The following is a 576,716-nucleotide window of genomic DNA, read 5'->3' as shown; positions in this document are numbered from 1 at the left end:
TTAATGGATGAGGACGAGCCCGTGAAGCAGAGGAAGAAGACCAGCAGCGGGCTCCAAGGTGTGCACGGCAATCTTTTTGGAAAACCTCTCATTAGAAGGTGGGCTCTTTATATGGGGACCAGGTGGACTGGCACAAGGTGGGGGCGGTTTGTCCCCCGGGGAACATTCGGCCAGGTCTGGAGGCACCTACGGGTGTTACAACTGGGAGCAAGGTGCTGCTGGAATCTAATGGGTGGAGGCCAGGGATACTGCTAAACGTCCCGCGATGCACAGGACAGCCTCCGGGACAAGGAATTCTCCAGCTCCAAATGTCAGTAATGCTGAGGTTAAGGGGCGCCTGGGTGGCTCAGTCAGTGAAGCGGCTGACTTCGGCTCAGGTCACGATCTCACCGTTCATGAATTCGAGCCCTGCGTTGGGCTCTGTGCTGACGGCTCAGAGGCTGGAGCCTGCTTCGGATTCTGTGTCTCCCTCTCTCTCTGCCCCTCTCCTGCTCATGCTGTGTCTCTCTCTGTCTCAAAAATAAATAAAACATTTAAAAAAAATAATGCTGAGTTTAAGAAACCCTGCTCTATGGGGTGCCTGCCTGGCTCAGTCAGTAGAGCACGAGACTCTTGATCTTGGGATCATGAGTTCAAAGCCCTGTGTTGGGTGGAGAGCTTACTTAAAAGAAAAGTAAATAAAAATTAGTTAGACCTTAAAAAAAAGGAAACCCTGCTCAATCTAAAATTAGATCCTACTGAAATCATATGACACCTTAAAAGGTCTTTCTGTTTCCTCATGCAAGCCAGATACAGGAGAAGGAAGAGGAGGATGGGAGAGGAGGGGGAAAAACACCAAAAGACGAATAATGCAATTGGATTTGGGCTAATCCACATTTTATTATATATTTTTCTTTTACATTTCTTCTCAGGCCAGAAGCATTCAAGTGAACTCTTTTTTTTTTTTAAGTTTATTTATTTATTTTGAGGAGGGAGGACAGGGGCAGAGAGAGATGGAGACAGAGAAGCCCAAGCAGGCTCCACGCTGTCAGCGCAGAGCCCGATGTGAGGCTTGAACTCACGAACTGCAAGATCATGACCTGAGCTGAAGCCAGATGCTTAACGGACTGAGCCACCCAGGCGCCCGTCAAGTCAACTCTTGAATCTTTGAGTGTCCGTATGTGCATGGAAGGCACAGTACTGGTTCACCAAGGGGACTCCAGAGGCATATAAGTTATAAGGTGAGGAAGTCAACCTTAGCCTGATATCTCCCTTCTCCTCTGTTCCCTTTCTTAAATGGCAACAAAGGAATTCGAATCTAAATCTCCTTTGAAAGAACTGCCATACATTTGCTAGCATCACTCCTATCTCATACATAACCCAAAGTCACTCCTGAGCCCAGTAAGGCAAGATTGTCATCCCACTCTGTGGCCCGTAGAGTACAGACTCCAGCTGCCCCCAGTCTTACCCTTCTCCCTTATGCTTGCTTCTTGTCACCAGCATGCATAAAAGACACAAGTGGAAAATTGTACCAGAGAGAGAAGCCTCAGGTTACCCAAACTCTTGGTGGCTGAAAGAAGGGTTCTGGTTTGATTCTGGTTTATTTGCTTTTCTGGGCGAGTAAAGGATAACCAGACAAGGCATTGCTTCAAATCTTGTAGCTGAAAATCTTGCTCATACGCGTGTCTCTTTTCTTTTAATTTTCTTTTAATGTTTGTTTATTTGAGAGAGAGAGAGGGGGGGGGGGAAGGGCAGAGAGAGAGGGAGACACAGAATCCGAAAAAGGCTCCAGGTTCTGAGCTGCAGCACAGAGTCTGATGCGGGGCTCGAACTCACGAACCACGGGATCATGACCTAGGCCGGCTGCCCAACCAACTGAGCCACCCAGGCGCCCCTGTCTCTTTTCTACATTAGGAAGTAAGAGAACCTGGAGGACAAGGTTGAAGCATCTATTTTCATGGCCTGGGTCACTGTCTTGCTCATTAGTGACCACTGTCAAGGCCTGGAGATAGTAACTAGGATCGAAGAGCTTTTGAAGTTTTTACAAATGAGGGAACTGAGTTCCAGAGAGAGAACAGTGAACTATCTAAGGTCACAGGGGTTCGTGGAGCTGGAAAGGCATGGAACCAGCTTCAATGTAAGCTTATATTTTCTAAAATTGGGAAGGAAAATAATCTTGCTTAAGTTGAAGTTCCTGGCTAGCATAAATAGAAGGCATACGTTCCCTGTTCCTCATCCACTTCTTCTGTAAGTACCGGCCAGAACTCTACTGACAAAGTAAAGGATTGAAGCAATTTTCTGAATCGTTTGGACTGAAACCCCGCTGCATTGCTTTAGCCTTTAAATATATGCGGTGTGGCTGTAAAGCAATGTGACCAGTTTCCACAAACCACACAAGAAAACTGGGCACACTATTATATATTCATACTGCATGCTCTGGATTTTCCATGAATACAGGGGACAGGAAATCCAGAAATAACCCCCAAACTTGTTTTGAAGCCAGTTCCTACCTCCACCTTCAACAAACCTTGTGCAAAAAGCCACGAGGGAGAAGCGAAATCGGCTTAGCCGTGCTTTCTTCTTATCTTTTCTCTTTGTGCATGTTTGTTTCATCATCTCCTCGTGCTAATAGCAAGGCAAGTGGCCAAAAGGTCAGAAAGAAGGGGAATTATAAGGCAAATGAAAACTAGTCCACTCGACACAAATGAGGGAATACTGGCCATGACACTTACATTTCAAGAAAAGGAGCATTTGTTGGCTTCCCTAACTAATTATAGCCAATAGCTTTGCTACTCAAGGTGTGGTTTGAGGACCAGGAGCATTGGCATCCCTTGAAAGCTTGTTACAGATGTGGAATCTCAGGCCTCCATGTCATGTCTCAAGTTCAACAAGACCCCCAAGTGATTTGTGTGCACATTACCATTTGTGAGGCACTGATGTAGAGGATGGTGAGAATAACTCAGGATTAGAACTTGGAAAACCAGGCTTCCCTTCCTGCTTCTGCCATTTACTGGTTTAATAACTGTATCCAAATCGCTTCCCCTTTTTGGAGCTTCTGTTTTCTCATGGGTACAATGAGTGAAATGCACTAGAACACCTCAGAGTGTCTTTAAGCCCCCCAAATTCTAGGATTCCAATTAACAGTGGACACCTGACCTTGGATGCTTCCTTGTAGACACCTCGACTTCTTTTAGATCACCAGAGTTTATGATTGAAAGAAAACCCAGATGGTAAGACACTGGCTTACTTGGCCATTTCTAACCGTTCCTTTCAGTTTGTTCTAACCTCGCTGGCCTTTCCGAGGATTCTGAGAGGGGATGGCATGCCTATTACCATGAAAAACTAGAGGTGCTGATGGTGAGAAGGAACCAACATCTGGAGCTGTCTCCCCGGAGCTGGGGCAGACAGAGGGAAATTCTCAAGACAAGGAGAGATGGGGACAGCTTTGGAAGCTGACCTCACTCCACAAAATCACCTAAGAAGCACTAATTTTATCCCCAGTGCTTACTTTTTTTTTCTCTTTCTGATTTTCCATCTCTTGGACCAGGTCAAGTTAGCCATAGCACTACCTAGGGTTTGGCCATGGCTTTATTTTTGAAAATGGTTTAAAATGAGGCAGAAGAGAAGCATTACCACAAAGCCAGGATGATGTTCCATGGAAAGAGATTTGGGTGGGGTATCTTGGGTGTCTCAAACATCAACTAACCATCTGCGGACCCTAAATACTTGTTCCAGTAATAATTGCTAAATAACAAACCACCCCTACCTTAGTGGCACAGCAACATTTTATTATCCTTACAGATTCTTTGGTTCAGGAATTCAGGCAGCGCTTGGCTGGGTGATTCTTTTGCTCCTTGTGGTATCAACTGAGGTCACTTGAGGTCCTTAGGTGATGGATGGGATAGTCGGGAGGATCCAAGATGGCTTCACTTCCATGTCCAGCACCTTGATGGGAATGGCTGGAAGACTGGATCGGCTAAGCCTATTGCCTGGAACGCCTGCATGTGGCTTCTCCACATGGTAGTCTCAGGGTTATTGAACTTCTTATGGGGCAACTAGCTTCCCTCAGAAGGATTATCCTAAAAGAACCAGGTAGAAGCTGCATGGCTTTTTATAACCTGACATCAGAATTAATAGAGTGTCGTTTCTGCCACATTTATATTGGTTGAAACCATCACAAGGCCACCTTGATTCCAGGAGAGGGAACAGAGACTCCCCATCTGGATAGGAGGAGTTTCAAAGAATTTGTGGCCATTTTGAAAAACCTCTACAGTACCCAGGGGATAAATGCCACAGAGGAAATACTCTTTATTCAGTCTTGAATAGGATCATGTATGTTGCCAAGGACTCCTTTTTTTCCATCCAGCATGGGGCCCATACAAGAGGGAAAGTCCAACAGGATGCTGAGGATGTTCTTTGGTCCTTCTCTCCGTGGCCAACACCGTAACTTTCTTGCTTGGCTTAAAAAGAGGAAGTAATTGAGGACATGGGAAAAAGTGGTCTTTCTTTCCCCTTCTTTTTCCTCATCCCTTTCTTTTTTTTATACTATCTAGATGGGCTAAGCCTCTCACTTTCTGTCTCCTTCCCCCTGGGCTGCACCTTGATCCTGCTCAAGTTTCCAAGAGCTAGGGAATGGTGTCTTACTGCACAGAGTGCTCTGGGATGAGAAAGAATAAAAAAGAGCAAATTATGCAGAAAACAGGCTCCCAGAGAGCCAAAAGAAAGCAAGGGTTTCTTTGCCTTAGGCCAGCTCTATTTATATTTCCTATACTCCACTCTAGCAGGGTGGTCTAATTGTGTGGCTCTGGGGACTCCAGAACTCCATTTTCTTCTTGATCTGTGCCAGAGCTTTTACTCTGAGGGCGAGGAGGGAATTTCAATCCCCCAGTTCTCTCCCCAAGAGTCACAGCGTGTGCCACTCAGCTATTGTTGGCCACGTACTCTTTGCCAGGTAAATCAACCATGATTCTGTTTAGGCCCCACAACAACCCTCTAAGGCATATAATAGTTATCTCTGAGTCACAGGTGAGAAAACCCAAGGCTTGGTGGGTCGCAATAACTCATTCCAGCTCTGGCTGCTGGGATGTCGCTGAACTTAGATGGGAACCGAGGCACTCTGACTCCAAAGCCAACAAGTGGCTACCTCTCTGTGTTTCTCTCAGCTGAGCAAGAGGCAGTAGTAGTTATCAGAAAACTAATAGCTTTATTGTCAATTAGACTGCTGCTTAGGAGCTATGTACAACCAACTGGCATAAATCACCAATATCAATAAGAGAAGATGTTTCAGAGAGGCTGAGTAATGATAATAATGGCATCAAACCCCAAGCTTACAATGTCCAGGAATTAATGAAACATTTTACCTACATTATTTTGTGAATTACAGCATTCTGGATGGTAAGTACTATTATTATTATTTTTTATTTATTGAGAAAGAGAGAGAGGGAAAGAGGGGCAGAGAGAGAGGAGAGAGAGAATCCCAAGCAGGCTCTGCACTGTCAGCACAGAGCCTGACATGGGGCTCAAACCCACGAACCTTGAGATCATGACCTGAGTCGAAACCAAGAGTCGGATGCTTAACTGGTTAAGCCACCCAGGCACCCCTGATAGGTCCTATTATTATCACATTTTATAATTGAGTAAAATGAGGTGCAGAGAAGGAAAGTAACTTGCCCAAAGTCAAACTGTAAGTGATTGACACAGCAAAGATATAAACACAGGCTGGCTGACTCCAGAGTTCATGCTCTTAACCTTATTGAATAGTGCCTTGCTTGATTGTACCTGCCCTTGAAAGTTGAAAGTATAGATATTCTTAATCTTTTAGGAAGGTGAAGGTATGTAGTCTACCCTAGAGGTACAGAGTATTACACATCTAAGAGCTATTTTGGTTAAGGTCTTACATCACCCCTGAAGAAAAGGGTTGTTTTTTTGTTTTTGTTTTTTACACTAGCTCAATAGCCATGGTTTGTTTGCACATAGTAGATGCTCCATAACTATTTTCGTGATAGTCTTACTTTAGTCAATTCTGTTCTAGGAGCTTTAAGATTGTATAAACCAGTGGCGTGCCTGAGTGTCTCCGTGGGTTAAGCATCTGACTTCAGCTCGGGTCATGATCTCACGGTTCATGGGTCTGAGCCCCGTATCGGGCTCCGTGCTGACAGCTCAGAGCCTGGAGCCTGCTTCACGTTCTGTGTCTCCCTCTGTCTCTGCCCCTCCCCTACTCACACTCTGTCTCTCTCTGTCTCACAAATAAATAAACATTTAAAAATTAAAAAAAAAAAAGATTGTATAAATCAGCAAGCCACACAAAGACAAATCATTTCCTTTCTGTTCAAGTTTCTTAAACATCAGCGCATGCGGCTGTGTGCTAAGCATTTGGGGAAAAACAGGATATGAAGTCAGATGTCAATAGCTTTCCAAAAGTTCCTGGTTCTGGGTAGATCACTATATATAAAATAGACCTCATCTTATTACTTGTTGTATGTTTGCATCACTACTGTTTTTGTCCAGAAAGATTACTTTTCTGTATGCGATCCCTTAACTCTGGAGCTCTTAGGATGTCATCGGTTAGTCTTGTCCCTCACCACTTCTCTCGGTATATAGTCCCTTACATGGAGATGGCTCTCTGTCTCACCATATTCCACCCACCATGCCTGGGGAGTTAAAATTGCCAACCAGCTCGGGAGAGTAGGGAGGGCAGAAACCCAAGATGGCCAGAGCAGACCTTCCACATCAGCCATCAAGTACAAACACTTCTCTCTGATTTTCCAAGCTTTCTAGATCTATATCTGGCCCCACCCTAATCTACCGACTCCGTCTCTCCCTGCTATTATGTAAAGATCTTCTGTCAGGCCAACAGAGCCCTTTCCCCAGGAATTACACTGTGATCATTCCTACTTCCTTGTGTTTGTTCGCTCGATTCTCCTTTCCTACTACTACTTCTGGTGCTTGTACCAGCCAAGCTAACACTTGATGGCATTCTTGTAACAGGCACCCGTTATTTCATGTACCAGCTTTGACTTCTCAACTATATTGTTGTGATAATGTGATTTATAAAGAGAAATAAGTGTTTGATTTTTGTCCCTGCTTCTGGCACAGAGCTCCTGAATCCCGTGGAATTTCCTAAGTAAAATGATAAGGGTGTCTTTTGTTATATTAATGAGACAGCTTTTGCACCCCACCTAAGGATCCTGCTGGCTGCCAGCAGAGCCAACCATGTGATTAGAAAGTTGCAACTTTTAGTTCTACCTCCCTGACCTCTGGGGAAGGGAGAAGGGCTAGAGGTTGAATTCTTTCCCCAATGGCCGGTGGTTTAATCTATCATGCCTATGTAATGAAGCCTCCATAAAAACCCAACAGGGCAGGGTTCAGAGGATTTCTGGGTTGGTTGAACACTGCATTTGGGAAAAAGATCGAGAGAAGTCCATTCTCCTTATCAAAGGCGGTTACCTTTGGCTTTACTGCTCTTTCCCAACTTTGGATCCATCTTGATCTTCTCTGTCCCTTCTAAAAAAAAAATCATTCTGGGGGCGCCTGGGTGGCTCAGTCAGTTAAGCGTCCAACTCTTGATTTCAGGTCAGGTCATGATCTCACAGTTTGGGATTCTCTCTCACTCCCTCTCTCTGCCCCTTCCCTTGCTCATGCACTGTCTCTCTCTCAAAAGTGAATAAATAAATTCAAAAACATTCATTCGGTGTCCTCTCCCCACAAAGCTTGATCACGGTGGGGGCAGTGGCCCTTGGATTGGTTCTGCCTACAAAAACACACAGATGTAGATAGATCAAGTTGTGTTCCTTTCCCTTTTTGGTTGACAAAGATACTCTTGACTTACGATGTCGTTTCTTCAACCCTGTGGTTCTTCTGTGAAATGTGAAAATCAGTAATGAGAAACCTCACCAGAATGGAGTCAGGAGGTTTGGGCAGAGGGAGCTCTCACACTCTACCACTCTTAGTCACTTAAATATCCAACAAGAAGAGATGTCCTTGGCTCTGCGTGGACTTGACCTTACATGTAGATACTACCCTACTACTCCAGCCAGAGGAAGAGACACTTTGCTCATTCCCCACCCAGGGCAACAGCTCAGTTAATGAAAAACCACCATATCTCAAACTCCCAGTTTATTCCAATGGACTCTTAGTTAGAACAGCCTTCCCAACTTACCCCTTTTCTCTTTAAAAAAAAAAAAAAGAAAGAAAGAAAGAAAGAAAGAAAGAAAGCATACCTCTCTTTTGTTTCCAGGACTTACCTACAGTTTTGCTGCAGCTTTTTGATCCAGACTTCAATTCACTTTTATTCCTGAATAAACTCATTTTTTCCCCTGGTAAAATAGCTAGCGTTTTTACCTTTAAGGTTAACAGAAATAACACTGGCTGTCACACCGGAGGACTGAGAGAGACTAGGGCAATGTAAACATAAATCGGGTCCAGTGGTAGTAAAACCCCTGAACATTATATGTAAAACAAACCTACGCAAATTCTAAAAGATAGAGGAAAGAAGGCCAACTGGTTAGGGACCTCAGGACCCAGAGAATGACACTGGCGCGAGTTCCCTTTTTCTTTTTATCTCATATTTCTCAGACCTGAAGCTGAAGAAGCCAGCAACCTGGAAACAGCAGAGGATAAGGGAGGGGGAAGGCCAGCCAAAGCCTGTTCTCTAGGCAAAGGACCAGGAAGGGGACAGGTGAGCATGATAGAAAACATTCATAAAATAATTGTTCCGCTCCGGTCGAACACCACTGAGAAAACCATGACCTCATCTGCGCCCACTCCAGCAAAGGTTAAGTGGGGAGTGTAGACTGCCACCCTGTGAAGCTGTAATGAACATCCCCTCCAGAAAGTGTCAATGTTGGGAGCTGAGAATTTCACCCCTACCAGGCAGTAATGAGCCCTCCTTCCACTATGACATCAGGGAGACCATTTGGGGGACCTGGGCTTCTACACTCATGCAGCTTCAATTGACATAATGTAGAGTAATGACATTATGTCACTTGAGGCTGCATGGAGAGCTAGAACTGCCATCCACCCCCACGCAGCATAGACGAGGAGCTCCTCCGTAATTAGGATATCACCAGAGGCCAAGTGGAGAACTTGGACTTCTGTCTCCACTAATAAGGTGGCGCTCCCTCCTTCCCTGGCTGGAATCGTGTCACATAAAGTCAACTAAAACAGGAGGTTTAAATAACATCCAGAGACCCAGAACATAGTGTGAAAATGTCCAGGTTTCAATAAAAAAAAAAAATCATCCATCATCACAAGAACCAAGAAGATGTCAAAGTGAGTGAAAAAAGACAATCAAGAGATTCTAATACAGAGCTGACAGAGATGTCAGTATTATTTGACAAATATCTTAAAGCAGTCATTATTGAACCCTCCAACGCGTAATTGTGAACACTCTTGAGTGAAATAATAATAATAAAAAAAAAAAAAGGAACACCTCAGCAACGAAACAGAAAATCTCAGCAAATGAATGGAAGATATAAAGAAAAGGCAAATGGCTATTTTGGAATTGAAAAATATAGTGACTGAAATAAACAGCTACCGTGGAAAGAAGAAAGATTCAGTGAATTGGGAAGTAACACAATAGCCATTGCTGTCTGAACAAGGGAGAGAAAATAGACTGAAAAAAAAGAGCCTCAGGAACATGTGGGACTGTAACAAATGATCTTACATTCATGTCATCAGAGTTCCAGAAGGAAAGAAGAAAGAAGGCAAGGCTGGAGAAGCGATTTAAAAAACAATGGCTGAGCAGAGAGAGGGAGACAGAGGATCCAAGGCAGGCTCCCCGCTGCCAGTGCACAGCCCGATGTGGGGCTGGAACTCACAAGCCATGAGATCATGACTTGAGCCAAAGTCAGATGCCTAATCGACTGAGCCACCCAGACGCCCCGAGAATCAGGAAACATTAACCTATTGATTCAAGAAGTGTACCTCAAACAGGATAAACGGAAAGTAGTCTATGCCAGGATGCAGCATAATTAAACTAAAAATTATAGAAATGGAGAACAGATTGATTGCTCATGTATAGCTGCATCCACTTCCTTCATTCTTATAGTGATGAAATTGTTCTGTATCTTGACTGTATCAATGTCAGTATCTCAGTAGTGATAATTGAATTTTAGTTTTGCAACATGTTACCATTGGGAAAATCTGAGTAATGGTTTCATGGAACTTTTTCGGTGTTGTTTCTAACTGAAACAATTGCCTGTGAATCCACAATTATCTCAAAATAAAAATAGAATTTAAAAAATCGGAATGCACACGAAGAAAAAAGTTATGGATGGAAATATACTGTCTCTGGGTGATCAGATTATTGCTGGCTCCCCCCCCTTTGGGGCTTGAAAAGATTTTTGAGTTTGTCTAATACGAACTGCAATGTTTGTGTATTTGTGTTGTTTTGTTGATGTGTGGGGAATCATCAGAATGGTTCTCCCTTCCTCCTTCTTCTCCCCCTCCCTGTCAGGAACCCACCCCTTCCCACTCCAGCACATCCCTATCTGCATTTAGATCTTACATTTTCCCTATAGCCTTTTCTGCACCTAGCTGGGATCAAAGCCTTACCTTAAGGCTAGGATCTGTAAGTGGATTTTGGATTTCAATCTAGGGAAAAGGCGAGGAATAGGATTTGGAGGTTTCAGAAAGGGAGCAGGAGAGCCTTTGCGACATCCCTGATAAAACACACAGTATATAACCTAGGAAATGAGACAAGGACTTGTGGGATATTGTTGTGCTTGTTTTTCTGTTCTTTTTTCTTTGTGCTCGCCCACAAAGCTTTACAAATGAATCAGGAAATAGGCACCTGGCTCCCTTTTCTTTTCTGGAAATGCTGATTCTTGTCTTCTGAGGAATGAGCTCCCTCCCCCTCCTAAACAATAAATCAAAGCCCTGGAACTCATTTGAAAGGCACCAAGGTTTACCCTTGATTAATTTCTTATTTCACCTTGTTCTTACCCAATGGTGAAAGCATGTGGTGCATTTCAGTTTTAAATGAAAGCTGCTGGCTTGGATTCATGAAGGATCTTCTTTGTTTCTCTCTCTCTCTGGTGGAAGATTCCGGTTAAAAATTTTCCAGCATTTTATTATGAACCTTTCAAAGATACAGAGAACTTGAAAGAACGTTTCAGTGAAACCTTGCATACTCACCACCTATATTCTACAATTTACATTTTATTGAACTTGCTTTATAACATACTTTTCCATCTAGTCATCTTATCTATACATTCATCAAAGTAAGTTGCAGACTTTGTTACACTCCCCCTGCTAAGCATTTCAGTATACATGTCATTAGCTACCGTTCAATAATTGTCTAACGTTCTTTTATCTTTCGACGTGATATTTACATATGGCAAAAATGCATGCATCTTAAGTGGTACGTTGGCTGAGTTTTGACATATACATACAAATGAATAATCCAAGCCTCTGTCAAGATACAGAATGTGATCACCAGAAATTTCCCTCATGCTTGTTTACAGTCATTATTCACCCACAAAACCCTTTATAGGTAACTAGTACCCTGGAATCATCTTTCACTCACCATAATGCATTTGAGTCACCCATGTTGTTATGGATCAGTAGTTCACCCCCTTTTTACTGCTGAGTAGTATTTCATTGTGCGAGTACATCACAATCTATCCATTCTTTTACCTGCCCTGGTTTTTTTGTTTTGTTTTGTTTTTTGTTTTTTCTGTTACCAATAATCCTGATGCCATTGCTTTTTTTGTGTTAGTAAATGTGTTTCATTGGAGGAAGTACCCTAGGGTATTTCAATTGTAGGAGTTGGTGCGGGGAATGCCTCCTATTTGGTGTCCTGGTGAACTGTACCATAGCTTAGTGGTTGGTTCCCTGAGATGGCATTGGGCTCTAGCCTCCACTCAACCCACAAAGGGATACCTATGTGTCTGGCTGGATTTCTTCTTAACTCCTAAAATGCTGTTAGATTCAAAAATTTCTTTTGGGACACCTGGGTGGCTTAGTCGGTTAAGCATCCAACTCTTGGTTTCTGCTCAGGTCATGATCTCGTGGTTTCGTGAGTTCAAGCCCCAAGTTAGGCTCTGTGCTGGCAGCACGGAGCCTGCTTGGGATTCTCTCTCTTCCTCTCTTTCTGCCCCTCCTTCATTCATGCTGTCTCTGTCTCTCTCAAAATCTCTCTCTCAAACTAAATAAGTGTAAAAAATTGCTTTCCACGTGTGTGACCTGTTAGAAACTTAAATCAGTCGATTTTTCTCATTGTCCACAAGCTCTACCCTAGCACTAGCTTCCACTGTTTTTAGCGTGGACAACCTCAACAGGCTCTTTTGGGTGTTCCATATTCATTCTGGTCACCTATTATCACAAACTCACCATGTAAAGATTCTAATTTTGTTTTTTAAAAAAATAAGGATTAACATAAAGTAAGATTGATTTGGGAAGTGTCCAGTTCTGTGAATTTTAACATATTGTTGAAAAAAATTTGTACTTGGAAAGCGATGCATTGTCTATAGCACACTCTTCCAGGCTATCTGATTCAGGCATGCATGGTGTTTGAGCAATTTTTCAAAGAGCAAAATTACTTTGTGAATTGTAGGTAATTGATAAATATTCAAGCTCTGTCTTATCTAATTGAATTTTGATTGGCTTCTCTCCTTTCTGTGGGAAAGCCAATTTTGCCTGTATTTGCAATTGGATTCTTTCATATAAATTTGTGCCTTTTCCGCTTTTCCTTTACAGCAGTTATCACATCTGCCTGTGTCCCTCCTTTGAATAAAATAAATCTTTTTTTATTGGAGAGTCATTGACATACAATATTGTATTAGTTTCATGTGTACGCCATAGTGATTGGACATTTATATACATCACAAAATGGTCCCTACAATAAGTGTAGTTACCATCTGTCACCACACAAAGAGGTTATAGTATTTTTGACTATATTCCTTATGCTGTAAGTTGTGTCCTTGTGTTTTGTTTATTTCATAACTGGAAGATTATACCTCTTAATCCCCTTTGCCTATTTCATCCATTCGCCTGCTCCCAGCAATGACCAGTTTTTTCTCTGTATTATTGAAACTCTTTTGGCTTTACTTTATTCGTTCATTTGTTTTGTTTTTTAGATTGTATATGTAAGTGAAATCGTATGATATTTGTCTTTCTATGGCTGACTTATGTCACTTCGTATGATGCCCTCTTGGTTCATCCATGTCATCACAAATGGCTCAAATTCATTCTGTATTATGGCTGAATAACAGTCCATCGTATATATACATTGCATTTTCTTTATCTTGCTCACATACCAATGGACCTTTCGGTGGCTTCTGTATCTTGGCTAGTGTCAATAATGCTGTGATGACCATAGGAGTGCATGTGTCTTTTCAAATTAGCATTTTCCTTTTCTTCAGAGAAATTCCTAGAAGTGGGGTTGCTGGACCATACAGCAATTCTATTTTTTAACTTTTTGAGGAAACTCCATATTGTTTTCCACAGTGGCTGCACGAGTCGACAATACCACCAACAGTACCTGAGGGGTTCCCTCTTCTTCACATCTTCACCAATACTCATTATTTCTTGTCTTTTTGACAAAAGCCATCGTGACAGATGGGAGGTAACATCTCATTGTGGTTTTGCTTTGCATTTCCCTGATGGTTAGTGATGTTGAGCATCTTTTCATGTGTCTGTTGACCATCTGTAGGTCTTCTTTAGAAAAATGCCTATTCAGGTCCGAGGCCCATTTTTAAATCAGATTTTTTATTTTTGTGACATGGAGTTGTATGGATTCTTTATAGATTTTGGATGTTAATTCCTTATCAGATATATCGTTTGTACACACCTCTTTCCCATTCAGTAGTTTGCCTTTTCCTTTTGCTGATGGCTTCCTTTGCTGTGCAAAAGCTTTTTAGTCTGATGTAGTCCCATTTGTTTATTTTTGCTTTTGTTCTTGCCCGGAGGAAACTGATCAAAAAAAATATAGCTAAGACTAATGTCAAAGAGCTTACTATGTTTTCTTTTAGGAGTTTTATGGTTTTAGGTCTTACATGTACGTCTTTAATCTGTCTTGAGTTTATTTTTGCATATGGTGTAAGAGAGTGGTCCAGGTTCATTCTTTCTCGTGTTGCTGCCAATTTTCCCAACACCATGTATTGAAGAGACTGTCTTTTCCACCATTGTATACTCTTGCCTCCTTCGTTGTAGGTTAATTGACCATACGATCATGGGTTTATTTTGGGGCTCTCTCTTCTGTTCTATTGATCTGTGTCTGTTTCTCGGGCCAGTACCACACTATTTTGATTGCTAGAGCTACGTAGTATAGTTTGAAATCCAGGAGCATGGTACTTCCAGCTTTGTTCTTCTTTCTCAAGATTGCTTTGGCTCTTCAGAGTCTTTTGCGGTTCCATACAAATTTTAGAATTATTTGTTCCAGCTCTGTGAAAAATGCCATTGGCATTTTAAGAGGATTGCATTGAATCTGTAGGTTGCTTTGGATAGTGTGTGAACATTGAGTAAAAGAAATCTTTAACATCTGTTCATTTTTATATCTGTATGAGAACCATGATTTTACTTTTTTTCTGAAAATTGTGTTTTTTCTCATGCTTAAACTACATACCATAAAATTCATCCTCTCAAAGTGTACAGTCCAGTGGATTTTATATGTTTTTGTATGTTCACAATGTTCCTAATTCCAAAACGTCGACATTTCTGTTTCAACACACCACTGAGACCTACCAATGTTGTGTATATCCATATTTCATTATTTTATACTGCTGAGCAGCCTTCCATTGTACAGATGTACCACAGTTAATATATCCCTCACTTATCGAAGGACGTTTGTGCTGTTTCCAATTTGGGGCTGCCAAAATGAATAGAGCTGCCATAAACATTCATGCTCCGGATTCTTTTTTCCTGTATTGTTACTTAATCTTTTATTTCCATCTTAGTTTTAACATCCCAAATTGTTTACAGCTGGTTTTGTTGGATTTTCTAATCAATGGCTATTTAGCTTTATGTATAGATCAATTCCTTTGTTCACTGTGGCAGATTCTACTTTCCAAAGGCAAAGGTGACCGTATCTCCAATCCCACACGATCTTCTGGAGTGCTAATTTACCACACCCCCTTCAAGAGGTAGCGCCTAATTCTTCTCATCTTGAATCTGAGATGGACTTAGTGACTTGTATTAATTACTCGACAGTGGTAGGAGTGACACTGTGTGGCTTCTGAGATTAGGACAGAGAAGGCCACACAGCTGTCACCTGGTTCTCTTGGAATGCTCATTCTCTGGACACTCAAATGGAGTGGCCATTTGTAGGCGCGATAGCTAACTATAGTCTCCACTAAACAGTCTTTGACTTATCCCAGTTCACATGCCAGATATATGGGTGAAGAAACTGCTAGACGCTTCCAGGCCTCAGGCATCTGAGTCACATGCTGACGTTCAAGACGTGCCAGCTGAGGCCTCAGGCGTCATTAAACAGAGAGAAGCCATTCTCGCTGCATTCACAGGTTTTTGTGTAGACCCAAGTTTCCATTTCTCCAGGGTAAATATCTGTTTAGTAAGTAGTATATGTTTAACTTTGTACAAAACCACCCAACTGTTTTCTAGAGTGGCTGGACAGAGTGCATTCCCACTCATAATATATGAGATTTCCTGTTGCTTGCAGTCTTTCCCAGCCCTTGGGCTTGAAATTATTTTTTAATTTAGCCATTCTAATAAGTGCGCAGTGATATCTCATTGTGGCTTTAATTTGCATTTCCCTAATGGAAAATGATGCCGAACGTGTTTTTTTTTTTTTTTCATATTCTTATTTGCCATGTGCATATCCCTTTTAGTAAAATGCTCAAGAGTTTTTGCTGTTGTTTTAATCCGTTGCTTCATACTGACATTAAAAAAAAAAAATCAAATCTGGGAGCGCCTGGGTGGCTCAGTCACTTGGGTGTACAACCTCAGCTCAGGTCATGATATTATGCTTGTGAGTTCGAGCTCTGCGTTAGGCTCTGGGCTGACAGCTCAGAGCCTGGAGCCTGCTTTGGATTCTGTGTGTGTGTGTGTGTGTGTGTGTGTGTGTGTGTGCGCGCGCGCGTTTGCATGCGTGTGTCTGCCCCTCCCCTACTCACACTCTGTCTCTGTCTCTCTGTCTCTCTCTCAAAAACAAATAAACAGTAAAAACTAATCAAATCTAGGAGCGCCTGGGTAGCTCAGTCAGGTTAAGCGTCTGACTTTGGCTGAGATCATGGTCTCCAGGTCTGTTCTAGCCCCATTCGAACTTCTGTACCGACAGCCCAGAGCCTGGAGCCTGCTTCCGATTCTGTGTCTTCCTCTCTCTCTGCCCCTTCCCCCGTCTCAAAAATAAATAAACATAAAAAAAAGTCAAATCTGATACTATCCCCTGTCTCTCCTTCCCCCAACATGACCCTCATTTTATTTTCCAATCAGTTTTTCTTTTTGGTGTGCCTTCACTGAGTTTTGCCAAATGCCTACACCTGTGGAAACTAAACCCGTATGAAGTGATACAATATAATCATCGCTCCCGAAACTTCCCTCAGGCCCCTTTCAGTTATTCCCTGTCCCTTCCTTCCCCCAAAGTAGTCAGTGTTCTGATTTTTTTCCCCGCTATTGATTTTGCGTGATATAAACGGAATCACACAGAATGTATTATTTTGTGTCACACTTCATTATTTAACATGGTTTTGAGACATCCATTTTACAGGTCAGTAGTTGGTTCCTTCTCACCGCTGAGTAGTATTTCGTTGTATGAATAGGCCACACTTTGTTATTCCATTCCTCTGTTGATGAACACCTGGGCTATTTCCAGTTTGGGGTATTATGAATAAAGCTGCGGGGAACAATCATATACAAGTCTTTTTCTGGGTATGTGTTTTCATTTATCTCGGATAAATACCTGGTGGTGGTTCAGTTGCTACACCATGAGATAGATACATATGTAACTTTATAAGAAATTGCCATATCCTTTTTCCAAATGTAAAGGACCACTTTCCTCCAAGATGCCTTAGGCATCTCTGACTCACGGGTTTCCCAGGAATAGAAGTGCCCTTTGTTGTGGAAATTGTGGAGGTGGAATGATTCCCACCCCCTTCCTGGAACAGAATTGATTCAAGGATACATGCGCCTCTCCAAGCGGCTCTGCTCTCACAGCTGTCAGCCCTGGTCAGGGGGAGGCGGGGAAGCTTAATTATAATGCTTCTGACAGTTTCTGAGCAGAAAGCCCAGTGCCTGCTGCACCAACAGCTGAGCTCAGCCTGAAGCTGCCGTGCTGAAAACTCACCTCCCCGTTTCTGGCTCTTCTTCAGTAGGTCTGCTTAATGGTCCAAGAATTTCGCCTTTCCGCATGCTCGGTGCCGGTCAGGTGCGGGTTGCAGGCACACTCCATGCAGGATCCAGCTCGCCACAACTCAGGTTCTCAGTGTTCATCACATTTGGACGTACCTCTCTTGGCTGGCTCTCTGTTCATGTCCCTCTGGGATCCATTTATATGTCCTTTGACATCATTCTCCCATGGCTGATTAGGAGAGCCGGGGCACCAAGATGCTTTGTGTTTCCCCTTCTGGAAATTCTTTTTGCTTCCTCTCGTAACACTTCAGTAGTGTCTCCTTTATGGCACTGACCACTTTCTACCCCGTGTCATCACTATTCGAATTCATTTGCTTACGTAATACGCCACTTTGTGCCAGAAAGAATTCGAACAGCTTTCGTTAAGAGTAAATCAAATACAAATAGATACCATCAGTCAGAAGTGGAATGGGAGAAAAGTGAGGGGGGAACATAAATGGAACCAGGAAAGCTATTTGTATACATTTCTCTCTTTTTTAATTTTTTAAAAATTTTTATTTATTTATTTTGAAAGAGAGAGCAAGCAAGCACGAGCTGGGGAAGGGCAGAGAGAGGGAGAGAATCCCAAGCAGGCACTGGACTTGAACCCACGGACCATGAGATCATGACTTGAGCCCAAATCAAGAGTCAGATGCTTGACTGACTGAGCTATCCAGGCACCCCAGTTTTTGCACATTTCTTAACCTTCCTTTGAAATAGTGAGTGCCATAAGGAAAGTACTGTTTTATTCATCTTTGTATTTCTAACAAGGCCTGGTACATTTTTTTAAGCAGCTTTATTGAGATATAATTCATGTATTATAAAATTCACCCATTTCAGTGTCAAATTCAATGGATTTTAGTATATTCACAGAGCTGTGCAATCATCATTGCAATCTATTATGGAACATTTTCATCACCCCACAAAGAAACCCGATACCCATTAGCAGTCGCTCCCTATCTCCCCCTTCTCTTAACCCCTTCCCACCATTAATTTGTTTTCTGTCTCTATGAATATGCCTATTCTGGACATTTCATATAAATGGGCACATACAACATATGGCCTTTTGTGTTTTCCTTCTCTTAGCGTAGTATTTTCATGGCTCATCCATGGTGTGACACATATCAGTACTAGATTTCTTTTTATGGCTACACAATATTCTGTTGTATGGATATAACACATGTTTATCCATTCATCTGTTGATAGGAATTTAGGTTATTTTTACCTTTTGGCCATTACTAATAATGCTGCTATGCACATTTATGTACAAGTATTTCTGTGCATGTATGTTTTCATTTTTCTTGGGTGTATACGTAGCAGTGGAATTGGTTCTGATTTGCTTTTCCCTAAAGACTAATGATGTTAGGCATCTTTTCATGTGCTCATTGGCCATCACCATATCTTATTTACAGAAATGCCTGTTATATCCTTTGCTCATATTTAATTGGGTTATTTACTTTGGGTTGCAGGAGTCTTTATATATCCTATATACAAGTCCCTTGACAGCTATATGATTTTCCAGTATTTCCTTCTGTTCTTCAGGTTGTCTTTTTACTTTCTTGATGGTATCATTTGAGGCTCAAATGTTTTTAATTTTGATGAAGTCCAAGGTATCTCTTTTCTTTTGTCATTTCTGCTTCAGATGTCATATGTAAGAAGGTTTTGCTTAACCTAAATTCACGAACTATCCAGCCCTTTCTTGCACAGACAGGTACAGCAACAGCTACCCTTTGTTGAGTGCTTGCTTTGAGCTTGACATTTTCCCAGGCATGGTCCAGAAGGTATTGATGTCAGTAACAGCAACAATAATAGCTAACTTTTTTGAGCTCTTTTTTTTTTTTTAATTTGGCTCCATACTGGGCATGAACCTATGACCCTGAGATCAAGACCTGAGCTGAGATCTGAGATCAGATCAAGAGTTGGACACTCAACCAACTGAGCCACCCAGGTGCCTCCCTTATTGAGCTCTTATATGAATATTTGGTCTCATTTAATCCTAACAACAAAGCATTGAAGTAAATAGAAATATCTCTGTTTTACAGATAGAGAAACTGAGGATCATGTACATTATGTACATATGATGCCTAGAATTGCTGTAGCCATCTTCTGGCCATGAAACGAGGCATCAATGTCAAGCTGTGAGGGACAGAAGCAAAATATGGAAAGGACCAGCTATTGATGAGATACAAAATTAAAAGCCAAATAATAACATTGTTATTGGGTGGTTACACAATGTTAATAGCTGACATTTATTGAGCAATTAACAAGAGTTATGTCATTTAATAGCCACAGCAGTTCTTTGAGGAAAAATGTGCTACGATGACCCCGCTGTGAGGCTCAGAGATGTTAAGTACTAGAACAAACCTTACTGGCCCCTTCCACTTCTTCTTTGCTAATAGAACCCTGGTTTTTTCACCTTCCTTTGGGTAGCCATGATTTTTTGGGGGAGAGGTGGGCTGAACTCTTTCCAATCCTGAGGAGGTGAATCATGATTGATTTTAGCCAGTCAGTGATCTCATTCCCCTTGCCAGTAATTGGTTTCTGTATGGAAATGGAACTTATCCTAGCCAATGGGACTTGAAGGGAGGTCTGCTGAGGGGCTTCTAGGAAAGATTTTCACTAAGAATAAAAAGACACCCATGGTAAGAAGGGTCTTTCCTGTTAATGTGGATTGTTCTGCACACGATGCCTAGAACATCTGTAACCTCGTGGCTCATACAAGCAGACATTGATGACAAACTAGGGAGTGCAGAGGGAATAAATGGAAAGCACTGGATTCCTGGTGAGCCACTGAATTAAGAACCGTATAATTGTTCCCAGATTTGTTGTTTAAGCCACTTTTCATCAGTTGTTCTTTTACTGGTAGCTAAATTCATCCTGTGCTATCCAAATACATAGGTACTAAATAATAGAGCCAAGAATCAAACCAAGGTCTGTCTGACTCCAAAGCCCATGAGCTTAATCGCTATATAACATGTCTCTGCTTGCATAGGTGAATTTTCAGTGCATGGCTAACAGCCTGTGATGTTATATCATATAAGATTCTGTAGGATAGAAATCATTTTGTTTTCTTTTTTTAAATAATACTTATTTATTTTTGAGGGGGAAAGGCAAGGCAGAGAGAGAGGGAGACAGAAGGAGGGAGACATAGGATCCAAAGCAGGCTTGGCTGTCAGCACAGAGCCTGATGCAGGCCTCGATCTCACGAACCACGAGATCATGACCTGAGCAGAAGCCAGACGCTCAACGGATGTCACCCAGGCACCCCGGATAGAAATCATTTTGTGTTGGTAAAGAGTATATGTATACATTTAGAAGAGGAACTTAGAATCTTACAATGGAGAAAAGTTAGACTTTGGAACCTCACCTGTACCTGAATCCTGCCTACTACTACCTCGGCCTTTTTGAGTCTACGTTTGCAAAATGGGCACAAAAATAGTCACTCAAGGTTGTGATGACAGCACAATAATGAATATACAATTTCGGACACAGGACAGATTGTAGAGAGGTCATTATCTCATCAGGAAGTCATTCTGCTATTGGGCATCCAGCCATTTATAATGTAAATGAGCTGAACTCCTATCCAAGCACTTGGGAAGAGGAAAACACAATCTTTATTCGTGAGGGCTCAAGAATTTTGAAGGGTGCTAGCCGATACTAAGAGTCACAATGGTACCATTCTATAGGCGGAGGAAGCCTTGGGATCCCATCCGCCATTTGGTCTTTGAAGTTACAAATTTGGATTATATGAAAGATTGTATTTGCCTATATAATTGCCGCAGTATCCCTCATCTCATGGGTTCTTAGACTGTGTTCTCAGTATTCCTCCCACTGAAGGGTGGGCTTTATGTTGCTTTTCCTCAAACCTGGGTAGGAGTTGACTACTGCCGCGATCAATTACATACAGCGACGTTACATTATTCGTGAAGCTAGTTCATAATGAAGATACGGCTTCTTTGTCTCCAGACATTATGGAGAGGAGACAAACCAGCCCTGCTGTGCCCTGTCCAAATTCCTGACCCACAGAATCTGTGAGCATAAGAAATGGTTCCTTTGCGCGTCTAAGTTTTGAGGTAATTAGTTAGGCAGTCATAGGAACTGTAATAGGTGACATACACACAAAAATTCAATAACATATCTGTAGGGTAACTTTTAAGCGCAGGTCTATAAATCATAGTTGTTATTTAATATCACCACCTACGGGCCCAGAGCTTTGTATGCATTATTTTATTTAATTCTTGCAAAATTCCTACAGGGTTGGCTCTGTTAGTATTTACATGTTATAGCTGAGTAAACTGAAGCTCAGTGAGATTAAATAACTTGCTTGGGGTGATGCAGTTACAGTCTATACTCTTTCCACTCTGTCATGTGGCTTCTTAAATTTTTTTTTAACATTTTTATTTATTTTTGAGAGATAGAGACGGAGCACGAACGGGGGAAGGGTAGAGACAGAGGGAGACACAGAATCCGAAGCAGGTTCCAGACTCCGAGCTGTCAGCACAGAGCCTGAAGTGGGGCTCAAACTCACGGACCATGAGGTCATGACCTGAGCTGAAGTCCGGATGCTTAACCAACTGAGCCACCCAGGTGCCCCACTGTCATATGGCTTCTTAAAAAGAACTATATTTTATTTTATTTTTTTATTTTTATTTTTTTTAACGTTTTTTTAACGTTTTTTTAAGTTACCCTACAGATATGTTATTGAATTTTTGTGTGTATGTCACCTCGAGCTCACGGACCGCGAGATCATGACCTGAGCCGAAGTCGGGCGCTCAACCAACTGAGCCACCCAGGCGCCCCAAGAGAGCTATATTTTAAATATGCAACAAAAGATAGAATCTCTAGGGTTTGATTACGGAAACCTTACTCAAATTTCCCATTCTTATTCCTCCCAACTTCTACAAAGCCACTTTCACTAAATGCCTGTAATTATTGTATTAGCTTCTAGTTGGCTTCTCTGCTTTCAGATTTTCAGAGTGTAAAGTCCTTCTGTACTTTCCACCACATTGAGCTTCCTAAAATGCCAGTCTGGGGGCACCTGGGTGGCTCAGTCAGTTGAGCATCCGACTCTTGATTTCAGCTCAGGTCATGATCTCACGGTTTGCGGGTTCGAGCCCCGCCTCGGGCTCTATGCTGACTGTGCAGAGTCTGCTTGAGATTCTTTTTTCCTCTCTCTCTCTCTCTCTCTGCCGTTCCCATGCTTGTTCTCTCTCTTTGTCAAAATAAATAAATAAACCTAAAAAAGAAATTAAAATGCCAACTTGGATCTGTTTCTCACCCATGTCTTTGGCTTAATAGTTTCTTCTTTTCTGGAAGACTCCATCAGGAATGCCAACTCTTCAAAGGCAAGGATCTTCCACTTCCCTTTTGCCTTTTCATCATTGTCCCTTCAGCACCTACACAGAGCCTGGCATATAGCAGAAGCTCAGGAAATATTTTGTGTAATAAAATCTTTTGAGAACACTATTGTATAGATCAGTTTTCTGCCTTCTTTCATTTTGCTCCATACAAGGATATTTTATTTACTTATTTATTTACTTATTTATTTAATATTTGTTTATTTCCGAGAGAGAGAGAGAGAGAGAGGGACAGAGCATGAGCAGGGAAGGGGCAGTGAGAGAGGGAGACACAGAATCCGAAGCAGGCTCTAGGCTCTGAGTTGTCAGCACAGAGCCCGACACGGGACTCGAACTCACAAATTGTGAGATCATGACCTGAGCCGAAGTCGGATGCTCAACTGACTGAGCCACCCAGGCACCCCAATACAAGGATATTTTAGATCAGGAATGATCTCTCTCTAGAATTTATCTCCTGGGACTTAGACTAGGCCAGTGACCACAGACATCCCTCATGCTCTTCTAAACTTCTGGAGAAACTACCTTAGCATTCACATTCCCTTTGTTGATGTAGGAATGAGAACACAGTGTTTTGCTTGGCTTGTGCAAAACTTATGGGTAATCCCTTTGACCTTACACTTGACAAATTTTCTCCCAGATTTGAGATAGGTTACACCTCATATTTTTAAAATTATTTTTAAAATTATATAAATAGTACATAAATGATTCAGCATTGTTTCCTTCCCACGGATAATTTTTCTTTTTGCTAAAGTGTATTCTCTAATAATTACTTCCGAAAGTTTCTGTGGTTAGTAAATGTTCTGGGTTCGCATATGTCCAAAGTGGCTTCATGTCTCTCTCCCACTTACAGGATAGTTTGACTCGGTATGAAATCTGAGGGTCAACATTATTTTTACTCAACAGTTTGAAGATATGCGCCATTGTTTTCCTGTGTCTAATGTTGCTAAAAGGAAGTCTGAAGTCAGACTTATTCTTCTTCCGTTGTAGGTGATCTCCATTTTGTCTTTCAAAGTTTGTAGTATTTTCCTCTTATCCTTGATGCTCTAAAATTACACTGCGGTGTGTCTAGGTTTAAAGTCTTTTTTAAATTACCATTCTTGTATTTGTAAGTCTTCTTCGTTGTCATTTAGAGGGCCCTTTCAATTTGAATATTCATGACTTCATTTCTGGGAAGTTCTTTTGTTTCTGTTTTGTTTTGTTTGCTATTTATTCTTCATGTATTGATTCCCATCTATTCTCTTAATTTTTATTCAATGGAACTCCTATTAGACAGATGTGGAAATTTCTTGATCGGTCTATCCCTCATGCATCCGACCCTTTCTTTTCTACTTTCCATCACTTTATCCTTTATCCTATGTCATGGGAGAATGACTCAGCCCAGTTTTCCAGCTCGTTCATTTGATCACTGTTTGTATTCATTAAAAATCTTTGTTTAGTCCACTTACTGACATTTTAATTTTACCTACGGTATTTATTTTTTTTAATTTCTTATTTTTTATTTTTTGAAGCTCATTAATTTATTTTGAGAGAGAGTGTGTGTTTGTGAAACCAGGGGAGGGGCAGAGAAAGAGGGAGAGAGAGAATCCCAAGCAGGCTCCATGCTGTCAGTGCAGAGCCTGATGCAGGGCTTGACCCCATGAACCGTGAGATCATGACCTGAGCTCAAATCAAGAATCAGAGGCTTAACTGACTGAGCCACCCAGGCACCCCTAAAGATTTATTTTCTTATTTTTTCATATTTACCTGTTATTGTTTCAAAACTACTTGCTCTTTTACAGATGCGATATCCTTTCTCATCATTCTAAAAGGATTATTATCAGTTTGTACTGATGTTCTGAGAAATTTTTCTCTGAAGACCATTTCTTTTATGAAAACCTTTTAATTGTTGATTTTATTGTCTGTATTTCATGGTATTTTCTTTGTTTAAATGTTTGATGATTCTCTTATTATGTGCTTCTCTATGTAGTTGAGATTTCTTTTTAGACTGTTACCTCTGTTTGTGCAGCCTGTTTCAGAGAATAGAGGGAATGGATAGAGCGGCTCTCTTCAATTAGAGTGGGTGAGATGGAGATCAAGTCATGACAAGGGCACCTTGATAAGTTTGTGCTCCTCTCTATTTCTCATAAATGCCTTCAACTACTTGGCCATTGACCGTTGCCCAAGATACTAGACTATCTCACTGCCTTAAGCTCTGCTACTCTTGGCTTTCACTTGAAGATAGATCTCTCTCTTACTGCATGCTGGCCCATATGGTGGCAAAAGGGATAGGCAAAATTGGAACCTTCTGGCTTTTCTTCCTGTGATACTGAGCAGTTGCCACTAAGGCAATTCCTTTATCCTAGTTTTTTACCTTTTGGCACGGAGAACTCCTATGGTGCTTTCCTCCTGTATGAGAGTACTCTACTGTGCTCTCTCATGCGAGTCCTGGGCTGTGATTTCCTTCTTTAATCAGAACCCAGCTATGTCCCATCTTTCAAGGATTCCTCTCAGTTTTAGGCCTGTTAAGAGTGATTTCAAACATGCCTATGTACTGAATCATTTCTTCATGTATCAGGTATAATGCAGAAAGTGAAGAAACTGTAAATAACAGTGGCTCAAGGAAGATAAAAGCTTATTTCTCTATTACAGTAAACAACATTTATAAAGAAGTTTCTCCAGGGTGATAGAATTATCACTGGGCTCCAGTCTATCTTGTTGCTCTGGCATTCTCAATACCTAGTGTCTGCTTCCTGGAGCAACATGGCTGCTTGCACACAAATCATATCATTCACAGTTCAGCCCATAGAGAGGAAGAAAAGCAAAGAAGAGTGTCATCCCTCCATCTATGGGTACTCTTATAACTTATACACGATACTTCTAAATTCTGGAGTCTGGTAAATGTATTTTTATACATACCATGCATATTGCAAGGAACTTTACATATGATGCTTCATTTACTTTTTACAACAATCCTTATCCCTCTATTATAGATAAGCTCCACTAATTTGCTCAAGGTCACGCAACTAATAACTGGGACGTAAGGCCAGATCTGACTCCGGAGTCAGTGGTTCTCAAATTTGGCTGTACGTTAGAAGCACCAGGGCAGCTCTTAAAAGTACTAATGCTTGGTGGGGTGCCTGGGTGGCTCCGTCGGTTAAGCATCCAACTCTTGATTTCGGCTCAGGTCATGATCTTGTGGTTCTATGGGTTCGTGTCCCATGTCGGGCTCTGTGCTGGCAGCGGGGAGCCTGCTTGGGATTCTTCCTCTCTCCCTCTCCTTCTGCCCCTCTCCCACTTGTGTTGTCTCTGTCTCTCTCAAAATAAATAAATACACTTGAAATATATATATATATATATATATATATATATATATATATATTTTAAATACAAGTAAGTACTAAATCCCAAGTAGCTTGGGAACTACACCAGATCAATTAAATCGTAGTCAAGGATAGTTTGTAAAAGCTTCCCATTTGATTCTTTTGTGAAGCCAGAGTTGAGAACTACTGCACTTTCTAACTAGTTTCTTTTCTTTTCTTTTTCTTTTTTGCTATGTATGCTGTATGTCCCTCTGTCAAATATTTTGATTGCCTGATTCTGACTCTGCTTAGGTTTTTACTTGTCTGTGTAATATTTTTGTTGTTTTGAAGAAATATAGACAGCTCATATTAGATTCAAACTGAAAAAGTCATTGAGAACTGTATCAGACATGCAAAATCATGCACATTTTGAAAATCAATCTATGTATTCAATCATATCAACAGATTACAGAAGAAAAATCACACGATCAAATCAATACATGCAGAAAAATCATTTGACAAAATTCAACAGCCATTCATGACTTTTTTGAAAACCCTCAGCAAACTCGAGGAATAGAGGAGAATTTGCCCTACTTCATACAGAACATCTACAAAAAAAAAAGAACCTTACAGTTAATATCACACTTAATGATGAGAAGCTAAATGTTTTCTAAAGATTGGAAACAAGTTAAGGAAGTTCATTCTCACAACTGCTGTTCAATGTAGAACTATAGAAGATTTGGCCTGTGCAATAAAGCGAGAAAAAAAAAATAATTCTGATTGGAAAGGAATAAAACAAACTCTATTTGCAGGTGACCTTATCTACATAGAAAATCCCAAGATAATTACAAAAACACTTATGGAACTAATAAGTGAATTCAGCACAGTTGCAAAACATATAATCGACATACAAAAATTGGTTGCATTTCTATACACTAACAATGAACATGCAGAAACCAAAATTTTAAGTACAATATCATTCACAGTCCTTTAAAAAATGACTTAGGTGTATATCGAATAAGACATGTATAGGATGTATATCCTTAAAACTACAAAGCACTGAGGAAGGAAACCAAAGAAGATATAAATAGAGAGACATGTCGTGTACATAGATTGGAAGACTCAGTTTAGTCAAGATGTCAGTTCTCTTCCAATTGGTATATAGGTTTAACACAGGTCCTATCAAAATCCTGCTGATACAGACAGGACTATTATAGAATTTCTGTGGAAAGGCAAAGGACCTAGAATAGCCAAAACAATTTTGAAAAAGAAGAACAAGGGGCACCTGGGTGGCTCAGTCGGTTGAGCATCTGACTCTTGGTTTTGGCTTGGGTCATGATCTCATGGTTCATGGGAATGAGCCCTGCATTGGGCTCTGCACTGACAGTGTGGAGTCTGCTTGGGATTCTCTCCCTCCCTCTCTCCCTCCCCCCTCTTTTTCTCTCTTTCAAAATAAATAAATAAACTTTAAAAAAGAACAAAATGGGAGAAAGTTTTGTTTTTTTTAAATAACTACAGTAATCAGGATGGTTTTGTACTGGAGAAGGGTAGACTACATAAATCCATGTACTAGAATAAAGAACACAGAAATAGACTCACATAAATATATTCAATTGATTTTTGACAAAGGTGAAAAAGCAACTCAGTGGAGGAAGGATAATCTTTTTAACAAATGGTGCTGGAGCCACGACATATCCATAGATAAAAAATATGAACTACAATCTAAACTTCACAGCCTATACAAAAATGAACTCAAAATGGCACATAGATTTAAAGGTAAAACCTAAATCTATAAAACTTTCAGAGAAACTTCAACACCTAGGCTTCACGAAGAGTTCTTAGACATGGTACCAAAAGCACAATGCATAAACAACAAAAGATCCCAAACAGCCAAAGCAATCTTGAGAAAAAAGAACAAAGCTGGAGATACCATGCTACTGGATTTCCAGCCATACTACATACTTATAGTAATCAAAATAGTATGTTACTGGTACAAAAAAAGACGCATAGATTAATGGAACAAAACAGACAGCTCAGAAATAAACCCATGCTTAGATGCTCAATTAATCTATGACAAACGAGGCAAGAATATACAATGGGGGAAAAACAGTCTCTTCAATAAATGGTGCTGAGAAAATCGACAGCTACATGCAAAAAGAATTAAACTGGACCACTTTCAAACACCACACACAAAAAGTAAACTCAAATTGGATTAAAGACCTAAATGTGAGATGTGAACCATAGAAATCCTAGAAAAGAACATAGGTAGTAGTTTCTCTGACATTGGCCTTAGCAACATTTTTCTAGATAGGTATCTTAAGACAAAGGAAACAAAAGCAAAAATAAACACATGGGACTACATCAAAAAAAGTTTCTGCACAGCAAAGGAAACCATCAACAAAACAAAAGGCAATCTATCGAATGGGAGAAGATATTTGCAAATGATATATCCAGTAAGGGGTTAATATCCAAAATATATAAAGAACTCGTGCAACTCAACACACACACACACACACACACACACACACACACACATACTGGAATATTACTTATCTATAAAAAAGTATGAGATCTTGCCTTTTGCAACAACACAGACGGACGTAGAGGATATTATGCTAAGTGAAATAAGTCAAACTGAAAAAGACAAATACCATATGATTTCACTTGTATATGGAATCTAAAAAACAAAACAAATGAACAAAGAAAAAGTAGAATCAGACCTATAAATACAGACAGCAAACTGATGGTTGCCAGACGGGAGGCGGGTAGGGAGATGGGCAAAGTGGGTTAAGGGGAGTGGGAAATACAGGCTTCCAGTTATGGAGTTTATTAGTCACGGGAATAAAAGGCACAGCATAGGAAATATAGTGAATGACACTGTAATAGCGTGTATGGTGACAGATGGTAGCTACACATGTCGTGACCATAGCATGACGTACAGAGTGGTCCCATCACTATGTTGTACACCTGAAACTAATGTAACATTGTGTGTCAACTATACTCAAATAAAAAAATCGTTTTATTTATTTTAAATTTTTTAGTGTTTTTTTTTTAAATTTATTTTTGAGAGAGAGAGAGAGAGAGAGAGAGAGAGAGAGACATAGTGTGAGCAGGGGAGGGGCAGAGAGAGAGGGAGACACAGAATCCGAAGCAGGCTCCAGGCTGTGAGCGGTCAGCACAGAGCCCAACACTGGGCTCGAACTTGTGAACCACAAGATCATGACCTGGGCTGAAGTCAGACACTCAACCGACTGAGCCAGCCAGGCGCCCCTAAAAAATCTTTTTAAAAAGCACAATCCACAACCTAAAAAATAAGTTAAAACTTTTGTTCTATGAAAGAGCATGTTAAAAGAATGAAAAAACAAGTAGCCCTCTGAGGATATATTTGCAAACTATGTATCTGACAAGGGACTTATCCCTAGAATATACAATAAACTCTTAAAACTCAACATTAAGAAAAAGCAGGGGCTCCTGGCTGGCTCAGTCGGTGGAACATGAGACTCTTGGTCTTGAGGGTTGTAAGTTTGAGCCTGCGTTGGGTGTAGAGATTATTTAAAAATAAAATCTTAAGGGGCGCCCGGGTGGCTCAGTCGGTTGAGTGACCGGCTTCGGCTCAGGTCATGATCTCACGGTTTGTGAGTTCGAGCCCCGCGTCGGGCTCTGTGCTGACAGCTCAGAGCCTGGAGCCTCCTTTGGATTCTGTGTCTCCCTCTCTCTGCCCCTCCCCCGCTCATGCTCTGTCTCTTTCTGTCTCAGAAATAAATTAACATTAAAATTTTTTTTAGCAAAAATAAAATCTTAACACAAAGAACAGCAGCAACCACAAACCCCGACAATTCAATTAGAAAATGAGCAAAAGGCACAAAGTCTTCTCGCTGAAGAACGTACACACAAAATAAGCACATGAAAAGATGTTCAACACTATTACACATTAGGGAAACACAAATTAAAGCCATAAAGGGATATCAGGACACACCTTCTAGAATGTCTGAAATAAAAATACCAAATGCTGGTGAGGATGTACCGACGTTGCTGGCGGGAGAGTAAAATATTAAGCCACTCTGGAAAAAAGTTCAGCAGTTTCTTATAAAATTAAACATACAGGTATCATAGGACTCTGCAATTGCACTCCGGGGCATTTCATTACCAGAGAAATGAAAACTTACAGCTGCACAGAAATCTGTGCGCCACCCCTGACACTTAGCACTCGTTTATTCTGTTTCACTGTATATAACATTCCATGTATGAATAACCACTAATAAATTAGCATGCCAATGATGGGAGTTTGGGTGTTTTCATTTTTCAGCATGTCAAGTAATGCTTTTTAGGACTTTCCTTGTAGCGGTCATTTGAAATCATGGGTGAGTGTTTCCCTAGGATGGATATCTAGAAATGGAATTTCTGGGTCACAGATGGATACACATTTTCAGCTTTACTAGCTACCACCAAAAACCACTCTCCAAAATTATGTTTCTTTTTTTATGTAAATTGTTCTATTTTTTTATTTAAAAAATTTTTAAATGTTTATTTATTTTTGAGAGAGAGAGAGACACAGAGAGAGAGATAGAGAGAGAGAGACCATGAGCAGGGGAGGGGCAGAGAGAGGGGGAGACACAGAATCTGAAGCAGGCTCCAGGCTCTGAGCTGTCAACACAGAGCCCGATGCGGGCTCAAACTCACAAAGTGTGAGATCATGATCTGAGCCGAAGTCAGACGCCTAACCAACTGAGCCACCCAGGCGCCCCTTAAATTGTTCTATTTTTATTTTTTATTTGTATTATTTTTTTTAAATTTACATCCAAGTGAGTTAGCATATAGTGCAATAATGGTTTCAGGAGTAGAATCCTGTGATTCATCCCCTACATAGAACACTCAGTGCTCATCCCAACGAGTGTCCTCCTTAATGCCCCTTGCCCATTTAGCCTATGTCCCCTCCCACAACCCTTCCAGCAACCCTCAGTTTGTTCTCTGTATTTAAGAATCGTTTATATTTTGTCCCCTCCCTGTTTTTATATTATTTTTGCTTCCTTTCCCTTATGTTCATCTGTTTTGTATCTTAAATTCCACATATGAGTGAAGTCATATGATATTTGTCTTTTTCTGACTAATTTCACTTAGCATAATACACTCTAGTCTCATCCACGTTGTCATAAATGGCAAGATTTCATTCTTTTTGATTACCGAGTAATACCCCATTGTGTATGTATACCATATCTTCTTTATCCATTCACCCATCGATGGACATTTAGGCTCTTTCCATACTTTGGCTAGTGTTGATAGTGCTGCTATAAACATGGGGGTGCATGTGCCCCTTCGAAACAGCACACCTGTATCCTTTGGATAAATACCTAGTAGTGCAATTTGTGGGTCTGAGGGTAGTTCTATTTTTAATGCAAAATATGTAATTTCTGTTTTAACTTGGATTTTCATAGTTATGTATGAATTCGAGCATATTTTCACATGTTTATTGGCCATCAGGGTTTCCTCTCCTATGAACAATTTGGACATATTCTTTGCTCCTTTTTTCTTTAAGTGTATTTTAAGAGAGAGAATAAGCATGAGTGGGGGAGGGACAAAGAGAGAGGGAGAGAGATTGAGAATCCCAAGCAGGCTCCACTCTGTCAGTGCAGAGCCTGACATGGGGCTTGAACCAAGGAACTGTGAGATCATGACTTGAGCCGAAGTTGGACGCTTAACTGTTGAGCCTTCCAGGGGCCCCTGCTCATTTTTTTTCTACTGGAGTTTTGCCTTTGTCTTACTGATATAATTTTATATTTTGTATTTTAGGACATTAATACTGGTTAGTTATATAAGATTCAAATATCTTTTCTCAATCTGTTGTATATCTTTCAACATTTTAATGTTCTCTTTCACCTTCAGAAGCTTTAAACGTTCATGTAATGAGACTTATAAATATTTTCTTATAAGGTTTCTGCTTTTTCATCTTAGTTAAAAAAGTCTTTTTTTTTAGCCACAAAGGTTTAAAGAGAATCTCCTCTATTTTAGTCTAATAATTTCAAAGTTCTGTTCTTTATATTCAGGTCTAAGACATCTGGAGTTTATTTTTATGTATGGTATGAGGTGGGGATCTAATCTAATTTTTACTGAATCCAGTTTTAAAATACCTGTACCTAAAAAAATAAAATAAAATAAAATAAAATAAAATAAAATACCTGTACCTACCATGTGCTAGACATTGTTGTAGGCACTTTGAATACAGTGTTAAAAACAACAACATTACTGTTGGCATTGTGAATTATGTTTCATTAAAGCTGTTAGAATATTCCTGCCCCTGTGGAGCTTACATTGTACTTGGGAGATATATAATAAACATAATAAATAGGCATATTACGTAGTATGTTGGGAGATGCTAAATGTTATGGAAAAAATAAAGCAGGATAAAGGAAACTGGGAGTGCTTGGTCGAGAGGGTAAGTTGTAACTTTAAATAGGGTGGCCGGGGTTCATCTTATTGAGAAGTCGCTATTTGGGAAAAGGTTTAAAGAAGTGAAGGAGTTGCCATGTGAATACTTGAGGGATAATAAAAACTAACCCTGTATCATACATACTATGTGCCATGCTTTGTTCCAAGCACTTTACATGTATTTATTTACTCACTTAATCCTTACAATAACAGATATTTCAACTGATATTTATGAATTGCACAAAACTTTTCGTTGGAATTTCTTCATATATATAGATTATCCTGGAGAGGACTGATAGCCTTACAGCATTGCATCTGGCCATCCATAAGCACGGTCCGGTTCTACATTTATTCACAGTTTCTGTTATGTTCTTCAATAATTTTATAATTTTCTCAATAAAGTCTTAGACATGTTTGTGGGCTTTATTCCTATGTACTTTATAGTTTTGTGGTGCCCATAAACAGTTTGCATATATTTTCAACTTCACTTCCTGTTGCTTAACCTCCCCACCCCCAGATCCTACTGTCTGCGTTTTTGATAGGTAAGGTGCTCTAGTGATTAATTGTGTGTGTGTGTGTGTGTGTGTGTGTGCGTGTGCGCCTGCGCGTGTGCACGCGTATGATGAATGGTCTTGCTACCTGATCCTGGTCTCTAAGCTGAGTTTGATTAACCCACATAACAACATATCAAGAAAGATCTGAATCTTTCCCCTTTTCCCCTTCATGATTTTTACAAGATACATACTCGTGTCCTGTCTCCTCAATGAGTCTTCAAGCTCCTCAGAGGGCAGTGACCGATGTCTTAGACTCTGCATCTTGCCTGGAGCACATGGTAATTACTCAAAACATCTTAGTGTCACTTTCCCCACAATGGGGTTGTTGTACGTTTTCTTCAGTGTCTTCACTCCACTGAGCCCTCAACATGGCTCTCCCTTGATCGTCAAAATTGACTTCCATACATACAGATGCACTTTCGTGCTGGACTCTTGCCTGTGACCTTTCTGCCAGTAATCCTTCTCCTTTGAGGAAGTGGGAGAAAACTCTTGATGGGTAGCTGAGAGTTCTTTGAAAGGAAATACGTTTGTGAGATGATCTAGTCCAGTTTTTGCAAAAGGTTTATCCATAAAACGTTAGTCGATGAGTTGCTCTGGAAAAAAAGGTTTTGAGCTTAAAAAAAAAAAGCAGGAAGCCCTTTAGGCAAAATTGCCTTTTTGGAGACACATGCCACATTTAAAGCATATTAAAGGAGAAGTTTTATGGTAAAGAAAACAAATTTTGCCTATCCCACTACTTTAAAAAAATTTTTTTTAACGTTTTATTTATTGAGAGACAGAGAGACACAGAGAGTGAGCAGGGAAGGGGCAGAGAGAGGGGGAGGCACAGAATCCGAAGCAGGCTCCAGGCTCCGAGCTCTCAGCACAGAGCCCGATGCGGGGCTCGAACTCACGGACCGCGAGATCATGACCTGAGCCGAAGTCAGACACTCAGCCGACTGAGCCACCCAGGCGCCCCTAACTCCTGTATGTTTAAGTTTTATCATGCCATACATTCTTATATCCTCACCAGAAATGAAAAAAAAATTTTTTTTCTTTGAGTCCTTATACAAAATCAATTGCTATCCATTTATGGAACACTTCTGATGTGCAATAAAAAATGAAGACACTGGCCTTGCTGGACAAGGAAGCTGCAACCCTTATTTTGAGTTGCCCTATTTCCCTCTTCCTATTCCTTGATACTTCTCTGCCCCTGACCTGAATAACCCTGCGTTTTCAGGAGGTGGCCACAGTGTGAGGCAGAAAGAAATGGAAAAGAACACGCCACGCATGGGCGGTCCCCTGAGGCTACTTCTTAAGAAACCAGAAGAGCAGCAGCAAGATGGGGCAGCCTTGACTACGCAGATTGCACACTGTGGCTGTCTGCCCCGATAATATAGACTGGAGGCTTGCTAAGCCAACACTTTCCATCAGGGAAGGAATATCATTTTTTATCCCACTTTGAGGCATCTTACAGTAAAACACATGCACGCACACAAAATGCTTACCTATTAATCACCAACAGCTATATATTAAAAAGGAGGGTTAATTGTATTAGGAATCAGATAGAAGATCATTACTGAGCAGGCTATTAGCTCTGACCTTCCTGGATGCCAAAAGAAAATGGAGTCATGGTGGTTCATACTCCCTCATAGTGTATTCCACTGACCTTATTTCAAAAACAACCAGGTGTTGGGTGTGTGAACTAAGGTGCCTTCAAAAATGTTTTGTCTCAAGAAAGTGAAAGGGAGAGAGCTACAAATCCTAAGAAGCCTGGTTTGACTCTCTGAGCCTGGTCCCCAGGCAGAATAGGCTAAGGTTTTGGCCAAGTGAAATCGCCAGTTCCTTTTAAAAAAAAAAGCAGGGGGTGGGGGGTGGGGAGGGCTAGCACATTGCTCATTAGAACATTCTGCATTTGCCTGTGCGATCTTTTTGCTACCCTGCAATTTCCTGTTGGTTATAAATGAAACCTTTCGAGCTGTTAATGCAGCCTGTGAATTGAAAAAAAAAGCATGTAATTAATCATAGGAGTTGGGGGGGATTCACTAAGCCTGAGTTATAGGGGAGAAGCTGGACAAGGCACTAGGACCTAGAAGGCATCTATCCACCCTGGCAGGAATTTCTTGCTTGGAGCTCAGACAACAAAGGCATAGAGAGATTGGTTTTCTTTCTCTCAGCATCTCCACCCAACCAGCAGAAAACCGGTGAGTGGGGCTTTCCAGTGATTTTCAGGCAGAATGTAACAGATGTCAAACGGGAAAAGCACAAGGCAAAGCGCTTGCTCTAGCTCTTTCTCTTTCTCTCCTTCTTCTTCTCTGAATTTTTTTTTCTTATTTTGCCTTATCCTATCGGATTTTTTCCTAAGCCTCTACCTGGGATTTTCCTTTGGAAAAGTGAGTTTGATGTTCCTTTGTTTTCACTGTGATGAATAATAGTTTAGAGAAATACCACCCCTGATCCTAAAGCAAAGCCAAGTGTTCCTCGCATGCCTGGGGAAATGCTTGCTACTTGTATTGAGGAGGTGGGGTCTCTTACCACTGCAGGTTGTCTGACAGAGACAATGCTGAGCTCAGCACAGGTCATGGTGACATTGGAAGAAAAGGGGGACCGAGCCTGGCAAACCTACTAGACACTCGTCCTCCTTTATCTCCTGTCCTCCTGGTCCCTTGCAAATTTCTCGATGTGGCAGTGTGTAGCAGCTGAGCCCTGCTTGCTTTGTGAGTCCTTTTATCCCCATCTGTGAGATGCATGTTAATAGTTTGGTTCATAGGCTATGGTCACTACCTTTGCTAGCGCTTGAGGCTTCTGTTGTGTTTGGTTTCATGATTTCATTTCTTTCTTTCTTTCTTTCTTTCTTTCTTTCTTTCTTTCTTTCTTCTTTCTTTCTTTTTCTTTCTTTCTTTCTTTCTTTCTCTCTTTTTTCTTTCTTTCTTCTTTTTTCTCTTTCCTTTCTTTTCCCTTCCTTTCCTTTTCTTCTTTCTTTCTTTCTTTCTTCCTTTTCCTTTCCTCATTTCTTTCTTTCTCTTTCTTCTTTCTTTCTTTCTTTCTTTCTTTCTTTCTTCCTTTTCCTTTCCTTTCCTCATTTCTTTCTCTTTCTTTCTTTCTTTCTTTCTCTCTCTCTCTGGTTCAGCAGAAAGGGAAAAAATAAATCTGACAGATGACCATCTTTTGCCTCAGCTAATGCACCTGGGCAATAGACAAGTTTGGGGTGAATTGCCCGCTGTGAGGGCAAAATGCCCCTTCAGTCAGGGTAGAAATACAGAACAATGAAAGGTGTGCTTGTTTCTGAAGGTCCCATATGCTTTTCAGGGACTCATTTGGGAATCTTTCAACAATTAAATTATTCCATTAAGAGGTGGGGCTGCATCGTTGGGGAGGGATCGTGTACATATTAAGAAACAAAACAAAAAAATAAAACGAAAGAAAGAAAAGGATTTTGTGACCAAATGGTGCCAGAGGGGGCGGGGGGAAGCAGAGCTGATAACTTGTTAAATAACTGATTTTTCTAATCCTTTTTTTCAGCTTATTTCTTATGAATGTCGGATAGCTGCACCAGCTTGGTGGGGAAAGGGTTTGATGAATAGCACAAAGACAGTAGCTACTCCCTGGAGGCTGTCCCTTTAAAGGAGAATCCTGGTTTATTCTGGGGGGAGGGGATGCACACATTAGGGTAGGAAAGAGGGTTGGGAATAAAATTAAAACATTCCCCGTTGTAGTTATTTGACAGAGGCACAAAGATTGCTTCCCAAACTGGAGATGCTAACCTCAGCTAGCGCCTTCTATTCTCTTTAAGGGGATCTTGTCAGGCTATGGATTCATTTACAACTGTTAGTCATGTGGGCATGTGTGAGGAAACAGATGCCAGTTTTAATGTATTTAGCCCGAAGTTACAATTTGATAGGAGCCACTGTCAATAAGTCCCAGGATTTTAAGCGATTTCAAAATCCCTCCCTCTCCTCTGTTTTGGAACAGTGCCCAAAGTGCCTCCTTCCCCATCTCCCACCCCAACCCCCCACCATCGCCAGCACCCCCTCAGCCCCTCCTTCTTCTCTATTAAGATCAATATTCCTGCAGGTCAGGGGCAAGCAGCAGATGGGTCACAGGCTTTTTTCGAGCAGTTCTTTTCACAAGCAGCAGATTGCAGAACTGGATCTGGCTAATATTTGAATTCTTTTCTTTTTTTCCCCCCTCCCTGCCCCTCTTTCTTTGCCTCCCCTCACCCCCTTTGTCCAACACTCAGGTCTCTGAGGTTCCACCAAAATATGGAACTTGATTTTGGACATTTTGACGAAAGAGACAAGACATCCAGGAACATGCGAGGCTCACGGATGAATGGGCTGCCCAGCCCCACTCACAGCGCCCATTGTAGCTTCTACCGAACCAGAACCTTGCAGGCACTGAGCAACGAGAAGAAAGCCAAGAAGGTACGTTTCTACCGCAATGGGGACCGCTACTTCAAGGGGATTGTGTACGCTGTGTCCTCTGACCGTTTTCGCAGCTTTGACGCCTTGCTGGCTGACCTGACTCGATCTCTGTCTGACAACATCAACCTGCCTCAGGGAGTGCGTTACATTTACACCATTGATGGATCCAGGAAAATCGGAAGCATGGATGAACTGGAGGAAGGTAATTTCAAGGGTGGTGGCTCTTGGTGGGAGGTGGCATCGTTGGCTATGGTTACATTTCTTGGAGTTCATGGGAAAAAAAATTAGGAATTATGTTTGTCAGAGCACCAGGTCGATGCCGAGACTCTCTGATCCTATAGGCATCGACAGACCATTAGCCATTGCTCTTCATGGCCTTTAGTCTCTGCTGGCGTTGGAGCGTGGATGGCAGTGATAATGCATTGTGCTCATCTGTCAGGGTACAAAGGAAAATCTGAATTGTGTCATTTACTCTGGATCTTGTTCATAGTCAATTCTAAGTAGCATTGAGGCAGACCATGAACTCCTTAGGGCTGTAAAATGAAGAAGGAACTTTGGTTGGGTTAACAGAAAGGTATCCAAATATCCTTTGAGCTGCTGAGAGACTGTGAATTGCTGCGCATGGAAGTAGGCGTCCTAAAAGCAGGACTTCCTGGACATATTCATAAAGGATTATCCTTTTAGGTAAGTGGTCACTGCTCAGCTGTTGCTTCTAAAAAGCCCACTTCAGGGTGTGTCCCTAAGGCTGAGGTCACTGAGAGAAATACCAAAGAAAGCTGTAGGTATGTCTGGTATTTTAATAAAGACTATTCCTATTAGAATAGGAACTGACTCACTGTACCTAAGTCCCTTTAAATCCTCTCTAGAGTTTGGTTCTACAATCGGATTTTATGACTATGTTGCTGAAAACCCAAAAAACCTGGTACCCTCTCAAAAAGCAGGGACATCTCAGCTCTTACCAAAACCTTGCTCATCCACGACGCCTTTCTCTGTGGTTATGTAGAAGATTGATCTTGGGACACGTGCTTAATACTGTACGTTATCAAGTCAATTATATGGTGGATGCCTCCCTATTCCCACTTTTAAATCGCTATAACATGGAATCCGTTTAACTTGACACGGTGCTTTAAAGGACAGCTTCGAGGGACGGTGATCATGCGAATGGCCCTCCCCAAACCCTTTCCTCCACCCCTCTAGCCCCACCTCCTCACCCCTTCCATTCCCTGAGGAAAGGTGAGTTTAGAGCAGGCAGATCTCTAGGGAAGCCAGATTATGAAGCAGCCAACAGGGAATGAGAAACAGCGCATTAAATGACTTGGTGTGGGAGTGCCCCGCCTCTGCTTCACTGCTTCTAGCTTTCTTGTGTTCTTAGACAAAGGAGCATGAGGGCTTCCCTTGCACAAGACCATGTTCTCGCAAGTCGCTGCTGTTTCTCAGGCCAGGTCAAGGGATTTGGGGCTAGTTGCTGATAAGAGACAGTGTCCATACGGCTACTGGCTCTGGGTCTCATGGTTCAAGTCTGAGGTTTTTCCACATAACTGACCTTGAAAAACAATGCTAAGAAGGCTCAGATTATTTGATCGTGTGCCAGATGACCAGGCAGAGGTTAATCTGAGACTTTTTCTGAACATGCAAGGATTGACTATCCTAGCACGTATCTTAAAGGAGAGACAGGGCAAACTAGAAGGACTTGGCCCGAGGTTGAGGGAGCTGTCCAACAGAGTAATTGATAGAGTGTTCATCTTTTGTCACTGTAAAACCCATGTGTCAGTCGAATCTGAGGGGTGCCTCCGTCATAATTTTCACAAACAAAGCACCTTGAATCACCCAGTATGTCCTCATTGCCACTAGTTGTGATTTGTTAAAGGCCATGACAGATGCTAAGGCAGACTTCTGAACCAAGGGACATTGTATTTCGAGTAGGAATTAGAATGTTCTTGTGTCTGATCTAAGAGAAGTGTCATGCACAGATTTCCCCCCCTCCTCAGATCCATTTTTTAACATATCTTGCTCAAGGACAAGCCCTTGATATTGATTTTTTTCCCTAGATGTGTGTGTGTGTGTGTGTGTGTGTGTGTGTATGTGTATGTTTTGTGATAATCTCAGCTCAACATAGATAATAAATGTAATTTTGAAAACTGCACCCTTTCTCCTGACCCTTTTGAGTCCTGCTAGATTGGACTCTTCCCCTGGGTGCATTGGTAGTGCTTCCTGGGTTATATAGAATGTAAAGAAGCCTCACTCGCTTTTATTCATGTATCATCCGCATCCACAAGCTGCAGTGACCTCCCAGTCCTTAGTACTGCTCATTCAGTCAAGGAAATTCTGGGGTATCTCTAAGATAATATTGAGAAATGTGGCCAGCTTTCCCACTGCTGCAGAGCCAGATGGGAAAGGGCACTGGGGATGAGGAAGATAAAGAAGAAGAAGGTTTTTTTCTCTCCTGTTTTGCCCTTTGGAGCTACTCTTCTGGGAATGGAGGGCAGAAGCCCCTCACTTTGTTCACCATTGGAAGAGGTTGAATGAAAGATTAAGAATATTCATGCACACTGTTCCCCAAGAGACTTCACGCTGAAAAAGTTTGGAAAGATCCCTGATGAAAAATCAGAGGCAGCAGGTTCTAGTCTTAGAGGCAGAAGGTTATTGCAGGAAAAGGAGTCTTTGGAATCAGATTTGTTTCCAATCCAAGATCTGCCACCTGCTAGCTGGTGTGACCTTGGGGAAACCATGTAGACTCCCTGAGCCTCAGTTTTTCATCTGTAAAGTGGGAATAGCTGCTTTGAGGATTAAATAAGAAAATGGGTATGAAGTGTTTACTATTATTCCTGGTATACAGGAATAAAGGGTAGCTATGACTGTTGGGTTGTCCTAGTTTATAGCTGGTTAGCTACATAACTTATCGTCACGGTAAATAATGTTCTCCTTTGTAAAACAGCATTTTTGAAGAAAACTGCCATTTTAAGGTATAATTTACACAATGTAAAAATCACCCATTTAGGTGTACAATTCAATGATTTTTTTTCAATTTTAAAATTTTTAAAAAATAATTTTTAAGTTTATTTATTTATTTTTGAGAGACAGAAAGAGAGATAGAGAGAGAGGGAGAGAGAGAATCCCAAGCAGGCTCCACACTGTCATTCCAGAGCCCAATGCAGGGCTTGAACCCACGACCCATGAGATCAATCAAGAGTCAGACGCTCAACCAACTGAGCCACCCAGGCGCCCCTACAATTCAATGATTTTTAGAAAATTTACCAAGTGATGCAGCCATCATCATAATCTAATTTTAGATAACTCTCGTCACCCCGAACAGAAACCCTGTTGTCCATTTCCCTCACTCTCTCCAGTCCTAGGCAACAACTTACCTACTCTATGTCTCCACAGATTTGCTTATTATCTAAACTGAATCATATACCATGTGGTCTTTTGTGACTGGCTTATTTCCCTTAGAAAAGTGTTTTTAAGGTTTATTCATGTTATACCATGTATCAACACTTTGGTCCCTCTTATTGAGGAATAATACTCCATTGTATGTATGAACCACATCTTGTGTATCTATTGTAACATTTGTGTGAGACTAGTAACACCTGCCTTCTTTACCTATCAGGGTGGTTGTGAGGATATAATTAGATAATAGCTATGGAAACGTATCGACAAGGTAAAGCTATAGCTACAAGGTATTATTGTTAATGATGTAAAAAAAATAAAGCAATAATGATGACACTACTGAGGGGGTCAGTGGGATTCCAGAGCCCGTGGGATGGCCAGTGGCTCCCAAACCTGGCTGCCTTTCAGATTCTTTCAGAGATTCAGGAAAATATCAATTCCTGGGTCATACCCCAGAACTATTGAATCAGAATCCCCAGGGCTAGGGCTGCAGAATCTATGTTTTTAACAAATCTCCCCAGGTGATCTTTTAAACTTGAGAAATACTGGATTAGGTGATCCTGATGGTCCCTTTCAGCTAACTACAGTGATGGGAGTTCCTAGGAGTGAAGAAGTCCTTGGTTTTGTTTTGTTTTGCTTTTTTCCTTTGTAGACCTTAAAGGAATAATGGAGCATGGAACATACGGTTTCCAAATGGCCACTTTGTTAAATATTTAGAAAAAAAATAAAATGAAATAAAAAACAATTGGTATTGGTTAATAATCACTCTGGCCTGTTACACTCCTTGTCTAATGCCTCTAGTCTACTGTTTGCTGCTAGATGCTGAAAGTCGCAAGGGTGACATTTTGGACCCAAATCAGGTTATTTATCTCAGCTTTTCCACAGCTCTTTGGGTACACAAGGAGTCTTAGTGAAGCCATGTAGGCTGTGGTCGTATTATGTGTTAGTCATATTCCCAGTGGGTCAATGAATGTGACTCTTCCTTTTGTCTTGCTTAGTCTTTCATTGCAAAATCATTCTCCTTCCCTTCCTGCCCAGTTCCTTTCTCACTTCTTTGTGAGTACCCAGATCAATCTTCGGGGTATTATTTTGAGCATTATTACGTGGAGCATGGGACAGAATATTGACAATTGGGACCGTCTTGCTGGAAATCTGAGTTGAGCAGTGACATCAGTTATGATCCAGACCCTTTGCCATAACTCATTTGAGATGAGATGAGATGAGATGAGATGGAACCACCTTCTCACTAACTTATCCTCTAGCTCCTAAAGCAAGCACATTGCCAAAGAGAAGGATTTAAAGACACCTGGGAGACAGGTACATCATTAATAGATAGGATAATACAATGCGGTATCATTTAATATTTTCCTTCTTGAATGAGGAAGTTCTGGAAAAGAGGAGAAAGCCCAGGCAGAAGTGTTTTCACACTGAGAAAATATGAGTGTATTTCATGTTTTTGAAAATGGAGCCATCCTGAAAATGAAGGGAGGTGGACATAGATCATCTTTAAAAAAATGTTTTTTAATGTTTATTATTTTTGAGAGAGAGAGAGAGAGAGAGAGAAGGGGAGGGGCAGAGAGAGAGGAAGACACAGAATCCGAAGCAGGCTCCAGGCTCTATGCTGTTAGCACAGAACCCGATGCGGAGCTTGAACTCAGAAACCACAAGATCATGACCTGAGCGGAAGTCGGACGCTTAACCGGCTGAGCCACCTGGGCGCCCCGACATTAGATCATCTTGAGCCCATATCCTGTTCCCTTCCTGCCCTTTCAGCTGTGCTTCCATGACTTCATTTCCTTACCCTCTTTCCCCCTGAAGCAGATTGTCAGTTCCAGCAAATTGTCACCTTGCCTGGCCCTGGCTTTCTTTCTAGGCTCCCAATGGGTGGGAAATGGCCCCTGCAAGCTGTGGCAGGATTGGAACCCAGCTGTGTAAAGGTGCAATACACCTCATCCAGCTCCAAGTGCCAGGCAGCTGGACCGGCAGGAAGCACCCAGCTCTGGCAGCAGACGTTGCCGATGTTTGCAAAATGAGAACAAGGAAGCCTTGGTCTAGAGACGCAGCAGCACGTTTGATGTCTTTCCAGTGGTACAAGTGGAGAGTCCTCGGTAGTGGGCGCCTATTTCTTTAAAGTTTAATGACCCTCATAACGTTACCTCCTCCAGCCTTTTGGGGATGGAAAAGAGAAGAAAATTCCTTCTCGTGGATCTTTAGGTCTGGAAGGAACTGAGATGTCACCTGGTGTAATACCTTCAATTTATAGATGGAAAAGCTGAGACTTTGAGATTAAATGATTTGCTGAGGTCACACAGCTCCCAAAGGCCTGATTGGGACTGGGATTCAGGGTCTGACTTCCCAAGTTGCTGCCCTTGACCACTGTAAATATCCTGCCCTCTGGTCAGGGATGTTTTTTTTTTTTGTTTTTTGTTTTTTTTTTTTAATTTTTTTTTCAACGTTTATTTATTTTTGGGACAGAGAGAGACACAGCATGAACGGGGGAGGGGCAGAGAGAGAGGGAGACACAGAATCGGAAACAGGCTCCAGGCTCTGAGCCATCAGCCCAGAGCCCGATGCGGGGCTCGAACTCCCGGACCGCGAGATCGTGACCTGGCTGAAGTCGGACGCTTAACCGACTGCGCCACCCAGGCGCCCCTGGTCAGGGATGTTTGATTACAGGGGAGGCTATGCATGTGTGGGGACAAGAGTTGTGGGAGAAATCTCGGTACCTGCCCCTCAATTTTGCTGTGAACCTAGAACTGCACTAAAAAGTATAAAGTCTTAAAAGGATCCTGCCCTCAGCATGCATCATCAGTGGCACCACGTGGCTTCGCTGGGTGTTGACCATGGAGTCCTACATGTGACTTTTTCAGCAACTGGATACCTCCTCTTATCCAGTAGGAAATTGTTATGTTCGAGGCATGAGACCTGGGTAGTGATCATGTTATATACATGATTATAGCTCAGTTCCAAGATGGCTGCTGCTGCTTCTTTCTTTTTTCTTTCCTTGGGCTTTTACTCCTCCTCTTTTCATCTCCTTCCCCTCAGCTCTTTCTTCCTCCTTGCTTCTTTCCTCTTTCTTTCTTGTTCTCTCTCTATTCTTTCAGATGAGGGCCTTAATGATAGCCATAGCTAGAGTTTCTCAAGTGTTTCCCATGCACTGGGCTCTGGGCTCAGCAGTTTCTATCCATCATCTCATTTGTGCCTCACCACCTTACGAGGTAGGTATTGTTATTATCATTCCCACTTTGCAGACAACTTACTGAAGCTGGGGGAGGTTAGGTAACTTGCTCAAGGGCACACAGCTAGGAAGTGTTGGAGACCCTATTCTGACTGACATCACATCAGCTGCTCTTTTTCCATTACTCCATGTTGAGGCCAAAAGGAGAGAGTGGAGAGACTAAAATGTACTGTTGGAAGGTGCTCAACATAGATTTGGCTGAGAGCTGGGCCCTCTGGAAAGTTCTTGGTGCCATATGATACTATAGCTGTCTGCCATCATGTTCATTTTCATCTGGGGGTGGTTAATCATACTCATAGTTCAGAGGCTTAAGAGGTTTAAGACATGGGAGCAAAATAAGTCCAGAGTCCTAATAGGGCTACACAGCTGACTCTCCAGAGGAGACTGTAGATGAGTGAAATCATAAATATATAGCCTCACACATTTCTACACCACCAGTTGTCAGAGTTTTAAAGTACTTGACAAGTTATGGAAAACATCTGACTTAAAGGCACTAACCTCTTGGAAGGTACCCGTGAATCTGGTGGAGTGCTAAGGCAACGGGCCATCTCGAAGGGTGTGGGGGGATATTGGCTGTGAGTAGATGGGGGAATTGAGCGGGCTCCTTCACCCCTTAAAGTCACAAATTAAAGACCCTAGCCTCTAATCCCTTGGGTTAGGTTGGATTTGCCAGCAAGGGAGCGAGAGAGTTTAGGGTTTCTTTCGACTGAGTTCTTTGACTACTCCATCCTGGGTGTGCGTATGTGCACCACGGGGGAGAGGACGCCTATGTTCACCTACAAACCTCCCCCTGGCCCCCTGACAAGACAGAACACCAATGGCCTCTTGGACTCAGAGCAGTGTTGGAAGCCACTCACCCTTCCCCTTCACAAACACACATAAATGCCCTCAAAGGTGCCCTAGAGAATCTGACTGAATCTTCTCTCAGCACTAACTGAAAAATTTATTAATTAACATGACTTAAAGGATTTGGCGCTGCAGCAAAGCAATCAATATTTGCAAAAGGAGGGAATTATCAGCCCGGTGTTTCTGAATGTCCCTGCATGGTTCTCCCGCTGAGACCAAAGGAAGAAGAGCCATCAGTCCGTAATTGTGTGTAATGCTTTCTTTGCACTGGCTAGGGTTGACCCACTTATTTATTTAGACTTGTTACTGATGAGTTAAGCCTGATTAACTCACACTAGTTTTCTGCAGCTTGACCTCTGGATGAACTTCTATATACCTTCAGGCTAATGTGTTTTACTCAACAAATTCAACCTTTTCCAATACTCTCTCCTCCAGGCTGAGCCTACCTCTCTTCCTCTTTTCTCCAGCTTCTAGTCCCAGGTGTCTACTCCCCGCCACTGCCTTGCCTCTGGCCCCGGTGTTCCTTCCGCTGTATTAGTCATTTCCTGTAGCCCAAGATAAATGTGAAAAGTACACTAGATTCCTCCGATCCATAAATCTAGCTGTATAACATATTCTTACATCTCCACCTCCTTACTTGTGGCAGCCAAGGGTGAGTCCTGGTGAAGAGAGCCTTGAACACACAGATCTAGTGTGTAGCATTGGGGAAGATGCAAAGACGAGGGGTGGGTGGTAGAAACAAGGGAAAGTATTTCTCAAGCAACAGCTAGATTTGCAAACATAAGCAACGGGGTGTGTGTGTGTGTGTGTGCGCGTGCGCGAGCACGCGCATGTTGTTCTTCAGGCAGTTTCTCCACTTTGATGTGGAGGTGAGCAGTAGAGGACACAATTGTACATATATATATATATGTATGTATGTATATGTATATATATGTTTATGTATATGTATATATATGTATATGTATATATATATATATTCACCACATACATACGTTTCACATTTCAATATTCCACTGCTTAGCCACATACTCTGTGCAAAGGACAATCTGGCTTCTTGGCAGGTATGTACTATATGCCCAATGTACAAGGATACTTGGGTCACTTTAACTTGGGATAAACTATTAATTTTGAAAGTTCTCCCTGGTTTATAATATAACCATGGAATGTGGCTATGAGTCCAGAAATAGGACAGGAACATTAAGAAATAGAAACATGTTGGGGCGCCTGGGTGGCTCGGTCGGTTAAGCGTCCGACTTCGGCTCAGGTCATGATCTCACGGTCCGTGAGTTCGAGCCCCGCGTCGGGCTCTGTGCTGACAGCTCAGAGCCTGGAGCCTGTTTCAGATTCTGTGTCTCCCTCTCTCTCTGCCCCTCCCCTGTTCATGCTCTGTCTCTCTCTGTCTCAAAAAAAAAAAAAAAAAAACCATGAAAAAAAAAAGAAATAGAAACATGTTAAAAACACTCCAGTAATGCCCCTGAATATCAACAAACATCCTAGAAATTAACATAAACATTTCAATTGCAATAAAATCGTATCAAACTCTACACTCCGGATGGAAACAAATATACTAGAAATGAACATAAACATTTCAATTGCAATAGAACCGTATCAAGCGAGATAACCCTGCTTGTTAGATTATACTTAGATGTATGGGTTCATTGTCCTTAAAACCCTTAGCTTTATAGGATTTTTCAGCTCTTGAATTTGAATGATCCAAGTTTTAGAGAGACAGCCCAGTAAGAAATTGTGCCTACAGTTGGCTATTATCACTGTATCTCCAAAAGCCCTACTCCGAGGTCAATGTGCATTAGTTTGGTTAAAATGGTCCACATATCGGCTGTTGAACTAATCACCACTTATTTCTTCCCTTAGGGGAAAGCTATGTTTGCTCCTCAGACAACTTCTTTAAAAAGGTGGAGTACACCAAGAATGTCAATCCCAACTGGTCTGTCAATGTGAAGACATCCGCCAATATGAAAGCCCCCCAATCCCTGGCTAGCAGCAACAGTGCCCAGGCCAGAGAGAACAAGGACTTTGTGCGCCCCAAACTGGTGACCATCATTCGCAGTGGGGTGAAGCCTCGGAAGGCTGTGCGTGTGCTTCTGAACAAGAAGACAGCCCACTCTTTTGAGCAAGTCCTCACTGACATCACCGAAGCCATCAAGCTGGAGACCGGGGTTGTCAAAAAACTCTACACTCTGGATGGAAAACAGGTAGGTACTTTTTTTTTTTTTTTTAAGTACTCTTCTTCTCAGTTGTTCTAAATGCCTGGATGACCATCCTGCACCTCAGGCATCATTTCTGGTTGGGGTCTCTTCCTCCGCCTCCCATCATCCCTACCTGATATTTCAGGTATCATTTGGAAGAAAGGTCTTTTCAGCAGACAAAACATTGGACTAGAAATCTGAGGCTTTGAAATTCAATCTGCTTCTGTCTCATCAAGTAGGATGGTCACTTAGCCTCAGCTTTCTTATCTGCTGAGTAAAGGACGTAGAACCTAGATCCTACACGTTCTTATAAATCTGAATGTGGCTGTCACGTGATGCAACCTTGATCACTCAATGCATATGCCTAGAAATGAGATTTGCCGGCTCATTTCTTCTTAGATGGCCTTAGGTTGGTATTCAGCATCCATTGTGGTGAAAAGAGGTTGAAGTAGCCCTCATGTTCTGTGAAAGGACTCGGATACAGGGGAAGCACTGAAGTCTCTGGTTCCTTGTCTTTGCCTCACACTAGACCACATTTTTCCTTTCTCCCTTTTCCGTGTGACATGGCTGTCTTAATTTGGTTCCACTGATGGTTTTGTGTGAGAAAGGGACTATTTCAGGATCCTAAAATTAGCCCAAGAAAGATGCTGCCATCTGTTCCTCTCCAAATCAGGTTCTTCATGTCATTGGTTATGCTACTAAAGTGCCACCTATATTAATATCTGGGAAAGAATGCAGCCAGGCGTCTCCATCAGACAGATGCACCATTCTCTTGAGCATAGGGAGCTGTAAATGTATGACAAAATATGTTCCAAGAGAATTGGAACAGTGGCTGGTTCTGTTAGCTCTAAAGAGAATCCTGGTCCCCCATGAGAGAAGACAACTGCGGATTATTATTGGTCCGTACTCTCTACCTTCTTAAAATACCTTTGGTGTGTACGCAATTATATAGATTCTGAAGAAGCAGATTCACTCTCCATCAGAATGACTGATGAGTGTTCAAATGCAGAACTGTGTCTCCTCCCATGATTTCTGACATATACTGAATGCTGCAAGAGTTTAAATCTCTGGTAAAACTCAAACTCACATATTTGGGAATGTTTCTAAATTTGTGACTTTTACATGTTCCTCATTCTGTGATCTGAGTGATACCTGGACGCATTGGTTGAATGTGATTTGTGTTTGTTGTACCAAAGCAACGAATTTACCTGCCATGGGAAAAGTCCCAACTCCAAGTATCTCTTAAAGAGGATCTCTTTCCTGAGGACCAAGTACATAATAAACATGAGCTTCCTAGGAGCAGGTGGAATCATTGGACACCTCATCTTGGGGAAATAGAAGCCAGGGGTTTTAGGATCATTGGATCTTAGCGTTGACAGCGACCTTAGAAGCCATGACATTTAATCTCCCACCTATGGCAAGGATATACTCTGCAACCATTTCAACTTCATAAGACAGCCTATCCCACTGTTGAAAACCTGTGATTTTTAGAAAGATTTTCCTTATATCGGGCATAAGTCCACATCTCTATACCTTCAGCCTCTTAGAGTAACGTGTGACAAATACAAATCAAGGACTTAAGACTGAGATTCAGAAGACCTGGTTTTTATTGTAATATTGCAACTCACTATGTGACCCTTGGGCTAATCACTTAACTTTCCGAAGCCTCCCACTTCTCTATACAAGGGGGCTGATGACATCTGCCCTACCCATGCTCACAGAATTCACCTGAAGATCAAAAGAAATAATGGATACGAAAGCACTTTGTAAATTAAAACACAAGATGTAAATATGTATGCATACGATTCGCCATTAAACCAGGTATGTCAATTGCTAGACAATTTAGATATATATCTACAAATGTTAGTTCCTTTCCCTCTACTTTCCCTCCATCATTCTTAGCACAAATTCTCAGCATTTTATGGAGTTATACCACACCTTGGCATTCTGTGGTTGCTCTTAGTGGTAAATAAAGCCACACCTCCACCTCCTACGTGAGCAGGCTCCAAACCTGTGATGGGTGGATTTTCATCCTACAGCAGGCCACACAGAACAGCAAGCTTTCTCCAACTCCTTCAAGCATTGGCTCCCATTTCTTTGGGGAACACAGGATAAAATGTTAGTGTATGATATAGTGTGTGTCCCGAAACATCAGAAGCAGTGCTCAAGGGAATAGGACAAAGCTTTATCAGACATCAGTACCTCTGAATACAGTTCCTTCTCCTTAAAATGTCTCTTTCTGCCTGCTTGGACCCCTGAGGGTTGTCTTTTAAGGCCTGTTTCAAATATCATATTATCCCTGAAAACTTCTCTGTCTTCAGGTTCTTGCACCTCTGTGCAAGGTTAAAGCAATCTTAACCTTTTTTTTTTTTTTTTAAATTCTCAGTTCTGATACATTGTGGAATCTCTATAAATGTTTGTTGATTGAACAGACTGACATAAAGCTATTCTACCTTGGCCTAGGTAGATGTTCTGAGATGTTCTGAGAAGCCCTCTGCGTTCAGTGCCCCAAACACCATCTTTAGGTCTATCAGAAAAGATAGGAGGCTTCCAAAGGAGTGTGTATTCCCCCTGGGGAGCTCCTATTTGTTACTTACGTGGAAGTCATGGCAAGTCATGGCAAGTTAAGGCAACATTTCCCAAAGTATATTCTAAAAACTGTCCCCATCTCCTGCTCCCCAGCAGCTTTTCATAAAAGGGTTCTGCGGTCAAATAATGTTGTGAAATGTTGCAAATTATAAGCCCTTCTTAGATATTCATGGTGCTCATTGGCACATTAAATGTTCTGAGAAGTCCTGCAGAAAGGAAACCAATTTAATTAAGACCCACGATTTCCCCAATTTTATTTAACCACAAACACTTTTTTTTTTATGGGATATACACGTATATATTCTGAAGAGCACACTAGGAAATGCTGTTTACAGAAGATGCTGAAAGATTAGGAACTAACTACCCTAACCTCACTGGTTAGATTGGTATGCATGGGGTAACCCACAAATCAAACATTGTTGTGTGGTTACAGAAAGGACATTAAATAACAAAATTTGGGGGTGCAGGGACAAACCTACTAATTACAAAATAGGTGCTGAGTATACTGAAAGTTAGCCAAACTCAAAATCTTGGAGCCCAGCCCATTCCCCAATTCTGGTGATGACAGCTCTAATGTTAACACCTGTCAGTCACTTTGATTACTGGTGGGTATTCTTACTGCTTGGGAATATGATCTTACTCAATGCAGGCTGAAGGCACATGTGTTGCAATGGTTTGGATGCGCTTGGATATTCCATGTCTGTCTTTGCCTAAATGTGGCACTAGGCAGAAAGGACAACGTATGGTCAAGGCTATTTGTTATGGAACATTTTAATCATGAAATCAAGGCCATCACTTGGATTTGGTCTTGCTTCAACTGGATCTCAGACTGACAAAAAATCACGTGGTTTTCTCCCCCTTTGTTTGAATAATGATCAGTTAAAACAGCCCAGTTGATTATTCCAGATTTATTGTTGCTTCTGCTCTTCTGTGTACAGTTTGGTTGATTGGCTCATGCTGATTGACAAGAAATCTACGGACATGGCTGTCATCTCTTTCTTTCTGTTTTTATTTTGGATGGCTTTTGGAGCCCTTGGTCTTTTTAGGGCTTATGTTTTTCCAGTATAGAAGACAGATTTCCTGACTCATTGCCCCTGACATATTTGTGGTCTGTGTAGACAGAGGAACTAACCATCATCAGTACAAAGGGGTCCCAATTTATTCCTCACCTCAATAACAAGTTGCTAATGAAATGAGGAGTCGGCAGGGTCCTTGTTAATCTCATGGGCTATAATGGATTTCTAGGAGGTCAGGGAAAACATGAAGGGTTAGATGATGATGCATATTAACTCCCAGATGAGATTGGTTTTTTTTTTTTTTTGATTCTTTGGCAGCTGGAGTGGTTTTTGCAGTGTGTTGACAAAATTATCCAAATATTAATTTTCATGGTCAAGCCACACACTTATGCTTAAAGATCATGGATGTGTAAAAACTAGAACCCAAATTTCTGGTTCACTTGGTGGTAGTACTAGCTCAGTAACCTAGTCTTAAATTCATTTGTTTTAAATATTGTATTTATTTATGTATTTATTTATTTATTGAGAGAGGGAACAAGGGGCAGAGGAAGAGCGAGAGAGAGAGAATCTTTTTTTTTTTAATTTTTTTTTCAACGTTTATTTATTTTTGGGACAGAGAGAGACAGAGCATGAACGGGGGAGGGGCAGAGAGAGAGGGAGACACAGAATCGGAAACAGGCTCCAGGCTCTGAGCCATCAGCCCAGAGCCTGACGCGGGGCTCGAACTCATGGACCGCGAGATCGTGACCTGGCTGAAGTCGGATGCTTAACCGACTGCGCCACCCAGGTGCCCCTTGAGAGAGAGAGAGAGAGAGAGAGAGAGAGAATCTTAAGCAGGTTCCGTGTCCAGCACCGGGCCCAACGCAGGACTATATCTCACAACCATTGAGTCATGACTTGAGCTGAAATCAAGAGTTGAACGCTTAACCGATTGAGCCACCCAGCACCCCCCAGCCTTACATTCATTTCTGTAAAGCATAGAGCATGGTGCTTCCATTGGAGATGCAGAGCTTTAATAATAGACTTCTAGCTTTTTGGCATCTTAATCAGGGGTGCAGCTGGTTCTCACACCATCCATATTCATGCTGCACTTATTGGCATCTCTGGTCTCAGTTTTGTCCACATGCAGGGTCTGTGCAGTCAAAGATTTATCACTGCCTCAAGACACGTGCCTAAGGGCTAAGTATGCCCTTTAGTATTTGTGTTACCTTTGTTAGGCCCATTTTCAATTGGGTGAATTTATTTTATGTCTCTATATCTTTCTAGTACCAACTACTTGGAGCAGAATTTTAGGTCTCAGAAAAATAACATGAAAGGGTTTTAGGCTGATTCCAAGGTGACCCATAGCCTTGGAAGCTAGAACAGGAGTTTTAAGACATGTTTTGAACCATAAGATGATGAAATAGGAAAATGAGAGCACAGAGGATGTTGGAATGACTGTTAAGTATTCCAGAAAAAACTTGTTCCGTCTTGCTATACTAAGTAACTGGGTGCTGCAGGCACAAAGGGAATCATGGGAAACACAGGAAGACAAGGTGGATTTAACCTTGAAAATGTTGAGTGCATTTCCCAAGGTGAATGTGTTCTTACTTTGCCTGTGTAGCCAGGTTTTCTCTCCCCCGCCCCCATCATCTCTGCCCCCTCCAGCCACATCTGGTCTTACTTATATTCCCTGGCCTCCAGTTCTCCCAGAGCCAACCTCTCTTTCCTCCTAGTGTTATGACCCTTTCAGTCAACATTTGGCTCAATAGAAAAAGCCACGTGGCCGTAAGTTATGCCCCAAGAGGGAGGTCATTTATCATTGACCTCTTGAGCAAATCAAGGCTGGAAAGGTGATGTTTGTATTACCAAAAGATCCCCCTCCCCAATCTTCCACAGATTCAATTCCTGGAGACAGGCTTTGAGAGGATTGGCTTGGGCATGAAGTGGAAAAGATCAAAGATAGGAAGCCAGGCTCTGTGAAAGGAGACAGTTTGCAAACTACCTTGCCATTTGTAATGGCCTTCAAGATGCCTCACACTGAGGTAGATTTTGTACTTTAAAAGAAGGCATATGATGGAGGTAGCCAAACATCAAATATACTGTCCATCTGGAAAGAAAGGACAAAGCATAGGTTGGCAATTGGTTATTTCTTCAGTAATTTATTCTCTTAGAGTTGTATTGTTGAAGAGATGCTCTTGGCTCTGAGCAATGATGGAGGTGGGGCCTGGCCATTTCAATCAAAAGCTTTGGCATAGTATTCCAGTCTCCCACACCAACTAGTCTGTCAATATCCAACATTCAGCATATAGAAGGAGCCCTAAACTGGGATTCAGAGACCTGAATTCTAGTATCCACTCTATTCTCCACTGTGTGACATGGGGCCAATCATATCTCTTCTCCGGGCCTTAGGTTTTGAGATAAGTACATGACCTTCAAGAGTACTTCTAGCTCTCTGATAACAGAGTATTCATCTCACAGTGTGGTTTCTGTCTAGATATTTTTCACCAAGCCACTACTCTTCTCAATGTCCTTCCACTCTCTGTGCTCCCACAATCTCCAATGTAATGTACTCACCTTGGTGGAGATGTTGTTTTCTAGGATGGTCCCTATGGTATTTGCACAGTTCTTCTATTCAGAAGATCTGAGTATAAAAGATCTTACAATTTCTGTGATGGCATTACTAAAGAATATTTTTGAGCTTGTAATTTTGATTTGACCTCTTTTTCTCTCCAACGGATGATATGAGGAGTAGAGGGTGGAGGAATCATAAAACAAAACAAGATAAAAGCCAGCTTGCTAAAATTGTGACAGGTGGTTGACAGTGTCATTATTAAGGTGTCTCCACCACAGTGGTGCTATTTTCAATGCTAGGAAGGATCATTGCCAACATGGGGTTTGATCTGGGGATGCAGACTATTCCATTACCGGCCATTGAAGTAACTGGCCTCTTGACCTTCACTCTTTATTTTCATCTTTCTCATTGTCAGTCCCTCAAAAGGGCAAGAAAAGCATTGCCCCCAAATACAGATTTTAAAATACCCTTACTGAGATATAATTCCCATATCATACAGCTCACCTATTTTAAGTGTACAATCCAATGGCTTTTAGCATATTCACAGAGTTCTGCATCCATCACCACAATCAATTTTAGAACAGTTTCATCACCACACACACACACACACACACACGTACTACGCCCTGTAGACATCATGCTCCAATATCCAGTCATCCCATCCCTAGACAATCTCTTATCTACTTTCTATCTCTACAGATTTGCCCATTCAGGACATTTAATGTAAATGCAATCATACAATTATGTGATTTATTGTGGCTTATTTCTTCACATGGTTTCAAGGATGATCATTTTGTAGCATAGCAATACTTCATTCCTTGTTATGGCTGAATAATAATCCATTGTAGAAATATATCTCGGGGCGCCTGGGTGGCTCAGTCAGTTGAGCGTCCGGCTTTGGCTCAGGTCATGATCTCACAGTTTGTGGGTTCGAGCCCCGCATCGGGCTCTGTGCTGACAGCTCAGAACCTGGAGCCTGCTTCGAATTCTGTGTCTCCCTCTCTCTCTGCTCCTCCCCGACTCATGCTGTCTCTCTCTCTCTTTCAAAAAAATAAATAAATAAAAACACTAAAAACATTTTTTTAAAAAAAAGAAATATATCTCATTTTATTTACTAATTCTTAGTTGACGGCTATTTGGTTGTTTCCACCTTTTGGCTATTATGAATAATGCCGCTATGAACATTCATGTTCATATTTTTATGTGGCCCTCATTTATCTTGGGGAAATACCTGGGAGTGTTACTGCTGGGTTACGTGTTCAAATTTTTAAGAAACTGCCAAAATGTTTTCTAAAGTAGTATCACCATTTTTCATGCCTATCAGCAATATAGGATGAGAATTCCAGTTCCTCCACATCCTGTTAACACTGGTTATCAACTACCTTTTTATTAGGGTCATCCTAGTGGGTGTGCAGTAGTATCTCATTGTGGTTTTCATTTGAATTTCCCTAAGAACTAATGATATCAAATATTTTTTCACATGCTTATTGAACATTTGTATATCTTCTTTGGAAAAAATGTTTGTCTAGATCCTTTGCCCATTTTTAAGTGGAGTTCTGTTTTCATATTATTGACTTATAAGAGTTCTTTATATATTCTGGATACAAGTCCTTTATACATATGTAATTTGCAAATATTTTCTCCCAGTCTATAACATGTCTTTTAATATTTTAATGACTATCTTAAATTTTCAAAGACATTGTTTTCATTCTGATGAAGTTTAATTTATGAATTTTTCTTTTTTTAAATGTTTGTTTATTTTTTTGAGAGAGAGAGAGACAGAGTACAAGCAGGGGAGGGGCAGAGAGAGAGGGAGACAGAATCTGAAGCAGGCTCCAGGCTCTGAGCTGTCAGCACAGAGCCTGATGTGGGGCTTGAACTCACGGACCTTGAGATCATGACCTGAGTCGAAGTTGGATGCTTAACTGACTGAGCCACCCAGGCATCCCTATTAATTTTTCTTTAATGCAGTATGCACTGGTATCCTATCTAATAACACTTTGTGTAACATAAGGGCCTCGAAATTTTCTCCCATGTATTCTTCTAAAAATTTTACAGTTTTATCTCTTATATTTAAGTATCTGATCCATTTTACGTTCAGTTTTGTATATGATGTAAGGTAAGGATCAAGGTTCTTTTTCGTTGTGTGTGTTGGGGGACATATATACCTAATTTTCCCAGCAGCATTTGTTGAAAAGATAAGACAGTTTTTTAAATTTGATTTTATGTTTTTATTTTTAAAAAATTTTTTAAAGTTTGTTTATTTTTGAGGGTGGTGAGGGGGCAGAGAGAGAGGGAGACACAGAATCCAAAGCAGGCTTCAGGCTCTGAGCTGTTAGCACAGAGCCTGATGCGGGGCTCAAACCCACGAACTGTAATATCGTGACTGAGCTGAATTTACACTTAACAGACTGAGCCACCCAGGCACCCTTAAATTTGAATTTAATATGACACCTAGAAATAGCAGTGGCCCATATCCTCATATTTGGGGGTACCCTGGCATCAAAAGTTATCAGTGAAATACTCTGAAGTTTTCTAGAACTTCCAAGAACCGTGGGTATAAACTAACAGCATGGAAGTTTCTCCTGTATAGATGTTCTGAAATACTCCAAGGCCACTGCCATAGCAATGGGACAGGCTAAGGCTCATTAAGTAGAAAAAAACCAAGAGGACTTGATAAAAGAAGTTAAAAGGAACCATTGTTCCTTGGTAGTGTTCACCACCATGCTAGTGACTACTGACGTTCTCATCCAAGACCCATCCAAATGTGCTTGTCCCATGTCCTATTTCTTTAGAGTGTTACTAAGCAGGATTGGGGCAGAGAATGTAGGGGAAGGCCCTGAATTGCTTGGGTTACTTTTTTTCAGTAATAGCTTAATTGAGATATAATTTACATACCATATTCTTCACCTATTCGAAGTGTACAATTCAATGATTTTTTTATAAATTTTTTTTTTTCAACGTTTATTTATTTTTGGGACAGAGAGAGACAGAGCATGAACGGGGGAGGGGCAGAGAGAGAGGGAGACACAGAATCGGAAACAGGCTCCAGGCTCTGAGCCATCAGCCCAGAGCCTGACGCGGGGCTCGAACTCCCGGACCGCGAGATCGTGACCTGGCTGAAGTCGGACGCTTAACCGACTGCGCCACCCAGGCGCCCCTCAATGATTTTTATATATGTCTATAGATATGTGAAACCACAAGCACAGTTAATTTTAAAGCATTTTTATCACCTAAAAAAATCTTGTACCTTTTAGCTACCACCCCCTACCCCATTCCACCCCTCCCTGCCCCCCAGCCCTATGTGACCACGAATCTGTTTTCTATATCATAGATTTTCCTTTTCTGGACATTTAATATAAACAAGTCATACAATACGTAGTTTTTTTGTGACTGACTTCTTTAATACAACATGTCTTTTGAAGGCTCAGCCGTGTTGTAGCATGTATTTTGGACTTCGTTCCTTGTTATGAATGAATAATATTCCATTGTATGAAGATACCACATTTTATTTACCCATTCATTTGTTGATGAATATTTGAGTTGTTTCCATCTTTGGGCTACTATTAATAACGCTGCTATGAACATTTGTGTATAACTGTTTGTGTGGATATATATTTTCATTTTGCTCAAATATATACCTAGTAATAGAATTGTTGGGTGTTGGAGTTTCTCCTGTCCCCTAACTACTAAGCTCATGTTCTTAAAACATGTGCCCCAAGGCATGCTTCAGACAAATTCATTTTTCTTTCTGTGTAGAGATTTGGCCCATAGTTCTTGTCAAAACAATATAGAAGGAAAAATGAAATTCCTTTCACAAGTTTTCTTAAAGCTAGAGTAAATACAAAGAAGCCATTTCCTTTTTCTTTTTATCTTAGTCCCATCCTGGCCCTTCTAATTCTCCAGAATTAAAGATGCTGTCTAAACAGAAGGGACTCCTAGTACAAAGAGTCACAGACTATTCCCAAACCACCAAAGTTACTTAACTTTAAAAAGGTATATCAAAGGCAGGGCACCTGGGTGGCTCAGTTGGTTAAGCATCTGACTTAGGCTCAGGTCATGATCTTGCGGTCTGTGAGTTGGGCTCTATGCTGACAGCTCAGAGCCTGGAGCCTGCTTCCAATTCTGTGTCTCCCTCTCTCTCTCTGCCCCTCCCCCACTTTCACTCTGTCTCTCTCTCTCAAAAACAAACATTAAAAAGGTATATCAAAGGGGATTTCCAGAATCCCAGTCCATCTATTTTTCCTAGATTTATAATATTTTTATTCTCAATATGACAAACTCTACCCTTTCCAGGTATTGTGGTATTAGCTCCTGACAAAATCCAGCTTGGGTGTAGGGAACCGCAGAAGTTCCCTTCTGGGCAGTTTTCTCCCCAGGGGGCATTTGGCAATGTCTAGAGACATTTTTGGTTGTCATGAATAGGGGTGGTGTGCTACTGACAACTAGTTGGTAGGGGCCAGGGATGCTGCTAAGCATCTTACAATGTACAGAACAGCTCTCCACAACAAAGTACTATCTGACCCCAAATGTCAGTAGTGCTATGGTTGAGAAACCCTATGTTACACAATAAAGAACAAGGCAAATGTGGCAGAAGATGAAGCTGAGAGGAAGTCAAGGGCAAGATCCAGGAACAACCTCGTAAATTGTGTTACAGAGCTTGGACGTTATCCTGTAGGGCTAGAAGCCACTGAAGGAATTTAAGCAGGAGAAAAATGTATTCAGATGTGCAGTTTGGGTAGGTCACTCTGGTGCTTTGGATTTGAGGAAGACAAGACCAGTAGGTAGGCCAAGTAGGAGGCTGTGTGGTAGAACATGAAGGAGAATAGAAGGATCTAAACCCAGGAAGTAGTAATGGACATAGGAAAAGAGAAAACAGGTTCTGGAAATATTTGGGAGGTAGAAACTAGAGAGCTTCATGATTAATTGAATTTAGGTATATATTCATTTTTTTACTGCTATTTAATAAATTGCCAGAAATGTAGTAGGTTAGGACAACATCCATTTACTATCTTGTGGTTCTGTAGGTCAGAGTTAAAGCAGACTTGACTGGGTTCTCTGTTTAGGGTCCCACAAAGCTGAAGTCAAGATGTCAGACAGGCTAAGCTTTTATCTGAAGGTTCTGGGGGTAAATCCAGTTCCAGGATCATTCAAGGTTTTGGCAGAATTAATGTCCTTGGATCTATAGGTCTGCAGTCCCCATTTCCTTGCTGATTGTCAGCTGGGAGCCATTTTCAGCTTCTAGAGGTTACTTACATCCTTGTCACATGAGTCTCTCCATCTTCAAGCCAACAAGAGTACATCAAATCCTTCTCATGCTTAGAATCTCTCTAACTTCCCCTTCTGCCACCAGATCAAACTCTCTGCTTTTAAAGGGGCTCATGTGATTAAACTTCTCCCACCTGGATGATTTTCCCTTTGATTCACCCAAAGTCGACTGATTACTAACCTTAATTACATCTGAAAGTTCTTTTTTGCCATGTAACATAATTATAGGAATGCCATATTCATAGGTTCGTACCACACTCAAGGGGAGGAAATTATACAAAAGCAAGGGTCATTCTTAGAATTCTGCCTAGGGGCACCTGGGTGGCTCAGTCAGTTAAGCATCTGACTTTGGCTCAGGTCATGATCTCACAGTTCGTGAGTTCAAGCCCCACGTCAGGCTCTGTGCTGACAGCTCATAGCCTGTAGCCTTTTTTGGATTCTGTGTCTCCCTCTCTCTCTGCCCCTCCGCTGCTCATGCTCTGTCTCTCAAAAATAAATGAACATTGAAAAAAAAAAAAAAGAATTCTGCCTACCACGAGCAATGGAGAGGAAGGATTTAGGCGACTCTGAAGTTTACGGCTGAGGTGTATGGGTGAATGATAGGGCCATTCATTGAGGTGGGGAAATCCAGGGTAAGAAGCAGAGTTTAGATATATTGAAGTTGGAATGCCTTGCTACATCTAAGGGGAGTCTCCAGAAAGTCATGGTATATATGGGTCTAGAACTCAGGAGACAGGTAAGGCTGTTGGTAAGGCTCTAACAAATCAATCCTCATTATAATGTTAGCTCCTATCAGTTTAGAGCACATTTCCCAAACTGTGTTATATGTAATACTAGTCTGATCAAATGTTCTTTGCTCAAATAAGTTTCACAACATTGCATAATATATTCCCCTCTTAGAAGAAAAAAAAAAAAAACTCCAATAAGTTCTCTGTAAAGGAACCTGATTGATTTTGTTTAGTCCAGTGTTCCCCAAACTTGTTTGAACACCAAACCTTTTAAAAAAATAATAAAAAAATCAAAAACAATGAGCATATGGTAGAATGCACTTTGGGAATCATTGGCCTCTGCCTCAGGTATTTATTTGCATTCTAATTAGAGAATTTTGAAAAGAAAAAAAAAATCCCTTAAGGCCCAAAGGAATAATTAAATGGAAAGAAAACAGGCACCATTGCATTTTGACAGGGGTGATAACCTGGGGCAAGAGGGTCTTTGTAGCTAGAGTATTGACAGTCACCACCAAGGTAACACCTATTCATCCACGGTCAAGGTAGGGCTTGAGAGCGTTTATCCTGCTACAGACTCTAGAGGGAAAAGGGGAAACTGATCAAAAAAGGAGATTTCTCTAGCGGATGTTTCAAGAGTCCCCCAAAGTTGTAAGAGATTAAGAGACTCCTTTTGATTACAGGCATTGAAGTTGAGCTTCTCTAACCACAGTGGTAAAGAGACAGCAACCTCAGTTCCATTGCCAGGTTTAGAACGTTCACGATAGATTTAATCCTATATAAGCCAGCACTCCCCCCACTACCCCACGCTGCAGAGTCTCACTGGAGGAATCAGAGACAGGTTTACTAATTAGACTTCACTGCCATAAGTAGTGCTTTCCATGTATGTGGGCTGCACACTTTCATTTGCACCAAGTTCATGCTTCTCCAGCTGGCAACAATTTGGCAGACCCTAGGGGTCTGAATGGCTCGCCCAGCATGGTAATATCCCTTGAAAGAGGTTTTGGGCCAGAGACCAGTACCTACTGAAGTGTGCATATGCATGCCTGTGCCCCTGTTTCTTTTAAGTATTGACTGTCTCATCTGATGAAGTCGTATATAAATATTTATATGTCGGGACATTTCTGGTCTTACTCACCAGAGACATTATAGCCTTGATAAAAAGCTTCCCTCTGGCAGTCTTTGCCTTCACGGTTTATGTAATATGGCAGTTGATGGGTGAACTTCCTCTTGCTGTTTGCAAAGAGGATGGGGCCTTGCCTTGCTTGGAGTTCCAAGTGTTTGGCTTGTCGTCTGCTGGGAATTGATGTTTGTGCTTTCCCAGGGACTCCCCTGATTAAAACAAGTATGGGTTCTCTAATGGGCCATTCTACCCTTCAGATTTGGGGTCTTCAGGAAGAGTTGATCTACTTACAGATGTATTATGACTTTTGTGGGCCCTAGGCACTTTTGCCTTTGTGGACCCCTTCGTCCACTAAATATTAATAATAATAATAATAATTTCCACTGTGTTGGTACAAAGAGGAATACGTTAGCATTATATATTTAGACATTTTCTTCAACCTACATGTCTGGGTTTTTTTTTTCTGATTTCAAAAGAAATGAAATCATTTTCATGGGCTCGTAAAAGTATGGTGGGCGCTAGGCACCATATCGCCATACCAAATGGATAATCTGCTGTGGATATACTGGGCTGTCTCCTGGACTGGTTGTGAGTTCATGTGAGTTAAGCAGTGAATAAGAATGCTGCGACTGATGGGGTGCCTGGGTGGCTCAATCGGTTAAGCGTCCGACTTCGGTTCAGGTCATGATCTCACGGTTCGTGAGTTCGAGCCCCGCGTTGGGGCTCTGTGCTGACAGCTCAGCCTGGAGCCTGTTTCGGATTCTGGGTCTCCCTCTCTCTCTGCCCCTCCCCTGCTTGCACTCTGTCTCTCTCTCTCTGAGAGAATGCTGTGACTGAGGATTCAGATCAAGAGAGCAGTAGTTACTTAGACCACCCAAACAACAGTTGAGAAGTAGCAGGTAGGACCCTTGTCTTAGTTAGGCTTTAACATATTTTACTCACTGTACAAATCACGATAAAATGCCATCAGTAGTCAGCATTTCCTCTGGCTTGGTGGACTCAGAGTTGGGAACAGGGGCCTGCTTCCTCAGCATCTTCAAGGAGATACTTCTGGGATTGATGAATGGTGTCATTCATTTCCAGGCTGTCATTTAGCCCCCAGCCCTGCCGAAGGCAGCTGAGTGAAAGGGGTGTGGAAGCTGATTAGCAACGAGATAGATTACTGCAGGCTCATGGAATCAGGGTTGGGGCTGGTTTTAATCCAGGTTTATTTTTAGTGGCAGTTAATATAGACACCTCTATCTCAATCCCAACCATAATCTTCTTTAGCAGCAGCCACTCAACCCTGGAATGGGGTTCTGAATGCTGCTACTGCTGTTATGTTGACTGCTAAAGAGTCTGTTGGCCAAAGGTCTACCAATAAGCCTCACCTGGAAGTTGGTGGTAGCTTGAATTGGAGATGAACTGAGGCAGAAGGTAAGAATTTCGAGGGGTCCCACCCCTGCCTTCAGATTTTCCTCCAACTGGGGCTAGAGCTAGGACTCAGACTCCAGGGGAAAGAGCTATTTACTGGGCAGGCTTAAACACTCCCAGCAAACCCCCCCCCCCCACCACCACCCAACCACTTGGCTTAGCCGTCCAGGCTCTGGTTCAGTTCACTGAGTGGTATGGCGTTTGGGTCCTCCACAGGGACCTTGCCGAGACCTTGAGGTCAAATTGAGCAATCTCTCTCCCTCCCTTCTTGTCAAGCAAAAAATCTGTTTAAATCAATATGTTTCCATCCCCCCAGCTGAATGTGGCTTTCAAGGATGACAGCATCTGCTCCATACTGCCCTTGCCCTTGTCAAGTCCTAGCATGAAGTAGAACAGAATGGTGTGGGGTGGGTGGGTTTGTGTATGTAACACATATGGCATAAATGCAAGGATACAGGCCCTGGAAATCTTCACACAAAGGCAGAACCAGTGGGGATACAAAGCAAGAGTGAAATATAATTGGAAAGAATTAAGGCTGATCAGATTTTGCAGTGTCTAAGAAATTTCACTTTGGAATACAAAGGAGAACTTGATTTTCCATTACTCATAATACAATAGATCAAGGGTCAACAAATTATGTAGAGGTCTAAAAAACAAGAATAAAAATGTGCAACAGAGACCACATGGGATCACAAAGCCCAATATATTTATCATATGGCCTGTGTTAGCCAATGTTCTTCAGAGAAACAGAAGCCAAACGATTATCTATCTATCATCTATCTATCTATCTATCATCTATAAAGAGATTTGTTTTGAGGAATTGGTCCAGGCTATTGTGGGGGCTGGAAAATCTGAAATATGCAGGCAGACTGGTAGGCAAGAGACCTAGTGAACAGTTAATCTTTCAGTCTGGAGTATGAACTCATGACCCTTTATAGAAAATGTTTGCCAACTCCTTGGAATAATGGAAAGACTAGAGGAAGGAATAATTGAAAAGACCTTTGGGAAAGGGACCTGGAGACTCTTGCTCTGCCACTAAATATCTAAGTAATCTAGAGTAACCCACTGCCATGGTTTTTTACATGCCAGTAAATCACTGGATCATGGTTTCTACTTTTGTAGAGTAGATTACTCCAAGAGTTTCTCCCACAAAGCAAACATTGTTTGTGCTTTAGTTCTTTCTATTTGTAAAGTTCTGTGATTCCATAACTCAAATCTGGAAGATCCTAAATAAGCTAGCTTCAACTGGTTCCTGTTGATGTCTAGAAATGACTCCACACTGGCAAGAATCCCGGATATCAGTACCTTTTAATTATAACATACAGAATAAACAAAATGCCAAATCCTTACAATTTATCAGTAGTTCTCTTAATAGTAGTTTCTCTTAAGGATGACTGACTGTGACAGTTCTCTATAATCACTGGAGACACATCTGTTACTGGTATCGTACAAGGCACCTTGGGTACTCTAAATAAGTACCAGAAAAACAGTATCTAGTCTTGAGGTGCTTGTAATCTAGTTAGGAAGACATATTCCATACCTAGAATAAAGCCTTTTTTAAAAGTTTATTTATTTTGAGGGAGAGAGTGAGAGAGAGTGTTTGCAGGGGAGGGGCAGAGAGAGAGGGAGAGAGAAAGAATCCCCCGCAGGCTCCATGGGGACCCTGACGCAGCGCTCAAGTTCACAAACTGTGAGATCATGACCTGAGCCCAAATCAAGGGTCAGATGCTTCACCATCTGAGCCACCCAGGTGCCTCGTTATACTTAGAATAAAGTCTTAGATCTTGTATGGCAACATACAAACAACTGTTGGGGGTAGAGGCATCGTCTTTTTCATGGATGTATCCTCAGGACCTAGAACGGTGCCTAGAACATGGTATGTGCCCAATACATATGTTGAATGAATGAATGAATGGAGGATGGCTTAGTGAGTAGTAGGTACTAATGGAAGACATGCTTACTTAGATCAGGGCCATGTGGATGCTAATTAGGAAAGGTCTTCTAATGAGGGAGAGGATAGAGTGAATTCAACAGAGGAAGCCTAATGGCTCAAGAGGTGATATTTCTGAAATGCTGGATTTCTATACATAAAGATACACAGGGCAGAGCCAGGGTTAAGGATCATATGGGTTTGGGACATTAAGCAAACTAAAAGCAGCCTAAAACAGAAGTCTGAGCTTTGAAGTAGAAAGACATAGGCTCTATCTACCAGTCATTCAACATTTCTGTGCCTCAGTTCCCTCATCTGTAAAGTGAAGATGTCATCTAGACCCAGAATGGCAGACATGGAAGAGACCGGAGACCTCATTTGGTCTGATGAGTTTCAGTCCTGGCTCCCCATTAGACACACTTGGGAAACTTTCACAGGGCCAAGTTCTCAGGCCTGGTCCCACACCAACAACATGAAAAGCTCTAGAAGTGGGCCCAGGCATCCATATCAGTATTTTTTAAATCTCCCCAGGCAAGTCAATATTCAGCCAAGGTTGAAAACCATTGTTCTAGTCAGACCCTTTCATTTTATAGACAGATAAACTGAGGCCCAGAGCGGGTTAAGGAACTTTGTTCAACCTACCTCATAAGACCGTTAGAAGGGTGATATTAGATCATAAAATTATACAGCTGAAGGGACCTTAGGTATCAAAATATGTGTGAAAGTGTTCTGTATAATGTAAAACATGCTTCACTTGTAAGAGATTATCATACCAACAGAACCAGAAAGTATTCATTGGCAACCAGGCGAAATATCCTCCTCATCATTAAACTACACTAGATGGAGAACTGATGAAACTTGCATTCTTTTTTATGTTCCAGGTCTTCCTGAGTCAGCCGATGAGTAAATGTTCCCTTCCAAAAGTTAGGATATGGATTATTGGATTGAATTCTTAGTAAATAAAGATGGCTTACATTGCCCTAAAAATTCACATTTTTTTTTAAGAAGAAACATAAGCATTTTGGAAATGTAGGAGGACATGAAACCATAGCAGGAAGCATTGTTTAGCATAGTTCTAGCATATTTCTAGCCTCTATTATCTGTTTGGGGCATGGTCATGCCTGGAGGCAGAGGGGTGAGGTCTGGAAATGTTACTGTGGTGTCAGGCATTTTTGCTCAGAAGGGGCTTCACTTGCTCCTGGCTTGAGAGACTTTGGCTTGCATTGAGCTTGAAGATGCTTCACTTTGCAGCGGATGAAAAGCCAAGGTAATTCTCATTCAGGATACATTTCCCCATTTCTACCCTTTCCTTATTTAATCAGATTCACTCTTTGGAATTGGTCCTTCCAAACAAGACTGGGAGGTTGGGTGTAAAGGGCATTTTCTAGTTCCCCCATTTAGCCCCCGTTTTTTTAAAAGTTTATTTATTTATTTTGAGAGAGAGAGAGAGAGAAAGTGGACACAAGCTGGGGAGGGGCAGAGAGAGAGAGAGAGAGAGTGAGAGAATCCCAAGCAGGCTCTTCACTGTCAGCACCGAGCCTGATGTGGGGCTCGATCCCAGGAACCATGAGATCATGACCTGAGCCAAAATCAAGAGTTAACTGAATGAGCTACCCAGATGCCCCTAGCCCCTGTTTTTGAGATATATTTATTTTTTGTCTGAGAGACTATTTGTTGAATTATTTCCTGAGAAAAAAGTGATAAAAATTTAAGATTTTTTTTTGTTTTGTTTTTGTTTTTGTTTTTTACTCAGGCCCACTGCTTACTGCTTTTGTGAGGCTTTCTGGACTACTCCAATTCACATGCCTTGTTTCAATATTTATTATACTGAGAATGCCAGAGACCTTATCGTTCATTGTTTTGTAATTATTTTAATATGTGTGAGGTCTATCTCCCCAGTAGATCCTGGCTTGCACTCCCTTTATCTTTCAGCCTACCCCAGTATTTAGAATATTATTCTTCCCAAAATCAATGCTTGAGCCACATCTGAGCAACTACCCGTTGCTGAAGGCCCTTCAGAATCTCGGTAGAATGCTTCTCTGCTGGGGTCATTTACCACTCAGGGAAATCGCTGTGTGTGTATGTGTGGGGTGGGGGGTGGGTAAGATGTGGGCGTGTGGGTAGGGAAGGGGGGAGAGTTGTGATAAAAATATGTCAGTATAGGGACGCCTGGGTGGCTCAGTCGGTTAAGTGTCCAACTTCAGCTCAGGTCATGATCTCGTGGTTTATGGGTTCGAGCCCTGCGTCAGGCTCCGTGCTGACAGCTAGGAACCTGGAGCCCGCTTCGGATTCTGTGTCTTCCTCTCTCTCTACTCCTCACCCCCCCTCAAATAAACATTAATTTTTTTTGTAAAAAAATATGTTCAGATATCACTAGTCCAGAGCAATGTTTCTCAAAATTGGCTCTGCATCAGAATCATCTGGGAACTGGAATTTCCAGAGGAGGTGCCCTAGACTATGTATTTTGAAGCTCCTCCAAATGATTCTGATGAGTACCCAGGTCAGGAAGCCACTGGGGTTCGTTGTTCTCTGGTGCTCCTCAAACTTTATTTTCTGCAAGATTTTGCATTTTGCGTTTCTAACAAGTTCCCACGTGGTTCTCATGCTGACTGGTCAGAAGACTGAACAAAGCTGTAAGGTAGTGGTTCTCAGCAAGTGGTCCCTGGGCCAGCAATATCAGCATCACCTGGGAACTTTTACATGTGCACTTCATGCTGTTAGAAGTATTTTTTGTGCTTCTATTATCTGGGTTTTTTTAAGTCTTTTTTCTCAAAGTTTATTTATTTTGAGAGAGAGAGAGAGCGTGGCGGGGTTGGGGGCCTGATGCAGGGCTCGAACTCATGAACCCTGAGATCATGACCTGAGCCAAAATCTGGAGTCGGATGCCTCACTGATTGATCCACCCAGGCGCCCCTCTATTATTCATGTTAATTGTCACACCAGCCCTGTGAGATAGCCCAGGTGGATGTGACTGTCTCTGCTTGACGGATGTAGAGTCTGGTACTCAGTGAAGTGAAGGGACTCACCCGAGGTCGTAGAGCTCATCAAGGGCAGAGGCGTGATTAGAATCCAGATCTCTTCACTCCCAGGTCAATGCTCTTTCTCCCATTCCATGCTGACTGATGAAGTAAAAGTCCTTTCAGATATTCATTCACTCCATGCTAATGAGGTTACTGCAAGCACAGATGTGAAACAAACTGAAGCCGTCTTTGAAAATCTTAAACAGAGCACTGGGTATTATATGGAAACCAATATGACAATAAATTTCATAAATAAAAAAAAATAAAATAAAATAAAATAAAACTTAAAAAAAAAAAAAGAAAATCTTAAACCTGTCCGGCTTTCACTCATCTGAGTTAAAACATATGGCCACTGTCAGAGAAACATAGCTGAACTCCTCTGTTTGGAATTTTTATATATCAAGAGCCTTATCAACTGCTGGCAGGCAGTTGGATTACATGTACATTTCAGATATCAAAGGCCCGTATTAGAGGGCTACATTAGGAAACCAGAATAATACTCTTGCACCCTCAAAAGCCCCTTAGAATGGATTATACATAAGAACTCCTATCTTTGAATGCAAGCTGAAACTGGAGGCCTCCTCCCCTCTTGTTGAATTTTGGGTTTTGGACACTTGGCCTAATTTTCAGGGTTAAGTGGATGCTGGGGAAGTTTCAGCTTTGGACAACCACAGTTACTAGGACTTACATCTAAACATAGACACTTGCTATTTGCAAGTAAATACTCGAGCATGAAATATTTTGCTTGAACAGACAAAACGAAAGGATAAAATATGCTTGTTTTCCAAGGAAGATGTTTGCAAAATATGTTCTGGATAGAGTCGTCTTCTTTATACAATAGGCAGAACAAATGGCTGCCTGCTGGTGTCTTGAGGGCTGTACCTCATTCTTCCATGCTACCTTCCTGAACACTCCCATGAAAACCTTACTAAACGGATGGGGTTTCTTTTTTGGGGTGACAAGAATGTTTTAAAATTGATGTGGTGATAGTTGTGCAACTCTGAATATTCTACAAACCCAATGCATGGGTTGGAACACTTTAAATAGATGAATTATAGGATAAGTGAGTTATACCTACATAAAGCTGTTATTTTTTTAAAGTTTCTATTTTAAGATATTCGGATTCAGTAATATAGTTCATGTATGAATTACAGTGTGTGCCTATCTACTAAGAAATTATGTATCACAGTTTGCAATGCTTCCTTGTTTTAAATTTTATTTTTTTCCATTTTTAAAAAATGTTTCTTTATTTTTGAGAGAGAGGGAGAGAGAGAGAGAGTGAGGGGGAGGGGGAGAGAAAGAGGGGGGCAGAAAATCAGAGGTGGGTTCTGCGCTGACAGCAGAGAGCTTGACGTAGGATTTGAACTCACAAACTGTGACATCATGACCTGAGCCAAAGTCGGGCGCTTAACCGACTGAGCCACCCAGGTACGCCCTTGTTTTAAATGTTAAACCCAAAACCTCCAAGTGGTCACATGGAATAATAGGACTGAAGTAAACATATTAAACAGGGACCAGATATCAGAGATAGGAGACATCAGAAGATTTTTCTCCTGCTTGTGAAGAAGAAGTAAACTTGCCATGTGAATGTACCCATGAGTGGGTAGCTTCTAGGAACTGGGAGTGGCCCTTGGCTGACGGTCAGCAAGAAAACAAGGACCTCATTCTTGTAAGGAACTGAATTCTGATGACAACCTGAATGAGCTTGGAAGGGAACCCTAAGCCCATGTGAGAACTGCAATACGGCTGATAGCTCGACGGCGGGCCGTGTGTAACTCTGAGCAGAGGACCCAGTGAAGTTGCGTGGGGACTCCACACCCCAGGAAACTGTGAGCTAATGAATGGAAGTTATGTTAAGCTGCTAAAATTGTCATACCACAACAGCAAGCTACCACGCAAACTTGCCGCGAGAAAGGCATGGGGCAGCTGAGATGGAGGTAGGAGGCGGCCTCTTTGTTTTGCATCTGAATTTGTGCGTTTGCCGTAGCTTAAAGGGCTGTGGGCTGAATAACCCAAGAACAACGTAACCAACATGAAGTGTCTAAATGGGCAGTGCGGTCCATTCCAACCTTGTTTCAAGTCACTGCACTTGGAGACCGAGAAAAAATGGAGGCTTAGTAGACAGATGGCCGTGGATATAGTAGTAGAGGAAGCTAGTGATGCCTCCTGAGGATGCTCTCCATGCCCAGAGTCAGAAACTGGGCCACTACCTGATTAGATGAAGGTGGAAGGTGAAGCTACCTGTTAGGAGAAATTGGTGGTGTGGTATGAAGAGTATTATTTGATTGGACAAAAAAAATTTTTTTAAAACCACTTTAGGACAAAAGGTACCATACACCAGCCTTTTCAGTGTTGCGCCTAGACCCCATTCTTGTGGGAAGGTTGTTAGAAATGCCGATTTCCTGGACCCCACCCCCAACCTACTAAATCAGGTTTGCTAATGGGGTGGGTCTCAGGACCCTGTGAGATGTTCACATGAGTGCTGATGTTTGAAATCCACTGAGCTGATTTTTCACCTTTTGCAGCACTGCTAAGTGCTTAACGCGTGGGGCATTAAAAAAATACAGATAGTAGGTCCCTCTCTCTGTATTTCTTTTAAGTGAGAGAAAGAAAAAGGGAGAGATAGAGACAGATGGAGAGAGAGAATGAGAGAGAGAGAAAAGCTGCAGCAGCAGAGGAAGAAGAAAAGAAGAAGGAGGAGAAAGGGGGGAAGGGGGAAGGGGAGGGGGAGGAGGAGAAAGATGAGGAAGAGGAAGAAGAAGGGGAGGGGGAGGAAGAAGAAGAAGAAGGAGGAGGAGGAGGAGGAGGAGGAGGGAGGGGAGGAGGAGGAGGAGGAGGAGGAGGAGGAGGAGGAGGAAAAAGATGAGGAAGAGGAAGAAGAAGAAGAGGTGGAGGAGGAGGGAGAGGAGAAAAGAAATGCCCAATTATTAAAGATGTGTATTGAAGATTAGAGATGTGCTCCATTGTCAAAGGATAAAAGCCATGTGCATCAAACAGAATATTTGACATCTCTGGGAAGCATCTTTATTCCCACTCTTCCCTCAACCCTACCATTTTCACACCCCAGGGTGACTGCTAGAGCAGGTGGAGGTGACAGGAAGCTGAGCCCACCAGCCTGACTTGGCAATTGAATCGAAACAGGAAGGGGACTTCAATTCCTGCTTATCGTCTCTTACTGGAATATGGTATTAGACCCCAAGACAAAGCTCAGATTGATGCAGTCCCCACCCCACCCTTCTTCTCCTGGCTTCTTTTCTGTAAGTCATGCTTTCAGTGTTTGGAGTCTGGCAGCTGCAAGGCTTGGTTGCTAGGTAACAATTTCCCAGCACAAAGAACCCTCAGCTGGGTAGGTCAGGTCTGTCAGTGTGAAACAGCTGTACAGAATTTTTATTTGTCTTCCTCTTGTTTTGGTTAATCACAGGGCATGGAACCCGAATCAAACTTTTCATAGAAATGAGAAATGCTGGAGGATACTAGTTCAGCTGCTGCTGCTTTTTTGCTGCTCTTCAAATCACAGCCTTTCTACTCTGGCTCAATAGAGCCACAGCAAGCCTGGCAGGCTGCAGGTGGAGGAGGGTGGTAGAGGGGTCAGGTGTTCTTTAGTCTCTTTAGCATCTGGGTGGGGGAGGACATAGCTGAAACATGAGCTAAGAAGTTAACTCCCTTTCTTCAAATTGACCAGCAGTTTCCTAGGATTAGAGTCGCCCGATTACACAACACCAAGTTAAATTTGAGTTGCAGATAAATGATGAGAAATTGAAATTGAATGGGGCATCTGGAATGTGTATTTGCTAAATCTGGCAACCTTACCTAGTTTGCAGTCAATTTGGTGTGAATTTTGCGTGGGATTGATGCCAACAGAGAAGTAGAAATATGGGCGGACCCGGTTCCGGTGCTGTTATGGAGGATTAAGCCTCAGCCCTGGCTTGGTATGCTAGAAGCTAACGTTGGAGGGAGTTGTGTATAGAGTCACACAAAGAAAAGGCTGAATCCATTTCTATTGCTGTCACCTTTCCTTATAGTTATCCACCGGATGCTAGTCTAGTGACTAGCGTGGTGCTCTGTGTTAATGATTGGAAATCAGGAGGCCTGGGTTGGAGGACTCGATGGATGGATGGAGTATTAACCAGCTGTGTGATCTTGGACAAGTCACTGCTATTTTATGCCCTTGTTGCCTTTTTCTATGCCCTAAAGGGGTTTTATTAGAGCATGGTTTTCAAAGTGTGTCCCCTCCCCCATCAGCAGCATCAGCATCACCTGGGAACTTCTTAGAAATGCAGATTACGAGGCCCCCCTTCTGAATCAGAAACTCTGGGGTTAGGGCCTTGCAATCAGTTTTAACAAGCCCTCCACGTGATTTTTTCCCCTAAACTCTGTTTTCCAAAAGCCCCTCCCCTGTCCCATTTCTGATCTTCCTATAGAACAGTAGAGAACCCCACCCCACTGTCCTCATAAATATCTGATTACTAAGGGAGGGACGCAGAATCAAGAGAAGCTCAGGGAGCTAATGTGCTGGTTTCTCACAGTAACTGGCATCCGATGGTGTTGTCCATGGTGCTGAATGTGGTTGTCCAACCTAACCTTGGAAATCTTTGTGAGAAATGTACGCAAAAGGAGAGGAAGTTGGATGGTTGTAGCAGCCTGACCTGTTTCACCTCCCACTGGAGACAACTTACGGAATTTGGCAATCACATTATGCAAGTTAGTTAAGGTGAACCAGGACAATTATATTATTTTATAGGCCAGTGCCTTTCTCTAGTGCTTTCCTGGTACTCCTACCTTGGGTAACTATATTTTATTCTGACACAGAGGGCTCTATGTAAACTGTGTGTTCACTTAAAAGCAATGGATCATTCCCCTGATGCTATCCTGTAATTATGAATGAATGGGGAGAACACTAAGGTGTAAAGTTAGCCATCAAGGGCCTACAATAGGACTAACAAATCATCTTAACCACCAAGCAACCATAATGGTAAGAAAACCCAAGAGCACTGCCTATGTTACTCGCAGAAAGCTTTTTAAATCTACTCTGGGCTATGCTCAAGTGGGTGGATAGTGGGACCCAGATAATTAGAAGGGATTAGCTTAACTCTGACATTCCTTCCAGCCTTGCATATCGAGCCTTGGCTTTCTTTACCTCCTTTGGGGTTCTTGTCATGGAATGAGCTCTACTTTCATAACTTCTGGAGCAAACTTTTATGTGTTCATCTGCATAGACAACCTACTCTCAAATTTAGGTGTACAGATGGCCTCAAATTACAATGGTTTGACTTATGATTTTTCAGCTTTACAACTGTCCAAAAGTCAGATGAATTCAGTAGGAACTGTACTTCTTGTTTTAAAGTTTGATATTTTCCCAGGCTAGCGATATGTGGTACAATACTCTCTTGTGACTCCTAGTCAGCCACGTGAACATGAGGGTAAACTACCACTACGTTTACAACCATTCTGTTGTTCACTTTCAGTACAGAATTTGATAAATTACATGAAATATTCAACACTTTATTATAAAATAAGCCTTATGTTAGATGATTTTGCCCAACTGTAGGCTCATTGAAGGGTTCTGAGCACATTTAAGGTAGGTTAGGCCAAGCTATGATGCTCAGTAGGGTAGGTGTATTAAATGCGTTTTGTACTTACAGTAGATGTTTTCAACTTACAATAGGCTTATCAAGGCATAACCTCACTGTAAAGCAAGGAAGGTCTGTAATTTTGTGGAGTCCACAATCACTTAGGGGATTAAAGTAGGAAAAGAACAGATGTGGGGAGCCCACAGCTATTACTCTGAGGAGGCTGGATTTGTCTAGGAGAGAACAAGGCAGGAATGTATCCAACTCCAGATCTCTTTGAACTGTCATATTTAATTATAGATTGTGACCTGAGTAGGTTAATAAGCCTCATTGGGCCTCAGTTTTATCATCTGTAAAATGGATAGATACAATGATAGTTAATAGGCACTATTTACTGAGTAGTTACTATTTGCCAGACACTCCCTACTTCACAAAGTTCTTGTGATAATTAGATATAGCTCTTATAAAGTGCCTGGTGCAGACTAGGCACTCAAAAATGGCATCTATTAAAATTATTGATTTTTTAAAAATGTTTTACTCCGCTTCTGAGGGGACTTGGATTCACTTGGGCCATGCATGGTGGATCAGACCTTTTTGGCCAGGAGTAGATGCTACATAATGTTAGGTCTTATTTTTTTTTTTTAAGTTTATTTTTGAGAGAGACAAAGACAATGTGAGCAGGGAGGGGCAGAGAAAGAGAGAGAGAAAGAATCCCAAGCAGGCTCTGAGCCATCAGCACAGAGCCCAATGCAGGACTCGAACTCATGAAACCATGAGATCATGACCGGAACCAAAACCAAGAGTCAGACGCTTAAACGACTGAGCCACCCAGGTGCCCCTTTAATGTTAGGTCTTAGCATATATGACAGATGTGTGGCTGGAACTGCAAGTATTCCTAGAAACAAGAATAAATACAATCAATTCTTCCCATTTCCTGGCTCAGCAAACACATTTTTGTGTGTACCGAGAACCCTAAACGAGGACCAGGGCAATCCGTAAGATATTTGACTCCTTAGGTTGACTCCTAAGTATCCACAAGGCAGAATCTCCTATAGCACTGGGCAAGTCATTGCCGATTAATATTCACACAAATGTCTTTTCTGTGGAATCAGGGACCAGGGAAGCGATTTCTTGTGGTTTGAACTCGTTCCCTCTGTTCCTACAGCTCTATGCCTAAATGGGATGCTCAGACCCTCCGGGGCTAGAAGGATAATGATAGAAAGGCCAGCCTTGCTTTGTTTTGCCCACAAGTCCAGTAGCTGATAGCATCAAATAGTAGTAGTGATTACTCTGGGGACATTAACTCCACGGGTGTTGTGATAATGGAACACTGACCTTCCTAATAGAGAAACTCATTTCATTGCATTGTGTTATCAGCTTTCCTCTATTGGAAAGAATCCCTTGATTACTGACTCCATCATAACCCCAGGCTCTTGTTTAGCTGAACTGCCAGCTAGTTCCCTTCCCTGGTGGAAGGGTCCCTAATAGCTTTCACACGATTTTTAAAAAGCCTAGCCGTCTGAGATTCCAAAGGAGTCACTGAGCTTGAAGGCTCAGCCACCCTTCTTCCCACTCTCTTTGCTGGCTGCCTGCTGAACTGAGCTTCCAAAGCTTTGAAATTGATTTACCAGTCATTTGTAGGTTTCCTGATGGTGATAAAAGAAGTACTGTTCTGTTTTCAGCTGTCACCAACACTTCCTCTTAAGGCTCAGCTACAGAGTTTACTACTAGACACCCATCTGCTGCCCTGCCTAGAGCTTGCCACTCTTTCCTTTGCCAGCCAAACCAGTGTCATCTATCCTTTGAGGGCAGGCTGTTAGAAATGAGCGGCCCAATAAAGGGAGACTGAAGGCTAAGATGGCTCTGTGTGATGCCGCCTTACTTAGGAAGAAAATGAACGCTGATGTGCATAAACAGCCACCTCGAATGGGGTGTGGATAATTGTCCGATTTAATGGGATTTTCGTTAGGGGGAAGAGTAACATAATGTAGCTTGAGTGAGCCCTGCCCATTCCCTGGTTCTGTGGAGATGTTAATCATGCTGCTCCTGGCAAGTCTGTCAGAGCTGAAGCCGATGATGTAACTGATTTTCCGGCAAGTCCTTTGTCTGAGTGACTGCAGTGCAGCTGCAGAAGGGAGCGCCAGGGAGCTGAATGTGTTAATGGGAAAAACGCGCTTCCCATAGTTGTTTCTTCCAAAGGGCTGTTGTCACTGGGAGCTTTGTGTGTTGGTCAGCACGGTGGCTGGTCTTAGTGCTGGCGTTTTTCAAAGTCACGACGGAATGGGCATTGTTAAGAACACCATAGATATATATGCTCACCGCCAAGGTGTAGAGCAGTAACCGTGGTCTGTTGTGACTTTAAAGCTTCGTGTCGGAGGTCCCACACCTTCATTTGGACTTTATAACTGAACAAGTTATATAAATAATAGGTATGTGAAAATATATGATTGTACACGTTACATATATAATACTATATATAAAATACAATATGCGTGTAGTCAATATATGGCATTTTTGAGCTCTTACTGTGTGTGTTAGGCATAGAAAAAGAAGTGTGGTAGTTAGCAGTGTGGAAGTGTGATCTTAGAATCAAACCACTTTGGGATTATATTCTAGCTCTTCCAATTATTAGCTGTGTGATTTGGGGCAAGGTACTTACCCTTTTTAAGCCTCTTTCCCTATCTGTCTTGGGGATCGTAACAGTAGGGAGGATTAGACGAGATAACCCATGTGATTAGCTTAGTGCCTAGCAAATGGTAAGCACTTAATAAACGTTAACTTTATTACTAAGTTATTTATGTCCTCTCATTTAAGTCTCCCAATCAACCTGGTGTATCAGGTGCTATTATGATCCCTCTTTTATAGGAGAGGAAACTTGGGTTCACAGAAGTTAACTTGCCTAAAATCACACAAATAACAGTTGGTTGAGCTGGACTTGGCCTCAGTGTAGCTGACTCCGGAGCTGCTAACCAACAAGCTCTGCTACCTCTCTTTAAGGGGCTCTTCACCCTGGCTGCAAGTTGGAATCATCTGGAAGAAATCAGAACAGACTACTGATTGCGATGGCCTCTCAGGGGTGGGGGTGGGTGGGTGTTTACTGTGAGGATGCATGAGGGGATTTTTTAATGTCTTGATAAGGGGTTGTATCATACAGGTGTAGGCACTTGTCAAAACTCATCCAATGGTACACTTACAATTTATGCATTTCACTATATGTGAGTGTTATCTAAAAAAAGAAACCTTAAACAAATGTTGAACTCGAATTAATTATATGCCTGCAGAAGTGTTTAAGGGTGAAATGTGCAGATGTCTACAACCTTTATTGAAATGTATCAAAAACTGACATGGGTGGATAGAGGGATAGGTGATACAGCAGTATAGCAAATGCTAATTGTAGAGTAAGGGTGATACAGACTTTTACTCTATGTTTGAAAATGCTCATAATAAAATGTTGGGAAAAGAAATGAGAATCGCTGGGGGAGCTTTTTAAAAATATTGATTCCTGCGATCCCCTCAGAGTTTCAGAAACAAATTAGTCTGGAATAGGACTCAGGCATGAGGTGTTTTGTTTTTTTTTTTTTAAGCCTATTTATTTGAGAGTGAGAGTGAGAGCGAGGAAGGGGCAGAGAGAGAGAGGGAGAGAGAGAATCCCAAGCAGGCCCCATGCTGTCAGCACTGAGCCCGACAGGGGGGCGGGGAGGGTCTATCTCACGAACCATGAGATCATGACCTGGGCCAAAATCAAGAGTCGAAGGCTTTGCTAACTGAGCCTCCCAGGTGTCCCCCAACCCAGGTATGAGTTTTTAAAAAAACTTCCAGGGTGATCCTAAAGGGTCTTTAAAACAACATAGTGTACTCTAGGCTCTCAAAGCCAGTTCACAATAAGTGCCCCTGGGTCCCAGAATGAAAGTGTCCTGATGACATGCCAGTCAATGGTAGGCCAACCATCCTTCTCATGCATACATCTCTACTTCCTACCCTCTTCCCCTAGCCTCAAATATTTCCTCTAGCTGATAGCAGCACTGGGAAGAATTGCAATAAACAGTGTCAGCTAAATCATAAGTGGAAGCCACATCCCTCTTCCACCCACGCCCAGCCAACAGATTATTGCCCCAGGTTCTGCCCGACCTAGACCTCCACTTTGCAGCTCCTGGAAAGGCAGACACTCATCTTTTGGCTGATTGGTTGGCCAGACAGCTAGAGCTAAATACACGGTATGGAATAATGGAAGAGAGACCTCAAGCTTGCCTGGATTTTAGTTTCTGTCTTGCTACCTCTTGCTTATAAGGAGCTGGTCTGGGATTATCAAACAAGCATTATTTCGGTTTCTGCAAGGGGAGCAGAAGCCCCCAGGATATCTCAGTTTCAGCTTGTGGGCTCCCCTAGGAGCACTTACCATATATTTTCTGCCAACCCTCCTTAGGAGAGAGAGATCTTAGAGAGATCTCTTTCTCTCTGTCTCTCTCTCTCATCCCTAGCAAGGTGCCATAGATCTGTAATGGCTCATATGTAGGAAAGAATTCATGCTGTAAATGACCCATAAGTAAAGTCACGTAGAAATAGTTCCTTCTGCAATCAATGTGCCAGGGGTCACAACTTACTGATTCAGCTGCTTCATCATCTTTTTATCATTGATGTAACTCATCCAAGGGATTGTTTCTCCCCTGCATTTGGAAGGCCACTCTGCCAGGAGAAGCAGGGACTCTTTAATTAGACTGACATATGGCCAAAAGAAGGGTTATGTGAAATCTGTGTCAGACTAGAGTGGAATCATTTTGGGAATCGGTGCCGTCACCAGTAGTTCAGAGTGAGGGGCATGAAATTAGAGCCATATGCTAGATTAAGTCAAAATGGCTACTCCCGGAGTCTCCAAAGTGCAGGTAGCTGTAATGTCCCAATACCCAAACCTGGTAACGTGGCCTGGCCAGAAATAAAGTTGGGCAGAAAAATAAATTTGCTTTTAATGGCTCTGCTCTACCTCCAAGCATCACATATTCTGTTAACATTCTTGGCAACCCAGATTCTTCCCATGGCTTGGGCCTGCCCTACTCCAGGACTATACTCTGGGCCAGGGTTCTCCAAAATATGGTAGCCATTCTACCTGTGGCACGTGATTTTTTTAATGAGCTTCCTCGATAAGCATTTCAAGTGCCAATAGTTATGTTTGCTTTGCCTAGGATGAGGCTGATTTCTGTAGGCCAAAAAAAAGGTCATTAAAAATTTTTTTTTACGTTTTATTTATTTTTGAGAGAGAGAGAGAGAGAGAGCAGGGGAGGGGAAGAGAGAGAGAAGGAGACACAGAATCCGAAGCAGGCTCCAGGCTCCGAGCTGTCAGCACAGAGCCCGACTTGGAGCTTGGACCCACAAACCGCGAGATCATGACCTAAGCCGAGGTCGGACACCTAACTGACTGAGCCACCCAGGCACCCCAAAGGTCATTTTTAAACAAGTTTATGTGGAGATGGCAAAAATTATGAAGGTGATAATCCAGTGACTAAAAATTAGTAAAGACTGGTCTGCGTCTGAAGACATTTTGGTTGCCACAACTTGTGGAGAGGGGTGCTCCTGGCATCCAGTAGGTAGAGGCCAGAATCTGACTAAACATACTACGACGCACAGGCTAGTTCCCCCAGCCCTTGCTAAGAAAGAATTATCCATCCCCCAACGTCAGTAGTGCCAAAGTGGAGAAGACTTGCTACAGACCAGTGCTTCTGTGAAGTGCCTTTGAGTCACCTAGGGATCTTGTTAAAGCACAGTTTTTGACTCCGGAAGCCTGGGATTCTGCATTTTTAAAAATGTTTATTTATTTAGTTTTGAGAGAGAGGATAAGCGGGGAAGAACACAGAGAGAGGGAGAGAGAGAAAATTCCGAGCAGGCTCTGCGCTGTCAGCACAGAGCCCAACGTGGGGCTTGAATGCACGCACTGGGAGATCCCGACCTGAGCTGAAACCAAGAATCAGACCCTTAACCAACTGAGCCACCCAGGCGCGCCTACATTTTTGTTTTTTTTCAAAGTAGGCTTCACGCCCAGCATAGAGCCCAGCACGGGGCTTGAACTCACAACTGTGAGATCAAAACCTGAGCTGAGATCAAGAGTCAGACACTTGGGGCACCTGGGTGGCTCAGTCAGTTGCGTGTCTGACTCTTGATTTTGGCTCAAGTCATGATCTCGCGGTTCACGGGATTGGGCCCATCTCGGGCTTTGAGTTGAGAGTGTGGAGCCTTCTTGGGATTTTCTCTTTTCCTCTCACTCTCTGCCCCTCCACTTCTCTCTCTCTCTCTGTCTCTCTCTCTCAAAATAAATAAATAAGCTTTAAAAAATGTTAAAAAGAATTGGACGCTTAACCTACTGAGCCACCCAGATGCCCCTGAGATTCTGTGTCTCTGACAAGCCTTTAGGTGATCCCCATGCTACTGGTCCGTGGACCACACACTGAGTAACTAGGATCTATAACTTCCCTCTTTATCCCTCCACCAGATCCTGCCTATCTGGAGTTCTATCTTCTCAAGGCTCTGCTCAAGGTTTGGTTATTCTGAGAAACTACTAAACAGTAATCGCTGAAAACAGATTAATGTGTTTCTTGCAATTATCAGGGTCATTGAAGCCTTTAAACAAAGATTAACTTGGATGAGAACGTCAGGAGCTAAGCATAGCCAGATAGAGAGGTGCATTTACTCCGGGATTCCTTTTGGAGAATAAGCAGAGTTTTTAGTAGAAGCCAGGTGCACCGAGGCTGGGTTTGCAGAAGCTGTCTTGAATATTTTCGTATGCTTGGTACCCAGCACAGTGCCTGGCTCAAAGCAGATGCCTGAAACATGCTTGTTGAACCAATTGACAAGTTATCTATAGCTCTTTAGATAACTGCTAGAGCAGCAAGGCAAGGTACCTGCTAGGGAAGAACACTGTTTTGAACCCTTTCAAGGCTAGAAAAAAATACTGCCCTTCATCAGCTTCCCGTTTGAACGGGTACCGCTAAAAAGGATGCCTACTCCCAGAGTGTTCTGCCGATCCCCTGGATGACAGCAAGGTCACTTAATAGTTGCGTGTTGTCACTCTTCTTTGTTCAAAGTTAGAAATCTACAGGGCAGGATGAGTGTGGTATGTATGGGGGCAGGGGGTGACACGTTACCTATTCCTTGGTCAGAAAGGAAGCTTTGTGGTAAGAACTGAAGATTTAAGCCCTAGGAGAAGGAACTGGGCCGAAGAAGGGAATCATCCAGTAGTATTGGGTTAATAGGCGGGCAGTGTATGCCTTCCCACACTACCTTTGACTCTTGAAAATGTGTGCTACTAGATTATGGGATTGAAGGTGTGCCCCTATTGCCACTGTTCTCCACGTTCCCTTTCGGGGGCCTGCCACACAACCTGAAAGCACCTTTTTGAGGACTATCACCTTGGATAGTGCAGGTTTTCTAAAGGTTCCTGTTAAAACGTGTGGATTACTGTGTAAAGAGAGAGTAGACGGGTTGGTTGCCTCGGGCTGGAGAGATTGGAGGGAAATGGGGAGTGACTGCTGATGGGTATGAGGTTCCTTTTTGGAGTGATAAAAGTGTCCTGAAATTGATGGTCGTGATGGTTGCACAACTCTGTGAATACACTAAAACCCACTGAACTGTACAGTTTAAATGAGTGAATTGTACAGCATGTGAGTTATATCTCCATAGAGCTATTATCAAAATGTCTAAATATGTGGATCAAATGAGGAGACACAGGTTTGTTTAAGAGATATTTGGGGAGGCCCTGGAGTACCACATGGGAGTGGGAAAGAGATGGTCCCACCAACAGGAAAGGAATCATTGAAACAGGAAATACAGGGCAGGAATGGAGAATTTTCTATAATTTTTCAACTCCATAAACCCATTTCTACTTTTTTGGAATCCAACTGCCAGCGATCCCAACTGTTATCAAGTTGTTCAACGTTAGATTCATTGCTTGGGAAAACAGCCAGGAAATATTTGGATGCAGTGAAGAAAGAGAGCCAGGTCCCCTAAGATGAAATAACCATGGCATCATTAATAAAGCATAGGATTTGGCACTGTCCCCATGGTTCTGGAAGCTTTTTAAATTAGATCAAGCCACTGGGACCATTGTTGCTTTCTACAAAGAGCTGTAAGACCTGAGGCCTGAGAAAAATGGATTTTTTTCCATTGAAATGGAGACTCTGGTTTTGGAAGAGGTGATTTTAAAACCACAATTATCTCATATAGCCCTGTGGCCAAAGGCTCCAAAGCCACAGAAGGAGAACCCTTGTCTCTCCACATGTGGCTTTCCACGAACCCACTGTAATTTCGGTAGGTCGGTATGGCACAACTGGAGCATAAATAGCAGGGCTACTTCAATAAATCTCTTTAAAAAACAGAAATGGCAGGGCCTAGGACCTGGGGCCCCTGTTCCTAGGGTTTAGCTCATGCTAGCCGAACATCCAAGTGGTACAGTTTCAAACATAGTAAAGACATCTTCTCCCACCCTCCAGCGTATGGCTTGAAATGCCATGGGAGGAAAAATAGCATATTTGGCTAGTATCAGTGTTTATATCTTGCTACAAAGGAAGGCTCTAAGGAGTGGGGCATGATGGTTTGGCCAGCTTGGGGGAGAAGATGGCCCACCAATGGGGGAAGGGCACGCCAGCTAGCAGGTTGGGGGCTAGCAAAACAAACTGGTCCTTTTCTTTTTTAAAGTTTTGCCCTAGGCTTCCCCTGCCTGTGACTATGAGCCGCAAGTCCTGGACTTGCAAATATAAATCGAGACGGGGCTATCACTGGAACCCAGGATGGTGGATCTGCCCCAAAGGGCCACTGACTGTCCTACTACTCAGCACATCATTTGTAATTTGTCACTCCCTTGGGTGTTATTAGTGCCAGAGAAACCTAGGACAAAGGACATTCTACAGGAAGACAAAGGGGATAGGTATTCAGTAGAGTTATTACACATGTATTTCAGAGTGAGGAATTATCTCTATTGGATGCCAATTGGAGGTCGTCTGGCATTTGGCCAGTGACTGACCCCGGTTGCCATAAAAACCCCAATTTTCAAGAAAGCATTGTGGAAACTTCTCTGGTTGAACTCATCTCTTTCTTCACAGAACAGTGGGATATTTATAAGGCATAATGCTATCCTGCAATGCTCCCTTTCCTTCTAAGAAGAGATTTTTTCATCCCTCCAGATTTCACACCAGGGCTGGTCTCACTTGGCTCCATTTTCCTTGTGTCTGCAGATCTCCAATTGTCACAGAACATCTCGTCAGGAAAAGGCCAGATGGGCAGGCAGGGAAGTGATCCAGCCCCCACCCCCACCCCGGGGAAATAAAGTGCTCGACCTCTCTCCGCTCCCTCAGGGCACTGGGGAGTGAGGGGCCAGACAGTGACACACGAGAGGGTACCTCCAACTTAGCTTAGAGCTGCAGAAACCTGGGCCAGATGAACATTTTTGGAGATTAGGGAGCAGGAAATTCGAATTTCCATGTTGCAAGTTCACATGGTGAAATTTGATACCACCCCCTCCCATGCTCTGGAAATGAACTCAGTCCTCTCCTCGAACTGGGGTCTCAGAGCCACAGAACATGGCAATGCACTTTTCATTCTCCATATGCTGTGAGACGCAAAGTGAAATCCTGAGGGCGCAGACATGGATAGGGATACGTGGCCTAATGAAGTGCTCAAAATGAGGAGCATTCTCATCGCCTTTACATTTTGATTCCTGAGAAATGCTCTTCTGTGGTGACTATGTGGTAAAGAGATTTTAGACTAAATCATTCTAGAATCATCTTGGCATCCTCAGCACCTAGCACATCGTTCGGCATGTGGTGGCCAGTAAATGTTTCCTTAAAGAATGAGACTGACATCTGGCGCTAACCTCTCCTTGTCACTTTGGAATTTGAGCATCTCTGTCTCTTGACCTCAGCAGGCAAATGCCATCCCTTCTGTGGCCTATGACTGCCCTCTGGATTGACCGTGCCCCCCGGAGCCTAGACAATGTCTACATAAAGCAGTCAGGGAAGAGGGAAGCATTGTTAGCCAAGCAACCATGCTTTTGATTATTCTGAGAGCTGATCTGGGGTAAGATCTAATTGGCTTCCTCTTCTTGGCCTTGGCCTTTAGCTTTGTGGCTTTGATCCACAGCTGTGTCTCTGGACTGATAACTTTCTGTAGCCTTATTAGGTTTCCTGATTACTATCCTTCTTCCCTGACTCATGATGTGAACATTAGCCCATAGATGTCAGGGGAAAGAGGCCTGGCTCTTATTGTATACTTGCCTTACTGGTGATAAGTCAGACTACAGTTCTGGGCTGAGGAATTCCAAACCAACTAACCTAGAAGAGGAACAATGAGAAAGCAAGGTCAGGTTATCAAGGCCGTCACTGAGATCCACAGACCAGGATCTGAAACTAAAACAGAAGACAACACTAGCATTAAATTTGGAAGCACAGATAGGTTATGAAGATTCATATCATGACATTATGCCGATGATGTATTCAACCAATGGTTCTCAACCAACGGCAGGCTTTCCAGAGGACACTTAACAACGTCCGGAGACATTTTTCATTGTCATAACTGTGGGGATGCTCCTGTCGTCCAGTGGGTAGTGGCCCGGGATGCTGCCAAGTATCATACAATGCACAGGCCAGCTCCCCACAATGAAGAATTATCCAACTCAAAATGTCAGTGGTGCCAATGTTGAATAACCCCGTGTTAAAGACAGATATAAGTTCTAGATCACAACCACATAAAAGAGGCAGATGAAAACAGACTGGAAGGGTACACATTGTAGCTATAATGGAGAGTGTCTCGGTGGTATCTTTTGTCCCCTTGTGCTGCTTTGCACATTTTCTAATATAACTGTGTTGCCTTTAGTTTCAATTAATTTTCACCTAAATAATATGGGAACACATGCTGCTGGCAAAATAGTACAGAGTTACAGATGAGACTGAAGAAATTCTTTGACCGGTCTGGCTTCTCCCACCTCTGTCCCCTTCCCAGAAGTAATCAGTTTGTGGATATGACCTTTCAGAACTGTGTCTACACATTTATCCACGTATTATGTAGAGCTATAGAACACATATACTATCTCATTACTTTTTTTTTGGCTTCATAGTATTTTGCAGTTTATCTATTCCCTGCTGATGGACCTGAGGTTGCTTTCACGACCTCACAACGAATGCTTGCACGTACTTGTAGATATGGGAATGAAAATTTGGGGCTTATGGAAAACACACATTTAAAATTTTATCAACTACTGGGGCACCTGGGTGGCTCAGCCAGTTAAGCGGCTGACTTCGGCTCAGGTCATGATCTCGGGGTTCATGAGTTCGAGCCCCGCGTCGGGCTCTGTGCTGACAGCTCGGAGCCTGGAGCCTGCTTCGGCTTCTGTGTCTCCCTCTTTCTCTGCCCCTCCCCAACTCGTGCTCTGTCTCTCTCTTTCAAAAATAAATAAACATTATGGGGCGCCTGGGTGGCGCAGTTGGTTAAGCGTCCGACTTCAGCCAGGTCACGATCTCGCGGTCCGGGAGTTCGAGCCCCGCATCGGGCTCTGGGCGGATGGCTCAGAGCCTGGAGCCTGTTTCCGATTCTGTGTCTCCCTCTCTCTGCCCCTCCCCTGTTCATGCTCTGTCTCTCACTGTCCCAAAAATAAATAAACGTTGAAAAAAAAATTCAAAAATAAATAAACATTAAACAAGTTAAAATTTTATCAACTACTACCAATTGCCTTCCAAAGAGCTCACATATTTAATTTTCTGACACCCTCACCAACACCTAATGCTTACTTGGTTTTGCACATTTGCCAATCAAGTGGTTGTGAAACAACATCTTGCTTTGCTTTGAATCTGCATTCCCCTTGTTACTGATGAGGTTGAGTACCTGTGCATGTATTTGTTGAACCTGTCACATACTCTCTTCTGTGAACCGTGGTGTTCTCATCCCTTGCTGACTTTTGTATGATAAGGCCTTTCCAATAGTTCTTAAGAACAATGGGGCACCTGGGTGGCTCAGTCGGTTGAACGTCCGACTTCGGCTCAGGTCATGATCTCACGGCTCGTGAGTTCGAGCCCCGCGTCGGGGTCTGTGCTGACAACTCAGAGCCTGGAGCCTGCTGCGGATTCTGTGTCTCCCTCTCTCACTGCCCCTCCCCCACTCATGCTCTGTCCCTCTCTCTCTGTCTCAGAAATAAACAAACATTAAAAAAAAAAGTTTAAAAAAAAAAAGAACAAAAGGGAGCAGGATTAGGTGGTGTAAAACACAGAAGCCGGCGTCTTGCCTGTCCTTTCTACCTAAGATAGAGTCTGAATCCCACCCAGAACAGAATAACTAACCCAAGAAACTACTGAGAACCCAAGAAAGCAGCTCTATTAGGAAACGACCACTGCTCCACGTTTCCCTGCACTGGGAGCCTTTGCTTTGCCCGCATCTTAACACTAAACAGCCAGCAGGTACTGCCAGTCAGATTCACTCCAGTCAAATGCAAATCTGATATGTGATGAGGCATAAAGGGCCATGAAAGGCAGCGTGTGAACTGAATGGTATCTGCTGTCCGTGCAAATGGCAATTAGGACCATTAAATTTCGGTTAATCTTCATTAAGAACATCTGTTGTCTAGCCCACATGAGAACACTAAAGATGAGGTTGGGTAATTGTGACCACTGCAAATAAGTCGTTGAACCCACTAGTTTCCCACCCCGCAGGCATACACTGAAAGAGAGGCGGCAAGGAAAATATATAATAATGTCTGATAGGTAGTGGCTAAGGAATAAAAGTAGATAAGTAAAACTAGATAGAAGCCTTCTTCAAGAAACTGGGGTACCTGTAAGCCATGCCTCGTTGTGGTGACGAAGATGATTGATTTAGTCCTGGTGAATTTCAGCATCAGAAGACAGGGGGGGCACCTGAGTGGCGCAGTCGGTTAAGCGTCCGACTTCAGCCAGGTCACGATCTCGCGGTCCGTGAGTTCGAGCCCCGCGTCAGGCTCTGGGCTGATGGCTCAGAGCCTGGAGCCTGTTTCCATTCTGTGTTTCCCTCTCTCTCTGCCCCTCCCCTGTTCATGCTCTGTCTCTCTCTGTCCCAAAAATAAATAAACGTTAAAAAAAAAAAAATTAGAAGACAGGGGCCCCAAAGACCCAACCAGAACTGGCCCTTAGCCAGAATGGCTGTGGTCAAGTTGGGCCTTATGCAGTCTGGCCTTTCTGGTCCCCTCTGTCTATTTTGGTTGCCCCATCCCACACATCCTCTCACTCCATCCGTTTGGGGTCCTGCTCTCTGTTGGGGGACTGTGGATATTAAGCGCTTCAAATCCCTGATACCAACATGTTGCTGGATTGCCATCCTTCTGCCCCACAAGTGGAAGACGTCTTCCACCTTCTTACTCTCCCAGTTGGCTTGTGTCTGTGGTGATGTGGACCATTCTCACTAGTTCCAGAAGAGGTGTTAGGGGAAGGGCAGGGACTTTTGCACCTTTGTCTGAATTTAAATAGGTTAAACTCTTCCTGACCATCAACAACCATAGTGATGGATGGTCTTCTTTTCTAAGTGAGTGGGGGGTCAGGCCGGGAGGTGGATAAGGTAGACCAGTAGTCTAAATTATATTCCTTTCTACGTATGCTACATTTCTTACCTTGGTAGGTTTATGACAGTTGTAATTTTACGTTTGGGTGATTACTTTGTCAATTTCAGTCTCTCCTGCCAGGTCCTTAAGTAACATGGGAGTAGGAACCATGTCTATTTTTGTTCGTCACTGTGTCCCCAGCACCTAACTCGGTGTCTGCTGCATGCGTGCAAAATAGAATTCGTTGACTAAAAGCACAAACAGCTGTGGCTCTGATGTTCTTAGAATGGAGGAAAGGCAGGTGTTCAGGCAGGAGGGTGGGGAGAAGCCTTTGTGAGGGGTAGGGCATCTCACCACCTCTCTACTCTCCCGCCTGGGAGACATCTTGCCCCGTGAGTCTGCGTAAGGCTGTCCCCAGCCACAGCCATCCTCTGAATCTGCCCACAGTACTTTCATCGAGGAGGGTTGGGAATGACTGAGAATGAAGCTTGCCTTTGATAGTTAACCGTTTCCTGTGCTCTCAAAGTCACTGTCCTCCCGGGAGAGATGCTCCTTAGCAGGCACAGGCCCATCTTGCTCCCTGGGGCCTTGGGGATCAAACGGTGCCAGCAATTTGTGGGATGGTGATGGTCAACTGACTAGCTCAGGACCTGTATTTCCATTGAATTTGAAACAAGGACATCCTGGTGCATTTCTTGAATCATAACTGCTCCACGATTCTGCCAATGTATCCCCTTGCCTCTCAAGGAAGATTGGCATGGAAGGAGACAACGAAGGGTGTGGCAAAGATGCCAGAAACGGAGCAAAGGTAGTGTTTTGAACAAACTTTGACTCAAGCTTTGATTCAAGAGAATTCTTATGAGCAGAACTAGTGATTCCTTCTCCATCTCTTCTCAACCATCCCATTTAACCTCTTTTCAACCCTCCTCTTTTCCCACAATCCTTCTCCTGACCTCTTACCTATTGCCCAGAATTCTTGCAATATCTTAATACCTCTGTTCATCAACAGCAAAAATAAGGCTTTAACTGAATCCCCAGCCTCTTCTATAGGACCCGGGATCTTGATGCAGACATGAGGGGTAAGCTGAAAGTATGAATGCTTTTCCCACATCAGCTCCTCAGTTGCTACCAACTGGAATAGGTCTTATTCATCAAGCCGAGAGATTTCCAGAGAGACCATTGCTAATCCCATAAACTCAAGACATAGATAAAGCCGTTGGCTTGAGTATCGCTAATTTCATTTTCATGCTTATGTTTGCCATCATTCATTCAGGGACAAGAACAAGTCAGCTATGATAAGGATAAACTGTGGGTTAGCATTGCAGATTGTAGCTGTAAATTTTACTGTAAATGAAATGTACAGATGATTTAAAACCAGTTACAGAAGAAGCAAGAAGGGACAGGTGAGCCTTTGATGGAAACTAACTTTGTTATTTGCTTAGTTGGGTATTTGGGATTAGTTTTATTTTTCACATTTTATAAGGAGATAGTTCCCAATTGGCCCGAAGATTGGATTTATAATGACAGTGTAGGAGAATGACAGTTCAGGTGAAATTAATAAAACCAAACTTAAAAGTGTGTTGAAATGAAAGTAACAGTTTGACATCTAGCCATTTTAAAGGTACTGACAATTTCCCTTTTACAAGCGATCCTTTCAACTTTGAACATCTCAGAGACAGGAAGCTTATTGCTTTTTGGTGTCTTTTGAAAAAGCACACACATGATGTATTAGTCCGTTATCATTTTTAAGTGATATGTGAAAGTGCTCCTCTCTCCTCTTCTCCACTCTTTTCTCCCTCCAGGGGTGACCATTGTTAACTGTTCAGTGTATATCCTTCTTTCTCTTTTTATTTATTTATTTATTTATTTATTTATTTATTTATTTATTATTTTTTAAAGCTATTTGTTTTGAGAGAGAGAGAAAGAGAGAGAGAGAGAGAGAGAGAGAGAGAGAGAGAGAGAAAGCATGCATGCACACACGCACAGGGGAGGGCCAGAGAGAGAGGATCCCAAGCAGCCTCCACGTTCTCAGTGCAAAGCCCAAAGCGGGGCCTGATCTCAGGAACTGTGAGATCATGACGTGAGCCGAAATCAAGAGTGGGATGCTCAACCAACTGAGCCACCCAGGGGACCCCCTTCTAGCCTTCTTAAAACACATTAAAAATTTTTTTTCTTAACATTTTTTTTATTTTGAGACAGGGAGAGACAGAGTGGGAGTGGGGAAGGGGCAGAGAGAGAGGGAGACATAGAATCTGAAGCAGACTCCAGGCCCTGTGCCGTCAGCACAGAGCTTGACTCAGGGCTCGAACCCACCAACCGCAAGATCATGACCTGAGCCGAAGTCGGAGGCTTAACTGACTGAGCCACCCAGGCACCCCAAATACGTCTATTTTTGTTAACTAAGATCACACAATCTCCATTTTTCCACAATCTGCTTTTGCACCATTTGGAGCTCTTTCTATGTGAGTACATACATTTCCACTGCATTCTTTTTAACAGCTGCATGGTATTCTCTAATATGAATATATTGTAGTTCATTATGTTGTTCCATGTTGGTGGATATGTAGGTTGGCTCCAGTTTTTGTAATTACATACAATACTGCAATAAGTATTTTGTACATTCATTGTCTATTAGATTCCTTGAAGGATAATTATTGGGTCACAGATGTATTTTCTCTTTTGGTAAATTCTGCCAAATTTTCTTTCCCAAAAGGCTTTATAGATGTTTACTCCTATCCACAATGGTAAAGAGTGCTGTTTTCTTATCCTTCAGCAGCACTTGTATGAATGTTTTAGATTTTTACCAGTCTGATAGGGAAAAATAATATGTAATTGCTGCTTTAATTTGCATTGCCTTCATATGATAAAAGATTGAGTGAGCGAGATTTTGGCCATTTTACTTCTTTAAAAAAATTTTTTTTAACGTTTTATTTTATGTTTTGAGAGACAGAGTGCGAGCAAGGGAGGGGCAGACAGAGAGAGGGAGACATAGAATCAGAAGCAGGCTCCAGGCTCTGAGCTGTCAGCACAGAGCCCGACATGGGGCTCGAACTCACAACCCCATGTTCAAGGGTCTCATGCTCTACCGACTGAGCCAGCCAGGCTCCCCTAGCTTGTATTTTAGATTTATTTACCACTTATTTTTTTTGAAAAGCGTTAAATTAAAAGCCTTTAGTTTGGCATAATGAAATTTATTACTCTTTTACTTTATGGCTTCTGTGTTTTGGATCTTGTTGAAGAAGGTTTTCCTTACCCAAGGACGATAAAAACATTTTTCTCTGTTTCTTCAAACATTCTTACTGTTTTTTCTTTTTATGTTCATCTCTATTTTTTTGTGTTTGCTGTGAGCTATGGGGAAGGTCTACTTTTTTTTTTTCCCAAAGAGATTGGCAAGATTGCAACCCAATTTATAAAATAATTAATTCTCCACCAATTAGAAGTGTCATTTTGACCCTCTCTTCATCTATGATCTCTGTTTCAAGGACTTATTTCTACCTGTTCCTGGCATAACACTACCCTGTTTTAAATCCTATAGTTTATTTTGATGTCTGATGTTGTAAATCCCCACTTGGAAAATTTTCCCCCCAAGATATCATGCATTATTCTTGTACATTTTCTCTTCCATATGAACTTTAGAAACAGATTGTCAATTTTCATGAAAGTGCTACTGAGATTTTTTTTTGGACTGCTTTGAATTGTATATCTAAGTTTAAGGAGAACTGACATCTTTAAAATAGACTGGAAATGAAAATATCTTTGATTTTCCTCAATAAAGACTCATGTAGTTTTCACCAACTAGGTCCAATACATTTCTTAGAGATTTATTTCTAGATATCTTATCATTTTTCTTGCACTTGCGAATAGAATATTTTTCCTAAAAATTGTTTAATAATTGACTATTGCTGGAGTATAAAAACACTATTATTTTGTATGTTGATCTTGTATGTGGCCACCTTGCAGAACTGTCTTATTGGAGTGCATGGATTTTTTGTTCATTTTCTGCAGTTTTCTGAGTAAACAATCATCCGGTGTGAGAATAGCGATGGTTTAGCTCTGCACAGTGACAGTATTATAGCCAGTGAGGTTTATCTGACGCCCAGTTATTGCTAATTGAAAATAGTGATGGGGTGCCTGGGTAGCTCAGTCGGCTGAGCATCTGACTCTTGGTTTTGGCTCACACCGTGATCTCAATGGTTTCGTGGGTTCGAGCCCAGTATCAGGCTCTCTGCTGCCAGAGTGGAGCCTGCTGGAGACTCTTTGTCTCCCTCTCTCTCTGCCCCTCCCCCACTCATGTTTCACTGTCTCTCTCACTATTTAAAAAAATTGTGATAATTTTTTCTTGTATTTTGCAAAATGTATACCTCCTGTTTTGTTCTTATTGCAAGCTCATTACTTTGTAAGCCTATGTGCTTGAAAGTTCCTTCTTATGTTGAGTCAAAATCTGTTCTGAATTTTTTTTTTTTGGCCAGTTGTTCCAGTTCAGTTTTCTAGAGCCAAACAGAATAAGGCAAATCATTCTTCTGCAGGATAGCCCTTCAAATACTTAAATATGTTGATTGGGACCCCCCTACATCTTCTGTTTTCTAGGATTTGACTTCTATTATCTTCAATATACATACCTTTCCCATCCTGAGTCATATTTCTTTTTTTTAAGTTTTTTTTAATTTATTTTGAGATAGAGAGAGAGAGAGAGCAAGTAGGGAAGGGGCAGAGAGAGAGGGAGAGAGAGGGAGAGAGAGAGAATACCAAGCAGGCTCTGTGCTATCAGTGTGGAGCCCGATGCAGGGCTCAATCCCACGAACCATGAGATCATGACCTGAGCCAAAATCAAGAGTTGGGTACTTAGCCAACTGAGCCACATGAGTCATCTTCCTTTATTTATTTATTTTTTTTTTCAACGTTTATTTATTTTTGGGACAGAGAGAGACAGAGCATGAACGGGGGAGGGGCAGAGAGAGAGGGAGACACAGAATCGGAAACAGGCTCCAGGCTCTGAGCCATCAGCCCAGAGCCCGATGTGGGGCTCGAACTCACGGACCGCGAAATCGTGACCTGGCTGAAGTCGGACACTTAACCGACTGCGCCACCCAGGCGCCCCGAGTCATCTTCCTTTAAATGCACTCTGTTCTGTCGATGTCCCGCTCTAAACATGGTGCCCAGATTGGAAGAGAGTTCAGATATTGTCTGACCGTTGCAGAGTACCTATAGAGAAACTAATTTTATTAATTTGCACATAACACTTCTGTCAAAATCCTGTAAGGTTGCAGTGTGAAGGCTATATGGTTTTAAAGTATGATTTTTTTGCAATGGAATTCTTCTAAAATGAAATCTTAGGCAAAATCCTAATTGTTAAAACACTTAAGAGTAGATTTTCTCTTGTTGAAATGAAAGGAAGGTGGGAGGTTACAGAACCTTCATTTCAACTTCCTTCTCGCTCCCCAAGGTAGCCCAAGAAGCATCCCAAGGATCTGAAGAGCATAGTTTGAAAACCATGAACTGAGTCCAATTTCTTCAGAGGATAATTAAGCCCAGAGAGGAAAAGTGACTTACTGAGGTTACACAGTGACTTAGTGAAATAGATAGAACTAAACGTGGGTCAGGGCACCTGGGTGGCTCAGTTGGTTGATTTTAGCTCAGGTCATGATCACAGGGTCTTGGGATTGAGCCCCACATTGGGCTCTGTACTGAGCATGGAGCCTGCTTAAGATTCTCTCTTCCTTTCCCTCTGCCCTTCCCCTGTTCTCACTCTCTCTAAAATTAAAAAAAAAAAAAAATGAAATAAAAAAATGAAAACAAAGAACTAAACTTGGGTCTCCTAACTTCCATTCCAGAGATCTTTTCACTATGTCACTCTATTCCTCACTATTTCTCTCACACCTTAATGACTCCTATTAACCTTGGGATCAACTAAAATCCTAGGGGTCCTGTTAATATCTTTCTTGCTCCATTGTATACAGTTGATTTTTTAGAAATTTAAATGTGGAACTTTACATTTATTAAGTGCATTATTTATCATCTCTCCTGGAGCTCAAGAGAACATTAGAAATCTTTGCTTTAGGCCCATAAGTCGTGCCTTTTAAAAATTTTTCTAAAATCTTTTTTTAAGATTTTATTTTTAAGTAATCTCTACAACCAACGTGGGGCTGGAAGTCACAACCTTGAGATCAAGAGTTGCTTGCTCCACCGACTGAGCCAGCCAGGTGCCCCCAAAAAACTTTCCTACAATCTTGATTCTGTCATTTAACATCAATCCACTTCTTTTGGGAGGGCTATTCAAGTAAAGCTACAGCTTATTATACTGACATTAAACCCCGCCCCGTTCTTCAATTTGCCAACAAATGTATAATCATGACCTAACTTCCAAAACTTTAGGCTTATATATTATGGCATTTCTCCTCCTTTACTTGGAGAACTCTTGCTCATTTATTGAGACCCATTTCTAAAGTCACCTCCTCTGTGAAGTGTAACTAAGCCCTCATTCATCCTCTTTGAAGCAGAGTTGACAGGTGCCATGTGTATAATATAATATAATTTTAATAACTAACATACTTTACCATTTTATGAATTCCTTAAGGGTCTTATGTATTATCTGCTTCTCCAGACCACGAGTCTGGGATGGCAGGTGAACTATGGTGACTGCCTACTGAGAAGGAGTGTGCATCGGGTAGGAACTCTGCTGTAAAGAGTGTTGTGAGGGATTAAAGATTTCTGCCACGGGCTCAGGAAGGAAGTATTTTGCCAACCCTGGCCCGACACATAGTCGGTACCCAAAATATGGTTTTTAGACTATATTTTTATACCCCCCCCCACAGATGCCTAGTAATTTTATCAAAAGAAAAGGTAGCTGGGAATGGCTTGTGTCAACCCTTGTTTGTGTCTAGCAATCATAATTTCTCTTGAGTGCTCACAAACAATATTCTAATAGCCGTTCTGCAGTATTTTTCTGGATATCAACATCAAGTTAATTATTGGTTTATATTTTCCGAGATATGCTTCTTTCTCTTTTCAAAAAGTAGGACAACATTTCCTTGTCTTTAGCCTTCTGGCGCCTCTTCCATTTTCCAAGAACTTTCCAGGTGGTGGTGACTCATTTGGAGAAAATGGCCCCATTCACTCGGACCTTTCAACAGCATTGTTTGTCATGGTCAGGGGCCATGACTAGGAGAGCTGTTTCTTGGAAAAAGTATATTTGAATTGGGCAAATCAGAGGCTGAAGTCAGGATGGCCAATAAATGTGTTATTGACAGAGGCCTGGCCTAGAAAGACAGCCAAGTCTAGGGAGGCAGTTTTCTCTGAACCATGGCCCAGCAAGCATTTCAGATGGCTCTCCCTGTCTCTCTTCCCTTCCCCTTCTCTTGGCTCCGTGTTCTCCTCTTGCTGTAGTTTGTCTACTTTGAGCTGAATTTGGATGGCTAAAGCATAACCTCAGCACAAAAATGACCAGAAGAATGCACATCTGCCCTTGAGTTCCGGATGAGGGCCTAGGTCAGTAACTGTTAATGACAGAGATAATAAGCAAAACAGGAAACGATTTAAAGAAATTGAAGATATTACGTTAATAACAGATGTACTTCAGGCTGTATATATGTGAAAAAAAAAAAGAGGAGTCCAGCTATGTAGACACGCACACATGAACAAAATACAGTAAAATGGCGACTCATTGGAAAACTAAAAGAAATAACTTTTCTGTGAACCCACTGTATGCCCAGTCCTGTGCTAGATTGGGAGGGTGCAAAGACATGATCCTAAAGATGTTGCAATAATTCAACAATTGTTTCCTACTTTTCAAACTCTTTCTTTAACAAAATTTGGAACCAAAATGTAAGTGAATTTTTTAAAAGGCTAACCTTCAGTGACCGGAAAATGAAATTCATCCAAACTCTCTGTTCCAAGCATGTGTTGGTTAAATGACCCTTGATCTACTGTAAATGTGAAGAAAATGAGATCAAAATGTCTGCAGCTTGTCTCCTGCACCCTGTGCTGGGGGTGGCTTTGTACAAGTTGCAGCAAGCCTGGTGTTCGTTGGGACCGGGAAATCTCACCGTGCAGGTTCAGTCCAGCTAAGGTCCTTGTCCCTTCGATGTGGATCTTACCACTTGTTTGGGCAAGAGGTACAGTGAGAAGTGGGCCTTCAGCCCTCCAAGGGGTTGTCCTGTTGCTATAAACCATTGAAATGCTGACTCCTGATCCCGGCAGCCCATGCAAGGGACAAATGTAAACAGGGGCTGCTTTGCTCTCAGTGGAAAGGTTTGAGTTGAGCTCCTTCCAGGCGATCACACTGGCTGCCATTTTATACAGTCTATTTCTGTCTTCCTGTACACATCCCTCAATTTGCATTCCTGCTTAAACTTGCCACTAGTCCTGCCTCTCTGTGTGGGAGGCGGAATGGATTTGAAGAGGGAAAAAAGAAAGGCCTTTTTGTGAGGAGGGGGAGAATACAGGACTTTCACTAGCTGTTCCTCCTGGATGCCTTTAGAGAAGCATTTTGTCTCCTGGCCTCCTTGAGGGTTGTCACAGAAGCTCTCTTTTAGCACAGAAATCATCCTTACTTCTTTGTGTATTTGACTTTTAGCTGAGTTTGAACCAATTTGACTCATTGAAAATGGTGATTGGCATAATGGGAAGATGAACTAAACGAAAGTGGAAATAGAGCTTTAAAGATGGTTTACATGAAGAGAGTGATTGGAAGGGCCCATCAAAGGCTCTCAGATATCCTTGACAAAATTTTAAAAGATATGAGAAGTCTACTCTTAGAGCTTTATTCCTTAGGGTTCAGTCAGGGTCCTCTCTAGGCATTACCTAGATACAGGCACTACCTGTATCCCACAACCCTGGGTGGGATACAGATTAAGCTGTGAACACTCTAGCATAAATTAGTTTTCAGAAATGTGCAATCAGCTCATCCTTTCCCAGCAACCAGTTGGACTGGTTGCCAATATATTGGACTTGGATTATTTTCCCCATTCTTAAGGGAAACTAATTTAATTGTGTAAGTTTTCAATCTTAACAGGCTCAAAAAAAAAAAAAAAAACAATTGTTATGAGTCAAAACTTGGAACCGTGAGGCACTTTAGATGAGTGTATAAACAAGGTCCCAAAGTCAACTTTTCAGACCATTAAATGTAGGTCAGAGGCAAGAAGACAATTACATTGTTACAGAAGGGACTCAACCAAGGAGTTTCCACCAGACTAACAACTCCTCGAGGACAAGAGCTGTGTCTTATTCTTTGTTACCTAACGGTTACCACGGTGGCTAAATTCTCATAAGCGCTCAGTGAATGCCATTCAGTCAGTGAATGAATTCAGAAGTATTTTGACTAAAAGATCGATTCTGGAATGTATTACCAAGTAATTTTAGGGAGTCCTTTACTGTAGAAGGTTTGTAAAAGAAGATAGGTACAGCTATGCCCAGGATATGGAAGTAAAGTTCTCTGTGGGAGCAGAGAAAGACAGTGGGTTTTCCTTCTAGTCCTTGGATGCTATGAAACAGGATGAAGACCGTTCACATAAAATTCTCTGTCTCTGTCTCTCTCTCTCTGTCTCTCCCCTGCCTCTGTGTGTCTCTATCTTTTTGTCTCTGTCTCTCCTTCTTTGTCGAAACCTGATTTACTTTACCAGCTTGGCTTGGTCCCACCTTATCCACCTTCATTTCCCTTTAGGTGCCACAACTTTTGCAATATGATTATAATAATTTGCATTCATAGAGCATTAGTGCTTTTCAAGGCACTTTCGAATGTACCATCTTTTTGTTCCAAATTGAACAAAACCTATGAAGCAGTCAAAGTAATATTAGTTCCATGTTTTTAGATGAGGAATAAAGTGTTTAGGTGACTTGCCCATGATCACATAGCAATGTGTGACTGAACCAGGAGTAGAAGCCAGTCCCTCTGCACAAATATCACCTTGAGTCTCAAAATTCAGAAATAAAGGTTTGTTAGGAAGACAGCAGTCCTACTTGCCTTCATGGTTATAATCCTCATACTTTTTGTTATTTCAAATTCCTCTTTTTGTACTCCTTTCTAGGCATATGAGGCTGCAACTTGAGAAATTGCCCAATCAGACATTATCTCAACTGTGGGGTCTCAGTTTATCCTCAGCTTTTTTTCTTCTTCAAACATGAAGTACATGCTTAACTAGATTTAAAGCAATATTTTGTAGGGAATCTACCTGTCTCTACTAAAGCCAGATGACACAGAAGTCTTCTGAAATGTGCTACATCAGGAGGCATCTTCTCTTTCTTTCTCTTACAGCACTAGTTGATATTTCATTGAGTCTTTTCCTTCCTGGGGCTGGCAACTTTCTCACACAGATTCAAGAGGCAACAGGTCTAGTGTAATTACCAGCCCAAACCCTATTTGGTGTCCCAGAATGGAATGAGTAAAGCAGTGTTGTACTGAAACCATGGATGAAGTTGGACCTCAGAGCCTGGGAAGGATGCCAGGACTAGAAGAGCCAAGGGCTTTGCAAAAACCAGAGGTCTAGGCAGGCTGTGAGTCATTAACCAGACAAGCAGTTAGGAACTAGGAAATAAGCTTCTTATTGGGGTTAAAGCAAGGCCAAGGGTCAAAAACTCAATAGCAATGGACAATGGTAACAACAACAAACCACCTTGGAAAATGAGACAAATTCTGCCTTAGCCCAAAAGCCTGCTGATATTGAGCTGATTCTAGGGAGTGGACAGGCCTAACATCCACAGGTGAAAGCAAGGAGGCCATCTTTACAGGTGGGGAGTGGAGAGTGTGTGGTCGTAGCAAAGGTAACATCTTCACAATTGAGAAGTGCCCTAGAGCATGGTTTCTCAAGCCTGGCACTATTGCTGTTTTGGTCCAGATAGTTCTTTGGTTCTTTCGTTGTGTGGCTCTGTTTTGTGCATGTTAGGGTATTTAGCAGCATCTCTGGCCTCTACCCACTAGATGTCAGTAGCACCTACCCCCCACCCCTGCCAGGTTGTGATAACCCAAAATGTCTCCAGATATTGTCCAATGTCTTTTGGGGGTTACAGGGAGGCAAAATGGCCCAAGGTTGAGAACTGCTCTAGAATCTATGGATTGTGAAAGCTTATTGGCTAGGACCTTCTAGGATTCACTGGCTACTACTTATCTTTCAAAGAAGGAATTTAAGGTAGCAGGCATAGGCAACTGTAATCCCATCCTTCCCAAATGTTCTTTCACATCCAGTACCTGCCTCATCCCTTCCATTAGGCACTATGCAGCTCCTAAGAATGCCGAACCCTCAGAATTTCCCCAAATCCTACTTAATTGCAAACTCAAGGATAGATCTGCTCATGGTTTTCATTCTTGGTTTACATGCAAGTTGGGACAAATGTGAAAAGACATTTTTACTTTTTTGCAGTTGAGTTCCAAAAGACATGTTAAGTTTCTCTTTTCTCATTATTTGCCTTGGGCTTTTATTTCTTTATTTCCATGTCTTTCCTACTTTCATTCTACTACATGATTTACAATGGAAGTCTATAGCTGATGAGGTAGGACACCCAGAGACCAGAAACAAAGAATGAAAGAGGTTGGGGGAAGAACTGAGTCTAAGGATCTTTGCTCTGGAAAATAGTTGCAAAGAATATTGTACCTACTTATTTATCTTCCAACTCAGCCTTTTTTTTTTTTTTTACCACCCATCATACTGAAACTTTCATCAAAATGTGAAGAAGAAGTCCATGCAGTTCTTCAATGTTTCCCTTGTGGTGGATGTTCGTGTCTGTCATAAGTAGGAATCTTATAAAGGCCTGTCAGAACAGCATTGTGGACAGAAACATGATATAGAAAAGACTACAAGATACAGTGCAAATGGCCCTATACTAGGAGTCCAAGCCCATGTTTGAGTCTTTCTTTTCCTCTCTGTAGACATTTGAGCTTACAAATCACCTTACCTTAGCTGAACTTCAGTTTCCTCATGTGTAGAATAGAACTACTTGTTTGCCTACATGGTCACTCTATGGCTCAGATGAGACCATGAGGTGAAAGGACCATGAAACATGTAAAGGCTTTTATAAATGTAAAATGGTATTATTACTGCTTAATTGCTCTTCACACCTCTTCAATTATTCTTGCCTAGATGTCACAGGGCCCGCTCGATCGATGTCACATTCAAGGCTGTAATAACAGTTCTTTTCTCTTGCCTGCAGTGACAGACCTACTTTCTAGGTCTTCCTCTTTAGATTTACTCACTACTTTCTACCCTATTCCACCCTGGGAGGCTGACCCATGTTAATAGGCTCCCTTGTCTTCTGGATACCAGTTGTATTTAGCCAATGGGGAATACTGGCAGAGAGTAGAAAAGTAAGGTTAGGCTCCCTGCCTGAGAAGTTGCTGGGCATCTTTTGACTGAAGGTCACAGCTCCAATCAGTGAGCTCTTTTCATGTAATTTTCATGTTCTTTCTTTCCTCTGGGTTCTAGTAACCACTGCCTCCCCTCTCTCTTTTAGGAATAAGAGTAATAATAGCCCCCCACTATTGCTAGTCCTGGGATACTTCAGTATCCCCTGTGGCTTCTTTCTACCCTGCCCATAATCAATCCCCTTTATTAAATCAATCCCCTTTATTTTTGTAATCAATTCCCTTTATTAAACTACTCAGTTTATCCACTCTGAGTGTGTCATGGGTTTCTTACTGGGACCCTGATGGGTACACCCACCAAGTTTCTTTCTTTTCTTCTCCCCTGACCTTTTTTTAGTACTAAAATATATTCTTAGAAAGGAAGGGACATTAAGGAATGCAGTAGGTTTATGGCCATTAGTATTCTGGGCAGCCATGTTGAGAATTAGCTCTTAAGTCACCAGCTCAGGACATCCGTAATTGAGCTGTATGTTCCTTACCAATTGGGTAGTCCATGATTTTTGTCTTATCCCCAACCAATCATTGAAGAACATCTACAAGCCATGACTCTTGTGCCTACTATCTTCCACAAAGGTCATATCCTTGCTAAATTCCAGCAACCTGGGAGGCAACCGTCTGATGCACACTCTAGTCTCTGGTTTGCTGTAAATCAGTTTGCACCCCTTTGCTTCCCTTGGACTCAGTTTGCAGAGAATGAGCTTACATCCTTTTGCTTCCCTTGGACTGGAGTCTCAGGAAGCCTGGGAAGGGGGGTACAGTTAAGCCTCTGGGATTCCACCACAGCTGCCAGCATTCTGGCCCTGGTGTCTCTGCTCATTAACTGTGTCCAACTTGGAATGTTTCATGGACTGTCAGAGCTAGAAGAGACCTCAGAAATCAACTAGTCCAGAGGTTCATAACTTAGGATCAATAGATGGGCTTCGGAGAAATCTTTAAGCCCCTAAATTCTATGAAACTTTTGCTATCTATCTGCACATATGCATTTTTCTGGGAAGAAGATCCATAGCTTCTCAAAAGGGCTTGTGACACAAAAAGGACGCAGACCAGCACCCCCCCCCCCCACCTTATAGGCTCTGGACCAGCACCCTCACCTCATAGCAGAGGAAACTGAGGCCCAGAGAGAAAGCAGCTTATCTGATTCCACAGTGAATCAATGGCAGGGTTTAACCCAGAATCTAGGAAGACATTAACTTCCTTTTTTTAAAACAAATCTTTCCTTTCTCTCCTGAATCCCAAGGCCATATTCCTACTATACTTTGTGCATAGCAGACACCGGATAACTTGTTAAATGCAAACTGATAACTGCAGTGGGCCTACAAGTACACTCTCTTATTTTAATTGACCCTGCTGAACAGAATCTGGAGTTGTGTGGGGCTCAGGGCCAACCTTAGAGCTTAGTGGTGCCAAGGGATCAAGCAGGGTTTTTCCACCCCAGTTCTCTCTGATGAATGGAGTTCTGTCTCGTCCCTGTTTCTCTGAGCCAACTTGTCCCCAGGGCCCTGTGGAAGGGCAGGTGTCGGTCCTGGGCATGGACTCAGCAGCCCAACTCCAGCGCCTCTGCAGCTGTTCTCATCCCTGCGAGGCCCCCAGTGGGAGCTGACACAGAGACTCTTGGAAAATGGCAAAGAAAAGCTAAGGAAAAAAACACCCTTGAGCAGTGAGAGGTTGCCAGGCTTCCAGGGGAGCTGGCAGTGCCTAGCTCAGGTTATTAAATCACAGCCAGCTTCTGGTAAAATAGGGTAGAAAGTCTTACTCCCTCCCATCTCCTCTTCTTTGCTCTTCTTTCCCAGGTCTCAGGTATTTTCATGCTACCCAGAGTGCCCTACTGTATCTCCTTACCCAAGTCTCGCCATCTTGGAGATAAGTGCCTTTGCTGTATAACTTAGGTATCCAGTACGTCACAGGGAAAGAAGCCTTGAGTTCTAGTATCGGCTCTGTAACTGACTAGCAATGTGATCTTGTACAAGTCGCTTAACCTTGATGGGCTTCCACGCATCATTTATATATAAACAAAATGGAGCCAATGAACCAAATGAGGTAATGGAAGTGAGACCACTTGACAAATGCAGAACAACAAGGGGTCATCAGTGACCTTTGGCCATTCAAAGATAAATTGTATTAAAGGTGAAAAGAATAACCCGGAGGGATGATAGCCCTGCTGAGATGGGAGATCCTGGGTTTCAGTCTAACTGGGTTTTGTGAGGGAAAATTCCACAATGGAGGTGGAAGGAAAGTCACAATTGGCTGTGAGAAATCAGTTGATAGAAACTCAATCTACTCTTGATGTTTCACATGATACTTTACATCCTAGAGACCTATGAGAAGAGCTTCTAAGGACCAGTTATTTTTTATCAGGCAAAGCAAAAGAAAAGCCCAATCAGGTCTAGTGCTGGAGGATCAGAGGGAATCAGCCTCCGTACGACTTGCCATAGATATAGGTAGACTGGCTTGCAGAGGGGCATAGAATTCCCAGAGGGTGGCACAAGATAGTGGGAACAGAGTATCAATCCCTCCCTCCACAAGTGGCAAGTCAACACTGTTTCCTAAGGCCCTTGGCATGGCTCACACACTAAAGCTAAGCACCTTGAGGTGAGACAAAGGAAATCAGAGACAAGGTCAGTGCCTTCCAGAAGTGGATGCTTTGATGGATGAAAGAGGGAGATGGGACAAAACCCTTAGGGCAACTAAGGCCCTTAAGAAATGATCTTTTGTGGGAGAGCAGCTTGGCGCTGCATTGTTTTATGCAAACAACTAGAAAGCAAATAGATCCAGAGCTTAGTAAACAAGTCAATATCTCTTATGAGTTTGTCTAACATCTGGTATAGAGGACAGTGATGACTAGTGGTCTAGAATAACCTTATCATACTGTAATATCTTTAATTACCATGCTAAATTTTACCAGCTAAATTTTAATTACCATGGTCCTTGGACTCTTGCTATTACTGACGGTAATATTTTAAAAATGTTTGACTTTTTACACTTGAATTTAGTGGAAATACCATGGAGAACAAGACGGATGCTGGCTCTGTTGTTTTGGAGATTCTATGATGGTGGCTCTAGTTGAGATCAAGGGATAAAGAATATCTCTGAATAGATGAAAGTTCACTTTTGCTTCTGCAATATGACAGTCTAAGTATTCTAAAAAGCCTTCCTGCTATACAATACAACCAAATCATGGATAAATTACAACAAACTATTTTATATTCTTCTTTTTTTTTTTTCAACGTTTATTTATTTTTGGGACAGAGAGAGACAGAGCATGAACGGGGGAGGGGCAGAGAGAGAGGGAGACACAGAATCGGAAACAGGCTCCAGGCTCTGAGCCATCAGCCCAGAGCCCGACGCGGGGCTCGAACTCACGGACCGCGAGATCGTGACCTGGCTGAAGTCGGACGCTTAACCGACTGCGCCACCCAGGCGCCCCTCTTCTTCTTTTTTCTTTTTAAAACAGCTCTGTTGGTATATAATTCACATACCATACAACTTGCCCATTTAAAATGTATAATTTGGGGCACCTGGGTGGCTCAGGCTTTTAAACGTCCGACTTCAGCGCAGGTCATGGTCTTGTGGTTCACAAGTTCAAGCCCCGCATCGGGCTCTGTGCTGACAGCTCAGGGCCTGGAGCCTGCTTCAGACTCCGTGTCTCCTTCTCTCTCTGCCCCTCCCTCACTCACACTCTGTCTGTCTGTCTCTCTTTCTCTCTCAAAAATAAATAAAACATTAAAAAATTTTTAAATGTATAATTCAATGGTTTTTCGGGCCTATTACATTATTTAATGTTTTTAATTGTGGTAAAATATACATAACAAAAGTGTGCCATTTTAACCATCTTATGTGCGCAGTTCGGTGGCAGTAATTTCACTCACAGTGTTGTTCAACAATCACTACTATCTAGCTCAAGAACTTTTTCACCACCCTAATCAGAAATTATGTAACTATTAAGCAGTAACTGCCCAATCCCTCTGGCCCTTAGCCTCTGGGAACCTCTAATCTATTTTGTATCTCAGTGATTTTGTCTATTCTAGATATTTCATATAAGTGGAATCATACAATATTTGTCCTTTTGTGTCTGGTTGATTTCTTTTGGCATCATGTTTGCAAGGCCCAGGCTGCATGTGTTAGAGCCACATTCCTTTTGTGGTTGAACTGTGAGAGTACAGTATGATCCCTCTGTATGTGTAAAACACATTTTGTTTACCCATACATCTGCTGATGGACACTTGTATCGTTTCTACTTTTGGGTTATTGTAAATAGTGCTCTAATGAACATTGCCTACAGGTATCTATTTGAGTCACTGCATTCAGTTCTTTTTTTTGCATATAGTGGAGGTGCTGGGTCTTAGGGTGTGATACAATGATTTATAAGAAATATATATATGCATATACACACATATATATTTCTTATTATATATATATAGTCTTTGTCTTATTTCTGTCCAAGAGCTCCAAGAGCCTTGGACTATCCTAAGTGATGAGAATGTGAGAATGACAAAGGTATCTTTTGTTATAGTAATAAGGAGATTCTTGGAAAGCTCCTCAGGATGCGGGCTGGTTGCCAGGAGAATCAACTAGGTGATTAGTGTTGGAACTTTCAGTCCTGCCCTCCAGACCTCTGGAGAGGGGAGAGGGGCTGGATTTTGAATGGATGGATCACCAAAGGCTGATGATATAATCAATCATGCCTATGTAAAGAAGCCTCCATAAGAACCCAAATGTGTTGCCTAACATGTGGAGCTGCAGGAAAAGCCACACATTCAGGAAGCACGGAAGCTCCGTGTCCATTCCCCATACCCTGCCCCATGCATTTCTTCCATCTGGCTGTTCCTGGATTATATCCTTTATCACAAACCACAGTGTGTAGTTGATAATCACAGTTTATAGTGAGCAAACTGGTTTCCTAAGTTCCGTGAGCCACGCTAAGGAAATTGATTCAAACCCAAGGAGGGGGTCGTGAGAACCTCTGATCTGTAGCCAGTCAGTCAGAAGTAGCATCTGAAGGGCAAGAGTAGGGCAGTCTTGTGGGACTGAGCCCTTAACCCGTGAGAATCAATGCTACTCTGAGTAGATAGTGTCAACACAACCGCCAGCATCTACACGTACCCACACATTGGAGTTGGTAACCGGAACTTTGTAGTTGGTGTCAGCGAAGTGGGATTTGCTGGAAGGGGCCGTGGCTCATGGAAACATATGGTTTGGGAAAAGAGAGGTTGAAAAGGTGGGGGACGATGGAATTTTAATTCCTGGGTGGCCACATGGTCATCCATGGTACGGGACTGCAGCACAGCTTTTACTAGAGCTTCTCCTGGAGGTAAAAAGTTGCTAGTAGAATTTAGCGGTGTTTCCAACTCTTGGGCATTGGTTCACCGCATGCATAAGGAAGTGCAAACTAATAAGAGAGAGGCAAAGATATTCAGTCCCTTGGTTATTGTTATCTGTAATAGATAAAAGTAAAAGAGAATAGTGTGTCAGACCTTGATGTTAGACCAAACACACATTTCAGTGCGTCTGAGCTTAGGCCACCAGCTTCAAAGCTGCCCCAGCCCACGCAAGGTAAAAACTGTGCAAGGGCAACAGAAAGTCCCTTTAAGACCTCTGGTCACCAAGAAGGTAGTCAACAGGGGGAAGGGCAAAACCAGGAAACTACTGAAACCCAGGGAGTGTAGTGTAAAGGAGATGTTTTGCTTTGTGGATCAGTACCATCAGCTTCCTGAGGAACTTTTATTGAAATGGATTATGAGAACGAGAGTGGCTATGTGTGACCAGACACACAAGAGGTTATTCCTAAGCCTGGTGGACTGGATAAAAGCCACTGTAAGGCCTGTTTACTCTGAGAAGGGGGGCTGTCTCCCTCTATGAATGCCAAGTAGAATACCCCAGATGAAACAGCTGATATGCTTTGTGTATATGCCCATGTAGGTCTGGTTTATGATATCAGGATATTCACCCACTGAATATGCCCATTACCCAGGTCACGGCAAAGTCTGTAGATAAGGGGACCCCTTTCACTTGGGCACCCCATATTGCTGCAAAACCAAAAAACAATCTGGGAAGTCTCAACAGATTGGTTATCTCAGCCCCCCTTTGGGGATCTTAACAGATACCAATTGAAACTTTTAGATTAATTAACAAGGGAATGGGGAGAGGCCGAGGGGAGAGTCAAGGGACTCTTCTCAACAAGGTGAAAATTCTGAAACGGTTACAGTAGTCCCCCCTCAGCCGTGGTTCCAGTTATCCACAGCCTGGAAGCAGATCATCTCCTTCTGATGAATCATGAGAAGGTCAGTAGTTACCTAATGCTACATCACGATGCCTATGACCTCACTTCATCTCATTCTGTAGGCATGTTATCATCTCACATCACTGCAAACAGAGGAAGGGTGAGTGGGGTACCATAAGATATTTTGAGGGAGACCACATTTATATAGCTTTTATTACAGTATCTTATTATAATTGTTTTATTTTATTATTAGCTATGGTAGTTAATTTCTTACTGTGCCTAATTTATAAATTAAACTTTATACCAGGTATGCATAGGAAGAATATAGTATATATAGGGCTTCGCACCACCCACGGCTTCAGGCATCCACTGGGAAGGTCTTTGAATGTATCCCCTGTGAATAAGGCGGGGAGGGGGGGGGAGTGCTGTCCTGAGATATAAGAGAAATAAGGCAAATATCAATGGGAGAAAAAACAGAAAAGAAAGAGTCATAGGGTTCGTCCTGCAGGGTGGAAATCTTTAGATGGCTATTTAAAAGTGGGATGAGGGGAGCCTGGGTGGCTCAGTCGATTAAGCGTCCAACCTCAGCTCAGGTCATGATCTCGTGGTTTGTGAGTTCAAGCCCCCCCATCCGGCTGTCTGCTGTCAGAGCAGAGCAAAGCTCCCTTTGGATCCTCTGTCTCTCTCTCTCTTTCTCCCTGCCCTTCCCCCGCTCATGCTTTCTCTTTCTCTTTCTCTCTCTCAAAAATAAAACATTTTTAAAAAAGTAGGACGAGTAAAACGACATTTATAGGGTTAAAACAAAGGTTTTAATACAGCACTACCAAAGGTTAGGAGGGCCAAAGGGTCCCCCGGCTTATCCTCCAGCATTAAAGGACCCGAAGCAAGTCTGCCCTATTTACCCAAATTTGGAAAAGTGTAACCTGTGATTTATAGCATAAGAAGCACAGGTAACACAACACCCTGGGTTTGTGACTGGCATCTGGTGTGGGGAGCGAGGATATTTTAGGACTGAACCCTTAACTGTGGAATCTGACCTTATCTCCTAATAGTTTCAGAATTGAGTTGAATTGTAAGACATTCTGCAAATGTCAGAGCACTGCTTATTGGGGAGGTGGAGGAACCCCATGTCTACCCCCACCACCACACATCGAAAGTGGGTCCAGGAACCCAATTATATGGCAAATCTATGTTTAGCTTTTTGAGGAAACCTCAGCAGACATTTTATGTATGTATGCATGTATGTATGTATGTATGTATTTTTAATGTTTATTTTTGAGAGAGAGAGAGAGACAGAGCGAGCAGGGGAGAGGCAAAGAGAGAGAGACACACACACAGAATCGGAAGCAGGCTGCAGGCTCCCAGCTGTCAGCACAGAGCCCGACGCGGGGCTCGAACCCTTGAACCCCGAGATCATGACCCGAGCCGAAGTCGGAAGCTTTACTGAATGAGCCACCCAGGTGCCCCAGACAAACATTTTTAAATGCTTTTGTAAGTTTGCAGAAAGGAAAAGCAGGAAAGAGACAAAGAACCAGCAGGCAGTAAGGAAAAGCATGGGCTTCCCTGGAGGCAAAGCCCCATAACTGGAGCCCAGCACTTGGGATATTAACAGAAATGCAAGGGCACACAAGGTCCTGGAAAAGCGAGACACCGGAAGCTGCAGTCTCCACATTAGGCCAAGACCCTAAAAAGCAGACACACCAGAAAACTTACCTGGAAACTTGTTTGTTTCTGTCATGACTCCCGGGGGGGAAACAGAATAAACAGGAACATAGTCTTACTGCTGCCCCGGCTGCTGCTACTGCAAACATTCCCTTGAGAATTTGCAGGGCAAAGCGTGTTCTAACACAGGTCTGGAGTTCAAATTTATACTCCTGTCACAAGGGAAAGCACAGCTGAGTAAAGGTAGCCCCACGTTGTTAATGCCTCCCGGCACAAGGCAGAAGCAAATCCACGCCTTTTGGGGAGGAAAGGATCCCCAACCTAGACCACGCAGGATTCCCCAAGAATTAGCTCAATCGAATAGGAGCTCACAATATTTATATATATCAAACATACAAGAAAATAAGCCGCCACAAGGGAGAGTTAGCACAAACAACAGATTTGGATTTCCAAGGATTTCAGACACTAGAATTAATCAGATACAGGACATAAAACAACTCCAGATGGCTTGTCTAAAGAAACAAAACATGTAATCAAAATGGGATAAGCAAAAGCAATTATCAGTTATGACCAGGCAAATGTGGGGGGAAATGAAATAGAATTCAATGAGTGGACTAAACAGCAAATGAAACACATCTGAATAAAGAGTGATCAGCAGATCTGGAGATTTTTTTTTTTCCAGAATGGAGCACTGAGAGATAAGAAGATAGAAAAAAAACCTTTTTTTTTTCCAGAATGGGGCACCGAGAGATAAGAAGATATAAAATATAAAGGTGAGGTTGAGACACAAAAGAGAGTGGGAAGGTCTAACGGTGCCTGGTTTTATTCATTTATTTTTGAGAGAGAGAGCCCATGGGAGAGGGGCAGAGAGAGAGTGAGACAGAGGATATGAAGCTGGCTCTATGCCGACAGCAGAGAGCCCAATGAGGTGCTCGAACTCACCAACCATGAGATCATGACCTGAGCCGAAGTCAAGATGCGGATGCTCAACCGACTGAGCCACCCAGGCACCCCTAAAAGAACTACGATTCTAAGCAACAATGGCATGTAATTTGAGGGCCGCACAGACTTAAATTTATGTGATGGTTTAGATTTGATTGTGAAGGGGCAGCTAGCTCCGTGAATATCTGGGAAGGTATTCTATCCTCTAGGTAGAGGGAACTGCAAGCTTGAAGGCCCTGAAGCAGGAAAGGTCTTGATGTGTTTGAGTGGCAGAAAGAAGGCAGAGTCTGACTGGAGCCAGCTAGCATGTGTAGCATAAAAGATTGGATACTGTGGAGCTAAGATAAAAAAAAAAAATTGGAGTTTATTCTATCTATGGTGGGCAGGCTGAAGGGTTTTAAGCAGAGGAGTGAACTGCCTTATTAGAATTGCAAAGTACTGGGGCACCTGGGTGGCTCAGTCGGTTAAATGCCCAACTCTTGATTTTGGCTCAGGTCATGATCTCACGGTTTGGGAGTTTGAGCCCCGCCTTGGGCTCTATGCTGACAGTGCAGAGCCTGCTTGGGATTCTCTCTCTCCCTCTCTCTCTGCTCCTCCCCTGCTCAAACGTGTGCACACGTTCTCTCTCTCTCAAAATAAACAAGTTAATTTAAAACAAAATGGTAAAGTATAGCCGTGACCACGGTATGGAGAGCAGTACGAGTGTATGTGTAGGGGGCGGTGGGGGTGTGCGACCAACAGACTGGTTATGAGGCTACTATCCTAGTTCTTGATGTAGAACAGTGACAACAGAGAAGGGAAAATGTGACTTCTAGTAACAAATGAGTCATAAGTTTCTGGTTTGGGCAACTAGGGGAATTGTGGAACCATTTGGAGGGGAGGGAGAAATAAGAGTTTAATCTTAGACATTTAAATTTGGGATGCCCATCAGATAACCACATGGAGCTATCAAGCAGGCAGTTGAATATATGAGTCTAGAGTTCAGTGATAAGAAGGGCTTAGGGATGTTTGTTTCTGTGTGAGTTATCAGTGTATAGAAAGTATATAAAGCCTCGGGGCTGCCTATGATCACCTAGTACATAAAATGGAAATGAAGAAGAGAGGAGGTCTGAGAACTGAGCACTGGGGCTTTCAAAAACGGAGTGGTCTGGAAGAAAAAGAGAATCTAGCAAAGGAGGTTGAGGGAGGAGAAAATCCAGCAGGCTATGGGATTCCAGAAGTGAAGAGGGACAAGTGTTTAAGGAGGAGGACTTGCTCAGCTTATGTCCGGTGTTGGCTAGGCGGTTGAGTAAGATGAATCCGGAGAAATGACAGGGGGATTTGACAAGACGAAAGTCATTGTTGACCTTGACAAGTGCAGCCTTGGTCGAGTGAGGGGGATGGAAACCTGGTTGGAGAACTGGAGGTGTGGAAGAGAACATAAGACCCTATAGATGTGGAGGTACTTTGAAAACAGTGAAAATATTTTACAAACGCAAGTGGCATTGCTATTTTGTCACCAGAGATTTTAGGGAAGTTCAAGACCTTGAACATGTGATGCATGTGCCAGGAGAGGTACTGTAGAACCAAGGAGCTGTTTGCCCAGGCAAGAATGTTGTCATGAGAAGCCACAAGTAAGACTTCAGGATAAGTATGGGAAAACAAAGTTGATAAGCAAGCAAGCCAGGGTTGTCTCAGAAGCATTGTCTCAGCTCACCAAGCCAACCCTGTGCCAGCCTCTGGAGCCCAACCAGGGCTGCCGGCAGGAAATGTTCCAGAATAAGAATGGTGGTAACTTTTAGAAGAAGCCGCATCCGTAAGGCTTACTGAATCTTTCATTAACTCATTTTGCAAAGCTTGCCAGCCACTCTCGATGGGCTGGATGCAGTGTTGGCAAGACTGGGAAATCAGTGTGGGTTGTCTTCGTTGCCACAAGATTCCCCCTTCTTCACCACTGGGGCCACTCCTCTTCCCATAGACACTCTCTGCCCTTCTCTTCACCCTGCATCTCACTAGGAGGCAACTGCAAGGCTGGTGGATGGATCCAGGCAATTGTGCTTAGAATCTCTGTGACTGTAGTTGATGAGATGCAGTTCTTTCTTTCTAGGACTATTAAGAAAAGACGTGTTCCGGGGCGCCTGGGTGGCTCAGTCAGTTGGGTGTCTGACTCTTGATTTTGGCTCAGGTCATGATCTTGCAGTTCGTGGGATGGAGCCCTGTGTCAGGCTCCGCGCTGACAGCATGGAGCCTGCTTGGGATTCTCTCACCCCTCTCTCTCTCTGCCCCTCCCCTGCTTGTGCTTACTTTCTCTCCCTCTCAAAATAAATAAATATAAAAAAAAGAGGAAAAGACACGTTCCTGCCTTTATTTGTGCAGTTACCTGGAATCCCCTTTACGTCTATCTCCATCAACCTATATCCCACACATCCCTCAAGACCCAGATTCTTCGTGGGCTTCGCCTTTGTCACCTTCTCTATGAAGTCTTCCCACTTCTCGTGATTAGAATTGTTCTCTTTGTCTTCTGTGTTCCCCCGGCTCTTTGTGTCTCTGTAACAGTGCTAACAACAGTCTGCCTCGTATTCCAATTATGTGTGTAGTTCTGACTCGCTTATTATGCTGGCAATTCTGAAAGCAGGAGCCTTTCATTGTGACCGGCTATATCTCTCACAGAGTCCCTTTGCCATAGTTAAGTGCTTCATGAATGAATATTAGTGGAGTTGAACTTTCAGTGAAAATATTTTGCATGTTGAAAGCGAGTCTCATACATATACAAGACCTTGCTTCTGAGATAACATTTCTCTCTGCACAATTAGATCATGAAATGTAGAGTCTACTCTACAAGAACTAACCGCCAGCATCTGTAACATGTGGAGAATCTAATTAAGCTTAAATCAAGCCATGGAGTGAATTTGCCATTCGCAGCTAATATATCTGTTGGTTTTTTTTTTTTTTTAAAGGAAGAACATTGAGTTAATGGTTCAATGTTAATATGAGTTGATTTTATTGATTTTGTGCGGGCAGTTCATTAATTACAAAGACAGGCATTATGATCTTGTGCTCTCGTCCCTGACTTAAAGGCCCGAGTGTGACTCACACAAAAGCTGATGTCAGCAGGACCCTTGATCTCTGGGGATGCTGTAAGTGGTATCATAATGATTATTATTTTTACCACTTCTGATGCCACCTCATGACTGAAATGTTATCTAAAAAATCCAAGTTGCAAAATTATACATTTGCAACGTAGGCTAAGGTGGACTTTCTGTCACGTTACCTCCATGGAATTTGCAAAAGCAGGTGTGAGCTGAGCTTCATTTGGGAAGAGAGCTCCATTCTTCTCCTGCTCCTTCTTCTTTTCCTTCTCCCTTTTTCTTCTTTTTCTCCTCCTCCCCTCCTTCTCCTTGTCCTCCATTTCCACGACATTCTCCATTGCCAGTTACAGTAGTGAATAGGAATTTTCTCGTCTGTAGATTCAAAGTATGACCCATATAGATGTTTTCTTTTCTCAGTCTAGTAAAATGTTCTAATGGATATCGGGCATTGATTAGGACACATGCGGACTCTCCTGTTCAGGTCGTATACGAGCCTTTGACGTCAGGGCTTTACGAAAGCATGTTCTCTCAGGCAACTGAATTGCTCTGTCCGGAATTGAATCAGGACACCTGAGTGCTGGCCTCAACTCTGCCATGAGCCATCTGTGTATCTTTGGGCCACTTTGACTCTCTGTGCTTTGGGTTCCTCATATTTAAGACGGAGAGCTTTCTATTTTCCCAACTCTGTAACAAAGGCAGGGAGGGCTGTTGTGTCTCAGTATCCAAGGCATTTGGGAAAGCTGGGTATTCACATGCACAATGTGAACTTGTCTACATTTGGGAGCCAGTAAAATGTGGGGAGGGATCACACAAGAAACCTGATGCTGAACAGCTGGATTGCAAAATGAATGTTTTTGAAGCCAGCCACACCATTGTGAGTTTGTCAGAAGCATAGGGGGGCTTTGCCTTTCTCAGAAGCTCCCTGAAGGAGGGGTTATCCAAAGGCTTTTCCCAAAGCCTGGGTGGGGGCAAAAAGGCTTGGGGTTGGAGGAGGGTGGGTCATTGTAACAGCAACCCCCAGAGCAATCTGTGAAGGCTTTGTTGTCCTACAATAGGGTATCATGGCGTGTCACTGCAATGACTGCTTTTGAGCTTTTGGTTTTTCTTCTTGGGAAGCAATTTCCACCAGCACCTCCAAAATGAATGCTCTGCTGCCTTTTGGGGAAGGGTTGATGTTTGAAGTGTTTACTAAATTATTTTCATGGCCAGTAGTTGGTTGGGGTTTTCGATTTCTTTTTGAGCCAACCTCATTATTTACATTTTCCTTTAAAATCATTCATTTCATCTAAGTTTTCCAACTAATTAGCATATTTATGCAAAGAAGAACTTCTGAATGCACAATCATCGCTCCTTTCTTGTTCCTAAATTTGTGTATTTGTGTTACCTTTCAAAACCTTTGAATGCTGGTTCTTGTTGTTTGCCAAGATTAATTTCCTTTTTGTTCCTACTTTTCTGCGTTTGGATAAACTTACAAAGCCTCCTTCTTATTTTCTTTGCATTTGGTTGAGACAAAAAGAGCCCTGCTGAATTCTCACTCTACGGCAAGCACTCTACCACAAACCATGGGGACATGCAGAGAGAGGGATAAACTTGGCTGTTACATTCGGGAAACTAGTGCTTGAAAGGGAAGGAGCAGGTGAGCACTCATGAGAATACAGGCAGGTCTTGAAACAAAGTGCTACACCCTAGAGGCCACTAGTGGAGGGGCACCCAAGGATGAGGCTTCCTTAACTCATAAGCAAAACTAAAGTCAGCGTCAGGGCCAGCATCGAACATGAGGGCATGGCAGAGATCTTCAGGGTCAAGGAGGTGCCAGGGGATAAACAATTCAGAGACACACAATGTATCAAAGTTAGGGGCTCCAGGTTTTATTGAGCCAAGGTCGTCAGGTTGTGAGCTCCATGGAGTCGTGAACCGTGTCTTAAACATCCTTGTTTCCCCAGTGCCTGAACTGTGCATGAGTTTTGTATTGCTGAGTGGCCAAAAGGACAGGCTTTGGAGTCCGATAGATCTGCGTTCGTTTGGCTTCATCACTTTCCACCTAAGTAATTTACTTATTGTCTCTGGGCCTCAGTTTTGCCATCTGTGAGACAGCGATGACAATAATATTGACCTCTAGGATCTGTTGTGAGGGTAAAATGAGAGGAAAGATTCGGAAGTAGTTAGCAGGGTGCCTGTCACAGAATAAGCATTCAATTTAGGGGTAGCTCTAGTTGTCATTACATGAGTGTGGAATGAATGGGTGAGGGACAAGTGGGCTGTAGGATGTTGGCCTATTTGATGAGGTCAGGACCCACGGCTGGGAAAAGGCTTACAGGAACAAACCTGGCAGTCTTCCAAGTCTTCCCTTATCTTGGCATCTCCTGGATGATTGGGAGGCTGACACAATGGGGATAATCTTGAAGCATCTCTCACTTTGTGTAAATCTTGCAATCATCTTGGCTAGGCAGATGAGGACTGAATAGAACCTGGGTTGGGGTGGGTGACAGTATTAATGTGCACATTTTTTTCAAATGTGAAATATTGCTCTCCGCACCCAGCAAGCTGTTATTACTTTGTGAGCACTGTGCTTTTGGAAAGCCATCGCTGGCAGCTTGAATGGGTAGCTTAGAACAATTAGAAGCTTTGAACACTTTCAAGCTAAGGATTGGGATAAGAATGTTTTGACTCTATGGTTTCTCCTGGGATTTCCCTCGTGTGCTGGACTAATTATCAGATGTAATTAGGAAGCTGAGAAGTGAGGAGACTATAGTGAGCAACATACTTTCCCAGGGACCCTCATTTCTTTGCGCAGAAAAGGGTTGGGGAGACTATCTCTCTGTTGTGGAGAAACCGCAATGCATAGGGCACTAGAGGGTGGGAAGGGTCCTGGGAACATGGTTTTACCAGCAGAGCCTCAAGCCTATGGGGACTCATTGCTCTTGATTAAATTTTAAGTGGTCAGGACAGTTTTCCCCTTCTTGTTCTTGAGGGAGGAATGGTATTCTGGGTCACTTCCATGTTCTTGGTCCATTTTTAGCAAAAGTCCAATTTTCATGGGTGGAAATCAGTTGAGAACTGGTGCCCTTCTTTCAAAACTCATGAAGTTGACGAGAAGAGCTTCCACATCTTGGTCAACCATAGAGTCTATCTACTTCAGGCTGCAGACGACCTTTCTCATCTGCCTTGGCTTACACCTTTGGCCCCAGAGTCGGGCTAGGAGCACTCTGTCTTTGAGCCTCCGAGAAAAGGTAATATTTGCAGGGCCATCTGCTTGTGAACCTATTTTTTTAAGTTTTGTTATTTATTTTGAGAGAGAGAGCACCCAAGCAGGGAAGGGGCAGAGACAAAGAATCCCAAGCATGGGACTTGAACACACGAACTGTGAGATCATGACCTGAGTCAGAACCAAGAGTCAGACGCTTAACCAACTGGGCCACCCAGCTGCCCCTGCTTGTGAACTTTTATTAAAAGGGATCATTGGGGCGCCTGGGTGGCTCAGTCGGTTGAGTGGCCAACTTCAGCCCAGGTCATGATCTCACGGTCCGTGAGTTTGAGCCCCGCGTCGGGCTCTGTGCTGACAGCTCGGAGCCTGGAGCCTGCTTCGGATTCTGTGTCTCCCTCTCTCTCTGCCCCTCCCCTGCTCATGCTCTGTCTCTCTGTCTCAAAATAAATAAAAAAAAATAAATAAAATAAAAGGGATCATGTCCACATGGTCTTGAAGTTATTCTTAATGCAATGGAAACATGAAACATGAAACATGGAAAGGCAATGGCATTTGGTATATCTTTACTCACCAGGGGCTGTGATGCAGACTATGAGCCTGGTGGCTTGAAAAATGGAGATCCCTGAGGGCTAAAGATGATGGCCCAGACCTGAAGCTTTTTTCCCCTGCCAGCATGATATGATGTTTACTGTCACAAGATAATCACATGTCCATCCAATGTCTCTGCTTTCTCCGTAGGTAACCTGTCTCCATGATTTCTTTGGTGATGACGATGTGTTTATTGCCTGTGGTCCTGAAAAATTTCGCTATGCTCAGGATGACTTTTCTCTGGATGAAAATGGTACGCACAACCACTGGATATGATTGCTCTCTTATCTTCCCTCCTTCTAACCCTTAGGATTTCCATGGGTTCATATGGACCAGAGAACATCCATGCATGGACCTTCGAGGGCAAATACTGTCAGTCTTTCTCCTGTATATTTGGATACATGAGTCACTAAGTGAAAGGTTGATTAGATGTCCCAGATACTCAGCCTCCAAACTCAATAAAACTCACTACCTGCCCCAAAAGTGACCAGATTTCTCGAACCACATATTGTGTCACATGGGATGACGGGTGCAATCAGACTCAGACTATGGGAAGGAAAATTTGGAGTCAGAACTTGGATATTATATGTATACTTTTTTTGTAGTCAACATCCTCCAGCTACTTGGCTCATGTTGATGGTTCCATTTTAGAAAGATTTTCCACTGTGTTCTTAGTGTCAAATCTTTCCCCTCTTCCCTCTTTCTGGCTTGCTGCCTCATTCCCCCTGCTCTGTGACTCAAGATTCCAGAGGTTGTTAATCTCAGGAAGGAGGTGAACATCTGCCCACCTCCCTTTGCTTGAGTCCAAGCTCCATGTGTAAGTTAATGGCAGATTAGCTCATACAGCAACAGGGTTAGGAAATGATCCTGATGGGAAGACACATTCAAAACATATTTCCCAATTATGAGGGGTGAGAAAAACAAACCCGGTTGTATTGTAGACTTTACAAACAGCTCAAGTGACAAGGACCCTGAAAGAGGTGGCATTTCTGCTGTGTTCACTTTGAGAAGAGACAAATGACCATAAAATAGCTAAACAAACCCCAGGCCATATGCAAATTCCTATACCTTCTGCATCTCCAGCGTGGAGATGCAAAGTGGTTCCACTTTGACCATCACAGCACAAGGTTGGAAAATCCATAGCGGAAAGAGCACTAGACTGGGACTTAGGAGACTTGGTTGCTAGCCCTCGCTCTGCTCGTTTCTTGCTTTGTGGTCCTAAGCAAGAGGCTTATATTCTTTGCGGTCTCGTCAGCAACGTGAGTATGGTAATTCTCTTAACGCATTAGCACAATCCGTGCCCAGAATTACCACAGTAGGGCTGCTGAGTGATCTGCATGGAAAAAGTGCCCCACACGTGTCGCACTGAGGTTGAGGCAAGTAGCAGAAACATTTGGCAGACTCCCCGATACACCCAAGAGCTTTCTGTAAGCTCTGAGTGACAGTCACTGCTGGCTCCTTTATATTCATTAAGCCGGCATAGGGTTTTATGATAACGTGCATTGAAAATAAAAAAGGGGTGCCTGGGTGGCTCAGTCGGTTGAGCGTCTGACTTCGGCTCAGGTCACGATCTCACGGTTCACGAGTTCGAGTCCCCGCATCGGGCTCGCTGCTTGTCAGTGCGGAGCCTGCTTTGGATCCTCTGTCTCCCTTTCTCTCTGCCCCTCCCCTGCTCATGCTCCTTCTCTCAAAAATGAATATATATATTTTTTTTTAAAAAGAAAGAGTTCTATAAATGCAAGATGGTGGTGGTGGTGGTGGTAGTTAGGAGTGCTTATTTATAAAATGGCATGACATCCCTAATATGCCTATTATAATACATGGCATGCAATGAACAATAAATGGTAGCTCCTCCTTTCTCCTTTAGATTACTCACGAATGTTTCATCTGTGTGGCTGCAGCCTCTCGGCTGTCAATCTCTTCTCCAAGGAAATTAATTAATTAGGTCAACAGGTGCTCTTCTGCGTTGTCCACAAATGATCGAGTTGACTATTTAATAACCCGCCCAACCTGCTCTTCAACTCCTTCCCTTGTTGCCATAATCCAGGGATTTAAACACCTGGCTTAGCCCAGATGACTTTTGAAAGTTTCTCCCATGCCCCCTTCCCCAGAGCCGTCATTCCCACAGACGGTGAGGACCACCCCGTAGTCCTGAGCCATTGGGTACTTTGGCCTGTGGTGGTTACTCCAGTTTCCAGAAGTTGGTAATATGCTGAGCCCCGTTCCTCCCCTGGCTTTACTGAGCTGTGTCTTTTTTTTTTTTTTTTTTTTTTAACCAGAATGCCGAGTCATGAAGGGAAACCCATCGGCCACAGCTGGCCCAAAGGCCTCTCCAACCCCTCAGAAGAGTTCAGCTAAAAGCCCTGGCCCCATGCGCCGGAGCAAGTCTCCAGCTGACTCAGGTAACGACCAAGACGGTGAGTGCTCTTCTCCTAACTGTGCATGCTGACTTCATTTACAGAGGCCAATACCCTCTGCATGCAGGGCAACGCGTTCCTCGTGAATACCGCTGAGTCTCCATGATACCAATTCTATCGGCTCAGAGACTAAACTGTCAGGCTTGTTTGGACTCATGGAGACACAGCTAAACCCCGGTTCTACTCAGATGGACGCAGACCAGAAACCTGTAATGCTTATTGTCGTGTTTGTCCTCATAGTCACCATCTTCAACATCACCCAGCAAAAGCACAGTCAATGAAATAATCCAGTCACACGCCAATCTGAAACAGAAAAGCAAAATCGAAAACAAAAATGTCAAACACTTGCCACCCTGAAGTGTCAACATAGTTGAGGCACTTGAGCTTCCAATTTGACTTTGAGCTTTTTAGAAGTCAACACATAAAGAGAAACAAGATAATTCACATCATTCTCACAACAAGAGAAAAAATATGTAGGCCAGGGTCTGAAAGGAAACACAGAGATTTGTCACACAGGATTTTAATTAGTGGATAGTGAGTGATCTAAAAAATGTGGTGTATGAATCACTGCCAAGCCATGAACTATTTATCAGTCTGTGACAAGCTTAGAAGCTCGTGCCAAATGCAAATTATGCCACTAAGCAAACATTTGCTTCAGCTGACTCTTTTTTTCATAGCATAATTTTATTGATAAAGGCAGCAGTGTGTCCTTTGAAGTTCTGGTGCAAGATCTTGCCCCCGCCGCCTGAGTGACACTGATCTGAAAAGGCAAAGGGCCCCAGAAGTTCAAGTTGAGAAGCTGAGTGGAGTCATGCACAGACAATTTGAGTTCTTTGTGGTAAAGGCAATTGTATGGCCCAGAAGACTTCTATTTGTTCTCCCAAGGCTCAGTGTTCACCACGAGAATTCTTCCAGCCTGGGAACTTTGGGGCGGAGAGCACAAACACTATCTTTGCTTCCAATTGGGGCAACTCAAGCAGCCTCTTGGCGTGGAAATGCTTGTGGCCTAGAAAAACAGCCTGTCCTTCTGGCCTCACACTGCCAGGAGCATGCACATCACCGGCCATATTTTTATTCTCGGGCAGAAAGAACTGAACTGGAAGAAGCAGCACAAGCTTTTCATGCTTTCATGACTCTGCACACCCTACTTCCCTGCCCCTGGAATGCCATCCCTCTACCCTACCACTCTTCTTTGCTTGGAAACTTCTATTCATCCCTCAACACCTCAAATAGAAATAGTTTCATTCCCTGCACTATCATAGCATGTCATTCATGTATCTGGGGGTAATATTCACCATGCTGTGCTGTAAAGTCTGTATTTACCTGTCTACTTCTCCAACTAAATATTGGGCCCCTCAGGGGTCCGATGTCATGTTCATCTTGTGTCCTCAGCGCTGGGTCCTAGTAGATGCTCAACTAATGTTTGTGAATGAACAGATATGTAAAAGTACCTATTTCACCCAGCACGGTGCTAGAGACGTAGTTAATATCTAGGTAATATCTGCTAAAGGAGTAAAAATGCAAGTGTTTGCTAATGTGTTGGTGAAGCGTACAAAACAGCACATGCCCCTATCTAAGCAAATTCACATTGCTCACGCTACAAAGACTGATGTTTTAACATTCAGATTAAGAATGAAATTATAGAGAGGTGCCCGGGTGGCTCAGTTGGTTGAGCGTCCAACTTGGGCTCAGGTCACAGTCTCACAGCTGGTGAGTTCGAGCCGTGCGTCGGGCTCCGTGCTGACAGCTCAGAGCCTGGAGCCTGCTTCGGATTCTGTGTCTCCCTCTCTGTCTGCCCCTCCCCCACTCACATTCTGTCTCTCTCTCTCTCTCTCTCTCTCTCAAAAATAAAACATTAAAAATTTTTTTGAAAAGAATGAAATTGTAGGAATAATACTTGGCAATCAAAAAGAATGAAATCTTGCTGTTTGCAACAACGTGGATGGAACTAGAGTGTATTATGCTAAGTGAATGGATAAGTCAGTCAGAGAAAGACAAATATCATACGACTTTACTCATATGGAATTTAAGATATAAAACAGATGGATATAAGGGAAGGGAAGCAAAAATAATATAAAAACAGAGAGGGAGACAAACTAGAAGAGAGTCTTAAACACACAGAACAAACTGAGGGTTGCTGGAGGGGTGTTGGGTGGGGGGATGGGCTAAATGGGCAAGGGGCATTAAGGAGAGCACTTGTGATGAGCACTAGGTGTTATATGTAAGTGATGAATCACTAAATTTTATTCCTGAAATCATTATTACACTATATGTTAAATAACTTGGATTTAAATTTTTTTTTAACTTAAAAATTTTAAATTTTCAAAAAAAGAATGAAATTGTACAAATTTTAGGCAGGGTCTTGCAAAAAAAATGGACTTTAAATGCTTGATCAAGACTCATAAAGTCTGGCGATAACCGCCTACCAATCATTTTTCAGAAATATCACTGATCATTTCTGGGATTTCTTTTTTTTTATTTTTAGAGAGAATATGCATGTGTGCGTGTGTATGAGTGGCGGGGAGGGGCATAGGGAGAGAAAGAGCACGGAGCCTGATGTGGGGCTCAATCCCACAACCTTAGATCATGGCCTGAGCTGAAATCAAGAGTCAAATGCTTAACCAGTGAGTCACCCTGGCACCCCCTTTTCTTGGATTTATTTTTTTTGTAGTTTTTTTTTTAATGTTTATTCATTTTTGAGAGAGAGAGAGAGAGAGAGAGAGAGAGAGAGCACGAGCCGGGGAGGTGCAGAGAGAGAGGGAGACACAGAATTTGAAGCAGGCTCCAGGCTCCGAGCTGTCAACACAGAGCCTGATGTGGGGCTCGAACTCATGAACCACAAGATCATGACGTGAGCCAAAGTTGGACGCTTAACCGACTGAGCCACCCAGGCACCCCTCTTGGATTTCTAATGTGTACTACTCATTTTGTACTGCAAAACAAATTACCCCAAAACATAGCCACTCAAAACAACAAATATTTATTGTTTTATAGTTTCTGTGGGTTAGGAATTTTGGAGTAGCTTAGCCTGTGTGGTTTTGTCTGGCTCAGGATCCCCCATATAGTTGAGGTCAAAGTGTTGGTGTGGTGTTGGTGAAGTCATCTGAAGGTTCACCTGGGACTGTAGGCTCCACTTCCAAGATGGCCATTGGCAGGATCTTCTCCCAGACAGTGATTCAAGAAAGTGAACAAGGAAGAAGATGCAGTGCCTTTTGTGATCTAGTGTCCGAAGCCACAGACCGTCACTTCTGTTTTAGTCAACTCATTAGCAGCAGTCACTAACTCCAGCCCACCTTCAAGGAAAGAAGGGTCAATCTTCACCTCTTGAGTGGGGGGGTGGACCTAGTTTTAGATGGCCAAGAATTGGTGAACCTATTTTTAAGCCACCACTAACCTCTTACTTAAAAATGCTGAGGCGGCAGTAGCTTGAGGTAAATGGATTCTCTGTGGGCTGTATCCAGTTGGGTCATCCACCCCACGTGAACTGAACCATCTGTGAGTAAACATGGCTTAAACGTGATTGCCAACATGCTACCTACAGAATTTCCCTTCTAGAAACTATGTATCTCACTGACTCTAAGATAGTAAAAACAGAGAAGGAATACGTTAGGATTTAATGAATATTTGTCTGATTAAAAGGAATATAATAGATCCCAACCTAGGCAAAGGCAGGCAAGATCTGCCTTTGCTCCTTCACAACACCTTTGCTAAAGAGAAGGAATGAAGATATATTCACACACAGAGGATAAAAAAGAGAAACCAATTCGAGGCAGGGAAAGTGGACTTTGCTTGGCAGATATCAGAATTACACACAGCCTTTGCTCCCTATTAGCAAAAACAAAAACAAAAACAAAAACAAAAACAAAAAAACAAAACACCTAAAGTGGTGTTCTCAGGAGAGAGAATTTAAATCTTTATTTCAGGTAATTCATGAACATCAATGAAGCCAAATGCTGGCCTGGCCAGCCTTAATGGCAATTTCCAGAACGTCTGAGCTCATCACAGATGACGTGTCTAGATCTTTCACATGATTTCAGCCCCAAAGCATAAAAGGATCCATGTAACATGACCTTGTCTATTCCATGGCAGTTTAGAGCCATGTCCAGGGCATCCACTCAGTGAACATTTCACAGGGACAAAGCTGATCTCAGGCAAAACAGTACTTTAGGTATGGTTTGGATTTGACATACCCATTTTCCCCTTCCCACCTCCACGTCACTCAGGACCATGCCAGGCTGGCAAGTGGAGGCGGATAGGATATGGAAAAGGAGAGGGAAGCATCTCTGTAGGAAGGCCCAGTGACACCACTTCCCAGTTTTGTGACTTGGGACAAGTTTCTTACCTTGTCTAAGACCTGGTTTCCATTTCGGTTAAGATAGAATTTACACATCTGGAGATAAAGATCCTTTTCCAATATTATCGGTTGTTTCCAATTTATAGAGTTGTACAGTAGCTTCCACAGAATAAGGATTGTGTAACCAAAAGGATGAGCTATAGACCATGCGTAGTTTTGCATCAGCACATGTCAAGGTTTTTCCAAGTTCTTAGCAAGGGACATAGGTAGGTTAATACCCATTTCACCAAAGAACAGTGGTGTTGAGTGGGGCTGAAATTCTTTGTTCTTTTCTAGGACATGGCAGTACCACCATGTTTCCATCCTGTGTTCGTCTGTCTTGAATCTGGGACTTGTGGGAGGGATTCACATTTTTTTTTCATTCAACCTGAGAAACTCAAGGTTGTAGAAGATAGGCCATTTCCAGGGAATTTTAACTACCTTCCTTTGAAGGCAAACGACAGCCAAAAATGTTCCTCTGCAGAAGGGACTCAAACCAAATGAAACATTGGCTCAGTTCGGGTTCAGTTAAAGGAATGTTTTGATGTTCTAGTTCATTAGAAAATATATAGGTTTGATTCTGGTTTGAACATGTTTGCTAGATTTTCAAATACTTTTTTAAGAAGAACAGAGCAATGGAGTTGGGAGAAAGCAAATATTTATTTAAAGTTATAAAATAAAACAAATCTTTCAGAGGAGGGTAATAGTGAAAGAATAAAAGAAATAAGTCAAATAGACATTCATATATATACTATATATATATGTAGTATATATATACTATATATAATAGTATAGTATATAGTATATTAGTATATATAGTATATATACTAATATACTATCATAGTATATTAGTACATAATATATATACTAATATACTATCTATAGTAGTATAGTGTATATATATATATGGACATCTATTTGACCTATTTCTCTTATTCTTTCACATATATAGAATATATGTATATATATGTATAACATATATACATATATGTATAATATATATTACATATGCAATACATATGTAATATGCATATTATACACATACATATAATACATATACATATACATATTATATGTAATTGCATATGTAACATATATTACATATATACATAGTATATATATGTGTAATATATATACATATATATATATATATATATATATATATATAGTGTGTGTATATATATATATATATATATATTTGGTCCAATTCATGGTTCAGTTGGCTTGAGGTTTAGGAAATTGATGCGATTTGGTCTGTAATTTGTGTCATAATTTGATTCCTCAGTCCTTAAGTTGTCTCTTTTCTGTTCTTCCCATGAGTAAATCAAAATCTGTATACTTTATTCCCTTTGAGTTCAGTCCCCACTCCTGCCAATGTTGAGTGTGCCCCAAATGGAGTGTCTGTTGTTAAACCCTAAACGTAAGTTAAGGAAGGATTCGGTCGTCTACATAATAATGCTATAAGGAGCTCTCATTCTTACTGGGCAGAGCTGATGGACTCGTAGAATCCAAGTCCCATTAGCCATGTCTGTCTTTAAAGTAGGACAAGGAACTGTGGTAAAGCAGAGAAGAATCTGAGCCCAGAGGTCTCCTCTGGGATGTTTGAAGAAATCTTGTGTAGTGCCCCCATTTTAATTAACCCAGGACTTGCCATTTTGATGGGCAAAGGGAAGCCTGGCCTCAGAACTGCAGGAAGACCTTTCTAGTGCGTCGCTGGCTGTTTCCATTTCAGCCATTAATGTGTTAATTTTTCCTTTTCTGCAACTACCCCCAATTGAATTGAATTGAATTAAAAGGACAAAGTAGCTAGTTGCTGGGAAGGAGTCTTTTCTTTTTCTTTCTTCTTCTTTTTTTTTCCTTAAGGAGCCTCCAAGGAAGCTAATTACCCACACTGGTAGGCTGAGAGAATTGTAATGTGATAATTAGTTTGGTGTTCTTCAGTAGTAAGTCATTGTTGTAGCAATCCAATGTTCCCCACCCTCCTTCCTCCCAACCTATGTGTACCTATTCCTGAAAATCAAATCTTCCCTGTTCCCAACCCCCTTAAAAAGAATGGATTCTGCACCAAAATATACAGACTTTGTAAGGGGAGGTCAAGAGACACAAAACAGCGGTGCAGTGGGTGTGTGGGTTCATGGGAGAATTGTATCCAGAAGTATTTCTCTTCCTAACTGAACAGGCTGCTTTGAGTTGCCTGAGGAGGGACCTAGCTATTCTGCCCTTCCCGAATGTGATCGTCTAGACCAGCTCTGTCTAATAGAAATACAATGGGAGCCTTGTACATAATTTTAAATTTTCTGACAGCCACAGTTAAAAAGGTCAAAGAAACAGAAGAAATCTGTTTTGATAATATATTTTAATCTACTCAATGCATCCAAAATATTATCATTTCAACACGTAATCAATGCAAAAAAATTCCAATGAGATCTTTTCCATTCTTCGAAGTCGGGCTGTGTCTTACAGCACATCTTAATTGTGGCTCCCCACACTTCAAATGCTCAAAGGCAAATGTGACTAGTGGTTACTGTACTAGACAGCACAATAACTTTCCTCTCTTAGAGAGGTTCAAGATAACGATCTTCTACATAAATTAAAGCTCTGCACTTTGCAAAAATCACCTCAGTTGTCACTCACAATAGCACCGCGAATTAGGTTGGGAAAGGAAAATCATCCAATTTGTTTTTTTCTTTTAGATGGGGGAAACTAAGATATAAAGAGGCTCAGTATCTTGTGGTCTTCTCAATGTCATGCAACTATTTACTACCCACGAGCCAGAGCCCAGCTGTCCTGACTTCCAGGCAGACAATCCCTGCGCTGTCTTTGAGGCAAGGTGTGGGAGCTCCAGAGTGGTAAATAGAAAGGTCTCTGTTGTATGGTCCTTGCTTGTCTGCTTCCTTCCACCTTCCCTCACCTGGAGGCAGGGGAATGGAGTGACATGTGTGTCGTTCTCTTTGTGCTACCTAGAGCACAGCTATGAGGAATTGGGCACCTCTGTTTCCAGGGCCCGGTCCTAGACGTTCCATTAGCTCCCCTACTGTCACTCCAAGGGGAAGGGGTGCTCTGGGAAGAGAAAAACACCCCTTGGCCCTCCCCCGTTCGGATTCTTTCTAAAACCACAGCTTGTGTTGAGTTTCACTGGAGGAACTGCCCCATATCTAAGGCAACATTTGCATTGGCGTTGGAGAACCACCTGAGAAATTGTTGGCACGGGCCATAAAATGGGGACCACTGAGCACTCGGCAGGGCTTGGGATGTGGTGGTGTTGACCCGCCTCCCTGTAATAGGAGTCTTACACACACCTGCTGCAGTCTGGGACTTGCATTTAAATGCAATTGACTCTCCAGAGTTTGGATGGGGTACCTAATAGAGCTGGGTACTGTGCGGAAAAGGAAGAAGATGAACTCCCAATCATTAAGAAGCTTATGATTTATTGGGGACCCAGTATACATACGTGTTTAACAAAACATTTATTTGCAAATACTTATATAGTTCTTATGTACCAAGCAACTGTGCTAACCACTCTGCACATATTAACCAATTTAATCTTTATAATAACCTCATGAGGTAGGCGCTGTTGCCCCCGATGAAAGCTAGAGCGTATGAAAGCTAAGTGACCTGCCCAAGACCGCACAGCTCCTAGGTGTTAGAGCTGAGGTTTGAATCCAGGAAGTCTGGCTTCGCAGTCCACAATTTAACCATGGCTCCGTGGTGTTAAATATGAGTTAACAGTAATGGTTTGTTTCAATGCCAAGTGAATGGGAGATACAGGTAGTAAGTGCTAAGGGAAGCCTTCTGGGAAAAACTGGGGCTTGAAGGAGGGTTATATTTCAATTGATAAGGACATGGATTATTTCTCTTTTTTTTATTGTAAAGAGAGAAAGATATAGAGAGCACAAGTGGAGGAGAGGGGCAGGGGGAGAGAGACAGACTCTCCAGAGACACGGGGCTTAATCCCATGACCCTGGGATCATGAACTTCAGCTGAAATCAAGGGTCAGATGCTCCACTGAATAAGCCACCCAAGTGCCCCAGAAATGGATTATTTCTGACAGAGTGGGGAAGCATGAACAAACGAGTACGGATGGTGATGAATATAGCATATGAGGGTCCAGGGAAGCAGCTGTTAAATCTACATCTCCGGCCCCAACTTTCCTTCTGGATGTTAATCCCATGAATGCCTACTAGGCAGTTTGGAATGTTCCAAACTGCATTTAGAACATTCCAAACTGCATGGTAGGCATTCATGGGATTACCATATTTGGTACTTAAATGTACCAAATATGATGTGCCTAACGACCAAAAACATTCCCACCCCCAACTCCCTGTCTGGCAATAGAATATCTTCTATTCTGTTCCCTGGGTCCAATGCCTTGGTTTTATCTTGATTCTTCCTACTCTTGAATCCTTCAAGTCGGCCATATGCTGCTGTTGTTGAACCTTTGAAACATCTTCACATTACTCACACAGAAGTCCCTTCCTTTTTGTCGTCATGTGATGCCAGAATTAGTCAACAGACTCCTAAGTAGCATCCCTCTTTCAAATCTCTGTCCCCTTTTGCATCTGGGGTGGTGCCACCATATTTCTCATCCTAAAACACATTTCCATTGTGTCACCCCCTACCGCAGAACCTTCAGTGGTTCCACATTGCATTCATTGACCACCCCCAAGGTAATGGCTGAGAAGGTAAAAGAGAGAGGGGCAGAGGGCCAAGGGCTATGTTTTTGGAAGCACAGCAAGAAACAAAAAAGCAATAGGCTTTACTCGGGAAAGCTTCAATCCTCTAACGCCTGACCTGCTAGCCAAAGAAAGTCCTCAGCCCGTTGAGATTGATAAGTCATTCCTCGTAGAAGCGGGATTTCCTAACTCGGTGCCTATATATTGCATAGTTACTCATGTCCTTCCATTTCTAGTAGTGGCAATAGTAATATTAAGAGAAGAAGAGGTTATTATGAAGCCCTTTCTACATGCTAAGCACTTAGCTAAGCGTTTTATGTATAGTCTGTCATGTAACCCTCAAGACAACAATTGAGATGTGCGTTATTATCATTCAAATGTTGCAGATGGGGTAACTAAGACCTACAGAGGTTAGGTTACATGCCAGGTCACACATCCAGGCTAAGCCAGGATTTGGAACCTTGACTGGTTCCAAAGTGTGTGCTCTTTCCACAACTTAAGAGCCCTGTAGTTGTTGTTTTTTTTTTTTTTTCTAGTTTCTACCGCATGAAACCAGTAGCGAACTCTGACAATAGGCTTGCTCCGCTAGAAATATGTTCTCCGCAGAACCACCTTCAACAGCAAGGAAATGTTGTCAGCATTATCAAGTCTGAGAAAACAATCCTGGCACTTCCATCCGTCTTCTTACAGATGTCTTCTTCTTGAGGGGAACTGATCTGTGTCAAAATATTGCAGGCATGGGTACACATGTTTGTTTTGCAACCGGGAAAATTCTTATTTCTCTTTTTATTTAGAACATTCCAAACTGCATGCTGCCCAAGACTCTGTAGGAAATAGATTTAAAATTCAAGTTCCAACTCCTGAAGTTCCGGTATCTCACAAGCTAGGATTGAATTTGGCGTGGGAACCAGTGCTGTGATCAAATCAGTGAAGAACTGCTCCTGCTTCCCTAATGGATGGGTCTGGGGAGAGGGACACAAGCTTTTCCACTGACAAGAAACAATTAGCCAAACCATCCAGACACCCATCCCAAGGGCTCTTCGGAACGAATGTGTGAAAACCACAGGCTCTATGTCTTGGCCTTGTTCTGAAGTAAGCTGAAACCACCTTGGTTCTACTTGGATGGCCTACCAGAAAAACTCCCTGTATATGTAGGGAGCAAACAGGGGGTGTATTTGAACTGGAATGCAAGAACACTTAGAGCATCTCAATACGAGAAAAAATGAGGGAGTGGCTGAATTGTGTATTGAGATCTCCCTCTGCGAGGCATTAGGGAATTAGGCATATGATGTGCTCACCTTAAGGCAATTTTGAAAGGAATCTAAGTAAATCCCTGAGGCCATATCCATTGAGGAGAAGTAATTTATACTCTTGAAGCAAGTCCTACTCTCTCTGAACCTCTATATTCTTTTTTTTTTTTTTAATTTTTTTTTTCAACGTTTATTTATTTTTGGGACAAAGAGAGACAAAGCATGAACGGGGGAGGGGCAGAGAGAGAGGGAGACACAGAATCGGAAACAGGCTCCAGGCTCTGAGCCATCAGCCCAGAGCCCGACGCGGGGCTTGAACTCACGGACCGCGAGATCGTGACCTGGCTGAAGTCGGACACTTAACCGACTGCGCCACCCAGGTGCCCCTGAACCTCTATATTCTTATGATTAAAAGGAGACCATTAATTCCTGGCCATCATTGCTTAAGGTTACCAGGAGAATCATGTGAATTCATATATGGTAAAATGCTTTGAAAACATTTGTAGAAATACAACTGCAATTTTTTCAGTTTTAAAGGTTTTTTTAATGTTTATTTATTTATTTTTGAGAGAGAGAGAGAGCGAGCAGGGGAGGGGCAGAGAGATAGGGAGACAGAATCCCAAGCAGGCTCTGCGCAGAGCCTGACGTGGGGCTCCAACACACGAACTGTGAGATCATGACCTGAGCCTAAATCAAGAATTGGATGCTTAACCGACACCACCCAGGGCCCCCTACAAGTGCAACTATTAAGGTGGATCTCAAATTATTGTCATGGCTTTTTTTTTTTAATTTTTTTTTAACGTTTATTTATTTTTGAGACAGAGAGAGACAAAGCATGAACGGGGAGGGTCAGAGAGAGGGAGACACAGAATCTGAAACAGGCTCCAGGCTCTGAGCTGTCAGCACAGAGCCCGACGCGGGGCTCGAACTCACGGACCGCGAGATCATGACCTGAGCCGAAGTCGGCTGCTTAACCAACTGAGCCACCCAGGCGCCCCTGTCATGGCTTTTTTAAGATGGGTTTGTTTGTTTGTTTGTTTAGTGAGCAATATTTCAAAATAGACATTCAACCAAAACCAATAGGCTTGCTTTTGAGTTGAGCTCAAGCATTGTGATTCGAATGGGAGGAAAAGCCAGAGCTAAGTGAATGAGCATTATCAGTTTGGTCTCCTGTCAAAGTTTGGGTAAAAAACAGATGCCAAGCTGGCTCTTTTCTTTCTGTGCCTTTTTGGCCATCCAAACTTGAACCCATAAAGTATAATGACATGTCTAACTCGCTGCCCAAACAGTTCTATAATTGCCACACCTGGGGCTACTTACACCCACCTTCCACGCAGCTGCATCCCAGTTTCCAAGGACTAGTCCAGCCTCCAGACAAGGAAACCCATAGTCTAGGAGCTCAGCATCACCTCTGCTTGGCTGGTGACCATACTCTGTCCTTGGCTGCCCATGCCAGAAATTGGACCCTCTCCTTGTTCTTTCGAAACTGACTCAACCCACCTTATTCCCCACTCCTGGGAACCCCTTTCCCTCCCATACGTTTAAATTCCTATAAATAGGTAAGTCAACCTAGTTACCTGAACAGCCATCTGTTGTTTGGATTTGTCCTGCTCCATTCTGACCCAGCGAAGGATTTGAAGATGAGCACTGGGGCCAGGGCAGGCATCCATGATTCAGAGAAGCTAATGAGATAAGACAGAATGCCGAGCCAAGCTCCGCCATTGTGCTGCGTAGCTGAGGGACACCAGCTGAGGGGAGTAATAGACACAGATACCGTCTTCCCAGAGAGCTCTGTGGCCTGAAGGTAGTTACATGCCATGCTGGCTTCTCTATCTGCTACTGTTTCCTGACACTGTCTATGACACCCAGTCTCCTTGGCGAATAAAAGGAAGTGCTTGCTAAATACCTTCTAATCTAAACTAGATAAGTGGAATAAAAGTCCAGAAGACTCTTTCTAAGCTCCGGTGTCTGCTTCTACCTTGTCCTACTCATCTCTCTGTTCTCTACAGCAACTTTTCTTCCCCCCCTTCCTTCCTGCGTCAGAAAGTTGTCATGGGGAGGAGTTCCAGAAGCAATTCATTTATAAAAGGAAGAGTGACATAGCAAACACTGAAAGCAAACCGAAACACACACATAGGCTTTGGGATCAGAGAGACCTGTGTTCAAATCCTGACTTTGCTATCCCTAACTGGAGCAAGATTCTCTTTCCCCATTGGAAATGAGAATACAACTAAAAGTGGGGTTTTTTTTGGTGGGGGGGGGGGTTGGGAGTGCACGCAGAGTGCCTGGCCTATCAGATACTTAAAACGCACTAATTATTATCTTGGTGTTTGTTGATAACATGGCCTAGGAGACTACAAAGTTGTGATGTACCTTGTTGTAGAGGGAAAAAAACGGATATATACAATGACAAGAAAGGAATGAAAGAATTCGGACTATGGGGAAATAAAAGTTGACAACAGTCTCCCCCAGTGCATCCCCAAATTGCAGCTGAGAATTAGAAGCTCAGAGACAAGAGCTAAAGGCATTTAGTAAAGAAAAATAAGGGGCAGTGAGGGATGTCAACCAAGTTATTTCCAGCCACTCACTGTCACAATGAACTGTCATGGCCTTCTGTGTGGATTCGCCAAAGTAAGCCAGTGCACAGTTCATCAGGCCCTGTTTGCGTTTTTCCCTGCTCCTTCTTTTACCTGACCCCAATCCATATCAAATGGCACCCTCCCAGATTTCCCCCCCGCCCCAGAACCCATAGAAGAAATGCACATATGAATGTATTTTTATCTAGTCTGTAAATGCAGGAGCTGCTTCAGCTTGTGAGGAATTGACATTTGCTTGTGCGTGTCTATGTTCTTTCATTTCTCTGTGTCCGTCTTTGGTTTCTTTATTTTTTTTTTTCCATCAGGAAGTCTGGGAAAGTGCATTTTTTCAACAATGCAGTGAGTGGCAGTTAAAGTATTAAGAAACTGATTTTCAAAACGCCTGTCGAATGTGGATGACACAATAAAGGTTAAGATTGACTAGCTGGGGAGTGGCAGAGAATAAACACAGACACACACAGGGAATAGAGAGAGAGGTATTGATAAAATATGTATTTATGCACTACCCCTAAACTTCTTAAGTGAGTGAGTTTCAGAGGATATTGAGAAAAGTACTAGAAGTTGCACAAGAACCTGTATGTGCAGGTCTGTGGCCAATGAATGGGTAGAAACTGCCTCACAAGCAGACATGCTTGTGGTTCACGATGTTCTACATTTTGGCAAGACTGGTAGGCTCATCCTCAGCTAGAGAAGAGTGTAGGTGGACAGAGACAGTTTGCACTTTGGGAGTGTAGTAACCACCGCTGTGTCCCATGACTGACACATGCCGGGGAACTACCATCTGTTGTCGCCAAGGGAGGCATCAATCATGTGGAATAAAATGCCAGAACTTACCTGGGGATGCCTACATCTGTTAGCCTCCGCAGCTGAGGGCAGGGATCTTGGGGAAGACGCGCATTACATCAGCTCAGACTGATCTCCCAGATTGTCCTCTATCTCGAATACTACGGGGTGCGATTTAAAATGCCTGCTAGGAAGGACCTGCTAGGTCCTTCAGGCACTGAAAGTGTGCTGTAATTCCTTCCTTTTCCTCTAATGGATTACTTGGCCCCACTGTGGCTCCGCACACTCTGGCCTTTTCCACAGTGCCTCCCTTATTCACTAGAAAGCTTATGGGGCGCCTGGGTGGCGCAGTCGGTTAAGCGTCCGACTTCAGCCAGGTCACGATCTCGCGGTCCGTGAGTTCGAGCCCCGCGTCGGGCTCTGGGCTGATGGCTCAGAGCCTGGAGCCTGTTTCCGATTCTGTGTCTCCCTCTCTCTCTGCCCCTCCCCCATTCATGCTCTGTCTCTCTCTGTCCCCAAAATAAATAAACGCTGAAAAAAAAATTAAAAAAAAAAAAAAAAAAAAAAGAAAGCTTAGTACCTTGGCCAAGCCTAGCTCTCACAGTCTGTGCTGGCCAGTACAAGTCACATTCTTCTTGGGGTTGCTTACAAGGTGGCTTGACTGTCTTCTAGGTCTCTGTCTTCCACGTTGTCCCTTCTCCCCCTCCCTCCCCCCCCCCCCCCCCCCCCCCCCCCGCCTTAAGTCATGGTCACCTCTCACCTGGACTATTGCATTGTCTTCTAACCAATTCCTTTGCTTCTACCCTTATCCCAGCCCACCCCAACCTCACCCCCCCCCGCCCCCCAGCCCAGCTTTCCTACAATAGCTAGAGTAATAGTTTTAAAATGCAAATTCGATAGTATCACTCTCAGATTTCTTTCACAAATCAACCCCAAACAAAAGGCCCCCACGGTCTGGCCTTTATGCCATCTCTGGTCTCATCTCTTGGAGCTCACCGCTGGCACCCTGTGCTTGAGCCATTTTGAGCTATCTTCAAGATAGCTTTGAGCCCTCTTCAAAGGTACTGTATTCTTGTACACCTCCATGTCCTTGCCCCTCCTGGTACAATCCTAAAGTCTAGAATACTCATTCTGCCCTCTAGCTCCAATTCATCTTTTTGTAAGGGCTTTGAGATACAATTCACATACGAACTTGCTCATTTAGAATGTACAGCTCAAGGCATTTTAGGTCAGCCACAAAATTGTGCGACGGTCTCCACTATTTATTGCCAGAGTATCTTTACCCCTCTAAAATAAACTCTGCACCTGTTAGTGGACACTCTTCATTTCCCCCCAGCTACCCACTTGACCTTGGTCAGCCTCTGGCAACCATTGCTCTACTACTTTTGGTCTCTATAGATTTGTCTCCAGTTATTCCAGAGTCATCCTTCAAGATTTTTCTCAGGTGTTGTCTCCTCCTGTGTGACTCCCAGTCCCCTGATTTCAAAGCCTCTCCTCACCTCTAAGAATTACCCCTGCATGGCTCTGCCATAGGACTTAGCCCACCGTATTCTTGCCTGCTTCACCACGGGATGTGACTTCTCATCTCTGAAACCCCCATGTCTAATACTTGGCCTGGTTTAGAGAAAGCACCTCGTAACTACTGGCTAAATGAATGAATGACTTCCAGGAAGCCCTAACAGGGACAGAGGCCTCTCAGTGAGTGGGTGAGAGATGCATTCACTAGGATACAGGTCAAGCTAGACAGCGGATGCCTACACGCCCATTCTTCAGCTTACTTGCTCTTGGATAAACTCAGCAACCACCCCACTGATGTCTCTTCCATCTCTACAGTTGATACTCAGGTTCCAGAACCTAGGGAAACGTGACCATAAGTGAAGAAGCGAAAGTATATCCTCAGGAAATATTCGTGATACAACAGTTTAAGCTTTCCGATGTGTGTGGGACGAGCAGCAACGCCCTCAGGCTATTCTCCTGCTTCACGTGTTCAATTTTCTCTCTTCCTCCCTCCCGCCTTCTCTTCCTTCTCGTTTCTCTCCTCCTCCTTCTCTCTCTCCCTGCCCCCACAGACCTTTGGGATATTTTTTAAATATCCCTTTATTTCTAAAGCACATTTCAGAATATCTCTGATTAACAATATGGGTCCTTAGATTTAAGAAACAATTAACTCTAGCATGAGATGTCTAAACATGAGTCCACTCGAAAGCTGTTTAATTGTTCCATCCCATGCACCATATTTTTTTTACATGATGGTATATTTAAAAAGCTCATTGGCAAAGGGGATATACAACATTTGCCAACACGATGGAGCATCAAGATGTTACATACTAAACCATCTCATTTTCAGCATTGTGTCGGCCTAGAGAGAAATGGGGGTGCACCCTGACTCTGGCCATCACTGTCTGTTTTCCTCTGTCTCTGTGCCTTTCTCCCAATTTCAAACGTCTTCATTATTTTCTTCTAATATCTGACTCTGTCTTCCCCGTGTCCCCTCTCCTCCATTCCTGATCTCTTTCTCTCCTTCTTTTTTTGATTCCCTCCTCTGCCCATTTGCTGTCCAAGTGTTTCTTTACGTCTCACACTGTTTTCTTCTTCCACTTTCTTTTCCGTTCTTCTTCCTGAGTAAGCTCCTTTTGTCTTTGTTTCCTTCTGTTCTTTTCAGCCAGGATGCGGCCGGAAAGAGAGTGGGGTGGCAGGGAGGTGAGAACAAAAAGAGACAGTGGGGAGAGATTGGCTATCTGCCACATCATCTGCTTTGTGCCTCACTTTTTTTCTCACTTGTAACCTTGAAACGAAATCCTATGTTCCCAGACTACCTCCCAGAGATGGTGTTAGGGTCAAACTTGGGAATGAATATGAGAAAGGTTTGAAAAGAACCAGAGCCCTGTAATTGGAAGCGCTCAGGGGAAAGGGTGGGAGGATTATGGCCCTGCACTGCTCCAGGATCTAATTAACTGAGGATTGCAGTTCTGGCCTTTCTGAGGAATGTGTTTCTTTTCACCTTTGTTCCGCTCATCAAATCACTTGGTTGTCTGTGTACCTTGCTTGAATGTTCTTCGTGTCTTCGGAGGGGAAGGATAACTGGTTCTTTTGTATGCTGTTGATTCTTATCCCTTCCTTTTCTCTTGCCTTGGGCTAGCAAACGGGACCTCCAGCAGCCAGCTCTCCACCCCCAAGTCTAAACAGTCACCCATCTCCACGCCCACCAGTCCTGGCAGCCTCCGGAAGCACAAGGTATTATGTCTCTTATACCTTACTAAACCCCTTTGCACTCGGACTTCTTTGAATGGCTGGGTGAGGGTTTGCTCTGCCATCCAACTTCAACAGTGCACCAAGGCAAGAATTTCCCTTCATCTGGTCCTCGAGCTTGAAGACCTGGGAATCCCAGCAGGGGCCAAGCTTCTGGTCACTTTTATTTATTCCTCACATACCCACCTCCCCCCCCCCCCCCCCCCCCCCCCGCCAAACACGTTTATCTACTCCAAAAGAGGTAACAAAGGTCCCAAACATCCATTAGTACTTAATGGTATCACCAAATGATGGCTCAGAGGATGAGCTGGGCTCTTTTCGATCCAATTCAGAGGCATAGCAAAGAGGGCATTGAGGGCAACATATGTCCCCAGGCACCGGTTCGTGGAAGTGAAAGACAGCATCAAAGAAAGTTAGCCCTGAGTTACTCCCTTTAGATTTGCTGGACGTCAAAATATGAACAGACCCTAGTTTCGCTGTGTATTCTTCACTCCCAGGCAGATTCTGGTACAGCGTAGGAAGAGAGGGCACATACATGCCGCATTGACCCTGGGCACCATTCACACATCTAAGTCACTCAAAGTAAATATGCCACTAAAAGAATAGAACTTTGTAAACTCTCTAGCCCCACTTTCCAAGCAGATTCCCACCCAGAAGTCTCTTCTGTATAGAAAATCTGAAGAGGTCACTGCCTTGAACCTCATCTCTGAGGCGATGTGAACGTGGTTTCTGCTCTGATGACCCCACCGTGGAGCAGCTTCCTCTAGGATTCTTTTGACTTCTTCCTGCTCAGAAGACTTGGGTTGAGATGGTAAAAGGCGAAAAGCCACCGATGTGGCCAACTCCATCATGGAACCATGGATGGTCAGAGCTGAAAGAGATTTTAGATGGAGACACATGAGTTTCCTTTGATTCTCTCAATAAGCTTGTGAGGTTGGCATTTTGCAGGGGAGGAAATTAAGAGCCAGGAGGGTTAAGCTACTAGGGTGACACAGCTACGTAGTGTCACACGAAGACTGGCACCCAGGTTACCAGCAGTATGCTGGAGCCAGTTCATGCTAGCTCACGAGAGGCGATGGTGAACATCGCTTCCCCAGCTCTGTGCTCAGCGACATCCTGTTGGTAACCAGAACTCAGTGGTGGTGGGAGTATTTGCACTATGGAAATCAGCAAGCTCTGCCAATCAAGGCCATTGTTTCCACCACCCCCCCCCACGCCACCACCCCGAAAATCAGTTGTTAAACATTTAACAGCACACCGCTGCCTGACATTCATTTTCATTTTCTTCTCTCTCCACTAGGGCTTTAATTTCCTGGTTAATCTGACCATTACCTGTCCTGTCATTCCTAGTTCCTGTTCCGTTCCTTTAATGACCCCTTTAACTCTCTGGTATTGACCCTGGCCAGAACCTTCTAATTGTCCTGCTTAGCTATTTTGTTTCCCCAAAAGAAGGTCTGCTGAACTGTCCGTGTAGCTAATGTTACGGGGAGGTTATAGCTTGGATAAAAGCTCCTCTTGCCGTCAGCTTTCAGTAATTGTGAGCAGCTCCTATGCTACCCCGCTTTTTTTTTTTTTAATGTTTATTTATTTTTTGAGACAGAGAGAGACAGAGCATGAACGGGGGAGGGTCACAGAGGGAGACACAGAATCTGAAACAGGCTCCAGGCTCTGAGCTGTCAGCACAGAGCCCGACGCGGGGCTCGAACCCACGGACCGTGAGATCATGACCTGAGCTGAAGTCGGATGCTTAACCGACTGAGCCACCCAGGCGCCCCAATGCTACCCTACTTCTTACTGTAGCTTTGCCCTATGCGTTTCTGCCCTTACTGTCCTTCCAAGAAGTGTGACCTGTCCCAGCACCTTTCATCAGTACCTTCCCAAAGGGAAGGGGCCGCTTGCACATTTATTTGATGTGCTCAGTTCATTTGTGCTGAGGTGGAGTGTTGGCCGTGTTAAACAATTTCTCCTGGTTGGGTCTGCAGGCTGGTTGTGGGGGTGTTTTGTTTTGACTCAATTCTCCAAATGAATTTAACCACTGAGGGACTAGAACAAACTGTAGGAGGGCAGCACGGTCAGAGCCTCGCTGTTTTCTTCACTGTGGGATTTTTTAGTGCCTCCTCTTATTTTTAAAAGTACTCTTTTTGTGTTTTTTTTTTTCTGACAGTGATGCACACAACCATTAAGTAATAAATTATAGAATTTTCTAGTGCCAGCTTTTGGATTTTGGTGAACTTTTCAGAAACATTTGGATTTTGGTGAGCCTCGTACTAATTTTTTAACTTCTTTGATATCATTTCAAAATTACGGAAGAGTCGTAAGAGTAACATGAAAAACTTCTGTATACTCTGCACAGACTCACGTGTTGTTTACGTTTTGCCCCATTTCCTTTATTTTTTGTGTCCTCTCTCTCCACACACACACACACACATATACACACACACTTTACCATTTTTTTTAACCGCTTGATATTAAGTTGCAGACATCATACCCTTTATCCCTACACACTTCAGTGTGTATTTCCTAACAATGAGGACATTTTCATTCATAACAACAGTACAGTTATCAAAATCAGGAACTTTGCACTGGTGAAACACTATTATATCCCTGCAGCGCATATTCAAACTTCATCAGTTGCCCCAAGGACATTCTTTTCCTGGTCCAAGATCCAATCTGGGACCCCACATCGCCTTCAGTTGGTATGTCACTTCTAAGTCTTCTTTAATCTTGAAAAGTGATTGAGTCTTTCTTTTTGACAGCGTGTTGTAGAAATGGAGAGTACAGGCCAGTTCTTTGGTAGCATGTCCTCTGATTTAGGTGTGCCCGATGTTTCCTTGTGAGCAAGTCCATATTACGCATTGGGAGCAGAATTGACACGGAAGTGATGTTGCGTGTCTCTTATTGGTTCATCCTGTAAGGAGGCAATAGCCTCATGCTTACACCACCAATGATGGAGGGTGAACTGATGTTTCTGAATAAGCTACAGAGTATCTCGTGACCTTGGCTCAAGACCCCTGGGTCTCAGGCCTCAGCCTCTTGCTCCTCCTTTTACACAGCTACCTGAGCCTCAGCACCGTCAAGGTCCTTGGGCAGTAGGCCTAAGCAGTTCTCATCTGAACATCCATCCGAGTGGACCTGAAAGGTGTGAGTCATGGTGGAGACAGGAAGCAGGTGGCTGAGGCCACGACTTTCCTCCTGCGCAATTGGAAACAAACTTGAAGTCCCAGCATCCCTTTGGTAACTTTTGATGGCTGTGGCAGGGCCCTAAGCTGTAATCAGCCTCTTGGCTTCCCCTCTTAAGCAGCTCATGGAGAATCCTCTTTAATGCAGCTGTGATGGGGTTAGCCAAAGTCCGCATACTCAAGTGCTACAATATGGACACAAAGTAAATCCTTGGATAGTTAATGAGAACAACATTTTGCACTTCTATACTGCTTCATCCTTTTGCTAGTCATTTTCCCATTTGCCCTGATGATAACACTGTGGGAGAAATGGGGCAAGTGGCGTTTCCACTTTACAAATGAGAAAACTCGGGTGCCGAGGTTAAAGACAACCCCAGTGTGATTCAACACGTTGGAGAAGGTAGCACATTAAAGGTGTTCAAAAAGCCTAGACATAGAGTGAAACTCTTTTGTTGATTTAAAAAAAATTTTTTTTCCACATTAGTGATTTGCACCCATGCCTTTAAATTTGGAAGCACTTTGCTTGCAAAGTTGTCTAGAGATCGAAGGGAAATATATTTGACATATTATTTGAAAATATAACTGGGGCGTGTGGGTGGCTCAGTTCGTGGAGTGACTGACTTCGGCTCAGATTTAAATGTACGTTCTCCTCTATGTTTCCAGACCTTTTTTCTGTCATCCTATAAGTGTTTGGAGAGATAGTTTGATGAATAAAGCAGGGTCCTGACCCTTAAATCACAGACACCACTCTAAATGGATTTTGGTAGTGTAATCAAGAGCGAACAAAAGGACTATAGGAGCACAAAGAGGGGTGGTGAGAAAGGCATCTGACTGGGGGAGGGTGGATGATGGGGAACGTTTTGCAGACTAGGTGACATTTAAGTGGGGCCTTGAAGCCTGGGTAGGCTTTTGATGGCTGGTGAAGAGAATGGGCATTGCAACATTTTCAAGAACAAAACCACAGCATCAGCAAAGTGCCGGGCACGTTTGGGAAAAAGCAAACCCGAACTAGAAGCCAGGTTTCTCAAAAACTCCTCTCTGACTTCCTTTGGACTATAAGCTCCTTGGACCAGAGACCAAGTTTTTGTTTTCTCTAACGCAATAGTATCGCCAGCACAGCTGTATTTGTTACAAACATTTTGTTCTGTGGGGCTCCAAGGGACCAAGAAAATGAATTTCAGGTGCAAATTATTTGTATTGTTAAGCAATATGTGTGTTTCTGTATTTCTACATATCGATCAACAAAAACAGTGTTGAGATAATTTCTTTTCCTGAACATTGTTCCACCCACGCAAGAAAATATATTTTGAATACTAAATAAGTGGATGGAGGACAGAAGCACAGAAGTTCATTCCCAAGCCTAGTCCTATGGATTCTCTCCATAGTCTGCACCTCACCTTACCCGTCCCGAGTGCAATCTCCTCACGATGCTATCCCTAAGCCTGTCCCCTCTTCCTCTGAAATATAGGTCTGAAATAATCTTCTCCTATAATTATTTCCCCCAGCCAACCAACTACACGGAAGGGTTTGTTGCATGAATAACCAAGAGCTAAAGTCCCAGTGGGTCAGTGTGGTGCGACTCAAAGTGGCCTCCAGGGTGAAAAAGGCCCTTCTATATTGTCCCCCAAATGCCCAAGGACCTCATGAACACGGCAGCATCTGTCTCATTTCTCTTCCTTTGGTCTGACTAATACAACACAACATGCAATGATTTGACTTCTATTTTATAGAATTTTAGAACCATAAAGAACCCTGAAAGATCTTGTATCTAATGGAATTCATCAACAGTCACAATATATTCCTAGAACAAAACTACCACAAACTGTTCCTTATGTTTGCACACATCATTACATTCTGGCTATTACTATATACGTTATTCATAGATGTGTGCATATTGCTGTATAGGGTGGCATGGTCAGGAATCACATAGTATTCAGTTGTCAGCATAAGGGATTTTCAAAGGTACTATTTTTTTTTTTTTAGTAACAGCTTATTGAGATGTAATTCACATACTGTAAAATTCACCTTTTTAAAGTATGCACTTTAGTAGTAATCACAAAGTTGAACAAGAATATATTCATCACCCTTGAGAGTAGTCATAGCCCCTTCTCCCTCTACCCAACCCCTGGCAACCACTAATCTTCTGTTTCGATGAGTTAGCATATTCTGAACATTTCCTATAAACTTCCCTCTGAGCACTGCTTTGGCTGCATCTCATAACTTTTCCTGTATTGTTATTTCATTTTCCTCTATCTCAAAAGTCCTTTCTAAATTCCCTTGTGATTCCTTCTTTGACCTGTTGGCTATTTAGCAGTTTGTTAATTTCCACATATTTGTAAATTTCCCAAATATCTTTCTTTCTTTCTTTTTTTTTAAGCAGGCTCCACGCTGGGTGGGGTTCACACTCAAAACCTTGAGATCAAGATCTGAGCTGAGATCAAGAGGTGGAACTTAACCGACTGAGCCACCCAGGCGCCCTGCCCCCTCCAAATATCTTTCTGTTATTCCTTTCTAATTTAATTCTGCTGTAGTCAAAGAACGTACTTTGTATGGTTTCAATCCTTTTACATTTATTGAGACTTGTTCTATGACCTAACATATAATCTATTCTGCAGAATGTTCCATGGGCCCTTGAGAAGAATGTGTATTTTGCTGTTGGATGGAGTATTCTATAGATGTGTAATTGTTTGTAGTGTTGTTGAAGTCTTCTCTTTCCTTGTTGGTCTTCTGCCTAGTTATTCTGTACATTATTGAAGGTGGAGTATTGAAGTCTTTAACTATAATGGTTGAGCTGTTTATTCCTTCACTTAAGTGCTTTTTGCTTTACATAGTTTGGTGCTGTTTTGTTAAGGCACATATATGTTTATAATTATGTTTTCAGATGTTTGGACTTCTTTTGTCATTACAAAATGTCCTTATTTGTCTCTAGTAATGATTTTTGCCTGGAAGTCTGTTTTTTCTGTTATTAGTATAGCCTCTCCAGCTCTCTTTTATTTACTAACTGCATGGTAAGTCTTTTTCCATCCTTTTGCTTTCAACGGATTTGTCTTAAAATTGTGTCTCCTTCAAGCATCATAGAGCTGGATCATGTTGTTTTTTCTTAAATCCATTCCATCAATCTGCCTTTTCATTTGAGTGCTTAATTTACTTATGTTTAATGTAATTACTGGTAAGGTAAGAATTACATCTGCCATTTTGTAGTTTTCTATATGTCTTGTGTCTTTTTTGTTCCTTGATTCCTTAATTTCTGCTCTTTATTGTGTGACATATTTTTCTAATATCTAACAATACCATTTTATTTATTTTTTAATGTTTGTTTATTTTTGAGAGAGAGAGAGACAGAGTGTGAGTGGGGGGAGGGGCAGAGAGAGAGAGAGAGAGAGACGCACAATCTGAAGCAGGCTTCAGGCTCTGAGCTGTCAGCACAGGGCCTGACGCGGGGCTCGAACTCAGGAACCACGAGATCATGACCTGAGCCGAAGTCGACATTTAACCAACTGAGCCGCCCAGGCTCCCCTAACACATACCATTTTAATCTCCTTGTTGTATTTTTACTAATTTTATTTTGAGTTATTTTCTTGGTGGCTGCCCTGGGGGGTACAGATTAATATCTTAATGCAATCTACTTTGGAATAGTATCAACTTAATTTCAACTGAATATAAAAACCATTTACTATAGTATAGCTTTGTCCTTCCCCCTTCCTTTTGTGTTCTTATTGACATACAAATTACATCTTTATACATAATAAGTCCGTCAACACACTTACATAATTACACTTCCATGCAGTTGTCTTTCGAACTGGATAACAGAAGAGTTCCAAAAATCAATTTGTTCTGCCTTTTGTATTTACCTATGTATTTACCTTTACCCATGTTCTTTCCTTCTTATGTGGATTTGAATTACTGTCTATTGTCCTTTCCTTTCTCCCTGAAGGATTCTCTTCGGTATTTCTTGGAGGATATGTCTGCTGGCAATGGATGCTCTTTGTTTATCCGGGGATGTCTTATTTTCTCCTTCATTCTTGAAGGATAATTTTGCTAGATTTTCTTCAACGCATCGATCCAATAAGGCTCCCTGCCTTGGCCAAGACACTCTGTGTGTGTATGTGTGTGTGTGTGTGTGTGTGTGTGTGTGTGTCTGTTGGGGCGTGATTTCAGTGCCCTGTCAGGCAGTTTATAACTTTGCCTTAGCCTTCATTTGCTGCTTGTGCAGGGCCTCAAGGCCAACCAGAGATGAGAGATTAGGGCCCTCTTAGGGCTCTTCCCAGAATACACCCAGTCCTAAACATGTGCCATGTCGTAGAGATTCCTGGAAACATGTTGGAGCTTTTCAAAGTCTCCTATGGACATTAATTCTCTAGCTTTTCCTTTTAAGGTTTTGAGCAGCTTCATTTGCCCCAATGGGTTCCTCTACTTTCGGCAGCTGTGATTTTAAACAATTGCAGCTGATTCAGCCTCCCTGAAAAGGCTGTTCGCAGTGACTGTGCTCTGCGTCAGGTCAAAGGAGAGCCCTACAAGTGGGAATTTCTAAGGAGCTACCGGACAGGCAGAATAGTGACAATTCTCTAGGAATGGGGCATTTCGGGGAGCTTCCAACTCATTCTGCATTTCTGTTTTTCAGATACCATAATTGTGAGGCTGTTGGCTTTCTTCCTTTCTTTTTAATGTTTATTTGTTTATTTTGAGAGAGAAAGATGGCAAGCGAGCAGGGGAGGGGCAGAGAGAGAGGGAAAGAGAATCCCAAGCAGGCCCCGCACTGCTAGCACAGAGCCCAGTGCAGGGCTCTATCTCACAGACCATGAGATCAGGACCTGAGCCGAAATCAGGAGTCAGATGCTTTACTGACTGAGCCATCCAGGCGCCCCGAGGCTGTTGGCTTTCAAAGCTACCCGGAGCAGACATAAAGAAGTGAAATAGAAGAAGCTAAAGCACTACACATTTTCGTATTCTTACTAGCATTCAGCCATTTTTCTTGAATAAACACCTCTTGGATTGCTGCAAGCTTTTGGTTAATTTCCAGAGTTTTGAAAAAGTCGATGCTGACATTTTTTCCAGTGTCACTGCCTTTATGTGGGAGCACACTTTCAGAGTCTTTCTTCACTGTTCTGGGCAGCTAGAGCTCAAAGATACTTTAGACTATGTCCAATTTTCACTTTACTCAAGTACGAGAGGACTAAAATCCCTTCAAAGGTGTGAGTCAATCATATGCCGGTTTGCCTCAGTTCAATTTTACAAGTTTTTATTGAACTCCTACTGTTTCCTTGGCCTTGCACTTCCTACCTGTTTGTCAGTTTTATAAGAGATTGTGTTTAGTAGTTTAGAACAAGGGTGCCAAATCCTGCCTACGGCCTGGTGGTTTGGGGATGCCCCCCACCACGCCCCGATGTAAAAAAAAAATGTTTCTTACATCTTCAAAGAGTTATGAAAGAAACTAAACCCAAACAAACAGGACTGCATGACAGAGATCAAATGTGACCAGCCAAGAGAGCCCAAAATAATTACTATCTAGCCCTTTACAAAAAAAGTTTGCTAGCTCCTGATTTATAGTGAAGGGATGGCCGGTTGGTGACAAGTAAGTCTATTTGCTGTAGTTGCCTTTCTTGTGCTTTGAAATAATTAAGTGTTCCCTGGAGAGTCCCAAATAATAGCCTGAGAGGTAGAAGAGACCTTACATATTGTCCATCCCAAAGTCTGAATTTTCTTGATGAAGACACCAAGATTCAAAGACTTGTTCAATGCCACAGTAGTAGTTATCCAGGGCTAAAAGCTCAGGTTTCTGAATATACTTTGCTCCTCTTTCCATTGAATCTGCCTAAAAGTTTTCTTGCCACTTCCTTCTCAGCAAAAAGCATTCTTTTTTTTTTTCCTAAGATTTTATTGTTAAGTAATCTCTACACTCAACATGGGGATCGCACTTAAAACCCCAAGATCAAGAGTTGCGCACTCTACCGACTGAGCTAGCCAGGCGCCCCACAGTAAGAAGTATTCTTAATGCTTCTCTTCCCTATTCTTGTCCTTTTTCCTCTAAGTCACGGAGAAGCCATATGCTCCATTTTTTTGGACAGCTCTCTATTGAAGTTCTCTGTTTGTACTATACCAAGGAGGGTGTCTTAAATATCCAAGCAGTTGACCTTAAATTTTTCAGTTCCCTTTAGTATCTTGCTGATAATGTGAATGATAACAGTGGTTTTCAAATTGTTTCATTTGGAGATGGGTGAGATTCTGCCCCCCCCCACCCCCGTCTGATTCAACTACAACAACTACACTTTTATTTATTTTATGTATTGGGTTTCCAAACAAAATTTCACTTCAATGGAGGATTTAGAAGGCAAAGAGAGGGAGAGACAGAGTTTTGAAAATCACTGATTTAGACTATGGGTGAAGTAAGTCCAAGAGGAATCACAAGTACCTCCAAATACAGCTCTGGGGACAATGGGAAAAACCAATGTCATGTCATCTCCCCATTTCCTCAAGACAGACAAAGCTGGGCAGTATTGGAGCCATGGATCCTAACTCTTGATGCAAAATAGAAGAGCATTAAGAAATACGTTAGAAGTGGGAATACGGGTTACATTTTCTGGGCCAGGCATTTGTTCAGGGCCTGGCAGTTCTCTGGGAGCCTGAAATGAACATATATATATATATATATACATATATATATATATATATGATATAGGGTATATATATATATATGATTTAGGGTGTATGTGTATATATATATATATATATATATATATATATATATATATATGATATAGGGTTTATTCACCACTGATTTTTGACAAAAGGCGCTATCCCAATCAATGACCCCTAACCTAAACCTCACATGGTCTGCAAAAAACAACTCAAAAACAGACTATAGATGTAAGTGTAAAACATGTAGAAAGAAATGTAGAAGATCTTGTTGACAGTGAAAGCACCATCCATACTAATAATAAAAATAATAAATTGGACCGCATCAAAATTCAAAACTTTTGCTCTGTCAAAGACCACGCTAAAGGTATGAAGAGACAAGCTACAGAGTAGGAGAAAAAACAAAACTTGCAAGCCACATATCTACCCAGAGACATATGTAGAATATAAAAACGACTGTTAAAACTCAACAGGAAGAGATCCAATTAGAAAATGAACAAAAGATCCAAAGAAACGTTTCACTGAGGAGGAATTACAGATGCCAACTGAGCACATGAAAAGATGTTTAACACCGTTAACCATCAGGAAAATGCAAATCAAAATCACAACGAGATAGCGCTACCAACCCACGGGAATCGCTAAAATAAAAAAGTAGCGCAAACACCAAATACCGGTGAGGGTGTGGATAAACCGGATCGCTAATACTTTCCTGGGGAGAACGTAAGTAGTACACGCACTCTGGAAAACGACACTGCAGTCTTTACAAATGAAACACGCAATTACGATGCGACTCAGCAGCAATGCTCTTGAGCATTTATTCCCGAGAAATGAAAACTTACGTTCATACATGCATGAACGTCCCAAACATGTATGGGAGTGTTTATTGCAAGGTTTTTTGGTTTTTTTTTAAATTTTTTTTTTTTGTTATTTATTTACTTTTGAGATAGAGAAAGACAGAGAATGAGCAGGGAAGGGGCAGAGAGAGAAAGAGAGAGAGAAACAGAATCTGAAGTGGGCTCCAGGCTCCAAGCTGACAGCACAGAGCCCAATACGGGGCTCGAACTCACAAACCTCGAGATCATGACCTGAGCTGAAGTCAGACACTTAACCAACTGAGCCACCCAGGTGCCCCAGTTTGTTGCAAGCTTTGTTTGTAATAACCCCTACGCCCTTCGGTGGGTGAAGAGTTAACCAAACTGTGCTATAACCGCACTGTGGAATACTGCTCAAGCAATATAGAGCAGTGAACTGTGGCTCCAGCTTGTATGAATCTCCGGGGGATTATGCTGAATGGGAAGGGCTGGTCCCAAAAGGTTACATATTGTATGATTCCATTTATATAATGTTCTTGGAATGACAAGACTGTAGAAATGGGAAACAGATTATTGGTTGCCAGGGAGGTTTAGAGGTGGGAGATGGGGAGGGGAAAATGTAACTCTAAGCAGGGTGGGGGGTAGCACGAGGGAGCCCTTTGACAAGGATACAGGTCTGTGTCTCAGCTGTGGTGATAGTCACACTGATATACACATGTGGTAAAATTTCATAAGACTACACCCCTCCACACACACATGACTGCGTGGAAAACGGCCAGATATTACCATTGGGGGAAATTGAGTGAAGGATATATTGGCACAAGTATAATACCTCCCTATACTTCAGCTTCCTATGAACCTATGATTAGTTCCAGATAAAAATCAGAGGGGCGCCTGGGGGGCTCAGTTGGTTAAGCATCCGGCTCTTGATTTCGGCTCAGGTCACGATCTCACGGTTTGTGAGTTCGAGTCCTGAATCGGGCTCCACGCTGACAGCACAGAGCCTGCTTGGGATTCTCTCTCTCCCTCTCTCTCTCTGCCCCTTCACTGCTCATGCTCTCTCTCTCTCTCAAAATAAATAAGAATTTTAAAAAATTAGAGAAAATACTAATTAAAAAAGCAGCTCATTGCAGAGCCTAAGATGACAAGAAAAGGAGAGTTAACTTGATGTCTTATCTTCTTAACAGGATCTGTACCTGCCTCTGTCCTTGGATGACTCAGACTCGCTCGGTGATTCCATGTGAAGGAGAAGAGAACGTTCAGAGTCCAGAGTACAAATCCAAGCTTACCGTTACAATAGGGTACTTCTGCTCAAGGGTCCAACACGGCTACTGGTGCTTTCAAGTTTTTATTTTTTTGTTGTTGTTATTTTTAAAAACACACTGTAATATGTTGGGTTTATTTTCCTGTGATTTCTCCTCTGGGCCACTGATCCACAGTTAACCAACCATAAGAGATAGATTGATAACCATCCTTTGGGGTAACTTTCCGGGGATGCAAAACGTGCTAGTCCATGACCTTTCTATTGAACACGTAGGCGCCTGTGCTATTTCTCCCCTGCCTCACTTTGCTCATACACGCGACAGTCTTCCTTCTGTAGAGGGTTGTTTATATACATAGCACTTCAAATGTGTATGTGGGAAAGAAACTCATTGGCAAATCCAAGAGTGACAAACACAAGTGCCCCTTGTCTCCCGATCTCAAGAATGCTGGAGACTCCCGGGAGGACGGCAAGGCAGCTCCCCAGGCTCGCTCTTCACTCCTGATTGAGCCCCCCAGTTTGTTGTCCCACAACAATTCTGGCTGTCAAGGGGGAGAAACACCAGCAACTTGTAATTCTGACACCAGATGTTTAGGATCCCCGTGCAGGGCTAGCTAAAAAGAGACTAGGCAGAACTGAGTGAGAAACACTGTAGACATTTCAGTAGAGTTTCTAAAGCACAGTGAATTTCTTGTCGATCTCTCCAGTGGGGCACTTTGGAATCAATAAGCAATTAAGAATTGGTGGTGAGGGACTTCATATACCCGATTCCTCTAGGATGCTAACATAGCGAGTTATTACACAAAACTGTACGGTATCCATCTATCTCTGTTCTATTGAATGCCTTGTAAACAGCCAACACTGAAAACACTGTGAGAATTTGTTTTCAGGTCTGACACCTTTCGGTCGCTTTTTATAGCAAGAAACCAATATCCTTTTTATAAAACCTCGTGTCTGTATTTCAGGAGCAAACTCTTCAGGCTCCCTTTTTATAAACTGGTGATTTTTCTTTTGTCTAAAAAACACATGCAGAAAATTTACCAAAAAAAAAAAAATGCAGAAGAATAACGTAGTTTAGAAATCATGCTGTCACTGCCAAACAGAAACCTCCAGAAGGAAACAAAATGAATAGCAGAGGCCAATTCAATAGAATCAGTCTTTTGATAACTTTTTAACAGTTATGCTTACATTAATAATTTCAATGTGGACCAGACATTCTAATTATATTTTAAACGAAATGTTACGGCATATTTTAAGCAACTCTTTTTTATCGATAATCCTGATATTTCATACTGAAGACACAGAAACCTTGCGCTTGTCTTTACCGCTAGAAAGGATTTCTCTTTGCTAAGGACTGATCATTTGAAATAGTTCTCGGTCTTTGAGGTACCGGTTCATAACACTGCTTTTTGTCTGTAATCATAGCCCATAACGGCAAAGACAACTAAATTTAAGGGAAAGCCATGCATGCCAATTCTGTGTTTGCTTTTAGCAGATATGAAGATTTCCTTATTTCTTTGTAATTGTTCGGATAGTTTGCAAGGGGCAGCATTCAAAGCCAAGCCGCTGTTTGGCTAGTGTTGTTCCTCCACTTGTGCTGGAATGAGCTTGGTGTGTGTGTGCGTGTGCGTGTGTGTGTGTGCACATGTATGCGCATGTGCGTGCACCAGCCGTTCCTTCATGATTAGGATCGTGGGTCGTACATGGATCGGTGGCAACTTGGTGGCGTTGCTGATGTGCGCTATGTAGAAGGGAACCCAGGGGTGGATGGGGTATCTCAGATACCCGTGGACGAGCTTCAGGTGTCCGTAGCTACAAGAAATACTTTTGGTTCGAGAAAAGTCCTGATGATGGTAGTACTGATTCCTGGTTACATGGGTCATTGAGGAACCCCAAATCGTGAGAACCTCCTTTTGCCCCTCTCCTTTATGTGTAGGCCTGTTAGAAACCATTAAGAAGCCCATTTTACCTACCCCCTACTTCCTTGTGGAAGCTCCAGGTTTTCTTAGTGCCTCCCAGAACAATTTGTAGTTAATTGGGAAAAAAGAGCAAGCCAGAGGAGGAGTTCAGATTTCCTCCTGTGCAGGCCCGAAGCCACCTCTCTGAGCGTTTCCTTGATCGTGGCGTATGTACTCAATGGACATATTTTCTGTGGAGTGACCTTTGATCCAACCGTCTTCTGTAATAAAAGTAGATGTTTCCATCTTCCTTGTAATCAGTTAGAAGAGAATGTTTCTGTACCGCCACTTCAGGGGGCTTGGTATAGTTCCAAATCCAAGCCTTTAATAAGTGCATTTTAAATTGGCCCATTTTCAAGGCAGAAAAGAAAAAAAAAAAACAACCCAAAACATTGGAACGGAGCGCCTTCACCCCTGCATTCATTCCCGATTTTGCCCAATCCGGTTTTACCACTGAAGTCATTCAGCAAGCATCTGCCACCACTCTCCCCCCCCCCATCCTCCCTCCCTGTTTTACGCGTGCACACACACACACGTGCACACACACACACGCACACACACACATACACAGTCCATCTGTTGCTTGTTCCTACCTCCTGATTTTTCTCCCTTACAGAAATAGAAATAGGGACAAAGAAGGGGAAAATGTATATATGGGGGCTGGGCTGAACAACTTCATAAGTAGTGTTAACTAGGGGTGAATTGAGAGAAAACTTCCTTTTCTCTTCACTGTTTTGGAAAGGATAGCCATTAGCATGACTGCTTTGTGTCCTTACGGACTTTAGTATTAGCCTAGATTGAATCATAGAGTTTTCTAGCTGGAAGGAACCTTAGGATCACATCATCTACTCCAAATTCCTCATTTTCACGCCAGGAACGGAGATGCAGAGGCAAAGTAATTTCCCCAAGGTCACACAGCTGGCTAGGGGCAGGGCTGGGATTAGAACCCACACCTCCTGGCTCTTGTTCCAGAGCCTTTTCCCACTGAACCGTATTGCCTTCCGCTAGGCCCCTGGGGATTCTTTGCCAGGGTCATGTTGGATCTTGGAGCCATATGCTGCTGCCCTGAGCTCAGTGGGAAACCCACCCAGCAACCTAATACGGCTCTTTCTCCCTGTGTTCACATGGTTCCCATCCACATGGGCGGCAGATGTCCCCAAAGAGAAGGAGGCATTGAGGACCAGCAGGAACAATGAGGTCCCAGACCTTGTCCACCCAAGACAGAGGATCACTTCCCCACCTTGAGGAGCTCTCAGAACAGCCTTCTGAGCTCCTTCCCGGTCCAGTCGGAATTGGAGGAAGCCCAATTTTCCCGGTCAGCTCACCTCCTCTCCTCTCATACCGGTTGGTCTTTGTAGGCTGAGGGAAATGTTTCTTATTCCTAGAGCAGGGAAAGGAAGGAAGGAAGGAAGAGCAGAACAACAGCTTTGTTCATCCTGACTCCCTGATGGCTTTTCAGTCTTTTTTGAATGAGTGTGGCTGCCATTAATTGGCAGTGGCTTCTTTTAACATATGGGGGAGAGGCAAGCTAGAGGAAATGACCCGGTCTTGCTGTGGTTGGTTGTCATCCACCATGTTCCCACAGCCATCCTGCCTTGATGGGGACAATTTCCAGGTAAAAGCAAGGGGCATTGTAACTAAAATGTACCCTGGCTGATGTTAAACATCGGCTCCTTGTGTTTGCACTAAAATAGCAAGCTGTGTGCTCGACACGCCATACTCGTCTTCTTGGGTACACTGCTTGCTTCCGTGGCCTTTGATGGCAGAAGCCAGGGCAACAAGGTCTGAACGCGTGGTTTTCCTCGCAGCAAGGCTCTTTCTGGGGACTAAGGGGTATTCATACATTCAGTTCCAAGAGATCTCCTTCTGGGTTTACCCCCACTTCTCAGGAAATTCTCTCTTCTTCCTGCTTCTCCTGCCCAATCAGAAGTAACCAAGGTACTTTCAAGTGGATGTAGAGTTCTAAGAAGAAGGAAAATAGAAGGGGTCTGAGCCCCTAGATCCTTCTTTGAATTGCCCAGTCGAAGTCTTAGAGCAGCAATCCAGTGCCTGCCTTGGACAAAAGTGTGTCTTCTTCTCTACTGCCTTCAAAACTCTGGAAGGATATGCCCTCAGTTCTGCTCAGATGTGGTTCTAAATAGGTTTTCTTTTTTTTTAATGTTTATTTATTTTGGGGGGAGAGAGAGAGAGAGAGAGAGAGACAGAGCGTGAGCATGGGCGGGGCAGAGAGAAAGGGAGACACAGAATCAGAAGCAGGCTCCAGGATCTGAGCTATCAGCACAGAGCCTGACGTGGGGCTGAAACTCACGAACCCTGAGATCATGACCTGAGCCGAAGTCGGTCGCTCAACAGACTGAGCCACCCAGGTGCCCAATAAGTTTTCTTTAAAAAAAAAAAAAAACAAAAAAAAAACCAAACACACACACACACATCTCCCTTGGACAAGGGAATAAGTATGCCCAGGTGCCCCAAATGAGCTCTAGCACACTGATGAGAGTGATTTCAAAGACCAGCCTACCTCCAAAACATCTATGCCAAGAGATATCTTCAGACGGATGTGCTGGGACAGTGGGGTTTGAGCAACCTCCTTAGCTAACCAATTTGTTATGGGGAATAAAAGGCACCGGAGTTCTATTTTTTGAAGAAGGCCATTGGAACTTGTACAAAGGGCCACTTGAATCTCCAAGGCCAGACCTCGGTCATGTATTGCCCTCACTGCATTGAAGGATTTGGCTCCTAGGCCTAGGCTGGTTTTATCAGTAAACTGTCAGTATTTTGAAGGTCATCTGAGATGGGCAGGGGGTGGGCATTAAGAGTCCTATGTTTGGGGACCTGGAATCCACAGAGAATAAAGTCTCCGACATTGATATGCCAGAAGTGATCTAGCTCCTCCTAGCCCCTTCCACTTTTTCTTTTCAGAGATTAGAAAGCTTACTCTCCATCAGCCTGTCTTTCAGTATGCCTGGTTAAAGAATTTTGCCCCTCCTGTCTCTTCAGGGAAAGGAGGCTTTGTCCTCTGTCTCCCCCACCCTCGTCCCCGGGGCTTATCTCCTTCCCCAGAGATGTAGCATGGCCTTTACATCCAACCTCTTGGTATTGGTGTTGCTTCCGGCTTGTTTCCCATCAAGGGTCCATGCAGACCTCCCACTTTGGCCTAGGTGGCGTGACACTAGCTATCCCATGACAAGACTCTTGATGCCACTTCTGACGGCCCGCCTTTGGATCCATCTTGTGGAAGTTTAATAGGCTTCCACATCTTCTGGAATGAGATGCAATCTTGTTTTACCTTACATGCCCCGGGGCTGGGGGTGGGGGAGCGTAGAATTCCCTTTGGGAATTAAGGCGTCTTCCTGCTCCTGATTAGAAGGACAGGCTACGTGGGAGAGGTCAGAAGGCACAGCAGAAGTGAGAGCAAACACCGCGTAAAGTAAGGCAAAAACTTGGAAGCGTGAGAACTTCTTATTTCTGGGTTAATAACCTGAGGGATCAATGACTTTTGCCACTCTCTACCTCCCCTGTGTATCTGTTTCTCTCTCCAGTTCTCTCTGGAGATCTTTCTCTCTCCAGTTTCTTTCTCTCTCCAGTTTCTTTCTCTCTCCAGTTCGCTATGTTTGCTCTCATGTTTATACTCAATCGCCACTCTTTCTACAGTATAAACTCTTGTCCCTTGTCCTCTGCACTTCTCCCTCTCTCCTTTGTTGTCTCCCTTTTGGTTCTTTCCTTCCTCCGTGTCTAGGTATCGGGCGTATGCCTCTTCTTGGCCCCGAGATTTTGCCTTGGTGATGAGAAGTTATTGCAAGACTCAACCAGCCCTGATCCCACCCCAGCCCAGTCAGAAGTATGGTGGTTGGAATCGGTCTGATCCTGGCTCCTTCTTCAACGTTTTCGGTTGTGATTCCCCAAAGCAGATCTTCACAAGCAGTTTCCTTACAGCTCATGTATCTTTGGGTCTTTGCCTTCCAAGCACTGTACAGAATACTCTGTGGTTCCTTTTTAGTCTGCCATTTTGTGGAGCAGTGAAGTGTGCTCAGAGAAATTATCAGCTGAACAGAAAAATCCGCCTATGGATTCATATCAGCTTAATACTACTAACTGATTTTGTTTGATTTGCTCATAGTTTAAAAAGCTGCAATATAATATAAGGAGAGACCACAGGTAATTTCTGCTGTCATTTGGTACGGCCGGGTGGGGGTGTTGGGTGGGGGAAGCAACTCGTTTCAGGTGTTATCATGGCACATTAAGCTCTCTGTAATAACCTTCTTTTTTGGGCTTGCCAACCACTGAATTCTTTTAGTTAAACGGATCGGCAATTGGGGTTGATTTAAATGGAAAGGGTATTTAACAAACCTGTACTATAGGAAGAAACATTCACTTCGTTAACATGTAGTTTTCCTTCTGTTACTAAGTTCACCTGACATTTGCTACTGACATCAACTGTTTCTATCCCTGTGCGGCAGTCCATAGACGAGTAATTAGCAGGCCTCAAGAAGTCAGCTTGTAGGTGCTAATTTATTCAATAGGGCGCACAGCCCTTGGGAATGTCACCGCTTGGCAATACGAAACGGAACACCCTTTCCAATGGCTTTTCTTTCTAAGTTCTCCTAAAGGGATTTGAGCAAGTAAGAAGTTATACCAAAACGTCTCCAATGTATGGTCCTGTAATATATTGCAGCTTGAAGCCAATGATCCTTTATGACTTGTACACAACTAATGCATGTTTTGATTGAAGTTTGCATTTCTTATGTGTGGTAAGTTCTTTAAAAAAAAAAAAGTTTTGGGTCACCTTTTTGTGCCATTAAACTTGTACAGAAAACACTTTTATGGCCATTTTCAAAGGGAGAAAGTTTAAAATGGAAACAGCCCACCCTTTCTGCCCTATAGCTGTAGTTAGAACTCAGTAACTGTAGCAAAACAGCTGTAATTGGTGGTTGTAGTATTAGAGGCGTTAGCTTGCTAGTGACTAGCTTTGGAGAGTAAATGCATGGTATTGTACATCACATTTCCTAAATAACTCATTTTAACCTCTGAAAAGAATATATTCTTCCCTGTGGTCCCTCTTCCCTCCCCTGCCCTCTCCCTCCCGCTGCTCCCAGGTGTCTTATAGTTGTAAATAACTGATTTGGGGGCCAATAATGTTTGCCAAGTCAAGTCAGCAAAGAACAAACAGACCAAAAAGGGGGGAAAGGCATTCCTTAACAGCCTCTCGGCAGCTATTGACCATTTCTCAAGGAATGACATTATGATCAAAGACTCAACTGCCCTTTGCGTAAAAACTCGGTGGCAAACCCGGGATGCGTTCGGCCATTTGATTACATTGCAGGGTCGAAGAGTTCTCGGAATCACATATAATTGAGAGACAGTGGACAATGATGGTCCTTATCCCTGCCGCAGTTTTGAGGTATTTGGAGACCTCAGAAGGCTCTCTCTGCTTGACCAATGACCAATACTTATTAAGAAAAAGAAAAACAGAGAAAGACGACAGATAAATTAGGGACTTTTTAGCTGCCCCCTTAGAATAGGTATAGCCAGAGGAGACAAGGACATGGGTCGATATGTGTTGCTGTCAGTTTCCCAGGCAATGCCCAGCCTCGCTCTTAGACTGGGATGCTAAAGTCGTGTTCCAAGGAAGGCACTCTCCTTTTTGGTTTGCTGTTCCCACTTGGACTGGTAGGTTTGATGAGGCCCACGTAAACCAGCTGGAGCGGACCCTTTTCATCTCCTGTGCCTGTTAATATCCCTCTCCCTCCCTCCACAATTTCATGAGGGCTTTCTTTGGTTAGAGGACTTCAAAGTCTAGAGAAGTTCCCCATGTGTGTAACGTGTTGTGAACTGTGAATGCTGCGGACTCACAGCATTCAATCCCAGGCGGCCAAAGAGCTGCTCTCGCAATCATTTTGGCTCTCAAGCTCTGTTCTTCATTTCATTCTCATTTCTGTGTACATTTGCAAGATGTGTGTAATGCCATTTTCCAAAAATAAAATTTGATTTCAATATTTCTGGCTGACATTCTCTCTCTCTCTCTCTCTCTTTTTTCTTGTTTTTTATGCATCGAACTGATGATCGTATAACCACAAAATGTCCGAACTGGAAGAAAATTTAGACATTATTCTGTCCGACCCCTTAATTTTATAGATGAAGAAGCTGACGATCAGTGTATGATGGAAACACCATAATTAACAGCAGTGCATATTTACAACATATAAGATCCCGATCTCCCTTCCAGGCTGGAGCAGTAATCCAATGGCCTCTTTCTATGTATAAGATGCTTTGACCAAGGTCAGCCTTTGTCATCAGAATTGGTGGTCACTCCTAGTCCTGTGTTTTTAGAGGCCCAAGAAAGACTCCACATGGGTTCCCTAAAAATACCTCTACCTGCAATCCCTACCTGCAAATTCTCAGTCCTTGATGATGCAGCTACTCTCGGGAGAGGGAACACCTAAATTTCTCACTCACCCTTAAGCATAAATGACTAAATAGTTTTTCTCAAATAACGTTCACTAACAGGGAGAACACAAGGCGCTGGGCCTGTGAAGAGGTTGATTGAAAGGGAGGGAGGAAAGGGTACAGAAAGAGGAGACTGAGATCTTGGAGAATAGTTTGAGCAGCCTCGCAGTGGAGGTCAACCCTGAAGGCAGCACCTGCCCCATGTTCAAAGAAGAAAGATGGCAGCATCCTGAGTATTCCCAAGGGCTGAGATGGTTAGGAATGTTTCCTTTCTTCCATATGATATTTTATCAACTAGCCCCACGCCATTACTCTGGTTGAGGAAAAAAAAAAAAAAGTAAATGAAGATGGGAATTCTTAGTGTCCTTAATAAAAAAAAAAAAATGTTGGCTACAATAATCAGCCTCACCAGGTCAATCAATCTTCCTCCTCACTATCAACAGACCTTCCTCATTGGTGATCTTTCACGGTGTCACTTTCTCCCAGCTTGGTCTATCCTGGTCTCCATTACAAGTAGAATCTTCCTAAAAAATCATTTTGGTGTTGCCATTCCTCTGACCGGGAATTTATGACACTGTCTACTGCCCATCAGATCAAGTCCAACAATTCTTTGTGGTTTTTCTGAAGACATCTCTGGAGTGCTATGTTCCAGGTACCCGGCCAATTGCTGGGCCTTCAGTTTAGGAGCTCCCGTCCAGCAAAGAACAGACCCATAAATAAGTGAGTCAGGTGCCAAGGGGCAAGTTCTATGGGAACACCAATGATGGGATAATTAATGTCCTGGGATGGTGAAGGTCAAGAAAACTTCACAGAACTGGCAGCATTTGAGAACAGACTAAGAGTTTTCCAGGTGGGCGGGGAGTGTTCCAAGCAGAGGGAATAGCATGAGAAGTGGCAGGAAAAGCAAGTCGCTCTCTGAGAATTGAAAATTGCCCAAGGCAGCAAGGTTATAGGGTCCAGTATATAGGGTTCTGGGAGGAAAATACAAGTGCATGGTCTGGAATTACGGTTTGGGCAGTGGATACCCAAATGTCGATACAGAAACCAATGGAAGTCTGTAACAGAGGTTTTTGTTTTGTTTTTTTTTTTTTTAATGTTTATTCATTTTTGAGAGAGAGAGAGTGAACAGGGGAGGAGCAGAGAGAGAGGGAGACAGAATCCGAAGCAGGCTCCAGGCTCTGAGCTGTCAGCACAGAGCCCGGTGCAGGGCTCCAACTCACAAGCCGGGAGATCATGACCTGAGCTGAAGTCAGACACTTAACCGACCAAGCAAGCCCCTGTAACAGACTGTGGTGAAAAGAGAGAACTAAGGATAATATAATGGCTTTTATTTGTTCATAGAGATAAATGTACTCCATTTAAAGGAATTTTTTTTTCGTTTGGAGGTCATATCCTTTTGACCTTTTAGTTACTACCAATGTTCTTTCTCTTCTGAAATGTTGGTCCTCATAGAGGATAGGTGTCTGTTTGTTTATATGTTTGTTGTATGTTTGTTTTTTAAGGTCCTAACAAGGCAAAATAAAAAGTGAGTAAACCTGGGAAGGGCTCAAGTCAAATCTAACTGCCTTCATTTCTTCTCTTTTCTAATTTTGATTATCTGTGACCTTTAGGAGTTTGGCAGCCAATGGTTTAGACTAAAAGAATGGAGAAACCAGTGGGGGCTGAGCTGTAAGAAAAAAAGATGTTTGGTATTTGAAGGAAGTTCTTTTTGTGAGCCTAAATCTTCTCTCCTGATATCCCTCCGCTTTCCCCCACCCTCCCTGCCTCCCTCCCTCTCTTTTTTCTGTTTTTATGATTCCCTTCCTTCAACAGCTGCTGCTGAAAAACTTCTACACTCCAGGCTCTGTGCTGAGGGCCTGTGGATACAGAGATGAAGTAGGGTTTTCTGCCTCCAAGGTGCTCACATTGCAAAGCGGTACATCCGCTCCAGCTAGGAACATGTCAGAAATGCAAATTCTTGGGTCCCTCCCCACATACACCGGATCAGAAACTCTGGGAGTGGGGCCCAATGATTCCTGTTTTAACAAGCCCTCCAGAGGATTCTGAGCAACCCCCCCCCCTCCTTTGAGAACCCCTGCTCTTGTGAATTTCACTTCCTTTCCCCCAGGACTCAGTGAGGACCTAAATAGCATCTAGGATCTCATGGGCCATTTGAATTCGAGTTTGCATCTCGCCCAGAAGAACAGAGACTCTAGAGGTTATGAATTCTGATCTCTATATGTTTAGTTTTCTGATGAAAAACTGCCTTTTCAAGCTTGAGGAAAATCTTGCAAAGGTAAAGACCTCCTGCGAATGAGTCCTTGCGGCTGTTGCAAGAGTCCGAATGGACACATGAGGAGACCCAGAATGAAGGCCAGAACAGTGGTGGTGGAGAGGAGGGATGGGGCCGAGGTGCTGTTGATATAGAAGTGTCAGGATTTGGTGGCTGGGCTGGATAAGTGGAGGAAATGTGAGAGAAGGAAAATCCCAACCTGACTTGAGTAATTCTCTCCCGGCTTCCCCTGTTCTTAGACATGGTCCTGTGCTCTGGACAGCTCAGAAGCCTCCCTCTTATCCACCTCTCCCCCCTGACTCGGGCCCTGGCTACGCAATGCTCATTCACACTTCACTCTTGCTGACAGAGTCTACCCTTCTTTCCCTGCCCAGAAAAATACCCTCTGAATGCCCTTCCACATTCTCTCCACCTGTCTAAATCTCCAATGGAGCCAAAACCCACCAGCAACGGAACTTAAGGCATATTTATAAGAAAAACAAACCCAAACATGGAGGAAAAACCGGCAACTTTTCTATCCTGAACTTTCCAGGGCAGTCCTGATCTTATGTAATTTTTTTTTTCCTTTTCCAAATAAAGGTGATTTGTTAAACATATAACTAAATGTGATTTCGGTTTTAGTCCTTTCTTAAAAATTTTATATAAATACACTCACAAATTGGAAAACATCCCTTGTCAGGACACACATCCGCACTGAGGGTTTGGAAAATATGATTCGTTTCCAGGAGACGCTTTCCCCAGGCTTCTTTGTCAACTTGTCTGGCCGTCTTTGCCTCGATCGCCTTGCCGGTGTTAGGAGAGACACTGCCCCTCCATCTCTAATCCTCTCTTTTCAATACTCCAAGAGGGTCTTTCAGATCGGGTGATTATATCAAGCCTGATTACATCAAGGAGACAGTCTTGAGTAAGCAGGTAATTTCTCTTTGAATCCCGGAGACTGCTGATTTTCTCCAATCAAGACCACTTGGCTTAAGCCGTGGTAATCCCTCTTCCTTTCCCCCCACCTGCATGGCCCTGGATGATTCTGAAAATACTTCACCCAGTTTAGAGAGGGATAAGTCCTGGAGGCCTGCCTTACGTATCTCTATTTGCTGTCGCCAGTAATGAACCAGTTGCATTCAGCACTGCTGAAAGGCAAAGGCGGAAGGGCCCTCATAAACCACTCGTCCAATGTTTCCCAAACTTCCCCAGGGATGTGAGTCAATCGGGCTACTTGCTACAAGTACAAGTTCTGGGACCCCATCCCAGGACAGCGGCCAGGGAAACTATGTTTCACGGAGCTTCAGTGACTTTTTTCATCTGGGACGTCCGCAGCACTTCCCAAACTTTAGGGTGGAGAGGATCACCTGCAGATCTCGTTAAAATGCAGATTCTGATCTGCAAGGCTTGGGCTGGGGCACAGATCCTGCATTTCCAACCAGTCTCCCACGAGTGCTGCGTGCCCCTAGTCCGAAGACTGTATTCTAAGTAGCAAAACCTGAAGTTCATTGTTCAGAAGAGGAGGAAACTGAGGCCCAGGGCAGGAAGGGAAGTCGCCCACACTCAGACACTTGGCAGAGAGGGACTAGCACTGGGGGCTCCAGACTCCTGGGCCAGTGCTTTTTCCATATGACCGGGCTGCCCATTCACCAGCAGGCACTAAAAGCAGCCCAGCTGCCATGGTACTGTTTCCAATCAAAGGCTAATTGGAAAAATGATGTTTCCTGAAAGGGGAGCAGCCCTGGCTTGTCTCAGTAATGAGTGGGCACCCTGGCAGGGTGTGGGGAAGACAAAGGGTGGGGGAGGGGCCAGGATTTATGTCTCATTTTAATTGAAGAAATGAGCCAAGTTGCCCTTACGAGGAGCCAGAGGGTTTAAGGTCACACAATGTCCTCCTACGTCCTTCAGGAAAAGTACTAAACTAAGCGACATCGAACCAACCAAGCAAACAAAAACCCATCATCCAAAGCCTCGGGAAAGGGCTATAATGGAGGCCCTGCGAGGAAGTCAGGAGAGCCCAAAGGAGGGGCAGTCTGGCCACTGGGGTAGAGTGATGAAGGCTGCTAGATATTGGAGTTAGTATAATAAAGCAGTAATGATGAAAAATGAGCTAAGAATTACCCTGCCTGGAATAAATCTTTATTTTAATGGTCCCCTTCAGGCACAGGCTTCGCTGAGGAGATGTAACCTGAGCTGAGGCTTAAAGAACAAGTTGGAGTTTGTTAGGTGACGAGGGGAGGAGGGGAGGACGGGGCATTCCAGCCAGAAAGACCAGTATGAACAAAGGCGACGAGGTGTGACCCATGTCCACCATGTCTGGGATCAGAAAGTCCTCCAGTGAGGTGGAGGGACCTTGGGTGTGGAGGGCAGGACTGTGAGTGGTCTTCGTTCATGGGAAGGCAAAGAGGGACTTGTTTGTATGACATGCACGTGACATGGTACGTGCCGGCCACCGTACTAGGCTCGGGTGGGTAAACAGACGTGGTCCCTGACCTCCCAGAGCTCCAAGTGTAGCTACGAAGGGCAGTAGTCATAGCAGTGTGTTGAGTGCTATGACCTGAGGAAGAGCAATATGGCAGAGGAATCGCCATATTCACCTTGGGGTGGGACTGGGGGAGGCGGTTAGGAGAACCTTCCCAGGGTTGAAGTGACATCTTCACTGAGACGTAAAGATGAGTCAAAGTTAGCCAGAAGGGGGAAGAATGTTCCAGGTCGGAGGAAGAGACTATGTTAAGGCCCTGAGCAAAAGCGCTGTTTGTTGGATCCACTGAAAGAAGGCCAATATGGCTGAAGCGTGGAGTGTGATGGAGGAGAGGTGGTGAGAGATGACACCAGAGGGGCGGACAGAGGCCAGACCACGTGGGGCCTGTAAGCCACAGTAAGGAGTTTGAACTTTCCTCCTGAAGAGCGCCCAGGGAATCATTAAAGAGTTTTAAGCAGGAGAGTGAGATGAGCAGATAAAAGTTGTGGATAGATCACTCCTGCTGCTTCCAGGAGACTGGACTGGAGCGACTCAAGAGTAGGACACAAGGAGAACATGGGGGTGGGGGTGGGAGTGGCAGGCAGTGATGTCCTGAGCCAGGCGAGAGCTGATGGCATCATGGACAAGGGCAGGTGGCAGTGTAGACTAGAAGGAGGTAAAATTGGAGAGACTCTCAAGAGTCTGGAGTTGCAGGCTTGGTGAAGGAGTAAGTCTGTGGAAAGGTGAGGGAGAAAGGTTTCTGGCTGGGGGGAGATGGGTAGGAGGATAGGAAGAACTCTGGGCTCAGGAAGAGCTGAGGGTCTCTGAAAGGTGTCACCGAGGGAGGGACATTTGGGGACCTCCTGTCAGGCAGTGGCAGACTCCTAGAATCTAAGCTTCTTTGGGCACAGGTCTACCAGAGGTCAGGCGCCAGTGAGGGACTTTTGTTCTCGAGGCCCCTCAGTGCTGTGTGGCCTCTGAGTGGAATGGGTCCCTGCTGGGCACGCTTCCTCCTGGCCGAAGAGTCTGGGCCCAGAGGGCGGAACTGCCAATTGCCGACCTCTCCCAGGGTGTATCAGGCGCTGAGCTCAGAAATGCACATGCTTTATTTTAAACAAGGCGTCACCAAACCCCATGCTCACAGACGGGAAACTGCCTCCGAGAGGTGAAGAGACTTGCCAACAGTCACACAGCCAGGAAGGGACGGTCTGGTGGTCTTTCCATTAGACGAAGTTGCTTCTCAGAGAAATGTTGACACATCAGATGGACTCTACCCCTAGTCCTGCCACGATGGCTACCACGGAAGTCGGGTTGAAATCTGCCTCTGCCTGGGATTGGCAAAAAGGTCGCAAGTGGATCTGAGGCTGGCGTCCTGCGACCCGGAGGGTGCTGGGGGTGCCGCAAGCTGAAAAGGCAGGCCTCCCAGGCATGAGGAAAACAAGAAAGTTGTGGGGAGTTAGAGGTGGATGGTACTCAGAATAGAGCGTGTTCTCTCTAGAAGCAGCCTAGAACTAATAGGGTGAAGGTGGTACAGTGTATACAAAGCTTTGGGCTCAGGAGCATCACCAGGAGGATTGGAACTCAAGAATAGAGCGCTCAAAGCACTTGGAGGAATCATCGAAGGTAGCCCCCAACCTGTTGGCCTCCTTCTTCTGGGTTCTTTCTCCATTTTAGTGCATTCTCCTTGCCTTTAAAAACGTGGGCTGGAGTACTGAATGGCCCAAGCAGCAGAGTGAAAAGACAACCTACAGCCTGGGAGAAAGTCTTCGCAAATCATGGCTCTGAACCAAATGATCATTTAAAAACGGGGAAGGGAGTCGAACAGACGTTTCTCCAAAGACGATCCACAAATGGCCAAAGAGCACATGAAAAAGTGCCCAACGTCACTAATCGGGGAAATGCAAATCCCAAACACAATGAGATACCACCTCACACCGGTTAGGATGGCAACTATTAAAAAAAAAAATATCCAACAAGTAACAAGTGTGGACAAGGATGTGGAGAAATTGGAACATTTGCACATTGCTGAGGAGGTAAAATGGTGTGGCTACTAAGGAACGCACTATGGCACTTCCTCAAAACATTAAAAAATAGAATCGCCACACAACCCAGCAATACCATTTATGGGTATGTGCCCCAGAGGACTGAAAACAGAGTCTCGATGAGATATTCGCACACCTCTGTTCACAGCAGCACTATTTACAAGCGCCGAGAGGTGGAACAGCCCAAGCGCCTGCCAGTAGACAAACGGAGAAACAAAACGTGGTACGTACATAGAATGGAATATTATTCAGCCTTGAAAAAGAAGAACATTCCGGTGCGTGCTACAGTATGGATATACTGGTAGGACATCATTCTAGGTGAAAGGAGCCAGTCGTAAAAAGGCACATACGGTGTGATTCCATTTACAGGAGGAGTCGAAAGCCGACGAATTCATAGAAGCAGAAAGTAGGACGGTGGTTAGAAGGGGCTGACGGAGTTGCTTAATGGGTGTAGAGGTCCAGCTATGCAAGATGAAAAAGTTCTGGAGACCCGTTTCACAACAACAGTGCGACTATACTGAGCATTATTGAACGGTATCCCTAAAAATGGTCGGGGTGGTAAATATCAGGTGTATTTGATCACAATCATAATTAAAAAAAATTTTTTTTTAATGTGGGCTGGGATCAGTATCTCTGGGAGTTCCCTCTCTGTCTAGAAACCTCAGCTCCCCTCTGTCCTAAGTTTTGCTGAGTTCTCCCTCTTAGACCTCCTCCCGAAAACTGTTCCAGACACTGGGAAGAGTGGGAATGATTCCCTGACCAGGCCACTTTCAAACTTCCTCCCTGCTTCCCCAGCCTGCAGAGTCCCTCCTCCTTTGCTTATACCCAATGGATGCTCTTAGCCTGTTTCCGGTGTGTTCATGGAATGTGTATTCTCAGAGGTACTGGGTGAAGGCTGCTGATGAGAAGGAGAGAGGTGTGGACAGCTCGTTGCAGCCCTGTAGGTTACAAGGAGCCCTGCGCTTGTCCAGCAAGAGCACGGCTCTGTAGATTTCAGGCAAGCCTATGCTTCCTCTGAGATGTTCTTTCACTGCAGGTACAACAACACAGTAAACCACGATCCAAAAAAAACCTGTCCCCCCCGTGAATGGCGCTTTGTAAGCCGGTTAATGTATAACACTTTAGAAAGCTGGGCAGGGAAGCATGTTTGCTTTTCCAACAGGAACCACATCAGGGGTGTCAGATGCCAATAATCCCAGGATTCTGTGGTCATAGGCTTTGAATCTGCAGCCAAACTTTGGCATCCAGACGTGGAGGCCAGTGATTTCCAACCTTTTCACCACCAAGGATCCCTTTTATTCCTTTTTCCCCCATGGACCCCATGTTTGGAAAGATTTTTATCTAGCAAAGCTATTTTATTATGGAATAATTCATTTTCCCAATTTTTCACTCACTCAGAGCCTCTGATCCACGTGAGAGAACCACACCAAGCTAATATAATTTCAGTCAAAAGCAAAGAAACATGATATTGTACTTAGCTCTTTGTGGCTTTGTCTTGGCTGAGCATACAGTTTCTATTAGACTTTTTCAATATGAAGAAACATCTTAAGGGCCCCAGTTACTACCTTTTTAGAGACCTCTGGATTGAGAACTGCCCATGCAAGGTAGTGGGGGCACTGACAGGAGGACTATCAGCTTAAGAAGCTTTGAAGCCCAGTCACCACAAACAGAATAGAATCTGTTCATCGGGAGGCCTCCACGCAAAAATAACAAATGTTCACCAAGCCCCTACCTAGGTGCCTGGCGTTGTGACAGGACAAGTGTCAGACACAAGAGTCTGCCTCCCCCCGGGGCTCTCTGCCTCCCAATACCAGGCACGCGCCTTCGGCATCAAAGATCTTTGGTCACAGGGCGTCTTAGAGGCTCATCCGATCCAATAGTCTCTCAACACACCGAATACCAATGGACAATGTCTACGTATTTGTCCACGCTACTATACTGGAATGCTCTCAAGGTCATGGGCCTTGTCCTACTTTTCTGTGTATCTCTGTATCTCCACCAATCAGTGGTGTGGTGCCTGGCAATGGTCAAGTGCCAGCGGAAGGCATGACAGTGAGCTCTCGGCTATGAGCAGTTGGGACTACTGAGAATGGAAAAGAGACCATGAGCTCCTCAAGGGCACGCACTGCATCTTATTTACATCTGTGCCCCCAGTGCCTGGCACGGCGAATGGCTCAATAAATACGCGAGTGAAAGAACAAATGGATGGATTACATAAGGGGCGAACTGGTGCACTGTGCCTGGACACCCGGCAATGACCCATAGACCAGTTATTACAGGCTCACAGCTCAGGGGCCACAGGTGGAAGCCCTTTGTCATCACTTATTTCTGTAAGTCTTCGCCCCGTGCTGCCACTTCTCTCTGGCTGATCCTTGGCCACCCCACTGCCTTCTGTGAGACTCAGTGTCCCTTCGCCTGCTCCCTCCTCTCCCTCCCACCTTTTCACCCTCCCACTTTGCCACCGATGGCGTGCACAAATCCCCGTGCACCAGCCCAATAAGAGAACACGGCTCCGAACCCTGGCACCCCATTTTGGAAAGGGCGCTGACGCCTGCTATGAAAGAAGCTCAGAAAGGACGGAGCATGAATGCAGCCTAGACATGTCTCTCCCTGTGGTGTCACTGGGTGTAATTTAAGCAGAGGCGTTCCTGCAGTTGTTACACCCAGGCAACTGTGGGGAATGAAACAGTTGTCTGTGACTGATTTAAACTGTGGTTTTTGACAACTGTGCCCTGGATTGAAGTGTCCCATCTGTTAAATTTAGTGTCCAAGGGAGCCGTGAACATGAGCTCTAATAGCAGCAGCTTCAGTTCTGTGAGGTCCTTGACAACTCAGGAAGGGTTCCTATCCCCAAACCAAATCGGGCATTTTCTCTGCATCTAAGGGCTGTTTAATTGATACAGTGATTCCCGGCAGGGTCCTGGAATGCAGAAATAAGGTGCACAGAACATGGAGGGGGCAGTGAGGGAATGGAGGGGAAGCCTCTTTTCAAATGCTGTTTCTTTTCATGTTTATTCGGTTTTGAGAGAGAGAACGTGAGTGGGGGAGGGACAGAGAGATGGGGGTAGAGAGGATGGGGAGCTGGGTCTGTGCTGACAGCAGTGAGCCCGATACGGGGCTCGAACTCACAAACCAGATCATGACCTCAGCTGGAGTCCGATGCTCAACTGACTGACCCACCCAGGTGTCCCTCCAATGTTTAAGAAATAACCAGGACTTATCATTATGCCAAGGTCACCAAAAAATGCCCACTCCTCAAATTCCCACCTCTGTCCCCATCTTCACCCCATCCCCGTCCCCCTTTTCTGTAAGCCTGAAGTCCCCGGGGCAACCCCTTTGCTTCTAGCAAAGGCCTGTAGGCTCCCGTTCAAATTTAAACCTTATGAAGACATTAGCAACCATTCACATCGACTGTGAATTTGCCTATTGGATTTGTACTAGTGACATGTTAGAGCCTCGAGAAAACGTGATGTGGTTGGGGTGGAGGAAGGAAAAGGGAACAGCAGCGAGAGGAAGAGATTACTCCTAGGGAAGGTGGTACTGGGGGAGACTTTGCCAGCAATGGAAGAAGGCAGGACAGAGTTATTGAAGTCCAAGAAGGGAGGGTGAAAACTGCAGGTGAAGAGACCCAAGGCACACAATTCCATCCTCCGTGGGCCCTGGCTCCCCATCTCCATTCCAGAGGAGCTTGATATGAAAGAAGTTTCGATGATATTACCCATCCCCAGTGGCAGCCTTCCCAGCTGCCCCAGTCAACTAATCCATGACCGTCTCTACAGCTATATTTGGCCAGGCAGGCTCCTGGGTCTACACATACCAGCTTCCAGAACTCACGTAAATGCCTAGCTCCTCCAGATTTAGGCTCTACCCGGTCTGATCCCCCACTGTTTGCCAACGTCAACTCTGAAACCCAGCCCCACTAGTCCCCTTCACTGTTCTTCCCTGAAGCACATTCCCAGCACACACCACATTTCCACTTGACCGACTCAAGACCTTGATCTCTACAGATCGCTCTACACCCTACCCCCAAATGCCTACTTTCTCTCAGAGCACCATTACCCTTCCAGGCCTAGTTCAGGTCATCCGTGGCACGGAGACATTCTTGATGGCTGTAAATTCTACAAAATGGAAACAGAAATGACAAACGCAAAATCTAATGGAGGATATGAACAATAAAATAGACAATTAACATAAAGGTGTCATCAAGGGAGGGCCTGGGCTCAAATTCTGGTCCTGCTACTTACTGGCTGCATAACTATGGCTAAATCGTTCAACTGATTTGAACCTGGATCCTCATCTCTGGGGAATTAGCAGTACTTACCTCACTGGGCTAGTGGAAAAATTCAACGGAACGATGCATGTAAAGCACCTGGCACGGTTCTATTCCCTTCTGCTTCAGGGCCTTAGACATGATCCAAGAGGCAGCAAGGGCTTATGGAGGGTTTGTCCCTGTTTCTTTGGGCTGAAGGTTCTGTTGGGAAAAGCTTTAACAGAGAAACAAAAATACACAGCCTAAGCAAAGTGCCTCTGGGGTGAAGAAGAGAGAACGTCTACAGGAATTTGAGGAAAGGAACAGGACTGACTTCCTGGTGGAGGTGAGACCACAGGGGCATTTGGAAAGGAACACTAGGGGCGCCTGGGTGGCTCAGTGGATTAAGCGTAGGACTTTGGCTCAAGTCACGGTTTGCTCCGCATCAGGCTCTCTACTGTCAGCAAGGAGCTTGCTTTGGATCCTCTGTTCCCCCCTCTCTGTGCCCCTGCCCTGTTTGTGCTCTCTCTCTCTCTCTCTCTCTCTCTCTCTCAAAAATAAGCAAAACATTAAAAAAGAAAGAAAGAAAAGGAACAGTGGAAGCTCTATATTGGTTGAAGGCCAAGCTGGACGAAGTACTAGTTGGTAAGTAGCAATAACTTCTCAGCTTCTAGAAAGGGGAGGAAGACAGAGAGAGAGAGAGAGAGAGAGAGAGAGAGAGAGAGAGAAATATACCCCACCTCCTCCATACTCATTCTGTAAGGCACAATCGACAGCAGCTGTTAGGGTATTTCCTACCGAGGGACAAGTACTGTCACTCACAACGAGGAAAGCAAGAAACTCATTGTGGGCCCTCACGAGAAGAGTCCCCAGATTATATTTTCTCTCGGACTCTTTCATTATGAAGCCCCCGGTGCCCCCTTTCACTCCCACCTCCCTTGCCATGTCTTCCCAGGAACAGAGGCGTTCAATCATATTAATTCATTTATTTTTAGTGTTTATTCATTTTTGAGAGAGGGGGCAGGAGCAGGAGAGAGGCAGAGACAGAAAGGGGCAGGGAACCCGAAGCGGGTTCTGTGCTGACAGCAGCGACCTCGATGCGGGACTCGAACTCATGAACCGCGAGATCATGACCTGAGCCGAAGTTGGACGCTCAACCGACTGAGCCACCCAGGCGCCCCTCAATCGTGTTCGAAGTCAGCGTTCAGAAGAGCAGTTTAAGTCCAGGGCCACAGAAAGCTTTGCCAAGGCTTGTCGCAAGCTACTTAGATACCTTCAAAAACTGATATGCTCACTGTAAGTATTTGGCTTCTCAAGTGCTCTTGTTCCTGGGCGAACGAACGTCTTTTCACAGTTTTCTAGCTTCGGGAAGTTTCATTCTCCAAGTAGGGTTAAATAGCAACACCTTTGCTGAGAATGTTTTAGTCAGAGGAAGCACCATCACCCATCTTTGAACCCTACTACTTGACCTCTCTCATGGTCCCTGTTCGTGGGTAAAGCCACCGAGCAGCACCAAGGCAGCAAAGAGACCCGCCTGGCATAGACCTTTGTCCCACCCCTCACAACTGCATTTCACTTGGCCCCTAAGGGGTGAGCACCAGCCACTTGCAGCCGGTTCCCTGGCAACCGTGCAGAGGAGTCCTTGAGTCTGGGTAAAATTGCCTCACCGATCTTGGAAGTGTTTGCGGATGCTCCAGAATGCCTCCAGACCCCAAACGTGGCCCCAGCTAACCGCGGCAGTAAGACACAACGGACACGGCCAGGCCTTGCTGTCAGAAACCTTGGATTTCAATCTCAGCGCTGCCACTGAAAGGCCCATCTTCCTGTTGGGAAAACTAAACGTGACCACATACCGGAAGCCCTTCGCACGCAACAGGTGCTCAGTCAAAGTTAGCCGCCTCAGAGGTGCTAAGGAAGAAGGTGCCCTCCGTGCTTGGGACATCAACTCGTTTGTGGGCTAGTGGGCCTGCGTTCATTCTCGAAACCTGTTACTACCGATTCTTTCCAGTCGTCCGGGGCTCTCCTCCCTCAAAGGGAAAGTCCTTTGCTACCTGCTTAAAGGAGCCAAGACTTAGCGAGACGTCAGGGTGGGAGCGGACCTCCTGTGCGGCACGAGGCAGGTCTCAGGCCCGTGTTCTTCGCGCTTTGGTTTTCTCACTGTCTGATGCGTGTGCTGTGCTCCACTATCTTTTTCCACTCCCATCGCTTAGCCACTCCTCCCTCCCTATCATGTTAAAGCCAGGCTCATCCTTCAAGGCTCAATTCAAACTCCTCCTTCCGTGCTCTTTCATTAACGCATCCTCTGCATATTCACTTAACATACTGACTTAACCTCCTCCCCACCGCTCCCCAGGCAGAATGGAGGACAAAATCTGAGAGCCAGGGCTTGTCCCCGCTTCTGTCTTTTTTTTCTCTTCTTGCATATATGCTAGAGGATGGGACTGCAGGGATGCACTGGGCACAGTCCACGTCCTCAAAGCAGGGTAAACACCTCAAAGAAGGATTTGAGAAGGGCGCTCTGCCATTTGAAGTAGCTGGCCAGGGGACGGTGGTCAAGGCAAAGAAAAGAGCATGTGGGCGGCGCCTGGGTGGCTCAGTCGGCTAAGCGTCCGACTTCAGCTTGGGTCATGGTCACACAGTTGGTGAGTTCGAGCCCCATGTCAGGCTCCGTGCTGTCGGCACAGAGCCTGCCTCGGATCCTCTGTCCATCCCCTCTCTGCCCGCCCCCGATTCTCGTGTGCTCTCTCTCTCTCTCTCAAAAATAATAAATAAACATTATAAAAGGTTTAGCAAAAAGAAAAGAGCATGAGGAAAGGTCTCGGGAAAGGAAATGACATGCCTGGTTCCGGCAACAATTCGAATGCTGTGTAGCGGGAGCTTTGGCTCCACAGTAGCATATACAGCTGGAGGTGGTGAGTGATGCCATCTCTGGAAGGCCTGGCGTTGTGTAAAGAGGCTTAATCACATGCTGTAAGTAATGACAGCCAAAGGACGGAAGACTTGACGGGTGGGGCTGGGGAATAGAGCCCAGGGGAATCGGGGTTTGAGGTAGTTAGGATTCTTCCCTCTTCCCTGGTAAGGGGCAGGAAGGGGAGACTCTGTTGGCAGTGAACACAATTTCTATCAACTCTCCGTCCACTTGTCCGTTTATCCCACAGCAGCGGTTATCCACCAGGCTTGCTTTTGCCTCCCAGGAGATTTTTGGCCATGTCTGTGGATATTTTGGGTGATTATGAGTCGGAGGATGCTACCGGCATCTAGTCATCGAGGCGAGGCATGCTGCTAAACACGGCACCATGTACAGACCAGGCCTTCCACAGCGAGGGGTTGTCCAGCCCCGAATGCCAATGGTGCCAAGGATGAGAAATCCCGTCCTACAGGAATGGCTATTGTCTGTGTCTCTTGGAGCCCAGCAGGTTCTCAGACATGGTAAGAGCTTGAGTGCTTAATAAATATTGAATGAATGAATGCATGGCTGATGTAAGAGCCTTTTCTGGGAAAGGTATGCCTCTAAATAGATACTAGTCTATTTAATTACTGTCTTTCCCAACACATTCTGTGTGTGTCTGTCTCCATCTATTACAAGGTACCTCCATGAGAGCAGGGACTCTGGCTTGCTCCCTGTTGTCCCCCCCAGCAGCTAGGTGAATGACTGGCACATACGAGGTCCTCGGAAACGTTTGTTGAATCAGTGAATGGTAGGCTTGAGGGGTGGGGCTGGGGATAGAGAGACCAGGGGAAGCCGGGGTTTGAGGTAGTGGGGATTCCTCCCTCTTCCCTGGTAACAGGCAGGAAGGGGAGTCTGACAGCCCTGAAGACCTTCTTATATGGAATTATTCAAAACCTACTCTCTTTTTTGGGTTATGACTTCCAGTTTTTGGGTGTCTTGGCATGGATTGCTTTTTTTTTTTCATATATACAAAATTTTTTATTTATTTTTGAGAGAGAGAGAGAGAGAGAGAGAGAGAGAATGAGCAGGGGAGCTGCAGACAGAAAGGGAGACACAGAATGTGAAGCAGGCTCCAGGCTCTGAGTTGTCAGCACGGAGCCTGATGGGGGGCTCGAACCCCATGAACGACGAGATCATGACCTGAGCTGAAGTCGGACGCTTAACTGACTCAGTCATCTACACATGAATTTCTTTAGGTTTATTCAGTTTGGGGCACACGCACCCTCTTGAATTTGTAGATTTATGTCTTCTACCAAATTTGGGAAGATGGTTAGCCATGATTTCCTCGAATATTTGTTCACTCCCATGCTCATTACTGCTTCCTTTTGGGACTCCAATGATACACATATGAACTGTGTCCCACAGATCTGCGAGGCCCTGATCACTTACTTTTTTCTGTCTATCTTATCTCTCTATTGATCTGGGTAAATTGTATTGATCTATCTTGGCATTCACGAAGTCTGTCCTATCTCCGCTCTACTATTGAACCCGTCCAGTGAGTATTTTTTTCAGTTATTACTTTTCAGTTCTGAAATTTCCTATTGGCTTTTCTTTACATTTTCTGTTCCTTTGCTGAGATTTTCCTTTTCCTCCTCCTTCTTCTTCTTCTTCTTCTTCTTCTTCTTCTTCTTCTTCTTTTTGGTTTCAAGAGAACTTAATTGCTTGTTAAAGCCTATGAGCCCTGCGTCACTTTGTCTCATTCAGTCGCCTTGTGGCAGGATGGGAGTGGAGACTTAGATACCACTGCACTGCTCCGATGAGGGCATTGGGGCACTGACTGTCTCCACCAGGCAGAGCACAGAAGATCAGCTTCCCACTCAGCCCCTCTGAAACCCCAGGGGAGTGCTGTACAGTCGTGGTTCCATTGGTGTTTAGGCAGAATAGGGCGAGTAGTCCCCCGCAAAAATCATGCTCTTTTGTGAGGTCACCATTTGCTTAGTCCTTTGGCTAAGCGGAACAGGAGTTTTTGCAACTTTTTTTGTCTGTTCCTGGCAAAAATTCTGGGTTGGGGGTTTCTGCAGCGTCTTGTTTGGGATATATGGGAGGTGGTAAGAAAACCCAGAGAACACAAGGCTGTATCGTTTCTCAAGCCCTGAGGTCCTTAGGTTGTCTGCTTTTTTCCCACCTTTCAGTCTTTCTATGATTATTGTGTCATGTCTAGTGTGTTTTAGTTGTAGGACGGAGGCCCTTGGAGGGAAGAATGGCACCTCTCTATCTGGGCCAGAATCAGAAGTCAGGGGGCATGAATTTTAACCTTCTTTCTTTCTTTAGATATAAATAAATAAATGTTTATTTCTCAGGGAGAGAGAGAGAGAGAGAGAGAGAGAGAGAGAGAGAACAAGTGGGGGAGGGCCAGAGGATCCAAAGCTGGCTCTGTGCTGACAGCAGAGAGCCCAATGTGAGGCTCGAACTCCCGAACCATGAGATTATGACCTGAGTGGAAGTCGGACGCTCAACCGACTGAGCTACCCAGGTGCCCTAATTTTAACCTTATTTCTTATTTCAGGTGTTAGATCAAGTAGTCGCCACCTGCTAGGAGAGGCTTTGGGATGTGTTTGTCATAATCACGTCTTACATTTCTATATATTCTGAGAGCTTTCACGGTACTTTCATATCCATGATTTCATCTGGTCCTCACAATTCAATGAGATAAGTACTATTGTTATTAGCTCCATTTTACAGATGAGGAAACTGACACACCCAGAGATTCACTAATTGCTCCAAGAGTACCAGGCTGGCATTTGAACCCAGGCCTCCAGGCCATAGATTTTTTTTTTAATGTCTATTTTATTTTTGAGAGAGAGGCAGATAGAGCGGGAGTTGGCGGGGGGGGGGGGGGGGTGGTGCAGAGAGAGAGGGAGACATAGAATCCGAAGCAGGCTCCAGGCTCTGAGCTGTCAGCACAGAGCCCGACGTGGGGCTCGAACCCACGAACCGTGAGATCACGACCTGAGCCAGAGTCCGACGCTTAACCGGCTGAGACACCCAGGTTCCCCCAGGCTATAGTTTAGTGTCCCCTTCACCACACACGTTGGAATGGCCACCACCCTGGTCTGCTCTTCATCTTCAAGCCTCACTTTGCAATTAGGCACCCAGGGTTTTCCGGCCTGCCTTCTCTCGACTCTGTCCTACCCACCTCTCTTGCTCTATGTGATCTAAGCCACAGCAATGCAGCCGACCAGTCAGCGGGGATTTTCCAAGTGCCCAGTATGGTGACTTTACAATGATTAAGTCCCAAAAGGCCACTTGGGCCTCAGTCACCTCAGTCAATCCAAGCAAGCAGGGAGGGGTCAGAAGGGGGTGCTAGTCTAAATTCTCTAGAGGTTGAAACCGTGAAGATTTAGCAGAAATGTTCCCTGGGGCCAGAACTTGTGCAGTCACACAGACCCCCCCCTCCCCCTTAGAGAGGCCCCGTGCCTGGTTTCATGCTTTGCAGTCACCGTCTTGAAATTCCTTCTATGTTTTGAACAAGAGGCCCCTCATTTTCATTTAGCACTGGGCCTCACAAATTATGTAGCTTTTTCTAGCTGGGGCCCATCGTAGTCAGGTCTCTGGGAGCAGGGTTCAGTCTCCCAGAAAAGAGCAGAGGGACCTGCAAAGTTACGGCCTTGAATGAAAGGCCTCCGAGCGTGAAATCTGTTCCTTCGAATTTCACACCACACTCCCATTCTTTCGCCCTCAGTCAGGCTCAGCGACCCGTGTGAACTTTCTCTGAGCTTGAGAGGGTCCCACCACCTCTAGGTCTTGGCTACCCTGCCCCGGTCTACCAGGTCTGTCTGATTAGATACAATATATTTGACGTACCTGCCAACCTTCCCCTTACATATACTCTCTTTTTGCATTGCACTGTTTTTGAGATGAGTGTGGATTCTCAGGCAGTTGTGAGAAATAGCACAGAGAGATCCTGTGGGTCCTCTCCCCAGTTTTCCCCAAAGGGAACATTTTGCAAAACTCTAGTATATGGCAACGAGGGTATCGATATTGGTACAATCCACCAATGTTATCCGGACTTCCTGTTTTACCGATACTCATCTGCGCGCAGATGTGAAGTCTATACAATGTTCCCACACGTGGGGTCATGCATCCACCACCACAGTCAAGATTGTGGACAGTGCAGACACCTCAAGGAGCCTTTGTGGTGTGATCCTTTCATCACCGCGCGCACCTCCTTCCTGCGACCCCCTTCCTCACCTGTGGCAAACACTAGTCTGTTCTCCATCTCTGACATTAGGGTGCTTGGGCGGGTTGCAGGCTGTGCTACCACACACATCGCCTCTGTTTTTGACCATGTGTTCTTCTCATGAATTCGTGGCCACTTACATGGGTCAATAAAGCAAGATATGGCAAGAAAAGTGTTCAAATCCCCCCCCACCCCGCCCTTCAGTCAATGGTTATTTTCAATTCCAGAGGCAACACCATCCAAGAGAAAGCTGGAGGACTTTGGGGTTGGAAGAATTGCTGTTTCAAAAAAACAAAACAAAACAAAACAAAACAAAACAACACAACAGGGCTCCCTTATTTCCTTCCTGTGTGGCCCGAGGCTGGATACTTAACACTCCACCGCCATCACCCCACCCTGTGCCCAGCATCTCCCCTACCTCCGCTAACGCTAACGGGGAAGAACAATCCCTCCGGTGGAGTTGTTTTTGTGAAGATTAAATGAGATGGCGCATGAAAGCTCCCAGTACTTTGGGGCTTTCCATCCCTTCTTTCTTGGCACCAACTGAGGAGGGGGAATGGCTCTAAAATAGTGAAAAGTCGAATTTGGAGTTTTTCTAAATGCAGTTTTAATACTCGCAAGTATTTACAACAGGGGAAAAACAGGACAAGAAAGACTATACAACTGGGACTTATAATTAGCTTAATGAGACTTCTAAAGAGCTCTAGGAGGGAACTGGGAAAACTCCTTTTAACTAAGTCAAACAAGACCTCGTCCCATCCCCCACTCCCTCTTCCAACACTGAGGAGGCTTAATTAGTTTAGCAGCTCTTTTCTTTCAAGATCTGGCTATAACAAGCTACAGCCTCCCTTAGTTCAATTTTTTTTTTCAAAAATCCTAAATTAGCGGAGGCCAGATGAATGACATTTTACTGGGATTGAAAAAGATTCCTTCCCCACCCACCCACCCCCCCACCCCCGCCCCATGTTGGAAGTGCTTCATAGTTCTGTTTGTTTCCAACCCCTCTCAATCTTTACTTCACTCTCAGGCTCAGTGACAGCTCAAGGCTGTCTCCGCCCTTTTTGTTCGAATTCTATAAGCTTTCCCAGCACTTAAAGGGCTGTTTATGGATGTGTAGCTCTGACAAAGAGATACTATCATTTCCTTCAGACCTCCCCTGTGTCTCAAGTTTTGAAATCCCAGAGGACGGTTCGACTTGGTTTTCTAAGCACTTTTCGTGAGTGTGTGACGGACCCATCTCGGGGTCTCCTGCTAAGTTGCGACCGACTTCCATTCTGAACATCTCTGGAACCCGCTGGCAAGTGTTTCCTGCACACCTACTCGGTGTCTCTCCCTGTGTTTCGTGCCCGGAAGAGAGCGAAACCCAGAGCTGCTGACCTGAAGGAGTTTGAGAAAACCCAAGTATACATATGAAACAGTTGGACGATGATTAACTAGAACCCTGTGTGACATGATGTCGACTCAAAATGAGATGATCCTCCAGAGGTTGCCGATCAGTGAGGGAGGAAGGAGGCATTGCAGAGAAAGTAAGGGTGGAGAATCAAAGGATAAGCAAGACTTGGATAGACAGAGGGGTTGGCCAAGACAGTCCCAGTTGAGGGACATTTTGAGTAAAAACGCGGGCGCAGGATTGAATCATGCCATGGATCCAACACCTCGTTAGAGTGAGTACCTGGTCTCTGGATTTACTCTCAACCTTTGCCTTGTACTGTTTGGTTCCATTCACCTTGCACAATGCTTCCCCGTCCATGGATTGTGGATCACCTCAATTCCTGACTCCTCGCTTTGCCCCACACTCACTTGGTCCCTAATGCTCAATTCTCTAGGGTTTCAGTCTTGGATGACATCTGTAACCGATGCATCATCCCTAGCCACACTTCTCCAGCCCCGAGTTTCCTACCCCAGCACTAGTCGGTGGTGGTTGTGTTCCTGAATATCTTGTGCAGCCCCAAGAAATGGAACACAAAGGCAAACTAGACCAGTGCCAAGGAGTAGTGGTGAAACCAGTCATGGAAAATGGCTAAAATGACATCCCTTAGTGGAGCAAGGGCCTTGGTGACCGAACAGAGGAGCACAGATTTGATATAGTCAGAGATTAGGAACCACTGTAACCATTTATTTAGGGACAGAGGTTTTCTTTGACTAATATTGAGAAACTAGAGCCCTTTAGTTGACAAGGCAAATGAGTTGCTTCCCTTAATTAAAGGAAGTTCTGCCGACAGCCCAATGAAACATATTTTTGTGTTAACCAGGCCAACAGGGAAGACGTCCAATTTACCCCCTCCCAAAGTCTTGGTTGAACTCCACCCCACACTGGCCCAAGGCTATTTGGTTTGGAAGCTGACGGTCCATCCTCTTCCGTGGCTTCTGTTCACACTCTCACTGGCCTTGGGGGATTGTAATGTCAAAATAGGCAGGGACTGCAGTTAGCCGGCCAAAACCAAATGGTGCTGCCCCACACTGCCGCAGCACACTGCCCTGATGTGCAGCAACCCCCCCCCCCATACACACTGGGTGCAGCTGACTTTTCCCCACAGGGGAACTCGATTTTACAATCTATCGTTGGAAAAGGCCCAAGATGAGAGAAATGATTGGGCTGGGAATGTGGTTGGAGGATGCAAAACGGCAGAACCCAAGACTTGGGTGAACGCTGAGATGGAATCAGTCAGAATCTATAGTGTCTTGGAAAGAGTGGCCAACAACTCGTTCCACAAATCCTGGGCTACTGGATCAAAGGCTCCTTACCACTGTCCCCACAAACTTTTGAAGGAGGTCAAAACTTTTGAAGAAGTAAAACGAACCACTTTACTCAGAATGTGAAACCAAGAATAAAAAAAAAGTACAGACGGAAAACTTTCACAAAGTAAACAGATGGCTGACCTTTAACTCATCGAGAGCTGAGATCATGTTTCACCATTATGTCCCCAGGACCCGACATAGTATCTGGCACACAGGAGGAGTTCAGCAAATGTTTGTTGAATGAATAAATAAATCTCAGTAATAGTAATAATAATCCTCATAATAATAATGACAGTATTAAGGATTCGTTGAGTCCCAACTGTATGCCAGGCAGTGTTCTAAGTTGACTGACCCTCGGAAGAAGGCCTCCCATTATTCCCACCATTATTCCTATTTTAGAGAGCAGGAAAGCAAGGCTCAGGGGGATTGTGACTGGCCCAGTACAACTCCTCCTAAGGACAGAGCTTCAATGACTGGCTACATACTAAGGGAAAGCAGGAACACCCGGCTATCCCTTGACCTTTTGTGGTCTCTTAGTGTTCACAACGATCAACGAAGTGCACCGTGAGGCAAGACCCAAGGTAACTTCTTCTTCATTATTTCCCCTGCCTGGGATGGTATGGTCAATTTCCTCTATCATCCTACCACCTATGCACACGTTGCTCCCCTCTTCCTATCAGAATCCTCCTCATTCTTAAAGATCCAGCTGCAGTGTCACCTCTTTTACTGAGCCTGTGCTGGCTACTCTTGCTAGAAGACCCTCTCCCACTTTGGAACTCATATAGCACCCATGGGCCATGCCACTCATTTGGTACTCGAAAGCTACACCGCATGCTGGTTAAGAGGGAGATCTTAAAATCAGAGCAGGATTTCAATTCCAGCTCCGCCAATTTACTAGGTGTGCAACTGTGGGCAAGTTACTTAACCTCTCCATCAAGGAGCATGATCTTTGAACTGGAAAGAGAATTAAAGCCCAAGATAGATGAGGAGATAATAAGGGAGTACTTAGCTGCCTTCAATGAGTTCAAGTTTCCAGGCCCAGACAAATTACATCCGAGGCTACTGAGAGAATGTGCAGATGTGATCACAGAGCCAGTCTTAGTAACCTTTGAGAAATTATGGCAAAGGCAAGAGGTGAGAGATGCAAAGAGGCAGGCAAATGTGCCAGTTTTTTTTAGCTGCAGGGGCGGGGTGGTATTTCAGGGTGCAAAATGTAGATCCTGGAAATTACAGACCAGTGAGCATGGCATTGGTCTTTGGAAAAAGTATAGAATGCACTATTAAGCAGATGATTTTTAAGGCTTTAGAAAGGGAGCGGAAATCACTAGGGGTAAGCATGAGCTCACTAAAAGTAAGTCATGCCTAACTAAACCCATTTCCTTTTTTGAATGGGTATCTAAAAGAGTAGCTGAAGGGAATACTGTAGCGTAATGTACCTGGATTTCAGTGAAACATTTGAGAAAGTCTTATGATATCCTCATGCAGAAGATGGGAGAATAGGAGCTGGGTGGCAGCAGAAGTTGTACGGATTGCTTCCAGGTTGGACAACCTTATGAAATGTGCTTGTTAATATGGGTAGGATGCCAAGGTTATGCGGTAGTGTTTTATCCTGGACCCTATCTCATTCGATAATGTTGTTAGTCTGGTTGATCAAATATGCTGATAAAAGAAACTTGGTGATATAGAGTGTGCACTGTCAATGGGGGCGATATCGCCCCCAAGAGGGCAGAAATTCCTTCTTGAGGAGTGAAAAGAAAGCTTTTATATACAGAGCCCGGATAGGATTACTGTACATAAACATATACATGGCATATCTGTGTTAGTAAAGTCTCATGGGAAAATATTAGGAAAATAATGTCTTCAAAGGCTCTTTAGAGGTGTGATAATGCAAAAAAGGTTGAGAAACAATGATATAGAGAATGTGTTTTACATGAAAGACTCAAGATCTAAAAAAGTTACAAGGGGTACATTGAAATAAAAAATAAACAAGGTGATGGTTTATGAGAACGCATGTAAAGCACAGCATCTAGGTTAAAATAAAAGTCAACTGTAGGGGCGCCTGGGTGGCTCAGTTGGTTGAGCGTCCAACTCTTGATTTCAGCTCAGGTCGTGATGCCAAGGTCATGGGATTGAGCCCAGAGATGGGCTCCGTGCTGAGCGTGGAGCCTGCTCTCCCTCTGCCCTTCTCTCTCTCTCTCTCTCTCTCTCTCCTTTTCTCTCTTTCTCAAAATCCCTTCCCTCAAAATAAATAAATTAATAAAAAGTCAATTGTATAAGCATAGAATCAGGCAAATAATAGTAGTTCATACAAGAAACAGAAGAGGGATTTAACTGAGCTGCAAGCTGTGCACTGAGCAAATCTATGCTTGAACAACAACCAGAATGGCAAAAGATCTAAACACTGTGTCCCGTGAAGCATAGTTTAAGTGAACTAAAGATATTTAGCCTGGAGGACAGAAGACGTGGGGTGGCATGACCAATATTGTACACAAGTCTGTCATGGAAAAGAGGCATTCAAAATAGTTTACAGGAAGCTAATTTTTGCTCAACCTAAGTAATAAGTGTTTAACAGTTTGGGGATGCTCAAACGTGAAACAAGCTGCTTTCCAGAGAGATGAGCTTTCCAGATTATCGGGAGGATATTTCTGCGCTGAGTGGAAGGGTAGATATGGCCTCTAAGTTTCCTTCCAATTCCCCGAGTCTATGATTCGCTGCTCACTTGAAAATTATGGAGGTGGAGAAGATGGCCAAAGAAGGTGACCCCAGACAAAACACCACCCCTCCTTGGTTTCAAAGCCCAAGTCCCACAACATGGGGGATACTTGCTTGAGAAATCTGTCACTCAAGGATTAATTTGGGTGCCAGTATTTAAAGCCCTAATTCTCCTGGGCTTCGGTGTTTTATATTGCCCCCTACTTCTAGCTCAGTTTCCACCTTGGCACAGAGGAGGAGAAGGCACCGAGGGAGTTATAGGGAAATGCCAAGAGGGAGATCTCAGAGACCAGAGTTATAGAATTGCTCAGATCTGTTTCATGAAAATATTGGTATGGGGCCAGTGAGTAGAGAAAGCACACTTTCTTTCCTTTTTGGGGTCCTTGCTCACTTGTTCTCCCTCCCTCTCTCCCTCCCTCCCTCTTTCTCTCTCTCTGTCTCTCCCTTCCTCTCTCCCTCCTTCTTCCCCCGTCTCCTCCCCTTCAAGTAGCCAGAAAGAGAGTTGGTGCAAGGGTAGGGGCAGAGAGTGATACAATTCCAGGTCAAAAGGTTGATGCCACGTTGGTGAGGCGCGCTGGGGAATGAGATGATGAGATGTAGGTTGTGAAAATGGAAACAAATAACTTGAGAACTGTGTCCCCGGGATCGTGTCCCAGTGAATGTCTCAGGGAACAGGACCCTGACTGGGATGCAGCGGAGCATTTTACAGGTATCCCCCCCGCCCCCCCGAAGCCTCTTGGTTGGCTTTTCTGAGCAGACACCTTTGCCCTGCTTTTCACCTAACACGGCCAGGCAGGATTGCCACCGCCCGCTTCGGTGCTCGAAACTAGGCTTCTTGCAACTGCCGTGGAATCAATCTCCACTCGCTTTCCTCTTAATGCTCCCTTCTCTCTGCCCTTGGCCAAATGTGACCTGTTGCTTCCCAAAGCAATCTGTTCTTTTCCCGTGCCCCATTAGCTCCACTTTCTCTCCCACTCACTCCCCGGAGCCCCCATCGCTGTGAGACATCTGCAGCCTAGCCCTCAAGAACTTTGTCGACCCTTCAAGATTTTTCTCTCCCTGTCCTCTCTTGAGTAATGTCCACATCTGCACTATTAACCCCGGGAACAGAAAAGTCAGAAATCTATCAGACCCCTCCCTGAAAGTCCTATGTCTCCTTGGAACAGAGAGAGCTTTCAAACGTGGCTTCCTGAGTTTTCCAATTTGCTGGCGGGTGGATCTGGAGTGGGCATCCCGTCTGCACATCTGGCAGGGGCGCTTTCCAGATTTTCCTCATGACTCAGGATCAGTTTCTGACTGCTAGGCGGGGCAAAGGCTCCTGAAGTTTCTGCAAGGCACCTCCCCCTGTGAGCAGAGCTTGGTACAGCCCAAATAGTTTTCAGGTTAAGAAAGCCAGAATCTTTGTTCAGCCGCACTGACTGAACAGACTTGGTAGGGGTTACCTGGCCAAGAGCAGCGGCGGCAGCAGCAGCAGCAGGGCTCCTGGGATAACTCAGGTGAGCAGCGAGGGCATTTGCAAACTCGCCCTGCAGTTTTATCTGCTGGATGACTTGGAGTCTTTTGAAAGAGGTGAAGAAACTTGAACTTTAGAGTTCATCCAACTCTGCAGCTACCATTTTCGGATTTGTCCGAATCGAGTAGGTGTGTGGGGGTGATTGTGGTTGCCTGGCGATGAGATTTTTCTGGTGATATCTGGTCAGTTGCGTTGGGGGGGGGGGTGGTGTGCGTGTGTGCGCGCGCACGCGTGCGTGGTGTGGCGTGGTTTTCCTGATAAGGAAGAATAAACCTGGGAGAGAGGTGTGAGGGGGAGAAACCAGGCTGACCGTGCTTCCCTCTAGCTTCTGCTGACCCCCAGCTGTGGGCAAATTATTGAACTGCAGGCATGAGCTTGGATCTACACTATGCACAAAAGGTCTTTAAAAGCCCTTGGAAGTGGGGTGCACAGGCTGTGTGCTTTTGCAGCAGAGGGAGTGGCTATCCTGTCTGCACAGCCGGGGGTCCTCCTGCCCTGGTGACAGGTTGATCTTGGCTATTTCATTATCAGCCCGTGGCCGGCCTGGTTTTATTCTTCTCTGACTTTGGCTTTAGTTTAAACTTTGATTTGCAGCTAGGGGCTTAACTGGGCTCCTTGACCAGAGTGGGCTGAGAGGGCAGGGCAGAAAAACGAAAAGGTTCAGAGTATTGCAATTGCGATTGGTTCCGAGGCTTTGGAGCTTGAAGTTTGGTTAGAAACACATGGGGAAATTAAACAAATTCTAACATCCTGACAGTCACCTCTGGCTTCAGGATGACGCATTGTGATTTGTATTAATGTTTTATTGAAAGGTGGCTAATGTCTCATTTGCTAATCTTTGTTGTGAAAGTGAGGACGTTTTATGGTCTGGGGGAATTAAAAAAAAAAGATTCTTTGGGTGAGTGGAGGGCGGACTGCTAATTAACTCTTTCTTTCCTCTGGCTGTTTGTGTGCACGAGCGTGTACGCGTGCGCGCGCGCGCTTGTGAATACTTGGAATTGGAATAGTATTCTTTAGTTATCCTTATAGAGTCCCTAGCAGGCTAGGGAAAAGTCTAAACACTTGTGTTGTCAGGAATAGGTTAAAAAAAGTCTTTCCACATCCTTGGGTGTTTCAGTTCCTAAATTAAAAGCAGAAAAAGTCTCTTTGTGACCCCCAAACAGTATTTTTTTGATTAGCCTTGATTTGAAATCATCTCACCTTCTGACAATTTGCGCACAAAACTCCTAAGTGCATTCTTGCAAGAAGACAGAGAGGATTCTAAAAAGCACGAGGTGTGTAAACTGTGTAACCTTGGGCCCGAGTTTTCACCTTCCTGTAAAAGCAAGTTGGGCGAAGTGATTTCTAAGAGTCCTTCCAGTGTAACATTCTACAAAAATTGGAATTCGATTCTCGCAAGGCTGTAAAATTAGACTTATAGGATGCGCTTTTTCATCCACGAGGGGGGAAAAGTGGGTAGCGGGGCAAGCCAGCCAAAAAGGAGGGGTGGAAGAGAGAGTGCGTACTGAATGGCAGAGGGGCCATTTTATACTGGTCTTTTAAATGTCAATCAGTGTCTTAGTTGAGGCAGGTGATCAAACCTCATTTTCCACTAAGGACAGAAAAGAGATGTAATTTGCTAACGATGAATGTTTTCTAATACTACTGCCGTTTAGTGTCGGCAACATCTCTGGCCCTCAGTTTCCCCATGAGCACAACGGAAATACGATGGCTGCCCTGGGCGCCTCAGAGTGTTATTGGGGGAATCTAATGAAATTAAGCACTGTTTCAACAGTGAAAACAGCTCACATGCTTAATTTCATTAGATTCCCCCAATAACACTCTGAGGCGCCCAGGGCAGCCATCGTATTTCCGTTGTGCTCATGGGGAAACTGAGGGCCAGAGATGTTGCCGACACTAAATGGTGGCGTGTGGGACTTGATCCTGGATCTGCTGACTACTTGTTTGCCTTTTATGATTCTGAATTGTTTTGTATGTTTTGATAAAGTGTTTCCTCGATGGAATGAAAGGAAATTGTGCGCTCTTTTTTCTTTGAGTTTCTTTGAACCGTCTTCTCTCTCTGGATTGAGTACATGTGTCCTAAATAAAGGTGGATCAGAGGACTTGTATGGTCCCGTTCAGGCCCCGGGATGTCTGGCCGCCAATATGCGTTTGATCAGCTGTATGTTCCCTGGTAGATGTGTGTCCATAGATCTAGCTTGGTCACTAGCTAGGTCTTCCACATTCAGTTTGCTCTGCAAATTCCTAATTGCTATGATCTCCCATTTCACTTCAAGTACAGCACAAGGGGGGACACTGGGGCCAGTGGGGACGGGGGCGGCGGGGGGGGGGGCAGCAGGGGAAAAAAACAGCCAGGGATAACACCTCCAGAGCCATGCTCTCTCCCTCTCACCCCCTTAAATGCCCGCCCTTTCTCTCCCACTCACCCCAATCTAAAGCAGTTTGTAAACTGCAGACGGGATTTCCTCTATCAGAGAACGGTTCTCTTTAAGAGACTGAGGCAGATTTCAAGCTTTAGAGCCAAATCTGGTTTCCATGTGAAGGCTGACCCACAGGTGGAGAACAAGTGATTTTCTTCTTAAGAGTTTGCCCAGCTCCCCACGATTTCCAGGCCAGTGAGTAGCAAAAGCTCCTAGCTGCAGCCTTGTGTTCTACGTGGCAGGCTCCCTCGACTTCCCTTGGCAATTCCCAACTTTCCATCCTCTGGATCCACCCCTCCCACTTGCCTGTGTCCATACAGCCTTCTTCATACTCCATCTCTAGGCAGTGGGTCCTAATTGAAATAGTACTGCCTAAGACCACGATCTCTGTGCAAAACCCCACACTCTGCTTCGGCCAACCACCCATGATACTACCCCCACCCCGGGACACCCAGGGTCCCTCATCTTAGACGACGTGCACATTCCCTTTGTTAGCTAGAGGCTCCCTTTGGTTGATGCCTAAAGCCCTAGCTTTGATTCTGTTTACTGACTTTCTTAATATGCGGTCTTTAACCTAAAGGCCCTCTCGTCTTCACAGTTGGGTGCAGCAAGATAACCAAGAAGGAGCATTCCCTTCCCCACTCTCCTAAGCTCTGACGGGGCGAGTTTATGTTTATGACAAACCCAACTTACAAATTTCTGGGTTTCCAAAAGTTTTTTTCTCCCCCAGACTTCACTAATGAACCCTCAGATGGGAAGGGTTCAGATTCTCCCATGATCATCAAACCGTGGAAATAAAGACCCTTTTCAATATCTACCATGGCAATAAATTCTAGGCAGAATGCCTCAAAGTTAGGTATCATGTTTTCTTTGGAGGGTTTTCCTCATTTGAGCTTAAAAAAAAAAAATCCCGTCTTTAAGGAGGCAGTGACCAAAAGGAGCAGTGTGGTGTGATGGAAATATGCACGCTAAATCAGGCATTACACAAACCCGGGTTTGAGTCAGCTTTGCCGGTTTCTAGCTGCCCCTTCTCTGAGCTGCCATTTCTGCAGATACAACATGAGGGGCACAGATAATATCTACTAAACATGGCTGCCATGAAGAGACCATGAGCCGAAATGCACATTTCAAATGATAAATTGCCATGCAAACGTTCATTGCCTACGTAAGACATCCATCCGTTCAACAAATATTTCCTGGACAATGGTTGTGTGCCCAGTTCTGTGCCAGCCAATGAGAGCACTTACAATGCGTGTCCTGCATTTATGGAGCCCCTTGTACTTATTCAAAATACTTTTACATTAACCATCTCATTAGGTACAGCCACAGTATAAGGAGGGCGGGATAGATAGCCCCACTCCCCTGATGAGAATATTGAGGCACAAAGAAACCAAGGTCACAGCAATGGAACACATTTCTCCTGTTACGTAGTCAGAAATGGGGCTCAACTCTACTCTACAAGTCCAATGGGACTTGGGACTATAATTTTATTCTAATGAAAGCCTGTCAAATTTCAAGCTGATAGCCTTCTATTCCTTATTTACCCTGCACCCCCAAAATGTAGGTGCCCTCACCCAGAAGGTTTGACCTATCCACATCAACTGTATATGCTGCCTCTGAAAGAGTCTACGGGGATCATACTGGTTTTTCAAATCAAACCTGATTTTCCTTTCAATTGATGCTGCTTCTGTCTGGAGACGGGGCTCTCCTTATATAACAGGGATTTCTTTTGCAGGGTCCTGCCTGCCTTGTCATTTGGCTGAGTAGCAAGGGAGACTGTTGGGGGCAGAGGGCCTTCCCAAGAACAGGAAATAACCATTTATCCCAAATGTTCAAGGCCTCGGAGGTTCTGGCAAACTAAATACCCTAATTGCCCCAGACTATCCTCCATTTACAATCCCCAGCCTCTGGCGGTCCACCAAACCTTCCAGGGAAAGCAAGAGGCACAGTAGTGTTTGTTGTAAGTTCGAGCGCACGTGAAAATTAGGGTCCATTTGTAACAGACTCCAGAAAGGAGACTGGGCATATGTTCAGATTGGCTCTGATGCTGCTTAATGGAAAACTATTACTGATACTACTCATGATTTTAAATACAATGAGATACACTTCAATATTTAAAATATGTGAACACACTTAAATCTGATGACTAAAGGTGTTTTGGTATTCTGCCTTCAATGCGAAAAGCAATTGTCAGTAAGTAAGGCTATACATGTAAAAAAAAAAAAAAAAAAAACCAACTATAGTTATTTTCAGCTTCTTATTGCTTGGACCCAGAGAAAAGGTAAGTTTGTCTATATGTATTGTCGTTTGCGAATAACATCGAATTCAATTTTTTTATGGTTTTCAAATAGGAAAACAGCTTTACCGGTAAGGCATCTCAATGTAATACTGAAAGGACATGAAATGAGGGAGTAGAGAAGTCTGATTAACATTTCACCTTTTATAAAATTGTGGCTTCCTCTTTATTAACTGGATTTGGAGCTGTGGTACCTACACAGACACTCTTTAAAGTGCTAAGTGGGTTTTTTTTTTTCAAACTTTGTCCACTTTTCAGCAGATCCTCTGACCTTAATCAGATTTTCTTGTTTCCACCCTCATGTAATCATGAAATATAGATAAAATCTATTTTGTCCTTAAAATATATTTTTGAAATGATTGGCATCATGTAAATTTCACAACCCTCCTCTTATTAACCATTGAATGTCAAGAGAGAATCATTAAAATCATTACAAATCTGTCTTTGTGGATCAAGCAAAGGCATTGAGAACCCTATTATCACCCCAAAGCTATTTAAATCAAAGTTGCCTTTCAAATTATCCTCATAAAAAACAGTTGTTAGGGACATTTGAGCGTGGGGCACTCAGACATTGCTTGAAGAGCCCCTATATTAATTCTTTATTTAGCCATGTGAGATTTTTTTTTTTAAAGAAAAGAAAGCAACAGTGTATTGCCATGGGATAAGAATCTATAGTCCATCAAATCAGTGTAATTGAATTTCAGAGTCCGCTTTTTAAGGCGGGCAAATGATTGCACGTTACACTTTGAAGAAGAAAGACACACACACAATCTTTCTATCTTTCCTTGTCTTTGGAGGCCATCTGCTGAGCTCTGTTGCTTGCATTAGCCTTCCTGGCCAGTAATAAAAAATGCAAAGCTCTTTAAATGATAAAAGGGAAGGAATTGTGTAAAGGGGCTCTTTAGAAGTGAAAGAGGCTGCTTCTCCCCACAAGCACAAAGTGTGTGGCCCTTCAGGGCGCCAAATTATTCTGAATATAGTAAAACAACTTTCTCCTTTTATTTTCAAATTTAGAATTGTCCTTTGCTTTAACCTCCTCTCTGCCAACTAAAACGGAAAGTTGCCCTTTAAATTATAATGACTTACTTTTAACTAGCAATCTTAACACTTATTATCTATTTCTTGGATAATATTGTTACGGCTTATATTGTCCCATTTGGCAAATGAAGATACTGAGGCTCCAAAATGTTTTAGGCGCCCAAGCCAAAGCCCCATGCTAAGCTAATTGGTTGCAGAGTCTGGACCCTACTTTCTATAAAAATGTTCACTTTTCTTAAAGCCAAGCTCCAAGTGCCTAGCTCCAGGAGTAAGTCCCTGGGATGACTACTGTTGGTCTAATCTCAGGTGATCTTTAACAGACGTAAGAATTTCTTTCTCCAATGACGACACTTTTTTCTCCTTGTAGACATAGCTCGGCACTATGGGTCCTCCTCTGAAGCTCTTCAAAAACCAGAAGTACCAGGAACTGAAGCAGGAATGTATCAAAGATGGAAGACTCTTCTGTGACCCAACCTTTCTGCCTGAGAACGATTCACTTTTCTACAACCGCCTGCTTCCCGGGAAAGTGGTGTGGAAACGTCCCCAGGTAACTTGGTGGTTTTTGTTGTTGCTGTTTGTTGTTGTTGTTTTGCTTTTTGTTTTTTGTTGTTGTTGTTGTTGTTGTTTTACTTTCTATCTCCTTCTTGATCTCTTTCACCATAACTCTGCCTGGTCCACTATTTCTCTTACACAGCCTACTATACGGAAAGCAATTTAGGAGACAGCTTTAAAATGCTAAGTTTTATGGATCTGTGTTTCTGGCTCCAGCTTGAGGAATGTTGAATTTCAGTCAAATTTGGTCAGATTGAGTTATTTTAAAGGAAATAAAAAAATAAACAACAACAAATGCCACGCTTGCTTGCTTTCAGAACTTCACTTTAGTAAATGTCGTAACTCAAAAAGCAATTATACTCCTGTCTCTTTACCAAGTTACCTATCATAGCAACCTCAAGATAATCTCCGACCTGTGAGGACGAAAACTCCTTATGCGAGGAGCATAAATGAAATGAACTCTAACGAGGACAAGATGGAATTTGCACTGGGGGAAGGAGACTTCTTTGCTGCTGTTTGCATCCCATCATCTAGATGCCCTCACAATTAGCGAAGTGGGATCTAAGTAGGAGTGTAGGTCTTTTACCATCTCTTAATAGTTACTATGGTTCTCTGTGGAACAGCTGTATATTGTGTCTCTAAAGTAAGTCTCAGGACCTCGTTGCAAGCCCTGCATGAGTGGGATCTCAATGTATGAAATGATAGGATGATGGAATCTGGAGAATGAATGGCAACCTTGCCCTCAATCTAAAGGGCATTATCACTGGAAGAAAGCTATTACACCTGAGCCCCTTCCCGAAGTGGGTGACCCCAGAGATATAGGCCCCAGAGGGCTGTTATGAAATGCAGATTCTTGGGCCTTCACAATATCCCCAACAACGCTCTGATTCCATGCATTGACGTATCTTTTTGTGCACTCGAGGTGTGCTTTCTTCAGTGAGCAAGGCTTTTATCCGCAACGTTTTAGTTGCCATTTTCACAGCTTCAATTCCTAAATGGACTTCTCACAAGAGCTACTTCAGTTTATGTAGGTTGCCACCAGGTGGTGCCAAGGTACATTGGTCACTTCAAGGCTCTTGTTTTTTCCATATGACTCAAAGGACATGTCTCAGTTTTTGCCCACCAAGCATGATAGCCATTGAGAGTGAGACTTGGAGAAGTTCTCTCCATCGGAAGGAAGACTACGCTCCTCTTGACTTTCTGTGCCTCCAGCGGTCGAGTGCACTGACCTGCAATAAAAATCTGGGAAACATGAGCAGAACTCACTAGCCACTAATTCGGTGTGCAGAGAGGTAAGTTTTGTTTTGTTTCGTTTTCCAGAAATGCACGGAGAAAATAGAGCTGTGTTGCTGAAAGCCACTCTTATGAACAAATGATGATAATGGGGCGCACCTCTCGGTTTTGATGCTTGGATATGAAAGGAAGGAGATTGATGGGGCGGAAGTAGCTCAAAAGGAGGCAGAAAATTGAAGGAGGTTTTCCGGGGGGTGGCGGGACGTCTTTTTAAAATAGGACAGACTTGAACATACTTCTTGGCCAAGGAGGAAACAGTAAAGAAGAGGTTGAAGACACAGAAGCGAGAAGGAAGGATTGATGAGGGACAGGTCCTGGAGGAGATAGGAGGAGACCCAATGGGCGGCAAAATCACAGGCCAACGTGAAGCCACTTCCCAGACGCGAACCAAGCTGACAGTGCTTCCTGTACTGGCCGGTCTTTAGGCACAGGTTTCCTCCTCTGTCTTGGCTCAGTCTTTTGTTCTGTGCCTTCTTCTTCCAAATTCTGTGGATTGAACCCCAGATGGATTAGCAAGGAAGGAAAGAACTTAATAACCATGGCAATAGTCCATCTTGCCTCTCCCCACTCCTTCCAGGGTGAGGGGAGAGCAGAAAGAGAGGGTGAATTGGGATGGGAAAGAAAAAGGAATCAGCATCTATGTCATGCCTACTATGGGCCTAGAGACTGCGTTTGGAGTTTTCTGTACATTTTTTTTTTTCACCTCATCTTTATTTGTCGTGGCTGGGCAAGGTGGGTATCTCACATATTTCTTTAATGTCATTCTGTTTTTTTCTGGCTGGAAAAATAAAGGTAAATATGATGCCCGTTTTATTGATGGGGAAACTGGGTTTCAGAGAGATGGTGATAATTTGCCTGGGGTCAGACCCCTGATACCCTGGGATTTTAATCCAGGTTTGACTGCAAAGCTGGTTTTCACACTACCATGCTGCTATTTCAGGGAGACAGGCTTGTTTGTGTCTCCTCTCTTGCTAAAATAGGTAGCTTCCAACCAGTCGATTCTCACATTCCTTCTCATTGGGTTGATGCCAATTAATTGACTAATATGATCACTTAACTGACCCACACTCTCCCTTTTGAGAGCACACTGTGTGTTTAGTCTTCAGCCCAAAGGGAGAGTCTTGAGAAACATTTATTGACCTACTCTGTTCGGCCTCTGGGCAATTTATGGACACAGCCTGGGGTGAGGCACTCCCATTCCAGCTGGAGAGATGGATTTTGAGCTATCAAAGAGTTAAATAATAAATTAATGCCCGATATAAGACATGCTATTTTCAGGCATACAGACAGTAAATCCTATAGGGTTTTGAAGAAGGGGAAGATCCGCATAGATTGGAATGGTTGGGGAAGGGGCCTCTTGTGGGAAGTAAGGGAAAAACAAGGTTCTGGACCACCGTCTGAGTCTCCTCAAAAAGCTGTGGATTCCTTTCCAGCCAGAGTGGAGGCCAAGCCTGTGGTCAAGAACCACGTCAAAGTTCTCTGGCCTCCCATCAGGAAAGCTGAGAGACAGCCCTGGGCCTCTCCGAGTTGGCTCAGGAAGACCAGATGGGTCGTTGGCCTCACCCGCTTCATTGGCAAGGTTGAGATCCTGGTTTGCAAGGAAGCTTTCAGACATCTTGTCCCTTGGCATGCCACACAGCCTCATCCTCAACCAGGCTTTATTTTCCGAAGTCTTTAAAATGGAAGAAGCGTGATTAACCTGATAGTTTTCTGTTGCTTTCCTTTCCCATGCTGAAAAGCTTCTGCCTTTATCAGCCTTCATGCCTACAAACTCCACTGCTAGTTGAACCAAAATGACTTCAGCCAAGCTCCCAGTATCCCAGGGTAGGATTGAGTTCCCCTTCTTCCCACTTGCCACTTCCTTGCTGTGTCCTAAGGAGCCACTTTAGATAGACAGGGATTATGGGAATGTTTTGCAGTTATTCAGGGCCAGCTCATCTGCCTGTACCCTCCATAGAAAAATCCTTCTCCTTAACTCCTTCATTGGCCCAATGGCTGCAGCTATTGTCCTAGCTTCCTGGGGTACAACGGTATATTGCTTGAGACAAGTACTCCTGAACTTTCCTGCCCTTCTGGCGTGTCAACGTATATAGTCTTAGTAAATTCTAAGTTTTACTGATTTATACTGACTTAGAGGCTTATACCGATCGCAAGGCTTCAGGTAAAATTTTGAGGCTGAAATCTGGCTGCCAAATTCCCATAAAAAATCTCTTCTCCAGCTCTCTCCAGCCACTCTCCCCTCCTATCCGCCTCTGGCTTTTTTCCTGACTGACTCATACCCAGCTACAATAGTGCCTTAGAGTCAGACACATCTAATCCCTGACTAAAGTGGAGCAAGCCCTCATGGGGGTTTGCACAGCCAGCCGTGGGGGAAGTGAGGGCACCTGCACAAGATCTCCTGTCAGCTCTGGTAGAGTTTTGAGTTTGGTCTCTACTACCATTACCATTGCCCGGGTCCTTCCACTAGGAATACCCTCCCCAAGGGCCATTTCACTACACTGGATGGGAGGGGGGTGACGGGGTTCTGGATAAAAGCCAAAGTGGTAGGAATGGAAGGGAAAGTTTGATGAAGGGAAGATATTAGAAGAATACACAGGCCTTGGTGATGGATTGCCTGTGAGGAAACAGTAAAGAGGAAATACTTTTCTCGGTGCTAATAGAAGTTTCCAGCTTCCCACTGAATGTGACACCTCTATACAGTAGTTTCGGCCTAGGCTGTTCAAAAATTTATTGTTCTTCCCAGAGATCATGTCCCCCAACCTGATTAGTCCTAATGTTTTCCACTGTTGACACAGTTGAAGAGAGTTGAATCGGCCCATTCCCTTTACTGTTTACTTTACTTTCCTGTTTATTTTAAATTCCCCGTTTTAACAGCTTTATCAAAGTACAATTTGTATACTATAAAATTTACCTGCTCTAATTGTACGATGCAATGATTTTTAGTAAATTCACAAAGTTGTGAAGACACCACCACAATCCAGTTTTAGCACAGACACATCATCCCAATAAGACCCTTCGTACACATTTGCAATGAGCAAACTTCCCCCCCTCCGTTAAAGGTAGTCAATAATCTCCTTTTAGTTTCTATCTAGATTCACCCAATTCTAGACATTTGACTTAAGACAGAATCATAACAATAGCTGGTTTCTCTTGTTTTCATAACATTTTCAAGGGTCATTCATGTGGCAGCAGGTAATCAATTTGTCCCTTCTGTGGCTATACAGAATTCCATTGCACGGATATGTGAATGCTTCCCAATAAAGCAATTTGAGATTTATATCTGGAGTCTTCTACCAGAACTATGAAGGTTCAAGTAAGAAGATAACTAGGCAGTGGCTTGGTTGCGTAGGTTGGAAGTGAAAGGTAGGCTGAAGATCTTAATTCTCAGACTTCATATTGAATTTCCCTCAGAGGGGTCAGGAAGGAAGTGAATATTTTACTGATGACAAAATCTTCACACAAAAGTAAAATTCTCCAGCAGGTAAAGTGGACTCCTTGAGAGCCTCGTCCAACATTGGTCCCCAAGTCCAGGTCTACCTACAAATGCCCCGCTTGGAGACGGTTCTTCAGTTTTCTACGGCAGCCCTGAGCCTTCTAGAACCACTTACAGTGCTGGACTTTAGTCATGATGTATCGACTGCAGGGCCGGCCTCACTTGTAGGTGTCCATGCCCCCATCCCATCAGTACTCCCAGACTTCATGGAATACTCTGGAAAACGCCTCCACTTTTCTGGCTGCTGGTTTTCTAGGCATCCTTTCATTTTGCTGTGGTTCTTGAGGTTTGTCTGGGACATCCATTTTCACCTGTGTAAAAAAATTGCGAAAGATGTGGATGCTGTGGGTGCAAAGGGAGTCACATAGAATGATGTGTGTAGGGCTCCAAGGCTTGTAATTGTATGTCTCCCTTCCCCCAATCTTCCAGAGGTCTATGTGAAGGGACATGAGCTAAGAGCAATGGAAAGTTCTCTCAGGGTTCAGCTAAGAGAACATATTTCCTGGAGAAGCTGTTTTGCTTATGGAAGGCTTTGGCGCAGGGATGGGGATAGGCAGAGACCATTCCTGGCTTTACTCTTGGTGTCCAACTTCCTAGTTGTGTGTGTTTCCCCCTAAGAAATTATTTTGCCTTGACAAACAGCCCAGTTCAAGGATCACAGCAACTGTGCCAACACAGCTGGGAGCCATTAGGGGCCCAGCATCTCCCCTCCCTCTCAAGCCACCCAAATATGTGAATATGTGAGCCGTGACCTCTCCCCAACTCCATTCCTTACCACTCTAGCAGAGCTCAGGCTGAAATGTCCCATCTGTACTCTATATCTGTGCTCTGAGCTACAGAAAATTTTCTCCAGCCTTACTTCCCTACTCCCAACAGGAAGACACCCTGTTGTCCAAAACTATGGGAAAAGTCAATCAGCAGCCACTTCACTGTTCAAGTGTGTCGCCAAAAAGTCCGTTTGGCTCTTTGACTTGCAGTGGCTTGTTACCCTTTACCCTTTTTACCTCTTTAGCCCCTTTCTGGTCTCTGACTTCCTTAAAAAGGTAGAGGATGTGGCATAATAAAGATTTTCACCCATGTTTCATATCACGGTGCTGACACACATAAGAGATTGGTTCACATTTAGTTGATTAAATTGAGGAGTTTAAAGCCCGTTGGTGATATTTAGCCTGGAACCAAAAGCTAAGATATAACAAGCAAGTCTTCCAGAACAACGAAGAGCTTTTAGGTGAGCGTTAAGGAAAGAGGCATGAAACACTGGGATGGATGACTGATACAGGTGGTTGCAGCTCTGTTCCTGAAGAGCTGCACAACATTACCTTTTTTGTGGTGGACATCCATTAACCTAAAGGCAAATGGATGGGCCAGCTGAGGTCTTGAGTTTCCTTCTCAAATTATACGTGCTTTCGAAGAACCTAAAACTTTAATCCTAGGTCTCCTACTAAACTAGCTGCACACCCGGTGGGGGGCAAGTTGCTGCCTTTCTCTGAGCCTGTTTTCTCCTTTGTAAAATAAGCAAATTGAATAAATAGTCCCTAAAATTTCTTCCAGCTTTGACAGTCAATGGCCTGTTAATTTATCAGGTTTTAAAACCCATTGTTAAATGGCTATCCATCATGTATGAACAGTGGTGAAGTAAAACGTGGGCCAGTTTATAAGAGGAAATAGAAGACAGAATCTTGGGCCCAAATGTATATTCTTTTGTGATTACATACAGCTATACACACACACACACACACACACACACACACACACACAATGACCACACTCAGCTTAGATCTATAGGAGAATAATTACCCAGTTCCTCAATTTGAGTTCTGTTTACATGTATTTGTTCATTTACGTGACCCTTTAGATCTTGAATAAAAGTTGGCATGCCAAAAGTGTTGGCTGAGCCTGGATCCCTGCTGTGAAATGAGATCCTTATGGAAATCCAAGACACTGTAATGTAACTCCAACCACTAATAACTTTACATAAAACCAGCAAATCATTTGCCTTAATAATCTAAAAGGACACTTTTCCTTATGTCAGTGTTCACTTTATTGTTTTTCCATGCTAAGCAACAATTCTATGTGTCATCTAAACTCAAGAAATCATTGGATAACTTGATGTCTTGCTCCAAATCAAATGGTAACACTTGACCCACAAAAGAAAACTGTGTTTAGTTTCATCTTAGAAAGGGCAAAGAGACAATTAGGAGAGAAAGAGTATCAGGGCCTAATTCAATACCCAACACACCTGCTTTATTCTCAATAAGTGAAAAAACAGGCAACCTCCACCCCATAAAAAAAATATTAAGATAGAAGTCTTCTAAGACAAAAAAAGTAATGATGAGACACTAGGTATGCATCTAAAAAAAAAAGTGACCAGAAAATCCAAAACTGAAAACCCACCTAACCCTCTCCTTTTGGCAGAGGGATGCCCAATTAATCTTCAGTTTGGATTTGTCCCTGCCTAGAATGCTTATTCCTTTCCAGAGTTATTTTGGCTTTTAAAGAATATATGGAATGTTTCATTCTGTAGACCAGACCCTTCATCAAGGAGAATTATGTCCATTTAAAAAAGAGGTTTGAGAAGCAGAAAAATATAGCTGTCTCTATTTAATAAATTTTAAAAGGATGTATGTCTAGATTTTCTTTCCATTTGAGACGAGGATTTATTTCTGCCGGGTAAGCAGAATGTCAAGGTACCGGCCAACGGCCTCCTCCACGAAGCTTTCTCCAGCTACTCAAGACTTCATTGGTATTTCCTGCCTTTGAACTCTGCAAGTGCTGATTCTCTGAGTCACACAATCATGTCTTCAATTATACGATGTTATGTATGCGGCGATGCCTTTGTCTATGCTGGTCTCTCTATTCATTATGCCTCCATACCTCTCCCTTGTCCAACTACCTAACGCTAGTCATCCCCAAAGCTTCATCTCGAGTGTTGCCACTGCTATTCAATCTATTCTGTTTACCACCAGGGAAACATTGGGGATCTTTCCTTTAGACGCTGATTATACTTTGCAGATAATTCCGATGTGCCCTCAGACGTCGTGTTGTAGTTGTCGTATTTGGGTCTCATTTTCCCACTCACAGTGGGAAAGGCACAGCTGTTGACATGTTGGGGAAAGAGACACACATACACCCCAAACAAATGTTTCCCCCACTCTGTCTAGCTTCCCTCAGAACATCCTCACAGGAACACTCCAGCAATCTAGTTGCCATGGAGACTGCTGTCGCCTTCGCTTTACGTTGGGAGAGGGCTTTCTGTGTAAGGTCTCCTAATTCATTTTCCCAGAGAGGGAGAACAGGTGCTTCAGGAAATTTCATCCTGACAAATGGGAGCAGAATGCAATGTGCTAATCTCTAGTTCCATTCAGAAGCTCCCTGCTAGAGTGAAAACTCTTCCAAATTTCAATGCTAGCTCTGAGGGTCCCGGCCACCACATCTCAACCTGTCTCCACGTGTCCCCTCCTCCCATTTCTCCTGTTATTCCCCACATAACCCCTTTCCTGTGGCTAGATGATCTGCTTTGGACTTTTCCTCACCACGCCTAGTCCCGTGCCGACCTTCACTTTATCCCACTAATGGAAATCCTAGTCACTATCTTTAACCCAAGCTCTTCTTTGAAGTCTGTCCTGCCTCCCTCAGCTCACATTGACCCTCGGGAAACCCTTTCCACGTTCTCAGAACCAATGATTGTATCCACAGGACATCTGTGATGACCCCCGTCTGATTGTGGGCAACATCAGCAACCACCAGCTAATCCAAGGGAGACTGGGGCACAAGCCGATGGTCTCTGCGTTTTCCTGTTTGGCTGTTCAGGAGTCTCACTGGACAAAGGTATCCCCCCTCTTGTGAGACTTCACTCAGTTTCCACCTTCTTGTCTTCCTTAGTAATTTGGGGAAACATCAGGTCATAAGTTTTTTAGATTGTTCAATTCCTGAAGTCGGAGATATTAACTACATGACTTCTCTCCATTTATTACTAGGGTTTTTTATAAATACAGAAAATTGAACAAATTTTGCAGTGACTGCCTCTATACTCACCTAGATTCTTACCATTAAAATTGCTCTATTGGTTTTGTCACACAAGAGTTGATCTTTTGTCACTGGCAGTACTTTGACTTAGTAGCTCTGCACACTTGTCTTCTCTGTACCAAATGGAGTTACAGAGTACGAGCAGGGGCCAGGAGATCACAGATATGGGTAACAGAAAAGACAAGAAAGATGGAAATAGTTCCTTGAAACGGTTCTAATAAATTACCGAATACAAAAATTCCTTTGGCATTTAGGTAGAGTTGAAGACGGTGGAGTGTTGACTTGATTTTTCTTCAAAAAAAATAATTTTAGAAGAGTAATTTGTAATTGCATATAAAAAAGAGAATTTCCTAAAGATAATTTTATTCAAGGTGTGAATAAAATCTGTATTCAATAGAATCTGCATGAAGTCTCTAGGATGGGCCTTTAAACACTGGGCCTTGTAGTTTCATTGATTTTGTCTTTTAGGTGGTTAAACATGCCACCGTGAATATGTTTGTGTGGACAATATCTCATGATCGAGTTCGAGATTATCTATGGGAAACAATTCAACCCCTACCTGGCTCCCCCCAGTTATCCTGTGTGCATTCAGGCATGGTAATGCTATCCTCGGCAAAACTGAACTAGGGAAGCGAAAGCTGTGGGAAAAAAATGCCCAACCTTGGACCTCCCAACCTAGACCCAAACCCAATGTATTTGATGTGTTTCCTGTTGCCATATACATTTGCCAGAAGTCAACTGCAATCTCAGTTGTTGGATATCGTGTGGTGAATAAGAGTTGTATGAATGTTTTTATGTTTCCAGACAATTCCCAACCATAAGGAGCAGGAATGGGACCCTCGGAAACTAGATAAATATGCTGGAATATTTCGCTTTCGTTTCTGGCATTTCGGAGAATGGACTGAGGTGGTGATTGATGACCTGTTGCCCACCATCAATGGGGATCTGGTTTTCTCCTTCTCCACTTCCATGAATGAGTTTTGGAATGCTCTACTGGAAAAGGCTTATGCAAAGTAAGGAGGGGGTTGACCACTCAGGGCACACGAGGAGAGGAACGCCACATTTGTCCTTGGGAGCTCATGCTCTGCCAGCCCGGCCCCTGAGTTTACACTGGGCAGGACATCAGTCAGATCCAGGGCATTGCTTTGGGCATGCGACTGGCTCTCAGAAATCCTGGATGATAGACAAATGAGCTGTGCTGGTTTCCATTAAAAACCCTCCCTGCTCCTAGGTGCCCCTTCCTGCAGCTAATCTGCAGATCAGATGGCATTGTAGCCTCAAATTCTCTCCTTCTCTAATATTTACCTGGAGAAAGAGGTTTCTTCGTGGACTGTCCTTGTTCAACCCAGCCTAAGCCTAGAAATCGCTGCCTATAATCTCAAAATACCTCTCATTTTCATACCTAGAGAAAAGCCAGCTGGTAAAGGCGGGCTGGGCAGGGACTGTTCTAATTCTTGGGAACAAGATACCCTTCACGTGGAAAAGTAAATTTACAAAGATAACCTTGCGTATTTGCCCCCAGGCTGCTTGGTTGTTATGAAGCCCTCGATGGTCTGACCACCACTGATATCATTGTGGACTTTACTGGCACGTTGGCCGAAACTGTTGACATGCAGAAGGGAAGATACACTGAGCTTGTTGAGGAGAAGTATAAGCTGTTTGGGGAACTTTACAAAACATTTACCAAAGGAGGACTGATCTGTTGCTCCATTGAGGTTTGTTGTCACCCCAAAACAACCATTCTTTGCTCGCTCTACAAAACTGAGTAGGGAATGTCACCCTTACCCCCGAGACTCAGGAAAAGACATTGCAGAACTCAGAAAATTAACAGTACACTTTGAGTCCTGGAGCAGAGACCATACAGCTTTAACCTTTTATGCTTTTGCACCAACCATCCCACTGGGGGGCCAATGCAGCTTCTGAGCTGGTGTAAATAGCCTCTGCTAAATTCCTCTTTCTGCCTCTGCCCCTGCAGGTGAGGTTATAGCTGTTTGCTCATGGAATAAATCAGCCCCACCAAAATTTAAAGCTGCTCATGTCAATGTACCACTGTGGGAACTTTCAATCTGAATTGCTTAACTGAGTTGTTATATTAAATTCTGTATTTCCTTTCTTTCACTTGCTTTGTGCCAAGTCAAGATATCTGGATAAAATTTCTATCCACATAGGGAGAACTAGCTTTAACCCCGCTGGGGTAAACCAATCAAGGAAGAGGAGGAGCCAGGCCTTGGGTCTCCCAATTCTTGTGGCCTTATGTATCTTTCTTGGTTCTCAGTCTCCCAATCAGGAGGAACAAGAAGTTGAAACTGACTGGGGCCTACTGAAGGGCCATACCTACACCATGACTGACATTCGTAAGATCCGTCTTGGGGAGAGACTGGTGGAAGTCTTCAGTACTGAGAAACTGTATATGGTTCGCCTGAGGAACCCCTTGGGACGGCAGGAATGGAGCGGCCCCTGGAGTGAAATGTGAGTGACATTTCCCTTGGACTGCCACATCTCCAAAGCCCTACAGTTTGTCCTCACGCCCCATCCCTCCATACTGCTAGTGTGCTGTCAATGCTTAGTGACATTTGTGGGGTCTGTGACCCAGCCGGAGGTGAAATAAAGCAGGTCCGATCCTCATGCATTCTGGTCCATTAGCATCCTGTTTACTGTACGAAGTCAATGGCAAAAATGATGGCTTATCCCTTTGCTCATTTGCCTCTAGCTCTGAAGAGTGGCAGCAACTGACTGTGGCCGATCGCAAGAACCTGGGGCTTGTTATGTCTGATGATGGAGAGTTTTGGTGAGGAGGGGTTTTTTGTGCTAAGGGAATTGGGTCTCCACATGGAACTACAAGGGGAGGTATTAAGTACCATCTTCATTTCTTTCCCGCCTTCCTTCCATTCAGGATGAGCCTGGAGGACTTTTGCCGCAACTTTCATGAGCTGAATGTCTGCCGCAATGTGAACAACCCTATTTTTGGCCGCAAGGCGCTGGAATCGGTGGTGGGATGCTGGACTGTGGATGATGATCCCCTGATGAACCGGTCAGGAGGCTGCTATAACAACCGTGATACCTTCCTGCAGAATCCCCAGGTGTGAATCCATTTTTTTTTTTTCCTTTGCCTCCAACTTAGCAAGGCAATAGGAACTCAGGTCTCACCTCGGAGTATTTCTTTGACATGAATTCTTCAATTTGCAGCAACATTATTCAATCTGAGCAGTCTTCTCTGGCTGCCGCTCTCCTGGCCGTACTGCTTAGTATGGATTTTTGTGATTGTCCCTCATGGGACACAAAGGATCTGCTCCCGGACGCTTTCTCAATTCTTTTTCATTTCCTTATTGCGCAACTGTTCTCTTGGGGGTGGATTTACTATACGTGTCTTCTTTCTCAGGCAGTGATTCTTCTGAATGCCATCGTTATATTTCCCTTTTCTCAGCCAGAACCTGGTCATTTTGCCCAGGATTTGAATCACTACCCTGTCAGTGAGGCCATCCCATCAATCTTCTGTTACAATGCTCTTCCAGAGGATACGTTAGGACTCAAGCCCAGGCACGCCCCAAAGCAAAAAAATCGTAACATTCAAAGCCTGAATCTATAGTAATCTTGATGGTTTTACCCCATAACGTGCTGAAGAGGTAACCCACAGGAGACAAGAATTCTGACTGTATTGCCACCTTACATGGGTGTGTCTTTTCTTTCCATGGGCCTCATTGGCCACGCAATTTGAAGAACACTAGATTGATAGACTGATTTACTTAACTCATATATTTTCCCCATTCCTTTCATCTTGATTGTCCTTAAAGAAAAGAAAGCTCCCATTACCCTCTACCTCATCTCCATGTACAACCCCGGAGATGTTTCAAATATCGGGCACATACAGCAAGCTGGAGAAATGGGCTTTCGGCTTCACTCTTAACTGTCTGAACAGTGCACAGGATTGATCTTTAGGGTCCTTGTGAGCCTATGGCTCTGAATTTATTTTCTGTTTCTTGTGAAAGGGAGGGAGCAGCAAGATCTGAGTGGGAGATAGACAGAGACAGAAAGACACACCAAGACAGCGACAGAGTGAACATTCAAATGCCTTTTAATTTTACTTCCCAATGCCACCACGGGTCCCTCAGATGAGGTTTCAAAGTCTCTAGCACAGGTCTGCAGCCTTCCCTGGAGAGGTGGTTGCAAAGCATCACCTCTCTAAGGGAGTGGATCCAGCCCCTCCACGAGCCACACATCTGGGCTAGCTATAGGAGGCTAGCTGAAGGGAGTGGCTATAGTGTCAGGTTAAGTCACACAAAAGTGCTTTTTGCCTTTATAGATTCTGGAACTTTCCTGTGTGCAGTTTTTAAAAGCAAAGGGCAAAACAAAACAAGACAAAACAACCTAAGATCTTACCGAGAACTTATCAAAACAAAGCATACCTTCTTTGGCATCAAAGATCTAGGCATGGAGTTGTCTCTCAATCCATGCTGAATGTCATAGGGAGGACCAAAGATATGACCTACACTTAGCACGTCTATGGATTATCCAAGGCCTCATTGTCTGGTCAATGGCAAAGTCCAGAAAATCATGCAAGTCTCGACTTCTCGGTGTAGAGTTTTCTTCCCTGAAATCTGAGCCAGCTCATCTGAAAGGAAAGTGCTAACTAAGCTCCTTGGTGGCCTCTTTCCTTTAGTACATCTTTACTGTGCCCGAGGATGGGCACAAGGTCATCATGTCACTGCAGCAGAAGGACCTGCGTACTTACCGCCGCATGGGAAGACCTGACAACTACATCATTGGCTTTGAGCTCTTCAAGGTAAGAATGGGCATTAGGAGCAGAGAGAATAATGGCAACCAGGGTCGAAATTAGGATGGCCTGCAGTTAGGGGACTGAAGGTAGGTCCAAGGATAAGGAAAGCAGAGGACCTAGGATCTCCTAACACAAACACTGTGATCTGAGCAGAATGGAGCCTTTCATCCCGTTTCATTTCCAGGTGGAAATGAACCGCAAATTCCGCCTCCACCATCTGTACATCCAGGAGCGTGCTGGGACTTCCACCTATATCGACACTCGCACTGTGTTTCTGAGCAAGTACCTGAAGAAAGGCAACTATGTGCTTGTCCCCACCATGTTCCAACATGGCCGCACCAGCGAGTTTCTCCTGAGAATCTTCTCTGAAGTGCCCGTCCAGCTCAGGTTCAGCTTCCTTGGCCAGCCCTGCAAACTCCTATTTTCTGCTTTACCTCCAATCCTAACCTCCTTGACCCTGCTCCTCCTGTACAGACACACAAAAGGACAACTTGTTCATGTCAGACTTCACTGAAATGATGGCGGTAGAAATATTTCTCAAAATGGTTATTTTCACAACCATGAAAAATTCCTTAGGAGAGGTCTGAGCTTCAGAGCTCTGAGCTGCCATTTAAGGGGAACGGGCCTCTAACCTAAGCTTTTCCACTTACATCTTATCTTCCGTTCTCCGGCTGACTCTATTTTCTCTTGAACAGCTGGCACTCTTCACTGCTCCTGTGCTGTGTTCCGAGTGCTGGGTTACCAAAGCTACCTTTTCACCCCAGCCATGCCTACTCTGATCTTTATCTGCTGGTCCTTAAAGCGAGGGGAAAGCAAAACAGACTCATAAAATATAAGCTATGCCTGAGGAGGAATGGGCTAGGTCACTCAGCGTTCCATGCCTTTCAGCAACAATGTCTGCTTTGGCAGGCCTGTCTCCTCATCAGAGGGCCTTCATCATCAGTGGCGTATCTTCTTTTTGATGTTCCAGGGAACTGACTCTGGACATGCCCAAGATGTCCTGCTGGAACCTGGCTCGTGGCTACCCGAAGGTGGTTACCCAGATCACTGTTCACAGCGCTGAGGGCCTGGAGAAGAAATACGCCAATGAAAGTAAGAACGGCAGAGGTGTCTGGGGAAGCAAACTTCGGTTTCATTTATTGCATGTATGGCTAGAAAAGATGGTCACAAATGATTCTCTCCAGCGGTATTCAGTCTAGAGAAGTCCGGAGGGCTGTCAACCTTGACAGAGACAGGGATGTAAACTTCTTTGGGCAAGGTCTACACAATGCTCCCTTTCATAAAGTATGGAAAAGAAAAGGGAATCAGGAGCAAAAGTTCTAGGTCATTCTGATACCCAGATGCTATGCTACAAGTCCTAGTGAAATACTTTCTTGACTACCTAGAAAGAAAACTTTAACGACTCTGTTAAAAAGCAACTGCCACTTTTTCCAGCTGTAAATCCATATTTGATCATCAAGTGTGGAAAGGAGGAAGTCCGTTCTCCCATCCAAAAGAATACTGTTCATGCCATTTTTGACACCCAGGCCATTTTCTACAGAAGGACCACTGACATTCCTATTATAGTGCAGGTAAGAATGTGAACAGCCCCCCCCCCCCCAGGATGGCTCACGTTCCGTACAGGATTCTAGATTATCCCCAGTGCCTCAACTATCTAGGATACAGAGCAAGGGTTATCCTCACTTCCTTGCGGGCAGAAGTCCACGTGCTCACAGGTACACATGTCGACAGGCACTTTAAAATCCCACGAGCACCATATGCCAGTTCCGATGACCCTTATCCTGATCAGGGATAGGTCAGGATGGACCGCTATGGTTTGGCTGTTTTTCTGACTTGATGCTTCTGCCCGTCCGCCTTTACATAGCCGTCTCCTAGCTCGACGTGTCCCTTGAGCCCTGCTGGCTGGCTTTTCATCTCTACTCTGTGCGGTATCTTCCTGTCAGCCAGAGACATATCAGGAAAGATAATCTCTTGGTTTTAAAACAGACCTTTCCAAGTTCTGCACTGGGTTCTAGGTGCCACGGGGCAAAGTCCAGTCTCGCAGAGGGTGGCTCATATTCACTCTTTCAAATCGTCTCTCCAGGTGTGGAACAGCCGAAAATTCTGTGATCAGTTCCTGGGGCAGGTTACTCTAGATGCTGACCCCAGCGACTGCCGTGATCTGAAGTCTCTGTACCTGCGCAAGAAAGGCGGCCCGACTGCCAAAGTCAAGCAGGGCCACATCAGCTTCAAGGTTATTTCCAGCGATGATCTCACTGAGCTCTAAATCTTCAGCTCTAGCGAATCCTGACAGAGCTGTCCATCCTTTTCTTTTCTGTCAGATGCCAGGTCTTACCTAATTCAAATCCTTTGAAAGAAAGAAACTCACAGTAACTAACTTTTCCTTTCTTCTCATAAGTTCCCCATACCTCCCAATCCAAGTAGCATCACTAGCTACATAACCTATATACCTCCAGCAGCTGGACAGGGGGAGGTGACAGTTCTATGTGGAGGTCATGCAGATGTTTGCCAACAAAAGATCTCCGGGGCTTCCGGGGGTGAAATTCAAGCAGGACAACAAGAGCCAGGATACCCTACAGATGTCTTCGCTGCTTTCGGGTGCCCAGCGTTATCTTCCCTGTAGGGCGTGTTGAGGAAGGAAGGAGGGGTGATCAAGGCCAAGCCGGTCTAGCCTGACATCCCAGCTCCTGACTGAACACTACAGACCTCCCAGCAGCATCCAACCCAGCGGCCAGCACCCGCTTTTAAGTCCCCAGCCTTTATCACCACGAGCACCATTGCCGCCTCCGTCACCACCTCCAGAAAGTGTAGTCCTGCCCTCACCCGAGTCACCACCCCCCCCGCAGTAGGTTTGACCTTCATGTTGAGGAAGCTTCCTAGGTGCTTAATGACGAGCTGGAGTTGAGTGAGGCCTAGATAGCGGGCAGGGCCTGAGCTCCAGCTCAGTGGAAGCCAGCTGTTTGCCACAAGAGGGAAAAGTGGAAGAAGCTGCAGTGGGAGACGAAGCCTCGGTCCCCCACCCATCCACACACACCTACACTCACACACGCGCACGTAGGCGCGCACGAACTACCGTTCAGGCAGTCAGTGGGCATGAGGAAGGACAAAGCAGTACCACACGCTCCCGAAAGGATGAGAAAACCCACCCGGGCATAGGATAGCCGGTTTGGGGCCCCTGACTGCAATGTGAAATCTCCTGCTGCTGCTAGGTTTACAAACAAGCCTGTTGTCCTGTGCCTCCTAATATCATTGGTACTGAAGACCCCATCTGGGGGCTTGAGATTCTGGGTCCCATCCCAGGCCCCTCAGGCGTTTCTTTCATTTGGGAAGCTTCCCTCCCCGGGGGCATTTGTTTGCCCTCTTGTTTTTCAGTGTTTCTACAGAATTCTCTCTAGGGTCAGTCATTCTGAACTGTTCTTCCCCCCCATCTCATCTATCAACGTTCTACCCCTCCTTCAAGGTCCAGCATAAATGCCACCTCCTCCACGAAGCCTTCCCTAACTCCTCCCAACCCCCACATCTGACAATATTTCAATGCTTCCGCAATGATGAAGAAAAAACATAGCTGTAGTACTTAGTCTAGTCCAGCACGCATTCATTTAAAAAAATATATTTTGTAGGGTTTTTTTTTTTTTTTTTTTTTTTTTTTTTTAGTTCACTGATTTCCTACCATGTTTTTCAGTCTGTGTAACTTCTGCAGTGCCTTCACCACACTGCCTTACATAATCCAAACCACAATAAAGTTCACATTCAATAAACCGACCAGTCTTGGCTTGATTCGATGGGATGGGAGAGATGGCAAGAGTGACCATCTCTTGAGACTTGTTTTGGAGCCGCTAGAATTGGGAGTGGAGAGAGGGGAGTTTGTGCAGAGGCCTTAGCCACGTTCTGATGGTACAGTCCTTTATCCAGGTGGAGGATGGGGAGGTTGGGAGAAGAGAATGGAGAGGGGCCCTCTTCTAGTCCACATTCAGGGATATTTGAGTGGTATTGGGGGGTTACACGATTTTGAAGCCCCTACAAGATCGAACCCAAGGCCAAAGCCACAGTGGCCATATCTTTCAAGGGCAGACCTCCCCACAGGAGAAAATAGCAAAGCCTTCCTCCCGGCATCTCCTTTAGAGCCAAATGGATGTGAAGACATCACTCACTCGCTTCCACCCTCAATATCTCATCTGCCCATCTGGAGGGGGTGGTACGCGGAAGCTCCCCTTTTTTCTTTATCTTTGCCTCTTGACAGGCAAGGATACCTAGGCAGGGGAGGGGTCTGCAAGCTCAGCAGAACAGTCCTTAACCCGTTGCTACAGCACTAGCCCAGAACACAGTAGAGACGAACTTTTAAATACGGGTATTCAGATGCGGTAGAGCTTTGTCAGAAATGAGCTGTACTGTACGAGTAATGTAATAGTTCTCTATGGTCAACAGATGGCACTATGATATTACAATTAAGCTCAAAGAAGCTATTACGTTTTTTTTTTTTTTTTTTTTTTTCAGAATGAGCATGTTTTTCCCCCAACTAAAAGGTAGAACAGAAAAGGAACCAACACTTTTTGATTTTTTGCGATGTGTCAGGCTCCATGGCCAGTGCTTTGTATTCTTCACATCTCATTTTAATGCCCATGACAACTATACTGAAGTGCTGTTATTCCCGTTTTGTTTGTTTTCAAAAATAAGGAATCGAAGCCACCGAGAGGTTCACTGCCTTACTCAAGGTTGTTCGGTCAGTAATCATGTCATGATTCTTAGGCAATCACATCTATTGACTTGTAGGCCTTGACCCTTTCTAGGAAGATATGCTGTCCCACAGAAAGTGGAAATATCTTCCTTACACTTATAATACCAGCGGTATATCCACAAGACTGTACCAAGAAGTGTCCAGCTAGCATACAAAATGTTTCTCTCTTGGAATCTTTACCTCTCTCATTTACGTGTGCACATATGTACTTACATATGCACACATAGAGTTTGTCAGTAGACTTGGTTTTCCCAAAAGGAATCCAATGCAATAATACACACTGATATGTGTGGGATAACGACAACAAAGTGCATCTCAAAATAATTACGCCGTGGGCGCCTGGGTGGCGCAGTCGGTTAGGCGTCCGACTTCAGCCAGGTCACGATCTCGCGGTCCGTGAGTTCGAGCCCCGCGTCGGGCTCTGGGCTGATGGCTCAGAGCCTGGAGCCTGCTTCTGATTCTGTGTCTCCCTCTCTCTCTGCCCCTCCCCCGTTCATGCTGTGTCTCTCTCTGTCCCCAAAATAAATAAACGTTGAAAAAAAATTTTTTTTAATAAAAAAAAAAATAATAATTACGCCGAGTAAAAGAAGCCAGAACAAGAGGATGCAACCTGCCTGATTCCATTCATATAAAATCTTGAAAATGCAAGGGGCACCTGGATGGCTCAGGTGGTTAAGCATCTGACTCTTGATGTTGGCTCTGGTCATAATCCTAGGGTCATGGGATGGAGCGCTGTATTGGGCTCCGTGCTGAGCATGGAACCTGCTTGGGATTCTCTCTCTCTCTCTCTCTCTCTCTCTCTCTTTCTCTGCCCCTTCCCCCCACAAGAAAAATAAACATTTAAAAAAAATCTTGAAAATGCAAACTGCTCTCTAGCAACGTAAAACTGATCATTTGTTGCCTGGGGAAATGGGATGGGAAGAAGGAAAAGGAATACAAAGTGGCCTGAGGGAACTTTGGGGAATAATGCCCATATTTATTGTTTCCAAATTACTCTGTATCTTGACCACCATGTTGGTTCCACGACTATGTGCATTTTTCAAAAACTCAACTGACTTTTGCTGTAAATACATTTTTAAGAAGTAAAGCCTTACAATCACTTCACCCCATGACCGATCCTTTAAAGTTTCATAGGTAGCATATCTAAATACATTAGAAACTCCTCCTGACAAAGTTATAATTTTTTTTTGGCTTCCAATGGTCATGCACATTTTTAAAAACTTAAGAGGAGGAAAATAGTATTTTATGTTTGACATTTCTATTTCTCTTTATTCCTAAAGTTCCAAGATTCTCCCCAGTATCATTTATGTTCAGCCTGAAGAACTTCCTTCAGTATTTCTTTGAGACCTGTTTTCAAATTCTCTTTATTTTTCTTCATCTAGGAGTGAATTTATTTTGCCTTCATTCTTGAGGGATATTTTCACTGGATATAGAATTCTAGTTAGGCATCTCTTTCTTTCAACAATTTATTATTTTTTTTCAAGTAAACTACCCCCAATGGGGGCTCAAACTCACGACCCCGAGATCAAGTCACAGGCTCTACTGACTGAGCCAGCCAGACACCCCACTTTTTCATCAATTTAAAGACATTTCTTTGTCCTCTAACCTCCATGGTTTCTGATGAGAAATCCACTCTGTTTCAAATTATTGTTATCATATATATTATGTGCCATTTTTTCCCAGCGGCTTTCAAGATTTTTCTTTATTCGTGTTGAGCAGTTTTATTATCTGTCTAGGAGTGATTTTCTTTAAGTTTATACAGTTTGGAGTTCACAGAGTTCTTGCATCTGTAAATTTATGTCTTTGATTAAATTTGGGGAGATTTGCAGCAATGAATATTTCTAAAATTACTTTCTGCACGAATCTCCTTTCTGCCCCCTCTGGGCCTTTAATGACATGAAAGATCTTCTGATATTGTCCCGGAAATCTTGGAGGTTCTGTTTAATATTTATTTTCATTTTTTTTTTTTTTAATTTTTTTTTTCAACGTTTATTTATTTTTGGGACAGAGAGAGACAGAGCACGAACGGGGGAGGGGCAGAGAGAGAGGGAGACACAGAATCAGAAACAGGCTCCAGGCTCTGAGCCATCAGCCCAGAGCCCGACGCGGGGCTCGAACTCACGGACCGCGAGATCGTGACCTGGCTGAAGTCGGACGCTTAACCGACTGCGCCACCCAGGCGCCCCTATTTTCATTTTTTAGTTGACATATATGTCTTGAATTAAAACTCTTCATTTTAAAAATGCACATAGTGTAAATGATTTGACACACCGAACCCCCCAAGTCAGGAAACACTGGTAGAAGTGATATCTAAGCCCATCTTAATGGATGAATACAATTAATCAAATGAAAAAGAGAGGGACCAACAGTTATAAGGAGTGAGAATGATGTGTGTACATGATTTGCAAGGGAGCATGGAATGTTTGGAGAAAAACAATTAGCTTGCTGCAGGTGAAACATATGGAATGAATCGTGCAAGATCTTATATTTCAGGATAAGTACTTTTTATTTTTTTTTTAATTTTTTAATGTTTATTTATTTTTGAGACAGAGAGAAACAAAGCATGAACAGGGGAGGGGCAGAGAGAGAGGGAGACACAGAATCTGAAATGGGCTCCAGGCTCTGAGCTGTCAGCACAGAGCCTGACGCGGGGCTCGAACCCATGGACCATGAGATCATGACCTGAGCTGAAGTCGGACGCTCAACCGACTGAGCCACCCAGGTGCCCCAGGATAAGTACTTTTTAAAACAATGCTTGTTTTGAGAGAGAGAGAGAATCCCAAGCAGGCTCCGACTGTGGGCATGGAACCCAACGTGGGGCTAAATCTCACAACTGTGAGATCGTGGCCTGGGCCAAAATCAAAAGTCAGTAGCCTAACCACTGAGCCACCCAAGTGCCCCATCAAGATACGCACTTAAAAAAGATGTTTATTTATTTTGACAGAGAGAGAGAGCACATGAGTTGGGGGGAGAGGCACAGAGGCGAGAGAGAGAGAGATGATCCCAAGCAGGCTCCATGCTGTCAGCCCAGAGCCCCATGAGGGGCTTGAACTCAGGAACCATGAGACCATGACCTGAGCTGAAGTTGGTTGCTTAACTGACTGAGCCACCCAGGCACCCACGGTTTTTTTAAAAATATGAATGGAGTTTCTTTCTTCTTTTTACTTTTCTGAGTTTTCTCATGTTTCCATAATGAACATGTATCACTCTCTTATTATAACAGCGTTAGTGAAATGTCATTCCCATACCATACAATTCACCAATTTAAAGTGTGCAATCCAATGGCTTTTAGTGTACAGAGTTGAGCAACCATCACAGCAATTAATTTTAAGAAAAGTTTATCCCTTCCAAAAAGAAACCCTGTATGTATGCTTTAGCAATCACTCCTGACTTCCTCCCAGCTCTTTTCCCTTCTACCCTAGGAAACCACTAATCTACTTTCTGCCCATGGACTTGACTATTCCAGACACTTTATACAAATGGGATGATACGATACGCGACCTTTTTTGTCTGGGTTCTTCCAGCACAATGTTTTTAAGTTTCATCCATATTGTAGTATGAATCCAAACTTCATTTCTTTTTATTGCCAGGTAATATTCCATTGTATGGCGATACCACATTTTATTCACTCATCAGCTGATAGAAACTTGGGTTGTTTCCACTTTTGGCCAATCACGAATAATGCTGCTGTGAACATTCATGTACACGTTTTTTTGTGCGGACATACATTTTTAATTTTCTTGGGTATATACAGCTAAGAGTGGAATCCTTGGATCACACGGTAACTCTGTGCTTAACCGAGTAACTGACAGATGATTTTCCAGAACAGCTGCACCATTTTGCATTTGCACCAGCAATGCATAAAGGTTCCAATTTCTCCGCGTCCCTGCCACTACTTGCTGTCTTCCCTTTTCCCCAGTTTTGAGAAATAAATGACGTACATCGCTGTATACATTTAAGGTGTACATCATGATGATCTGACATAAGTTTAAGGTATACAGCATGAGGATTTGATTTACACACATTGTGAAATGATTACCACAAAAGGTTTGGTTAACATCTATAGTCTCATATAGATACAGGAAAAAGAAAAAGATTTCTCGTGATGAGAACTCTTAGGAACTACTCTTTTAACAACTTCCTTATATTATACAGCAGTGTTAACTATAGTCACCATTTGTATATCATATCCCTACTACTTTTTATCTTAGAGCTGGAAGTCTGTACCTTTTGACCACCTTTATCCAATTCCCCCTCCCCTCCCCATTGCCTCTGGTAACCACAAATCTGATCTATTTTTCTATGAGATTTGTCTTCTTGATAATTTGCATCCTAGTGTGTGGAGTGATATCTCGTTGTAGTTTTGATTCGCATTTGTCGGATGGATAATAACGCTGAACATCTTTCTATGTGTCTATTGGACTTTGTACATCTTTGAAAAAAATGTCTGTTCAGATCCTTTGGCTGATTTTTCATTGGATTATTTGTCCTTTTATTAGTGAGTTGTAAGTTTTCTTTATATATTCTGGATCTAAGTCATTTAACATATTTTCAAGTTTGCTCTCCCATTCTGGGGGTTGTCTTTTCTATTTCTTGATGCTGTCTTTTGGAACACAAAAGTTTTAAATTTTGATGGTGTCCAGTTTATCTCTTTTTTTCTTTTGTTGCTTACGATATTGGTGTAATATCTAAGAAACAGTTGTCCAATCCAAGGTCACAAGATTTATGTCTATATGTTCTAAAAGTCTTGAAGTTTTAGTTCTTATATGTAGGTCTTTGATCCATTTGAGTTAATTTTTATATATGGTGTAAGATGAGGATCCAACTTAGTCCTTTTGCGTGTGGATATCCAGTTGTCTTAGCACCCGTTGTTGAAAAGACTATTCTTTGAGCAAGTGAATAGCCTTGACACTCTTGTTAAAAACCAACTGACCACGAATGTACAGATTCATTTCTGCGATCTTAATTCTGTCCCACTGATATGTAAGTCCTTCTGCCAGTATCACACTATCTTGACTAATGTACTTTGTAGTGAGTTTTGAAATCAGGAACTGTGAGATTTCCAATTTTGTTCTTTTCTTTCAAAATTGGTTTGGCTATTCTGGGCCTCTTGAATTTCTGTATGAATTTTAGGATAATCATGTAATTTCTGCAAAGAAGCCTGTTGGGCTTTTGATAAGGATTGCATTGATTTTTTTAATATCAATTTAGGGAACATTGCCATCTTATTAAATAGCATTTAACGCAACATCAGGGTGAACATGGGACATGTATTAGTTTTTAGATAAAAGTAAAACTAATAGTATTTATTTACAAAATGGTACACTATCCTCCTTTCAGGGCCCCCTTCTCAACAATCACCCCATATCCATCTTGTATTGTTTCTAGTTCGTCCTCTAGAGACAGAAACAAAGACCTTGCTATTAGAACTGGGCCATATCAAAAAAGGGTAGCTCTGATCCTGAGGATTCTTGGTTTTGCATACTCTTCATACAGTCTCAGGATGGGCAAGAGGAAAACTATCATTGATCAAGAGGAAACTGTTAGCCAAATCTTGTGCCCTGAATTTCCTCACAACATGGTCTCAATCAATCTTTACATTTTACATGGGTATAACTATTCCAGTTTTACAGATGAGGAAGTGAAATCCTGGGGAGTTTACAGAATTGGATCGAACTCACAGGACTAAGTGGTAGAGGTGGGATTTGAATCAAAGCTGTTCTAACTCTAGAGCTTTTGATACACCCACTGCCCCCATGCCTGGAGACTACTGAGAGTATGAAAGCACCTTTCTAATCCTTCTTCCCAGACCTAGAAGAGGGTCTCTTCTCCTTTCTCTGGACTCTCTTAGGCTGAGTTGTTCCCAGATGCTCTTTAGAGATGTTGAAGGTCACAAGAAAAGTTCGTAGTCTGTGCCAGGGTCCTTATCCAAGCTGACCTGGCCCCTGGCATAGTCCATCTCTCTGAGGGTGCTCTGCCCAGAGAAGGTCATTGCCTTTTATCCCAGGGCTGAACTTATAGCCAAACCAACAGCACTCATACTTTTGAATTTCAGGACAGAACTTCTCACCTGGTAAACTATTTGGGATGAAGCTCTCAGTAGTAACTGTGTAAGAACATTTTAAGGTGTATAAAAACATTTTACTTCATAGTGGAAGATTTCTGTGTGTATGGCCCTAGACCAGTATAGGGCTAGTCCCCAAAATTCTGAATATATCAAACCCATCCAAGTTATTGGTCAAGGACCATGACTTCTGGAGCACCAAAATAAGAGAGGAGTTAGCTTATTTTTCTGGAGTGAGGTTAACCAGCAACAAGAAGGACAAATCCAAACACCATGGAATGGGGAACGCTGTATGCTTCTTCTGAAATGTGCCCTCCTTTACCCAGTTTGTGAGTTCTCAGCTTCAGAACTAATTACATCACTGGGCTTATATGCTTTTCCTATGGTTATCATACCGGGAGACAGGGAGAGTTTACAGTCACATGCTGTAGCCAATGTTCTTCATCATTTTTTTTTTACTTCCTAGTGGCTTAGGGATCAATTTTGACTTCTCGGTGTGACTTTCATAGGTGGTTCCCATATCTCTCCATGGATCTACAATCAGGGGTTATGGTTTCTGTTCAGGGAGTATTAGATAAGTTCTTGAACTTTATGTGAGGATCCACATGAAGGGGACACACTGGAGAGCAAAAGGTCCATCCTGATGGTGCCAGAGAGTCCATGGAAAGGATTTAAAAAGCGATGTGACCTAGTCAGATATACTTTCTAGAAAAAACAGTCTAGCAGCAATGCGAGTCAGAATGCCAAGAGTAGAAGCTGAAAGACCAGTTCATAAGGCCTTCATTATTTTTTTTACGGATTTCTGCAATATTCCACAGTAGTAGTGAGGGTAAAAACTAAGGGATAATTTAAGAGATACTTAACAGAAGGAATCAAGGGAACTTGGGAATTGAGAAAATAGTAGGGGTAAATATGATGAAGAGAAAATTAATGACCCTATATTTCTTTTTTTTTTTTTTATGATGACACCTAGATTTCTGATGTAAGGGGTAATGATAAAGAGAAAATAAGAAGGGGATCTGATGTGGTGGATAGAAGATATGCATTCAGTTGGGGCAGTTTGAGTATCAAGTAAGTAAGTAGATATATAATTAGGGTATGAAGTTTAGAGGAGACATATTGACTGGAGATAATCATTTGGGAGTTATGGTATAGGTGAGAGCTGGAGCCAATGGTTGTAAGAAAAAAAGACCATGAAAGAATCCTGGGGGTCAACTACATGTAAAGGGTGGGTAGAAGCAAGATTATGAAAAGGGAACTGGAGAAATGGCAGAGAGGTGAGAGAATGATAAGGAAAGAATGGTCACAGAATCAAGAGAAGACAGGGTTTCGAGAAGAAAGGAATATCCAACATTCACTGAGTCAACTAAGGTTTATTGAGTGACTACTATGTGCCTTGGGATGCCTCAGGGGATTAAAAAGAAGATACTTGCCCTGGTGGAGTTTACAGTCAACTAGGAGAAGTTAGACAATAGACAAAGTAAATAAACAAATGGTAGAGTATGAAAGAATTGATAGATATTATGGCAAAAAGGACTAAGGAAAGAGTAACAGGAGTTCTGGTCAGAGAAGTGCCGTTGAAATGGGGTAATCAGGGTAGGTCTCATTGAAAAAGAAGTATTTGAGCAAAGACTTAAAGGAAGTGAGACAGAGAGATGTGTGGATATCTGAGGGAAGTTTTCCATTTAGAGAGAACAGCCATCACAGAGGCTCTGAGGCAAAGACATGCTTGAAATGTTTGTGGATTAGCAAGAAACCACTTCATGTGGGGCAGAATGAGTGAAGGAGGGAATAAAATGGGATAAGATGAGAAGATAAGGGGATGGCACACACAGTAGAGGGCCTTGTAAGTCATTAGAAGGATCTCGTCTTTAAGAGAAATGTGGAGCCATTAGAGAGATTTGGTTTATGTTGAATGCCATGCCAAGACCAGAGGTAGGCATGCAAGGGTTTTAAGAGTATTACACAATGGCTTTGGCAATATAAGAAGGGACTTTGTAACTATTTAAAAAAGCTGGTTATTTCAACCAAAGACAGACGAGGACTTGAAATACAAATGTCAGGCATGGGCCTGCTTTTACACACCACAAGACTTCGATACAAAAACCATAACTGGATGCTCCACCCAGGTGCAAACCACTGGAGTTAGTGGGCAAAGATTTCTTGCTTTTGGATATAGATGGGAGAAAAATTGGGGTGCATAGTCACACTGCACACGTCACCAACTAGAACCTGCCCAAGCCTGTCCTATACAGGACCAGGTCTCCAACAATGGCTACAGTATTATAGAAGAAACATTTTTCTGCCTTTGGACTGCCAACCAAAATTCGCTCAGTGTAGTAGCTACCGTTGAAGGTGGTACGGTGGGCCAGGATATTTTTTAAAGGTTGATAATAATAATAGCTACCATTTCCTGAAAAGGCTAATAATAGCTGCCATTTACTGGATATCTGAAGTATGACCAAATGAACATTTTGATAAGTTAACTTTTTGATTCTTCACAACCTTGTGATGTATTTTTGTCCTCTTTTTATAACTGAACTTAATGCTTAGAGAGAAGTGAAATGAAGTTCTAGCTCTGAGACTTAAACTCTTAATCCCATAACGGCCTAAGGGGAATCCATCATTTAAGAGATTCAAGTGAACTGACAGCACATGGTTGAATCTAGTTGAGGCAAGAGCAAAAGAGGTGGTGGGAGCCAGGATGGAGCATTTGGGGTATACGGTTACTATTCTAGGAATGATGATTTTACTCTCATTATTTTATTTTTGGTGGGAAAACCCACTGTCCAGAGACTTCTGTGGGAGAGGAAGTGGGAGGTATGAAGATTGAGGAAGCTGCCATAATATATAGCTAGATTGAGATGGAAACTACTAGAAACACACAGGTTGGCCTGCCCAAGGCATTTTGCAGCTTGAATGGAACCAGTACCAATGCAACATTAGAGTATGATGACAGGAGCTACACGAAGGGGTGTTGAGGAATAGGGGCCACCCTGGTGAACCCAAAATGCCCTATGTATAGGCAGGGAGAAAAATAGGGTGGACCTATCAAAATGGGCCACAGTGTATACTCCAGCCAATAGGTAATTAATGGAAAGCCACTGGACCATATGTTGGTGGACAAAGTAAATACCCCTCCAGGTAAGGCTCATTTCTTTACTCCCTAGACATTTAGAGGCTGAGGAGCCACACTTGTACTTGGCCTGACTCCGGCAGCTGCAGGTGCCACCTCAGCTGTACCCAAGCACCATGACAATGATGAACAACATCATTAAAAACTGTTAATTACAAGGTAGGGTTGGGGGGTAGAAATCTCCTTCAATCGTGATGCCAAGATGGTGAAAGAAAAGTTCGCGCTAAACCTGATGACCTGGGGGCACCTGAGTGGCTCAGTTGGTTAATCATCCATCTCCTGATTTGGGCTCAGGTCATGATCTCACAGTCCTGAGATCCAGCCCTGTGTCAGACTCCATGCTGGATGTGAAGGCTGCTTGGGATTCTCTCTCTCTCTCCCTTTGCCCCTCCCTTTCTCTCTCTCCAAACAACAAAAAGAAGAAATCTGAGGATCTGAGAAAATGAAAAAAATTGAAATGGGTACATGGCGTCTTATAAATCATTAAGCCTATGACCAAGTGCTGGGCCACACCTTTACCGTCAGCAGAACAGTGACTCCTGGGAGGTCATAGAGAGAGGATAGGCTCAGCACAACCCACATTGTGCCTTGCATAGTATAGATATTAGTGCAGATGACATCAAGGCTTTGGCTTCTTTCATAACCTATCAAGTGCTATCATTGCTATACCATTTGAAGGAGGGCCTAAGGTACATATAATAACCTTCAAAATTATACAGATGAGTTAGGAAAGATCACAGGAATGTAGCATGGAGCCAAATAAAAAGGGTTGCTTTGATTCTAGAATTGATGCCTTTGCTACTCTTATGAACACTAATAAAGGGGAAATGTTCTGCATTACAGATATTTAACCTGGTACCATGGGCTAATTCTGATGTTAATATATATGCCTGTGCCATTGGTAAACACATCAGTCTGAGTGGAATCCATAGAACTCTGCCACGGGCGAGGCAGCTTCCATGGAATTGAAAAATTCATGAATGTAGCCTCTTGCACCAACCTCTTGAGACTGTCTCCCAATGTGGGGGATAAAACCTTTATTGTTCAGGATTTGGTAATATCGGCCTGCACACTAGGCAGTATTTATATCATTTTGATGTTAGATATGCTGGTGTTGTTGAGATTGATGGTAACGTATGGAATCCAGATAGTATTTAGCCAAAAGAGAGAAGACTCTAAATTACAGATGAATAACAAGATTGGACAAGAGTGTCTTTTCCACGGTCAAGTCCTATGAAAGAAATACCCTGATAGCAGATTATGACACATGCACTTCTGCTTCAGGTAAAAAACAGTTCACCAAACACAACACACCCCAAATCAGAAAATAATCATTGCTAAAGGCAGTAATGGACCAATAAATACCAGGGATAAAAATCTTCTTGAGGGGGAATGGTTTCGTAATCCCTGTTCTCTACTTGAAAGCTAAGGGAGTAACTGTATCATTTAAGTGATTAAAAAGTGTTTTTGAACTGTCACACAACCTCTTAAATATGAACAGGATTTAACTACCATTTGCTAATGCCTGCTTCGAAAGTTTAGAAAGAAAATATGGAAAACGCGGTGGGTCTCATTTGTGCCCTATTGCAGGAGTTCAGGACATAATGTCAAGTGCTGTAGTACAGCACTGTAAGAACATGACATTCCCCTCCCGTATTTTATAACTTAAAAAAAATTTTTTTTTTTTTATTTTTGAGAGACAGAGTGCGAGCGGGGAAAGGGCAGAGAGGGAGAGGGAGACACAGAATCCGAAGCAGGCTCCAGGCCTTGAGCTGTCAGCACAGAGTCGGATGCGGGGCTCGGACCCATGAACCGTGAGATCCTAACCTGAGCCAAGTCAGACGCTGAACCAACTGAGCCACCCAGGTGCCCCCGGCTGTACAATTAAAAGTTGCTTCTTGTTAGGAATTTTATTCTCACGTGACACCATAGGCTGATGAGCCAAACTGATTGATGCCCATGGCGAAGGACTCATAAGCAACGATATTTGAGTTCTCTGCTTCCCCTGTGAGGCCTCAGAAGTGCCTGAAGAGAGAGTGGGGAGTCCTACTACCTAAAGGGGAATTAAATTAGCGCGGAACTTCCTGATACCAAGATGATTGGTGGTTGGCATCGGTACCGCGTTAGGGTATGCCATCCAGCTCGCATCCTGTCTCCCTGCCATGACCTCTGAGATGTCACGATGGAGGTATCATGTAGTCTGTTGGTTTTCTTATTGGAAATTTTATCAAGATAACTGGAGATCCACATGCAGTTACAAGAACTAATACAGAGAGATCCCGTGCACCTTTTACACAATCCCCACCCCCCCCAAATGGTAACAGAATCTGTTGCTTCTTACTTTATGGGAATATATACGCCTAGGAAATAGGACCAGAGTACTCTGGTTAAAACATTGAAGTACACGTATAATGGAGCCAAACTGCCAATTTCCTTTTCACTCCAATGTGGGCTGCTAGGGAGAACATGGAAAACTTACAGGTGTGATTCCATGTGAAAAACCACGACTCTGAGCTGTTCCATGTGAAACCAGATGGACATCCGGGGTCTGAGTTACTTGGCGGCAGAATCTTCAGGACATTTCCTGCCTTGCTCACAAGGCCGGGCGTTTCCCTGCCTCTAACCGGTGAACTAGGTACAACGGCCAATGCCAGAGGGGTAGGCAGGAAGGGTGACAGAAGACAGAAGCACCAGCTCGTTGATGTTTGTCATTTTTATTTGCAATACTTTAGGTCCAAGTTTCAAACTGCAATATTTTTACACTCAAGACACAGTCATGCACAATCCATATTTCAATTTTCTATTGCTTCAACCACAATTTAAAATAACAGTATTGGAAACAAAAAGTCATTAAAAAATCAGAAGCTGAGGTCAGAAGGATGGAACCATACCATCAGCAGGTCTATGAAAGAAATAACTTACTTAAAACTCAAACAAACAAAAAGACCATAAATACCTTTAATCCAAAGTTACAGAAGAGTTGCACTACACATGGGTTTACAAATAACACATTTTAACAAAAGTAATGCACAACCAAATGAGATACAATTCTGATAAAGAATGAAAATATAGATCCTCCTCAACTTGTTTTGTCTGGATATGATGAGTATAATCCCAGCAGACATCAGTACCCTGTGATCTGACTCCTCCCGGCTGATGTACTGAGATTTCAAACTCAACCCACTAATGGTTATAGGATTCTGTGAAAGGTCTTATCATCACTAATGAATATAGTATATGCGGGTCCATAAAGCACACCACACACAAGCACACATACTGAACTTGAGTTTCGCACTCAGGGCTGGTTGGCACTCTGCTATAGGCAGGGCATTGGGACTAACGGACTTCCAGTTTACCCTCTTTCCAGCAGTAGACTCATAACACCTGGCCGATCGCTGTGGGAGTTGTCATCAGAAATGCTCTCTTTGGTTCCCAACAAGTTGATTTGTCAACACTCCTTAATGCTAATAGCGTGTGCTCACTTTTTCATTTCTTTCTCTGCAACCTGCAAGTGCTTATGTCCATTCTGAATAGTCCCAGCCATTAAAATGCATGGGTTCTGCCATCTTGTGCCCTTTACAAAGTAAACTCTATAAAGACCAGCATTGCTTCCTAGGAAAGGAGAGGCCCAAATGTAGCTGTGTTCTAGCAAGTGTGACAGTGCATTTCTGTTCTAGTAGCAAATACTGGCCACAGCTTAATGAAAATCAGAGTTTACATATAGAATATATGGAAAACGAAAACTGGGAACACACCACAGAAAAAGGACATCAAAAACAAAAACAAAACAAAACAACTGTGAGGATTTGGAAGGCTGCCGCAAGTTTTATCAACGTTCCCTAGTATTATTTGCATTTATTTGAGGCTTTCATTTTCCCTATCATTTGACACAGTTCTACTGTTTAACTGCCACCTAAGAAACCCAGGCTTAAGCATGCGATATTTGCCATCATTTGAGCAGGCTGAATTTGCAAGGCAACCTAAGGTGCCATAGAAAGATAGGACTTTTGGAAAGACCTTGGGGTCATCTAGTCCGATACCCTTATTTTACAGATGAGGGAATAGCCATGGAAAGGTTAAGTGACTTGCCCAAGGCCACACAATAAGAGTAACACAGCCTACATTAGAATCCAGGCTTCTTTACTCTTAGGCTAATACTACATCTGCTTGATTCTGTGTAATTGCTGTTGATTTCCTCTTAGGTGTGAAATCAGGCGAACATGGTACCCCCCTTACTGCTGGTAGGTGTTATGGGGTGGCATTCACCTGATAGCAGCTTCCAAAGGAGACTCTGATGGCACTAACCAGCTTCTAGAAGTTTATCTCGCAAGTCTGACTGTATGACGTGGCAGTAAATGCTACTTGTAATTATAGTATACTTGCACACAGAAGTGTGCACATGGAGGCGATATCTCAGGTCCCGCATTTGCAGATTCGGTTAGATATTGTCTACTATTAAGCAGACATTCCCGATGCATGAGGAGTTGGGGGATATTCATTTGGTCCCTGAAGGAGTGTGGGATCAGAAAAAGAGTGGAAAAATTAAAGCTAACCAACAGAAAGATTGTATCAGAAACAATTTTCTCTTAGGAAAAATTCTTTCTTGGGAAAAAAATACCTCCTTTATTTCCAAGGTACCATTTCTTCCCTTCCCAAGCCACATGCAAAAATATGTTCAGAACTGTGTGTTCACTCAAAATCCCAGGCCTATTGGCTCTCAATTTACAAATGCTGAATTTCAGTCCTCTTGCTCAGAGACTGGGAGAAGCTTGCATCCCTGGCCATGCCTGTGTTTAACTGAATACTAACTGCAAGTAGCTCAGAAAAGGACCGCGAGATCCAACTGGGGATGGCAGGGTTAGGACGCCCGTAAGTACTTTTTATGTTGAGAATGGCCAATGGAAAGTGGGTTCTCTAGGTATAAGGTCTGCTCTTGGTGAAACCGAGTAACATCTGAGACCACTACCCCATTATAAAACTCCTCACCTAAGATTTCTTCGGTGAGTTCGGAGGAAAATTCCTCTTTGGGTAGAGGGTCTCCCTTTCGCTCCTGGAAAACGACAGTAGTTACTGCATACAGCCTATAAACAGGCAGGACAGAAAGCACATGGAAGCCATCTCAAGCTAAAGCTAACAGGACTGGAACTGAAGGCCAACAGGCAACGGCCGTTCTAAACATTTGTCTTAATGTTTCCATTGTCGGCTTTTAGGCACAAGTCGTAACTTCCATTGAAATCAAAGGGACTGGTCCACTGGTCACAAAGAGAAGAATCCCTACCCAAGTGATATAACATCCAGTCAGACAAGGACAGGGTGGGAGCTGGGGGATTGATCCTTCTGTTCTTCCACATTCAGCTTGAAAATCTGCTAAAAGTCGATCCAGAAAGGTGACCCCTGACCCAGATGCTTTCAAGGGGGCTAATCACATGTCACCCCTCCAATTTCAAGTAACCACAACAGAAGCCTCCATGCCGTATCCAAGTGGAGGGCAGCCACTTTTAAAGCAGAAGGATGGGTGTGTTCGGAGTTCTAAGAGCGACATCTCCCTAGCTTCAACTTACAGATAATAGTCCCCTAAGAAAGCACGTGCCATACCCGAGCGTGTGCCAACCTCAGCACCCAGGCAAATATAAAGCCTATGGAATAACTGTAACTAGCAAATATGTGTGCCCTGCATGCTCTGGGCTCTGGCCAGAAGGCATCTGCTCCTGGCATCTTTTCTATGTCTCTATAGTTCCCTTTCTGATGTTTATTATAAAGCAATATTAGAACAATACCAAAGAAAATTTGGAAAGAAAAAAATGTTTTGCATAATCCCACCACCCTAACACAACTGATTCAATGGTCTGTGTTCCCAGTCTTTGCCCATTATGCACAACTTACTTTTTACATAGTTGTAATCCCTGTTTACGCTATTTAAAAGTGATTTTATAGATTTCTCTCTGAGAACTGGCAGCCTCATTAGAAATAAACAACCCACTGCGCAAAGGAATATAGTTATTTACACGATCTTTGAGCTGAGAAATATCTTTTATAGACAAACATCTCAAACTATCAAAACAGTTATACAGACGACAGGAAGCAATTTCATATTTGTTTTTTTAGCAATGGAATGTGCTTCACGGGGGAGGGATTGATGTGGGGATCAGGTGGTTAAACTCAACATCGGGGTGCAATCCACAAGCCTGAAGAAATCTGAGTAACACAATTAAAGAATAAATACTTGAGTTAAATCTTCTTACGTGACTTGGCCATCCAGTAGCCAAAACGGAACACGGACACACAAATATTTACAATGACACATAGACGAGATCAGCAAGAACGAAGTCATTACCCAGCATGGTGACTGATTTGGGGGGGGATTGTGTCATCCGAGAATCTTCATGGGATTATGACAACGCACCGGATCCTTGCTACAACATTAACGTTCTTTTCTTTTCTTAAATAAATAATCTCTACTGTGCTTCTCACCCTTCCCTGACTTTCCCACTGCCCTATCCCTATCTCGGGACATTTTGGAATCAACATTCGACAACGTGCCCCCATTTTCTCAGGGCACACTAGCAACTTTAAAGATCTGGACAGACTCATCTGTGTCAAGATGAGCTTAAAAAAAAAAAAAAAAAAAACAAGTCCAGAGAAAGGGGATAAACGATTAACCACCTGGAGTCCAAGTTGTTCAAGTGCACCCAACGTGAATCCTTCAGCATCTTTTTTGGCAGGAGAAACGGCTTCTCACTAATACTTATTAGAAATATACGTAATTCTCCAACATGGGGGAGGGTCTCTGGAAGCTGTTCTCGTTTAAAATCTACATAGATATAAATTGGTAAGAGTAAAGCCTACTGCGATATATTACCATAAAATCTCGGTCCGATTGGGATGTGGTGAAGAAATCTGGCGGCTCATTGTGAATATGCAGGATTGAAAGCATAAAAGAACAGCCATTTCTCTGTCTACAGTGATCTGAAGGATCACTGCTCCAGGCCTCTCCCCACCCAAAGGCCTTAATGACATCCAAGGGACACTAATCAACAACTAGGGCTTCCCAACCAGGTGTGTGGTTGTCTCCACTGGCAGGGCATAGTTAACGTACTGAATTCGATTCACACCCCAGGTATGGTTTCATTGAATTCCCTGGCACTATGAATGAAACATTAAAACAAATATTTAACTTTAAATGAAATAAAAATTAAGGCCTCTCTCTCTCTCATTAGAACAGTGTGGCATTAAAAATTTCAGGCCCACCCACCTTTTTGCAAAGTATAACACAGCATGCTTCAAATGAATGTTGCTATTTGATTTTCTTTTCACATTTGTTGTTTTATCTCACTGTGGCTATTTTCCAGGGGGTCGAGCCCCTCCCAAATGTTATAGTAAAAAAAAAAAAAAAAACAACAGTAGGAAAATAGGAAATCCACCAGTGGTGCCATTTCCTAAACATAAACACGCACCCTATATGGTTAGCAGAAATTCTCTAAAGAAAGTGCTTTCGTTTTAAGGAATGGACGGATGGCTAGATGGCTAGATGTACCTTGGCAAAGAGGAAGAGAGGCCCGTGTCATTCCCTTTCTCCCTCTTGCTGAAGTAGACAGGTTCTCTTCAGAGTCTTGATATATTACACATCAAGAAGCCTTCCGTAGCACAAATTGTTAGCTTTTCAAAGGTTTGGAGAAACAACTTTGCAAAATTTATAAAACTGACAGTACATTTGAAAGAGAAGTATATATTTTGTTTCTACGCAGACACCGTCCAGATATTTTTCTGCTCTCAGAAGATTCAGGAAGTGCCAACTGGTGACTTTTTAGTAAGTAGACACATGGTGAAATAATAGTCAAATTTTCGTGCTTTCCTTAAGCCACAAAAGGAAACCAGTTGGAACTGATACTTCTCGGGATAGATGATTGCAAACCCTAATTACTTTTACTGGAGAATTTCCAGATCTTTATGAATATGTTTTTGAGATTCAAAAGCGCAAAGGACAAAGTATGAACATACTATATCCTGAAACAGAAACTGGCGAGACAGAGGGCAAATGGGAACAAGTACTTAGAGCCAAATATTGATTGGGGTGTAGTTTTCGCGGACCTCCCACTTCTGACAGGGTCGAATACCTAAAATATCTCTGTTCTCCAGATCCTTTGAGGAATTTTAAAAACGTTATAAATTTTCACGTGATTTTGATCATAAATGTTGAACAAATGTTGGCTAGTGGGTCTGTTTCCTCCTAATGCACCTATTTTCCGATGGCCTGTGTTCCACAAGCACAAGGGGGGATTAAATTAGGTACCTTTACTTTTGTTTCCTTCTGTCCAACAAAGATCTAAGTATTGTACACGCATTTTGCTTTCCTTTTGGCTCTCAGAGAAAGTCCCATCTTTGTCTAAGTATGACTTCTCCTGCCAGGATTTCCTAGGTTGAGGACCTGGAGTCACCCAACGGGAGAGTTCACAAGGCTTGGGGTGTCCTTTCTCAGGTTATCGTGAAGATGAGCAAGCTGGTTTCTACAAATGATACATCAACTACCTCTCTTAAGCATCATCGTGAAAATGTGACAGGATTTCACCGTTGGCGCTTTATATTTAGAGATGCAGTTTTTAAAAGCCCTTCCTGAACACACATACTCCTCTCTGCTTTTGGAAACATGCCTTCAAAGAAACCTTTCCCAGTACAAATGCAGAAAGACAGGCACGCAAACCAAGCCACCACTATCGAAGAAGAATGAAAAATCGCAACTCTATTAGGGCATGGACTTCCACATGGTCACACAGTATTTGCTCTGGGGTAATTTTTTTTTGTTTGTTTTGTTTTTGTTTTTTGTGGTTTTTTTGTGTTTTGTTTTGTTTTTGCTTTTCATTTTTTGCTTGCTTTAAAAAAAAAAACGTTTTGACATCTTTTTTTTTTTTTTTTTTTTTTCCTCTGGACACCTCATGACAGTGCAAGTGAAGAACGTCACATTTGGGTAAGGAGTTTTGAAGGAGGTTCGAATGCAAGAGGGACTACTCTCTAACTTAAAAACGAACACGACACTATGAAGAGGGAGTGTGCATCTTTGAGAAACCTTGTTTTCTTCAAAGCAAATGCACAAAACGAGGGGATTCACTACTGGCTCTTTCGCTTCACGGAAGAAGTGGCCACTTCACGGCCGCTTCGACATTGCTGCCCGGTTCGGGCTGCGATTCAGGCTTACAAATAAATTACATAATCTGAGGGAGTAGGAAAAAGGCTTATAAGAAGTTTCTAGTCATTGGAAAGTTAAAGAACCCCCACCCCCACCCCATTTGACTGTCTTTGCTTCCCTCTTTCCTGCCGCAGAGTTTCACAGTTCAGTCTTACTCAGGAGGGAGATGGTGTGGGGTAAGGCTTGCAGTCCTAGCGGCTGCTGTTCTTAATTGCTTCCTTCGCAGCGATAATCAGAGGAGTCAGGCTGGAGAGAGGCTTGGCTAATTTTAAAAATGGATGCTGCAAAAGGGAAACAAACAAACAAACAAGAGGAATTACTGATCTATTTCCCTCCCACAAGTATATTACTTTACATTCTCAAGCGGCCCTTTCTTCCTTCAAATGCACTTTGAGTGCCCAATGAAACACCATGAAAGATAATGAAGTATCTTTATTTCATTAAAGCTAGCACCAGTTTTTGTTCCTCAGGTGTTCTGGTCATTCAGTGTCATGAAACGCTCCGGCAACTGATGGGCCGAGCCAGAAACTCAGAGGAGGGGGTCTCATAAAAAAAAAAAAAAAATCTCACTGGGCTTGCAACAGTCTCGTTTTCTGATTTTCTCCAACTGATACATTTATCTGGAGCAGCTCTCAGGTTGGAAGAAGTGACCTTGGTGGACCTTGACCCTGAAACTAGTGGCTTCTTACCTGCTAAACCCCATCGCCGTGCCTCTATCATTCCTCTCTTGGCCCCTCTGCAGTACTTAATACAAATGAATATCCCTTCCTTCTTTGAAATGTTTTCCTCGTTGGCAGCCTGTGATGTTCTACCATCTTGGTTCTCCTCCATGTGTATGCTCACTGACTCTTCCTCCTCTGTCTTCTTCCCTGCCTTCCCTCCCTTCTCTCACCTCCCACATACCAGAACTCAGCTTTTATCATGTTCTTTTTCTAACTCGATTCCTTTGAGAGCTCACTTTCTTTCATGGTTTTGGCCTCTTATCAGCTTTATGGGGATGACTCCCAAAGCAACATGGAGTGACCTGACCTCTTTCTTGCAGACTGGTCCTACTTCTCCAATTGCCCGCTGGGTATTTCCTTCCCAATGTCCTTCTGTCCCCTTGAATTCAACATTTACAAACACATGTTAAGGTCCCCAAACAGGGTACACTTGTGTGACGTAAGCCACAGAGGCTCTGGAATCAGCCCACCTAGGTTCAATGATCTCCTCTGCTTATTACAATGGTTAGATGAAGTAAGTGACAGTTCCTTTTAAGCTACATAGAGGCAAAGAAATGCTAGCCAGTGTATTATCCTCCATCATTTTTGCTTTTACTGAATGCTGCCACTGGTTCGATATTCTGTCTTCTTCTACCTTATGCTCTACATGCAATCAGCTACCGAGTACTTTTTTAATGCCTTTCACAATTATCTCTCGCCTTCATAATTCAGGCCTAATCAACTTAATCCTGAACTATAAACCTTAGCTCCTCCTCCATCTTCCTGCCGCCATTTTTTTTTCCTGTTGCTAATTCTTATTGCACACTAGCAGATTCATCTTCCATACAAAGCTGTCACCATGTGACCCTCAGATATGTTCAGTGTTTCCCCACTGGCTGCAGCCCAAATTCTATAGACTGGTGTTCAAGGCGCTCTATGGTCCTCTCTCTTACAGCTTCCTGACTCGACTTCAACTATATGCTTCATTTTCTGTTCCTTTCATTAAACCTTGTCTCCATGCCTTTGGTCACACTATAATCCTTCCATCTGAAATCCCTTCCCCTGTTCACCTTGACTATTTAAAACTGCTCTGCTCTTCAAGACTAGCAGAACTCCTTCCCGTTTGTCAGACACTTTCTGCTCCCCGTAACCTATAGAAGTTGCTCGCTAATCAACCACAGCATTTATTGTTTGAATAGCCACCTGGTTTCAATAAGTCTGTAAAAACACCTCGTGTTGTTTTTTGCGAATACTCAAGGACATTGTGAACTTCTGGCAAGCAGGAATCATGCCTCTGAGACGTATGTATCACCCACTGCAGTTAAGCCTTGAAAACGGGAGGTGCTCAAAAAATATCAGTTGATGGGCAGAGACCTGACTTAGGCCACAAAGGCACACAAATACTTCAAGACCTGTGTCTCTTCTCAAGCATTCTAGTGGCGGGTGAATGCCATGCATTTCTCTCTTTTCTAGCCTCTGAAATGGGCAATGAGAGGCTAGAGTCAGAAAACAATGTTCTGTGGACTTAAGGCAATACACAGGTTACTGCTAACGTGTAAGATGAAAAGATACAACACACAGGCGGTTCAATTTAGACTCAAAATACAGTTTTGTGTTACTCGTGTGACTGGCTCAGATAAAAGCGTTGTCTGGGAAGGAACTAACTAGATAACAGCCAATGATCCCGGTAACAGTAGAGCTGCGTTAAGAGAACCCGTCTCTTCCCGTGTCCTTGGAACGTGTATCAGGACGTTCCTGATGTGGGTGGTGGAGGGTGTGAGGCGCCGTGGGTTAAATAGAGGGTCGGTGAAGGGCCATTGCAGATTTGACATGTGCGGCCCTACGGCAGCCTGTGAAATGCTCACAGGTAGCAGAAAAGAGAAGGTGTAGCCTCTTTAAGAAACCAGTTTATCCCAGGTGTGATTTGGGTTGAGGTGGGATATATTTTCCCCGGGGTGTAGCTCTCTGTGTCTGCAGGGGGTTCAGAAGCAACGGGAATGCTTGTATTTCTTTTCTTTCTTTCTTTCTTTCTTTCTTTCTTTCTTTCTTTCCTTCCTTCCTTCCTTCCTTCCTTCCTTCCTTCCTTCCTTCCGCCTAGAACAGACTTGGTCTGTGGTTAACACACAATATAACCAAGGGCCGCACCTTTTTGTTTAACTGGATTAAGTGTTCAAAGTCACAGAGAGAATAAGCAGTCACTGTTCTTCGACGTTACGGGGCTTGACACGTGTCCCCGAGGCCCAGTCCCCAGCGATGAAGGTATATGTGTAGTCCTGGGCATGTGTTCCTCCATCAATAGAAGTACGTCTTTTTCTCTAAACTGGTTTGTGGGTTTGTGTGGTGGAAAGTCTGACAATCCAGGACTCAAATCCCAGTTCTGCCACTCGATGGCTGTGTCAGCCTCCATTTCTACATCTGTGACACGGGATAGTAACACCTACTGTATGGAGTTGTTTTAAGAATTGAATGAGATAATGTATGCAAAGAATGTGGCAGGGAATTGGTACTAATGACCATCGGTTATGCTAATTCCCTGAGAGCCCTGAAAAGAGCAAGTGGTCACAGAGGCACTCATGACTGGATGGTACTCACCCAGGCAAGCAGGTGCCTGCCATTTGCCATCACCAGCCAAGGGGCTTTGACCAGTAAGGCATTAGAGTAGCGAGCGCCATGGAAACAACTGCATAGTTACGCAGAGAATTACCTCTGGCCAAGGGCACCTGCCTACAACATCCAGGGGCACCAGTCAAGCTTAGAACAAGACGGCAACCCCAGAGGTTCACAGTTTTCTTTTGTTCCTTGCAAAATAAGACTCCAGGAAGAACAAAAGAGATTTACAGATTAAAGTGCCAACTTCTCAGAAGAAAGGCAACATGCCAATCAATCATGTATTAGATGCATGCCTCTGTTTCTGTGCCTGTGGTCTAAAACCAAATGGCTACGGCCCAACTCGAACTAGACATCTCTTGACACGGCTTCCCTTACTGTCACACATTGAGATGGAGAAGCTCAATGTAATGACTCTCTCTTTGTAATTGTCCTGTTTTATTTTCACCTGCAAAAGCTCCTTGGCAGATCCCCTCCTGTCCACATCCATCTCAAGACAGCGGTTTAAAAAGTCACGGAACACAGCCGACAGTCTCTCAGGATTCTGGAGCTCTGGAGTCCCATTAGTGGCTATCAGGTATAATGCCTACAGAGATTTAAAAAAGAAAAGAAAAGAAAAGAAAAAAAACAGGAAGATCCATTCAGCACTGACAAATGAGGATCGTGAGTTGGTACGGAAGGTACGAATCCAGCTTCTTCTTAAAAATTCCATTTTAGAACATGACACTGACATGTGTTTCAAAGTTTCTCTACCAGTTAGAAATCACTCCTCTCGGCAGTGACCGAGGTGACAGTGAGGGGCTCCACCCCCCAAAATTTGGAAATAAGGTTAAAAGGTTGTCCCTTGGAGAGTTAAGTCAGTAAAAATCCAGTTACAATGAATGTGTGATTAACCACCTAGGAAATGAAGCCAAGGGGTTGCCTGGGAAACCGTGGCTCTAAAGACTTGGGGAACACGCACACACCCAATCACGCTGACCTGGGTACAACCTCCAGAAGGCACTGTGGTAAAAGTGACTGCAATTTGCTCAGTGTTTATCTTGTTTGAAGAATATTTGTGAGGGGCGCCTGAGTGGCTCAGTCGATTAAGCATCTGAGTCCTGGTTTCAGTTCAGGTCACGGTCTCCCGATTTCGTGAGTTTGAGTCCCGTGTCGGGCTCTGTGCTCACAGCATGGAGTCTGCTTGTGATTCTCTCTCTTTCCCTCTCTCTCTGCCCCTCCCTCGCTCGTGCTGTCTCTCTAAAAATAAGTAAATAAACGTACAGAAAAAGAGTATTTGGGAGCATCCCAGGGATGAACAGAGTACACTACAGAATTAGAGAAGCACAAAGAACCACAGAGATGGTAGGGACTCGATGCGAAGTAACCAGTGAGACCCATGGACCCCAGTACTTTTGCCCTATGGCAGGTGTATCCCTGTACATTTCAATTAGATTTCCTGTGAAAGTCTACGTCTAATAAGAGAAAATATGAGAAAACTTGGCATTAGTACTCCTGGAACCTGACGATTATGGATCCTAATGTAAAATAATCAGTCGCTAATATATTTCTGAGATCTTTGTTCTGTAAGGCCACCACCACTGAGAGGCATCTACCGACTGACTCATGGTGTGCTGACAGAATCAAGGGCCTAGCCTTCAGGGAGAGAGCCGGACCCGGGTCCCTGATTAATTCACAAAGGTAAACCCATCTTTTGAAGGCTCATGACAGCCAAAAAACAACAACAACAAAAAAAGGTGGTTGTTCCTCATGCTTCCTGTAAGCAAACAATTCTAGAACGCTAAGTATGTATCAGGTATTGTATTAGACACTGGATATCCAAAGATGAATATGAGAATGCCCTGCTTTCAAAGATCACACAATTTGGTAAGGGAGAGAGACATAAATAGCTACAATACAGTGAGACAAGAGCTAAAGGAGGGAGATAGCAAGTGTTGTGTAAATACAAGGAGGAAGCAGTTTACCCTAGAGCTCAGAGGAAGCTTCACAGTGGAGGTTGGCATCTGAACGGGGTTTTGAAGGATAAGTAGGAGTTTTCCTGCAGGTATTGCCACCAGGGTTATGTCTGCCTATGTGACCAACCCCCTAACTATTATGAAGACATGCTCCCTCCCTGAACTTGCTTGGGCTTTCGTGGCAAATAATTTCCCCGCTTATCTCTTTCTTCTTTGCCCACCATGGCTCCTAACATAATTAGAAGTATTTTTATAAAAGTCCTTTCCTGGGGACACCTGAATGGCTCAGTTGGTTAAGTGCCGACTTCCGCTCAGGTCATGATCTCCCGGTTTGTGAGTTCAAGCCCTGTGTTGGGCTCTGTGCTGAAAGCTCAGAGCCTGGAGCCTACTTCAGATTCTGTGTCTCCCTCCCTCTCTGCCCCCCACCGCCCGATGGTGCTCTGTCTCTCTCTCTCTCTCTCTCTCTCTCTCTTAGCAATAAATAAACATTAAAAAAATTTTTTTTAAAAAGTCCTTTCCTGGACCAGTTTTCATCAGCTGGTAAAGACATCTCTCCTCCTGCCTAGAAACCTCCACAAGTGTACTTTAGAAAGGGTTAGGGGACGCCTTGGTGGCTCAGTCAGTTGAGCATCTAACTCTTGACTTCAGCTCAGGTCATGATCTCATGGTTTATAGGATCAAGCCCTGAGTTGGGCCATGTACTGACAGCGCAGAGCCCGATTGGCATGCTCTCTCCCTGTCTTTCTGCCCCTCCCCTGCTTGTGCTCTCTGTCTCTCTCCCAAAATAAATAAATAAACATTAAAAAGAGAATGGGTTAGGAGGGACTGTTTAATTCAATAGCTGTCAACCTACAGCATGCATCAGAATCACTTACAAGGTTTGTTAAAACAGATTCCTAGGTCACCCCCGGAGTTTCCGAGTCAGTAAATCTGGAGGGGGGCCCAAAGGATTTGCATTCAAAAAATTTCCCTATAAATGCTGAAGCTGCTAGTTCCAGCACCACACTTTGAGAACTGGTTTAATCCACACGGGTAATTAAAGCAATGGGCTAAACTAGAAGGTCCCAGAAGTGCTTGCACATGGGAGTCACCCGGAGAGGCTTAAAAGATCCCCACGCCCAGTTCTCACCCCCAAACCAATTAAGTGAAAATCTTTGGGGGTGGAACAGGCAAAATTGGAGACTCCAATTTATAGCCAACACTGAGAATCACTAGCCAAGGACTTGTGGCCCCCTTAACCCAGAATCTCTGAATTGTAAGTTCACCAGACACGAGAGCCACAGAATCCCACAGAGTGAGATTCCCGTACATGGTGATGACCGAGAATTAAAATGGCACAAGTTTCTATACAGTGCAATGAAACTTTTGCTTTCTCACTCAGTACATTAAAAAAAAAAAACCCCACATGAAATACAACCCCCTCTAAACCCACACCTTATTTCCCCCGACCCCTCAATCCTTTCTGATTTTCAATTCCTTCACTGATAAACAGCAAATGCAGAGGGGCAGCTGTTGAGACTTCCGTGCCAAAATACAAGTCAGCTGCAAATCTAATCTTGACTAATAAAATAAAATAAAATAAAATAAAATAAAATAAAATAGTGTGAAAAAGGAATGTGTTTGTAAACTACTTTTAGGAAATCATCAACTGGGCTGAAGTCAAATGGTGCTTGATCACAGCAGATACATTACATGGAGTTCAAACAGGGTGTTTTAGTTCGCGGACGATTAGTGCTTCAAGCACCTGTCCTCACAAACCATCTTTGTTCCCTTATTCAGAGAAAATTGCTTACCATGCACCTTACGATTTGCTGCCTCCTCCTAAAAACTTTCTTATTTCCGCTGGCCACAATTCCGCTACACTCACTGTCCTTTGCTTGCCTTTTTCTGCTCTGTGAGCCAAGCCAGGTCCTAAACACATGCCTACACACACACACACACACACACACACACACACACACACACACACACTTTTCTTCGTTTCCACCCTCCCTAGGTCCTCCTGCATGCTACATGGTTTCATTTCCCTACCTTTCTTTGACCACTGTGGCTCAATACAGTTTCCTCCACATAATCTCCTGCCTTACAAGTACGCATACACTTCTGCCCAAATCCTTCTCACCTCTCTTTAGTCCATGCCTCATTACCTCAGGAAATGTGTGCCCCTCTTTCTATTCATGAATTACAAAATGGCCTTCATCAGGGTTGTGCAGCATGAGTAGGGTTGGTGATACACCGGACAAAGGGAGAAGAAAGTTCAGGAATCTGAAGGAGAATCAGAATAAGGAGCCAGTGCTACGAACTTCACCACACTTGGAAGAGAACGCACGTCCTCTTCCGAATTTCTACAAAAAGGAGGAACTCTGGTATCTGTTGTGGGGAGTGGGGGTGGCGGTGGGACTGAAGGTTGGGAATCTTGGTTGGTAGCCTTAAGGAGACGACTCCTGCCTTTGATTAGTGCCGGTTTGCTTACACACCCTGGCCCTCAATCGAGGTATCAGATGCAAGAATGCCTTTTACTCAAACACTAGATTATAAATATTGTTTGATGTTTTAAAAACTTCTTCCTAACTATCATTTTATTAAAATATGTTTGATGTTACTTTTGAGAGAGAGAGAGAGAGAACGAGCAGGGGAAGGGCAGGGAGAGAGGGAGACACAGAATCCGAAGCAGGCTCCAGGCTGTCAACGCAGAGCCTGACACAGGGCTCGAACCTGCGGACCACAAGATAATGACCTGTGCGGAAGTTAGAGGCTTAACTGACTGAGCTACCCGGGTGCCCCTATAAATATCATTTTAAAGACTGCACAGCAGTTCATGTGGGATGCACTCTGTTAATACTGCTGGCTTGATTTAAAAAATACACATAGTCAGGAAAAGGCTGAAAGGAAACACACCAATATGTTCTCTCTGGGTGGTAGGATTACTGGTGATTGAATTTTTCAAACATATTTTTCAACTTTCCAAATTTTCTACAAGAACACGACTGCTTTTCTTATTTACGAAACCGTCCCAAACATGATGTAAAAAAAAATTTCCAAAGCTGTGCCGTCCAACTCACACAAAACTCCTCATGTATTTCTCTTTGTCTTCCTAGGATTAAACCTGCTTTTCATCAAGTGCTAACCCTTGAGGGAAACAAAAACCCAGACTTTTTTTTTCAACTATTGTTTTCGTTTTAATTGCAACAGTATTATATCCAACTAATTTCCATTGCAAAAATCCACACTTTCAGTTATATTATGGGCTAAACTGGCCTTTGTGGAATGGCCTGGGAACCTACTCACTACGCATAATGCTGCTTCTATGGGAAAATGTACTCTGAGTTCCAAATAATTAACTTAAAAATGAACTTTTGGAACACGTCCTGCGTGTAAGCTGGGTACTATCTTTGTAAAAAGAAAATTGCTACCCGCTGCTCTGCTAATGGGAGACAAATACAGTTGCAACCAATACAACAATCACAGCAAAAAGGGTTTTACTAACAAAGTCAAGTCTTTTTTTCTTTTTTGTGTGTTAAAATTTTTTTTAATTTTTTTTTTTTTTTTTGAGAGAGAGACAGAGACAGAGTGCAGGTGGGGGAGGAACGGAGACAGAGAGGGAGACAACAGAATCCGAAGCAGGGTCCAGCCTCTGACTTGTCTGCACAGAGCCCGATGTGGGGCTCGAACCCACAAACCGCGAGATCACGACCTGAGCCCAAGTCTGATGCCTAACCGACTGAGCCACCCAGGCGCCCCCTAACAAAGTCAAGTCTTACATGAAGAAAGATTGGGGAAAATAGATTGCGGCATGAGTGATCACAGTGTGGTTTTATCTTGAGCTAGTGAAAACTCAGAAAAAAATGAGCTGGCTGTTAGAAAAAAATCTTTGTTGGCTCCTCCGTGGTCCACATATGTGGTTTTCAAACTGTACTCCCCAAAATAGTCCTCCAAAGAGGCGGGACAGGGAGATACATGTGAAGGCTCTAGGAGCCTGCACCCACACATATCTGTTTCAATGAGAGAAATGTTTCTTTTTTCTCTGTTTCTTTATGCTTCCAAGCACGGTTTCATTTGAACCAAGGGCTCGCTACCGTCTTTTGAAAACCACTGGTCCCCAGGATCCAGTAAGGATTCCTCAGCATGGCATAGACGGTCCTCCATGATTGGGCCCCCGTGGTCTTTGTGGTCCTCAGTGTGTTCTCTTCTTACCCGAGAGCCCTTCTTCCCCCACCCCCACATATGTGCACACACTGGCCAAAGCTCACATACCATTCAAGCCAGTCTGTTCACTGAACTCTGAATAAGAAATGCTCTTTAATATCTGCTTAAAATGCTAGCCCCGTTTCTCATAAGCGCCTGGTGAACTTCCGCTTGCTGCTGAGGCTCTATTTCACATGGCATTTCGTCTTTCAAGCCTTCTCCCTCCCTCCCACACAGACAGGGTGATCAGCCACCTTGGTTTTTCTGCGGACTGTTTTGGGTTTCAGTACCCTAGCAAACTGGGATAACTGGTTACCCTGCAGACAGAGTTAGCCTCAAACAGGTGCCCAGGAAATGCGTTCGTTGCTGAATAAAAGGAGAGCCAAAATGTATGAACACACCTAACTGTGCTGGGACTATAACAGACTTGGATACATGAGGTATTAAAGCTCAGAACTTACGTGAATCATTCAACATATGAGAAGATACACAGAGAATGACCAAAGCGCCTTTTCTGAGTCGCACAGGCCTGGCATGTGGTAACTTCTGATGACCTGGTCCTTGGTGTGGGAGGAGGAAAAGAGCTCTGGAAAGGGATGGCATCGAAGGGAGTGAAAACTGGAAAAAGATGGCCATAACATGGTAATCTGCTGCATGGGCAAAGCCAGACAGGAAGGGGAGAAATGATGGTCTCTGGAACTTGAAACATAGTTCCGGAATGTAGTCTTCTCTGACTGAACAGCGAAGGCAGTCTTGATTAGTCTTTTGCTGTATCATTATGCAAGGTCTATTTGATTCCTCAGGTGGGGCAATGCAGGCCCTATGACCTACTGACCTTGTCTGTAAAGTTAGAAGGACAACCTCGGGGCATAAAACGGTGGCTTCCTTCATGGTGATCTTGATATACACGTTACCTAGAAGTTTCTGATGTTCTGGAATTCTTCATAATAACTCTAGGGGTGCCGGGGTGGCACAGTTGGTTAAGTGGCCGACTCTTGATTTCTGCTTGGGTCATTATCTTGCGGTTCATGGGTTCAAGCCCCATGTCAGGCTCTATGCTGACAGTGCAGAGCCTGCTTGGGATTCACTCTCTCTCTCTTCCTCTGTCCCTCCCCCACTTATGCTCGCTCAAAATAAATAAATAAACTTAAAAAAATAAAAAAATATAATAACTCTAAAGTCTCTTGGCAATAACACACAAACATCACAGTTTTCACTGACTCCAACGTGCATCTAAAATTTTCCTAAGTACTCAGAGAAAACTACTCTACCCAGTTGAAGAATAATTCAATTTACCTTATTGGCAATTTCCTCGGTTAGAAAAGATCAATGCAGTCATCTTAGAAGTTACCACATTTCTCCAAAGAGGCCCCAAAACAATCCATATGTACCCAATAAATTTTCATTAAGGCAGTTTCGCAACAGGACTAACCATTTAATTAAAAAGCTTCAGTTTGTGACTTCAGTTCATTATAACACTTTATAAAGTTTAGATTAAGATGTTAGAAAACAAACCAGGGGACTTACATGGCAATGTGTTAGTAACCATGAAAGGCTCCGGCACCGATATAAAGGCTCAATTTACAAAGACGATTGGGTGTGGTACAAACATTTCTTTCTAAGTTGACTATCTGGGACTCAAAACACATTTTCCCACGGAAATCGTGTTATACATGGTGAAAAGACTCCCAACCTAGCCAATAAAAATCTATTTAACAAAACAATGTAACTGAACTCTAAGATCAAGAAGGCTATTCATCTGTGTCTCAATATCTCTATAAATACTATGTCCATGGAAAGTCTTAATAGCTAACTAACATTTATTCAGTGATTACTATTAGGTGACCTAATCCACCCAACAACCCACTGAGGTAGACTCGATTATGATCCCCCGGGGACAGATGAAGGAACTGAGGCCTGTGGGTCTAATTTAGCTTGTCCAGTATCGCACAACTAGCGACGCGGAAGTCAATATTTGAATCAAGGGAGTGTGAGTCCAGAGTTCTTGCTCTTGACCACTGCAAATAACACCTCACACTGTTTGCAGTCTCTGAGGTAGGAATTCTCCTAGCAGAGGCACACAAGGGCTCCTCAAGAAATGAGGCACACGGGGGCACCTGGGTGGCTCAGTGGGTTAAATGTCCGACTTTGGCTCAGGTCATGATCTCACGGTTCCTGAGGGTGGAGCAGGCATCAGGCTCTCTGCTATCAGCACAGAGCCTGCTTCAGATCCTCTGTCTCCCTCCTTCTCTGTCCTTCCCTCTTTCTCTCAAAAATAAATAAACATTTAACAGGAATGAGGCACACTGAAAAGTTCGCCTTTACCTCTACAGAGGAAATGGACACTCTTGAGGTCAATCGTTCGTTCTCCACTTGTTTGGAGATGGGGAACAAAGGTCACCAGTTAGAGGGTTTCACACTGTATTCTCCAGTGTCTATGTGTATGTTGAGAGTTTATAAGCAGCTCTGTACTCTGCAGTCTCCTGCTGTCCTGGTTCCTCCCTCATCTTAGGCTTTCCAACTACCTTTGAGTGTTTTATGAGAGTTATTTGGCAACGAGTGACTTGACACCTCCTGGCTTAGTTTACTCATGACCTGGGATTTCAGAGGTCAAGGGCCAGAGTGTACTGTTACCTCTGATGTGTTTATGGATGTCATGAAAGGCCCTAATGTTTCTTTCTAAGAAGAAAACGAATGAGACAAAATATGCAGTAACGTTTTCTTCCATATGTTGACTTGTTTATCCCAATGGTCCAGCCTGATCGCTGAGTATGCAATGTGGTGTCATTCTGTTCCCTACTTGTCTTCCATAGTGGTTCTCATCTGTCACCACATCATGGGGTTGGGGGGGACGGTGCTTGTTTTTGTTTAATCCTTAAAAAGTCATTCAAAAGGAACCTATTACAGATCGATCCTCTTACAGGTTGATGGCAAAAAGTAATTAGGTACCACTGACTGATTGGGTGTTGGTCTAGTTTTAGAGTGCTCCTTTCGAGCATAAAGGACTGGCCACTGCTAGAAAATAAAGACCAGATGACTCCAACAATGGGTGTGCTCGTTCTAATCTCTCAGGATTAATAGTGCTTGTCAAGAAACACGGAGCAGGCTATGTGTGTTCACAACGAAACCCCAGGGCAGCCCAAGTGGCAACCCAGGATTGAGAACCAGAGGGGATCTGGAAGTGGGGATAAGGGTAGGCAGAGGCACGGAGAAGAGACAAAGCAAAATGGGACAGGAGGTGGAGGAGAAAAGCTGGGGGAAGCAGAAGGAGCAGATGATCACAGGGCAAGGACAGGGGCCAAATGACAATGGGGAGAGAAGGGTGGCCGATGGAACCCAGAGGAAGAGAAATGAAGATAGAAGCTAAAGAATCAGGGAGGCCAAAGGGACCCGATCCTCAGTCCCATTCTGCTACTGCCCTATCTCTCTGGTCTTCTCGCATACAATTTCTCAAAGCACTGCCTGTAGTTTTAGTGTATTGGCTTCTTCACCTCCCATTTTCGCTTCAACCCGCACCTGCTTTCTGGTTCTAAGGTGCCATTGAACACGACACATTTTTCATGTCTCATTTTAGAACATTAGAGGAGGTAGGGCACTAACTCCCTGATTCTTCTGGGCTTTTCGCCCAAATTACTGTATTGGGTTCAAAACAGCCAACCACGGCATGATCTGTGAAACATGCATTATGTTGCTCACATCAATTGGTTGCGACTTCTACTTTGTAAGCAGTCGGTCAGCTGACCAGCTCTGTACATGGTAGCATATGATTCTTCCCTTCATGCCCCAGAGTGCAGCCTATGGATCCCTATAGTAGCTCTATCACTGCAGTGTTGTTTCCCGGCTTCTCCCCAAGAGTCGTGTCAGAGCGGGCTGTGTGGCCCTACATGCAGCCTTCTTTCACTCCCAACATGGTCAAGTATCTTTGCTTGGTAGGAGAAGGGGGATCTTCCCTCTTTACGGGATACAGATTTAGTCAGGAGGTGATGAGAGAGACATCTTCGAGCTGCTTCCTGAAGGTCACTCCTCTGGAAGCAGTCCTAAAGACAACACACACCCAAACCATGGCTCTTCCAGCCGTCAGGGAAGGCTGTAGCCTACCTACAGCTCAAGAACACAGAATCAGAGTCAGAGACTCATGAGTTTCTCCTTTTCCTTAGGTACCGCTCATGTGGAAGCCCAATACAGAAAAACAATTAAAGAGGACCTGTTCTGGTGGAATCAAGAGCCATGTGACCTCTCCCTTGGGCCCTTTAAGCCTAAGGAGCTCCGTAGAATTCTAGGGCCTTGTGAAGTCCCCTGGCAACCAATAACCTCATCAAGTGCCACTTCTTTGAAGTGACAAGAAGATGGAGGCCAAGGAAGAAGTAACCTGTGCAAGGTCATGGACTTCCTGACTGGCACACCTGGGAAGAGAATTCACTCTTCAATTCGCATAATGTAGACAGGTGGTAGAGACAATAGAAAGCTCTTTGTCTCATCCTCTCACATTTATTGGCCACTCGTGGAAGAAAGGTGATGATGAATTTTGCCATCTAAGCACTGGGACGATTCCTGACAGAAGGAGGAGGTGGAAGAGGAAGAGAGGGTGGAAGAGAATCAGAAGGAGAAGGAGAGGGAGAAGGAGAGGGAGAGGGAGAGGGAGGAGGAGAGGGAGAGGGAGAGGGAGGAGGAGAAGGAGGAGGAGGAGGAGGAGGAGAAAGAAGAGGAAGAGGAGGAGGAGGAAAAGTTAGGGAAGGAAGGAAGGAATTAAGGAAGGAAGGTGGGAAGGAAGAGGGAAGGAAGGAACAGAAGGAAGGAAGCAGAAGAAGCGGCAAAAAAGATCAGCTTGTTCCTGACAATGTTAGCACTTTGCCTCTCCCAGCTACAGAGGTAAGACTGCCTTCACCAAGTTAAACTCTCTCTGCTGAGAATCTCACATAAGACATCTCAAAGCATCCTTTTATCAGGATGCAAAGGGTCTTCTAAAATGATGTCACAACCGGGTTGACAAAGGTATGTTTCAAAATGGTGACAAAAGTTAGAAATCATCTTTAGGAGTCAAGAAAACATAGATTTTCTCGGTGACGTTATGTTTCATCGGCAAAAACACAGACTGAAAACGCCACAGGATAAAACATGCCAGTGGGCATTTCACTAGGCAAAAGCCCATCAGCACACTCCGTGATTTGTCTGTTTAGGATGGGCTCTGATTTCGAGGGACTTAACTGCTTCGTTATGGGTCTGGTAGCTATTCGGGCAACAGGCATATGCATCCTTGGCTTATTCCCAAGTCATGCTTTAAGGATACCAAGGAATGATAAGGTGATATCAGGATAAGGGCCTATCCGTCTCGGCCAACAGTAAGTCCCCAGTCACTGCATTTTTGATCTTCCTTTCCCTCCTCTTTGCCTGGTCAGAGTCTCAGATTTTCGCGTGCTGTGGAATCAATTTCTTCTTTGGCTGTCTTCCGGGTCATAACTCACCAGTCTGAGCCGTCTGCTTCTGAATTACAATCTAAATGAGAGTTGCAGCTTTCCTATGGCTAGGTCCCATTTTCCTGTGCTAAATTCCTGACAACCAATGATTCTTAAGAGCTGTCTATCCTTTGACAGGCAGTATTTTTTTTTTTTTTTTTTTTTTTTTTACTGATTAAAAAGAAACCCTGTTACCGTTCTATAATTATTTTAGTTGCAGTTGGTCCCAACTCGCCCCTCCTTTCAGGCACAGGTTTGCCTTCAGAGTAGGAGTGTCAACAAACCATCAGCAAACCTTGCTGTTCCACAGTGGTTTATGGAAAAAGAAGGGAATGCTCCCAGCTCTTCCTGAAATACATTCAAAACAATATTGACTGAGTGCTAGCAAAGTATGCTTGCTTCTCCGGCGCTCAGGAAGTTTATGTCTGACTTTAATTCCAAATGAGCACGCGCCATCAAAGCCAGACATTCCAATCCACAGCACAGGTTCCAGTGGTTGGAGGAGCTAGAAGCACGTTGGCCCCTAGTTGCTGTTTTTCAGTTGCTAGAGATTCTCTCCTGCTTAACTCTCTTCTCTAGACATCCAAGCCAACCAGAATTTCCCTAGGGCTGTAATAAAGGGTAAGGGTAACTGACATTAGCACAGTGCTTTAGGTTTGGGGAAAGGGAGAACAGGGAGCCTCGTTGTCCTCGTAGGGTACGCAATAGGACCGATTTTTGATCCGTGCCCTCCCTTCTCTCTGGCCATCTGGGTCATGCACTCCTAATCGTGAGCAGTCAGACTGATAGCTTTATTATCACCGATAATAAATAATAAATAATGTACTCAGCAGCTAACACGTCGTCATGATAAACTCTGTTTTTTTGGGATCAGTAGAATTGAAAAAGAAATGGCGTATCATGGACGTATATGCTGAGCTAAGGTCATTCCTTTTTCTAATAGTGCCACCGGACTGGGAAATCAGAAAATGCCATAACGTGCAAAGGGATTTTTCAACAGGGCTCTGACAGAGTTACTCACGGTATTTTATTTTTTTAGGGGAAACGGAGAAATGTGTACAGAGTAACAGTATGATCTTTTCTGGTTGAAGAATCATGCTCAAAGAGGGCTGGCGAAGAACTGTTTTCCAGTTCAGACAGGGTTCTATAAAGCTCTGCCACAGAGCTTTGGATTCGGTTTAGTCCTTGCTGTGGGAACCCGACATCACTGGTTCCTAAAGCTCCTTAGGTGATTCCAGTGCACAACCACAGGGCAGATCCACTGGTATGGGGTCAGTGGTTCGCATCCTACATTATATACTGTTTTTAGCATTCAGACGTCCCTTATTCATACCAGTAACAGCCTTCCAAACATCCAATGCTTGCTACCGTGTCACAGACGCTTGAAGCAAGGGTAGAAAGAACATTTAAAGTTCATTTCAACTAGGATAAAGGTTTGGAAAATCATATGTGAAAAAGGGATCTGCCCACCGTCCACTAGGGACCTCAACCAGATGTCACTGGGACATTTCACAAATACCAAATTCCATCAAAACTCATTGATAAGAACAGCCCAATTACATGTGAATGCAAAGTTCATACAGGGGTACTCTTTTGGGGCTGAGAAAAACAAGCAAAAGATCCGTTTTATGGAAATGATCGTCCCTCTTTACTTAGAAGCGGGTCACTGTGACCACAGGTTTTAGACCACATATCTCCAATTCACAAAAAAAGTTGGGGAGATGAGCAGAACACCAACACTGATTGGCATATCCACAGGCGAAGTTCGATTTTATCCCGTCGCTTTGGCAAACAGAAGAAACGAGGCACTTTATTACTGGAGACTGCACTAAAAATGTCCATGGGTCACAGAACAACATGTTCAAGGCCAATTATGTTGAGCGCAAAGACTTCAGACAGTGGGGGACGGTAAGAAGCTTGTCTCCTCTCTGTCTCTGGAAGGGTACCAACCTCATAACATCAGTAAATAATTCTACGACCTTTAAAACTCATTTTATGAGCAAACTGGGTCAGTTAGTACGGAGTGAATTACATTCAAACAATTCCAACCACTTTATAACTAGGGGCGGGGGGAAGTAGCTGATTCCTTGCATCAGCGATATGTTAACTGGCAGCATTCACAAAGAGCTTGCTCGGTTGTAACCGACCCAATAGAGACACACGCACAAAACCACAACAAAAGGCAAGCAGCTCCCAAATGTACAGCCCCAGTCTTCACCTTGAACCTCTCCTGTGTTACCTGTTCATTGTAATTTTACTGAGCTCTGCAGAACCGTCTACTTTTTGCGGGGACCGGAGTATAGCTACCGTGAAGGGGAAGTTTTTGCAGAAGTGGGGAATCCAATTTCCATTTATGAATGTGTAAAAAGCACTCTAAGGATCCTTTCTTTTTCCTTTCTGACTTTTCCATTTGTATAATAAATCTATCTCTCTAAGGAGCTTTAAGAACCAGTGATGTCAGGTTCCCACGCCAAGGACTAAACCAAATCCAAAGCTCTGTGGCAGAGCTTTACAGAACCCTGTCTAAACTGGAAAACAATATACATATATATGTATTTCCTACAATGAGCTAGACACTGTGCTAGGTGATTTGCACGCATTATTTTATTTAGTGTTCACGCTACCTCTGCCAGACAGGTGTTACCCCCATTTTATGCAAAGGAAACAGGGTTACAAAGGTTTTAAGTGACTTGTTGAAAGTTATAGAGGTTCTAGGTTGTGGAGGCAGGGCACACCCGGATCCACCTGACTACACGGGCCAAAATTTTCACTATGATGTGCTACCCTCTACCACGCTGCTTCCTTCCACTTCTTTCCTTCTTTCCTCCTCAAAGCCCAAAGGGGTGGGTGGGTGGTAGCATGGGAAGGATTTCAAGGAAAGAAGGACTAATCTACCTCTCTTTCATACCTCTCCCAAAGCTCTGTAATTCTGCAATTCCCCACACATAGCCTGGTCACCAGGACCCAAGAAAATACAGGTTTCTTACAGGCTCATGTTATGTCTTTTCCTCTCCAATCTCTCTATGGTTTTGGAGACCACATTTTGCAAATCCCAAATAAGGGCATATATCCCAAGACCTTGTATTTTCTCTAAGCAAACACGAGGGCAACGTATTTAAAATCAAAACTCAAAAAACACTTGTGGCACCTAGCAGAGAGAGAGAGAGAGAGAGAGAGAGAGAGCGCACTGGCTCAATACGGACCTGTTGATTGATTGAGTCATTGGGGGTTGATCACACACGGAGAGTAATGAGCAAAGTTAGACTAAATCCTTATCAGTGGAATTCAACAGGGTGGTCTTTCTGACAAGTCTTTTTGTTATGGCCTTAATGTAGGCTTCCTGAACCTGGTGGCTTGTTAATCTGAAAGTACTTGTTTAGATACAAGGCTGTGGATTCTAAGAGACAAGCTCTTCATTATGAGTTCTAATCCTAGGCTGGAAGATGCCTATAAAGATTAAAACTTGTTTCCTTTTTTCTAACAATTAACAGCCTAGCTAAAGAGCGATCAATTGTAATTGGGGAACTGAGGAAGGTAATAAATGCATTACCGAGACCAGTTGCTTTACAGCACCATTTATTTAATCCTTAAATTTTGCAGGTTGTAAATTACTCATTAGAAGGCAGAAAGCAAAATAGCCGTAATCCGTTTAGTGCCTCCAAACTCCGAAGACTTAGTGGAGGAAATCCATGGAAACAAGAGGCCTGATGTGTTCTTTCACTGCTATTTCTTAATGGGCAAAGGTGGTTAAACAATAAGGATAAGCCCAAGTAATTATCCTGATGCGCTGGTCCATAGGTCAGGGGTGGGCTTGATTAAATTCATGGAGGGCTGACCCACAAACGGTGGGAAAATGCCCCTTCTTTTCCACTCAGCCCCGCAGGCAGCTAATCAATGTGCACATCTCACTTCCAGATTGTTTCATGAGACCAGAGCAATAGCCCGTAGCATTCATGAGGGCATTTGCTCCTATCTGTTGTTTTCTAATCAGTGCAGGGACTGGACAAGAGGCCAAGTGCCAGAGAGGAATTAGGAGGGGACGAGGAGGAGGCTGTCCCCCTCTCCATTCGCGGGAACACAGCTCCCAACTACAAAAGGTTCAATGTGAAAACAACTAGACAATTAGTTTGTAGGTTGCTTTACATATCCAGAAAGCCACGTATATCTGGCTTGAAGATGGATTTTATCAGCTTAACATGTAGACGCCAAACCATTTGCCGAGGACAATTTGTTTATACCAAGGACCAAATTCGATTTTAGACTCAGTGGTAATGTTGTAAACAATACACAGGATGCCTTTGGCGCTGGCACCCTATTTGTGTTTTGAGAGTAGAATTTGAATGTGTGCGTTTCCTTTTTCAAAAGCGGGATGCCCTTTAAATATGTAACACAGCTTCTGGCTCACCCTTAGCCTCTACACAACAAAACAGCTGCTGGCTCACTTCAGGGCTGAGCGGGCGTTTCATTCCTGCTCCTTTGCCCTTTACTCTCGTGATCCATGGCTTATCTCTGAATAAAGATGGTGTTAGGCTGTGAAACGGAGCTTTTCTCTTTCCAGAGGTAACCAGACCACATGAGGACCAAACCTGCTTCTGCAGTAACAAACTGAGTTACCCAACACAAACTATCTCCATTAATTTTCTACTAGACAGTCTAATTAAGTTTGTGCTTCCACCAGGCTGGCACGGCGTCTCTCTCGTGTTCCATTCGATACCCACCCAGCTGCGGCTGCTCAATAAATCATTACTGACAATGAGACAAAATCTAATTTAAAAATTATAGGTGTTCTGGAAATGCGTTTATTCACTTTGTTAACGTGATTGTAAAACAAGTGTTTCCCAGATAGACCATTTAACCATGGCATGTGATAAAAAATACTTTTCTTCCCACATCTCACTTTTTTTTTTAGCTATGCTTTTTTTTTTTTTTAACAGTAGAAAGCGATACTGAAGAATTTTATAGACCCCTGCCGTTAGAAATCCTGATATCAAAGCACCTGGAAAAACCGCGGAGACACCTTAAGAGATACTGACATGAGCTCACAGTAATTTTGCGAAGTAGCACTTGGAGCTTCTGTGTCACTCGTCTCAGGGAAGGGCCTGTTCTGGGCATTTTTGGTGGAGACAAGGAATGACATTTGGCCCCTTTCCTGGGGCTGAATTACCTATGTTTTCATTTTACTTACCCTGAGTGGATTTTCATTAAGGTAAGGGGGTTCACCTTCCACCATTTCGATTGCCATAATCCCCAGAGACCAGATATCAACTTTCGGACCGTAAGCTTTTCGAGTCACCACCTCAGGTGCCATCCAATAGGGAGTTCCCACCATAGTACTTCGTTTACTTTGCTCAGGGGTGATCTGGGCGCAGAACCCAAAATCAGCTGCAGAGAAGAAAAGTCCGTTAAAATCAAGTCAAATTCCTCTGTTTTTTTTTTTTTTTTTGTTTTTTGTTTTTTAATTTTTTTTAACATTTATTTATTTTTGAGACAGAGAGAGACAGAGCATGAACGGGGGAGGGGCAGAGAGAGAGGGAGACACAGAATCCGAAGCAGGCTCCAGGCTCTGAGCCATCAGCCCCAGAGCCTGACGCGGGGCTCGAACTCACGGACCGCGAGATCATGACCTGAGCTGAAGTCGGGCGCTCAACCGACTGAGCCACCCAGGCGCCCCTGTTTTTTTTTTTTTTTTTAATGTTTATTTATTTTGAGAGGGAGAGAGCAAATCCCAAGCAGGCTCAGCACGGAGCCCAACAAGGGGCTTGATCCCATGACCATGAGATTATGACCTGAGCTGAAATCAAGTCAGACGCCCAAATGACTGGGCCAGCCAGGTGCCCCAAATTCTTCCTATTTTTTTTTTTTAAACAATAGATCACTTTCAGATATGGCTGTACCTTCTTCTGTTCGACACTGAGCTTCCACAACTCCCTAGCTCATATCTATTATTACCTGATCTCTCCAGTGGCCCTGATTTTAAAAGGGTCTGAAATAACTTATGAATGTGATGTCATTTTTTCCTAGACCTCAGTCTGGTTCCCTCCCCATTACTGTTCCTTTTAACTTATAGAATCTTTCAGCTTTCTATTTAGGTATTTATCATCCAGCAGATAGAAGTCACTAGAAATTCTGAAATGTTAACCCCTCAGAATCTGGCCACGATCTACAGGAACACAGAATTAGAAAAAAATTCTTTACTTCAAACTGGGCTCTAAATGCCTTTAAACCAATCACCTTCAATAGCCATTTTCATCTCAAGATAGACAGTAAATGAGCAGAAATCCTCCAATATTCTTTCAAACACCATCTGAACCAAAATACCTACTCAATTTAACAGAGCCATCCATCCCAAGAAGGATATTGTCACTCTTTATGTCTCTATGGATCACTTGGTTTGAGTGCAAGAAATCCAAAGCTTGGAGGCACTATTGAATCAGAAAAAAAAAAAGTTCTAATTATATCGCAAAGAATTTAAAACAATTTACATTTCGTTTCTAGATATACTTGGGGCAAAGGCATACTTTTGCATTGTCAAGTAAAATAGATTACTATTGTATTATCATTTTGAAATCACATTACTGTTTACATCAATGCTGTAACTTAGCAGAATACATTATAAAAGCTTCTGAGTCAGCCAAACTAACCAATTAATAATCACACTTTGACCTAGTATCTGGAGGGTATGGATTCAGCTTGGTCTTATACAGGTGTACTAAGCTTCTGTATCCACGGTATTTAATTCAGTAGGCCTGAAGTGGGACCCAGGAATCTGCCTTTAAAACGAGTGCCCCAAGCTACCTCTGATGGACAGCCATAGTTGGGAACCACTTCTAGTCTATGAAGTGGCTACAGTTACTTGCTTGGAAATGGCTTTGCACCATGCAACATGGAAACCGTAGACTCAGGGTAGAATATTCTCCTAAGTATTAGAAGCTTGCTTCACTGCATGAATAGAAAATACATGTGTTTGGTGGATATGCGTACATCCTTGGGGAGGAGGAAAGGCAGATGGGAGGAGAGCAAGGGAGGAGGAAATTTGAGCAAACCAGTTAAAATAAAACACAAGCAAAGACTGGCCGAAATTACTTGGTTTTGTGTTCCCGCCATTGGTTTTCAAGTTGCAGCAGTGGGTCAGAGTTCCTATTTGTGTCTAGAGAAAACCTCACCACAATGAATGGGGTGGAGGGTAATGCCCCGGATGAGACTCCAAAGAGGGGTGTGTTTTTAAATATTGAAAAAAATATAAGAAAACATGTCCTCCGTTTAGCTCAAAACCAGGGATATGGCACCGTTATTGGAAAAGAGGCAGACTCAGGCCCCCTGGAGGGGGGTGAGGGATGTCCAAATTGGACTGTGAAAGCAACGACTGTCTGGGCTGAGGGAGGACCTTGCTTAAATTGCCTTCTCGAGAACGATGGGATTATAGTGGTTTGTAATTCACGTGGCTCACGTTGTGCATGCAGGACAAAATCATCAGCGTGTAAAAATTCCCCCAAATGTGAAAAAACTTCTGTGCCACCATTGCTGTTTTCCATGTTCATCGAGACTACAACATGCAGGCCCAGCATTCACCTTGCAAATGGCATAACAGAGTTCAAAAGATCCATAGCAAAATGACCAGAATATACAACAGGCTGGGAAGGGAGGGTAGGAAAGTGCGATTAGGAAAGGATTTAAATTGAAGTTAGGCTCTCCAATTTTTTTTTCATAGAAAAGACACGCGATCATTGCTCTGATGTTCTACACATTCTGGATAATCAGAGAAAAAGAACTGCCAGTTTTAGTGTCGTCATCTGCTAGAAACGCTCTATTTTCTTACCTCTCTGCACACAGCTGCTATCTGGCCTTCATCCATACAGGTCTCGGTGACCACATCAGTCAAAGAGCCTCCAGCCAAGTATTCCATGACCACCCATAGTTCATCACCCACTAAGTAGCTATAAGAAGAGAATAAAAAGACTTTGACTCAGGTCTAAGGAAGTGGGGACTCTTTTATATCCCCATTAAGGTAATTTACAATTAATGTCTGCATTTGGCCATATTATATAACAAGAGGAAAATATCCATGACGGTGATGAGATATTCCTTAGCGTTAGAGAATATGCATGAAAGTCAAAGGATCATCAGATATAACGGCACACCATGGAGGAAGAAAAAGAGCAAGGAGGTCTCTGGTGACTGACTACTGTCAGTCATTCCACTATAAAAGCTACTTTCAATAAACAGGATCAGTGAATAGCCACTATGTTATATCATATGCCATAATGTTGACTTCTTGGACTGAACTGGCCCATGGTATACAGAGTTGCAAGATATGCATTCAGATCTCAGCATTGATTTTGAGGCTACTGGATTAATTACTGAACTCTTTTCAAGCAGTTTCTGAATCAAAAAGACTCCTGTTCACAATGGATTTACCGTGCTGAGGTCTCAATCCTCCAGCAGAAATCAGGGGCAACATGCCCAATTTCTTTAGGCACCTATTGAGGAGCACACGCAGATGATCAAACATGGGGAGGAAGGTCACCAGAGCCCTACAATTTGGACAAAATTCAAAACATCTGGAGTCATCTGAAGGCACAGTAGCAGGATGATCGGGTCTCTCTTCCCCTCCCCGCCCCAACTCAGCGAGAGAGAAATTTTGGAGAATGGAGTGAGCCCACTGATCCTGTCCTGCCCTAAGTTTGACATCAATAAGAAGCAAGACTTTCTATCCAGTGGTGCTCGAACTGCAGTGCCTATAAGATTCACCTGGGGAGCCTATTAAATGTGAAAATCACAGGCTCTACCTCATCAGTAACAGAAAGCATCCTAGAAATCTCCATTTTGTACAAATGCCATTTTGACAAAATGAAAAAAGCAGAGTGAAGTCCCTCTGCTACAGATAGTCCCTAAATGGCACTTTATGAAACACAGGCTTCGCCTGTAAAATTTGACTCCTTTTTTTTTTTTTTAATCTCCCTTTCCCCCTCTTTCTTTCCCACCGGTCCACCTGGCACAAAACACAGAAAGCAAGATTTTAAGCTCATTGAGGTTGCAGACCTAGTCTTACTTCCTTTATATCCCCCCAGAGTACACAGCACAGCGGTGCTAAACAAACACTTACTGAAATTGAATGAGACAGATGTTAACCACAAGTGAAGAGTTAGCGCTGTCTTTAAATGCCTATTTATAACCCACTGCTAATACCACTGATGAAAGAGACATTAATTACCTGGTCTAGGAAAAAGGTTTGAGATTAAAGTCTCAATTCCCTAGACCTCACTGTCAGTTAATCACAAAGCGCCCATTAAAGCGGGGCCATTACAGCCAGCCCTCTTCACTTAGACACCCAGAGACGGCACTGGCTCCAAACGGTTGATGAAGTGTTTAAAACACCGCAGCTCTCCTCTATACGCAGTAGTCTATTTCCTGCCAACACGGAGTCACGATGCTCAAAAGGAAATTACACAAACTGCTCATGCTTAGAAGCGAGACCATAAAATGTGTCTTCAAATGTTTGATGGTGGACAAAGAAAAGCGGGTGCAAATTTAGCAATAGATGTGATACTCTACTCTTTTGCAGCATCCGCGAGGTTTTTCTAGCATTTGAGAAGTATTTGGAGAACGGATGCTAAATGAACAGATGTTAAATAAAATAATTTGCCAAGAAAAGAAAACAAGTACACAATGAGGGAAACCACTTACCTATCTAAATAATTAACAATATTGGGGTTCTTATTTTCCCTCATGACCAGAATTTCATTAATAATTAATTCCTTTTTGGGCTGCTGTTGAAGGTTCATCTGCTTTATGGCCACCTGAATGGTGATTAAAATGCACAAATGAGTTACAGTCATTAAACACGCACACGCGCATATATATATATATATATATATATATATATATATATATATTTGGCACACAGAGTAAGGCATACAAATTCTTTATCTTACTAGGCTCTTTCTCAGTGCCACAAACCCATACCCCTTTTCTTTGGTCAATCACGAGTAAACCATCCACTTTAGACACTTTGGACATCTATGAAATAGATTCCCACGTCAACCCAGTGCCGCCCATTTTATCAGACATAGGTGCTATCAAAGAAGAAATGTGATTCGTGTGAATTAAAGGACAACTAAAAAATCAGGATTGAATGTTAGCACTCACCTCTTGTCCTGTTGCAATGTCTAGCGCTGTATAAACAGTACCTGATGCCCTGTGAAGGTGAAAGTTATCAAATGAATAAGCAATCCAGCTGCTATCCATAGAGTTTACTTGAAATAAAATGTCATTATTTTTAGGAGAGGGAAATCAGCACACTCAAGATTCAAGGATGAAATAACCACAGAACGCCCCTTTTGTGTGGTAATTACAGCTGAAACAGTCTTAATGTATCCCTTTGGGTGGGCCAGTAATTCCAGTCGGACTTTCCAGCACTATGCAGTAATGAATTGAGCAAAATGGCCCTGCTCCTTTTAGGAAGCTCCTGGAATATTCTGAATACTCCCCGGATGTGGCAACAGCTAACATTGTAGCCCTCTGATTAAACTGAAGTACGGTTTAGGAAATAATACATCATCTCTTGTTTAGGCAACTGTAAATTAACCTTTCCTCCTAGCACATGAACAGAGTGCTTTTCCCATAGATATCTCTTTTTTTTTTTAATTTTTTTTATGTTTGTTTATTTTTGAGACAGAGAGAAACAGAGCATGAGTTGGGGAGGGGCAGAGAGAGGGGGAAACACAGAATCCGAAGCAGGCTCCAGGCTCTGGTTTGTCAGCACAGAGCTCGATGCGGGGCTCAAACCCACAAACCGTGAGATCATGACCTGAGCCGAAGGCGGACTCTCAACCAGCTGAGCCACCCGGGCACCCCTCATAGATTTCTGACTCTTAAGAATATTTTTATGTAACAAATCAATCACACTCAGTGCCGTACTTACCTACTGCTGCAGCTACACCAAGTTAACGACAACACAGCCTTACTATTGAGACACTTTTTTTTTTTCAAAATTTCTCAACAGCTTCTACTATGACGTTTCCCTCCAACCCACCACCCTTTAAAAATCTATCATTCCTAAGGTCCTGGTAGTATTCATGCTCCCATTCTAACTTCAATTGTAGGGGTCCTTTGCTTTGCACATAGAAATTGTGTAGTGAAGCTGAATTCACAGTGACAATGTTCTGTGAAACACACATGCATTCTGAACCACATCCCTACCTCTATTCCCAAGAAAAAGGAAAACCCCGTCAATTTCATCGAAATGTTTGTGGTGAGTAAAGGAATAAGAATGGAGATCAGTCCTGTGATTCACAGGACACGGTAATGCTCCAACATTGCTACTTAAAATTTCTAGTAATTGTTGTTTCTCCTTTGTTCTCTATACATCACTTGCTCTTTTGTTTTCTGGGTCCAGGATTTCTTATGTCAGCCATTTCTTTGCCATTCTTCTCCCTTCTTCTACTTGGATGAACCAAAATATTTCTCCTAAGCCTAGGAAGTTTACATTACCTGCTCCTAATGAATAAAATGAGTGGGGTAGTATAAGGAATATTTGACTACTAAGAGAGATCTGAGTCCTAATATTTATCCTAACATCAACAAGCTGTGTGACCTTGGGCCAGTCACTTCCCTGTTCTGGGCTTCAGTCCCCTCAACTGAGAAAATAGTGATCACAAGAACAGTAAAAATATATGGAGCATGTTGTGCATGTCAGACAATGCACTAAGAATTTAATATAAATCACCTTATGTCTATTACCTCCACATTACAGACAAGGAAGCTGAGGCTCAGAGAGGTGACGTGACCTGCCCTAAGTTAAACAGCTTATAGTCCAAGTCTGTCTGACTCTCTGACCTGTAAAATATAGGAAACGGGCCACTTTATTTCTACAGTTCTTTATTTTTTGAAATTTTCAAATTTATTTAATTATTTTTATTATTTTTTTAAAGGTTTTGGGGTTTTTTTTGAGAGAGCGAGAGCGAGAGCGAGAGAGAGAGAGAGAGAGAGAGAATGAGTGGGGGATGGGCAGAGAGAGAGGGTGAGAGAGAATGTCAAGCAGGCTCTGTGCTATCAGCATACAGCCTGACTTGGGGCTTGAACTTACGAACCATGAGATCATGACTTGAGCTGAAATCAAGAGTTGGATGCTTAACTGACTGAGCCACCCAGGAGCCCCACAAAATTTATTTCAAAGTAGTATCTATGTCCAACGTGGGGCTTGAACTCACAACTCCGTGATCAAGAGTTGCACGCTCCACTGACTGAGCCAGCCAAGCTCCCTAATTTCTAAGGTTCTTGAATTTCATGATGTACAATCTACAAATTCTGCTCTCTTCATTCTGCATAGGTACATACATATCTATTGGAACTTGACTAAAAAATTGCCCTTACTCAACAGGTGTCACCTAAAGCAGGACTTACAAGCTTCAGAAATTCCTCAGGTTTGAGGCTGATGTGAAATCAGCCTCTCAGTTTTGTATATTTGAGATTCTGGGTTCAGAGCACGCGGTTCGTGCTCATTAAGTATTTGCTGAATGAACAAATTAATAAAAGTCTTTTCAAACAAACATGCAACTGCAACAAAACCTTTCCTTTCTGTGGAGGAATCTTCTACATAAACCAACATAAAACACTTCCCTTGTGGAATAAGCTATCAGACATTTCTGATTTCAGGGGCCACTTTGTGATTGGTCCTCCTGAACTCAGAATCACCTGGGCTCAAAAGAATAGATCACCTTGACTTGGTGTGTATTTCAACTGCATGAGCCCCGAACAACTACCTAAATCTGTTTGTAGAATTATATTCAAAAATGCCTTTACTTGGGGCACCTGGGTGGCTCAGTCTGAGGTTAAGCATCTGACTCCTGATTTCAGCTCAGAACGTGATTATCATGGTTCATGAGATCGAGTCCCACATCTGTCTCTGCACTGACAGCGCTGAGCCTGCTTGGGATTCCTTCTCTCTCTTTCTGCCTCTCCCCTGCTCATACGTGCTCTCTCTCTCCCTCAAAATAAATAAGTATTTAAAAAATACCTTTTCTTGCACATTTCCTTCAGGTGCCATAAAAGTAACAGTATCTGCAAAATGAGATAATGATAGCATCTTCCTCACAGACCCACAGGAAACTGAAAGGCACAATCTATGTAAGCACTCAGTCCTGTGCCCAGATCAGAGTTGGCGCTTAACATGGTAACTGCTATTATTATCAATTTACTTCCCCATCTCCAAGCCAAAACATCCTTGCTAGTGCTTGTCCCTGTTTTCAAAAAGGACAAAGGTAGTGGGGCACCTGGGTGGCTCAGTAGCTTGGGCAGCCGACTCTTGATTTCGGCTCAGGTCATGATCTCACGGTTGTGAGATCGAGCCCCACATTGGGCTCCGTGCTGACAGCTTGGGATTCTCTTTCCCTCTCTCTCTGCCCTCCCCCCTCCCCTTCTCTCTCTCTGTCTTTCTCTCTCTCTCTCTGCCAAAAATAAATAAATAAACTTAAAAAGAAACAAAAAGAACAAAGGACAAAGGGGGCTTACTGGAATGCTTTATAGAGGTTCCACGTCCCTTTTTTTCCTTAGTGTTTTTGCCTTTCTTTCTCTTTGGAATGCCTTTATTGAACAAAACCTTATGTAAAAATCCCTCAATAGAAAATAGGAGCTGCTCCAGCTAAAGCTGCTAGGGAGAGAGGCCCAACATCCCTGCCCCAGTGGCTTTCCCCTATTCACCACCCTGTCCCCTGCCCCCAATCCCATTTCTACTGTCCTAAAAGCTAAACTTGTGATTGCCTTGGAGTACAAAGGGGATTAGTGTTTAACATCTCTAGAGATTTACCTTTCAAATCCTTGGGTTTTGGGCCCCCCAACCTCCCTCAGCATTTCATTGTCTTAAATTGCTAGAGTCCTAACGCTGGAATCCCAATATCCTGGGTTTTGTGGCATTCTGTGGTATAGAATTGCCACAAATCCCTAATCCACAGAGGTTTAAAGGCCCTGAAATTCTAGAACATCAGTTATTAACTAAAAAATTAGCTTTTCTCATTCTCCCTTCTCCCACCTTAGCGCCTACATGCAATTGTCCAGGGGGAGCCATTTTCTCCTTCAACTCTTGTTCCCAGCCTTAAAATGGTGACATTCTCTTCCACCCCTCTTCTCACCCCCCCCCCCCACCCCCAAACATGTCAGGCGCTTGGAATTCACAGCTCTGATCAATAAGTTCTTGGTCGGCCCAACTTTTGGCCTTCACAGAATCCTCAACGCAAACTCAGGTACTAACCTGCAGAATACAATTTCGTGCCCTGCCTCCCACTTGATCTTTGCACCTCAAACACTTCTCCACACGACAGCTCTGATGCCTTCCCATAGTCCAACAATTTAAGATTCAACTGGTATGAATGTGAATGTCTCTCCTTCACTTATTCCTTTGAGCCAAGTGCTCTCCTTGCCTGCTCATAGGTTATGAACCACAGTCCTTGCCCCCATCTGCTCAATCCTTCCTGGGTTCAAATCCCACCAGTTCCTAGTTGTGTGACCCTGGGTAAGTAATTTAACCTCTACGTAGCTCAGGAATAAAGGAGGATTAAATGTATACGGTGGTGAAAGCCAGTTCTTCAAACACATTGCCAATACACATCAGCATGGACATCATCATCACCATCATCATCCATAGTCTATAGTTTGGGAACTTAATGAATATATTAGGCAACAACCAACCTAATAATAATAGTTACCATTATTAATGTAATAACCATTAATATGATAATAGCCATTATTATTAGGAATTATATTATATTATATTATATTATATTATATTATATTATACTATTATTAGGCATCTCATTTAAATATCTGGGAGTTTCCAAGATATTTGATTTCCAAATTCCTAACAGGAATTTTACATTTACCTAAGGTGGAACTAATTAAAATATCATTTTTTCATAAGAAAAGATTTCATTGCTTCATTTCAAAGAAATACATTGCTTTTCAGCTAGAATGATAACTTTTGATTACCTTGCACAGCTCACTGATCAAAAGCTCTAAGCAGCAGTTACACAGTGTTTGCCTAACAAAGTCTGAGAAATAAGCTATTGTTTAATAATATGGTCTAATACTTTTAATTATTCATGTCCTGGAGTTCATAAAAACAAATAACTGAAGGGATCCTTCGTGGTGAAGCTGGGAAGCACTTTCCTTGTAAGAGGGAAGCACAGTAGTGTATACTCCTAAAGAAACAATCTTTGAACCAACAAACATGTCACACTGATTCCCCCCAAAATGGGCCTTATAATAGCCTGGGCTATGTTGAAGTATCTCAAAGCTATCTTTACAAAATCAATCAATCAATCACTTTAAGAAAAAAAAAAAGGCAGTTCCATGCAGCATTTTGGGACATAAGAATGCCAGGAATCAAACTAACAAATATGAAAGTTAAAACTCCCAGTTCTCGAGTATATTGGGCTGGTGGGCCAAAATGGTCAACACTGTCAATTTAATTTTTATGCCAATTAATTACATTGATCTCTCTTATCTCTCCATTCCAGTTATATTGAAGCCAGATTGCAATGGGGGGAACATTTGTTTATGATGGGGTTTTTGTTTCTTCCAAACCTCAGTCACTCAGATGGTATAAAGAAAGCATGCCTTATCAGGACTCAAGGGAAAAGAGAGATCATCCAGTTTAACTTCATTAAAGATGGGGAATCTGAAGCCAAGAGAGTAGGATGAATGTGCCCCAAGATGACACAGCTAGTAAGTAACAAAAGCCTCCCAATTTTGAGCAAGAGATATTTCAGTTAACCTCCACGATGGTTCAAGAATATTAAACCAACAGATTGCTCAACTGTTGGGCCTCATCATCAATTACAGCGTGATGAGTACTGCTGGGTTCTTGGCATCACATTAGATACTTCATCAACAATTTCTTCTTGACCTGGCCAAGCACTTAGTACTCAAATGGAAACATTGGCATCTAGCCTAAAGAGTCTAGAAAGAAACAAACAATGCACTGTTTTTCCCTTTTCCTCCCAAGACAAGTCCATTTAATTATCAGCAATCTTCATCAGGTTTTGATGCTTCCTGCTAAGAGCCGATGTCAAGCCATGATCATGAGTAGTTGCCAGAGCCACAGCATGGTAAGATTTATAATTTAGATAAATCACTCGTATTTCAGCATGGAAATGGATTTGAGGAGGGAAAGAAAGGCAGGCAAGTGAGGCTAGAAGGAAGCTCATTGACTAAGAGAACAGGAAGAGGGCAAGACGACTAGAGAGCTCAGGGAGATCCAAGGAGAGCCTCATGGTAGTAAGAGCAAGGGCGCCAGAAGGATAGGGCGATATTCACATTTAAGGTTTTATAAGCATAAATATGATGCTAATGAGGTCACAGGGATTTAATCCACACTGGGGATGGTTTTTTTTTTATTTTTTTTAATGTTTACTTATTTTTGAGAGAGAGAGAGAGATAGGGCGTGAACAGAGGAGGGGCAGAGAGAGAGAGAGAGAGAGAGGGAGACGCAGAATTTGAAGCAGGCTCCAGGCTCCGAGCTGTCAGCACAGAACCTGACATGAGACGTGAACCTGTGAATCACCAGATCATGACTCAAGCTGAAGTCAGACGCTTAACCGATTGAGCCACCCAGGTGCCCCAAGGATGGTTGTTTTTTTACATCTACTCCTACTTCTGCTAGAAAAGGCCATCTTGTTTATTGAACCTTACACTCTGCTTGCTCTCTACAAATGGGCGATCTCGCGGCTCACCCTATACAATTTTACAAATGAGGAACCTGGAACTGGGGAATGCTAAGTAACCTGCCCAAGGTTACACAGTTTGTCAGCAGCTGAACTCACAAATGCATTAGTTGGACTCCACAGTCCACGCTCTTAACTACCATTTCATGTTCCATTACAGATCTTTAGCTTTTCTACATCAATGCTAAGGGCAAGCGTGGTACTTCCTAAAGTCTGCGAAAGTGCCTGCCTAAAATATTTCTCTTGCCTCTAATTTCCTGCTTAACTTAGTCCGCATGCCCCCTCTGTAAGCCATTTAGTTTGCCCCTGCACAACTTGGTTTGATTCCTTTGGCATAACAATAGGAGATGGTTCTTTTGTTTTCAGACTCCATTAAGATTGCTCATGTGGCCAAGAGTGGGCTAGTTCTTAGGGCGGGACTTTCTGTTCTGCTGAGTATTCAAAACACAGTTACTACATGTAGGCCCTTATCTTGCTATACTAATGCACCTGTCATAAAAATACCTAGATATCATATGGTCCAATACTACCGTACATCTACTCATTTGGTTGAGGCACATGCCCTGTTGTGTTCAGGAATGGTGATGAACAGTGTCACCACTCAGGCAACAGCTCTTTCAGAGGGGGTTCCAGTGCTTCCTTTTGTGTAGTTTGCCTCTTAAAAATGTATCACTAAATTAAAAAAAAAAAAAAAAACAACCACCATAAAGTTTTGTACAGATCATGTTGTCAAAGTACCTTTCTAAGTACCCAGAATGGAGCCGGGACCAGGTGGTCCAGTCTTTACTTACTAGAATTATAGACTGGAACAGGGAATTTTCTGTTCCTTTGCTAGGGCATGACGGTCCCCAGAGTATCCGTGGTCATCTAATTTTAAATAGAGCTGTAACACATTACGGGTGTGGGGCCAGGGAGCTCCATGTGTTACAGTCTAGTGATAATGAGGCCACAGTTACAGGCTTTAATCCCTGGAAAGGCCAACATGAAGCCTAACCAGCCGTTTCACACAGTGCACGCCATTGGTTTCAAGACGGCCTAGACAGGAAAGGGGGGCTGGCGGCTTCATACAAGCTCATTACTATGGCTGGAAAAAAAACAAAGTGTAAGCCCTGCTAATGGTGGCTGATTGAGTGGCATCATCCTTCTTTACAAGGGACAGCACACAACACAGTGCATTTAAGAGCAATAACTAGAACAAAGAGCATCTTCCAGTGCTCTATAAACATTGTTCTTCACAAATGCTAATGTATTCCCAATCTCCTTCATCACAAAGGCTATTATAAAGCTCAGACGACATCTATTTAGTGCCTCCTAGCTGTGCGCTACCTTGTATAGCCCAAAACAGATCCGATGAGGGAGCAAATACTTTTCTGCTTTGGGTGGTCCTACCCAAAGAATCGCTTGGGTAAGCACACTAGACACCACTTAGGCTCTTGCGCATAGTTTCTTGAACAAAGCAAGACAAGTCAGAGGTTTTATTCTCAGCACTTATCCCCGAGTTCTATGCTTTCCGCCCCTTTGTCAGGTTCTCTAAACAAGCTGTTATTCATCAAGTCCTCTAAGAAACAAGTTTCAAAACGATTCATCTTCCATATGGGAACTTTATGTCAGAGGCAGAAGAAGAGGGCTCCTCACTGGGTAGCCAAGATTAGTCTGAGAAAGGCCTAACATGATATATTTGCTTTCTCAAGCCTTAAAATGAAAATGAGTTGAGGGGAACAGGGACTGAAGTCTTGCAAAACAACGAGAGAAGAGGTTTACCTGCAATTACTGATGGCTTGATCATATCATTCCATAAAATTATACGATTGGCAAAGATCCAGACGTTGGACAAAATCCCTGTGGCCAAACGTCCTTATTCACGGGAGGAAATCAGTTTCAAGCAGTGCTGCCATGGTCGCTTTCTGACAAATTTAGCTGCGGGGTTCGTGTAATCTACAAAGAGACGCGGTATACCACCGAGGTACTTTGGCATCATACAGACACAGATTCTGTTGGTCAGTGGATCCTTCAATATAGCCTTTTGTTTGCCATATACAGACAGACAGAGCATGAGTGGGGGAGGGGCAGAGAGAGAGAGAGAGAGAGACAACAGAATCCGAAGCAGGCTCCAGGCTCTGAGCTGTCGGCACAGAGCCCGACGTGGGCCTCGAACCCACAGACTGCGAGATCATGACCTGAGCCGAAGTCGGACACCTAACCGACTGAGCCACCCAGGCGCCCCTAGAGCCCCTTCTTAAACGTTCTCCCTTTTGGAAATCAGTGTGTGTATGAGTTTTTATTATAATCCTAGATTCCCAAATAAATTAATGGGGCTGCGGTGGTAGGGTGTGGGCCAACAGGCACTCCTGTACATTGTTAGTCAGCATGTCACATGGAACAACCTCTATGGTGGGGGGCAACTTGGCCATTAAAAGTATCCCTTCGTGGGGCGCCTGGGTGGCTCAGTCAGTTAAGCATCTGACTTCGGCTCAGATCATGATCTCACAGCTCATGACCGCACACCTCTGGGTTCAAGCTCCATGTTGGGTTCTGTGCTGACACCTCAGAGCCTGGAGCCTGCTTCGGATTCTGTTTCCCTCTTTCTGCCACTCCCCCACTTGCACGCTGTCTCTCTCTCTCTCTCTCTCTCAAAAATAAACATTAAAAAATTTATAAAGAAAGTATCCTTTCATGTAACAATTCCACTTTCAGTAGTTTAACCTAATGATTGATTTGCATATGTATGAAATGGTTTCTTTGTGAAGATCTTCACTGAAGCCTTGTTTATGTGAGCAAAATACTGGAAACAAACTAAGCATCCATTGATGAGGCGCTGATTAACTATATTATGGTACATCCAGAAAAAAAAAACACCACATCTGTTAAAAAGAATGAGGTACTGATACAAAACCATCTGTAAGAAACAGGCAAAGAACAAAATAGGAGATTTATCACATGTTACCACCTGCGTTAAAAATATACCTACAACAAACACATGTGTACATGCACAAATACACACAGATGTGTACCACATGTGCCCAAATACAAGATATGGTATCCGCTCCCCCCAGTTTTTTCCTCAGGAAAAAGGGGAATTGCCTTATATTCAAATCCTTATAAAATCTCTCTTGTAATATGGTCATTCTTCATGTTCATTTGTTTTTATCCATAAAGTACTATTTGGGATTGACACCTTAGGTTGAAATATTCTCAATCAATGCCAGTTTGGATACTCATAGAGAATATCTGTCAGAATTGGAAAGAAAGGATGTAAATAAATTATTTCTGAAGGTATGATCAGAACTGCAAGTGTTGGATGTCATAAACAAGCTTTGTAAAGGTCACTTTCAAAATTAATGCAGTGAAAAGGGCACCCATTAGCCAACGATAGGAGAGTTTGAACATCAAATACAACAGTGAATACAACTGACTGAAATGGATTCAATATATAAAGGCCAGTGAGCTTATAAAATTTTTTTCATAAAAGAAAATGCTTCCTTCTGTCACTTAAAATCAAAACACCCCTCATAGGACACTTCTGGATGTAACTCAGGTACCAACTCCTTACACTGAAATTGGCAATTAAAACTTAAGCATTTAACTTGATTTGCCTGTATGAACTATATTTCAGAGTAACCAAAGACCCCCAGCTGATGAGGTAAAGTTCTTTTCAACAAAAGCACTGCAGGTAATAAAGTGTAGAAGGTATGACAGTTTTAGAAAATCACAATCTGGGGGCACCTGGGTGGCTCAGTCGGTTAAGTGCCCAACTCTTGGTTTTGGCTCAGGTCATGATCTCACAGCTTTGTGGGTTCGAGCCCTGCATCGGGCTCTGTGCTGGCTCTCTCTCTGCCCCTCTCCCACTTGCACTGTCTCTCTCAAAATAAATAAACTTAAAAAAATAAAAACACAATTTTGTAACCCTTCATTTAATAATTGATTTGGGCAGTATAGTCACCAATAGATGAAACCATTAGATGAAAGGCTGGTGAAGAACTTTGCACTAGACGGGACACGGAGTCCCCACTGACTGTTCTTATTTATTTATTTATTTATTTATTTGAGAGAGAGCACGTGTGAGTGGGGGAGAGGGCCACAGGGAGAGAGAAAATCTCAAGCAGGCTCCACACTCATCACAGAGCCCAATGAGGAGCTCAATCCCATGAGCTGACATCATGACCTGAGCTAAAACCAAGAGTCAGATGCTCAACTAACTGAGCCACCCAGGTGCCCCCCGCAACTGACCCTTCTGATCAATCTATTCATCACTGAAAAATGGGATGATCAGACACTGTGTGCCTTCTGATATAATATGAAATACATAGAACCGACCTATGAAGGAATGTTGCCAAAGGTTGAACTTGAATCTTATTAAGCTTTGAGGACTAACTTCCACTGATAGGAAATACAGGTAATAGATGAGCAAGTTAAAGGACATTGAATGAAACTAACAGACAAATCCAGAAAGTGGTACAATGACTAATTTAGTCAATCCATCAGTGGGAATGGAAAAAGAAGGGGAAATGCTTTAAAGCACGGAGATTTAAGAGACACGATATGTCGATCTTTTCTGGATGCTAATTTGAATGAATCAACTATAAAAACTGCATTTTTGACACAACTGGGGAACTCTGAGAGTAGACTGGCTTTTAGATGACATCAAGGGATTGCTGAATTTTGTTGGTGTTACCATGGCATTGTGATTATATTCAAATATTGATAACTATTGGATTGGGCCAATAAGAATATGGAGGTTTTTTGTAGAATTCTCTCTACTCTTGTGCAAGTTAGAAACTCTAGATTTCGCCTCAGGTCATGATCTCATGATTCATGAGTTTGAGCCCCACACTGGGCTCTGCACTGGCAGTGTGGAGCCTGCTTGGGGTTCTCTGTTTCTCTGCTCCCTCCCTCCCCAGGGAGCTGTAAGTAAATAAATAAACCTAAAAAAATACAATAAAAAGTGGTATCACGGAGAGTTACGATGTGAAGATCTAAATATACACCTGCAAAACAATCATGTAAATGTTATATGGGTGGGTAACTGCAACCAGAAATAAAATATCCAGGGACACAATAGCAGTGGATTCAAAAATATTGTATCTAAAGATGTTAGAGGAGATTCAGATGATGTACTTGGATAGCTGCTGGGTGACTCAAAGCAGGGCTCTAGTGATTACAAAAACGATGTTAAAGATGCACATTAAGATTTTGAATTATACTCAGGAAATGCGAGAGTAGAAAACTCTCTCCCAACGTAAACATTATTTTATATAATGTGTGTGTGGGGGGGGTTTTGTCTGGTTTTTCAAGTAGGCTTTACACCCAACATGGAGGTCAACGCGGCACTCGAACTCATGACCCTGAGATCAAGACCTGAGCTGAGACAGAGTTGGATGCTTAATTGACAGGGCCACCCAGGTGCCCCATATAATGTGTGGTTTGAAATATATAAATAAGAGTGATTAGCAAGTTAAACATCATAAATAGACATTCATCATTTGTGTATCTAACAGTTTACATGTTCAGATAAGTAAAAAAACTGTTTTTAAAAATTATGTCATTGGGGGCGCCTGGGTGGCTCCGTCAGTTAAGCGGCTAGCTTCAGCCCAGGTCATGATCTCATAGTTCATGAGTTCGAGCCTAACATTGGGCCCTCTGCTGTCAGCACAGTCTCCACTCTGGATCCTTTCCCTCCCCCACCCCTCTTTGCCCCTTCCCCGCTCATGTGCTTTGTCTTTCTCTCTCAATAATAATAAATATATATTTTTTAATTATGTCATTGTGTGACCTTTTATCCAAGTATACATGATGTATGAGTACGTGTGTGTGTGTGTGTGTGTGTGTGTGCGCGTGTGTGTGTGTGTGTGTGTGCTTAGAGAGTGTATGAGAGTTTTACCTAGGAAACCAGTAACAAATTATTTCCGGAGGTTTCCTCTATACAAGGAGGCAAAGGCACAAGGGTTGGAGGGACGTTGACTTTTCACTGCCTACTCTTGTGAATCTTCAGAGGGTTACACCATGTCCAAGTACAACGTACTTAAAAAAACTATCCAAACGAATACAAATTACAGTGCATCTTGTATCTCTCACTTTGTTTGATAACACAGTCCGGACAGGTCTTTTTTAGCATGATTTCCTGTTAACTCCCCGGTCAAACTGGACGTTTGACTGTCCATGAGACTGGTGCTGCTGATTGCCTCTTTTGGTCTTTTTGATACGCAGTCACCAAACAGTGGCTAAGGATTTCTTTTATGCCAGACACCGCTGCAGGCCCTAGCGATACCACAGCCCGAAGCCGGTGTTCATTTGGTTTCCTTCCCCAACCGAACTGCCCATAATCCCCACTTGTTAAATCCTATACCTTCTCAAGTCACTATTCCAATGCACCCTTCTCTAAGGATCCTTCCTTATCCCCTCTCCCTGGCTAGAAAGGATTTGTCCCTCCTCTCCATCCACATGTCCCCATAGCTCTTTGTAATTATGTAGCACTCCTCAGTGTATTCTGCTCTACAGAACAGTAGCCGTGGGTGCACCTTTCACCTCTAATAATACCTAACATTTACTGAGCACTTCCCTATGTGTCATGTGTTGCACTAAGTACTTTAAACGCCTTCCCGGGACGCCTGGGTGGCTCAGTCCATTAAGCGCACGACTTTGGCTCAGGTCATGATCTCGTGGTTCATGAGTTCGAGCCCCGCGTCGGGCTTGGTGCTGACAGCTCGGAGCCTGGAGCCTGCTTCCGATTCTGGGTCTCCCTCTCTCTCTCTCTCTCTCTGCCGCTTCCCTGCTCGTGTTCTGTCTCTCTGTCTCTCAAAAACAAATAACCATTACAAAAAATTTTAAGTGCCTTCCCTTTTTCGCATCTCACGACCTTATGAGGTATGGGCCTTCTGTGTGCTACGAACGACAACACTGATGTTTTCGGAAATTAACTAATTGGCCTACAGACTTCTGAGCTCGGAATCTGGGCTCTTTGTTTTTCTTCAAGGTTTCCCCAAACCATCCCTTCGCTCCTCCGTGGTTTTCCCAGTTTCAAGCGATTTTACGTGGCGAGGCAAGCTTAGATATGAGTGATGTATACATGCATGCTGTAAGATTCAGGCCTGAAGACAGAAAAGATCAGTTAGGGCCAAGGCAGCCAGGGAGAGGTCTGTGGGGGAGAGGGCGGTGAAGAAAAACATGTGGATAAAATTGTGGGCGAAAAGTACACACGTTTGGGAGGGAGGTGAGGGGGTCCCTGCTCATTCCTTGATCCAACTCTCCTTTTTGCCCCGTCAGATGTTCAGAAAGACGGTGAACACAGAGGTTACCGTGACTCTCAGAACCCGGGTCTTAACTACTGTGTTCTGTTCCGTGCGTCACGTGTAGTCCGCACTCAGGAAAAATTCACTGAATTGGAAAAGTCATGTGTTAAACTGGACCCAAACCGCCTCTGAGTTGTGTCCTCAAAAATGTGTGTCTACTACAGTGAAGAGAGAGCAAACGTGAAACCGAGAGAGAAAGGGGGTCTGCCTCTCAGTGCACTCTCGTTTAGGAAAAGGCCGTAAAAACAAATTCAAATACGTTAATGAGGAACCTGTGAGGACAGTTGCTGGTGTTACTAAATTCAGCCCTGTGTAGGGACACGGCTGCTGCCTCTTCGAGAATTACACAGGCTCGCCAGTGATAGCTGTTGACTGAAACTAAATATTTGATTTTCTTGTCTCGCTCCACCCCCTTTGCTAAACAAGTTCTTTTAATTAACTATCCCACAGAGTGAAGATTCTGAAGCCTTCACCGGATAGATTTCTGACAGACTCATGCTGTTAATGGCAATTTGGAAGGTGCCCGGCTTCTTGTCTTTCCTTCCGTTTCTTTTTCTAAACTTCACATACATCTGCTCAAAACATCCAGATTTGGTGGCCAATGATAGAACACTTTTCACAGAAACCTGGTGAAATAATGTCATTTTTAGCCTTCACAGAAACCTGGTGAAATAATGGCAGAAGCCCATACTGGAAAAATTCAGTTTTCCAAGTAGATGAGGGTGATTAATGGAGAGGTTCTTCTCAAATCCGGCTCCCAGGGGTAAGCTGCTGTGTTCCCTGGAGCTGACTGAAACTGGAATACTGGGGCTGATTATTCCTAGCACCAAACGATTCCTGACACAGGTTTGAATTTCACCGTTATAACAGGTAAAGCAAAAACAAGTAAAAAAAAAAAAAAACAGGCTTAATGAAAAGAAAATAAAAACCCTATATACTGAGAGCAGAGACGCATTTGTCTAACTCAGGCCAATCATTCATGGGAAAAAAAAAATCCATTGAGAGCAATTTAAGTAAAAGGAAAATTAATTTAAGTGGTTTTCTTTTTTTGGTCTAGTGAGAAATAAATCCATATTTTGCTCATTCACTTGAAAAATGGAGAACGGAGAACACAAATCTACTAAAAATGAAAAACCAAAATTAGTCAATTAAATACAAGCTGAAATCACAGCAAATGAATAGATTCTGGTTATTTCTATCGTAAGTTACTTCTATCTTAAAAGCCACTTAGAAACACATCTTGATTTTATATTACTACCGTTTGGGTTTGGAAAATGGGCAGTGGAAGATGAAGCCAACATGAACGAAAAAGGCAGACGTGCAACACACACAAATACCCAAAGAATAAGGAATCAGAACGAGTTATTACAAGAAAAAAGAGATCGAGACACATGGAGACAGAGAGAGGGAGAGACAGAGGACCGAAAGAACAAGATGGACATATATGTACATATGAAAGCACAGAGGACGGAGGGAAAGGAGAGCTAAAAAGAACAAACATTTCCTTGTTTGTTCCACAAATATTTATTGAGGCAAAAACAGATCCAGAGAGATGGGAGAGGCAGACAGGAGAAGCTCTGTACGTCTTTGACCTTGGCCAAGGAAACTCTTGCTGTTGACCAAAATTGTACAAAATTGTTTCCTCTTTTTTTCTTTTTGAGGGGGGCTACTAAAGTACAAAAACACTGTGATAGACACCCCAGGAGACAAAAGGAGGAATAAAATGACCTCCTACCCTCTAAGGATGTATTTAGAAGTTTAATTGGGCATATGAGTGAACAATCTACTGGGTTCAACATTCTTTAAAATGATGAACTGGCTGGGAATTTAAAACAGACCTTTCCGCGGTGGCAAGCGGGATTTGACTTTTCAATTTGGATTACAGAGGATTTACAAAGTTAGGCAGAAATACAGAACTTTCCTTTTGCACCTTCAGAGGTCAGCAGCATAAATAACTAGGAGGGGAAATGTCTTTGGAGTATGCAAAGTTCCTTGGCAGCCTCACGTTTGTTCTTGGCGAAATCGGTCTTGCTTCATTACCTGGTATCTGGGAGATATTCGAAACCATCTCCTACTTTTTTCTTTTTTAAAGTCAATGCTTTTTTTTTTTTTTTTTTTTTTTTTTGGCTCAGTTGGGTCTTAGTGGGAAAGAGCAAGCAAAACAGAATTATAACATCTTCCACTTCCCACTCCCCAAAAGACAGCTAAAAAAAAAAAAAAAACCAACCCTGATTTTTGAATAAATAAACAAATAGCTCCTATTTAAGTCTGCAACTAGAGCAGAGCTGCCCGTTGGAAATATAATGTGAGCCGTATTTTAAATATGGGGGGAGCTATACTCTAAAAAGTTTCAAAGATAAAATTAATTTTAAGAATACACCGTACTTAACACAAGGCATGTAAAATACCATCTCAACAGGCAACCAAAATGTAATTTATTACTGAGATATTTTTCACCCTTTTTTCATGCTAAGTTTTTGAAATGAACACGTATTTCGTACTTGCAGCATATCTCAGTTTGGACTAGCCACATTTCAAATGCTCCACAGTCACATGCTTACCATACTGAACAGCAAAGATCAGAAATGCTGCTTCTCTGTGGATTGTGTATCCCTTCCTATTGTTAGCTCCACCAAAACCCCAACCGGATTATCATAAAATCTAAAAGGCAACTTTTGGGGCACCTGGGTGCTTAGTCAGTTAAGTGTCCAACTTCGGCTCATGTCACGATGTCACGATTGGTGGGTTCGAGCCCTGCATCGGGCTCTGTGCTGACAGCCCAGAGCCTGGAGCCTGCTTCGGATTCTGGGTCTCCCTCCCTCTCTGCCCGCCTCTCTCTCCAGGTAGGAAATAATGGCTATAGAAGCCAGCCCTGCCCTGCACTTTGGTGAGGTGAATAGACTTATCTTAATGTCTTCTTCCTTGCACCCTATGTAACCCTCTGTTAGGCATTTACAGCTATAGACTGTAAGTTCCTTGAGGGCTCACATCATTACCTAGCTCTGTTTCTCTAGTGCTTAGAAAAGTACCTGGCACATAGTTGGTGCTCAATGAACAAGTAATAAACAAAGAAATTAAATTAAATTAATATAGTTTCTCATTTGCCTTAGACACATTACAAGTGCTCCACAGCCATACATGCTACCGCTACTGTACAGGACAGCACAAATATAGAACATCTCCATCATCGTAGAAAGTTCTATTCGGACAGCACTGTTCTAGAGTGAGGGGCAGAAATACTATTTGACTGGATAGGTGACGGGCATCGCTAGAGACCACAAAAGTCCTTTTTTTATGAGCAACAGAGAATACCAGTGATATCAAATGACAAAGAAGCAAAAGCACACATAGGTATGCATTTTGGCCTCTAGAAACTTCGAATACAGCCGTGTTATGGTTTCCACTGGAAGAACAACGATGGCCATATATTTTTCCCTGAGTTTCTGTCTCCCTCTTATGGTTTTCTTACCTTGATTCCCATCAGGCACATTCCCCACAAGTGCCCTTCTTACCTCCTAGCCAAAATATCTAACGAACGCTTTCCCTTATTTCCTGAGATAAGTTGGCAATTTCAAAAGAAACTTTAGTACAGAAGCTAGGAGGGAAAAAAAAAAAGAAATAAAGGATAAAAATCGAGAAAATTCGTCAAGCTTCTGTACAATATATAATTTTCTGAACGTAAGAGTCCAAGGAAAAGCAGCAAAGTACGTGAAGAAAAGAGACTCCGCTGGCTGCAGGGCAAGCATAATTTTGTGGGCACATTAGCAGTACCCCTTCCTTCTTAGCCAGGAGACCTCTGGAGATGTACCATCTGGGCTCCTGGCGGCGTAGAGTAGTTGATGCATCTAATTATCTTGTCCCATCCCCCATTTAAGGACCTCTCTTAAGAGCACTCATTTGTCTTTAAACAAAACGTTTCCCTGTTGCAAACATTTGTAGCCTACTCGGGCGCTCATGATCAGTTTCACATTGAGGTCTGAGAAACATGCCTAGTTAGAGTCAGTTTATAGAACCGATGACTCCCACCTTTAGCTCTGGTGAATGATTCGGCCCCGTGGGGTCCCCTTGCCTAGCTGACGATCAGGATTTCCTGAGGAACTTCCCCGAAGTTCAGATTCTTGGGTCCCACTCCAGACTTCTGAATCAAATCTCTGGCGGTAGGGCTTAGAGATCTTTATTCTTAACAAGCATACTAAGTGAAAATGATGTACTCTATCTCATTTAGGAATGATTAATCTGTTTCCTTCTTACTTGAGCAGTCAACTCTGCCTGCCTCTGGACTTCTCAGTAAGGACCTTCCCTACCTCCACTCTGGCCCTTAACAATTGGACAATGAAACAGGATCTTAAGCATAACATCCATACAGATGTAGGGGGGACAGGCAGGAAGGGGGTTTTCACACAAGTTAGAGGTTTCTATGCCTCTACTACTTTTCCAGAGAAATCAGTTTGAATCTTCTAACCATATGGGATTCAAATGTCCCTAAACACTTCATTGTTGGCCCAATATTCCTGCGGATTCCAGCAGGATGTATTCTTAGCTTAATTAACAGTCAGTCTGTCAGCTAGAAAGCCCAATATTGAGAATGCAGAACAGGAATATAAGCTAGGCTGCTATTGAATGCGAAGGTATGTCTCTGGTGCTTATCTTTTGATATTTCAAATAACAATCACTTACCCTTGACCTATTTTTTCAAATCTTGTGTATTTTTTCTTTGGGTCACCAACACTCACAATGCTTCCTGTGTTTGGGGTGGGGGGAGAGAGGAAGAGAGAGAGAAAGATTTAAATTGGTTTATCTCCCTTCATTTCATACTGAAAATTACAATGCCCGAGTCCATGACAAAACATTGGAGTGATATTCCCATGTAATTTCTGTAATTTACATGGGTAATAATACATTTTATTAAAGTAACACACAGTAATACATTAATTAAAGTAGTTGTAATAACCCATGCTGCTTTTATATTCAAAATTGATGATGTTTGGGAAACAAAAAGGACTGGACACAACTCAACATTTATAAAAAATTCCCATAAAAGGAGATGGTAGACTAGGAGATAAAAACATCTAAGGACTTGTGTGCACTATTTAATAGAATCACAATCTTCTCTGAACTGGAGTAAAATTGAGAGCTACATCACATCCAGTTCTTCTGGACAAATCTCTATTGAGCAATTATTATGTTCCCAGTACTGTGATAAGGGTGATGGGCTCATAAAGAACAAAGTCTAATCACAAAGTAATGAGACTCATGGTTTTGGAAAATCTACATTCCCAAACCCAGGGCCCTACTTGCACTCCAGACATTTTGCAACAACTTTACTCGAATATGATTTCACCAGTGCTCCCAAACATACGAAGCAAACGCTGACAGCAACGAAAGGGGGTATCGACAGCAACACGATGCTGGTCAGCGACTTTAATTAATAGCTCACTTTCCGTAATGGATTGAATAACCAGAGAGAAGATCAACGAGGAAATAGTGAACAACACTATAGATTGACTGGAGCTAATACGGATACAGAACACTTCACCCAACAATGGCAGAATACACATTCTTCTCAAGTGCACATGGAACATTCTCCAGGATAGATCGTATGTTAGGCAACAAGTCTTACTACATTTTAAAAGATTGAAATCATACAAAATGCCTTTTTTAATCATAATGGATGCAAATAAAAGTTCAGTGAACAGAAAGATGACTAGAGAATCTCAAGGTATTTAAATAAGACTTGTGTGAAGGGAGATACCTCAAGAAAAATGTAAAAATAGTTTGAACCAAATTAAAATTAAATACAACCTACCAAATTATGTGGGATGCAGCAAAAACAGTGTAAAACATTTTTTTTTAAACAGGAAAAAATTAAGTGTGCCATTCAATGGTTTTCAGTAAATTTTTTGAGTTGTGCAAATTTATTAAATTTCACCAGGATCTAATTTTAGAACATTCTGGTCATCCCCAAAATGGAACCTTGTACCTGTTAGCACTCTTCATCCCCCTGCCCTGGTTTCCCAACCCATCCCCAGGCAACCACCAATCTACCTTGTGTTTCTACGGATTGTTCCAAACACTGTAGAGGAAGGTTATAAACCACCCAGGAAAAAAAAAAAAAAAACATTAATTTATCATGTTTTGACTCTGGGAGAAAATATTGGTTTTGTTATTTCAAAATATCAAATTTAGTACTCAGAGGATGAATATTTGCCACCACTCGGAATAAATCCGAAGGAAGTATGATTCTTCAAATGGTGTTCAAATGGGTGCAGAAAAATTCCGGGCCATAGCAGCACCGTGGGAATATGGGTTCAGCTTCTCAAGCAGACTACCTTGAAGGGAATAATTTATTTGCATGCCTCTGGCTCTCCCTTCGTTTTTTTTTTTTTTTCTTTTAAGCAAACATATCATTATTGTTACCTTTGAATTATAGCTTACTAATATGGCCCCTGTTCCAAAGAAGTGTAGAGTCAGGAAGATAAGATTTACACCATGAACTAATCAAGAGAAGATCTATAGACTCTACCTCCTAATTGTTACTCTTATTCATTCCTTCCTCTTCACGCCCATGGCCACTGCCATTGTTCCGGCCCTTAACATCTCTTGCCCAAACAATTGCACTAGTCATTACCTACTTCGAAATGCTACCTTCTCTAATTATCTTTCGCAATGCTTTTGGAACAGGGTGACCATATAATTCACTAACTAAGTTTGTCCTGGATAAACTGAGATGTATGGTCACCCTACTTCAGAATGATTTCACTCTTACTTATAATTCCTCAAAAGTTTCTCCTTGCTACATAATCAAATTCAAATCTCAGTCTGGCACAGAGGGCTCTTTACCGTCTAACACCATCTAACTCCTATCTAACCAGACTGACCACATAGAATTCTACTCTCCATCCCTCCTACTTTACACCCTAGTAATGGTATCACTATCCAAGGCTTAGGTCTCTGCAGATGCTCCCCCTTTCCCTTTCCTAGCGAACCCATGAATTCCTATTTATTATTTAAACATTATTCCAAAGCCATCCTATTTTGTGAATTCTCCTCTGATCATTCTAATGAGACTTCCATGTTCCTTCTTGAGGGCAGGAACCTTGTCTTTTCATCCCTGTAACTTCAGTGCCTAGATCAATGGCCACCACTGAACAGATATTTGTTGACTAAATTCACGAGAACAAGAAAGTGCGCGTTCAAGTGCTAAACTGTGTGCTACAAACAACACCCCATGTAAATTCAGACCTACCAGTAGATGGTATACCTTGAAAAAAAAAAGTTTCAGCCATGGACTGCTCATCAAACTGTTAGGTTTATTGGTGGTGGTGGTGGAGGTTTGTTTTTTATAATAGGGCTCCATGTTTCAGTGAAGTTAAATAAGACATAGACAGTGTGTGAGCTGTTCTAATTCTTTTTCTCTTGCATTTCTCATCTCAGTCCGTGGTACTACCAACTGTCTACTCAGTAGCCTGAGTCAGAAACCCGGAAGTCATCTCTGATTCATCCCTCACCTCCACTCCCCCAATGCAGTTGTCCACTGAGTCTTGAGACTATGTCTGTTTACCTTCTAGATACCTTTTCTGTGGCACCTGGGTGGCTCAGTAGGTTAAGCACCCGGCTCTTGGTTTTGGCTCAGATCATGATCTCACATTTCGTGAGATCGAGCCCAGTGCCGGGCTCCTTGCTAATGGTGTGGAGCCTGTTTGGGATCCTCTATATAACTCCTTCTCCATCCCTCCCCTGCTCTCGATCTCTCTCTCTCTCTCAAAAAAAGATACCTATGCAATGTGGACCCTCCTCATTACTACTGTTCTGGTTGGGCAGGCTATTGCAACAGCCTCCTAAATGTACTCCCAACCGTCAGCCTCTTCACACTCCAGTCCAGGCTCCACACCTCTCTCTGGCAGGAGGCTCTAAATGCAAAACCGATCATGTGATTCCCTGGTTCACGGGTCCTAGAGCCTCCCTTGACACCTCCAGGGTAAAGCTCAAACTCCTTGGTATGGGGTACAAGGCTCTTCATATCTGATTCTTGCTTCATTTTCCCATCTCCTCTTCCCCACTTCACCACTAGAACCTCATGTTTTGACCATGCCAAATTGCAACTCATGCTCCTGCTTTCCAGTTGAGCTTCCTCTCTCAAGACTGCAATCCTACTGCCCACCTACTAATTCTATATTCAAGTGACATTGAATAAGTTAGCATTCCCAGGCATGTGCCTTCATACCTTCTACACATGCCATCCTCCTGCCTGGAATGTTCTTAAATTTCAAGTTCCAATTTTCATGCTTCAAGTCAGCTTTGATGGCGCCTCTTCTAGGAAGCCTTCCCTGACTTGTTTTGAATAACATTAATAATTCCCCTTCTCTCTAGTACTGTACCTTCTCTCTCTCTTTCGGTCTCTCTTTTTGCACTTAGTCTGTGTCTCTATACCTAATACACCATGTATCCATCTCTATGTATCTGATGTCCCCTTACAGACTGTATCTTAAGAACAAGAGTCACTGCTCATTCATTTCTCTATCCTCAGTACCTCCTTATATAATGTTGTGTGAGAAATACACTAGTTGCTCAATAGATGTCTGTTGAAGTAAACTCAAATAAAGTTGGGAATTTCCTTTTGAAATTGCCCCATATTTTAAGACAGGGGCTGGAGAAGGTATTTTACTTGATTTATTGCTATAGAATGCCACCAATTTAAGTTTCTGAATTGCCACTTCACATTTCAAATTGTTTTACAGATCTCTACATCATTGAGAACTAATTATCCTTATTCAAGTCAGCAATTAATGGATAAGGGCCTGGACGTTTGCTTTTTTTTTTTTTTCTTTTGAATGAAATGATAATTTCAAAATCACTTGAAACCATCATTTCATTTAGGAGTTTATAGTCTTCTAAAAAAGTTATACTATTAAGTTGCTGAGCAAATTCTTTTCCATAGACTGAACAAAAAGCAAATAAGCTTCAGCCCAAGCCGCTTTCTGAATTACGACCAATTTCAATTGGCAGGGTTTGGTTAATGAGGTTTTATGGTAGTAAATTACTCAACCTTTATTTCCTTGGTATGCAGAGTAAAAAAAAAAAAAAAAAAAAAAAAACAACTGGAAATAAATCCTTTCATGAGGATTTACCAAAAGACAACCATTTTGATGAGCTCCTGCTTCTGAACTGCTATTCAGATAAAATGGCTTCTCCACACCCATTACCATTCACAGGAGAGCGCGTGCTGCCATCTACTGATGTCAGGCAAGTACACAGGAGGTCTTGTTTACGATTCCGAGTCACAACACAAGCTTTTCAAGTGACCTCTTTCATCAGAGCCACTGTAATTTGCTTTTTTATACATTACACTAAGGAAAGGGGAAAAAGCCCACTGTGACACAATAGGGGGGGAAAGTGACAAAAATCAGCTACTCAAAATCAAAAAGGAGAAAAAAAAAAACAAAACAAAACCCGAGAGCAAGACCAGAACAATTTCCTGCCAGGGCAAATTCTTAAATAAGACACAAACTATTCATTGTAAAGTATAAGGATTTAAGAAATCACTAAATAGTAGTATTTGAAAATCGGGTCCGTGATGTGGTTTCAGTGGCAGGAAAGCCGATCAATGTATTTTCCTACATATTAAGCTAAGTTGAACTCCAACCATGAAAAGATTATTAGCCCCTTACAGACCGAAGGTTTTGATTCCTGAGAAAAAAGCAAAAGAATTATCGAAATTACTATTAGTCCTTTCTGAGGGGAAAGAAAAGTCTTGGGCGGGCGGTGCGGGAGAAGGGGAGGGACAAGAAGCGGAGGTGACTTATGGGGCCCAAGACAAATTTCCTGCGTTGCACATTTTCGCTGACAGCGCCTTTTGGAACTTCTAACATGTAGGGGTTTCTTTAGTTTCCAACAGATTCAGACAGACCACAACGAACAAGCCAGACCCAGGCTATCTGTCTGTGTAAAACTGAAAGATGATCTGTTTGTTTCAGCTATTAATGATCCCATGGTCTGGCCCCCACAATCAGCATCTGCGCCGAAGAGGAATAGCTGGGCGGCTCTGTGGTCTGTGCTGCCCACCTCACAGTCACTGGATCCCTGAGCCTGCTCTCCCTACTTCCCCGTGCTTATGGCAGGGTCCGCTCTGGGATGGGCTGTGGGCTATTCCTCCAGCGCTCTGTCTGCCTTCCTCCTCTCCTTGGCTTCTCGGCACAGGGTCCTTTACTCCTTCCCGAAGCTCCAACAGGGGCCTGATCCCAAGGTCCCCCAGTGACTGCTGCATAGGGACCATACGTCTTGGATTATTTCTGGTTTCAAACATTCCGTCCCGCTGGAAGACCTCACGCTCCAATTTTTCGTGTCACAAAATCCAGTTGCTCTCATTTTGCAAAAAACATCAGAGTTATATACTACTCTTTCTTGTGCTTGGGGTCGTACATACTTTACCTTGTTTAGTCCTCACAAAATCCCTGTCACATTCGTACTATTATTACTGCCATTTTTCTTTTTAGAAATTGAAGAGATTTTTTTTTTTTTCATTTTAGAGAGTGAGAGAGAGCATGTGAGTGGCGGAGAGGGGCCGAGGGAGGAGAGAGAGAATCTTAAGCAGGGTCCACGCTCAGCGTGGAGACTGATGCGGGGCTTGATAGATCCCATGATCCTGGATCATGATCTGAGCCAAAATCAAGAGTTGGATGCCCAACCACCTGAGCCACCCAGGCGCCCGTACCTCCATTTTTCAAACGAAGAAACTAAAATTCAGAGGAGTTGAGTGATTTGCCTGAAGCCACACAGCGAGTGTGGGCCTAGAACTTAGACTTCCTTATGATTCATTCCAAAGCCTGTCCTATTGTCTTATCAAGGCTTTATACTCATGTAATAAAATAGTAATTGTCATTTATTGAGCTCCTACTGTGTACCAGGTACTGTTGTTGAGGTTTTTACATGCATTATTCTCATTTAATTATTATAACGCTATTTTTTATTACAACCCCTATTTTTGGCGGGGGGGGGGGGTGGGTTGTGAGGCAAGGAATAAGAGGTCAAGGAAAGTTAAATAACTTGCTCAAAGTAACACAAGCAATGGGCTGGTCATTTCTGGCTCCAATATTTTCCTCTTAGTCATAGTTGAGCTACATAAAATTCATCCAATAGACACAGTCCTGAAATGTAGTTATGGTTTTTGACAGATAAGAAACTGAGGCTCGGAGGGGTTCAATAAATCGTCTAAAGTCATACAGCAAGCACACGGCAGAGAGGGGGTACACAGAGGGCAATGGTGCAACAGAAGCAAGAAAGACCCCACTTTTCAGACTTTGCAGAATAGCTCAGCCTGGACCCACTCCGTGAAAAGTACCCTCCCCCCTGCCATTTTTCTACAGGTTCTCCCTGCCAATATCTGGAAGCACAAGGTAGGGCCGGCAGTCATCGGTGGTCCAGTGGCCCAAGAGAAAATGAGTCTCTCGAGGCCCGAGCATTCTCCAACAGAGGAGAAAACACTTAATTCTTAATCAAATGTCGTCTTCCCCTCTCCATCACGTTGCTCAGTGCAGGGCAGAATAAACGACCAATGGAAAAGACCAGGGGCACCTGGGTGGTTCAGTCAGTTAAGCGTCTGACTTCAGCTCAGGTCATGATTTTGTGGTTGGTGGGTTTGAGCCCCGCATCGGGTTCTGTGCTGACGGCTTGGAGCCTGGAGCCTGCTTCAGATTCTGTGTCTCCCTCTCTCTCTGTCCCTCCATGCTCGCACTCTGTCTCTCTCTCAAAAATAAATAAACATTACAAAATTAAAAAAAAAAAAAAAAAGGAAGGCCCGAGCTCAAGGGCCATTGCAGTGTGCAAATACTGCAGGATTTTGGCCCAAGAGAAGAATGCTTGTTTCTCTGTCACTGAATGTAAAAAAACCAAAAATGCATTTTAATTATAATAAATCAATTAAGATTTGAAACAAATGCCGGTAACAGTCATTTTTACTAAAGCGATGCTGTTAGATTTTAAAAGTCTGATCAAATCTCATAGGTCGTGTCTCTGTGTACAAAATGGGGTGGGGGGGGAGTTGAGGTTAACAGTCTGAATAACTGAACTGAAATTACCCAGGCAATTCTTTCTTTTTCCTTCCCTTTTACATATACAGACAGTAGGGATGCACAGAAGCAAAGTGGGTAACAGAACGAGTTGTAACCTTTGAAGGTAAACAGATTTGAGTTCAAACTCTGGCTCTGCCACTCATTAGTTTGGTGACTTGGTCGCTTTAGCCTCTTTTTGAGGCTCTCACTGATCTGTAAAATAAGGATGTTGAAATCTACCACAAGGGCTTATTAAGAAAAGTAAACGTTCTGATGTATGTAAAGTGGCCAGCACAGAGACTGCTCCATAAATGGGAGTTATTACTATTGTTAGTATGGCAAATAGTAGGTATTAGCACTACAGGCATATTTAATCATGTATAGCAAAGTCAGTTGGCTGAAGTCGAGTGATTCCAGCTCCAAATGCTCAGTGCCAGCTGCAACCCGAAACTTTGCCTTTCCAAACAGCTCTAGCTCAGAATGTCTCAACCTCAACACTGCTGACCTTCTGGGCTGAATAATTCTTTGTTGCAGAGGGGCAAGGAGGGAGGCTTGTCCTTAGCATTGTAGAGATTTTGGAAGCCTCCTTTGCCTCTATCTACTAGATAGAGCACTTCTTGTGTTGTGACTATAAACAGGTCTCCACATGTTGCCAAGTATTTCCTGGAAAGGCAAAACGGCCCCACAACCCTCTCTGCAGAGTCTCCCTGTGGCCTATAGCTGGCACTGCTCTCTTTCTTTTCTGAGGCCTTTTAGATGGAAATTTGCATGAACAAGAAGGCTTCCTACGCTCTAATTGTATCACATTATCGAATCTTATCGTCCAAATCAAATTGTAAGTTTCTCGATAGCAGGAAATTGCTTTTCTATGCTTCCCTCCAAAAATTCTTGCATGGAACAGACAAGTAGGAACTCAGTAAAGGTACACTTTTTGCTCATTTTTTCATTCATTCACTCAAAAAGTATTTGTTAAGTCCCTTTATGTTCTAAGCACTTTATTAGGAGCTGGACATACAGGAAAGGGAGACACAGTGTCTTCCCTTGAGGAGCTCACAGCCTAAGTGAAAGATTGGACGAGTACGGTGTGACTTGTTGCCATAAAGGCAGCAAAGAAGAGGGGCCTTAACTCAGACTGGGAGAAGCACAGAAGGCTTTCCTGAGGAGGCAACTTTTGAGTTGGGTTTTGAAGGATGAGTAGGAGTTAGTGACACTGGGGGCACCAATTGCCTACAAGTAGAAATTTGTTAGATGTTTCTGTAGTATGAGCTTAACGAATGTGCTTCACAGACCTGTGACTCTTTTCAGCAGACAATGCATTTTTCTTAGACCTCCTTGACCCAGAAAGCTCACCGAAAGAGGGCTGTTTTGTCAAACTGGAGTCAGTGTATATGCACAAGTAGGTACACAAAAATGACACTGTGGGTGGGAGGGTTGCTAGCATTTGCTGGCCCTGCCCCCTTCTCCACATAGAAATGCGCCTAAATTAAGGGAAGAGGCTGTATTATTGTGGCTGCTGGTTTGATTGACCGTGTTGGGCTTTGAGGTTGACTTACTTATCATGACAGATCAGTTGGGAGACCTTGGGCGATGATCAAAAGATGTCACCAGATTATTTTATTCCTTTTGGGAGTGTCATCTTAAAATAAAGCTTATTGTTTGATTCATTATGGCAAGTTATCACCTTAATTGATCTTTTCAAGTGAAAATATTTAGCTTCTGTCAGATTTGGAGTGTGGGGGAAGGAGTGATCTGGAATACACAGCAAGTGCCAAACTTTACATCTTTTGACTTCAGGGGGCCTAGAGTTTATGCAAACAGGCCCAAACTTTTAAAGGATCAGGTTTTCCAGTTTAAACGTTTTTTGAGAAGCCATCCCATGAAGAAAGTAATGATGGCAAAAAGAAAAACTCACTTAGCTTCTCTAGGATCTCCTCATCTGTCATCTTGGATTTTTTCCTTTGCCGATCTGTGTTTCTATACAAAGTACTGGAATTGGCATTCTCTGCAGAAGGTGGTGCGACCTCTTTATTTGGTGCTGCTGGTGAAGCAATGGATTCAAGCACAGAACGAGTGTAGATCTTAAAGACAAGAAAAAAAGTTCTACGATGAAAACAGTAGGCCAAGGAAAGAATATGAAGTCAAGATGCTAACGTTTCTGTGAGGTTTTCTTTTTTGGATTAAGATGAAATCTTAAAGCAGATTTTGGTTCATAGCAAAGTCGAGCGGAAGGTACAGATTTCCCATCTACACCCCCCCCAAACGTCACAGCCTCCCTTATCACCAACACCACCCCCTCCATCAGAGTGGGACATTTGTTACAACTGATGAATTTACACTGACATGTCATGATCACCCAAAGTCAATACTTTATATCTGGTTCACTCTTAGTGTATACATTCTATAGGTCTGGACAAATGTATAATGACATGTATCCATCATTATGGTGATGGAGTTTTGTCACTAGCTAAAAATCCTCTTTGCTCTGCCTATTCACCCCTCCTCCCCACCCCAACCCCTACCCCCAATAAGTTTTTAAAGACAAGTGATCGATTATTAAAAAAAGAACTTTAAGTTGCTTCAAATACACTGCCCTTGGAAGCTCACAGGACCCAGTCCTTTGAGGTCCTCACATATCCTGAGCTAATTCTGGTCTCAGTGTCTCTGCTTAGGCAATTCTTCCTACTTAATTCACATGGATTTCCTTCTCTAATTTAACATCTGCAGCAATTTTATAACTTAGCGCTTCTTTGTACATTGTTCAGTATCGTTCTCTAGTTGTCACGTACTATCCTGTAGTCTCAAATAGCAACTTCAGCCAAGGTTGTATCTCGTATTCTAGTTCTGGGAACACAGTGGGTCCTCAATAGGTATTAGTTGATTAACTAGATTCTGACTTCACGATTGCTCCAAAGGGCATCTTCTGAATCATTTAGAAAACAGTCATTTGTGGCTTACTGATTTCGTATGCTCTGGTCTTGGCGCAATAACCGGCGGGGGCTCATTGTCGTCTTCTTCTTCTTCCTCTTCTTCGTCTTCTTCTTCGGACACAGGAGGAGCCAAAGGAGGCTCTGACGCTGTTTTTGTACTCTTGTGACAAAAACAAAGTTTAAAGACCAGGTATTAACGCCTCGTTGTTTTTCTTCAGAAATGAGAAAAGGGAAATGAGCTAGGAAGAAACTGCACCTTTTACAACTGAACAGAAGAACCATCTACAATTTGGTGATCAGTTCTGCCCACATTCGAAGGTGAATTCAAGCCACGGTTTGAAACATCATGACAAGAAAAATTTTTTTAACATCATGAAATTTTCAAAATCTTGTTATTTTCCACTGGGCTCAGAAACAGTGGGCTAGTCATTTAATATGTGAAAGTTCAATGCTCTTGAAATCAATGAATATATTTTTTAAATGCTATAAAGCCTTCAATTTGTACCGGGCAGCTTGTCAACCTGTTGATTGATATTTTGTCGACCAGAAACAGGCTATGTTGTGCCTGAGGATCAGAGCATGCGTATGGATATGGTATTAATACAGCTCTGCAAATACTCACTAAGTACAAGCAAGCCCAAAAATGTTGCTCCCCTGTTCATCCTCCTGGAAAGAAGCACTCAGAGAGTAACAGACATGGAGAGCTAAGGGATATTCATCAACAGAAATAATTATTCAGTCTTAACCAACAGGTAAATGGTGATTTGCAATGTTAAAAATGACAATAACACCACCAAAAATAACAACACCTGTAGTATCTAGGATCGGTTCTTGATCATTCATCTTAATGCCGGGTAAAACGTTCCAAAGCAGAATTTTGAAAGAACTGTAGCCATGGTTCTCAAAGTGTTGTCCCCAGGCCAGCCTCATCAGCATCATCAAGGGACTTGTTAGAAATGCAAACCCTTGGGCTCTATCCACACCAATGAATCATAGATCTGGGAGTGAGGTCTAACAACGTGTTATAACAAGCCTTTCAGGTGATTCTGGTTGAGGCTCAAGTTTAAAAATCACTGAACTATGATATAGGTCTGTGCTGTCCAAGATGGCAGCCACCAGCTCTCCATGGCTAATGAACAGTCACATTGTGGCTAGTCTGAATTGAGATGGGTTGTAAGTATAAAGTATACACCAGACGTTGAATATGTAATATGAAAAAATTGTAAAATATTTCCTTGATGAAAAATATTTCCCTTTATGTTGGTTATAGGTCGACATAGTAATATCTTGAATACATTGAGTTAAATAAAATAGTATTAAAATTAATTTCACCTATTTCTTTTTACTTTTTTTTCCAAGTGGCTACTAGAAAATTTAAAGTTACACATATGGCTTTCATAACATTCACTTCTGTTGGAAAGTACTATTACAGATGTCTTTTTATGTTTTGTTTTGTGTGTGTATTTGTTTTTTGTTTATGCCTTTGCGTATGCTGGCTCAAGCTAATCCTAAAAAGAATTTTCATTTCTTGAGGACAAAGCTCCTGAGGTAGATACAGGGAGCCTACTAATAGACTATTACCTCAAAGGACCTCAGCCTATGATGAAAATTCAACATGGATTTTCTACAATCATGTATAAACCGATGGTAAAGTTATAAGGTGTAATCATATATTGGATTGGAGACAGCAAGATTTATCTACTGTGAAAAGGAAGACAACTTAGAATTTATAAGCACTTGAAAGAATATTTGCTTGCCCTGATATGTGGGTTATAGACTGAAATTGATAATGCTTACTTGATATTGGTTTTCTTATTTTTTAAAAAAGTTTTATGTTTGTTTATTTTTGAGAGAAAGAGAGAGAGTGAAAGAGAGAGAGGTATTGGAGGAGGGGCACATACAGAGGGAGACGGAGAATCCGAAGCAGGCTCTGGGCTGTCAGCGCAAAGCCTGATGTGGGGCTCGAACTCACGAACCTGTGCGATTATGACCTGAGCCCAAGTCAGACGCTCAACCAACTGAGCCACCCAGGTGCCCCTGGTTTTCTTATTTATACGCCTATATTTGTTCTTATTCCAGGCAAAATAGCGAGGCTATTACATTGTATCGTGGCTGCGTTGAAAGCAACATGTGTTAATGACATTAAGTTTTCAGATAAAAAAAAATCAGTTTCTTCTTATGAAAGACTAACTCTTCAGGGCACTTCAGTGGTCACGGGAAGAAACTGCCTTTAGGTAACTGGTGTCTGCTTTGCTATTACTTTGTTTCAGAAAGTTCTGCCCTATCTTACGCCGGCTGGGATCAAGAATGCACCTAGTTACCATTTGTTGGTAGAAGGAGCAGAACCTGCCTATCAACTGACTACTTTTTATATGGCAGACAAAGCTATTTTATCTGCCGGGCAATATGAACCATGCCTAGGGATAGTAACCTTTATGAGGGCCTAGGAAAATATGAGAAGTCAGAAATAAATCATTGGCTCCAAAATGCTACAAAAACCTCTAAAATCTAAAGTCATTAATGTCTCATTACGTGTCTATGAAGTGTAACTACATGTCAACTTAGTTACTTAAATTTAGTATATATTTTACAGGAATTGCATTACATTAAAAAACAAATTGTAGGTTAGAGTGTCTTATTTAGTAACAGTTCTTCAGTATTTATGATGATTTCCAATAAATTACGCCTAACCATGACTCTAATGCTACCTGCAATCAACTAATGGTCAAAAGCACTATTTTAAAAAATCACTTGAAAAAGAGTATGGCAAAAAAATTAAATGGGATATGGGAGCCCTTTAATATATTTGATACAATGCATCATGCGGCCTCCATAAGAGAGTGTATATACAACCTGTGAGCACCTAAAAATAATCCCTGTGGCAAATATAATGGGCCTAGGTCTGGGCTTCTCAGACTGGTACAAAGACCAAGCAGTCCTACTGACCAAGATGTAGGCTTGCACATCTCAACCATTGCTATTTCAGTAAAGAAGACGCACCTGCAAAATATCAGTTTCTCAACATTCATTACCATCCTCTCTATTCCCGTTTAATATGGGGGACACTCTCCATCTCCAAGGATGGACTAAGGGACTATTAGGAAAACCTGAAGTCTTTCATCTTCTTGAAAGTTTGTAAGGGAGGAGGAAGACCCGTATTTCTGTTTATCTGGTACCAAACACTAGGCTGTCATACTGGCTGGTCGGTTGGTTGAGAAGAATGTGCGCCCTTCAGGGGACATTGTCTTTTGCATGATGGATGGGCCAGGGAACATTAGCTACCCAGAACACACCTAGAACACCAGGCATTGGTACGGAGAACTGAAATCAACATAATTTCCTGCCCCTGTGCTAAATAATACCAGGACCAGGCACTGGTCCCTTGCCCAGCCTGTGTAATTAACACTGGGGCGGGGCAGTGTTATTTTTCTTTTCCTGTGGTAAACCAGCATCGAGACAACATATTTTCCTGTTCTTAACGTTAAACAATACTGAGAGCAAGAAAAAACAACATCTTCAAGAAATGGTTGTTCTTGAAAGATAAGACTGAAGTATTTTACTTAGTCATAATAACACCTTGCTCACCAAGACTCTCTTCAAGACTCTCGCTCACCAATCTAAAGCTATTTAACCATAAACACCGCACAATCCCAACCTTATAAGACCTGCTTTAAAATCACATAGCCATGCTCTAAAACCTACAAATGTTCTCCCCTGACAGCCCCTGTCTAAGACACTGCTAAAGCTCTATAAAGGGACGGGCTCTTACTTGCGGCTAAAGTTTAATAAACAGTTTCGCTTGATTAACAGGTTTCTCAGGTGGTCTTTTTTGGGAGTCACAGGTATAATGTCGCTATGCTTTTCCTTCTAGGCTGAAAATTACTATGACTGTCTAAACTTGAAAAAAATATATAGATACTCCGGTTTCTCTTCAGATGATGACCAGAGGTGAGGAGCGTAGAGGGACGGGTGAAATAGGCCATGAGGATTCAGGAGTGCACTTGCTGTGATGAGCATCGGGTATTGTACAGGAGTGTTGAATCACTCTATTGCATGCCTGAAACTAACAGTAATTACACTGGTAACTAACTGGAATTTAAATAAAAACTTAAAAGCCAAAAAAATATAGATGAACAGCAAGTAAAGAATATTTTTGTTTTATTAAAATTTTGTGGGGCACCTGGGTGGCTTAGTGGGTTAAGCGTCTGATGCTTGAGCTCAGCTCAGGTCACGATCTCAGGTTCATGGGTTCGAGCCCTGTGTCGGGCTCTGTGCTGTCCCTGCTTCGGATTCTGTCTCCGTCTCTCTCCCCTCCCCCCTTCAAATAGATAAGCTTAAAAATTTTTTTGTGATATACTTCTTTTGCCACACAATGCGGCAGGGGGGGTAATTCTTTACCTGAGCTGGGTCCTGGAGTCTTTTAGAATTCTGAAGTGTTTGGCCAATCTCTCCAAATGATTACAGGTAGATATGTGCTTTTCCATATAATATCAAGGGTTCATAGATCTTCTGAAGCCCATCCATATGGCCTGTAAGTTATAAACCCTGCTCTGAAGAATACACTAGCTAGAGAAGCTACCTTAGGAAACTCTTCTTTCTTTGAGCTTAATTGTTAAAGGTCAAAGGAATTAGAAGTAAGGACCTTAGAGCCTTTAGATAATGCAAAATGTGGTCTTTGGTCACTTTTCCTGCTTGTTTAAGAGGGAGATTTGAGGGTTCCATTCACGATCGACTTGCGAACTCCCCGGGCAATTCTGATACACACTGAAGTAAAAGAACCACTAATCTAGGTGAACAAAATAAACCAGGACTTCACATCAAAAGCCCAATCTGTGTCAACTACACACCCAGCTTCTCTGGACACAAATCGTGACCTATTCATATTACTGTTGTTACCTTCCGCTCAGAACATCGGTACGGGATTCTAAATGCGTTACTTCACTCTCAATAGTACAATAAACATATAACATTTTAAAGTAGCCTTAGGGGCGCCTGGGTGGCGCAGTCGGTTAAGCGTCCGACTTCAGCCAGGTCACGATCTCGCGGGTCCGTGAGTTCGAGCCCCGCGTCGGGCTCTGGGCTGATGGCTCAGAGCCTGGAGCCTGTTTCCGATTCTGTGTCTCCCTCTCTCTCTGCCCCTCCCCCATTCATGCTCTGTCTCTCTCTGTCCCAAAAATAAATAAACGTTGAAAAAAAAAATTTAAAGTAGCCTTAAATTGAAGAGTAGGTCCCTGAATAATATTTAGTGTTTAATATACTAATATCAAAGAAGCTACCACAAGTGAGCAGTAAAGCAGATGTCATAGGACCATGGGAGGTATTGCTGAATTCAATATTAATTATATAGTCATTAGTTAAAAATATTTAGTGACTACAGCACTGCTTCTATTTTAACTCCCACCCAGGCTAGTAAAGGAGGCCAAAACTGGTGATCAATTTAGGCCGCGTTTATAAGGGGATAGTCCAATCCCATTAAGTCAGATCCTATAGGATAGCTAGGTCTACTTGGGAGGGTTCCTAATGCAAAGAAAAACAAAAAAAAACATAAGCAGTGTCAAGTGCAATCTCCTCCTAGAACCATAAGGAGAGCACAGGGTCCTCTCTACTCCCCATTCCTAAGTAGCTGAGTCCCACTGAAGGAATCCAATCTGAACTCAAGGGTCTAATCCAGTTCATTCAATCAATAGAAACACAACCTTAGTTAAGTAGTTTAATCAACTGTCTCCACCTGGAAGTCCTTCTGGCCCTTCAAACTCAGAACTATCCAACAGGAAACTCAGCATCTTCTCACAAAAGTTGCAACTCCTGAACAAGGGTGTCCTTGTCTTTTTGGCCATCCTCATATCATCTTAAGCCTGCTATGAATCTTTGACCTTAACCTATTTTCCAACATCCAGTCAATAACCTAAACATGTCCGGAATTTGAACTTCCTCTCCATTCCTACTGCTACTATCTCAGGCCCTTATTACCACCTAAGGCCTGGATGCTTGTGCTGCTCCCCTAAGTGTTCTCCCTTCCTCCAGCCTCATCTTCTGCCTTTAATTCATTTTGGACATTTGCTGTCAAATAACTCTTAATTGCCTAATTCTCCTGGTCCAAAAAACTCCAAGGGCTTTCCAATGTCTACTAGAAAATGTCAGATTTCTTAGACTAGTATGTAAAGGTCACTATTATCTGGCTCCAACTTAACATTCAAAGCTTAATTCCTATGATTCCCTTTCTTATATCTCTCAGTCTTCATTCAAACCCACACCTTTTTGTTCCCGTGCCCTCCCGACTACTATGCCCTTTCCCATGTTTTTTCTTTTGCTTAGAATGCCCCACGCTATCTTCACAGATCCAAATCCCACCTGACCTTCAAGATCTAGCTCAAATGCCACCTTTTACATGAAGCATTTTCCAACTCAATGTTCAACTAATATGTACCAAGTACCTATTTTGTACCAGGCACTGAGCTTAAGCTCTTAGAGACTAGGGCCTGCTTCCTTTTTCCTCCCCAGCGAAGAGCAAACTCTTTTCTCTGAGTTCTCATAGCAAATGGACATATTTGATGGTATGTAATATGGTCCATATTGTATCGTGTTTCTTTATATGCACACTTCTCTTCCCTTACCAGACTGAGCTCCAAATTTCCTAGTGCTTGTAAAGAGGCACTTGATAAATATATGTGAAAACATAAATATCCATTTGTTTTATCTCCAAACAGGGAGAACACCATTTCGTTTCTGATTTGATGGAGTATTTTGATCATTATGTAGAGTTAGTTTGAATTCCACAAACAAAACCAACAGAAGCAAGCTCAAAAGAAAGGGACAGTATTTTAGGATATCTAAACTGTTGATAAAACAAAACAAAACAAAACAACCTATAGACCATCCTGGCAGGTTAGTGTTTGAAATAAGTGACCTACCTAAAACAGATACCAACTATTTCTTTGCCAGAATACCCAGCTAGTATTCATTAAACGCTAATAATATTAATTAAACCAAGGGAGGTGAGGTACATGTTGGTCCTAGAAGGTTGCCATTTTTACCTTTCTCACTTTAAAATGACCTCCCTTCACATGCTGTTTCAGTGTGGCCTAAGAATCTGTCACGGGAGAGGAGGAGAGGGGGGCACAAATGACCAGTTACAATGGAAGAATGACATTCTACTCCGTTGTGGGCAATCTGAGCATGGCACAAGTACCATGGCATCATAGGAGTCTCATGCGTGGAGAGAGTGAGTTTTTCCTCGTATTGCCATCTAAAAGTGATAGTAATACTAGGTTACACTTAATAAACATATAGTATGTGCTAGGTAATGTGCTAAGTATATTATATGCATTACCACATTCAATATCCACACAAGTTTTAGGAGGTCGGTAACGTTATTATACCCAGTCAAAGCTGAGGAAAGACGGGCTCAGCAAAGCTAAGCCGCTTTCCCAAAGTTGCACAGCTTGTAAGTGGAGGAGTAAGACTAAAAACACCTAGGTCCAGAGCCTTCATTCTTTTTTTTTCACTGTGGTAAAATACGCATAACATAAAAGTCACCATCGTAGCCACTGTTCAAATGTACAGTTCAGTAGCATTAAGTATATTCACACTGTCGTGCAACCCATCTCCAGAACCCTTTCCATCTTGCAAAAATTTAACCCTTTCTATGGAGTACTCTATACCTCATATAAGGAGAAACATACAGGATTTGTCTTTTCATGACTGGATTATTTCAATTGGCACAATGTCCTCAAGGTTCATCCACGTGGTAGCACGTGTCACAATGTCCTTCCTTTTTAAGGCTGAATAATATACCATGGCGTGGATATACCACATTTATTTATCCATCATCTGCTGATGGACACGGGAGTGGCTTCTACCTTTTATATATTGTGAATAATGCTGCTGCGAACATGGGTGTATAAAAATCCATTTGAAAACTTGCTTTCAATTCTTTCGGGCATAAATCCAGAAGTGGGATTGCTGGATCCTATGGTAATTCTGTACTTTTTAATATTTTATTTATTCTTTTTTTTTTTAATTTTTTTTTCAACGTTTATTTATTTTTGGGACAGAGAGAGACAGAGCATGAACGGGGGAGGGTCAGAGAGAGAGGGAGACACAGAATCGGAAGCAGGCTGCAGGCTCTGAGCCATCAGCCCAGAGCCTGACGCGGGGCTCAAACTCACGGACCGCGAGATCGTGACCTGGCTGAAGTCGGACGCTTAACCGACTGCGCCACCCAGGCGCCCCAATATTTTATTTATTCTTGAGAGAGAGAGAGAGACAAGGAGGGAGGGAGGGAGGGGCAGAGAGAGGGAGACACAGATTCTGAAGCAGGGTCCAGGCTCTGAGCTGTCAGCACAGAGCCCGACGCAGGGCTCGAACTCACGAACCACAAGATCATGATCTGAGCCGAAGTTGGACGCTTAACCGACTGAGCCACCCGGGAACCCCTGGTAATTCTATTTTTAATTTTTGAGGAGCTGCCATGCTATTACATAGCCTTTACTCTTCACCACTAATGACCTACTGCTGTCAGACGTGTTGCTCAGGGTGATATCAAGGAGGCCAGCATCTATCTGTCCTCTATAAAAGGTTCATTACCCATGACTCTTCGAACCAACAGGAAACTTCCACCACTGCTAATTATTTCACTCCTAAGGAAGCAAACAAAGCAGGAAATAATTTCTATCGAATATCAAAATAAAATCACACAAAGGGAAGCCTTGTCTAAGATAATGTTCTGTCTAATGTGTATGGGTACGGTTGCAGATACCATATCACTTCCAAGAACTCTGAACTAGGTTACTTATGTTCTAGTCACTTCTCTGATAAAACTGTCTATGTGACTTTGGGCAAAGTCACCTTCGCCACTGCACCTCAGTTTGTTGGAACAGGTGACACTAAAAGGTATAGGGGTATGACCTGAGATGAGTTACTTCGCCTGTCTGAACTTCATCTGTAAAATGGAGACAATGGTACAATTTACCTAATTTGGTTGCAAGAAAGGGTAAGTGAATGTCAAATGGTGTGATCCCAGGGGTGCCTGGGTGGCTCAGCCGATTAAGCGTCCAACTCTTGATCTCGACTCAGGTCATGATCTCACGGTTCATGCGTTCATGCTTCATTCGGGGCTCTGCGCTGACAGTGCAGAGCCTGCTTGGGATCGCTCTCTCTCCCTATCTCTCTGCCCCTCCCCTGCTCACGCTCTTTCTCACTCTCAAAATAAATAAAGAAAAAATGTTATTATCCCGGCGCCTGGCACATTGTTAAGTGTTCAGTAAAGAGAAGTCCCTATCATTATGATTACTTGCAAGATTCTATATGTAAGAGAAACACAAACATTTATCTACCTAAAGGTTAAACACCTATGTTCACGGTAGCTTTATTTAGAATAGCCAAAAACTGTAAACGGGCCAGAGATCCTCCAAAGGGTAGACTGTTAAACAGCGGTACACCCATACCATGGAATACTGCTTAGCAATAACAAGGAACAAACTACTGATAACACACAACTTGGATGAATCCTAAGAGCATTATGCTGAGTGAAGAAAGCCAATCCCGAAAGGTCATACGCTGTATTATTTCATTTACACGAAATGTCCACAAAGACAAATCTGTAATACCAGATTAGTGACTGCCTGGGGCTACAGCGGGGGTGGGATGGGGAATAACAGGAAGCAGGCCTAAGGGATCTTAAGAGGTGATGAAAGTATTTTAAAACTGGATTGTGGTGAGGGGAGCGCTGGTATGTAAATTTACCTGGAGTCGGCAAACTGTGCACTTAAAAATGGGTTATATATTTTATGTTCTGTACATTTTATATACAAATCCTATATTTTGTATTTATATACATAATTATATATTTTATACATCGAAACGATACCTTTTACTTTATATATCGAAATGATACCTCTAAAAAACTGTTTTTTAAAATATCCTATGCCTAAGCTGAACCTGTGCAACAGTAGTCTGTTGGGAGTGCCAGAAACACTGAGGACTCTAAACCATTTTCAATTTTTCACTTACCGAAGGATGGGCTGCTATGTATCCGTGTGCACTTTTATCTGAAAAGTAAAGATAAAGATGTCACCTTTATTTCATAAAGACTGCCTCATTTAGAGACCACAGTTAATAAAAAAAAAAAATAATAATAACCTATGCAGGTTTAACCTTTGACCACAAGGAGATTCTCCAATTCGGTATTAAATACATGCTATGACAATGACATGATTTTTCTTTTCTGTTTTTAAAGTTTATTTATTTATTTTGATGGGACACCTGGGTGGCTCAGTCGGCTAAGCATCTGACTTCTGTTCAGGTCATGATCTGACGGCTCTGAGTTTGGGCCCCACATCAGGTTCTCTGCTGTCAGCGTAGTGCCTGCTTCACATCCTCTCCCTCTCTTTCTCTGCCCTTCCCCTGCTAACTCACCCTCTCTCTAAAATCAATCAATCAATCAATCAAATTTATTTGAGAGAGAGAGAGAGAGCAAGGGAGGGCCAGAGAGAGAGGGAGAGAGAGGATCCCAAGTAGGCTCCACGCTGTCAGCACAGAGCCTGACATGGGGCTCGATCCCACAAACTGTGGGATCATGACCTGAGCTGAAACCAAGAGTCAGACGCTTAAGTGACTGAGCCACCCAGGCGCCCCTCACTTTTCTTAAAATAGCTCACACCCCTGCATCCTTACTACACCATTTTATAGACCTTAATGAAGGCCTCCAGCGAATCTCATCCATATGGAAGAATATTGAGATCACCTACTCCTGATTGGTATGAACCTAGACATCTATATCCAGAATTTCTCCCCCACCTCCTTCTTCCTTATCCTCCTCTCTCCTTCTCCTTCCTCGCTTCCGCCCTCCCTTCCTACCCTTCGATTTCTCTTCTCCCCACCTCCTCCTACCCTATTCCTTAGTTGCCACACTAGAGCATCCCAAAAATGTCTGGTGAGTTTCACTCAGCTCAGACAAATACTGGAATGATGCATTTTTGGTCTTGGTCGCCTATGGTTCTACAGTGAACCTGGAGGACAGTTCTAGATTTCCTCACATTAAGCATTGCTTGATGTGTCACTAGGATCTCTTAGATATTTCACTCTATGTGGAAGACTAAATACCATGAAAAGCTCTCCTTGATTGCTTTTTTTTCTTTTTTTGGTTTTCTCCACTGGAGAACAGCAGTTAAGCAATCTTCTCCGTTAAAATCGCCCCGTCGAGCAGGTGAATTGCTATATGCCTTAAGTTTGGGCTTTGACATTTGTTATGACCAAATGAGATGCTCCTCCCCTTCCAGGTGGGTCTTTGCACCATTCTTGAAGATATTTCAAGCCTGCCCTATATTTAAATCAATGCTGAGAGGTAGGGACGCTTTACAGCTGGGGCACTGATGATAGGATTCTCTCTCTCTCTCCCTCTTTTTTTTTTTTTTTTTTTTTTAGACGTTATACAACTTACACAGTAAGTTGTTCTAGGGAGGCAACCCAGATCATCTTCCTCAAAATGCCAAAATATTGTTTGGTATATGTTTTTCAGTTGCGTATAGTACAAACTTGAACATCAAAGCTTCAAACAAAGGCTGGGTCTACATGCTAGCAAATGAAGTCAAGATTTGGCAGGAATACGGTCATTTCGATTTCATATAAATAGCCAGACATGATTTCCCTTTTTAGGTCTCATTTTGAGGTTGGATCAAAATAACCTGGCAACCACGAAACGTGTGCTGTATCATCATGGTACAATTCAATGAATCTAAAAGATAAAATAAACTTCGAGAGACCACGGTCTGGTCCATACACCTCTTATTTCACGAGCACATCACAGGGCCTGATCCTAAGTGACTAAGTGTCTTCTTCACTGAACAACGTCCCTACTTGAGTTCTACGAACACCCAAGAAAATCTCCTAACATCAACTTCAGCTCCCAAGCCATATTTCGACTTGCTTATGTTAAAGTCATTTGAAGAATGAACCAGAACTGACTTCGGACACCCTCCAGGCCTTCTGTTCTAATCCCGAAGCTCTGAGATCAGAATCACCTCTCTCTTTGATACCTCCGATCTACTCTTACCTCCGGATGTAAAGCTCATGTATTTCTGGTTGTTGACGGTTTCTTTGGAATCGTAGAATTTGAGAACGTCTAGGACGGCTTGTGGATTCTTCTTCTGTTCCAGCTTTGTTATGTTGGAGGTTTGGAGTAACCGTGCCCACTGCTCAGGAATTCCCTGTGGACAACCAAAGGGAAAGAATGGCAGCTCAGAACATTCAGTAAGCTGCCTTTTCATGTTCCAGTAAAGTTCTTCACCAAGAAGCCCATGCTACCTGTAGGATTACACTTGGGAAACTGAAGTTACACTCTCGATTTAAAGTTAGTAACTTAACAATGCAATCATTCTCTTCTCTAATTAAAACACATAGGTAAAACTAGGATCCAACTTAAAAAGGGTGGGTGGGAGTATGACTGTGATAGAAAAAAAAAGCGCATGAAAATCACCTCCATATTAATTCTGCTCATCCATGAAATGATGTTTACGGCTTAGCTTATTTTTTCTGGCGACTCAGGGCAGACATAGCAAGACTTCTCTAAATTTGGGCACCGTATAGTATAGTGCAGATCAATGGATTTTGTATGACTGGAATAACATAAGCTCTTTCTGGGCACGTTGGAATCGGAGTTATCTTTCCGAATAAAAGAAAAGCCTCACCCTTGGTTCAGGTTATACTCTGTGATTACAAAATGTAATTTGGGGGAGGGGGTGTCAAGGGCTTTAATACAGAGGGGGACTGAGAGGAGACAAAAATAGAATAGCGGAGGAGCGATAACCACGGGGATGCGAAACGGTAATATTAACGCTGCTTTGGGCGTTCTCCCTGCAGCTTTCTCCTCTCCTCCCTCCGTCCCCTCCGCCCCACTTTGTTCATTGGCCACACAGAACCTGGGGACTGTGACAACCATGGCAAAGCCCTGTGAGAATTTGCAATCGTCTAAAGCATTTAGAGCACAGAGGAGGGGGTATTTGGAAATCTAACCAAGGACAATTGCACCAATTACATGGAAAGGTTAGTTGTGCCTTGAGGATTTTAGCATTCTTTCCTACACATTCAGCCTCCGGATGTCCCCATTTCATAATCGTCCGCCCTCCAAGAGCGACTTGGAGCGAGAGACAGACACATCATTCCTGAAGTGCATCTAGACCCAATTTGTGCGGCTTTGTCCTACGAAGTCTCGGCAAAACAATGTGTGACGTGGGCCTCCAGAGTTTGGGAATGACAACAAAAAAGTGATATAAGCCAAGCAACAACTCTACTGCACACACATGAACCTGCTGCTGCAGTGCTATGACATCTCAAAGAAGCACTTTGATGCAAGCTTCTTTTGGGCCTGTGACGCACCTCTGGGAGCTTCCCTGGGCACATCTGTGAGCCATAGAGATCTGGCTGTAATGGACGTAAATAAAGAAAGAAAAGAAAGTTAAAACAGAATGCGGGACAACTGAGAAGGTGGGAGGAGATGAAACCAATGGGTCTGGATGGGGGAGGGGGGTAATCCCTTCTAAAGTGGGGCGGTTATGAAAATAGAGAGGCATTAACTAAATCAGGGGCAGGACAGATTTAAGAAAACAGAGAAAACGACAATGTTCTACGGAGTGGATGCGTAATTCCACTTTTGGCCAGATGCGTCCTCCATAAATATGCAATAATAAGAATTACCATTAAATGACTGGAGAGATTACCAAAAGGCGGAAACATGACTTCGGGGGTGGGGGAGGGAAGAAGGATGGCATCGTGAAAAGCTTTGACAATAATTTGTAAGTTGTATTTACAACCGGGTGATCACAGGTAGCCAGGGGCCATGTGATGAACTTACAAATTTCAGTTCCCAATTCTGGTTCACCATTTTCAGCTTCGCGTGGGAAGTGTCTGTGTGGCTACGACTGAAAGGGTGGCTACGTGGGGACGCTAGATTCAACTTCATTCCCATCGATGTGACTCTTCTGTACTTTGTAGTTAAAGTCGTGGCCGGTGTCACGAAAACTAGGTTAAGGATTTCCCACACAGCCAGACTCGGCCTTTGAGTTCCTTTAGACCAGGGGCAGGGAAACCATTTCATTTCAAACCATATATGAGTAATCGCCATGTTAATGCTACAGCTCTGAAGTCTCACTCCCCACAAAAGAAGACCAGAGAAAAGATAACAGCTTTGTCCAAATAAAGCTATTGTCTCCAGTGCTACAGAAACATGCTTTGACCCAACTGGTTGGATTCGGGACATGGGTCTTTGATTCCTGGCATTTGGGGTTACTCCAAGCACAGTGAAAACGACACTTTTACATGCATTAATCACGCAATTTGATGCTAAAGCCTTAAGCCAAATATTTGAACTCAGGAGCCCATGCATGATCCCAGTTCTGATTCTAAGTGCAATTAATAGCATTTGGTTAATACTATAATGGCCAAAGGAGTTATTAAGTGTTACGAAACCAGGTATGCGTTGCACATAACCACTAGAGCAGACATCACTGGCATGGTCATTACCGTAATTATTAGAATGTTTGCAGTTATTATACATTCTCATGGCACTTCTAAACTTTTGTGATAAATAAATGTCTGGAGATCACTAGACAGCAGGAAAACATGCTGTCAATTGCAGAAGATCCTTCAGACAACTGTACTTACCACATGGCTACACTGCTGACACAATTTCTTTTGTCTTTTGTAAGTTGAGATAAACTAGTAGTTCATCAGTGAAACCTGACCCTTAAATTTGAATGTCTGCCACAGAGGCACATAACCAGAAAGCCATCTCATTACTCCAAACTGACGTACAAATCCCAAAAGTTAAGACAGCTAATGGAGGCCTAGACGTATGAGCATCAGAAGCAGGAGCACATATCAATGCCTCACCACGTGTACAATAACGACCAGATGTACGACAAGCTGGGGATTGTCCCGTGTAGCCCAGGAGAATGGTAGCATGATACGACAGGCCAAGCATTTATCTTATCGTAAGAAATGATCATTTATATCACTCATACCATTTTTCCCTCTGATTGACTTGAAGCGACCGTCACAGGTCGAGAGGTCTGGAAGGGGGAGTTCTAAAGTATTTGGGACAAAAATGGCAATATAAAGGGTAAGGACTTGTAATAGTTCGGTACCCCAAATCTCACCTCCCAACCTAATTTTAATCTCAGGGTCCAAGTGTGTACCCAGGTACACAAGATTACATGGGCCAGCTAGCCGTAGGACAATGACAGGCCCTTGTAAGACAACTGAACGACACAGTTCAACGGATGGCTCAAAATCCAACCTAAGCCACCGCGATGATCAAATTCAGTAATATTCCCCTCCCCCCTCTGCACGCACACACGTGTGCACAGACACACACACACACACACACACACACACACACACACACAATAAGTGAGTGGTACCAGGGCAAATAGGACCCAATTTTAAATGCTACCAACAAAATGATTTTAAAAGCTCTTGATCATTATGGTAGTTTTCAAGTTAGGAAATGTAAACCATCGGTGAAGATAGTAAAAAAGGGAAGAATTTGGCGTCTTTAAATATGACGTGCGGACAAGAAGTTTTCAAAGATCATCAAGAGGCCAACAGTGCATCAGATACCCAAATTTAGCCAGTGTCTTATCTGTATATTTCAAAGGACTTCTAACAACTGACTGCATCCAAACAGATGCTTTATTTTAAATTGGGCTTGGGGGACCAAGGGGCAGATGTTTTGGTTTGGTTCAATTGCATCGAACAGGTTGTTCACAACTGGAAAGCCTGCCCATCACATAACCCACCCACCCCACCCTCTCTGGTTGGTTCTTTGGGTTCTAACTGACAGCGAAGTGAAGATGTGGTCAGCAAGATGATGGTGACTCACTTTCCTTCATTTCCATTCAGAACCCCAAAAGAACAAAGAAGGAGCTAAAGATAGATTGTATCTTAAGATGTCAAGCAAGTTGGAAAGAGCGGAAAAAAAAAATTGGAAAGGAACCAGAATGTCACATGAGAACAGCAGAGGAGAAAGCTTTCACATCAGACCACAAAAAGGAAGAGAAAAGAAAAACATGGCATGACTGCAATAAAACCTAAGAGCGGTTTAAACAGAAGAAAAGCAACATAGAAAACAAAAAAAGGTCCGAGCTAGAAACATGATGTTCTTAAAATAAAAACAGGGAACAGTTATTAGACAAAATTTATGGTTTAAGTGCTTTTACTGTTTCGAATGTCAAAAAGTCAGCTTATAAAAATTATTATTATTATTATTATTATTATTATTATTATTATTATTAGTGGTGATGGTGGTAGTTGCAGTGGAGTCAGTAAGGTTATATTTCCGAAGTGCAGCTAAGAGAATATCCTCAAATACAGTAAAGAACAGCGGCCAGACTCAAACTCAAAGCCATTTGAATAATGTCTCTGACTCCAGTAATGAAATTGGCTAAATCCTACCGGTATCTCGACTTCATCAATGACAGTACCTCTTTCTGTTCTCTTCTGCTTGCTACTGAGAGCATAGAAATAATCAGCTCACATCACTTTACAAGGCCAAGATGTTGACTCAGTTTCGATTTTATTCTCGTATTGCTTACTTCCAGAAAAAAATAAAAAGTAATTTGGCTGTCAATTCAGAGACCTTGGTTTGCTTCTCCAAAGCAAGTTAATGTGTCCCCCTCTCTTTTTTGTTCACTTATTCATATGACAGTCTACTCACTAACCATCAAGTTTTAAAAACAGAAACTTCAATTATTTAATATCTAAAATTATCTCTGGTTTAAGAACCCAAGAATCAGTGGTGATGATACCATCAAAGATTTTTTTTTTCTGAAGGCATTCAAAATTACTCATTATCTCAGAATGTACATTTTTATTGAGATCCTTACTAGGATGGAAAAAGGTAGTTGATCCTCCTGGGGGCATATTTCTAGCCACATCTTTTCCTTCATCCATCTAAAGACAAATATGCCAGATCTTAAAAAAATATATCCAAAGAAAGGCTGAATCTACAGCTATGGTCTTTCTGGTGAATTCTTACTGATATTAATTGTGGATTGTATATCTATAAAGCACATGACCACTATAGCACACGTGATATATCCATAAATATTCTTCCCGAAACATGGGGTTTGTTGTTTTGAATGCCCATAAAATACACCCGTTAATAAGCCTAAAGATAAGCTACGTTCTTGGGATCAAAGCGGAGAACAGGTCGATTTTACAGAGATTTTTGGTTAGCTTGGTTCGCTGATCTGGGTAATCCAGATTCCAATGTAAAGCCCGAATTATTCAGATAGGCTGTCTTCGCTGGTCAAGTTGAATCCATGATTCTCTGATTCACTTCAAACAATAAAGCACAGACTCAACAGACTAACTGCGATCAGACATTTTTATGATGGACAAAATAATTTTACCAGTACTCTTGCCACTCTCTAGTTCCACCTGTGATTGTCTCTGTCTGTGTCCATGTCTGTGACATGGAAATGCTTTCTTGAAACCTATTTTCACAAAGGAACTTTTCATGGCTTGCAAAACAAAATAAGGAGCTTACTTACAGTGAACTCCCCGGTGACTGCGTCAAACCCCACATGAATCGTATGTTCAAAGTCTGAAGGAAGAGAGATCTCTGGGCGTTCTTTCTCTTTCTTCTTATTGGCTAAAGGCAAAATGTTAACATGTATTTATTTGGGCTATAGTTTTGTCATCCATAAGTTGTACAATTAGGTTCATGAAAACAGTTACAAAGGTGAAAGACAATCGATTCCAACACAACTTTCACAGTATTCCACTCCAGAAATTACAATTTCATTTGCAGAAGTAGCTGAGAGTTTGACAAAAACGTTACATCCCCATAATTTACAAATTTCCAAAATCCAATTCAAACAAAACTTGTGGTCAAACTGATTTATGTCCTTTACCAGTCGAATAATGTAACCAGTAGGTATCTAGGTAGATTGTGCTCAACTGGCTTTGTTGGATCAAATAGGACTTACTAAAGAAGAAATTCATTATGCTCAAGTCAAGCTAAGGCTTACTGTTAGAACGGACGGACGAAGGGGAAAACGCTGAAGCTATGAACTATTTCCATGTTAACCACAGCTGAGTACCAAGCAGCTAGAACTTGTTTAATTTACACGTTTACATTATGAAGCATAGAAGCTTGGTCTTCTTCCAATGAGAACACTATTGCAGATCAATCATGTCACAAATCTTTATCTTTAAAAATGTTTTTAATCATGTCCTACCCAGCACTTTGTTAGTAAAAACAAACACACAAATTGCTGCTTTCTGCTGAATTAATTTTATTTAGTTCTCAGTAACCTCAAACCAATGCCTTGGTTTACACATTCTAGTCTGTAGCTCTTTTTCCGTGTCCCTAATATATTCTGTCATATTAGCCACTCAAAATCATTGTCCTCAAGTAGCAGGTTTTTCATAGTGACACAATTGTAAATGAGCACATCCCCAGTTAATATGTCAAAAGCCTTTAAAGATATCACCACTGAAGAGATCAAGTTGGGAACTGTAATGAAATTAGTTTATCTTGAAATAGATTCCAGGAGGAAGTCGCTGCGGAAATGTAAAATGGCATCAAGTAGATTCCCTATTAGACATATAAACAGATCTGAGAATGTGACTTTGATCAGGGTACATCTCACACTCAAAAATAATAATAATAATAATAATAATAATAATAATAACAATAATAATAAAAATACTCACCCTCCTAATAATGGGAAAGTCAGCATGGTTTGCCCAATTGAAACCAGTCAACCTCAGAAATGCCCAGGGTGGCCAATTTAGAACATTCTGGTTCAAATAGATATTTCCTTGGCCTGAATTTCAGACAACATTCAATTAACCATATTATGGATTACTGGTTTTGTGGGTTACCCAGGAGAAATTTTAGATTCAAAAACTTTCGTGTTCAAATGTCATTTTTATGGCTTCTTTTTTCTTTCTACCCTCTCTCTCTGCTCCCTATCTCCAGCCAGAGGACAGAGATATGGGGAAAAAATATGGAAATTCAAGTAGTAAGAAGAGTAGGACACAGGATTAGGAAAGAAAGGCTGGAGGCAGGGGGTTGAGGGGGGGGACAAGGGTCACTCAGTGCCTCTGCCTGGCCATAGAATACATTTAGGACTCATTTTGAAAAGTACCTATGTGCCATCTAAACTTCAGTTCAGATGTCAGTTTTGCAGTAAGCCTACTTTACTGAATATTATCGTAACCTAATAGTGAAGCGTAGAGGTTTTTTTTGTTGGTGTTCCTACTTCGCTGCATGTTTTTGCACCATGGCTACCAACTCACCCTTGTTTGACTGCCATGTTTCCTTGTTCAGAACCACCACAGGTGCCCTAGATACTCCTGTGATCATTCCCTTGTTTTGCCTCTTCCCTGCCCTCCCGTCCATATTGGACATAGTTGACTACCTCTCTATTTCCTTGACAACATGGTCTGATTCTCCTCCCTTGGTGATTGTTCTTTATTTGATTGGCATTGCTCCCCCTTCTGCATTTTGTAATGCAGTCTTTCGCCTTTAACAATTCCTTCTTGAAACTCATTCCTCATAGATGGCATACACTCCCAGATACTATTCCCTAATCTGTGGTTGGCAGGGGTAGATCCAGATACTGTGGGACCAAACACTTTATACAATTTGAGAAGAACAGCCCCGTTTAAGTAAAAACAAGATGAAATTGCCTAGGGCCCCTCCTAGGGCCTTAGAAGAGCCCCAGGCAAGTGAAGAACTCTAAAGAGGTTTTATTCACTTTATAGTTCATCTACTCCTGGTGGTTGGTGACTTTCTTGGGGTCAAAGACCACTTTGAAAAATCTTTAGAAAGCTGTGGAGTTCCTGCCCATAAAATGTACTGCACACATCTACCCAATTCTGCATATAATTTCAGAGGTTCAAAACTCCCCTGGGCTCCAGGATGAGAACTTGTAGCTTAATCTATGTCTTCAATCATTGCATCAACTTGCATTCATGATCTCTCTTACCAGCAGTCTCTCCCTACTTTCCATTAATATTGACTGAATGTTTGAACCATGTTGACTTGGACATAAACACTCTACCTGAGCTGATCTATATGAATTGGCTTAACGGAGTCACTCTAGAAGGCCAAGGCTCTAGAAGGTAAGGATCACCAGTCCCTTACCACCCTAATAATGCCATTCCCTTCACTCAGGGCTAAGCATAACAAAGGCAGGAAGGATGCCCAAACTTGCCCTTCCTCCAATGTCCATGTTCTCTCAGTGAAATGACACCACTAACCACCCAGATCAGAGAAGGATTCAGACTTCAGATACCTCCTCCTTTGGGAGGCCCTGAGCAATGAAAAGATTATGACCGCCCCCCCCACCACACACAGGTAATTCAAATAAAAATACTAAAGCGTAAAAAGGTAAGAAAGTCCAAAAAGTTCTTATATGCCTATGATGGTTAGGTCTTTCTAAAAACTACATGTACAAAATAAATATGTGGCCATGTTTGGGGTGCCCCTAATCCGCTGGGCCCACAGCACCTGCTTATTCTGGCTATTAGGTAATTTGGCACTGGCCCAACTGCCCAAGCCATAAACTTGGGAGCTTCTTTGACTCCCACTGTATTTCTATCTGAATTGGTCACCAAGTTATATTCTATTTCCTAGACTCATCTCGAATCCATCATCTTCCTTTTGTCCGCACACACCATTACCTCAGTCCAAGGTGCTAGCATTTCTCACCTAGTCTTATTGTCTCCAATCTTGCCTCCTGTAATTCATTACTTTGTGGCCAGAGTAATCTGTGAAATATACAAATCTGACCACATTCCCGCCCTTATGATTCTTAAATGGCTCCCCATTACCCATATGGTAAAAGTTCATGCTTGTTGGCATGCTACCCAAGGACCTCCAGGATCTGCCCCCAGCTTCCCTCTCCATCGTCTATTCTTGCCATAGCCCCCACTGTCCCACACCCATGTCAGGCTCCCCAGACTGCTGGATTTTCTCTTACTGCCAAGATTTCATGCTAGGCTAAGGCCTGGAAAGTCTTCTCTCTTACCATGATTCCTCCCCCTACCTCCTGCACTTTGGGTGGATAACTCCCAGTAGTCCTTACTCTTCACTCTTGGGCTTCCTCTTCTTTGGCAAGTCTTGTCCTGTCCTCCCTCTGCAGACAAAGCTAAATGCCCTTCTCTTCCTGCTCCCACAGACCTGTCCAGGGCAAACTCTGAGCCTGGCACGTGTCAACACTGGAGACTTTATGTACTTGTTGCTCCAGCTAAAATTGAGATACTTGACATCAAAGCCTATATTTTATTCATTCTCACATTCCCTAGCACCTGGCTTATGTCTGTACACTTAATGATGATCACTTACGGAATATTCACTTAATCTCTACCACAGTCACATTAGGTAGGCCTTATGATTATGGTTTAATTATTGTTCTCTACATAAGGAAAATGAGAGTGAGGTTCAACCACATACCCAGGGTTATACAGCTGGCAGGTATCAGAGCCAGAGTTTGAACCAAGGTCCTGTGTCTCTAGAACCTAAGTTCTTAATAGTTACACTATTTACTATTCGGGAACATTAAAAGAAAAAAAACTCAACATTTTTGAGTCCTCGTCTTCAGAAAATGTTTAGTATTGAAAGGAGCATAGATGAGAATTTTTTGTCTTTTGTTCTTTTCAGGAACACTAAAACATATCTCCTCCAGAAAATTCTGCTGAGCATTGGTCGTTTACATTAACATTCAGTCTAACCTGAATCTTGGGTTGATAAGACTCAGCTTGATCAGCTCTGGGTTGGTATCTGCAGAGAGCAGAAGCCCAAATGAGTACTACTTTCTAAGGGTATCACCCATGTACTACTGGAACACAGAATGAAGGCCACATCATATACAGCAAAGTGTTTCGCCCTGGGACCCTCTGGGTGTACATGAGTTCTCATTCCAGGGGCCAGCGAACCCCTCCAGAGTCTCTCATCCTGACATCTCTCTCCATTCCACCACCTTTTAAAGAAAAAAAAAAAGCCCCTCTAATAATCTATCATCTCCTATACTCCCTACCCCAGTCAGTATTCTGCATTTCCCCAGTAGCTACAGTTTGCCCCATTACCAATCCCCCTACACCTTCAACCTCTTCATTAAATGTTCTCTTCACTTCTTGCCTCCTTTTCCCAAAATTCACAGTGCATCACTCTCATCTGGGAAACTTATGAGAGAGAAGAGAGATATTAGAGCTTCACCCCCAGAGATTCAGATTCAGTTATTCTGGGGGAGACCCCAGCACCTTTCATGTTTAAAGCTCTTCAGGTATTTCCATTAATCAACTTGGGTGAAAGGGCGACTGGGTGGCTCAGTCAGTTAAGCTTCCGACTTTGGCTCAGGTCATGATCTCACGGTTCATGGGTTCAAGCCCTGCATCAGGCTCGGTGCTGACAGCTTTAGCCTGGAGCCTGCCTCGGATTCTGTTGTCTCCCTCTCTCTCTGCCCTTCCCCCACTCGTTCTCGTTCTCTCTCTCTCTCTCTCTCTCTCCCTCTCTCTCTCCTCGCTCTCAAAAATAAATAAACATTAAAAAAAAGCAACTGGGGTGGAGAAAAACAACTTTAAATTCTACCCTCCAAGGAGGGTACCACTTCCTCAGATCATTCTGACGGATGCTTCTCATTCGTCCCCATCCAATGTCCTTAGGCCTGGAAGAATGGGGGAGGGCAGGGTTGCCCGCTTGTCATTCCAACCCGTTTATCTGAGATCAGTACTTCTGCACTTGCCTACGAAGCCCCCTCCTTTGAGGTTATTGCCATTAAGTGCTCCCTAAGTCCCCTTATCCATTGAGGACTTGGGCTCCCAGTCTTCCTTCCTACCCTCAATGCTGACATTGCTCTGTGAAACGTGATACATGAGTAGACACTTCTTTCACTCTTTCCTTTCAGCTCCTTGGCCTCCCTCATTTCTAATGAATTTCAGCTCCCTCTGACTTCAGTCTACTCCCATGGTCACCACTAACGCAGGGGTTCTCAACCAAGGCTGCTCATCAGAATAACCGGTCGAGTTCCATGGAAGACCAGTGTCTAAGGCCCACCCAGGACCTACTGTAACAGGATTTCTGGGGGTGGGACCTAGGCAAATGATTTTCTAAGCTCCATAGATGATGTGCAGATGGAGTGGAGGACCAAAGGTACCCCAGGCCTTTTCAATATCCAGAATGACCTTTTCATTGAAATATTAAACTCCGTTATCCCAGCCTCCCATCCTTCTAGCCCTCTCTTTCCAGCCCTTAATCCTATTTTGTTTTTTATCTCAATAAAGCCTCTAGTTTTTGGATCCCTCCATTTTTAGCCAAGTTCCTAGCTTTCTCCTGCCTAGACTCTTTCGTCCATCATTTAAAATTTAAGTTTCTTTATTTGAGAGAAAGAGTGCACGTGAGTGGGGGGGTGGGGGGGGTGGGCAGAGACAGAGGGAAAGAGAGAGAATCCCAAGCAGGCTCTGTGCTGTCACTGCAGAGCCTGATACAGGGTTTGAACTCACGAACTGTGATATCATGACCTGAGCTGAAGTCAAGAGTTGGATGCTTAACTGGCTGAGTCACCCAGGCACCAGTGCTTCATTATGTAAATTGCTCTTAAGCCACTGCCCTGGAAGCAGTGCCGCCCTTTGACCTGCTCTTGCAATTCTCCTACAAAAACCTACTCTGATACAATCCAACCATGAAACCTCCTCTTCTATACTGAGGCTGATGAGTTGTTGGAGGAAAAAAAATTACACAGCCATGCAGATTGGTTCATACTACAAAAGTCAGAGATCATAGCTGGGTCATTGATGGCACGTGACAATATTCTTTTTACCCGTCACCAACTTCCTTTCCCACTTATTCTTACTGAATATTCCAGAATGTTTCCACTTTACCCAAACATCTGCCTCACCCTCTCCTCCTTGACTTTCCACATATGAAATTCCTTCTACTTCACTGACAAAACTGGAGGCCATCAGTTTGGAACTCCTCTGACTTCGCTTCCTCTCCCATTCCAGTTGGGTTGATCTCCCTCAGTAACACCTTCTCATGTCTCACTGGAAGCAACGTTCCCTCCTTCTGCCTAAGGTTTATTCCTTCACTGGTGCTTTCGACGCCAGTCCCTCTCTTCTCCAAGAGTCTAACACCACCAATTATTGCCTCTTATTCTTGTATCTTCGATCTCTCCCTCTCTACTGACGCTTCCTATCTGGCCTCTAAGGCCTGCTGAGATCTCTTTTGTTGTTAAAAATTAAAACCCTCTGCCACCTCACAACTTTCTCTCACTGCCACAGTCTCTCAGCCTTGCCTTCTTTGGCATAAATTTCTTGAAAAGGCAACGTAGGCTTCCTTAACCCGCACTCTCCAAACCATTGCAACAAGTTTCTGAGGTCTCAAATTAATCTCCTCCTTGAAAATGCCCACTTTCCAGTCCTTACAATTGCTGACCTCTCAGGCAAAACTGACATTGCTGACCATGAAGTTCATGAAACTAAATCCTTGCTGCCATCTTTCACACAATCCTTTCCTAGAGCCTGTTCCTGCATTTCTGGGTCTTCCGTTGACTCTAAACAGTAGTTCCCAGGAGCTGTCTGAAGTCCTCGTCTCTTCTTACCAACATGCTTCGCCTTTCAGTCACCTCACCTACTTGTACGGTTTCCCATCTACACTAGTGACTCCCTGTATGTCTGTCCAGCCCTGACCTCTCTGCTGTATCCTGACCCCATGGAGTTGCATTTTGAACAGCTCTATCTGGATGCCTCACAAACCCCTCACTCTAAATATTTTCAAAAGTAAACAAATTTTCTGACTTCTCCCATGTGAAGCAAGAAATTACAACCCCTCCTGTGTTCCCTACCTCACCCTCCTCCAGTTTCTCATCATCTGCTTGGTTTCCTAGCTCTGTTAAGGCTTCCTCCTGAGTATTCACTCTGCATTGTCCTTTTCTGCTCTTACTGATACTGGCTCTTAGGCCAGGCACTGTCATTTTTCACCTACTTAACTCCCAACAGCTTGATGTGTCTCCTTCCATCCCCCACCCCTCACCCCCCCCCCCCACGCAATCCATTCTTCTCCTGGGGCTAGAGTGAGATTTTGAAACACAAATCTGATACCGTTCCTCTGCTTCAATGCTTCCCCATTGGCTTCAAAATCAAATTCAAAGCCCTTAGCATGGCATATACAAGCCCTCCAGGATACTGTCCCAAATTACTTCCATGGCCCCATCTCCCACCCCTCTCCCACCCCCAATCAATGCACTAGCTATTCGGAACTACTTGTAGTTGAATTCAGAGAGCCTCAACTAACAATGTGTCATGCCTGCCTTCATAATGCTGCTCCTTCTATCTAGAAGACCACCCATCCCTTACATGGCGAGTTCTACTCCTCCTTTAAGACTCACCTCGGTTCAGTGGTCGCTTCCTCCAAGAACACCTCTCTAAATTCCCCTCAGTCTTGAACAGATGCCCTTCCTCAGTGCCCACTTCTATATTGCACTTACCACGCTAAACTCTAATCATTGACTGACTTGTCTGGGTCCCTCGCTAGGCCATCAGATCCTTAAAGGCAGGAACTGGGACTTCTTCACCTTTGTAACCCAACATCTATCTTAACACAGTACCCGATTCAATAAATATTTGATGAATAAGCAAATGAACAAATCAATGAATGGATGAATGACCTTCATTATATGAAATGAGACCCAATATCTGGAGACAGGTCATGCCTATCTGCCATTATGTGTTCATGGATGAGGAGACAATGGTCCAGGTTCCCTAAAAATTCCTTAAGGAGGAAGGGTATGTTCTAACATACTTGTTATATAGCTGAAGATGATGGTGGCAGCAATGTTGCTGTTTTTCCTCAACAGTGGGGATGACTCTGCACTCATTCAGGCATACCTCTTGCCAGGTGCCACTCCGGGGCCAAATGCATATGTTGGCAACACAGTTGGACAGGGTTCAAGGTACAGCAAAGCACCCAATTCTCCCCCAGATGAAATCCCTGGATGGCGCTATGCTTGCCTTCTCAAAGTATTTTAGAAGACTGACACCTGAATCTTCCTTGTTGTAGAAATGCCACTTGTCACCTTCCTCTAAAATTCCTGGAAGTTTTGTTGTTGGGCCTTCTCATTGAATGATGTCATATGGTCCCATCCAGAATTATAGTTTAGAACACTTTCTCGTTCCTTGAAAACAGAGCATGCAGGAAAAGAAAGGGAATGGCAGAGAACAAACATAGACAAATGCTTTCCTACATAAATGTAGCCTCAAAGCACAGAATAATCTTTTTTTTTAAAAAAAAAAAAAAAGCAATGGAAAGCATACAAAGTTATGGTCTATGGCATAATAAAAAGGTGACATGTAAAGCCACATTAAGGGTGCCTGGATGGCTCAGTCGGTTGAGCGTCTGACTTCAGCTCAGGTCATGATCTCGTGGTTCGTGGGTTCGAGTCCCACATCGGGCTCACTGCTGTCAGTGCAGAGCCCGCTTCAGATCTTGTCTCCCTCTTTCGCTGCCCCTCCCCTGTTCTCTGTCTCTCTCTCAAAAATAAACATTAAACAAATAAGGCCACATTGATACCAAAAACTAAAAGCAAAATATTGAGTAAAACACATAAACAATTTTTCCAAAGGGGAAAAAAAACCCCACATAGGCTGGCTAGTTCTAAGCAGCAAGCATATCACAACTTTGGCTCTTAGGAACCACTCTGTCCTGCCATTCTCCCAGTTTCCATTTCCTTTGAAAGTGAAATCCACGGAATTGTGGATCAGTGTAGTGACAGACTGTGCTGGGCGGCTCATTAGGAACTTAAGTAATATTCTAAACTTTCAGTCTGATTGGGGAAATATGCTTGGCAAATAAGAAATAGCAACCAACACTACCAGACCAAAGAAACTTAGCAGCTGTGGCTCAGTTGGTTACGTGTCTGACTCTTGGTTTCGGCTCAGGTCAGGATCTCATGGTTGGTGGGACTGAGCCTCGCATTGGGCTCTGTGCTGACAGCATGGAGCCTGCTTGGGATTCTCTCTCCCTCCATCTCTGCCCCTTCCTCACTCACTCTCTCTCAAAATAAATACATACACGTTAGAAAAAGAAACTTAGGTGCCGAGCTGAAAAGAATAGAGTATAAATGCGGCAGCCTATCTAAAGAGGACGGAAGTCTGTGGTGGACAGTGAGGCAGGTAGGACTCGAGAGACGGTCTTAAAAAATGGATAGGCAGGAAAGGGTAAGGCACCTAAAATAGAAAAAAAGAAAAAGAAACAGAGGAGAATCAAAGCTGGCAAGTAGGAAAGTATGGAGCATATCGATGAGGACGTGAGAAGACGGAAGGGTAAATAGATAGGGTATGGCCTTGGAAAGCAGGAAGGAGGGTGAAATTGAAGACGGTAATAAAGAATGTGCTAGAAAAGGTTTTTGAGCAGGTGGATGATACAATAGAAAGGTACTCTCTGGAAGACAAGCCAGGTAGCTATGTGCTGCTAGGCACACAAGGCATGGTGGGGGCAGGCTTCAACACGGTAGCCTCTCTCACACAGGCTGAGGAGGAAAATGTACGGTGGGTATGGAATGGGGAGAACGTCTCTGCATCTGTTGCCTCTAAGATCACCTACTAGGCATTTTCTAGAAACCGTGTGTGTGATTTCTGCAACTACACGGAAAGATAACAACCCAGGGGAAAGGACAGGAAGGAAAGCTTGCCTTCTGTGCAGTGTTCCCCGCAACACTCAGCACAGAGCTAGGCACATAAAAATCAGACACAGATCTTTTCTGAGTGAAGTATACATGTGAACTATAAAAACTGCTCCAGGGAGGCTGATACTAACGTCCAATTCTGTTCTATCTCATTTTTCCGTTGAGCCAGCTAGTAAACAAGATCTGTGTTTGAAGTCAGCATGCAGCCCAGATTTATGCATCGGCTGGCTGCACATCTCTCTCCTGTGATTTTCCACGAAGCCCTTGGAGATAAAGGAGGCCTAATGAAACATTTCGCGAGGAGGCTTGCACCGAAGTTGCTGGGGTTGGAGCTCTCCTGGGAGGGACCCTCGCCCCACAACCCTTGGCTCGACACTACTCTTTGACCTGTTCTTGACCTGTTCTTTGACCTGTTCTTTGACCTGTTCCCCCTGGCCAGGTGCAATCTGGACGCAAGTGATTTGCGTTCCTGAAGCCAAACTTGGGCAGACATAGAAGCCATTTCTGGCAGGGGCTGAGTTAGAGATCTGCCATACTAAAATGCCTACTTCTCACCTCTGTATTCCTGGCTTTGCTCTGGGAGAGCCATGTTAGGAGGATACAGAAGTATTTTTAAAGGGCTCTCCACCTCCTATGGGCAAACGACCTTTACTTTCCCTAGTAGATTGTCATTAGTGACTTGGTCACTCTGTAGCTGGGTGATAGGTGTTTTCCGTGGTCCGTTAATTTCTCTAATTCACTAAGAGGCTGCTAGTCAAGGCCTCACAAAGATCATTTACAGAATGCTGTCCTCGTGGCCTTTAAGAATTAAATTAGGTATTGGAGTTGTTTGAATTCAAGAGAAAAAAACAATGCCGTTCTGCCCCATCGTCTGATTTGTGGGTCACAGAGCACACTGTGCCAGAACCTCCCAGAGGGAAACTTTCTGAAACCTTACACTTCGGTAAGAGTAAGTGTTCCAGACCAGTTCTGGGATCCAATTCTTCCTATGGCAACAGCAGCCCTGCAGGTGGTGTCCAGGAGAGCAATAGTCCCAGAGGGACTGATATCTGCAAGATGGTTCTCATCTCTGGCACTCTGCTCTATAAACACATATGGCTCGGGGGCTTATTATGAGAGGGGATCTGCGGTTATTTTTTATTAGTTTCATGAAGTGTGCATTTTTCCTTACGCATGGGGGAAAATGATTCTTCAGTTTTCCTCTATTTTCTCTTTCTTTTGGTAGGACGAATGTCATTTGTGGGTCTTCAAATTTATTTTTCCCATTGGAACTACTTGAAAGTACTATGCGGTAACGACAATGGAAAGTTAGGCACAAAAATAGATTTTATTCCTGGCTCTAAGTATTTAAAGAAATTGACAGCGCAAGGTGGGTAAAAGATTTAAAAAGAGGTTCTATGTAACAGATGTATTTTTGGCTTAAAACTAGCATCTTGGGCAAAATATATACTGATTCTGAGTGGAAAAGGAAAAACGGTGTCTATGAAATGAGGAAGAAAAGACCCGACTCTTCAAATACTGGATTATAAACGAATCTAAGAGAAGGCATGAGAGGTGACTCTTGTGTTCTATTTTAACATGGTTCTTTAATCACTTAATTGTAAAAGCATCAGGTATTATTTTTGTAATAGAAAAAGACTTCAAAGCTCCCAGAATAACACTGGAATCGGGGAAAAGTAATTGACAATTCTTTTTTTTTTTTTTTTTTTTTTTTACAAAGGCCATTACTTTTGGCTAGCAAGTCAGACCCTCAGGAGTAATTGGAAAGGCAAAAAGGTAAGACTACTGTTGTGACTGCGGATTCAGAAAGTGGGTTGGATTCTCCTGGGCTTCACTCGCTTCTGTAAAAATTCCATTTTGTGCATATTCCGTTGGCTAAGACCCTATTTTCGAAACAAGTTAGGGAACTGCCATTTTATGACGAACAGTATCATGTTCCACCACCACTGGATTAGGAGTTGGCGAGAATCCAAAGCCCAAGTCTGCCTTTCTTTGTAAATTGGTAGTGGGGCAACTCTGTGGAAGTCATTTAACTTTGGAGTCTCTAACCTGCCTTCTTCTATATAATGGGGGCTAGTCCTTGCTTCCATGATAAGAGATCTGAAGGAGGTACCTCGTATGAAAGCCCTGTAAACACGATAATATCCCTGAACTGCTATCCCAAATACAACATCTCATTAGCAATATACTCAAGTAACACAGTGAGTCTGTTACTTATAGTGGAGTTACTTGTTTCGTTACTGGAGAACGAAGTAATCTGCCATTCCTACCATGTGGGTGATGTCCTTGAAAATGGAATTACCAAGAAAGAGGATTAAGCTGCCCCGTTTTAAACATTCACTGCTCTTATAATCTTTTATGATATTAGCAAATCCCAGGAGTAGAGAGGTGGGAGGGCCCAGGGTTGAGGGTTCATTCTCCTGCTTCAGGTAGAGCGTGCTGAAGCCATGAGAGCCCCAGTAGAAGAACCTAGAAAATTTCACCCTTGGTCAGTCACAGTATGTAATCAGCATATCTGGAATTTCTTTACGCCTGGTTTGTTCCCTCTGTGGAAACAGTAAGCCTGTCTCCTCCTGCCAGGTCTTTGGTGGCTATGGAAAACAATATGTACTCTCCACAAATCAGCCTTTAATGTACAGATAAAAACTTCAAAGTGGTACCTGATTCGGCAAGAGCGGCTACAAGCCTAATTCAGAAGTTGGGTGTTCCCTGAGGATGATGGGGGAAAGGAAATGATGGTCCCATGTGAGCCCTTCTAGTGACCTCCACTCACACACCGACAGCCATCACCTTCAGTGGTATCATATTCAAAAGCATTCAGCAACAGCGATCATTCTGGCAAATCGTCAGGATTCTTGCCCATCTCCTTTCAGGCAACACACACTGCTTCCACTCGCATTTATGCCCAGTTCACACATGCAACAATTTCAATGGAAAATGTTTGAAGACAAAAAAAAAAACCCACAAAAAACAAAAATTATGAGGCAATGTCCTAAACCAGACACTCCTGATTGTGTGGATAATTACATAGGGTGCAAGTCTGAGAGAGGGGTAAATTAAAAAGTCCTCGTTTGCTTTAAGGAGGAAAGCAGCCTCATATGCCTCAGCTGGTGTCAATTTTCCTCTCCTTGCAACGCTTCGTTTTAATGTTTGACACAACTTTCTTCTGTCTGCCCATCTTCTCATCCATCCCCAGGATCCTCTCCACCCTCTAACCTCCCCCTCACATATCACTTCCTCTCTCAATTTATATCTCCCTGTTGCTTCTTTCCTTCCGCGTATCTGTCTCCCAATCTGGCATTCCATGCTTGAACTTGACCGTCTGCTCATTTTAGCGGGTCACCGTATTTGTCCCCAATTTCCCTGTTTGTTGGCTTTGATGAAGAAGCAAAGGCTCTAGTAAATAGAGGGCATCATTATCCCACCTTCTTACCATTTCCACCACGGGGCACTTCTAGGAGTAAAGGAGGCTCTTCTCCTGGGGCAGAGCACTGACCTTGGAGGACAAGCAAGATGCCACGTCCGCCAGGCTTCCCAAAGGGCAGGGCAGTGATCTCCCAAGAGCACTCTGCTGAGCTGTACGGTTTACATTTGGAGAACCAAGAGGAATGGAAATACCATTCAGGAAGTAGCAGTCTCGGACATCTGGCTTTCTGATAACAGGACCCTCAATGAATTGTGCCTCCCACCGGCGATGATAAGGATCTTGAGCTACTGCAAGATCTCAAAGGGTCTTCAGCGTCACCGAAGAAAGACTGCATACTGTTCCGTCTAGTTATCACACTAAGTATGTTTTATTGTGCGTTAATTGGACGAAAGTTAATAGCGGGCATTGACCAGAACATCTGATAACAAGACCATAAAGGATAAGCTGAGAGTCTTCTTTAATATAATCATTGCACAGTAAAGCTTCTTGTGTAGGGAGAAGTGGCATACTCTAGGAGTCAAAACAGTATGTATGCAATACAATAACAACACTATATCACACTTTAAGAACTTTTTCACATATATGAAACATGCTCGTTTAGAGCCTTGACTTTCTAACTTAAGCAATATTTAAGCCCGTCAAATATACACACCAAATGAGAATATAACCCACAAAACACCCAAATCAAATGTTAGCACATGTCTGTTGTCAAGAATATTTTCTTACCGTCTCTTAAAAAAAAAAAAAAACATGAAAAATTTTCTTTCCTTCTGTGTGGTGATTAAAAAAAATAGTCCCCTTTTCTGAAATTCAGAGAGGTTTCAAAGTGCACTGCCATCTTAAGGAAAAATGAAAGCCACTGCTGGCTTTTGGATGCCAAGAGCAGAGTTGACCACACGTTCCCTTCATCCTGTTACAAGGCAGCGTGACGGAGCAGACAAAGCACCAGGTTTGGAGTCAGAGAGACCTGGGAGAGTCCTGGATTCCCTCACTTGCTATGTGATTCTCGGCTGTCTACTTAAATGCTTTGAACTTAAATCACCTCATCTGTGAGAAGGGGATAATCCCAGAGTGGCTGCTAAGGGTTAAAAGACTCAATCTGTGTCAAGTGCCTGCCTGGCACACGGTCTGGCACCCAGGGACTGCTCGGTAAATGGTGGGTTACCTCTTGTTCGCTTTGACTTGATTGGTATCCAACCACCCCCCCGTGCTCCTCCGGGGAGAGGGGCCCCGGCGTCATCCCCAGGCTCACCAGCTCCCAAATCTCCCTGGGTCCCCCATAAACCAAGCACACAAACCGTGCTCTCTAAAGACACAGCCCCACACACAGCGTGGCGTGTCCTCTGAAACACACCTCATGCTCAAGTGCGGGGCGAGACACAAGACACGAGAAAGCACGCTTCAGAAGACACACACGTCACGCAGAGCAGGTCACCTCAAAATGCAGCCTCACCGGCCTCTTTCCCACATGCTCCCCCAAGCTTTGGGTCCTTAACATTGATTATTTTTAGAGGCACTATGCCATTTTCAGAGGCCTGGCTGATTCATTCGCCTCGTTGCATGTGCCCTACTGGTTTATTTATTCGCGCATTTTTTTCATATATATGTTAATCATCTATGTATTTATTCCCCTCCTTGCTCCAAAATGGATTTAAGGTGGCTTATAAGAATATACACAATATGATACCATAAATTCAAAGTAGATAAGGAAGGAAAAGGAAAAGAAACACAGAGACATAAAATGGAGCCCAGAAGAAAGCTAGTGCAAAGTGCATACATTCCATAGAGTCCCATCACCAGTGCTACGCATGGGCCGCACATTTGGCTGCAGGCTTTCTAGTAGCCAACGAAAGAGAAACCTGATCAGTCTCACACTGCCCAGGGTCCATAAAATGAAATCGAACCACTCGTTCGGGATGTCCTCTTCCTGCTCTACATTCTGAAAACTTCTCTATACGAGAGTATCAGAACACGGTGGCAAAATGTCTCCCCTGATTTGCTCTAACACCAAGATTCAGCTCCTGGGACGGTCCCCAGCAAAGATAGATCCTCAATCTTGAAATTACATCTACCGCTTCTTATTTCTCTTCTGTCTCTTGAGGTTCCATTTGGCCAATGAAATGCAGCTATTAGAGAGACTTCTTAAGCAAAAACCTCTGCTGTCACCAAAGTGTCTTCATTTAACTAAAGAGATAGACGCCGTGACATTATTTCTAACAAAAATTTGGAAAGGACCTCAAGTATCCAACTGAATAACTGGTCAAGTAAACCATGACACCACTACACGATGAGATATTACACCCTGTCGAAAATGGTATTTATCAAACTTCTTAAAAATGCAGGAAAATATTCATGATAAAAATTCTAAGCACATCTTAGGTAAAAATTAACATATAAAACTGCATATTAGGATTTCAACTATGTAAAAAACTGTATAAAAGGATATGTGTATGTGTGTGTATGAGTGTGTGTGTGTGTGTGTGTGTGTGTGTGTGTACCATCTCCACAAAAAATGTCTGGAAAGAAATCCACGAAGACATTAACATTGTTTCTGAGATTTGTGAATAGGGGTGACTTTTTTCTATATGCTTTCATTTCCATTTTTTTTTGATACTGATAAACAAGTTCTATATGAGGAGGAGGACTAGGAGGAAAAATACTGATCCAGATGGTTATTATTTTTAGCTTGTAAAATTATGGGCAATTTTAATTTTCTTTAAAGTTTTCTGTTAGCAACAAATAAATTCTAGTTAGGGGCAAAGGAACTTCAAAAAAAAGAAACAAGATTTCTAAAAATCTAATTATTTGGGGCTGTTTTGTTTGTAAAGTCCAAAATGATACCAATGTAGTTAACACCTCACAATTAGTTAGCACTTTTTCATTTTAGCAGTGCTCTGATATTTAGAATTACATTAGACTACCAAAAATATTTTGCGAGGTAGGTATCAGGTATCACTATCTGCATTTAACAGGTGATGAGACTCAGTGACTGGCCCCAAGTCACAATAATCGGTGGCAGAGCTGGACTCAAACTCAGATTCCTCAGAACCCCAAGTCCAGTGCTCTTCCCATTCATGAAGACTGACTGCGGTGTAACCCAGGCAGTCACCCAGAGGCAGGAGCATGGACACGGTGACCCCTCCTTACCTATGAGGGTCAATTCCTGAACAACCCCCAAGGGAGCAGGGTTCAGCTGAAGAAAGTATGATTTTAGGAGGTTTCAAAAACAAAGGGCAGGGGAAGTGAGGTCCCATGCAAACTTCTGAAAGCCCTCACGAATAATTTTTTTGCACAGTAAAACAAAAACAGTAACAACAGTACATTACGTGAAAAGAATAATGAGAGTTTACACGGCTTAAATTAGTCAAACTGATAGGTATAGGTTCTACACTGTCTCCATTGAGAGCCTAGGATGATTTCCACAGGTGATGAGGATGTACCCCTCATTATGACAGTGGAAAAGTGGGGGGAACAGTGGAGAGATGAAGGGAAGTGAGCTGCTCGCTCAAATCATGGCTCTTTAAATTCTCCCGGTCATTGAAATCCAATCCTGAAATTGGAACAACTGGCTTGTGCTGTTAGCCTGATCAAGCAAGTGACTTTAAGTGGTAAAACTTAATGACTGGCTCTTTTTCTGAACATTCTGTCTCCTCTTTTCTGAAGATACTTTAGCACTTCCATACAGAGTTCGAATTAAATCGTTCAAAGTTTGTCCGAAAGCAGCTTACGCAGGGTCTGGCACGGATACTTGAATGGCACTACTTTATGATTTGGGCTCTTCTGAGGGTCCTTTCTTCCTAATATAGAAATGTAAAAAGGCTCTTAGTACCCCTTGATAGAGTTCAATGAAATCATTCAAGATTTGTCTGAAGGCAGCTTATCAGCTGTCCAGCAATGGTATTAAATGGTCCTCTTTGATGATTAAAGTCCTGCTAAAGATGATTTCTGTCCAATGTGATTGTTTGAAGGCATCACAGCATCTCTTTACAAGGTTCTGCTACATCACTCAGGCTTTGAACAGGTTAAGGTTTGACATGTAAAGGTATCAATTTGCATTGCTTTCTTGGGAGAAGGTTTTAATCTTGTCCTAAAAAATTTGCACCTGTCGGGGAGCCCAGGTGGCTCAGTCGCTTAAGCATCTGACTCTTGATTTCGGCTCAGGTCGTGATCTTACGTCACGGTTCCTGAGATCAAGCCCCACGTTGGCCTCTGTGCTGACAGCGCGGAGCCTGCTTGAGATTCTCTCTGCCCCTCCCCATCTTGTGCTCTCTCTTTCCCTCTCAAAATACACACTAAAAAAATAAATTAAAAAAAATGTGCACATGTTGCTTGTAACTGTTATTTGTCTCCAGTCCTACAGCTTCCTAATTATCTCTGTCAGCACTTATGATAATCACCTCTGGAGTGCCAGAAGCTTCCTGAGAGTCATCCTCTAGTAGCATCATATCACTTGAATTAATATCAACAGGTTCAGATCCAACTTGAGACAGAGTGCTTCTGTACCAAATGCTCATTCTCATCTATAGGTTCTTCTTGATCCCAAGATTCATGGTCTTCAGGACAGATCGTCACTGAAAGGCATGCCACCATCCCTAGCCAAACCTTTTGTCAGCGTGCATTAATGACAGGCTCTGTTGAACTATCTATTGGTTCTTTCAGTAAGAATACACCACCATTAGTGAGGTGCCTGGGTAGCTCAGTTGGTTAAGCATCCGACTCTTAATTTTGGCTCAGGTCACGATCTCATGGTTTGTGAGATCAAGCCCCGTGTTGGGCTCTGTGATGACCGCATGGAGTCTGCTTGGGATTCTCTCTCTCCCCCTCCTCCACTCATGCTCTCTCTCAAAAATGAATAAATAAACTTAAAAAAAAAACAACAATACAGCATTAGTGATCGTGTAGGAATCCCATGGGGTAGGATCTTCAGACAGAGGAAACTTGGTGAGATTTTCAACAACAAAATTGGACATTAGTTTGGCATGTCTTCTCGAATAGTTGGATCAAACACTGATCTAAGAGCTCAAGGATCTGAAACATGCAACTCATTATAAAAGGCAACCTTGGGGCACCTGGGTGGCTCCATCAGTTAAGCGTCCAACTCTTGGTTTCAGCTTAGGTCATGATCTCACAGTTTGTGGGTTCAAACCCCATGTCGGGCTCTGTGCTGGCAGGGAGGGGCCTGATTGGGATTCTCTCTCTCTGCTCTCTCCCCCCACTCACATGCTCGCTCTTTCTCAAAAAAAAAAAAAACATAAGAAAAATAAAGACAACATTAACATTAAGGGTGCACACTTGTAAATGCATCTGAAGCACCAAAACGACTAGGAGGAATCAGCAGGACTTTGAATTCCAGATTGTTCTTTTTAGTCTTGAACTTCCACAAGAAAGCACTGTTCAAACCATTCCTTAAGGAGAGAAGGAGTTATCCATGTTTTTCAGTCAGTGTGCCAGTACACCAGAAACTTGGCTTGGGTTTTTTTTCCCCGGGAAGATTTGGGTATAGTTTTGTGTCAAGCAGTAGTGGTTTTGCCAGGAGGTCACCCAAGTACCGGCACAAAACAGAAACAGCAGCCCCTCTGTTTTCGCTGACCTCACGTCAGCATCACTCAGTTGGTTCTTGCTCTCCAAAAGGGCAAGTAGGATTCTTCAAAGGCTTCCAAAAATGGCGGCTTCTACAGCACTGAAGATTTGGGCAGGCACATGATTCCCGTCTTCATTCACCTCCTGTGGTTGCGGCAGATCCACAGCTGCAGGGTCTGATGGTTCTTTCTTCAGCACCACCGTCACATAAGACTTGGTCTCCAGGTCATGGTGTACCAGAAGTTTCTTAAGCCATTCCTTGCTCCCAGCAGGACTTTTTGCTGGGCCCACTTCAGTGTCTGAAAACATGTCTTTGGAAATCCCTCGTGCATTTGCACAGATCCCTTGCACGGAAAGTGCTTCATCGTTCTTTTGCCGGTCTTCAGTGTAAGGGCTTAACATTGCCGTCTTTTCCATCCTTGGGTCAGCAGGCATAAAGCATCTCTTAAGCGACTCAGGTGTACAAGAGGCAATCCTGGCTCTTGGCCTTCTTTACGGTACAAATTGTGGCCTCACTCACACCACAGGACGTGCGACGCTATTTGTTTTACCTTGAAGGAGCAGATCGTGGATGTCCCTTTTCTCTTCTAAAGACACCACCCTGCTTGCCTTTTTGGCTCCTTGCTGGGGTAGTTGTACTTGTTTCACTCCCTTCCACCTCAGTAGTCACATTTATAGAAGCCATGTTTAAGTTTAGGCTAATTAGCACAACCTGACGACTATCTACTAGAGATTCTATAGCCCTTGGTATTACAAATGGTTTTATGAACAACACATGGATTCATGTCAATATGGTGTTGTGATGCTCAGTGCCAATAGGGCTGATCGTGTAGGGGACAAGTGGCACAAGACTGAGAGAGGAAACAAATGGCTCAGAAGTTGCTTTCCACCTTAGGATACAGCCAGAGAGACCATCATGTGGCAACTTGGACTGACTCCTGCATACTCAATTCAGAATTTTCACGGTCGTCATAAAGGTATACAGAAGTAAATCCAGCTATACTCAAATTTCCAATAAGGACAACTTCCAGTTAGAAAGGGATTACTGTTAAATTCTCCCCTCTAAGTTATCAGAAAGAAAAGCGCTGTTCATAGATTCAAGACAGTGCTGCGGCTATGATTTCCCTTGGCTTAACACTATGAATTCAATTTTATGTGCAAGGCAAACACGGTAGAAGTGTATTTCCTGTCAACCCACAGTAAGTCAATCAAACATTATCCTCTGACAAAAGGCAACCTCTGAAGATGTCGATGCAGAGGCCAGGTAGGCCCTGAACAGCCACTGCTCAAGAAATGACTACCCAACAAAGAAAGTGACAAGGAAAGAATAAACTGGCCCCTTTTCAATGCCCGGCCACTGATACTTTACTTTTATCCCCTCCTCCTGGGAAGATAGAGCGAAGCCTGGCTTTCTTATTCTTCTCTTCGGGGGCCATGGGAAGTGGTTTGGAGCTGTGGTTGAGTGCCGAGGAATCTCGGTTGTTACTATTCATTCTCAGCGGGGGAGCTGGGGGTTTCTCTTCATTATCCAGACTGTCAGACATTTTCAGTTACCACTGATGGCGCAGCTCCTAAAGAACAGGAGGAGAAAACAGGAATTAAGAAAGAAGAGGCCTAAAAGACCCATCTAGTAAAATGGGGGCTCTAACAGCTCAGACACAGAAGCATTGGTCTCATGGCTGTCTCCAGTTTTGTGGGTTTTGTGATGACCATTTTGAGAGGTTTCTTTTCTAGAGGGGAGGGAGCTGCCTCCTGAAAGACCAATGATGCAATTTCCCAGGGAGGAAAGTGAAGGCAGTAATTAATGGCTTTTCAAGATGTAGACACAAACACATAACTTTTCTATACACATAACACAAAACACTTCCTCTTCTCAAAAATGAAACTCTATTTTCTGCCGTCTACTCTTAGCCTTTCAATAAACAAATTATGACCTCCTTTAAAAAACTCTACCCAGGGTGCCTGGGTGGCTCAGTGAGTTGGGCGTCTGACTTCCACTCAGGTCATGATCTCACGGTTCGTGCGTTTGAGCCCTGTGTCGTCGGGCTCTATGCTGACAGCTCAGAGCCTGGAGCCTGCTTTGGATTCTGTCTCTCTCTCTCTCTCTCTCTCTCTCTGCCCCTTCCCCGATTGTGCTCTCTTTCTCAAAAATAAATGAACATTAAAAACAAGCTAGAAATATTTCTACCCTGACTTTTGTGATGGTCAGGAAGCACAACTCCTCAAAGTCTGGAGCTATCATGGGTTTGGCTGTTGATTTTTAATGGCCCCAAACAATGACCCGTTAGCTGCTCTGACATTGGGATGCTGCTGGCATTGGATTCTTACCTGCATGTACCAGGCTTACAAAACACACTCTACTGTTTCATGCGAAAGAACTGGGGCGTGATCTAGTAGACCTGACAGTTTCAGCAGAGTATGGGTGTAGTGACCGGGGAAACAACGCTGCATTTTCAGGTAGCAGGCAGAAGATAAAGCTGAGCCAAATGTCACCATGAGCAAAGAGGAGCTAGCTCCAAGGAGAGGACCACTTCCTGAGGAGCCATCATAACCTTAAGCTGGTCATGCTTTATGTCCTGAAACAAGGAATGAGGGACTTGGCCTCGGTAAGAGGGCTGTTCAGGGACGGTCTGGGTTTTAGCAACTTACCCCTGCTCTCAGTGTCATTACTCGTTAGCATCTTGTGCTCAGGACGGAATACATTCGGGTTTCATCCCACTGGAAGGTAAAGTGGACTGGAAAAGCATGGACTCCCCAGTGAAACATTTCGGCTTCTGAGTATTTTCCTATTCTAATTCAAGTCCCTCCACTGGCGACCCAAAGGGACACTCGCCATCTCAAATCACGTGTTAAGAATATCTTCCAAGTGAATCTCCAGTTTGAATACAGGGAAAATCAAATCCCACTGCAACAAAATCTGTGTAAATTCATCAAGTGTTAACTGGCACTAATTTAGGAGCATAAGAGCTCTCCAAAAATGATTTAGCAGATCACTTTCTTCCAACAACATTAATGAGAAATAAGCTATCGTAATTATTTTACACCTTTAGTAGTTACAATGTGTTTGTTATTTTCTTTTTGTTTGTTTTTTTTTTTACATTTATTTATTTTTGAGAGACAGAGGGAGACAGAGCACAAGTGGGGGAGGGGCAGAGAGAGAAGGAGTCACAGAATCCGAAGCAGGCTCTAGGCTCTGAGCTGTCAGCACAGAGCCCGACGTGGGGCTTGAACCCACAAACCGCGAGATCATGACCTGAGCCGAAGTCGGACGCTCAGCCGACTGAGCCACCCAGGCACCCCATGTGTTTGTTATTTTTGGTAATGAATTGTTACATCGTGCCATGTGGAAAATTTTCCAAATTTTACTATGTCCTAAATTTTCTCCAATTTAAGTATTCAAGAATAGGTGAGTACCAATTAATATTTTCTCCAGCTGCACAGGTAACTTCCAGCTAACAATGACTGACCTGATCTTAATTTGGACAAGAGATCTCTTTTCTTTCTCTTTGCCTAAGTGTCACGTCTTACATTATCTTCATGGATTTAAGATTGGTTCTGTATTTTTTTCAGCACTCATGATCAGGAAAATAGTAACAAGCGTTTGGTCACCACCCACCACTTGATTAACCTCACATTTCCCTATACAGGCGAAACCACAGCACAAGATAAAATGAAAAACCGTGATATCAAGGATAAAGCAGATTCATAGATACTACTGGCATTAGTACGTACTTCGACTAGTACATGAAACCGGTGTTGATGGGTCTGCATTCCCTCTTACATTTTAAATTTGACCCTTCTAGGGGCGCCTGGGTCGCTCAGTCTGTTAAGCATCTGACTTTGGCTCTGGTCACGATTTTGTGGTTCGTGGTTCGAGGTTCGAGACTCGCATCAGGCTCTGTGCTCAGGCTCCGAGCCCAGGGCCTGCTTCGGATTCTGTATTCCCCCCACCCCCTCTGCATCTCCCCTGCTCACGCTCTGTCTCTCTCAAAAATGAACATTAAAAAATTGTTTTTAATTTGGCCCTTCTAAATTCACTGTTTCTCCAGAAGAAAAGTGAGTTTAAGACTGACTTCACCAGTGGCATTATTCTGTACTGGACAGGTCCATAGTTTTAATTTAGTCACTGAGAAGAATTTGCCACCAGGAGAAGGCACTGTTTTCTGTGGGGTTTTTTTTTCTGTTTTACTTTTTTGGGCTTCAAAATAATGCCTGGATATGGATGGGGTGATTATTACATAAAGCTCAGATATACAAAAGATAGCTTGGTAAAAAAAAAAAAAAAATTGAAAGCCACTGCAAAAAACAAAAACAAAAACAAAAACAAAAAAAACCCTGAGGATTTAAATAGAAATACCTAGAAGATAGGTTTCTGAAAAATGTGTCTCACAGAGAGAGAGAGAGAGAGCTGGGTGATATATATTTTCTGATGACATATTACATAATTTAAGATGATGGAAGTTAGAGAAACAGGCATGGCTTCTTTAATTTGATATACAAAGCTGACCTTATATAATAGGGCAAGTAAGAGTCTGGGCCCATCAGGGTTCTAGTACACCTACGTAATTCAAAAGAATACTAGGCTCCTTTGTTCTTGATATTTAGGTGTGGCTAACGGAGTGGTGTTTTTTGTTACTAATTACTCTCTGGCTAGAGACTCAAAAGGTAGGTGCCCTGCTTCTTTTCAAGCTGCCTGATTACTCTGACCTTATTTGACCAGGTATATTTCAGGCTGGGGAAAGAAGGGATACTTGGGATAGAAAACTCCAACGATGCTCCCCTAGAATACACTAGATATCCCTGGCCAAAATTTCACCACCACACACTTGCTGTGATCCATAACACAGGCATCGTGTGAAGGACCCAGCATATATGGGACACCTTTCTGCTGCGCAGCAATCTGGGATTGTTTTAATGCTATTCAGCTCATCTGGAGACTGCAAGAGGAACCAGAATACACCTTTCACACAGATGGAAAAGAAGTGGAAGGATCTGTGTCTAGTTCCACACTAGAAACGTGGAGCACGAAGCCAATAATCTTTTGGTTTTACTTAGACATTTCAGATTTGGTATTGCTTGAATTGTCCTGATATTATTTCAGTTCTTTATTACCCTTTCCAATGCAAACCAATCTTCATCTTCTAATTATTCCACAGAATTCTGAGATGGTGACAAAAGAATAGTGAGGAGGCTCTTGTTATCTTTAACTCGCCTTCAAACCAAGTGCTTCGAAGCATGCTTTTAGAAGACCCATGGAGAAAGGGTATGGACCTGTGAGGAAGCTTTGATGTTAATATGTTTGTTTCCCAAGTGGGAAGTGTCTCCGATTATTCTGCAGACGTAGAAGAATGGGGGATTCTATTATGTTATGTTTGTAAACAATACCAATTTACTAAACCAGGTCCCTCCCCTGAGACAGCTTTCTACAAAGGATACTATTAATGGATTGCTGGTTCAATCTGCCTATGATGTCATTATTTCCAAGATCTTGAAAGAGACTATTTTGTTCAGGGCGGCTGTAGGCTCTATTTCAAGAATTGTACAAAAGCACCATTATTCCCCAGGAACCCAATCAAAACACTGTTTATCTTTAAAGTTTAACTGTTGTCGTTCACTTCTGCAACACAACAGAAACTTGCAAGTGAGTGGCACGTTGGATCTAGCCACAGGCCATTCATTTCACTTTTAGAGCTTGGCCCTTAGCATCGTGGAGAGAAAGCAAACTTTAATGGACAACCAGCCACAGTTTATATCTGCTCACAAATTGATTTCATGTTTGGCTATTAGGTTTTTCAGTGAGAATTCAAGTGGCTTCTGCAGATGGTGTATATTTTTGATCCAGCCCTTGGGACTTAATGTGGCTTACCAACGTTCTGTAATTGTAATTGAAATTCATCAGCAATAAGAAATAAGCCTCTTGTTTCATGATAACCAAGGAGCCTGGACACCCCTTTTCCAGAGTACTAGGAATGATTACTTCTCTCTTTCCCTGCCTCCTTATCTTTTTTTCTCTCTCCACTCCACACTCTACCATACCCCACCCCCAAGTGTGAGGGCAGGCCTGCACGGGCAGGCATGTGCTCACAGGCACATACTCAAATACACACACACACACACACACACACACACACACACACACACACACTGCACAGCCTTTCAGTGACTTGCGTTTTAACAGAGATTTGGTGGAAAGCATTTTAATCAAGATCCATGGCAACTTTAGATGAAATGATTAGGCATTATAAACAACTGCCATTAATTTCTCATTCCTCAAATTGCATTCTCTTAATCTGCGCAGGGCCACACTAGACACCCAGAGAATGCTCAGTAGATTAAAAGAGAAAGCCACCAACTTGCAGGTTCCGGGAGTCAACAGGAAAGACAGATGATCAATTATTCTCTAGCTAAGATGGCCAAGATTCATGCTATGGCATAGGTGTTGAATTAAATACAACCAAAAACGCCCATTGTGCCCATTTGTCACGGGTGCTCTACCCAGGTGTGCGAAGGGTGAGAATCCAGAAGCACTGACCCTACAGTTTTCAAGGCCATCTGTTAAGTCACAAGCAACTGAAATAAATGTTTTCATCAGATCTGGTGCCATCAGAGACAACCCCCATGTCTGTATCATTTTGTCTGCTTTCAAAATCTAAATAACTGTTTATTTGCATATTTCCCCAATGAGAAACACATTAATACTGGCCTCCTTTCAAAAACAAAAGCCCAGGCCAGCAGATGCACAGCCATGATCTAAAAATCCCAGAGGTAAAGTTCCCAAACCACCAGCCACACAGAGTTATGACTACAGATCGGTGAGCACACCAATATTGCTTAATACCCTCTTCGTATCAAACTAGAGGATCTAACACAGAAATGAGACATAGCCCAGGGGAAATTTCCAGGGGGAACTCCCTAACGTTTCTGAAGAATAGGGTTGCAAGACATCTCGAACTGATCAGATGACAGCCAGACTGACAAGAGCACAGATGAAAGGAGATGGATTTTAGGATCTCAAAAATATAGTAAACAAGTCAAAGAACTCTGTGTTAACACATGTAACAAAACAAGAGAGTATTTCAGATTTCCAGAGTTCAGGAACTCTTTAAAAAAAATTTTTTTTTACATTTATCCATTTTTGAGAGACCGAGAAAGACAGAGCATGAGCATGGAGGAGCAGAGAGACAGGGAGACACAGAATCGGAAACAGGCTCAGGCTCTGAGCTGGCAGCACAGAGCCCGACACGGGGCTTGAACCCACGAACTGCGAGATTACAACCTGAGCCAAAGTCGGACGCTTAACCGACGGAGCCACCCAGGTGCCCCTGGAATTTGGGAATTCTTGATTAACAAAAACTAGCTCTAGAGGGCAAGAAATACCGAGTTTTTTAGTGGCAGATTCCAGACTTGAAGGTAGTTCATAAATATAGGTTTAACATCAGCCAATGTCTCCTTAGTGATATTGATGCTGGGCTGTTCTTTGTATTCAAGGAGGAGGTTGCTTCTTTTCCTACCAGAAGAATGATGTATATGCTGAATTATACTTTGGTGGTGGGGAAAAAGGGTTCGAGAGTTACCTGCTGGCTCCTTCCTTGGCTCCCTTGTGAATAAAAGCACACATTTTCAAGATAGCTAGCTGAGACTCCAGGTATGGACTGTGACTGGAAAACAAATTGTGCTTTGCTAACCAGCCTACACGGGATACTAAACCCACTCATCTTGGACACATTATTAGCAACTGAACCAACCAGCTTATGACTGATAACATGGGATGTGGTGGACTGTTTTTAATCACACACACACACACACAACACACACACACACACACACACACGAAAAATCACCTAGTCTTTCATAAAGGGGACAACGTATTATATAATTTGAAAGACATACTATACATTGCTTTGCATTTCTATAGCCACCTGCATCTGAAGATGTCTAGCGACTTTTCAGAGATTAATTCCCATGATATGCTAGGATGCCAAAAGAGAAGGGAAAGGACATTCATCTCATTTTACAGGGAGAATGAGCCAGATCGGAATCTCCCAGCAGCTCCAAACCCATACTCCTTGCATTCCTAAGCTAGGCGAAGGAGGGACAACCCAACCACTAACAACAGGCAGCCGGATGGGCCCAACTTAGCATATCCATCATCTTGTCTCAAATTGCACATAGTTATTATACATGTCATTCCCCCCACTAGATCATAAGCTCCTTGAGGGTCAGGACCCCTCAGTCATAACTCTATGCTTTCACACTGCCTACCTAGTACGGGGCCGTGTTCCCAGCTGGAGTTAAATACGCACGTCATGTAATAAACAGAACTCTATACATTCTAGGCATTTATTGCAGCTCTGAGTAAGTTTTTCATAATGTTGCAAAAGCCTGTATGCCCACTCAAAGCAGGTCTGAGCCAAGAAGCCATGGTTGGAAGAGCCGGCACCAGCCTAACTGCCAAGCAATTGGGCACCGTGTAGAAGTCAGCTGCCATCTGATTATCAACACCTCATTTTTTCACTCTACCGATCGGTCATGCCCAAAGAGCTTCCACTCTTATTTGAGCTGAACACTAGCATGGTGAAGAAGGGTGTACCATCCCCATTGTCGACATGAGGGATTTACAGAGAGCACAGGTCGACTTACCCAGGGTCACAAAGTCAAAGAATGCTGACGAGAATCTCAAACTCTTCTCAATCAATTCCCCTTCCATCACACCGATACAACGTGTAGCCAAGTAAACGACCCCCCGACATGCACGCTCTTCATATATACACTTCTGCCTTCTCCAAATATTCATACGGCAGTTCTAGCTTTTTCATGTCAACACACTTGAGGCCGGTACTTACTGATTTCACCTGCTTTTCTCATCCAAAGACCCAAGGCTAGGTGATTTCCTGACAGAACTCCAACAGGTTTCGTTGGCCAGTGGTACCAATTCTTAGACGGCTTTGTTTTGGAGCTCATCTGTTCTGGGGCACTCACCAAGGGAACTCTGCTATCAGAGACAGGGGTGTGCTGTTTCAGAGAGCCTCGCCTGGGAGATACCATTACAGTGTGTAATGGAGGGAAGCCATTTCTCAGATCGTTTGATCAGGAGGAACTGAGCTGCTTGTTAGGCAGATTTGCAGAAGCAGCCGGACAAGCAAGGGAGGCACTGGCTCTTTTTACAGCCGCCTAGTTTCAATCTTAGATCCTGCAAGAGATAGCTCGCTCCTGACATACATACAGGCACAGTCACACAGGATACATTTGTGTTCTCTCTCATACACACAAGCAAATGAGGTCAGTTCTGCTGTGGTCCTGTTCTCTGCTAACATCTTTAATGAGCAACTTCCATTGTTTTCAGCAGGAACTTGACATTAATTACATTCAATAAAGCCAGCATATTATGGTTGCAAATTTCAAAGATAGGTTGCCAACAAGAAAGTGGATACATAGATCCCAGCATCCAGACTTCATATACTGCATATGTCATGTGGCACAAATAGTCCTTTTTCGAGTGGCTTAAGTTTCTAAATGTATGCAGCACCATACATTAATATTCATTGTGTATGCTGCATGAGCTAATGCCAAGAAAATGCTAATGATCATCTGATGTGTATTTATATTTGCAAACTGATACATTATTACAGGTTTCAGCTTTTCATTTCCAACACTGATGCTTCTACGAAGAGAGAATAAGATGGGGAAGGAACAGAGGCAGAAAATTTTTTAAGCATAAAAAAACCCAAAACTGAGTATCTTGAAAGATGCCTCAAAGTAATGTGTGGGAAAAGGAAAAGAGAAGCAAAACCTAGTAATAAAACATTTCCTAATTCTCAAAACAGAACTTAGTATCCTTGGAAGCATTCGGATGGAAAAAATTAGATGCAAGCGGACATGGTAAACCAATGTCTTGAGTCTCTGGGGTTGTAGCTGCTCTCTGTTACTATGCATGGGTGATAATTATACCTTTCCCTGATCCACTCTAGTGAAAAGCCACAAATTTCCTCAAATTCGGGCCTAAAAATTCAATCCCCAAATGTGCTAAGGCTTTCTGTATACCAAACAGATGCCTGGATGTTGTTTTCCAACCTGTGTACCATGGCTCATCATTGTAGGTCTTTACACTGCTCTCAACTGCTCTGTCCCCCAAACCGGTTTTCTGCAAGAAGGCGACCATTGTGTATTTGAAGAGGAGAGACACTTGGGTTCAGTTGAGACCTTGCTATCATTTCTAAAGCAGGAATTTAGATCCAGTTGGCAAAGTTAGTATTTGGCAAAATGAACGAATGAATGAGCGAATGGCATCCTGTCAGAACTGGAGGTCAAAGAACTTGGCCTGGCATAAAATGCTGTCACTCTTTTTCAAGCTTTTGCCCCTTGACCTCAGTTTATGTGTCCACATTTTAAGAAAGCAGAATGTGCATGTCAGCATCTTACTTGGGGCCCACGGTTAAAGAAGCAGAAATACTACCTATTAAAAAAAGGGGGGGGGCTTTCCTCAAATATCGGAGGAAGAATTGGATGCCATACGGCCTACTTTCCATCTATCCCACTGCACAAATGGTAGATTAACATTCAGTTGGCCGTAGCCTTCTTTGTAGGAATTCTCCATCTCCTACCTCCACCAAAGACCATGTTTTGGTCTTCACAAAACTGGCCACAGGTCTGGGGAAAAGATCATAATCCACCCTAAGAAATTCCTGATCTAAAGGAAGACCTCACCACTGAAAACGCTGGTTTTCCCCACTTACGCAGGCTCATAGTTTACAAGTTGTTGGATCTACCAAGCAGTCTGTCCTCCTTGCTGCCCATGACTCTACTACCTGGCCGTAGCTGCCACTGTCCGCTTATAGAAGATACGGCTCACCACTGGTTCCTGCCGGAACTGATGACCTACTCCAGCATATGTTCGGCTCTTCTTCCTCGGTGCTCACACACACAGAAGAAGAGGACTGTCCTGTATGGAAGACTTTCTGTGGCCCTGGGAAGCCCCAGGGTTGAGACGACGGGGCCCAGCCCTCACCTCGAAGGAAGGTAGGGCAGCCTGGTAGGAAAGCTGCAGATAAAGCAGAAGCAGGGCTTGGTACAAGGAGCTGGAGTCAGCAGACCAGAGGGGGAATCAGGCAGTAGCTCCTAGATTACTCCTGTGAGCCTGGACTGTGGCCTAGCACACGTTCTGACAAAAACTTGGGTGGGAAAAAGGACTGGAAGGCTGGAGTTCATAATAAATTATATAATTCTGCGTTATAACTCTGCGTCACACAATGTTTGTCTCAGAGTGCTCTTTCTCCTTTAAGACTGAGCATAATACCCTTGCCTGCACCCACAGTCATGTCCGCCAATCGCCAGCTGGTTTTGGCCTTCGGTGGTTTGTCTCGGCATGCCCTACACTCTCCTGCCCAGCTTAATGATAAGGGTCTACAGGCTATACAGCTGCATAAAGAGAGGACAAGAAAAGATCTTATGCCAGCTGAACATTGCTTCTTATAGGAAAAGAAACAAATTACATGCAGTCTCCTTGTTAGTTTCTGGTCGACTTTTGTTTCAAAGAATGCTGAGACCAAAACAGAAACCTACTACCCTTCAAGAGGTCAGATTAGATAGTAACTCCAAGAATATGCCTCGGGGCGCCTGGGTGGCTCAGTCAGTTAAGTATCTGACTTCAGCTCAGGTCATGATCTCACGGTTTGTGAGTTCAAGCCCTGTGTCAGGCTCTGTGCTGACAGCTGGGAGCCTGGAGCCTGATTCGGATTCTGTGTCTCCCTCTCTCTCTCTGCCCCTCCCCTGTTCATGCTCTGTCTCTCTCTCACTTAAAAATAAACATTAAAAAATTTAAAAAAAGAGAATGTACCTCTTAAGTAACCCACCTATGCATGCACCCATGTATTCAAACAACAAATACTGATTTAAGCTTATGTGCCAGGCACCATGGCACGCAGTGGAAGGTAAGAGATAGTTAAACGCCTGGTCCCGAGTGAGATTATAGGCTTGAGTGGTGAGCTTCCTCTCTGGATGCATATTATATATATAAAACATACATGAAATATACAGACAAAAATACAACTACAAAACAACTATTTTGCATGTGTATTGCCAAATGTAGAGTGGTAAAAAAAAAAAAAAAAAAAAAAGGAGGGACCATGATCGTTCACAAGAGGGCAAAACTCTTTAACTGACTACTGTCTTACTAGATGAGAAATCAGTGCCAATAATCATACTTCCATGCATAAGGGAAGTGTTTGAAATTGTCCCAAAGAACATCACTGCCTTGCCTTTTATCTCCATGCCACCAACATTCACATGTACCAGGCGCTGTGTCAGGTACAGAGGGTGTATGGAGAGAGATAAAGACCAGTCCCTGTCTTCAAAGAGTTCAGGACAACAGACATGCATAATAGGAAATACAATGCAATGAGACCCTAGGCATAGGAGGCTTTGGAGGGACAGAGAAGGAAGGATAACATGTCCCCAGAGGGGTCAGAGGATACAGCACTTGAGCGGGGTATTGAAGGATGAGGAGGAGTTCACCAGGATGTGAAAAGTGAAAAGCATTAGGTTGGTGTAGGCCATTATTGAACAGCATATTCCAACCAACAAATACTCCAATCATGCTAGAATAGAGTTGGGGTGCCTGGGTGGTTCAGTCGGCTAAGTGTTCGACTCTTGGTTTTGGCTCAGGTCATGATCCTATGGTTTGTGAGATCGAGCCCCACGTCGGGCTCTGCACTGACAGCGTGGAGCCTGCTTGGGATTCTCTCTCCATCTTTCTGCCCCTCCCCTACTCACACTCTTTCTCTCTCTCTGAAAATGAATGAATGAATGAATGAATGAATGAAAAATAAATAAATAAATAAATAAATAAATAAATAAGACTAAACAATTAGCTTAGAATGGTGGAAAAAATACTAGCCAAGCTGGCAGACTGATAACAAATACAATTATGTTGGGAGCCCTTCATATTAGCAGCCATGAAAGCACCAGTATTAATCATATTCCCACAAGAATAATAAGGACAAATTGTTCTAATGTTTCTGGCCAATATGACAGTATTTGTGAGTTGCAGAGAAAATACATTTCAACTCTTATATAGACTTTACAAACAAACATAAAAATTCTACAAAAACCAATAAGTATCTACAGATGGATCTCAAATGTGTAACTTTTGCAAAAGTCAACATACAAAGAAAAGAGAACACAGTGACATGTCGTATGTTTCAGCAAAAATTAAACTAGGAATATCTAGCGGGAAGCAACACAAATATCTACCCATCTCAACTTTGAGAGCTATAAATCACATAGCAAGTAATAAAAAGCCGGAAGGAACATCCATTCATAGGTGGTGGAGAAAATCTCTCTAGCTATCTGGCCCTCTCAACAGAGATGCCAAGATGAAAGACGATAAATACAAACACGACAGCTGTTCTACCATGTTCATCTGGCTCCATGAAATGGTTCAGCGGAGAGCTGGACATGTGGGGCTGCAGATATTAATTTAAAGACCACCGGCATGGGAGCAGGTACAAGTGCCCAGGAAGAGTACAGAATGAGAGGGAAGAAAAGGCTTCTGGGGAACACCAACATTTAGGGGCTCCAAGAGGAAAAGGAACCAGAGATCCCTGAGGAATGTGGTTAAAGAAATGGAAAACTGGGTATAAGACATTCCAGAAGCCAAGATAAGAGTACTTCACTTTGAGTATGGCTATGAGGCAATCAATCAACCAATCAATCCTACACAAAGGTCAAAAGCCCTCCACTTTGGGTCCTCCCATGTTCTCCCTAGAGTTTACTAAGGTTGATGTCAATGTGTAACTTTTGCAAAAGTCAACATACAAAGAAAAACCACATTGACACGCTGTATGTCTCAGCAAAAATTAAACTAGGAATATCTAGTGGGAAGCAACACAAATATCTACGCATCTCGACTTTGAGAGCTATAAACCACGTAAATTTTCACGTCAAGAGAAACAGCCAAGTGGCACCCGAGGTCTGTGGATGTGCTTCAGAAGGTTTTAAGAAATCCCAGACTCTGGGGGCACCTGGGTGGCTCGGTCAGTTAAGTGTCTGACTCTTGGTTTCGGCTCAGGTCACGATCTCAGTCTCCTGAGTTCGAGCCCCATGTTCGGCTCTGCGCTGACAGTGCAGAGCCTGTTTAGGATTATCTGTCTCCCCCCTCTCTGCCCTTCCCCCGCTTGCATTCTCTCACTGTCTCAATCTCTCAGGAATAATAAGTAAACATTAAAAAACTATTAAGAAAAAAAAAAAAAAAGAAATCCCAGACACTGAATATCTGCTGTTACTTGAGCAGAATGAACAAAACTACATGGCGTGCCTGGAGAAAGATTTTCCTTTTGGTGGTCAGTAGTGTCACTGTGGCCACACGTCACTCAGCCTTGCTGCAAAGGGTACTCTTATGAGGTCACATTTGTTGCACTCTTGCAACCATGTTGGACGTTGTACAGGATGCAAAGAAATACAATGTGATAGCAGAAAAAGCGTAACTAGTGTTCACATTTTTTCCCCCATAAGGATTATGCTCAGTTCGAACAGCTCTAATTTGCTGACTGTAGCCCCCAGAGGCTTTGCCAAGCAAAGATGCAAATGGTCAGTGTGGACTGGTACCATCTCAGCCTAGTACTGCTGCTAACGAGCTTCATGACCTTGGATACACCCCTTGGCCCCTCTGAACCTACTTCCTCATGTACAAGAGGGGACTACCTCCACTAAGACATTGTGAGAGTCAAATAACTCACATGTGGGAAATGTGTGGAAGCAACTCAAGATATTCTACCAACAGAAGAAGTTTACAGTTACTACCACAGACCTCACGAGCCACAAACCAAATCGCCAGCAATCAGTGAGATCTTCTGCCCCAGGCACTCTGGTAAGAGTTACTCTTGTACAAGTTCACGTAACTTGCATAACCACATTAGGCATTCGTATTTCCATTTTGCAGAAGAAACTGACCTCCAGTCACCTGCTGAGGTTGTAGAGGGGAAAAGTAAGCCTACAATCCCCTGTCTGTGGGACTCCAAAGCCCACGCTCCGATTTACGCTTCCTCGATCACACAACGGTTTCACGTGGTATGACATGTTCTGAGTTACTCACAGCCTTTGCGTGGACATGAATGTTCCTAGGGCTTCACAGTGGACTGTGTCTTCACTGTGGGGTTTGGGACCAAAGCCTGGAAATGGGCAGTCCCACAAAGCAGACATTTCAGCATTAGAATCAAGGGCAGAGTGATGTCTGCAGTTAGAGAGCAGACTTCCAGCTCCACCGGTATCAGGAGTCTCTCCTAGTCCTCTCTCTCAAGTTTCTATACCAGCAAATGAAGGGGACACCACTGAGGACTCCATGCCGTCAAGGGGAAAGTTGTAGGGCTCAAGGGGACATTGACATGAGCCAGAGACATTGCCGTGGCGGCCAGGTATGCATGTTCCGGAATGATAAAGGAACGGAGGCAACTCTCTATAGATTAATTCTATTTGTCACTCCTCTTCTCAAATGGGGATGAGCACTGACTCCTAGCTTGTGGTTAAGCAGAACTAGAAGGAAAGCAGGCAACAAGTCCCACGAAAATCAGGTCCTTGGCTGCAAAGAACCATGCTCTGTCTCTGTTCTCTCAGGATTCTGTCCCTTTGATGGCACCTACCTCAAAGGGCTGTGGTGAGGATAATAAGATCATTTGTTGAGTACTTCCTGTAGGTCAGACATTGTGCTAAATATTTTCATATGTTATCTCATTTCACGCTCATAACAACTCAGTGAGGTAGAGGCTATTAGTGTCACTCCCATTTTACGGATGAGGAAACTGAGGCTTAAGAGGGATAAGTAATTGACTCAAACAAGGTTCTGCAGCTAGGAGGTGGCCAAACTGGGATCCAAATGTTCGTCTGCTGACTTCAGAGCTGGGGCTCCCGATTCCTCTATCATAATGGATGAATGGGTCATTAACTGTTTTTCAAAGTATAAAATACATCAATGCAAAGGGGTGGGTCTACGCACTGAGCACTACTCAGTGCATTCAAGTGAATTCAGGCAAGTGCATTTTTTTCCTTCCTAAAATTCACCCAGTCCCGTAAAATTATGTAAATTGCTTCTGGGGACACTCAGCGTTATCGACAGAAACGATCAAATGTAAATTTGCCAGGCTACTTCTCTAAAGCCATCTCTTGGAGGAGGTGGCAGCTAAATTTTAACTAAGTACAAAATTTCTGTTAAGGTCTACAGTTCACTTTCCTTCCTCTACCTTAGGCACAGTGACAAAGGGCTCTGTCACACACAATCGTCCGGAAAGACGGCATATCTCTGTGCTAAGCAAGAGCTCTATGAGGAGGTTTGCTTTGGGAAATGACTTCCCTAAATCCTGGCTGCTGTTCCCAACCACTCCTGGACCCTCAAGGCCTTGGGAGCTTGAAGACCACTGGGTTACATGACAAAGATTCCTGCAATCCCATGTTTGAAGACTGTGGCCTGGTGATACCCTTGTCTGGTGACTTCATCTTTCCCACTGGAATGCAAGTACCTCAAGGGCAGAGTACGTTTCTTTCTTCCATCTGAATCTCCTTCTGGGTCTAGCACTATATAGGGTCCATAGCAAATTCTCAGTCTAAGCTGGTAATGCCATGAGAATTCTGGGATTGAGGAAGAGGGGCACTGGATCTGTTCTGACATGTTGGTGTCCACCTACTTCTTTCAGTTTCTTAATGAAGTTTCACAAGTAGCTGCTCTGGGCCTGGCATCATGCCAGGCATTGGGAATCCAAAATAAGTAAGATGATGTGGTCTCTGCTTCCCAAGAAAGTCTCAATCTAATCTCAGGTGTACAGGGTAGTATGTGGTATTCCAGAACGAAGGCTTCTTTCCCCATGGTGCCAGAATCCATATCGAATGGCAGCTTGGACACACTTTGCTCCGGAGAGATTTCAGCAGGGGAAGCCATGGACTCAGGAGGGTCCTACAAGGTGCCTCATGCTTCTAAATCTCTGGTTGGGAACTAGGGGTGGCACAGGACCCTGGCACCGGGCTCCTCATCTACTGGTTCACTCCTGGGAATTGTGCTTCTTTTTACCCTCTTGCAGGGAAATCTACAGTCTGTCTGGAGTGCAAGGAAGTTTCTTCAGCTTGCCTTTATCCACGCCTACTGAGAAATTTCCTCTGTTAACTTGTTAGTAACAGCTGTTGAAATTCCAATGGGGTCTATGTATGCACAAGCACGCTCAACAGAAATTTCTTTTATCATCCAGCTAACTCATTAACCTTTCCTTTCTCTTGCTTGAATACCACGTCCCAGGGTTGGCAGGGTAAAAGCAGACCTAGGCTACATGAGAGGTGCCTACTGTAATCAGCATGGACTTCTAGATCACAGGCATATAAAATCACAGACACATACTTTTGCCTAGGAAACCACTGGGCATGCATAAGGAAACACATTCTTTACCCTCCCCTCCCCTGGGGAGAGAAAGGAGTTCACACGTTAAGCCATAAATTTCCAGAAAATAAACCATGTAACCTCCCACCCTGTTTGGGTAGACTGGCTGAGCCTCTCTATTAGAGAGGATTTCTGTAAAAGAAAATTATGGCAAAAGGATATAAAATTTGATCTGTGGGTTTGAGCTTTTACTTTTTAATCCTAGATATCAATTCCACTCCTTTCTGCTCTAGAAAGATCTAGTCCCACTGGTACCCTGGCTCAGACCAACACTCTTCCTGTGGCCACAGGTTGCTGAAAAACCTTCCATAGCAGGGGAGAGGAGAACATTAGTGGTAAGTAGGAAAAAAAAGTGACAACCGTGATCATGAGCTACCTGCAGTGGGGGGGGTGTTACGGTGTGTGTGTGTCAGTGAGAAAGTGTGTGACTGTGGCCATATCAGTGTGGGGGCATGTATAAGAGTTAGGGAATGGGTGGGAGTGTGGGAGAGGGCGGGGTCACTACACGCACACGTGAATCACAGACATGCATGAGTCGGATCATCTCAGTGAGGCAGTGCAGGTCAATGTCAGGGTGAGTCTGTCGGGGCCGACGGGCCCGTGTGAGAGTCCAAGGAAGAGTCCGTGACAGTTCAGGCGAGTACGATGAGCTAGAGTCACGTATTTAAGCATCGATGACCGCACGGGAACGCAGGCCAGTGTGAGCAAGTGTGTCAACCTAAGGGTCGACGTCGCAGAGTGGATGTGAGCGTGAGTGAGCATGACTCTGCACGGCCATTCGTGGGGTCTGTAGCTGCCTGCGTGTGAGCGCATGAACGTACTTATGGGCACTGACAAGCGGCAGTATGAACCGTGTGGGCTGGCCTGGTGTGCGCCCGCGTAAGCGCAGGTCAATGACTGCACAGGACGCTATCTGCGTACTGGTGCGAATGCGTGTAGCAATGTAGGCGGTGGGACAGCACGATAGTACGGGAGTGAGAATGCGAGTGTGCGGCAAGTGGGACGGTACCGCTGTGAATATGGGTAATGCAGAAATGGCAGTTAGAGGGTGAAAGGGTGTACATGTGAGCGTAGGGGAGTGTGAGTGTGTGCCTGTGTGCCGATGGTGACGTGCGGGAGTGTAGGATGTTGAGCGTATTGCCGTGAATGTGACAATATGTGAAAACGTGCAAACGGCGGCATATCAGCACGGGTGGGCCCTAAGTGTGACCGTGTGTTCACGCCAGCTTGCACGAGTACTGCATGTGAGTGGGCATATGGGGGTGTGCGTCCGTGCGGCTGCACGCGTGTGGCCGCGTTTGCACGCGAGGGCAGGGCGACACGCGTCGGCGAAAGTGGCTGAGTTTACCAAAACTGAGTGTGGGTGTCCACATTGGAGGCTGTATACCTGTGAGTTTGGAGTGGGCAACGGGTCTCAGTGTGAAGGTGAGCGACTGAGCGTGAATGCGTGTCAAAAGGAGCGTGTTTCCACGTGCAAGTGTGATTCTGCGTGAATGTGTCAGAGAAGGGGAGGCTGGGCCGGTGCTGAGGAGGAGTCCAAAAGCACCTAATCCTGAGTGTAAGACTGTAAGGAGGCACAAAAGCGGAAACGGCGAGACCACCTTTACGGTATGAGCATGCATACGTGTGTGTGTGTCCCTGTGAGGAGCCGCGAGTTGTCTAAGTGTATTACTGTGAGGACGAAATAGTGACAGGGCGAATGCGTTAGAGTGCATAAAACTTGGATACGTATGGCTGTATGAGAAATGGGCAGGGGACAGTCAACGTAGGTCTGTGTGTAGACCGTGTGTGAGTGTGGAGGAACTGGAAGGTTGAAGGTGATTCTATCATCACCTGTGTGGACATGAGCGAGAAGGTGTGACTGTGAGCGTGCAAGAACGTAAGAAAACGTAAAGGTGTGGGTGGGTGAGAACGTGTGGCCAGGGTGTAGGGCAAGTGGGAGTGCGTCAGCATGAGAATGTGAGTATATAAATGAGTGTGGTAGCAGGAGTGAGCCTGTGTGTAGTATGTTTGTAAATACGACTGTGAGTGAGGGTGAGGGGGTGGGAGCGATCATCCCCACGAACATGTCCAGTGTGAACAGTGTGAGTCAAGGAGGCATAAGGACTGTGTGAATGTCCAAGAGTACATCAGTATGCTTATATGAGAGAGAGAGAGAGAAAGAGAGAGCACTCAAGAGTACCAACATCATTTGGGTTGCTGAGACACTCTCGAGAAAGTGTCTTTCCTCCCAAAGCCACAGCACGTGTCCAGTTACAGGCAAGTTACGTAGCCCCTTCTCAACCTCTGTCTCCTCCTCGTGGGTAGGACAACGATTCTAGTACCTACCTTGAGCTAGTATCACTTTTATAATCAGGAGCAAAAAGAGTAACTATTAGAAAAAAAATACCTACCTTGCAGAATTACTGGGAGATCAAATGGTCTCATGCAAATAAAATGCCTAGCACAGGGCTCACAACAGTAGACGATAAATACAAATTATTATTGTAGCTGTCACAGAACACCCAGGAGAGACCCCGGGGGCTTGCTTCTTACTTTAGTGAGTTCTAGTTACCTTCTGTCGCTCCAGGTCTATAGAGGATCCCCTACCGCGGCATCTCTAGAAAGCTGAATACATCAGTATCGGCAAAAGGCTGTAATTTCACACCCTCCATTTCCCGGCCGAAACTCTGGAGCTTCCCCCTCATGAGAAGGCATCACAGAAACACCTGCCACTGGGCTGCACTTTGCCTTTGTCCTGTAGGCCCAGGGCAGGCAGGCTCAGTGGGAAAGACACTGGCCCTGCATTTTCCCTATTGGTTTTCTGTTTCATTTCTTTTTCTTGTTGGGGGCTTTCTAGTTTCGTTGGTTTGGTTGCTTTTGACTTGGGCATGTTGAGAGACGGCTAGGTAGCTGACAAGGAGACAGATACAAGGCCAGACAAAGAGAGGGACAGGTAGCTGGACGGCAGCATATGGCAACATAAGGCCAGATGGAACAGCTGACAGAGGAAGGCATAATGGCCGCCTGACAGGAAAAGGGTAGATGATCAGAGGCAGGCCAAGGAACCTGAAAGATGTGGAGAGGGCGAGCGGGGCCCCAGTCAAAAGTCTGACAGGGGAACCATCAGTCGCACTTGTGAGAGAGACTAGAAGCCTGTGAAATCTAGTGCGCACACGTAGTTTGTAGTCTAACCTACCTGCCAAGATGAATACTCCAGAAACCGTGCAAGAATTACTTAAGGCAGTAGAGAAGCAAGGGCCACACCACAACATACTACAGACTCAAGTGTCGTTGGAGAGCTGGGGGAGAAAGCGTTCCAATTGGCTGGGAAGGCAGAGGGAAGGTTCTGGAAAGTTTACGCCCGCCAGGCCCAGAAGCCGGGATAGATGGGGTTGGGGTACACTCTGACCAGGAAGGTAAAATCCAAGTTGTGGAGGAGAAACTACAGGAGCTGATTGGTCACTTAGTGGCATGTGGCTTAAATGCCACCTTGACATCAGGAAAGCAGGAAGAAAGGAAGCGGCAGATTGATGGGAAGCGTGTCTGTGGTTCTGCTGAAGCTCTTCGGTGGAGCTTGAGCATTTGCAACGGACTTGGCAATGACTGCTAGGTTATTTCTCCTCCTCACCCTACAATGTAGGTCAAGGCTGTCATTCCTATCCACATTAGAGATGGGCGAACCAAGAAACCAAGGGCAGCCATAAGGGCCACAATCCCCCAGGAAGGAGGGGCTGTGCCCTGAGGCCTGGCTCTGAGGTGGGGTCAGGGTCTTTCATACTGGGAGCTCTGGTGGCAAGGTGGCATTTACCTGGACTTGGAGATCCCTAACTCCCTGCCCTGGAGTCCATTACTCACCTCTCACCGCCACTCCTGCAGGACCTCAGCACAGGTGGGTGCTGCCCATGAGAAGGGGCCGGGCTGCCTTCAACTCCGACGGACTGGGTGCTGGGCACACCAGTTGCCACAAGATGCAAGGACTCAGCTGCTCTTTCTTGGGGGAAACCTGCCAAGAGAAGCATCGTGGGGGTGCAGGAACCTCTTTCTCCACCTGCTACGAGTCCCTCAGCCAACCCCCGCAAACATCACACTCACACAACAATGGATTTCAGAAAACCCCTTGAGAAGGCAGAGAATCAGACAGGGGAGAAAGCATAAAAAAAAAAAAAAAAAAAAAAAAAAAAAGGCACTGTTGTGTCAGAGTCCAGAAAGGGCACTGAAGTGCGAGCTTCAAGTTGAGACCTGCTGTCCTTTCACCACTCTGGATCTGCTTGCTAGCTCATGGAAAAGACCGGCCCTAGTCACCGTGGACGTGTGTCCTCGGGAGGAATAGATCAAACAGGACGGATGTGAAGTATTTGCATTTTCACAGGGGGTGGTATTGTCCGGCGTACTATAGAAACCTGAGAGATGACGGCAAATGCAGGTTGGCTCTGAGGATACCTGAGCTTCCTGAGGACCCGGCAATACTGATGCTGTCGATTTCACTTCCGTTGCTGTTTACGGAGGCCTATTTCATGCCTCAAGTCCAAGTCTCCACCTCTGCGTCCTTCCCTTCTCAGCGACCTCCTTCACTGCCTTGGGGGTGGGAAGCACTTGGAGGGTCCCTAGTCTGCTACCATCTCACAGCTGCTGAGGACCTCAGCCTCTGATCCTAACAGGGAGGTCTTCTGTGGTCTTTCTCAGATTTCTTAGGGTGACTATATACTGGGGTTTTCTTTTTGGTGACAGTTTACCCTATCTTTTCCACAGAGGTTTCCATATCCAACCATGGAGACAAGGTCTCCAACCCTTCTCTGTTCTGCCTTTTCCCACAATCACTCGAGCCTCTCAAGAAGAGACCAATATTCCCTCTGCAGTCCTTCCCGCCCTGCCCTCTCCTTCCCTCCACGGTGTCTATCCTCACAGAAAAGCAGCACCTATATGTTATATCCCAACAAAGCCAGACCCAGGTAGCACACGTTCTATTAGAAGACACCGAACGCACAAGGTCCTAATCCAGAGACACGGATGGATGGATATGCAAAGATAGAGACAGTAAAACTGAAGCCTCAGGGAGCCAAGAAAAGCCCCATGATTCCCAATTCCCCCTGGTGAATAAGAAGACGAAGCCATACCCTAGGTCTGCCACTTGCTCCTGGCAAGACTCCAGAGCACGTCTGTCTGTCTGTCCCCCAGCGGCCCTGGCATTCCCTGAGTGCTTCCCACTCGCACACTCCCAGCAGCATTTCCAGATCGCACCCACTGGGCTGCGAAGTGGTGTGCCCAAAATCCCTTGCTGCATGAGCTCAGCCGGCAAGGGGGGTGGGGTGAGGGGAGGTGAGTGCCGGCTGCCAAAGCCCCAGAAAGAGGCAGGACTGGAAGAGGGCTCAAGAAGTGTGGCCACAAAAAGTCTCCTGAGCACGGGGACGGCACCAAGCACCCACGGGAGTGGGGAGCAGCGCCAGAGGGCCAGGTGCGGGGCAGTGGATGCACCAGCCCAAACCGACCAAGCACCTCTGGGCTTCTGCGCAAGATCAAGAGCTGTCCTCAGGCCTGCCTCCCCCTGGCTTTAGCCTCCGATGAACTGCAGGGCGGCCTACTTCGAATCCCCCAATTGCACAGCTGGAGCCAGTGCAGATGAGACTGGCAGGACGCAGCGCTCCACCTGGTGGCCACACTCCTCTGGCCTGTCTGCGGGGTGAATTTTGTTGGGGAGTGCAGGGATGTGGCCTGTGTGTGAGTACATGCCGGCTCAAGTATATCCATGCCGCTTCCTGCACTCACTGTATATGGGTGCCCTGTGTGCCTGTACCCTGTCGTGTGTGCGCCGTGTCGTATCTATGCCATTTTGTGTGTGCCCAGTTTGTATCATGTTGGGTGTGCGTGCAGTCGCGTTTAGATCATGCATACATATACGGTGTTGGTACTGTAGAGTGTATGTGCCGTGGGGCTGCACTGTGTTGTGTGTGCACTGTATCTATTCCGTGCTGTGTGTGACATGCATCTGATCCACATCATGTACCATATACCATACTACATACATACATGTACCATATACCGTATTATGTGTGTGTATCATGTTGCATGTTTACACGCCTTGTGTCTGCACCTGTGGCTTAGCCTCCTACCGGAGGATGGGCCAGGGATCAGTGTACCCACTTTGTGCCTACCAGCACCCCAGCTTTGCTGCATTCCAGTTTCCTGCCAGCCTCTCTGTCTGGGGACTAGGGCTGCCGCTTTGCTGGGGGGAGTGTGGGGCGGGGGGAGCTGTAGCCAACCGCCAACCCTTCTCTCTAGCACAGGGCCCTCCCATGGCAGGTGCCCGGCCCAGCACTAAAGATGGTGGGGAAGGAGTTCTGGAACCCTTTTCAGGCCCAGAGGGAGGAAACTAAGCACTAGGGAGATGGCTCTCTTGCTCAATTTCCAGCCCCATCCATACAGAAGGACCTGCAAGAAGCTGCAACTGCCTCAGTTTCTCCAGGCCATTTGGAAGGACTGGAGCCCTTCTCCACAGGGAGTTAACAGCTGCACAGGAGATCAGCACAGGCCTGGAAGCTGGACCAGGGGATGCATGGGGAACTCTGCCAGTCATGTCCCTGTTGAGGTCACTAGAGGGCGCGATTGTGTTGATGGTTAGGGGTAGTGTCTCTTGAGGATGCAGAATTCCAGAAAGTCTACCTGACTCAGAGAGACATGAGGGAGAAGGAAGGAAAAGGATACACGTCCTAAGCAGGCCTTCCTTTCCTCTTATCCCAAGCCCTTCTGTTTGGAGGCTGAGTTACGGAGTTGAAGAAGATCTGCATAAGATCCCCAAAGAGCTTTTCAGGGCCTTGGTTACAGGGTCCCTAGCAGATTCTCCACTTGGACTTCTCTTCTCCCCTCTGTGTCCCATTCACATGAAATAAAAATAAAACCATACTGCTAAAAGAAATGAAATATGTATAGTGGTTGTGGGGTTTGTTTTGTATTATTTTCCCCCAAACTGGAGGGCATATCAAAAAGTGTGATTTGAAAGGATAAATGGTTTGGGCGGGGGGTGGGGGGGATGTTGTCCTAACGGGGACCTGCCTTCATGACCCAGAACAAATGGACCCACTTCCTAAAATGTCACGACCATCTCAGAAACCACCAAGTCCAGTGCTGTCATTTGAAAGACAAGGCGAGTGAGGCTCAGAAGAGGGGCAGAAGCAGACCAGAACACTTGACTTCTCTGACTCCTCAGGTTTATTCATTCCATCCTGGATCCTGGTCCTCTAGTCTCTAAAAAAAAAAAAAAAAACACCTCCTTCTCCAAATCCAGCCTCCTCCCAGCTCATGGCAAAACCCTGGCCCCCGGCTCCACTGTGTGGGTTCCAAGACAGTCCTATTCCATCTCAATGGAAAGGCCCAGGCCTTTCTGTGACCACACCTTGGGAATGATCTCCATTCCTCACCACTAAACCGTTCATTTCTTTCCAGTGTGCAAGGTCCGCCTCCCCCATTTTGCTTCTCACCCGCGCACACCCAGCTGTAGCTATGCCATTCTGCCCCTCGTTATGTCCCCAGGGTGCAACACAGATTGCCCCAACCTGCACATAATTGAGCGAACGTGCAAATCAGACATGGATCCATTGCACTGATTAACATTTCCAATTAAACTCTGGGTTAGCCTGGGTATATGAGTGACTGGAGCAATCACTGGGTTTGTAAGTGCAAAGGTCTTCCAAAGGCGTGGGGCGCACCAGGAAGTGACACATTTCTGGAGGGAATGGAAACAGAATGCCAGGTCCGGGGGTTCCTTTGGTTCTCTGGTACCCCTAAATCAGATTTGAAGTGTATAGCTGTTACTTGCTCAGAAGGCTCCAACTTCACACCAGAAATGGAGGGCTCTGGCCCTGCCAGCTGCTGCGTGCTCTTTCCTGCCCACTGCTGGAGAAGCCGCATAGTGCCGAATTGGCAGGCTAGGCCACCCCAGGCCCTGCTGACGGAACCTCCTAGCCTCAGGCGGCGGGGTGGAAAGGCAGGGGCCAGCAGGGCAGCTGGAGCTTAAGCTGCCCCCCCCCCCAGATGCCTCAACAACTGCACTTACCTTCAAGGCCAGTGGCTTTCACCATCCCATGGGCCCCTGGAAGGAGGGCATTTTTTTTTTTTTTTTTTTTTTTAGCACAGGCAGGTACCCCCATGCCTGCAGCAGGGACCCCAGACCTGGCCCTGGCCCTCCCCATATAAAAACAGTCAACCTACCTGTGTCTCGGGCCAATTCAAATCTCCCCCAATCCCCTTTGGGACCCTGCTCCCCGCGCCCCCCCCCCTTCTTTCTCCTTACCCAGGAGGAAAGAGTCATTGTTGAGTCCACCGTTCACGGAGTTTCTTCTCCTTCCTATGACCAAAGCTACTAGCTCCTGAAGGCGGTTACACAGTTGGGAATGCTACCAATTCCCTAAATATCAAGAAATTGTCCCCCTAAGTATGGGCTGAGGCACCCGTCCAAATTTTCCCATCTCATCAGTGGGAAATCATGGCATTCAGGTTCCTGGTAAGACCACAGCTTCTTTCTTCTTGTATGTCCCTATGGCTTTGTTCCCACCTGCTCCATCTGATTTCTAGACCTGATTTTTTTTGGCCTTGATCACCCTCTATGACCTCATAGTAGCTTAAGTCTCTGACCTCATAATAGCAGAGTCTCTGATGGGGACAGCACCTCCCCATCCCCCCCAGTTATTCCTCATTTTCCTCACTTGCCGCATCTACTCCCCTCTCCCCAAAGACCTCAGCAGGTTGTTGTGTACACCCATTCTGCCTCCAACCAGAAAATCTGCAACCTGTGGTAACGGTCGGCTAGTCAGAACGCCCTTCGGGTGTTGTGGCCCCTTGCCTGCATCTGTATCACAAGTGAACCTCTTTTTTTTCTGTTTGGTCTCTCCCACAAGGCCCACCTGCCTGCCTGGAGGCTTGGAGGGTCTGGTCCTTGACATCTCAAAGTCCCTCTGGCCTTGACATTCTCAGCTGTCAGCTTCCACCCAGCATACATGCCGGTCTCTTCCCATTTTGCCTCTTTCATGGAGGAGGGAGGTATGACATTTGTATCCAGACACTGACGAAGGCTTACATGGCTCTCCCTCCAAGCCCTGGCCTATTAGTCATCCATTACCAGTTAAGCCCCTTTACCCAAAGATGCCCCTGGTTAGGGGCCTCAACTACCAAATCACAGACCTGCCCAATTATAATTTTGCAAATGGCCCAGTGAAAACCGCACTGACCTTTATACCTCGGTCATCCCAGAACAGGACCACAGTGTTGTCACCAACAGGAATGGACCTCCTTCTGTTCCAACACCTCAGACAGCCATACAGTTGGCCTGGATTTGAGTCTGCAAAACCATGGGGGGATCGAGACTAACATGGCTAAAGGCTTCCCAGCTGAAAGCCATTTAAAAAAATAAATAAATAACACTGCAACCGCCCCCTTCATGCTTCCCAAAGCCAAGCCACTCACCCTTCTCTCCTTTGCTTCTACAGACCACAGCCTAGAACCCTCAAGTCCAGAGTCTGGCACTGGATTCTGGAAGGTGGGACCAAAATATCAAGTGGGGGCCTCTGGCTCCCTCCCTGCGGGCACCGCCCTCCCACCCTGACCCTCCACCACCATCACCTAAGGAAGGAAAACCTGTGACAGCAAGTATCTAAAATGTTCAATCTGCCCCAAAGTGTGGCAGGCGTCTGGCCAGAGCCAGTTCACAAACTGACGGCAAGGCTCCCTGTGAGCTGAGGACCGGGTAGGAGGGCAGTGCCCCTAATGACCCCTGCCCCCCCAGACAAAGACAAAGGCCAACTGAGGAACCCCAGCCTTTTTAGGGATAGTACTGCATCATTCCAATCTCCACATGAACAGAAATGAGTCCTCCTGTCATTACCCTCCCCCCGCCCCCACCAAAAAAAGGGGAGGAGGGTAAAAGAAAAATAAAAGAAAGGGCGCCTGTTTAAGAAAACCATCACTTTTTCTGTTTGCTCAGGCTGGGCTGGTCCCCTTCTCCCGGACCTGCCCGGGGCCTCGGCCACACCTCCTCCCCTTGGTTGGGGGGGGAGGGGGGCTGCCGTCGCTACTGGGGCTGGGGGAGGGGGCGGGAAGATGGTGTAAGACTAACGGGCTGACGTTGCTTTGGGGGCGGATTTGGCCTCCAGCGGCCCAGGCCCGTGTCAGCGAGTCCAGGGCTTGCCCCAGCCGAGGGGTCCAGGCCCTCCGAGAGTGGCCCTGACACACCCACTCGTCCGCGTTCGCCCAGCGCGATACCGCGAACTGCGCGCTGGGTCTCGGGGCTCCGGGGGCGCCACGTAGGGGACCCGAGGCTGGGGCGCCGCGAGAGCAGGAGGGGACCCCGGGAAGGCAGAAAATCTGCCCGGCAGCGCCACACCCTCCCCCGACCGAGCCGGGCGCGGTGAGTCGCGGGATTTACCTGCCGCTGGTCCAGCCACCCTGTCCAGACCTCTCCTCTACCTCCGAGCGCTCGGGCTGGCGGGGCTGGGGGGCCGCAGCCGCAGCCGCAGCCCCGGGCCCGGCCCGCTACCCCCGGCTCTCCTCCCGGCCCCGCACACTTGCTCCGGGCCGGGAAAAGCTGCAGCCCCCCGCGCGAGCCCCCAGACGGTGCGCTGCCGACAGCTGCCCGCCCGCGGCAGAGCCCCGCTCGGCAACCGCTCCCTAGCTCTTGTCTGCTATGACGTCACCCGGGCTCTGCACCGCACGCGGGCCAATCAGAGGGTGAGCAGAAAACTAAAATCGCCCTGAGTGGGCTGCTGGGGACCAATCTTTTGTTTCCAGGCAGGAAGCGCCTGGGATGGCGGGGGGGGGGGGGGGGGGGGGGGTGACTGAAGGGGAGGGAACAGGAGAGGGAAAGGAAAAGGAGATGGAAACTTCTACACTGTCAGGGTTGTCTAGACAGAGGTGGGGCCGTCAGGAGAGAGGCGCACCTGTCAGTAGGGAGGGGGCGGAGGCATTTCGTGTATCTTCCTCAACTGGCCGCCCTCTGTGAAGACTGGAATTTCAGGTAAATTTTCAGGGGAGGAAATCCGTTCAGCTACACGGGCTCTCTTTATTGGGGAAAATGGTTTGGGTTTGGGATACCACCTGTCCGGCCAACAGGTTACACTGGTGGAGTCTCTTGGATACAAAGTAGACTCGTGCAGATAGGGCAGTGGCATTCAGAGGCGACAATCTGCCCACATTTCAAAACAGGGAGCATGATACAAAACAAAAAAACTACTTCAAGTTTATAGATATATAGATACATTTAATTTCATTAAACTGTGGCTCTCCCTATAACCTTCCATGGCCTCTCGTCTTTAAGAAAAAGTTCAAATTTTTGTCCGTGTGCGAAGCTTAAAATGTAACTCCAAAAATCATCTCTTGCTACTCCACAATCCATAACCTCCAGGATTTGGCTGGATTATATAAATTATGGTAAATCCCAGCAAGGAGACAGTAAGCTGTCATCAAAAATGACAAGGAATGCAAAATAGTAAGTACATTCGCATTATAATGATGTAAAATATACCCATAAAAATGATAAAAGAGAACGTAAAATTATCATAGGTTAGGTTAAAGTTTATGGGTGATTTTCCCTCTCCACTTTCAAACTTATTTTTGTAAAGATAAATATACCCTGGCAGACTTAAGTGGTCAAAATGGGTTATGACCCTCCACAGTACACTTTTATCCAATTTTCTCAACATCCGCCAAGCATTTCTCCATAATGCTAACAAAACAAGTTTTATGATGGAAGGTGAACTAATATTTTTGCCAAGGTCCTTTTACGAAAAGTCACACAACAGGCCTCTAGACTCACAGAGGCAACATCTGGGGAAGTTGGGAGAATGGGCTACCTCTTTGGACTAATTCATTTTAAACTATGATGATGTTCAGGGGTGCCTGGGTGGCTCAGTGGGTTGGGCGTCTGACTTCGGCTCAGGTTATGATCTCACAACTCATCAGTTTGAGCCCCATGTGGGGCTCTGTGCTGACAGCTTAGAGCCTGGCGCCTGCTTTGGATTCTGTGTGTGTGTGTCTCTCTCTGCCCCTCCTCTGTTCACATTCTGTCTGTCTCTTTCTCTCAAAAATAAATAAATATTTTTTAAAAATTAAAAGTTTCTGATGATGTTAGAAATTGAAAAAAAGAACAATGAGCCTTCTAATCTATGACAAGGCAGGAAAGAGGGTGGCAAAAGACTAAGTAAAATACACACTCCAGATTTTTTTAAAGGCTAACTTTACATTTTACTTTTTTATTTTCCTTAATTAAAAATATATTTATGCATACATGACAATTACATGAACACTGCAGAAAGTCCCAGAGATGGAATTTGTATCTAGATCTGTCTGCATCCAAGGCCCATGTTTTTTATTTAAAAAAAAAAATGTTTATTTATTTATTTTGAGCGAGTGAGAGAGAGAGAACTCAAGCAGGAGCAGAGGAGGGGCAGAGAGGAGAGAGAGAATCCCAAGCAGACTCGATACTGTCAGCCCAGAGCCAGATGCAGGGCTCAAACTCACCAACCATGAGATAGGACCTGAGCCGAGATCAAGAGTTGGACGCTTAACCCACTGAGCCACCCAGGTGCTGGCCCCCCACCCCATGCTTTTTGTAATATGATATATAGTATTAATGGTTTCGTTAAAATACATATTTGCTTTGGAAAAAAAAGAGTATACTAGATTGGAGTGTTTAAAATACCAGGCATTTTTAAATAGCCTTTGTTTTGTTTTGTTTTGTTTTTTGTTTATTTGGTTGGTTGGTTTTTTTGCTTGGTGGTTGTCTCCTAATGTAAAAACAGTCATCACCCTTCTTCTCAAATCCCTGATTAATATGCTGAAATCACAGTGGTTCTGCTTTCAGTGATTTTACAGATATCTTTTTAATTAACTTTTGGGTTAAAGAAGGTAGCCCATCACATTGATTTTTTTTGTTTTTGCATCATGGTAAGAGTAATCTAAAAATCACTGATCTAAATGAATGAGCATTTACTTAATATTACATCTCTGATTTGCAAAATGCACTTGTTTGGGTTATTTTAAACAATAAGAACGTTTTTATTTTTAAGAAATCGAAAGATAAAACCGGATTTTTTTCCTGGCTAATGATTTAACTTGTTCTTCTGGGCTATTGATTTAAATTGTAATTAAAAGGTATTTGATTTCACTCTAATCCTCCCATATACCTCAGCTATAACTCAGAGCTATTTATGCAGTCACGGCACACGGTTATTTAAGCATTTCATGTGTGTATTTCTTCTCTCACTGGTGATTATAGAAAGTAGCACGGGGCCAAAATCCTATTAGGTCCCTGACAAATTAAAGCATAGAGGTGTCATAGAAAGAGGACTGGACTCAGAAGCCAGGCCCAGCACGAAAGACTTCAGTCTTCCCCTGAAAGGGCAATAACCTATATTCTTCTTGATATCATAAAGCGGTCTTTACTACCAACGTGGTTTGCTCTCCAAGAATATAGGACAACTGCATGGGAACTTTCAGGAAAGGTGAAGATTTCATCTGTGTAATTTTTCCCACTCAATTCCCACCTTCCCCGGTTTCCTTCTCTGAGCCCATTGATTTAAGGATATAACAACAACGCTACTGTAATAACCACTTGGCATGTGAATCCTGCTTCTCAGGTTACAAACCGTTCTTGTATCTCCCGGTTTGATGCTCACAACAACCACAACAGCATACTGGGGCAATTATGATCCGCATTTCATAGATGAGCAAACGGACGGACACCCAGGGGTTTAAACTAGCCTGTCCAATGCCTCACAGAGAAGGTCCTAGAAACCAGGTCTCCTACTGTCCCGCTTTGTGTTCTTTCTACCACCCTACATGGCAACTTCGGTTGTATTTCTCCTGTGGCTCTCACCAACCCGACCAGCCAAACCCTTCCAGTCAAATCCCAGGTAAAAGGAACACTGCTCCTTCTCATATACCATGGATGGGAGGGTACATTGGCATAGCCTTTTTATTTAAAAGGGCAAGCTGGCAATGCCTAGGAAATTTAAAATGTCATGTGCCACTTGACCAAGCGATTTCAGCTCAAGGAATTTGATTATGGATACATTCACAAAAACATGCGAAGATATGTTCTAGTGTGTTCGTGGCTGAGTCTTAGGTAAGAAAGAGAACCTCTTATATATAAGGGGTAACCTAAATTTCCCTCAATAAGGTAACTGTTGAATAAGTCACGGGACATACATATTTTAGAATATTACACGCCAGCTAAAAAGAATCAAGTGGACTTTTAGGTATTGGAACAGAAGCACATCTTGACATATTCTTGAGTGAAAAAAAGTTGCAGAATGGCATGTGTACTATTATTTTTTTTTAAAAGTGTCTGTGTGTGTGTGTGTTTAAGCTGGCATTATACACACCAAACTGCTAAGAGGGTAATTCTGGGAATTAAAATGGTAGAAAGGAAGACATGTGGCTATGTGGGCATGGTGGAGGTCATTAACTTTTTCTCGTTATACACTTCTGCGTTGTCTGTACATTTTTTATAATAAACATATAGGATGTGCACGTAGGAAACATTAAAAAGCGCAAATATAGCCTTCTTTGGGTGGAGACAAAAACAACACAAACAGAATGAACAGAGTGCTGTCCTGAAGGGGGTCTGAATGCTCTGTCCGTGGGTCGAGTGTGGCAATGGAGGCTACGGTGTGCCAGGCTGAGCTGAGCCATCCCTGGGCAGGCACAGAAGGGCAGAAATGTACAACTCACTTGGGAAAAGCAGCCTGGATATCCTGGCTCCCTTCCCATCCCCTGCCTCGACTCTTACAGCCAGAAATCATTCCCACTGGTGGACTCTGGGTCTTTGTGGCTCTCAGTCTTCACAGCTTTTGTTAAAGCAGCTGCTCTTAAAAAAAAAAAAAAAAAAAAAGCAAAACAAAAACTCCCCCTCCTGCTCTGAATACAAAAGAACCTGACTGGGCAGCTAGTGCCCCAGGCGTGAGCTGAGAGCACTGTGCCCACCCCTCCTTCACTGCAGTCAGACACTACTGTGCCCCTTCCTTCCTGCCTGCCACTCCCACTCAGTTCCGGTTGGAGGCAACATGGTGGGGAGCCTGCCTGACAAAGAGCAAGGAGCCTCAGAAATGCCAAGGGGCTCATCCTAGTTCCCTTAAAAACCAGAGGAGGAGGAGGAGGGGGGCGCCTAGGTGGCTCAGTCGGTTAAGCGTCCGACTTCAGCTCGGGTCACGATCTCGCGGTTCGTGGGTTCGAGCCCCACATCAGGCTCTGCGCTGACAGCTCAGAGCCTGGAGCCTGCCTTGGATCTTCTGTGTCCCTCTCTCTGTGTCCCTCCCCTTCTCACACTCTGTGTGTGTCTCTCTCTCTCCAAAATAAATACACTTTAAAAATATAAAAATAAACCAGGGGAGGAGGAAAGAGGGAAGCCCAGGGCTAGGAAATCACCACCCTCGTGGGGCTTCAGAGTTCTGGCCAAGGAATGAGGAGACCCAGATGCCAGTCTAGCTTCTGGTCAGGAAACCCTGAGCAAGACTCAATTTTCCCAGGGCTTTAGTTTTCTCTTCTGTGAAACTTGACCCGCTATCTCCCTGGACTCTTGTATGGATGCAAATGGCTAATGGAACAACAGTGGATTTAACAGATTTCAGAGCTACACACCTTAATAGACTTGATGAGTCTCCATTTACATATGCTCCCTGTATTGTGGGACCTGGGGAATGAAGGGGGGAGGGGGGCGCGTCTCTCCCCACCTTCCTTCACTATAATTAGCACCGGTTAGGGACCTGCCCCGTAGAACCTACAAGCCTTCAGGAGCTTGCAGCCTCTGCCCTCCTCCCTCCCACCAGGGAGTTAGCAAAGGAAAAGCAGAAGACAATTAAACGCAGGTGGCCCTGGATGAATTAATATGAGAATTAGGAAGTTCCTCTCCTCTGACTTGGTTTTAATTAGCCCCAAGTCCACCATGGTCTCACATAACAAACCGCATTATTTAATTGAGCTGATGCTCTGTTTGATTTTGCTCCTAAGCGGATCACATTGTACATTCCTTCCCGACACTGTCACTGCACTGCCCGAACCTAAGTCAAACTGCACAGAGTAAAGTGAATTTGGAAAGTTGGTTTCATTGCTCTCCCCACTTTTCTAGGGGAAAAAAAGAGAGAGAGAGAGAGAGAGAGCAGGAGAAAGTGGAAGATAAAATCTAGGGGACAAAGAACCAAGGAGAGAAATAGAAAACCAAATATTAATTTTTTTTGGACCGGCTGGATTATGATGTCATGCTTTCCCGGCTCACCTGTGATTGGCTTCTCAGCTCAGCATCTGCTGAACACTAAAGGCTGATTATTTGCCAGAGATACAGACCTTTTACGGAAGCTTTGAATCATTGCTGGTTGTCGTGACAACCTGGGCAGTGTCTGTTCCTGATAACCACATAATGAGGTTGTCAGGAACAGAAGTGCCCCCATCCCCACACGCAACCATCTGAGGTGGTTAAGCAATGCAACATTTCTCTCAGGAGGTGAAAGGGGGAAAAAAATCACCAACAGGCATGGTGGAGAACCCCTTAGTTAATGTATGCCAGCCAAAGCCTGGAGAAAATCTCTTGCTTCAGGAGTTCCTTACCTACCATCCCCAGGTCCCATCTGAACTGTCGTATTGGCTGTAATGAAGAAAACCAAGGAACAGGTGGTGGAGGGATAAGGCATCTCTGCAACCCCCCAGCAGAGCCAAACAGAGGGAAGTGTGAGTGGAATGTGAAATCAATTAGGGCAAGGCACGTGACCTCTTTTCAAAGGATGCCATCATGACAGGGCCCAGGAGCAATGGGGGGGCATGTGTCAAAGGTGGCAGGGCATGGCCATACCCGGTCATCAAAACCAGCTGTAAAGAGAGCTCGTGTGCTTTTCTGTGGGCTACATTCATTGCCCTGCTGGTAGACACCTCGCTCAACGTTATCTCGGGACTCCAGATATTCTGAGAGGGAATACCCATTACATCTTTGTGCTATGTTATTCATTGCTAAGACAGTTTTATTAGGACCTACTAAGCACAAAACACACAGCTAGACGTGTACAGATGCTATCCAGAGAAACCAAACGTGGATCATCTGCTTAAGGAACTTGGAATCGGGTTGGGGAGAAAAGATACTTACCCAAGTAACTGTGACACAAAGCAGGTGTAGTCCTTAATTTCAGAGAGAGGAAAGTCACACCCAGACTCTCACGTTCCAGCTGCATTCAACTCATCTTTCCAGGTTGCTCTCCTACCAGTCCCCCCCTCCATTTACTCCAGCCATCAGCCCCATCAAACTATTGTTTCCGTGATTTACCTTGACTTTTGTACCTCTGTGCCTCTCCTGCTCTTCTCTTTGCCCGGTACGGCTTTCTCCCCTCCTTTCCCTACCTGGTGATTTTTCTTTTAATTCAAGTATAATTAACATACAGTGTTATATTAGTTTCAGGTGTACAACGTAATGATTCAACAAGTCTATATGCTTATTGAAGCATTATTTACAATAGCCAAGATAAGTTATGGAAGCAGTCCAAGTGTCCATTCACAGACGATGGATAAAGAAGACCTCGTAATGTATATCCAATGGAATATTACTCAGCCAGAATAAAAGAGAGAAATCTTGCCATTTGCAGCAACATGGGTGGACCTAGAGGGTGTAATGGTAAGTTAAATATGTCAGCCAGAGAAAGGCAAATACCACAGAATTTCACTCATGTGTGGAACCTACCTAGTGATATCTAACACGTACTTCCAGACTCTACTCAAGTGGCATCTTGTGAAGGCACAACCTGGTCCCAAAGGAATAAGCCCTCAGGGATCTGCACCCGGTAGACATGGGTATTGACTGATATCACTACTGGGTGCTGTATTCACATTCAGTGGCTTTAAGTCCCGCAATACATAATGGGTAAAGTCAGACTACCTCTAAGAGTCTTATTTAGATAATCAACACAAACCTGTTCTCCCACTGAATGTCGTCTACAACTTTTATTTTTGAAATAGTTCAAGGCGCACAAGAAGCTGCAGAAATAGTACAGAGAATCCCTGGGCATTCTTCCCCAAGCTTCCCCCAATGTTTTGATATACTGTATTAATCTTATTTTATGTAGCCACAGTACATTGTTGAAACCCTGGAAATTGTTGACAGTTGACATCGTTATACTACATTAACTGAAACACAGGCCTTGTCCAGGATCCGCCAGTTTGACATACAATCTCCCATTAAATGAATTGCCAACACAGCTGAAAAGGAGCAAAGCTATTAATAGTTGATCTGAGCACCAACTTTCTTCTCTCGTGTCTATCCCTGCTAAAAAGGGCCCAAACCTGAAAGAGTCAAAACTTGTCTGGGACTGAATGAGAGAAAATCAGCGTGGCCTGGGAACAAGCAGCCTTGCTATTAATCAGGCTGAGAGAGCAGACTGCTAAAGCCAGCTGCAAAGGTAGCAGAAAACACTGTTTCTCCCAAGATCATGCAACAGTTGTAAAATGCCATAACGACTCCTACCTCCTTTGAGCAACCACTGCTTTCTTCCCAGTGATGCCCTAGACCTTTGCTTTTTCATTTATTCCTGGGGGTACCCAACTGCAAGGCACCCCTGCCTCATGATAGTGCCCAACTCCTAGTCGATACTCCCTTCTCCCGACCCCACCTCAGGAACTGCAATCAATCCAGAACTTACCTCTGCCTCTTTCGATGCTCCTCAGAATCCTTCAGTGGGAACTCAGTTACAAAAGATGTTCCCTCCTCCCTCTTTTTCAAGAGCGGGAATCCTATGGTTTCTCTGGAATGCACTCCCTGGATGCATCAGGTCAATAGATTTGACTCTGTCGGACTACAGTGTTGTCTCTGGTTATCTTTGGCTGACTAAGCTTTAACATAATTGACGACCAACCAATGGATATCTGGAAGGCCCCTTGAATCGTCTGGAGTTAGCCATGTTTCCTTGAATCTACGCAGAATCACACGTTGTGTCTAAAACTGGGATTTACGTAGTAGGTGTCTAGTAAATTCTCATTGAATGGATATAGGATTATCATATATCAGATTTGTTGGAATGGTGCCAGGTATGGAGACAAAAGCCCAGAGAGACAGTACTGCATAAAAGTACTGTAACCTACAGACTCTGACATGATAGTGGTATTCAAATCCCAGATTTGCTATTTAACGGCTTTGAGAACTTGAGCAACTTAACCTCTCTGAACCTCAGTTTCAGCATCTGTGAAATGGGGATCTAATAGCACCTCCTTCTCAGGGTAACTGGGAAGATAGAATGTGAGTTAAATGCATGTGAAGCAGGGAAGCATTAGGGCAGTGGCTCCCAATTTGCTGCCCTTGCAATCACCTTGTGACCTTTATAAAATGCTGGTGCCCTGCCCCCGCCCTCAGACACCCTGATTTAATGGCATGGCACGAATCTGGGTATCAGAGTTTTTAAAAATCTCCTCGGGCTCTAATCTTCCCAGATTGTAATGTGCGGCAAAATTTGGAATCACTGGATGAGGAATTTCATTACTTAAGGATTATCTTTTTCTCCTCAGGTTTGTGGCAAGTAGAATCGGGGGACTGAGGCTTCCCCCAGCTTTTTCCTGCAATCCCCACCCCGCGGGCCATCTGGCTTGTCCAACTCGCAAAAGAACATAGCCTCTTTCTTCCACGTGCATAGCAAAATGACGAAGACATGGGGTATTTGGATAACACTGCAGCTGTATTCGTCTCTCCTTTTTCCCCCTTTGCAAACATAACTCAGTCACACTTCAAATTAAGTGGTCTCAAGTGTGAATTTGAGAACAGTTAATATGTGCACACAGGACGGGTTGACCATCACAGACGTGTTTAATAGATGCAGATCTCAATGTGCTTTTGTTCCATATAATTAAGCACCTGTGGAGCCTCATAATCAATCCTTATTTTGTTATGATCCAGGAACGCGTTGCATTCAATGTTCTCTGGTGTTCATTTGATCAGGTCATTTATGAGGATGGAACATTCGAAACAGGCTGCCCCTCTTTCCCTTTTTGAATCATCCTAGGGAATGCATCGCCTACTCAGTAAATAATAAATATGAATTCACTGATGAGTTTGAAAGTTAACTTCTAGTTAAAGAGAGGTTCAAACTATGGTCATGTTGATTTTTACAAGGAGTTCCACACCACCACTCCACCCCTGTGCCCCCCGCCCCCACCGGCTCCTTATTCATTCCAGCTGCTAATATGGAAAATTGAGCAGATGCTGACATGTGAGGGTCAAGTTTACTGCTAAAAAGGAAAGGGGGCAGGTTGCTAGGCAAATTAATACTATAAACATAGGAAAGTGACAGCCTGCTAGGGGAGTGCGCAATTTTAAGCACTACTATAACTGCACTTTGCATTCAAATGACCAATATGCTAACTACAGTCCTTATCTGTTTGTTCAAGGCCTCAAGAGTCTCAGTGGCTCAGAGCACAGGCCCCAGCCAGCAGTTTGACTGCAGGTTTTTGGAAATAATAACATGGCATTTCTTTAAACATATTTTCAAATTCAAGTTCCTTACAAATCAAGATCGGCCTTTCCCCATTCAGGGAATTAGGGAGGCTTAACTGTGTTCACTCTGGTGCTGGCCCCCACAAACCCCTGCTAACAAAGGCTCTGACTCCTACTTGAGTACTGCCAGTTGGGGCACATTTCCATGGTAATTTGCCGGTTCTCCTTTGAAAGATGCGGGGGGGGGCATCCCTGTAAATGGGAGGGAGGTGTATTTTCCCAGTAATCTTGGGATCATCTTTGACCCTTTTTAATTATCACTACCCATGTAAGGCCAGAAAGAATGCTCATCCCGGCTTTTTTTTAATGTAATTTAAGGCAAATGCCCCCTAATTCTGTTCTCAAGAGAGAGAGGTAGAAAAGGCATCATTCTCGCCACACTCCAGTTGAAAATTTCAGACATTTATCAAGGCAAAACACTGGGGGGTGAGGAGCTGAGAGCTGTATTTGCATTTCCCTGGTCCAGAGGGGTGACGTGGAAGGTTCCCGTTCTGGATACGCCCCACAGCTTTCAAATTCCTTAGGTTTTTTAGTAAACGCTACATGATCTAAAATCTCCAAAACAGCAGCCTCGGGTAATACATTTATTTTGTTATATTCCATTTTTAAGCACCCCCCATACACTGACATCTGAGTGTTCTCTCTACAGTTTAAGACAATGAACCATGACACAATTACGAACTAATCTCAGTGTGTTCTTTCCTTTCCTGGGTTCCATTCTTCCTTTCAGAGACTTCTCCCAGCCACCCAGAGGCCCAGTGAGCTAAAGGTGCCACCTGTTTCCTTCCCGGGTCTGGGACGAAAGGAATCTAATTGACCTCTCAGTACAGCCGTAGCAAATTCATTTACTGCTCCTTCCAGGTATCTGTGCTTTAGAAGGACCCTTCTGGCACAGGCAGTGCTTGAATGAAAGGAATGAACTGCAGAGGCAGATAGGTACAAGCCACTGTAGGTTTGGGGGGACAGAAGGAGAGAGGGACTTTTGGTGGGGAAACGTTGCAAATCACACTGCTGAAGAGTCCTTCCCACACACACGTTTGGTTCTGTGGCAGGCCACCACCAGGTTTCCCCGTCATCAGACAATAATCCGCTCCCTGATGTCAAAGGCTTTGCATTCATACATGTAAGCAAGGCTTTTCATCAACTCCAAGAAGCTTAAAACAAAAACAGGGCTGGGGCACCTGGGTGGCTCTGTCGGTTAAGCGTCTGACTCTTGATCTAGGCTCAGGTCATGATCTCATGGTTTGTGAGTTCGAGCCCCACATCAGGCTCTGTGCTGACAGCACGGAGCCTGCTTGGGATTCTCTCCCTCTCTTTCCCTCTCTGCCCCTCCTTCACACACATTCTCTCTCTCTCTCTCAAAATAAACAAACTAAAAAAAAAAAAAACGTTTAAAAAAAACAAAAACAGGTCTCATCTTCAATCAGAAACTTTGAATGCCTCATAGCACTGTTGCCCCTTAGCTCTCTGGTTAATTGCTATCTGACCACGTTAGGAGTCAAGACCAGTCCCTGCCTCAGAGCATCTTTCTTTGTTGCCTTGCATTTTATGCATGTTGATTTAGAAGACTGTTGGGGGGGGGGGGTAGGGTGACAGGGAATTGGGGAGCAATCTCGTGGCTACTTCAGCGTAGCTTTGGGATAACCTGGATTAAAACAGACTGGCTAAATTGGAAAACTATTTTCTGGTCTGGGGATTTTGATTGGCTACAATGCACTGCTTTATTTTTAAATAACGCTGTCATTTTTAAACAATCACACTCTCCAGTTTTAAAAATGACATGTGAAAATAATTCAGCGCTTAGAGATAAGTTGGATGCTTTCCGCAACTTCTGGAAAGCCTGCTTGTACTACCACTACTGCCACTAATAATAATCAAATACATTTTCCTCCCAAAAGATTCTCTCTGGCCCATTCTGGATGAACCATGAGCCCAAAGCTATTTCCACACTGGCCCAGAGAAATGGTCCAGGCCATTTACCCCGCGGGTCATTTATAAAGCTCCTAGACAAAGGAAGACTAGTTTTTCAAATAATTTACTACACCAAAACACACAACAAAGGCACAAAAACCGAAATAAAACCTCCCACATCTCCCTGCGTGAGTGAAGGGATAGTTTCGACGTTTGTGAATCAGAAAGACAAATACATTTCAAGACGATTTAGAAGCTCAGTAGCTCAGCTGCTGGACAACGTAGTTTGGAAACTACCCTGGGCATGAATCATCCTCCCACATCATAGCCAGGGAGGTGGGCCCCAAGAAAGCAACCGGGAGGAGATAACGACATTTGACGCATAGTTTGAGCTGAGGGGAGAATATTTAAATCCAAAAGGACAGAAGACACAGAAGTTAAGCAGCCCATGCTTAGAAAATGGATTAAATCCAGTAAGTCGGTAACCTCTGGGACACATTATTTTATATTCAATGGAGCGATGTGGCTCTGAGCTAGTTCCCTACAGATCAAGTCAAACAGGTCTAGTGCCTGCCCTCTGGATGCTCACAAAGGCGGGTCGTCCAGGAAGTAACAGAAATGTGTGTGTACGAAAAGGTGGACAAACATTATGTGGTATCTTGTGGCCCCTTGTGAATGTTTCATGGACATTTGAGTGGACCAGCCAGTCAGTTCTCCAGCCCACCGTAGGGTCATTGAATGCTGTATCTCAAGAAATGCAAATTAATTTTTAACGCCAGATTAATCAGGATGGGTCCGTCTGCAATCAAAAAGATAAAAAATGCTTTTGAAGTTGCCTTCATCCGTATAGTGGGGCAAAGAGTTGAATGTCCGTAAATGAAATAAATAAGATCAATGCTCGATGTAATGCCATGTTCACTGCTATGTCTCCAGTGCCTAGCACTTGGCAAGGCATCAGGAGGGGTGCAGTATTTATGAGCCGAGTGAAAGACGTGCTGCATAAAGAAGAGTTGTAAGACATGAAACCATAAAATTCCTTCAAGAAAACTTAGGCAGTAAGTTCTTTAACATAGGTCTTAGCAATATATATATATATATATATATATATATATATATATATATATCCGTCTCCTCCGGGTAAGGAGAACACAATCAAAAATTTTAAAAATGGAATGACATCAGGGCGCCTGGGTGGCTCAGCCAGTTAAGCATCCGACTTCAGCTCAGGTCATGATCTCGCAGTTCATGAGTTTGAGCCTCAGGTCCGGCTCTGTGCCGACAGCTCGCAGCCTGGAGCCTGACAGCTCGCAGCCTGGAGCCTGCTTCGGATTCGGTGTCTCCCTCTCTCTCTGCCCCTCCCCTGATCGCGCTCTGTCTCTTGTTCTCTCTCTCAAAAATAAATAAAACATTTAAAAAATAATACAAAATAAGAGTTTAAAAAAATGGAACAGCATCAGACTAAAAAACTTTTTCACAGTGAAGGAAACCATCATTAAAACAAAAAGGCAACCTACTGAATGGGAGAAGATGTTTGCAAATCTTATATATGCTAAGGGGTTAACATCTAAAATATTTAAAGAACTCACACAACTCAATATCAAAAACACCAAATAGTCCAATTACAAAATGGACAGAGGACTTAAAGAGATAGCTTTCCAAAGAAGACATCCAGATGGCCAGCAAGCACATGAAAAGATATTCAACATCACTAACCATCAGGGAAAGGCAAATCAAAACCCCAATGAGATATCACCTCACACCTGTCAGAATGGCTACTATCAAAGAGCAAGAAATAACAAGTGTTGGCAAAGCTGCGGGGGAGAAAGGATCCCTCGTGCGCTGTTGGTGGGAATGCAGACTGGTGCGGCCACTCTGGAAAACAGTGTAGAGGTTCCTCATAAAGTTAAAAATAGAACTACCATATGGAGGCGCCTGGGTGGCTCAGTTGGTTGAACATCTGACTCTTGATTTCGGCTCAGGTCACGATTCCAGGGTCATGGGATGAAGCCCCATGTCAGGCTTTGTGCTGAGCATGTGGAGCCTGTGCTGAGTGTGGAGGCTTCTTGAGACTCTGTCTCTCCCTCTGCCCCTCTGCTCCACTTGCCCTCATTCTCTCTCTCTCTCTCTCTCTCTCTCTCTCTCTCTCTCTTAAAATAAAAAATAAAATAAAATAAATAAAGGGGTGCCTGGGTGGCTCTGATGGTTAAGTGTCCAACTTCAACTTAGGTCATGATCTTGTGGTTCATGGATTCGAGCCCCACATCAGGCTCTGCGCTGACAACTTGGAGCCTGGAGCCTGCTTCGGATTCTGTGTCTCCCTCTCTCTCTGTCCCTTCCCTGCTCACACTGTGTCTCTCTCTCTCTAAAAAATAAATAAACATTAAAAAATATTTTTGTAAATAAATGAAAAAGAAATCCCACATGATCCAGCAGTTCTACTTCTAGGTATTTATCCAAAGAAAATGAAAACACTAATTCAAAAAGACATATGCACCCCTGTGCTCATTGCAACATTATTTACGCTACCCAGTATATGGAAGCCACCTAAATGTCCATTGATAAGTGAATGCATAAAGAAGATATGATACACACACACACACACACACACACACACACACACACACCACGGATATTACTCAGCCATTACAAAATAATGAAATCTTGCCATTTGTGACAACATGGATGGACCCAGAGGGTATTATGCTAAGTGAAATAAGTCAGACAGAGAAAGACAAATACTATAGGGTCTCACTAATATGTGGAGTCTAAAAAACAAAACAAATTAACAGCATAAAACAGAAACAGACTCAGATCCAGAGAACAAACTGATTGATAGTTGCCAGAGGTGGGGGAGAGGTGGGCAGATGGACGAAATAAGCGAAAGGGATTAAGAGGTATAATCTTCTAGTTATCAAATAAATAAAACACGGAGAGATATAATGTACAGCATGGGGTATGCAGTCAATAGTATTGTAACAGCTTTGTTACAATATCTAGATGATAACTAGACTTACTGTCCGTGACCATTTCATAATGTATATAAATATGGTATCACAATGTTGTACACCTGAAACTAATATACTATTGTATGCCAATTATTCTTCAATTGAAAAGTAACAATTAAAAATCAAAAATAAAGTAAAAAAAAGAGTTGGTGCATATGGTGGGGAAAGCATGGGGTAAGAGTGGGTACTGCCTGGATGGGAGATCCCTCCCCCACTCATTGTCAAGAGCATAGTGTTGCACTTTCCAGAATGAAAAATTCAGAGATGAAGTCTTTTGTGCAACAGCTGGTCAAAGAGGCCAAGAGCTGGCTGTGGTGAAAACAGAAGAAGGAAGAACACAAACAAGAGTGTCATTCATCAGTTCAAATATTTCGAGTGTACTTTGGGCAGCACAGGAAGACGGAAAGGCACCACTTAAGAGGTCAGACGACACAGAAAAGGGCTCACGTGAATAAATCAGGGAAAGACAAAGAAACCAAAAACTGGCTTCGTAACAAGTGAGAGAGGATATGGAGTGAATAACGAGTCAAGCCTACAAGAGTGGAGCCTTGTTAAAAGTCAGCTTGCAGACAAATGAATAAACTAATTCGGGCAAGCAGCAAGTGATGAAGGTCTCATTAAAAAGAGCCATCAACCAGTATGAGGCAAGGGACTACTTAGGAAATGTGACCCAACTGAAGCCAGCATGTATGATATACCAAATCGTATTGTTTTCCTTTCTGGGCTGTATTCTGATTTATGGGAAAGGGACGTCAAAAGCCAGGACAAGAAAAATGGGACAACCACATTCATTTGGGCTGCATGATAATAATCCAGCCCTAGGGTAGAATAAACGTATCCTTTGCGTTTCCTACCAAAGAACTGTTTGCTAAGCAAATTATTAGTGTTGATGTCAGATTTCACCAGTTTGAGAGAAGATAATTTCTTTTAATTATTTCTGTGGTATTAACTTGTGTATCCATTGTAATTATCAACGTGTCTCTTCATTCAATGGACAACGAGTTTTTAATTAACACCTATTATGTGTCGGGAAGCAGGCTAGGCGTCAAAGGAACAGAAGTAGACTTCTATCTGTATTCTCTGCCCTCAAGAAGCTCATAGTCAGGGATCAGAGGTAGAGAGGAGTTAAAAGGAAATACCATCCATTTAAAAATCACTACCTAGTGTCTACCATGTGTCATGAGAAATGCTGTATATTCGAGATATTTGTAACTTCGCATTTCCCTACGTTTAGCCAGCACATGGGTGCAGATGAATTCACCTTAAGTATAACAACTCAAGTAAAAATATTTTCCTTTTGGCACAGTGGAGACCAACACCAAAAAAATCTTTTCTTTTTTGCTTTTCCCCCCCAACAAATTACGTTTGCCTCTCCCTTCCTCCAAACCAACATCACAAGGGCCAGTGGAGTAGCTAAAAATTTCCAAGAAGAACCTGCCAGAATCAGCCCCTGCTCTTCCAGCCCTCATCCCACCTTGAAGGTCTTCTTTATAATTAGAAACTTTCTAATAGCCACTTGGTATCTATACGAAGCTCAGCTATCTAATACCCAGAACGCTCCAGAAATCGCGGTGGGCCTTTGTAAAAATGTTAGGCCTCAAGTTTTCCCAAGGCCATACCTGATCTTGACTATAAGTGAAATCACATGCACTTTACTAACTCACGTGTTACTGACTTGTGTCCCCACCTGCTCAACAGAGAGCCTCGGTCCCCTTTACCGTCTCCTCAGGTATTTCTGAACTATTCAAGAACAGTCCTTTTATGTTGTTCTCTTTCTGTCCTCATGAATGTGAACTACCAACAAATTAACTCAACAAATGTTTCTTAGGCACATACTATGTGCCAGACATTTGCCCACCTGCTGGGAGATCCAGTGGGGACCATGACAGACAAGAGTCCCTTTCCTGGAGGGAGCTGCCATTTCCTCTTTTCTTTTCTTTTCTTTTCTTTTTTAATATTTATTTATGCTGGGGAGAACTCAAGCATGGGAGGGGCAGAGAGAGGGGAACAGAGGACCCGAAGCAGGCTCTGTACTGACAGGCTGATGGCAGGGAGCTCCACGTGGGGCTCGAACTCACGAGCCCACAAGATCATGACCTGGGCTGAAGTCGGATGCTCAACTGACTGAGCCATCCGGGAGCTTCCATTTCTAATGAAAGACCATCAGTGGCAGTCCCTCCCAGCCCCAGGTCCACAAGGGGCCTGAATGGTGCTGCCTACCTGCAGGAAGCTTTGGCTGAAGCCACCAGTGAGTCTGCCCAGAAGGGGTGGAAGTGCCCCCTTTCTGTTCTGTGCCACACCTTGCGACCTGGACATTGAAGCAGTATTGCTTCTGCCCTGTGTCTCAGTGAGGCCCCGTGTAATAAGAGCAACTTCAGCTTCTTCCCGCAGCAACACCCCCCAACATAGAGCCCCCACCACCCTGGCTCACACTTTCCAACTCGGTTCCTGTGCCTGGAGAACAAACACCATCATGTCCTACCAGATTGTTCCCCCGCCCCCACAGCCCTCGGTTTCTGACACAGTCCTCCTCATAGCACCTTTTCCTTTCCACAGATCAGCTCCAGCAAACAGGGATAGGGAAGATCTAGGGATCTTCACGCACCCAGACGTGTCTGAAGCTCAGTTTGGGGCCAGCAGGACCCCTGCTACGCATGCCGTATTTCACATGACCCTGTTAAGGGTTAAGATTATTGTTCAATAATCTCATGAGGTCAGGTACAATTCTTCAGTCCATTATCAAGAACTGCAAGTTCCAGAAAGCTTTGAAAACCAGTGTTTTTGTAAGCTGTCTGGCCAAACTTCTACAGTGACAAAACCTGTGAGGCTCTCTCGATGTAAATATCTATATGTTTCTTGGCAGAAATAGTGATGTGATTGATTAATGGGTTCTGTTCCAAATTCCACTGGAGGTGTTGTTATGCACCATGCAGTATTTTTTAAATGAAAAAACACAGCATTAAGAAACTATCTGTCCCCCAAAGCTTTTGGATAACAGGTTGGGGAACCATTTCTATACCAGCTTAAGATCAGGAAACTGACATTGAAAGACCTGGCCAAGGTCACAGAACTGTCAAGTGGCAAAGCTTGGAGTAGAATCAAGGTCTTTGTGATTCTTAACCCGTTGTGATTTCCAGTACACAAGTCTGGCTGGGTGTTTATGTAGGAGGTAGGGTACGTGGGTGGATGCTGAAATCAAAGAAAGGTTGAGAACAAGTAATCAGAGCACATGTCAAAATTCCGCCTTGCAAAATTGGTGTATCTGTTAGTCAGCCACTCTGGTGAGACCATTTGTCACAATTCTGCTCTCAAAAGAAATTATTTTCTGAGCGTACGTTTTAGTATTGTTTTTAGAAAACTGACAAAGGGTTAAGGGGAAAATTCAGCAACAACAGCATCTATTTCTAAAGGATTCCATGGCCTTTATCACTCTGCTCTCTGGCAGGGACATGTGAACTTGCATTAAAAAACTTGAACAGTGTTATTTGCTCAAGATCAACCACCTGTGTGACCAAATAAGCCATGTTCCAGAAATCTGACAGCTTCGTGGGCTGCTCCCAGTACTTTAATAACCATAATCATAATAGTTGCTATTTTTGAGGCTCTACTAGGAATGAGAAATTCTGCTACATAATTTATATCGTTTTATTGAATAATCTTACAGCACCCCTCAAATGAAGTTAGAGATGGTGACGACGATGATGATGGTGACGGTAGTGACAATAATGGTAGTGTATTAAGTCTTTACAGCACGGCAGGCAATGTGTGGGTGCAACTCTTTATGGAGATGATCTCAATCCTCACAACAAACCTGTGAGACACGTACTATCATTATCCATTATTATCCCATTAAAGGTAAAGAAATGAAGGCACAGGAAGCTTACAGTAACACATTACTATAAGCTAGTTAAGTAGTCACCATTTCATAGTGGAGCAAGGTTTGGAACCCAGTTCTATCGATTTCCAAAGACCAATATGACATCGGCGAACTCGTGTTCTCAGCGGTGTATATGGCAACTCCCTGAAATACTTTTAGCATCCAGCTAAATGGTATGAGCATGCAACACACGGTCCCATTAGGTTGGGCCACTTACATGGATTCGGGAGTCTGATATGCAATCGCTCATTAACTATGAGCGCCACCTGGTAACTACATGCACCCTGTGGAGTATCACTGCAAAGAATATTTTAGTACAGACATCAAAAGGTTGGGCAAATGGCAGGCTGCACGTGAACGAACCACATGCGGCTTGGGAGGCTCAGGGAAAGTATCAGTGCATTAAAGGATACAACAATTCTCTACAGGCAAACAAAAGTGAGTCAGATCTGCCCTCAATTACGTGAGTTGGGAATGAAAAATTTCCCCACTAGGTGCCCGGCATGTAACAACACGGCCAGACTCTTTGGAGAGCATCAGCAGATCAAAGCAGTGACCCAGACAGAAGATCACAAAGTAGGGCAAAGTGTGAACAGTGGCAGGATTAAGTATAATGTCTTCAGCTGATCCTGGGATTACACACTGGTGTTTTCCGTGGGCCTCAGTTGCCTCACCCATAAAATGGGGATCATAACAGCATCCGAGCTGTAGGAAGGTAGCTACGTCAGATAGCCTCGGGGTCCCTTCCAGCCCTAAGCTCTGTGACTCAGTTGAAAGAGCCATTCGGGAGGCATAGTGATGACAAGGTCACAAAAGCCTTAATGTTAGATTAAAACATTATTGTCCTCCTTGTTCCTGCCCATCCCCCAGTTTAATTTGAATTACGAAGATGGCCCTGCAGTGAAGGTATCGCAAAGATGTTTCTGCGGCAAATGTAGCTCAGCCTCAGAGAGGCAACATGTCTCCATTTGAGGCATGACCTGACCTAGAGGTATGATCGAAGGCACAGAGTACTGGTCACATCTCTGGAAGCACGTGCAGCTCAAGACTAACCGGCTTGTGTCCATATAGATGATGAAATTCAGCAGCGTAAAGACAGGGACTTCGTAACGGCTCTGGAAGCTCTGGGTTGGTTAAACTCCCCTGGAATCTCAACCGATCTGTTCTTCTGTTTCAGGGTTACCTTGTGCTCATATAATGCAAAATCATTTTGTAATGGCTTGAATGAGTAGAAAATTTATCAGGATAAAGAGAAAGAGCTAGTAGATAATCTAGTGTACTGCATGGGGGTAACCGGCAGGGAGGTTACCAGAAGGCAGTGTTAGGTCCCATTTTACCCTGCACTGTCATTAATGATACAGAAGGGGGGTGGGGGAGAGGCAGGCACATACAGTCTGCAGAAGAGCCCAATTAAGGATCCTCGAGGAAGCATGGACGTTAACAACAATGGATGTGGGAATGAAAACAAGACGTTGTGCGGGGTCTAGTTGGGAGGAATCAGCCCTATTCATCTGGAAAACAAATTAAAACCCACCATTGTCAGGATGTATGGATCAGGCAGCAGTGGGGGATGGGCAGTAGCAGTGGGAGGAGGGAAGGAACACACACGAGCAGTCTGAAGGAGGCCCCTGTCCTGAGAGATGATATACAGACCTGTGTTGCAAAGCAATGAGACTGTGTTCTTATAGATAAGGTACAAAAAGAGATGAGACACCCATCCAGACTGTTAAGCAGGAAAAAGATGTATTTTGTTTGGGTTTTATTTTATTTTGCTAAGAATATCTGGTCTGTATCCATCCGTCCCATTTATTCTCCCAACGCACATTGACTGACGTACTTGTTTTGCTTAGTTCTTGTACAAGTGCTTGGGGAACTACTGTGGAGCCAGGTGAGTTGTGGTCCTTGCCCTCAAGGAGTTTAAGATGTAAGTGGGGAGACAAGACAACTGCGCAAGAGTTATAAATACAAGTAAAGACATACCACAGGTTACAGGGAATCTACACAGTGTCCCCTTTGCTATGAGCAAGAAGACAGTGATGGTGAGCAGAATAAAAATTAACGAGGAATCCTAGCCTCCATGGACAGATGGAGTAATTCTTAGGACATGGCTTGGAAGACTCTACCTCCTCAATCCCACACGACCTATGGGATGTGCCCATAACAAACTAGCCAAGACTTTTCAGTGTGGCTACGAGCCACCAGAATTAGTTGAGTTAATATGGTCAAGGGTGTTCCGCCAGGCAAAGAGGGCTCATAAGGCAAATCCCTACTTTCCAACCCTGGAGAGAAAGCTTTCGCTTTCCCATCCCTCTTCTCTCGGTGGATCTACTGATTTTTTTGGGAGCTGACATTCAATCTCATTTCTCACATTCCCAAGTGCTCACTCCTAGGTGGTGCTGAATATAAAAAAGCCAATATCACACTGCCTCCAGATTGGGAAACAGGCAGAGGCGCACATTGGGGCAGACAATTACTGTTTGTATTGATTGAGAATACAGACTGAAAAGCCAGCCATGCAGGACTCAAAAGCAATTAAAAATCAGGAAAAAAAAAAACCCAACTACCCCACTCCCATCACATGGACCCAACACAATGCACACCTATAAATGAAAAACAAACACACTTCTAAATAACCCTTGAATAAAAGAGGAATTTAAATTGATATTACAAATGCTTAAAACTGAAGGATGATGTGAGCAACCAAAGTCTGTCGGAAGCAGTCAAGGCAACAACATATGGCCTTAAATTCACTTGTTAGAAAATAAAACCAAATATGGGGCGCCTGGGTGGCGCAGTCGGTTAAGCGTCCGACTTCAGCCAGGTCACGATCTCGCGGTCTGTGAGTTCGAGCCCTGCGTCGGGCTCTGGGCTGATGGCTCAGAGCCTGGAGCCTGTTTCCGATTCTGTGTCTCCCTCTCTCTCTGCCCCTCCCCCGTTCATGCTCTGTCTCTCTCTGTCCCAAAAATAAATAAACGTTGAAAAAAAAAAAAAAAGAAAAGAAAACCAAATAAAAAATAAATTAATTAAGCTATCAACTTCAGAACAAATTGAAGGTAAAATCAGAAAATGGCAAAATAGACGACAAACAAAACTTTTTAAAGGTCGAAGCTTCATTCCGTAAGTACTCTGAAGAAAATAGAAGGTATAAATAAATACCACCAGGAAGCCAAGGAGGGGCATGAACACAGGTACCACGGTGATATTAAAAACAAGACAATGGTACATGAAATTTTAAACTAATATGTTTCAATGGGAAAATTTCTAGGAGGAGACAAATTACTAAAATTTGCCCAATAAGAAGTAGAAAATCATAGGCAAAGAACATAGAATGGATTGAAAGGATAAGCAGTTGTATCATTCCAAGTCTTTAAATCACAGACAACTCCCATTTTATAGAAATGGTTCCATAGTACAGAAAAATGTGAGCTACTCCCACAAATCAGACAAAGCTAGAAAGGAAAAAAAATTATACACTAATGTCACTTGTGAATATCAATACAAAGAAAATGGAATTTAGCAGCTTATTAAAATGATAGATTATGCTTCCAAGTAGGGTTTCTCCCAGAAATGTAAGGATAGTTCACCATTAGCAAATTATTTTTTAAGTTTATTTATTTATTTTGAGAGAGAGAGGGAGAGAGCATGTGCATGCATGTGCAAGTGGGGGAGGGGTAAAGAGAGAGGGAGAGAGGGGGAGAGAGAGAGAGAGAGAGAGAGAGAGAGAATCCCAAGTAGGCTCCAGCTGTCAGTGCAGACCCTGAGGTGGGGCTTAATCTGATGAACTGTGAGATCATGACCTGAGCCAAAATCAAGAATTGGATGCTTAACTGACTGAGCCACCCGGGTGCCCCAACATTAGCAAATTATCAATGTAATTAATTCACTACAGTGATGGATTAAAGAGACAAACTAATGGAATCTTGCCATTTGCAACTACGTGGATGGAACTGGAGGGTATTATGCTAAGTGAAATTAGTCAGAGAAAGACAAATATCATATGACTTCACTCATATTGAGGCCTTTAAGAGACAAAACAGATGAACAGAAGGGAAGGGAAACAAAAATCATATAAAAACAGGGAGGGGGACAAAACAGAAGAGACTCATAAATATGGAGAACAAACTGGGGGTTACTGGAGGGGTTGTGGAGGGGGGATGGGCTAGATGGGTAAGGGGCACTAAGGAATCTACTCCTGAAAGCATTGTTGCACTAGATGCTAACTAATTTGGATGTAAATTAAAAAAAACAAAAAATAAAAGTATAAATAAATAAACAAATAAGTAAATAAATTTGCATTTTGGAAAGCAGCCAAAATTAAAAAAAAAGAAGAGAGACAAACTATACAATCATCTCAACATACACAGAAAAAGTAATCTGACAAAATGTAAGACCCATTCATGATTAAAAACCCATAGCAAACAAGGAATAGAACTGGCTCAACAAACCTTTAAAAAAAAACTACCAGTAGGTAATTTTGGGTATGAGCCCAGGAAGCTTTGGAGTCAGACTGGGCAGGTTTGGATCCTGGTTCCATCACATATAATGTGTATGTTGTTGGGAAAATCGCTTAATCCCTCTGAACTTCATTTTCGTCATCCACAAATATTAAGAAAATAATATCACCTTCCTCATAGTGTTGGTATGAGGATTAAATGACATAAAATATATCAAGGCACTTACCAGAGTGTCGGGCAATGTTAAGTACTCAGTAAACATTACTGGTAGCAATTATGAGTAGTACTTCTTGACAAAACATTAAGATGAGAAATAAAACACTTCCTATTCAACACTCTGATGTCCTAGCCTATACAATAAAGTAAGAAAAATAAATTAGGGAGTAAGTATTAGAAAGCAAAAGACGAAAGTGCTGTTATTTGCAAACAACATGGCTATATAGAAATCCAAAACAGTTAACTGATAAACTATCAGGACCAATATGAAAGTCCAGAAAGGTGGCTGGATAAAATATCAGCTTACTCAAATCAATAGCTTTCCTATACATTAGCAATAACTTATTAGGATAGCTGATTAGAAACTGTCTCAGTTACAATAGCAACAGCAACAGAAACTATAAAATACTGGTTTTGAGACCCCGAGAAAGTAATTTAGCCTTTCTGGGCCTCACTCTTCTCCTGTATCAAATAGCTACACAACAGCACCTACTTTATAGGGTTCTTAAAAGGACTGAATGAGCCAAACCATGCAGAGTGCGTAGCAGAGTTCTCCCTGACACAGACTATGTACCCATTACACGGTAGCATTATTACTATTGTCAAACCATTGTCATTAGTTTGAAATGGTCTACTTCCCTTCCTCACAAGTCCTGGTGAAAGACACCAAACCACCAGCCACACAGAGTTATGACTACAGATCGGTGAGCACACCAATATTGCTTAATACCCTCTTTCTGCAAGTACGAAATTGTTCATAGAGAGAAGCGGAATGGTTTAGCCAAAGTGGGAGCATGTCAGCGCCCAAATTAGATACACCATCTGGTTTCCCCTTTGGACAACCGAGGCACTCTGATGTTCAGAGCAGTAAACAGACCAGCATGGTTCAGGGTGCGAGTTCAGGGTGCGTGGGAGGGGTCTGTGGCCTGGAGCAGTCCTGGAATTGTGCTCTTCGCCTTGCTAACAAAACCCCTGGAAGACCAGGACAAATCTAGTTATTCGGGGATTAAATCAAGTCAGTCCCAAGCTAATCATGAGCAGTGATGAGGGGTTCAGAGCTGCTTTTCATGTCTAAGGAGTCACTGCTTTTGCAATGAATGGCCCGTTTCATGTGCCCACCCTTCCCACGAAGAAATGGCTTTTCATGATTCCATTCGGTACTTCATTCTTACAGATAATATTTCATGGGCCCTGAAGATCGCTAGATTCTTTGCTATGCATCTTCTATTTATCTCCTTTAATCATCACACAATGCCTTCTGAGATAGATAGCGTTTTTATCCTCCTCTGGCATACAGGAAACTGAGGCACAGAGAAATTAATGATTTGTGCCAGCTCATGTAGCAAGTGAGTAAAGGGGCTATTATTAGAATCCAGGTCTGTGGACACCTAGCTCCTTCCACTCGACCACGACTTGACTGAAGAACACTTTGTTCTATTGTGCTTTTCAGGTAGTTCCCAAAAGTACGAGGGAGAGAGGTTCTTTGGAGGAAAGCACCTGTTAGGCATGTGGCTTCGGCCACCAGCTCTTCCAAGCTAGGGTAAGAAGCATGAATTGTTTGTTGTTGTTGTTGTTGTTGTTGTTGTTGTTGTTGTTGTTGTTTTTCCAGGTAGCAGAAGCTAAAGCTGTCATATGGCACTGCAAATAGTATGGCATGGAAAGAGCAAAGTCAGTAAGCCCTCAACGATGGCTGCCATTAACTGGATGACATCTTCAAGGTAGTAGCCTTTCTCTCCTGAGGCAGTAACAAACACACAAAAACAAAACAAAACCGAGATAATTTCCAGACCCAAGGGCTCTACACTTTGATGGAGGTGTAACACACCACAGTTCCCCATTCTCTTCTGTTCCCAAATCGTCTTGACTAACTAAGTCAGGCAGGCCACAAGGTCTGCAGCAGAAATCTGATCTGCTGGGCCTGGACCCTTCCAGGCCAGCCTCTTTCTTCTCTCTTCTCCCAAGCAAGAGCCTGTTTCCTGGTGAGCCTGAGCTTGCATGGTATGTACAGGGTCTTCCCCTCTGGCAACTTTTTTCACTTCTAGGGGATTCCACAGATGTCTAGCTTCATTTTGCAAGGTCCATCTGCCCAGAGCTCAATTCAACCGAAGCCAATGCTCTGCAGTCCAGAGAAGTCCATGCTGCATATGCAGTTCTTTTCTAACGAAGATGGGACCTGGTCTCAAGCTACACTCGATACACCATACATCTATGATTTAACAAATATTTTAGTAAATAAGGAACTTCTTACCTTGGTGAAACTTATCTACTAAAGACTTACAGCAAGCATGCTTTAATGGTGAACATTTAGAAGCATTTTCATTAAAATGAAAAAGAAGAAAAGAATGATCATTAACAACCACTATTCCATATGGTACTAAATATCCTAATCAATATAATAAGAGCTAAAAAGGGGCACCCAGGGGCGCCTGGGTGGCTCAGTCGGTTGGGCGTCCGACTTTGGCTCAGGTCATGATCTTGAAGTCTGTGGGTTCAAGCCCCATATGGGGTTCTGTGCTGATAGCTCAGAGCCGGGAGCCTGCTTCAGATTCTGTCTGTCTGTCTGTCTCTCTCTCTCTCTCTCTCTCTCGGCTCTTCCCCTGCTTGCATCTGTCTCTCTCTCTCTCAAAATAATAAATAAACATTAAAAATAATTAAAAAAAATAACAAAAAGGGGCACCTGGGTGACTCAGTCAGTTAAGCGTCCAACTCTTGTTTTCAGCTCAGGTCATGATCTTGCAGTTTCGTGAGTTCAAGCCCCACGTCGGGCTCTGTGCTGGCAGCACGGAGCCTGCTTGGGATTCTCTCCCTCCATCCCTCTCTGCCCCTGCCCCATTCATGTTGTCCCTGTCTCTCTCTAAATAAATAAATAAACTTAAAAAAAAGAAAATAGGTTTAAAAATAAAGTGAAATGTAAACTATTTAGAGTGATAGCACTTTTTAAATTGACTGGGTATATGGTTCACAGGCAAAAATCAACAGTGTTCTGTATACCAGCAATAACCAATTGGAAAAGGTAATAGAAAAACATCACACTGATTACAGAAAAAAAGACTCTAAAATGCATAGGAATAAATCTGACCAAAAGAATGGTCAAAATGTTAAAGGAGAAAGCTATGAAACTTTACTGAGCAACATAAAAAAGGACCTGCTTATAAATGGAAGACGTGATGTTAAGGTTACAAAATCTCACAAAAGTAATCTTATAAGAACAACACAATGACAGTCTACATCCTAAACGTTATTCCCTAAGATTTGGAAAACTGAGTCTAAAATTTATGAATATAGTGAATATGCAATAGACAAGATCATTTTTAAAAGAAATAGACAAGATACTTGCCTGATATCAGAGCACATGATACATCTGAGTAATTAAAAATGTATTTGCATAGGACTGGATAAATATAAATAGATATAATGAAAAGTTTAAAAATTTGATTCACATATATATGGGATAGATTATGATAAAAGTGGCATCTCAAATCAATGAAAAGCCTGACAATTGAAAATTGCATCTGGGAAACTGGCCATCAATTTAAATACATAGTATGCTTATCTAAAATACATCATTGGCAAAAAATAAATTTCTGGTGAATTAAAAACCTTATATATATATATATATGTGTGTGTGTGTGTGTGTGTGTGTGTGTATAATCATTTAGAATATATAATAAACACCTACAAATCAACAAGACAAAGATCATCAACACAATAGCAAAATGGGCAAAGAATAAAAAACAACACTACAGAATAGGAAACCTAAGTGGCCAATATATCTGAAAATATATCCAGTCTTCCTAGTAATTAATGAGATCCTGTGTTCATCTATCAGACTGTCAAAATGTAAATTTTTTAAAACACTGAATGTTGGCAGGAAAAATGTTTAACCTTGCCATTAGATGTAACTTCTAGGTGGGAGGAAATGCAAGGGAAAGAACATGTTAAATGACACCATGATAAACCGATCAGACATATACAGAATATAGAGACAACAAACTTGGTGTCTTTATTTTTTAATTTTTAAAAAATGTTTATTTATTTTGAGAAAGAGAGAGCATGAGTAAGGGAGAGGGAAAGAGAGAGAGGATTCCAAGCAGGTTCCGCACTCTCAGCACAGAGCCCAACACGGGACTCTAACTCAAGAACCAAGAGGTCATGACCGAGCTGAAATCAAGAATTGGACCCTTAACTGACTGCACCATGCAGGCAGCCCAAACTTGGTGTATTTAAAGGGCAATGTCACGGGGAAAAAAGAAGGGAACACAGTTATAGAATAAAAAGTTTAAAGAGTCATAACAGATGCAAAGGGTTGCATATATGACCAAACTGACTAAAAAAGAAATTTAAAAATCTGAATAGACCTATATATAGAGATTGAGTTAATAATCAAAAGAGTCCAGGACAAGAAGGCTTCACTGGTGAATTCTACAAAATGTTAAAAGAAGAACTAACACTGATACTTCACAAACTCTCCCAAATTTAAAAGCGGAGGGAACACTTCCTAATTCCTTCTATGAGGCTAGTGTCACCCTCATACCAAAACCAGACAAAGATGTCACAAGAAAAGAAAACAGACCAATACTCTTCACAAATACAGATGTAAACATCTCAGCAATATAGTAACAAAGCAAAGTTAGAAGAACATAAAAAATATTATGCACAATTACCAAGTGGGATTTATCCCCAAAATACAAGATTGATTCAACATAAGAAAATCAATCAATGTAACACACAGTATTAATAAAGAAGACCTCACATGATCGTCTCAATAGATATAGAAAAAAACATTTGACAAAACTCAACATTCCTTCATGATAAAAACACCCAAAAAACTAGAGATAAAAGGAAATGTCCCCAACCTAATAAAGGAAATCTATTACAAACCCAGAACCAACATCAAGATAATGAAAGACTGAAAGTTTCTCCCTAAGATCACAAGACATGAATGTCAACTCTCACTATTCCTTTCCAACATTGTACCAGAGGCTCTAGCCGGGGCAATTAGTCCACAGAAAGAAAGAAATGGTATCTAGGTTGAAAAAGAAGTAAGTCTACTCCTATTCACAGATGACATGACCTTATAATTAGAAAATCTTAAGGAATCCGTTTAAAAACTATTAAAACAAGTGAGTCCAGCAAAGTTGCAGAATAGGAAATCAATATTAAAACTGTATTTCTACACATTAGGAATAGAAAATCTGAAAATGAAATGGACAAATCATTTCCATTGACAATAGTATCAAGAAAGAATAAAATACTTAGGAATAACTTTAACCAAAGAAGTGAAAAAAAGTTGTACACTGAAAACAATAAAACATTGTTGATAGAAAATAAGAAATAAATGGAAAGACCTCCCATGTTTATGAACTAAAAGACTTAGTATTATTAAGATGGTATCACTCCTCAAAATGATCTATACATTCAGTGCAATCCCTTTCAAACTTCTAGTGGCCTTTTTTTCCAGACATGAATAAGCAGATTCTAAAACGCAAGAGTCCCAGAATAGCCAAAACGATCTTGAAAAAAGAACTAAGTTGGAAGACTCACACTTCCTAGTTTCAAAACTTACTATAAAGCTACAGTGATCAAGACCATGTGCAACTGGCATAAGTAGAGACACCGATCAATGGGATCGAATTGAGAGTCCAAGACCATTTAAAGAAAAAAGAACAGTCTCTTCAACAAATGGCTGTAGGACAACTGGATATCCAGGTGCAAAATAAGCAATTTTGATGCCAGCCTTACATAATATACAAAATATATCTGAAAATGGTTCAAAGACCTAAATAAAAGAGCTAAACTATACAGCTCTTAGAAGGAAATATAGGAGTTGGTCTTCATGTGTTTGAACGAGGCAACATTTTGTTAGATATGACACTAGAGTATGAGCAACCAAAGGGGGGAAAATGGATAAATTAGACTTTGTACAAATTAAAAAGTTTTGTGTGTCAAACGGCATTACTTGGGTGGCTCAGTCGGATGAGCATCTGACTCTCGATTTCAGGTCAAGTCATGATCCTGGGGTCATGGGATCAAGTCCCACGTTGAGCTCCATGCTAAGCATGGAACCTGCTTAAGATTCTCCCTCTCTCTCCCTCTCTCTCTCTCATCCCCCCCTCTATTCCTCTCCCCCACTCATGCTTGCTTTCTCTCTCTAAAAAAATGCATAAAAATAAAGAACGTGAAAAGACAAGGCACAAAATAGGAGAAAATATTTATAAATCATATATCTGATGAGGAACTTGTATCTAGAATATATAGGAAGCTTCTACAACACAATAATAAAAATTAATAAAGGATTAAGTTGGTAAAAGATATAAACAGAAATTTCCCCAAAGATGACATACAAATGTTAAACACATACACACACACACACACACACACACACACACACACTCACACACAGAGAAAGATTCTCAACATCATTATGGAAATTCAAATCAAAACCACAATTTGATACCACTTCATGCCTGATAGGATGGCTATCATTTTTTTTAAAAAGGTAAATGACAAGGGGCGCCTGGGTGGCGCAGTCGGTTAAGCGTCCGACTTCAGCCAGGTCACGATCTCGCGGTCCGGGAGTTCGAGCCCCGCGTCGGGCTCTGGGCTGATGGCTCAGAGCCTGGAGCCTGTTTCCGATTCTGTGTCTCCCTCTCTCTCTGCCCCTCCCCCGTTCATGCTCTGTCTCTCTCTGTCCCAAAAATAAATAAACGTTGAAAAAAAATTTTTTTAATAAAAAAAAAAAGGTAAATGACAAATGTTGTCAAGTATTCAGGGATATTGGAACCCTTACGCATTCATTGCTGATGGGATTGCAAAATGGTTCAGCCATTGTTGAAAACAGTTTGACTGTTCCTCAAGATGGTAAACAAAGAGTTACCATATGACTCAACAATTCCACCCTGAGGTACAAATCCAAGAGAAACGAAAACATATGTCCACACAAAAATTTGTATAGAAAAGTTCATAGCAGCATTATTTATAAAAGCCCCAAAGTGGAAACAATCCAAATGTCCATCAATACACGAATGGATAAACAAAATGTGGAAAATCAATCCGATGTACATTCATACTCTTGAGTGGAATTTAAATTTGGAAAAGCCACGTATGTGTTCAGGTCTGCAGTGTTTTATTACAAGGAAAAAAGTAGAAGGGAGAGCATTCCCTATGACCCAGTAAGTCCCAGTTTGGAGGCTGCATAACTGGAGGGTACACTCTGGTGGAGAGCAGCCTTGTCTCAGTATGTCTCACAGCTAAGGTGTGATCCTCAAACAAAAGTTCTTACTTCATGCACTGTTAGAGTGTGGCGTGTCATGCGAGCAAGGGCTACCTTGACGGTGTGTGGAGCCTGGGTGGGTGCCAGGAGGGCTGCCTTGGGGTATGTGCTAGAGTGGTGTGGGCCTTGGTCTGAGAAGGTGCTGTGTGGGATTATCCAGATCAGTGGACAAGGGCCCTGACAGGCTGTGTCAAGAAAAAGAAAGCACTTTGGGGTAGATGGAGCCTGCCCGAAGTGGTATGGCACAGGCATGAGAGTCCTAGGTGGGGTGAGAGTTATCCCACTGTATGTAGCTCAGTGCAAGGGTCTCCATCTTGGCAAGATTCTGCCTAATAGTATGTAGTGTGTCAAAGTGCCCGGGCCTGGAATGGACCTGTGAGCAGATTACAGCCACACAGTTATAACACATAGGAAACGAGTTCTCTAGAAAGGCTGCCAATTGGTGACTATTCAATGGCCTATAACTTTCCATCACTTAATCTGTATAGATAAGGAAACAGAGACAACCGGACACAGTTCTTCTGTCAGTTCAGCCCGGCATATCCATTCGTGGAATCATAAACTTCCATAGCCTTGTAGTCTGGAAAACACTGAGCTTTCAATCCCTCCATCTGCACTGGAAGACACTGGTTAGCTAACGGACAAAAAGTACTGAGAAGCTCAGGCTTCAGAACCTACTGGGACCCCGACTCTCTCACCCACTCCTGAGTCACTGATAGAATCTCATTTTTCGACCAGGCACAGCTCATTCCATCAAGTATAACTGAAGCCTGCACCTCTATATTCTGGAAGTTAATACATAGGAAAGCCCTGCCTCAGACACCTTTCACCTCAGTTACATGGGGATATGTTGTTGAATGTGTCACACAGCTCAGAAGAAGACATGTGAACCTCATACAACTGTGTGTACGAGATACCCGTGCCATGTGCCTATCAAAAGTTTCCAGAGTGAAAGCCACCACTGTCTGTTCATAGCATAATAACATATATAACATGGCTTACCACTCAATAAAAGATTGAAGCATACCCCCAATATCCTTATCTTTTGAGCTTTTCTGACAGAGAAAGGGGTTATGGCAATGTCATTAAGTCCCTTCTTCCATGAAACAGGTCAAAACTGTTACACTCATCATCCACTGCCATTGCCACTGCATCGGCTTGAGACTTTATGAAACTATCACGTATTGCAAAAATGGTCAAAGGAAGGGGCCCATTTATGATAAATACATTGGTTAACAGATTTGGCTCTGAAGTTAGAGGGCCTTGCTTCCAATCCCGCCTCTGTGACTCAATAGCTGTTGGCCCAGGAAAACTTATCCACCACTCTAAGCTCCGGCTTCATCCTCTAAACACTGGCGATAACATTAATAGTACCCGCCCATGGGAATCGTTGCTAAGGATGGAGGAAAGTTGTGAGACAATGTGTTTAAGAGGATTAAGGCAGTGGCAGGCACATAGTAAATGGTAAATGGTAGCTGCCATTATTAACGCCACAAGGTAGAGGGACTGAAAACAGGAATTGTTGCCCCTGACTCTGTATTCTCTGTAAGTCAAAACGAAGAAAACTTTTAAGCTACACAGCTACGTGGGCCATTTTCTGGGGACCTTCTGGTTCATGTTCCGGTATTTTGTTGTCTTCCATGACTCACTCTCCTGCACTGCTGACCCAGAGATTGTTCATGACCTCGGACACTTGCCTGTCCCTTCAGCTCTCGCCCACTCACCAATAAGGAATCTAACAGTGCTGATTTCCCTTCCTCAGCAATTTCTGGTGATGGTGGTAGAAGGCTGGGAGGAGGGCCGAGAGCACGTGACTCTAGCTTTAGGAGCTTGGCTTAGCCTGGGCCAGCAGAGTAGGGTAGATGGTACCGGCTGCCCTCAACACTCTCCTAGCAGGCAAGCGGACATACTTAACAGCCATGGGCCTGCTTGGCTTCCAAGCTTCCCGGTCTCTTATTTTACCATGACCTTGGAACTGCTGAGAGTTAGCGGATTCATCATCCGTGTGTTTGGGGAAGGCCAATCAGGACCTTGAACTGAGACTTTCGCCTTAGGGTCTATTTGAGACTTGGTACCTAATGAGGTGTCTTCCTGTCTAGTGCTTATAACGGATCTGGCGACAGGCTGGGAAGTGTCTACTCATTTCACTTAGGTGTGAATCATCACCCTCCATTGCCCTCCTTAGTTTTTTTCCTTCTCCCAAGTTGTTTATGTGCACACGTGTGAGCGCACGCACACACAGGGGCACATGCATTTTCCATAAGGACCACCCACTGATGTCATACTTAACAGACATCAGCACGAGAATGGAAATCCAAGTTACCATAGCCTCAGACTGTGGCAGCAACCCAGTGACAGGGGGAGGAGAAATGGGAGCTCATGATGACTGTTAGCTCAAGAGAAACAAAATCTCGAAATGTTCAACATGGAACATGAGGTCTAGAGAAAAACAAAAAGAGGAAGAAATGGGCACAAGACCATTTTTTAAAAGCAATCACTGTGGGCTTTTGGCTTATTGCCTAGGATGTTACACAAATTAAATTCTTCCTGTGAAAGCTAGGGAGAGCTTTCCACTGGACAAGCTGAGTTTATCAATAAAATTCTAAGATTTGGGATTCACATTCAAATCTTTTTTCATTCATTCACATATTCCGCAAGTATTTGTCGTGCATCTAGTATGCACCAGGCACTCTTCTGGGCCCTGGGGACATAGAGGTGAGCAAGCCACACAAAGTCACTGCTTCCATGGCACATACCTCTTTTTTTTTTTTTTTTTTCCTTTTCAACGTGAGTAGAATTTTGTGCTAGAATCCAAATTCCGACTGTCTAGTCTTGTTGAGAAGAAAACCCACCTCTCTCTTTGTGCTTAATCTCAAAACCCAAGGTCCAGAACGAAGTTCTAGGTTTAGTTTCTATAGCAGCTGAGTCTTGGACCACCTGCCACCTTGTCTTCTGAGTCTCTATTTCACAGCTTTCCTCTCCTACCACCCCCCCCCCCACCACCACCACCACAGGTTTGCCTTGTGGGGTCTAGACACAGACACAGGACAAATAGGCCCTTCAACTGAAACAAAACCCTCATTGTCCTGTCCTCATTAGGGACCCTGTTATATACTCTCTGCACAAGCCCTGACACTGGCTGGTGCCAATCTGCCAAGGGAAGCAGAACAATCAGTCTCTGATAGGTTCTTGGCTCCCACCAGGGGTTCAAGATGAAGCCCAACACGGAGGATGGGGCCTTGCTCAGTGCCAAAGGGAGAGAGTAGAGTAACGGCCTGAGATCGTTGCCAACAGCTCCTTCTGAGCAGAGGGGCTGGGCCTAGAGGCCTGACGACCTCAGCCCAGCTCTGCTACTCAGACGACCTCCTTCATCTTACCAAGCCACACGCTGGTGGTGAATAAACATTATAGCAGCGCTCCAGCTGGTGATATTAGCCAAATTTACCAAAACCTCTAGGTGTCTGGGTGACATTGTTGCTGCTGTTGCTGCTGACTGCGTTGTTTCTGGTGTTTAAGAGATCAGCACGTGCACTGGTATCGGGAGGGCAAACTGAAGCCAGGCCTTTTCCCCCAACAGATCTCGGTCATTCCAAGATACTCTCCATTGCTTATCTTGATATCTGTCCCCGTGAGTAGTAAGGAGCATATGCTATGAAGCTGACATCAGGGAGGATGACGATACCTCCTCCCAGCCCACGCCTGTGGCCAGGGGCCACCTGCCTGGGAAAGAATCCACGGAACTGTTCAGAGGAGCGGGTGGACTGCGGGGGAAGAGGCTGTGGAAATTGGAGATTACTATAATCCACGCTTTCTGCTTGAAGTGCCCGGGAGCTAAGAGGTGGAATAAATGGATCCCTTGAAATAAGGACTTCCTTTCTCCTTGAAATAAGGACTTCCTTTCTCCTTGAAATGAGGACTTCCCTTCTCCTTCACTTGCTTTGTACGCCTCAAGGGCCCTGCTCCCATTATTTTAAACTCTCACCTCTATGCTGGCGATACCCTCCATTCCTGTCTCTTCCCCAGTCCTTCCCGCAGACTCCTAGACCCACATTGAGAGCCTCTGCCAGAAACCTCAGGGGATGAGTAAAAATCAGCATGTTCTAAACCGAACCCGTCGCCCTCTCTTCCCACCCGCTGGCGATTCTCCCAAACTCTCGTCTTTCTATTTCTATAATTTCCAGAGAGCAAGTTCTACAGATCTATTCCTTTATTCTCTCTCTCTCTCTCTCTTCATTTTTTTTTTGATTAATGAGTGGATAATTACTTATTGCTTAATTGATTTGTGGTTCCAGTTTTGATATTCTGTAATAGAAATAGTGGCCTGGGAAGAGTCTTCTGGTGCTTCCAGTATGAAAGACCCTTCGAGGAAATCTGGGTGGGCTTGGTCTAATATTGATTTTTTTCCCCTCCATTTTGCTTCTTACTGCCACCAATGTAATGAAAGGTTTTACTTTTTTATATATATGTATTTATTGTGCATCTACTACATGCCAGGTACTGTCCCAGGCATGGGGGATGCAATGGCAAACAGGACAAAGAAGGTTCCTGCCCTCATGGAGCTGACATTCAGGTTGTGTGGCGGGCAGCAGCAAACACTTGAAGAATGATCATTAGCACTTAATAGGCACTTAATAAACGACTTGATCGAGATAAATACTATGAAGAAAACAAAACAGCCTGATGTGTTACAAAGTGATGGCAAGGACAGGAGGCTACTTTAGGTGCTCAAGGGCAGCTTTTCTGTGGAGGTGACACACCAAGGCCTAAATGACAAGAAGCAGCCTGTCACATGTAAGGAATCAGGGTAACAACATTCCGAGAGGAGAGAAGAGTTGTTAGTGCAGAGATTCTGACTGGCTTGTTTACAGAACAGAAAAGACAGTGAGCCTGAAATAAAGTGAGAAAGAGGGCATTTGACACAAGATGAGGTTCGAGAAATATGCAGGGGCCAGGTCCTGTAGGGTCCTTATAAGCTGTAGTTAGCAGTTTAGATGATTAGGAGCACAGTGGGAAGCTATCGCACGGTTTCAAACAGATGAGTGACGTGGTCCTTACCTACATTTTTTAAAGTTTTCCCTGGAGGCTGTGTGGGGGATTCAGTATAGACCCTATAATTAATAATTATGTAATAGTACATAGAAAAATATAGAGGAGCAAAAGTATAAGCGGGAAGACCACGGATGGCTGGGTGGCTCAGTCGGTTGGGCATCCAACTCTTGATTTCCGCTCAGGTCGTGATGTCAAGGTCCTGGGATCCAGCCCCGTGTTGGACTCCACTCTGAACGTACAGCCTGATTAGGATTTTCTCTCTCCCTCTCTGTTTGCCCCTCCTCTCTGCTCATGCTCGCTTGCTCTGTCTCTCTCTCTCTCTCAAGGTAACGAAATGCACATTTTTAAAAAAATAGGTGGGAAGACCAGTTAGAAGACGATTACAGTTGCCTAGGCAAGAGATGATAATGGTTTGGACCAAGATGAGAGCAGTGGAGATAGAATGGATAGATTTTAAAACTACATTTTCGAGGGGCACCTGGGTGGCACAGTTAGTTAAGCATCTGACACTTGGTTTCGGCTCAGGTCACGATCTCACGAGTTTGAGAGTTCAAGCCCCGCATCAGGCTCTGTGCTGACAGTGCAAAGCCTGCTTGGGACTCTGTCTCTCTCCCTCTCCCTCCCTCTCTCTCTGCCCCTCCCACTTTCTCCCTCTTTCTCAAAATAAACAAATAAATAAAAACCTTTATAAAAAATAAAGAAAATACGCTTGGGAGGTGGAGCCAATAAAGCTTGATGGTAAATACATGAAGAGGATGTGTTGGGTGGCAGGAAGTAAGATCAAGAATGAGGCTTCGGTTTTGGTCTTGGACGAATGGTACCACTTACTTGGATGGAGAAGCATGAGGTGGGAACAATTTCGTGGTGGGGGTCGGAGGGGTGTGGGTCAAGAGGCTTGAGGGGCCATGACAAGATCCTGAGATGCTAGTAGGCCTCTGAGCGGAGATTTAAGTAGATATTAGGATATCTGAGCCTTAAGCTCAGTAGAGAGGCAAGAGCCGGAGATATAAATGCGAGCATCATCAGCATGTAGAGAATTTTTTAAACTATGAAACTGGGTTGAGGTCATTTTAGGAGAGACTACTCAGAGAGGCAGCTGGGTTGTGGGGCATTCCTGCCCTTAGAGGTGCGGCAGAGAAGTAATAGTCAGCAAGGTGGGCTGACAAGGAATGGGTGGAGAGATCTAAGGAAATCTGCAGAGCAGACAGTTGGGAAAAGCAAGACAAGGGAGCGTTGTAGAAAGAGGATGGAGGGGCGCCCGGGTGGCTCAGCCGGGTAAGCGTCTGACTCTTGACTTTGGCTCAGGTCATGATTTCACAGTTCGTGGTTTCAAGCCCTGAGTTAGACTCTGCACAGACAGTATGGAGCCTGCTTGGGTTTCTCTCTCTGTCCCTCTCTCCCTCTCTCTCGGCCCCTCTCCGGCTCTTTCTCTCCCTCAAAATAAATAAGTAAATGAACTTTAAAAAATCCAAATGGTCTATTTAATAAGATGGAATTGCTTTCTTATTTAATGGATTATTTGCTAGTAGAAAAAATTGTTTAGATCTATTGTATGCGGTTTTAATAAAACGTGGAAAGTTTATAAAGAAAAAAATAAAAACAAAATAAAAATAAAAAGTCTTTATAAAAGTAAAGAAGATGGAGAGATGACCCTTGGCTGTGACTCCATGGAAGTCATTAGTGACCCTGACGTGAGTGACCATAACATACTTGGGGACAGAAACCTGTCTAGAGCAAGCTGAGATGTTGAGAAAAGCGTGATACGTGAGGAAGCGAAAACAAGATTATAGACATCTATTTTTTTTTCTAGAAGTTTTGCTATCAGGGCAGTAGAGAAATGCGGGGTCAGGGGAGGCTAGAAGGGAGTTTGGAGTCAAAGGAGGTTTTTTTTTTTTTTCATGTGTTTGGGTTTTTTTTCCTTTTGGAAAGCAGCAGGCTCCTGTTGCATATCCGTGGGGAAAGAAAGATTGATGATGTAGAAGAGAGAGATGACGTTGTGAGACAGCCGTCTTTGAGGTGGCCGGGGGGGGATGGCATTTTCTGAGCCCTGCTGACAGACTGCCTTCCAAAAGGGCAATCTGATGATGCGGTTCCTCTGCTCCCTAATTCCCCACTGTTCTCCACTGCCTACTATACAAACCCGACTTTCTAGAATGGCATTTAAGCCCAGCCCCAACCAAGCTTTTCAGCCTTGTCACCCCTCAGCAAATCTCTGTGCGTATCCTCCGTGAAAGACAACGGCAGCTACTCACTGGCACCTTCGTCCTCTGTGTGCTCTCATAGCCCGGGCTTTGCTGGTGCCCTTGGCCTTCAGTTTTGCCTACTGAAAGCCTCATGCTTCAGGGCCTTCCCTGATGCCCCAGCAAGAAATGATCCCTGGTGCCTACAGCACTCCGCAATTCTTTTTTTTTTTTTTTAAGTGTATCTATTTTAAGAGATGGGGGTGCGGGGGAGGAGGGGCAGAGAGAGAGAGAGAGAGAGAGAGAAGGAGAGAGAGAGAATCCCAAGCAGGCTCTGCTCAAGGCAGAGCCGATGCAGGGCTCGATCCCACAACTGCAAGATCAGGACCTGAGCCGATATCGAGAGCTGGACGCTTAACTGACTGAGCCACCCAGGCACCCCAGCACTTTGTAGTTCTTAAGGTCCATCCCCCGAAAAAGGGCAACCATTAGCATTTAGGTAGTGTCAGCTTATAAAGGGTAGGGGTATGTTCTCTTTTAGCCTCATGATTAACACTGTCCTGTCTTACGACATATTGAGCTTGAGTGTGTGTCTTAAGTCTGCTACTAAATGATCAACTGTCTGAAGTCAGGGACTGGGCCTCAGTCCCCTCTGTGTCTCACAAATGACACAAAGTAAGTGCTCACTAAATGCTATAGCATAATGAAATGACGCTGGATCTTCCTCTCTACCCAGCGTATCTCCCTTAATGCAGTACACGTGTTTCTGAACTTGCAGAAGACCTTTGGATTTATGTAAGTGAATCCTTTATGACACTCACCTCAGAGGCTGGCGGTTTTATAGAGGCCTGCCTCTCCTCCACTGGGAAGTACTGAGCTATTGCCCCTTATATAGCCAGGTGCTGTGGCACAGATATGTTCTGGGGCAAGGTCATGTGTTATGCCCTAGCACGTCGAGAGCTATATACAATGTATATGGGGCTACAGCATTAGCCAAATTCTGCTGCTTTAAGAGTTGTTAACACTGACAGAGTCCACATGGGAAAGACAGGGGAATTAGGATACTCACGGCATCTACCGTTAGTAATAATAAATAGTACTTACATAGCACTTAATGCATGCCAGAACTATTCTCAATGTTTTTCATATATTATCTCATTTTCCCTTACAAAACCCCAATGAACAAGTCCTATCCATATCTTCGGTTACAGATCTGGAAACGAAGGCACTTAGAGGTTAAGTGACTTGCCCATGTCACCCAGGTGGAAAGATGCTGGGCTGAGATTTGGAATCCCCCAGCTGGACTCTGGCTCTGTATGCTTCACATGATTTCATATAACACATATACCTTTCTAAGCCCTCTCACCTCTATCACTGTGTCCCCACAAGGACCATGTGTGACGAGTGGAGCAAAGGCTATGTGGCCATTTTACAGAGGAGTACGCCGAAGCCCAGTGAAAGGATGTGGTTCATTTAAATTAAAAAAAAAATTAATGTTTATTATTTTTGAGGGAGAGAGAGAGACACAGCACGAGTGGGGGAGGGGCAGAGAGAGAGGGAGACACAGAATCCCGGGCAGGCTCCAGGCTGTCAGCACAGAGCCCGATGTGGGGCTCGAACCCACGAGCTGAGAGATCATGACGTGAGCCAAGTCAGATGCTTAACCCGCTGAGCCACCCAGGCACCCCAGGGCATGGCTCATTTAAAATCCCATACTTGTCTGACCACAAGGCTCTTTGCTCCTCCCAGAGTCATCCCTCCCCTACACACCAGCAGCTCATCTACTGCGGGGAAAACAAGAGGGCCTCTCACCCCTCAGCGCTGAGGATCTTGACCCTTCTTTTCGTGGAGAGCAAATGAACACGGTTAACGCGTATAAAGCGCCCAGACTGGTGCCCAGCACACAGTAAGCACTCAGCAAATGATAGCTCCCTTCTTGCCTTCCTCTGTCTCCGCTCCCATACAGCTCTCTGCCCATCAGCACTCAGGGCTCCCCTCTGGCCTGCGACTGAGCAAGTCAACCAAGGCGGCCCTTGTGAACAATGGGAGATGAAGTTACAGGGTGAAACTTACATCGGTAAGTGAGAAGGCAAGGCTACCTCAGCTTCGTGAACCAGCAATTGCAGAAAACAAAAGCTCAGAAGCGGGGTCAAATAGAGGTGACCAGTGCTGAAAAGTTTCTGCCCACTAGGGCCCCAGACCAGTGTCACAGTGCAACTGAGAATCAACCCCCCACCTCACCCCGCCCCCAGCGGCCAGCCTGGCCCAGCTCTGGCTCGTGGAAACAGTAGATGGGATGGAGTGAAATCGGCCATGGAGACAGTTGTCTAGAATCTTGAGACCGTCACTTCCTACGGGAAAATAAATGTGGCTCATTACAACAGAGCCTCTGTCGCCGGAGGTGTGTGACTAGGTGTGATTGCTGGCAAGACGTGTGGCCCTTACTTAACGGAATAGATCCCAGCTTCTGTTTAAGTGAGTCCCACTTTCCAATTGTCTTCCTTTTCATTATCCCTGGAAAACATCAGACATTCAGTGCAATCACATCACGCTTGGTGGGGGGGGGGGGGTGGGTAGTAAGTTTAACGAAATGTCTTATTGAAATGGAAAAGAAATCCATAACCGTATGCTAAATTATCCACAGTTCTTCGCGAATATCAATAGAAATACTGTGCTCAACATGTCAGAAAATATAACTGTTGAAAAGAAAAATATAACATAATCCTGGCAACCTGGCAGTATCTGCCCATAGCATATTGGAAAGCGTCATATATTTCGGGCACTTTTCCCACTGCTTGCCCTTGTTGGCCTCTTTCCAGACGCCTGTGCCTCATTTTACCTGTAACATCTGCTGTGGATCCTTGGGAAGAAGAACTAATAGCACCTAAGCTCTAAGATGGAAGTCAATTTCACTGGGGAGGGGAGGAGGGAGGAAAGGTCTGGGGAGATCTGGGGTTGAGGTGTCTGTACACTGAGCTTCCCCTGCAAAGGTCACTGAGACCTTTCATCACTGAGAGCTTTCGTGTCATAGGCCATAGCCTGAACCTTCCACCTTCCACACATTTGAGTCACCACAGTGTCAATGATCCAGCTTAGATGGGCAAAGCCAAAATGGCAGGCTTTCTTGGTGTTTTTGTTCCACTAACCTGCTTAAACACATTCCAAGATCGACTTCTGGTAGTCACAGATGACAGCACAGATGGAGAAATTAACACGCGTGTGTAAATACACTTCAGAACTCTGGCATGTAGATTCTCCAGGGGTGCACCTGAGGGGCTGCTACTACAGAGTGAGAGGTGATGGATGGCAGTCAGGCCACCACAGTAGCCAAGAAGGCACCTATGGATTTGCCAATGGTCAGGCCCCACTGCTACACCCACCTCCCTATTCCTAAGGCAACATCCAGCGTGTGACCAGTGTACTTGGACACAGAGGAAAGGAAAGGGCCAGGAACCTTAACATCCTTGCTTTGGAAAAGTTGTCAACCTATACAAAGCAGGGTGGTCAAAGACCAAATGAAGAAAGCACAGCTCGGGGCACCTGAGCGGCTCAGTTGGTGAAGCGTCCGACCTCGGCTCAGGTCATGATCTCGCAGTCCATGGGTTCGAGCCCCATGTCAGGCTCTCTGCTGACAGCTCGGAGCCTGGAGCCTGCTTAGGATTCTCTGTCTTCCCATCTCTCTCTGCACGCCCCACTCCCGCTCACTCTCTGTCTCTGTCTCTCTCTCTCTCTCAAAAATAAATAAACAGTAAAAAAAAAAAAAAAAAGAAAGCACATCTCACCTTCGGGGAATGCTGTCACTGGTAGCCACTAAAGGAAGGTAGAAAGAAAAGCAGAAGCAACCAAGGGCCATCTTCGCAGCATCTGGCAAGAGTAGGGGGTAGCACGTTGGGAAACAACACTCCTCCATTGTTTGGTAATGTGACAGTGACACAATAGAGTGCAAGGGATATGTGGGAGAAGCCTAGGTTCTCCTTTGACCTCTGTCATTAATTCTCTGAGCAAGTGGCTCTGGGCAAGTAAATTCAAAAAGTTTCTTCGTCCACGAAGTATATATAGCTTTAGCTTCCTGGTCCACCTGTCTACTTCAAAGCATGATGACAGAATTGCATGCTGTTTACTTTGGTTTCTTGTAAGTGTTGAAACCACCAAAAATCTCTGAACAAATATGTTGTCGAAAATCTTCTTAAAATCAATAAATAATTAACAAGACCCTGAGTATTACAGGACACAAGTGAAGTGATAATGGGAACTTAGAAATATGAGTAGGCATGGAGGTAGCTTCTTCTGCCTTACGGGTATTTTCCAGTACTAGCAAATTGCAACTTTCATGTTGAAAGCCCTGTGGAACAAGCCTTCAAAAGGAACAGATCCTAAAGCCCAGAGCCAACATAAGGTGAGAAATCTGGTGGGGAACTCTCCCCCAAAGAAACCTAGGGCTCCAAATACTTATACCTGCAGGGTAAGGGTGAACCACATATAAGCCATGTAGACTTGTAGCCTAAGTATCATTATTGTCCAGGAAAGTTCAAGTCTCAAGACAACATACATGGTCCCAGACTAGCAGTGCCCTGGGATCCTGGCCAAAGCAAACACAAATTCTCTCTCTGAAGAAAGGTAACTTTATCCTGGGCCTTGAATTATTCCCACAAATAATTTTTCAAGTACGATGACTGGCAAAAGAAGATAACCAGATATATAAGGATATAAGGTACCATGTCCAGGAACCTGTGGAAAAAGCAAACAACAAATACACCCACAAAGACTTCAGATATTGAACATATCAGAGACAGCCTAGAAAATGATTCCATTTTTAAAGAAACGGAGTTAAACCGTTCTAAGGTCCTGATGCATGATGTCCATGAACAGCATAAGAGCATAATCAAGAAAACAATGACAAGTTAAATACGCATGCTCTAATTTTCAGCTAATGATTAAATGAACATAGAGTGTTTATCTTCCAAACCAGTAGAGGGGAGAGATAGATGGTAAAAAGTAAAGTCAGTGCCAAAGAAGGCCAAGTAGAAAGCACATGGAGAGAATCACATCGGATAGGGTATGTGGACGTGCTAGGGAAAAGTCTGGAGTGTTTAATAAATTCAAGAGATTCTTTGGATTTGGAAATCTTACTAACAGTAAACACAGAAGCATCCTTTACCCTTGAGCTTTTACTACTTGAATGTTCACTGATCTCTACTGCCTGATTGTTCTGGGAGTGTGATGTGGGGTGGTGGAGTGGCTCTCCGCCTGAGTCCAGAAGAAACCACGACTGAGTCAAAAGAAATCAAAATATGGAGACAAAAGGGACATAAAGTAGAAGCAGCCTTTCCTCTATCGTCCAATTTCCTGAGACCTGCGGAGACAGAAGCTGAGAGCATAGCCGCAGACACAGTCTGGGGCCTGGGCAGGATCTGGGCAGGGGCAAGGCAGGGCAAAATGAAAAAGAAAAAAAAAAAAAAGCCACAAATATGATGAATTGGTCATTTGGACACTTGGCCATTCAATAACTTGATGTTCAATCAATTCATTTTTGGAGAACTGGCTTTCAGTGAATTAATCCAGAACCATTTGAAATGGATTGGCTACAGGTGGATTTCCCCTCTTGTTCCAGGGGCCTGGGGAGCAGAACAAGAGAATAGGGTTGGCTAGAAGGGCCAGCTTCATACGTGTGCCTGGACAGTGAGGCTCTGCTCTTATTGCCTTGAAATTCTGAACTTTTATTTTCTTTATTCAAACTTTTATTTATTGTGTGTGTGTGTGTGTGTGTGTGTGTGTGTGTGTGTGTGACAGAGAGACAGAGACAGAGAGAGAGCATGAGCAGGGGCGGGGCAGAAAGAGAGAGAGAATCCCAAGCAGGCTCCACACTGTCAGCACAGATCCCGGTGTGGGGCTCAAACTCACCAACCGTGAGATCAGGACCTGAGCCGAAATCAAGAGCTGGAGGCTTAACCGACTGAGCCACCAGGCGCCCCTTGAAATTCTGAACTTTTAAAACCAGAGGACTCACATTTTGATTTTTCACTGGGCCCTGCAAATTAGATAGCTGGTCCTCAGAGCTCTAGTGGTCAAGCGGGCAGTAGCAGAAGGTGAGGATAAGGCCAGTGGCCACTCAGTGAGTTCTGCCAACCTAATGGCTCATGAAAAGTCCAAGCCAAAGGCTCAATGAATGCCCCAGGGGTACCATATGCAGCTTGAGATGTGTTAAGAGGAAGTGGTGACTGAGGCACCAGGGCATCCATCAGGACCTATTTGAGGGGTATTTTAATAATACCACACACCTATTCAGCACATACTGTATACCAGGCACTGGGCTAAGCCTCCCGCATATATTGTCAAATGAATTCCTTATTACGAGCAGGGCACTGTACTAGGTGCTGTAGGAAAAACAGAAATTATTTTGTAAATCCCCTTTCAGGGAGGACCTTACAGTCTAGTCCGATGGAGACATAGCAGCAGTAGTAAAACAACTTGAAAAGGCAGAAGTGTTTAAGTGTGTTTTTTATTATTTTTAAAAATATTTATTTATTTTTGAGACAGAGAGAGAGAGGACAAGTGAGGGAGGGGCAGAGAGACAGGGAGACACAGAATCTGAAGCAGGCTCTAGGCTCTGAGCTGTGAGCACAGAGCCTGACGTGAGGCTCAAACTCGCAAACCATGAGATCATGACCCGAGCTGAAGTCGGACGCTTAACCAACTGAGCCACCCAGGTGTCCCGTGCTTAAATGCGTGACAGGTCTGAGCAATAGTGCAATCAGAGTTCAAAGAAGGGGAGTCCACTGAGTCGAGGTGGTCAGACAAAGTTCCTTGAAGGAACTGAAGTTTGAGATGGGCCTTCAAGGAAAGGAAAGTCCTGGAAACGTGGGTAAGGGTTCTGGGAATCCTGAGCAAGGAGAACGGTATTGGAGGGAGATGGGGGAGTAGAGACAACCCCAGTGTGATAGGATGAGGTTGAACAATCTTGTTGAAGTAAAAGGTACCTTAGGGTAGGGTGCGGGAAGTGGCCAAGCTTCTGGAAAGAGAAAGGTGTGAAGGCCTCAAATGCCATGATTTAGACTCAATCTATAGATCATTGGGGCGGGGGTGGGGGGAAGTAGCAAAGGTTTTGGGCAGCAGAGGAGCAGCTTAAGGAAGGGGTGTCTGGGGCAGCTAAACCTAGTGGCAAAGACAAGGGGTACTGGGTGAGGCGGGTGGTTCTGGGGCTTCCAGAGAAGAGTTAAAAATCTTTCTAAGGGCATCTGGCTAAATCGTGCCCCGCAAATTCCCCCCAGGACTGTCCCTGAGAGCTACCACCCAAGAGGGCAAAGTGATCACAGTGCCGTACTCCCCAGGTCTCTCTCCTCCTCATCCCTCCCCAGCAAGGGCCTATCTGGACCCCCGCTCTTGCCTCAGTGCCTACGCAAACACTAATAAGTGCCAAAGCGTTGCCATGGAAACCATTGCTTCATCTTTCTTATGGAATGCTCTGCAGCCGCCAGGCTTCCTACTCTGGGAAGCTTTTTGCAAATATTCGAAGCAAGTGGTGAATGCATCAGCCATGACTGTACGTATAGGACCGGCTGGTGGGGTGAGGGGCTGGAAGGAAGGGGCTATGTCATGGTAGAGGCTCCACCGGGGCACCAACTCGGCTGTAGGGTCACTGGAATACAGTTACCTTTTAAAGCCACAGGGCCTTTAGTTACTAGGCTGGGGTCCTAACGACGCTTTACCTCTTTCCACTACCCCTGCCTTATACCCTAGGGCCTGACAGTCTCAATCCCACCCAGCCACCTCAGGAGACCACCAGTGACACCCTGTACTTTCCCCACGGTACAGCTTAGAATGCTGAAGTAAACGCTAGTAGAATCGCGTGGAACACAACAGGGCTGAGAGTGGCAGAGGGGAAAAACATCCATAATGATAATAACCAGAAATAAATTTTCGTTTATTCTGTGCAGGGCACTGCCCTAAGCATTTTAAAGGAGTTTCCTCATCTAATGCTCACAATATCCTCTGAGTTTGGACCTATGAGCCTCAAGCGGCTAAATAATTTACCCAGACACTCACAGGGAACAGGTCGTAGAGCCGGGGGTGTGAACCATGATTCGTATGTTCTTAGCCACTCTGCCACCCTCCTTTTCCTTTTTCTCTTTTTAATGATGGTTTTATTGTGAAATACAGCATGCATTAAAAAGCATATGCAAATATGGGTGTGTGTTTTTAAATAGGTATATCTGTTTCTAGTAATTGACCCATAATGATGGCGATGATGATTATAATAGTTAACATTCACTGGGCAATTAGTTTCTGCCAAAAGGCTTCTAAGTGCTTTACCTACATTCCACCTTATGTAATTCTCCCAACAGCCCAATGAATCGGGGACTTGTATTACCACCTCTGTTTCAGAGAAGAGGGTAAGGAGACTTGGAGACGTTAAGTAACTCATCTGATGGAACTTGACGAAGCAGGGACATGAACGCAGGTCTCTCTGATTCCACGGCCACACTGCCACTTGCAGGGGCCAAGTAGCATTCTCTCCAGACTCAGGTTGAGACGTCTAGTACAGGCAGACCTCCACCCTCCACCGCTCTGGTGGTATCTTGAAGACAGTTTTCCCTACATCCACTTCTCCTCAAGTGGCTAAGAACTCTCAGGGCCCCAGCCCTACTCTAACACACAGCATAGTTCCCTGGATTCTCAGGGTCTGCAGGTGTCCCTCAGCCAAGACCAAGGAATTACGTGCCTCACAGCACCCCTTCTTAGCCACAGTGCACCCCATGGGCCTAGCTACTTTAGGGAAATTCATTTACCTGTGTGCTCACACCTTGCCCTTGTCTTCCCGGTTTGTATCTCAGCCCAGTTTAGGGCTGGGTAGACTGACACTCAACCTCCATCATTCAAGAAGCCGCATCTATGTGGGCTACAGTCTAACCTGCTGCTCCAAATGAGAAATCATCTCTGCCCCTGCTTTCCCACTGCCCTTTGTCTACATGGTCTATGAAAGAAAGCATCAGCCTAGCGTGCTGAGCGGAGAGTAACTCCAACAGTCTCTCTCTCAGCCAGCCCACTGCCGATCAACCTCAGCCAGACGCATACTTCTTCTGGTCTTTAGTGAGTGGCAGGTGACGGAGAGTGGATGAATGGATGCTATTTTCTGCCCAAATAAGAGGCTAAAGTCAAATGGCAGATGCAGATACAGCTAGGTCAGATATGAAACTGACAAGCCGACGGCATCCATTCTAGGACATGATAATTCCTCTCCTTTAACAGCAACGGGAAGCTTACAAACGAGAAGATTGTAAATCAGCACGTGACATCCAGCCCATTAATGAAACAGTTTCACCAAAAGCCTCTTGTCGATCAAAGCTGTCCAGGATCTTACGAGGTGGCAGAAAGTAAAAGTGGCTTTCCTAAGCAGAGTAAGAGCTGCTTTGTGAGCAGGGGAAGGGTGGCGGGTTGAGCCTGCCCTTCATCACACTGCTGAATTCTGTGGATCGATGTGAAACGTCATCCAAGGAAACACAAGCTTAAATCAGAACGAGAGTGGCATAGGATTAAGAAAACTCTACCAAGTTCTGGCTTAACCTGGTTTTATCCGAGGCCTTCCTTGTCACTGACTAACTGGGTGACCTGGGAGGCAAATCATAGAACTTCTGATCAGAAACGGATGGTAAAGTCCATCATGTTCAATCCTCTCTTGATGCTTGAATATATTATTACCACCAGCATCTACTGGCATCTTGGGAGTGACAGGGAACTTGTTACGCATCAAGGCCTTTCCTCTAATTCTTCTTCTTTTTTTTTTTTTTTTTTTAAGAAAGAGAGTGTAAGCTGGGGAGAGGGGCAGAGGGAGAGAAAGAAAGAATCTCATGCTAAACATGGAGCCTGACCTGGGCTCGATCCCATGACCCTGGGATCATGACCTGAGCTAAAATCAAGAGTCGGACATTCAACCGACTGAGCCACCCAGGCGCCCCTCCTCTAATTCTTAAATTTTTTTTTTCAACGTTTATTTATTTTTTGGGACAGAGAGAGACAGAGCATGAACGGGGGAGGGGCAGAGAGAGAGGGAGACACAGAATCGGAAACAGGCTCCAGGCTCTAAGCCATCAGCCCAGAGCCTGACGCGGGGCTCGAACTCACGGACCGCGAGATCGTGACCTGGCTGAAGTCGGACGCTTAACCGACTGCGCCACCCAGGCGCCCCCCCTCCTCTAATTCTTAACGGGCTCTCAATTTTATCAGTGTTGTTATTTAACAAGCACTTACACAGTGTGCTTCACATATATCAGATACTTATCTAAGAAGCAAGTCACAAATATTAAACTACTTAATTTTTATAACAACCCTATGATGTAGGTACTATTATTATCTCCACGGTAGAGGTGAGGAAGCTGAGTGTCAGGGAGTCTAAAATCTTCAAAGTCACACAGCTAATAAATGTCAGAGTCAGGATTCTAACCCAGGCAATGTGGCTTCTGATGGTATGTGCTTAACCACTGCACTATGGAAAGCTCTTTTACTGGGCTGAAACCCGTTTACCTTTTGGTAACGTGCACCCCATTGGTCCGAGTACTTATTTTTCTGGAGCCCCATAGGCCACTCATTTAGCTTTAGAAAGGCCTCTTACATGCTTGAGTACAAAACAGATTAGGATGCTGGGGCCATTGCTCTAACAATGATGGGGCGAGTACCCCAGCCCAAGCAGATAGAGGATGACAGGGCACTTTACTGTCAAAGAACCAGACCTACAGAAGGAAAGGAACTCCTCCAAAGTTCAAGAATGTGTTGATAAAAGAGTTTGAAGTTGAATCTGTGTTTGGACTGCATTCAATATCCGTTAGGCCAGCATCCCTGATGCGACTTCTATTCTTGCCTCCTGCCCCCCCCCCACAGACACATACATTATTATTGTTGATATAATCACAGCTATCATCCAACGAGTGCTTACCTCTTCTGTGCTTCATGCTCTGCATACATATATCACTTAACCCTGAGAACCACCTCTACCCTGTGAGACAGGTACTACCGACATGTTTATTTTACAGAAATGCAAGTCAGGGCATAGGGAGGTCAAATAACTTGCCAACAGCTGAACAGCTAGTAAGTTACATGACTTGGATTTGAATGCAGATCTTTTGGTCACCAGAGTCTGGACTTTTAATCACTGTGTTACACATACAGGTCTCTCCAGAATATTCACAAGACGCCTGAGGCACTGTGGGAACCCCTTGTTGAAAGGGAAATTATTAGGGCTGAAGACCTATGAATACCTATAGATATCCTGTTCCTGATATAATCAGATAATTTTTTAAAATATTAAGGAAGGGTTTAAGGGAAGAGAAGACAGAAAGAGAAGAAAAGAAAGAAGGTAGTTTGCCTCCTAACTCCGGGGACAAAACACGAGGCTATTGACTGATAACACATGATCCTTGAAGGTTAGATTCATCCTTGCTTTAATTTTACAACAAAGTGCTTCTCAGCACCTATTATGTACCAGGCACTATACTCGGAATACAGTGGACTTATATTGTCTGCTACCTGACGAGCTCCATTTTGTTTCTTGCCGGGGTTATGTTGAGTCTCTCTGATTAAGGGGAAGCCAATATTCACTCTACTTCTGCCCAGAACTCAAATACCTGCTTTTCCTTGAGTGGTAAAAGCCACAATACCAAGGAAAGACCAGTCTTTTGACAAACAAGGGATGTGGGAAGATTTAAAAGCCATCCACACCAACCCAAACCCCAAATGGAAATCCTCTCATTTTCAAAACACTTGCAGGGAATCAACAAGATTGAAAAAACAGTCACCGCAAATATGACAGAGGGTTGATAGCCTTAATATATAAAAAGATTGCACCTTTGTTAAGAAAATACCAAGACTGTAACGGTTAAATAGGCAGAAGATACAGTTCTTGAAGGAGGATCTATAAATGGCTAATAAATACATGAAAAGTATTCAGCCTTACCTAGTAATAAAATACATAAAAATGAAGCAAGAGTCAGGTACAAATTTTCCCCATCAAATAAACAAAAGTTATTTTTTAAGATTTTATTTTATGTTTTTAAGTAGGCTTCATGCCCAGTGCAGAGCCCAACGCAGGGCTGGATCTCATCAAGCCCTGAGCTGAGATCTAGGGTCAGACGCTCAACCGACTGAGTCCTCCAGGCGTCCCTAAAGGTTTTAGTTTTAAGTAATCTCCACACCCAACGTGGGGCTTGAACTCACAACCCCGAGATGAGGAGTTGCACACGCCGCCAACGAGGTCAGCCAGACGCCTTTAAACCAAAGTTTACAAAAAAAAAAAAAAAAAAAAAAACAACAACAACAACCGAGGACTCAATATTGGCAAGGGTATCCTTTGGACACCTACACATGGCTAATAAAAGCTGGACGAGCTTTCCGTAACTTGCCTCTTCCGCTGGACTGGCCATTTGGCTCTCAGGGGTTACTGAACTCTGGTTCCGTCTCCTGATCTGTGAATCAGAGGTAGGGCTTCATTCACCTCTCAAGATGACCGTGGGCTAATGAGGCTCTGCCCATCCCCAGCTGGTTGACCTTGAGAAAGCTACTTAACCTCTCTCGGGACTTCAATCTCCTCATCTACTTAACACTTCTCTCAACAGGGCTAAAGTAAAGACGCAGTGACATACTACATGGAAAGAGCTTAGCCCCATGCCCAACACAGAGTAAGAGTAATAATAAATGAGAGAGGCTGAAACGTAATGTCTTACAGTTGCACAGCATTTAAAATTCTATTTTTAAAGCATTTTCTTTCGATTTTTTTCCCTCTCTCTAGGAAAGCCTAAACACATCTAGCTAATAATGGCTCACAGCTGTGACCACAACCTCTGCCTGCTGGCACACCACACGACCTCCACCCCACTCTCCTGCCAGGCACCATTCAGTCCCCAGCATGGCGTCAGCAAGGAACAACAGGTGGCTTGAGCAAATCCAGCCAACTGTTTATAAGTCCCTGTGGGCATCGCAGTGGCTATTTAATGGCAAATAAACCGAGGCTTAGAGATGGGCGGGTCCCTGCGGAGTGCAGAAGTTGAAACAAGAGACAGAGATGCTTGCCCCTTGTTGACCACCATTACCCGCATTAGCACAGCATGCTGTGTGTCAAGGTACTCTCCTGACCTCTCGGTTGCACCTCTAAACAAGGTTATAAGGTCGGCAGGGCAGATATTACCACTGCCAATGAAAAGGTGAGGGAGTAAGGCTTAGAGGAGGAGAGCTCTGCCTAAGGTCAGATGGTTAGTGAGCGGCAGAGGAGAAATTACAACCTAGGTCTCTTCTCCGGTGGTCTAGAGTCCTTTCTGTTACGCCCTAAGTCCCTAGCACAGCTGTCAAGGTCAATTTCAAAAGAGCGCGGCACCTCATACAGGTTGTCCCGGGAAAAGGAGTAAATCACTGGTGGCAGTAAGCCCACGCTTTGGCCCCTCTGTAATCTATTTGCCCTGACCTGGGAAATGACCATGGGACTGGAACAACCAGCATCCATGGAGGAATAAGGTGGTTGTCAGAAAGATCAGCCAAAGAAGCTTATGTGAAAATTGGATTTTATACATTGTTGGAAATGTGGAAGTGGAGAAACGACAGTGTGATCATTGAAGCATCTGGCCACAGTCTCTTGCTTATGGAACATGATCTCCAGTTGCCCTCAGGATCATTTTTTTAAAAACTCCTCTGGCCTTTTTGCCTTCGCTCCCTCCTCCTACAGGCTTTCTTTTGCTCCCTCTCACTCTTTCTCTCTCTCTTTCTCTCGCCCTGCTAAATGTTTGAGAAATATTATTTTAATTATTCCTTATGACTCTGTGAGGTAGGTATTATCATCATCATTCCCATTTTACAGATGGGCAAATGGATAATTAGAGTGGTTAAGGAAGTAGACCACGGCCACATAGTTAATGTCACAGCTCAGATTGAATCCAAGCATCCAGCTCCAGAACCTGTGACTTAAACATTACACTACATTGTCCTGAATGAATACAGGGAGACAGACTCTCCCCACCCCCGCAAAATAAGACACAATATTTACTAAAAGTTCTTCAGAGTATTTTTATACTTTTTACTTTGTTTCCTCGTTACAGCAGATATTTTTAGTCTCCATCCTATAGCAAGGAGAAGTTAGGAAAGAGAAAGTAAGGAAAATTGCTCAAGGCTCCACAGCTAGCTAATGGCAGAGCCAGATATAGAAGGCAAGATTGCAGGCTCCCAGTATCACGCTCTTTCCATTATACTATGTCTGTTCAACAGCTTCTGACATGGATCCCAATGTTCCCTCCCTTGGCATCCACAGCCATGGAGTGTGGGCTGAACCTAGTGACTTGCTTCTAAGGGACAGAATGCAGCAAAAGGGACGGGATGTCACTTCAGTGATTAGGGTACAAAAGACTGTTGGGGCGCCTGGATGGCTCAGTCGGTTAAGCGTCCGACTTTTGGTTTCAGCTCAGGTCATGATCTCACAGTTGTTGAGATCGAGCCTTGTGTCAGCTTCCCTGCTCGCCTGCTTGGGCTTCTCTCTCTACCTCTTCTGTGCCCTGTGCGCTCTCTCTCTCTCTCTCTCTCTCTCTCTCAAGTATAAATAAGTTTAAAAAAAATTTTTTTAAATCAAAAGACTGTTAATCCATCTTACGGGCACTCTCTCTCCATTGCCTTTTTGGCTTCGACACATTGAAGAGACCACACAGCAAGGAACTGAGGGTGGCCTCTGACCAGCAACCAGCAAAGAGCTGAGGCCCTCAGTACAGTAAGCTGCAAGGGACTGAATTCTCCTAACAACCACATCAGTGAGCTTAAAAGTGGACCCTTCCCTAGTTGAGCTGCGATATGACAACACCCTCAGCCAACACCTCATTTACAACCTTATTAGAGATGCTGCTAAATTATGCCTGGGCTCCTGACCCACAGAAACTTGGAGATAATAAATGTGTGTACTGGGGCACCTGGGTCGCTCAGCTGGTTAAGCGTCCGACTCTTGATCTCAGGTTCATGGTCATGATCTCACTGTTCATGGGTTCAAGCCCCACATCGGGCTCTGTGCTGATGACATGGAGCCTGCTTGAGATTCTGTCTCTCATTCTCTCTGCCTCTCACCTGCTTGTGCGCGCTCTCTCTCTCTCTCTCTCAAAATAGATAAAATAAATTTTAGAAAAAAATAAAATCTTAAAAAAAGTAAATAAATGGGTGTTGTGTGAAGCCACTAAATTGGGGGGTGATTTGCCACTTTGCAATAGGTAACTGACACAGTATGCAACCAGCCAGCAGCTTCAGTGATCTTCTGCTTATTCATAGCAAAACAAACCCATGGCGCGGCCCTCGTGAGGGTTGAGAAAGAAGGATCTAGGCGAGCTTTGTAAATCCAGAGTAGAGCCACGAGTCTGAGAATCATCTCTTGGCCCGTTTCAGTGTTTCCTCTGCCTGGAAGTTCTGATAGCTACGGCCCAAGATGGTACATGTAGATCTAGGGCCACTTGTTCTCCACTGGACACTGAGTCCTGATTTCTCAGTGCCCCGTATGTGTTCAAACCAAGTGGTTGGCAACATCAGGTTAGCTTCTCTTCACTATCAGCTCAGGAAGCCCCATAATGCCCCCCGCCACCCCCCACACCGCCTTAGGAATTCCCACAGGGCGCAAGCTACCACACCAAGCTATCTCCATCCTAGCAACTGTAGCTGCTCCCCAGCCACTGCCCCAACCACAGTGCTATTTTGGAATTTCTAACTGAGTGTGGGCTGGAGTAAGTGAGGGGTTTTGACAGACTCCCGAAAAGCAATTAGCCAAATGGGAATCACTTACGCTCAATTTTCAAATGGCTAATTTGGTGTCGGGGAATCTTCTTCAAAAGGCGTGGGTGGCAGACATCCCAGCGTATCCTGTAACTATTTAGCTAGATAGCTTAGCCAAGGGAGTTGCGTTCCCACATGCTGAGAAAAGTCTCACCAAGGGGATCCACCTGACTTCGGGGGAGAGGGGGAGGGACAGAAGGGCCACAGCATATTTGGGAATGTGCGCTCGCCACAGACGTGTATGCTCGAACAAGCATCACCACTCATAGAAGCAGGCGATGGGCATAAAGGTTTGGCTCTTCGCAGCTCCATGGGACACGCATGTGTAGAGGGCTGTGGCCGTGTATGTGTGTGGCCCCCTGTGTGTGCAGAGAGAGGCTGTGAATAAGAAAGCTCCACCGAGCTCTCACTATGTAGAGTTGGGATGTTTTAGAGTCAGCATCTCTAAAACTCTTGATAATCAAGTCGCGATGAGACTATGTATGTATGTATAGCAAGTCTCAAATTCTCAGTGTGAGTCATTCACTGACGTGTGCGTACATCACTGCACCTTCCTGCACATTGGTAATGAAGGAAAAGAAGACAAGTACATGAGCACAGGAGACAGAAACTGACAGTGAGCCCATGAAGAGCCCTTTAAGAAGAGGATAAGGGAGAAGATCTGGCTCATTAAGTACCTACCTCATTAGGGCCCGAGCTGTCATTTCCTTGACAATTGAGCCAATCCCCCTCCCCTCTTCCTCCACTTCTGGGATCAGGAGAAAGGGAACTGGAGCAAAATTCTGCCCCCACCCCCCTCCCTGTGAAATGTACATGTCCACAGGCCTCTTTCTTTTCTAACACACCTCTGTGAATACCCGCCTAGCCTGGCTCAGCATTGGGAAGGCTTCTGTTTGTTTTTCACTATCTTCATTTGCTCTACCTAAGGACATCATTCAGAGAGGCATTCAGGGAAGAAGAATGGTTAAATGCAGTACTGTGAGCCTCCCAAATCTCAATTTCTGACTGTTCCCACAATAACAAGAGCACTGGCTACAAGTCAAGCAATAAATGGATTATCTTGCACCCAGAGGTCTGGCGCCCTAAAAGAAAAAGTCAGGCTTAGCTGAAAACCAGAGCTGCTCACATAATGTTCCTTTTTAGCCTGTAGTTACACAAACCCAACCCAGTTTTAATGGTCTTTAAGAGCATTGATCCAAACGTGGACAAGCTTAGGCAGGTTTCTGGATGAAAGATATCAACATGGTGGCCAAAAAGAAATGTGCTACTTCTTACTTTCTAGAACAATCAATTATAGCAAATCCAATGTTGGGCTTCCTAATAATTATTGTGCTACAGACTCCCATGGCAGCCTGATGAAACCTATGGATCTCTGCAAGAAACAATGTTTTTGAGTGTGTAAAATTGAATATATAGGATGACCACAGAAACCAGCTATTTTGCAATATATTGTGAATATATTATATTACTTAAAAATTTGGGATATAGTCATATATGAGCACTGAACACAATTTAGCAGCAGGTCTCATAGCTAATGTAATTTCAAAATAGTGATCAGCACAAATAATATTTCAAGACATTGGCAACAGCTTTAATGTTACCAAAAAAGATCTGTGCGGTGCCTGGGTGGCTCAGTCAATTGAGTGCCTAACTCTTGATTTCAGCTTAGGTCATGATCCCAGGGATGTGGGTTCGAACCCTGCATCAGGCTCCGTGCTGAGCATGGAGCCTGCTTAAGATTCATTCCCCCCCCCCTCACTTTCTCTCTCAAAAACAGAAAAGAAATAAAACTTTGTAGAAAAAGCTACATTTCAGTTAGAGATTAATGAAAATACAAATGTACTTTTTTTCCCCATCCAAGTTCATGGACCCCCTGAATTATTCTATCCACATATCACTATATGGTTAAATTCTCTTGGTGGTGGGGAGGGAATAGAGGGAAGGAGAGAGAGGGAGAGAGAGAGAAAGAGACGACCAAAGCTGAAAATAAGGTTGCATTAGCAACCCCGCAATAAGAGAATGTTCTGACCACTGCTGAAAAGTCAAAGGATTCTGAGAATGAAAAAGACAGTGATTGTATTGAAGGCAAAAGGAAACAATGACAAGTGAAAAAACAAACAACACAACAAAGGAAAAGCTGACTTGGTTCACCATGTTTGGAAATCAGAAGTACAGCAGCAATAGATATTTAGAGTCACTACAGTAATTGAGCATGATGACGGACGAGTGTCAACCAGAAACTTAAAATATATTTTGCTACTCGGTTCTCTACTCAGAGAAACCCTTCACTGTTTTCCCTCCCTCTATATATAGGAGGACGCCTAAGCTTCTTGGGTTGGGGTACAGGGATTCCTAGGACATCCCTCCTATCAGGAGCCTTTTCTGACCGAGTCAAGTAGTTAATCACCCACTCTAGACTCCCCCAGCCCTTTCTATCTACTTAAATCAAGTAGTCACTTACTGTATTCCAGTTCCCTGTCACCTATCTGTTTCTCCCACTAGACCGTGAGCTCCCAAAATATAGGAGCTTTTGCTAGATTTGTCTCACGATAGGTATAAATTTGTATATGTTGCACGTGTATGCTGAGTGAAATATCTCATTTCCAATGGATGAGCCATTTGAAACAACTCCCATTTTTAAAAATTTTTGTTTTCTTTATTTATTTTGAGAGAGAGAGAGTATGAGCAGGGGAGGAGCAGAGAGAGAGAGAGAGAGAGAGAACCCTAAGCCGGTTCTGCACTGGAGCCTGACATAGGGCTCGAACTCATGAACTGTGAGATCATGACCTGAGCCGAAACCAAGAGTCTGTCACTTAACCGACTGAGTCACGCAGGCGCCCCTCAAACAATGTCCTTTGGCCATCTCACTAGTTCACTTTGCAGTCTAGTTGGGACAAGGGTGAAGATGGTTTCCAGGGAGTTACTTGTTTACCAGTTGCCCAAATTACAGGACAACGGAAAGTTCAACTGACTACAAATTGGCTTGCTAATGTAGTTTAAACTTTCACAGTGAGAATTAATGTCATTCAAATGTATTGAAAATTAGCTAAGACACAGCATTTCTACCAGTGTTGGGCACATTGAAAACCTAATGAAAGGAGTGGGAAATAACCAGGGAGTATTTCATGATGTCTTGAGGCACGTGTACCTGAACTTCAACAAAATCAGGAAACAAACAGATCAACTCGAGATTTTGTCCTTTGTCTTAGTACAGCTCTCCATCCTTCTATCCATCCATCCTCCCATCCATCCATCCATCCATCCATCCATCCATCCATCCAACATCTCTTCAGCTATATTCCCAACATCTATCCATCCATTCATCCATGATCTATCCATACATCCAACATCCCTTCATTCATCCACCCGCTCATCTATTTATTTAGCCAAGATAGCCATGGAGATGGCTAAGATTCTAATTCTTAGAATCTTAAAGGCAAATGAACTCTACAGTTAATCTAGCTCTTAAACTGAGTGTCATGTGAAAATTCTGGTGAAGAGTATGGAAATCTAATATTTAACAACTGTTGAGTTGAAATAAGCAGCCTCTCTCTTAAAAAGCTTCCTGGATCTTCTCAGTCCTGCCCTTCCATCTCACTGAGATTCCCAATAATTCTCACACACCAATCCTGTCACCCTTCTGCCCAAAGTTTCTCCTCAGTGAACACTGGTAAGGATTTGGGGGGGAGGTGAGGCTTCCTCCTCAACATGAAGGTGGGAATTCTGCTACAGTCTTTTGATAGATGTGGAGAAAAGAGGAGGTTTCAGGGATGATGTGGCAAAGCTAAACCTTGCCTTAAAACTCAGCTCCTCCCCTTGAAACTCTGATGCTTAAATGGCTCTCAGTTCCTTAGGGAAGGTTCCAGAGGACCAGCAACCAGAGACCAAGAATAACAGAAATATCGGAAGGCTGTATGGGATGTTGTTGCCCCACTAAACCAAACCTCCTACGCAAGTTTGCTGACATTGCAGGCAAGGAGAGAAGGTCAGTGGGACATGGCACCGTAAGTCAGTCCCTCATTGGCATTGGTCTGTAATTCCTGTGGGAACTGAATTAATGCAGTCGAGTGCAGCCAAGTGGGACACATTGCCCAGAGAGGGCTAGCAGCCTTCCTCCCATCCCCGGGGAAGGGTCCAGACTGTGTGCTCTCTGGAACACATCCGCTCCATGCTTTTTGATTCCCCTCTCATTTCTTTTGTGTATACTCTATAGATGGTTTATTTGTGATTACCATGGGGATTACATACACTGTCCAAAAATTATGACGATCTGTCTTTAATTGATACCAACTTAAATTCAATTACCTACCAAAATCGCTACTCCTTTACATCTCCGCCTACTCCCCACTTTGTAACTGATGTCACAATTTACGTCTTTATGTACTATGTATCCATTAACATAGATTTATATTTTAATGCATTTGTCTTTTAAATCCTTTAGAAAATACAGAGTGGAGTTGCAAACCAAAACCATAATAATACTGTTTCTTACATTTTTCCATGTATTTACCTCTACTGAAGAACCTTCTATTTTCTTATGGCTTCAAACTGCTGTAGAGCATCCTTTCATCTCAAATTGAAGGACTTCCTTTAGCAGTTCTTTTAGGGCAGGTCTAGTGAGAATAAACTCCCTTAGATTTTGTTTGTATTGAGTATGTCTTAATATGGACCCCATTTTTGAAGGATAGTTTTTTGTTTGTTTGTTTGTTTGTTTGTTTGTTTTTGGCACTTTAAACATACCATCCTTCAATCTTCTGGCCTATGAAGTTTCTGCTGAGAAATCTGCTGGTAGTCTTATGGGAAATCCCTTATATATTACAAGCCACTTTCCTCTTGCTACTTTCAAGACTCTGCCATTCTTTTTACTGTGTGAATATAATGTACCTTCATGTGGGTCTTTTTGCGTTTATGCTACTTGGAGTTTATTTAGACTCTTAGATTTGTAGATCTACGTCTTCCTCAAATTGGGGAAAATTCTAGCCATTATTCCATCAAATAATTTCTCTGTCCCTTTCTTTCTCTCTTCTCCATCAGGGATGCCCAAAATGTGTATACTTGTCTGATTGTTGATATCCCATAAGTCCCTTAGGCTTCATTCTTTTTTCATTCATTCTTTTTTCTCTTTTTCCTCCTCAAAGTTTTCCTTATTTTTTCCTTTTCCTTTTTCTTTTTTAAGTAATCTCTATGCCCAATGTGGGGCTTGAACTCATGACCCCAAGATCAAGAGTCACATGATCTACTGACTGAGCCAGCCAGTTGCCCCCTCAGACTTTTTGAATAACACCAAATAATCTGTCTTCAAGTGGCTCATTCTTTCCTCTGCCTTTCAAATCTGCCTTTGCGATCCTTTAGTGAATTTTTCAATTCGCTTATTTTATTTTTCAGCTTCATAATTTCTGTTTGGTTCTTTTTCATAATTTCTATGTCTTTATTGACAGACTCATGTTGTCCAGATATTGTTTTACTGACGTTTAAGTCTGCTCATGTTGCCTTAATAAAATATCATAGACTCAGTGGCTTAAACAACAGAAATTTATTTTCTCACGCCTCTGAAGGTGGGAAGTTTGACATCATGGGGCCAGCATGGTTGGATTCTGAGGAGAACTACCTTCTTGCTGTGTACGTACATGGCAGAAAGATGGAGAGAGAAAGCACAAGCAAGCTCTCTGCTGTCTTTTTATATGAAGGCACTAATCCCATCATGAGAGCCACACAGACGTGATTTCATAAACCTAATTTTCTCCCAAAGGCCCCATCTCTAAATACCATCCCATCGGGGATTAGGACTTCAATATATGAAATGGGGGGGAGGGGACACAATTCAGTCCATAGCACTTTATTTCCTCTGGTTCTTTATATTTTTCTTTAGCTCTTTAGGTACACTTAAGATATCTATTTTAAACTTTTTGTCTAGTAAGCCTGATGTGTGTGTTTCTTCAGGGACGGTTTCTGGAAACGTATTTTATTCCTTTTAACAGGCCAGCATTTCCTGTGTTTTTGTATGACTTGTGATCTTTGTTTGAAAATTGGGAATTTGAGGGGCGTCTGGATGGCTCCGTCAGTTAAGCATCCAACTTTGGCTTACGTCATGGCCTCATGGTTCATGGGATCAGGCCCTGCATCGGGCTGTGTGTGTGCTGACAGCTCAGAGCCTGGAGCCTGCTTGGAATTCTTTGTCTCCGTCTCTCTCTGACCCTCCCCATCTCATTGCTCTGTCTCTCTCTCAAAAATGAATAAACATTTAAAAATTTTTAAAAAGAAAATTGGATATTTGAAAAGGCAGCCACCTTGTCCAGTCTCTGCAGACTAGCAAGGAAGACATTCACTAAGTAGCAGCCCCCTGAGCCTTGGAATCCACGCAGGGTGAAGGCTTTGAGGTTCTTCTCAGGTCTTTTCTGGGCACGCATCTTTCTGGGCTTGTGTATGTATGGTTTTATTTTTTTTATTTCCTCCAGCTGCTTTTAAATGCCTTAATTTCCCAAAGAGTCTCACCTCTGCTTCTTCTTGGGCCCTTAGATATTCACTGTATTCCTCTGTCCATAATCTCTTGCTCCCAGGCATCCATGGCTCTGCAGTTCTCCTTCAATTTCCATAGCACCTACCATTGCCTCCATGGCTTCCACCCTGAGACACAAAACCATGCTCCCCTTTATTCCCCATCTGAACTGTGAGTCAGGCGAGACAGGAGCCAGTTCCTTGGGTAGCCTATAGACACGCCAGGACATTACAAATGAGGTCTACTCTGCTCCTTCTGTCCCAAGGGAGGGAAGCGGGAATTGGGCTGATTCCTCCTGACCCTGCTACACCACACTGGGGGAATGCGGGGGTGAGGAAAATGAAATTTCCTACCATGACATTTCTATGTCATGAAATTTCCTACAATTCTCCTACAATTTTTCTCGATGGGGCATTTGCTTGATTGGTATTAACCGGTTTCTGAATTCCTATAAAGTTATTTTGGACAGTCCTTAGTTGCTTATTTGACATTTACTTGAGGCCTGGAGCTTCCTAGTCCACTATCTTGCCGACATCACCTGTTGGCGATTATTATTCATCATTGAATGTACAATGCACGGCACACAGCAAGTGCTTAACAAACGTTTGCCGGATTGAATTGTAATCTGACTTGCAGTATTCATTATTGCTTTTGGTATACTACCGTTGAGTTCTCACCTAGACTGTAAGCTCCCTAGGGTAAGGAACCATTCATAACTTCTGCTGCGTTTACACAGAGTAGGTAGTCAACATTTGCTTGTTTTGCTCAAAGTAGGTGTTTAATAAATATTTATTGATTTTATATGACTGAATTGGCTGTTAGCTCTTATCCTTGCCTTGCCTTTACCCAGAAGAGCAGACTTGGATCTCATTAGATGGTGCATAAAATGAATGGATTGGAGCCATCAATTGCCCTCATCTCACTCCCAGGAGGTAAAAATAAATCCAGGTCTAGCCTCTACTCTTCCCCATGCCAAACTCCTATTCATTTCCAGCCCAAAGCAGGGACTACGATCGTTGTTGAATTTTCACTATTCAGTACTGTGAGTCCCCAAAGAAACACCAACTTTGGAATAAGAGTGACAGGTCATAAACTCCTACTTATCTCCAAGAGTCCGTGGAGCAGATGCTTTAATCACCATTTCATAATCCTCTCTTCCTTCCTTCCTTCCTTCTTTCCTTCCGTAACTGTACCTTAAAGAACCACTACTGAACAAGAACTGATGATGTGTACACAAGATGAGTAAGGAATGGACCTTGCCCCCGAAAGAGTTCACTAAAAATAATATCTGTGATTCTCCTTTCTATCTGGAATAACGGTTATTCTTTGAAAGAATTCAAACAGCTAATTATCTCCCTGGTAACAAAACCAATTTGCATTTGTGACCTCTCCCTTCGTACTCTAGCACATGCACACGCATGTGTGAACACACACACATGCACCCGCACACACGTGCTTTTTTTTTTTTTTTTTAAGTTTATTCATTTATTTTTGAGAGAGGGAGAGAATGTGAGCCGGGGAGGGGCAAAGAGAGAGGGAAAGAATCCCAAGCAGGCTCCGCGCTCTCAGCACACAGCAGCCCGACGCGGGGCTCGATCTTATGAACCGTGAGATCGTGACCTGAGCCAAAACCAAAAGTCAGGACGCTTAACCGACCGAGCCACCCCGGCGCCCCACACATGCTCTTAAGTAGGCAAACTATCAACGTTTCTCTTTTGGCTTTTCTGCGCCTGCATTCGGTTATCCTGGCACTGCTTCTCCTTACCCCAGGCTGCTAATACGCTCTTAATAATACAACTAGCATTTATAGACAGTTCATGCTGTGCTTGGCACCATGCCCCCACCTGTTGCCACAGACGGTCCTCTTCGTGACAGGCCTCCATGCTCTGTATTCATCCTTTCAACACATTCTATCTTATGGACCAATCCTTAATGGCCATCCTCTTCCCTCTTGGTTAAATAGAAAAAGAATTTTACGAAGGTACTCATGGTTGCTACATTTGATGACTGAACCCGGTGAGAATTGAGCCTTGCTGACAGGAGCCTTGGGGAAACCACCTGCTTGGGCTCCTTTCCCACCTGGTGACAGAGCAACCCGTTTCACCTTCCACTGGCTGTGTACTAGTCTATCTTACTCCGTGTACACTTCCCTGCCTTTAGACCCCCCAACAGTTCTGCCTCTGCCTTAGCTCAGAACTTCGTTACCTCATGTCTGGGCTAGTCTCACAGCTAATATTTATCAATTTCTTAGTAATATTTCTCAACTGCCAAATACAGTGCTAGGAGCTTAGCACAATTTAAATTCTCACATAACCTTTGGAGATGAGTACTCTTACTGCTCCCATTTTACAGATGAGGCACTTGAGGCATGCTAACTAGAAACACAGAGCCATGACACAAAAGCGGGGAACTCTGGCCCCACATTTAATGATCACACCATCGGGCTTCTTTAACGGAACATCTTCTGTCTCCATTTTCTCTTGTTTGGAAGATAAAATCATCACAGCCCCAGGAAGCCAGTCTCTGTGAAACAAGGTGGCCAGGGAAGGTTTCACGAAGTAAAACGGAGCGGAGCTGGTGCTCGAAGAGTAAATGCAATTCAGACAGGAAGAGAGAACGGCAGCGGGCATTTCAGGTGTGGGGGTATGATGGGTGGTAAAGCGTGGGGAATGCCTCATTGTATAGGCAAGACAGAGAGAGGATCAAACTGCGGGAGCAAAGCGTTCCTTTGGGGAAGAATTAGAAGCATGATGGTAAAGGCAAGTTACGGTCATGTTAGTGCAGTCTTGAATGCCAAGCTAAGGGGTATGAACCTCATAAGTAGGCCAGAGGTCTTCATGCTGTGTTTCCTGAGGCCCTTAAAAGAAGGGAGGCTCTGGGGGTCCCTGGGTGGCTCAGTCGGTTAAGCATCCAACTCTTGATTTCGTTTCAGGTCATGACCTCACGGTTCGTGAGATCGAGCCCCGTGTTGGGCTCTGTCCTGACAGCGTGGAGCCTGCTTGGCATTCTCTGTCTCTGTCTCTCTCTCTCTATTTGCCTGCCTCTCTTCTGTTCTCACTCTCCCTCAAAATAAATAAATAAACATTAAAAAAAAAAGGGAGGCTCTGGGTTCTCCCTCTTCCCTTCAACTAAAGCATATCTACATTTTTTAAAACATGTCTGCTTCTATCTGTTTTTCATTCTGGGGATTCCACTACCTAGTATTTTTGCTTGAAAAAGGCATCCCCCTGCTACTTGGAAACCAAAGAACAAACAAACAAACAAACAAACAAACAGATGGACTTTAGAAACTACCTCTCCAGGAAAGGAAAGCCAGCTATCATTTTCGAGCAGGGGTACGACATGCCCAGAACAGTGTTTCAGAAATATGATTCTGCCAATAGAATGTGGGGGGGGGGGGACTAGAGGAGACGATACTAAATAGGGGGATCTGCTGGGACCTTGTTGTAGCTGTTTAAGGTGGCAAGGCCGATGGCAGCAGGAACGGTTAGAAAAAGAAGAGATGTTCAACACATTCTAAAAAACATACACGGAACATGGTCAATACAGCAGAGCTGAAAGGATGTGAGGGTCAGGAAGGGTTCAAAGGGTCATATCTTTAAAAACGACATTTCAGCTGAGAAGGAAAATACGTGGGATCGGAGACACCATTCCGACGTGCCTCCAATCATTCCATGTTGAGTGAGATGCACTTCTGACTCGTCAGAAGAGAAAACCAGCCTCTATCTGTTATTCCGGAAGAGAACACAAACTGACACATTCATCTTTAAGAGAGCAAGTGGGGCAAAATAAGGAGCTATTTTTCAGGACTACTCAAAGACCAGTTACCAGATATTCCTATCTGACAACAAGAAGTTCCCCTGGGGGTCCTAAGGAAAAATGGTACGAAACAAGCTTAGAGAGAAGAAATGTTCTCATAAGCCTGTACTGTCTGTGCACAGCAATAACTATTTTAGATTGGGCTCTAACAAATTGAGATTGGGAGCTACAGGGCAGCAACCAGATTTAATTCAATGGTCTCTAGAGCACCTAGCACATTACTGGTGCTCAATCAGTGCTAAATCAGCCATGGGAAGAAGCATGGATCTGTATGCCTAGAGTAAAAGAGAAATTGGGTTGGGCCAAATGAGACTCAAGCAGAGGCCTAATGCAAAATGGAATTAAGATCTCACGTTATGCCCCTCATCCCCGAGTGGAATGAACAATGGATGGGGATTCCCGAATTCAAGCCTTTTCACCCTCTTGCCAATTATCTGTGTGACTTCAGACAAGTCATTTACTTCTCCAGACCCAATTCTCTCTGTGGTCAAATGGGGAGAGTGGCGCCTGCCATACAAGGCTGCTGGAAGGGGGAAATGAAATAAAGTGCTTGAAAAAGCATCAAGTATCCTACACATGCCAAAGGATTTTGATGCAGATCTTATACATGCCTTGAAAATGGTATGTGGCCAGCCAGGAGTTTTATAACACAAAACCACTTCTGTCTGAGATCCCACGGAAGACAAGATCATATCTTTACTTGCCCACTCTTTACAAGTCTCTTTGAATTCATATCCTTTACTGTGGGGCAGTACATTAATTATTAAGAAGGCACATAACGTCGGCTTGACAAATGAACAAATTTTTCGATAATAAGAGGAGAGAATCAGAATGCTATTTATAAATATGAGCCAAGCATTCCTGCCACAGGTAAATTAAAACCCTCTGACCTAGCAATCTTTCCCCTCCACACTGGTAAACAGGCACAGATTAATGAAGATGCCGCCCTTTTGCAGGGGAATGACCGTAAAGTTCTACCGCACCTGAGTGCTTATCAATAGATGAATGGCCGAATAAATCTTGGTACATTCATATTATGGACTGTCACGCAACCATTTGGAAGAATGAGCCAGATCTATTACCAGTGACATGCCGTAAGCTCTGTGATCCCCCCTTCAGAACAAAGGCCAAACTGCAGAGAAACGTGTATCTCATGATCCCAACTCTAGTGCAAAGGGTGATGTCCCCAACTGATATGCACCATGCCTGCACATGTTTGTGCACAGGAAGGTCGTGGGAGCATTCGGGCCCAGGCTGTCACTACTGCTTACTCTGCAGGGAGGGAAAAGGTGGAAGAGTGTATCACCCCTTCCCAACATTTCTGGGAAATATAGGTGACTTTCATGGGAAGGCAGACACAGCCTTGTGTGTAAACCTCCTCTGTGTGAATAAGAGGCAGCCATGTTTCAAAATCGCACCTTCATTTCAAGGAATCGGGAAACTGGCAAGCCCCGTGATCGAGTCCCCACTGACCAAACTGCCTGCCCCCTGCTGCTGCCTCCCTCCCCTTTTTCATTCTGCCCCTCCGCCTCCCCAGAGAATAACAACCCAAATCATGAACAGTCATAATCATCTGTGACGGGTAGGCTGTGAGTCTGCAAATACGGAATAGGCTGGAGACTTCTCGGAGGGCTTTCCCTGGGTGTCTTGACGTACCAAAGGCTGAGGATTTCGTCAGCGCTATTCCAACTACCCTTGATGAAAGGCACAGATACGGAGTTCAGGGAAGGTGGTTAGTGCTCGAATGTTCCCACAGCATGAAGAACAGAAATGGGAATGCCTTGTCCAGGACTTGAGTCAGCCAGAGGCACTTGCGTCTTCCCACCATCGTTACGCCCACGAGGCCATTATTCGTGATATCAATCCCTGACGCTGGCACGGCAACTTTACCCTTCACAGAGTGTCCCAGATGATCGCCTGATACTCAAAAACCTGAGGGACCTAAGACAAGAAGATTGCCCAAATGTCTTAAACGAAGAAGCCGTTTTGGAAGGGTTAGATGACTTGTCCAAAGTCATAAAGCTAGGCAGTTCGTGAGCCAGGACTAAAATCTGGGTAGTGAATGAAGGAAGCTACTGCCTGTGGTTGCTATACATTTTTTTTTTCTGTTCAACCAACTAATTAACATCCATGCTGAGATTTATGGGGGCACAGTATTACTTAGTAGGGTAGAACATTATTTACTCACTGTGTGGCCTTGAACAAATCACTGCCCAGCTCCATGCCTCAGTTTATTCATCTGTAAAAAAGGAGGTGATAACAATGCCTACTTCCTAGAGACACCGTAAGAACTCTTCAGTGGGGTCGCCTGGGTGGTTCGGTCAGTTAAGCGTCTGAGCCTTTGGCTGAGGTCATGATCTCACGGTTTCTGAGTTTGAGCCCCTCATTAGGGTCTGTGCTGACAGCTCAGAGCCCAGTTTGGATCCTCTGTCTCCGTGTCTCCCTGCCCCTCCCCCATTCCCATGTGCACATGTTCTCTCTCTCTCTCTCTCTCTCTCTCTCTCTCTCAAAAATACATAAACATTGAGGGGCACCTGGGTGGCTCAGTTGGTTAAGCATCTGACTGTTGGTTTCAGCTCAGGTCATGATCTCACAGTTCGTGAGTTCCAGCCCCACATCGGGCTCTGTGCTGACAGTGGAGTGCCTGCTTGGGAATCTCTCTCCTCCTCTCTCTCTGCCCCTCCATGCCTCTTTCTCTCTTTGTCAAAATAAATGAATAAATAAACAAGAGTTTAAAAAATAAATAAACATTTTTTAAGAAGAACTCTTCAATGGGATAACCCACAAACCCCATTTAGCGCAGCGCTTGGCACTCAGGAAGAATTCAGAACCTATAAACTATTCCTATCTTTTAAAATGCTCAGGATGTGGTGCTTGCTCACGCGTACAAATACAAAGTCGATCTTCGTGAGGCCGTGGAGCCTGCCAAGGTTATTCTGTAATAGATGCTTTGACACAGAGCAAATTTATTCGTCAGGACGAGGAGCCCAAAGATGGGAAAGGGGATAACAAAAGGAACTGCAGTCCTTGGAGGCCATAATTGGTCATAATCCCTTTCATGTTGTCTGTCGCCCCTGGGGCCACCAGAAGGCAAGGCAACAATGTGCAGCTGCCACTGTGCTTTTTGCCTGCATCCAGCCGTGGCAAAACGTGGTTTCAACAGCCCCGACCCACACTCTGCCGGTGCCACCCTTTGGGCCCGGCATCTTTCCAGTGGGCCACACCCCCACTCTCCTTAAACACATATGCCAGTAAGAGACACTTACCCTGTTGTTCCATAGAGCAGAGGGGTAGAGAGAGGAGAGGAGCAATTGACAAAATGGAGAGGGAAGAACAAAGTGGGGGGTGCAGAGTGGCAGGAGGAGTGAGAAGTGAATGCGCTAAGCCATCCTCTAGATACAGACGGCTTAAAGGGGTGACCAATATTTTTAGGTTTTTTTTTTTTTACTAATTTTGAGAGAAACAGAGAGCATGAGCAGGGGAGGAGCAGAGACAGAGGGAGACAGAGAATCCCAAGCAGGCTCTGCACTGTCAGCCCAGAGCCGGACGCAGGGCTCGAACTCGTGAACCATGAGTTCATGACCTGAGTCAAGATCAAGAGCTGGATGCTTAACCGACCGAGCCACCCAGGCGCCCCAAAAGGGTGAGTGATTCCTTTTTTTTTAAATGTTTATTTATTTTTGAGAGACCCACAGAGGGAGTGAGAGAGAGCAGGAGAAGGGCAGGGAGAGAGAGGGAGAGAGAGAATCGCAAGCAGGCTCCACGCTATCAGCAAAAAGCCTGATGCAGGGCTCGATCCCACGAAATGTGAGATCATGACCAAGCCAAAATCAAGAGTTGGACTCAACTGACTGAGCCACCCAGGTGTCCCATGGGGATTGGTGGTAGCACCACACTGTGAATGTACTAAATGCCGCTGGGTTGTGTGCTTTAAAATGGTTAAGTATACGTTATATGAATTTTACCTCAATATAAAAAAACAAAAATAACAATAGGGACCCACGGCACCATAGTTCCAGACAGAAGTTTACGCAGACACGGCCCTGGACTGGGGTTCAAAGAGCTTCTCATAGGCAGTGAATGCCTATTTATGTCTCCCTTGTAACCTGTCCTCTCTGTGCTGCCCACTCACAGTGGTGGTGATGTGTATGTACGTGTGTGTGCACATGCATGCCTGTGTGTGTGCGCGCGCGTGTGTGAAAGAGAGAGAGAGAGAGATTTCTTAGAATAGTTCCTGTGATCCTTGACTGCAGGAATTTTCTTACATAGTAATGACACTTAGTCATTAAATACTTCGTCTTTATCAAGTTCCCACAAGGTGCCGGGCTTTAATCCCCACATAGAGCCCCAGAGGCCGGAATTATTGTCACACCCATATTACAGATGAGAGAATGGAAGCTCTAGAAGTTCCAGGACATGCTAAAGCTCAAAGCCAGCTGGTGAAGCCAGCTGATGGCTGTGCTTGTGGCACTGTGTTCTCTGCTTGAGGCACCAAACAGTACAAAGGACATGGCCTCCGCCCTCAAGGAAACGATAATGCCCACCGGGAGAAGATCTACTGGTGGAGATTGCAAAGGACCCTGTTAAAGAGCACTTGGCTGCTAAGTAAATCTACTCATAATCAGAAGGAGCTTAGGGGCACGTGGGCGGCTCAGTCGGTGAAGCATCTGAGTCTTGACTTCAGCTCGGGTCACGATCTCACGGTTCTTGAGTTCAGGCCTGGCATCAGGCTCCGTGCTGACAGCTTGGAGCCTGTTAGGGATTCTCTCTCTCTCCCTCTCTCTCTGCCCCTCCCTCCCTCCCTCCCTCTCTCTCTCTTTCAAAATAAACTTAAAAAAATTTTTTTGAAAAAACTAGGAGCTCAGAGAAGGGCTGATAGGAATAGTGATCACAGCAATGATAATAATTCACGTTGGCTAAGCACTTTTCACGTGCCTGGCATGTGTTGAACACGCTTGGCTTTATTTGTTTCTTACAGCAATCCTTCAAGTTACTCATTTATACCAGCTTCACTGAAGAGCTGGTGAACTGAGACTCAAAGAGGTAAAAAGCAAAGTAGCTCGTCCAAGGTTGTGCAAGTAGGACTGGACTAGACTTGAATTATTCTTTGTCTGCACATAGAAGAAACTCAATAAATACCCATCAAAGCAAGTACTCCATCTTCTACTTACTGAACACTTGCTATGCCCTCTGTCTCATTTTAAGGCTCACAACCCTATGAATTTAATACTAATATTGGCCCCATTTTTGCCCCTGAGGACCCTGAAGCTCAGAGATGTGAAGTAGCTTGTCGAAGCTCATCTAGCTATTCAGTAGCAAAACTACGAGCAAACCCAGGATCGACCAATTCCAGTGCCTTTCTCATTTGTCTTCCACACCCTTCTCTGGGGCTGGGTACTCAGTAAAGCCGCATTGACTCTTTCTGTACATCCATGTCAGTTGACCTTAGTTTGGACATAAATAAGGGAGCTAACAAATAACAAGCTAGCTTCCATTCCAATGCACGGAAAGCATGATCATAGCGTGAAGGCAGAGGGGAAAGGAGCTATCATGGGGGAAGGGAGAGAAGCGAGGCCTCGAAGCTTCTGATGGAGGCAGGGGCTGTTCTCCATCTGTTCCCATCGGGGAAGAGACATTTGGGTTCCTCTCACAGCAGAAGCAACAAACTCAAAGCATGCCACAACCAGCAGCCTGTACCTTGACACCTCGTCAGAATCATGTTGTTTTCCGCCAAAGCCTCAGCTGGGTGCCAAATGCCACCCACCAGGAGGGGCTGAACTTCTCCCTTGACCTGTATCTTGGGCCGGCTTTTCAAGAGACTGCTTCACGCCCCCCTTCCCTTTGCTGCAAGCCTTTGTTTATGCGTGTTGTATTCTATGGATCACAGAGCCAGATGACGTGGCTCACAGGGAGTTGCCACGGTCAAGAGGTCCAGATGATGGGCTGCCGATCCACGGAGTTCTGCCCACCCGCCCTACTTTATTTGGAGAATTTCTGCTGCAGTGCTGGGCCCAAAAGTATGTGGTTCCAAAATACCTGCTGCTTGACAGGTTTATGGACAGGTAATTCACTCCTAGAGCTCTCCCACTCCAAGGGTGGCCCATGAACCAGTGGCGTTGGCATCACTGGGAAATCTATTAAAGACGCAGACTATCAGGCTCCACCGCAGACTTTCTGAATCCGACACTGAGTTTAATCAGATCATCAGGAGATTTGTATGAGCATTTCAGCGGGAGAGGCACTGGATGGTACAGGACAGTGCCTCAGAAAAGCTTTCGTTGTCACCTGTATAGAGCAGGTCCCCATTCCCTCTGTTTTCCTGAATCCAATGGTTTCCAAATTGGGCTGTACGTTATTTCATCTGGGGAGCTGAGCTTTGCGTCTGTGGTTGTTGTTGGGTTTTGTCATTTTAGAATTTTTTATTCGGAAATACTCTGAAACTAACAGAGGACTTCTAAGAATAGTACAAACAAGTCTTGTCAGCAGGGTAAGCCCTCACCCAGATTCACCAAATGTTAGCATTTGCCATATTTGCTTTATTCCTCCCTCTCTACGCTTCCTTGTTTTTTTATTCCTAATTCTTCTAAGTTGCAGACATCGTGCCCTTCACCACTAAATGCTTAACGCGTGTATTTCCTAAGCACAAGGACAGTCTCTTACATAATCGTAGTGCATTTATCAAGCTCAGAAATTTTAACGCGGATACAATAATATCTAATCAACAGTCCATATTCAAATGCAGCCAATTGTCTCAATGATGTCCTTTATGGCAATTTTGTTTTCCATCTGGAGAGCTTTCAAAAAGTACCCATGCTGTGGCCCTAACCCCACACCAGTTACAACAGACCCTCTGAGGGAGGGGGCTGTACATATACACTTTTAGGCTCTCCATGAGATTCTTTTTTTTTTTAATTTTTTTTTAATGTTTATTTTTGAGAGAGACAGAGAGGGACAGAGTGTGAGCGGGGGAGGTGCAGAGAGAGAGAGAGAGAGAGAGAGAGGGAGACACAGAATCCGAAGCAGGCTCCAGGCTCTGAGCTGTAGCACAGAGCCAGACACGGGGCTCGAACTCATAAACAGCAAGACTTCTGAGCTGAAGTCGGACGCTCAACCAACTGAGCCACCCAGGCGCCCCTCTTCATGAGATTCTAATGTGCAGCTGGGGCTAAAAAAAAAACCCTGTGGTATAGGCTTTTTCTGTGAGCCCTATACGTCAGAGGGATAGGAATTCTCGGCAGCAAAGTAAGCCCTGAGAGCACTTTGTCTAGGTCGGTGTCTCCTTTAATCTGAGTTCTGACATCACTAACTGCCTATGAGGTTCCCTGTGCCTTTCCTCACTGCCTTCTCTTTAAGTTTTTATTTATTTATATTGAGAGACAGAGAGAGACAGAGAGAGAGAGAGAGAGAGAGAGAGAACAAGTAGGGGAGGGGCAGAGAGAGAGAGAGGGAGAAAGAGAATCTCAAGCAGGCTCCGCGCTGTCAGCTTGGAGCCCCATGTGGGGCTCGAACTCATGAACTGTGAAATCACGACCTGAGCCAAAATCAAGAGTCGGACACTTAACTGACTTAGCCACTCGGGCCTTCTGACACCACCTCTTTAATGGACACAAAACATTCATTTTTCCATCCTGCTATTTCCCCTACAGCTGCTCAGCACAGTCCCTCTTTCTTTATGAAAAATGAAGGCTTGAATGGTATATGCACAGCACTGCGTTCTCCGCAAAGCTTCATCTAACAAGTTGGCTACGTCACCTCGGACCGCAGAGGGGCGAGGGCGGATGGTGGGAGAACACCAGGGATACAGCCAATCAATAAAGGTGAGCACCAGATCTCCCTTTGGTCTGGCCACAAAGTTTCTCCAGGGCCGGACGATTGCTTTCCCAGAGCTAGACTGTTCTCAGATTCTCTTGGCTTGGCAGGCAGGCTGCTGAGGTGAGCAGATGTGACCATCTGGGGCAGTAGTGGACAAGAAGGTAACGTGCAGATGGGGAGCGACTGAAAAACTAAAGCTAATCCCATGAGCCAGCAGGCTTTTTGCATTTCCTCAAAGAATCTGGGTCAATCTAACTGGTCCGTTTAACTGCTTCAGTGGATCTGTTGTGTTTTCATCTGGTAGCAGACGAAGAGGAAGCCTGGCAGGTCTGAGAGGGAGGTGACCGACAGACAGTTCAGGATATTTAGCCGGCTTGCTACAAAAACAGTTTCCCCAGTGTGGAAAACAGCGAGGCCACCGTCCCTCCTGCACCCAAACATCTGTTTCACTGCCGCCAGAGAAAAGATGGCTTTATTTGAGTGGGCTCGAACAGAGGAGGCTGGGTCCACATTTCTATGTGTGGGTGAATACATTCTGGAAGAAAGGTGAAGGCAGAAAGGGGATCGTTCGGCTTCAAAGCGGCTTTGTAAATGCCTGACACATCGACTTGCTTTTAGTTTGTATTGATATTCTTTAATATTCCAGGGAACGAGCCTACTCAGATGGATTGCTTTAACAGATGCATCTTTGCAGTTAGTCAATGGCAAAATATTTGTGAGCGGTTAGTGTCTTTCCTCTTTGCAGGAGCTCAGTAATGTGCCAAATGAGATCATTCCCTTTGGCCCAGGACTCGAGAACATTTTGAAGTGTGTTCATCCTGATTAGGAACCAAAGAATTCTCTAGTTATCACCAAAGTCCAAATGGCGGGTACTTGTATTCCTAGACAACCATTAGAAAATTCCTTAATTAGGACCCCATGTGCACTCTCATTGCCATTTCTAATCGTCTTTCATCAGAGGACTCCTTGTTTTATTACAGATTTCTGTCCCTGCCAGTAAGACAGAATGTGCTTAAATTTATAAAGTATGTGTGAACTGCACAGATCTCAAATTTCCTTATGAAAAGGCCAGCTTTGGGAAATGTTTTCATAGAATATGATATTTCATATAGTTGGACTCAAGCTAACAAAGGGATTGCCTTTCATATTAAAACCATTTAAGGGGCACCTGGGTGGCTCAGTCGGTTGAGCGTCCAACTTCGGCTCAGGTCATGATCTCGCGGTCTGTGGGTTCGAGCCCCGCGTCGGGCTCTGCGCTGACAGCTCAGAGCCTGGAGACTGCTTCAGGTTCTGTGTCTCCCTCTCTCTCTGACCCTCCCCTGCTCACACTCTGTCTCTATCTCCTTCAAAAATAAATAAACATGTTAAAAAAATTTTTTTAAATAAATAAAACCATTTAAAAATTGGCTAATATTCTCTCCAACTGTTGACTTTCCTTTTCTAGTTATTTAATATGTATATTAAAATAGTATATATACATACATACGTTGTACACATCTGTACATTTTAAACATATACGTTTAATATATACATAGGTACCCGTATAGACACATATGTCAGCCTCTGTCAACCTCAACTCAGGTTTATATGTAATAGAGGAGTTCAGCCATACGCTGACTCAAATATCTCCACTCTGAACTTCAGTCTTACTCCATCCAATAGTTCCGTAACTCCCCCTCTTCCTTATCCCCCTGCTCCAATCCATCCTCCAAATACACATATCCCCTGCCTTCAGAATAAAAGCCCCCAATCCTTAGTTTGGCGTTCAGAGCCCTTGCCACAACCTGCTACCGAACATTACCTCCACTGCTCCTAGCCCTGCATCCAGTGCTCCAGGCAAACCATCTTGTTAGCTATTATATATAAAGCAAAGTAGCCACCTATGTTTTGGAGCGCTTGCTATGTGCTAGACACTGTGTTAGCTACTTCCTATCATTATCTCATTTACTCCCTCCCGCAACCCGATGATGTGTATTACTTTCATTTTCCAAGCACGGAGGAATAGACGCTGAGACGTATTCAGTAACCTGCCCAAGGTCAGGCAGCTAGTAAAAAGCCTCACTCCTGAGCATGTCCTCTTGGCTAGGCCTGTCGAAATATGTTGCATCGAATTTGTCCTGCGTGTTTGGTGCCTCTGTGTTCTTGTTCATGGAAATAGGGTGACAAGCCTCTTTTCCTCCTCCACTGTGAAGTCTTGACTTCCTAGGGCTAAGACTCATTCCTTCTCACTCACTGGCTGTAGTGCTTCCACTACTACTTTTTATTATTGTAGTCACCTGTCCACGTGTTTCCTCCTCCTATCTGCCTCCACCCTGTCTTACAGGAAGCCAAGCTCACTATCACGGTGGCCCTGTAATGCTGAAGCCAAAAGAGTGCCAGACAGGTGCATCACCAGGGATGTAGTAGATGGTGGGTGAAGGGGTAGGTAAGCTCCTTCCCAACTCGGAGGTTCTCCGACCTTGCACGGGGGTTTGTTTGCCCAAGGGCAGGGATGCACCCTCCACAGCAGCAAGCAGAGAAGCCGACGTGTCTCCCGAACTGCCGAGTTGGCCAAAATGCATTATCTCCGATGCACGTGCGGATGAATGAGTGCTGGCTCCACTCTCCCTCCCAGTCTGTGTCTGTCCATCCGTCACTGTCATGAGTGTTTAAAGGTGACACTGTTATGCAGGTGTGGCTCAAGAGCCACAGTCCTTGTCTTATGCCTTCCCTATGAAGACTACCCTTTGCAGTGTGCGAGCTGATGCTCCGGACGCATCCTGACGTCTGCAGCACTTGGCGCCTTGCCTTTCTGTCTAGACCAGTGGTTTTCATTTTTTATTATTTTTTTAATGTTTTTTTTTTTGAGGAAGAGACAGAGCACGAGCGGGGGAGGGGCAGAGAGAGAGGGAGACACAGAATCCAAAGCAGACTCCAGGCTCCGAGCTGTCAGCACAGAGACGGACGCGGGGCTCGAACCCACGTACTGTGAGATCGTGACCTGAGCCGAAGTCGGACTTAACTGACTGAGCCACCCAGGGGCCCTTTAAACAGAAAAACAGTACCTCTTACATGGGGTTGCTGTGAAGACTGACTGAGATCATGCATGCAAGGCATTTACCATAGTGCCCGGCACAGATTAAATGCTCAAGATGGTAGCTGTTGCTTCTAAAAGGAAGGTAATGGTCCCTCTATAACGCTAGACAGGTAGGGGACCAGAGAGCACTGTAGCTGTAGGCCTCCTTTCTTTATACCTCCCCAAGGGACCTAAAAACAATAGCGGTAACATCTTGCACATATGCAATGTGTCTTACACTTTGTAGAGTACTATCCACCGAGTCTTCTCACCCAGTGTTCGTAACGCTGTAAGGACAAGGCCAGCGCACCTGTGGCTTTGGTTGCCTTCACATGTTCCAGAAACTCCACTGCTGTCTAGAAGCCTGCCGTGGAGCAGGCTGGCTTTCCCTGTGTGCATTCCTGCTCCTCCACAGTTGGAAGAGAAAGCATCGTGGGCCATGGCTGCCAGCTGAGGAGCCTCCGGGGAACCCCTTTGGTACTCCGCCTGTCTTTTGCAGGCACACATCAGACTAGGGGGCTGCTTCCTGTGGGGCATCTTTGCCTGCATTCTGTTCAGTGCATACGCTCCCGGGCCCCAGACGTCCAGATGACACTAACCGAATGACTTGAGGATTTTTTTCTTTTTTTTTTTTCCTTTCTTTTTTTCTTTTTTCTTTTTTTTTTCTTTTTTTTTGAGAGAGAGAGAGAGAGAGAGCACGAGGGCTGGGGAGGGGCAGAGAGAGAGAATCTTAAACAGGCTCAGCGCGGAGCTTGACACGGGGCTCAATCCCACGACCCTGGGATCATGACCTGAGCGGAAATCAAGAGTCAGACGCTCAACCGACTGAGCCGCCCAGGCGCCCCTACTTGAGGACTTTTGATAATAAAAATCAACCAAACCAGAAAGACGTTCTGGATTTTTCATCAACCCCATGTAGCAGCCCGAGAAAAATCAGCCCACCCCTCTATGCTATCAATTATACTTCTCATTAAAGCGAAATCGTAAAGATGTCTCACGCTGTGGTATTACCACCACACTCAGCATTAACTCAATGATTGGAGTATCATTATTCAATGATTGGAGGGGAATGAAGCACGGGAGACTCAGAACCTTGTTACGGGGCTTAGTAACGATTTGGTTCCTCACCAGAAACTGGACAGGTATTCTAGACTCCAGGGACTTCACTTCCTTGCTCTTCCCTTCCCTTTGTGTTTCTGTCATCTGCGACTCTGCTGGAAACCTCTATTCAGTGTCTATTGTTTCCCTCCCCTGATCCTCCCCCTGTGGCCAGTTTCTTTCCGGTATCTTTAAGAACACAGAAGGAGGCACACTGACCTTGCTCACTCTGCTGTAGCTATACTGGGCTTCCTACTGTTCTTTAAACTGGTCAGGCCTCAGGGCCTTTGCACTTGCCCTTCCTTCTGAATGGTATGCTCCTTCTTGGGGCTCTTGCTTCCTCTCTTCTTTAAAGTCTTTATTCAAATGCCATCTTCTCAGTGAGGCCTTCCATGACCATCCCATCCCAGAACTACCCCTCTCTTCCTCCTTATCTGCCTTTCCTTCTTTATTTCTCTCCATGGCACCCACTGCCTTGTAATATATGATACAATTAACTGTTTTAGTTATTAACTCCCTCTCCCTTTCCCTCTCCCTCTCTCTCCCTCTCCCCCTCCCTCTCCCTCTCCCTCCCTCTCCCCCTCCCTCTCCCTCTCTCTCTCCCCCTCCCTCTCCCTCTCTCTCTCCCTCTCCCCCTCCCTCTCCCCCTCCCTCTCCCTCTCTCTCTCCCTCTCCCCCTCCCTCTCCCTCTCTCTCTCCCTCTCCCTCTCTCTCTCCCTCTCCCTCTCTCTCTCCCTCTCCCTCTCTCTCTCCCTCTCCCTCTCTCTCTCTCTGTCTCTCTCTCCACTTCCCTCCCAAAAGGTAAGCCCCAGGAAGGCAGGGATACTTTGAACTTTCTATTTTGAAACACTTTTATTAAATTTTGTTTTCTGGAGATGGAGTGATGATCTTTTTATTTCTTTCGTAGCTTCTATCACGAAACTGGATATTTAGAGTTTATATTTCTATAATACTTCAAAAACAAGTTCCCATGCAAGTTCTTCAATAAGAAGAATAAGTAATAGTACATAATTATTGGGTCTAATTGGCAGACAAGGAAGCTGAGATTCAGGCAGCGCAACGGACACTGTCAGTGTCCCGCCCATGTCCTTCTGGCGTTTACCATTTCTAGGCCTGCCAGCTTGCTTTCAAACTGCCTGAAATACTGTTAGACTTTACAGGAAAGTTGTAAACCTAACACAGAGAGTTGCCGTAAACCTTTCACCCAGCTTCCACTAATATTAACAACTCACATAATAATGGTAAAAGTATTGAAGCCAGGAAATTAACAGTGATACAACACTATTAACTAATCTGCAGACCTTATTCAAATGTTCCCCACTTTCTCACTAGTGTCCTTTTTCTCTGCCAGGAGCCAATCCAGGAGCTCATATTGTATTTGTTGTCGTGTTTCCTTAGCATCTTCTAATCTGTGACAGTTCCCCGGCCTTTGGCTTTCCTAACTTTGACAATTTGACAAGTGCAGGCCAATTATGTGATAGTTTCCTTCAAAGTTTGTCTGGTGCTATCTCACGGTGAGATCAAGATCATGCATCGGGCCAAACATACTGCAGAAGAGAAGTCATGGCGGCTGGGGCTGTTTAATTATTTCATCGCTCTGGTATCTCCAGTTCACTAGAACGGGGCCTAACACATAGAAGTGCTCGGGATTTGTGAAGACACAAAGGGACCAGACCACTACGAGCCCACACTCCTTTCTGGACACGGGAAAATTACGTTTTGTGGAACATCACGTATGCTGGCACCTCGTGGGGCTTTGAGGAAGGGGGAAGTAAGATGGATGAGGTAGGGTAAGGGTCCCCTGCCGCAAAACTAAACAGTGACAGGCAAAGGAACCCAAGTAGCATGTGGCCCACATGGTAGAACACTTGGACAAAATGATGGTGATTTTTTTTTTTAACTTGAAAAATACTACCCTCCCTTCCTGCTATAGACTGAACATTTGTATCCACCCCAAATTCCTGGGTTGAAACCTAATCCCCAATGTGATGGTATTTGGATGTGATGCCTTTGGAAGGTGATCCGGTCACGAAGCTGGGCCCTCATGAATGGGATCATCGCCCCTATAAAAGAGATCCCACAGAGTTTTTCCCCCCACCCCTTCTGTCATGCCACGTTACAGTGAGAAGATGACCATGTATGAACCGGGGAGAGGTCCTCACCAGACACTGAATCTGCCAGTCCGTGGATCTTGGACCTTCCAAGCCTCCACAACTGCAAAAAATAGGTTTCTGTTGTTTATAAGCCACCCAGTCTATGGTATTCTGTTATAGTAGCAGGGACTGACTAAGACGTGGCCCAGATCAAACCCATTACCCTGCATATGTAAGTTAAGTGGCTCAATCCGGAGGCTCTGGAGCCAAACTACCTGGATTCACGATCTGGCTCTGCCGCTTACCAGGTACACAGTGTGAACAAATCTCTTAACCTCTCTGTGCCTCATTTTTCTCATCCTTAAAGTGGAGATACTTTTAATATTAACACATGGGGGCTTTGTCTGAAGACTGATGTGGAGCGAATACATGTGAGGCGCTTAGAGCAGTATCTGAAATACGGTAAGCACTCAACAGGCATTATGCAAATTGCTCTACCTTCCAGAACACTATCCAATAAATCATCTCCAGGTATTCAAAGCAACGCCTTAGGGGCAGAGACTGTTACTTTCATTGACTGATAAGGAAATCGAAGCTCAGAGAATGCAAAGGATTTATCTCAGGTCTCCCAGCTCGTGAGCTGTTCCTGTCCTCCCCTACACATACAGTGTTGTCTCACCAAATGCCAGCAGTCACAGAATGAGAATCTGGGCTTCGGTTTGCCTCTGAGCATCCCATGCTTCTTGGTGCTGGGTGGTGTCTGGGACCCTGTCAACCTTCTACGATCTTACAGTACGACTGAGAGACATGGTGCTAAGATTACACACCAAGTATCCCTGGAGCAGCGGGTAGACTGACAACCACGGGCGGCTTCTACCTTGTGTCAACAAGGCTTCTGGGATGGCTGTTTGGATGGTGGAAGGCGTTTTCCTAGGGAAGTATCACTGTAGCAGGGGCAAGCACCCAAGTCAGCCTACCAGATGTACCAAAAACAGAACGCTGTCAGGGCTCCAGAGCCTTCTCCGTGGGTTTTACAGGGGCGGGGGAGGAGGAGAATGCAACGAGGCTAAAGACACAGCCAAAGGCTGGATTCTGCCAGGTCCTGGTGGCCGAGGAAGAAAGCTGGACTCAATTCGCAGTGTGATGGGAAGTCGCTGGAGGCTTTTAAGCCAAGGAATGATATTATCTGTTTCACATTTTGAAGATTTCTTTTTTTAACGTTTATTTATTTTTGAGAGACACAGAGACAGAGCAAAAACAGGGGAGGAGCAGACACAGGGAGACACAGAATCCGAAGCAGGCTCCAGGTTCTGAGCTGTCAGCACAGAGCCCGACGCGGCGCTTGAACTCACGAACCATGAGACCATGACCTGAGGTGAAGTCAGACGCTTAACCGACTGAGCCACCCCGGGCGCCCCTGTTTTCACAGTTTTAAAAGAGCACACTGATGCTGTAAGTGAGAACCACGCAGAATGTGATTCTGTAGTGAGACAGAACGACAGCTATGAGAAAATACACAAGATGTCATCCAGATCAGGTATTAGGTAGATGCTGGTTGCTGCGAACTTTCTGGACTCAAGACTAAACACAATGGTGGAGCCTCTGGGTGCAAGGTGAGGAGCTGGAAAAGGTCTGTCTCAGGCTGCTGCCAAGTAACTATGGGGGTTGCCCTGTATCCTCCTCCAAGTCCACGACGTGCACCTGCAAGCCGACCGTGTCCCCGCACGGAGCTGTGTCTGGGCATAAAGTGCGATGGCCGGGAAGGCATGGCAAAGGAAGCATCCTTTCCTCACCCTTGCGTCAATTCCCAGAGTCCCCAAGGGCTCATTCATCCAAAAGTTGGCGAGTGTCTTCTATATGCAATAGCTGGGTCACCAGCTTCTTTGTGGACTCTGTGTTCAGCGACTCTTTGGCCTGAGCTTCAGGAGGTTATCAAGTACCCCCCGGTCAGCAAGGGTGGGCTGCGATGCCAGTGTGGCACGTGTCTTACATGCGCCCCATGCCACAGACATACCACGCCCAGAGGGTAATGATGGCTCGGAGTGGCTCCTGCCGGGCGCTGCCGTCTCGTGTGGCCACGCCTATTTCTTACAGTCCCAACACCTGTCTTCTCCCTGGAACACATGACTACAGAGACATAGCGTGCCCTCTCGGCGAAGGGAGTCGTGCCACACGGAACCGTGCTTGAGTTGTCTGGCCCGGGGGTGAGCTTGGCGGGCCAGGAGTGTGGCAGGAATGACTGGAATGAAAAGCCAGGGTGCCGCTCAATTCATCTGCTGCTTTATCCTGCCGCTCAACTCTTTGATATTTACTTCCACTTAGGTCTTCATTCATTTCACCATTCAAGTACTCAGCAACATTTGTTGAGTGCCTACTCTGTGCTGGGAACCGTGTAAGGTGATGGGGATGCCCAAGACAAAGTCCCTGCCCTCAAGCAGCTTACATTCTTATCCAGGAGCCTGGGTCATTGTCATTCAAATATTATTTCTCCCATCCTCCAAATTAATTAAACCCTGTCTCAAATGCTCATCTCCAAATGTCCATCAACTGATGAATGGATAAAGATGCTTTATATACACAATGGAATACTACATGGCAATGAGAAAGAATGAAATCTGGCCTTTTGTAGCAACGTGGATGGAAATGGAGAGTGTTATGCCAAGTGAAATAACTCATACAAAGACAGATACCATATGTTTTCACTCTTCTGTGGATCCTGAGAAACTTAACAGAAGACCATGGGGGAGGGGAAGGAAGAAAAAAAAGGTTAGAGAGGGAAGGAGGCAAACCATAAGAGACTCTTAAGAACTGAGAATAAACTGAGGGTTGATGGGGGGTGGGAGGGAGGGGAAAGTGGGTGATGGGCATTGAGGAGGGCACCTGTTGGGATGAGCACTGGGTGTTGTATGGAAACCAATTTGACAATAAACTTCATATTTAAAAAAAATGCTAATCTCCCCTCAGATACTGCTACTGCCCCAGCTCTGTCCTCCTCTTAGCACAAAAACCTTGGGCGCAATTGTTTATGCTCATTGTCTCCAAGTTCCCTCCTTCCCTTCTTTCTGGAACTCCCTCTCATCACTGTTCTGACCAAGATCGCCAGTGACCTACATGTTGCAAAATCCAGTGGTTTTTTTTCTCTGTCGCCCTCATACTCAAGCTCTCGGCAGCGTCCAGCATTCAGTGGCCACTCTCTCCTCCTGGAATAACTTTCTTCTCTTGGATTCCAGGAAACCACATTCTCTTGGTTTTCTTCCTCCTGCTCAGCCTGTTTCCACTCAGTCCCCTTTGCTTCCTGCTCCTCGACTCAACCTCCAAACTTTGGAGTGTTTGAGGTCTCAAGCTTCTGGGCTTCTTTTCTTTTCTACCCTCAGCTTACCCTCTAAGTGGTTTCATCCAATCGCGTGGCTTCCAAAGTTCTATCTCCCGGCAGGACTTATAAATTCCAGGATTGTACATCTACCTACTTGACATCTCCAGTTGAAGGTCTAACAAGCACTTCAAGTTGATCAAGTTCAAAACTAAGCCCATTCTTCTGCATGCTCAAGCCAACACCATGGTGTCTTCCTTGACTGTGCACTGTGTCCCATGCCCAGCACACAGTCTGTCAGCAAGCCCTGTACACCCTAACTCTCAAAAAACATGCAGATTTTGACCATTTCTCAGGGGTTCTCATGGTGCTGCCATTTCTACCACCCTTCTCCAAGCCACCATTGTCTCTCATCCTGGTTATTGCAGCGGCCTCCTCGCTGGTTTAGCTGCCACCACCCTTTTCCTCCTTGAGCTCTCTATGGCAAGTAGAGTTAGCCTATTAAAATCTAAGTCAGATCATGCTACTCTCTACTAGAAGTCCTCCGGGGATAACCCCTCTTACCCAGAGTAAACACCAAACCTCTCGCAATGATCTCTAAGGTTCCACATTATCTGCTTCCTTCTATTACTTCTCTGAATTTATCTCTTACGCACTCTGCCCCTTGTTCTCAACTCTTCAGCCATACTGGCCCCCTTGCTGTTCCTCAAACACACCAGGTATAATCCAGCCTCAGGGCCTTTGTACTTACTCTTCTGTGCCTTGAATGCTCTATATTCAGAGAGCTACAGAGCTAGATCTCTCACTTCTTTCAGATATTTACTCAAGATTCACCTTTTTAAGCCGCTCTGTCAAAAACTTTTCTCCCTCCCCTCCAAAAAATCGTATTTCCGTTTTATGCTTTATTTTTCCTCCTTAGCACTTATCATAATCTAACACATAATTATGTCTTAGTCTGCTCAGGCTGCCATAACAAAATACCATAGACTGGGTGGCCGAAACAACAGAAATTTATTTCTCACAGTTCTAGAGGTTGGGAAGTCCAAGGTCAAGTTATCAGAAAGGTGGGTTTCATTCTCAGGTCCTTCTCTTGCCTTGCAGATGGATGCCATCTTGCTGTATGCTCACATGGCCTCTTCGTGTGTGTGTGTGTGTGCGTGTGTGCATGTCAAGGGGTGGAATGGGGAAGAGAACAACTCTCTCTGGTCTCTCTTCTTATAGGGGAATTAATCTCATCAGACCAGGGTCCTACCCTTATGAGCTCATCTAACCCTAATTACCTCTCAAAGGCCCCATCTTCAAATATTATCACATTGGAGGTTAAGTTTTCAACATATGAATTTGCAGGGGATAATACAAACATTTAGCACACAATACTATGTATATATATGTGTGTGTGTGTGTGTGTGTATACGTATACACACACATACATATGTATATACGTATCTACACACATACGTATATATGTATATACGTATACACACACATACATATGTATATACGTATCTACACACATACGTATATATGTATATACGTATACACACACATACATATGTATATACGTATCTACACACACATATATGTATATACGTATATACACACAAACATATGTATATATGTATCTACACACATATATATATATGTATACACACACATATATATATAAAGCTATATACATATGTATGTATACATAAAGCTGTATAACTATGTATATTTGCTGATCTTATTTATTGTTTGTCTTCCTCACTAGAATGGAAGTTTCATAAAGGTTAGAATTTGTGTTTTTTGTGTTTACTATTTTAATCCCTGTGTTTTGAGTGGAGCCGGGCACACAGTAGGAGCTCAATAAATACTTATCAAATGAATGAATGAAAGTAATTACACATCTTGTGATAAGTACTAAGAAGAAAATAAAAGAACTGATACATTACGATGGAGGCTGCCAACCTTGCCTCCACATTAGAATTACCAGGGGAACATTTAATAATACGGGTGACCTGGGCCTCATCTTGGGAGATTCTGATTTCCTTGGTCTAGAAGGGGCCCGGCCATTTCTTTCATATTCTCAGGGCAATTTTTTTATGTTTAATTATTTTTGAGAGAGAAAGAGAGAGAGCGCAAGCAAGGGAGGGAAGAGAGAGTGGGAGGCACAGAATCTGAAGCAGGCTCCAGGCTCCGAGGCACAGAGCCCGACGCGGGACTCGAACCCATGAACCACGAGATCATGACCTGAGCTGACGTCGGCCTAAGTCTAGGCACCCCTCTCTGGGTGATTCTTAAGGTGAGGTGAGGGACTGAGAACCAATGCAATGGAGATCAACAAGGGGGCACATGAACCAATGGGAAGCTACTTGACATAGGGTATACGTGGAAGGCCTAAATGAATGATACCATTCTGAGATGGTATCATCTAAGTTGAAACTTGAAGGACAAAAGGAAGCATGGGAAAGTTGGGGCATGGGTGGGATCCAATTCCTGGTGGCAGGCAGAAAGAGAACAAAAGCACCGAAGCAGGAATAAGCTTGGTGTATTCTCACAACAGATAGACCAATGTCGGTGATGCAGAGCAGGCAAGGGGAAGAGTGAAACGACATGAATTTGGAGATATGCAGGGGCCAGATTATGCAGGGCCTTGTTGACCTTGGAAAGACTGGACTTGAGTCTACATGAGAACTGGAGCATTGAAAGGTTTTGAGGAGGTGAATGATGTGATCTAATTTCCTATTTTCTTTTTTTTTTAAAGTTTATTTTTATTTATTTTGAGAGAGATATAGAGAGCAAGCTTGGGAGGGGCAGAGAGAGAGGGAGACAGAATACCAAGCAGGCTCTGAGTTGTCAGTGTAGAGCCCGATGCGGGGGTTCGAACTAACTAGTGGTGACATCATGACCTGAGCCAAAATCCAGAGTCAGACGCTTCACCAACTGAGCCACCCAGGTGCCCCTAACTGACTATTTTCTAAAGACTGCTCTTGCTGCTGTGTGGAGGGCGTGGGTGAAAATGCGGAAACAACCTAGAAGACTACATTGTGGTAGTCTAAAGGGAACTTGGTGGTGGCCTGGACTAGACGGGTGCCTAAGATTCTTTTCCGTCTGGAGAGCAGAAGCCCGAGAGTGCTACGCGAATCCAATCTGCTCAGATGAACACACACCCAAGGCCACTGTTTTCTGGAAAACTTGCCAAAGCTAAGATACTACACATTGGTAATTCTGTGATCAGCGGGTCAGTGGTTGGAACATGTATGCCATGACCCGCCCTAGGGGAAAGGCTCTGTTGATCAGTTAAAAGGAGAGATGCTTTGTAACCACAAAACAATACCCTGACAGAGGGGCTTAGAATAAGTGATGGCAATGTTCAGTCATGTAAATTTTTTTTTAATTTTTTTTTAACATTTATTTATTTTTGAGACAGAGACAGAGCATGAACGGGGGAGGGGCAGAGAGAGAGGGAGACACAGAATCGGAAGCAGGCTCCAGGCTCTGGGCCATCAGCCCAGAGCCTGACGCGGGGCTCGAACTCACGGACCGCAAGATCGTGACCTGAGCTGAAGTCGGACACTCAACCGACTGAGCCACCCAGGCGCCCCGAGTCATGTAAATTTTAAAGAGCCCCACTGCTAATCCTCAGCACTGGGTCTTTTATGCTTTCTGGGTAGAGGAGAAGAGAGAGGGAAGAGAGAGAAAGAGACCTTCGCTCTCGTGGGAACTTACAAATTAGAGGAAGAGATCAAGACATGATCACAAATAGAAGTAACATAAGACATAATGAGGTAAGTATCCGAGGGGAGATATAAATACAATCAATAACTGCTATCATTTATTTAGCACTCAATTTATACTGAGCCCTGAGTTGGGTGTTTTACATATATTCTCACTGAATCTTCACAACTCTGTGGAGTAGGTAATATGATCAGCCATAATGGTGATGATGATGGTGATAGCAGCTAACATGAAGTGCTTCGTATCAGCCCAGGCATTGGGTTTGGCGTTCTGAAGTATCTTATATAGGTATACCTTCATTCCACAGATGAGGATAACTAGGCCCAGCAAGGATAAGTGACCCATCCAAGATCACAGAGCCAGGCAGGTATAGCTTTGATATTCAAACACAGCATTGACTCTCAATCCCACACTCTTAAAGTGTTCTGGAAATTCAGAGTAGGTAGGAGGTACACACGTGCACGGAGGGAGACCCCATGGAGGAAGAAAGGTGTCAAGATGAGAAAGGAGGGGCTTATTGAGGTTCAGTAAGTGGTCCTACTTTCCAGAGCTGAGGGTGTCCGATGGGCAATAATGCCTCAATGGCAAGGCAGTTCTCCTTCCCCTTTTTGCTCTTAACCACCTCGCCTGTGCCAGCCAGAGGCTGAGCCTCCCTTCAAGACTGTCTGTCACTCAGCATTTGGTCTTGGGGTGCCTCAGTCCTCCGAAGGTCTCTGAGAGCGCCAACAGTTTTACCCCCACTCCAAGGGCAGACAAGATATAGATTTTCAAACTCAAACCATGACGAGTAGGGAGTTGGCAGAACCCCATTTAGTTCTTTCTTTGGTAGAAAGTAGCCTTTGGAATTTAGAACATTGACAACAAGATCCAAAAGGGACATGGCATCCAGAGGATCCAGAAACCAGCACCCAACACAACACTGAAAGCCAGCAAAGAATGCTCACCATGCAACACTCCTTATGATGGCAAAAATTTGTCAATGATGTAAATGTCCATCCATGTGGGATTGATGAGATAAATTGAGACGCGTCCCCAGAACAGAACGCTAGGTTGTCATCCAAAAGGATGAAGTCAAACTATAGGTTCTGACAAGGAAAGATGTTTCCAAAAGATTGTTAAGTGAAAAAAAGCCGGTCCCACAACATTCTCTACAGTATGACCCCAGTTCAATCACAGGTCTGTGTTCACATCTGCACAAAATCGTTAACCACAGTTATCTGGTAGGGTATTGGCACAAAGAATTACGGAGGGACTTTCATTTTTTAATTCACACACTTTGGTATGCCATTTAACTGTGCAACAAGCCAATGCTACTTTTAGAGTTGAAAAGAAACCATAATAGTTTCCATTTTACACACCCAAAGGTGCCATCAACCTTTATCCATCCCGCCTTTCATAAGGACAACGTATCTTGGATTCAGCAAAGCGTCTGAAATGATCTCCTGTAACTTTCTCGTGAATGCACTAATACAAGACAACGATGTCTTTCTTAACCAGATTATAACACAAGTAAGTCAAAGGGATCGGCAATTGATGGAAGAATTTTAACGAAAGCATAGGTGACAACCAACGAGTCTCCAAAGGCCACGAGGCTTTCCCAGTTTTATTAGTAACTTAGATGACACAGAAAATACACTTACCACGTCTGAAGACAACCTGAGGCTCGCAGGGATCTCAAATACGTTGAAGAACAGAACTGAGGTTCAAAGTGAGCTCAGATGGGCTGGAACAGTGAGCTAAAATTTAAAAAAAAAAAAAGAAAGGTAAAATTTGTAAGATAAAGTAAACATCCTCAATTAAAAGTTTAAGAGTCCATTCTGTGAGGCAGCAGCTCGCGTAGAAACAAACAAACGATTCAAAAAAGATCTGGGGGTTTCAGTTGACCCACCACGTAATCCGAGCTAACAGTTTACCGTCTCTTGCTTATTATCATTCAAGGCCTTTGGTGGGCAAAACCCATTGCTTCTAGGAGGGCCAAACGGCTGACGTAAATCAGATCCTGTCCCTCCCTGGACAAGATCCTCGGCTTTCCATCTCACCCCCCGTAAGATGGGAATCATCACAAAGGCCCACAAAGCCCTAAACCAGCGTCCCCTGTGACTTCTCTGACCTCCTATCCTATTACCCTTCTCCTTGTTCGCTCCATTCCTGCTACAGGGCTTCCCAGCTATATTTCATTTCATTTCATTTCATTTCATTTCATTTCATTTTTTTATTTTTTAAAGAGAACATGAGCGGGGGAAGGGGCAGAAGGAGAGAGAGAGAGAGAGAGAGAGAGAGAGAGAGAGAATCCTCAGAAGGCTCCACGCTCAATGCAGAGCCCAACTCTGGGCTTGGTCCCACAACCCTGGGACCATGACCTGAGCCGAAATCAAGAATTGGACGGACGCTCAACCGACTGAGCCACCCAGGCGTCCGTCCCGGCTGTTTCGTAAATGCCAGGCATGCTCCTAAATCAGGAACTTTGCTCTTCCTGTTCTCTCTGCCCGGACTGCTCTTCCCTGATATACATGCATGGCTGGCTCCCTCACCTCCTTCAGGGGTAGACGCAAAGATCAACCCCGTGAGGTCCTGCCTGCACTGGCTAGCACAGAGGAGGTGCTCAGGAAATGGTTCCCCCAATGACCACTGCGTCCCAAATCCCTGCCGTTTCCCTTCAGTCTTGGTTTTCTCAACAGGAAAAATTTCAGCTTTCAGACCTGGACCTCCAAGTAATAACAAGGACTTGTGTCTTAGTAGTACGATTTGGAGGTGCTTTCACGGTTTTATGTTTCCCAGCCTTTTGTGATGCGGTCTTATCACGTGGACGATCACCAGCCCATAGGAGGTGCAGCAGCTGGCATGTATCGTGTGCTTACCCTGTGCCAGGCGCTGTGATGAGCACTTCGCTTGGACTCATTCAGTCAGTCCTCAGGGCAGCCCTCTTCAGTTGGCACTAGGACCGTTCCCATAGGACAGCCCGGGAAAGTGAGAAACAGGGAGGTGATCTGACTTGCCCAAGGTACTGCAACTAGTATCGGGCAGGCTCCCAAGCGCCCTGACTTCCCTGGAAGATGAAAACAGATGATGAAGCTAATGGCCGCTAACACGTCTTCAGTACTCATCTTGTGTCACGCACGATGCTAAATGTTTAAAACATATCGCCACCTTGGGACATCTGGGTGGCCCAGTCAGTCAAGTGTTTGACTTTGGCTCAGGTCATGATCTCCCAGTTCGTGGGTTTGGGCCCCACATCAGGCTCTCTGCTGTGAGTGCAGAGCCTCCTTCAGATCCTCTGTCCCCCCCCCCTCCACTCCTCCCCCGCTAGCGTGCGCTCACTCGCTCGCTTTCTCTCAAAAATAAACATTAATAAATTTGGCGGAGGGGCGCCTGGGTGGCTCAGTCAGTTAAGCATCTGACTCTTGGTTTCGGCACAGGTCATGATCTCACGGTCCATGAATTCAAACCCCACATCGGGCTCTGCGCTAACAGTGCAGAACCTGCTTGGGATTCTCTCTCTCTCCCTCTCTCTCTGCCCCACCCACTCTCTCAAAATAAATAAAGTTACAAACCTTTTTAATAAAATAAATCAAATGCATACATACATAAAACACATCACCACCCTGAATGCTCAGAACAGCCCTGTGAGGGGTTAGGACCATTTTACAATACGAGGCCCTCCCGTCGTGTTAGGACCCACGCCCACTGTCCCACTTGGGCTGTGATTTGGTTTCATGAAAGGCATGCTTCTGTCTTCCAGCCATGTTGGAGAAGCTGGAGAGGCGATTTTCTGCCAGGCACTACTCGAACCCTCCACTCCATGCGGACCATTCCATGATCTGCCCTGTCCACCATAGTGTCTCTCGTTGTACAGTCTGTGCATTTCATTCAGGCCCCGTCACCACTGGCTTTGCAGTGCTGGCTGGCTCTCTTTCCGCTCACATGTGTCCCTTTGTCTCAGCTAGACTGTAACTCAGGGAAGGTGGCTAGGCCTTCACGTCCTTGGTGTACCCTGGATGAATGGTGCACTGGCTTGTGCATAGTAGGTGCTCAGTAATTATTCTGATGGTTTCCTGACCATGCTGTGCACTCACCGCTGTAAAATGTTCTCTTTTCAAAGAGTGCTCATACATATTGTCTCGGTTTAACCTCACAGCAGCCTTGAGAGATAAGAAAAGCAAATTTTATTCCTCTCAGTTTTACTGTGAAAGAGACTGAGGGCCCGGGAGGTTAAGTAAGTTGTCTCAGGGCATGCTGAGCCCCACCCTCTGGACTCTGAGCCCCAGATTCTTGGCACTAGACCACACTGATTCTACCCCAAAGCATTGCTGGCTGGGCGCAATGCTAATAACACTCCTGTAAAGACCTTGTCTTGATTCTATCACCGGAGCAAAAGCAATAAAGAACACCAAGAGGCAATATCCACGCTTGAGATTGGGAAGGCAGGTAAATTCATACACTCTGTGGTAAGAAGTGCCTGGGGCTTATCAGATGGGTGGTGATGACTCTCTTTACGTCCTTTGTGAGGAGAGCACCGGGGACTGAACGGGGCAGATCAGCTCAACCCTCAGTAGAAGGGACGCAGCCTAGCAGGCAGTGGGATGAATAAGAGAGAGCAGTAGGAGGCAAGAAAGCTGGGCTCAAGGTCCAGTTCTGCCACAAGCTAGTGTGTGACTCTGGGGGGAAGTACCTAACCTGACCTGCCCTTCCTCAATAGAAAATAACAATCTTCAGGGCTTCATACAGCCCAATGGTCGGTTCACCAATCTATGACAGAGGTCACAAACCGGAGATCCACGGACCTAATCTGGGCCACAGACATATTCCTTTGGCCTAAATGTGTTTAATGTTTTTTGACCCAGTAACCGTCATTTAAACCTCTGAAGGTTTTACATCAATGTTTGGATTTCCAGGTTTTCCAGAAAAATCAGAAGATCTAGCAACATGTAAAAATTTGCAAGAGGCTGGGCAGCTCAGTCAGTTGAGCGTCTGACTTTGCCTCAGGTCATGATCTCGTGGTTTGTGAGTTCGAGCCCCACATCGGGCTCTGTGCTGACAGCTCAGAGCCTGGAATCGGCTTCAGATTCTGCGTCTCCCTCTCTCTCTGCCCCTCCCCTGCTCACACTCTGTCTCTCAAAAATTAATAAATATTAAAATTAAAAAAATTTTGGAAGATTTCACATTTGATTTCCAATTCTTTCTGAAAAGAATCTGGACCCATGGGGTTATTTTTCTCATGCATTTATTTTTTTACAATATCGTACGTTAGGTTGTGATAAGCACCATGGGTAAAACATAAAGGAGATGGGGGTTCTGAAGGAGTAGTGGTAGCGGCGTGGGAGTAGGCAGAAGCCTATGGTTTCCAGACGATGGTCTGAGAAAGCTGTGCTGACAAGTTGACTTCTTCGTTATAGGACCACAATGGGCTGGAGCCCAGGAGTGACTGCATCCCTCAGACGGAGCCTGTGGGTGAAAGGTTTAGAAGTGCTAATATCCTCAACACACCAAGTGGAGAGTCAAAAGACACGGATGCGAGTTGATGTGCATTGGAACAGTGTCACGTTCATTACTGGGTTTTGCAAAGGCAACAAAAGAGGCTCAAAAGCTAAAATAAATATCAAAGTCTGGGAGAAGGAAAAGAGCGAAGTATATGTACAAAAGCGCTCACTGACCAAGAGGAACTGAATACCCCCAATAAACCCAGGTACCTTTTCTGCCTAATGGGGTCAATGCAATTAGCCTGATACCTGTAGCAATACACTAACTTGCCCTTACATCTCAGGCCAGGGACATTACACGGTATTAAAATGCAGTCTAATGACAGAACACCCAACTCTGTTGACCCCAGAGTAGCACAGGATGGATGGGGAGAAAAGAGAAATGGATCTTCCTCCATTCTCTTGCTGGTCATTTCTTCTTGTCTGAGCTGGGACTTGACAGATTATTTCTCTGGGCACTAGTATCTCCAAATGGAAAATAATATTCTCTAGTGGGTTTCGAGCATTTTTTGCCATGACCTATAGTACAAAATACATTTGATACGCATATATTACTGCATTATATATGTAAGTATACAACAAACATTTCATGAAGCAATACGTACCCTTATTGTATACAGTGCACGCTGGGTTTTTTCCTATTCCATTCTTTTTTGTTTGTTTTTTAATGCAAGTCACTACCCATTAAATTGATTTCCTGTGCGGTAGGTAATAATTGGCAAGTTGAAAAACACTGCTCTAGACCAATGGTTCCCAAATCCGGCCCCACATCAGAATCCCTTGGGGCCCTTGTTCAATACATGTACTTGCGTTCCATTCCAAACCTGTAGAATCAGGATTTCTTTGGAATGAGGCCCAGAAATATATATATATTTTACCAAGGACTAGCCATGCACTGGCATGAAGGAATCACAGTTCTCTTCAGCACACAGAAGAAAATAACATCAATGTCCATAATAACAATAATCCTCAAAAGTTTAATTCATACTAGTGTTGCCCAGCAGCACAGGTTTCCATTTATTTTAAGTTTATTTATATATTTTGAGAGAGAGAGAGAGAGCGCGAGTGAGCACACACAAGTGGGGGAGGGGCAGAGAAGGAGAGACAGAATCGCAAGCAGGCTCCATGCCATCAGCCAAGAGCCTGATGTGGGGCTTGAACGCACAAACTGTGACATCATGACCTGAGCCGAGATCAAGAGTTGGACGTTTAACCGACTGTGCTACCCAGGTGGTCCTCCATTTATTTTATTTTTTTAAATCTTTATTTTATTTTGGGAGAGGGAGAGAGAGAGAGCGCGCGCGCAGGTACTGGTGCACATGGTCTTGTACAGACTCTGGAGAGCGTGCACACACACACACACACACACACACATTCAGTGACATACATAAGTGGGTGCTGTCGCACCCAAGCCCTGGGTGTTCCCTGAGATCGTTTCTCTCATTCACCCCCCATTGTTCCCACCCACAGCCATCTCAGCTGGTTGGGGGACAGTTCGTGAGATCATGACCTGAGATCAAAGGAAGAGTTGGACACTTAACCAACTGAGCCACTCAGGTGCCCCAGAACTTTCCATTTATTACTTCACTTATATCCTCACAACAATTCCACTTTATAGATGAGGAAACTGAGGCTTAGAGAGGCTCCATAAAACTACTGAAAGGCATACACGGGGAGGTTAAGGAAGTGGCAGGGCTGTGTTTCATGAGGGGTTCGTCAGTTCCTATCATTACTGACTCTTCCCACCCCTTCTTCTGTCATTCCAGAAACCTTGGACCCATCTTGGAGTGTTCTATACCAATTCAAATTCCAGGTCGTATACCAAGATGGCCGAACCATGAGGCCAAGAGGCAAAGAGTCCCTAAAACAATAATCTTTTTGCATTTATATGGAGTTTTAACTGCTTTCCAAAACAAATGTGTGTGTTTTCTCCACATTTGTACCTTCCAGCTATCCCATGAGGCAGAAGAGGCAGATTAAAAAACCTGAGACCCAAAGACGGGAAGTGACAGATTCCAAGGCCTCACAGCAGGCTCACAGCCAAGTTGTAGCACTTTCCCTCAGGCAGGGTCTACCAGAGTCCCCAGCTCTACCCCGTTTCAAGTCTACCCTGCTTTGAGGCAGGAGAGGAAGACATGGCTGGCTTCCTGCCTCCCTCCCTACAGGATTTACTATCCAGTTCTGAAAGGCGTGCGCTCTGTATACATACCGCCTGAGGGACAGCTTGCCCTGAACCTTCTCCACGGCACTATGCTGAGAACTGACTGCATTTCTATTTTTTGTCATGCAATTTGTAAAAAGCTGTGCACTGTGCTTCAAAGAAAAAATAATGGATTCCATGATGAAAGAAAAAGGCCCCATCCCTCCCACAGAGGTTAAATGCCACCAGCCACGAGTGAGCCGCGTTTGAAGGTCTCTGCCAAGGGCCCTGTCTTTGAGAGCCCACAGAAAACCTAGGTGGTGGATTGGACCAATCTTGGCCACGGCAGAAGGGGGCTGGAGGGATGAATGACCCCCATTTAGCCTCCTCAGCTGAGGCCCTCCCTCTGTTGAGAACAAGCCCTCTGTTTCTGCCACAGAGAGGGGTGTTGTTTGCAATGTGTATATATTTATGTGACAAATGACTAGCTATTTATCAAACACTGTATCGATTCTAACATTTTTCTTCACCCTTTCTCCTTGACAATGCAGGTCATTCTGTCTCTCCCCTTAACAGCTCCTGAGGCCAATCTAACACACACACACACACACACACACACACACGCACACACATGCACACACACACACACAAACACACACACACAGAGTAGTGACAGACGCTTGGTGAAAATAAAAGCAAGAGACCCTTCTCAGAGACCCTTCTCGTGGCCTCAGTCTCTCGGTCTATAAAGTAAGTAAGTGGGTTGAACAAAATGCTCTGTTAGGTCCTTTCTTTGGTTCTAGGATTCTGATAAAATAACATAGGGAAAGCCCCAAGTGTAGCCCACAAATTTATGATTCAGGCTCTGAGGCTGAAGGGACAAACTAACTTCAAATTGTGTTTTAAACAGTCAGCTTTTGTTAAAGGGGCTCCCAAAGTGGGTTAAAGAAAAAAAAAATCATTGCTATTATGTCCACTAGCATGCCAACATCCTGACGATGAGGATTACTTTGCCTTTTGCCTCTCTTGCTTTATTTTGCATTCACTTTACTCGCGGCCAGGGCTGCAAAGCCTGCCTCGTCAGTTACTTTTTTTCCCGTGTCAATTTCTCTTCCAGCGGGTGGGGCAGAGGGTGCGATCTCTGCTGGAGCAGCTGAGGTTTCAGCGCTGTGGAGGAGCGTCAAGCTAATGCCATTCTCACCTCAGTGGAAGCACTCTGCTGTGTGTCAGAAAAATTGGAAGAGGTGTTAAATTTGCTTTGCGACTGCAACTCCCTTTTAGTTTGGTGAGGCTGGCTTAGGATTTGATGGTTTTACAGAATTCAATATCAAGGAAATACAAAATATCTCCGCTTTTTAATTTATATTGTCAATCACCAAAGCGTGCTCCTTTCCCCACGGGGACGCTAACTAGATCTGTGCTCGCTGCTGCCGCCAACACAGCAAGCGCCCCTCTCCTACCCACTTCCCTCCTACCTGCTTCCCAGGGCTGTGTTGAAGACAACGCGAGTACACAGGGGGCACGCTCCCAGGGCACTTCAAAGAAGAACCCAGAGGAAATGAGTATTCTCATTCTTCAGCAGGACAGCAGAGAGATGCTAGTCCAACTGCCTGTGTTGAAATCCAAGTTACCGAATCTCCTGGGTCTAAGTTTGCTCATCGTGGAACCGGAATAATACTAGGCTATACCACGTAAGGCTACTGTGGCGATTAACCCAGCAAGGTGCTGAGAGCAGCCACCTTACTGCTAAAGGCTACTAACTCAGTAACTGCTGGCTATGCGGACTACTATCCCTCCTTGCCAAACCGGTCTTGCAGCTTTCTGATGTAAAACCTGCTGCATTTTCTAGCCATCTCAATTCACCGGAGGATCTCAAAGTACACTAGAGATGGGGCTGAGCTGAGGTTCATCTTGGAGCCCTTCAAGTGGGTCGAATTTGCTCATTTCCCCCGTTCATTTATTTATGCAGTCGGCAAATATTTATTGACCACCTATGATATGGCAGGCACCGCGCTAAGTGATGAAAATACAATAGTGAACAAGACACAGTCACTGCTTAATAGAGTTAATGCTCTAGAAGGGGATGCGGGTTATGGATAGACAAAAAATACAGCGAAAGAGACAGGAAAAAGTTTGGGTGCTCCAGAGAGTGAAAGTCAGCGTGGCTAGGGTTGGAAGCGGGGCACGAGCAAAGGAAGGCACGGGCCCGATCATTTGAGAACTGTAGGCCAGGTAAGGAGTTTTGCCTTGGTCTTCAGAACACTGGGAAATAAATGAAAGGTTTCCAGAAAAAGATCAATACACTCAAAAACATTTGTTAAGGTTCTTGCTGACCATCGTATGGCATTGGTATTGTTGGGGGCAGGGCTGTATCATTATCTGATACAAGGGCTTTGTGTGCATTACAAAAAGATGCCCCTTCCTCAAGTTAAAAACAAAACAAGCAAAAATAGGTTAGTCTTTTAATGTACAGCCTAAACAACTTTGAGTCCTGCCCTGGGGGGTGTGCCAGAGCGCCCACATTCTTCTCCCTTAGGCGTTTCTTCTCACTGGAATATGTGTACCACCAACAGCACTTTGCACCCCACTGTTCCACCACTGTCCCCCAACCAGCTGAGATGGCTATGGGTGGGAGCAATGGGGGGTGAATGAGAGAAATGATCTCAGGGAACACCCAGGACTTGGGTGCGACAGCACCCACTTATGTGTGTCACTGAATGTGTGTGTGTGTGTGTGTGTGTGCACGCGCGCGCGCGCTCTCTCCAGAGTCTGTACAAGACCATGTGCACCGGTACACGTTTATGGAGGAACAAGCTCTCTTCCTCTGTTCTCAGACTTGGAGCCGAGAAGAGCAGGATGCACACACACTTATGTAAGTTAGGATGTTTCTGTGATAAAAATGGCATATCCATACCTACGGTGCCCTTGTGTAGTATACAACCTGAACATCCATGCATGGCAGTCCTGGCAGCAAAAACTGAAGCAAGTAGACCAGTTAGGAGGCTGTTGCATTAGTCCAGGAGAGAGATGATGGTGGCTCACACTAACTAACAGCTGAGGAGGTGGTGAGAAGTCAGTAGGGTGTATTTTGAAGGCAGATCATCAGGATTTGTTGATGGCTAGGAGGTGACATGTACGGGACAAGGGGAACTCACGATAATGACTAGAAGCTTGACTTAAACAACCAGGTGAGTGGTGGAGCCATTTACTAGATGGAATTGATGAGAAAAGGAACATTGCAGGAGAAAAATCACAAGTCCTGCTTTGGGCGGTTTGCATCAGCTCCTGCTGTCCACCTAAGTGGCAGACCTATCAGTCTCTGTATCTTAAGCTCCTTCCCACTCAGGATCTCAAAGCACAAAGACCCTCTGGAAAATTGGTAATCCCTGATACTTATCTTGGCCTCAACCGGCTTCTTGCTCTGCCTCCTTTGACCTGGGTGAAATAATGATTTCAATTTGTACCTACCAGTTCTTCAAGATTCCTAATTTATTAACAAGATTCTGATACCTCTCAATCAATCTAATCTCAATCTCTCTCTCTCTCTCTCTCTCTCTCTCTCTCTCTCTCACACACACACACACACACACACACACACACCATTTCTAAATGGCCCTTTCTGAGATTGCTTTTTTATCAAAACCTTGAAACTTTCCTCTTTGTGGAGTACACTTTCATTCAAGGCCAAGGATTCTCCATCTGCCTCCGCCATGCAGCCCAGAGCCCTGCCATTTCACCCAAACCCTCTTCCTAGTACGAGAGAAAGGTATTTGAAGCCTGGAGCTGAGCCAAGGGAGTGGAGAAAATGAGCTGAGCACTGCGAAATTAAAGAAAGTAATGCTGACTAGCGGGGGGCGGGGGGGGGGTAGAATTAATCAGGAAATCTTAAGGTCATTGTGATCTCGTTGATTGCATTAACATCTAGTAGCAGAAGAGGACAGATTGATTCCTGCTACGGTGGCAGCAGGGAAGTGGGGGGGAATGAAGCTAGGAGTGTAGTGCCCAGGGCTACATCTTCCATAGGGAGAATTTATGCCAGCAGATGAAGTCAAATCTCCTCATTTCATGGGCCAGGCACATTCCTGGAGAACCACTTCTTCCCTAGACGTATACCAGGCCGCCTAAGCACCAAACACCTTTCATAAATATAAACTATCTCCCTGTACGCTGGGCCCATCTTTCACACTAGATCATTCTGTCCTTCTTCCCCAAATATCCCTCTCCTGGGTTGGTTTAGCGAAGGGTTCTGCCTAATGAATCACTTCTGGGGCATCCAGGCAAGTCTGTAAGGCCTGTCCTTGCTCCATCAGTCCCAGCTCTGACTCTCCTTCCTTGCGCCTTCCTCCCAGCCTGCCCATATTGTCAGAAGGGAAAAGAAGTCCTCCTTTTTCAGGGACAGGTAGGGTGCTTGCCCTCCATCAGCGAAAGACACCGTGCCGTGTTAGCCTTGCCGCATTCCAGCCAGCAAAACATGGTAATCTGAACTTCGTGGGACCTAATCCAGACAAGCACATGAAAGCAAATAGTGATCAATGACAATGGTGGCCCTGATTTTTTTTTTTAGCTCCAACCACGTGCTAAGCAACGGGCTAAGTGCTTTTGTATCACTTATCTATCCAATCCTCGAAGCGAGGCAGGTTTGATTAACATCGCCATTTCATACCTGAAGAAACTCAGACATATTGAGGGACCTGTTTAAGGTCACACAGCTAGAAATGAGCAAAACCAGGATTTTAAGCCCAGACCTGTCTGCTTTCAAGCGTGCATCACCAGCTGGGTGTGCAGTGGTAGAACCAGAGACATCCGTCTATTTCTTCAGCTTCTTTCTTCCCTTTGTAGCAGGTGCTCTGAATGCCTCCAAAACCATTGTGAGGAGCCCCAAACCTCTGGCTCCAGCCTTGACCTCTCTATTCGGCTTTAATCCTTTGCCAACTCCTTTTTGCTCAGGGTTCCTCTTTCCACTCATGTCCCCTATTCACTCAAATTAACATACTTAATACTTATTTTTTTTTCCTCCCAACTAGCTCTCCCTCTAGATTTTCCTCTTTCTGTCTGTAATTACCACAATTTTCAGGCTCCTGACTTTAGAACCATCCCTAAATCTGCTCTCTGACCACATCTAGTGAGGCCCCAAATTGTGATTTTTCTCTCCATAACACATCTTGAATCTACTCTTTCTTCCATTTCAAATGTTTCTTACACATCTTTTGGTTCACTTAAAAAAAAAACCCACAAATTTATTATCATGCAAGTTCCCATAGGTCAGAAATTCAGACACAGTGTGCCTGAGTCGGGGCTCACTGGGCTGAAATCATGGTGTCAGCCAGGGTTGTGATTCTTTACACAGCCATAGTACAGTTTTCAAAACCAGGAAGACGATATTGATATAATGCTATTATCTAATCAAAAGACTTTTTTCACATTTCACCAATATCCCAATAACATTCTTTAGAACAACAAATGTATCTGGTATAGGACTCAAACATGGACCAATCCTTGACTTTGGTTATTATGTCTCTTTAGTCTTTTTTAATTGAAGACACTTTCTTAGTCTTTCTTGTCTTTCATGACCTTGACATTTTAGAAGAATACACTGGCTTCTGTCTTTTTATATGCTCTACCTCATTGTGGACAGAAGAGCAGAATATTCTGTGACTTCCTAACCACAAAATCATAGAATATAGAAGAAGCTGACCATGAACTACTCCACTGGGTCCCAAACGAAATGTTTCCAGGCACTCCTCAAAACTCCTTTGACTCTCACTTCCTTGCGCCTGAACAAATGTTTGCCCAACATTTCTCTTTAAATTAATACACTTTTTCAACTTAATGACTGTGGTAGTCAAAATTCTAAATATGACTCCCAGTGATCCCGGCTTTTGTATTAATCCCCTCCCCTCTGAGTGTGGGTGGAACTCAACAATATGATGAAGAAATCCCTCCAGTGATTGTATTACGTTTTATGGCCAAATGGAGATGATCTGAGTGGGCCTAATCTAATCACATGAACCCTTTAATAGCAGAGTTTTCTCTGGTTGATAAGCAGAAGAGCAAATCAGAGAGACTGAAGCATGAGGATCTGACACGCCCACTGACTTTCAACATGGAGGGACCACGGAATAAGGGATGTACTAGGTGGCCTCTAGGAGCAAAGAGCGACCCCTGGCTGACAACCGGCAAGGAAATAAGGACTTCAGAGATACACCCCCAAGAAAGTGATTTCTACCCCAAAACTTGAATGAGCACGGAAGTAAATTCATCCACACAACCTCCAGATAAGAGCCCAGCACAGGGGACACCTTATACAGAAAACCCTATCAAGTTTACCAGGACTTCTGACCTATTGAACAGAACGAAAATGAAAATGTGTGGGTTGATCAATACCCAACACCTTTTCATGATAACAATAAAGACTCTCAGAAAACTAGTAATAGAGGGGAACTTCCTCAAGTTGACAACATCGAGAAAAATAAAAAATAAATAAGACTCCCACAACTAGCAAACTGAACCAAGCAATGTCTAAAAAGGATTATACACCATGACCAACAAGGACTTATTCCAGGAGCACAGAACTGGCTCAACATTCAAAAATCAATTAACATAATATACTACTTCAATAGAGTAAGGTACAGAACCACATGTTCATCTCAATAAACATGGGAAAAAAAGAACTTGACAGAATTTAACACCCCCTCATCAAAACACTCAACAAACTATAAACAGAAAGGAACTTCGTCAACCTAGTAAAGAACATCTATTAATAACCCACAGCTAACATCATACTTAATAAAGACTAAACGCATTCCCCCTAAGATCAGGAGCAAGTTAAAGGTGTCTACCTTTGCCGTCTCTATTCAACATTGTACTGTAGGTTCTAGTCAGGGCAATTAGGCAAGACATTTTTTTAATGCTTATTTTAGAGAGAGAGAGAGAGAGAGACAGAGAGACAGAGTGTGAGCAAGGGAGGGGCCGAGAGAGACAGAGACACAGAATCTGAAGCAGGCCCCAGGCTCTGAGCTGTCAGCACAGACCCCGACACGGGGCTCGAACTCCCGGGCCACAAGATCATGACCTGAACCGAAGTCGGATGCTCAACCGACTGAGCCACCCAGGCACCCCAGGCAAGAAATATTTTCAAAAGGCATCCTAACTGCAAAACAAGAGGTAAAATTACATCTAATCACAGATGACATGATCTGTATCTAGAAAATCCTAAGGAATCCATGAAAAAGTATTAGAACTAATGAACAAGCTCTGCAAGCTTGCAAAATACAAGATCAATATATGGAATATCAATTTTATTTCTACACAGTAGCAATAAGCAAACTAAAAATAAGATCAAGAAATCAATTCCATTTATAATGGCACCAAAAAGAAGAAAGTACTTAGGATTCAGTTTAACAAAATAAATATAAAACTTCTGGTATAAGAAATACAACACCTTGCTGAAAGAAATTAAAGACATAAGTAAATAGAACAAATAAATGGGACCTACCCCTAAAAAGTGAAAAGATATCCCATGTTCATGGACTGGAAGACTTGATATTGTGAAGTTGGCAATAACCCAGAAATTGATCTATAGATTCAACACAATCCTTATCAAAATCTCAGCTGCCTCTTTTATAAAAATTGACCCCAATAATCCTAAAATTCATATGGAAATGAAAGGTTCCAAAGAGCCAAAACAACCTTGAAAAAGAACAACAAAGTTGAAGGACAAATGCTTCCCAACTTCAAAACTTACTACAAAGCTACAGTAATCAAGGTAAGTGTAGCACTGACATAAATATATACATATAGAAAAATAGAATAGAATTGAGAGATCAGAAATAAACCCTCACCTTTATGGTCAATTGATTTTTGACAGCGTGTTAAGAAATTTCAAAGGGAAAAAATTAATCATTTCAAAAAATGGTGCCGAGACAACTGTATATGCACGTGCAAAAGAATGAAGTCAGACTCCTACCTCACACCGTACAAAATATTAACCCAAATGGATCAAAGACATAATGTAAAGCTAAAACTATAAAACTCTTAAAAAAAACATAGGTGTGAATCTTAGTGACCTTGGATCAGGCAATGGTTTCTTAAAATACGACACTAAAAACACAAGCAACAAAAGAAAAAATAAATAAACACGACATCATTATAATTAAAAACTTCAGTACTTCAAAGGATACCATGAAGAAAGTGAAAGGGAATCTGCAGAATGGAAGAAAACATTTGCAAATCATATACTCACATATCTGATAACAGACTTGTATCTAGAATATATAAAGAACTCTTAATAACAAAAAGACAACTATGACAGCAAAGAAGCAGAAACAATACAAACGTCCATCAGCTGATGAATGTATAAACAAAATATGTTATGTGCATAATGGCATATGATTTAGCAAGAAAAAGAAATGAAGTATTGATACATGTTACAACATGGCTGAACCTTGAAAACATTACGCTAAGTGAAAGAAACCAGTGTCAAAGATCACATATTGTATGATTCCCTTTATATAAAATGTCCAAAACAGGCAAATCCAGTGACAAGAACATAGACTAGGGATTGCCAAGGGCTTGGAGAGCTAGAGGGGTTGGGCAGTGGCAGGGGGTGTATGGTTTATGTGGGGGGGGGTAATGAAAATATTCTCAAACTGCTTGTGGTAAATGCAAAATTTACCAAAGTCTAAAAATGCAAATTTTTAATGTTTAGACATTTACCAATGTCTAAAATGCAAAATTCTGGGAATATACGAAAAGCCATTGAATTGTACATTTTAAGTGGGTGAACTGTATGGCATGTGAATTTTATCTCAATAAAGCTGATAAAAGGATAAAGCTGCAGCTAACATCATACTTAATGATGTTAAGACTAAATGTTTTTCCCTTAAGATTGGGAGTTAAGGCAAGGATCTCTCTTCTCATTACTGCTATTCAACAAAGTACTACCCAGCTCAATAAGGCAGGAAAGGAAATAAAAGGCTGACAAATCAGCAAAGAAAGAAAACTGTCTCTATTTGCTGATTACATGATCATTTACATAGAAAATATCAAAGAACCTATAAAAAATTCTCTTTGATCTAATAATGGACTTTAGAAAGGTCACTGGATACAATATTACTACACAAAAAAACAACTATTCCTATATACTGGCAATGAACATGTGAAAAGTAAAATTAAAAATACAATACCATTTATAATCACTCAAAAAAATGAGGTACTTAGGTTTAAATCTAATGAGACCTGTGCAGGACTGGTATGCTGAAAACTTAACAAAAAAAAAATGATGAAAAAAATCAAAGATCTAAATAAATGGATAAACACACTGTGCTCATAGATTGGGAAACCTGATGTAAGTAAAAATGTTAATTCTTCCAAGACTGTTTAATGCAATTCCTATCCAAATCCCAGCAAGACTCCTGTGGATTTAAGCAATTTCATTCTATAATATATTTGGAAAGACAAATGATTTAGGATAGTTAAACAATTTTGAAGAAGAATAAAGTGAGAGAAATTGCTTTACCCGATATTAAAGCTTACTATATAACTACAGTAATGAAGACAGCATCGTATTGGCAGAGGGAAAGATACAGAGATTAACGGAACAGAATAGATAATCCAGAATTGGACCCCAAAAATATGCTGAACTGATTTTTGACAAAAGTGCACAAAAGGTTCAATGGAAGAAAGATCATCTTTTCAACAAATGATAACAGAACCATCTGACATCCAAAAGCAAAAAAAAAAAAAAAAGACCTTGACCTAAACTTCATCCCTTACACAAAAATTAACTCAAAATAGATCAGAGATTTAAATGTAAAGCTATACATGTCTGTATAGTTTCACAAACTATGTGTAGTTTATAGAAGACTTTTGGAAGAGAATGTAGAAGAAAATCTTAGGGACCCTTGGTGACGAGTTCTTAGGCATGACAGCTGAAGCACAGCCCATAAAAGAAAAACTAACAAATGGGATCTCATAAAAAGCTAAAACTTTGCCCCACCAACGATTCTGTTCATAGGATAAAAAGACTTACAGTATATGTTAACTAACTTGAATATAAACAAAATTTTTTTAAAAAATTTTTAAAGAATAAAAAGACAAGTTAAATATTGAGAGAAAATATTTGCAAACTATGTATCTGACAAAGGACTCGTATCTAGAATATATAAAGAATTCTCAATACTTGACAGTAACAAAACTCAATTCAATTAGAAAATAGGCAAAAAACATGAATAGGTATTTCACTGAAGAGGATATGTAGATAGCAAACAAGCACATGAAAAGGTGTTCAACATCATTAGCTGTTAGGAAAATGCAAAGTAAAGCATTGAAAAAGGAAAGTATTCTTAATATATGCAGCAACTTGGATGGGTCTCTAGGGCATTATGCTGAGCAAAGAAGCCAGTATCAAAAGGTTACATATTTATTATATTATTCCATTTGTATAACATGCTTGAAATGACAAAACAGTAGAAATAGAGACTATATTAGTAGTTGCCAGGGGTTAGGGATGGTGGGGAGAGGAACGTGGGTGTGACTATTTTAGGGGTAGCAGGAGTCAGATCTTCGTGGTAATGAACATTTCTGTGCCTTGACTGTGGTGTTGGATATATAAACTCACACGTGTGATAAACTGACATAGAACTACACCTACACATTGTGTCAGTGTCCACTTCCTGGTCTGATACTGTACGATGGTTATCGAAGATGTAACCGTTGTGGGAAACTGGGTGAAGGACACACAGGACCCCTCTGTAACATCTTTACAACTTCCTGTGAATCGTTAATTATCTAAAAATTAAAAAATATAAAAAGTTGTGGCTTATCTAAGTATTTTGGCCTGTGGTGTCATGGCATGAAAAAAAAATTGTTGAGAGATTTTATGTAAATATCTGGATTTCTATTGGTTCTTGAAAACTCCTAAAATATGGAAATCCCGGGCCCATATTCCCAGGCTTCCCACTCTTTTTCTTAGGAATTGTTCTGTCTAGCCACCACAGTCCTCACCCACGTCCTGCTAGCCATTTATGCTACCAGCCTGGCCCCTAAAGGCATTTGAGTTTGTGCCCTTGTCCTCTACCCTATGCCAGCCTGAAATTTTTTTTTTTTTTTTTTTTTTTACCTCTTTCCAACACAGCCATGCCCCAAAATAGCACAAACCTGCATAAGAAGCCTTCCGCTTAGGAAAGAACACTAGGTCTCCACCTTTCTGTTATCACCTCTGACCCTCCTTACTCATTAGTTCCTGATCTGTTTGCTTTTGTCCACCTAGCCCTGTTCCCGTTTTTGCCCCATATGGCAACCCTTTAGGATGCTAACTGTACCACTGATTTCTTGAACCACAGTCAGGGACACAGGGTGTCCTAAGTGGGCACATTACCGGTCAGGGCTCTCCACTACCACCTACGTGTCTGAGCAGGAAGATCGGACACTCCCGGAGCTGACTGAGAACTGAGTCTGTGCCTCAAAGCTCTCTGAGACCCTGTTGAGTGTAACATTCCTTCGCACACACAAGACACAATCACTGCTGTCTAGGCAGGGCATTCTTGGGAGCGGGATCCACCCCTGATACAGACCGTACCGACATATGCTGGGCCTTACTTTGTTCTCTTCTGTAGAACTTGATTTAATTACAAGAGTCATTCGTATTTATTAAGAGTTCTGACGAAATCACAGAAGAATTTAAAGGAAAACAAATAACTTGCAACTTCACCACCTGCAGATCATTACCATTAACATTTTGGTATGTTTCCTTCCAGTCCTTTCTCTAGATTTGTATACTGACACACGCTCTCCAAAATGGTGATATATACTGGATATATTTTGTAGCCTGCTTTTCTCACTTCGTCTCATATTAGGGGCATGTTTCCTTGTCAATAAACCTCATAAAACAGCTATTTAAGGTTAGGTTTGAATGGGGTTGTTGGTCCTGACTCTTTGCCTTCTCATTTTTTGAGAGAGTCTCTCTCTCTCTTTCTTTTAATGTTTATTTCTGAGAGAGAGAGAGAGAGAGAGCGCACGCAGCTGAGGCACAGAGGGAGGGGGTGGGGCAGAGGATCCAAAGCAGGCCCCAAGCTAACAGCAGAGGGCCCGATGTGGGGCTCGAACTCATGAACCGTGAGATCATGACCTGAGCCGAAGTTGGACGCTCAACCGACTGAACCACCCAGGCGCCCCTAAGAGGGAGTCTCTTTTAGATTTCTTTTTCTCTTACCCTCTCTCTCTGTGTCTCTCTTTCCTTTCTTCCTTCCCTCTCTCCCTCCTACTCTGTCTCTTTCTTTGACATCCCACATGAACCAAATTTACAGGGATAGAGGTTTTAGAGGGAAGCAGTGGACCTAAGGAAGGTGTAGACCGAAGAGGAGGAGGTTTGCTGGGTAGAAGTGAAAAGCTGCTCTGAGCATTAAAACTGGTCTGCTAAGCGCAGTGGCAAAATGAATTGTTCTACCCTCCTTTGTGTGCAGGCGAATGGAGCCGGAGCCCTGGGGCCAACAAAGACCACCATTCTTTCCATTATGGAGGCTTCAGCTTTGGAAACCCAAATTAGAGAAATACACCCCTTTTTTAAAGTCGCATATATCGGGCCGTCCGTTGAAACAGTGAGGCTCCATCAGGTTAGTGAATCATAACCACTCCCACTTACCAAGGACTGATGTGTGCCCAGGCACTGTGCTCACCACCCTCCTTACATGTCTGTGTAGTAAAATAAAACATACTGCTTACGAGGTGGCCTCTGGACGGGTGCCTAGGTGGCTCAGTCGGTTATGCGAGCGTCTCCTGATTCCGGCTCAGGTCATGATCTCAGCGTTTCGTGAGTTCGAGCCCTATGTCGGGCTCTGCGCTGACAGCACACAGCTTGCTTGGGGTTCTGTCTCCCTGTCTCTCTGCCCCTCCCCTGCTCGCACTCTCTCTTTCTCAAAAATAAATAACAAATAAGAAAGTTAAAAAAAAAAAAAAAAAAAAAAAAGAGGTGACCTCCGGAGCAACTTCCTGGGTTCATTCAGTTCTCAATTCTGCTGCTTCTAGCTTTGGGACCTTAGGCAAGTTACTTAACCCTTTGGATCTTTGGGTCCCGCAACTATAAAAGGGGATAAGAGTATGCATCTCATAGGATTGGGTTGAGGATTTCGTGGATTACAGCACGTGGAGAGCTCAGAAGAGTGCCTCATCCGTGGCAGATGCTTTTCAGTGTTTGCTGTCATTATTAATCATAAATCCTCATGGTAGCCCCACGGCGGTGGTATTGTTGCTATCCTTCTACGAGCGGTGAGGAAACCGAGGTTTGGAGAAATCAAACGGTTGCCTAAGCTCAGGCTGCCTCACTCTGGAGCTGGGCTTCTTAACCGCGGTGGTCTAAGGTCTGCTGCCTTTCTGGGCACAGAAGCTGATTTTCTTGATCCCAAAGCCCGGTGCTGAGGCTGAGCAGAGGAGGAAGAGGACAACTGAGAGCTGGCTGGCCTTCCTGTGCCCTTGGTCACTGCGGCAGACCTCAGACAGAGGGTTCAAGGCAGCAGCCCTCAACCAGAGTAGGGGAGTTTGGGGGCTATCTCAATGGGTTTTGATCTCCTGCCTGGGGATTGTGGGCTTAAGCTCCCAGCTCTGTAACTCTCAGACATTTTGCCCTGTCCCAAAAGAACTGTTACCTCAATCTGATTTTCCTCTGTTCTATTTGCACTTCAGTCTCACCTCCCCGAGGCCCACATGGCCTTGAGGGCAGGCACAGCCTCACGCTGGCCAGAAGAGACAGCTGTCTCGAGGCCGGCCCCTTTGTTCGAGAGAAGCTGGTAAATGAGCAGTAATCCCTGATTCGCAGTGATAATCAGCTCCCTGTCTGGACGGTCAGGGCTGTGCAAAATAACAAGTGGGGCCGCACCTGTTCTGGGGGTCTGGCACTCGTAAAGCAAGCTGCTATGAATGGCCCAAGCCTCTGCCGGGGCGGCAGCTGCAGCCTGGAATCAGGGCTTTGTTAGCATAAGAATGGAGCTGGCCACACCAGCCAGCCAGCCAGCCAGCCAGCCAGCTTCCTTTTCTCCCTCCTCCCTATCTTGCCTCAAACACCAAATGGGCCACCCTCATTGTGAGCAGGCCCGCTTTCCATTTATTTTCTCCACTGCACTAATCAATTTTTCCTTTGTGGAAGAAAGGGCACTGTCCTCACTTGGGACGTGGCCCAGGTGGAAGAGGGGTGTGTAGAGCTACTCACATTCACCAAGTGTTCACTCAGGGTGGGGCACCCCAGAACACAACTCTGGGGGGAATGCTACACAGACAGTATAGCCCCTTCCCACCTAAAGCATGGGGTCCATGGACCTGCTTCATTATCTGGAAGCCCGTTAGAAATGTGAGAGAAGCTCCGGCCCTACCCCAGACCTATGAATCGGCAATCTGATTGGAGCAAACTCTGGTGATTTGTTTGCACATTAAAGTTGGAGAAGTACTGGACTACAAAACAAGGCCCCGAGTCTCAAATTTACACATCCAGTAAAACCTTGGGTTGCGAGTAACTTCGGCGAGTGTTCACAAGACTAGCAAACATCTCTAATGAATTTTAACTCGATAAACGAGCAACATCTTGCAATACGAGTAGCACGTGATGCCAAACATCACATCATTACAACTGAGCCAATGGTTCTTGACATTCACTCTGATATAGGAGTTGCTTTGGATTACAAGCATGTTTCAGGGACGAATTATGCTCCCAAACCAAGGTTTTACTGTACTTGAAAGCGCTCGAACTTTTGACTCAGAAAACCATGATTCAGGGGAGCCTGGGTGGCTCAGTCGGTTGAGCGTCCGACTTGGGCTCAGGTCATGATCTCACGGTTCATGAGTTCGAGTCCCGCGTCGGGCTCTGTGCTGACAGCTCGGAGCCTGGAGCCTGCTTCAGATTCTGTGTCTCCTTCTCTCTCTGCCCCTCCCCCACTTGTGCTCTGTCTCTCTCAAAAATAAATAAATGTAATAAAAAAATTTTTTAATAAAAAAAAAATCGTGATTCAAATTTTCGCTCCCATCAATCACTAGGTGTAGGACCTCAATCAAGTCACTTAACCTCCCTGAGTCTCAGTTTCCTCATCTTTAAAAGGGCAAACATAATGATAATGAGAGGTTTACTATGAAGATGAATAACTCAGATGTTTATGGAAGGCATTAGCGGACTGCTGGCATACATTTGTGTCTCAAGAAATAATAGCTCTTATTATTATTTTGCTCCCTGATAAATAACACTATACTGCCCATTCTACTTCTGTTGCGACGGGAACTGAAAGCATAGGTTTAATTAGTAACGCCCCACATCAATACAGCACTTTGAACTTTTCAAAGCGTTTCCACGCCGATTGTCTCTTAGCACCAAAGACTCAGGGTACCAGAGCTGAAGGGGATCCTAGAGATCCAGTCCAACGCTCCCTTACCCAGATGAGAATTGTTCAGTGACTTGCTCAAAATCACACATCAGCATTAAAACCTCATTCCCGGCTCAGTGCTCTTACTTCATAGCTGTTTAAAAAAGCATATTTTTAAAGTTTATTTATTTTGAGAGAGACAGAGACAGTGCAAGTGGGGGAAGAGCAGAGAGAGAGAGAGAGAGAGAGAGAGAGAGAGAGAACCCCAAGCAGGCTCCGCACTGTCAGCACAGAGCCCAATGCGGGGCTCAGTCTTGTGAATCATGAGATCATGACCCGAGCCGAAATCAAGAGTTGGATGTGTAACCGACTGAGCCACCCAGATGCCCCTTCACGGCAGTTTTGACAGGCATGCTCACGTAGGGACAGATGACACTAGAGGCTCAGGTCAAGCCAGGGTGTGGCTGCACATGACTCACCCATGAACATTCTCTAAACTGGATATATTAAAACCATTTTACAGCATAGGAGTCGGAACCACCAGATTTCTGAACGCCAAAGTTCTTTTTTTGTAAGTGAGGACATGCATTTTCCCCTTTCCTGAATGCAGATGAAAATCCCACAGCCTGAACTCAATCACACTTTGCAAGAGCGAATAAGGGCCATTGTCCTTGAGGTGCTCTGAGAACTAAGCTCCCAGCATGGGGGCTACTCAGGGCATAGTGAGGTTCTCCCTGTTCTGAGAAAGGGACCAGAATATGTAACAATCTTGAACTCAATGGACTATTCTGCAGCTTGAAAGAAGACTCTTGAATCATATGGAAGGATATTACAGACGTGTCAAATAGAAAAAAAAGACAATGCAAGTTACAGACAGTGTATAACTTGGTATTTGAGGCTGACCCAGATGATGCCCTCATCAAGGCCACGGGTGTTCTTTAGGCAAAGTTCTTCAATCTTCATGTCTGTGACAGGGACAAGCAACCCCAAGGAAAGAGGAAGGCCCTTAGAATGGTCACATAAAGTCACATCAGATGTGAGAGCCCTCAGTCTGGGTCCTGGCAACCAAACGTACCCATCTGGAGTGGACATAGTTCCTAAACACAAGCTCTCTGAAGCTTACCACCCCCCCACCCCCGCCCTGGATGTAAGAAATACTCTTCCATTCCTGATAAACAGTGACATTCTTAGAGTGTGTGGTGAAGGTCGGGGTCAATGGCATTCACATTTTTCTTCTGGCTTCAGAATTTTCACTCCAATGGAGAATGTCCTCAGATGCCCAGGATGACAAACACACAAAAGCACAACAGTCGGCCCACTCCTCCCTCACCTTCACTCCAGAACACACCTAGGGATCCATGAAAAAGAACTTCAAAAGCACCTGCTGTTAAGTCCCTGGGAGTCATTAATGGCATATGAGTGGGGAAGTAATGTGGTAAGATTTGCCCGCTAGAAAGATTCTTCAAGTTCGGAAGACAGCTTCAAGGAGGTTGCTATAGAGCCAGGCACTCCAGTTAGCAGGATACTGTAATGGTCCAAATGAGAGCTGGTGAGAATCCAGATGAGAGCTGGTGAGAATCTAGAGAATCGGTGGTCAAGAGGCAAAAGGAGCAAGTAGATAAGGGGTGCTCTAGAGACAGAGCTGGAAGAAACTGGCAATTGTGGAAAGTGAAAGGGGAGACCAAAGGAGGAATCTTGGATGACTCAGGTTTTGGATTTAGTGGAGTCATAGTATATAAAAGGTCATGTTCAGTTTTGGACACATCAGGTGGAAGTTCGAGGCCGAGACGGCCCAGAGGCAGTTCTGTCAGCAAAGCTAGGACTCAGGAAAGAGATCTGTGGTGGGGGATTTCCATACCCAGGAGTTATAATGATGTAGGTGATTGTTGAAGTCGTAGGCGTGCATAAAATTTCCAAGAAAACAAAAACCTGTGAAACAGAAGAGAGAGAGAGATTGCTGAGAATACTTATATTTTAGGTCTGGGATAAAGGAAGAAAAGCTCAAGAAGCAGCCCCCCCCCCAAAAAAAAAAGCAGGAGGTAAGTCAAGAAAGAAGAGAGTCACGGCATCCACTGGAGAGCAAGTTTTCAGGAAGGCAAGCAGTATAAATTAATGGCACAGAAACACCAAGAAAGGTAAAAGACGGAGAAACGTTCATTAGGTCCGTCAGCCTGGAAATTACTGGAGACCACCACAAAAGATGTCTCAGGGAGAACAGTGAGAGCAGAAACCAGATTCCAATAGACTGTGGAAGTGCATGGAGGAAAGAGACATTGGGCAGTAGCTAGAGATGGGGATATAGGGTGGGAGAGAAGGGTTTTTTTAATGCTTATTTTATTTTTGAGAGAGAGAGAGAGGAAGACAGAGGATCCCAAGCGGGCTTTGCACTGACAGCACAGAGCCCGATGTGGGCCTCAAACTCATGAACCGTGACATCGTGACCTGAGCCGAAATCAGATGCTTAACCAACTGAGCCACCCAGGGGCCCCAAAGAGAAGGTTTTGAAAGATAAAAGGGACCGTAGGTATTCCGAAGGATCCAACGGTAAAGTAAGATGCTGAAGAGCCACAAAATGAAGGACGGTTTTGGAAGAAGCAGAAGAGAGAACGGAATAAAAGTAGATACATATGCATTGAGCTTTGAGGCAGCAGGGCAGAAGGCTGAGGCCCTGAAGACTCTATTTTCTCTACGGAATGGAAAAATGAAGCCATCTTCTAAGACAGACAGGAGTTGGAGGCTGGGGGAGGGTGATGAAGTTTGGTTTAAGCACTAAGACGAATGTGAGACGTAGCTCACTAAGGTCACTTGGTAAGATTTCCAAGTAGTTTAAAGGGAACAAGTGAGACTGGGTTCCTGCCCACCCCCCCCACCCCCACCTGTGTGTCGAAATACAGAAAGAGAAGAGGCAGGTGCTGGATCAATCCAGGTCTCCATCTCGTTGCTCATTACAATCACTGAGGGAGCTTTAAAAATATCTACTTGTGGGCCCCATCCTAAACTCGTAACACCAGGCATCAGCAGATTTTAAAGTGTCCCAGGTGATTCTAATGTGCAGCCAGGACCAAGATCCACTTAGACTGTCTGTAGTTTGGGCTTTGCTGAACTACTGTACTATCAGAATAACCAGGCAAGAAAGTTGACACATACGAATTACTGGAAAAGAGGCACTATGAAGTTTAAGAGAGGGAGAAAAGGAAGAGAAACCAGAAGGATAGATATTCACGAAGATCGAGATAGAGTCAAGAAATGAGAGATTTAAGACGAGGTGAGAGAGTATGATTAGAATGAAGGAGATGTAGAGAGCTTAGATCCGTAGAGAGCTTAGAGATGACAGCTTAGATGTATAAGCTCTTGCTATCATAATACGTGACTTTACGATTTCAGAAGTGAAGCCGTTTGGGGCCATGACAAACTAGAGGGGTTGGCAGTAGGGGCAGGTGATCAAAGTGGAGCAGAGATGAAGGTGAGTGAAGATAAGTGAGACCAAGGAAAACTCAAATATCACTCAGACTCCGTCCCATTCTCTAGAGAGACCATCCCCTCCAATGGCTCACCATTTCATTCAGAGTAGGACCCAGAGTCCTTACAATCTCCAACAATGCCCAGTAAGACCTGGTTCAATGTTGCCTCTTTGGCCTCATCCACTACTCTCCCCTAACTCAGCTTCAACCGTAGTGGCCTCCTTCTAGCCTGCCCCAGGATATTTGCACTTGCTGTTATCTCTACCTATATTGCTCTCCCACAAGATATTTGCATGGTAGCTCGCTCCCTTCCTCCACGTCTTTGCTCAATTACCATCTGCTCAATGAAGGCTACCCTTGGCTACCCTTCCTGAGTGTATGCTTCCTTGAGGGCAGGGATTTTTGTCCATTTCCTCACTGCTACATCCGTCGCACCACACCCACAACAGTGCCTGGCACACAGGGGCCACTCCGTAAATATTTGTCAAAAGAATGATGGAATCATTGAGTGGATTATACACAGGGGTACTAAAGTCACCCAGGATAAGATCAGGACTCAGGTTGGAGAGGAAGATGATAAATCAGGTATTAAAAGTCCAAGAAAAAAAAAGTGTGGGTGAGTGAGGACAAGAGTTGACAAAAAGAATAGTGGGTCCAGGGTGCCTGGGTGGCTCAGTTGGTTAAGCGTCTGACTTCGGCCCAGGCCATGATCTCACAGTTCGAGAGTTTGAGCCCCGTGTCAGCACAAAGCCCATTTGGGCTCCTCTGTCCCTCCCTCTCTCTGCCCCTCCCCCGCTTGCACACTCTCTCTCAAAAATAAACAAACATTAAAAAAAAAAAGATTAGTGGATGGTACAGATGGCATGCGCCTCAGGGACCATTTATTTAACTTTACTTACTTTCGTTTCATTTCTTTTTTTGAACAATACACAATAAATTTAGTTTTCCTTTAATTTCGTTACGTGTTGTTGACTTTTTTTCCTTTTCCTCTTTTTAGGATGAACACAAAAGGCCTAAAATCAGTGCCAGGGAGAAGAGGGTGGCCATCACCCCTCAGCTCTGTGGCATGGGCACCCCAGGAGGATGAGCAGGCCTACATTTGATAAAGTTGCCTGAGAAATGACTTGTCAGTTAAGGCAAGCAGGTGTCAGTGGTACGTAAACCTGGCTATACATTAACATTAGCACCGCCTGGGGTCGCTCTTAAAAAGTTCAGGCCGGGGGCGCCTGGGTGGCTCAGCCGGTTAAGCATCTGACTCTTGATCTCAGCTCAGGTCATGATCTTATGGTTCACAAGGTCAAGTCCCACATTGGGCTTTGCGCTGACACCACAAAGCCTGCTTGGGATTCTCTCTCTCTGCCCTCCCTTACTCTCTCTCTCTCTCTCTCTTTCTCTCAAAATAAATACACTTAAAAAAAAGTTCAGGCCAATTGAATCAAAATCTCTGGGGACAGGGTCCAGGCTCCAGTCCTTGTTAAAAAGCTCCCCAGCTGCTGCTAACGTATAGCCAGCACCGTGATGCACTCGGGTAGATGACACCACAAGAGGGGAAGGGCCAGGGGAGTTTGGTGAAGGCAACGCGGGCCTCAGAGGACATGGACAGAAAGCCTGGGAGACAAAATGGAGTGCAAAGACAAAGCGCAAACATGTATGGGGATGGAACCGCCCAGGAGTTGAGCAGGACTTACATTGGGGGAAGTGGCGAAGGATGGCATGAATGAAGGGGCATTAGGAAAAATGAAGAGGTCTCAAAAGTCTGAGTAGACCCCATCCTCCACAAGGAAATCACTGGGGTGAAGTTGTCCCAGGGTTGAAACTGGCCGGGGAGGTACCGGTCGCCACCGAAGGCCAGGTCCACATTCGGTGCATTCAGGAGGCACAAGCAGGTCTAAGGGGGTGGAGATGTGATTACTGCCTGCAGGTTTCTCTTGGTGGTCTTGGAAAACAGGAAGTGCAGTGGACCCCATACAGGCACATTGCTACAGGCGGTGCGTCCTGCCACTGATGACCAGGTCAGTCTCAGGTCTCCGCAGGAGAGCTGGAAGGCAGGAGAAGTGGCAAGCAGCAGCGATGAGGGAGCTGCTTAGAATTAACCACCCGGACCCTTGGAGGAAAGTGGCTTCTGTGCCGTCCAGACTACTGGGGGTGGATGCAGAGCAAGTTTTGGTTAGGGAGGTGACTGGGCTGGCTGTACCAGGATCGGGTCAGTGTCGGGTCCCTAGAGGCAGGGAGCTGCTCGCTACCCTCAATGCCACTGAGATGCTGAATCCATACCCACGTCCCTCCACCACCCCTAGTTGGGTGTGAGGGTACAGGGTGAAGCCCGGCTGACCTCAAAAAGCCAAAGCAATCCTGAAAAAGAAACACGAAACTGGAGGTACCACAATTCTGGACGTCGAGTTACGGGACGAAGCTGAAGTATTCAAAACAGTATGGTACTGGCACAAAAGCAGACACATAGATGAATGGAACAGAATAGAAAACTCAGAAATAAACCCACAGCTATATGGTCAATTAATCTTCGACAAGGAGGAGAGAATACCGAACGGGAAAAAGACGGTCTCTTCAACAGATGGTGCTGGGAAAACTGGACAGCCACATGAAAAAGAATGAAATTGGGCCACTATGTTACACCATACACAAAAATAAGCTCAAAAAGGATTCAAGGCCTAAATGTGAGACCGGAAACCTTAAAAACCCTAGAAGAGAGCACAGGCAGTAATTTCTCTCACACTGGCCGTAGCAACATTTGTCTAGTTATGTCTCCCGAGGCAAGGGAAATAAAAGCAAAAATAAACTATTGGGACTACATCAAAACAAAAAGCTTCTGCACAGCGAAAGAAACAATCAACAAAACTAAAAGGCAACCCACTGAATGGGAAAATATATTTGCAAATGACATATCCAATGAGGGGTTAGTATCCAAAATATACAAAGAACTGATATAACCCAACCCAGTTTCTCTTTGAAAAGCAACCGTAGAAGTGAATACTAAGCAGGGTGCTGCCTCTGCAGACTAACTCATCAGACACCGCCCCCTTGAGGCCGTTCCTAAGACGGACCTGTAGCGCCAGTCAGCCCCCCCCCCCCCCAGGGAGGCCTAAATGTTAGGGATCCTCCTTGCCCTTCCCACTCTAGTGGTGAGGACTGTTACATCTCTTTTTTAGCGACTCATCTGGATGTCCGTGCACGTCTACAACTGTGTGCGAAGTTCCTGGGGTGCCTGAGAATAATTCTGGATGTTCCCCTAAGAAGGGAACACGATTGAGCTGGGTTTAACCCAAGGAGCAAGCTGGATCTGATTTGGTTCCAGGGCTGATCTCTGAAGCCAGGCCATCTTAAAGCGTGATCCATGGATCACCTGCACCAGATCTTCCGGTGATGCTTGTAAAAATTCAGAATCCTGGGCTCCTACCTCAGAACTTCAGGATCAGACAACTCTCTGTAGACTGAAAGGATCACATAAACACAGCAATGAGGCGGGGGGAGGGGGGGGGCTCTGTTTTGTCTTGTCGCGTTTGGATGTGGTAGCCAGCTACATTTTGCCTATTTTGTGACTGAATCTAAGGTTCCATAGCATGCTATCCACAGTACGTGGTTTCAGATGCCACATGGTAAAACCCATGGCCACAAAGGCCCGTACCTGCCTGAACAACTGATGCTTTGAGGCCATGTCTCATCTTCCTCTTTGCCCGTCCTGAGCTTGCCTACACACACACCCATGAGGCCATTCTTCTGTGAACACAGAGCCTTTGCTGCACTGCCGAAGGACGCTCTGAGGACCACGGTTCGGTGTGCCCAGTATATCATGCTGACACGGCAGCAATTGTTCAAAGGGTGATTAATGACTGCATGCAGTTCAAGGTCTGTGTCAAAGCACACATCTCTTCAAGAGTATGTCCTTTTTAAAAAAAAAAAAAAAAGCTTAATCCAGAGTCATGTCTGATGTCTTAGTGAGAAGAGTCAAGTTGAAAGTGGAAGGAGTTCCTTCCCTTAATTGATCCATCAGTCAGTCTTCAATACATCATGTCTTGGATGCTTTGGGGAAAACAGACGTGAGTAAGTCATAGCGTCGTCAAAGAGTTTAAAACCTACCCAGAGAGACAACAAACATACTCGTGCTAACTACCATCAAAACAAAGTAGGGGCGCCTGGGTGGCTCAGTCCGTTAATCAGCTGACCTCAGCTCTGGTCACGATCTCGTAGTTCGTGAGTTCGAGCCCCGCATCCGGCTCGCTGCTGTCAGCACAGAGCGTGCTTCAGACCCTCTGCCCCGCTCTGTCTCTCTGCCCCTCCCCTGCTCGCACCCTCTGTCTCTCCCCAAAATAAATATTTAATAAAGAAAAAAGTAGTATAGGATCTGTGCTAACTGAGCTTAAGAGATGAAGTGTGGCACAGAAGGGCTGAGCCCTGAATCTGCTCAAGCCAGACACACGGAAGTCTTCCTTGATGGCTCACTTCCTGCAGCTCATGTAGCCAGTCCCTCAGCAAGTCCTTTTGGCTCTAGCCGCAAAACATATCCTGAATCTGCTCGCTTTTCTCCATGGCCACTGCCAACCCCTCGTCCAGGCCACCGGCAGTGGCTGTTCCTGGCCTACCCTCCTGGCCTCCCAGCTTGCCTCTCTCTGTCTCTCTTATTGCCACTCTGCAGTCCAATTTTGTGTAGCAGTCAGAGTGCTATTTTCAAAGTATAAATTAGATTGCCTTGAGCCCTCACTTAAACACGTCAGTGACTTCCCACTGCACTCAGCATACAGAACTCGCTCCCGTGGCCTGCAAGGCCCGGCGTGACCTCCAACCTCACAGAGCGCCGCTTTCTCTCTGGCCCACGGTCTCTTTCAGCCGCTTGAATATGGCAAGCACCCACCTCGGAGTGTCTGTGCAAGCTGTTCCCTCCGCATGGAACACTTTCTGTTAATATTTGCTCATCTTTCGGGTCTCGGCTTGGATGTCACTTCCCCCAGAAAGGCCTTTCTTGATGCACCTTCCATCCAAATCAAGTCTGTCTTGTTACCGTCTCTCATATTGCCCTGGGGTTTTCCCCCTCGGCACTCACTACAGTTTACAATTCTACCTGCCTGGCTCTATTGGTGTAATGTCTGTCTCCTGCATTAGATTGTGAGCTCCGTGAGGGCAGCGAAGATCTCCATTTTGTTCATAACTCCGTCCTAAGCGCCTAGCGCAGCATCTGATATACGACAGCTGCTCAATATGTGTCCTTGGGCTGGAAGGATGAAAGAATAAAGCTGTAAAGTAGCGAGATGGTCCGAGAAGGCTTTTTGGAGAAGAACCAGTAGGAGGTCACCACGAGCAAAGCCATGGAGCTGAGTATTTGTGTACAAGGTACGTTCTGGGGTTGGGGTAGGTATGGCTAGAGCGCAGGGTCCGTGTGAGATGAACACTGTTGGCGATGTATGTGATAGTCATCTACGGTCATGTAGTAAAAAAGTCTGAAACTCCAGGCTAAGCTGCGTGACCCTTATCTGCTACCTCCCGCCATGCCACTGCCCCAGCCTGATCCCAGGTATCGCCAGAACAACCCAGAGTGGGCAGGAGACACTATTCATCCTCAGCGGCAAGCAGTTAAGGGTGGCACTGCCCTCCCACCATCTCCGGCCACGGCCAGAGGCCCAGCAGGATTTGGAGTGAGCAAGCAGAAGGGGTGGTGAGGAAAGACGGGTCAACATACATCAGTGGTCCTCCTGGGTCACGCAGCCCCTTCTGAATACTCCGTACGTGTCCCGGTTCCCGCCTCGACCCTTACGACTCAAGTCAACACACAGATCTAGTAGTAACAGCAATGTCTGCCTCATAAGGTTATTGTGAGGATTAAGAGAGAAAAGACACTCGAGGTCCTTTGCATAGTGCCTAGCACACAGTGAGCACTCATTAAATGTTATTATGCATCCCCTGTGAACTGGGAATAATAATAGTACCTACGCCTCACAAGACGGTCATATTAAATGTGATGATACATGGGGCGCCCGGGTGGCTCAGCCGGTTAAGCGTCCGACTCTTGATTTCGGCTCAGGTCATGCTCTCACGGTCTGTGGGATCGAGCCCTGTGTCCGGTTCCACGCTGACTGCGTGGAGCCTGCTTGGGATTCTCTCTCTCCCTCTCTCTGACCCTGCCCCTCCCCCTGAAAATAAAAACTGAAAACACATAAATGAGACGAGTCACGTGACTGCCCAGCATGTAATAAGCGCCCAGTAAATGCTAGCTGTTATTGCTGTTATTAATAGCATCAACAGCAGCAGCAGCAATACCGAATAGTGCAGGAAACAAATAATGAAGGCTGAACTAAGGCAGAGACACTGGGGAATCCAAGGAAGGCAGCATATGCCTGAAATTGTCACTCCGGGGCCCCAGAGGCGGGGGATTAATTTATCAAGAAAGGCCCAGAGACTAGTGCGCGGCCAGTGGGGGTCGGGGGCAGGGCAGGTTGCTTGGTCACCAGGCCGGGGCAGGTGATGCCCCGGGAGATGGCCCCCCTCAAGGCAGGCCCTGTCACCAGGGCTCAATTCCCAGCTCTATTGATCAGGTAGGAACTGTCACTATGGTAGCATCTGGTTGCCACACCTGATGTATTACTTGGGGAGGTGACACGGGCTCTCTGGCCTGTTGTCTTGGAGGAATGCCAGGGCTGCCAGGGGAGGCGAGGGAGGGGCAATGAAGAGAACTTTGTGCTGTATGGGGCCATGCTCCTGTGGGAGGTTAAGCAGGGTCTGCCTCGTCCTCATTTCTGTTACCCTGAGAACCCGAGAATCGTCTGCCGTCCGGAAGCGGCCCATCTGACGTGGTGCCATGCCTTCGCAGGAAGCCCGCTCGGTCTCAGGAGGTCCCCGTGCAAAAAAAGGCCCTCTCCTCTGCTTATCCCAAATGACACGCAACATGAAGACATCAGAAGCCTGTGCTGGGGCAGGAGGAAGGCCCAGAGGTGGCCCGGACACCGAGAAGCCACGGACCAAAGAGACGTCTGAGGTCTGAGGTCGGCAACTGGCTAACAACAACAATACACTTCTATGTACCAGGCCTGTGCTGAGAACTTTGTGGGAATTATCTTATTCATTCAAGAAAACAAAACAAAACAAAACAAAACAAAACAAAAAGAAAACAAAAACAAAAACAAAAAAACTACAAGGAACTAAAAGGTAGCTACTCTTTTAACCCCATTACACAGATGAAGAGACTAAAGTTTAGCGAGGCTAAGTGACTTGTCCAAAGTGCCTGGGCCAGGACCCATACCTCTCCACAGAGCCTCATGTACTCGTGATAATACAAAAATAAGCTGCCATTTATTGAGCAGGAATGATGGGGCAGACCCTTGCCCCACATTATGGCTTTGATTCGTTAACCTGAACTCTATGAAGTGGGTACACAGGATTAACTCTTTCCACTTTACAGAGCCAAGGCAGGGAGGTGGTTAAGAAACTTTCCAAGACCACACGGCTCGTTCCTAGGAGAGAGGGCAGGGATTTGATCTTCGCCAAGTGATTGCATCTCCCCGCCCTTTAACCTCACACATCCTTCTCTTTTTATCCAGAACGGCTCTTTTGCCAGGGAAAGCCTGAAGACGACTGTAAGAACGTTCCCTGGGCCATTTGTTTTCAATCATCTGATTGCACTACAATGGCCACAGGCAGGGGAGAATTCAGGATCATTACAGATGGGAGACCTGAGGCCTCATACGACCTCGATACCATCTGACTCTTGTGACTGGGGAGAACAGTAAAGAGAAGAGATGTTGCAGAAAATGGGTGGAAGTCTTCCACTGAGGGCTCCAACTGAAAAGGGGTTTTTAGAGAAATGATATCCAATGCAAGATCTTGCCAAGAAAGAGGGAAAAAAATGTTTCTGTGCAGCAGTGTTAAGTCCACACACTTCAGTCAAAGTGAAAGTCGGACTCCTGCAAATGGGGTATTACTTTAGGGTTTGAGGATACGCTCCATCCCGTGGGTAGATTCTGGAAATGTCTGTGCATGGATGTGTTGTGCTCATGAGCTTGAGGGCTATCAATCCTAGTACGAAGAGTCTGCATTAGCGGATGTAAATATCCCTTGCTGCATGCTTCAAGTTTCATAATGAGAATCAGACAAGGATTCGGATGAACTGGAAATCCAAGAATCCAAGCCAACAAGACTGTTGTTCGCCCTATTTCTGGGCCCTCCCCCTGGTTACCTCCCCTTATCTAATCCCCCATTAGCTGAGGGCATCCTGGAAGTCACTGCTGACCTCTGGTTACCTATAGCCTTTGCACCAGCTTCCGGATGGGATTAGGAGGAGAAAAAAATAAGCAGTATGTTTCACATCCCTACGAACTATGAAACTAACAATAGTCACAAGGTCTCTGGAGTTTACTTCTCAAAGCCAGTATGTACTGGTCTGTTACCAATGCACAAAAATCAAAATCTGTTCCCTAGCCCCACCCGTACAGTGATCCATAATAACCCTAACAACATTACTCTGCCAATAAAATGAACGCTCGTCTCTTTCTCGGTGTTTGAGGCTACTCAGATACTGCAGGGTTCAGACTTCACAGCCAAGAAAATCCATTGCTGCATACATCAGCCTTTGGCATCACCGCCTTATTACCACAGGGAACGCTGAAGAGCCAAATATGTAAAACCTTGGGTTGTGAGGATCTCATTCTGCGAGTGTTCTGCAGGACGAGCAAACATTTCTAATAAATTTTAACTTGACAAACGACCGCCGTCTTGCAATACGAGTCGTACATGATGCCAAACGTCGTCGAACGTCACGTGATCACAACTGAGCCAACGGTTTTTTACATTCGCTTTGATATACGAGTGCTTCAGATTACAAGCATGTTTCCGGAACGAATTATGCTCGCAAAGCAAGGTTTCACTGTAGTTCTGTTTCACCATTCAGGTCCCGGGACCAAACAGACAGACCCACGTTGCTACTCACCAGCTGAATGAACTTGTGCCAATTAGCTGCTCTGAGGCTCAGTTTCTCCCTCTGTGAAATGAGCACACTGATCATACCGACCTGACAGAGTTGTGGAAGGGACCAAATGAGACAACGCATGCCACAAGGGTAGCGAGGTCCCTGGCACACAGCTCCATCAACGGCTGCTATTTATAAAGAGGAAGATGTGCTATCTCTGAAAGTTTGCCTTGGCGAAGCATCTCTCTGGCTACAATGCCCCCTGCAATGGAGTGAAGGGCTGAAGGCCGAGGCACAAGAAGACAAGTGGGGCATATTGATCCTGACTCCTTTCCTGACTCCTTTCCTGTCAGTGGTCAGAAAGCAGGAGAGTATGGGTGGCTCAGTCGGTTAAGCGTCCGACTTCGGCTCAGGTCATGATCTCCCAGTCCGTGAGTTCAAGCCCCGCGTCGGGTGGGCTCTGTGCCGACAGCTCGGAGCCTGGAGCCTGCTTCCGATTCTGTGTCTCCCTCTCTCTCTGGACCTTCCCCGTTCATGCTCTGTCTCTGTCTCAAAAATAAACGTTAAAAAAAAAAAAAGAAAAGAAAAGAAAGCAGGAGAGTACTGAGGCAGTGCCTCTGGTTGGAGGAAATCAAATCAGTGAGAAGAGTGGGGGAGGGCTGAGGAGTGGCGAGAAAGCGTGATGGGGGTTGGGGGAGGTGAGGGCGTAAAAAGCTAAGGTGTTGAAATCCCATCAAGCAAGAGAACCCGCTGCCACTCTGTGAGCTTGATGAAGGGAAGTGAAATAAAAGTTTAAAAAGTCAAAGGAGGGGTAGAACCTTCAAATGGGATTGGAAGGAGAGCTTGGGCAGAAAGGGTCTGAGTTAACCACTTTGTCCTTTCTCAGAAATGCTTCTACTGAAGATTTTGCGCCAAAGGGCCTGAAATATGCTCATGACTGAATAACTGGTCAGTTCATCTAGGCCTACGCTTATTCAGAAGAACACTGCGCTCTCCACTCACTTATGCAGAAACCAGCCCCAAGGAACTAGGTCCAAAAAACCAACCTCCTCCAACTCGGTCTCCTGTCGGAGGTTTCTAAGCCAGAGCTACTGGGAAGCCCGGACTTTGTCACTTGGGAAAATGGTTCCATTCCCTCAGGCCAGAAAACCCAAGGGATCCTGCCTCCTGAAAGTTACCACAGGAGGGGGCTACAGCCTTCTCTGAACCTACCTAAGAAGGCAGTTAACACAGATTTCCTGGGTCCGCTCTTGGGAGTTTCAGATTCAGCTGGTTGAGGTGGGGACTCCAACATATGTATTTTTTAACGGGCCCCTTAGTGATTCTGTCACAAAAGCACACTTCGGCTTTGGAGACAAGTATGCTTTCTTTAAGTGGAAGACACTACGGAACAGATCAACTATTCCTAACTATGTCCTCATTTTACACGTGAGGAATCTGAGGCACAGAGACATTTAAGCACTTGTGCAAGGTTGCACAGCTAATTCGAACCCAAACCTGAATTGGAACCTGGGTCTTCTGCCTCTCAATTCACTGGAAGCTCCATTTACTATCTTTGCCTCTCAATGAGATTTTTCCTTTCTACTTTAAGTACCGAGAGAGATGTCCCTCCTGGTACTAATCAAGAGCTAAAAAGCAACGCTTCCAGGGCGCCTGGGTGGCTCAGTCGGTTAAGCATCCAGGCTCAGTTCAGGTCATGATCTCACAGTTTGTGAGTTCAAGCCCCACGTTGGGCTCTGTGCTGACAGCTCGGATCCTGGAGCCTGCTTCGGATTCTGTGTCTCCCTCTCTCTCTGCCCCTCCCCCACTCATTCATTTTCTCTCTCTCTCTCTCTCTCTCTCTCTCAAAATAAATAAACTTAAAAAAAAATCAATGCTACCTTTGTAGAATATTCAGTAGAAAGCAAAACACGTCGATCCCACGTTCTACTAAAAGCATCAAGCACAGTTTTAAAAAGAAAAGAAAATACGGCCTTTCCCCTTATGACCATCCGTAAGGAGAAACAAAGCACATGATTTATGTGTAGAGACCATATTTGTGGCTACGATGCTTCAGTTTTAAATTATTCAGCACTGAAGAGACACCCTAGCTTTAAGAAATGGTATTCGTGAGCTGAACAACCAAACCCATTTCTTTTTCAAGGCCGCAAAGATTAATAACTATATTATCCGACCATCAGTTCCCCTGTGAACTATCCTTCCTCAATTCCAAACCTTTAAAAGAAAAAAAAAAACCCAACCAATATTAGATAGGATCAAAAGCCATTTGCCAAATACCAAGATTTTGAGGTAAGTGGCAAACCACACATCATAAATGTCAATAGTTCAAATAATCCAAATTATTCCTTTGGGTACAATAACCCACCCATCTTCTGACAACTCAAAAGCATCCCAGCGATGGGCTGTGTATGGACCATGCTAGGTAAAGTGAATGATGGGTAAGTCCAAAGGGCATTCTTAAATCTCTCAGATTTAAAGGCACCCACGTCCATCCCTAGAGGAGATAATTTGCCAAATTTTTAGCTAGCAAGTGGTGGGGGTAGGTCAAGAACCCTTTACAGCAATGGTCCACCCCGAGGGCATTTCTCCTTTCCAGATGGGGCTTCTCAATCTGTAAAATGGATAACTGCTTTGCCACCCCCAAGGGATTTTAAGGTTGCTACGATCGCTCTAAAGACAAAACATAGCTCTAAAACCACACAAGTGACCCCTGTGGTTTTCACCATCTCCTCATCCATAGACCCTACCCATGGCCTAAAGCAAACACCAAATCCCCCATGACCCGTGACCATAGTATCTGGGTTTTGGCAGAAAAGAGATACAAGGAGAGGAAGCAAGCCCAGGCAGAGTGACAGGAAAAGCTACACCTGTACGTGTTCGCCACTGTTCCCTTCTCAGAGGGTGACATCACTGTTTATTTCTGTTAGAATAACTCCTCGTGGGAGGGCCTCAAACTTGCCCTCTTTGCAGGAAGTCAGGTTGGAGAGAAGTTGACTCCTACTCAGCACTCGGCCTCTGGAAAATTCTGGAACCAATCTAGCTGACCTCAGAGGTCAGTGAAGATGCAGCAGTGGCTTACAAGGTAGATCTCTAAAGTCGATTTGCCATTGGCCACTGTTGCAGCTGCTGCCAGCAGAAATGACCCTGAATGGCCATTCATTTCACAGTGAATTTAGAGGGACCTGATGCTGGAAAATGCGTTTGGACACAGTTTGAGTTGGAAATGAATTAAAAAGCATGTTTGCTTAAATAATTGAAGATGAAACATGTATTACACGTGTTTTATGCGCAGTTAGGGATTTCTGCACCAAGCCTTTCCTGGTGCCAAACATGAATTCCTGCCTAACACTTGATGTAAGAAGTAAAATCTTGGGGCTCCTGGGTAGCTCAGTCAACTGAGTGTCCAACTTCAGCTCAGTCATGATCTCAAGGTTCATGGGTTTGAGCCCCGCATCAGGCTCTGTGCTGACAGCTCAGAGCCTGGAGCCTGCTTCGGATTCTGTGTGTGTGTGTGTGTGTGTGTGTGTGTGTGTGTGTCTCCCTCTACCCCTCCCCTGCTTGTGGTCTCTCTCTCTCTCTCTCTCTCTCTCTCTCTCTCTCAAATAAATAAATGAACATTTAAGAAAAGAACTCAAATTTTTTTCAGAAGGCATCAGGAAGAGAAGCAAAGTATACTTTTATACACTATGGTTGGAGTGTAAATTGGTAAAAAAAAAAAAAAAGAAAGAAAAGAAAAGAAAAGACAAGACAAGACTTCAGAGAGCAATTTGGCAGTATCTAGGAAGAAAATTACCTGAACAAAGTCAGTCCTAGGAATTTATCTTAAGGAAATAATGAGCCCTATGCATATGATACAGTCCAAGGATATTCACTGTGGCATTGTTTGAGTGCTCATAAAAGAACAGAGTGCCAATTAGGGTTTTTCAAATCTTAAACTTTTCTGTACAACAGAAGACACTAAAATCCAAGTGAAAAAGTAAACAAACTGCTTAATATATTTACAACATAGATAACAGCTGGCTGCTATCTGCAATATGCAAAGAAATTGCAGTTATCAAAATGAGAAAGAATGACTAAATAGAAAAGGGGTAAATGATATGAAATGGCAACACAGAAGAGATACAGATGGCCAATAAACATACAAAAAGGTGTTCAACCTCTCTAGTACTCAAAAAAAAAAAAAAAAAAAAAAAAAAAGCAAAGATGGGCACCTGTGTGGCTCAGTCGGTTAAGCGTCTGACTTCAGCTTGAATCGTGATCTCACGGTTCATGAGTTCGAGCCCCGCATCAGGCTCCGTGCTGACAGCTCAGTGCCTGGAGCCTGCTTTGGATTCTGTGTCTCCCTCTCTCTCTCTCTGCCCCTACCCCTGCTCATGCTCATGCTCTGTCTCTTTCTCTCTCAAAAATAAATAAATGTTAAAAAAAATCTTTTTTTAAAGCAAAGAAAATGAGGGTTTTTTTTCAGCTACCTCATTGTCAAAGATTCAAAAGATCAAAAGTATCTGACATTGGTGAGGAAGAGCATAGAGAAATGGCCATTTTTGGTGGGAATGTAAGTCACTATAGCCTTCCTGGAGGGAAATTTTGGCAGGCTCTATTAAAAACAAGGACATGCAGACCTAACTCTGTGAACCAGCAGTTTCACTACTAAGAGTTTATTCTACAAAAACACTTGCAATAGGGGCGTCTGGGTGGCTCTGTCAGTTGAGTGTCCAACTCTTCATTTCAGCTCAGGTTGTGATCCCAGGGTCGTGGGATCCAGCCCCGAGTCAGGCTCCATGCTTGAGATTTTCTCTCTCTCTCCCTCTGCCCCCCTCTCATGCTCTCTCTCTCTCTCAAAAAATAAAAATAAAAATAAACACGTGCAGTAGTATGCTGAGATTCATGTAAAAAGAAGTATGCTGCACCAATATTTAATATTTTTTTTAAAATCAGATATAATATAAAAATTCATCAATGAGAGCTGGATTAAAGACATTATGTCACAACCATATAAAACAGAGTACTATGCAGCTATTAACAAGAATGAAATAGCTACATGTACCCTGGCAGGAAAAGACCTCCAGACATAAGAGTTCTATGAAAAAAGCATGTTGCAGAACAGTATGCAGAGCACTGGTCACATCTTTTATTATTTTATGTGCCTGAATCCCTATGTGAATATTCATAAAAACACGCACAAAATGCTACATACCAAACTGTGAACATGGCAGGGATCAGTGGTGGAGAGGCCAGGAACATTCGATTTGATGTTTCTATTTTTACAAGCATGAGCATGTATTATTTTGATCAGAAAAATGCTTTTTTTAAACAAGAAGTGAGGCAAGCTGTGCCACTCCCCCACAATCTCCCAGCCTCTAAAAATGTCCTCTTCAAGGACGTGGTGTTCCTGCATCTAAGACAATTTCTAATACGCTAACCATGAGCTCTTGCTATTTAGGAGTTAAACTAGGTTAAGAAACACTGGAGAGAAGCAAAAGGGATGCCCCATTCTTTTAGAAGAGTTGTCTTTCATGCTATTATGGTGTAACTGACATCCTTTCTAGAACGATCTCTGTCTCCCATTCTTTCAAATCTCCCGCCCTTCTTCCTGCCACGCCTCCCTTGCCGGCACTTTTTCCTAAGGTTGGGAGAAGGGGACTCCTTCATTGTAATCCATTTTCTATTTTTACCTCAAGAACTGGCTTCAATCCCATTATTCCATCCTAAAGAAATTCCACACCAACGTCCCCGTTCCCCAGTCTATTCAGCACAAGGTTTATCCCAGTATTTCCAATTCCCTCCAACTTAAGGTTGACAAGTCCAAATCTGAGAATCTTTAGTGTTCGGGGAGTGTCTACAAGTGACCCTAGACTGTGTACCAACAGCTGAGCCAGCAGAGCGAGAACCCGCCACCTAGACGGCCCTGAAATTATGTGCACATGCTAGCGGATGTGGGCCCTTTTCGGGGGGGAGGGAGGGCTCAGTGGCTTTCATCACACGCTCAAGGAGCTCATTGGTCCACAAAAAAAGTTAATAACCACCAAGGAAGAGGGACTTGCATGGGTGAATCATCCACTGAGTATCTACGCAGAACACCCAGTCCTGAGGTTTCCAGCTGGCTGCTTGGCTTGGTGAATCAGACAACCATACACTCAAGAGGAATGGAAAGAGAGGGACAGGGGAAGCATAGCCTTTTAGTGCTCCCCTAGAAACCTGTTCCTCTGCTAAAGCTGCCACACAGAGCCCACACACAACCCAGACGTGGACGTGACCTTCAAGTCCCACTGAGCCATCCCACACTCCCCTGAAGCGCACAAGAAGACAGCCAGGTCTAGTGGAGAGAACGTTAGGAGGCAGCAGATCTGAGTTTCAGCCTCTAGAAGGACTTCTGTTCTGTCACACGGTAGCTGTGTGATCTTAGACAACTCACTCCCCTTCTCCCGCGTTTTTCTCATCCAAACAGAAGCTTTGCACAGGATGAACTTCGAAAGGCACTTGGTGCACTACCATTCTATGAGTCTCCCCTACTGGACAGATGTTGCCACTAAAGTTTCCAGAACAGAGAAGGACGTCACTCTCACCGTCCAGTATCACAGTCTTAAAGTCACACCTTTCTTCTCATGACCAACCTAAACCCTTCTTATTGCAACCGAAGCTTGTTGCTTTCATGCGGAGCACAGCTGGTCTGCGTCCAGAGCACTGCAGAACGGGTAACCGAAGGCATCAGCCTCTACCCCAAACTGGGTTTGCAGTGATTATCAGCTGTGAATTCGCAAGATCCGCACTCTTCTTTCAAGGCAGCTCATAGGGAATCAGAAAGAGTCAATAGTCACATGAGTGCTTTTTCTTCTGCCTTTCAATTTCCTTAAAGACGGCACGCCTTCCTATTGACAGCATAGACGAGGCACTAGGGCCACTGAACGTGAACCCTGCAGCGGCTGCTTCCAAGATGGCCCCTTAGAACTACTTCTGTAAGAAAAGGAGTCTGAAAGCTAAAAGCAACTTTCCAACTAAACTTAATTCCCACCTCTAGGGTTCTCTGGTCAGCAGGGTGTGTTCAAATTGATGGGATTTTTCTTACGGCTATACTGATGATACCTCTGGCCCAGGAAATTAAAGGCCACACTGAAATTCTCAGGATGGTGAAAGGAAGTAAGAACAAAGAACTGAGTCACCAAAGGTTGAATGAGGATAGGTCTTTCCAGTCAAAGCAAAGCAGAGAACCGAGGCAGTCTGCCCAACAGTGCAACAGAAAAGCAAAATGTGGGCCTGAATTATCAGGATCATTGCCTTAACTCTGCACTTCCCTTTCGTAATAACTTTGAGTTTACATACAGCCTTTCTTCTATGGAGCTCAAAATCCTTGCGGAGACGGTATCTTAGTTGCCATCACACAGACGGTGATGGCCCTGATTATTATCAGCCTCATTTTACACACCGGGGGGAAGGAAAGCCTAAAAGGGTGAAGCAAGTCATCCAAGTTTACCCAGCAAGGTACCGACAGCCCCCGAGCTTGGCGGGAAATGCTCTCGCTCGAGGTTGCCCGAAGAATATTCTTCTCAATAGCAGCCTGGTCAAATGCTTGTTGCAACACCACATTCTGTGGGCAAAAACATCTGGATAATGCTGCATAGTCTATTCCCCTGGGGAGTCACAATATACATTTGCCTGGTAAAGGCTTTTAGAAGCCCTGAAGTAAACAAACCTGTTTTTGTTTGAGCAAGAATTTCCCAAATTTAACTTGACCACAAAACTCTGTGTATGTCTGAATGTGAGTGTGAAACACCTACTAACATCCTGTGGAACTAGTCGTCGGAACGTACACTGGGAAGCGCTCATCCAGCCACTAGACTTATCTGAGTACCTACACAGCAGACAGGTCCATTCGTTTCCAGCTCAAGCTGGGGGCGGGGGGGGGGGGGAAGGTTCTTAGAGATCCTGCCTGCTACTTTCTGGTATCAATGCCAGTGAACAGAGGACCTTAATGCATCCAAAGGACCCTGGGCCATCATTTCCTCTGCCTCGGGGCATTGGCCAGGCTAGGGGGGAAGTCAATTCAAGCTCAACCACTTCTGCGGGCATTCCTTTCAAACAGAACCCAGGGCTATTTTTGGTCTTCATTTAAGGGAGGAGGTGCTCAGGATGCTGGTCCAAGCCCTCAGAGCCCACAGTCTTGACTAGCATAATTTTGTGCCCATCAGGCACTTCCGGCAGAAATCATTAATCTCTTAGGTTCACTTCCGATGCCCTTTATCAGCCCATGCAATCGGCACCACCCAATAAAACAGGAAACTCAGAATGTGCCCCCCTCCCTCCGGCTTAACTGCATGAGCGTTCAAGTCAGTCCTCATATATCCATTTCTAACTATGTGCCTAACATACAAGACAGAAACCCTCTGCTATTATTAATTACCAGTGACACCGCTAACAGTATCTAAAATGTAAAAAGTCCCTGAAGACCCTGTCCTGGTTAATTTGTATTTTATACACAACCCAAATGATAAAAGATAACAGACAATGGATTTCATATTTATCACCACCATTTCCATGCTTTCAATGTTCAGTATTTACTAATCACCCACACCATGAAGGAAAGTGCCCACAATGAAATTGGTTAAGTTTCTGTGCAAAAGGTACATGCAGCGCGGGTGTGTCTGTCTTTATCCATCCATTGGCTATACAAAAAAAAAAAAATAATAATCTGTGGAAATGGATTTTTGGTAAAAATATTCACTGTAAAGGTCAGAGGGGCACTGTTATTTAAGATGATCTGATTATGAAGCCTTTTGTAAAGCAACAAATTCTGCGATGTGACTACTGTCCATCTATGTCATTTTCCTGGGAAATACATACTTCCAAGCAGCAGATTTGCTTAAAGCAGAACACTAATATTTATAAATGAGCTGGACATTTCTTAAGATGGGGGGGATGTGCTGATCTTTATCAATCTGCAATACCGGCTCCTTCTGCATTCATCATTAATCGCTATCCCAATCCAGACAGACTCACTCTGACTTTGTTGAGAATGTGACAGTAATACTTCTGAGGACTCCCTTGCAGTCTTACTTAACTATGACCCTCCACCTTTACACATGCTGTTCCTTCAACTTAGCCACCTGGTGAATTAATTCTTCAAGACTCACGCAAATGTCTCCTCCCCCACAAAGCCTTTCTTGATCATGCCACCCACCCCTAGGCAGGCACCCCTTCTCTGTGCTCTCGCAGCACTCTATCTCTTGTCATACTCTACTGTAATCATCTGCTTACGCACCCTATCTTGCCTACCAGACTGTGCACTCCCTGAGAGCTGAGATGATGTTTTATTCATTTATTCATTTATCTACTTCCAATACCTAACATTACTACTGGCACATAGCAGGTGCTTAATAAATGTCGGTTGTTTGAGTGAACGATCACTACCCTTAGCTGGGCATTTTTGGTCCCCTAAAAATAATGCTCTATTAAAACCTCAAATAACATGTACAAGAGAAGGTCTAGCAGGTGTGTTCATTTTTGTTGATTTCTTCTTTCTTTGATGAAAAAAAAAAAAAAGACCATATCAATTCACATCTTATGGTTCAAGGAGAAAAAGAAATCCCTCTGAACGAAATTCACTACTAATACAGAGGAGCATCTAGTATGTTCGTTTTTCTCCAAACGTAGCTGCTACATCCTAGCTGAAAAGTAACATCACTGCAGTAAAGAAGACATGAGCATCCACTAATTAAAGGGGTGCAGGGAGAGGCCCTGCAGGATCACTGTAAGAGCTTTGGATCCTCATTGGCTAAGAGAGGGAAGCCTGCTAAGAAAGTTGGGCGTCTTTGGGGGAACAATAATGATGGCCAGGAGGACTTGGTCAACCTGGCTGGAAATTCCACAACCAGAAGTCCTAAGCGACAGCCCCACGCTGGGGGGATTTCCATCACTTTGAAACCATCATTACCCTTCTAGTGTGGGCAGAACAGGTTGGACCTGATCTGCTTGCGTGTTACTGCAATCTGGCTTGGCATGGGATGATACCCAAGGACATGTAATGCCAGGAGTAACCCAGCCCCATGGCGCAGACACACACGCGCACACACACGCACACACACGACACCCCACGCTCCAACTCATACTCATTGCATCCCACACAAAACCCACACCATCTCTCCCCCACACACACAGGCCACCGCATTCCCGTGTGCCCAGTCACACACGCAGGGAGTGCCCCCTCGCATTCTCTCACTTCTCCAGTGTGCCCGGCCCACACCCCACACCGCCGGCAGACTGCAGCCTAGCCTGGAGCTGGAAGCTGGTGCGGACTGGTTTTTGTTGTATGTAACAAAGCCCCATGCACCCAGGTGCCCCGCTGGATCGGCTCCATCCATCTCTCCCCGCCCCCATCCACGAGCTCCCAGAACAAGAGAAAGCTCAGCTCTGGGAAGTGGATGCGGGGAGTGGGGGTGCAGAGAAAGAGAGCTTAAGGGGTGGGCGGGGGGCGGGAGTGCGGGCAGCTTCGGGGCGCCCTCGCCACGAAGCCAGAAGGACGGCCAACTGCCAAAGGGACCGGGGCTGCCCTCCCAGCCCATCGCACGCCGTCGATGCCTAGAAAAAGACCCAACGCGGAGAGATAATCGCCCCCCGCGCCCGCCGCGTGCCCTCCCGGCGGCTCCGGGAGCCAGCGGCGCTCCGACTGCCCGCAACAAAGCGCCCCCCGCACAGACCTGTTCCAGGCTCCCCGGGCGGCCCGAGCGCAGGCGGCCGCTGCTGAGGGTTCTGCCCTTCGCCGCGGCGGACGGGAGGAGGAGCAGGAACTGGGGGAGGAACGAGGACGAGAGGGGAGCGGAGACCGCGGTGGCGGCGGCGGCGGCAGGAGGAGGAGGAGGAGGAGGAGGAGGAAGAGGAGGAGGAGGAGGAGGAGGAGGAGGAGGAGGAGGAGGTTGCGTCTGCGGCCGCCGCCGAGGATGCTCGCGCGGGAGGCAGGGTGGTGCGCTCGGGGCGTGGGCTCACGTGCGCCCCGCGGCCCCGGGCTGCGCGCGCGGCTGGGTGTGTGAGAGCATCTGGGTGGGTTTGGACTGTGATTATTCCAATTCCGACCTAGTGTGGAACTTGTGGTTCCTGCAGCCAGGCGGAAGTGAAACCCTTTCACTCTCCCAAGCCTGATGGTGTCGACCCTGGCGATGGGGGTTGGGGGTGAGGGAGCGAGGGCGGGGAGGAGGGGTTTGGGACCAGGGCTCAGGGCCTGCCATTAATGTCTGCACCCCTTCTTTCAGTCTTCCTTCTGGGCGCCGGTGGCTTGCCGCCGCACACATCTCTGGAAAGCCTGTGGCCAAAGAGAATAACAGAAAGAGACCCAGAGGCTGAGGACAGTCACCATCCACATCACATTGTATTGAGTGAGGGCTCACGTAGTGCTGGGCTGGCTGTCTGCGCCACCCAGAAGGCAATTTTCTGTCCTAATTTGGGATTGACTTTTGTGAGTTGAGGTGCCCATAACTTCATTGCAAGATCTACCTACATCCACCTTTCCTCCTGGCTGATTCCATTGTAGTAGCTCTACGAGTGGCACATTCAGTTTAGATGAGAACGGGACTGGTTTTCTGGAGATCACTCTGTTGAAGATCATTGTGGATCCAGCTGGAGACCCCGTTTGCATTCGGACACCTAAAGCTAACATAAGGGGAAACCGATTGTGAGAAGCACGACTTTGCCCCATGAGGCAATCCTTGGTGAACCCCTTGCTTAGAGCCCTGCTGAGGGTCTTCCTGCCGGTAACTTTTTGAGAATTTCACTTCATCTTGCCTCTGGCTTATCCATGCAGAGTACTTTGGGACTTACAAAGCACTTCCTAGTAATGGGATCCCTACCATATCACCTCTGTGAATTAGGCAAGGAAAATATCATCATTCGTATTTTACACATGAAGAAACAGATTCAGCAAGATTAAGTGGTTTTGCCTAACATCACAGGCTAAGAAGTGGCAGGTCCAGAATTAAGACCTGGTTCTTCAGATTTCCAGGTCAAAGTTCTTTTTTAAAATTACATTCTGGAGGGGGGGGGGGAGGGGATGCCCGGGTGGCTCAGTTGGTTGGATGTCCAACTTTTGGTTTCTGCTCAGGTCATGATCTGACGATTTTGTGGGTCAGAGACACAAGTCCGGCTCAGCTCTGACAGTGTGGAGCCTACTTGGGATTCTCACTGTCCTGCTCTCTCTGCCTCTCCTCCACTCATGCTGTCTCTGTCTCTCTCAGAATAGAATAGAATAGAATAACATCTCAGAAAAAAATTTGAAATTCACTTATTGATCTCCAGGTTGGAGGTGAATGGTTTAGTGCCTTCACGAAGTTGAAATTGTTAACTAAAATTATATTTTGAAAAAGTTACTTTCAGTTAGATTGATACATTCAGGTGCAACTCACAAGTTAGCAGGCGAAAAAGAGTGACTTTCGGGTCTCGGTCTCCCATCAGCAGACATAATTATTCCTTTGATTCTGTTGCCGGCTCCTGTGAGTGTACTTTGAAACAAAGAGACAGAAAGGACAATAGAAGGAGGGTTTATTTGAACTTCCTAGGGTGATAATCTACTGAATGTTTCCTCCACATGCTAGATATGCATCCTCTAAGTTATGAGAGTGAATCATTGTTTGCCACCAAGGGAGGAAACCTGTCTCCCACACAGCAGCCGGGGCAGTCCCAGGAGTGTACAGATGGATGTCAGGCAAAAGAAGCAGGCTAGTGCAGCAAGCAAAAGCTCCACTGTAGACCCAGACTCAGTATCAAAATAGGCATAGAGGCGTGAGAACAAAATGGAGGGATACAAGCGCCTGACACAGAGCGAGGCTCAATAAATGATGGGTGTTATTATTCGAGAAAAGCGACAATTGCATTAATGGGTCTTTCTCCGTTAAAAGCAGAAGTCCTTGGGGCGCCCGAGTGACTCAGTCGGCTAAGTGTCCGACTCTTGATTTCGGCTCAGGTCATGATCTCATGAACTGTGAGATCGAACCCCACATTGTGTTCCACACTGGGTGTGGAGCCTGCTTGGCATTCTTTCTCTCCCTCTCTCTGTCCTTCCCATTCTCTCTCTCTCTCTCAATAAATAAATAAACTTGAAAGAAAAAAAGGCAGGGGATGCCTGGGTGGCTCAGTTGGTTAAGCATCTGAGTCTTGATTTTGGCTCAGATCATGATCTCCCGGTTTGGGAGTTCGAGCCTGGCATTGGGCTCCATGCTGACAGTGTGGAGCCTGCTTGGGATTCTCTATCTCTCCCTCTCTCTCTGCCCCTCCTCTGCTCATGCCTTCTCTCTCAAAATAGATAAATAAACTTTTTAAAAAGACAGAACTCCTTTATTGCTAGGAGGCCTTCCACATCTAGAGAACATGGAGAAAAAGATTTTTTTTTTTTCCTCCAGGATAGGAGAGATCAAGGTCTAGTGATGGTAGGTAGGCATGATAACAAATAGAGATGAAGAATTTTCTGTAACTACTGACGACCAGCATGGAACTGAGAGAAGAAGAAGACCCGAAGCAGATGATGAGGCCATTTAGGATCTAGCAGGGGATTGTGACCCAGATTCTTGCTACTCATGGTCAGATTGGGGGTTGATGCCTGCTAGCGGTTTTGTAACAATGTACATGATTTACTCAAAAGGGTGTTTTGGCTCCTCTAAACAAGTTCCTGTTTTTCAAAAGACCTAATAAACAACTCCATTCAGAATATATCAGAAATACCTGAATCTGATGTTCAGCCAGGGACTCCCTGTTCTGATTTGGTACCAAACAGAGACTATTCTTATTTGAGCCTCGCCAAGCACAGAGAGGTTGAGTCATAACCGTGCTCAGAGCCAAACTGCAGGAAAATTGTGAAGGAGATGACATCTGTCCCTGACACCCTTCCAGTCCCTCTGTGTTGCACCCTTTCCTTCCCACTTCCGATTGCTGGACATCAAAACCCCTGCCTTTCCTAACCAGGAAAAAGTGACCTGACCTGTGCGCTTACAAGGAAGTGCCTTTGCGTGCTTCTCTTCTCAGAAGGGAGACGAGCAGCAGAAGACAACGCAAAGCTCAATGGCACTGATCACGGATGGTAGATGTTGGGGCATCCTGGGTAGTAAAAATACCTTGGATGCCCTCAAATCATCTAGTTTTCCTCTCACAAGTCATTTTTCTCCTAATAGCCACTTCAAACAAGAAAAATGTGTAGAATGGTCTGTGTGATGCCAGGCACCTAAAACTGAAAATGATATTAGAGGTATGAGACTAGGCTGGGGGTGGACAGAGTCCAGGTTGCTCCCTGAATCCCTTTCTTGATTATCGTGGTAAGAGCATTTAATGGGAGACCCACCCTTTTGTCACATTTTTAAGTGTACAATACAGTATTGTTAACGATAGACACAATGTTGTATAGCAGATCTCTAGAATTTAATCATCCTGATCATTGAAATTTTACATCCATCCAATAGCACACCCCGTCTTCCCCTCCTACCCAATCCCTGGCACCCACCATTCTACTCTCTGCTTCTATGAGTTCGACTGTTTTAGATACCTAAGATAAGTGAAATCATGCAGTATGTGTCCTTATGTGACTGGCTGATTTCACTTTGCATGATGTCCTCAAAGTTCATCCATATCCCACATGGCAGGATTTCCTTCTTCTCTTAAGGCTGAATAATATTCCATTGTATGTACATTTCACTCTTCTATCGATGGACATTTAGGTTGTTTCCACATTTTGGTTAATGAGAATACTGCAATGGACATAGGAGTGCAATTATCTCCTCAAGATCGCGATTGCAATTCTTTTGGATAAATACCCAGAAGTGGAATAAATACCAGGAAATGTGGCGCAATTTACAGTCACACCAACAGTGTACAAAGGTTCCCTTTTCTCCACATTCTCACCAATACTTGTTATCTTTTTTTTTGGTTCAGTTTTTGAATTCGTTTTGGTTTGATATTAGCCATCCATGTCAGTTGATATCTCATTGTGGTTTAGATTGGCATTTCTCTGATGGTTAGTGATGTTGAGCATCTTTTTATATGCCTCTTGGCCATTTGTATGTCTTCTTTAGAGAAATGTCTACTCAGGTCCTTTGCCATTTTAAAATTAGGTTGTTGTTGCTATTGCTATTGAGTTGTAGGAGTTCCTTACATATGTTGGATATTAACCCCTTATCAGAGATATAGGGTTCACAAATATTTCCTCACATTCTGTAAGTTGCCTTTTCACTCTGTTAATTGTTTCCTTTCCTGAGCAGAAGGTTTATTAGTTTGATGTAGTCCCACCTGTCTGTTTTTTGTTTTTGTTGCCTCTGCTTTTGGTGTTATATGCAAGAAATCATTGCCAAGACCAATGTCATGAATCTTTTCCTCTATGTTTTCATTCTAAGAGTTTTAGAGTTTCAGGCCTTATGTTTAAATCTTTAATCCATTTTGAGTTGATTTTTAGGCATGATATATGATAAGGGTCCAAATTCTTTCTTTTGCATGTGGATATCCAATTTTCCCAATATCATTTGTCAAAGAGACTGTTTTTTCCTCATCGTGTATTCTGGACACCCTTGTGGAAGATCGGCTCACCATACATGCATGAGTTTATTTCTGGGCTCTCTGTTCTGTTCCATTGATCTCTACATCTATCTTTATGCCAGTGCCATACTGTTTTAATTACTGCAGTTTTGTAATATAGTTTGAAATTAGATAATGTGATGCCTCCAGCTTTGTTCTAGTCCTTTGTAGCTCCGTATGAGTTTTAGGATTGTTTTTCCTAGTTCTGTAAAGAATACCATTGGGATTTGAATTTGTAGATCTCTTTGAGTAATATGGACATTTTGAAATTATTAATTCCTCTAATCCATGAACACCGGATGTCTTTCCATTTATTTATGTCTTTTTAAATTTCTTTCATCCATCATTTATAGCTTTCAAGGTACAAGTCTTTGACCTCTTTGGTTAAGTTTATTCCTAACTATTTTATTACTTTCATTGTCATTGTAAATGGTATTTTTTTCTTAAATTCCTTTTGGATAGTTCATTGTTAGCATGTATGTGAATTTTTGTATCCTGCAACTTTACTGAATTTGTTTATTAGTTCTAACAGTTTGGGGGGAGTCTTTAGGGTTTTCTACATATAAGATCAGGTCATCTGCATCTATTGAGATGATCATGGGAATTTTATCTTTCATTATTTTAATTTTTTCTTCCAAGTTTTTATTTAAATTCCAGTTAGTTAACATACAGTGTCATATTAGTATCAAGTATAGGATTTAGTCATTCATCACTTACATACAGCACCCAGTGCTCATCACAAGTGCCCTCCTTAATCCCCACCGCCCATCTAGCCCATCTCCCTGCCCACCTATCCTCCAGCAACCCTGTTTGTTGTCTATAGTTAAGAGTCTATAGTTGTCTATAGTTAAGAGTTTGCCTCTTTCTTGTTTCCCCGTATGTTTATCTATTACGTTCTTAAATTCCACATATGAGTGAAATCATATGGTATTTGTCTTTCTCTGACTGACCTATTTCGCTTAGCGTAATACTCTAACTCCATCTACATTGTTGCAAATGGCAAGATTTCATTCTTTTTTATGGCTGAGTAATATTCCATTTTATATATTCATATATCTATTCATTACCCTTTTCATTTGCCTCAAGATATTTCCAATTTCCCACATATATCACACATCTTCTTTATCCATTCATCATTCTTTTAATATAGTATATAGCATGAATTGATTTCTATATGTTGAACCAACCTCTTATCTTGGGAATAAATCCCACTTGGTCATGGTATATGATCCTTTTAATGTGCTGTTGAATTCAGTGTGCTAGTATCTTGTTGAGGAGTTTTACATCTATGTTTATCAGGGATATTGGCCTCTAGTTTTCTTTTTCTGTAGTATCTGTGTCTCACTTTGGTATCAGGGTAATGCTGGCTTTATGAAATGAATTTAGAAGTTATCCCTCCTCTTAACTTTTTTGGAAGAGTTTGAGGAAGATTGGCATTAATTTTTCTTTAAATCTTTCAGAGAATTCACCTGTAAAGTCAACTGGTCCTGGACTTTTTTTTGTTGAGAGGTTTTCAGTTACTGACTCAATCTCCTTCCTAGCTAACAGTTCATTCAGATTTCCTATCTTTCATGAATCAGCCATGGTAGGGTGTATGTTTCTAGGAATTTATTCATTTCTTCTATGTTATCCAATTGTTGACATATAATTGTTCACGACACTCTCTTATGATCCTTTTTATTTTTGTTACATCAGTTTTAATGACTTCTCTTTCATTTCCCATTTTATTTATTTGAGTTCTCTGTTTTATTCTTAGTCTAGCTAAAAGTTTGTTGATTTTGTTTATCTTTTCAAAAAAACAACTCTTAGTTTCATTCATAGTTTTCCCTGTGCTTATAGTCTCTCTTTTGTTTATTTCTGCTCTTATCTTTATTATTTCCTTCCCCGTGTTAATTTCAGGCTTGATTTGTCTCCTTTTTTTTTTTAGTCCCTTGAAGTATAAAGTTAGATTGTTTATTTTAATTCATCTTTTTTGACGTAGTCACGTATCGTCACTAAAACTTTCCTCTTAATATTGCTTTTGCTACATCTAATAAGTTTTGGTATATTGTGTTTTCCTTTTCATTTGCCTCAAGATATTTCTAATTTCTCATTTGATTTATTCTTTGACTCATTGGTTGTTCAGTAATCATTCCATGCAACTTGCATTTTTAGAATAAATACTTCTTAAGAGCATATTCAAATGAGCCTCTACTCAAAATAGAGTACAAGGAAATAATCTAGTTATTGAAAGTTTCCAGCTTGTTATGGTCCTGTTAATTAAGGCTTTACTATAAAATCAAAATACAAAAAGAATTTAAAATAATCTGATCCTTTCAAAATAGAACATAAAACCTAACCCTATTTAATCTTGTTTCCCTCTGTTTTATTGTCCTATTTCCTGTCTAAGCTCCTTGGTAGTAAGCTACTTGACAGTTACTTGGTATTAAAAAGTTTCAACAAGACTTATTAACTAGTCTCTTTATTTCCATAAAAGTTTAAAATTTTCTATAATACAAGTGTAAAAAAAAGGCATGGTCCCCATCCTCTAAGAACTAGAAGGAACATGCATTTAATTGGTCAAGGATATCAGTAACTGCTGTATGTAAATTAGTATAAGTTCTATGGAGGGCTAGGTATGTAAATTAGTGTAAGTCCTCTGGAGAGCTACGTGGCAATGTGTATCAAAATTTTTAAAAAGTAAGTGTAAAGAACAATTTTTCCTAGGCAATCTCCTGAAATTCATAACTGAAAAAATAGGACACCTGCTTTTCCTCCTGATTAGATGAGTTATTTCTACAGACAAATTTTTGTCTGTTTGTTTCAGGACCCAATTTCTTGATCTACAAAATCAGGTAGTAAGTTTTTAACACATACCTCCTTGCAAAATGGGGTAAGAATGAAGGCTTGTGGGTAGAGTGCTACATAATCCATGGCTTTCAGATATTGATGCTGAAGGCAATACATGGTAAGTATAGGTAACATAGCTCCTTTGAAAGTGAACTTATAAAAGGAATGGAAATGATTAATTCAAGATTTTTTAAAGCATGCATGTTAAAACAGCAAGAGTAATCAGGGGCACCTGGACGACTCAGTCGGTTAAGCATCCAACTTCAGCTCAGGGCATGACCTCACGGTTCATGCGTTTGAGACCCGCATCAGGCTCTGTGCTGACAGCTTGGAGCCTGGAGCCTGCTTTGGATTCTGTGTCTCCCTCTCCCTCTGCCTCTCCCTACTCACAATCTGTCTCTCTCCCTCTTTCAAAAATGAATAAGCATTGAAAAAGAGTAATCAATATAAGTAAATACATGAAATTTTTAACTTTCAAATCAGCAGAGAGAAAATGGGATTAAAAAATTCAAGAAATGAGAGGGTGGAAAATGAAACAGTAAAAAGGACAAATAAAAAGCACATAATAAGAGGGTAGGGACAAATTCAAATATATCAGTAATCACTCTAAATATAAATGGACTAAAGTCCTCAATTACGATGTCAAGGATTGTCAGAATGAATAAAAAAGCACACTGCACTTATATACTGCTTATAAGAGAATACCTTCATATATATTTCAATGTAAGGACACAGAAAGACTAAATGTCAAAAGATAAAAAAAATATAATACTGGGTGAAAACTGACCACAAGAAAGCTGAAGTAGCTATTTTAATATCAGATTTTTAAAGTGTAAGGCAAGAGCATTACTAGAGGTGAAAAAGTCACTTCATAATGGAAAAAGTAAATTAAACCAGGAACATATAACATTTCTAAATGTGTAATTGCCTATCAACATGGCCAAAGTTTTTTTTTTTAATTGACAGATTTACAAGGAGAAATTGATAAACCCACTATCACAGTGGGAGATTTTAACAAAGTTTTCTCAGTAATTGATAGATCATGAAGAAAAAAATCAGTAAAGATAAAAAAATCTGAATCTTTTTTATTATCCAGCATAATTAAGAAGCTGGATATAACAGATATATATCTATATCTACATAACAGATATATAGAAAATTTTAACAGAGAATACACATTACTTTCAAGTACATTTGGAGCATATACAAAAGTTGACCATATACTAGATCCAATAAATTTCAAAGCTTTGATATCATACCAGTCCACCTATTCTAATTACATACAACTAACTTATAATAAATCTTATAATCAATCTAAAAAATACAGCTAGAAAAAAATCCATATGTTTAGAAACTTAAAACAACTTATTAGACAACTTATAGGTAGACAAAAGATCATAATGAACATCGAATTTTTAATTGAATGTTTAAAAGTGAAAGATAATGAAAATACTGCATATCAAAATTGGGGGATGTGCTAAAGTGACATTTAGGAAATAGATAGACTTAAAAGCTTTCACTGGAAAAGAAGGCAGACTCAGAATTAATCAGTTAAACATTTAATTTAAGAAATTAGAGGGGCGCCTGGGTGGCGCAGTCGGTTAAGCGTCCGACTTCAGCCAGGTCACGATCTCGCGGTCCGTGAGTTCGAGCCCCGCGTCGGGCTCTGGGCTGATGGCTCAGAGCCTGGAGGCTGTTTCCGATTCTGTGTCTCCCTCTCTCTCTGCCCCTCCCCCGTTCATGCTCTGTCTCTCTCTGTCCCAAAAATAAATAAACGTTGAAAAAAAAAAAACTTAAAAAAAAGAAATTAGAGAAAAAAATCAGAATAGTCTCCAAGAAAGCAGAAGGAAATAATAGATATGAGTAAGAAATATAAAACCAATACATAATACTATCAACAAAATCAAGAGTTATTTCATTGAAAAGACTAATAAAATACACAAACTTCTGGCAAAATTAATCATGGGGAAAAGGGGCAGATAATGCAAATACACATTGTGGAATAAAATAAGCAGGTAATAATTACAGATGCTGCAAAGAATAAACAGATAATAATAAGATAATATGAAGAACTTCATGTCAATACCTTTGAAAACTTGGTTTTAAAAACTGACACATTCTTAGGAAAATATAATTTACTGAAAGTGACTTAAATAGAGAATTGAAAAAGTCCTCTAACCCCTAAAGAAAATGAATCAGTACATATAAAGTGTTCCCACACACAAAAAAAACAAAAACAAAAAAAAACACCACCAAGCCCACAGTGCTTGACAGGCTAGTTCTACCAACCACTAAAGGAAAATATCATTCCAATATTATCCAAACTCCATCTTATCCAAACAGAAAAGGAAATTAGTAACACTCCCCAAGTTATTTTGGTAACAAAACCTGACCAGGACTACATGTAAGGAAGGAATGTTACAAGTCACTGTTGTTCATGGTTATAGATATAAAAATTATTTTTTAAAATATTAGCAAACTAAATTCAGCAATTTATGAAAAGATAATGAATATTTATCAGCTTGGGTTTATCCCAGGCATGCAAGGTTGGTTTGGAGAATTACTGAACATAACTCATTATATTAACAGATTACAGAGGGGGAAAAAAACATACGATAATCTTACTAATATAGAAAACACATTCAATAATATTTAACATCCATTCGTGATTTTAAAAAACAGTCCCTGGGACGCCTGGATGGCTTAGTCAGCTAGGCATCTGACTTCAGCTCAGGTCATGATCTCACGGTTCGTGGGTTCGAGTCCCGCGTCGGGCTGTGTGCTGACGGCTCAGAGCTTGGAGCCTGCTTCGGATTCTGTGTCTCCCTCTCTTTCTACCCCTCCTCCACTCATTTCTCTCTCTCTCTCTCTCTCTCTCTCTCTCTAAAATAAACATTATTTTTTTTTTAAAACAGTCCCTTTGCTAACTAGGAATAGAATGGATCTTCCTATGCTTGACAAAGGGCACCTGTACCAAGAACTACAGCAGACATCATTTCCTTAAAGTATTTATTTAAGATCAGAAACAAGGGGCGCCTAGGTGGCGCAGTCGGTTAAGCGTCCGACTTCAGCCAGGTCACGATCTCGCGGTCCGTGAGTTCGAGCCCCGCGTCGGCTCTGGGCTGATGGCCCAGAGCCTGGAGCCTGCTTCCAATTCTGTGTCTCCCTCTCTCTCTGACCCTCCCCCGTTCATGCTCTGTCTCTCTTTGTCTCAAAAATAAATAAAAAAAGTTAAAAAAAAATTTTTAAAAAATAATTAAAAAAAAAAAGATCAGAAACAAGAGAAAGATGCTCCCAGAACAGATCTTCTGTTCAGTATTACACTAAAGGTTCCAGCCAGTGCAATGAAACAAGAAAAAAGAAAGATTAGGAAAAATAGAAATAAAAAAAATCAATTTGAAATTTGTGCAGTATATTTTATGGCAATCATACCTCAATAAAGCAGTTTTGAAAACACCTTTCTGTCTTGATCCTGGCTTAACCTGAGCCAACCTGGCCTTGTGTAATTTAAACTGACATCTCCAGTATTGAGGTAGAAGGGAGGTAGAAGGTAGGTAGAAGGGAGGTAGAAGGGATCCTAAGACAAGAAGATCAGAGCTTATGAACTTTCATCCATATGCCTCCCTCTCTGGGAAAATGGCCCAGGCTGAGGTTAACTACTTGGTGTAGGGATAGGAACTGGTGGTAATCAGGACTACCTTCAAGGCATGGGGGTCTCTGCACCAATAATGGTATAGCACAAATTGTGCATCATAATGCTATCGAAGCAAAGCTAAAAGCTCAGTTTGGCCAGATGAAATGTCAGTGTTCTAGAAAAGGTAGCATTTTCACATCCACTGTGTCCCATTGAGTAGATGCCCAATCATGTGCGTATAGGTGCAGCCAAGGCCCCACCCTAAGAGACCCTCTGACCTGGGAACTTTACTGTCATTACCATCAGCTGCCCCCTATTGAGGCCAGTGAAACAGACATAGGCAGAGGACCCTACTCAAGAGCCCTGGCAAAGGGGCCAGAATATTCTAACACAAGGGACATAGAGTGCAACTATATGCTGGCAATATATCCCGGTAGGAGTAGACTCTGCCACAGTGGCCTATTCAAAACCTTGAGTGCAGGGACATACCGTGGCTCATATCTGCCAAAATGCCAGCCAGCGATCCAGCACTTGGAGCGCTTGTGCTCTGATCAGAATAGATCCTGAAGGCCCAACAGACTAATTTCCCATGACCAATCCTCCAGCACACTCTTGACACCATTGCTTGATTAATTGATCATAAACCTCCCTGTTTTATAATCATACTTTCTTGGTTGTAGTGGATAACCTTACTAGCAAGCCATCACAATTTGCAGCCCAGTGTGAGGCTTAAAGGACTGGGCTTTGGAGCTAGACAGCAGGTGTTGGAACCTACGCTCTCTCCCTTATTGGCTGTGATCTTGGGTGAGCCGCTTAACTTTCGTAAGCCTGGTTTCCTCATCCGTAAAATGCAGAATAATAATAGTCTCAAGCTCATAGAGTAGCCTACAATAACATGTGTAAAGCGTTCCTTATTACAACCTTAATTTTTTACGCAAGTACTACGTGAATATATTTTCACTGTAAAAAAAAAATTAGAAAACTAAAAAAATATATAGCACATGCACAAAAACTTATATCTAAATATTTATAGCAACATTATTTGTGATAGCTAAAAACAGAAAATAACCCAAATGCCCATCGAGTGATGAATGAATAAATTCAAAGTGGTATATCCGTGCAGCGGACTATTATTCAGCAATAAAAGGAAATTACATGCGGATGCACGGATAAAACTTGAAAACGTTATGTTAAGTGAAAGAAGCCAGTAATGAAGGACTACATGTCGTATGATTTCATTTATATGAAATGTTCCAAATAGCCAAACCCATAAAGATGGAAAGTAAATTTATGGTTTAACTAGAGCTGGGTATGGAGTGGAATTGAGGGCAAATAGGGAGTGTCTGCTAATGGAGAAAGAGTCTCATTCTCAGGTGATGATAATGTTCTAAAATTGGTGGTGATGGTCGCATAACTATGAATATACTAAAAACCATTGAATTACCTATTTACATGTGTGAGCTGTGTTTTATGTGAACTATACCTCAATAAAGCTGTTATTAAAAAAAGACATACGCTATAAAGTAAATGTCCCTTTTATAATCATCTGAGCCCACCTTTCCCTCCGTTTTGTAGGAACTCTAGTACGTGTCACTTCAGATCATTTAAATAAGATTTCATACCTATTTGTACACGTACAAACATACAGCTTTTACTTTATTTTAGGATAATATTGTGCATTTGTTCAGCGACTTGCTTTCTTTGTCTACCAATGGCACTCAAATTCTTTTTTGTTTGTTTCGATGTTGTTGCTTTTGTGTTTTTGTTTTGTTTTATTTTTTTAAATTTAAATTTGCATTAACATACCGTGCAACATTGGTTTCAGGAGTAGAATTCAGTGACTCATCACTTACATCCAATGCCCAGTGCTCCTCACAAGTGCCCTCCTTAATCGCCATCACCCATCTAGCCCATCTCCCACCCACCTTCCATCAGCCCTCAGTTTGTTCTGTATTGTTAAGGAGTCTCTTGTGGTTTTCTTTTCGTGTCACGATACATAGCTCCACCTCATTCACTTACGAGCTGTATTAAAGCTCAGCGTAATGTGGACGATGGATGAATCATAGTTTATTCACTATTCTTCTATTGCTGGACACTTAGATTGTGTCCATTTTTTCTTATTTTAAGTAATCTATATCCCCAACATGGGTTTCGAATTCTCAACCCTGAGATCAGGAGTTGCATGTTCTACCAACTGAGCCAGCCAGGTGCCCCACAATGTTTTGCTATTTTAAATAAGGTTTCAGTAACGTCTGTGCACATGCCTATTTGGGCACACAGAAGGTAATTTTTCTAGGAAAAATACAGTACTTCTAAAAGACTTGCAGTATTGGAGAGTAAAGTACATTATTTTTTTTTTTCAGTTTTGCCAAATTGGCCTCCAAATGAGTTGTATCAAATTACATATGAACAAATAGCTTATACAACTACAAATTTCTCCTCACCCATTGTTCACTTTGTAATTGAGATGTTTGTTTTATTATTGAGATGTGAGAGTTCTTTATATAATCTGGACACAGGTCATTTCTTAGACATACGAGTTGTAAAGACTTTTTCCCAGTCATTCTCTTAATGATGGTTTTTTGAGGGGCACCTGGCTGGTTCAGTCAATGGAGCATGTGACTCTTGATCTCGGGGTTGTAGGTTCAAGTCTCATGTAGGATGTAGAGATTACTTTTTACTTTTAAAAAACTTTAAGGAAGGAATTTTTCTTGAAAAGCAGAAGTCTTAAATTTTGATGAAGATTAATTTACCAATTTGTTCTATTATGGATCATATCTTTGGTGCTATATCCAAAACCTCTTTGCCTAACCCGAGGTCACAAAGATTTTCTTCAATGTTTTCTTTTATTAAGCTTCTAGAATTAGATTTTACAGGGGCACCTGGGTGGCTCGGTTGGTTAAGCGTCGGACTTCGACTCAGGTCATGACCTCATGGTCCGTGAGCTCGAGCCCTGCTGACAGCTCAGAGCCTGGAGCCTGCTTCAGACTCTGTGTCTCTGTCTCTCTCTGCCCCTCCCCTGCTTGCATTTTGTCTGCCTGTCTCTCTCTCACAAATAAATGAACATTAAAAAAAGATTTAGAGTTTGCATTTAGATTTGTGATCCATTTTTAATTTTTGTGTGTGGTTTGAAGTTCCTGTTTTGCCAGTAATATCCAATTATTTCACAACCCTTTGCTGAAAAGACTATCCTTTGTCTATCATATTGCCTTTGCACCTTTGGGAAAAAAATATCAGTGATCCATATATATGAGGGTTTATATCTGGACTCTATTCTGTCCCATTGCTCTATTTTTCTTTATAACAATACCACGCTGTTTTGGTTACTATGGCGTAATAATAAGTCTTGGAATCATTTAGGGTTAGCCCCCCAACTTTTTGATTTTTCAAAGTGATTTCGCCTGTATTAGGTCTTTTAGGCTTCTGTATCAATTTTAGAATTAGCTTGTCAATTTCTACCAGAAAAAAAAAAAACCTGTTGGAATTTTGATTGGAACTGCATTTAATCTATAAATGAATTTAGAGAGACTTGACATCTTAACAATATTAAGACTTCAAATCAATGAAGAAGGTGTATTTCTTCATTTAGTTAATCGTCCTTAATTTCTCTCCTCAATGATTTGTAGTTTGCTGTTATACAGGTCTTTCAGGTGTTTTATCAGATTCATCTCTAAGCATTTCATGTTCTTGTGCTATTATATATCCTTGAATTTTTTTATGTTTATTTATTTTTTGAAAGAGAGAGAGAGAGCACAAGCAGGGGAGGGGCAGAGAGAGAGAGAGAGAGAGAGAGAGAGAGAGAGAGACAGAATCTAAAGCAGCCTCCAGGCTCCAGGCTCCAGGCTCCAGGCTCTGAGCTGTCCGCACAAAGCCCAACAAGGGGCTGAAACTCACAGAACATGAGATCATAGCCTGAACTGAAGTCGGAGGCTTAACCAACTGAGCCACCCAGGCACCCTGATTTGCAAACTTTTAAAGACATTTTTCCATCTATATTTAATGAAGAATAGTGGTGGGTAGCTGGGGTTTTTCGACACACCTTTTTCTGGTTTTGGTATCAGGATAATACTTACAGAATGATGAGTTGAGAGATAGTTCTTCTTAATTTTCTTGAAGAAAAATTGTAGTGGATTTGGTATTATTTCTTCCTTAAATATTAAATATTAAATATTTGGTAGAAGTGAAGGCATCTGGTCCTGGAAATATATTTATGGGAAGGCTTTTAACTACAAATTCTATCTCTTTAATAGATTTAAGACTATTCAGATTATTTCTTCTTAAGGGAGCTTTGATAGTTTGTGTCTTTTTTTCAAGATTTTAAATTTTTAAAGTAATCTCTACACCCAAACATGAGACTCATTTTATCTAAGTTGTCATGTTTATTAGCACAAAGTTATTCATAATATTCTTTTCCTACCTTTTTAACACTGGCAGAATCTCTAGCTGAATGCCCTTTCTCATTTTGGATATTAGCAATTTTGTGTCCTTTTTTTCTGAAAAGTCTGTCTAGAGGTTTATTAATTTCTTTGATTTTCTTAAGGAACCAGCTTTTTGTTTCATTGGTCTTCACTATTGTTTTTCTATTTCCTATGTTATTTATTTATAGTTTAGTCTTTGCTTCTAATTACTTTGCTTTTCCTTTTCCAGTTTTTTAATGTAGAAACTGAGATCCTTGATTCGAGATCTTTATAACCAACTTCTAACTACAAACCACAAACTCTGATACGTTGTGTTTTTATTTTCACTCCGTTCAAAATACTTTCAAATTTCCCTTTTGATCTCTTCTTTGACTCATGGGTCATTTAAAAGCGTTTTGTTCGGTTTTAAAGTACATGTGAAATTTTCTCAGAATTTTTTGTCATCAATTTCTCATTTAATTCCACTGTGGTCAAAGAATATATACCGTGTCCCTTGATTCCTTTAAAATTTATTGAGACTTGTTTTTTAAGCTCAAGAATATTATCGATTTGGGGGCACCTGGGTGGCTCAGTCGGGTTAAGCATCCCACCCTTGGTTTCGGCTCAGGTCATGATCCCATGATTTCGTGGGTTCGACCTGGGCTTCGGACTCCGTGCTGACATTGTGGAGCCTGCTTGGGATGCTCTGTCTCCCCCTCTCTCAGCCTCTCCCCCACTTGCACTGTATCTGCCTCTCTCAAAATAAACACATAAATTTAAAAAAAAGAATATGATCAATTTTAATAAATGTTCTATCTGCACTCGAGAAGTATGTGTCATCTGCTGTTGTTATGTGGACTGTTCATGATAGAACTACGAGGACAAAGAGGCAAATCCACAATACAGTTGGAGACTTCAATATTCGCTTAATAATTAACAGAAAAAGGAGACTGAAAATCAGCAAGGATATAATGAACTTGAGTAACACTAGCCAGTGAACTTGACGAGTCAAGTTTTGTTTCATGTACTTTGTAAAGGCATACGCACCGAGGGTTGTCATGTCCTCTTCAAGACTTGACCCTTTTAGCCTCATGAAATGACCTACTCTATCACCGGTGATAGTATTCTTCTTTGTTTGAAATTCACTTTGTCTGATATTAACACAGCTGTGTTGGCTTTCTCGTGTCTAGTTCAGCAGAGTATGTCTTATTTTGTCTTTTTACTTTTAACCTATGTGCGTCTTTATAGTTTAAGTGTGTATTTGAAAGCAGCATATAGTTGTACCTTGCTTTTTAAAAATCCAGTCTGTCAGTCTCTGCCTTTTTTTTTTTTAAATGTTTATTTATTTTTGAGACAGAGAGAGACAGAGCATGAATGGGAAAGGGTCAGAGAGGAAGAGACACAGAATCTGAAACAGGTTCCAGGCTCCAAGCTGTCAGCACAGAGCCCGGTGTGGGGCTCGAACTCACGGACCGCGAGATCATGACCTGAGCCGAAGTCGGACGCTCAACCGACTGAGCCACCCAGGCGCCCCAGTCTCTGCCTTTTTTTAAAAGTTCATTTATTTTGAGAGAGAGAGAGAAAGAGAGAGAGTGCGTGCGTGCGCGCGCGTGCGCGTGCTCATGCGTGCGTGCCTGTGAGTGGTGGAGGGGCAGAGATAGAAGGAGGGAGAGACAGAGAATCTCAAGCAGGCTTCACACCACCAGCGTGGAGGCTGACATGGGGCTCGAACCCACCAACCATGAGATCATGACCTGAGTTAAAACCAAGAGTTGGACGCTTAACCAGATGAGCCACCCAAGCGCCCTGACAATCACTGCCTCCTAATTAGTAAGATTAAACTATTTTCTTCTAATATGACTGTTGGCATGATTGGTTTCAAGTGCATCATCTTGCTATTTGTTTCCTGTATCTGTTTTTTGCTCCCATTTCCCTCTTTTTCCACCTTCTTTTGGATTCATCGTACATTTTTAGTGATGATATTTTATCTCCTTTGTTGGCTTTTAGTGATAGCTTTGTTTTGTTATTTTAGAGACTGATTCAGGGTTTATAGAAAGTATTTTTTTTTTTTAGTTATTACAGTCTACCTTCAAGTGAATTTACACCACCAACCTTTTATTTCTTTACTCCCAGCCTTTATGCTATTGTTGTCATACATTTGACTTTCACTTACTTATAACGCCCCCCCCCATTCATTACTGCTATATTTGTTTAAATATCCATTATCCATCCAGTTATCCATTACGTAGATTTAAATAATATGAAAACGCATATATTTACCCAGGTACTCATTTCCAGTACTCTCATGCCTTTGTGTAGATCCAAATTTCCATCTGGTGTCATTTTGTCTTCTGCTTGAAAGACATCCTTTAACATTTGTTATAGTCTGGGATTGCTGGTGATAAATTCTTTCAAACTTCTGTGTCTGAAATATGTCTTTATATCATCTTCTTTTTTAAAAGATACTTTCTCTGGATATAGAACATTAGGTTGACAGTTCTTTCCTTTCAGCACTTTGAAGCTACTGCTCTATTCTTCTCTCACCTCCGCAGTTTCCAATGAGAAATCTACTGACATTCTTATTTTTGTTCCTCAGTACATTGCTGGTCTTTTTTCTCTTGCTACTTTTGAGATTTTCTCTTTCTTACTGGTTTTGATAAATCTGATTAGTATGTGGTTTGGTATAGTTTTCTTGGTGTTCTGTGTGTTTGGAGGGCGATATTCTGAGCTACTTGAATCCGTGGGTTTGTAGTTTTCATCAAGTTAACAATTTTTTCAACCACTGTTTCCTCAAGTAATTTTTCTGTTGTCTCTTTGCTGTCCTGTGGGGACTCCAATCACTCATATATTTGACTGCCTGAAGTCATCTCACAGCTCACTGATGTGCCTTTCATTATACTGATTCTTTTTCCACTGTTTTTTCATTGTAGGTAGTTTTTTTTTGCTGTATTTTTTTAGTTTACTAATATTTTCTCTTGCGGTGTCTAATCTGCTATAAATCTCATTTAGTATATTTATTTTTTATTTAAAAATTTTTTAACGTTTTTTTTCATTTTTGGGAGACAGAGAGAGACAGAGCACAAGTGGGGGAGGGGCAGACAGAGAGGGAGACACAGAATCCGAAGCAGACTCCAGGCTCCGAGCTGTCAGCCAGAGCCCGACGTGGGTGTCGAACCCACAAACCATGAGATCATGAGCTGAGCCCTAGTTGGACGCTTAACTGACTGAGACACCGAGGCGCCCCGCATTTAGTACATTTTTAATCTCACACATTATAGTTTTCATGTCTAAAATTCTGTTTGGGTCATTTAAAAAAATCTTCCATTCTCCACTTCACACTTTGAACATATGGACTATAGTTAAAGGAACTGTTTTAATGTCTTTGCTAATTCTAATATCTGTGTCAGTTCTGGGTTGATTTTCAATTGATTTATTATTCTCCTTAGTTGTTGAATAATATTACATTGTATAAACATACCATAATTTATTTAACCTGCCCAGTATTGAGAGACATTCTGTTCTTTCCAGTCTGCCATGCACATCTTCATATTTATGCTTTTATGCAAGTATATCAAGAGAATAAATTTCTGAAGTCAAATTGCTGAGTTAGAGAGTATCTGAACTTTATTAAAAATATTTTTTAACGTTTATTTTTGAGAGACACAGAGAAACAGAGTGCGAGCAGGAGGGGGTGGCGCAGAGAGAAAAGGAGACACAGAATCCAAAGCAGGCTCCAGGCTCTGAGCCATGCACAGAGCCCGAGCACAGGACTCGAACTCATGAGCCGTGGGATCATGACCTGAGCCCAAGTCGGACGCTTAACTGACTGAGCCACCCAGGCACCCCTCTGGACTTTTAAAAATTATTTTGTTTATTTGACTTTTAAATTTGGTAGTCATTCTGGCTTCTTTAAAGGACTTGGATCCATTCATGCAAATCCTATCTGGAACAGATATAATCCTAGCATCTGTCACTGGGTGCTTTTGGTATCCATTCAGACACCATGCATTTGGATTGCCCACTCTGACCTGGTTGATCATATTCCTCTTGCCTTTCATAGTTATCTCCATCTGGCACCGCCCCTCAACTTCTGCTTTCCTAAGATTACCTTGCATGACCACTCATTTTAGAGTTTTCCTTTGGACATAATTTTGGTATTTCATCTCTCAAAACTCACGGCCAGGGACATTGGGAAGAAATATCTCTCGTTTCTGATCCCTGTCTTACCGGACTAACTCACTGGGCTACTCTCCTTCCCAGCCTCCACATTCTGGGAAGAGCATCAAACAGGTTTTAGATGACAACTTTCTCCTTGGGCACAGATTCAGGCTTGCATGCTTATCTATCAGCTACTAGGAGCAAGCTATGATCACTGTGTTGGCAAATGCCCTAGCTTGATAGAGATCCATGCTACCACCTTTGGGCTCCAAATGCTGCTATCTATGAAGACACTCAATTATCCTGCACAGTGGAATCACAGAAAGCTGCTTTTCCTGTCTTCCTTGTCTCCTGTATACCTAGAGACATGGACAAATGAGGTTAATGCCTCTTGTAAGTTCAGAAACTACCTGGGTCTCTTAACTAATCTGAGAAATGTATGTGGTGGCCCAGCTTGCAAAGGAGAGCCAATGCTCTCTGTCACTAAATTAAGGATAGAATATATTCAGGGCCCTTACGCTGTGTGATAGACCAAATGCTGATCAAATTAACCCAGATGCCTACTCAGTTCATACTTGTCAGTCTGAATTGAATCACCACCAATGAGTGTTTCTGATTGGGACACCCATGACTCTTAAGATCACCTCCAGGAGGATGTAACTGGACCCTGCTTCCCATCACCCATTATCCAACCCCATTTGATCCCTGACTTTACTTTCCTGGCACCAGACAACTTAGCCATTGATGCAAGGGAGACATCTCAGTGGATTGGATATAGCAAAGAAGGGTGGCATACGGGGTGGTTCACACAAAGGAGTTGGCTAGAGTCAAAAACTTATGATACTGATAATGCTCATTACTTTAATCCCTATATGGTGGTGTTTGGGTGTGTGTGATTGCCTCCCATGTTGATGCTCTCTTCAAGGACCTAGCATTGTTCAGCATACTTCATGTCCTGACCATCAGCGTTCTGGTAGCTTACAGCTCCGTATGTCCAACACGGCATGGCGAAGTGTAGAAGGCAGTGGGCTGGAAGTCATAACTAATGTAAAAATAAGCAATTCTAGCTGTATAAATGTGATGAGTTATGGGAAATCTCAGGCATAGTAAAGAGAGGGAACCGGTGTGTAATTTTACTAAATTAAGTTAGTAAAAAAGTTGAAACAACAGAGATACTCGTCTAGTTAGTATTTGCTTGCTTGCTATTCTCAATCTGACCTCTGTATCTATCAGCATTAGGTAGTTGACAAATAGATACTAATATGAAGGGCCTTGAACAGGGCCTTCTAAAATCAGGATGACAATTGAAGGCAATAATCAAAGACCAAATAGCTGGAGTAGATACAGAGCTGATGCTGAGCATGCAATGAATGGTATTTTGTTTTCAGGACATCTGCCACTACGAGGATTTTGTAGAGTTATGAAAAGGGAATCTGCTAGAAATAGTTTCCTGTGAAATGGTATCTCGGAGGTGTTTGGAGATCTGAAGTGGATGAAGACGTCTCTTGGATCTACTCATCTATACTTTGAGCTGGAAGCAGCAACCATAAGTGATGACGCATCGAAGATGTGTCTGAGATGGAGCCACTACTAAAAACCACGTTCAAGGTCTTGACATGAGTGTACCACAGTAGCCAGCAGGGTGGGGTCATGAATGGTACAAGAGAAGCACCCGGGTGTGAGCTTCTCCATCTGGGAAATACAATCACCCACTCTAATTGAGTAGGCAATTCCAACATTCTCTGCCTCTTGGGGCTGTCACTGCACGGGCCTGGATCTCATCCAAGCGCTGCCATAAGTAGGCATCCATCTGCAGCCTGCTCTGGATCATGCCAGCTAGTTGTAGAATGTAGTGGTGTAAGGCTTCATGTCTAAGAGATCTGAATCCAAAACCTAACTCTTCGAACTTAGACAAGCCACTTAATCTCCTCAAACATTAGTTTCCTCATCTCTAAAATGGGGATGATAATAGTACTGGCTTCAAAAGAATTTTTATGAGTATTTATTTTTTTAAGTTTGTTTATTTATTTTGAGAGAGGGTGTGTGTGTTAGCAGGGGAGGGCCAGAGAGAGAGAGGGAGAGAGAGAATCCCAAGCTGTCAGCGCGGAGCCCAACATGGGCTCATGAACCCTGAGATCATGACCTGAGTTGAAACCTGGAGTCAGATGCTTAACTGACTGACCCATCCAGGTGCCCCTTTAATGAGTATTTTTTTTAATTTTTTTTAATGTTTATTTATTTTTGAGAGAGAGACAGACAGAACATGAAAGGGCAAGAGACAGAGAAGGAGGGATGCACAGAATCTGAAGCAGGTTCCAGGCTCTGAGCTGTCAACACAGACCTTGATGTGGGGCTTGAACTCACGAATTGTGAGATCATGACCTGAGCTAAAGTTGGATGTTTGACTGAGCCACCCAGGCGCCCTGATGAGTATTTAAATGAAATAATTTGCATAAGACATTTATCCCAGTGTTTGGAGTACGGGTCTAACATTAGTTATTATTTTGCTTGGGGCTGGATAACCCAGAAGGTCTGTTGTAGAATCTACCAGATTGATGCTGCCTCCATCTTTCTGCCTTACTCCAGTTCTTTCTGACCTAATGTTGAATCCCTATTCCCAGACAAATGGAGCTCTGAAGCACTGGATTTAAATGTTTATTTATTTATTTTGAGACAGGGAGGGAGAGAGAGAGAGAGACAGAGAGAGAGAATGAGCAGGGGAAGGGTAGAAAAAGAAGGAGAGAGAGAATCCCAAGCAGGCTCCAAGCCGTCAGCACAGAGCCCAATGCGGGGCTTGATCCCATGAACTGTGAGATCACGACCTGAACCAAAACCAGAAATTGGATACTTAACTGACTAAGCCACTCAGGCGTCCCTGGAGCACTGGATTTAAACTAGAGTGTATTGCCACTGGAACCTGCATTGCCCACAGGTATAGGGCTGGGCTGGACTGTAAGAATAAACAAATCTAGATGTCAGTCCAAATAAGCAGGGTAGAGCAAAGGAATCTGTGATCCAGGCAACAGAGTGGAGAGTGGGAAAATTGCTTAAGAGCCAAGGAGGGCTTGGTTGTAATTCAACTCCACCATATACAAGGTGAATGGCCTTGATCATCTTAATTAAACCAGGTTTATATGCTGGCTCAGCCATTTCCTTAGCTGGTGGCCTTGAATGAATTACTTATAGTTCTGTTCTACAGTTTCCACATCTGTGAAAATAGAGATAAAAAGAACATGTTGAGTGTTAGAGTGCTTGCAAGGATCAGATATGGTGATCTCTATAAAGTGCTTAGTATATATAGCGCCTGGTGCACAATAAGTTCTCAATGAATGTTGTTGTTAAACAGAGGGTGGAAGAGGAGCCTGGGAGAATTCCCCGAGCTGTGGAGCATACACACAAACAAGTTTTATAGGGTGCATTTGACCACAGCATAAGCAGAAGGAGCGAGGAAGGGTATTGACTCAGCTTGGATAGACAGTAGCCTCCCAGCTGTCCTGGCTGCCTGCTATGTAAGAACTACAGATAAGAATAGTTCAAAACATGGACCGCTATATCCACAATGGAGATGCTGAACTACTCTAAAAGACAACACTCTTCATGTCGGAAGGCTGAGCTGCTGGATCTATCTCAGTTGCTCTAGCTTATTGTGTAGTAAATGAGTATCAGTCATGGGTGTTGGATACCCTTGAAGTAATGCCTCTATGATTTTAGGTTAGTCTTGATGGCTAATCGTCCTTACACTTTCACATAGTTGGTGGAACACGGGCAGGGGTATTTCCTTCCTGGAGAAGCAGGCACAGAAAAGGACAGTGATGTAGCCGGGGTCCTCTTAAGTTAGGTAGGTACCCATAGTTGTTTTTGATGGCTTTGGTTTCAATGGTGTAGGGCCATGTAGGCTTAGGATGCCAGGGTGAGGTCAGAAATGAAAAGTGGCTCTGGTTGCTAGACTATGACCTTGATATGAACCAGATAAACCCTTTTCTCCCTTGAGAAGGTTGACATGGAAGTGATTGTACTCCACAGACTTCAGATATCAAGAGACTACTTTGATTGACCAGAGGGGTCCCAATCTGGTATGGTTGGCACTTTGTCAGGCACCATGTAGACAACTTGGGTGGCCAGGCCTTGGCTTTAAGAAAATCACCTCTGGGCTTGTCAAGGTCTTCTCAGAGGTGATGCTGTTTCAGATGGTCCCGGACTGTTCAGACTTGAGGTTCTTGTGAGGTCAGATGATGGAATAAATTAGAATACCCTCTGGGTAGATAACAAGACTCCTATTGATGAGGTTATATAAAATCAGGAGTCAGCAAACTGTGCCTCATGGGTGAAGCTCAAGCCACTATTTTTGTTTGGCCCACAAGGTAAGAATGGTTTTTATAGAAAAACTATCTGCCATTGATTTAATGGTGGGAAATGTTAACTCTGAAACACGATTAAGCAAAATGTCCTCCAGAGACATTTCCAATTTCTCATTAGTGGGTCTATCTTATCAAACACCATACTCAATCATTATTAGATTTGGAATTTTATTAGGAAAAAATTGTGGAAATTCATTTTCCTTCTTATTATATGAGCCCCTAGGTCATATTTTGAATTTGTGTTTGGCCCATGAAGCTTAAAGTGTTTACTATCTGACCTTTCACAGAAGAAAATGTTTGCTGAGCCCTGTGTAAGATAATAAAAGCAAGAATAAATAATTCTAGCTAATATTTGCTGTTTATTATATGCTCAGGTAGCCTTCAGAGTTTACAGGATTATCACATTGATTCCACAGAGTGGCCCTATTGCCGTTTTTATAATTGTGTTCATTTTATAGTCATTAATATGAAAGAGGACGAAATGTATGTAATCTGACCAAGAATGCAGAAGCAGTGGGGCCAGGATCTGAATTCACAGTCTACGTCTGGAATCCATGCTGTCAACCACTGAGCTATATAATGTACATAACGGATCGGGCATCACTCAGGGCCAAAAGCTGAGCAGCACATTCAGACTGGTCAAGGCACCCAGGAAGCTTCCATTTCTTGTTCTCTCTGTGAAAGATTTAGGCCTCCCAGAGGTCAGCCCTGTGCTCTGAGAGGTCAGTGATCAGAGGCATAAGCGTATTACAGCTGGAGGAATCCTGACAGAAATGTAGCGTCCTGTTTTTCTTCCTCACAAGGAGCACCAAAGCATTCGCGGGGGTTAGGAGGCTTGGCGAATCTCCCCAACTAATCAGCGTCTCTAGACATTCAGGAGGCCTGAGTGTTGGAATCTGAGAGGTATGTGCTTGGCAGAGAAGGAGCCCTGAATACTGGGATGATCTCCCAGTCACATTCAGAAGAAGATAGCAGTTATATTCTTCCTCCACGCTCCCAAAGGCTTCTTGGCCCGTGTGATCAGGTGACAGATGAGTTAGGCCCCAGAGGGTACAAATAACGCAGAGTCAGAGCAGAGGATGTTGAGTTTCGAAGTGACAGGGTAAGTCTCTGAGGAGCTGCATTAGCAGAGACTCAAAACATCTGGCCTAAGAAATTTGAGGCGTTCTAGGCCCACTCTAGTTATTGGAGATAACCTGGTAGAGACAGCAGGTCAGAGCTTTGAGGGATGCCCCTGGAGCTCTTGGGGCCAAGGGAGACTTGTAAGTCTTCTGTGTAACGGTCTTTGATGGTTTTGAGTCAGAGAGACACAACTCTGGGGCCCAAAGCCTACTTCAGCAGATTTCAGTAGCTCATTCAATGCCCCATACGCAACCTGCAGGATCTTCTTCTGGCCTCAGCTCCAAACCAGCAGCCCTCAGTATTCCCTTACAGCAACAACTATGCCCAGGAGGGAGATGTGTACGCGCCTTGTGTCACTGTTAGCATGGACTTCAACTCTGACCTACTTTCCTCTTAGGACCCCAACACAACAACAACAATATCAACAAAGACTTGGTATAGCACTTAGTGTATCCCCTGCACTGTGTATTTTTTAAAATTTTTTTAATGTTTATTTATGTTAGAGACAGAGAGGCAGAGCACAAGTGGGGAAGGACAGAGAGAGCCGGAGACAGAACCTGAAGCAGGCTGCAGGCTCCGAGCTGTCAGCACAGAGCCCGACGCGGGGCTCGAACCCACGAACCATGAGATCATGACCTGAGCTGAAGTCAGACACTCAACCGACTGAGCCACCCAGGCGCCCCACCCTTGCGCTGTTTTAAGTAACACGAGTCCGTGTGTAATAAGTAACGCGTGTCTGCACGTCGCTTATTATTACTTATTACCATATCACAAAACTGTCTCATTGCTTCTCTGTCCCAGGGGCCCACCTGGAGTAGCCACCACTACTCTGTTCACCCCGGGATCTCCTATCTTCACAGGCTACCTCGAACACAGATTTGGAGCCAGGCACATTTGTATTCGAATCCCAGCTTTGTTACTTTATTAGCTGTTTGACTTTGGGCAACTTCCCTCAGCACTCTGAACCTGTTTCCTCAGCTATTAAATGGGGGTAACAATAGTTCCTACTTTATAGGGTTGTTGTAAGGATTGGATTAAAGACATGGATATATCTAAAGCACTCAGAACAGGGCCGTTGTAAGTGCGTATCTGCTTGGAAGTATTTCCTACCAGGCTGTAGGCAATAGTATGCCGAGAAATGCTTCACAATTAGCTCTCCTGGGAAAGAAAAGGGGGCGGGGGGGGGGGGCGGGAAGCCCTGAATGTAGAGTTCCATGATTTAGGTGGAATAAGTACTTTTGAGCACGGACAATGTCACATTATTAACATGATGTCACTGAACCAGAGCTGGGAAGGAATGTTACTGTAAGTGATTTGAAGGGAGAGCCCGGTGTTTAGCACTGAATTTTTTTTTTTTTAATTTTTTTTTTCAACGTTTATTTATTTTCGGGACAGAGAGAGACAGAGCATGAACGGGGGAGGGGCAGAGAGAGAGGGAAACACAGAATCGGAAACAGGCTCCAGGCTCTGAGCCATCAGCCCAGAGCCCGACGCGGGGCTCGAACTCACGGACCGCGAGATCGTGACCTGGCTGAAGTCGGACGCTTAACCGACTGCGCCACCCAGGCTCCCCAGCACTGAAATTTTAGTACCCAGCGTCCCACATCTTGCGCAAACTGGGATGGCAGGCAAACTAGGCTGACTCTGGTTCTTTAAGTAGTAGACCCAGTTCCTAGCGCAGTGCCCATGCTAGAGTAGCTGTAGAAATATGGGTGGGGGCCCCTGGGTGGCTCAGTCGGTTCAGTGTCCGATTTTGGCCCAGGTTATGATCTCACAGTTCATGAGTTTGAGCCCCACATCGGGCTCTCTGCTCTAAGCACAGTATGCTTCGGGTCCTCTGTTCCCGTCTCTCTCTGCCCCCCGCCCCCGCTAATATGCTTTCTTGCTCTCTCTCTCAAAAAATAAACATTAAAAAAGTGGGCGCCTGGGTGGGTCAGGCAGTTAAGCATCCGACTCTTGATTTCAGCTCAGGTCTTGATATCACGGTTTGTGGGATCGAGCCCTATGTCGGGCTCTGTGCTGACGGCTCAGAACCTGCTTGGGATTTTCTCTTTTTCTCTCTCTCTCTCCGTGTGTGTGTGTGTGTGTGTGTGTGTGTGTGTGTGTCTGTCTGTCTCTCTGTCTCTCTCTCTCTGCCCCTCCCCACTCATGCTGTCTCTCTCTTTCTCTCAAAATAAATAAATAAACATTTAAAATGAAAAGAAATATGGATGAATTGAATGACTGCAAGATACAGAGCAGCAGATCCTCCCTGCTCTGGCTCATGTCTGGTGGCCCCGCATATGGATTTGGGCTTCAGACACTGGCTTCGCCGCATAATAGCCGCTCCTAGCCTCACTTTCCCCATCTGTGAAATCAGGATGAAAGGATTCACCTTTCAGGGGGTCCTAGGGGGGTTAAATAAGGTGAGGAGTAAGAAAGCGCCAAGGGCCTTTTCTGGTTCCTAGTAATTCTTCAGTAAATGCTAATTAGCAAACAGCTCCCCTAGTGCCCTTCTAGACTTCCTTTCGGCCTTACGTTTGGTGGTTTCTTTTCTAGTTTCTTTGGGGTCCTTGCCCTTGGGCAAGTGAATAAAGATTAAGGAGTTGTGGGAATAAACCACGGGATCCCGGAATTCAGGAGAGAGGAGAGAGATGGGAAGAGAAAATGAAAAGCAGCCAAAGACACACTTCTCAACTAACTCTCAGCTTTGCTGAAAGCTGGCCATGTTGACACAAATACAGAGCTTTCGTTTCTTTAGCAAGAAATACTTTTCTGAAGAGGGAAAGAAAAAAAAATTCTCAACCCTCCAGAGTTAGCAGACTGTGCCACTGAAATAAGATCTGACACGTGACTCATACCCAACCTAGGGGAACATCTGGAAAGCAGCTTGCCATCCTTTCTTTGCTAGAGTAAATGCCTACCAAGTGAGAAGACCCCAGCCCAGAAGGAGAAGAAAGATGTTTCTCGAGCTGAATCTTCCTCACCCCACCACCTGCCATATGGCGTGCGCTAACTGGAGTGAGAGCAAGTCCTGTTTGAGGATGTGACACAAGAACATTCTTCCCAGCCTCTGCCTGTCAGCTCCTGGGTTCCCCGGGGATTCAAATGTAACACGCAGCGTGAAAGCGGCAGTGCCTTGTTGCGTAATGTTGGGAGAAATCGCTGGCAAGCAGTAGATGTGGGATTTGAACACTGGCTAGTGTGACCGTAGAGGCTAGCCACAGTGCTATTATGCTGTCCTCGGCCACGTCAACCCCGGGAGCTCTTTTCTCCATGCTTTCCGGGAACCTGGTCCTACCCTTCGTATACGGTGCTATCAATGTACTCTCCTGGGCACAGATGAAAGAATGAACATTCTTCAGCTTCTCTCTGGATTATCTGAAATGGCTAAAAATAAGGCTCGGAAAGTCCCAGCATCCACACTTTGGGCTCCAGGCTAGTCAGGGCCACCACAAATAGCTGTGCATTTCTTGCATTCCACAAATGCCCCCAGCCAGGTTGTAAGAGGAAGCCCTTGCTTTGCTTGTCAGGCTCGTGGAAAGGGGCTCTTCTGTAATTTTCCCACTTCGAGGCATGCCATGGGCTAGCTTGGCAAAAACAAACAAACTTGGTGACATGTTGATATTCGCTAGGTCTGAATGAAGTCCAGGGGGTAGAAAGGCTGCCTTTGAATCTGTAAGTCTGCGCTCGATCCCTCTTCAGGTTGAAGCTTTCTGACCTTCCCAGCTCTGTCCCTCCACTTTTTTGCTCTGAGCAATTCATCTATCTCCAGGCCCGGGTCTCCCCAGCACATATGGCGTCATTGGGTGAATTACCGCAAGGCAGCCCCACTGGGAGGTCAAACTGGGGGAAAGATGCCCCTTCCTTAGGGCCGATGCAGCTCCAAGCAGAACACACAGCCTGGAGAACGTGAGCGTAGGATGGATTTCAGCTCACACTCACCTCCGCTCTCCCCAACCAGGCGTCCTTGTAGAGGAGAGATCTCATCTTCTACGGTGGCCCTGCAACGTCTTCGCCAACCCACAAGGTCTCCTCCCCTTTTGACTTCCAAGTACACTTCTTGTATTTGAGACCTAGAAAATGGACTATTTTGAAATCGGCCCTGGATCACTCCCCAACTAGATAATAAGGCTATTGAGAGCAAGACTGACCAGGTATCTATTTCCATACTCCTCACAGCACCCAGCGCTGGTCTGGGAGCCTAGGAAGCAGTCAACAAATAACCGAGATGAACAGAACTGTGGTGTGTGTGTGGGTGGGGGTGGTCACACAAAACCTGGAATTGTTTGTGCCCGGAAATGCTACTGCATGCACATTCAGAAGCATCCTGCCTACATCTTGCCACCACACCACACCCATTACCTAACACCCTGCTGCCCAACCTTCCTGTATAACGAAAGTCTCCCCATTTCACAAGGGGCCAAACCCCCCTCATTTAAAGGCAACTTCTCCCTGGGAACCACAGAGGCTGCGATTTGGTCCCACTTTTGCAAAGCAGATTGGAGCGTCCTTGCTGTTTGGAGCTGAGGGATGAGTGATGGGCATTTGGTTAATGTCCAAAGGAGCCTCAGGCTGTGAGAGCTCATGTCACATAACCACTCCTGCCCGCGCTCACGGTAGCAGGAGACACGGGCTGCTGTCTGTAAAAGAGGAGAATACCTCAGGGAAACGAATACTCCCGAGAATGGCAAGGTTCATATCTTGAACTGCATTCGCAGGCACTGAGGAAATCTATATTAATCAGCTGAAATGGAAGGCCATTTTATTTCGGAGTTAGGCTGTAGTCAATAGCTGGAAAGATTGTCAAACGATACATCCTATTAAACACTGAATTAGGTACCAAGTGATGGAGGATGGTGGGGTACATAGCCCTGCTGGGTGAGAGAGAACCACAGAGTGTTCCTAAGTGCTTAAAGAACTACTGAGGAAAAGAGAAGAAAGCCCCAAGCTCCTCCACCTCTAATCTACGTTGAGATTCTTCCTTCCTTGGGATTTTTAAAAACCTGTGACAGGGGCACCTGGGTGGCTCAGTTGGTTAGGCATCCGACTCTCGGTTTCGGCTCAGCTCGTGATTTCATGGTTGGTGAGTTCGAGTCCCGCATTGGGCTCTGGGCTGACAGCACAGAGCCTATATGGGATTCTGTCTCTCCCTCTCTCTCTGCCCCTCCGCTTCTCATTTCCTCTCTCTCTCAAAATAAATAAACTTAAAAAAATAAAAGAATAAAGACCTGCGACAAAATACACATAATATAAATATACCGTCTTCACCATTTTTAAGTGTAGAGTTCAGTAGTAATTCACATTGTTGTACAGCCAACCTCTAGAACTCTCTTCCTCCTCTCAAACTGAAACCCTGTGCCCATCAAACACTAACTCCCCATTCTTCCCTTCCCCCACCCCCTGGCACCTCCCATTCTATTTTCTGTCTGTATGAATTTGACTGCTCTCGGAGCCTCATATAAGTGGAATATACACTTCCTAAGGATCTTTATACACATTATACAGGGCATTTCTCACAAACATTTCTGGTTGCAATGCCCACATTTGAGTCATAAAAAGCCTCCATTTGGCCCATTCCTAGCCCCTTAATAGATTCGGCCTGCAGGAAGACTTTCTTCTTCTGTTTCTTAAGTGTTAGTGATCCGGGGGCCTCTATCTTGGGCCCTCTGTTCTTTTCACTCTACACAGTCTTTTGGAGCAATTTCATTTACCCCCCACCCCATGTATCCATGTGCTAAAGCCTCCCAAATTCATACTGTCCATCTTAGGTCTCCCTCCCGTGCTCTACACTAGGATATTCAACTGCCTACTTGGCATCTACACTTGGATGCCTTCTAGGCCCCTCAGACACTGCATGTCCAAAACCGAACTCCTTCCCCACCCCAATTGGCTCCTCCTCCTGTGTTCCTTAGGTCGGTGAATGGTACTACCATCCACTTGACTATCCAAGCAAGAAATTTAGGACCATCCTTGTCTCCCACTGGTCTACCACCCCGAGTATCCACTCAACCATCAAGACGTATAGACTCTGTCCTCTCCAAGTCTTGCTTGTCTGCAGCATCTAAGAATGATGCCGCAAAAGATAACATAATTCACTTTGCATGGGAAGTAGGCAGAAAAAATCTCACAGGGTGGATACTCCAGCCAAGCATTGAAGAATGAGTATGAATATTCAAGGAAGGACGCTTGGGTGGCTCAGTCAGTTGAGCGTCTGACTCTTGATTTTGGCTCAGGTCATGATCTCACAGTTCGTGGAATCAAGCCCCATGCCGGGCTCTGCATTGACAGTGTGGAGCCTGCTTGGGATTCTCTCTCTCTCTCCCTCTATCTCTGCCCTTCCCCTGCTCACTCTCTCTCTCTCTGCCTCTCTCTCTCTCTCTGTTTCTCTCTCTCTCGAAATAAAGAAAGAAAGTTAAAAAAAGAATATGCCAGGAAAATAGGTGGTTGGGTCATTCCAGGCAAAATAGCCCCTGTAAAAGTATCGAAAGAAGAAATAGCACGTGGGGAGAATATTGAACAGTTCAGTGTCACTGGAGCATAGACAGAAAGTTGGGACACATGAAGAGAAAGGTTAGTGTGGTGGTTCATGGAGGGTGTGAATTGGAGGGGAGCCCTATGATACTAACAAGAAATAATGACATCTTAACTCCCCTGATGGTTTCACTACCCTCATCCTGAAGGACTTCTCTATGACCTGTCTTATCCTTCACATCTGAACTTGTGCCCCATCTCCTTGGCTCCCACCTCCTTGTCTTACCTCCTATGTAGAACCTTCCACTATATCCTGAAACCTGATGCTCAGTGATATCCCTCAGGTACTGGACTGGACTTCTTTGCTAGGACTAGCGTTCCCACATGTTGAAATCAACCCCCACCCCAACATATACTCAAACAGAGAGAAGTCTGAGACTAGCTTGACTGGGGTGCCCACCAAGTGGTTGACAAATGTAAACAACAAGTCCAAAGGGTCAGAGTTGGGATTGAAGGAGGTGTGCAAAGCAAGGGTTTCAAAATTAGGCTGAAATGAGATCAAAGCAGGAGTAAGTTGAAACACGATGGGGTAGAAGGGGGGGAACAATAATGATTGAATGATGCAAACCTTTAATGGTGTTTGGACCTTGATTTTACTGGTTTGACTGGTGATTGGAATGGGATGGGTGAATTTAAAAAGCAGAAAGCAGGGCGCTTGGTTGGCTCAGTCGGTTAAACATCTGACTCCTGATTTCGGCTCAGGTCATGATCTCAAGGGTCATGCGTGTCCATACTGACAGTGCAGAGCCTGCTTGGGATTCTCTCTCTCTCCCCCCCCCCTCTATCTGCCCTTCCCCTGCTTGCACCTGCTTCCCCACCCCCCTCTCTCCCTCTCAATAAATAAACTTTAAATGGCAGTGAGTAGGGAAAATTCTTCCCACCTTCCCCCACAACCAAACCCCTTTGATAATAAGGGCTAGGGTTTCCTTAGATATACTTGGTGGAAAGTAGGGTACCACAATAGCTCTTCTGGCCCCTCTTTGTCTCTTGTCTTCTCTCACAGCCCTTTAAGCCAAGCTAACCCCAACCATGCACTGCTTTCCCACTAGCTCAGTTAAAAGCAAGCCACAAACCCCTACTAGTTTACATAGAAATCAGGCTTTAATCCTGATTGCTCACTTCAAACCTTGCTCTTGTTTTAATTCTACTTTTACCACTTCTGAACTTTTGCTGGAAGCACTGTCTTGATTTCTGCTAAGCATTCGGCCTAGTCTCTATGGTATTAAACCTTCAACTCTTCCCAGTGAATGGTGGCTTACCTGCCCCTCCAGTTCTTGGGACCCTGGGTTAGCTATGACAGAAAGATTCCATTTAGGGGTGCCTGGGTGGCTCAGTCGGCTGTCTGATTCTTGACTTTGGCTTGGGTCATGATCTCACGGTTCGTGGATTCGAGCTCCACATCAGGCTCTGGGCTGGCTGTGCGGAGCCTGCTTGGGATTCTCTCTTTCCCCCTCTCTTTCTGCCCCTTCCCCGCTTGTGTTCTCTGTCTCTCCCTCTCAAAACTAGATAAACTTAAAAAAAAGACTCCATTTAACTTTGGTCCTGCAGAACCCAACCCAATCCTGATCGCATGATAACTAGCTTACAAACTGGACCAAGCACATATTATCGCCCCATTCAACCTCCCAGAAAAGGAGGATTTGGGTAAAAACCCTTCCTTGTAGACCTGGTTTTAGAGTTCATAGGGTCAACAAGAATCTATGATCTTCAGATATCAGGATTAGCTGGGAGAATATGTATGTGTGCATGAGTGTGCATGTGCGTGAGTATGCATGTGTGTGTGTGAGAGAGAGTTGGCGGGAAAAAAACAGGAATGAAGAGTCGAAAGAGAATTCTTGATAAGCACAGAATATACGAAAAATAGGGTGAATGTGCACAAATGTGATAGAGACCAAATGTCACAGTGTTGAAGAACTTAATGATATTAGAAAGCTTAGAGAAAGAAATTAATTTGGGTGGTTGTACAGTGATAGCAGGTGGAGAGGCAAACAGTGTCTCAAGCTTGATTATATCTCCAGATGCCCAAGATGACTTAGGATTTGTACCATTCCTTGGAATGTTAGAGGTTGTCCTGTGGTTCTGCCTGTTATTCAGAGGCATAGAAGGTCATAGAAAGTCTACTTATATGTAGAAACTATGGTTGGTGTAGAGCAGCTTGCTCTTTTTTTAAAGGCCAACTTTATTGAGCTATAATTTTCATATACTAAATATAATAATATACATTACATATATGTTGCATATGTAATTCAGGGAAATGCATACAGCTTGGTATTCTGACAAATGTACACACCTGTGTAACTACCACCAAAATCAAAATGTAGAACATTTCCATCGTCCAAAAAGGTTCCCTCATGCTAATACTCACTTAGCCCCAGGCAACCAATAATTTACTTTTTAGACTATAGATTATATGTGTCTTTTCTAGAGTTTCATATAAATAGTATCATACATACATGGCTTTTTTTTTGTCTGTTTGTATTAGCATAATACAATTAGAAGTTTACCCATGTATCAGTAGTATATTCTTTTCCATTGCTGAGTAGAATTCTATTGTATGGATGCACCACAGTTTGTTTTTCCATTTACCTGTTTGTGGATATTAAAGCCGTTTCCAGTTTTTGGCTATTACAAATAAAGCTGTTCTACACATTCATGTATAAATCTTTGTGTGGACATATCTTTTTACTTCTCTTGGATAAGTACTTAGAAATGGAATTACTGGGCCAAATGGTAAGTGTATGTTTCACTTTGTAAGAAACTTCCAGATTGCTTTATAAAATGTTTGTACTGTTTACATTCTTACCAACAATGAGTTCCAGTTGTTCTGTATTCTCACGAACACTTGGTATTATCAGTCTTTTCCTATATGTGTGTGTATATATATATATATATATATATATATATATATATATAATTTATTGTCAAATTGGTTTCCATACAACACCCAGTGCTCATCCCAACAGGTGCCCTCCTCAGTGCCCATCACCCATTTTCCCCTCTCCCCCACCCCCCATCAACCCTCAGTTTGTTCTCAGTATTTAAGAGCCTCTTGTGGATTGCCTCCCTCCCTCGCTGTAACTTTAGTCTTTTCAATTTTAACCTTTCTTTGGGTGTGAAGTGTATCTCAGGGTGGTTTTGGGTTTTTTTTTTAATTTTTTAAACGTTTATTCATTTTTGAGGGACAGAGAGAGACAGAATGTGAGCAGGGGAGGGGCAGAGAGAGAGGGAGACACAGAATCTGAAGCAGGCTCCGGGCTGTGAGCTGTCCACACAGAGCCCCACACAGGGCTCGAACTCACGAACCGCAAGATCATGACCTGAGCTGAAGTCAGATGCTTAAGTGACTGAGCCACTCAGGTGCCCAGGGTGGATTTAATTTTTATGGCTCTTATGACAAATGATATTGAGCATTACTTCATATGCTTAATGGCCATTTGTATTTTTCCTAGTGAAGTGTCTGTTCCGTTCTTTTGTTTATTTTTTAAATTAGGTTGTCTTACTTTTTAGAAGTTATTTGTATACTCTAGAGGTGCCTGGGTGACTAAGTAGGTTAAGCATCTGACTCTTGATTTCGATTCAGGTTATGATCTCATAGTTCACCAGATTAAGCCCTGCAATGGGCTCTGTGCTGAAATCGTGGAGCCTGCTTAGGATTCACTTTCTCCCTCTCTCTCTGCCCCTCTCCTGCTCACTCACACACACACACACACACACACACACACACTCTCTCTCTCTCTCTCTCTCTCTCTCTCTCAAAACATCAAAACAAACATTAGAAAAAGAAGTTATTTATATATTATAGATAGAAATCTTTTGTCAGATATGCATATATATTTCAAATATTTCCTCCAGGCTGTGGAGGAATTTCCTTTAATGGCATCTTTCGAAGAGAAGTTTTTAATTTTGATGAAGCTTAATTTATCTATGTGTTCTTTAATTAATTATACTTTTAGTTTCATTGGCTTTCTTTATTGTGCCCTAGTTTCAATTTCAATTTTTTTCCCTGTTCTTTATTATTTCTTTTATTCTACTTACTTGTTGTTTAATTTGTTCTTCTTTTCTAGTTTCCTAAGGTAGAAGTTGGGTTCACTGATTTAAGATTTTTATTCTTTTATAAGTTAGGCATTCAGAACTCTAAATTTTCCCCTAAATATTGCTCTGGGGCACCTCACAGATCCCAATGTGTTGTGTTTTAATAAAATACTTTAATTTCTTTCTGACTTATGGGTTGTTTTGAAGTGCATTAGTTTACAAATATTTGGAGATTTTCCAGAGATCTTTCTGTTTTGATTTCTAATTTAATTTTGTGTGATGAGAAGACATGCTTTGTATGACTTGAATCTTTACAAATTTACTGACACTTACTTGTTTTATGGCCAAGGGAAGCTACCTTCTGACTAATGTTACCATCATATATCTTTATCTATTTTTTATTTTAATCCATTTGTGCCTTTGTATGTAAAGTCTGTTTTATGCAGGCAGCACATATTTGGGTTTTGCTTTTTTATGCAATCTGGAGATCTCTGCCTTTTGATTAAAGTGTTTAGGTATTTTACATTTAATGTGATTAACGATATTTAGATTTAACTCTATCATCTTGCTATTTATTTTTTGTTTGTCTCATCTGTTCTTTTTTCTCTTTTCTTATTTTGTATTAATTGTGTATTTTAAAAAAGCTTTAATCTTTTATTTTATTTTTGAGAGGAAGAGAGAGAGAGAGAGAGAAAACATGAATGGGGAAGGGGTAGAGAGAACATATTGACAGAAATACTAATTTTTATGGCTTTTGTTTTTCCTACTTTCATACTGTCATTTTTGGTCTCTGCTTTCTACTCAGAGTCCACTTTAATATTTCTTGCAGGGCTGGCTTAGTGGTCATGAACTACTTTAGTTTTTGTTTGTCTGGAAAACTCTTTATCTCTCCTTCTATTCGGAATGTTAGCCGAGCCGGATGGAGGATTCTTGGCTGCAGATTGTTCCCATTCAGCACTTTGAATATATCATGCCACTCTCTTCTGACTTGCAAAGTTTCTGTTGAGAAATCTGCTAGCCTGAAGGGTTTTTCCCTTGCAAGCTACTGTCTTCTTTTGTCTTGCTTCCTTAAAATTTTTTCTTTATCCATGTATTTTGCCAATTTAATTACAATATGTGTTGGTGTGAAGCTGCTTTGTTGATTTTGATAGTTCTCTGTGTCTCTTGGATCTGGATACCTGTTTCCTTCCTCAGATTAGGAGAGTTTTCGGCTATTATTTCTCGCTCTTCTTTTTCTGGGACTCCTATAATATGAATGTTACTATGTTTGATGGAGTCACTGAGTTCCCTAAGTCTATTCTTGTTTTGCACAATTCTTTTTTTCTCTTTTGTTCAGCTTGATTACTTTCCATTACTCTATCTTCTAGGTCACTAATTCAATTCTCTGCTTCTTTCATCCTGCTGTTCATTCCATCAAGCATGTATCTCATTTTCTTTACTGAGCCCTTTATCTCTGCTACGTTATTCCTTATCTCTGTGTTAAGGGTCTCATTCTTGTCTTCCACCCTTTTCTCAAGTTCAGTGAGTGTCCTTATGATCATTACTTTAAATTCTCTATCAGACATATTACTTACGTCTGTTTTTCCTTAGTTCTGTGGCCATGGCTTTGTCCTCTTTGTTTTTTTTTTTTTTTTTTTTTTATTTGGGACAAATTTCTCTATCTTCTCATTTTGTCTAGGGCTCCTACTCCAACACCATCTTCTTGTCTCTCCAGAAACATATAGATACTCTTTATCTGTTACGTTTCAACATCATAATCTGATGATTTGGTCAGAAACATGGATACTTTTCATCTGTTAAATTTCAGCATCATTATCTGATGATTTGGTCTAGGATGAAAGAGAGGGTACATTCAATAATCTCATATAACAAGTGAATTTTGATTCCTAAGTAATTAAAATAGTTCACATAGCAGGCCCAATTCTAGGAAGGTCCCAGTGGGATGCCCAATGGAAAGATGATATGCTCAAATTTCTCAGCCTCCTGGGAATTCAGGCACTTTTACATGGTGTTATTTTGTTGCCCACCAATACCTTTTCACGGCAGCCACAATACCTATTAAAACAGTGGGCGGGAGGGGCGCCTGGGTGGCGCAGTCGGTTAAGCGTCCGACTTCAGCCAGGTCACGATCTCGCGGTCCGTGAGTTCGAGCCCCGCGTCGGGCTCTGGGCTGATGGCTCAGAGCCTGGAGCCTGTTTCCGATTCTGTGTCTCCCTCTCTCTCTGCCCCTCCACCGTTCATGCTCTGTCTCTCTCTGTCCCAAAAATAAATAAACGTTGAAAAAAAAATTTAAAATAAAACAGTGGGCGGGATATGGGCTACTATGTCAAACAGCTGGAGGAGAGGTGTTAACCTATGGGATTGACTGGGCCTAATCCTTTACCATTCCTGCCCCCTGCTTTGTTTTTGTAGAGCTGTGAGCAGTGGCATCTTCTTTCATGTCTGGGAAAGTTTATGAATGTAAACTTGATCCAGCTAACCACACAGTCCAAGCCAATCTTGAGTTGCCACTAATACCCCTCTGCTGTAGGAGCCAGTTTCTTATGAGACTTTGCTGCTGAAGTAGGATTAGGGAATAATTCTAATGGCAAAGAATGCTGTTAAGGTGGTGTATTACTTACTGCCTTTGCAATAGTATCCCAGCTGTACCAACCAGTGCTACCAAAATTATAAAGAAAACTTTCTGTCCCCATGGACTTGACATCCACCCGATCTCTCATTAGAATGCCAAATTGGTATACCTGCTTTGGAGGGTGCTATTCAAAGCTCTTCACATTTGCATCCACCTGTCACCCTCTGCAGATGGGTGACCAGGTGTATCCTTTAAATGAGCTCTTGGAAGCATCCCTCTGTGCTACATCTCCTACACACAGCAGGTACATTTGTTTCCCATCCGAGTGGGCATGCGATTCACATAGAGAAAGCCACTGCACACCTCCCAGAGGCACATACACTTTCAGAGCAATTAGTTTTGTGTTTTTTGTTTGTTTGTTTGTTTGTTTTTTATTTAGCACCTCCACAGCTCCTACGGCTGGCCAGAACCTAAAGAATATACAGGCCAACCAACAGAAGTTCTAGGATTCCCCGCTGGTGTGCCTACGATGAAAACAAGAAGGATGTTGGCCAGTTTCTGAGTCCAGTAGGAGCTTTTCCATTGCCTGTGCCCCTACTTGGATGGCTACCTGAAGCTCTCAAAAGAGGTGGCCAGCTTCATAGCATTTTTACTTTGTCTTCTCCCCTGCATATTTTACCATTCTCTGTTTCTTCTGGGTTACTGATCACACTACTGCAGTTTCCTGTCTTAGAGCTTGGGAGGGAGTCTAGGTTTTACCCCCAACTCCTAGTCTCTCTTCTCATTGGCTGTTTTCAGACTCTATTATTACTGAGTGGAGTCAGCTATTCTTGGCTCTTGAGAGCTAAGTGCACACGTATCTCAACTCTGCATTCAGTGATGCCACACTGGTGTCTTTAAATTATCCATAACAGGAGTATAGAGTTACATACCATGAAAATATGACAGACACCACAAATCAGAGCCCCACCTCCCCCAAAGGGCCAGTTACACATTGAGCAGCAAACCATTGCTTATACCTTACCTCCCCATCTTTGACAAGTCCTATTTGGTTTTATAGCATGGAAAAGATACTCTTCTTTTCTCTGAACCTACAATTTTTGAGGTAGTTGCTTCAGGGAACACTTTTTGATTTCAAATGATCACATCAAGGGATGAGAGGCATCCCACCTCTCTGACCTATCTAAGTATAAGGAACATCTCTCTGATCAGAGCTGCAGGAATCCCTCTGGCTCAACTTGTCAGAAGCAGGGTATCAGACAAGCTTTAGAGTCCATCTAGCTCCTTGGGGTTTCTATTTGCATTTCCCAGAGGAAGGCTGTGGCAGTGGTGCATGGACACCAAGTGACAGCCCGGCATCAGAACTACAGAGTTTGTAAACTGAGCCTTTGCTGACAAAACTCCCACTCCTGTACAAACTCATTGGTGATTGCTAGTGGTACTCTTCTTTTGCATGGAAGACATTCTGTTCTAGGATTGCAGGTAATGTTGGGCATATTACACAACTGGTCTCTTCATCGACAGATAACAAAAATGGTAACAAATGCTCACGTAGTACTTACTATGTACTAATTACTATTCTAAGTGTTTTCCATACATTAACTAATTTAATCCTCGCATCAACCCTAAAATGGGTACTATTATATCCCCATTTTACAGATGAAGAAGACACTGAGACATAAAAAGTTTAAGTAACTTGCCTAAGGTCACTAGACAGCAATTAGCAGAATCAAGATATAGACCCAGGCTGTCAGTCTCTAGATTATGCTCTTAACTACTACATTAAGCACCATATAACAACTACATAGTTGCACACTAACACAATAATGTTAGCAAGTCTCCTGCTATAGCACGTTTGACCTGTCAACAGAGCCAACACGTGCTTGGAACTTCCATTCAGGAGGATGTCTTCTCAGCACTGGATTTCTGTTCTGGTAGTGAATTTCAGTTCCTGGCTTGGGGCTGGAATGAAGTGATTTTTCCTCATGAGCTCAGTTCTGAGAGGATCTCAAGGGTACAGACCCCAAGCCCCACCCTCTGAATTTCAAAGCTGGCATACCCAAGGATATTAAGAGTCGCCCTGTATTTTCCAATACAGCTGTCAACATTCCCCATCTAACACACACTGAAATCAGCTGCCTGCGCACATCACTCATGGGCAACTGCGAAGAGTGTGTCCAAAGGCTGGGAAAGCAGGTGTGCCTATTTTCCAGAGGGTTTGGTCTGGTTGTGTACTAGAGCTGCCTTGTACTTGCTTATGAGAGCCACTGTTGGAGTTTTGGGAACGTTGCAAGCCAGTTGCGAACATAGTTAGCATTGAAAAATTAAATCATACAAACTCACAAATATAAGTATATAAAAACAAAGGTAGTGAACACTCAAAACTTACCACTTTCTTTTTTTTTTTTAATCTTTTTTTTAATGTTGGTTTATTATTGAAAGAGAGAGAGCGTAAGCAGGGTAGGAGCAAAGGGTGAGGGAGGCACAGAATCCGAAGCAGGCTCCAGGCTCTGAGCCGTCAGCACAGAGCCCGACCTGGGGCTCGAACTCACAAACCGCGAGATCATGACCTGAGCCGCAGTTGGACGCCCAACCAACTGAGCCACCCAGGTGCCCCAAATCTTACCACTTTCTAATTGTTCCAGTACATTTTCACCATCCGTGCTCTGGAGGTTATTTATAGATATTGCATCTGTATGTTGGAAATAGTATATAATAGAGTGCTCCGGCATATCTGTTCTCAACCCCGTGTGCAGTGACGTCGTATTGACAGCATGAAGCAGGATTGATATTGGCTATAGCGGGAATACTTATAACATGGAAATCAACAAGCACAACAAATTGAGGCTCTTCCTGCTGGAGAACTAGTTATTAAACATTCACTGGGACACCACTTCCTGTTTCCTTACCTACAGTGGCACTGCTTTCTCCCACCAGAGACACTTTCAGCCCAACAATATGGACCATATAAGGCCTATGTACTATAAAGTAAGAACTCACAGCAGCAAGTAGGCTCTTACCTCCAGATCAAGGCCTTGAAGCCCCAACGTCCCCTCTACAAAGTCTCACTGATCTGAGATGAGATAGCAATGCCCGTCAGTTCCCAAATATATGCCTGCTTCCTTCCATGTGCCAGCCACTGTTTTAGGTGCTGGTGATATAACTGAACAGAAGAGACCAAATTCTCCACCTCATTATGGCTTCATTCTGGCTTGGGGTGGACAAAGATAGAAAATAAGCAAGTAAGAAAACATCTAAATAACATGCTTTCATATAGTCATGTGATGAACATAGGGTTGTGGGGCTGTGGGGTGGTTACTTTAGAGTGGGTGGTCAGGAAAAAACCTCTCTAATGTAGTGACATTTAAGTTGAGATCTGAATGATGAAGCAAAGTTGAGAGCCGAACAACCCATAAGACAATCCAGGGAAAAGAGTTTCAAGCAGAATGAACAGCAAGTGCAAAGGTCGTGAGACAAGAAAAAGCTATGTTTGCTTCCATCCTGGTGTTTTTGTTTTTTTTTTTTTAATTTTTTTTTCAACGTTTATTTATTTTTGGGACAGAGAGAGACAGAGCATGAACGGGGGAGGGGCAGAGAGGGAGGGAGACCAGAACCGGAAACAGGCTCCAGGCTCTGAGCCATCAGCCCAGAGCCTGACGCGGGGCTCGAACTCACGGACCGCGAGATCGTGACCTGGCTGAAGTCGGACGCTTAACCGACTGCGCCACCCAGGCGCCCCTCCATCCTGGTGTTTTAAGAGCAGAGATTCTGGACTCAGTCCACTTGGGATTATTACTAACTCAGCCATCTGCTCTGTGATCCTTGGAAAGCCATTGAATTTCTCTGTACTTAAGTTTTCTTACTTTTAAAATAGGTATAATAATAGAACAGGCATCATAAATGTCTGTGAGGCTTAAATGAAATAAAGCATGTAAATTGCTTAGTACACCTCCTGGCATATAGTAAGGTAATCAATAAATACCACCTATTATTACTATTTTTTCAAACTTTTTATATTTATCAATATTTGATTTTTCAAGCTACTTTATTGAGGTATGATCAATGTAAAAAAGCAGTATGTATTTAATGTATATAACTTGATGAGTTTGGAGATACGTACACTCCCATGAAACCATCACAACAATCAAAGCTGTAAAATTATCCACCACCTTCAAAAGTTTCCTTCTGCCCCTTTAATTTTTAAAAAAAATTTTTTAAATATTTTTCCTTTTCCAGAGCAGTTGCACCAGTTTGCATTCCCACCAACAGTGCAGGAGGGTTCCCTTTTCTCCACATCCTCGCCAGCATCTGTTGTTTCCTGAGTTTTTAATTTTAGCCACTCTTACCGGTATGTGGTGGTATCTCAGTGTGGTTTTGATTTGTATTTCTCTGATGAGGAGTGACGTTGAGCATCTTTTCATGTGCCTGTTGGCCATCTGGATGTATTCTTTAGACAAGTGTCTATTCATGTCTTCTGCCCATTTCTTCACTGGATTATTTGTTTTTTGGGTGTAGAGTTTGGTGAGCTCTTTATAGATTTTGGATACTAGCCCTTTGTCCGATATGTCATTTGCAAATATCTTTTCCCATTCCGTCGGTTGCTTTTTAGTTTTGTTGATTGTTTCCTTTGCCGTGCAGAAGCTTTTTATCTTGATGAGGTCCCAATAGTACATTTTTGCTTTTCATTCCCTTGCCTTTGGAGATGTGTTGAGCAAGAAATTGCTGTGGCTGAGGTCAAAGAGGTTGTTGCCTGCTTTCTCCTCTAAGGTTTTGATGGTTTCCTTTCTCACATTTAGGTCTTTCATCCATTTTGAGTTTATTTTTGTGAATGGTGTAAGAAAGTGGTCCAGTTTCATTCTTCTGCATGTTGCTGTCCTGTTCTCCCAGCACCGTTTGCTAAAGAGACTGTCTGTTTTCCATTGGATGCTGTTTCCTGCTTTGTTAAAGACTAGTTGGTCATACATTTGTGGGTCCAATTCTGGGCTCTCTATTCTATTCCTTTGGTCTGTGTGTCTGTTTTTGTGCCAATATGATACTATTTTGATGATTACAGCTTTGTAGTAGAGGCTAAAGTCTGCGATTGTGATGCCTCCCGCTTTGGTGTTCTTTTTCAATATTACTTTGGCTATTTGGGGTCTTTTGTCGTTCCATACAAATTTTAGGATTACTTGTTCTAGCTTTGAGAAGAACGCCAGTGCAATTTTGATTGGGATTGCATTGAATGTGTAGATTGCTTTGGGGAGTATTGACATTTTAACAATATTCTTCCAATCCATGAGCATGGACTGTGGGTGGAACTGGAAGGTGTTATGCTAAGTGAAATAAATCAGTCAGAGAAAGACAGATATCACATGTTTTCACTCATATGTGGAACTTGAGAAACTTAACAGAAGACCATGGGGGAAGGGAAGGGGAAAAAATAGTTACAGACAGAGAGGGAGGGGGGCAAACCATAAGAGACTCTTAAATACAGAGAACAAACTGAGGGTTGACAGGAGGGGTGGGGAAAGGGGCAAATGGGTGATAGGCATTGAGGAGAGCACTTGTTGGGATGAGCACTGAGTGCTGTATATATGCGATGAACCAAGGGAATCTACCCCCAAAACCAAGAGCACACTGTATACACTGTATGTTAGCCAATTTGACAATAAATTATATTTAAAAAATATTTTTCTTTTGTGGCAAGGGAACTTAACATATAATCTACTGTCTCAGCAAAATTTTAAGTATACAATAGTGTTCTTAATTCTACACCCTATGTCGTACAGAAGATCTCCAGAACGTATTCAGTTTGCATGGCTGAACATTGTACCTTTGACCTATGCCTTTCCATTTCTTCTTCCACCAGCCCCTGTTACAACTATTCTACTCTCTGGTTCTTTGAGTTTCACTATTTTAGATTCCTCATAAAAATGGGATCATGCAGTATTTGTCTTTGTGTGTCTGGTTTATTTCACTTCGCATAATGTCCTCCAGGTCCACCCATGCTGTCACAAATGGCAGGAGGTCATTTTTCAGTTTAAATACTATTCCATTGTATGTATGTACCCCATTTCCTTTATTCATTCATTCGTTCACTGACATGTAGGTTGTTTCCATATCTTGGCTGTGGTGAATAGTGCTGCAATGAGCATGGGAGTGTGGGTATCTCTTCAAGATCCTAACTTCAATTCTTTTGGATATATATCCAAAAGTACAATTGCTGGATCATATGGTTGTTCTATTTTTAATAGTTTTGAGGAAACTCCATACAGTTTTCCACAGTGGCTGCACCAGTTTACATTCTCACCTTATTACTATTGTTATTAATACCAGTGGTGGGCACTGCCGGTGGAGGGGATCAGTAACTCCAGGGACACTCCATGAAACAGTGAATAGGTGAAAGTTACCAGAGTTTGGTACAGTCTGTTACACAGGGTCCACCATTCCCTGGGGCCTCAGCTTTTTTTGGCTACAAGTCCTCAAATTAGGGGCGCCTGGGTGGCTCAGTTGGTTAAGCGTCCAACTTAGGCTCAGGTCATGATACCGCAGTTCAGGAGTTCGAGCCCCGTGTCAGGCTCAGTGCTGACAGCTCAGAGCCTGGAGCCTGCCTCGGATTCTGTGTCTCCCTCTTTCTCTGCTCACTCTCTGTCTCACTCTCTCAAAAATAAACATTAAAAATGTTTTTAAAAAGTCCTCAAAGTACTTAACTGCTTCAAAGGTCAGGCTTTCCAATTTATAACAAAACAATGCCGTTATCAAGTGCTTCATGTGCCCCTTCCGCCCTGGATCACACAGAACACTGCCCACCCTGGGAAATATTGGGGCAGCAGGTGGAGAAACTGCCCTCATACTGACTATGTAGGACTCTAGGGCTTAGGTTACTGCTCAGTTCATATATTCTGCCTTGGAGTCCGAGGATAAGACACCAGCTTGCTGCAGGGATTCATTTACTTCCCTTGATGAAACCTTGTGTTTCTTTCTAACTTTGAAAAATGGAGAGTTTTACCCCTACTTGATCACCACATGCACATGCTGACTTCCAATCTCCGGGACCAGTTCTGTGAGGCATCACTATGAAATTGGTCCTTTGGGGTCCCGTAATTGTGTTCATTTCCTAGAAGGTGGCAAGTAGAAGTTGCAATTCAGCCAAGGCATATTTGCTGTAATATGATTTGGCCTAAATAATGTCCTAAATATCTTTAGCACCTAGTGCGATGGAAGAGAGCATAGCATTTGACGGTGGTTTAACATAGATGCTCAGAGCACAGACTCTATGGTCAGGCTACCTTGATTCAAATCCCAGCTCTTCCAATTACTATGTGACCTTTGGGTAAGTTACTTAAACTTTCTGGGTCTTAGTTTTATAATCTACAAAATAGGGATAAGAACAGAACCAGGGACATAATTAAGTGCTCAATAAATGTTGACCATTATTTTAATGATCTACATCTTATGTGATCTCCCAGTCTGTTCTCTACCAGGATGGCATCCTATTTTATTTTCTGACTGTTTTTCAAAACCAAAGCCAAACAAAACAAAAACGTGGTCTGGCCAGTCCAGAACTGCCTATAGTAGTGTTCCTCTTGAACCCACACTGCAAAGTGGAGATTCCAAAGGCCAGAGGTGGAGTTCTTTTTTCCAGCTTTATTGAAGTATAATTCACAAATTAAAATTGCATATATTTAATGTGTGCAATGTGGTGGTTTAATATATATGTATACATTATGATTACCACAATCGAGTTACATTCACACATCTATTACCTCACATAGTTAAATTTTCATTTATTTTTTGGTGTAGTGAGAACACTTAGGATATATTCTCTTAGCAAATTTCAAGTATACAGTATAGTATACCACCATTCTACTCTCTGGCCCTATGAGTTCTACTTTTTTAGACCCCAGAGGTGAAATTCTTGAACCAGTTCTTGTCTGGCCTAGATGCCAACCATCCAGCTATAGCATCCCCTTAGGTCAATCAAGGATGTTTATAAATGCCTGAAGTTCACCAAATGCTTCTGCGCTTTTATCTACCATTTCTCTGCCCTGACATTGTTAATTGTGCACCTTTACCTAAGGGGAATGGGTTCCTCTAATCTTTTATCATGGCCATGGCCATAAAGGTTCTGTTCACCCCTGCTCAGGTTCTGGTCTATCCAACTAGGCCATACCCTAGGGAAGCTGATTCCTCCAGTATCATTGTAGGGGGCCATTGTATCACAGAAGGACCCCAGTATCAGTACCCACATTCCCTGTCTGATTCTCCAGGACGCTTGTAGCAGACATCATCAATGTATTTGCAAAAGAAAGCTACTAACCATCAAGACTCTTTCAGAGGTATATTGTAACTTCCTCAAGGATCCCAATGCTGGATGACAGAATACTCGGATGATGGAAGTCTAGAGTAACTTACGCACAGTGGCTCCTTACTGTTGGTTTACCCTCTAGAAACAGGAGGTATGTACTTAGGATGCCAGCAAAGCAGAGGTTCCAAAAACCTAAGAAATATATTTGGAAATTTTTTGATATTAAAAAAAAATCACCAAAATAGCATCTCAAGAAAAATAACTGTGCATTTCTCTAATGCCTATTTACAGTTTAGTATTGTTTACATTTTCAAATGTAGATGCAAAATATATACATTTCTGTGCTTAGGGCTTCTAAAGGTTTACCATCTAGCTGCCATGTGTTACATTACTCAAGTGGTTAGAGCTTGCCATCTGCTATATCCTAAGCAGCCAGAATTTCTAAGGGGATCCTAGAATCCGGAGTACTATGAGATGGAAAGGCAACTTCACTCAAGGAAATTTGGGTAACAGGAAATTTTGTTGTTGTCAAGACCCAGCCACAGCTAGGAGAAGTGGGTCACCTGGGTGGCTCAGTTGGTTGGGTGTCCAACTTCAGCTCAGGTCATGATCTCATGGCTCATGAGTTCAAGCCCCATATTGGGCTCTGTGCTGACAGCTTATAACCTGGAGCCTGCTTCATCTTCTGTGTGTCCCTCTCTCTCTGACCTTCCCCTGCTGTGCCTCTCTCTCTGTCTCTCTCTCTCTCAAAAATAAATAAACATTCAAAAAAATTTTTTTAAAAAAAGTTGTTCAGTAAGGGCCACAAAAAGTTGACTATGAAGAGTGGCATCTCATTGAGTTTTCAAGGTCATTCATAGTTGACCTTTGGTGGTACCCACTTTCTGACATTATTCCAGCTGCCCCACTGTTTGTGGCTCATCCCAGACCTTAAATACAGGACCTCTGTGCAATATGGCAACTGATTTGACCCTCTCCAGAACACCATGAACTCTGACACCTGTATCTAGGTCAAAGATAAGTCCAGGCAACCCAAAGACCAGTTTCTTCTACTCATGACACCAATATGATCTTGGGACACCATCACATTCAAATTAATTCCCATTCTGACCTTTTTTTCATGGCTATAAGGCCATCCTTGTGATGGCAGTAGATAGACGTCTTAACAAAAAAAATCCATGTTGTATCCTGAGTCTGACTCCATCCCTACCCTCCATTCACCTATTTGCTCAATAAATTGTCTAACTTTCTGAGTATTGTGGAAACAGTATTGAAAAGGAGAAACAAAGTTCTTGACCACACAGATGTTACAGTCTGGGAAAGAAGAGACAATAATCAAGTAAACAGATAGATAAATCAATCATTCCAATCTGCAGATGTTGATGAATTCCACCAAGAAAATTAATGGAATAATATATTTAAAAAGTCTTTGGTAGGAGTCAACTCTAGACAATGTGGTCAGAAAAGGATTCTTTGAGGAGGTAAGCCTGGAAGGACAGAAAGGAACAAGCCATTCAAGGAACATACAGGCAGAAGGAAGAGCGAGTACAAAGGCCCAATGGCAGGAAAAGGCCTAAGTTTCAGGAACAGAAAGAAAGGGCTGTAGTATGGTGAGTTAGTGGGAGATTGCTCTGAAATGAAGATGTAAAGGTAGGTACATTATTATTATTTATCTTACAAGATCCCTTGCCTCTGTGGACTTCCCAGCCATCTGGCCCAGCTTCATCCATCTGTGTACTATCCACCTACAGACTGAGTCAAAGAATTTAATCAGTCCAGTGCTACAAGATTCTTTCTGCTGCTATACCGCCTACCAGCCACATGACTGGTCCACCTACTTTACCATGGCAGAAGTTGCCTGGAACATCTCACTGTACTCCTGCTTTGCAAACACCTCCTTTCATAGCAACTATAGTCTTAGCCTCACTACTTTTTTCGCTTCTAGTAATCCGAGACATCCTTGCAGCCAGCTTGTGCCCTGGGGAAGCTATGGGATGCCCATAAAACCCCCTAGGGCACCTTCTGGTGAGCCAAAGACCAAGACAAAAGATAGACTTACCAGTACTGGGCACAGGATGGAGGAGAGTTAATGAGAAACTAGACACGGAAGACAATGTCCGGGTTGCCTCTAGGCACATATCCACTACAGAGGCTCGGGGATCAATGCCTGAGAACTTTTAAGATCTCTGGCATCAGCCTTGTAGTTCTCTGACACCAGCATCTTTCTGACTCCATGCCCTTTGGTGAGCATCAACCCGGTTCTAGAGATGTTCCCTGCTACACTTGACCCACTGAGATCTCATCTTTCATTCAACACTTTAGTGACCCTCCCAGATGACCCAGGTTTAAAAATACTAATATGTCATAGAGAAGGTATAAGGATCATGTTGACAGGAAGGCTAGATCTATACCTGCCCTGACTGGGGGGCTGGGTAATGGCCAAAGGACAGGTCTTTGGAATCTACCTCTCATCTTTGGTCAGCAACAAGTCAGAATTCATAAGGCAAATGTAGGACAATCCCAGGATCCACCACTTGTCGCAAGGAGTTTGGAAAGGAATACTGTCTACTCTGTTGTCATCTGTTCTAATGCTTCCAGAAGAGCCATGATGGTGGTCATTGGACCTGGATGAAAATCCACTGAAGTCACCTGCATTCTGACACAGTCATTCATTACTCTAGGCTTCCCCCTCTTCCCCACCCTCCCCCTTCCCCTAGCTCTACAACATGTCCTGCTGATCTTCAGTTTCAATCTCCCTCAAATTCACACCTTGACTCCCCAGCTTGGTTTAAACTCATGTAGATTAGAAACTTGAGTTTGGACTGTATTCACAGCTCTAACCTGGAATTCCCTTGGAACAGTGCTTTATGAAATTTCTCGTGGACTCCATTCAGTGCAATAAGCACAATGGGGAGGAATAAAAGTAGGAGAAGGACAGGAAGAGTTAACACTTACTGAGCTATTACCAAGTATCAGGCATCGTACTGAGCATATGTTCATTATCTCCTTTGATGCTTGAAAAACTCTATGAAATCCTTCGTACCATTATCCTCATTTTATAGACAAGAAATGTAAGGCTTACTGAAGTTAAGGGGCTTGTCAAGATCATACTGATAGAGACACACAGAGCTAAGATTCTAACCCAGATCCATTTGACTCCAGAAGCCCTGCTCTTAACCCTTCTGTCCCTGCCACATACCAGGTCATGTCTGCAGCAGTGGAGGGGAGTCAGACACACCCCAGCCACCTGTAATACCACCTCCCCTATAAAGGTGCTCAGCATGATTATACCCAAGGCCATAGGCTTGCCACCCTCCCACCCCTGCAAACCTCTTGTCTCGGCCTCTTCTGGCTACCTTTGTATCTTGGGTTCTAGCTTTCATCCAGACCAATTTGTGTTTAGTTACCTTGTAGCACTAGATATTACCACTTCTAGTTATTGGCTATAGACTAAACCTCTTAAAAACATAGGTGACAAGCATTAATGCCCCAGCATCTGGCCTAGGCATAGAAGAGAGTTATCACACACATGCTCAAGGGTACCATAATTTGCACTGCAAAGCCCACCAAAACCAGGGACCTTGTGTGGCTTCTGCTGGCACTCACTGAGGCTGAGCGTCTGTGCTTGTGGATGAGGTTTGTCTGTTCCTGTCTTCTGTATGTACCTAGAACATGGCTGCCATTTCTCCTATCTGTAAATTAATAACCTGTTCCTCCAGCCACCTTATAAAGGAATAGCAATGACAGACAACTCCTGATGACCAACTCTGTGAACCACAGGATGGCCATATCTAGGTGAACGTGGGGGAGCACATCAAAAGACATTTTTCACGCCTAATTTTTATCAAATATGGTTAAACTTTAGATGAAACACAAGTCAGATTATCCACCACTCTGCTTAAGTCTTTTAATAGCTCACCCTTGCTTACATGGAATGTCAAACTGAGTTAATACAGCTTCCAAGGCCTTCTATGATGTAGCTTTCAAACGTTTTTCAGGGTTGACAGTGAAAACTACATTTTATCCAGTGTCTACCTTTCCCCTTGGTCCTCCAGGTTTTTAGTGCTGGAAGCCCACAACATTCAGCCACTTTCTGGAAACACAATGTTCTTCCCTTTATATTGTTTACCCTTCTCTTAGGCTCTATCCCATCTGTCCATTCTAAGCTCAGAACCCATTAAGCATTTTTATTATGAAAGCTGACCTGCCTCTAGAGCCCAGGTGCTTATCAAGTACCCATATCCAAAGCCAAAGACCTAGGCCTTCTGTAAGCATGTGGGCAACAGTTACTATATAGCTTGAATGTTCAGCACAGAAGTTTTAGAGGTCAACTAGACCAGAGTTTGAATCTTGGCTTTGCCTCTCATTAGCTATGTGACCCAATCTGCCTCGATTTCCTTCTGTAAAGTGGAGATGATAATAATGGCGCCTCCTCTCATAATTTTGTTATAGGAACTAGTTCATATAAATCCCTCAGGGTCTTACCAGTCATGTGGCTTGATTCCCTGATATTTATTTATTTTATTATTTTTTTAAGTTTTTTTTTTTCTTCTTTGAGAGGGGGAGAGAGAGAGAGAGTGGGGGAAGGGCAGAGGGAGAGGGAGACAGAATCCCAAGCAGGCTCTGCATCGTCAGAGTAGACACCAACATAGGGCTCAAACCTACACACTGTGAGATCATGACCTGAGCCGAAATGAAGAGTCAGACTCCCAACCAACTGAGCCACCAAGGTGTCCCGATTCCCTGATATTTATAAATGAGAGTGAAGGCTCTGTAATCAGACAGACCTGGATTCAGATTCCTGGCCTTCCACTTGGTACCTGTGTGACTTTCGACAAAACTAACCTCTGAGACCTTTCTTTGCCTGTGAAATGAAGGTAGTAATAGAGTTGGTGGGAGGATTAAGTGATTCACAGGAAAGCGCTTAGCACAGTTTCTGGCACATAATAAACACTCAATAAATGCTAGCTATTAGTCTCATTGTAATGATCGCTGGTATTATTACCATTATTAATGTTGCTGTTAGTAGTAGGAGTATGGTGATGTATTGCGGGAGTCCTAAAGCACTCCACCTCCACAAATGAAGGCTCAGTGCTCTCTGTTTTTCATTTTTATTTTTGATTATGGTAAACTACACATAAAAATTTACCACACTAACCATTTGAAAATGAATACTTCAGTATACATTATGCTCATAATGCACAACTATTATCACTACCTCGTTCCAGAATATTTTCACCACCCCAAATGGAAACTCCATACCCATTAAGCAATCGCTCCCCATTCCCTCCTCCCTCAACTCTTGGCTAAAGCCAATCTGTTCTCTGCTTATGTGAATTTGCCTAGTCTAGAGAATTCATATAAATGGAATCACAATATGTGGCCTCTTGCGACTCGCTTCTTTCACTTAGGATAACGTTTGAAGGTTCGGCCACACAGCACGGATCAATACCCCCTTCCTTTTTAAGGCTGAAAAATATTGCATTGTATGAAACTACCAAAATTTGTTTATCTACTCATTCGCTGATGGCCATTTGGGTTGTTTTCCATCTTTTGGCTATTGTGAATAGCATTGCTATGACCATGGGCACAAATATTTGTGGAACTAACTGTTTTCCACTGTAGCCGCACCATTTTACATTCTCACCAGCAATGAATGAGGGTTCCCATTTTCCGACAACCTCAGCAACACTTGTTTTCTGGTTTTTTTTCAAGTTATTATAGCCGCTTAGTTGGTGTGAAATAGCATCTTATCAAGGTTATAATTTGCATTTTTCTAATAACTAATACTGTTGAACATCTTTTTGTGTGTTTGTTGGTCATTTGTTTACCTTCTTTGGAGAAATGTCTATCCAAATCTTTTGCCTACCTTCTATTTTATTTTATTTTGTTTCCAATTGTAAGAACTTCCTTTAAAAAACTATTTAAATTCCATATGGCCAATATACACTGTAATATTAGTTTCAGGTGTACAATATAGAGATTCAACACTTCCGTGCAACACCCAGTGCTCATCACGACAAGTGGACTCCTTAATTACCATCACCTATTTCTATTTTTTAAATTTTTTTAATGTTTATTTATTTTTGAGACAGAGAGGGAGAGAGAGAGAGAGAGAGAGCACGAGCAGGGGAGGGACAGAGAGAGAGAGGGAGACACAGAACCTGAAGCAGGCTTCAGGCTCTGAGCTGTCAGCACAGAGCCCGACGCAGAGCTCGAACTCACAAACTGTGAGATCATGACTTATTTCTATTTTAAGTGGGTTGCTTGACTTTCTTTTTTTGAGTTGTAAACATTCTTTCCATATTCTGGATAAAAGACTCTAACCTAATATTTATAAATATTCAGATATGATATACAAATACATTCTGTGGCTGTTTTTCCACTCCGTCGATAGCATCTTTTGCGCACAAAACTTTTAATTTGGGGGAAATCCAGTTTATCTATTTTTCTTTCATTTCACAAACTCATTGTGAGTTTGGCGTCCTATCTCAGAAACCATTGCCAAATCCAAGGACATGAGTGTTTATCCCTGTATTTTCTTCTAAGAGTTTTATAGTTTTAATTCTTGTATGTAGGTCTTTGATCCACTTTGAATTAGTGTTTGTATATGGTATAAGATAAAGACTCACTTCATTCTTTTGCATGCTACATATCCAGTTGTCCCAGCACCATTCATTGAAGAGATTATGTTTTTTCCATTGTATGGTGTGGCACTTATACAGATAAGTCAATTGACCCCAGATGTATGAGTTTATCTATGGACTTTCAATTCTATTCCAGTATCACACTGATTTGCTCACTGTAGCTCTGTAGTAACCTTGAAATCAGGAAAGGTGTGCTTTCCAACTTTGTTATTTTTTTTTCAGGACTGTTTGGCTATTTGGGGCCCCTCAGAGGTTCATATGAATTGGAGGATCAGCTTCTCCATTTCTGAAATAAAAACTGTTGGGATTTTGATAGGGATGCCATTAAATCTGTATATTGCTTTTGGAGAGTACTGACATCTTAACAATACTGTCTTCCAATAACACATGATGTCTTTCCTTTTATTTAGATCTTCTTTAATTCCTTTCAGCAATGTTTTACAGTTTCCAGTGTACAAGTCTTGCTCTTACTTGGTTAAATTGTATTTTATCCTTCCTGATGCTATGGTAAACAGAATTGTTTTCTTAATTTGCTTTTCACATTGTCCATTGCTAGTGTATAGAAATTCGATGGTGTCTTGAAGAAACAAAGCTCCACCTCTCCTAGGACTGCCTTGATTCTAATATTGTTGCCTATAATCTCATCTGTGTTAGGAAAGTTGACAACGGAAGATAGCTTATAAGAATCTTCCAGCTGGTCTGAGTACACTACCATGTCTTTTGATTGTCATAATACCCAGTTCTCCATCAACCAATAACCAGTATTCTACACCACTACCTGGGCAGAAAGTTATTGTATAGTTAGATGATATTCTCAACTCTCCCTCCTTTTGGACCAATCATGACAGGTACTCATTTAGGAGCTCTGAAGTCTAATTCCTTAGCAAAGATTTATTCGGCCACATCGCCAGGGGTAAAGTGACATGTGTCAGCCTTGTTGGACTTCCACTCACTTAAGACAATGCACTGATTCCATGAGATTTCTTGGGTAGAAGCCAAGGCTCAAACCTTATTTGTTCACCATGGCTCCCTAGGTAACCAGACTCATCAAACAGCAGAGGAGGAGTTTATCTGTATCCTGACCTTTTATATCCACCCATTATCCTGTCCACTTTTGTTATCACCTGACCCTAGACAGACAAAAGCATTTCACATTGCTGTGACAGCCATCCTGTTTCAAAAGGACTTAGTGACCTCCACCCTTACACTTATTTCTCTGGGAAGCCTCTTCTGGAGTCAAAGATGTTTGGCCACCAAGGCCACCTGATGTTGATGTGTTCTCAGACCACTGCAGGCTGATGCGTAAGAGATGGAGTCATAACAAGAAGTAACAAGTGCTGGCGAGGATGTGGAGAAAAGGGAACCCTTGTGCACTTTCGGTGGGGAATGTAAATCGGTGCAGCCACTATGGAAAACAGTATGGAGGGTCCTCAAAACATTAATAAAAGAACAACTGTGTGACCCAGTGATTCCATTTCTTAGTATTTATCTGAAGGAAATGAAAACACTACCTCAAAAAGATATATGCACTCTTATGGTCATTGCACCATGATTTACGATAAGCAAGATATGGAAGCAGCCTACGTGTCCATCGATGGAAGAATGGATAAAAAAGTCGTGGTATGTATATAATGGAATATCATTCGGTCATAAAAAAGAATGGAATCTTGCTATTTGTGACAACGTGGATAGACTTTGAAGGCATTATGCTCAATGAAATAAGTCAGACAAAGAAAGATAAATATCGTATGGTCTCACATATATGTGGAACCAAAAAAAAAAAAAAACCAAAAGCAAACTCATATAGAGAGAGAACAGATTGGTGGTTACTAGAAGAGGGAGAGTGAGGGTGGGTGAAATGGGTGAAGGGGGTCAAAAGGTACAAACTTTCAGTTATGAAATAAGTCATGGGGATGTAACGTACAGCATGGTGACTATAGTTAATAATAGTGTATTGTATATTTAAAAGTTGCTAAGAGAGTAAGTCTTAAAAGTTCTCATCACAAGAAAAAAATTCTGCCACTGTGTATGGTAACGGATGTTAACTAGACATACTGTGGTGATCATTTTGCAATATATGCAAATATTGAATCATTGTGCTGTATACCCAAAACTAATATAATGTGGTATGTTGTGTATACCTCAATTAAAAAATGATTAAGAGATGTAGTCATAAAATTGCCCTGTACCAGATAAGTCCTTCTGGGTTTTTGTAGCCCAATTCATGTAATTACCAGCTATACCTCCAAGTTGTTCCTGATCTGGGGAAGGGTTTCTGCCTTTTGACAAGTTTATGGCCTAATTCCAGCAGACTGACACCCACATGTGGCATACCGATGAGATTTTAGAGCAGGATTTCTCAACTAAGATACTATCGATATTTGGGCCAGAAAATTCTTCATTGTAGGAGGCTATCCTGTGCATTGTAGAATGTATTCCAGCATTGCTGGCCTCTGCCCACTAGATGCCAGGAGCCTCTCCCCCTACGCCATTTATGACCACCAAAAAATACCTCCAGACACTCCCAAACATACCCCAGGGGATGAGATCAACCATGGTTCAGAACCATTGTATTAGGGGGCTAGCTCTTCTGCCATATCTCCTACTAGAACCTGACTTTCCTCAGCACAACAGAGATGTACCTAAATCACGGCGGTCCATCTCTCAAAACACCCTCTTCCTTAGCAACCAGTTTCCTCTGCTACTGGCCCACACTCGCTATCCCATTTGGAGACACATGATCCTTGTAGGAACTAGGGGCTGCTCCCCAAAATCTCTGCCTTGTAAAACATGGGTGGAAGAAGGCCAACGAGTACCAAACCACAAGGAATGAGACCTGAATGGATCATAGCGTATGGTCCTCTTCCAGCCATTACTCTCTACCTGTTATAATTCTAGAATCTGGAGGGTTACCATTCAGAACTGAGATGACAGATGTTGTCAACCCCAAGGTCTTCCAGCTCAAACAGATCTCCTCTATGCACACACAACCAGTCTTGCCTTGCTGCTGGCACACCAGCAAGGGGTCAACAACCAGAGCTGAGAAGCATGAGTTAGTATGCAATCGGTTCTGGGTTCAAGGGAAACTGACACCTAGAAATAATCAAAGAACCTGAATGGTGCCTGTGGAGCTGGGCAGTGCACAGCATTAACAGTTTTCAGGGGCACATTCTAATCTCTGGATCCTCCCAGACACTTTAGAACGTTCTACCAGGCAGATTCCAAGGGAGTGATGGCTCATTCCACCCAGAGGAGAAATATGTAAAGAATGAGAGGTGTTCTTTACACATCAGTCCCTTTAACTGCACCCAGTATACCTGTGCCAAATGCCCTGGCAAGTATCGATTCTTCCAGCTTTTATCCTGTTTTTCACCTGCTTCAAATCTCACATGATGTCCTCCCCTGGTCCTACTTACATCTCTGGTCTCCTCCACTATTTCTCTTTGATCATCAGACTCTCGCCCCAGTGGTCTCCTTTCTGTTCTTGAACATGCCACACTTATTTATTTATTTATTTATTTTGCCTCCAGGTCTTTATACTTGCTGTTTTTTCCCAAGATGCTATTTCCCCAAACACTTCAGTTCTAACTCTTACTCATCCTTAATGACTCAGTTTAAAGATTATTCCCTCAGAGTCTATCCCTGACCCCACAGCTTAAATCACTATTCTCCCCAGTACCCCTTCTCCATTCTTCTAATAGCACCCTGTACCTTTCCCTGTGGCACTTATCACACTCATTTGGGTTTGTTGGTTTGTTCACCATTTCTTTCACTAGACTGAGTTCCATGAAGGAGGGAATGATTTTTTTTCACCAGTGTGTTGTATCCTCGGTGCCTAGCATGGTGCCTGACACGTGATGTGCTCTCCAAAAAGATCTTTCCAATAAATGAATGTGTACAATTTGAAGCCTCTTCTTTATGACACATAGATTAGATTAAATTAGCTTGAACATTTCATTTGGAAAAGATCAGCTGTCAATCTGTACTTAATTTGATTCCAACACCTTTTCCATGGCTAATTTGATCTAAAGTGGTTAAACTTTTGATGAAACACGAATTGGATCATGTCATTACCTTGCCTAAAATCCTTCAGCAGCTTGCCATGGCCCGTAGGAAAATGTCCAAACATGTTAGCGTGGTTGACAAGTTCCTCTGTGACAGTGGCTTTCCAACATTTTCGACTGTGACCCAAAGTTCAGAAAATATTTTACATTGCAATCCAGTATCCACCTGTATAAATACGTATATAAATAACCTAAAAAATGTTCACCAAAAAATTATAACTTTTCCTACAGGCAACGTATTACATGTTCTATTCTATTATAGTCCATTACCATTGAATAAAATGTTGGTCGTGACTCACAAAATTGATTCCACAACATAGCAATGTCAGGTTACAAGCTGCGGTTTAAAAATCTCTGCTGTGTGATTTGACCTCCAACTCCAGCCTCCCAACCCATGCAGAGCTCCTTAGAGCTCCCTTCATGTGCCATACCATCGCACCTTTATTCATATTGCTCCCACCACCTGTAGGACACTTCCTGGTTTTTCAAAACTTGGTTCAAGACTCATTGAAGCTTCCCGGCATCCCCAAGGAGATGTGATCACCCCTTCCTATGGGTCTGCCCCATCCCACTCTTTAGCACTCTATATCAGCATCCTTGATCAGAACCTTTTCCAAAATGTGCTACATGTGTTTACTCACCTGGATCCTCTCCGGCACCAGGTTGATAAGGTGCAGCTATAAATACATTGAATAATGGAAGGTTCTTGATCCATTCTTGTGTAGCAAGTACCTTCAATGAATCATTAGAACACCTTCATTCTGATTCTCAGTTTTCAATCCTCGCTACCTTGTTAACGAACCACTCATGAAAGGGACAGACACTGTTTTGGTTCCAGTGGAAGGACTTACTGAATTCCTATACTTTTTCTTCCATAGTCTACATTTATCACTGAGTCTGGTATTCTTCCCCAGATGGCTAAGGGCTGGAAAGAGGGTGTGACAGATCGAGATGGTGGAGTCCTGGGGGCTTGGGTTGGGCTGTATAGTTGTTACAGGAGTGTGGGAGAGATGCTGGTCCTTGTCTCACAGAGTCGATGAATGAATCTCTTGGAAAACAGAGAGTGACGAAAGCGATAGATTTTATTGAGGGAAAGTATAAAGCTCTCAAGAGCGAGAAGGGTCCCGACTGGGTAGCCGCTGAGGATTTCTGTCCCTGACTTTTTACTAGGAACTTACCAGAAACATTGTGAGACGCCACGCATGGTACTTAGCCCAGACAGGTCCAGAACATGTTTATCTTATCCTCTCCTTTCCCAAACTCTGCTGCCACTGCCACTTCTTCAGCCTCCCTAGCTGCTTCCTACCCCCTGAAGGTCCCTTATCTCTCCCTGCCTAATGTAACCCTTTCCCTACTCATTCCTCCCCCCTGGAATAGGGCCGGTAACTGCGGTTAAGGAACAGGGACGATGACCATTTTGGCTTCTTCAAGCTGCCAAGGGGTGGTGTGGGCGTGTGGCAGTCAGAGTCTCCCCAAGGGTCGGTCAAGTGCTCCACGTCCGGTTCCCTAGGAAGGTTGGCAGGCATGAGGCGGCACAAACATCGGCAGACACAAAGAGAAAACACGAACTAAAGATTCTACTGACCACCAAGGCGGCATCTCTAAGATAATGCCCCCAGTTCCCAAACCAAACAATCCAGGAGAGACCTTGACTTTGTCCAACTGTGCTCGAATGCCATCTGTCAGTTGTGAGACTCTTTGAGAGTTGAAACATGTGTTGAAACAACACACGCGAGGGCATCTCTCACAACCCAGGTGATGGAGAAGCAAGCAGTAAGTAATCCGTGGTGGCTTTATTTTCCAAGCGTTGGCCCTAACTTCATTTAATTCTTGATTTAAAGCATCTATTGCTTGTGAGGTGTCATTTATAATTCTGCCGAGTAGGTGGCCAGTTGGCTTTATTGCGACGTGTAAAACTAGCCAAGGCAGCCATTATCCATCATTATTTTGCAAATTTTTAGGTAAGCCAAATCTGGTATTATTTCATAAAGGGAGCTTTCGTTACTTCTTGTGCCTTTTCCAGTTTTCAGGGGAAGGCCTTTCTCAATTAGTAAAAGTATCGACCCGTACCAACAGATGTTAGAACCCCTCTGACTTTGGCAAATGAGTGAAACCTAATTGTCAGTCTTTCTCTGGTTAGCCTCCAGTTCCTTCACTGCCTGGGAGAGCAAGTTTCTGGTTGAGAGGATTGTTTCTTTTCTTTTTTTTTTTTTAACCTTTTTTTTTAAATTCAGTTTTGAGAGACAGAGTGTGAATGGGGGAGGGGCAGAGAGAGAGGGAGACACAGAATCTGAAGCAGGCTTCAGGATATGAGCTGTCAGCACAGAGCCCGACGTGGGGCTTGAACTCACAAACCATGAGATCGTGACCTGAGCCGAAGTCGGACGTTTAACCAACTGAGCCACCCAGGCGCCCTGAGAGAATTGTTTCTAAAACAAATTTCACAGGCTGATACTACTCACTGAACTGTCCTTGACAAGTTTTTCCCAGTAAACATCCTTTGGGCCATTTGATAAGTTTTATCCCTCCCTAAATGAAAGGCCTGATGCAGTGCTTGAATAATCTCCCATTTCTGTGAGCGAGGTGATAGTAATTGCCCCTGCTCTGTTTGTAACCATCCCGAAGGCTGGAGACAGTGTCCATGAGTCAGACCCCAGTTTATTTTCTTTGGAGAGTAGGTGCATCTAAATTGAGCAAGGGAGTTATCCCAAATAAGAGAAGCCTCAATAACTTCTTCCTGTGGAATGGACTTCTTGGCGGTGGCTTTTGCAGCCACATCAGCAAAATTATTATCGACCGCCGTCTCGTCAGTCCCTTTTGTGTGCCCTTTGCAATGCATAACAGTTACCTGTGGGGGCAACAGGATAGATTTTAGAAGGTTATCTGTCTCCTTATGATATTTTGTAGGGGAACCGTTTGCAGTCAGAAAATACCGTTATAAGTTTCAATGCAGATGGCTAGACCTTCTAAGAGCAAAGTCTGATACTTTGAAAGACGAGTATCTGCCAACCAAAGATTGCCTTTTGTTTCCAGTAGGCTGGTTATATTATGAGGGGAATATATGGTTATGCCTGTCTCTAAGGTTATTCTCGTGGCGTCAAGTATTAGAAGGGCCACAGGGGCTATGGCCCGCAGGCATGCTGGCCACCCTTTTGCTACCATATCTAGCTCCTTGCTAAGATATCCCAAAGATTGTTCAGTGGGTCCCCTGTTTGGATTATGACTCCAAGAGCTATTCCCTTCCTTTTAATAACATAAATTAATTTTTTTTAATTGGGAGGCTTAGGGTCAGGGGTCTTTAAAAAATTTTTTTTAATTTTTTTAAATTTTTTTTTATTTTTTTTTCAACGTTTATTTATTTTTGGGACAGAGAGAGACAGAGCATGAACGGGGGAGGGGCAGAGAGAGAAGGAGACACAGAATCGGAAACAGGCTCCAGGCTCTGAGCCATCAGCCCAGAGCCCGACGCGGGGCTCGAACTCATGGACCGCGAGATCGTGACCTGGTTGAAGTCGGACGCTTAACCGACTGCGCCACCCAGGCGCCCCTTAATTTTTTTTTTTTTAAATGAGAGAAAGAGAGCACAAGCGGGGGAGGGGCAGGGAGAGAGGGAGGGACAGAATCTGAAGCAGGCTCCAGGCTCTGAGCTGTCAGCACAGAGCCTGAGCCTGATTCCAGGCTTGAACTCACAAGCCGTGAGATCATGAACTGAGCCGAAGACAGACTCTTAACCAACTGAGCCACCCAAGTGCCCCAGGGCCAGGAGTCTTAAGGCATGTTTGAATTTATAAAAAGCCTGTTGGGGGCACCTGGGTGGTTCAGTTGGTTAAGCGTCTGACTTCAGTTCAGGTCATGATCTCAAGGTTCACAGGTTTGAGCCCCGCGTCAGGCTCTGTGCTGACAGCTCAGAGCCTGGAGCCTGTTTCTGATTCCATGTCTCCCTGTCTCTCTGCCCCTTACCTACTTGTACTCTCTCTCTTTCTCTCAAAAATAAACATTAAAAAAAGCCTGTTGGGCCTCCGGCTCCCATTGTAGAATGGATGCTCCATCAGATTGACTGTTAATAACTGATATAGTGGGCAATTTGTACTGGGGCCAACCCTTGGTGCAAAAGAAAATGAGTTGGTTTTTCTTTGGGGTTTGTGGATCAAAATAATCCCAATTTTTCAGAATGCATCCAAAAGGAATATTGCCCTTGGTTGGGGAATTGCCCATCTATAGGAAAAAGGAGGAAAAGGCATCCCTTATCTCAATTTCCCATAGCTGGTCAAGCTTCATTTCCTGGCCCCGTGTTTTGGCTGGCAATGCGACAGGCAGCCAAAAGCCCTGTCAGTCTCGCCAGGTGCTGGGAGTAGTCGCTCTTACCTAGGCTTGACTCTACCTCTGAGAGCTGACCTTGTCTCCCCCGATTTCTTCTACTCCATTTCCCCCCAATGGGACATTGGGGTATAAACTGTAACCAAGCAAGACTTCTCTGCTTGTAAAAGGATGGACTAATTTTATTTTGGCCCACCAGTAATTTACATATTGATCATAATAAAACTGTTCCTCTTTACAAATATATTTCAAAAGCCTGGTGAAAACCATATTTTGTAAGGATAAAATCGGTCATTGAGGGGGGCTAAAAGGGCCAAAGCTGAGGTCTATTCTGCTACCTTTTTCAGCAATGCCCACATAAATATGTTCCAGTCCCGTGGATTTCCATTTTAGAGTATCTAGGCTGTTATAAATTGGCATGCATGGGGCTAAGTGTAGCAAAATGGCTCCCATGTATCCCAGTAAAAGCCCATCATATATTATCCACTCCTCATACGGCACAGGCACCCATTCCTTTGCTAAACAGAAACAACACAAATGTGGAGCATTTAGAGGCCAGCAGCGATGACATTGCCACCGTCTCCCCAGCCTTTGGAACAAAGGAGGGGCAATTTCAACCAAGGCTTGAGCAAAACAACCCAAAAGGGCATGCTGTCCTGTGCCCTTGGTTAAAATCATAGTTCTTTCCATCTTTTTGGGGCAGACAAAAGAGAAAAAAAAACAAAACCTTTGTTTACCTTCTTTTTTTTTTTTTTTTTTTTTTTTTTTTATCCAAAGGGACCAGCAATCCAAGAAAACTTGGCCTTTTTAACAGAGAGTAAAGCAGTATTTTAATCTTAGCCTATTTGATCCTCAGTAAACCTAGGTAGAAAAAGTTTTATATATTTAATACTGATAACTCTGAAGACATTTCTATCTTAATTATGTTCCACGTGTGTCCACTTAAAAGCTCTCCATTGTCAATTTTTACCTGGGGCATCAGTGAGGATATCTGAAGTGGGTGGCATAAGTCTAAGGGGGTGTTCTTCCATCCTTGACAGCGAGGATAGGAGGAGGAACCCATGGTGCCAGACGCGTGGGAGATGGTGTAGGAGCCAGTTACACTGGCCACACCCGAGGTGGTGCAGAAACAGGTGGAGGGGGAGGGGAAGACAGAAGATGTGTGGCGTCACCTAGAAGCCTGGAGGCAGATGAAAAGTCAGAGGGCAGAGAAAGGTGTCTCCTGGTCTGAAAGCCTGTCAGCTTGGACAGATGAGCAGATGCGCATTTTTTTCCACCAACAAGTGGAAAGGCCAGTCCATGTCGGGCCAGAGAAGACAGGGAAGTTCCCTGAAACAAAAGGAGTTTCGGCAGCTGCTTGGGAATATTCCATAAAGTCTCCATCCCGAGGTAGACCAACCAGAGACAGTTGGCTCTGATTATCATGGTCATTAACCCTGGGGATGAAATGGGGGAGAAGCCCCCACATACAGTTAGAGTGACTGGAGTGTATTAGGAGAAACAGTGAGAGAGTGCCAGAGTCCCTTTTATTAGGGATGGCTTGTGTTTTCTTCAGCAACCTGGCTTAGGTTTTGGAACACTTCTGTATATTGATCAGGGTTGTCTGAAAATTTGCCCAACTCCTTTTTATTTGCTTAGGATCTTGCAAGGAAAATGGAACCTTCATTGGGCCAAATTCACCATGAGACATTTCAGTCAACGAATACATTGAATGTGTCTTCCTTCCAGGGTGGGGATTTCTCAGGGGACGAGTCTGCAAGTACTTGCCTTTCTGTGCCCCTTGAAGGGGCTGGGAGGTCAGCACCTAACTTAGAGGTCTTACATCAGTCTGCCTGGTCCCGTAAAGCAAAGAAGACCTGTACATAAGGAACTTCTGACCATCCATCATGTCTTCTACAATATAGAGCTAACTTAAGATAGCACTGTACTGAATACTTTCCTCAGGAGGCCAGGACCTCGGTCCTCCAGGTGTTACTGAGGCCAAGCCTGGGAGCAAAAAAACCCACAAAACTTCATGCTCTTCTCTTTGACTGTTTGTGGATCAAATCTTTCCCAACTTCTCAGAACACATTCCAGAGGAGTTCCCGCAGAGAAGGGTTTGTTACCCATCTCATGATCCCAGTAGGCATCAAGGACCTCAAGAACCCCCGTACCTGTTATATTAGAGAGGTGACTATGAAGGCATCCCAACATATGGGCTGTCCCCTTTAGAATCAAGGTGTCCTTTGATCCGCCCTCCCCAAAGTGAGAGAATGGCCTCACACCTTGGGTTGAAGAAGAATTGGGCCAGCAAGGGTAGCCATTCTGACCCACTGCTTTAGCCATCACCCAACCCTACGTTGCCTCCTCTGGATCCTTCTAAATCTTAAGGAGTTTGGTGAGGTTAGTGATTCAGGCTTGTTATTTGTAAAGGTTATGGGTGTAAGCAAACCACTGGGAAGGTTACGGGGAGGCATGTACTGCTTATGAAGGAGGCTTCCCCTGGCCATGACCCCCAGGGCTGGTCTCCATCCTTTTATGTGTCTCGGGTGCCCAATGGGAGCCACAGGGCAGGTTCAGAGCGCTGGATCGCCAGTCCTTATGTGCGCCCCCAGATGAACCTTTCCTGTAACAGACAAGGTCCCTGATGACCTCATCCTTCAGAGCCCTCTTGACTGGGTCCTCATTTTTTGGTCTTACTAATTTGCTTGCACCCCCAACCCATGGAATCTAGTCCACACAGTCATTATTTCCTCACCTCCCCCGCCCTGCAAGCATCCTTCCTTCTTGTATGCCTGATGTCCAATCAGCAGATGGGTCCCAATAGAAGGGTGTAATCTTCGAGACCTAGCAGCGTTATAGTTTCTAATGTTTTGTCGTTGAAACCAGAAAGCTTCAACAGTGTATCTTATTATGGTTCCTGCTGCTATTGTGCACAAAGAAGGCACCGGTGGTAGATATGTGCTCCCATTCTTAATGTTCAAAACCCAGGGGATACAAAGGGATGACTCTAATATTGTATGCTGATACTCAAAGCCTAGAGTCTTGGCCACACTTAAGCCTAAGTTGTATCTAACACAAAAACATATGTCTCACCAAATAAATCCCTAATTGCTAGAGTATATTGATCATCAGGGGGTTGGAAAGGTTTTAAAAGCCATTTAAGAAGGATAGGCAAAGAAAGAATAAGCCAAGAGCAGAAAGTGGAACTGGTTAGGGTTAGGCCAATGTTCCCCTTCCACAAGGGGGAATTGACCAAACCTTTACCCAGAAACCTGTCACTTGAGATTTAAGACTGACGGTCGCACTCTCTACTTTTAACTGGCCGACAGGTGCCCGCTTTTGAGACTCTTGGTAAGGAGATCCTCCTTTCAGAAAAAGAAAAGAAAGAGTCCGCTGTTACTCACCCTCCGAAGGTCCCCGGGTTTCGGCACAAAAACGTTCCAGGAGGGTGGCAGAGACTCTGGTCCTTGTCTCATGGAGTTGAGGAATGAATGCTGCGACAGCACAGAGTGAGAAAAGCGATAAAGAAAGTATAAAGCTCTCAAGAGTGAGAGGGTCAAGACTGGGTAGCCTCAGAGGGTTTTTGTCCCTGGCTTTTGACTGGGACCTTATCAGAAAGTTTGTGAGACTCCACACATGGCATCTAGCCCAGGCGGGTCCAGAACACATTTAGCTTATCCTCTTTTATCTCAAACTCTGCTGCCGTTGCCACTTCTTCAGCCTCCCACTTGTAGCTGCTTCCTACTTCCCTGAAGGTCCCTTATCTCTCCCTGCCTAATGTAACCCTTTCCCTACTCATAGTTGGCTCAAGCTTGCCAGGTCAGTATCATTCCGACTTCGGACACCATTTCTTGGTTTTGGTTCCATTCTTACCCTTTGTGGTTGAAGTCTGTACTTGGTTTCCTTGGTTTGACCATCTGTATTCCACAGATTGGCATTTTCTGCTTTGGCCCTTTATGTTCCTGGATGTCTCGGGGTGAGGGAGGAAGCGTCTTTGGCTCTTCATGACTCCCTAGCACTGGCTCACTTGGCTAACACTCCCAGGCTGGGCTCACTCCAGCACCCTGAGAGTGGAAGCTCATGGCTATGAAAACGACTAACACTCAGTTGCTGTCCTCAAGAAGCATATGGTTTAGAGAACATATCGAGCATCTAGAACTATCCTTAATCCAACATCTCTGCTTTGGGTAATTGGCTTTTCCCAACTGGAAGTCATTGTCACCAATGGGTCCGAAGTTGTGGACCTTCAGCTTTTTGCAGTGGACTTTGCACACAAGTTACCCACAGTAACCAGAGTCTACCTAGCCAGGTAGAAATGCAGTTCCCCAGAGATCTCCTTGGAACAACAGGGGTAAGCTCCTACAGCACTTCCCTCTGTCTGAAGGTAAGATATTATAGCCATCTTTTCTAATGCAGTATACCATCCAGGCAAACACAGACCTGTGGTTTCAGAATATTTGAAGTAAAACTATGAATGAGGCTCTCTACCTCCCCTCCCTCAATCCTAGTACTTTTTATGAAAAAGAAGAGAATAAAATTGAGGGTGTGCTGGAATGCTTAGAATATCAAGGCCATGATAACAAGATCACAACTTTTTTTGCCCAGTCCCAGAGTTTCCGATCAACTTGAAGGGCTGGGTATTTATAATCCTGAACCTAGCGGGGAGTGCATGATCCCATCTAAATCAGGGAGGACATGAATGAAAGGCAGGATATTTGGATTTTCTTAGAGGTTATTCAATTATTTGATGATTTCTTTGAAATATGTAATGCACCAATGGTATATCCACACCTATGGCCTAAACTTTCATCCATGTGACTGAGACCGATTGGTTTCTTTAAGAATATATTGATATACTCCCAAAATCTGGTCTCCCATGAGACACTGGTGTAGGCAGTTCTTGGGTGACTACAGAAGGTCCCCAAATACATGGGAGACAAAATGACATCATTATACTCATACCTTTGGTGACATCATGCATTACAGGAGCTTCTAATTCTGTCTCTATACTGTTGACTCTCACATTTGTGTCTGCAGCCTGGACCTTTCTTGTCAACACCAGACTTGTATCTCCAACTGCCTCCTTGACTATTTACTTGGATGCCTAATAAGCATCTCAAACTTAACATGTCCAAAATAGAACTCAACTCAATCTCCCTTCCAAAAAAACTAGTTCTCCCATAGACTTCGCAGTATCGATTAATGGCAACTTTCAAGTCGCTCGAGCAAAGAAACCTTACGCTCACCTTCAATTCCTCTCTTTTTCACCCCACATCCAGCATGTCAGCCAAGCCTGCCTACTCTGCCTTCAAAATACATCCACAATCAGATTACTTCTCACCACCACTACCATTTCCGCCATGATCCCAACTTCCATTATTGTTGTTGTTTTAAACGGCTTTATTGAGATACAACCCATATACTATATAAGTCACCCATTGAAAGTATACAGTTGAATGGCTTTCATTGTATCCACAGTGCTTCATGAATCATAACCAACATCAATTTTAGCACATTTTCACTAACCCCAAAAGAAATCCTGTACCCTTTGGTCGTCACCCACCTATGTGTCTATCTCCCCACCTTCCACAGCCTTAAACAACCACTCATCTGCTTTTTGTCTTTACAGATTGGCCTGCTGTGAACATTTCATACAGAGTCATACACCAAAGTGTTTTCAAGATTCATCCAGATCTCAGCATGTATCAGTACTTAAATTTTTTTCCTGCCTAGGTAGTATTCCACTGTGTGGTCAGATCACATTTTGTCTCTCCGTTCCACAGTTGATGACATCAGGGTTGTTTCCGCCTTTCGACTATTAGGAACAATGCTGATATACACATTCGGGTACAAATTTTTTAAAATGGTCATTTATTTATTTATTTTTGAGAACGGGGGAGGGGCAGAGAGAGACGGCGACAGAGAATGCAAAGCAGGCTCCAGGCTCTCAGCTGTCAGCACAGAGCCCGACGCGGGGCTTGAACTCAGGAGGTGTGAGATCATGACCTGAGCCAAAATCGGACGCTTAACCAACTGAGCCCCCCGGGAGCCCCCAGGTACAAGTTTTTGTGTGGGCATCCATTTCATTTCTCTTGGGTATACACCTTGGAATGGAATTGCTGGATCATGTGGTAACTCTGAGTTTAACTTTTTGAGGAAGCGCCAGACTGCTTTCCATCTTCTTTTGCTTGAATTATTTCAATAGCTTCCTAATTGTTGTCTCTACTTCTGCCTATACTACCCTTCGGTTTATTCTTGCACGGCAGCCCGGGCGACTCTGTCATAACCGTATCCGGATGGTACTCCTTAGCTTGACTTAGAGTAAGAGACAAAGTCCTAGAAGCTCTGTGTGGTCTGGGCCCTCAATGACCTCCCTGACTTCATCTGCCGTCACTCTCCCCTGCATCCACTCCGCCGCGGTCACAATGGCTACGTCCTTATTCCTCTAATATACCAGCTGTTCCCACGCATCAGCGCTCTTTCGCTTGCTGTCCTCCCCCCCTCCACCGCCGCCTTAAATGCTCTTCTCCCAGATGTCTCCCTGACTTCTCCCCCACTTCCTTCTGGCTGATGCTTAAATGTCACTTTCTCAATGAGACCTTTCCCGGACACCTTATTTTTACCTCCAAATACGTCATATCACCGCTGCTCTGCTGAATGTTTTTCCTTTGGCACTTAAAATGATCTCACATACTATGCACCTCTTTATCTAGCTAATTGTCTGTCTCCTGTATGAGAGCGAGAACTCCACGAGAGCAGGGATGCTTCTCTGTTTTGATCGTGTTCACTTCTGCCTACCCAATAACTAGACCATGTCTGTCCCAGAGTTGGAAAGGACACAACAAATATGTGAATTAATAAATTAGTGGATGATTTAGTGAATGAATGAATGAATTGTTAAGAGCATGAACTTTGGAGTACCTTGTGCAAGTTTCTCTGAGCCTGAATTTCTTGCATGACTCACAGGGCTGATGTCAGAATTTTAACGAGATAATCTATGTAAAGCCCACAGTATAGTGCTTCGCATATAGAAAGTATAAGTGACATATAAAACGAAGAATTATGAAATATCTTCTAAGATGCACTTCGAAAACACAGAAGATGAACTCCTAAGCCATGTCTGCCCGAGGGTGGACACAGCATCCTCAGCTGTAGAATGGCCAAGATTCCCCAACCAGCAAAGGGATAACAGATTCTTGGGGGTTATAAGGTATCACCTGGGATCTTGTCCCTTTTCCCAGTTTAAACACCCCTCTGAATGACCTCTATAAGCAGAGATGAAGCTTCCTCTGACTCCAGGTATGTTCGAAGCCCAGTCCCCTGCACACAATCCTCGGACACCCTGACTTGGCTCACCCATAATTCATTCACCCATTGCCATAGTGACCAGCGCACCATAAGAGGATCCCTAAGAAGGATCGGCCCAGAAAATGTTGTAAGTCGAACTCTGCTGGAATCTCATCAGGAGGCGGCAGTAACTGACTTCTATGCCCAGCAGCAACCAAGTGAGAGCTCAGAACCATTATGGTGTGGCACTTACTGGATGGAATGAGGGAGTGGTGATGTCCTAGCACAGTGACTCTCAAACTTGAGCCTGTATCAGAATCACACGGAGCACAAGGGACTGGGCTCCACACCCAGAGTTTCTGATTCATTGGGTCTGAGCGAGAGCCCAAGAATGTGCATTTCTGACAGGCTCCCAGATGATGCAATGCTATTAGGAACTTGGGGGTAATAACACTTTGAGAATCACTGCTCTAGTCCAACCACATAACCATCCTAAGCCTGAGAATCTGATTCAGGAGGTCTGGGGCTCAGTTCTAGGAATCTTCATGTTAAGCAGGACTCTAGGTAATTCTCACGCAGGTGTTCTAATGGACTGACCACACTTTCTGATGCCTGGTATAGATGCCCAGACCTGATCCCTGAGGATACTGGGTGAGTAAGTTCTGGGGGTGAGGCCTGAGAATCCAGGCGTTGGACAAGCCCTCAGGTGGTTCTGATGCACATTAAAGTCTGGAAGCCATTGGTTTATCGGCTTAGCTGGACCAAACAAACAGTTCGGTCCTTTGTGAGGTACATCTGAAAGATACAAAGGGAAACGGGATATCTGTATCAGTCTGTGAGAGCTTGCACAGAAAGGATCTTTGAGAAAGCTGCTTTTGGGGATAAGGGCCATTGTGTAGGTTGGGGTAGTGGGGAAGAGAATGTGGTTAAGTAGCTGCAAAGCCCAAGCAAGGTTTGCAAGGGAGGACAATTTGGGTCACTCAAGCAAGAACTGCTCTGTAAGCAGTATATGCAGGTGGACTGTTATCCTTCAAGACCCTGCTCTGAAGCACCTGCCCTAGCAGCTTCCCTAGGGCCAACTCAACGTGGTCCTTGGGACAACTCCTCATGGAAAATTCTAAGATAATAGGGTTGAGAGGAATCTCAGAGACTATGCCCCTAATGTTCCTTCCGTGGCATCAGGGGTGTGAAGACAGGCCCAGAGAGAGGAAAAGGGGCCCTGAACACAATCTAACAACAGTAGCTAGGAGCTGTGCTAGGCATCTTGTCCACATTATCTCGTGCAATGATCACAAGATGTCATTAACCGAGCACTGTTATCATCCTCCTTTTTACCTTCCCCTACACCTTGAGACCCAGGGAAGCTTTTGTACCTGACTGTATGTGCACACTTGAGGAGAGGTTGCTACAAGGGCATGAGCTGGAGAAAGCAATCGCCAAGTAAACAATGGCAGCTCCCTGATTGGTCAGAGCAGTAAATTCCAACCACCTAGCAACCATGTTTGGGGAGGACGATTGGCAGCTCTTTCACGACAGGGGCCTGGGGAAGAAAGGAGACAAAATGGCTGCCCACCTGATAACTGCACATGTGCAGTAAGGGGGGAGAAGGGGGACAGTTACACATAGAGAAGAGGCCTTTCTTCTGCCTAGAGTCAGGGGAAAGGCAGCTATGCAACTGAGCATGTGCAGTTGGGACAAGGCTATACAACAGAGGATCCTGGGGCCCAGGCAGCAAATTGGCAGTGATACATATGAGGGGTGGGCCTTCCACACAGCTAGGGAGTAGCTGGACCGGGAGTTGAGCTCAGGTCTGTCCGACATAAAAGCCTCCGCTCTTCACGTTTACATAAGTGGGTCTCACAAGTTAGCGTGCCTCGGAAAGACCTGGAGGGCTAGTTATAAATACAGGTCCCCGGGCCAAACCCACAGACATTCTGACTCAGAGGGTCCTAGGTAGGTTCCTGCAGCCCATAATTTGAGATTTACTACTTTGAACCTTCTAACAGACCAACACCATTTCCAGGCCACACATCAAACAAACAACAACAACGACAACAACAAACGTGGTCCTCGTGTCCTGCACACAAAGACAACCCACATCTTCCCTTGCACTCTGCACCCAGGTGTCTTCAGACCTGGTCACGACCACACTGTTCATCAGAAGGGTGCTGCACCTCCGTCTTCAGCACCAAACGCTCTGGCCAAAGGTCCTAATTCATGGCCTTTCCCCTCTTAATACAAAAACGTATAAAGTGATCACAGATGGTCCATAGTTACCAATTGCCTTTTAGTATTTCTTGAATTTGTTTTAAAATTATTTATTTTTGAGAGAGAGGGAGGGAGGGAGAGAGAAACAGACAGAGAGAGAGACAGAGAGAGAAGGAGTGGGGGAAGGGCAGAGAGAGGGAGACAGAGGATCCGAAGCAGGCTCTGTGCTGACAGCAGAGAGCCTGGTGTGGGGCTCGAACCCATGAACTGTGAGATCATGACCTGAGCCGAAGTCGGACGCTCAATTGGCTGAGCCACCCGGACGCCCCTAGTATGTCTTGAATTTTCTAATTCACACATTGTAGGGACTTCTTTCTCACCTCCCAGCCTTTATTCATAGTCATTCCCTCGAAAGGAAACCACTATCAATAATATCTTGTGTTTTCTTCCATTTTTTTTTCTTTATCAAGTACCGACTTTGGAGGGCACTCTTCAAATCTACCTGTTTACCATCTGCAGGTCAGTACTTAGAGTTAACACTAAGTGAATCCCATGTCTGTGCCAGTCACTTTACACATAGTACCTAATTTAATCCTTACAACAATCCTGTGAGGTTAGGTAGTAGTATTCCCATTTTAGAGATAAACAAACTGAGGCTCAAAGAGACTAAGTTATTTTCTGAAAATCACACAGGAAACACATGGCAGAGAGCTGGGATCTAATTTTCTCTGAATCCAGAGCCTATATATTTAGCTACTCAGCTCTACTGCCTTTTGGCAGGATATTATGATAAAAGCTAATATTTACTAAATTTATACTATGGGGCAGGCAATGTCCTAAGCACATGACCTGCATTGCCTAATTCCAACTTTTTTTAAAAGTTTATTCATTTTGAGAGAGGGAGAGCATGAGCAAGAGAGGGGCAGAGAGAGAGGGAGGGAGAGAGAGAATCCAAAGCAGGCTCTGCCCTGTCAGCGCGGAGACCGATTTGGGGCTCGAACTCACGAACCGCGAGATCATGAGCTGAGCCGGACACTTAACCAACTCAGCCACCCAGGCGCCCCACCTAATTTTAACTTTTACAATAACCTACTGAGTTGGGTATTATTTTCACCCCCATTTTATAGACAAGGCAGGGAGAGGAGAAGTGCAGAGAGGTTAAACCATCTACCCAAGACCACACAGCTGGTAACAAGCAGAGCTGGGGTATAGGCTGGGCAGTGTGGCTTCAGTGTCTGCATGTTCATACACGATGCTGTGTGGTTTCCTTAGAAGGAGCACATGTTGGGGCGCCTGGGTGGCGCAGTCGGTTAAGCGACCGACTTCAACCAGGTCACGATCTCGCGGTCCGTGAGTTCGAGCCCCGCGTCAGGCTCTGGGCTGACCGCTCAGAGCCTGGAGCCTGTTTCCGATTCTGTGTCTCCCTCTCTCTCTGCCCCTCCCCCGTTCATGCCCTGTCTCTCTCTGTCCCAAAAATAAATAAACGTTGAAAAAAAAAAAAAAAAAAAAAAAAAAAAAAAAAAGAAGGAGCACATGAATGAGTCTAAAAGCCTCAGAATTCACACTGCTGAATTCACACATAATACTCCTGGTGTCCCCGAGCCAGAACATCCTCTGTCATAGCACCTTGGATGCCCCCTTAATGCTCTCCTGCATCCCCAGGCTCCCTCCCGCTAAGCCTCCAAGGTCATTGGGTGCGCCTGACAAACGCGGTGGCCAGTGGGGTGACCCGGATGGCATCAGGATCGCCCTGCACACTTCTCTGCTCTAGCTCTGCCAGGCTGTGGCCCTCTGGCTTTTCAGACCCCTTGGTTGGCTTCTTGGGCAATCTCTGGACCTTAAACTTGGGTTTGGGGCTGTGTCTTTCTAGCATCCCGCCTTTATTTGTCTCCGATGGAATCTGCCTTGAATGACCCTCCATGTTCTCGTCTCAGCGGGAATGCCCATTCTCCCTCTCATCCTGCAGGCCCAAACTGAACTGCGGCTGCTTTTCCCTCTCCCTGGCCGGGCCAGCCTCAGCCTCCGGACCCCCTTTGCTGTGGGGAGTCAAACAGGTCGCCTCCAACTCAGGACTGCTTCGCAGAGCCGTCACCTGCTGCTTAGGGAAAGGGAAAGGCAGACCGCTCTTGGCAGGTGCTCATTCTGGCAGCTAAGTTAGCCACAGATTGGCCAGAGCTGCTCCTCTGTGTGGGTGATGACGCCTTCGGGGTGCCGCTGCCAAGCGATCTGCAGCCCTGCCTCTACGCCACCCTCTGGAGAAAAGAGGAAGTGATCTCAGGGAAAAAAAAAAGAAAAGAAAAAAAAGGAAAGGAAAGGAAAAGAAAAAGAAAAGAAAAGGAAAGGAAAGGAAAGGAAAGAAGAGAAAAGAAAAGAAAAGAAAAGAAAAGAAAAGAAAAGAAAAGAAAACCCAAGCCTGAGAATCTAAACATACAGCGGGATCTGCGCACCCCCGACCCCCAAACTGCCTCAGCCATCCCTTTCTGTACCGGAGCCTGAACACGGGGGAGAGCGAGAAGCCGAGAGGGGGCGCTGCTCTAGCAGCCAATCCGTTCCCTTTCAGGGTCTCCTATGGATTTCCCGATCTTTCTCCTCCAGCGCTGCTCTGCCGCTGCGATCTGCAGCCCCCTGGCCTAGAGCTTCGCTAATGCAAGGCTCCTGGCCTCCACAAAAGGGATTTATGCACAGAGAGAATATGAGAACTCAGATGCCGGAAAGATCTTGGTCTTTACTAAATTCTAACTCCGGTTTAATGCAATTCGATGTAGCGTTTCCTCCGGTTGTAAACATAAGCACCAGCCCGCAGTGGGATTGGCAGTATCTGGGACTTTGTCATCAGTGGAAGTCACCGACGGTTGCCTATCACATTGAAACAGCCGCACCTATCTCCAAATAACGTTTTGGCTCGTCACCGCTTCAGAATTATGGAATTCTGAGTGAGACCCGCCACTAGATCTTGTGGTCTGCTGGGTGATCAAGGAGCACATAAATTGCTCTATCACAAATTCAGTTTTAATATTTTGGAGAACCGTGTTTTCAGCATCATGGGTTTCCTTTTTGCTCCTGTGTCGTTTGTTTTGTGCATTTAAAATGTGGCTCTGAAAAGGGGTTCCGTCTGCTTTATGGACCTTCCAAAGGGCTCCGTGCACCCCAAAGTCAAGAATCCTAGCTCTTAGGATTCATCCGACGACTGGATGGCCCAGTCGTTAAACATCTGATTCTTGATTTCGGCTCAGGCCATAATCGCAAGGTCGGTGAATTCAGGCCCCTCCTTGGGCTCTGTGCTGACAGCTTGGAGCCTGAAGCCTACTTCGGATTCTGTGTATCTCTCTGTCTCTCCCTTGCTCACTCTCTCTCTCTCTCTCAAAAAAAAAAATCAACGAATAAACATTTTTAAAAAGGAAAAGGGAAAAAAAAGAAAAAAAAAAAAGAATCCTAGGTCTTAGGAATTCTATCCAGCTCTGGCCTAGGGAATTGGAGGGATGTGTTTATATTTAGGGCCCATGCTGGGAAGGCTAGGTGTAGGAAGGCTAGGGAAGGCTGGAATGCTAAAGCTGTAAGCAGAATAAAACAGAAACTTAGGTAGAAGCTGAGTGTCCTACCCTGAGGCCAGGGCTCACCCCCCACCATTGCCACTTCAGCCTACCCTCCCTCTGCCTCACTTGAAAATTCATTCTCCACAGTGCAGCACGCACCACCAGATGGCGCTACTGTACGAGCTGGCGGCCAGGAGGGGCCTCTGAGCCAAAAGAGCCCATAAAGGTAACATAGTCGCTGTCCTGAAGTTGATGTTAGTGCCTGTTGGCAAGGTCCAGCCAGGACCCTCAGAGGCCTGAGAGCGCTGAAAAGACTCCAGTGTCCCCCTCATCTGGAACTCAAAAGGAAAGCAAACCCGAAGTGTACATGATTTGGCTGAATTTCCAGTGACTTATTTCCAGATTTCCTGATTGCAAAATTCCGGATAAGGTCGTTGATGTTGAACGTTTCCCGTGCCCTTGATGTGCGTTCAGTCGGCCTGCCCATTCGGAAGCCCAGCACTGCCTGCTGGTAAAAGGGGTAACCCAATAAAATCCTGCTCTGAACCCTGACTGAAGTCTAATCTCCCTCACCCCACCCCTCCCCCACTCGCAGTGTGTTGTACACTGGCAAAACCCAGGACGTCTGGTAACAACCTCCAGATCCCTTGTAGACTAAGGGGCTTTGGAGAACTCTGGGGACCATGCTCCAGCCAATTCGCATGGCTCAAGACAGCCCCAGCGTGGGTGGCCCTCAAAATGTGATTCCGAAAATGAATAACCACTGAGGCACGCATAAGAGTCCACCATGCAGGGGCGCCTGGGTGGCTCAGACGGTTAAGCGTCCGACTTCGGCTCAGGTCATGATCTTGCGGTCCGTGAGTTCGAGCCCCGCGTCGGGCTCTGTGCTGACAGCTCAGAGCCTGGAGCCTGTTTCAGATTCTGTGTCTCCCTCTCTGACCCTCCCCTGTTCATGCTCTGTCTCTCCCTGTCTCAAAAATAAATAAACGTTAAAAAAAATTTTTTTTTAAAAGAGTCCACCATGCAAATATTCTGGCCAGATATAATGTCCCCCTCAAACCTTACCTGGGTCAGCTTCACCCTGCTCCTCACGGCCTATACATCTCAGGGTTTTGCTAGCAGTTGCCTCGCCTACCATTCCTGCACGAATTTCTGCCTAGCTTCATCAAACCGGCTCCCCACCCTCCCAGCCCCAGCAGCGGGGACCCAGTACTCTACCCTGTAATGTCAGCCCTGTGACCATATGGAACCCTTCACAATTCCAGCAATTCCCAAACTCCTGAACGCACTCCTAGGGAACTCAGGGCAGTACAAAGTTGAAGTTCCAAGTCATGTACGTCCCTGATCAAATTCAGGAGCGCGGCCCCAAAAAACCCACCATTTCATACCTGTAACAGACAGTTCCTGTGTCTGACAATGGCCTGCAGCTTGTACAACATCCGGCTTCTCAGACAGCTGCCGCATCAGATCACCCGAGACCCTCTGCGTCTGGGCTTCATTGTTAGTGCTCCTGTCCTCCGTCGAGTCTGTAGTTCAGCCGTTCCTGGATCTGCTGCGACGGTACTGACGCTGGTAAAGGAACATTTTAGAAAGGGAGGGTTCCTGGGCTTCTCTCTACCTGCCCAGGGCATCAGCACAGCATCTGGCAAGAAAGAAATCCTCTGATCTGGAGAAGGGTCCCTCTGGCCCCGTGAGGATATACAGCGATTCGTGCTTTCCACCGGGCACTAGTTTTCTACACGTGCTGTCCCACTGCTGCTAAGTACCAGGAAGCAAACAGCTCCATTGAAATGAAGGTGCCCTGCCGAGGGCCGTAGCCCTCGCGCAAACCTGGGAAAGGCTCCCCTTAGGAGAGCTGGGTTTCCAGGCAGGTGGCGGGCGAGAGTGGTATGGAGCCCATTCCAGCCTGGGCCTGCAAGCCAGCTGGCTGCTGCTGCCCCCTGTGGGCCACCATCACCCATCGGAACTGCCGTCCCAGGGGCGCCTGGATGGCTCAGTTCCTTGGGCATCTGACTTCGGCTCAGGTCACGATCTCACAGTTCGTGGGTTTGAGCCCTGCGTCAGGCTCTGTGCTGACAGCCTGGAGCCTGGAACCTGCTTCAGATTCTGTGTCTCCTTCTGTCTCTGCCCCTCCTCTGCTCATGCTCTGGCTGTCTCTCAAAAATAAATAAGCATTAAAAAAAATTAAAAAAAGAAAAAGAAATGCCATCCCAGGCCCACACTTTGTTTATAACCTGGGTGCAATCTACCTCCTTCCAGCTCTGTGCTCAACCCTATCTGACAGCGTTCAAAGTACTTAAGCAAATGCTTTGCACGATTGTTATGCACCAGGCCCCATTCTAAGCGATTTCACATAATACATCATGTAATCTTTACAACAACTCTCTGACAGTGGTACCCCTTTTATTTCCATTTTAGAGATGAGGGAACTGAGCCCCGGAGACATAACGTAACTTGCCCAAGGTCAAATAGCTGGCAAGCAGCAGGGTCAGGATTCAGGCCCCGGGAAGGCTGACTCTACATTTCGAGGGCTTAAGCACTGTCTGTCCTATAGTCGGCTAGGCCATGTGGTGCCTCTGACAATACCTTTGGCGTCTCTTTTATGTTTTAGTCCACAGTCTCCCCTTGGATTTCATTGGCTCCCACCCATTTGGGATAAATGTCCTGCCTATTGCCACGCAGACATCAAGACTTCCCCCAAGCAGAATCCCAGGACAACTGGTCACCAGACCCCCCCCCACCACCAGTTGCAGCTAAACTCCCTGGATGGGTTCCCAACACAGGTGAGGGGCGGTTGGGGGATGAACTGGAAACCCTAGCAATGCGGACACAGGAGAGGCGGCAGATGCAAGGACACTTTTTTAATGTTTTTTTATTTTCTTTTTGAGAGCGAGCGCCGGGGTGGGGGGAGGAGCAGAGTGGGGGGCGGGGGGACAGAAGATCTGAAGCGGGCTCCTGGCTCTGAGCTGTCAGCACAGAGCCTGAGGCCCGACTCCAACTCACAAACGGTGAGATCATGACCTGAGCTGAAGTCAGACGCTTAACTGACTGAGCCACCCAGAAATTTCTTAGAGAAATTTCTAAGGAAAAGTTAGTAGGATTGTGAGGCGTGAGGAAGAGGAGGTCAAAGCCCATTTCCAGGCTTCCCCGAAAATAATCATCTGGCTTGGGTGGCTGAGCAGGTGGATGACGAGGTCACTCGGTGAGATGGGGCACAGAAGGCAGAGAGGTCGGCCGGGAAGGTGGTAATAACAGCTGGTGTCTATGACACACGCACCATGCGGTTGAGAACGCAGGCGCTGATCACTATGCTCGCTTTACAAGTGAGGGAGTATGAGCCTCTGAGAGTTGAAGGAATTATCCTACAGTCACACAGTAAGAAGCAGGGCTGGGATTTGGACCCAGATCTGTCTGACTTCAAGTCTACACTTTTAATCAGCTGGATGGAAGGCAATCTGCCTGTATTCAGACCTTTGCTCTGCCTGCTATTTCTTTTTTTTTTTTAACTGTTTATTTTTGAGGGAGGCAGGGGAGGGGCAGAGAGAGAGGGAGAAACAGAATCCGAAGCAGGTTCCAGGGTCTGGGATGTCAGCCCAGAGCCCAATGCGGGGCTCGAACCCATGAACCGTGAGATCATGACCTGAGCCAAAGTCAGACGCTCAAGCCACTGAGCCACCCAGGCGCCCCAACTGCCTGCTATTTCAATCCTGGTTGTTGTCTGTCTTTAAGCTTCCTGTTTTGCTGCCTTTCTAGAGTCTTAATGTTGGCTTAAGCCCTGTCCCTGTTTGCCTACCTGGCAATGACTCCCAGCCATTCTCCAATCTTTAGTGTCTAAATAACTGCCCTTCCCCAGTGCTGCTCTCCCCTCCCCAGCCCCCTCGAGCCCCACTCCACCCTTGTCCCTACATGCCTCATCCAGAGTCACGACTCCAAATCTGCAGGTTTTAAGACCCTTCTCCATATCCCACCCACAGTGGAGCCTCCCTCCCTGCATTCTTCTCTTCCAGCCCAGCCCTGTAGGGAACATCAGAGCTCTGACTCAGTTTTGTCCTTGAAACTTTGCATGCGTTTTGGGTGCATGTAAGTGTGTATACGGCAGGGATTGATTCCACATGGGGGTGCCCTACTGGCATTTAGTGGGCAGAAGGCTAGACATCCCCAAAATGCCAAACAGTCCCACACCATGAAGAAGGCCCTGTATTCTACCCAACTTTTAAATGCCACACCCATCCCCCCGTTATTCATGTAGGTAAAAAAAAAAAATCGGTTTGTAATGATCTGTGCCTAGAACATAACTCGGCTTTACATATCAACACAAAGTACTTTTTTTTCTGCGTGGTTTCAGGATATGCTGACATTTCTAAGAATACAACTACCATGTAAACTGAAGGAAAATTATATGGTGTTTTGCTCAGAACTCTCCCAAGAGTTCCTTAACATTTTTGAAGACCAGGTTGCTGACAGTAATGCTCCTTGTAGTAATTGAGTCAATGCCCCTGTATGGGTCTGCATTTGTAACCTTGGCATTTGTGTTGTGGTGTTTCTACACAGAGGTGCAAGTTTCTGTCTGTTCCCTTAGGTCTCCTAGTGTGGTGTGGCCAGACCCTTTACAGATGGAGTCATGATCAATTGCAAATACTTTCCTTTTATTTCTCCTTTGCACTACAGCTAAGCCTTTCTCTCTTTTTCTGTCTCTTATACACACATGCACACGTGCACACACACATACACAAATATGTAAAACTACGTGTATAGTAGGTACATAATATTGTCTCTGAGTTTCCTCTCGCATTTTAGGATAGTAAAGGAGTCATAGAAAATGATTTATTAAAAATGGAAACATTTGAGTTGCCTGGGTGGCTCAGTCGGTTAAGCGTCCGACTTCAGCTCAGGTCATGATCTCACGGCTCGTGAGTTGGAGCCCCGTGTCTGGCTCTGTGCTGACAGCTCAGAGCCTGGAGCCTGCTTCGGATTCTGTGTCTCCCCCTCTCTCTGCCCCTCCCCTGCTCACGCTCTGTCTGTCTCTCTCTCAAAACTAAATACTCATTAAAAAAATGGAAGCATTTCCTGCAGCGCCTCATGCAGTTTCAAGTTCATTATATGTATACCTCACTTAATCCTGACAAAAACTGAATGAGATAAAGATCATTTTCACTTTTATTTTGCAGCTGAAGAAACTGTGACACAGAGAGGTTAAGTGAGCTGCCCGAGGTCACACAGCTAGAACGCGAAAAAGAGCAGAAGAGCAGCCTAAGTCTGTTGGACTCCAAATGGAATATAGGTTTGCCTGTTGGCATATGCGGTAGATTCTCTATCATGTTCCTTACTGGTGTTAGGACAGGCTCCAGATGATTCCAAGGACAATATATTTAAAAAATCGTGTGGGTTCGTAGAAAAAGTACGCATCGCCCCAGGATGACTGCAAACTCTCATGTATACATTTGGGTCTGTGTCTTTAACACGCATGACAGCCAGTCAGAGGACTTGAGTCACATTTAATGGTGTTGTATTCCTTAATTGCTTCTTGCAGCCAATCAGAGTGTAGAATGCCCGAAAGCAGCTCTTTGGCAACCATACTTTCCATTTGAAAAAAATAAGGTACGTTACCTGACACCGACTGTGACAATGAGACCCAAACTGTTTCCATCTGGACTATCCTGGAAAATCCCCACTCCACCAGCAACCAGTCACATCAACAAGATATATCGGGTGAAAATGCACATCACATACCTGCCTTATTCAGAGAAATTGGCCATTTATCTTGCTTTGTGTAGATACAGCCTCAGTGGGTTTCTCCATGCCTTCCTGGGGAGCTGCCCGGCTCATTCCCAAGCATCTCTGAATTCCATCACTAGGTGGCAGCCTTCTCAAGGTTTTGAGCGGTACCCAAGGCCAGTTGTGCTAAGTGCCCTTTTTTTTTTTTTTTTTTTTTTCACGAGTCATAGGTCAAATGGACCATTGTTCCTTCCAGCTGAAGGAAGAATGCCCAGATGTTTTTCATGCTGCCATTTCAGGAAAGGTAACTTGTGTTTGGCAACTGGTTGACACCTTAACAATAACCTAAAGCTTGTTCTGGTACACCTGGATCTCCACTGTTGGGGTTCAAATACTGGTTGAGCCCATACTATGTCACAAATGCTGTGCTAGGTGCTGGGGGTACAGTGATGAAGCCAAAAAGGCTTAGCTCTTAAAAAAGGCACAGTCTAGTGGGGAGACTGATGTCTAAACAAACAAACAACAACAAAAGCCTATAGGACAATATCCTAAGCACTGTGTTCGGGTGAGCACAGGAGGGTTACCCACTTCAATCCAGGGGCTCAGGGAAATCCTGGATCTGGTGACACCAAAAGCTGAATCTTGATGAACGGGCGAGTATTATCCAGGAAAGAACGTAGGGAAGGGGATTTCAGGCAGAGGAAACAGGCTGAACAGAAAGCTCACGACAGTGTGGCGTGTGCTGGGAACCCAGGTGGGGAATGCTGGGCATAATAAGAGAACACGGTGCAAGGTGCAAGGGGTTAGGTAGAGGTCAAGTCTGCAAGGGATGCAATGATCATGTCCCAACCAGGATCCAACATATAAACCACCTGTTCTTCCCAACTACTTCCTGAGATAAAAGCCTCACCATCTCACGATCTCTTTGTTTCTCACAGTCTTACGGCGGCAAGTGGAAATAACCTCGGCAAACACGTATTGAGTCTCTGCTAAGTACTGAGCACCGTGCTAAGAACTTCTTCATGCATTGCCTTCTTTCATATCAGTGACAACTCTATGAGATGGATGCCATTATGCTGTAATCTTCATTTTACAGATAAGGAAACCTAGGTTCAGAGAGGTTAAGTGACTTGAGTAGAAGCATGAATGGGACACAGAGGAAGTGCAGGAGAAAGAGGGAATCACCAATAACATTAGAAAGCATGGGCCAAGAGTGACAAGGAAGACTTTCGGACACAGGTACGTGCCTAAGCTGGGTTTCGTAACATTAATAATATGGGGTGCCTGGCTGGCTCAGTCAGAAGAGCATGAGACTCTTTTTTTTTTTTTAATATTTATTTATTTTTGAGAGAGCACAAGCAGGGGAGGGGAAGAGAGAGGAGGACAGAAGATCCGAAGTGCACCCTGTGCTGACAGGCTGACAGCAGCAAGCCGATGTGGGGCTTGAACTCACCAACCACAAGACCATGACCTGAGCTGAATTTGGATGCTTAACCCACTGAGCCACCCGGGCGCCCCTGAGCATGAGACTCTTGGTCTCGGAGGTGTGAGTTTGAGCTCCACGTTGGGTGTCGAGATTACTTTAAAAAAAACTTAAAGTAACAATAGCAACAATAGAGAAAATAATACCTTAAAATGTGTGTTATGTGCTAGACTCTATACTGTGTTTTAGCAATATCCCCTCATTTCACTGGGTGACATATGCAATTTTTGAATCACCTGAATTGCACACCTGAAACTAACAGAACACTGCATGTTAAGTACACTAGAATTAAAATAAAACCTTAATTTTAACAAATCTTACCTCATTTAATCTTTTCAATAGCCCTGTGAAGAAGGTACTCTTTTTATCCCCACTTCACAGATGAGGACACCGAGGCACAGAGAAGTTAACCAACTTGTCCAAGGTCACTTGGCAAGCGGTGGAGCTGGGATTTGAATCCAGGTAGTCTGGTCCGGGAGCCAGGAGGATTTGAGCCCGGGACATGAGTGGGGGCATTTCAGGCCGGGAAACAGCATGGAAGGCTGGGAACTCAGAGCAACTTGGGATTGCGGGGCTGTAAAGTGGGGGACCTGAGAGGTCAGGACTGTGAGGCCAGAGAGGCCCACAGGGGCCACACTGCAAAGGGCCTTGGGTGCTCCGGAGGCAGCTTGCGTGTGGTACCCAAGGAGCGGGAGGCGGGGACCACTGGAAAGTCATAAGCAGGGGAGAGACCTAATCCTGTGGGTACCATGATTGTCGTGCCCCCCCCCCCCCACCTGCTTCAGGTAACAAACTCCTGCAGCACAGACATCACACCAAAGTTCAGACTTCTAAATGTGCGCCATTGTACTTCTTGCTGTTCCATTTCCGGATGCGCCTGGGGCGTCTGGGTGGCTCAGTCGGTTAGGCGTCCGACTTCGGCTCAGGTCATGAACTCGCTGTTTTCGTGAGTTCGAGCCCCGCGTCGGGCTCTGTGCTGCCGGGCTCTGTGCTGCCAGCTCGGAGCCTGGAGCCTGCTTCCGATTCTGTGTCTCCCTCTCTCTCTGCCCCTCCCCTGCTAGCACTCTGTTTCTCTCTGTCTCAAAAATAAATAAAGAGTGAAAAAAATAATAAAACAAAACAAATGAACATTTCCGGATGCGCCCTGTGACGGCGATGTTCTAAGACAGATTCTCACACTGAGGTTCCTGCTCAGCGGTATCAGCACCGGCTCTGCAAACTCGTCAGAAATGCCGTCGCTGGGGCGCCTGGGTGGCTCTGTCTGTTAAGCGTGGGACTGTTAATTTCGGCTCAGGTCATAAGCTCACGGTGTGTGAGTTCGAGCCCCACTTCGGGCTCTGTGCTGACAGTGCGGAGCCTGCTTGGGATTCTCTCTCTCCTCCTCCTCTCTCTGCCCTTCCCGCGTGCTCTCAAAATAAATAAGTAAACATTAAAAACAAGAAGAAGAAATGCCATTTCTCTAGCCCTATCCAGGACCCACTGAACCAGAAATTCTGGACGGAGGGCCTGGCAACGTGTGTTTTGATAAGTCCCCAGGTGATTCTGAGTGAGGCACACTAATGCTTGAAAACCACTGTTTGACACAGTTGCTTGGATATTAAATGCGTGTGTGTGTGCGCGCGCATGCATGCGTGTGATTTATTTCCTTTCTCAGCACCCTAAGGGCAGGAAACCAGTCCCCTCTTTTATGACCCTGTCTGCCACCTCTGCCTCCTGCCCCTGGCACCGAACACCATAGGTATCCCAGCTCTGGCACTGACTAGCTGTGTGGAAGGCCCTTATACACTGTATGCCTCAGTTTAATCATCTGTAAAATGGGAATAATAATGATAATGCCTACTTCATCCAGTTACTGTATCGAGAGTTAGTGCTAGTGAAGCTCAAAAAAAAAAAACCTATTATCACAGCTCTTCTTGATACATTTAAGTATTTTATAATTTATTTTATATTATAGATTATTTTATAAATTACATAATATCTGCATGTTTCATTTTGCATAAAATAATATAAAAATTATATTATATATTATTTTACAGAATATATAATATATACTAATTATAATAATAAGGATACAATAATTAAATAATAATATAATTCTAATTATCCTACAGGGCTGTTCCAGTGCTCCAGGAGCCTGATTTTGCAGGGAGTCAGAGAGGAAGAAGGGTGAAGCGGAATAGAGGCAAAATCACCTGGGCCCATTATACAAATTGTCCAGAAGAGGCAAATCTATAGAAACAGAAAGTAGATTAATGTTTGCCAGGGTTGAGGTGGGTGGTAATGGAATGTGGGTATGAAGACTTCTCTGGGGGAGTGATGAAATTGTTCTGGAATTATATAATGGTGATGCTTGCACCGCGCTGTGAATATATTCAAAACCACTGAATTGGGTAAATTTTATGGTATGTGAATTATATCTCAAATGTTCAAAACTTAAAAAAAAACACCCAGTGGGCCTCATCAATCTGAGAAGAGAGAGCTGGGACCCTTGCTTTTTTATCCCCTTAAGCCCCAGGAAACTGGGCACAGAGCAGGTGCAGGAAAAGCAAGAAGCTTGTGGCTGGAATTTGTTCTAATTTATTTGCTTTACCACATAGGGGCAACTAACTCATTTCCTGTGTCATTATTTTGAGAGACATAAAAAAAAAAGTTTCGCGTTTTCACTAAGACCCACCATGTCAATGGCGTAAAATTAAATTGAGAGAGAAAGGCGTAACCTGATTATAATAAAAACACAACCTGGACTGGTACATAATGGGGAATCTCACAAACACGTGTGCCACGTGAGGTCAACGTGGGTGAAAATATGAACCTTTGCTTTTTTTTTTTGTTTCGTAAGTCCTATTCACAATAGCCAAGGAATGGAAACAACCAAAGTGTCTATTGATAAATGAACGCATTATATTCCCAAAGGGCCCAAACCACTTAATTTTCCTTCCCAGCTTTTAGAGTTTCCAAGAAAACCAATGATTAGCTTGCAGAGTGATAAAAGCAGCCTTCCACCTTTGTAATACAGAGTGGATGAATCTGTACTACAGGAATTGTGAGGTTTAAATATATGTTCAACATTGTTCATTGTCGACGGAGGCTGCTTTATTCTATTCAAGAGAGTCTAAACATCTGCCTCATAGAATCTCTCTGTGACAAGACTGCTTCCTGCCAAGAGAGTTCTACCAGGAAAACTTGCAGGCCAAAACAAACAAACAAACAAAAAAGTAAACATGCTAAAGTAATTTAAACAAAGGCAAAAGGGAGGAGGTACTTGTATCTAGCGGTGGGAGGAGAGGGTACTACACGTCGCAGGCCTAACTTTATCAGGACTCAAATACTAAAGCCAAACTAAAGAATGTGAATCTGTATAGTACAAGAGTTGAGCATGCCAGTTCTAGAATTCAACTGCTTGGGTTCAAATTATTGGCTCTCTTCTTGGTTCTCCTGGCTTGCTTAAGTAAGACATTATTTGATTTATGTCCCTCATAGTATGTTCCCCAATCTTTAGCGTTATGCCCTGACTCCCACTAGATTATAAATTCTATAAATAAGGCCAGGAGCCATCTCTGGCTTGGTATATGGGGGAGTTCTCAATAAATATTTGTAAAACTGACTAGATCCCTTAGCTTTGTGTTCTTGGGCAACTCGCCTCTCTAAGCCTTAGGCTTTTTTTCCCCTTATTTGTTAATCGACGGTACTTGTAATTTCCACTTAATAGGGTTGTTGAGAGGAATGTACATAAAAGTACAGTGCCCGGTACCTAGCAAAAGCTCAAAAAAATGAGAACTATCATTCCCCTCCTCCTCCTCCTCCTCCTCCTTTTTTGGGAGAATTTCTGCATAAGCAGCATGCAGAAACTAGAACAGGTAACTCAATAGGCTGGCTCCTTTCTTTAAAAGTGCCATTTTATTGGTTTAAAAACTTCATCTGAGGGGCGCCTGGGTGGCGCAGTCAGTTAAGCGTCCGACTTCAGCCAGGTCACGATCTCGCGGTCCGTGAGTTCGAGCCCCGCGTCGGGCTCTGGGCTGATGGCTCAGAGCCTGGAGCCTGTTTCCGATTCTGTGTCTCCCTCTCTCTCTGCCCCTCCCCTGTTCATGCTCTGTCTCTCTCTGTCCCAAAAATAAATAAACGTTGAAAAAAAAAATTTAAAAAAAATAAAAACTTCATCTGAAATAAATCTAGCAAGAATATTAATGCATAAATTCTGGTTCATGGATACTTGGGTACTTTTTATGCTGTTCCCCATATTTTTATATGTGTGGCCATTTTAAAACATAGCCCTACAATCTTTGACACTTTTCTTATACACAGGTGGGGTCTCTGTCCCCTGTTGTTGAATTTTTGTTGTTGTCGGTATTTGTTTCCCCACCCCAAGCTTTATTGAGGTACAATTCACAAATGACATTGTATACATTTAAAGTGTATGTGGTGATGATTTGACATACATACACATTGTGACATGATTACCACGATCAAGTTAATTCCCACATCCATCCCTTCACCTAGTTACCATTTGTGTGTGTTGGGAGAACACTTAAGATCAACTCTCTTCACAAATCTATTTGTCTTTCTCTGTCTGCTTATTTTATTTAACATAGTGTCCTCTAGTTTCATCCCTGCTGTCACGAATGGCAGGATTTCCCTTTTTATGGCTAAATAATATTCTGTTAGAGAGAGGGACAGACAGAGAGAGTGAGGAGAAAGAGATTTTCTTTATGCGTTCATTTATCAACAGACACTTTGGTTGTTTCCATTCCTTGGCTATTGTGAATAATTCTGTAATACACATGGATGTACATATATCTCTTTGAGAAACTAATTTTGCTTCCTTTGGGTAGATATCCAGAAGTGGGGTTGCTGGCTTATATGGTAGTTCTATTTTTAATTTTTTGAGGAACTTCCACACTGTCTTCTGTAGTGGCTCAACAATAGTGCATGAGGGTTCCATTTTCTTCACATCCTCACCAACTCTTGTTATTTCTTGTCTTTTTGATAATAGCCATTCTGACAGGTATGAGGTGATGTCTCGTCCTTTTGATTTGCATTTCCCTGTTGATGAGTGATGTTGGCCATCTTTTCATGTACCAGTTGGCCATTTGCATTTCTTCTTTGGGAAAATGTCTGTTCAGGTCCTTTGCCCTCCTTTAACTCGGACTATTTTTGCTATTGCGTTGTGTGAGTTCCTTATGTATTTAGGACATTTATCTCTGATCAGATATATGGTTTGCAAATATTTTCTCTCATTTCATGAGTTGCCTCTCGGCTCTATTGCCTGTGTCCTTGGCTGTGCAGAAGCTTTTCAGTTGGGTGAAGCTTTCACTTCTCTATTTTTACTTTTGTTAATTCTGCTTTTGGTGTCATATCCCAAAAAATCATTCCCAAGAACCACATCAAGGAGCTTTCCTCTAGGTTTTCTTCTAGGAGTTTTGTGGTTCCAGTCTTACATTCAAGTCTTCAGCTCATTTTGCATTGATTTTTGTGAGTTCTATAAGGGTTCCATTTTATTCTTTTTTTTTTTTAACGTTTATTTACTTTTGAGACAGAGAGAGACACAGCATGAACGGGGGAGGGTCAGAGAGAGAGAGGAGACACAGAATCTGAAACAGGGTCCAGGCTCTGAGCTGTCATCACAGAGCCCGACGCGGGGCTCGAACTCACGAGCCGTGAGATCATGACCTGAGCCGAAGTCGGACGCTTAACTGACTGAGCCACCCAGGTGCCCCGCATTTTATTCTTTTACAGGTGGCTGTCCAGGTTGCCCGGTATGATTTATTGAAGAGACTGTCCTTTTTCTGTTGTGAGTTCTTGGTGCCCTTGTCAAGGAGTTGTTAACCATATAGGTATGGGGTTACTTCTGGAGTCTCGATTCTGTTCTATTGGTCCATGTATTGGTTTTTAGTGCCAATACCATACCGTCTCGGTTACTGTAGTTTCATAATCAGGGAGTCAGGAAGTGTGATGCCTCCAACTCTGTTTTTTTTCTCAAGACTGCTTTGGCTATTTGAGGTCTTTTTGCGGTTCCATACAAATTTTAGGATTCTTATTGGATCTTGCAAGCTCACTTGTACCCCATTGGATGTTGTAGGAGTGACACTGAATTCTGAGGCTAGATCAGAAAAGGTGATTTCCATTTTCACCGTGCTTTCTAGAATACTCTGGGAGCCCTGAGCCACCATATAAGAATCTGACCACACTGAAGCCACTGGATGGTGAGGAAACCAGTCATGTGGACAGGCCACATGTAGGATTTCTAGTCTTGAGTCCTTCTAGGCACCAGGCATGTGAGTGAATAACACTTACGCTGATTCCAACCTCTGGCTATCAAGTCACCCCCAACCTTCAAGTTTTCCCAGGAGAGCAACCAAGCACTGTGGAGCCGAGAGAGCTTTCCTCGTTGTGCCTTTCCAAAATTCCTGACCCAGCAATTCCATGAACATAAAATCATAGTTGTCTTAGCTGCTGAATTGGGCAGTCATTTGTAACAGTGTGTTTGAAATATTTCATAGTTTTTTTAAAAATTTGTATTTATTTTTTATATTGAGATGCAATTGACAGGTAGCATTATATTAGTTTCAGCTATACAACATAATGATACAACGTTTGTACGTATTGCAAAATGATCACCACAATAAGTCTAGTTAACATCTGTCACCATATATACTCACAAAAGTTTTTTCTTGTATGAGAACTTTTGGGGCACCTGGGTGGCTCAGTCGGTTGAGCGTCTGACCCTTGATTTCACCTCAGGTCATGATCCCAGGATCGTGGGATTGAGCCCCACCTTGGGCTCCATGCTGAGCGTGGAGCCTGCTTGAGATTCTCTTTCTCCCTCTGTCCCTCTCCCTGAAATCCCACGCGCACCCTCTCTCTCCAAAGACAAACAAACAAACGAAAAAACATTTAAGATCTACCCTCTTAGCAACTTTCATACACGCAGCACAGTATTGTAAGTATAGTCACCATGTTTACATTATATTCCCATGAATTATTGATTTTATAACCTGAATTTGTACCTTTTGACCCTTTCATGCAGTTCACCCATCCCCTACCGTCCAGCCCTTGTAACCACTCACCTGTTCTCTGTATCTACAAGCTCAGTTTTTTATACTTCATAATTACAAAGTAAGATCATTAAAAGGGCCAGTCCTCCTCTCGTGCCACCTAATTTAGATTTGGGCGAGAGCTAGGATGTGCCTCAGGGGTGGATAGCCATGTCGTGATGTCATTTGAAGGGCACTACATCTGCAAAACCCATCACCCCATCCTAGTGTCTAAACCTCCCCCTCCCGTCAAGATTTGTTTGAAGGCTTTTACTTCCAAGGCTCCACTCCTAAAAAGTAAATGATCCTCGAGAAGGCATGGAGGTGGGGGCAAGAAAAGGAGGACATTTGATCTGGGCATCATATTCACAAAAGGCTTCAATTCTTGACTTGCGAAGTTCTAGCCCAGTGACCTTCTAGACATACAATGTACGATGATATGACAAAGAAGGATATATTCATCATATGACCTTAAAGTTCCATCTCATCACCATGCCTACTGCCTGTATTGTACTGTGAATTATAAATGTTGTGCATAAATCTGGCAATCACCTTGTTACCAGCACGAATATATTGTAGAGCATAGCCATCTGGAGTGGAACATTTGAATTAGAATTAAGCTATAGGTGGGGCACCTGGGTGGCTCAGCCAGTTAAAGTTAAGCATCTGACTCTTGATTTGACTCAGGTCATGATCTCCTGGTTCGTGAGTTCCAGTCCCCCGTGGGTTCGAGCCCTGCATCAGGTTCCACGCTGACCGTGCAGAGTCTGTTTGGGATTCTCTCTCTCTCCCTCTCTCTGCCCCCTCCCCCCTCACTCTCTCTGTCTCCCTCACAAAAATAAATAAATAAACTTAAAAACAACAAAAAATAAATAAAATAAAGTGTGATCGTGTGCCATATAAACATTGAAAATATAGCACCATCTGTGAAACCCGTGCAGTAGTTAAAATACATACATATGTGTGGAGAGTCTTAGTCCCCAGAAATGGCTCCTGTCAGTCTGGCTCTCTGAGAAGCCCCCGGGTGATACTAAAAACTATCATTTTGAGCGATGTGGGAGATAAAATTTAATGACAGAGTTTTGTGCGGGAATTATCTTTGAAATCCTTTCTAACCTTTGAAATCCTTTCTAACCGTGAGGTCTAGTGGGTGTTTGACCCAATAAAGCCTCCTGGGGGAGAAATGCGGGGGCCCAAAAAGGAGAAAGACTGGAGACTGTGACATCTCTTCTGTGGAATATTCTTCTCTCCAACTTCTGCCTGGGGCTGCCAGAGGGAGGGAGCCCCAGGGGCCAGGGCCTACTGCATCAGCCTCCTCTGAATGCATGCATGTCCTGATGCAAAACTGAACTCCCGTCTGTGAATCCGCGAACAGGGTAGCGGCCCACAGGGTTGCCATGGCTACTGCTCTATTGCACAAGCTCCCTGTGGTAGCAGGGAAGGGTGTGCGCCAGGCTACGCAGCCACCCATTCTCTGCCACTCTAACCCGGCCTCCCGAGCTCCCTAAGCCAGTAGGCAGTGCCGGCCAGCAGAGGGCGCTGCACGGCCTGCTGTGGGACCCGGACATCGCCCTGAAGGGCCTCACCCTATGGCGTCTGCTGCTGCCACCTTGTGTCCTGGGGAGAGGCACAGTTGCTTCCTGAGAGGACAGAACAGCTCCACCTTTCAGTAAGAGAGAGCTCTCTCAATGAATGGGGTGGCATGGCCGGCTCCAGTCCCACCTCGCAGTAGCCGTCACCTGGCCCAGTGTCCCCCAAGATTGCTGGGTAGGGGCTCTTCCACATGCCCTTCTTCCCTCTCATCCGTGTGCCTGCTCTCGCTTCTCTCTTGTCTTTCCTGCATCCTTTTTTCCTCCTCCCACTTTTCTTAAATCTTTTCCTCTCTTTTCTCCACCAGCTTTGTGCTTCGCCCCCCCCCCCCCCCACCTTTTGGGCTTCCCACAATGCCCTCCTCATTTCCCTCTTTTATTGCCCTTGGCTTGATCTTTCACTCTTTTCTCGCTTCTTTTTTCTTTAAATCTTTCTCCTTTGCTCCTGCTTTCTCTTTTGCTCTCTTTCATATTCTCTGCTTCTTTACTTCTCTCTTCTTCCTCTTTTTACTTAATTAAAAATTTTTAATTTTAATTTAATCTTGAAAGAGAGAGAGAGAGAGCATGAGCAGGGGAGGGGCAGAGAGAGAGGGAGATACAGAACAGGCTCCAGGCTCCGAGCTGTCAGCACAGAGCCCAACGTGGGGCTTGAACTCACAAGCTGTGAGATCATGAACCCGAGCTGAAGTTGGACGCTTAACCGACTGAGCCACCCAGGCGCCCCTCTCTTCTTCCTTTTTGATCTGTGAACTCAGCTCTGTCTGCCTTTTTTATCCCAAGGTTGCAAACTGGTGGCTGATGGGCCAAACTCAGCCCATAATTGGGTTTTGTTTAGCCTACAAGGTAGTTTTTTCCTAATATGTATGTATTTTTTGCTAACGTTAAACAATCATGAGATTTCCTTTAAAAAAATCTGCATTTCAAACTTTACTTGCATAACAGTATCTGGAAAACCGGACCCACATTTCTATTAAGACAATAATCAGCAGGAACTGAGTTGGGCTGCCTTTGACAGGCCCAGCAAGCTTCCTGCACCCCCCCCCCCCCACATACTACCCGGCTGGCCCCTGTAGGTGTAAGGATTTCAGCTCCCTTCCCCCATCTCTTTTCTTCTTTCTTCTCATGGCTTTTCTTGGGAGGCAGTAAGCCCATTGGTTAAGCTCCCAATCTTTGGGGTCATTCAGATCTAGGCTCAAATTTCAGTTTATCTAGCTGTGTGACCTCAGGGAAGTCTCTCAAGTTCTCTGAACTTCATTTTCCTCATCTGTAGGATATGGGCCTATTAATGCCTATCTCATGGGTTTATTGGTGAGGGGATCAAATCAGACACTGCTTAGAAAGTACTTAGAACAGTGTCCAGCACATAGGAGGCCCTCAATTAATGACATTTATTTTCTTTCTGCTCTCTTTTACATCTTTATTTCACTGCTTTTTAGCCTCCCTTCTTTCTTTTTCCTTATATCATTCCTTCTCTCTCTCTCTTGCTTTTATGTCTATGTGTGTGTGTGTGTGTGTGTGTGTGTGTGTGTTTGTGTGTGCGTGTGTGTGTCTAGGCCCTATTATTCTCCTTATTTTTTTGCTCTTATCTCCTTTCTTCACTTTCTTCCCTTTTTCTTGATCTTTGGGCTTATTTAAGTATTTACTCTTCTTCCAGGCTTTCTTTCTTACCCTCTCCCTGGTTCCCCACCTTCCTCACCCCTCCCCCACTTCCTCATAGGTGTAGAAATATGAAGTTCCAGGGTTGTGGAATATGGATGCAGTGGACCCCTGAACAATGCAGGGACTCAGGGAACTCACCCCTGTGCACTCAGAAATCTGTATATAGTTTTGATTCCCCCAAAACTTAACTACTAACGGCCTTCTGTTGATCAGAAACTTTCCCAATAACATAGTCAATTAACACATAATTTTATGTTTTATGTATTACATATTGTATTCTTACAATAAAGTAAGCTAGAGAAAAAATGTTAAGAGAATCGTAAGGAAGAAAAAATACATTTACAGTACTGCCTGTATTGATTAAAATAAAACCTCCTTGTATAAGTGGACTTCGCGGTTCAAACTCGCGTTGTTCAAGAGCCAACTGTATACATAATATTAAGGTATTTCTCATTGCCTGACTTTGAGAGAGATTTAGGATGGGTAAGAGGAAATAAAAGCTATAACTCTAGAGATCTTCCCTGGAGCAAGAATGATGATGCACCCCACTTCTAGATCCTTCAGGCCCTAATGCAGCAAGTTCAGTGCTGTAGGTTAAGCTTTCCTTTCTGTCCAAGACAGTGCAATTCCTAGGAGCCTTTTAAAATTTTTTGTTGTGAAATATTTAAAACATACAGAATGTATGGGTGCTTTCTTTTCTAACTACCACCCAGCTTAAGAAATCAAATGATACCAATGCAGTTGGAGCCCCCTGTGTTTTGCTTTCTAATCCTACCTTTTGCTTTCTCTCCAGAGGTTCCCTCCATCATAAATTGGGTAATTATTACTCTGTGGGTCTCTTTATTCTTTTATCCTGTATGTATGCAGCAGCAGGAGCCCTTTTAAGGGCTTTGCCAACCTCCTAGTAGCAGGTTCACGCTATTTTGTCAGCTGTGACGGATGACAAAAAGAGGAGGTTCTAGTAATTCTTTGGGGGCAGCCAGCTCTCAGCTTTCTGCACAGTCTAAATGCTGTAGGCTGCCAACAGCTAGCAGAGAGTATGGTGGTTAAAAGCGTGGACACTTTAACTATAATGACTGGGACTGGATCCCAATGATGAATTTCCTGGTTGTAACATCTTGTAATGTCTTGAGAACTGTACCTGGGGCAGAGTAAGTGCTCCATAAATAGAAGCTTTCAATTAGAAAGAGTGAAGGGCAATTGATCAGCAATGCAGGTGGAAGCCTTCTTACTTTGATGTCAATAAAGAGAGGCTTCCGCTAGACATGGAGTGGCCACAGAGACTCCAAATGCGAGAAGACATTTCATGAGTCTGGGTGCAACTGACCCAAAGGAAGAGTATTTGGGGGCCTGCCTCACTCCAACTGGTGCCTTATAAAGGTGTTTAATTTTGCCAAATAATTTCTGCAGAACCCTTCACGTTCCCTTCTAAGAGTGCCTTTCTGGTAAGGGCTTGGAGATTGTGCTATAAAAAGATGATTCTGTAATTAGGTCTATGCAATGATCACAAAGCGAGCTTTAATCCACCCCCTTTTCCCTCCCTTGGGGGGAAAAAATGATCCACCGCAAAGAACAAAAATAGAAACAAACGATGAATTCATCTTCATTTATTGCTGTGGACTTAGAGGTTTCATTCCAGGATCCTGGGAGTATGGTGGTGCCCCTGATGTATGTGGAAAAGTTGATGCAGAGAAGCATTTGAGAGTGGAAGATTCTATTTAGATACATTGAGCTGAACAAGATGGACTATATAAATGGAAATGTTCTCTGAGTAGCCTTGTAAAGTAGGAAGGCAGTTGCCCCATTTGTTAACTGAACAAATAAAAGTTCAGGTAAATGAAGTCATTTGCTCAAAATAAAGAACAACGGTTCTTCAATTTTAGGTTGTATCAATTGGCCTTGATGGGGCTCGGGAATCGCATTTTAAATAGTAATTCAGGAGGCTCTGTGACAGGTGGTCTTTGTACAGAGCACACTTTGGAAATTTCTGATACATGCTGCGAGGAAGAGGGTTTCATGTGGAGAAGAGGGTATAGTCCCAGGATGATGCAAAGGGAAGGAGATCAAAGACTAGTCCGGCCAGCTCTTCACAAATGTTTGCTGAGGAGCACCCCAGCCCAACCAAGCCTTCGGTTGATAAGTGGGTCCAGAACCCTCCTTCCATTCTAATTCAGTCCTCTCTGCCCTGACTGGGTAGCATGTCATATATTTATTTCCTTGAACTGCGATCTTACGGTCTCATCTTTGGTTGTCGGAATGGAGAGCGATCAGTAGTGGGGCACAGGGGAGTGTTCGGTACTTTGGGATAGGGTAACTGGGATGTAGACAGAGACGAGCTTGCTACCTCGAAAGTTACCGGTCTGGGACATGGGGCGAAAGATCAGTACTATAAAGGTACATTTCAGAGTTATTAGCATAGATGATAAGCATACCCCCACTATGCAAAATGAAATGATTTGGCAACTATGCTGTTTATTGGTCAGTATAGACAAGTGATCTGAATAATTCAGGCCCTCCACAATGACAGCATGAACTACATAACTGCCAACTCACCATCTCACTTGGGACTATTGTAAACATGGTTCCAGTTACCACTTGGGAAACTTGCCTTGGGAAAGATCGAGTGAAAAGTGAAAAGATCCAGATAAAGCGAGCTGTGCCTGAAGAGCCATAGAACTGAGGATTGTTGTGAGGTTGTAAAACCAAAGGAACGCTTGGCCAAAAGAGGCATAGAGTGGGGTAGGACAGCTTGAAGCTGTTTAAATTTCTGGAGAGACCAGTAAAAACCAATGGACTCCTTTCTTCCCTATAATCCACAAATAAGGGGTTACTTGATGAAGCCAATGGCAAAGAAACATGGGATGTCTCAAATGGATAATGTCTTCCTGTGGAGTATGTCACTCCTTTGTGGAAGTCACTACTGCAAGGAGCTGTAAATGGAAATGTTGAGACCATATTTTAAAAGTGGATGGGCTAACTTCATAATCAGTTCTAGGAACGTTTGCATCTTTGGCCTCAGTTAGGGAGAATTCGTCTTCATGCTTCAAATTCTCAGCCCGGAACCTGGTGGGGTGGGAGTGCAGCTTCAAGAAGGATTCATGTCTCGTAAGAGGAGCAATATACAATTAGCACGCTCTGTGGGTTTTCTTTGGCTGGCTTGGATCAGTGTACAGGAGGCTGGATCCGTTTGGCTCTCACATTTCTTGGAGCCTTTTTTTAGCTTTGCTGAATTCATGATTCATAGAATCGCAGTACCACACAATTCCGAGTTGGAAGCATGCTTTAAAAGGACCTGATCCAACCCTGTCTTTTTTCAGATGGGATTCAGAGCTAGGAAACGACTTGCTTAGGGTCACAAGCCTAGTTATGTGCATAGAAACGTAGAAGTGTGGTCAAACTCGTTATGTGGTGCGGTGCTGATGAAATACTCAGATGCTTGTCTGAATTGACTAGATCAGCAGTTTTCAGCACTGGCTGCAGAAGTGGTATTCAAAATATTGAATAAGGGGGACAGTGCTGAGCACTGACTCATTGGAATGGAATCTGGCTAGATGCTGAAGCAGGGTTCTGGAGGGCTCCTGGTAGACCAGGCATTAGCCATTTAGTTACTAATTGTAGGGAAGTCAGAGGGTTCTGGGCAGGAAAAGATGAGGTGTCCCGGGCACTTGGGTATCAGGGCGTGTACCAACTTCACTGAAAGGATCCTCAGCATCTTCCCAACTGGTATGACTATGCCAGTGACTACTGACTTAATTATCCACCTCGGTAGGCCTGCACACTGGAATCATTTGGTGGCCCTTTAACAGTATCAGTGCCTGCGTAATTTTAAATTTTTTTTTTCAACGTTTATTTATTTTTGGGACAGAGAGAGACAGAGCATGAATGGGGGAGGGGCAGAGAGAGAGGGAGACACAGAATCGGAAACAGGCTCCAGGCTCCGAGCCATCAGCCCAGAGCCTGACGCGGGGCTCGAACTCACGGACCGCGAGATCGTGACCTGGCTGAAGTCGGGCGCTTAACTGACTGCGCCACCCAGGCGCCCCAAGTGCCTGCGTAATTTTAATGTGCAGTCAAGGGTGAGAACCATTGGACTAGATGTTCTGGTGTCTAGTTCTGGAGATCTGGCAGACCCATTTCCTTTCAAGCTTAGCTCACAACCATTACTCAGGAATATAACCAGAATTAGAACCAGTAATCAAGTTTGTCGGGCTTCTTCTAAGGCCTCTGGACTTCATCTTGTTTTCCAAACAAACACATCGTATCAGGGAAGGCCTCAATGACACTGCCTGGGCCCCACTTTCTGTACCAACTGTCTTTGCGGTAAACTGAGGTCATCATATTTGGTCTGGATATGAGGTAAGACAAAAACTCCACAGAAGTTCATCTGCAACTGTAGAAGCCAGATGGATACCTTTGTGCGTCCACTGTGACTTTCCCTGCACTGTGAGCTTGCATCTCTGCAAGTGATGTGCCTAAAAGCTAATCCTTTTCAGTGGGAGCCAGGGAGGGGTTCTGGGGCCTGGGATGGGAGGTTCCATCTGCTGGGCACAGGGCCGTTGAGGAAGTCCAGTGGACAAGCTGACTGAATCCCTTTATGAGAGGACAGTCTGAAATGGAGTTAGTGGTGGAGATGGGAGTTATAGGATATGGGGCTTGGGACAAATAAGAAGTGTGAGGAGACAAACTGTAATCTGGAGAACAAAATAGGAGATGGCAAGTCAGACGCTAAATATGGGCAAGCATGGGGAAATCAGACACAGGAAGACATGCGGGGAGAAAAGGAATACTTCCAGATGAATCACAACGACTATCGTTTTTGTTCTCCCACGCTTTATTATCAATATTTTAAAGCATACATAAAAGTTGAAGGAATTTCACAGTGAACACCCAGAAACCAAACACCTAGAATCCACGATGTATAATATATTGTACTTGGCATTATCACTCATCACCTCCCCGTCCCTCTAACCACATCCATCACCTTATTTTGCTACATGGCAAAGTAAACTGTAGACAATCAACTTCTCCCTAAACACTTCAGCGTGCCCATCGTGAACTACAGTTCAGAATTTGCGCACGGCACTTTTTTCTTTTGAGGTCGAAGTTACATAAAATGGGGTGCATAAATCTTACTCAAACCACCAGTGAGTTATGAGAAATTAATACACATGTGTAACCTAAACCCCTTTCCAGATATACGACATTGCCATCACCTCAGAAAGTTCCATATGTCCCTTTCCAGTCAATCCCTGCCCTTAGACCTGCCTCAGGATTAATTTTGCCTGTTCTAGAACTTTCTATACATAGAAATATGCATCTCATACTTGTTTCTGTAAGGGTTCTTTCATTCAGCATAATGTTTTTAAGATTCATCCACGTCACTGTATCAGTAATTCATTCCTTCCTATTACTGAGTGGATCCATTCCATTGTATGACTATACCACAGGTTTTTTTTTTTTTTAATGCATTCACCTATTAATGGACACAGGAGCTGTTTTTAACTGGAGATATTATAAATAAAGATGCTATGAGAGCATTTATATACAAGTATGTTTCATGTGGACAAGTGATTTCATTTCTCTTGGGGAAATACCACGGAATAGAATTTTTAGGTATTAGGGTTGCTGTGTATTTAGTTTTATAAATAACTGCAAGATATTTTTCCAAAGTGGCTACACCATTTCACACTCTTGGCAAAAATCTATGCAAGTTCCAGTTGTTCCACATTCTTGCTAACATTTGGTGTTGTCAGTCTATTTAATTTTAGCCATTCTTTCAAATGTGTGGTAGTATCTCATTGTGATTTTAATTCGCAATTCCCTAATGACTAATGGTGTTGAGTACATATTCATGTGTTTATTTGGCCATTCACATACCTTATTTTGTAAAAATTCTGTTCAAATCTTTGGTCTATTTTAATTATGTTATTTGTTTTTATATATCCTGGATACCAGTCCTTTATCAGATACATGCTTGTGAGTGTTTTCTCCTAGTACATAAGCTTATTTATTCATTTTCTTAATGGTGTCTTTTAATAAAGAGACGTTTTTAATATTAGTGGTCTAGTTTATCCATTTTTAAATTATATGTTTATTGTTCTCTGTGTCCTAAGAAACTTTCATCTACCCCCAGGTCATAGAGCTATACTCTTATGTTTTCTTCTAAAAGATGTATGCCTTAAGCTTTTACATTAGGTATGTGATCCTGCTCAAATTAATTTTTGTGTATGATCTGAGATAGGGATGAAGGCCTATTTTTTTTTCCTATTTGGATATCCAGTTTCACAGCACCATTTTTTTTTTTAGCACCATTTTTTTTAAGTTTATTTATTTATTTTGAGAGAGAGAGAAAGCCCCGACGCGGGGCTCGAACCCACAAAACCATGAGATCTGACCTGAGCTGAAGTCAAAAGTCGGACACTTAACCAACTGAGTCACCCAGGTGCCCCGACAGGGCTATTTATTGAAAAGATCACCTCCCCTATTGGATTGTGTTGGCACTTTTGTTAAAAAAATCAAGTGACCATTTAAGCGTGGGTCTATTTCTGGGCTTTATATTTTTCTTCCGTTGCTCTCTGTGTCAGTCCTTATGTTCATACCATATGGTCCGGATTACCCCAAGCAGGCTCTGCACTGTTGGTGCAGAGCCGGCTACAGGGCTCGATCTCAGGAACCGTGAGATCATGACTTGAGCTGAAATCAAGAGTCAGACGCTTAACCCACTGAGCCCCCAGGCACCCCGGGCTTTGCTTTTGTTTTTTTAAGTTTGCTTTAGATATCTGTATCCTTTGCATTTAGAAATAAATTTTAGAATTAGCTTGTACATTTCTACAAAATGCCAGATGTGAATTGAATATTTTTTAGAATTCCATTCGAAATTAAAATCTATTTATTGACATTTTAGTTATACTTTCCTTGTGTTATGCTTTTCATGGTTGCTCCAGGGATTACATGATACATCCTTCCCTTTTCTTTGTCTACTTGGAGTTAACCTTTTACCTTTTCCCATAATATATAGAACGCTTTCATTCAATTTACCTCCCTTCCCATCTATGTGACTACGGTAGTCAGAGACATTATATCTACATACATTTTAAATTCCAAGTGATAATCCACATGGCAAGCACTAGGGCCTGCCCTCAGTCAAGATACTGTGAAAAAAGGAAACTTACCTTTGCCAATCTCTTTGACCAAAGGTTGACTCCTCTATAGAATCTGCCTGCTTTCTGTTGCTTTCCAGTCTCTTGAAAGAGTTGTTTTTCAAATGTTGTCCAGAGTTTATAGTTCTTATCTTGAGGAGGGTTGACCAATAGATGCTATGTTGGCCATTATCAGAAGTAGAACCCAGTAGCTTCTTTTTGAAAATATTTGAAGTTATAAAAGTAATACATGGCTATATTCTTTATTCCCCTTATTAAAATTTCAAATCATATGAATGAGCAAGTTCTCTCTTGGCTGACATCATCTCACTCCTTTGCCCCAAGATAACCACCATTATCAGTTTGAAACACATCCTTCCAGATCATTTTCTAGGAAATAAAATACATATATAGCAAAACCTTGGTTTGCGAGCATAATCTGTTTTGAAGACATGCTTGTGATTCAAGCACTCAGGTATCAGAGCGAATTTCAAGAACCACTGGCTCAGTTGTGATCATGTGATGTTCCGTATTGTGTACTACTCGTATTGTAAGACATCGCTCATTTATCAAGTTAAGATTTATTACGAATGTTTCCTCATCTTGCAGAACATTCACAGAATGAGTTACTTGCAATCCAAGGTTTTAGTATATATTTTTTGGTAATAAAAAATTTAAGGGCTCTTTACTTATGTAAATGAGATAGGTGGTATAATATGGAGGTTAAAATGATAGGTTATAATGTCAAACTGCCTGAATTCAAACCGCTATTCTAGCACTCACAACCTACATGTCCTTAAAGAATTTTCTCAAACATTCTATGCCTCAGTTTTATCATCTGTAAAATAGGAATAATAATATTGTCTACCTCAAAGGTAGGTTTGAAATGATGGCAATAATCAGTTAACATATATAAAAGACTCAGGACCATATTAAGCCCTCAATAAATGCTAGCCATCATTGTAATTCTATAAATCACTTTTCCCTCTTCTCAAAGTCTTGAATACATCTATATATCTGTATCCATATAATTTCTATCCTCCTGCATAATATATATTATGGCTGCATCCAGATTTTCTGCCCATTCCCCTACTGATGGACATTTTTCCCATTCTTCTCCGTCTTTTACAAAGTACACCACAATGAAAACCCTGTTACATGCCTCTTTTATGCACCTAGGGGAGCATTTCTCTAGGAATAAATACCTAAAAGTAGAATTTTCTGGGTCAAAATATATGTACGTTTCAGGTTTTTTTTTTTTAATGATTTTTAACATTTATTTTTGAGAGACAGAGCAAGACAGAGCACAAGTGGGGGAGGGGTAGAGAGAGAGCGGGGACACAGAATCTGAAGCAGACTCAGAGCTGTCAGCACAGAGCCTGATGTGGGGTTCAAACTCACGGACCGCGAGCCGAAGTCAGCCGCCCAACTGACTGAGCCACCCAGGTGCCCCTGTACATTTCAGTTTTGAACATAATGTAGAATAACGCAAATGGTAATTGAGTGACATTCTAATTCTCTCAACACTGCTCTCATTGAGAACAAGTATTTCCAGTATGGGGAAAAGGGAGATATAGATGTAGGGTAACAGAGGTTAACAAAAGCCCATATCATCCTGAGTATGAATTGGAATGATCAGCATAAACTGATGGGGTATTTTACTTAAGCAAAAGACACAGTAATTAGTCCAGGAGCAAGAAACATTTTTACTGCTCTGATAGTAGTCTTGAAATAACATTTTTGCATGGAAAATAGGGCTTCTTGGAGAGACAGCTGTCAAAGTCCTTTCAGTGGCCTGCAAGGCCCAGCATGATCTGGCCTCAACATAATCCTTAGCACCCACAGTACTTTCCCCATCCCTCACTCTGCTCCTGCCGCACTGATCATTCCATTTAATCTGGCAAATCACTCCTTCACTTTAGCAATCCTGATCCCCCTTACACTTTTAATTTGTATTTTTCCATATACAGTAAAACCTTGCATTGCAAGTAACTTGTTCTGTGAGTGTTGCACAAGACGAGCAGACATTTCTAATAAATTTTAACTTGATAAAGGAGTGATGTCTTGCAATATGAGTAGTACGTGATGCTGAACGTCACATGATCAAAACTGAGCCAACGGTTCCTTCTCTCTCTCTCTCACTATTGGAATGTGGGTGACTCTCTCCCGTGCTCCTATGCTCAGTCTTAGGCCGTGGTGTTTGGCAGAAATCAATGATCTTTCACAACTGGCACTCGTGTATTTTTTGTCTCTTCAAAGCACCTATGGAAACTCCTTTGCTTCTCCAGACAAGAGGAAGCTTAGGCATGCTGTGCTTCATTCTAGGTCAGGCTGCCTGTAGATACAGACCCTTTCCTCTGCTGCCTTATTGCCAGTTACATTAAATACAGTATATGACAAGAGTTTATTAATACTGTACTGAAGTCAACAATCATGCGAGCCTATATAATGACCCCCATGCAGAAAAAGAGTCCACTGAGCCAATAGATAGCAGTGATTCCGTTAGTGATAGTGAAAGTCGTCCTACACGGTAACCCTCCTCTCTCTTGTCTCCCTCACGCTGGCCACGAAGGTTTTCAAAGGTAAGTGCAGGTTAATTTGTTTATTTTTCTATATATTTTGTATTTTCTTTATTGTGTTGTATTCTCTTATAGTACTGTGATCTTTTTATATTAATATTTTTGGGTTGTGGAACGAATCATCTGAGTTTCCATTATGTCTTATGGGGAAATTTGCTTTGGATTACAAGCATGTTCCCAGAAAGAATTATGCTTTCAAACCAAGGTTTTACTATAGATATATAGATATAGATATAGACATAGATATAGTTTGTGTGTGTGTGCACATATACTGATACAACACATGATTTACTGTATAAGTCAAGTACTGACGACATAATTCTGTGTTAACAAGCTATCCGAAACCTCAGTGGCTTAAAACATCAATTATTTATTCTCAGTCACGAATCGTTGGGTTGACTGTGGGTTGGCTCCAAGCTGCAGCTTGGGTTTGATTTTCCTCTGTGTGCCTCTGGACCAGTGGGTTACCAGGGACATATCCTTCTCAAGCCTATGGCAGAGGCACAAGAAAGCAGGCCTGACTGTACAAGCACATTTCAAGCCTTGGCTCACACCGCCCCGCCCCCCCCCCCCAACACTCCACTGGCTAAGTCAAGTCTCATGCTAAAAAATTCAACATTAATGGGTTAATAGAAACTAATAATATGCTCTGTCTCTAGTAAGGGAAACTACAGAATTCCTTGGCAGAAGAAGTACAGATAGAGGGATGGTGCAAATTCAAAGACAATACTTACTTCAACACACTAATTGTGTTTATTGTTTATTTGCTGTCTTCCTCGATCGGAATAAGTTCCGCAAAGGCATTGATATATTCCAAGTACCTAGAACAGTACCTGACACCTAATAAGTGCTGAGGAAACACTTCTTTTTTTAATGGTTATTTATTTATTTATTTATTGAGAGAGAGGGGGAGAGAGCGCAAGCAGCGGAGGGGCAGAGAGCGAGGAAGAGAGAGAGAAAATCCCAAGCAGGCTTGTCGTTGTCAGCGCAGAACCCGATGCAAGACTCGAACTCACGGACCGCCAGATCATTGACCTGAGCCGAAATCAAGAGTCCGTCGCTCAACCAACTGAGCCACCCAGGCGCCCCGGTAAACACCTCTTGAATTCATATGTGAATGAAGTATTCCTGACGGAATACCTTCTTCCTCGCTTCCCTAGCACCTGGTTTAGACCTCTCAGGGGTCTGAAACTATCAGCGCATCCGCCTTGAACGTGGCTTCTTCAGGGGACGCTATGGGACTGTGTATCTACTAGTACGCCCACACTCCCAGCAGCAAGGGGAAAAGTGCAGAGACCTCACACCTCAGCCTCCTACTCTGAGCCTCTTCTTCTATCCACACTCATTCCTTAAAGGATCCCACACATGCAGCATTCTTGCGATGACAAGTGAGAAACAAAGAGTCCCCTTATGACTCAAAAAGAACAACTGCAATCAGGGTATAGAATCAAAGGAATGAGAAATGCAGGTGGGATCTTCCTATCCCCGAACAAAAATTATCTGTGCCTCCTCATCCCTTCCAAGTCCTGTGTTACCCTAGCTGTCACACTGGCAAAGGTCTGGAAAATTTCCTCTAAGATGTTATTGAATGATGATGGCATATTATTTTACCTTCTTTGCAGATGAACACGACGGGGCTTTACCCCTAAGGATCTAGAAGGTGGGAAGGAAGCTAGGTGGGGACAAATGACTTTTCTAGTGCTCCTTGAATCATCTAGCAGGGTGCCTGGCCAATAATAATAATTTTACATATATGCATGCGCGTGTGTGTGTGTGTGCGTGCGCACACACACACACACACACACACAGATTGCTGAAACCCAACTACAGAGATTCGGACTTACTTGGTCTGGGCATTGAGAGTTTAAAAAGCAAAGCTTCCCCAGATCATTGTAACATGTGGCGAAGCGTGAGAACCGCTGCACGTGGCTTAACACATTTGTCACAAACTAGTAAACACCCAATGGATGGGGATGCTAAGAAATTTCTCTCTACTGGATCTTTCCTGACAGCATAAAACCACGTTACTTCTCTTTAAGATGAAAACCTCTTCTTGACTCCATTTCCCCCCCGTCACACACACACACACACACACACACACACACACACACACACACTGTTTTTGTTTTCTTTTTCCTTAGGACAACTCTTGGAAAGGACTGTCTGCACAATCCTTGTAAGTTCCCCATTTCCATCTTCCTACTCTCTCTTGAACCCACTCTAATCAGGTGTTGGCTTCCACCACTTCTCCCAAACTGCTCTTTTCACGGTCACCAGTGACATGCACATGATTAAATCCAAGCATCAATTCTAAGTCCTCACCCCATTTGACCCATCTGCATCCATTTTCACAGCTAATAACCCAGCCCTCCTCGAAGCACTCTCTTCACTTGGCTTCTAGGATGCTACACTCCCTTCTTTCGCCTCTTACCACTATATGGCCACTTCTTCTCAGTCTCCCTTGCTGATTTCTCCCCATCTTCCTGTCCTCTAAATGTTAGAGGGCCCAGGGCTCAGTCCTAGTACCTCTTCTCCTATCCACACTCATTCCTTAAAGGGTTCCAATAGGGGTCTTAATTTTATACTTACATTTTATGTACCATCAATACAGTGATGACTCCAAGTACCTATTTGATATCCACGCTTAGAAGTCTGTTAGGTATCTTAAACCTTAACATGCGCAAAACTCAGCTCCTAATATTCCTCCCCCAAACCTGTTTCTACTGCCATCCTTCCCATCTCAGTAAATGGCAACTCTTTGGTCCTTTGCTAAGATCCAAAGCCTTGAAGTTATACCTTACATCTCAACTATCAGAAAATTACGTTAACTCTACCTTCAAAGCTTACTGGGAATCTGACCAGTTCTCAGCACTCTGCTGCCATGGCCAAAGTCACCATCATATCTTGCATGGATGGTTGCAATAAGGCTTCTAAGTGATGTTCTTGCTTCTGCTTGGACCACCTTAAGTCTATTCTCAAAATAGCAACTTGAGTGATGCTATTAAAATGCAAGCTAGATGACACTCCCCTGATCAAACTCCTCCAACATCTCACTATCTCCCTGAGAGTTAAAACCAACATCCCGACTGTGACCTTCAAAACCCTATATGATCTGGCCTTGTTCCCTCTCTGACCCCATCTCCTTACCACTGTCCTCCTCGCTCTAGCCCCTCCAGCCACAATGGTCTCCTTGCTGTTTGTTGACCACACCAGGCACTGCCCCACCTTAGGGCCTTTGAACTTGCTGTTTCTTCTGCTTGGAACACCTTTCTCCCAGATATCCACATGGCTTACTTCCCTGGTCCCTTCAAATGTCACCTTTTCAGTGAGGTGACCCTATTTCAGAATTGCGAATTCCACCTCCACCTCCATCATATACATATGATGTATATGATGCTTGATTTCCCAACCTTCCTCTGCTTGATCTAGCATAGTATATATCATAATCTAACATATTATACATTTTGCTTATTTATCTTGTCTATTATCTTTCTTTCCTACTCCCCTCCCCCAAATAAGGGCGATTTTTGTCCATTCTTTTCTATTTTGTTAGCTGATGTTCCCCAGAGCCTAAAGCAATGTTTGGCACATAATCAATGCCCAATAAACACTTGTGGAAAGGAGGAATGAATGAAAGAGGCTGAGTTTTTTATTGATAACATTTGATGGTTACTGAATGAACTAACTAGCTCAAACCTGGATCT

At 43.8% G+C, this 576,716-nt stretch overlaps 3 protein-coding genes across 29 annotated transcripts; 2 read left to right on the top strand and 1 right to left on the bottom strand.

The window, feature by feature from the left end:
- The first annotated feature begins 34,915 nt into the window (after positions 1 to 34,915).
- Positions 34,916 to 148,944, top strand: DCX (doublecortin). 5 transcript variants are annotated; one of them, XM_045471219.1, is made up of 7 exons: positions 34,916 to 35,060; positions 37,097 to 37,482; positions 46,624 to 46,964; positions 113,882 to 113,984; positions 116,011 to 116,148; positions 132,924 to 133,021; positions 144,845 to 148,944. In XM_045471219.1, the coding sequence occupies exons 2-7, from the start codon at positions 37,119 to 37,121 to the stop codon at positions 144,899 to 144,901; spliced, it is 1,101 nt and encodes a 366-aa protein (XP_045327175.1). In that variant the 5' UTR covers positions 34,916 to 35,060; positions 37,097 to 37,118; the 3' UTR covers positions 144,902 to 148,944. The 5 variants fall into 5 exon arrangements, with proteins under 5 accessions (XP_045327175.1, XP_045327177.1, XP_045327179.1 ...); XM_045471221.1 differs by having other exon boundaries at positions 34,917 to 35,060; positions 132,924 to 133,018; XM_045471223.1 differs by having other exon boundaries at positions 34,918 to 35,060; positions 116,011 to 116,133; positions 132,924 to 133,018.
- A 29,324-nt stretch (positions 148,945 to 178,268) lies between these two features.
- Positions 178,269 to 202,071, top strand: CAPN6 (calpain 6). Its single transcript, XM_045471457.1, has 13 exons — positions 178,269 to 178,400; positions 184,539 to 184,718; positions 193,206 to 193,337; positions 194,340 to 194,548; positions 195,058 to 195,250; positions 195,811 to 196,004; positions 196,246 to 196,323; positions 196,429 to 196,615; positions 198,193 to 198,315; positions 198,494 to 198,696; positions 199,280 to 199,401; positions 199,744 to 199,880; positions 200,393 to 202,071. The coding sequence occupies exons 2-13, from the start codon at positions 184,554 to 184,556 to the stop codon at positions 200,573 to 200,575; spliced, it is 1,926 nt and encodes a 641-aa protein (XP_045327413.1). The 5' UTR covers positions 178,269 to 178,400; positions 184,539 to 184,553; the 3' UTR covers positions 200,576 to 202,071.
- Positions 202,072 to 221,117: 19,046 nt separating this feature from the next.
- Positions 221,118 to 471,194, bottom strand: PAK3 (p21 (RAC1) activated kinase 3). Of its 23 annotated transcripts, XM_045472391.1 has the most exons (23): positions 471,035 to 471,193; positions 427,881 to 428,068; positions 426,663 to 426,758; positions 338,608 to 338,717; positions 337,674 to 337,787; positions 333,692 to 333,789; positions 333,245 to 333,392; positions 313,367 to 313,568; positions 292,851 to 292,951; positions 290,319 to 290,381; positions 288,676 to 288,720; positions 287,354 to 287,507; positions 285,313 to 285,350; positions 275,330 to 275,461; positions 274,287 to 274,452; positions 265,005 to 265,068; positions 246,473 to 246,521; positions 246,011 to 246,123; positions 244,143 to 244,260; positions 242,649 to 242,748; positions 241,512 to 241,708; positions 225,182 to 225,319; positions 221,118 to 221,706 (listed from the first exon to the last, which is right to left on the bottom strand). In XM_045472391.1, the coding sequence occupies exons 8-23, from the start codon at positions 313,539 to 313,541 to the stop codon at positions 221,617 to 221,619; spliced, it is 1,743 nt and encodes a 580-aa protein (XP_045328347.1). In that variant the 5' UTR covers positions 313,542 to 313,568; positions 333,245 to 333,392; positions 333,692 to 333,789; positions 337,674 to 337,787; positions 338,608 to 338,717; positions 426,663 to 426,758; positions 427,881 to 428,068; positions 471,035 to 471,193; the 3' UTR covers positions 221,118 to 221,616. The 23 variants fall into 23 exon arrangements, with proteins under 23 accessions (XP_045328347.1, XP_045328344.1, XP_045328348.1 ...); XM_045472388.1 differs by lacking the exon at positions 427,881 to 428,068; XM_045472392.1 differs by lacking the exons at positions 427,881 to 428,068; positions 471,035 to 471,193 and adding an exon at positions 436,108 to 436,112.
- Positions 471,195 to 576,716: the final 105,522 nt, after the last annotated feature.

The sequence above is a fragment of the Leopardus geoffroyi genome, chromosome X (assembly GCF_018350155.1).
Source record: "Leopardus geoffroyi isolate Oge1 chromosome X, O.geoffroyi_Oge1_pat1.0, whole genome shotgun sequence".
NCBI lineage: Eukaryota > Metazoa > Chordata > Mammalia > Carnivora > Felidae > Leopardus > Leopardus geoffroyi.
The sequence above is the reverse complement of the archived record's forward strand: the minus strand, read 5'-3'. Positions and strand labels throughout refer to the sequence as shown.

What these genes read in the sequence shown, in the direction of transcription:
- PAK3 (XM_045472395.1), bottom strand. Translation starts at nt 313,541, where the DNA reads ATGTCTGACAGTCTGGATAATGAAGAGAAACCCCCAGCTCCCCCGCTG. An exon ending in GGATGGCTCTGTTAAATTGA is followed by an intron (nt 241,709 to 242,648) that starts GTAGGTATTTTG and finishes TCTTCTCTGCAG; the next exon opens with CTGATTTTGGGTTCTGCGCC. An exon ending in CTGCCAAGGAGCTTTTGCAG is followed by an intron (nt 221,707 to 225,181) that starts GTGAAAATAAAA and finishes TCCCTTTTGCAG; the next exon opens with CATCCATTTTTAAAATTAGC.
- DCX (XM_045471219.1), top strand. Translation starts at nt 37,119, where the DNA reads ATGGAACTTGATTTTGGACATTTTGACGAAAGAGACAAGACATCCAGG. An exon ending in CTTTTCTCTGGATGAAAATG is followed by an intron (nt 113,985 to 116,010) that starts GTACGCACAACC and finishes TTTTTTAACCAG; the next exon opens with AATGCCGAGTCATGAAGGGA. An exon ending in CTCAGGTAACGACCAAGACG is followed by an intron (nt 116,149 to 132,923) that starts GTGAGTGCTCTT and finishes GCCTTGGGCTAG; the next exon opens with CAAACGGGACCTCCAGCAGC.
- CAPN6 (XM_045471457.1), top strand. Translation starts at nt 184,554, where the DNA reads ATGGGTCCTCCTCTGAAGCTCTTCAAAAACCAGAAGTACCAGGAACTG. An exon ending in TCTGATGATGGAGAGTTTTG is followed by an intron (nt 196,324 to 196,428) that starts GTGAGGAGGGGT and finishes CCTTCCATTCAG; the next exon opens with GATGAGCCTGGAGGACTTTT. An exon ending in ACATTCCTATTATAGTGCAG is followed by an intron (nt 199,881 to 200,392) that starts GTAAGAATGTGA and finishes TCGTCTCTCCAG; the next exon opens with GTGTGGAACAGCCGAAAATT.